Source organism: Callithrix jacchus, chromosome 1 (assembly GCF_049354715.1).
Source record: "Callithrix jacchus isolate 240 chromosome 1, calJac240_pri, whole genome shotgun sequence".
Taxonomy (NCBI): domain Eukaryota; kingdom Metazoa; phylum Chordata; class Mammalia; order Primates; family Cebidae; genus Callithrix; species Callithrix jacchus.
This window is the reverse complement of record NC_133502.1, coordinates 201,236,616-201,809,049: the sequence shown is the minus strand read 5'-3', so window position 1 is coordinate 201,809,049 and position 572,434 is coordinate 201,236,616. Positions and strand designations below refer to the sequence as shown.

Sequence of the window (572,434 nt, the reverse complement as noted above, 5' to 3'; positions counted from 1 at the left end):
TTATCATCACCAATTTTCAGATTAGGTAACAAAGGCAAAGAGTGCTTAAATAACTTGCATAAGGTCACTTAACTGCTAAGTGGCAGAGCAGGATTCAAACCCAGGTGGCCTGACTCAATTATGGATCCAGGTCACTATTCTGTCTCACTGAAATCTCCACAACAGCCTTCTTGTTGGTCTTCCAGCCATCCATTGTGGTTTCCCTGTGGCCACAGTGATCTTTGTCAAAACGTAAGTCTGACTCTTGCTACTCTTTTGCATGAAATTCTTTACTGGTTCTTTATTGCCTTCAGGATAAAGTCTACACTCAATATGACATTCAGGGACCTCCATAACCTAACCAGGAAGTGTTTACTTCTTTGGCTTCACGTTTTTTATTTTTGGCCCCATTTTAACCACGAACTTGAAAGCTCTACCAGCACAATGACAGCCTACACTTCCAGGTTTCTGCATTGTTTGATGTACCAAGAACATTAACTCTTTCTCACCTTCACACTTGACTTCTTCTGATAAGCCTTTTCTGACCTCCTAAGACTAGGCTGTATGCCTCTCCAGTGAGGTCTCACAGCTCCCAGTTCTAATTCTTACTGTAGCATTTATTTCACTGTGTTGTTATTGCTCATCTACTAATATTAATATCTGCTTTATTACAAGATTGTGAGCTTCCTGAGAACGGGAACTATGTAGGATTCACTGTTGTATTCTCAGTACTTACTGCTGCCTACCTAATATACAGTAGGCAACATTCATTTAACAAGTAAAACTTTATTGTCTGTATCACAATCTTTAACACTTTTGTAATACCCTCTATTGATTTTATTTTCATACGTGTTAGCCTGAACTTTATAACAAGAATGTCAGTTTCTTAATGTTAGCAAATATACCCAGTATTTCTTTCATATATTTATTTACTCTTAGGCTGGGTGCAGTGGCTATAATCCCAGCATTTTGGGAAGCTGAAGCAGGAGGATCACTTGAGTCCAGGAGTTCAAGGTTAGCCTGGGTATAGTGAGACCTCATCTCTTTAAAAATTGGCTGGGTGTGGTAGCTCATTGCTGTAGTCCTAGCACTTTGGGAGGCTGAGGTGGGAAGATCACCTAAGGTCAGAAGTTCAAGATCAGCCTGACCAACATGGTGAAACCCTGTCTCTACTAAAAATATAAAAATCAGCCAGGTGTGTTGGTGGGTGCCTGTAAATCCCAAGTACTTGGGGGGCTGAGGCAGGAGAATTGCTTCAATCTGGGAGGCGGAGGTTGCAGTGAGCCAAGATTGCATCATTGCACTCCAGCCTGGGGACAGAGCGAGACTCTGTCTCATAATTAAATAAAGAAACAAACAAACAAAATTAGCTGCACATGGTGGTATGCACCTGTGCTACCAGCTACTCAGGAGGGCTGAGGTGGGACAACTGCTTGAGCTCCAGAGGTTGAGGCTGCAGTAAGCCATGATCATGCCACTGCACTCCAGCCTGGGCAACAGAGTGAGACCCTGTCTCAAAAAAGAAAAAAAGATTTATTTTTACAAATGGGCTCTTACTCTGTCACCCAGGATGGAGTGTAGTGTCATGATCATAGCTCACTGCAGCCTTGAACTCCGGGGCTCAAGGAATCCTCCCACCTCAGCCTCCCAAGTAGCTGGGACTACACAGATATGTGCTGCCATGCCCAGCTAATTTTTTTATTTGTAGAGATGGGGGTCTCACTATGTTACCTAGGCTGGTCTTGAACTTCTGGCCTCAAGCAATCCCCTGCCTCAGTCTCCCAAAATGTTGGAATTATAGGCAAGAGCCACCATGCCGGGCCTATACCCAGTACTTCCAAGTTAGGGGTTACTCACAAAAATTCCTGAAAACAGCTAACATTTATTCAGGGATCAATGAATGTCAACAATTCAATGATTTTGGTATTATTTCTCTCTCTCTCTCCCCCTCTCTCCATATGAGGAAACTGAGTCACAGTTTAGTAGCTTGCCTAAAATGACATAGCAGGAAACAAAAGAGCTGGGATTTGAATCTTGATGTTGGCCCTTGGATTCTTAACCATTATGATAACAGGCTAAGAAAACTTAGAATTACAGATGCTAAGTAACTTACCTAAATTTTTTTTAAAAATTAAAAAAAATTTTTTCCTTTTGTTAGTATGCAAGGACCTACGATCATAGTGCAGTGCTCAGACTAGAACCCAAGTATTTCCAAAGCCTATGCTCATAAATGATTTGGCATACTGCTTCTCCTACTTTAAAAGTCAGTACTGGGCCGGGCGCGGTGGCTCACGCCTGTAATCCCAGCACTTTGGGAGGCCGAGGCGGATGGATCACGAGGCGGATGGATCACGAGGTCAAGACATCGAGACCATCCTGGTCAACATGGTGAAACCCCGTCTCTACTAAAAATACAAAAAAAAATTAGCTGGGCATGGTGGTGCATGCCTGTAATCCCAGCTACTCAGGAGGCTGAGGCAGGAGAATTGCCTGAACCCAGGAGGCGGAGGTTGCGGTGAGCCGAGATCGCGCCATTGCACTCCAGCCTGGGTAAGAAGAGCGAAACTCCGTCTCAAAAAAAAAGTCAGTACTTGGCTAGCTAGGTGAGGTGGCTCACACATGTAACCTCATTACTTTGGGAGGCTGAGGTGGGCGGATCACCTGAGGTCAGGAGTTGGAAACCAGCCTGGCCAATACGGTGAAACCTTGTCTCTACTAAAAATACAAAAATTAGCCGGGCGTGGTGGCAGGTACCTGTAATCCCAGCTACTCAGGAGGCTGAGGCAGGAGAATCACCTGAACCTGGGAGGCAGAGGTTTCAGTGAGCTAAGATCACGCCATTGCACTCTAGCCTGGGGAACAAGAGTGAGACTTCGTCTCAAAAAAAAAAAGTCAGTACTAAGCTCATACTGGGTACTGATACATTTTAAAACAGCAAATCCAGTTTACTGAAATTGGAGAATATCAGATCCCCTTCCAAGAGAGGTATAACTGTAGCTTACTGGGTTAACTCACCTTTTATATTAACCGTCTAGTCTTATGAACCAATTCAGTTTATAGTTCCTGCATTCTTCCTGTGACACCGAAGACTGTGTTCTCATCAATGTGAAAACCATGCTATCTACGCTAAATCAAAACCCACTCTTATTCAAGAATTTATTCTTCCTTTTATTTCTCAACACCAGTGACATGTTCCCAAGTTCTCTGCCTTTGTGGCTCCTTTGTTCCCAGTGTGAGATGTCTTATTTCTGAAAGTAACTTGTCATTGACAAGCCTTCTTGGCTATTCTATAGTTTACCCTAAAAAAAAAAACAAATATTTTCTCTCTGTAGGTTTATTAGACTGCTTTTCCTTACATGGTACTCTGCTTTTCTCCTTTATTTCAAGCATTTATTGAAACTAAACTATGTACCAAGCATACACAAAATGGATATAACCTAACTCACTGAAGGCCACACTTTCAAAGAAACAGCCTTGGTGTTTAGACATTTTGACTAGAATATTATTTCCCTAACAACCTGCATAAAACCATCTCTGCTCAGTTTGTAATTATACACCAAAATATTGAGCCTAATCTCAGTAGCTACTTCTACAGCACATCATATAAAGTGTATTGCTGGAGCCAGCTCATTAGATTTTACTCCAAAGATTTTTACCAACACCTTGGCCCTCTTTTGCTGACAAAAAGGGTTCTTAAGCCTTTTAATAGCTTTATGACTTCTTTATTAGAGCTCACCCACTAACATATCCTGTTAATAAAATGAACTGCCCATCCTTTTTGGGAAACATTCTGGAAAATATTTCCTGATTTTCATAGCACAGCTTTGTCTCTGGATTAGTACTCATGTAATACGAAACTGAGAATCAAACATCCCTGGAATATTCTGTAAAATATGAGTATTTTTTCAAATGTTGCCTTCAAGGATATAAACAATTCAAAATTTAAATATTTGAGTAGTACCGTATCATAATTTTATGTCCGGAGTAACTATGAGCCATAAAATATGGTCATCTTGCACCAATAAATGGAGCAAAGTTCAAATCTGGACCATCAGAAAAAGACAACAGGAACATGTCTAAGCTAAATCTGTTTGCCTTGAGGAAAGAAGGTACTGAACCTGTTAGAGTATATCTTTGAAGGACTGAAGCAAGTCCTTCATTCCTGAAAAAAAAAAAAAAAAATCAAATCAATCATGCAGATAAATATCTTAGTTACAGGGGAGAAAAAACAGAGATGACTAAGCTGAAGAAATCTCCTTCTGGCTTATATCTTTTCTAGGCAGTGCTGTTCCTGATAAGACACATAACACAAAATATGGTTTTGCTGAATATCAAGGTAGGTTAGGGAAAATAATAGTTTTTTAAATAGGAAAATTAGATGACAACAGCAACAGGTAAGGAAGCTTTGGGCTTCTGAGGTAGAAATATTAGCATCCCTATGCAGGCATGGTAATAATCTGAAAATGGTACAAGTGCTGGCCTGCTATAGCCAGGCCTGGTAGCCTGTCTCTACCATGAAGAGGGAAAAGTGCAGAAGTAGCCCTTCAAAGTCTAATGAGGAACATTTTATCAGATATCAATAACTGAGCCCTCGCTGCATACAAAGGCAATACATTAGGTGCTGAGTGATCAACTTCAAAGGACTTCCTGATATTCTGAAATTTAAAGCTGTACTCTCATTTCCTCAAGCCTGTATTTTATGTAATGAAACAAAATACACATCTCTTGCAGTAGTATAAGAGTAAACAGAGGACCTCTCCCACCAAAAATTGTGCCAAGAGCCCTTGCCCTTCAGGCTTTTGCTATAGAAATATCCTTCTGGTTCCCTGAAAATAGTATACGCTTTCTTTAGCAAGTGGAATTATCACCATTACTCTCTCCCTTACTCTGCTTCACTTTTTTTGCATAACGCTTAAGATTACCTGACATTTTACATATTTATCATGTTTCTCCCAACTAGAATATAAGCTTCAGGAGAAGAGAGATTTCAAATATTTTATTTACAGATGTATTCCCAGTATCTAGAACTATATTTAGCAGGTAGCATTTAGGACTATATTTAGTATGTAGCAGATTCTCAAAAAAAAATGTTAAATTAATAAAAATTTAAAATCCCTATTATATTGGAATTGTTAAAAATTTTTTTTATGAGAGGGTTTCTTTGTTGCCCAAGCTGGAGTACAGTGGCTGATCACATCTCACTACAGCCTTGAATTCCTGAGCTCAAATGATCCTCCCACCTCAGCCTCCCGAGTAGGTTGGACTACAGGTGTGTGCCATCACACCTGGCTATTTTCTTTTTTTTTTGTAGAGATGGGGGTCTTGCTATGTTGCCCAGGCTAGTCTCAAAACTCCTGGGTTCACGGGATTCTCTCGCTTTGGCCTCCCAAGTGCTGGGATTTACAGGTGTGAGCCACTATGCCTAGCCAAATTTTAAAATTTTGCCATATTGAACCGGGCGTGGTGGCTCATGCCTGTAATCCCAGAACTTTGGGAGGCTGAGGCAAGTGGATCACAAGATCAGGATTTCAAAACAAGCCTGGCCAATATGGTGAAACCCCATCTCTACTAAAAATACAAAACTTAGCCAGGTGTGGTGGTGTGTGCCTGTAGTCCCAGCTACTCAGGAGGCTGAGGCAGGAGAATCACTTGAACCTGGGAGGCAGAGGTTGCAGTGAGTTGAGACTGCGCCACTGCACTCTAGCCTGGCCACAGACCGAGACTCTGTCTCAAAAAAAACAAAAAACAAAAAACAAAAAAACAACCTTCTCTACTAAAAAAAATGCAAAAATAAAATAAAATTAGCCAGGCGTGGTAGTGCATACCCTTAATCCCAGCTACTCAGGAGGTTGAAGCAGGAAAATCACTTGAAACTGGGAGGCAGAGGTTGCAGTAAGCCAAGATGGCACCACTGCACTCCAGCCTGGTGACAGAGTGAAACTCCATATCAAAAAAAAAAAATTATTTAGTAAAGTTGTTTTCCTCCTTACATTACTGCCTGCAAGATCGAAACAGAGTCTCCCATTTCTATTTTGGGATCTGACTGAGTCACAAGGTAGTCTTGGCAAATCACTCTGCTCTATCTCTCAGTTTACTGAGGCTCCCTGGGAACTTGAACTGTCAGCCAAACAGGAAGAACGGCCCTTCTGCCTAACTCCAAAAGGCCTAAGTCAAATGGATATGGTGAGATTTAATGATGGATCTAAATTACAGCAAATGGATTTCCTATAGGGTGGGGGCGGGGGGAAGCAAACATTTTACTTAACTTCCTTTATATAATTCAGGGCTGGTAGAAAGGGTAGACTACTACAATGTAGCTGAGCAAATTTTTCCATGTTTGCATAACATGTGTTTTCAACTAAAGATACTCCTATATTCCTACTATATACAATACCCCCAAAAAACCTCAAATGTAGGAAAAAGTAATGTGACAGATTTGACCCTGGCCAAGTTATACTTTTTTTTTTAAAGTGTGTTCATAAACATATAAACTACAAAGGCCCTTTTTCTTTTTCAAGGATGGGTATAAAGTGATACTCCCCCCTTCCACCAGATACTCTTATTTTTGCCCCCTATCTGATCATGAATTCCTCCTGGATGCACGCTCCCTAAAGTGTTCTGTGTTTTAGTGGTTATAATTTCCCACATCCCACGATGCCCCTTGATAGAATTAATCTTTCTGTACTCACACAAATGGAAACAGAAGAGATCAAAAATTCTGGGGATATGGCCTCGCAGGTCTCAAAATCATCGGCTGCTAAGCACAACCTGCACTTCTCTGCCTCTCTTCTTGGCTGAGTTCCTTTCTTGGCTCAGAGTCAGATTTTCCACGGCCTAGGAGGCTTAGGACCCAGGGGGCGCCTTTCAGCCGAAAAACAGCTCGCGCTGCAGTAAGCTAGCTGGGAAGCTCCCAGTTCTAAAGAGAGGCTGTTTACCCGAAGAGCATAACAAGGGCAGGTCTGACTGCAAGGCTGGGACTGGAAGGCAGAGCCGCTGCCAAGGGGGCCCCGGTTGGACACTGGTCGTTCAATCACCTGTAAGACGAAGGAGGCAAGGATGCTGCTGGCCTGGGTGCAGGCATTCCTCGTCAGCAACATGCTCCTAGCAGAAGCCTACCGATCTGGAGGTGAGATTACAATCTTTCCTTTCCGCAGCAAAACTTCATGAAGCAGAAGGGGTAAAGCCCCCTATTTCCCAAACAGGGCCAAGATGACAGGAAACTAAGCGTTTAGCTGGTTTCTGTGGTCCTGTGAAAGCTTTTCCACCCCTCTTTTCCTTGCCAGGGTCTTGCAGCTCCATCTTTGCCATTAAGAACAAAGGCAAGAAGCCACTTTCTCTTTGCCTTTCCTTGCTCATGAGTGGATGGAGCTTGGGGGTTCATCTCCCCTACGCCCCAAGTCCTATTCTTTCTAAGACCTTTGCATGGTATGGTCCTCCTTCCCCAGCCTCCTCCTATGACACTCCTGTAGAGGGGAATGGGAGCTTGGAGTCTCATTCAGGCAGCGATAAGGCCGGTTCACTCCGTTTGAGGCTCTCTTGAATCTTTTGCCTGACTGAATCCAGGCTCCTGGAGAATTCTCTTGGGAGAGTATTGCCTGTTAAACGGGCAGAAGGTGGCCGTATCAGTGGAGGAGGGAACACCGGAGTTTACGTAACATGGCATTACAGCACAGGGATAAATGTCAGGTCTGGGTGCCCACCGTCCCAAAACTCCTATCTTCTCAAAGGGACCCTAAGCCAGGCCTCCTCCTCTCCATCTCCTCTTCCGAAGTGGTCACAAGTTCAAGAGTAACAACCATTTGCACTTCTACAGCTTTCTGGCTTTCAAAAACAAACAAAAAACAAAAACAAAAAAATAACACCTAACAGTCTCTTGCATTGACTGAGGGCCAGGCACAGGCTAGGGGCTTCACAGGCGCTTTCTTTCCTTCTCTTTTGGGCGTCACAGCAACCCTCTGAGGTGCGTGTGAGGTGTGAAGTGGGGGGCGTGGGAGTGTTGTCATGAGAGGAGACGGTGGCCCAGCAGGGCCCGCGGTCCGTTAGCCAGGCTGGGACTCGGCCCGCATGATCCCGGCTGCCCTGCCTGCCACGCTGCCCGTTACTCTGTCCTGGGGGCTTCTCTTCCTCACAGGCTGTTTGTGGGACAACGGCCACCTGTACCGGGCGGACCAGCTCTCCCCTGCGCCGGGCCTCCGCTGCCTCAACTGGCTGGACGCGCAGAGCCGGCTGGCCTCGGCCCCCGTGTTGGGTAAGTGTCCTCCAGGGGACCGCGGCGGCGGCGGGGCTGGCGGGCGGCAGCCGCGGTCCAGGTCCCAGCCCGGCACACGTTTCCCTCTCTCCCCTCTCAGGCGCCGGCAATCACAGTTATTGCCGAAACCCGGACGAGGACCCGCGCGGGCCCTGGTGCTACGTCAGTGGCGAGGCCGGCGTCCCTGATAAACGGCCTTGCGAGGACCTGAGCTGTCCAGGTACCGCCCGGGACCCCGGGAATACCCGCGCCGGGGACTTAAAGGGAGCGGCAGCCACCCGTAGCGCACGTGCAGCCGCGCGAGGCCGGCCGGCCCCGCTCCGCCCCCGCGCCGTCCGATTGGCCAGGGCTATCTCCAGGCCCCGGAGCTCAAAGCCCATTGGCCGCCGTCGCCGCTCGTGTGAGCTCATCCGCCGCGAGCGCTTGTAAACAACTGCGGGGGCTGGGTCTCTGCGCGGGGATGGGTGTATCCGGCGTGCGCCCTGAGGAGTGGCTTTTGGCCCCTCAGTGTTTATGACTGTTGTGTGGAGCGATTGCAATGCTCTAGGCACACTGCTCACAACCCCCGCTCCCCACGTCCCCCGACACACCCCGCGAGAAAAAGCCGTTTGGGGCATCTGAGTTCAGAGAAGTTAAGCGATTTACTAAAGGCAATGGCAGGGGACAGATTTGAATCCACGTTTCTTAGATTCCAGAGCGCAGGCTTTTTGCTCCCAAGGTAGCAAGACAGTTTTCTAGGGTTGGATGGAATAATCAAAGTAAAGCACTTCTTTTTCTTTTCTTTTCTTTTTTTTTTTTTTTCTTTTTTTTTTTTTGTGACGGAGTCTCGTTCTGTCACTCAGGCTGGAGTGCAGTGGTCCGATCTCGGCTCACTGCCACTTCTGCCTCCCAGGTTTCAGTGATTCCTCTGCTTCAGCCTACCCAGTGGCTGGAATAACAGCCGTTCACCACCACGCCCGGCTGATTTTTATATTTTTAGTGGAGTTGGGGTTTCACCAGGCTTGCCAGGCTGCTCTCGAACTCCAGACCTCAGGTGATCGCTCGCCTCGGCCTCTCAAAGTGCCGTGAGCCACCGCGCCCGGCACAAAATAAAGCATTTCACCTAAGGATTGGCACAGAGCGTGCACTTAAATGTGGGCTGTTCAAAGGAAGCATGGGTTGTTTCCTGGGGAGGTGGGGAGATCCCCGGCAACCGAGCAGGATTTGGAACAGATGAAGACGTGGAAGGCAGGAGAGAGGCCCTTCCCTACGGCCTTCCCTTCTAATTTGCCTTGTCCCTGAGATAGTGCAGCCCTCTCAGGCCTGATTTTGCCTGTAGGGCAAAGTTTGACTTTAGGTTGTGTGTGTAGGGAGGCATTCTTAGTTGACCCACCTCCCTCTCCCCTAACACTCGGACCACGTTCAGCTGTGGAATTCACTCAGGGCAGGTCCTGATGAAAGCTGTTTCCCACCTCATCTCCAGAGACAACCTCCCAGGCCCTGCCAGCCTCCACGACAGAAACTGAGGAAGTGTCTGAAGGGCCAGGTGCAGATGAGGTGCAGGTATTCGCTCCTGCCAACGCCCTGCCGGCCCGGAGTGAGGCAGCAGCTGTGCAGCCAGTGATTGGGATCAGCCAGCGGGTGCGGATGAACTCCAAGGAGAAAAAGGACCTGGGAACTCTGGGTATGACGGCCCCCGACCCCTGCCCTTGTTGGGATTCATCAAGAGATGTCATTTGTTGATTGTGTGGGGTTTGGCTAATGGGACCTTGTGTCCTGTCCTTGGCAGGCTACGTGCTGGGCATTACCATGATGGTGATCATCATTGCCATCGGAGTTGGCATCATCTTGGGGTACTCCTACAAGAGGTCAGTAGCTTCTCTTCTGGGTCCTCTTGAGAGGAGGAGGGGAGGAAGGTACACAAAGTCAAATCAAACTTTGTGGCTTTCTTACCCAAAAAGAAGCAAGATGTTAAAAATCAGCTCAAGATGTAGAGACTTGGTCCTAGTCTTTATCCGCTGACTTTGGACAAACCCTTTCCTTTGGTGCCTTTACACCTCACTTTAAAAGCCTTGTGAGGTGTGGGTTCTTGTACCCCATTTTACAAACGAAGAAGCCTCTGTCAGAGACTTGCCCAAAGTCACACTCTGGGAGTGGCAGAACCTGGATTCAGACCCAGCTCTTTTGATTGCAAATTCCCTGCTGTCTGATCCAACATGCCTGACATTGAAGTGAGTGGCACTGCAGAAATCAGGCTCAACAATCATTGCAGGGACTTTGAGACTGAATTCTTTATGTGAGCTCTAAAATTCTGCTACTAGAAAAGGTTTCCAGCCACTGCTTTTTGCAGTTGGGGCTTAAATTTCCTGAGCTATAAGCAGTGAGACTTCTCTGCTAGGGAAGAAAAAAGTGAGTTGGAGAACAGAAAAGTCTTTTTGTCACTCTTCACCACATGTCAGAAAGCTACCTGTGAAACTCAAGGTCATGACCTGTGGCTGGGACAGCAGGAGAAGAAGAATGCTTATTTTGTAAAGTCCCATGAGATGCCAGTCAGTGACTGGTGCATGATGGTAAACCAGACTGGCATTCATCTTTATAGTACTGGCTGATTCTGGAAAATTATTTGCCATTCTTGGGCAAAATCAGGAGGTTTGACTTCTAGCCATGGGTGTCTAATATTCTCCTCTATGTTCTGAGAAATCTTTCAGTGAAGAAAGTGACATAGTAGCCTGCATTTATCCTTCCTTCTTTCCTTCCCTTCCCTCCTCCCTCCCTCCCCTTTCTTTTGTTTCCTTTCTTTCCTTCCTTCCTTTCTTTGATTTTTTTTTTCAGGGTCTCACTCTGTTGCCTAGGCATGAGTGCAGTGGTACAATCACGGCTCACTGTACCCTCAACCTCCCGGGGTTCAAGCGATTCCCCCCACCCACCCCCACCCAGTAGCTGGGACTACAGGCATGTCCCATCATGCCTGGCCGATTTTTAAATTTTTCATAGAGACAGGGTCTTACTACGTTGCCCAGGCTAGTCTCCAGCTCCTTGGCTCAAGTGATCCTCCTGCCTCAGCCTCCCAAAGTTTATAGGCATGAATCACCATGCCTGGCATGCAGCCTGCATTTTCTAGAGGTGAGGTCCATGTCTGAGCCCACAGCCTCAATGGATCACCCAGCAGGACATCTTTGGAGGCCTTGTAGTCAAGCTTCTCATTACAGATGAAAAAGGGGAAGTGCTGAATATAATAACATCAGTAGCAAACATCTGCCATATGCCAGACACTGCTTCAAGCACATGTGTTAACTCATTTCTCATAATCACCCTTATGAGGTAAATGCTGTTATCTCCAGTTTACAGATGAGGAAACTGAGGCAATAGGGGATTATATACCTTATCCAAGGTTGCATTCCTCGCATTTGGTGGAGAGAAGTCCTCTAACTAGCTATCTCTGTGAACTTAGGCAAATTGCTTTGATTTCCTACTCCAGATCATCGTGTGGAGCTAAGGCTTGTGACTACTTAGCTCAGGGTGTGGCACATAGTAAGTGGTCAGTAAGTGATAGCTGTTTTTCTTTTCTGTAAAATGTGTGGACAGGCAGGGTGGTTCATGCCTGTAATCCTAGCACTGTGGGAAGCCAAGGTGGGCAAATTATGAGGTCAGGAGTTTGAGATCAGCCTGGCCAACATAGTGAAACCCTACTAAAATACAAAAAATATACCGGGCGTGGTGGTGGGCACCTGTAATCCCCAGCTACTTGGGAGGCTGAGGCAGGAGAATTGCTTGAACCCAGGAGTGGGAGGTTGCAGTGAGCCGAGATCACGCCATCGCACTCCAGCCCGGATGACAGTGTAAGACTCCATCTCAAAAAAAGAAAAAAAAAAGTGGATAATGGGCCAGGTGCAATGGTTCACACTCATAATCCTAGCACTTTGGGAGGCTGAGGCGGGTGGATCTCTTGAGCTCAAGAGTTCAAGACCACTGTGGGCAACATGGTGAAACCCTGTCTCTACAAAAAAATACAAAAATTAGTCAGGCATGGTGGTGGGGGCCTGTAGTCCTAGTTATTAAGGAGGCTGAGGTGGGAAGGTCACCTGAGCCTGGGAGGTCAAGGCTGTGGTGAGCTGTGATCACGCCACTGCACTCTAGCCTGGGTGACAGAGTGAGAGCCTGTCTCAAAAAAAAAAAAAAAAAAAAAAAAAAGTAGGTAATAGACTAGTGCTCTCTGGTTTCTTGTGATCCAGGAAGCAGATGTCCAGACAGGGAAAGTATTGATTTGAGAGGACATCCTGACTCCCAGTCTGAGGTTGTTTCCCACAATGGGATGGTTGACATAGTGGGTCCAGAGATACCTGCTTATTCATTTCAGAGTTAATGATGTAGTAGCCCTGGCCTTACAGTTCATAAGCAGACCTAAGCCACGTTGGCTGAGTTTAGTCCTTGAAATATTTCCTTCTTCCTCAGCCACTGGATGGCATTTGGCTGTCCTCCAATTCTGTGACAGTTTCCAGGCCTTCCAGGTGCTTGAAATGACTAAATATTCTTAATTCTGAGCTCAGTTCTGGTGCCCAGTGGAAGTATTTTTCTTCTAGATTTGTTCCTCTAGGCTGTCACGAGACTGCCCTGAGGCCTAGAATTTATTTTCCTGTAAACTCAGGGTAAGGCACCCAGTCACCAGACTCCCTGTCACTAACCACCCCTTTCCTCAGCACAACTGTTCTGAGAACAGACTGTACAACAGGAAACCGCATGTGGGCTACAAACAAGCTCAAAGCTCCCATCTTTTCCTAAAGTGAGAGGGCAGAGTGTCCTGAAAAGAGTTATAAGTTGAGTGTGGGTTCAGGTGTCCTCTGAGCTTTGGTATCTTTGTTAAATGGAGATACATCCTCCCTCCACACTCACCCATCTAAGATTATTATAAGTATTAAATGTAAACAGAAACAGTCGCATACCAATCAGGTAATAATCACAATAGCAGCCAACATTTATTTCATGCTTTCTTAATAAGTAAGGCCCTATTATATGCTCTTCCCTGATTATCTTAATTTTTTTTTTAGACAGAGTCTTGCTCTGTCGGCTCACTGCAACCTCCACCTGCTGGGTTTAAGTGATTCTCTTGCCTCAGCCTCCCAGGTAGCTGGGATTAGAGGCACCCACCAACATGCCCTTTTGTTTTGTTTGTAGAGATGGGGTTTTCACCATGTTGGCCAGGCTGGTCTTGAACTCCTAATCTCAGGCAATCCACCTGCCTTGGCCTCCCAAAGTGCTGGGATTATAGGCATGAGCTACCACACCCAGCCTCCTGATTATCTTCACTAAGGAGGATTATCTCACAACCACACTATTATACCATGGAGCACTGTTATACCATTTTACAGTATATATAATGGAGCACTGTTATACCATTTTACAGTGAGGAGCTCCGACCTGGCAGAGTTCAGTACAATGTCCAAGCTACACAGCTAGTAACATATGTCTAAGGATTATAAGTATCTCCAACAAGTCCAGTGAGGCCTTGTTGGGAGAAGAAGGGATTAAAGAGGCCCAGTGGCTTCATGTAAATTTGCTTTGAATTGCAAAGGACAGTAGGAAAAATAGAAACTTAAAAAGAAAAAAGAGCCTGGATTTAAAGTCGAAACAAGATCTAGTTCTGGAAGTTTCACTTATTCTGGATGTGACATTGGACAAATTATTTACCTTCTATGGACCTCAGTTTCTCCATCTGTACTGTGGCAGGGGTAGGGCGGGTTAGATATGATGATCCTCCCAACTCTATTTCCTAAAAAGACAATATTGCTGGTGGTAAGACTGGGTTCAGATCTCAGCCCTGCCCCATTTGCTTGAACAAATGGTGTAACTTCTCTGTATTTGCCTTCCTATCTTTTTTTTTTTTTTTTTTGAGACAGAGTCTCACTGTGTCACCCAGGCTGGAGTGTAGTAGCCTGATCTTGACTCACTGCAACCTCCACCTGCAAGGTTCAGGCCATTCCCCTGCCTCAGCCTCCCAAGTAGCTAGAACTACAGGCGCTCACCACTACACTTGGCTAATTTTTGTATTTTTAGTAGAGATGGGGGTTTCACTATGTTGGCCAGGCTGGTCTTGAACTCATGACCTCCTGATCCACCCATTTTGGCCTCCCAAAGTACTGGGATTACAGACTTGAGTCACCGCGCCCGGTCCTGCCTTCCTACCTACGAAACAGATGAAAATAGATACCATATCGGTTTGTTGTGAGGATAAAATTGGACAGTATAGTTTAGGCTTACGATTGGTGTTCCATACCCTGGGAGAGGAAGTTGGAGGCAGCATACAGTAGGGCCTTACTTATTAAGAAAGCAGGAAATAAATGTTGGCTGCTCTTGTGATTATTACCTGTGGCTCTATTCCCAAGGATTATTACCTTGGGAACTTTTCCTGAGCAGCAGTGTGGCACAGCACTGCCTCTGACTGGGAAAATAGCAGTGGCTCAGAGTAATAATCGAAGACCTGTGTAGTCTGAATGAGGTCTGTGGTGCTTCCATACCCTGGGAGAAGAAGTTGGAGGCAGGCAGCAGTTTCATCTACACCTGCTCTCTCTGGACAGCTCAGCTCCCAGTCCCATCCTGGCCTTGGAGCAAGCAGTCAGGGTAGTTACTGTAAGACTTGAAGTCTGCCAAAGGCCATGAGGCTTGCCTAATAGGATAGAGCAGAGGAGGAAGGGCTGTAAATGGGGGTGGGTGGGAACTCAGCCTGGCTGGGTCTTTGTCCTGGTAGGTTCAAAGGGTCAGTCTGTAACTGAGGAGCTAAGCGTAGTGTCTGCACTAGCTCCAGAGGGAGGTCTTATTTTCTGATAAAAAGAGGAGGGAAAAAATGTAAGTCAATACCACTCCACCCCCGTGGGACAGGAGCTAAGTCAGTGAATAAACCTTTTGTTCTTTCTTGGCTGCCAGACAACATCCGGGCTAACAACCCTCTACCCGCAAGCAGTGAGAGGGGGCTAGGCTGCCCGATGGTCAGTTAGGGGGCTTAGTGACCTCTCAAAGGTCTCCCAAGGGAGCTGGGAGCAGCCACTGCATCTCTAGAACTCACAGGCACCATTAACAGCAGGCACATGGGATTAAGTGTGCTTCCAGGCTTCTAAAGGGATGAGACTAATCCAGACTAGTCCCAGCATCTGGTTCCTTTACCTTTGGCTGCTCTTCCAGCCCTGCTCTGCCCCATTAATACAAATTGATTTTTCCCCCCTAAACACTTGTATATGATGCAGCCTGACCATTAGCAGCAGCTCAGCTGGCCACAGGTAAAAGCAGGGCGCCAAAGTTAAACTCGAAAGCCTCAGTTTCTTCATCTATAAAAGGGGGATTATAGGCTGGGCCTGGTGGTTCATGCCTCAAGAGGCGAGAGGATTACTTAAGGCCAGGAGTTTGAGATCAGCCTTGGCAACATGGCAAGACCTTGTCTGTACAGAAAGAAAAAAAAAAAAGACATCCAGCAGGTACATAGGTAGCTCTTTTCATCCTGGTGATGGGAAGGCCATTAGACCATTTCCTGGCATCTTAGTAGATATTCAGGAAATGTGAATTCCTGGCTTTCTCTCTTCCACCAGCCCCTTAGATTTTGAAATTCAGACCTTGGCAAAAGATACTTGGATATTCCGTTTCTTTTGTAAATTGCCCTTTGGTCTTCCATAGGCATAGGGGCTGAAGAAAATTAAACCCAGACCTTCCAGATTTCTCCCTACATAAGCAACTTTGAAGAAACTGGCTTTTAGTATGGAGGTGTTTCCTTCTATGTGGTAACAGCTGTACTGATGAACAGTGCTCAAGGCTAGTGAATCTCAGGATGTGAGTGGGGGAGCCTTTGATCTAGAGTACCCACCCATGAACACTGTCCTTTCATTTTCCCGATGGGTGTTCTGGGAGTTTTTCTGCTATGGCAGTTGCTGGTGGCCAGTACAGAAGCTAATGAGAAGGACAGGGCAGGAGCCTTAGGCTTGCATGTTCAGAAACTGTCACTCAGGGTGATTCAGGAGGATGAACTCACAGATTTGCCTACTTTGACCTTACAGGGAGAAATAGGGAATCAGAGCATATCTCATGTGAAGAATTTTACAGAATGTCAGGGGCCCTGGAGATTATCAGCTCCATCTCCTTGTTTTATAGATGATGAAATTAAGGGCCAGGGAGGAGGGGATTACTGGGGTCACATAAACAATATTTGACTTGGCTGGTCAGAATTTCTTTGGAAAATCAAATTAAAATAATGTTGCTTGATGGGTCAAGTCATATTCAGGGCAAATCATAATAACATCTTAAAAGCTGTTTTTTTTTTTTGAGACAGAGTTTTGTTCTTGTTACCCAGGCTGGAGTGCAATGGCGCGATCTCGGCTCACCACAACCTCTGCCTCCTGGGTTCAAGCAGTTCTCCCACCTCAGCCTCCTGAGTAGCTGGGATTACAGGCACGCGCCACCATGCCCAGCTAATTTTTGTATTTTTAGTAGAGACGGGGTTTCACCATGTTGACGAGGATGGTCTCGATCTCTTGAACTAATGATCCACCTGCCTCGGCCTCCCAAAGTGCTGGGATTACAGGCTTGAGCCACCGTGCCTGGAAAGTTTTTTTTTTCTTTTTTTGAGACAGGGTCTCACTCTGATGTGCAGGCTGGAGTGCAGTGGTGCCATCACAGCTCACTGCATCCTCGACTTCCCAGGCTCAGGTGATTCTCCTACCTCCCAACTAGCTGGGACTACAGGTGTGTGCCACCACACGTGGTTAATTTTTTATTTTTTGTAGAGATAGAGTTTTGCCATTTTGCTTAAATTGGTCTTGAACTCCTGGGCTCAAGTGATCCTCTCTCCTCAGCCTCCCAAGTGCTGGGATTACAGGTGTGAGCCACCATGTTTAGCCCCTTTATGAATTTTTATAGCAGTTTCACTATTTTCAAAGTGCTTTCACCTTCATTATCATATTTTGAGGCAGATATTATCTCCATTTCACACATGAGGAAACCAGAGAGGTTGTTTTGCCAAGTATTAGAATACAAGTAAGGAGAACTGGAGGGTTTAAAAGACAGTTTTGAGACACCTATGCAACTCTTCCTCTGCTATACTCTTCCCTCCCCCACTCTTTTGCCCCACTATTCTTCCCCAGTCTCTAGAAGTCATTGTATTGAACATCTGATGGATGTGTAATCCATCTGATCTCAGCCATGTCCCTGAGGAGGTTGGAAGCAGGCCCGTGTTGTTTCAGTCATCCATCAACTGCTCCTGGGAAGAACCTGTTTCCTCTAACAGCTGAACCCGTGTCTAGTCTAGTTGCTGGTTTTGGAGGATGCCAACTTGGGCCCTGGGTGCTGGTTCTGGTGTGCAATGTGCTGGGCACTCATCAAGCCCTCTAGTCAGCACTAAGGGTGACCTAGTCCAGTGGAAAGGGTCCTACATGTGCAGACAGAAGACTGGGTTTGAGTCCCTGCTCCATTATTGTTTGTGGGGTGAATTTGGTCAGGTCAGAACTTCTGAGAGCATCAGCCAGAGACGTAGATTTGAGCCCACCACATCCTTGGAGAGTTCCTTAACTTCTCCAGGCCAATGAATAAGCTCTAATTCTTAGGGTTGAACTGAGAATGATGTGGGATAAGGTATGTAAAGTCCTTAGCATGGAATGAGCACTCCACATGTAAAATGGAGTTATACCGTGGTGTGACTGGGTCAGTGAGCATCATGAGAATTCAAAGGTATCTAAAATCTCTGAGAGGTTTGATGATCACTGTCTCATTGTTTCCCATCGACCCAAGCCACCCTCAGTCCTTTTTGCCCTCTGCATGGGTTAGGGACAGTCCATTTCCAGCATGGACTCACATCTTCTGGGACTTTAAGATAAGGCAGTCTCATAGCCGGATGATCAGGTCAGTTTTCTGGACAAATTTATGGGTTAAGTCAAAAGTTTAGTTGTTTCTCTGGGTCTCTGGGAGCCCTGGGTTGAAAGAATAAAACTGTGTCTTGCTTTAAGAGTCTCTATCTGGCCAGATGCAGTGGCTCAAGCCTGTAATCCCAATACTTTGGAAGGCAGGAGGATCGCTTGAGCCCAGGAGTTTGAGACTAGCATGGGCAACATGTTGAGACCCTGTGTCAAAAAAAAAAAAATGGCTCTATCCTCTACTTTATTTTCATTGAGCTCTGGTGAAGCTACGTGAAGTCCATACTGCTGTCACCCTGTTTTCCAGATGGAGAACCTGAGACCAGAGGTGCAGGAGCTTCCTGTTGAGTTTAAGGCAGTCTGGCAGAATGAATATCCTAGTATCCTGGAACTGAGTTTGAGTCCTGGCTCAGCCACTGATTTGTTGTGACTATGGCAAGCTGCTGCTCCTGCTAGGCCTCAGGGATGCTATCTACTAACCAAAGCTATGCAGGAAGCATAGGCTGAATGTTTTTTTTTCCTTGCCAGGGGGAAGGACTTAAAAGAACAGCATGATCAAAAAGTGTGTGAGAGGGAGATGCAGCGAATCACCCTTCCTTTGTCTGCCTTCACCAACCCCACCTGTGAGATTGTGGATGAGAAGACTGTCGTGGTCCACACCAGCCAGACTCCACTTGACCCTCAGGAGGGCAGCACGCCCCTTATGGGCCAGGCAGGCACTCCTGGGGCCTGAGCCCCCTCAGTGGGCAGGAGCCCATGCAGACACTGGTGCAGGACAGCCCACTCTCCTACAGCTGGGAGGATCTACCACTTTGTGTTCTGGTTAAAACCCCACCATTCCCCCCCTTTTTTGGTGAATCCTAATAAGTGACAGAAGGAGGCAGCGCTGTGGGCTGAGGGTAAGGCTGGGTAGGGTCCTAGCAGTGCTCCTTCTCCATCCCTTGGAGCAGGATTTTGCCTGTGGATGGAGGCAGTGGCAGCTCCCGCAGTGGTGCTGCTAAGGGCTTCCAAACATTGCCTGTACCCCTGGAACTGAACCAGGGATAGACAGGGAGCTCCCCCAGGCTCCTCTGTGCTTTACTAAGATGGCCATAATCTCCACCATGGGCTTTAGTGGCATACACTGTTATTCATGGTTAAGGTAAAGCAGGTTAAGAGATGGCATCGAAAAAATATAGTTTTTAAAATATTTGGGATGGAACTCCATACTGACCTCTGAGAGCTGGAAATGAGTTTGTACAGAAGTCAGAACTTCAGGTTGAGAATGAGATCTAGGTTTTGGGCTGCTGGTATGCTCCAGCTTGCTGACAGTGATGTGCCTTGACAACCATGGGCGAGGCCTGGGCCCAGGGACTCTTCCTGTTTCATAAGGAAAGGAAGGGAAGAATTGCACTGAGCATTCCACTTAGGAAGAGGGCAGAGAAGGATCTGCTCCTACCATGGGCCACAGGAGCAGAGGCAGACCTGGGGTGCCCGTTTCTCTTCAGGGATGGACAGTGGTGACCTGTCTTCATTTTGCATAGGCAAGAGAGTAGTCAGCTAACCTATGGGAATTATATTGTGGGGACTTGTGAGCTGCTTCAAAGAGGTTAACCTGGAAACTAAGCTCAGAGGCAAGGTAATAAAGCACTTTCGGGATTGCTCCTGAAAATAGGCCTGATTTAGCAGGTGGTCCTGTGGGCCCCCAGGCCAGCACCTTCCTGTAGGGCAATGGGGCTAGGGTCACAGCCCCTAACTTATAAAGCAATCAACCATTAGAAAGGGTTCATTAAGCCTTTTGGACACAGGGCCCCAGAGAGGAAAAAGTGACTTGCCCAAGGTTGTAGAGCAAGCTATTGGCATGGCGAGGGCCCAGCTTCCTGAGTGCAACATTTCTCCACTGTACTGTGCTAGCAGCTCAGCAGGGCCTCTGAGCCCTGATGTCATACTCAGAGGCCTTGGCATGTCCTAGCCATAAAGCTTCCTTCCCAGAGCCCTTCCACTGCCCCAGGGGGAGAGGGAGGTTAGTGGGGCTTTCTGTGGAGCCATCTGCTTTGGGGATCTAGACCTCAGGGGGTCTCTTGGTATTAGTGATGCTGGAGAAGAGAATATTACTGGTTTCTACTTTTCTATAAAGGCATTTCTCTATATACATGTTTTATATACCTCATTCTGACACCTGTGTGGGAAAATACTCTGCATTTGACTTAATAAAAAAAAAAAAAAAAAAAAAGACTCCATGTTGCCAAGTTTTTGAGGGGTAACAGGAACATGCCCTGTAGTTGAGATGCTTTGGGTTACCTTGTCAACACCTGTGTGGCAAGCTCTGGGCCTTTTCTTCATTCATCCTGGCCCTGTTACTGGAGGATGGCAACTGCAGCCTGTGTCCAGATTTATTTTTTATTTTTATTTTTTTGTGATGGGGTCTCACTCTTGTTGTCCAGGCTGGAGTGGAATGGCACTATCTCAGCTCACTGCAACCTCTACCTCCTGGGTTCAAGTGATTCTTCTGCTTCAGCCTTCCAAGTAGCTGGGAGTACAGGCATGTGCCACCACACCTGGCTAATTTTTATATTTTAGTAGAGATGGGCTTTTACCATGTTGGTCAGGCTGGTCTCAAACTCTTGACCTCAGGCGATCCACCCGCCATGGCCTCCCAAAGTGCTGAGATTACAGGCTTGAGCCACTGTACCTGGCTTCTGTGTCTGATTTATCATCATCAGGAATCTTTCAGATTGAAGCTGCAAGAGAGACAGGTGTGCAGGTGTCCCAATAAGGTGGTTGGTCATTTTCTCCCCTTCAGCAGGAGAGGAGGTAGTTAAAATGAATGTCCAGACAGCCATTGTCAAAGGTTGGAGTGCAGCAGGGGCGGGGATGGGTGATGGGGGTGGTGCTGCAGCAGCCAAAGGGGAATAAGTATAGAGGAGGAAGGGTCACTGGGCCGAGGAAGTTCCCTGCAAGGTGACTCCTATGGCTTCAGAATGAAAGACATCAGTAGGAGTGTTTCCTGGCCTATTAGCAAGGGATTTTAGCCACAGGTTCTCAGCCTCAGGAATACCCAGAAGACCTCTGCCCAGCCCAGACATTGCTCTGTGGTTCTGCCAGCAAAGTGTACTCCAGATCATTTTTTTCTAGAACCAGATCCTGTCCTAAAGTTGGATTCTTCAAGCTTTGAGAGTGCCTGGGAGAAATCACCTTCGGGTTTACAGATTTATATTGTGCCCAAGGTCCCACTAACCAGATAGCATTTTCCTTCCCAATGGTCACTTCTTCACAACATCCCGCATATGCAGAAGTAAGAAGAAACAGGTTTTCTCTCAGACATTTGTAGGGAAACACAAGGGGCGGGGTGACTTGCATTCACTTCTCTCCATTACAAAGGTGGCACCTAGCACTGAGGAAAGCAAGCCAGGATACCCAGGCTATAGAAGTACTCATATATTAGAGGATGAAAGGGTAGGGCTCCTAAGGAATGACTCAGCTGGCATGTGAGAGCCAGGCCAGGAAAAGGTCATAGTCAGTCACACCTGCTGCAATGAAGGGGCTGGTTCAGGTGGGATGTACATATTCCCTAGAGCAGATTGGTATCTACTTAAGGTAAGGGTTTTAGACTTGGGTGCATGAAAACCCTCTGCTATGGAGAGCTTGTGTGGGCTAGGCCAGAAGGTGGCTAGCAGACCCTCTACATTTATGTCCCTGAGCCAGTCATGTTTTCACTCTCCGTACTGCCAGTTATGTTAGCTGCTTAATTTATTTAGTCTGATCAATGGCCCAGTTTAGGCCCACCACTCCCATACTTGCTGGGGACGCTGGGACGCAACCAGCCACACAGTGCTAAACTGTGCTGCTGCTGAAGAGTCCAAGGCTCAGCCCTACAGCAAGCTTGCAAACTTCACATATAAGTACAGTCTACATAGCAAGTAAACTCCGGCCAGAGATGGTATCTGTTCCCACAACTCATCAGGTCTATGTACAATATTCACATACCACCCAAAAGATATAACAAGATAATATTAATAGCAACCACTCTCCTCTTATCAATTCCCCCTGCTCCAATACAACCACCACACATTGCGCTAATACCCCAAACCCATTCCCAATTTATTAAATATGGTGCAAGCTCACAGACACTTAGGAAGAGGCAAATCTAGTTGTGCTGAAAAGTTCCTAGAGCTCTGAGAGCCAAGATGGAGGGTAGCCCCAGGCTTTCCAGTACCTTCAGATGTGGCTCAGGAGGATGCTGCTAGGAGCTAATGAACTGGGAGAGCAAACAAGGGAGGTAGAAGTCATATGGCCCAGCTCAGGGAGCTGTCTCTCTCAGCATCTCAGCTTTAGGACTCTGCTACCATCTTTTTCTAGCCCAAGCTGTTGCCTAAACCAGGCATGTTGAAGGGTGAGCAATGGTTGCCACGAGGCCAAGACCAAGAGATTGCTGAGACTCCCACTCCCCTGCCCCAGACTCTAGGCCTGTGACAAGCCACACTATCCTCCAGAACCCATCTAGCTTTAGGCAAAATGTCTTAGGCATCTGACTGAGTAACAGAAACCAGAGTATGAGTAACAGAAACCAGGATCTGGGCTTTCTAGAGGGCAGGGCCTCTTTCTAGTCCCCCAACCTCTTCCTGTGCTTGTAAGTGACTGTTTTTTGCAGATGGAAAGGATGTTGTCCATAAGCTCTCAGCCAGTCTCCAGTAGTAAGTTTGAAAATGAGGTGGAGGCTTCCCCTCACATTGATGTGGTCTCTGGACTGGCTAGAGCCAGTGAGCAGGTGAACAGAAACCAGCCCTTTCTGTAACTCCTGGCCTGTTCCGTTACATATTAAGGGATTCTTCAAAACCTACTCCCTCAACCTTGCTCCAGGAAGGGCAGGATCTGGAGTGGAAGTAGGGAGCATCACTGTGTTTTTCACACCCTTCAAGGGCCTCCTGGCCACCAGTCTTTCTTTTGTCTACACTCCCACTTGAAGTCTTCCCACACCCATCTGGACTAGCAACTTCAGAGTTCACAGGCAGGTTCACCCTGGGATCCTGCCCAGCAGGTCCAGGCCACGCTGATTAGTGTAAGCAAGAGGCTCCCACAATCCACTCCCAGGGAGTTCCTGGGTGGATCTGAGTAACAGATTCCTCCTGGCTCAAAGGCCAGGTTTTTTGTTGTTCTTCACAGCTTTCAGGCAAGTATTGAATTTACAGACGGTGACCAGGCCTCAAAACCTGTGGAGACACATTTCCCTGGTGCTGTGCCCACTTGCCTCCTGGGGAGGTAGTAGGAATGGCTTGTTCTGCTTCTAAACAGGCCGCCAATCCACAGGAAGGCCGGATGGCACAGAGGGGCACAGAGGGGCAATGCTGGCTGTGGAACGCCCCCCTGCAGGGGGCTGGGCCAGGGCTAGGGGGGTGAGTCCCGGGTCAGGCCGTACTGCATGCTCACAGTGTGGTCCAACTCCTCCAGCTCTGCAGGCAGCGGGATGCCCAGCTCCCCCAGGTACAGGGAGAGGGCCTCAAAGGAGTCCTCCAGTTTCGAGAATGCTGGTCTAGAAGGAAAAGAGGTAAATCAGAGGCAGGTGCAATATGAGTAGGGCCATGGGGTGGATGGGAGGAATCTAGGCTCAGCTACTTCCTGGTTGTATGACCTCAGGCAAACTCCTTCACCTAGTAGTGCCTCTGTGAGAAATGGTCATAATATAATGTTACTGCTACCTCATATATTTGCTATAAAGATTAGATAACACCATGAGAAGGCTGGCCTAGCTGGAGTAAGTACTTAAACAAAAAAATAGGCGAAAAAGTTCCTTCCCATGTCTTAGAGAAAATGTAATTATCAAAGGTGGAACTGGAAACACCAAGCTCCTAGTGCCACGGAAATGGCTTGGCTGCCCTGGGAGCCTAAGACAGCTCAGGCCTACTCCTCTTCCTCCAAGTTTATGCATAAATGTCATGTTACCTCAGTGAGGTCTGCTCTGATGATCATATTTAAAGTTGCAACTTGTACCCTAAATAATCATCTTTACTTGGCTTCACTCTTTTTCCCATAGCATTTGCCACCTTCTAATATTCAATACAGTTTACTTATTGTATCTGCTGTATGATATAGTAGATACCATGCTAGAATATATGTTCTATGAGGGTAGGCACCTTTATTTTGTTCACTGCTATAACTGAAGAGCTTAGAACAGTACCTAGTACACAGTAGGCACTCAATACTGTGTGTGTGTGTATATATATATATATTTTTTAAAATAAATTAAAGATAGCTATTTAGAATGACTGGCAACGGGTTTTAGAAAACAAATAGTGTGTAGCTTCACAATTTCTCCTCAAGCTCATACATTGGTGTTACTGAAGGATTGCGGTCCTTGGCCTATAAAGGAACAAGGTATAGATTCTCCAACCAGAAAATTTCAACTCCACTGTGGACTACCGGAAATCATTTTTAAATAAAGATTATGTGCCAACTGGTTATCCTGGGAGGGTGGAGTTAGGGGTGAGGAGAATGTTGAGGAATATATTGATTAAGGGAGATAATAGGAGACATATTTCCTATGCTATATACCTTGGTAATGTTTGAACTTGTTTTTAAAAATCATTAAAAGTGATTTTTGATGGCAGGAAAAAAACCCACAAAGATTCTAGTTTTGTTTTTTTTTTTTGAGACAGAGTTTCGCTCCTTTTACCCAGGCTGGAGTGCAATGGCGCGATCTCGTCTCACTGCAACCTCCGCCTCCTGGGTTCAGGCAATTCTCCTGCCTCAGCCTCCTGAGGAGCTGGGATTACAGGCACACGCCACCATGCCCAGCTAATTTTTTGTATTTTTAGTAGAGATGGGGTTTCACCATGTTGACCAGGATGGTCTCGATCTCTTGACCTCGTGATCCACCCGCCTTGGCCTCCCAAAGTGCTGGGATTACAGGCTTGAGCCACTGCGCCCGGCCAGATTCTAGTTTTTTGACCAGAAACTTGAAAAGACCTAGGGTAACTCTGGTAATAATGAAATTATCACCTGAGAAGAATAATTTTTTTTTCTCATATGCAAGATACATTCAGAATAAAGGTGATTTTGAAAATATTTCTTTAAAGGAGAAATTAGCTAAATGCATAAAACTGCTCACTGTAGTTAACACCTGTTATAAAAGAGAAACTGGAAAAACCTGAATATCTACATTATAATATGTTCAGTCTCTCAATAGAATTTCATGTTGTCAACAAAAATGATAAACAGAAAGACTGGGTAGTAACAAGGGAAATGCAGGGCAAAATACAGAACTAGTGACTATTAAAAAAAAGTATATGTATAGATATGGACAGGAATATGGAAAGATGAATACACTTATTGTGAGCAAATGGTTTGGGTGAATTTTCTGTTTTTAAACTTTTTTATTGTTTTGAGATGGAGTGTTGCTTTGTTACCAGGCTGGAGTGCAGTGGCACAATCTTGGCTAACTGCAACCTCCACCTCCTGGGTTCAAGTGATTCCCCTGCCTCAGCCTCCCGTAGCTGGGATTACATGTGCACACCACCATGCCTGGCTAATTTTTTTGTATTTTAGTAGAGTCAGGGTTTCACCATGCTGGCCAGGATGGTCTTGATCTCCTAGCCTCATGAGCCACTCACCTTGGCCTCCCAAAGTGCTGGAATAACAGGTGTGAGCCACCGCGCTCTGGCCTAAACTTCCTTTTAATGGCTGTGGCTCTGTATCCTATCCAGCTTACTTGATGCTACGTCTTTACTTCTCTCTCCTCCAACCCATACATACAAGTTGTCAGGTGGCTTCAGGGGTTGACAGCCACATTCTTGACCTCCAGGCTTCTCTCACCCCTGTGCTTGGGAAGGGCTCAGGGATAGCCTAAGGCTGAGGCAAACATCCCAGGACCCTGTAAGCTGGGAGAAAGAGGCAGGATACCAACCTGCTCTCAGGCTCTAGTCTGCAGCAGATGGCGGCCAGCGGGAAGAAGGCTGGGGGACAATCTGTGGGAACAAACTTCTCCCAGAAAAGCTTCACATTGAGGCCAAAGTCCAGTGTTCGGGGAAGGCAGTCAGGATCTGCATATACCTGTCCAATAATCTGTAGGGTGAGAAGACAGCTGTTTACGAAGGACAACAGAGGCCACAGATACATGGCAAGGGAAAAGGATGCTGGTATGTGGACAGGAAGAATGGGCAGAAGAGGGGGTGGCACAAACATAGGTTAGAGAGCTCTCCCCATCCCCAGTCATCTCTCCAAATTTTGCTAATCCAGACCTGTCTTGACTGAGAGGTTACTGAAGAGGACTGAGAAGGGACCTCACTACAGAAGCCAAGTGTCCCAAATTGGCATCTGGAGGCTAGCAGCTTCCACTCATCCCACCCTGCCCTGCCTGTGTCTCCTTGTGGCTGTGTGTCTGCCAGAGTTAAGGCTCTGTGAGGTGCTGAGTCTGATTCATGTCTGAAACCCTTTGGCACCAGCCTAGTGCTTTGTACACAGGTGTTCAATTAACATCTATTAAAGAAAACAATTTTTAAAAAACCTTTCTTCACGGCCAGGTTGTGGCTCATGCCTGTAATCCCAGCACTTTGGCAGGCTGAGGTGGGTGGATCACCTGAGGTCAGGAATTGGAGACCAGCCTGGCCAACATGGCAAAACCCCATCTCTACTACAAATACAAAAATTAGCTGGGCATGGTGGTGTGCATCTATAGTCCTAGCTACTTGGGAGGCTGAGACAGGAGAACTGCTTCAGCCAGGGAGGTGGAGGTTGCAGTGAGCTAAGATGGCACCACTACACTCCAGCCTGGGTGACAGAGTGAGACTCCATCTCAAAAAAAAAAAACAAACTTCCTTCATTATTCTAACCATTCCTTGTCTCTCCTCTCCTCTACCACTCACAACTTTGTAGGGATTACAGAAGGCTTTGAATGTGTGTATGTTTGAGTCTTTGAGATATAATGAACTATGCTGTCACCTGACTAAGCTCCTAAAGGAGCTTTCCAAGATTCCTCACTCTGTCCACGTGGAACCTAGCACAAGGCTGGTACTTCCTAGAGTGGCTACTTCTACGGAACTGAGGAGGGCTACATCTGGCCCAAGAGCTAGACAGTCACATGAACAGTTTCTTGCCTTTCCTGCTGTAATTCTGAGTCTCACCTGCCCCTTATTGACCATGTGTAAGCCACTGCCCTCTTCTGAGCCTCAGTTTCCTCAACTGAAAAAAAACCTGGCTGGGTGTGGTGGCTCACATCCGTAATTCCAACACTTTGGGAGGTCGAGGTGGGTGGATTACCTGAGGTCAGGAGTTCAAGACCAGCCTGGCCAACATGGTGAAAGCCCGTCTCTACTAAAAATACAAAAATTAGCTGGGCATGGTAGTGTATGCCTATAATCCCAGCTACTTAGGAGGCTGAGGCAGGAGAATCACTTAAACCCAGAAGGTGGAGGCTGCAGTAAGCCCAGATCGTGCCACTGCACTCTAGCTTAGGCAACGAAGCGAGACACCATCTTAAAAACAAACAAACAAAACCTGCTGAGTCCTTCTCTTAGGACCCGTGAAACACAAATGTGGCAAAGATGTGCAGATGCATTATAAACCATAAAACCCTATACCCATGTTGATTTTAGGAGAAGCCCAGTTCTGAGGGAGGGCAGAGCTGCTAGGCCTGCTGCCTCAGGCATGGCCTTGGTGCCAAAGCTCACCTCGCAGAGAACGATCCCAAAGGAGAAGATATCCACCGTCTCATCATAGCTCTTTCCTTGGGGAACACAGGAGAGCAGGCTGTTAAGTTTACATCTCTTACCTGCTCTGCACTGGGTCTAGGGTCAATCTAAGTTACAGCCAAGAACCAGGGCTAGAACAGTTTCTGTAGGGATGCCCCACAGGCTGTCCTGGGCAGACACCACCTGAAAATAGTCCTTCCTCAGCCCTAGGTAACCTGCCTTGGAGAGCCCTTATAACATAACACTGCCTGGGATGAAACTGCATGGTTAAGTGGAAAAGAACCAGACTAGGGTTCATCCAGGCTCTGCCATTAGCCAGCTGTGTGCTCCTAAGGCAATCCACTGAACTTCTATGGGGCCTCAGACTCCAAAACGGGTTGTATCAGACTATTTCTGCCTCACAACCCTCATTTCAAGAATCTCAACCAGCATCTCTGGTTGGTTTGAGCATTATCCACCAGAGGGCACCACACTTCAGTTCTCAGCATGGAGAGAGAAGGCTAGAGCTGGGACAATAGCCTGCCTGAGCTCTCAGCCACCCATGAGGCACAAATGCTACAGTCAGACCTCACTCTATCCCCAGGATGGGACACTGATCAGTTCCCAGCCCCCTGAGCTCAGGGAGCTAATTTGTTAAGGCCCCTCCTGGCAAGGGAAAAATATCCTCAGCTCTAGATATCTGATCCTACACTTCACAGGCCTCCCCTAGAGTTCCCAGGGCTCTGATTCAAGGACAGCCTCTGTCCTCTGTAGTGTCTGCTCTAGAGCTTCAGGACTCACCATTCAGCATCTCAGGAGCCATCCAGTAGGGGTTTCCCACCACTGTGTAGCGCTTCTTGCGGTCATTCTTGCGCAAGGTGCGTTTCTTGGTGGTGGCCTTTTCCACAGAGGGCCTTTTCCTCTCTTCCACTATGAGCCGTGACAGCCCAAAGTCTGCCACCACCACGGTCTTGTCCTGCTAGGATAAAGGCCAGGTCAGGACTTCATGGGGATGTTCTCAAACCTGGCTGTGGGGAGGAGGCATAGGCATGAGAAGCCACTGAGAAGGGGAGAAGAGGTGCATAGCAAGGGAGAATTAGAGCAGAAAGCTCTATCAAATAAACACACTCAGGCTGGGTGTGTTGGCTTACGCCTGTAATCCCAGCACTTTGGGAGGCCGAGGAGGGTGAATCAACTGAAGTCAGGAGTTCGAGACCAGCCTGGCCAACATGGTCAAACCCTGTCTACTAAAAATATAACAACAACAAAAAAAAGTTATAAGAAAACACTGAACATCTGTTAATTAAAAAAAAGAAAAAGAAAAAAGACAAAAATACACACACACACAAAATTAGCTGGGTGTGGTGGCACACACCTGTAGTCCCAGCTACTTGGGAGGCTGAGGCAGAATAATCAGTAGAACCTGGGAGGTGGAGGTTGTAGTAAGTCAAGATCCCGCCTCTGCACTCCAGCCTGGGCAAGAGAGAGAATCCATCTCAAAAAAAAAAAAAAAAGACACAGTGGGCATTTGTGTTTCTGAGGGTCTGGTATCCATGCACAGTAGATTCCCCAGCCCACAGGGAGTTTCATGGCAGAGCAACTGGAGTCCTGGAGGTGAGGCTCAGGGACTTGGAGAGTGGAACTCAGAGGTGGGACAGGGGGTTGCTTTTGTTTTTCCTCGTCCTGCCTTATTCCTAAAAAGATTAAGGCAGTAGCTAGAAAGAGGATAAGACAAAAAAAGGCAAGATGGAGGCAGTAGGTGGGAGACTTAGGGGAAACAAGCTCTTTGAATAGCTACAGGGCAGTCATGTGGGAAAGGAATGAAGATTGCTTGGTGTGGGTCTAAAGGGCAGAGCCAGGGCCAGCTGGTAGACACCCAGGAAGCCAGATAGCAAGTCAACGAGATAAACAATATTGTAACCACCACAGATGAGGGGCAGTGGGAAGAATGCTGGTCTCAAACTGGTCCCTGTAAATTCATTAGCTCTGTGGCCTCAGGCTGAGGCTTCAGGTGCCACCACTGTAAAATGGGGTCAGCAATGAGCTGCTTTACAAGATTATATTGGGGCAAAAGCAGGTAAAACGACAGGGCTCTACACATAGCCAAGAAATTTCTGAAGTCGCTTCTAACAAATTATTTCAAAGGTTGCTAATGAGAGAAGGTGAAATTAGTCTGTGTGTGTATAGGAGCTCCCAGAAGACAGAGAAGGTCATTGGAAGAAGCAGGAAGGGAAAGACAGGAGCTCCGAGACAACACCTCTGCCCTTCTAGCCAGAGGCAGCAAGTCAGCCTCCTTTGTGACAAGGAAGCCAGGAAGGATAAGACCCTGGCAGCCAGGCCTAGAGCAGTGGGACATACCAACTTGATGAGGCAGTTGTGTGAGTTCAAATCCCGGTGGATGATGCACATAGAGTGCAAATAGGCCTGGAACAAAAGCATAAGCTGAGGCTAATGGGCCAGCAAATCAACTAGACACTGATTCTGGAACTGGGGGCCACAGACTCCTCCCAGGCCATGTCCACCCAGCTTCAGAACCCAACCTGGACAACAGGGCAGGCCCTCCTGTGGTCACTCCCTTGTCCCCAAACCAACAGGAAGCCTGGGCTTCCTCTCCCTCCCTGCTGCCATCTCCTGCCCATCCTTGTTCACCAATCACCAGCACAGTGGTTGGCCAAAGCCCTCACTGCTCTCTCCTAATGTCCCCAACTTCACAGAACCCTGGCCTTTGTAGCATTTCCTCCACCTCTATCCATTTTACTTAGATCCAGGCTGCTCTCTCCTCCCTACTCTCCCAGTCTCTGGCTTCAGCCACTCTGGATCCTTCCTGCCTGCAACAGAGAAGTGACTTCTTCTTGCTCCAGCTAGCTATGTCTGACATTCACCTCCCCTAAGACTCCACTATCTTAAGCTTTAAGCTTTCTCTTCCTACCCAAATGTTTGTAAACAAATTTCTGTTTATGTCCCCTCTCCAGGCCTCCACGACTGGCTCTTGACACTCTGAAGAGCAACTTCCTTTCTCCTTCCCTTCCCTTGTAAATGTAGAAGGAGCTACTCTCTGCTCTCCAGCCCCCTGCAATACTGCTTCCATCCCTTAGGTTTCTGGAGCTGCTCACACACCCAGGGAGCTGAATTGCTATAGTTCATGACTTGCATGCCTGCCTGAGGATGTGCTCCTCAAAGACTGTCCACACCTTTCTTATGCTACCTGCTCCTGAGACTCTTGTGTGTGTGTTTTTTCCTTCCAGTCTTTTCAGTGTCAGCCCTGCTCAAAGCCATCTCCACTTCACAAGCTGAGACACCCCCTGCCCCCGACCAGCCACATGGATGGATGCCTCTTCTATCCCAGAGCTCCAGCTACCCCTTCTCTAAAGATTAGGTGACTGGCAGCCTCTCTCTAAGCTCTAGTCTTATGGAGCCAGTTTCTTGCCTAGAAGATGTTGATAGGTTCTGCTAGAAGAATAGAAGGCATCAATGCTGGCTCTTCCCAAACCGGTTCCACAACCATCCCTGCTATCCCCCATCCCCCAAACGTCTGGTAAGTGATACCTCAAGCCGCTCTAACTCCTCCTCCTCCTCCTGTTCCCTCATTGCCAAACAGTCTCTCCATTCTGACTCCACCCTGCCTCACCAGTCTCTCCATTCTAACTCCATCCTGCCCCAGGCTCCGGTCCCCACAGCTACTACTGTAATTCAGAAATCTGAAATGTTTCATTAGCCCTCTATGCAGGTCTTCATGGCCTGAGACCCTCCCCATTCCACCCGAATCTACTAACCATATCAGACTAATATATATATATTTTTTGAGATGAAGTCTCTCTCCGTCACCAGATTTGAGTGCAGTAGTGTGATCTTGGCTCACTGCAACTTCCGCCGCCCAGGTTCAAGTGATACTCCTGCCTCAGCCTCCTGAGTAGCTAAGACTACAGGCATGTACCACCGGCCCAGCTAATTTTTTTTTTTTTGAGACAAGTCTTGATCTGTCACCAGGCTGGAGTGCAGTGGCGCAATCTCAGCTCACTGCAACCTCTGCCTCCTGGGTTCAAGCAATTCCCCTGCCCTGGCCTCCCGAGTAGCTGGGACTACAGGCACGTGCCACCACGCCAGCTAATTTTTTGTATTTTAGTAGAGATGGGGTTTAACAAGTTGGCCAGGAGGGTCTCAATCTCCTGACCTTGTGATCCACCCGCCTCGGCCTCCCAAAGTGCTGGGATTACAGGCATGAGTCACTATGCCCGCCTTGTATTTTTTTTTTAGTAGAGACAGGGTTTCACCATGTTGGCCAGGCTGGTCTCAAACTCCTGACCTCAAGTTATCTACTCGCCTCAGCCTCCCAAAAAAGTGCTGGTATTACAGGCGTGAGCCACCATACTTGCCCAGATTCATTTTGGAAAAAGCACAGCTCTTAAACTTTCTTGCTTAAAAATCTTTTCCTGCCAGGCACGGTGGCTCATACCTATAATCCCAACACTCTGGGAGGCTGAGGAAGGAGGAATGCTTGAGCCCAGCCTGGGCAACAAAATGAGAACCTGTCTCTACAAAAAATAAAAATTAAAAAATTAGGTGTGGTGGTACACACCTGCAGTCCCAGCTACTCGGGAGGCTAAGGCAGGAGGACTGCTTGAGCCCTGGAGGTTGAGGCTGTAGTGAGCCATGATCATGCCACTGAACTCCAGCCTGCATGGCAGAGCAAGATCCTGTTTCAAAACAACAACAACAAAAACCCTTCCTGATTCAAGCCCCAGAAACAGGGAAAAATAAAAATAAAAACCAAAACCAATCAACCAGAAAACTCTTTTACATCTGTCTCCTAAATATATTCCAGACTCCTTAATTTAAAACACAGGGACCTTAATGTACCCCCAAACTGTTCAGACTACTACTATCTTCATGGACCCCCATGAGAAGGGCAGTGGTTAAAGTCTCAGGCTTGGCGATCAGACTGATTAACCCAATCCCAGCTCTGTCCCTTTCCAGCCCAGCTTCTTATCTGGAAACCAAGGTTGTCATGAGGACTAAACATGCACCTGCATATTAATTCCTCAGCTTAGTGCCTAGCATATAGAGAGCACTCAGTACGTGTCAGCTGTTGTTATTGCTATGATTGGAATCATTTGTTTCCAGGTAAAATAGATGATTTTCTCTTCTTTCCTCCCAGGTCTTTGCTCCTGTCGCTTCAATCTTGGAACCTCTCTGCCAATAGGAACTTTTTATCCAATTCTGACCCTTCAGGGCTCTGCTAGAACTCATTTCTCCTTCACTGATTTCCTATGCAGTGAGGTGCTCTACTTGGTTCAAGGGCCCTTAGCATCTGGACACCTTGAACAGCAAGGCCAGGCCATCTCAGGCTACAATTTGCCTCTCTAGTTTGCCTTGTCCACGCTGTTTGCCCTTAGAGATGTGTAATTCTTTGAGAATAGGGCTGTGAGCTAAGAACAGTTGGCTAGAGGTAGTTTCAGTGGCACAGACAAACACAACGAATAGCTGCTGACCCACCCCACACAAGATGCACAGGAAGGGGTCTCTACCTTCTAGTGAAGCCCACAATTCTTGCACCTCTCCCTACTCTTGCCCTGCTGGCAGGTTTGTTGGTGGGACTCACCATTCCCGAGGCGATTCCTTTGGCAAATCTGACCTTCTGCTGCCAGGGGAACGGATCCTGCAGGATAGGGGAATGACTGTTGGAGGTTGTTAAGCCCTGTCCCACTCGTGGTCCAGACCCACGAGTCAATATGGTCTCCCAGTGAAGCCTCCCTGTCTGTGCCTAGACCCGCCCAGCATGGTCTTTGGGGGCAAAGCAGGGCTCCTCTGGCCTTTAAACTCCCAGGGTAATGGTAGTAGAAGTGTCCGACAACCCACCAAGGCTCCTGGAGACTATGGGGTGTTGTGCTCACCATTCCTCGCAGGAAATCCTTCAGTGTGCCCCCCTCAATGTACTCTGTCAGCAGGTTTAGCTTCTTATCCTTGTACAGCACACCAATGAACTTGAGCACATTGGGGTGGTCCAGGCTGCGCATCACTTTCACCTGGTGGTGGGGGAAGCCAAGGAAAGCTGGTGGTTAACATCTTACTATGTCTTCCTTATGCCTTCCCTCCAGGGAATGAGCTTGACAAGTGTTACCACCTGCATCTCCTACTGCCTACCTTGTGATATGGCACAGGACTAAGATCAAGATGAGGGAAGAACCCCATCATATGGACGGAGATGGCTTCGCAGGCCTCACCCTTGGCATCCTCCCTTTCTAGGAACTTCACTGGGGGAACAGTGGTGGGAGTGGCCAAGTGCCTCGGAGGGCAGTACTTGGACCACAGGTGTCGCCAACTGAAGTTGCTCCATGAAGTAACTTGGGAGAGGTGGTGAAAACTGTAAACGCTTAAGGAATTGAGTGCTCAGGGAACTCCCCTCCAGGTTCCCTTAGCAGGGTGTTCAGGTAAGGATTGTAACAGAGCTGTACTAAATTGGTCTGTTTTCATGTCCATCACCCTCATAATCTGAGAGCTCCTCTGAAACATGTATCTTTTGTTATTGCATCCCTTGTACCCAGTTTGTGCTGCCTTTAGTAAGTGTTCGTTGAACAAATAATTATGCTGTAATTTAGAGGGAGTGGGGATATTCCTTTAGTGCTCTTTTTTGCTTAGTCTTTAAGTCAGTGATCCAAACTATATTTCCTCTTGAAGCCATTATTTGTAAGGTCTTCCCTCTTCCAATGGTGACACCAAACTCCTAGTCCCCCTCCATCTTCTTACCTCAGTCAGAAAAGTCTTCTGGGTCTCCTCATCACATCGAATTAACTCCTTCATGACCATCACTTTGCCTGTGGCTTTGTGTGTCACCTATAGGGAGGGTAACTATTAATGGTGCTGAGACCAGAGGCAGTTCTGGAAAACTGTTGGAGAAAATCTATGCAACTGGCCATCCCACCCTTTGAAAGGTATACTGAGCCAAGTCAGACTGACAGAGTTAATGTGTGGAAGATGCAGCGTGAAGCAACAGGGGATTCAGACAGAAGCATATCCTCTTTCCTTGAGAGCTGGGCATGCATGGAGGATAGGCAAAAACCCAGAAAAGCGAAATGGGGAAGGAGGCAGGAGGGGACACTGCCAAGCCAAGCAGGGGCTCTGGTCATTTGGCACCGGAGTGAGTCTCTTGAGTGAACAGAGAAGTCTGGGGGCAGAAAAGTCAGTGCCAAAGACATGCACCAGGGAGTTGGGTGGGTCAGGGGTAAACTTTCCAGCCCCGCTGCCCCCACAAGCTGAGACACATGGCTTACCTGACCCCCCCTCCCAGTTCTCAGCAGAGGAGGAGGAGGAGAGAAAGAGAGAGATTAGTCCCCAAGACTGTTTCCCAGGGAGGCAGAAGCCCCTGTGTGTTCCTTGTAGCATGCCCGGTACTAAGGCCTGGGGGCACCTAACAAACACCCACTGACTGGTGGCAGGAGGACCACAAGCACAGCTCAACCCAAGCTGGATCTCCAGGTCCACAAGCTCATTGTAACAGCAACACTGACCTTAGGTGGCCTGGGTGGATGCAAAGGATACCTTTCATACTATCACCCAAAGCCAGGAAGGGGGCCTGATGTCCTGCAGGGTATGGGGTGGGGCCAAGTGATAAGAAATCCCCGAAAGACAGTGAAAGAGGGGGGCTGAGGGCATAAAAACAAAGCAATTACTGCCTGTGCTCACCTTTATAGCTTGCCCAAAGAAGCCCTTCCCCAGGACCTCCCCGTGGATTAGGTCACAGGGCCGGAAGATCTGCTGTGAATAGCTGCTGGAACAACGAAGGGATTCTGAGCGGCTGATGTCACGGCTGAATAGCAGGGGCTCCTTTGGGGAGCTGGGGCCAGGGGACTTGGAGATGCTGTTACTGCGCCTAAAGATGGGGAAAGATGGGAATAGGGATACACAGTCCTCAGAGACCACCAAAAAACCCTAGAGGAAGGAACCTAGGGGCACCTGTCCATTCCAATGTCTATAGTTTAGATGCTATTATTGGGGAACAGGGGCTCTTACATCAGATGTGCCATTATGGGGTTGCAGACATCACTCATTTATTTAAGCATAGTAAAAACACATTCAAAATGGGAACTCTGCATACATCACACACAAAACAATTAACTAGATTCTACTAGCTTATAATGCTCAGTATATGACATACATGACAACATTATAGATGGTAATTCACCATCTCCCATATCTGCTTGACTTAAGGTACTAACTGGTTTAGAATGATAGTTATACTAGTATCCAAAAAATGAGCAAATGGGATTTTTTTTTTTTTTTTTTTAGACAGTCTCACTCTGTCAGCCAGGCTGGAGTGCAGTGGTGTGATCTTGACTCACTGCAACCTCTGTCTCCTGGTTCAAGCGATTTGTCTCCTGGTTCAAGCGATTCTTGTGCCTGAGCCTTCTGAGTAGCTGGGACTAGAGGCATGTGCCACCATGACCAGCTAATTATTTTTTTTTTTTTTGGTTGAGACGGAGTCTCCTTCTGTTGCCCACACTAGAGTGTAATGATATGATCTCAGCTCACTGCAACCTCCACCTCCCAGGTTCAAGTGATTCTCCTGACTCAGCCTCCTGAGTAGCAAGGACTATAGGCGCGCGTGCTACCATACCTGGCTAATTTTTGTATTTTTAGTAGAGATGGGGTTTCACCATATTGGCCAGGCTAGTCTCGAACTCCTGACCTCAGGTGATCCACCCACCTTGGCCTCCCAAAGTGCTGGGATTACAGGCATGAGTCACTGTGCCCAGACTAATTATTGTATATTTTTAGTAGAAATAGGGTTTCACCATGTTGGCCAGGCTAGTCTCGAACTCCTGACCTCAGGTGATCCACCCACCTTGGCCTCCCAAAGTGCTGGGATTACAGGCATGAGTCACTGTGCCCAGACTAATTATTGTATATTTTTAGTAGAGATGGGGTTTCACCATGTTGGCCAGGCTAGTCTCAAACTCCTGACCTCAAGTAATCTACCTGCCTCTGTCTCCCAAAGTGCTGGGATTATAGGCGCGAGCCACCATGCCTGGCCAGCAAATGGGATTTTGGATGATATTTTTGCACATCTTTGTACCTGTCCATATCTCCTGAATTTTAAGATGATAAGCATATATGATTTTTATAGCAATAAAGCCACTATGTTTATATTTTCAAAAGGCAGTCCATTATAGTCATGGTCAATGACTGTTATTTTGACTTAGTGAAGAAGGGACAAGAAGGTTGAAGTCCACAGCACTGCAGGTAAACAGCCCCGCGAACTTTCTCTCTGGTGTATGGTCTGCTACTGTTTTACTTGGGCTACCCAGAGAGGACTGCAGCTGGATGGCTCCTGGCTTGTCCTGTCCTACAGGTTTACTTACCCTTGTTCTTTTGCTCTGCCTTCTGCTGACCACGCCCACAAGGGCACACAAGTTTAGCTGGCCGCCTCCTCTGCATGGTGGCTCTACAGATATCTGGCCACCCCGAAATCTTCCCTTTTCCAGGCCATGGATTTCCAGCCCTTCTCTGCCCTCTGGTGCCCTGCCTCCCACTAATTTTATCATACTGACTAAGAGCAAGAGGCAGCAGGAATGAGGGGAGCAATTTGAGCAGTGGCACTGTTTCCAACACATGCCAGCTGAGAGGGCCCCAACTTACTTACTCAGTTTGTTTGGTGAGGAAGGTGGATAAAAAAATCATTTTTAAAATTTTTTATTTAGCGAAAAGGTCTCATTCTGCTGCCCAAGCTGTAGTACAGTGGTGTGGTCAAGGCTCATTGCAGTCTTAAACTCCTGGGCTCAAGCAATCCTCCTGCCTCAGCCTCAAGTAGCTGGGATTACAGGCATGAGCTAGCATGCCCAGTTAACTTTTTTATTCTTTGTAGAGACAGGAATGTTGCCCAGGCTGCTCCTGAACTCCTAGCCTCAAGAAATCCTCTGGCCTTGGCCTCCAAAAGTGCTGGGATTATTAAAAAAACTTTTTTTTAACCAGCTAATGAAAAAAAATTTTTTTGGCCGGGCGCGGTGGCTCAAGCCTGTAATCCCAGCACTTTGGAAGGCCGAGATGGGTGGATCACGAGGTCAAGAGATCGTTGACCATTCTGGTCAACATAGTGAAACCCCGTCTCTATTAAAAATACAAAAAATTAGCTGGGCATGGTGGCGCGTGCCTGTAATCCCAGCTACTCAGGAGGCTGAGGCAGGAGAATTGCCTGAACCCAGGAGGCGGAGGTTGTGGTAAGCCGAGATCGCGCCATTGCACTCCGGCCTGGGTAACAAGAGCGAAACTCTGTCTCAAAAAAAAAAAAAAAAAAAATTTTTTTTTTGTAGAGACACTATCTCACCATGTTGCCCAGGCTAGTCTCAAACTCCTGCACTCAAGCCATCCTCCTACCTAGGCCTCCCAAGTATAGGGATTATAGGCATGAGCCACTGTACCTGGCCAAGAACCTGATTCTTAGTGATACAAAGAATGTGTCATGTTTACTGAACGCTGTCCCTATGGCAGCACTATACAACTTTATGTCCTTTTCCACATTTAATCCTAACATAATTGGTGAGACAACCACCTGTCTTACCAACACTTCACAGACGCAGAAACAGGCTCAGAGAGATGAAGTGTTATGCGAAGGGAGGAGCTCAGCCTGAAGCCCCAGTAGGGTATCAGTATTTCTGCCTGGGAGCCAATGCTCTTGACTTTGTGTAAGTCTCCCTACTTGGGGCTTCCACTCAAGGCAACTACTCCTTCCCACCCATGGACCTGGCAGAATCTGGGGTTTGGGCTTATTGGTCCCTCAAGTCTAAAAAACTTTCATTCATCGTTTGCTTTATTGTTTTCAAAGTCCATCTGTACAATTTTTTTCAACCCTATTTGTGCCCCTAACTCCAGGCTCTGAGCTCCATGTCTCCTCCACAGGCCATGCTGCCCTTCAGGGTATAGTATCACTGCCTCCTGTCCAGCTTAGGAGTTCAGTGGACAGAGCCTGACCCTCCAGTTTCTAAGGAAACCTGGCAGACAGCTGGGTACGCACAGGCTCTGGCTATGAACTGTGATCCCCATAGGGGCAGCTGGGTCAGCACAATCCTCATAGTCTGTCCCTGGCCAGCTGGTGCCTTGCCTAACTTTGCAGGCTTCTGAAAGCCAGCTCAGCTTCATCTGAGAGACAGACATGGGACAGAAAAGAGCCAGAAAAGAGTCAGAGTGGGAGGTGGCACCTCAGGGAGCGTCTCCTCAGTGTCCCCTCCAGATTCTCCTTGGTGTCCAGCGTGCTGAGGGTGTGGGGGTGTTCAGCATTCTGCATGTGAGGAGAGAGCCGGGCCTCCAGCCGCAGCTGATCCAGGCGCTGGGAGACAGGGTCATGTTCAATCAGCAGCTGAAGTGTCTGGCTCGTCTGGCTAACTGCATCCTCCACCTGTGACCAAGAGCAGTATAAGGCTCCCACAGGCTGCCCCATCCCAGGCCACCCATGGCCAACCCAGATGACTCAGGCACAGTGTGGCTAGTGCTCAACTTGGCCAATGGTGGCCTCTAGCTGCCAGTGGCCTCACAGTGCCCTCTGCCTGGCATCCTGTCAGCTCTCTCATTGGTCAACCATCCTGCTACCCTCAAAATAGGTCATCAGTGGTCACAGGCACAATGGCTAAGACAAAGAGATGGGCTGGGGGTAGGAAAACATAAAGGCTATAGCCTGATTTCCCAAAGGATCTGTTTCATGTCCCACCCTCACAAGACAGATTGGACACAGACTCTACCTCCTCCACTCGAAGTGTGCGGACAGGGATCCCATTGATCTCCAGAATACGGTCCCCAGGATGGATGGCATTGCGATTGTTGGGACTGATGTGCATCCGGTTGACCCTAGGCCAGACAAGAGTTGAGGCAGAGTAAAGATGTCCTAAAAACCTGCTTGACCAATTCTGCTTGTACAGGGAAGGTTTACCAGGTCCCAGGCCACCAGTGGCCCGTAAGAGGCCCAGGATACCCACACAGAAAAGCAACACCCTTTCCAGGATGCCCCATATCAGTGAAGGGCACTGCCACTCACCCTGTGGCCTAAGCCAGAAACCTGGACAACATCTTCCCATCTGGAGTTCCCTCATCACTCTCCTACTACAATCTTTAAGAACTCTGCCTTCTTTCCATCACTGTAGTTATTCATATCTCTTACCTGGATCACTGTAATAACTTCTTTTTAAAAAAAACAAAAAACAACTTTATTATTATTATTATTTGAGATGGAGTCTTACTGTGTCATCCAGGCTGGAGTGCAGTGGCACAATCTGGACTCACTGCAACCTTCAGCTCCCAGACTCAAGTAATTCTCATGCCTCAGTCTCCTGAGTAGCTGGGATTACAGGCATATGCTACCATGCCCCTTCTAATTTTTTGTAAAGATGGGGTTTCGCCATGTTGGCCAGGCTGGTCTCAAACTCCTGACCTCAAGCAGTTCATCTGCCTCGGCCTCCCAAAGTGCTGTGATTACAGGCATGAGCGACCATGTCTGGACTTTTCTTTCAATTTTAAAAAATAGAGACAGAGTCTTGCTGCATTGGCCAGATTGGGCCAGATTGGTCTTGAACTTCTGGCCTCAAGCAATCATCCCACTTCAGCCTCCCAAACTCCTAAGATTACAAGCATGAGTCACCACACTCAGCCTACAACAGCTTCCTAATTGTTCTCCATACCTCTAGGCTTTCCCCTCTCTACTCCAACCTCCATGCCAGTGATAATTCTAAAATGTTAACACTTGGTCACATCACCTTGCTGCTTAACTCTCAATGGATCTGCTGGATCTTCATAATCCAGGTCCTCTATGCTTAACAGCCCCTTTTTTGGTCACACCCAACCTACACCAGACATGATTAAGACTCTCACTTTTGGAGAAATGCTTCTCCCTCTGCCCTGAACACAATTCCCTCTCCTCTTCATCTAATGAGGTTGCAGAACAGACCTTAGCTCCTGACTTCCCAAATTCTAGTACCTTTCACCTACTGTGCAAGCACTAGCCTAGTATCCAAACATGGTAGATGCACAATCAATATTTACATGGTAAGTGGCCAGAGGTACGAAATTACTGGTATTAGAAAGACACAGACTCTTCCTCCATCTGGTCTCTGGTGTGAATCTAGGATAGCATCTTAACTTCTTTTGGGCCATGGAACACATTTTCTTTATTCATTCTCTCAACCATCAATATAATAATCAACTCCTACCATATGCCAAGTACTATTCTAAGCCCTGGGCATGCAGCACTGAACGAGACAAAGCAAGTTCCTCCTGGAATTTACATTCTAGTGGAGAAGACAGAAGATAAACAGCTACTACACATAATCAAGCCAGATAATTTTTTTTTTTTTTGAGATGAAGTCTCGCTCCGTCACCCAGGCTGGAGTGCAGTGGTGTGATTTCGGCTCACTGCAACCTCTGCCTCCTGGGTTCAAGAGGTTCTCTTGCCTCAGCCTCCCGAGTAGCTGGGACTACAGGCGCATAACACCATGCCCAACTAATTTTTTGTATTTTTAGTAGAGATGGGGTTTCACTGTGTTAGCCAGGATGGTCTCAATCCCCTGACCTCATGATCCACCCGCCTCGGCCTCCCAAAGTGCTGGTATTACAGGCACTGTACCCGGCCTGAGCCAGATAATTTCAAAAAGCAAACATGATTTGAAACATGACACCTGAAAGGTGAGTGATTCTGGCCTTAAGTATCTGGTAGGAAGTAGCGTGGGCAGAGAAAACAGTAAGTGCCAAGGCCCAGGTGTGGTTACAGCATAGTGGGGTCCAGGAGAAAGATATGAGATGAGGATAAAGGGAGTTCTGCATAAGACTTTAGAGTTCTGACCCCTCTAAGGCCCATTTACAGACTCTGCTCAAGAATCCCTGCTGAAGAATTCTCAAAATACTTACTCTTTCACTTGCACGGTGGTGGCGTAGTTGGAACAGGCACTCTCCACGGACACAGAGAAGCCCCGCCTGCCCTCAGTGGTGGCCGGCATGGAGATGAGTGTGACAGAGTAGGGCAGCTGGTTCTGAACAGACTCTGTGGAGAGTCTCTCAAACATGGGTGCCAGCACCACCTCATTGTGGCATTTCCCACTGGGGAGAAGGAACAGAGGGAAGTAAGATGCTGGAGACCCACCTGGAAGCCCCCCAACAAACACTGCATCATGTGGCTTTATGTAACAGTACCCATTGTCTCACTATCACCCTCTCTGTCATGATTCTAGCTGGCTGCTCAGAATGAGGATCCTGGATTCTCAGGGTGGGCTGGGACAGGAGGTGCTGAGCTGGATCTGCAGCAAGTGGTATATTGGGAAGAACACTGGCCTGGGTTGGGGTGAAATGGCCTGGGTTCTCTTCATTCTGCCTTTGACTCACAATGAGAACCTTGTCCTGTACTCTTCTATGTCATGGGCCCCAGGCTGACTTCTTTTGCTAACTAAGGTGGTTGGACAGGGTGAGCTAAGGGGTCTTTGAATTTAATGTTCTGGGATCCTCCTTGGAGAGTGCCTCCTATTGGGAGGATTGCAGGGCAGAGTGAGAACATTTTCAAGATAGGTAAGAAAAAAGGGCAGAGTCATATGTAAATAATTCTGCTTTTAAGTTAAAGAGCTGGTTAAGAGCATTGTTGTGATAGGAATCCAATGTTCTGCCTATCCCAACAGTGTTTCTGCCAAACTCACCCTGCCACCATCCCTCCCCTAGGCCACTTGTACATGGGAGAGGATAGACACAGGGTCACCATCTTACCAGTAGAGGGTGGCATGCTGCACCAGTGCATATGCATCCCCATCCTCAATGATCACCTTGCAGCTCATACAGGCAAAGCACTCTGGGTGGTACTTGAACTCCCCCGCAACCTGTGAGCAGGTGGGGAGAAGGGTGTACAAAGGGAAGAAGGAAGTGAGTTATCACTGTTGCTGGAGTGAGGAGAGGGGTGGGTGAATGACCGCCAATCAAGGCCCCAGTCAAAATCTACTCTTTCACTCTCTGCCCTAGAGCTTCCAAAGGAAGTATCAGATTGGTGCCTCCTGTCATTTCTGAGATTGAACAAAACTGTTTTCATCTCAGTTATGAGAAGAAGTCCCCAGAAGTAATCATCCCCACTAAAAAAGATCATAGTTCCTCCAATAGAGGGTTGGCAAGTCTGTGACTATACTTAAAGCCCTTTGTCCAGAGCAGGTACAAGAAGGAGCACCTCTCTCTGCCAGCTCATTCCAGAGTCTCCTTTTCTGATTCCCTGAACACAACCTAGGCTTATCCTCTTCTCAGCCTGTAACACTCTCCTTTGAGGTCCTTATCCAACAATATTGTGTCTCCTCTCTGCCTGCCTCTCCTCCCACTCCCAACATTAAACTATTAAATCTTTGAGGGAAGGATCTTACCTTTCACTTAATAGGTGCTCAGTTGATACCTGCTGGTTGAATGAATGAATAAGTAAAGGGAGATGCCCTGGCTGATGGAAAGACCAAAAGATGAATGGCCACAGGGAACCGGAAGCACCGTCAATGGACTCTGATGATCAAGAGGGGCAAATAGGAAGGGATTCACTCACCATAAAAGGCCCTGTCATCAGCAGGGAGCACCCATGACAGAACTCCCCAAACTTCCCCCAGTAGTCCTTGCGACAGTAGAGCTTCCCATCCTTCTCGTAGTACCAGTTGGTGAGGGAATCCTGGCACTCTGAACACCTGAAAGGCAAGACAAGAACTAAAACTCTCCTGGATCCCTGGAATCAGGCCACATAGGCTGTCCCTGGATCCTAGGACTGACAACAAAATGGACAGTCTGATCTAAAGCCAAGATGGGGGAAGTTGCAGCCTCGTGATGTCTCCCCAAGGGAAGCTGGTTCAGAGTGAACAAGGCCCTAGAAACTAGCTCTGTGTTGCCTGCTTCAGTGGACAGACTAATGTTTCACAACCTCTTTGGGTCTTGGAGCCCTCTGAGAATTTGATAAAAGCCAAGAAGCCTCCCCTAGAAAAATGCACATATAAGGAAAATGTGTATATAATTTAGGTGTGAGGAGTGTGTATATCAAGGATTCTCTGGCCAGGTGCAGTGGCTTATGCCTATAATCCCAGCAGTTTGGGAGGCTGAGGCAGGTGGATCACGAGGTCAAGAGACTGAGGCCATCCTGGACAACGTGGTGCAACCTCGTCTCTGCTGAAAATACAAAAATTAGCTGGGTATGGTGGCATGTGCCTGTAGTCCTAGCTACTTAGGAGACTGAGGCAGGAGAATTCCCTGAATCTGGGCCGACATTGCGCCACTGTACTCCAGCCTGGTGACAGAGGAAGACACCATCTCAAAAAAAAAAAAAAAAAAAAAAGGATTCTCTGAAACTTATTTATGGCCCCAGTTAAGGACCTCTGGGAGGCTGAGGTGGGAGGATCACTTGAGCCCAGGAGTTTGAGGTCAGCCTGGGAAACATAGTAAGACCCCATTTCTAAAAAAAAAAAAAAAAAAAATCCATGGCTCCTTTCTCCCCTAATCACCTGGTTATGAAGCTCTACCTCTCAGGTCAGGTGTGTTCTCAGGACTTACCTGCACAGACAACCTCCTCCTCCCTTCTGAGCTTCCCAACACATACAACTGAGAGTTCCCTGGCCTTCTGAGCCCAAGCCGTTTCTTTCCTTCTAGTTCCTTCTTTTCCCTATTTTTGTTGTGAAGGCCTTCCACACTGGCCACATCCTTGCTTCTGAGAGGTTTGAACATTGCTTGGTTTGAATCTTGATCCTGCCACTTACCAGTTATGTCACCCTGGGCAAGATATTTTACTTCTTTGGCCTAGTTTCTTCATCTATAAAATGAATTGATGTGAAAATTAAGGGAAATAGTATGTATTAAAAATATACAGAGCAACCAGGCACAGTGGCTCACAGTTATAATCCCAGTGCTTTGGGAGGCAGAGGCAGGTGAATCATGAGGTCAGGGGTTCAAGATCAGCTTGGCCAACACAGTGACACCCCATCTCTACTAAAAATACAAAAATTAGCTGGGCATGGTGGCACAGGCCCACCTACTCAGGAGTCTAAGGCAGGAGAATCAGGAGGCAGAGGTTGTGGTGAGCTGAGATCGCACCACTGCACTCCAGCCTGGGCAACTAAGCAAGACTCCGTCTCAAAAAAAAAAAAAAAGATCTAATATAACAGAAACTCAATATGTGGTATTATTAAAAATGGTAATGACATTGTAATGGCAGCTCACATTATCAGTCACTTACTGCCACTAACTGGACATCTTCTCTTAGTAGCTTTCACTCTTTGACAAAATCTAACTAATAGCATCCTATTATTACAACAAGCTAGCTAGTGTGAAGAGAAAATAAGCTAATGTATGAGAGAAAGCCTTTAGCCTGGCAAGTGCAGCTAAACAGTGCCACTATAAAAGATAATACACAGGGCACCCCACTTCACCTTTCAAGAGCTTATAAAGAGTTGAGGAAGAGAAAGTCTCAATAAAACTTAACAATACAAGGTGAGAGACCACATTGAGTTCTACTACTTATGAGCACTGCAGGAGGCAGAGAAGAGAGGCAGGAATGAGCTGAAGCAGCTGAGCTAGGGAAGTTTAGAGAAGCAAGACCCTGAGAATCCCTTTATCTTTCTGGAGTGCCCAATTCCCCTGAGTGCTCAACAACTACTGATGGCTATTTTCATCCTATAGCTTTTCCTACTTGTCCTGTGGAAGGGGAACTTCAAGGTCTTGAGGGTTGGGTATGGCCTGAAAAGTATGGCTGTGAAGTATCTAAAAACCACACAGTGAGGATGGAGGCAGAGGGACTGTTCTCAGTATGTGGCTCACAATCCTCTCAATGAAAGATACATGTGAATAAGTTCTAAATGGGGAGGAAAGACATGCAGGTTGAAGTTCTTGGGTGCTAACATGGCCTTGGACAAGCCCCTTTCCCTCTCTGGGTTGTTTCCCCACCTGTGAAAGAAGGGGACACATAATCTCAGGTCTCCTTAACTCTATGCATAGCTGTGTTTTTCCCTAGATAATCTGAGGTTCTAATCTTAGTAGTACCATTTACCACCTAAGTGATATTGAGCTAATCCCTTCACTTCTCATTTATGAAATGGCAATGTCATCACCTAATTTCAAGGTAGTAGTGAGGATTTATTTATTTATTTTTGAGATGGAGTTATGCTCTTATCGCCCAGGTTAGATTGCAGTGGTACTATCTTGGCTCACTGCAACCTCCGCCTCCTGAGTTCAAGTGATTCTCCTGCCTCAGCCTCCCATGTAGCTGGGATTACAGGTGCATGCCACCATACCCAGCTAATTTTTGTATTTTTAGTAGAGACAAGGTTTCCCCACATTGGCCAGGCTGGTCTCGAAATCCTAACTTCAAGTGATTTGCCCGCCTTAGCCTCCCAAAGTGTTGGGATTACAGGTGTGAGCCACTGCGCTTGGCCTAACCATCTTCTTCTTCACTAGACTGTTAGCTGCCTGAGGACAAAAACAGCATCCCACTTACTCTTGGTAGACTCAGCACCAAGCAAAGGACCTGGCAGAGCAAGGCCTTAGCAAATGTTTCCAAATGGAAAATGGCAGGAGTGGCAAGAACCAGTAGCCCAGGTGGAAGCACAAAGGTTCCATGGCTCATGGTCACCAGGTCCTTCTTTTCTTCTGTGTGCAGACATATTTGCACCCAAATGCAGACCTGGGCTCTGTTACACCCTTGCAATGGTATGTGTGCTGCAGGGCATGGGAGCACCAGAACACACCCTCCTTTCCATTGCCAATATCCTGCTTTTGTTTGCTGCAAGTAGCTCTGGCCAGGCCCAGGGGAGGGAGCAGGGAGCGAAACAAGTGCAGGCATGCAGAAGACAGCCAGGCCAGCCTCCTGGGAAGAACACCTGGCTGGAAAGCAATGTCACCAGTGCACACATCTGTGTCAAGGAATGTCTTTGAAGGGCACAGCCAGCTATGTGGCCAAAGTCACTGCCACAGATGTCTTTGAAGAACCGGAAGGTGAACAGCTGATAGGAGGGCTGGGTATGGGTCCCTAAGCTGTGTTTTGCCATAGAATACAACTGGGTTCTTAGACCATTTAAGAAGCTGCCATGGTAGACTTCAGAGTTCTAGCTTAGCTATCAATAACATCTACTATTTATTGAATGCCAACCATAATCCAGGTCCTACATGAGGTACCTTACTTAATATTATCTCTGATCCTGACAACCCTACAAGGTAGTAGGATTATCCCTGTTTTATAGAAGACTGAAAAGCAAGGTTAAAGTCAAATCATTCTGCAAAGCTGCCCAATACATAATTGATGAGCTGGAATGTGAAGCTATGTGTGCTTGGCTGCAAAGCCACATACTGTGTCATTGGAGTGATACAGCACATCTCAAGAGCTGAGCCTCAGGATTCTCGCCTGTGAAAATAAGGAGGCTGGAGCCCTGACAGCTCAAGACCCTTTGAGTGTTAACACTTCGTGATGCTTCTCCTTTAGCCCAAGTACTGAATGTTAAATGACACAATTCTACTCCTTCATATACTTCACAGTGTTCAATTCCCTAGCATTCTCTGTTCTTTTAAGCAGAGAATCCAGAACACACTCTGGAAATGTAAGGTGCTACTCAAAAATGCCCCACCTCAGATTCTTAGAGGCCATGGACACCATAAGTTCTTCCCAAAGCTAAGGCTTTTCTTCTACCTTTCAATTTTTGAAAGTTTCAGGTGAAAGTCAAAATCTTCCCTGGCTATAGGTAGAAGAGTACCCAGCTGGGAGGTGGTAAAGCTGATGTCTGAACCCAGGGCTGAAGTACCAGTCATCCCACTCTCCTGAGGAGCCAGAGTGAACTGAGCTGAAATCCTCAGGTCAGAGGAAATCACCTAGAAGCCTACATACGCTGAGGCTACACCTAAGAACAACCTCCAAAACTCATCTTCCAAAACATTACTGAGGGCTTGGGCAGATAGATACAAAGTGCACAGAACCCTGGTAGTCAGTTCAGTGGGTCAAACCAGATCCACACAGAGGCCTTTTGAGTCAGCAGAGAACACATGAGTTAAACAAAACAAAACAAAACAAAACAAAACAAAACAAAACAAAACAAAACAAAACACTTCTCATTCTTTAAGTAGAAAAAAAAAAGATAATCAGTTGAGATTTTCTCTTTTAAGATCTGGATCCATATTCCTTCTCTGACATTTACTATCTGTGTCACCTAAGGCCAGTTATTTCATTATTCTGAGCCTCAGTTTCCTCACCTGTATATTGCTGATATCTTATGGGGTTATGAGAATTAAATTATGTACAGATGTCTTTCATGATGCCTGGCTCACAGAGGTACGCAGTTAATGTTCATTTCTTTCCCTCCCCAATTTGAGAATGCCAAGGGCAACTGCAGACAGACCCCCTTTTCTCCTATGCCTAGCAATATGGACCTGCTTCTGGGCCCAGAACGAAATAGATTTCTGTAAGTAAAGAAGGAAGGTCCTAAAGTGAATTATTTATTCGTTGAATTAGAATCAACCGATTTTTTTTTAAAGTGACGGAGTCTTACTCTGTCACCCAGGCTCTGCCTCAGCCTCCCAAGTAGCTGGGACTACAGGTGCACACCACCATGCCTGGCTAATTTTTTATTTTTTGTAGAGACAGGGTCTCCCTACGTTGTCCAGGCTGTTCTCAAACTCCTGGACTCAAGTGATCCTCCAGACTTGGCCTCCCAAAGTGCTGGAATTACAGGAATGCCACCATGCCCCGCTGAAATCAACTGATTCTAATAGATTCCTAACAATTAGGAAATATTCACTGTGCATCTAGGATGTTTAAGAACAAGCAGGCAAGGTGCCGTGCAGGGAGAAGCCAAGTGAGATAAGATATAGACCCAGCCCTCACTCACATCCAAACTCTTCTGACAAAAATGTTTACAGGTAAATTCTCAACCTTATGGGGTAAGAGAACCAGTCATTATTGCAGTGGATTTACACATGTAAAGCATAAACCCTCCCATGTCCTGATGAAGGCCTGGTTAGATGGTCATCCCTTAACCTCCTAGTGAGCAGCCAGTTGTAGACAAGCTTCTTTCAACCCTTAGCCTCTGAACTGACTGGGCTGAAGGAGAGAATAGGAAGCTCCCTCCACCATAGCCTGAGGGCACCCGGAGAGCACCACAACTGGGGATGCCAACTTTTCCCCAGGGCCCAGAAGGGCAGATATGACAGGGGCCTACTGCTCCATAAGAGCTCAGTCAAAAATCCCTTTATTACTCCTCCTTCCTGCAGATCCTATAGACTGAAACAGTCTGACAATTAAGCTGTAATTATTATGGAATATGTTTTTATTATTTTAAAAAATTAACCAAACACACAATGAGCCTCTGAACAGCAAGAAGTAAGTATTGCTAGAGTGCACTGATTCATTTCCAACCAAAAACCAGGAAGCCTGTAGTTTCAAGTAATTTGTGTAGTTGTACTGCAGTTAAAGACAGGGCCTCTATTATTTGGAAAATAATGGAAAAGAGCTTGTGTGCCTCTGAGGAGCCACATACATTGCAGAGTTGGGAATCATTCACCTGATCCAAGCCCTTCATTTTTCAGATAAGGAGAAAAAGAGTCCCAGAGGACCTAAGGAAACTGACAAAGGTTACTGTGAAGCAGGGCAGAGTTAAGCATAATTTCTTTCCTTTAAACATGGATTGCTTTGGAATACAAAGATATATTTGTTTTCTTCAAGAGATAATGTGTAAACCCAAGCTCATTAAATCAGTGTTGGACATGAAGCGAAATTCTATAAAAAGAAAATTGCTTTAAAGATGTCAAAGAAAAGCCACTCCCTAATTTACGTCTTTTGTAAATTCCAATTTAAGGTATTTTCTTACTTGGAAGCACAGTGGTAATTGCATCTCACTCCTCACGATAGCGGGGGTAGGGAAGACAGGGCATTTCTGCTGAGTATGTATGGCCTGTCAGGCAGGGGTGTATGGGACACAGAAGTGGTATTCTTCATTCCCTTGCTCCTTCTTCCTCCCTCACATGTCACGCCTGATCACGTCCCTGTGGAATCTGGTTGCATCACTTTCTTTGCAACCACAGCCCCAGAACTCCTATAGACTTTGTACTCCCCAAGAGGCCTGAGGTCAAGGACTTAATTTGTTCCACAGAATTCAGCAAGGACCCTGTTCAGGAGCCCAAGAAGTCTAGCTTCTACTTTCTGCCAATGACAAAATTGAGGCCCAAAGAGGAGCCTTTAAAGACACCCTATAATAAAAGAGGGAGGGGCTAATGGCAGAAATAGCTTTCTGACCAGGTAGTGATATGGTAATTGATAGATACCTGGGAGAGCAGAGGGTCTGGGCGGTCCCTCCTGGGGGTGGGGTGGGGTGGGGTGGGAAGAGCCCTGTGTGCCAGCTATCTCTTTAAAAGTGACTTCAGGCATGTGACCTCTTATTTAGGGGAGGGGAGAGTACAATATCTACAGAAAGTCACTCAGTACCCCCCAGACTCCAGCTAGGTGACAGACGGAGCTTGCGGTGTGGGGGCAAGGTCATCAGGTTCTCCAGAAAGGCTGGGACAGAACAAGACAAAAGACAGGTGGACCTGGGTGGCATTGGTGGCTTGGCCCTTAAAGGTTCAGGTTGAGAGTTGACAGTTGACAGTTCGCTATCTGCTCTAGCTCCAGCTCCTGAGAAGGTGTGTCCTCCCTGGCTTCCCTGCCTCTCCAAGGGTAAAAGGGGTATAGTTCCTGACTCCTAAAAGAACAACCCTTCCCCTAAGCTGCCTTTCCAAGATTAAAAGTAAGAGAAATTAATGAGGACCTGAAATGTGGCTACTTCAGGCAGATACTTGGCATCTTGATTCCACATGGTAAAAACCTTTCTCCTAAACTCAAGATCAATTTCCATTGGCTCTTTAGAAAATAATCTCTGCAGTCCCTTCAATAAGTCAGGCAAACTATCCCTTTTTCTACTCTCTGCTAGGAGAGGAAAACAAACCTGCAGCCCTCTGAAGGATAAGAGAAAGGAAAACAGAAAAAGCTACCGAGTGAGGCTCCACATGTTAACTTTGTTGAAACTGGTTGCCTCATCTGTAAAATGGGGATACATAATCTCTTTTGGCGGCTGTTGAGAGATTAAAGGATAAAGTGTCTAGCACGGTGCTTGGTAGAGTCAGCATTGAGGACCAGTTCCCTTCCCCCTTCCCCAGTCCAGACACTTCCCACCACTCTACCAGGGTCCACTCATTCCATGAAACCACATGGTACACTGCTTTTCTGCCCAGGGCCTGGCCACCTGACTAGTATCCCAGCAGCAAGATCTGGGCACTGGACCTAGCTAAGGGAAACCAGAAGAGAAAAGTCGACCAGGACCACTGGTGAGGGGGAGGCAGGCTTTTTGAAACAACAGGCTGCTCCCAAAGAATGAAAACAAGCCCCACCCTAGCCAGGAATGGCTCCATTCAGAAGGGACCCAGAGGGCCAGAAACCCCCTGGGGAGTTTCTATGGGAGGTAGAGTGGGGCAATGAGCAAAGAAAGCCAGGTCAGAGGTAGAGTTTCCACATAGCCCTCTGAGAAACCCCACAGAGAGAGGCTCCTGGAGGTACTCCGGCCTAGGGACTGAGAAGCTGAGGGGGCTGGCCCAGCAGCTCAGGAACACCCAAAGACTACTGCTCCAGTCTCAAAAGCACTGGCCCAGGTCTTTCCCCCAGCAACTGTATTTACCTGGGAGCTCAGAAGCCCTTCAAAGCCAGAGGCAAATGTGCCTCCCATTAAGAGAACAAATGTTTTTAAGATGCCTACTGTGTACCAGGCTACCCACACCCAGGCCTTGTCAGTTTCCACAGTTTGGCAAAACCTGCCCATCCTGCTTGTTGGAACAAATTCCTGGACAGGCAGCATGGCCCGCAGGTAAGACATGTGAGAGCTAGAAACAGCACTCTATTTGTGCTATTCCCCCCGGAAGCAGTAACGCCTAGAATGGGCAGGTCAGTGGCATCTTTTGGAGGTTCTTTCAGGTTTTTCTGGGATAGAAAGGGAGCTGGAGCTCCCTAAGAAATTCCTGCTGGGCATATCCCTCCCCTCACCACTTCTATAACATAATGGGGGTACCTTACCAGGCCAATTCTGCTTGGGAATAACCTCTACTGGCTTCGCGATGGTAAAGGACTAAGTGAGAAGCAGATTTAGGGAGACCACCCTCCCCTCAGGACCAGGGGCCAGGAGAGGAGATGGAGAGGGGAACTTGGAGACCAACTCACCGAAATGGGTCTCTGGAGGTGAAGTAGGCTGGGACTGACAAATAACTCCCCATCTTCTTCCCACACCAGATAAACAGGCTCAGCTGCAAATCCGTCTGGGAGTGCCTCAGGCTGGCTGTAGATGGCTACCATGACAGGCCGAGGGCTCCCAGCACCTCTGGCTGCAGGCAGGCTACCCTGAGCTCACCTCTCCCTCCGGAGCAGCTGGAGGAGCCTGAGGACTCCAGGCCACTGGCCCCCCAGCAGATTCCCACAGGGGCTCATGGCTGGGATGGCTCCTCCCTGGTTCTCAGTAGCTCAGGCGGCCCCTCTGGACTCCGAGAAAACGACCTCTCTGCAGAGACTACACACACACTGGCATTCTCAGGCTGGGGCCGGTGACTAGCTAAGAAAGAAGCGCTACTGTCAAGTTAGCCTTCTTCTACAGTCCCACCCCTGAAAGAGGGAGGGATGGAGGAAGAGGAGGGGCTCCCGCAGAACCGAGGTGTGTGGTTGGAGCAGCTGTTAGGAAACAGACCTTGCCTGTAAGGGGTGGAGCTGGGCTGGATCGAGGCTGCAGGCTGGCGCTGCAGACAATAACTGGGACTGACTGAGCGTCCATCCTGAGCTCAGGGAAGGGTAAAGCAGGATAGAGGGGAAACATATCTGGGGAAATGTTAGAGGGGAATAGAAGGGAAATGTCCTGACGCAGAGGAGCTGCCTACAGGACAGTAATTCTGCTTGGAGGTTAAAAAAAAAAAAACAGAGGATGCCAGCTCCAGGCATAGACACACTGAAGGGGGGACCTCTGGTAGGAGAGGCAGGTTCAGAGAGCCATCCTAGCTCCCAGCTGACATCTGCTCTGTCCTGGCACTAGGGCACCCATTCATTCCCTCTCTTTGCCTGGCCTGGGGACAGCCTCAAAAACTGACCAATGGGAGGTGCCACTTCCACTCCAGGGCAGGGCTGTGTTGCAAATAAGGAAACAAAGCCCAGAGAATTAACCTACACCTGATTTATCTCCATGTACCAAACACTATATGCACGCTTTTACTTCTCTGAGACAGGAATTATTCCCACTCTACAGACAAGGAAAGTGAGGTACAGAGAGATTAAGTAACTCACTCAAAGTCAAAAAGGGAGTCAGTGGCAGGGCTGGGATTTAAATGTAGGCCCATGTGTCTCTAGAGCTGGAGCTCTCCCACTACCAGGCTTCATTCTGCCTCTTCAAGGAGAAAAGTCATTTTCAAAGCCCTCTGCAAATAGTATGGAGCCAAGGTTACTCTTATTCACTCACTATTCACTGGGTATTCACATGCAGAACACCATCTATGTTCAATGATAACCATGCTTCTCAAACTAAAAAATGGGGCATGAGGGAGAAGGCCTGGGGTGCCTAGAGGGATTGATAAGCCTAGGTATCTGGAATGGGAGCCTGCCTGAAGAGCCCCAGTTGTGAGGATGACCAAACCAGAGCCTACCATGGAGAAAGCCCTTGTCTCCCTACCTGCAGGATTATAAGGGAAAAAGCAAGGCTGCCAGAGGAATCCAGAACACTCAGACCACCATTGGATTTAGGACAGTGACAACATCAGCTCTCCCTCACCAGGCATACCCCTGTCTCCATTGTAAAGAGCCAGAAGTAACCCTGCAGCTTCTATCTCTTACTGCAAACCATGGCAGGAAAGTGTGTGACAAAGATGGTAGATGGGGTTACAAGGGAGCCTTTTCCCATTCCACCAGTTGGACATAGGGACGACAGTGCATGCCGTAAGAGCACATTGGTTTGAATACCGTTAATAAGCTACCATTTATTGAGCACTTAATACGTTCTATGCCCTGTGTTAAGTGCTTAGCATCTATTATCCATCATATTTAAATTGCCAGTGGGGTAAATGTCATCAGCCTCATTTAACATATTAGGAAATAGGTTCTGAGGGGTTATGTCACTATCCTCAAGACAAACAGCTGGCCGGGCACTGTGTCTCATGCCTATAATCCCAGCACTTTGGGAGGCTGAGACAGGTGGATCACCTGAGGTCGGGAGTTTGAGACCAGCTGATCAACATGGAGAAACCCCGTCTCTACTAAAAAAACAAAATTAGCTGAGCGTCGTGGCTCATGCCTGTAATTCCAGCACTTCAGGAGGCTGAGGTGGGCTGATGGTCAGGAGTTCGAAACCAGCCTGGCCAACATGGTGAAAACCCATCTCTACTAAAAATACAAAAATTAGCTAGTCATGGTGGTGTGTGCCTGTAATCCCAGTTACCTGAAGGCTAAGGCAGAAGAAATGCTTGTACCTGGGAGGCAGAGGTTGCAGTGAGTGAGATCGTGTGACTGCACTCCAGCCTGGGCAACAGAGTGAGACTTCATCTCAAAAAAAAACCAAAAAACAAAATCAATCAATGAATCACAGGCCATATTAAAATAGGGATTGGGTCATAGCTTGCTGGGCTCTATTCTAGAGCCACAGAGCTCAATCACCACTCTGTTTACTGCCTCTAATGGTGAAGAGCAGCTCTTGGCGTTTGTGTGGGCTCAGCCATATCTGTCTACTACCACAAAGACACCACACTCTAGCCCCAGAGGCAGCCAGGGAAAGTAAGCCCTGAACAGCTTCTCACCTTACATTAAGCACTGCTTGCAGCACTACTTGTATGAATGAATTTTAACTCACACTATTCCACAGCACTGTGATTTCTCTTTACAGATAAAGCAACTAAAGTACAGAGAGGTTAAATCACTTGCCTGAGGTCACTCAGCTATAAATATGAGAAGTGAAGCCAGGATTTGAACCAAGACTAGACATTATAGACTATACCATGCTACACTGAAGCTCAGCCTGGGCCCACAGCCAGACTGTCTGGGTTTGAATGTGACAATGCACTGCATATAAGCCCTTGGCACAGTCTGGAACACATTAAGAGTTGATAAATGTTAGCCGTTAATATCATTAAGACTGTCGTTACAACTACTGTGGGCTAGCTATGTGGCCTTCAGCAAGTCACTGTCTCTGTCTGGGCCTTGGTTAGATCTCTAAATAGCTCCAAGCTTCAACATTTTTCAACCCTATGAGATTGCAGAGGGCTCTCTGTTTTCCTTGGGTCTCAAGTTGAGTTTAAACTCCTGAGCCAACCCTGAGGAGGTCAGGATCCTGGCCTAGGGGCCACACAAGAGCCACAGAAGAGGTGAGGTAGGCTGGAAGTGGGGAAACAACATACAGGATACTCAAAGGACTGTCCAGCTGGAGAGCTGGGAGCTCTCCTTCTCCCAGCCACAAAGCCAACTATTTCTCACCAAAAATCTATTATGTTCCCCTGTAATTCAGTCAGGCACGAAGGGGGCCCCAAATTAAGTCTGGAACTAGCAAATTATCTTTTAATTGTACCCTCTGATTTCCATGTGATGAACATAGTACTGATGGAAGAATATACAAGCCACAAAGAGACCGAGGCCAGGGAGCCCATAAGCATAACTCCTCTTGACATTTCACACAGCTCTGCTGTTCCAGCGGCGGCGGGCTCAGTGAGTCGGTGTCTAGGAATGTGAGCAGGAGGCTGCAGGCGTTCTCCTCTCCCCCTACTCCTTTTACAAAGAACTTGGTGGATGGGTGGGTGGGTGGGAAATAAGTCAGAGGACATCTCAATGCCATGAAAACTGCCTCCTTCTGGAAGAGAAACAGCCTTCTCCCCATGTCATGAGTTGAAGTGGAAGCCCCTTCCAGGTGGAATCCATTTGACCTCCATAAATCCAGACTTCAGGAGGAATCTTTGAAGGATTGATCACCAGATGTGATAAGCTGCTGGCTGCTCAGACCCAAGCGTGTGGTTCCTCAGAGCCAACTTCAAAGGGCCCAAACCACCCAGCATTGGGAGATGAAATGTCACACTGGAGGATATATTTCACCCTCCTGCCTCTGGAAACTGGTCCTGGATAGAAAACTGCTCTTCTAGGTCCTCAGGGCAGCTGGCAGAAGATTCAGCAGTTACGACTGCCAAAGGCAACTGCAGGAATCCTTCGACTGGCAGTTAGAGTAGGGATAAAATGGCAGGAGAGGTGTTAATCTCCAGCACATTTCACAAGTTGGAAACCTGGCAGGGAGCCGAAAAAACTGACTCCTTAGAACTAGCTGAGGCATAACTCTTCAAGGCATCTGTAACAGGCTGGAGAACAATAGCCTTCAAAACTGGCAGCCCCAAGTGAATGCTCAAGCAAGGTGTAGTAAGTGAATAAATTACTCCAACCTCTTGTTAGAAGAATGCTCTGGTCAAAAAATTCAAAACCCAAGGAACCGTGTTTATATGAAGCCCTTTATTGGCTGGAAGGACTCCAATCAAGGAAGAGAATTTTTAAGGACTCTGAAGCCTCCAAATCCTGAAAGGTAAGCATTACCACCCCCATCTACTAATCATCTTTCGTGCTCTACTCCTCCCCTCTTCCAAATAACTTTTTAGATTACAGCAGCAGTCATCCTTCTAAAACAAGGGTCCTGGCTGGGCTCGGTGGCTTACACCTGTAATCCCAGCACTTTGGAAGGCTCGGCGGACGGATCACTTGAGGTCAGGTGTTCGTAACCAACCTGGCCAAAAAAGGTAAAACCCTGTCTCTACTAAAATACAAAAATTAGCCAGGTGGTATGAGCCTGCAATCCCAGCTACTTGAAAGGCTGAGGCAGGAGAATCACTTGAACCAGGGAGGCAGAGGTTGCAATGAGCTGAGATCGTGCCATTGAACTCCAGCCTAGGTGACAGAAAGAGACTCTGTCTCAAAAAAATAAATAAATCAAGGATCCCAGCAATTCTACTGCTAAAAATTTTGCCTAGAGAAATACTTTTAACAAATGCACAGACATATGTTCAAACAGTACAGCAGTGCTTAATACTGAAAGAGTAAGAACAGTCCATGTGTCCATCAATAGGAGTAGGCTACTTTAAATACACCACCACATCCACACAATAGAATACTATGCAGCTGTTAAAAATAATGAGGAAAATCCTAGGTACTGAAGCAGAAACTGTCCTAGGTGAGATGTTAAGTGAAAAACCTAAGCTCCAGAGACAGTGTACAGTATATAATCTCATTGTTTCAAATGTCTGTGTAAAATCCTTAGAGACCATCTGGAAGAGTGCCACTTGGATATCAGTTTCTCCTTTGGAGCAGTGAAACAAGAAGCAGGTATGAAACAGCATTAATTTTTTACCATTTATGTATTATTTACATTTTTTCTTAAAGTAACGAAATGGACAACAACAAAAAGAAGTCCCAGGATTTAGAGCAAATGCTTGCTCAGACTTCTTCCCTAGTGCTCTTGTTCAATGGCAAAGCCCACCAGGTGCACTGCACCCAGGACCCTGGGGCTATCACTTGAGCTTTCCCAGCTGGTCACCTTCTGCCCCTACTCCATTGATGACTCACCACATAAGCTCCTTGGGAGTCCCCCAAACCTCTGCTCTCTTAACTCTTTCTGTAGCCTCCTACATCTCTTGCAGGCACTGTCTTCTACTTCTTCCAGGCCCAGCTCTGACAGAGCATTCATTCTCCTCTGGGAAGGATTCCCTCAATGTGTCCCCATGCACATCACACACACAGGAAGGACCCTGTGGCCATATCTGTCTATCACCAGATCAAACTACGTGAAGGTAGGCACTGGGTACTCTCAGTGCCCAGCATAGGCCTGGCCCATACCAGGTGTCCACAGAGGCCTAGTAAAGAAATCTATGATTCAGAACCCCCATGATGAGCAGCTACAGCACTAGAACAGTGATAATAACTAATGTTTATAAAGCATCTTCAGTTTACAAAGGCCTTTACACTTATCATCTAGTTTAGTTCCTGCAACAACCTCTTGAAAAATACAGCACAAGCAGGACAAGGGAAGCTCTGAGATGTTCAATAATTTATCTAAGTTTATGCTGCTGGGAAAGGCAGCACTGAAATTAAAGTTTTCTGAGCTCAAATCCTGCCTCTATAATTCAGAGCCTCAAACTGCTGGGTATGTTGGGTTCCTGTATCTGATTTTTTTAGATTTCCTGCCCACATTCTTACTGTCTGGATATCAGGAAAGAGTTTGTCAAATGCCTGTGGAAATCCAAGAGAAGGTCTCATGATGAGTAACCCAGTGAAAACATGAAGTCAAGTCTAAACTAGTCACTACTATTTCACTACTGATGACTCCTAATGATCAGCTCCTTATTCTAAGTGCTTACTGTCCACTTATTCCATCATCTGCCTAGAATTTTGTGAAGGAATCAAAGCAAAAGGATCATAAGGCTTACATTTTCCAGTATCTTTTTCCTCCTTTTTGAAAACTGGGCCAATTAGCTGTCTCCATCTTGATTTCATGACTACATCCCCAGTGCCTGGTATATAGTAGATATGGAACAGTATACTTTAGAAATATTGCCCCCATTCTCCATAGTTTCTCCAAAGTTACTAACAGTGGTTCCATCACTGTGCCAGCATATTTTCTTTTTTCAATATACTGGGAAATAATTCTCCCAGTCTGAAAATCTGAACATATTTCATGTGACTAGGTATTATCATATGTCTTGGGCTTCCAATTCTCTGTTCCTAGTTTCAAGTTCATGAACTATAAAACAAGGGATTAGATTAAATCTCTAAAGTTCTATCCAGATGCCAAATTATTTTCTCTTTCCATGATACCTGATTAAGACAGATGCCAAATGTTGTCTTTTACCTGGTGTTTGTGAACATGACATCGCATTACAGGAGTAGCATATACTAAGCTCTCACTCTAGAAAATACCGACTGAGGCCAGATGCAGTGGCTCACGTCCATAATCCCAGCACTTTGGGAGGCCGAGATGGGCGGATCACAAGGTCAGGAGATCAAGACCATCCTGGCTAACACGGTGAAACCCCGTCTCTACTAAAAATACAAAAATTAGCTGGGTGTGGTGGCAGGCGCCTGTAATCCCAGCTACTCGGGAGGCTGAGGCAGGAGGATTGCTTGAACCTGGGAGGCACAGGTTGTAGTGAGCTGAGATTGAGCCATTGCACTCCAGCCTGGGAGACAAAGCAAGACTCCGTCTCAAAAAAAAAAAAAAGAGAAAAGACTGAGCCAGGTACTGAAATGGGCTTGTTCAAATATGTTCTCATTTAATCCTTATAACCCTGTGAAGTTGGAGTTGTCATCTCCTTTTTACATATGAGGGAACTAAGGTTCACAGAGAAGGTTGCTGTTTGAGGTCACAGGTCTAGGAATTGACAAAGCTGGAGTTTAACCCAAGTCTTTTTTGAGATGGAGTCTTGCTCTGTTGCCCAGGCTAGAGCGCAGTGGCGTGATCTCAGCTCACTGCAACCTCTACGTCACAGGTTCAAGCAATTCTCCTGCCTCAGCCTCCCAAGTAGCTGGGATTATAGGTGCCCACACCACTATACCCAGCTAATTTTTATATTTTTAGTAGAGATGGAATTTCACTGTGTTGGCCAGGCTGGTCCTGAACTCCTGACCTCGTGATCCGCCTGCCTTGGCCTCCCAGAGTGCTGGGATTACAAGGGTGAACCACCACACCCAGCCTAGTTTGACCCAAGTCTTTGGACTCCAGGTCCAACATACTAAAACTGCCTCAAACAACTATCTTATTCTTGCCATTTGATTAACAGTAGTATTTCTGAAAGTGTGACTAAAGGAATAGCATCAGTGGACCCCCTGGTTGGCTTGTTGAAAATGAAGATTCCTGGGCCTCACCTCAGGGATACAGAATCTGAATAGCTGAGATTGGAGCTAAGAATCTGCATTTTAAACAAGCTCCAGTATTTCTGATCCACACTAACCACAAAAAGAAAACCACTGATTTTCTTTTTCCTAACTGCTTTTCCACTTAATTTCATTTTATTCTCATACTACTCTCAGAGGCAGGCAGGATAGATCACTATCATTCCCTTGTTACAAACAAGAAAATAAATGTACAGATAGCTTGTTCATCTTCTTATCCTGAACGTAGCTTAATAAATGAATGTTTGGTGACTGACATTTTGTTAAGCCTTGGTTCAGTAGGGACTTTCACCTTCCTGGTGCCACTCTTACTCATTTGTAACCCCACAGTAGCTGCCTCTCTCTTTCCTCAGTGACACAGCAGTGGTGCTCACATTATGGTATAAAAAGGTGATTCTAGAAGATAGGGTCATTCCACAAAAGTGCTATCTCTGGAACTAAAACAAATTTCAAACAAACAAACATGAGGGATGACATTAGCCAACTTCAGAAACAGTTGGTGCTTCTGCAAGAGTCAGTGCTACTGATGGGAGTGACACATCTGATCTCAGCAAAATCTCTATAGTGCATCATCAGGAAGTCATGACCAGAATACGGCTGACACATGCAAGTCTAGCATGAGGTGCTGAGGGTTTTTTTTGGTAATTGTAAGAAGGATGCAGAAAGAATTTGTTAGCACTCTTCCAGCTCCGCCCAGGGGAGAAGGGACTCTAACCTTTGAGGGGAAAATGAAAAACAAGGCAAAATAAGCACAGCAGGCTGCTACAGTTGCAGAAGGCATGCCATTCCTTGAGGCCCTGGTTTTGATGGCTTAAGACTTAGGGATGACATTTACAGACTGAGGTCTTAGTCTATAATAAAGTTTGAGCTTACCTTATCACCTCAAAAGATAAGCTCTTGCCTAAAAGAATACTGTACAGCAAAGAGTTGGTGATGGTACATATTGGATGCGCTTTATTCAAGTGTCCAAAGAGTCATTCAACAAATACATCATTCACCCAGCAAACACTCTGAGCACCCACTACATTCTAGGTACTTTGTTAAGCTCTAGGATACAAAGACAAACTAGAAACGGATTCACATTTGGAGAATTTCATACTCTAACAGTGATACTAGATGTATAAACAAATACTGACATGAATATAACTGAGGTATGAAGAGAATAACAAAAAAAGAGAAAAAGTCTCTGACTGGTAGGGAGACATATGGGTGGATTTGAGGGTGCTCCTCCACAGAAGATGGAATAGTATTGGCTGACTCTAATAGGCTGATTGCCAGGCAGATAAGAGGCATTCTGGCCTGAAAGAACAACATGTGCAAGAGCACTGAGGCATAAAAGAGCATGGTATGCTCACATAATGCTGAACAGGTAGTGCAGGGCACATGTGGGCAGCAATTAGAGAGGAGGCTGGGATGGTGGGAGACAGTAGGGACAGGGCACTAAAGACCAAGTTAGGCTGGAGTTGCTACAGGCAGTGAAGAGCTATCAGAGGTATTTAAGCAAGCAATGGTTCCTAATCAAAAGAACATAAAGCCTGAAATGCCAAAGAGAACGCTGATCTTTAGTTGCCAGTTTGGTTCTTTGAATGGGTATAAATGCCTCAAGTCTACAGCTGGCCATGTATATGTCCATGTGAAGTTTGCTGGTCAACTAGTGTTCACTAACAGCAGACTATGCCTTTGTCCTGGGACCACATCTCTACTGCCTTGTCATTTTAACAGTTGAGAGTTGTCTATATGGACCGAAAGCACATAAGCACGGGATTGCAACCCCTTGTAGAAAATCATCCACTGTTGCTCGATGATACTAATTAGGAAATTGAATGTCTAACATTCAGTATCAAATGCTGTTGACATGGACATCCTTCTCCAGGCTGCACTGGGAAAAATGCTTTGGATACCTCAACAAATCTCTAGGCAATTCAAGGAAAAAAGCCCTCATGTGGACCTGAAAAATTACCCTGGTTAACAGAAAATATGCTGTGTGATCTTAGGCAAGCCATTAAATCTCTCTGGGCTTCAATTTCTTCCTCTATAAAAGGAAGGAGCTAGGTGAGCAAAAAATTCCATATCTATTAGAGGTCAGTGTTTAAAGAAGTAATGAGGAAGTGGGTGTGATCAAAGGAAGGGTGGCTGGTGGACCAACCAGAGAACTCTTCAAGGCTGATGTTATCTTGGTGAAGGACTCTAATCTAGGCCTAGTTTTTGGCCTTTCAGGTTTTTGGCCTTCCTAATTCCCAGAGAGGTGCAGACATTCTTTGATGGTTCTGACCTAACCATTTATCAACATCACTGTACACTTAAGAATTGACCATTAAAATCAGAACATCTATATCCCCTCTACAGGTACTACTTCCAGACCCTCCCTATTATTAAGAATCCTAGGAAACAAAATTAGGCATTGAAAGGTTGCTCCATGAGCATGGACTTAAAATAAAGGAAAATGAGCAGCCACTGAGAGAAATTTCGTTGTGGCAGTGGTGAGTCAGCCAAACTAGCCAAGCCCTGCTTGCCACAAAGAACCCTATTCTGTGACCAAATCTAGATGTAACATTTTTATCTGAATACAGTACTAGTTTTGCTTCGCTAACTTTTCACTTTCTGTTTCATTACTGGCCACTTATTTATTATATTGGTTTTATCTGTTCTGTGTTTTTTGTTTTCTTTTTTGAGACAGTCTCGCTCTGTCGCCCAGGCTGGAGCGCAGTGGTGTGATCTAGGCTCACTGCAATCTCCGCCTCCCAGGTTTAAGTGATTCTCCTGCCTCAGCCTCCCAAGTAGCTGGGATTACAGGTGCCCACCACCACCCCCAGCTAATTTTTGTATCTTTTTTTTTTTTTTTTTAGTAGAGACGGGTTTCACCATGTTGGCCAGACTGGTCTCCAACTCCTGCCCTTAAATGATCTGCCCACCTTGGCCTCCCAAAGTGCTAGGATTACAGGCATGAGCCACCACTCTCAGCCTTATATTGGTTTTTAAACTAAGTTTTTTTTGTTTTTTTTTTTTGAGACAGAGTTTCACTCTTGTTGCCCAGGCTGGAATGCAATGGCATGATCTCGGCTTACCACAGCTTCCGCCTCCCGGGTTCAAGCGATTATCCTGCTTCAGCCTCCCGAGTAGCTGGAATTATAGGCATGTGCCACCATGCCCGGCTAATTTTGTATTTTTTTAGTAGAGATGGGGTTTCTCCATGTCCGTCAGGCTGGTCTCGAACTCCTGACCTCAGGTGATCCGCCCACCTTGGCATCCCAAAGTGCAGGGATTACAGGCGTTAGCCACCACGCCTGGCCATAAACTTTTAGTTGAAAAAATAACTACTTCTTTAGATATATGCAAGAATCACCAATTCACATATTATTCAGCCCTGGTAGACACTTGCCTCTCTAGTAACTAATAACAAAGAGCAAACATTCATGAGTGTTCTATGAATAGTGTTCCCAGTGCTACACACTTTTATTCACAGTCATATTGTGAGGGTAAGTCGTAAGGAGGTAGGTAGAAAGTTTGTATCTCCATTTCTATTTTTTTTTTTTTGAGACAGAATCTTGCTCTACGGAATACGATGGCACGATCTCAGCACACTGCAACCTCCACCTCCCAGGCTCAAGCGATTCTCCTGTCTCAGTCTGGGATTACAGGTGCGTGCCACCACATCCAGCTAATTTTCTGTATTGTTAGTAGAGACAGAGTTTCACCATGTTAGCCAGGATGGTCTCAATATCCTGACCTCGTAATCCACCCGCCTCAGCCGCCCAAAGTGTTGGGATTACAAGCGTGAGCCATCACACCTGGCCTAACTTTTGTATTTTTATTAGAGATGGGATTTCACCGTGGTCTTGAACTCCTGACCTTGGGTGATCTACCTGCCTTGGCTTCCCAAAGTACTGAAATTGCAGGCATGAGCCACGATGCCCGGCCTCCATATTTTTATTTTTTAATTTACTTATTTACTGAGACAGAGTCTCGCTCTTTCTCCCAGGCTGGAGTGCAGTGACACAATGTCGGCTCACTGCAACCTCCACTTCCTGGGTTCAAGCGATTCTCGTGCCTCAGCCTCCTAGTGAGTAGTTGGGACTACAGGAGCACACCACCATGCCTGGCTAATTTTCGTATTATCAGTTGAGACAGAGTTTCACCATGTTGGCCAGGCTGGTCTTGATCTCCCAACCTTAAGTGATCTGCCTGCCTTGGCCTCCCAAAGTGCTGGGATTACTGGCCTGAGCAAATGTGCCTGGCTCATTTCTTTTTCTTTTCCTTTTTTTTTTGAGATAGGGTCTTGCTTTGTCATCCAGGCTGGCATGCAGTGGTGTAATGCATGGTTCACTGCATTCTGAACCTCCTGGGCTCAAGCGATCCTCTTGTCTCAGCCTCCTGAGTAGCTGGGACAACAAGTGTGCACCACCATGCTTGGCTAAATTTTTGATTTTTTGTGAGGATGAGGTCTTCCTCTGTTGCCCAGACTGATCTCAAAACTCCTGAGCTCAAGTGATCTTCCTGCCTAGGCCTCCCAAAATGCTGATATTATAGGTGTGAGCCCCACATCTGGCCTGTATCTCCATTTTCTAGATGAGAAAAATGAAGCACAGAAAGGGCAAGTAACTTGTCCAAAGTGCACAGATAATAAATGGCAGAATCAGGATGTGAAGCCAAGCAATCTGGGTCTAGAGTCTGTGCTCTTAACTACAACACAATACTGCTCTCATTACATGTGGATCTAATTAGTTTCACTCACGGAGGACAGACTTAATTTTCAAGTTCTTGGGGGAACTGCCAACCTATCCACCCCACTCCCCATCATAAATCACCTAAATGATACTATTTTTGTTCCCATTTTTTCCACTCTATGCTGAATGTGTATCTTTAGTTAATCCTTCAAATATAAATTTAAGAAAACAAAACAAAATAAACTTACAATTGGAATTGAAATTTTTCAGATTTCAGGGCAATTCATAATCAGTTTGGTAGCTAGAGTAACTGAACTCATTCTTCCTCTCTTGCCCCACTCTCTGGAGGTACCCAGGGCTTGTTCCTGCCTGGACTGTACCTACAGAGAAGTACAGCTCAAGACATGCTGCTGGAAAGAAGGACTCCTGGGGTCAGCTTCTCTGGCTTCTACTCATTGTGGGATGGCTCCTCTGAGGGCAAAAGATAAAGCTTTAACTTATCACCTTGACACTTGAAGGCAGTTTTCTAAAACAACCCAATGTCTGGAACTGATTCCTTCTTGCCATTTACAGTAACTGCAGCCACGGTGGCTAAGGGAAGGATGTGGGGAAGGGGAAGGGGAAGGGCAGGGAAAAGCCTGACTTACATCATATCTCTTGGCCACCTCTAGCTATTCATTCAACAAATATCCCTCCTATGCCAACAATATGCTCAATGATAACAAAATGAGGGGCAAAAACCACATGGTCCATGACCAAATTGTTCTTACTATTAGAGGTCTTAAGATATCATTAGGGAGATGAACACATGAATAAATGTAAGATTATAACTGTTTTTTTAAAAAGCCTCAAAGGAAAGGTCTATGAAAGCATAAAACAGGGACCTGGCCTATTTTTCAGAGTGAGGAATTACTTCTGTATTTCTCTGAGACATCCAGGTAAAGATCTAAATGATAAGCAGGAGCTAAGTGAAAAGAGAGTAAGGGGGCATTTCAGGCAGAGGGAGTAGCATGAACAAAGCCCTTGTCAGAAGCAGGCCCTGTGCAGAAGAGAAGTGAGGCTGAAGTGTAAGGAGCAGGAGGTTTTGGAGATGTGGAGAGAGGCCAGATTATGAAGGGTTCTACTGTAGCCCAAGTTAAGGATTTTGGTCTTTATCCAAGAACACTGGGAAGTTGTGGAAGTGTACAAGGAAGGAGAGACAACAGAGAGTGACATAGTCAAGGTTTTTTGTTTTGTTTTTAAGACCACTCCTTCCAACCAGGTGTGGTGGCTTATGCCTGTAATCCCAGCACTTTGGGAGGCTGAGGCAAGGCTGACCACCTGAGCTCAGGAGTTTGAGACCAGCTTGGCCAACATGGCTAAACCTACTAAGAATATAAAAATTAGCCAGGCATGGTGACAGGTACCTGTAATCCCAGCTACTTGGGAGGCTGAGGCAGGAGAATCGCTTGAACCCAGGAGACGGAGGTTGCAGTGACCTGAAATTGTGCCACTGAACTCCAGCCTAGGTAACAGAAGGAGATATTGTCTTTAATAAAAAAAAAAAAAAAAGATCACTCCTTCCAGCTGCTCTATAGAAAATAGATTGGGGGATGCAGAGTGGCTGTGGGAGACAGAGGCTATTGCAGCCTTCCAGGTGAGATGATGGTAGCATGGAGCAGGGTGGTGGTGGGAGAAATGGAAAGAAGTAAACCTACCAACATATAATTTAGAGATAAAACTGACAGGCTTAGATATGGAGGATGAAAGAGAAGAGGTATCAAGAACTCCTAGGTTTCTGGCTTAGGTAGTGGGTGGATGGTGGTGCCTCTCAATGATATCCACGTTTCAATGGAAGAGGAGCCAGTTTTAGGGGGAAGAATGAAAGTCCAGTGAAATCCAGAGAAGAGAGTCTGAAGTGCCTGGAAGACATTCAAGTGAACAAGCCAGGTTGATGGAATATATGGGTCTAGAGCTCAGTGGAAAGGTTTAGGCTGGAGATACTGATTTTAGGGTCACCAGTGTGTGGAGGACATGGAAACCATGGGTGTGTGTAAGACTGCCTAGGGAGAAAACAGATAGCACACCTGAAGGAATGGTAACATCTCAGAGCTGGACAAAGAAGGATAAGCAAACAGGTTATTACCAGAGAGGTGAGAGAAAACCAGGAGTGTATGGAATGTCGCGAAAGCCAAGGGAAGAGAACATTTCAAGATTGATAGATACTAATAATAAATGCTAACATCTGTTAAGTCCCAGTCATAGCCAGGCATTATGCCTAGGACTTTGAATATGACTGAATTTAATGTGCTTAACAACTTTCTGAGGTGGGAACCATTTCCCTTTTCATAGACAAGGAAACTGTGGCAAAGAGTGGTTAAGCAGCTGATTCAAGGTCAGGTGGCTGCTAAGTGAAGCTGGCATTTAAGCCCAAGCAGCCTGACTCTGGACTGATCTACTTTTCTTTAATACAACCCTTAGTGAAGTTTGGGAGGTCATATAAAATGAAGCCTGAAGAGTGGTCAGTGGACGACTGATGAGGCTGTTATTTGGAACATTACTAAAGGAATGTTGTTTCAGGGGGCAAACAAAATGGAAGCCAGGCTGGAGACCGTGGTTAGGAATGCTCCATGTCATTCTCTATTTCCAGCTGTCTCAGGGAGCCAGTTAAGAGACCAGGCCAGGCGCAGTGGCTCACACCTGTAATCCCAACACTTTGGGAGGCCCAGGTGGGAGGATCTCAAGTCTAGGAGTTTGAGACCAGCCTGAGCAACAGAGTAAGACCCTGTCGCTAAAAAAAAAAAAAAAAATTACCTGGAGGATTGTTTAAGCCTGGGAGGTTGAGGCTGTAGTAAGCCATCATCATACCATTACATTCTGTCTCAAAAATAAAGAGACCCTGTCTCAAAAATAAATAAGCTAATTAATGAATTAAGTAAGAGACCAGGCTAGTAGGCTAACTCTGTATCCCCCACAGTACCTAGTTTGATGCCTTTTATATACAGCAGATGACATTTGATATATTTGGATAGTTAATATAAGATGGACAATGCTGCCATGTGCTGCTGCTAATCCTTCACATTAAACAATTCTAATGTTTTCGGAGTCCTTGATCAACACAACTATTCCATGAGACAGATTACTTTTATGACATTTTAAAGATAAGAAACTGAGGCTCACAGGGGCTAAGGAATATGCCCACAGTTACACAGTTAGCCTAGCTCAGCTAAGGTTCAAATCAGGTTTTCTGTCTCCAAGTCTACTGTGTTTTTTTGTTTTCCCGTGGAAGTCCTAGTGGAAAGCAGATTTTCTTGGGAGCCAGGGAGAATATGCCCACAGTTACACAGTTAGCCTAGCTCAACTAAGGCTCAAATCAGGTTTGCTGTCTCCAAGTCTACTGTGTTTTTTGTTTTCCCGTGGGAGTCCTAGTGGAAAGCTGATTCTCTTGGGAGCCAGGGAGATCTGAGTTTAAATGTCAGCTGTGTGACTCTGGACAAGTTACTCAACCTTTCTGGACCTTCCTGTTTTAGGATAAAATGGAGGTTGCACTGACCACGTATAGTGGCTTACTCCTGTAATCCCAGGACTTTGGAAGGCTGAGGCAGGAGGATTGATTGAGCTCAAGATTTCAAGACCAGCCTGGGCAACACAGTATTAATAAGACTTGTCTCTACTTAAAATAAAAAAAATTGGCTAAGTGTAGTGGCACGCCTGTAGTCCAAGCTGCTTGCAAGGCCAAGGTGGGAGGATTGCTTGAGCTCAGCAGGTTGAGGCTGCAGTGAACTATGACTGTACCAGTGCACTACAGCCTGGACAACAGAGCAAGACCCTGTCTCAAAAAGAGGTAGGGGCTGCAGGGTTATTATGAGGACTGAATCAGATAATCTAAGTAAGGCTCTTAATACAATGTTTAATCATATCAGTTATCTATTTCTGGCCTCACCTCTCTCCATTTTTCTACCTCTGCTGCCTCTAGAAGCAGAGGTCACAGTATCCCCGTGAGGTTCTCTGGGTCCTTAGTTCTCTCTTCCTAAAGTAAAAAGCAGGATTAAGGCACATTCAAGGTCATATGCTGCTGCTACATCCTAAGAGTGCCACTCTGTGGTCAAGCTGGAGTCCCTTGTAGGGGCAGAGGAAGACCTAGATGTCTGCCCTTCCTTCCTCTGTCAGGCAGGCCCCAGCCCCCTGTCCAATAGCCAGCCTTAATGATCTACTGGCTGCTGTTTCCTTAAAGATAAATTGGACAAATGAACAAACATCTTCCAGAGAAAGCCACAGCCAGAATCAAAGGTTTAGGCTAGTAAGTATAGCAGCATCAACAGCACAACAGCAGATGGCAGGGTTGCTTCACTGACTGTATCAGGAGCCTGAGATCCAGAAGAAAGTTAATAGCACTTTTGTTGACATTTTGGAGTCCATGAAGCCTGTGAACTAATACCATTCAATGTTATCTGACACTACCAGTGTGTGGCAGGTAGGGTAAGGACTTTTTACCCCATATTATAGAAGAGGAAACTGAGCCTCGGTGAAGTTAAAAAATATGCTTGTATTCAAGAATGCCAAGAAACTCTTGCAAGCAAGGAGTCAGAATGCCTGAGTTCAAATCCTAGCTATGCTACCTACTAGGTCTGTGACTTTAAGCAACTAACCCCCATTTCCCTATTTTTGAAGTAGGTAAGACCAGTACATTTTATTGAGTCATTGTAAGGATTAAATGTGCTATGCATGTGATATGCTTAGGGGGGTATCTGGCACAGAGTACTCACTAAGTGGTACTTATTACTGTAATTATGATTCTGCTGTGCTTGTTTAGATAGGGATGAGGGTGAGAAAATGAATTAGGCTTTCAGCATGACAGAAAGCACCCTGTTGTCAGCCACCACATTACAACACAGTCTCTGGTTGCTACTTGTATTTCTTCACTGGCCTTCCTGGAGTCACAAATTTAGCGGAAACAGTCTGTTGCCTGATGCAGTGACAACAGTCTTCTATCTGCATTAGCCCTTTTCCAGAGTATAGGCATTTGTAACCACTTCTCAAAAGTGAAAGCTCAAATAGTCTTGTGTTTGTGATCCTGAGAAAGGAGGCCCTGAGAGTTCCCAGGAGCCTTAAGAGGGGTGGACTTTCCTTCTGATAATGCTGTTAGGAACCAGGACAAGCAATAGAGACCCAGGCTGGGGCCATCAAAATTAATAGGGGCAGCTTTTCTGCCCTCCTCCTAGGCCAAACACCTTTAATCAGGGTGAAGAGATAATCATCAGAAAAGTTGTCAAGGTCCTTTGGCTTGCTAACATGTCAGGAGGCCAGGTCCATTCATAGCTCCACACTTTAACCTCAGCTACAAATAACATGCTCTCTGGCTACTCTCCTAAGGAGAGGGAGCCAGGTTCAGAGAACCTCAGAAAGGATTGCCCCAGATATAGAATTAATGGCACTGCTTAATGAAAGGAAAGAGAGGTACTCAGAGTTTTTAAAAAGGCCTGTTGGGCCGGGCGCTATAGCTCAAGCCTGTAATCCCAGCACTTTGGGAGGCCGAGGCGGGTGGATCACGAGGTCAAGAGATCGAGACCCTCCTTGGTCAACATGGTGAAACCCTGTCTCTACTAAAAATACAAAAAATTAGCTGGGCATGGTGGCATGTGCCTGTAATCCCAGCTACTCAGGAGGCTGAGACAGGAGAATTGCCTGAACCCAGGAGGTAGAGGTTGAGGTGAGCCGAGATCGCGCCATTGCACTTCAGCCTGGGTAACAAGAGCGGAAACTCCATCTCAAAAAAAAAAAAGCCTGTTGGGCTGGTCCGAGTACAGTGGTATTTACAACTAATTGATCACTATCAGTTACGATTTGTTCCTTTTCCACTCCCACTATTTCACGTGACTAGCCTAAAGAAAAAAAAGGCCTGTTGGGAAGGTTTGGGAGGGCTGTTCAGCCATATGTCCAGGAGATCAGAAGGATCCTGGCCAGCCACCTAATCACACCAGCACAATTACTGACAGGGCTACTTTCAGTTTTGTCACAGGCCTCCATTGCACAGTCCCAGGTTCCAGCTTTAAATAGCTTACTGTTGTCCTGGGCACCTGAGGGTCTGTTGGAAGGCTAACAGAGGCAGGATTATGAATGTGGCTGTAGACAGTAGAATGGGGTAATGTAAAGGGGAGATAAGGGGAGGAGTTTAGGATGGACCCCAGCAATTTCTCTATTCAATATCCAGCCCCACCCTCTGACTAGGAAAACAAAGGTACTGGGGGAAGGGAAGAAGAAAAGTCACTTCCTTTATTGTAACTGTAGCCCAGCTGGATAAGAGCAAGGCTGGAAGGGGGCCATGAAGAATGAATTTCTCTGAGTAGCACAGAGGGAGAGTACTACTCCCAGCAGGCCTGCACTCAGGTACTCTAAATTCATCAGAGAAACACTGGTAAGCTGGCGTGGGAGAGCTCTTATAGGACCATTCAGGTTGATGCTCTATGTTCCTCAAAACCAAGGTTATCACTTGGGTCAAATACAATCCTTCCTAATCCTGAAGATTTTCCTCCAATTGAGGCAAAAGTCAAATCAGATCCAAAAGACAGCCCCTCTCCTCAGGGCAAATTACCAGACTCCATCCGAGGGCGCCATGACATCCAGTTTGAATTTACCAGGGGAAAGCTCAGAAATCAGGAGATGTGTTCCTTCAGTACAGCTGGATTAGAATCTCTGTCCTCAAGGTAAAGTTGCAACTAGGTAAAGCTGAACCTAGATACTCTACTTCCTTCACAGGAATGATCTTTGGCTTGACTGTGTCAGGGTAGTTCAAAGGTGCCCTTAATCCCTGGGGCTCCACATCAGATAACCAATGAATGTGTAATAAGAGAAAAAGAAATGTATACATGTAGGTGTATATAGAAACACACTCAACATAACATAAAGTGACAGTTACTGATTATTAAGGTTTTTTTTTTCGTTTTGAGATAGGGGTCTTACTCCGTCACCCAGCCTGGAGTACAGTGGCATGATCACGGCTCACTGCAGCCTTGATATCAGTGGGCTCAGGTAAGCATCCCTCCTCAGTCTCCCAAGTAGCTGGGACTACAGGTGTGCACCACCACGCCTGGCTAATATTTTTGTATTTTTCATAGACGGGGAGTTCTGCCATGTTGGCCAGGCTGGTCTCAAACTTTTGGGCTCAAGTGATCCTTTTGCCTCAGCCTTCCAAAGTGCTAGGATTACAGGCATGAGCCACTGCATCCGGCCCTATTAAGGGTTTTCTATGTGTCAGTTACTATGCTAGTCACTTTATGTAGGTTATCACATTTAATCCTCCCTAACAATCATGTGGCATGAGTAATATTCTTATCCTCATTTTACAGATTAGGTGCCTGAAGCTCAAGGAAGTCACTTAAGGTTAGTTAATAAATTGCAAAGCTGGGATTTAAAACCATAGTCTCATTCCATAGCCTACACTCTTTGTTTTTTTTTTTGAGACAAAGTTTCCCTCTTGCTGTCCAGGCTGGAGTGCAATGGCACAATCTCGGTTCCCTGCAACCTCTGCCTTCCGGGTTCCAGTGATTCTCCTGCCTCAGCCTCCCGAGTAGCCTCTTTATGTGTTTGTGTACATGTTTCTCTTTCTGTCTCTATCACACACACACACACACACACACACACACACATGCATACACAGAGAGCTCTCTAACAAGCTAGCATCTGACTAGACCTACACATGAGCCAAAACTTCACTTCTAAGGCCAGCTCTTGTCAAACATGGCCTGAGCAACCCTGAGCAAGTCTTTTTGGTTTCAGGTCTCTCATCTGTGATATGAAGGGGTTATAACCACATAGTAGGTGGTTTCTTCGAGTTTTGAAGTTCTTTAGCTCTAGGAGAATCCAGAAATTCCAAAGATTAACTTGCTCTACCCTGTCCTGCTTATTCTGGATAGAAAATATTCATACACAGGCCGGGCGCGGTGGCTCATGCCTATAATACCAGCACTTTGGGAGGCCAAGATGGGTGGATCACGAGGTCAATAGATTGAGACCATCCTGGTCAACAAGGTGAAACCCTGTCTCTACTAAAAATACAAAAATTAGCTGGGCGTGGTGGTGCATGCCTGTAGTCCCAGCTACTCGGGAGGCTGAGGGAGGAGAATTGCTTGAACCCAGGAAGCGGAGGTTGCGGTGAGCTGAGATCGTGCCATTGCACTCCAGCCTGGGTAACAAGAGCGAAACTCCGTCTCAAAAAAAAAAAAAAAAAAAAGAGAATATTCATACACATAGGAAAACAGCAAGAACAAATATGAACATACGGGTTACGTGTCAAGGCGAGACCCAATATGTGAACTCACTGGGTTTTGACATTACTTGTTAATCTCAGCTGTAAAATGAAAGGGCCAGCCAAAGGCTTTAACTATAATGTCCCTTACAGCTCTGACACTCTCTGCTCCTATCATACTAAATGGAACAGAAAAGATAGATTCAACTTCCCTGGGAGTAAAAGGGGCAGGAACCAAGGAAGAAAAGACTTGAGAGCTCTGAGTTATAGCTGAAAGGAAAGGATAATAATGCTGGTTCCTTTCTAAACTCTTCCAAAGGCCAGATGTCTCCAGGTCGATCCCCTGTATGGTTCCCAGGGAAGAGGCAAGTATTTAAAGGTCAACCCAATTACTTCATATAAGCACAGGGGATGCTTTACAACATGAGCTATGTGTGGGAGCTGGAATCTACAGTACAAGGTGCCTGTCTAGTCTATCTCATTCTCAGGATATGAGCACAGCCTCACCACTTCAGACCTTGGGGAGGTATGCCCATCCAGCCTCTGGAGTGGACCACCCCTCTTTCCACTGACAAATTTCAACTATTTTATGTTGTGAAGAATACAAAGACAAGTTCCCACCCTTGAGGATTCAAATCTGATGGGAGGAAGGAATAACCATTCACTGGGTGTCTACCATGTACTAGGTACATTGCATATACTATTTCATTCAATCTCAGCAAGATTATTATTGTTCGTTTTCCAGATGAGGAAACTGAGCCTCAGACAGCAGGAACAAATCTGATTTGAAGTCTGTATAATTTTTAAGAAACTGAGCTGGCTACAAAAATAATACAGCTATAGGCAGGGTGTGGTGGCTCATGCCTGTAATCCCAGCACTTTGGGAGGCCGAAGCAGGCAGATCACTTGAGGTCAGGAGTTTGAGACCAGCCTGGCCAACGTGGCGAAAACTAAAAATACAAAAATTAGCTAGGCATGGTGGCAGGCATCTATAGCCCCAGCTACTTGGGAGGCTGAGGCAGGAGTATTGCTTGAACCCAGGAGGCAGAGGTTGTAGTGAGCCGAGATCACACCACTGCACTGCAGCCTGGGTGACAGGGCGAGACTCTGTCTCAAAAAAAAAAAAAATAGTAATAACAATAATAATAATGTAGCTATAATAAAGCTAATAACAAAAGTAGGAACCTATGGAGGCATCCTGTGGTGAGGAAGAGTTGCTGGCTCTGCCAACCACACTAAAAACAACTCTTGGCTGGGGGTGGTGGTTCACGCCTATAATCCCAGCACTTTGGGAGGCTGAGGTGGGTGGCTCATTTGAGGTTAGGAGTTCAAGACTAGCCTGACCAACATGAAGAAACCCTGTCTCTATTAAATTCCAAAATTAGGTGGGCATGGTGGTAGGCGCCTGTAATCTCAGCTACTCAGGAGGCTGAGGCAGGAGAATCACTTGAATCCCAGAGGTGGAGATTGCAGTGAGCTGAGATTGTGCTACTGCACTCCAGCCTGGGTAACAGTGAGACTCCCTCTTAAAAAATAAAATAAAATAAAATAAAAATAAAAACAACACTTGAAGTACCTGCATAATCTGTAGTGCAGCCACAGGCAAGTCACTTTTCCTGGGCCTCAGTTTCCTCACCCATAAAGTAAGGGACATGGGACAACCCTGGAAAGGGCTCCTCTCATCCTCCCACCCTGCCTCCAGCTGCACTTGGCCCATTTGTGGCTCTTCCAATTTAACCTGGGTTCAGGGAGGCCACACTTGAGGTTTGGTCTTAAGCTCTTCCTTGGTACATTCCTTTCCCCACCCTAAGACTGATATTCTCAACACAGAAGCTTGTTTCTGTGTTTTCCACCGGAACGTGAAATAGTGTTTGGCCCACAGTACACTGGTAAGATAGGAGGAGAGGCTCACCTACCGGAAACAAGAGCCATGCCAGGTTTCGTTCACAGTCCTGTACCATATTTGGCTTGGAGCAATGCGGTCCCCACAGCCTGGACACCTCCAGACATCTTCACCTGCACACAAAACCAAGAGGTTGAGAGGCCCAAAGTAGCAGGAGGCAAAGGGACAAGGTTCCTACCATGTAGAATAAGACTGAGTTAATAGCATCTCATTTGAAAGGAGTAGGCCAATGGTCTGCTAGATGCACAGTTTCCTCCTCCACAAGATCTCTGGTAAGCATTTGCTCAACCTCTGCTCATCTCTCCAGCAACAAAGAACTCATGGCCTCAAAAGTACTCTCATTCCATTTTCTAAAAATGGTTCCGATTATCCTTTTTTCTTTTTAGACAGAGTCTTACTCTGTGGCCCAGGCTGGAGTGCAGTAACACGATCTTAGCTCACTGCAACCTCCACCCCCTGGGTTTAAGCAATTTTCCATCTCGGCCTTCTGAGTAGCTGGGATTACAGGTGCATGTCACCATGCCCGGCTAATTTTTTATATTTTTGACAGAGGTGGGGTTTCACCATCTTGGCCAGGCTGGTCTCAAACTCCTGACTTTCTGATCCACCTACCTCAGCCTCTCAAAGTGCTGAGATTACACACATGAGCCACCATGCCTGGCTGATTATCCTTTTTTCTACTGAAACAAAACTTGTCTTTTTCTAGAACTTTCAGCCTTTGCTTATATCTCTGAGTAGAAGAAATGAACACAAACTCCTTCTTTTCATTCTCAGCCCTTCTTATGACTATTCTCAGCCAGCACCCAGAAACTTCTGCCCTCAGGGCTAAACATGTTATTGCCTTTTTCCTATTCCTCTAAAGCCCTATTTTTTCATATTTTTCCATAACTTAGTCCAAGATCTCATTTATTCAACCAACATCATTGGTCCTCTAGATAAAGGTCCCCAACCTTTTTGGCACCAGGGACTGGTCTCATAGAAGACAATTTTTCCATGGACCCGAGGCCGGGGGTTGGAGGGCAGGGGGGATGGTTTTGGTATGAAACTGTTCCACCTCAGATTATCAAGCATTAGTGAGATTCTCAAAAGGAACATGCAACCAAGAGCCCTTGCATGTGCAGTTCACAATAGGGTTCACACTCCTATGAGAATCTAATGCCACCACTGATCTGACAGGAGGCAGAGCTCAGGCAGCAATGCTCACTGGCCTGCCACTCACCTCCTGCTGTGCAGCCTGGTTCCTAACAGGCCGCAGACCAGTACCAGTAGGTGGTCCGGGGGCTGGGGACCACTGCTCTAGATACAAAGCTCTTTGTATGTTGGAGGCTGTTAGATTACATAATCTCTGCTCCTTAAGAAGCAAATCCACTGTAAAAGAACCAATCTTTATATTGTTAATTTTTCACTTTGACGTTATTTCAGAGATAGAACCAAAGTACTATTTTAGTTCAGAAAAAAGTAATGGGTATAAAAGGGAAAGAACAAACATTCACTGAATGCCTCCTATATGCCAAGAACTCTGCTAGATGCTTTCATAGACCTAATCTCAAAACAATCCTGTGAGACAGGTATTATTATATTCACTTAATGGATAGGAAAATTAAAACTTGAGGTGAGGGGCTGGGTTGACTGGCTAAGTGATAGATCTAGCATTCAAACTCAGGTCTGGCTCATTCTAAAGCTTCTGCTCTTTTCATTCTACCACGTCAACTCTTGTTCACTCCAGCGAGGGGAACCAGGAAAGCCTTTGTAGACGAAGCTGGCACTAGAGCTGAGCCTTGCAACATAGGGAAGATTTACCTACCAGTGGCTAAGAAAGGAGGGTGAAGTGTTGTGCAAACTGAGAGACCAGAATAGACAAAAGCACAAAGTCAGTCCATGTTCCTCCAAAAGAGAGGGGCCCCAAACAAAATACAATACTACTGGTATGGCTCAGATGCCAACTTCTTGAAATAAAGAGGACAGCTGAAATCAAGTTGTGGTACCTGACTCAGCCCTAGAAAGCAGGACAAAGTTGTTACAAGACTCCCTTGTGTGTTCTGTGTATGCAGCTTTGTTCTCTCTGGGTAACTCCAGACTGCCACAGGCACAGTGACAGTCACCGAACCCTGTTTCACAGGCACAGGGGCCATGAATAGACAAAGCAAAGCTCCCAGCATTTCAAGATTGCTCAACACTATTCTGGAGCGGCCAATGCACATAGCTGTCCTCCTCGTACCCCAAGAGGAGAGTTAAACAAGCTGGCAGAAGGCTTTAAAACACCACCTCAACCCACCTATTCCTCTCTTCTCGTGCCTCAGTAATAGGACATATATGTGCCCATCAATCATTCTTCCTGGGTCTAAAATCCTCAGACTCCTTGTCAAGAGGGGCCTTTTTGGCTTTTGGGTAGCAGTGGTCAGAGAGTATGCCATCACTCCCACAGACTCCAAGGTAGAAAGTCTGAGAGACTCATTCAAACCAATCCCAAGTTGGGTTATTGACAGTGGGCAAGACAATGAATTAGTGAGAGATTTTAATGAACACAAACATCCAAATGAATCTTCCAAGTTTTAGAAATATTTTTGGAAGTCTTACATGTCAGAGCTTTCAGGGTCAGTTTATGAGCTGCTGTGCCCCACCCCCAACAAATCTCATTATTTTAGAGCCGCACCTTGTTCCTTATTTTCACTTTTTAACCCAAAAGGAAGTCTCTAGCCTGACCACCCACTTACTCAAGAATTCAATGTCTTGGCTCTGAATGGCTTCTATTTCCACAATTTAAACAAGATCAGGACTTTCCACTATGAGGATATTCAAGATAACTTGTTATTGCCATACCCTCCTGAGCTTGCCTGGCTTTCTCCAGTCTTGAGAAACTCAAAGACATTCAATCAACACTCACCTTAGTACCTGCTCTGGGTTAAGCATGAAAGACCCAAAATCGAGACCCTTTACTCCCTCCTCTCATATCCACCTGGTTTCACTTTCCAAATGTCTCTCTAGTCCTTCCTTGCCCTTCACTTCGGTCCTATTTCAGATTTTTGGCTTCTTTTCTCTATCTACTGTATTCTTAGCTGCCTCATATACACTGCAAGCCATCTCAGCTCCAGGTTAGACTCCCCAGTGTCCACAGAACAAAGGCTGGGCTACTCAGTATGACACCCTTGTTCTGGATCCCATTCCATCTTACTTCTTAGAAGAACTGCACTTTCAGTTATGTTTATGGCACCCTTCTCCCTCATTGGTTCCTCATTATCATTTAAATAAGTTCAAGTCACTGCCATTAAAAAAAAAAACAAAAACTGGTACTCTTGCTTCAGTAGCATATATATTAAAACTGAAATGAAATGGAAGATTAGCACGGCCCCTGTGCAAGGATGACGTGCAAATTCATGAAGTGTCCCATATCTTAAATCTAATTAAAAAAAAAAGAGAGAAAACCTCTGGATCCCATTTCATATGTGTGGCTGTGAAGGGGAGAAACAAAGGGTTTTCCCCTTCACAGCCACACATATGAAAAAGTTGTCTTGGGAGGCCGAGGTGGGTGGATCATTTGAGGTCAGGAGTTCAAGACCAGCCTGGCCAACATGGTGAAACCCTACCTCTACTAACAATACAAAAATTAGTCAGGCATGGTGATGCATGGCTATAATCCCAGTTACTCAAGAGGCTGAGGCAGGAGAATTGCTTGAACCCGGGAGGCGGAGGTTTCAGTGAGCTGAGACTTCAGCCTGGGCAACAAGAGGAAAACTCCATCTCAATTAAAAAAAAAAAAAGAAAGAAAGGAAAAGTTGTCTACACATCACTGCCCTCATTTCCTCACTTCCCACTTTCTGCATAATGTACTGCAATCTGGCTTCCACCCCCACCATTTCTCTGAAACTGTCTCACCAAGGTCAACAGTAACAGTAACAGCTTATTGCTAAATTCAATGGACCCGCTTCAGTCATTCTTTCAGCAAATATTTATTGCATGCCAACTATGCATCCTAACACTGTGTTGGAGAAAAAGGAGCAAACAAAAAGATTAAACACAAAGCAAATATTAAACAATAATACAATTATAATTGGGGCAAGTGGTATGAAGATAACAAGTTCTTAACTAGAAAAACAAGGGTGGGAAAAGTATTCCTTGAGGAAGTAATTTCCAAGCTTAGCTCTAAAGAATGAATACAAATTAACTGGGCAAAAAAGGGGGAAGGAAGGATAACACTGGAGATGAGGGACATGTGTGAAAACCCTGGGGTAGGAGCAAAAACTTCTCACACACATCATTAAAGTTGGCTATTGCTACCTCCAAAGGACTAACAAACCATGTCTGGCCCCTGGTCTGCTACAGTCTTTCAATAAACAATTATTGAAAGAGCAAATGGTCCTTACAATGTGGTTCCAAAGGACCCTTCTCCCTCATCATTCCTTACGAAAGAATGCTCTAGTTACATTTTGACCTATTTTCTATTCCTGCCACTTATATTTATGTACTTGCATCCTGACATTCACAGCTCAAGTTATTTTCTCTATCTTTTTCCTTAACCAAATTTCTTTTCTTTTTTGGGGATGGAGTTTCGCTCTTGTTGTCCAGGCTGGAGTGGAATGGCGTGATCTAAGCTCACCACAACCTCCACCTCCTGGGTTCAAGTGATTCTCCTGCCTCAGCCTCCTGAGTAGCTGGGATTACAGGCATGTGCCACCATATCTGGCTAATTTTGTATTTTTAGTAGAGATGGGGTTTCTCCATGTTGGTCAGGCTGGTCTCAAACTCCCGACCTCAGGTGATCCAGCCTGCCTTGGCCTCCCGAAGTGCTGGGACAACAGGCATGAGCCACCACGCCTGGCCCCCGAATCAAATTTCTATCCTTTCTTTAAAGTTCCCTAAAATCAGGCAGCATTTATTTCATTTTGTCTATATTTTACTTAGCTTGTTACTTAATTACACTGTACATGTTTCTGTCTCCTTCAGTCTCTCTCCACTCTCCTCCCCCACACCATGTTCAGAAAACTAAGTTGCAATAATTGTATCTTTACTATCTTCTTCTCTCCAGGGCCTAGCATTGGGCCTGGTGTAAAACAGACATTCCTTTGTGTGGTGAACCAACTGAAAATTTGGATCCAACTGCCAGCTCTAAAGGCAATTTCCAAAGATAAGCTCCAAAGGTCAGCACAGATGATTTCACTGGAATAAGTTTCTGGTTCCCAGATTACCTATGAGTAGTCTCATGTGTATAAACCTGGCCTCAGTTTTACCTGTTATGCATTCACACTACTTTTCTGTTAGAAAGTACCTGAGCAAAGATAGTCACCCAAAGCACACAGCCTCCTAGGCCCAGACCCTCTTCCAGAGAACACTCTTGGCCTCTTTAGCTCTCTTACAGTCTTAAAATTCATTGATCTAATTCTCTTACCACCTTTATTCTAGGAAATGTAAAATAAATGTAATACTCTAGTACAAAGTCTTGGAGATTTCTGTGAAGCCCAATAGAAGATCAATCCAAAGTCCAATCAGCCTGGGAAGTTCTTCTTTAGGAAAATATCTCATTGTACCAGGCTGTTCATCCTCTCCCTCTATAGTGTTTACCTCTCATATTTGCAGACTTATCAATGGTGGCCACTGATTGTTAAGAGTCCAGAAAAGGAGGTAGCAAATGTTCACAACAGCCTAAAACAATAAAGGGCCCTTATTAGGTGTTTAATAAACAGAAAACTGTGTTTTTGGTTATTACTGAAATGTGTTGCTTTTAATAAATGTAATTGTGCAACATAAGGTGAGAATTGCAACAAATGGCTCATTATAGAGGTTCTGACCTTTAGGACCTTTTCAATCTTGGTATAAAATACATTCACTTTATGTTTGCTTTATATATGCTTCTCTCTCCCAACTTAATAATTAGCAATGTGACCCTTAAACAATCTGTGAATCCACTGGGGCGGGCACTAGGATGACAGGATGGTAATGCTTAAAGGGCCTTTTCTGGGGGGAAAAAAAAAAAAAAGGAGGAAAACTGAGTTCCTAACCATCACAAAGCTATTGAAATATGGTCCAGCAGGGACTCAAACCCATACCAGTCATATTTATTTTTTATTTTTTTCTTTGTCTTAAGGTTATACCTGAAGCCAGTCATATTTTAATACCCTATGCAGCCTCAGACAAGTTGAGACTTGCTCAAGAACACAGCTATTCAGTGGAAAGGCTTGGCCTGGTATTCCAGTTCAGTGCCAATGCATTCTCCAAAATGCTTACCTTAAACTTGTTCTAAGAGCTTGGTTTCTGCAAATGAGTCCTTTTTAGGCTTCAAAATGGGGAGAAATCCTCAAGCACTGAGAGCTCATGAGACTTTAATGCCTGGCTTAAACCAACATCCTATGGTTTCATTTGAAAAATCTTTGAAGCTTCTCATGTTCCACCAGACAATGAGAACCAGGAACAAAACTCAGCCAATTCAGTGCAGCATAAAACAAGTACGGTAACCACTGGGCCCCTTGGGAACTGGTGGGTCAGGTGTAAAAATCCCACTTGTTCTGGGACAAAGCAGAAAGCAGAAGGGCAGGACAGCAGCTGCTGGGGAACAGCCAAGAGAAATAGATCACATTTTAATGAAGTGACTATCAAAAAGACTTAACAGTAATGATTAACATTCCTCTAGATACTCTCCCTGTAACCCAAGAAATTTTCTTTTTTCGTTTTATTGTATTTGGGCTCTGGGGTAAATGTGCACGTCCTGCATCCTGCAGGATTGTTACACAGGTACTTACATGCCATGGTGGTTTGCTGTCTCCATCCCCCCCACCCACCGTCGCCTACATCAGGCATTTCTCCTGGTGTTATCCCTCCCCATCCTCCCTACCCCTCTGCTGTCCCCCCTCCCCTCCTTCCTCTTCTCCCCACAACCTAGCCCTGTAAGTGTTGTTCCCTTCCCTGTGCCTAAGTGTTCTCATTGTTCATCACCCACCTATGAGTGAAAACATGCAGTATTTGATTTTCTGTTCTTGTGTCAGTTTTCTGAGAATGATGGTCTCTAGGTTCATCCATGTCTCTACAAAGGACATGAACTCATCATTTTTTATGGCTGCATAGTATTCCATGGTGTATATGTGCCATATTTTTTTTGTCCAGTCTATCAACATTGGGCATTTGGGCTGGTTCCAGGTCTTTGCTATCATAAACAGCGCTGCAATGAACATACATGTGCATGTGTCTTTATGACAGAACAATTTATAATCCTTAACACAAGGGATTTTCTTCCTCACTAACTTTCAAATTTTACCAAAAAGGAATGTTTCAGGGAAAAAAAAAAGATTAGATGATTTTTTTTTTTTTTGAGACGGAGTTTCACTCTTGTTACCCAGGCTGGAGTGCAATGGCGTGATCTCGGCTCACCGCAACCTCTGCCTCCTGGGTTCAGGCAATTCTCCTGCCTCAGCCTCCTGAGTAGCTGGGATTACAGGCACACGCCACCGTGCCCAGCTACTTTTTTGTATTTTTAATAGAGACGGGATTTTTTTAAAAGAGCTTGTGAGCTTCTCTAAACCTTAGATTGTTCTTTTGTAAAAGGAGGGATCAAGTGATTTTTTTCCAACTCTGAGAGACTGACACCAAACCAATGACCTCCTTTTTCAGGCTAAGGTACAGACACAGGCATCTCAGAAAGTTTCATTCTTACTGTTGTTCTCTTCTTCCCTTCTTTAGTTTACTAAGAAAAAATTGTGAGGGGTAAATGCGTGTGTGTTTGAAACCTGGATCTGCCACTGTTTGCCTCTGTGTCCTTGGGAAAATTATTTGACCTCTCTGAGCTTGTCTCCTAATCATTAAAAAGAGGATAATACCATCTACTTTACAGGATTACCAAGTGGATTAATATAAATAATGTACTAGATGTGAAATATCTCCCATGGTGCCAGGCACTTAGTTGGACCGATTTGTGAGTAACTTATCTTCCTTCCCGTGTGTGTATCTAGGAAGCTGGTTGGGGAAAAGATTAAATTGAATATAGAAACTTAAAGTTTAAAGGAAAGGTTTTCAAAACAAACTCAGCAAACTTTTTTTCATGTGCCCATGTAAGGTACAGACTAGGCCAGGAATTACTGGGGCCTGTGGTGAGTACTCCAGCATGTGAAGGACATGGATATATACACAATAACATGTCAAAGAGGGACAAACCAGATGCTAGAAGCAAAGCAAGCTCAGTACAGTAATGGAATACACTGTAGAGTGACAAATGGTTCTTTTGGCTTTCAGGCCACCCAGGCTGTAACTTTCAACCAGAAGTTCACTTAACTGCGAATAGACATTTTCTTATCTATGGAGGGCCTATAAAATATATCTTTATCAGAGAACTGGTTAACCAATTGATATATTCCCATACAGCAGTCCTCTGCCAGTTGTCGATGATAGGGGGAAAAAAACTACTTTATGCCAGGCAGTGTCCAAAGCACTATGCAAGTATGAACTGAATACAAAGATCCCATGAGACAAGGACTAGTCTTGAAGAATTATTATTGTTCTCATTTTATGGAAGAGGAAACTGAAATATTCAACTAATAAGTGTTTAAGTTGGGATTAGACCACAGGTCTAGTCTCCAAAGTCTGCCTTTAACTATATTTTAGACTTTCTTTCCTGGACAAAACAAATTACAGGCAGAAAGACATAATAAAAAAGAATCCCAGGGTGAATGCTCAAGGAATACATTAATGAAACCAGGCATTGGTCTCACATTCTAGTTACTATTCAATGTAAATTAATAGGTAAAATAGTCTTATCCTTTCTACTATATAAAGATAGATCAAGAATGAGAAAGAAGGTAGACTTGTTACGAGACTGCTACAGTTTTATTGAACCTCTCATTGAAATGAGATGTGTGAGGGTAGGCCCTACTAGCCCCCCTCAAGGTTGTACTGACAAGAAGCCAGCCCCGTGCTGGGAATTTGCCTCCAGAAGATGCAGAAAATCCACCATGATTGTGGAAAGTCTAATACAGCCCCTTGAACATGATAGATTTTTATTCAGTTTTGAAATCTTGGCTGGGTGTGGTGGCTCACACCTGTAATCCCAGCACTTTGGGAGGCTGAGGTGGGTGGATCATGAGGTCAGGAGATCGAGACCATCCTGGCCATGGTGAAACCCCGTCTCTACTAAAATACAAAAAATTAGCTAAGCGTGGTGGCACATGCCTGTAGTCCCAGCTACTCAGGAGGCTGAGGCAGGGGAATCGCTTGAATCTGGGAGATGGAGGTTGCAGTGAGCTGAGATCATGCCACTGCACTCCAGCCTGGTCAAAGAGCAAGACACTATCTCAAAAAAAAAAAAAAGAAAAGAAATCTTGTGGTCATTTTGGACCCTACTCTTCTCCATCACATACCCAGGGCTATCCAAGTCACCCTGGCTTGTCCATGTCAGAGGCATCTTTTACTAGTTGGTGCCTTCATTCCTACCACTAACACCTCATCTCAGGGCCCGCTGTACCCACATCCAGATTGGTGGCCCTGTGCCCACATCATGACTCTTTCTGTCTCTAAACCTATGGTGTCTACTGCAGACTAGAAACTTCCAAAATCCTTAGTCTGGCATTAAACCCTCTAGACTGGCTTCACCCACCTTCTCAGCTGTACCTTCTACTTCCTATGAAACTTCTACCTCCCAATCCTTGCCTCTAGCACATCTATTTGCCACCATTTACGAAGACACAAAATTTGCCTATATTTGTCTCTTACTCCCAAAGTTTTTTCCCTACTAAGATAGCATCTCCCCCACCTTCTTTAAACCTACTGAAGATTTCTCAAATCTTAACCACTTCAAGAAGTATTCCCTAACCAAAACTGACGGCCACCCTGGATACCCTACTATTGTTAAACTTTTTTTTCCTTTTTTTCTCTCCTCTTTTTTTTCCGGCTTTTACCCTATTATTCTTTTTTTTTTTTTTTTTTTTCTTTTGAGATGGACTTTCACTCTTTGTTTCCCAGACTGGAGTGCAGTGGAGCGATCTCAGGTCACTGCAACCCCCACCTCCCAGGTTCAAGTGAGTCTCCTGCCTCAGGCCTCCTGAGTAGCAGAGATTGATTACAGGTGCTCCCCACCACGTTCCCCGGCTAATTTTTTGTATTTTTAGTAGAGACTGGGTTTCAGATGTTGGCCAGGTTGGTCTCGAACTCAACCTCAGGTGATCCACTTGCTTCGGCCTCCCAGTGCGCAGGGATTACAACCATGAGCCACTGCGCCTGGCCTACCCTACTGTTCTTTAAACTTGCCAAACACATTCCCTGACAATTCACTTCTCCTAAACCCTATCCTACTTCAGTTCAACGCATTTATCCCTGAGTATGGTATTCATATATTTACTTACTGTCTATCTCTTCCCACCAGAACATACACTCCATAAGGGAAGGGATTTGGTCATTCTTGTTCCTTGCTATATCTCCAGGGGTGAAAGGTGTTTGGCACATAACAGGAACTCAATATATATTTGTGGAATAAATGTATAAAGAGAATTCTCCCTCGTCTTTGAAATTCTATAATGTTATCATATTCAGGCCTTATAATAGCTTGTCTTATCAATTTTCTTTCTTTTTTTTTTTTTTTTTTTTAAGAGATGGGGATTTTGCTACATAGCCCAGGCTGGAGTGTGGTGGCTTTCACAGGTGCAATTCCACTACTGATCACCATGGGAGTTTTGTTTTTTTCCTTAATTACCTTAATTAGACAGTAAGTTTCTCAAAGGCACAAACTATATATTATTCATTTCCACAAATACTTATTAAGGGCTTACTATGTGCCAGACCCCATATGTCTTAAGCAGCCTGAAATATTGGAAAGAACACTGGAGACGTTCTACCTTGCTGCTGGCTCTACTACTAGCTGAGTGACCCTGGACAATTCCATTTTCTTCCCTGAGTCTCAGTTTCTTCATAAGTAAAACAAGGACACTATACATTATCTCAAAAGTCTCTCCTGGCTCTAAAACATGCTAAAATTTATAAGAGGTAAAACTTAGTTCTAGCCAGTGCCACAGATATCACAGGCACTCAGTAAATATTTGATTTCTTTGTTGCTGATTCTCTGGTTACACAAGAGGAATCTAGGTGCCTCAGAACACAGTTTGGATGGAATAACAAATAAAAGTTTAAGTTCTACTTCCTTCTCAGACTCCATGGTCAACTTCATTCTGCTGTTTATGTTACACAGAGGAGGAAACACTAAACTTGAAGTCGGAAAATATGAACTCTGGCTACCACCACTTATTTAGCTATGGAACCTTGTCATTTCTGGGCCTTAGTCTCCTCACGTATATAAAAGCCCTACATGGCTGGGCATGGTGGCTCATGGCTGTAATCCTAGCACTTTGGGAAGCCAAGGTGGGGGGACTGCCTGAGCTCAGGAGTTTGAGACCAGCCTGGGCAACATGGTGAGACCCCATCTCTGCTAAAAATACAAAAAATTAGCCAGGCGTGGTACCACTTGCTCATAGTTCCAGATACTCAGGAGGCTGAGGCAGGAGAATCACTTGAACCCATGAGGCAGAGGATGCAGTGAGCTGGGATTGTGCCGGTGTACTCCAGGCTGGGCAACAGAGCGAGACTCTGCCTTCCTACCCTCGCCCCCACCAAAAGAAACAAAAAACCATATTGACCTTCGAGCTCAAAGGCATCACATGCCTTCCTACCTTAGGGCCTTTTTAAGCTGTTTCCTCTGTCTGGACTGTTCCTTGAGCTTTTTTTTGTCAGACTAACTTTTACTTATCTCCAGGGGTCAGCAAAAACGTGCATTTTTAAGAAAAGCATTCCCTTAAAAAACAAAAAAGTAGAAAATGGGCATGGTGGTTCATGCCTGTAATCCCAGCACTTTGGGAGGCTGAGACAGGAGGATGGCTTTAAACCAGGAGTTCAAGACCACTGTGGGGGCAACATAGTGAGACCCTGTCTCAACCCAAAAAAAAAAAAAAAAAAAAAGAGAGAGAATATCCCTCACTCCGGTGCACTCTCACAGCACTTATCTCAATTGTTTATCTCAGCTACTATAGTATTTATTGCAATGGTTACAATTATTTATTGTCCATCTCTAGGATTACAAGGACCACAAAGGCAAGAACTACGTCTGTTTTGTTCACCACTGTACTCCTCAGCATTTGGCTAAGTATATGACACAGAAGAATCCAACAAACATTCTATGAATGAAAGAAAAAATGCATAAACGAATGCATCTAGACTACTGCACTGTGAAACCTTTCACAAGTTTCTAAGGCACAGGATTCAAGACAGGCAGCCTATATTGCATAGCTGTTAGAAAAAAATACTGGAAATCATTTGAAGAACTCTGGAAGCTAAAAAAAAATTCTTTTTTAAGAGACAAGGTTTTGTTTTTAAGAGATGAGGTCTTGCTATATTGCCCAAGCTGGTCTTGAACTCCTGGACTCATGCAGTCCTCCTGCCTTGGCCTCCCAAAGTGCTGGGAATATAGGCATGAGCCACCACGTCCAGTCTAAAAATAATTTTTTTAAAGGCATTTCCACCTCTAGCTCTCTTTCTTCAGAGGCCTATTATCACCAATAAAAAAATCCCATGCTCCCATGGTGAGGAAATGACCCACTGGTAGCCCGGCCCTTGTATTCAGGATGAAGGAAGTGACTGTCCACAGACGGAAAGCTAGGAAGCAGGGGGCAGCCAGCCAGCCCCCCTCCACCTCAATACCCTCTTGCCGCCTCTCCAACGCTTCTGGACGCTGACCCTGGTGGACCCAGAGGCTGGGAAACGTAGGATGGGGAAGGCAGGAAGCTGCAGGGTGGTATGTGAGGTGACGAGGAGACTGCAGGCGCAGCTAACCCAACTCTGAAGCCACCCTTCACCCTAGCAACTCTTCCTTCCAGGAGGTGTTTGGCCACATCCCTCTAGTCTTCAGAGAGGCCAAGGGAAGCTTCTACGGGAGGACCTACTTTTGTCACCTGTAGCAGAGACCTTTGAGCTCCAAAAAGAATGGTCCGATCTCTCCTTACCCTTAGTCCTGTCCTAAGCCTCAAGGGGCTCCATACTCCCTTATTTCCTGCAAAAAGCTCCCAGCCCCGGGGGAATCCCAGGCATCTAGATGCCGGCGAGAAGCCTTGGGTCCTGGCGGGAAAGTCACATCCTCCTTCATTTCCCACTGAAAACCCAGAACCGGAGTAACTCTCTTAACTGTCCTGAACGCTGCAGGATCCTGTACTACCAGAATTCCACAGAGTTTCCACTCTAAGAGGACCCTATGCTTCTCAACTTCCTTAAAAACCGTTTTAATTCGGGGTCTGCGGCCGCCAGTTCCCTACAAAAACCTGGACTCCTGGCAAAGCCAGAATCTCTTACTCCCGGGGACCTCAACCCGCAGGAAGCCGCCCAACCCGCCTGCCTCTCGGAGCCCTCTGTCTCCCGGATGCCCTGCCTCCCCGTTCACGGAGTCCCACCCTCCAAGTGCCTGGGGAACGCTGTGCCCACCCTGCCTTCTAGCTCTTCTGAGGAGCCCGGACCCACGAGGATTTAAACAGCCCGAAACCCCCGAGAGACTGCCGGTTTCCCTCAGGCGCCATGGACCCGGGCTTCGGAAATAACGGCGGGACAGGGCGCAGTCCTTCCTTACCCGCCAGCGCGGACATGGTCCTGGGAGCGCGGAAATGGGGAGAAAGAGGCGGGGGAGGCCTACGGCAGCTCGCCTAAGCTCCCGCCGCCGCCGCCTTAGGCGAGGAAGGACCACAGCCCCAGGCGCGAACGGGATGTACTGCCTACGGCGCCCCGGGAGGATCAAACCACACCTGGCACTTTGGCCTGCCCGCCGACGGCCTGCCCCGCCGCGCCAGGCCCCGCCCCCGAGGCGCGGCCCCGCCCCCTGGCTCTGGCTCTGGCTCTGCAGGGGACCTGGCACCCCCTAGTGCGAGCGGCGTCCCCAAGAGGTGCTCTGCTAGTAAGGGTGAGTCTGCGTGGGCCGGAAGTCGCAACACGGATGACCGTCCGCACCCATCTAGTCGCCCTCATTTTACAGATAGGGAAAGTTACGGATCAGAGGACGAATTTAACTACCTCGAAATAGCTCCGCTGATTAGGAGGAGAGCTTGGATAGGCCTATTGACTGCCAGTCCAGAGCTCTTCCCAATATTGTGATTAGAATAAGAAATATTACTATGGAGGAGCCAGGTCTATCCCACAAACAGCTTTGAGGATGGACTTTTCTTAGAAGCTTCTAGCTCAGAGAAACCACGTCTCTGTGCCACTATGAGTAAGCTGACAGTAAATAATCTCTAGATCAAAGATGGTTGGAGACGGCCAACCAGCATCCCAGGAGCAGATCCTCAACCAGGCCAGTTAGGTATAGAAATGAGCACAGGATGCTGGAACTTGTGCGCCCCACTGGAAAAACGAGCAGTCCTACAGGAACATGGGCCTACCAGTCCCAGGTCTTTCAACCTTTCCAAACATGCCAAAAATCCAGGTGTTTATGTGAAATTTGCCACTTTAAAAAATGTTGATAGCTGGTTAGGCGCGGTGGCTCATGCCTGTAATCTCAGTTCTTTGGGAGGCTGAGGCGGGCGGATCATGAGGTTAAAAGATAGGGATCATCCTGGCCAACATGATGAAACCCTGTCTCTACCAAAAACAAAAATTAGGTGGGTGTGGTGGCAGGCGCCTGTCGTTCCAGCTACTCAGGAGGCTGAGACAGGAGAATCACTTGAACCCAGGAGGTGGAGGTTGCAGTGAGTAGAGATCACACCACTGAACTCCAGCCAGGCAACAGAGTGAGACACCATCTCAAAAAAAAAAAAAAATGTTGATAGCATCAAAAAGTTTTTAAAATGCCATGTAGGCCAAATGAAACAACACACCTGCTATGAGAATCTCCTATGAGGAGGAGGGATCACAGGACTAATAGTTAAGACTGCTGACTGGGTTAGGGCAGCTGCTAGCTGGCTGAGTAGCTTTGAGAACCACTTCCCCTCATTAGGTTTGGGGTCCTCTGTGTGATGAAGGTATTAATACACCATCAGCCAGGTCAGCTGATCCCTGATAACCCACCTGCCTATCTGATTATCTCATATTGGGTCTTTCACAATTTTCATTTCCTTAGATCAGATTTAGATTGTGGGAAAAGTGTCCAAATGACCAAGAAGAGGATAGGGCCCAGGGAAATGTCCCCCACCCCCACCCCTGACCAAGGACAAAGTTCAACCCAGTTGTCTCTGGTCTCAGCAGCTGGGCAAGCAAAGGCAAAGACAAGCACAGTTCTCTTTCTTCCTGCTCTGACCATCGAATTCAGACCGGATGTCTGTCAGATTTTTCTCCTCTGGGTGTGGCAGGTGGCTCACCATGTCCCGAGTGTGCACAAAGTGCTGGGAAGGAGGACTGTGTCCCACTTCCGTTAATTCCTGGGAACTATTTTCAGTAGTCAGTTTTATAGTTTCTGAGGAAATCATTATAGTAAACACAAGATTGTGTATTGATTTAAAGTGACAGGAATCGGCCGGGTGCGGTGGCTCATGCCTGTAATCCCAGCACTTTGGGAGATCGAGGCAGGCAGATCACGAGGTCAAGACATCGAGACAATTCTAGCCAACATGGTGAAACCTCATCTCTACTACAAAATACAAAAATTAGCTGGACGTGGTGGCAGGTGCCTGTAGTCTGAGCTACTTGGGAGGCTGAGACAGGAGCATTGCTTGAACCTGGGAGGCGGAGGTTGCAGTGAGCCGAGCTTGTGCCACTGCACTCCAGGCTGGCGCCTGGCGACAGAGCAAGACTCTGTCTCAAAAAAAAAAAAAAAAAAAAAGTGACAAGAATCCAGGGGATGATCCTGACAAGCTGCCTCATGACTAGCAAACAGGGGACAGGGACTTTCCTCATCCTTCCTACAGAGAGATGTAACACTGTATTTCCCCAGGCAACAAAGCACTGGCATTCCGGGAACTAAAACCTCCTGGGTGTCTTCTTACTCCCTCCACTCCACACCGAGGCACCCAGATCTGTCTCTTCTCCCTCCTCCTTCCCTCTCACATTCCACTTCCTCCTACTTCCAGCCTCATCGTCTTCACCAGCAGGGAGTTGGGGGATATCCAAGTCCCCCAAGTTCCTCCCAGGGAAGTTCAGGTGACTCTGAGAAATGCAAGTTGAAAATGTAAAAGGAAGGGAATATAGCTTTCTGTAGAAATGCTATGGCCAAGAGATATATTTTTAATATGGACCCAAAGAACATTCCAGAAATCACTTGTGAACTCAAGGGGGACTTCTGGAGGGCAGAAAAAGCCTGGGCAGGGAGTAGACCAACTGAGTTTCAATAGCATCCAAGTTACTTGTCCACAGTTTTCTTCACTGACCATGGCTTGGTCAGTCCCTAGGGCCAGATCCTGCTAGCTGCCTCACAGTCAACTCTTGGAGCCTAGGATCCTGAAAACCTGGACCTTGAAAAATTCAAGGTTCTGCCTGCTGAAGGTACTGGTCCACTGGTACCTAGCCAGACTTGCCCAGTGTATTTCTACTTGCTTCAAACTGAGTTAGTCTCTGGCCTCCAGTCTCTGCCCTCCCTGAATCATCCTACCCAAAGTGGACTGGTTAATCTTCCAAAAATATGTTTTTGGTCCTGTCATCTCTCTGTTCAAAACCCTTCAACAGTACCCCACTGCCTACAAAATAAAGGCCAAACTAGCCCTCATGAACTGACTACATCTCACCCTGTGGCCTTGTCTCCCTATTCCCTTCACTCCAGGGCTCTGCTTTTTCCTAAGCAAATCCTGCCTTGTGCCATCTGCCATTCCTACAGCAACCAGCTCTCTATGTTCTCTGTAATTTTGTGCCCCACTCTGCCCAGAGTGCAGTCTTGTTTCTTAACTCTAAATGATCAGTAATGGCTTCTATAATATCACAAAGTAGGACTATGAGACATTAAGTGCCTTTAGATAAGATGCACCAAGTATATACTATCGCCTACGACATAGTCTTACAAAACAAAAATAATAAGCTTGAATCTGGTCAAGCCTCTAGATCTAACAACCAACCATCAGGAAATACCATGGGTAAGAGGAGCTTAATAACATTTCCATGATGCAAATAGCAAAACTGAGGCTGTGGTAAATGCAACAGGGTTTCTTTAGCAGATAAACTGCAGAGTAGAAAAGATTTCAGAGGCAGGCCAGGCAAGGTGGCTCATGCCTGTAATCCCAGCACTTTGAAAGGCTGAGGCATACGGATCACCTAAGGTCAGGAGTTCGAGATCAGCCTGGTCAACACGGTGAAACCCTGTCTCTATTACAAACACAAAAAATTAGCCAGGTATGGTGGTGGGCACCTGTAGTCCCAGCCACTTGGGAGGCCGAAGCACGAGAATCACTTGAACCTGAGAGGCGGGGGCTGCAGTGAGCCAGGATCACTCCACTGCACTCCAGCCTGGACAGCAAGTGAAACTCCATCTCAAAAAAAAAAAAAAAAGATTTTAGAGACAAATAATAGCAATGTATGAAACTAATTTGGATCTCAATGCAAACTACACAAGTTATGAGAACTAGGGAAATCTGAACAATGACTGGATATTTGATTTTAAGAAACTTAAAAAAAAATTTTTTTTTGAGATGGAGTCTTGCTCTGTCTCCCAGACTGGAGTGCTCTGGTGGAATGCTCACTGCAACCTCTGCCTCCCAGGCTCAAACAATTCTCCTGCTTCAGCTTCCCAAGTAGCTGGGACTACAGGTACACACTGCCACGTCTGGCTAATTTTTTATATTTTAGTAGAGATGGGTTCACCATGTTGCTCAGGCTGGTCTCGAACTCCTGAGCTCAGGCAATCCACCTGCCTTGGCCTCCAAAGTGCTAGGATTACAGGTGTGTGCCACCGTGACCAGCCTATTTTGCTTGTTTTTAAAATACTTGAGATGCATACTGAAAAGATGACATGATTGGAGTTTGCTTCAGAATCGTTCAGACAGTGGGAGAGAACAGTGTGTGCGGGAGGTATAGATGCAACAAGACTGGATCTGAGTTGATAGTTACTGGGGTTGGGTGATGATACATGGAGGCCTCATTATCCTGTTCTACTACTGCGTTTTTTTTTTTCTTTCACATTGAAAACAAAAACCTAAGGCCGGCATGGTGGCTTACACCTGTAATTACAACACTTTGGGAGGCTGAGGTGGGAGGACCCTATGAGTTCCAGGCTGCAGTGAGCTGTGTTCACACTACTGTACTCCAGCCAGGGCAACCGAGTAAGACCCTGTTTCTAAAAGGGTCTGTTGCCCTGGCTGGAATGCACTAGCATGATCATAGCTCACTGCAGCCTTGATCTCCCAGGCTCAGGTGATCCTCTCACCCTCTCACCTCAGCCTCCTGGGTAGCTGGGACCACGGCGTACACCACTGTGCCTGGCTAATATTTTTTGTTTTTGTAGAAACAAGAGTCTTCCTGTGTTACCCAGGCTGCTCTCAAACTTGTGGCCTTAAGCGATCTTCCCACCTCAGCCTCACAAAGTGCTGGGGTTTATAGATGTGAGCTACCATGCCTGGCCTAAGATTAAAATTTTTCAAAAAAGAAAAAAAACCTGGTCTTTTCTCATTGGGCTTATGAGTTCCTGAAGTTCCCTTACCTTTGCATTCCCCACTGTATCTTGGTACTACTCAATTTGATAACTGTTAGATCAAAATCAGGAAGAAAAAAGCTCTTTTCAGAGGAGTTACCTGTAGCTCTGGCATATGCCTGAGGCTGGGCCACATTTTTAACTTCAGCAACATCTTCCACCTCACACTACACCCTGCTACTAAGGAACCTTAGGGAGGGACACACCTACTGCTCCAGGGAGAGGACTTGGCTGAGAGCCCACCTGCCCTGTTACTAAACAGATGGAGAGATGCTGACAGTGAGTAACCTATGATTGTCCTAAAGGCTCTGGTCAGACACAAGCTAAGCACCATTGTGGTAGCTTGTCACCTGCAAGCTTAGGAATGCCACGTACTTGTAAGGACTGGGGCTGCCTATCAGACTGGTTTTACCTTGGGCAAGGCTGTGTGTATGAAGCCAGGCCTCCAGCCTACATTTCTCATCTCTAATCATTGATAGCTGTTTAAAGTCTTTTCCTTTTTTGTTTTTTTAAGAGACAGTGTCATTCTGTCACCCAAGCTAGAGTTCAGTGGCATGATCATAGCTCAGTGAAGCCTTGAAATTCTGGGCTCAAGCAATCCTCCTGCCTCATCCTCCAGAGTAACTAGGACTACAGGCATACATACCATGCTCAGCTTCTTTAAAGACTTTCATCCTCTGTGTGACATTACCAAGGTTGCACAGGAATCTCCATGAGGCTAGACCAGTGTGACTACTCCCCACCCATTTACCCTCCATGACACAGACAAGAAGTCCAAGCTCACAGTAATGTAAAACCATTTATTTAATTCTAAATCAAATCACTTTCACAACAGTGAAAATTACTGACTGGTTAAGGTGTGCCACTATACATATCATCATTTTCTGACTGTGGTCAGGACCTGGTCCTAGTCCACAAGGGTGGCAGGATCAAGAACACAGTAAACACACAAAAGAAAGGAAAGCTGCCTTGGCAGAAGGATGAGGTGATGAGCTTGCAGAGGGGTGGTAGAAAGGGGGCTCCCTGTTGGGGCCAAGCCAGCAGTCCCAAGTCAGCTCTCCTGCCTTAGCTCCTGGCAGAGGGTGAGTGGGGACCTATAAGGTTCAAAATCAAACAGCATTTGGCCAGCCTGGCTTTAGTAACAGGTTCCCAGAATGCCTTTGTTGGTGGAGCTCTCCTGGGCTCATTCCATTTTGTTGAAGAGTCCAAATTATTGATTTTCCTACCCACAACTCTTCAGTATTCTTCTAGAAACCCATTTCTGTTGAGTCCATCTGACTGAAGTCCTCTTTTCCTCCACTAGCTAGGGCCACTGCACTGAAGGGGTCCCACCACTTCTCTCTAGAGCAGACACTCCAGGGGCCCCTCCAACTATGGGGATTTCCAGAAGGTGATAAAAAGAGCACTCTTGAGTGGGTGCCCAGGAACGTTTAAAAATCCATCAGGCACATTATAAAGCTAGTGGCTTCTTCCTCCTAAGTGGATTCAGCAAATAAACCACCTACTCAATACTTTATATTTTGTCTGTTTAAACACTGAACTCTGGTGTCGACAGGTACAAAGGAGAAGGGGTGGGGGCTGTAAGAGGGGAGGGCTTCCCTCATCTTCTTCAAGATCTTTGTTTCCACAAACTATGCAGAGTTATAACTGGGAAAAAGCACTAAGTGGGGCTTCCTACCATTTGTTGGTCATTGCTGAGTGTTACCCAGTGTGGATGGCAAAGTAAGAAAGAAAGAAAGAGGCTCAGAGGAAGCCCATCTCCCCCGAGTTTTGGGGTCTCCAGAAAGAGGCTGGACTTCTGGGATGAAGCGTAGAAGGCAGGGCAAGAACTGTTCCACCAGGTGAACTGTCCTACCTGCTTAGTACCACATTCCCTCAATAAGGTTCAGAGGAAGAAGCTTGTGAAACTGAAAATCAAATCAAAGTATTGGGAAGAATAATTTCCCCTCGATTCCACAGGAGGGAAGACCACACCATTATCACTGTGCTGGGGCTCCCCAAGCCCTGCCACCTGGCTTTACAAATCATCAGGGGTTGTCTGCTTGGGAGTCACATGCTTCCCTGATTTTAGCACACATAAAGTTTTCAGGGTACTCCATCAAGCCATACCAAAATCAGGGTCACATGTGGGTTTCCCCTTTCCTTGCCTCTTCTTAAAGGACAACTTGGCTTCTGAGGACGGTGGTCTTCTGCATGCAGTTGGGCTGACCTGACAAAGCCCCCAGTTTCCTATGGCAGGTTCTGGGAGAGGATGCATTCAAGCTTCTGCAGCCTAGGGGATAGGGCTACTTGTTCAGTTATTCCTGCATCGGAGCTCAAAATCCCACCAAAGTCCTGACTCCAGGTCCTTCCTTATGCACAGTAGTCAGTCTCAGCTTCAGCAGTAGTCTTGGCTGTGTGTTCTCTGGCAGAGAGAGGCAGATGCACATAGTTTTAGGGAGAAAGCTGATAGGAAATCTGTAAGTGAAGCCACATGTCTCACCAGGAATAATTCATGCCAGGAAACCACGAAGTCATTCAAGTTGCTCTCTGAGGCCAAAGACGCTGAGCATAGCCCAGAGCCAATAAAAGATCTTTGAATCTATGGTGAATTCATGAAGTGACTCCAGCTTCAGCTGTTGCAATTATGATTTTTATGGGACAGCAATTTCTTGTATCTTTGAAGAGGAAGAGGAAGGGGAGGGGGAGGAAAGAGAACAGAGCAGCACTGGGATTTGGAAGGGGAACCTCTTTGAGAAGCCCCCACTGGCTTCAGAGGCAACTTTCCAAGGGGTATTTAAAGAGATGAAAGTTTCCAGAAATAATATTTGGTGCGTCCTTTTGTTTTTGTAATATTAAACTCAGGTGAAATTATACTCTGACTGTTTCTCTTTCTGCCTCTTCCCTCTGCAGAGTCAGGACCTGCTAAACTGGATGAAACAAGATTTCATGGTGTCACCCTTGAAAGGACTCAAGGCCTAGGCCTGAGGTTATAGGGTATTTACAGCAGTGGCAATACTCGGGTCATTGCCAACTGGTCTTGAGTTCCAAAGCTCTGATGGAGAAACAAGACTCCTTGATGTGTTACTGATCCCACTGATTCTAGGAGTCAAGGTTAGCCAGGAAGCCAAACACCAGGAGTGGGGATGGCACGTCACCAGTCCAGAGCCCTGCCACGGATATAGGCAGGAGCCCAGCATTAGGCGATCAGGAGCCAGAACATGATCACCAGGGCCGCAAATAGGAAGAGGCGTGACAGGAACTGCTCATCCACATACTGGGGTGTCCCAGGGACAGCTGGAGAGACAGGAGGGAGAAAAGAGGCTGTCAGAACACTGCAGCTATGCACACTGCCCACTTAGGCCAGAAGCTGACAGGATCAATCTTTATCTCTTTACAACATCAGAATCCTACACACTAAAAAGATTTCTAAACCCCAAATAATATCAGGCAAAATGAAACTATGTGAAACAATATAACAATGAGGACATGGTCTCCAATTTATTATAAAAGATTTGGCCTGCACATGCCAATAAACCAGGTGACTAACAGGAAACTCTTAGAGGAAGTAATGAAAGCAAGCCTACTGTTTGTTAAGTATCTTCTATCTGCTAAGTGTTTTGTACATATTTGTACATCCATTATTTGGTGGATATTATTATTTCCATTTTGAGTAGGAAGCAGCTGAAACATAGGTTTGAGGTGACCTGTCCAAAATCGAAAGCTCAGAAGTTAGTGGTAGAGCTCTACAGTCATGTTCTCTAGCCTCTCCACACTGCCTCTCAAGAGCCCTGCAGGGACTGCCTTCCTTTCCCAGGAGAGAACTAGGATCCACACAGGCAAAATGACTTGTCTTTCAAGGCAGAGGCAGAAGAACTGGGGTGCGAATCTAAGTCTCCACTCTTCTCTGCTTTGAGAAAAGCTACCATTTAGAGCTCCCTGTCCTGACTTTGGGGGAAGGAGGATAAAAGAATCTGTATCTAGGATGGGCAAATTGTACCAAGCATGACAAGGGAAAACCGTGACTGTGGCAGGGGGAATAAAGTGATCCAGACTCTAGCCTTGCTGTGGAACTCTGCTTAGCTGGGGAATCCAAGGTTAGCCCTGGACCAGGTTAGAAGGATGCAAGCTACCAGGCAGGTTCTTACTGGCTTCACAGGGATTTGCCCTTTCTTCAGGGCAAAGTACATCATATCTTTTGGTGTGTCCTTCCTCTGAAAAAAAACATGTGAACAGATGATAACTCTTCAAGGTAGATAAGGTAAGAAAGGGCATCCCCAAGATATCTTGGTGCTGAGATTCCTCAGTTGGATGCTCTGATGGATTCATGAAGGCAGACAGGCAGGCAAGAAAGACTTATAGATTGCCTGCTGTGTACCAAAAACCAGGGTGGGGATGAGAATAACTGGGATGACCCGGTTACTGTCTTTAGGGCATAAGCTCACACAATGGTCACTTCCGTACTAAACACTGTGCCCAGTACACATGAAGTTCCAATGAGTACAGGCAGAGCTCAACTGATCATGGCATCTCTGCAGGCTCCACAGTAATGGATCTTGGCTCAAGTGTCAAGAGTTCAGTGTCACCCACCTCACTGCCTTGCTCTCAAGCAGCTGAAGGAGAAATGCAGCAGCAGGTGGTAGACCTCGGTGTGGTTCCCACAGGGTTGAGGCTTATGACCAGCCCCACGTTGTGGCATGAAGGAAGCTGGACACAGATGCCAGGGAATGGATATGCCCTCACTCTTTATGGGTCATCTCGCATTTCCATGCCCCCAAATGGTCAAAGTGGGGAGCAAATGTGCAGAACTAAGCTTTTCCTCAGCTTTTTATAGTTTTTCATTTTATAGATATGGAGTATGTCTTGGTAACATTACTGAGCATTTTCTGATCTGTTAAATGGAGCTAATCACATACCTCCTGTTCCACAGGGTGGTTGTGATGATGCCCTGAACTTGGAATGGAAAGTGCTATATGATACATATTTGTCTGATAGTTGGTAAGTACACAACATTGTTACCATGACTATACATGATCTGAAAACAGCTTAAGACATTTTGAAAAGGCTGATTATCCATGTAGTGACAATTATCTGTAACTTACATACTGCTGAATTCCAATGAGTTTTCAAGCAATATTATTAAGATATTTTCCTGATTTCTCAAGGAAATAGGGTCTTACCTGGAGGAGGCCGCCCATCATTTATATTAAATGCTGTGGCAAATATCCCAAAGGGAAATGCTCCAATTCCAAAAGACATCTGGAAGCCACCATCTCCAAATCCAAAACCTTGAAATCCCTGGGTAGAAGAAAGGCCATTAAGGGGAGGAGAATCGGGCAGGTTTCTCCTGTGCCTGTCAAACTCAACAAACCTCACGTTGCATGTGGCACCTGCCTCTCCTCCCTACCCTGTGCCACATGTTTCCAAGTTGGGGGACAGCTTTTCGTCCCATATATACCCTGAAGTAGAGGAACTCTGGCAAGCCCTCTGTGCTTTTAGCCTTAGTTTCCAGCTAGGATCTATGAATGGGCCAAAAAGGAGTGGCTCGGACCCAATGTGACACACTCTGCTGACATAAGTCAGCACTCCTAGGGTTTGAGGATATTTTCCAGAGTCCCACATTAGCTAATAATATCTTCTACATGCTTTATATCAGCAATATTGACAGTCACCCCCATGCCCAAGGGAACATCAAACAAGCTACACATTACCTTTAATAGCAAAAAATGTTGAAACCCCAATTAGCCAACAATGGAAGTCATAATCAAAATCTTGATATATGCATTCAAAAAACCATTATTCTGACTGATGCAGTAACACTGAAAAAGTCTTGTGACCAAGTTATCAGACAAAATTGTTTGGACACTGTGGTCACAAGTACACGACAGTATGCAGGTATATGGATAAGTTATGGATTAAAATTTCTTTTAATATTGTTACACAGAATTTTTACGTTTAAAACACTTTAATGTTTTCTGATTATAAAAGTAATATATGCTTGCTATAAGAAACTCACACATTACCGAAATAATTGACAAAGAAAGTCAGAGATCTTCTATTCACCCTCCCACTTCACAGCCACTCCACTTTACCTCTGAAATAACCACTGTCAGCAGTTTGGTGTATCACGCTCTGTTTTTTTTCCCTGCGCATGTTCTACACTGAATCATCTTTCACATGAAAAAATTCAGTAGCAACAATATTGTGAATAAATAACTCCTTTTTTTTAAAGCATGAGCTCTGTGTTAGGCACCATGTTAAGCACTGGCACACACAAATCATGTTTAATTTTTACATTAGCTTCACCTGCATTTCACAGATGACCAAACTGAGGCTTGGAGAGGTGAAATAACTTACCAAGGAGTACAGTTTAGATCTAAAACTAGGTCAATTTGATCTGAAAACACATGCTTTTCTTTTCTTTTTTTTTTTTTATTGGAGTGCTGGAGTGCAACGGTGCAATCATGGCTCACTGTAGCCTCAACCTCCCAGGCTCAAGCAATCCTCCCATGTTAGCCTCTTAAGTAGCTGGGATCACAGGTGCACCCTTCTATGCCTGGTTAATTTTTAAATTTTTCTGTACAGACAGGGTCTCACTTTGTTGCCCAGGCTGGTCTCAAACTCCTGGGCTCAATGATCCTCCCACCTTGGTCTCCCAAAGTGCTAGGATTAGAGGCCTAAGCCCTGTGCTTGGCCTTCATACTCTTAATTACTGTGCACATCTTTCAAATATTTATTCTCTTCCCCTGCATCCCTAGTGAGAGGTTTAGAACAAACGATTTTAAAAAGAATAAAAAGAAGACAGATTATTGGGCCAAATGCTTTTCATAAAGAGTTCACTGGCCTTCATTTATGAATCTTTTGCAAGTCACAAAGTAGCTGCTCTCTGTCACACACTGAGAAGCCTTTAGTTCTAAACTTCTTGGCAGATGGTACCATCTATAAAGCCTAACAGCTGACTTTATGAGAGGACAAATCTAAAGGGAAGGAAAACAATGAATTTCCATCTCCTCAATACAAAATGCCTACTACTCAGTTCATGGTTGAACCTAAGGGCTCCTGGGACTGAGGCTGCCTTACCCAGGAAGGTGCAATTGTTTCATCAGGAACCCCAGATTCATTCAGTGCACTCCTGAGGACTAATCATTCTGCTTCCCTTTTACCAAAATCTATATGAGCTTACCAGTCCTCACATTTGGTAGGATTATGTTCCTGGGGCAGAGTATGCCAAAAAAAAAAATCACTAGCAGCTGCAGGTGCTTATAAATGCTAGAGGTATGCTCCTCGGTCATACAGACCAGGACCTCTGGCTTTCAAGGGCCTCTGATTCCTGCATTAGTTGCTAATGCTCTGGAGGAAACCAAAACCTGGGAATATTAAAGTGGTGTCACCTGGTGGTCAAAAGCGGGGACTCCAATACCAGCCAGATCTGGGTTTCCGCACTGTATGTGTGGCCCTGGACAGGTCACTTCACCTATCTGGGTCTCAGTTTCCTCTTTCGTTAAATGAGTTGATGTGAGGCTTAAAGGAGATCAAGAATATAAAGCTCTTAACATATAGTTATTTCCATATAGTAGCCATTCAACAAGTGTTCACTGCTAATATTATTATTAAGGATAATCTGCAGAAGAGAACTTAATTTCTCTCTTTTTTTTTTGAGATTGAGTCTCACTCTGTAGCCCAGGCTGGAGTGCAGTGGTGCAATTTCAGCTGACTGAAACCGCTACCTCCCGGGTTCAAATGATTCTCCTGTCTCAGCCTCCAGAGTAGCTGGGACTACAGGTGTGCACAACCACAGCCGGCTAATTTTTCTATTTTTAGTAGAAACGGGGTTTCACCATATTGGTCAGGGCTGCTCTGGAACTCCTGACCTTAGGTGATTCACCCACCTTGGCTTCCCAAAGTGCTGGGATTATAGGTGTGGGTCACAGTGCCCAGCCAAGAACCTTAATTTCTATCAATATCCCTGACTCAGTAATCCTACTCCTGGGAATCCTAATGAAATGCCATTATTCAAACTAAAGAGTGTATAAAGATGGTTACTGTAGCATTACTTAAAGAGCAAAATGGGGAAACAACTAAAAGGTTCTTCGATGAGGAAAACCCAAATTATAATGCATCAAAGCTCAATGGGTTCCCAGTAAGAGCACAGAAAAAAAAATAAATAAATAAAAACCTCAATGGGATAAATGGCGCCTAAATAATAAAGAGGATACTTCAGAGCATCATAAAACCTGCCAAAATTAAATTTTAAAGCAAACAGAATGGTGATGGCTACATAAAAATACATATACAGAGCATACAGATGAAGAGAACATGAGGAAATGAGAATATACTTGTTCCAGGCTCTTGGCAATGTGGGTAAATATTTTGCTTTTAAAATTTCTTTAACATTTTAACAGAATTTTTTTTTTTTTTTTTTGAGATGGAGTTTTGCTCTTGTTACCCAGGCTGGAGTGCAATGGCGCAATCTCGGCTCACCGCAACCTCCGCCTCCTGCGTTCAAGCAATTCTCCTGCCTCAGCCTCCCGAGTAACTGGGACTACAGGTGTGCACCACCACGCCCAGCTAATTTTTGTATGTTTAGTAGAGACGGGGTTTCACCTTGTTGACCAGGATGGTCTTGATCTCTTGACCTTGTGATCCACCCGCCTCGGCCTCCCAAAGTCCTGGGATTACAGGCTTGAGCCACCGCGCCCGGCCCACAGAATTTGTTTTAAGAGTAACATTTGATGTAAATATGCAAAAAATTTTCAATGTTTTTGTTCCTAGCCACTAGACCACCAGGGATAAACATGCACATTTTTTTTAGCCAGTAATTTTACTTCTAAGAATTTATCCTAAGCCAGGCACAGTGGCTCACGCCTGTAATCCTAACACTTTGGGAGGCTGAGGTAGGAGGACTGCTTGAGTCCAGGAGTTAAAGACCAACCTGGGCAACATAGTGAGACCTTGTTTCTACCAAAAAATAAAAATAAAAAAAATTAGCTTTGCATGGTGGTGTGCACCTGTGGTCCCAGCTACATGGGAGGCTGAGGTGGACTGCTTGAGTTCAGGAGATTGAGGCTACAGTGAACCGTGATAGTGCCACTGCACTCCAGCCTGGGCTACAGAGTGAGACCCTGTCTTATCCTAATAAAATAATAGTGAATATGCTCATAAATTTATCTATAAATTCATCAAAATATTTCTAAAATTGGAAAAAGAAAGCCGCTAAATGTCTAACAAAGGATTGAATTATGTTAAATCCACAAAACTAAATGCTAAACAGCTATTTAGTAAAATATTGCTGGCAATGTAAAATCTCAAGATAAGTCTAAAAGACTCCCACTCGCACACAGAAGGCACTTAAATATCTGAAGTACAAATGAAATTTTGAGAGGGTTACAAAACAGGAGCCACATAGTGTAAAAAACAAAAACTGTAAAAAGTATACACATATCTGTAAAATACACGCACAGATTTATAAAATTTGTGTGTATATATAAATATAGAAAAATGGAAAAGAAAATAGAACCAAAGTGTTTCTTTCCAGTGGTTACCTCTGATTGGTGTGATTGTGATTTTTTTCTCCCCCTCTTTTCCTTTCTGTATTTTATAAGATTTCTTTTACTTTTATAATCAAAGAAAAAAATGATAAGGCTAAGAAGGCAACTTCTAAAGCCATCAGCTCATTTGTAGAAGCTTCTAGAATGTTTCTCACCCCTCTATTCTCCGGCTCTGGCCTCTGTCCTTGAGGACGGGGAGGGGTCTTCTCTCTGAAACAGAAATGGTGTAAAATAAGTCTATTACAAAATGCTTTCAGTTTCTCCCTATGAGGACCAGGAGCTCTTCACCAACAGAGTCAGGGCCATAGCCTCTTTCTTGCCCAGGACATGAACTTATATGCCAAATTAATTCTCCAAATACTAACTCTTCGTTCTACCTGCAACTGTTCTTCCCATCTGTATAGAGAACAAGGGAGAAAATCAGCTTGTTATGAGATATTCATCAGATTGCACTACAGCCTACTCCATTCACAGAGATCCTGACTCAGATGGTTAGGAACATGGCCAGATGCCTTCCCTGGGTCTGTATGATACTGGGCCTGTCACAGATATCAGAAATCCCAAATCCAAACTGGAGTAGAGGGTGGGTTGTCAGCAGTGAGGGCTGAGGTTCGTCGTTTCTTTGACCTTGCCTATTAACTTCAGCTCTATCTCCCACTATTCTTGGGCAAATACCCCATGCTATTATTTTCAAGTCTCAGCCACTCAGATCACTCAACCCATGAATACTCAATTGAGGGCTTAGTTATACAATAAGCATTATGCAGGATGCTATAATACTAAGACTGATGACAGACCCAACTCTTGAGGTATTCATGGTTTCAGGGGGATAGAACCAATCACACGACAGTTTGCTGGGAACTGGGTGAGAGCAACTAATGTGGAGAAGACAGACCACTTCAAGGAGGGGACTATAGGGCTGCTTATGAGAGATGAGTAGAAGTTAGAGGAGAAGGTGGGGGTACAAGGGTAGCTTGAGCAGGACTGGGGAGGGCAGAAGGCAGAAGAGAGAGCAAATACATAGGCTGATAAATGTGAAAGAGCAAATCCCTTTAAGTGAAGTCTAATATGTCCGGTACACAGCATATGCTAGGCTAGGTGGGAGAAGGTAAGAGATTCTTCTGGAGAGCTTGGGAATGCCAGACCGTGAAGGACTCTCAGTACTTTTGTTTGTGGAATGCTGGATCCTACTCCATTTCTATAAATCCCAAACTCCACAAAGTCACCCAGATCCTGTTTCCTCTACCCCCATGCTTGTATACATCACTGCTGCGGCAAACGTACTCCCTGGAGCCTCTCCTGCACACATCCTGCTTCCCAGGAGGCGGAAGTACTGTTTCACAATGCTCTGCACACTTGTGATTGTGATGTCTGTTCACTGCTGGGTCCCAGCAAGTGGTAACTTGGATCCCCTCTCCTTCCTCCCCTCCTGGCTGACTCTCACCTGGATGAGACTGCTTCAAAACCAAGGGATCATCTAGTAATAAGTAAAGGGTGGGGTTAGGAGATGTTGAATCGGAGTGAATTCATGTCCAAGAGAAGTGGGTAGGAGCGGCATCCTAAGTCCTCACCTGGGGTCCTGTTGCCCAGTGCTGCCCCTTCCATAGAGGGGGATGACCTTGTCTCGGCTGATACCAGCTTTGCAAACTGGACACACCTGTCTGTTAGGTCTGGTTTCCAACCACTGCAAGCAGGAAAGAAAAATGCATGAATGGCCCAAGACCCACCAGAGTGATCAGCTAGAGCCATGAGAACAACACAGGCCAGAGGCCTCAAACTGGGAAACACCAGCATGAGCACAAACACCTCAAGAAACCTGACTACCATTCCTTCTCCTAGCAATCAATAAATACTTACCAGTGGTAAAATCAAAACTGCCTTTAAATATCATCATAATTGGCCAGGCACTGTGGCTCACACTTGTAATCCCAGTACTTTGGGAGGCCGAGGCGGGTGGATCACCTGAGGTCAGGAGTTCAAGAACAGCCTGGCCAACATGGTGAAACCCCATCTCTACCAAAAATACAAAAATTAGTTGAGCATGGCAGTGCATGCCTGGAGTTCCAGCTACTCAGGAGGCTGAGGCAAGAGAATCACTTGAAGCCAGGAGGTGGAGGGTGCAGTGAGCTGAGATTACGCCACTGCACTCCAGCCTGGGAGAGAGAGCAAGATTCTGTCTTTAAAAAAAAAAAAATCATAAATTAAACAGGCTTCTTCATGCTTTATTTCTCTCTAGGGGTTCCTAGCAACACAGAGGGAAGGAAACCGCAAGCCTGGGGCTGTCAAGTCTGACATACTCAGCCTCAATTTAGGCTGCTGGTATGAGTACAACAAACTTTAAATCCCTATCTTCCCAGTAGTAACAACTGTATTTTCCTGTCAGTAACATTTTTCTTTCTATAATTTTTTTCCCCCCCCAGAAGGATTCTTGCTCTGTCACCCAGGCAGGAGTGCAGTGGCACCATCTAAGCTCACTGCAACCTCCACCTCCCAGGTTCAAGCAATTCTCCTGCCTCAGCCTCCTGAGTAGCTGGGATTACAGGTGTTCACCACTGTGCCTGGATAATTTTTTTATTTTTAGTAGAGATGGGGTTTCACCATGTTGCCCAGGCTGTTTTCGAACTCCTGACCTTATGATCCACCTGCCTCGGCCTCCCAAAGTGCTGAGATTAGAGGTGTGAGCCACTGCACCTGGCCGATTTCTCATTTTTATAGCATTTCCCCAACAACTGTGTAGCCCAGGCATCAGAATCAGGAGATAAGCTTATCATTTTCTGGTGACTACCATGTGCTAAAGGATAGGATTTGCTCATTATCTAAATTTGCTTAATGCTTTTTATGTACTTTCATTGATTTTTTTGCATTCAACTATTTCTTTCAATATAAAAAAATCCTGTTTTGAGTTTCTCAGGTCCTTTCACTGTTTAAAAATTTTTGTTTCAGCCAGGTGTGGTGGCTCACGCCTATAATCTCAGCACTCTGGAGACTGAGGTAGGTGGATTACCTGAAGTCAGGAATTCAAGACCAGCCTGGACAACATGGTGAAACTCCGTCTCTACTAAAAATCCAAAAAAAAAAAATTAGCCGGGCATGGTGGCATGTGCCTGTAATCCCAGCTACTCGGTAAACTGAGGCAGAAGAATCACTTGAACCTGGGAGGCAGAGATTCCAGTGAGCCAAGATCTCGCCATTGCACTCCAGCCTCGGCAAGAGTAAGACTCCATCTAAAAAAAAAAAAAAAATTTAAGGTGATAAAAATGTGTTTTCTTTTCTTTCTTTTTTTTTTTTTTTGTTTTCTTTTGAGACAAAGTCTTGCTCTGTCGCCCAGGTTGGAGTCCAGTGGCACAATCTTGGCTCACTGCAACCTCTGCCTCACAAGTTCAAGCAATTCTTGTGCCTCAGCCTCCTAAGTAGCTGGGATTACAAGAGAGCACCAATACGCCTGGCTAATTTCTGCATTTTTTGTAGAGATGGGGTTTTGCCATGTTGGCTAGGCTGTTCTCAAACTCCCTGCCTCAAGTGACCCACCTGCCTTGGCCTCTCTAAGTGCTAGGATTACAGGCGTGAGACACCATGTCTGGCCAAAACATGTGTTTTTATCGACATTCTATAAACAAGAATCTAGGACTTCAGGGCTGAGGAGACAGCAGCATTGAATGATTTCATTTTCTACTTTTACTGTTCACAGCTCCAAAACTTATGTGTTATGTGTTCTTCAAAAACTCACAGTCAATATGTTCTACCAGGTCCTGCTGGGGACAGAATGTCCAGCCCTGTCCCCACCTTCTTTCTCCCATCCAGATTCTGAGGCTTTAGCAGTCTGGAACTTCTATCTTCCCCTATATTCCCAGGCCACCAACAAGTGTGGTACTCTACAACCTTGGAGACATTCAGCTGACTGTGATTATTCACAGCCACTTGTGAATGCCAGGCCCAGCTCTGTCTCACCAAGCAGGTGCTAAAGCAGGGAAACAGACTTTTCCCTCCTCATAAAAGCTCTTTGTTGATACCAAAAAAGTTTTACCCTTCCTAATATTTTCAAAACCTTTAAGGGCTCGGAGACTGTGATATAATAGGAGGTACTGTTTTAGTAGAAGCAGAATCTCAAAAATAAAAAGGACCTAACATACGATCAATCCACCCCAATTTATAAATGAGTAACTGAGACCCATAAAGGCCATCTATGGCAGAGGTAGGACCATCCCGACTTCATCAAGCACCTGTCAGTGGGCAGGTATGTAAAGAAGAGGGGTAAGTAAGCAAATGAGTCTATAAGCAGGGCAGATTGCAGCTTCTGACAGCAGTCTCCTGAGATGAGAGCTGTCTTGTGCAACCACAGCTGATGAAAGACAAAGTAAAATGAGATGCACCTTACCTGATGTAAACACGGCCAACTGCCAGAGTCCCCAGGGCAACCAGTCATCAAGAAGGAGAAAGGGGGAAAGGAAGAAAAATGCTTTCATTAGCAGAAACACTTGATAGGTAGGGTTGTAGTAGCAGAACAAGAAAACAGGAGAAAACTATGAAGCACTGCATCTCCACTGAGGTTCTGTAGGGATTACTGGTATTGGAAATTAGAAAACACTGGGCTAAAATCACAGAAAAAAATGACGCAGTGGAGATAAGACCCCAGTCTCTGCCTTTGGGATCTCGGTGTATGTGAAATCCTCAGGGCTCAGATCACATAGACCCAGCTTCTCTGCAAATCAACCTGTGAGGATTATAGCATTTGAAGGAATCCAATAACAGCTCAGAACCCCCTATGTGAAAAAACTGATGGGGGCATGCACATTCACATGTACCACACAGTATTTTACACTCAATTTCAGTGGGTTCATAGTCTCCTCAGGCTCTGTGTGTGGGATGTGTGGACTCTCAGGTAGTTCATAGAAGTTTAACAAAATCTTCAGGCTGTCTTCATCCTTGAGAATTCTCCTAGCAGGAAGCAGCTTAAAAGTTCACATCTACTCTAAAAGCATCTTTAAGTAATGAAAAGTATGGGAATGCTACTTGACAGAAAGGACTACTTTTAACTTAGAGAGCTGATGTCCAATCTCTCCATTTTCAAATGAGGAAACCTAAGCTCAAACATAAAATGAATTGCATCAGAATTTAATAAAAAAAGTCTCCTGAGTTCTAATTCACTGCCCTTTCTATAATCTAACATTGCATTAAAAAAATATTTACAGAACTGAAAGAAAACAATTCAATTCTATATTTTAAATTTCTTCAAAAACAATTTTTTTTTTGAGACAGAGTTTTGCTCTTGTTGCCCAAGCTGGGGTGCAGTGGCACAATCTTGGCTCACTGCAAGTTCCACCTCCCGGGTTCAAGCGATTCTCTTGCCTCAGCCTCCTGAGTAGCTGGGATTACAGGCATGCACTACCATGCCTGGACAATCTTTTGTATTTTTAGTAAAAATGGGATTTCACTATGGTAGCCAGGTTGGTCTCAAACTCCTGACCTTAGATGATCTGCCTGCCTTGGCCTCCCAAAGTGCTGGGATTACAGGTGTGAGCCACGGCACCTGGCCCACATTTTTTATTTATTTCTTTCATTTATTTAGTCAAAAAATATCTACTGTGCATCTACTGCGTGCCAGGACAGTGAAAAATGCAGACATGGCTTCTGTACCTCACATACCAAGTATCTTTAGCTGAGTACACTCTGAACGCAAAGGATAGTTCCTTTTCCAATTCCTGAACCACAGTTTACCTTCACAAACCAGATACACAATCTTCCTAGACATCACATCTGACTCCAACATTAACCCTACAAAATCATTCTAAACTGAGTGGAGAACACCCCAAATCATGACAGATCTCCACTGGCAAGTTCCCTTAAAGGCTACAGGGGAGAAGTGGAGGTGAATGAATGACCCTCAGGGGAAAGTTCAGGATTTATAACAATGACCATTCCTCCCATTTATTAAGCAATGACAGACACACTGAACAACAGGAATAGTTCTGAGAAATGTGTCATTAGGCAATTTCATCATTGTGTGAGCATCACAGAGTATACTTACACAAACCTAGAATAGTTTACTACTAGTATAGCCTATTGCTCCTAAGCTACAAACCTGAATAGCATGTAAATATCATAGGCAACTGTAACAAAGGGGTAAGTATTTGTGTATTTAAACATAACTAACATATAGAGGCAAGGTGCAGTGGCTCACGCCTGTAATCCCAGCACTTTGGGTGGCTGAGGCAGGCAGATTATTTGAGGTCAGGAGTTTGAGACCAGCCTGGCCAACATGGTGAAACCCTGTCTCTACTAAAAATACAAAAACTAGCCAGGTGTGGAGGCACATGCCTGTAATCACAGCTATATGGGAGGCTGAAACATGAGAATAACTTGAACCTGGGAGGCAGAGGTTGCAGTGAGCTGAGATCGTGCTACTCGATCTGGAGTGCCACTGCACTCCAGCATGCGTGATGCAGTGAGACTCCATCTCAAAGAAAACAAAAACCAGGCTGGGCATGGTGGCTCACATGTATAATCCCAGCACTTTGGGAGGTTGAGGCAGGTGGATCACCTGAGGTTAGGAGTTTGAGACCAGCCTGGCCAACATTATGAAACCCCATCTCTACTAAAAATTCAAAAATTAGTCAGGTGTGATGGCATGTGTGTATAATCTCAGCTTCTTGGGAGGCTGAGGCAGGATAATCACTTGAACCTGGGAGGCAGAGGTTGCAGTGAGCCAAGATCATGCCACTGGACTCCAGCCTGGGCAACAGAGCTCTGTCTCAAAAAAAAAAAACAAACACGCACACACGCAAAATCCAACATACCTAACACAAAAAAAGTAATGCACTGCTCTATGATAGTATGACATCACTAGAATATAGGAATATTTCAGGTCCATCATAATCTTATGGGACTGCTGTTGTTTATGTAGTCCATCATTGACCAAAATGTTGTTATGTGCTGCATGACTGTATTGTGTGCTGGGCTGTAGCTGAATAGCTCATTTCTTAATGTCACTGGATGGTCACATTAACCTATGAGGCAGTGCCATTATTTCCATCTTACGGTTGAGGAAACCAAAGTACAAGGAAGCTAGGAGATTTGCCCAGGGACACAACATCCAGATGTGAAGCAACTGTTTCATTTTAGAGTCTGTGTTCTTTCCAATGGTGTTCTGCCTTAAAAAGAAAATTGACACAGGGCTGGGCATGGTGGCTCATGTCTGTAATCCTAGCACTTTGGGAGGCTGGGGAGGGCAGATCACTTGAGGTGAGGAGTTTGAGACTCGCCTGGCCAACATGACAAAACCTCATCTCTACTAAAAATACAAAAAAATATTTAGACAGGTGTGGTGAATGCCTGTAGTCCCAGCTACTAGGGAGGCTGAGGCAGGAGAATCGCTTGAACCTGGGACGCAGAGGTTGCCAAGTGAGCTGATACTGTGCCACTGCACTCCCACCTGGGCAACAGAGCAAGACTGTCTACACACACACACAAAAAGATACACAATAGCTGTACATATTTAAATATATATACTTAATATATATAATTAATACATAATTATACATTTTAAAATTTAATAAATACATATATATTACACACACACAAAGTTTTTTTTTTTTTTTTTGAGATGGAGTCTCACACTATCTCCCATCCTGGAATGCAGTGGCTTGATCTTGGCTCACTGTAACCTCTGTCCCCCGGCTCCAAGATATTCTCCTGTCTCGGCTTCCCGAATAGCTGGGATTACAGGCACATGCCACCACACCCAGCTAATTTTTTATTTTTAGTAGAGATGGGGTTTTGCTATGTTGGCCAGGCTGGTCAACTCTTAACCTCAAGTGATCCTCCCGCCTCAGCCTCCCAAAGGGCTGAGATTACAGGCACGAGCTGCTGCGCCCAGCCAGAATATACATATATTTTTAAGAGACAGGGTCTCTATTGCCTAGGCTGGAGTGCAGTGATAGAATCACAGCTCACTGTAGCCTTGAATTCCTGGGCGCAAGCCTTCCTCCCATCTCAGTCTCCCAAGTAGCTAGGACTACAGGTACTGCCACCATGCCTGACTGGTTTTTAAATTTTTTTATAAAGGTGGAGCCTCACTATGTTGCCCAGACTCATCTTGCACTCCTGGGCTCAAGCGATCCTCCTACCTAGGCTTCTCAAAGTGTTGGGATTACAGGTGTGAGCCACTGAGCCCAGGCATAACAGCTGTACATATTTTTTATGTTATGTGCGATAATTTGATACATTCATATAATCAAATCAGGAGCAGCCTGTCCTTTAATTCTCAATTTTGTCAATCAATTCAAGTCCTGGTTTTATGACACCCTGAAGTATCCTGAATTTCTAGGAGGGCATGGATCACAACAGTTTTTACACAGAACAATAATTAGGTCAAGAGCCTCAAGAATAAAAATCTCTGTCCCATTCTATTTATTCACCAATAAATTGATGTTTTATGCTGTTGCCAACTTAAAATCTCTTAAATATTGTTTAAATGGCCTTTTCTTCACATGATTTATTTGCGCAAAAAAACTCATTATCTCTATGTCCTTTTAGTCGAATCTGGGTTTGATAATCTGGCCCAATGCTCCCATAACCATTCTTTTTCCTAACACTCCCAGGTCCTCATCCAGAGTGCTGTAAGAGGTATACAGCAGCTTCAAGGGTCTCAGATGAGTCCAACAGTGCATGTGCCTGTCCCCAGAAACTGCCTGTCTTGGGGTGACACACACACCCTTCACCTTACCTAGCATTTTTTGATGGACCCTTCAAGGTTCAGCTCAAAACCTCAAGACAAAAAAAAAAAACAAAAATCGGCTGGGCTTAGTAGCTCTAGGCTGTAATCCCAGCACTTTGGGAGGCAGAGGTGGGCAGATCACAAGGTCAGGAGTTGGAGACCAGTCTGGCCAGTATGGTGAAACCACAGCTCTACTAAAAATACAAAAATTAGCCAGGTGTGGTGGCAGCCACATGTAGTCTCAGCTACTCGGGAGGCTGAGGCAGAAGAATTGCTTGAACCTGGGAAATGGAGGTTGTAATGAGCCAAGATCATGCCACTGCACTCCAGCCTGGGTGACAGAGCTAGACGCTGTTTCAAAAAAAAAAAAAAATCAACATTCACCTAGGTTCTCAGAGCCAGAAAGGGCTCCTGTAACCATCAAGGCTAGAGCAGACACTGACCTTGACACTTCATTTTGATGTGTGTATATATCTATATATAAACATAAAATATAGAAACAATTATAGTCATAGATAACACATAGTATTTACTGCAAGCTATGTGCTCTTCTAAGCCTTTTACATATTTCGAGTCACTTAATACGTGCAAACAGACCTCTAAAATGAGACAGAATGTGTGTAAGCACCTTGCCCAAGGTCAAATAGGAAGGTGGCAGAGTCAAGCTTTAGGAGGAAGTCCAGTTCCACAGTCCTTGCTCAGAACCATTATGCTATACTGCCTCTAGGCTCAGCATATCAAGTAGCAGGTAGTAAGGGCTCACTAAATGGTAAATATTATTAATTTAGAGATGGGGAGAAGGAGCTCAGAGTGGAGACAGGATTTGCCCAAGGTCACCCAGCTCATTGGTAGCAGAGCTGGGATGGGAACTAAGGTCTCTTGTCCCTTGAGCCTGAGTGTATTCCCAAAGTGAGCAGGAAGCATCCTGCTCCAAACTCTCCAGGGCCACAGGCTTTCCAAACTTGGCAATGTGTTTTCTGGGGTGGCAGCAGGGGTACTGACCAGAAGAGGTGACCACAGAGGCTGATGACGGCATCCTTGGCTGTGTCCAAGCAGATGTTGCACTCGAAGGTGCTGTCCTGCCCTCCGCTCTCGCCAGTGCCATTGCTGCTCCCACTGGGCCCCCCTGCACTGGAGTTCTCAGGGGAGGCAGAGGCCGAGGGCCCCTTGCTTGCCATTCTTGGCTGTCAGCGAAGCTCTGAGTGAAGACTCTCTTCAGGGAAATCCTAAAAGGCAGAGAACTCTTGACTGCCCATTTCTGCAGCCCTCTCCCCCAAGCTTCCATGCCAACATTCCTGTCTTCTCTCAGCTCCAGAGCTGATTATAACTGAACCCCTAAGCAGACTTCCCAAAGAGCTGCAGAAGACAAGAGTTGTAGGGCTCTACCCAGAGGGCAGTGATCCAGAAATTTCTCATGAACATGGTCCAGAATATATCACACAGATACACAAACTCCACAAATACAGAGCAGCCTCCAGATGGTTCGCCACAGGAACCAGGACCTTGTCTCACTCCTCTTTAGATTCTCCTACAATAATGAACCCAGGTGATAAATATATGCTTAATTAAATGGAATATTCAGGCTGTCCTCTAATGGACAGGCTCTACATTGGCAGGTAAATCTGCTAAGGCAGGAAGGTTGTGACTGGCATATGCCAGAATTATTTTTTTTTGGAGGCGGAGTCTCACTTTGTCACCCAGGCTGGAGTGCAGTGGCATAATTTCAGCTCACTGCAACCTCTGCCTCCTGGGTTCAAGCGATTCTCCTGCCTCAGCCTCCCAAGTAGCTGAGATTACAGGTGCCCACCACCACACTTGGCTAATTTTTGTATTTTTAGTAGGGACGGGGTTTCACCATGTTGGCCCGGGTGGTTTTGAATTCCTGACCTCGGGTGATCCACCTGCCTCAGCCTCCCAAAGTGCTGGGATTATAGGTGTAAGCCACTGCGCCTGACCTATATACCAGAATATTAAGAAATTCCTGTAACTAATGAAAGGTTAGGAAGCTAAGAAGGACCAGAAAGATCATCTGGTCCAAGGCCTTCCATACTGCAGTCTTTTTCATTCCCTCTTATGCCACACTGGAATACTACTTACCTTATTTTATCTAAATATATCAACTTAGTAGCCTCAGCATGTTTTAAGAAGAGGTTTTGTCACTGCTGTAAATGGAGAGCCAGTAATACTTTCCACAAGTTAAAAGATTAATATAAATGTAATGAAGGAAAAGTTGTTTACTCTCATACCATGAAATCATGAGGCACACTGATACTATGTTTTGGGCAATCTTGATCTGGTCCAGTTTCTTTAGGAAACTGCAAGTTACTTAGGCTAGCTGACTAATGTGAGGCTGAGACTGGGACTCACGACACTCGGTTTGTATCCAAACTACTGTACCACTACATACTAAACTGGCCACTAAATGTTGGTACAAACAGACCACTGTTGACTATCACCTTCAAGTCAAAGAATGGGTTGAACAAGAAAGAGGAGCTGAACAAGAGAGGACAAAACCAGCACCAAGGGATACCCAGAAATTCTGGATGGAAATTAAGAATCTGTCAGGAGCCTTATCTGGCCATCCTCATCATCTCAGAAATTTCAAGTAGGAAATATTGGCTGGCTACCACAGTCAGAGAACTGGAGGCCTGGATGCTGGACTCAGCCTCTAGCTTGCTAGCTGGTTTTGGGAACCTCCCTTCCCCTCTACTGATCATGATTTTCTCATCTGTAAAATGAGGCACTGAACTCCCCAGTGTCCTGGCTGGCCCCTTCCAGCTCTTAGACTATGCCTCTCCAGGTCATCTTAACCTACTAGTATCTCCAAAACAGGTGACCCCTTCACAAATTTAGGACTTACCACTGGAACACCAGAAGGTCGTCCTGATGTCAGCTTCCAGAGTATAAGAAGACAAGGACCAAAAAGTTACAGCCTTCTCAGACCCAGAAAGTGTCCTTCCTTTATATGGTGGACTGAGAGTTCCAGCCTCATGAGCATCCCTCACCACGATTCAGCTTAGTGACTTGAGCAGGGAGAGAAGGCTGGTTCACCACCACATTTTCACTCAGTTACATCATTTTACATAATGTCCCAGAAGGGTAGCTGGCTGCTGGCAGCACTGGCCTTGGCTCTAAGACCTTCTCCCTGACGTTCCTCCTCTACATATTACAGGTGCTCTCTTCGTCTTAGGGTAAAGCCCACTTTTGAGGGCCACATTACTGTCTTTCCTCATTATTCCAGCTCAACAATCCTAAGTACCCAACCTATGTGTTTGTTTTTTTTTAAAAAAATCTTTAAAAATTAAGAATTATGTATATAGATTTTGGAAAGACAACCATAAAGTCGTATCAGTCACATCAGCCTCCTGACATGATGCAACAGAAGTACACAGCACCACCAATGAAGAATGTTTGCCTTAAAATTCAAACACTAAATCAAGTATCTAAAATGAATTACCAGCCAGGCGTGGTGGCTCACCCTGTAATCCCTGCAGTTTGGGAGGCCGAGGCAGGTGGATCACCTGAGGTCAGAAGTTCAAGACCAACCTGGGCAAAATGATGAAACCCTATCTCTACTAAAAATAAAAAAATTAGCAGGGTGTGGTGGCATGTGCCTGTAATCCCAGCTACTTGAGAGGCTGAGGCATGAGAATCACTTGAACCCAGGAGGCAAAGGTTATGACTTATACTTTCTAAGTCCTCCAAGTTTAAAAAACCGATATTTTTACAAGTATTACTTTTTTTCTTTCTTTTTTGAGATGGAGTCTCACTCTGTCGCCCAAGCTAGAATGCAGTGGTGCAATCTGGGCTCACTGCAACCTCCACCTCCCAGGTTCAAGCAATTCTCCCTGCCTCAGCCTCCTGAGTAGCTAGGATTATAGGCACCCACCACCATGCCCAGCTGATTTTTGTATTTTTTAGTAGAGATGGGGTTTTGTCATGTTGGCCAGGCTGATCTTGAACTCCTGACCTCAGGTGATCTGCCCATCTCAGCCTCCCAAAAAAAGTGCTGGGATTGCAGGCATGAGCCACCACAACCGGCCTTTACATATAGTACTTTTGCACTCAGTCAAAAGAATAATAGTATATAAAAATTTTACCCTCATGTTCCAGTTTTCCTCAATCCTGAAAGTTCTGAGTTCAAGTTCTGATTCCATCACTGACTGTCCATATGGCCACAGTAGATCCCTTGATGATTTGCATCTCTTTTCTCACCTGAAAAGTGAGAGTTTCATGGGCTCCTACAGGGCTGAGATGGCCCTGTGAAATAATACAGTGACCTGGAGGACCCACCAAGGCAGGACAGGGCTGTTGCTGTTGGGGAGACACACATTTCATACCATTTACCCCGGTCCACTGCCACCCCACTTCCTGGACCCAATAAGGTGGTACATAGCCCATACTCCTACACATAGGTATAAGGGGATAACCAGGATCAAGGCAGGTGTTGGAATAGGAATGGTTAAGGGGCAGTAACAGGTCAGCTCAGAGTTTGCAGGGAGTGACAGCCTTGTGCCAGGCCAGGCACTGAGACAGGCCTGCATGTCCCAACTGTAGGCGGACCTTATCACTCTCCTTGTAATTCTTAGTAGACATGTGGTCTCCACCCTCATCCTAATAGGCACTCAAATATTTGCTAAATGAGTAAAGCCACGCATGACTGATTTTGGTCAACTACCAGGCTGGCTGATCACCAACTTTTCTTTGTAACATATTCTGGGCCTCAGAGCTGCATTCTCATCCCTGGAGCCACCTCTCCTCACTTCTCCTACCCCTGTGCACAGGAACCTCAGCACACCAAGGTGGCATGGCAGAAATGAGCAGTTTCCCTTAGGGATTGTCTACTGAGCGCCTACAGAACCATATGAGCCTACCAGGACTGGGACAGTGGCCCAAAGGATAGAGGTTCCTGATCGGCTCAGGAACCAGGCAGAAAGAGAATCAGGTCCTGAGTATACCTATATTGCCATCCTGCTAAAATTTCTCACGGTCCCTGTAGAAGCTACAGACTTTGACCTGACCACAGAGAAACCCTGTTGTGGCTAGTTCTGTGCCTGACCTTACCCTGACCATTCTTTTCTCCTGACCAGAATTCACTCTCTAGTTTTCAAAGCATTTCACATCTATCACTGCATTTTATCCTCATGCCATTTTACAGATGAACATACTGGGCCAGGGACATTAGAGGACTGCCTAAGGCCAGGACACCATACAGCGCCAAATTCAGACTTTGTGACACAACATGAGCACTCTTTTCACTCCTTTTTTTTTTTTTAAAGATAGAGTCTCCTTCTGTCACTCAGGCTGGAGTGTAATGGCATAATCTCGGCTCACTGGAACCTTCGTCTCCTGGGTTCAAGTGATTCTCTTGCCTTAGCCTCCCAAGTAGCTAGGATTACAGGCACCTGCCCCAACACCCAACTAATTTTTGTATTTTTAGTAGAGACGGGGTTTCAACATGTTAGTCAGGCTGGTCTCGATCTCGTGACCTCGTGATCTGCCTGCTTCCCAAAGTGCTGGAATTATAGGCGTGAGCCACTGCGTCTAGCCTCTTCTCACTCTTACGTTACCCTATTAACATGCTGCTTTACAAAATTAAATACCTGGTCTTTGTCTTCCCTCAAATTTATTGTGTAATATTGTAACTTTTATGCTCTTTGAAATGAGTTTATCAATTAATCACTCATCCATTTATTCATTCAACCAACAGTTTTCCAGTGCCAATCACATTTGAGGTCTGGTGCTACCAACTGTGGAGGAGTTACAAAGAAGAACAAAACCAAGTTGAGGCCTTGGAGTCTAGTATAGGAGCTAAAGGCATGTAGATTAATTTTAGGAATTCTAAACAAGGGGCTCCATCAAACTCACCTGTTTTTTATTGTTGCTTTTGCCTGTTTTTCTTTTTTTTGGAGATGGAGTCTCACTGTCACCCAGGCTGGAGTACAAAAGAGCAATCTTGGCTCACTGCAACCTCCACCTCCCGGGTTCAAGCAATTCTCCTGCTTCAGCCTCCTGAGTACCTGGGACTACCAGGCGCATGCTGTCACTCATGGCAATTTTTTTGTATTTTAGTAGAGATGAGGTTTCACCATGTTGCCCAGGCAGGTCTTGAACTCCTGGGCTCAGGCAATCTGCCCACCTTGGCCTCCCACAGTGCTAGGATTACAGGCGTGAGCCACTGTGCCTGGCCTTGCCTGTTTTTCTTAAACAAAGCATCCTCCCACCCCTCCAAAGATCTGGTTCCCAGTTCCCTTCAGAGATTTAAATAGGATCTGGACCTAAATCAGGCTGAAGGATCTGTATGTTTTTAATGTAGCCCTCACTTTCTACCCTCGATGATTCTCTAATTAACAGAGTTTTGGAAACCCAGATCTAGAAGAGGGTACAGCTCTATCAATAGCACAAAGCAATACCAACACGATACAGTATTCTACAAGGACAGAAACCTTAGTGCCAATCCAGCTACAATCCAGAGGGACTACAGAGAGGTCAAATAAACTTGGGGGTAAAGGACAAATGTGCTGAATTCAGATCAATCAGCACTTTGTCCAGCTGGAACACAGCTGATAATTTTAAGAAATAAGTTCACACCTAGTTTTGAAGAACAGTCCTAACTTTGAGATGTCCAGGGCGACACATGTGGTGCTGGGACTAAGGCAGATTTGCAGCACTTAATGATTCTGTAGGAACACAGAGCGTGGTGGCTGAAGTTGACTGACCCAGTATCTTCAATACTATTACCTTCCCAGAGTTGGCCTTTGGTCCACTTGCCCTGGCCCACCTCATAGGAACTGAGCAAGAAAGAGAACACAAGAGTTGAATATCCCGGCTGGAACCACCAGAGAACTTGATCTCATGAGGGAATCTCTCTGTAGCATTCTTACATTCAATTATAAGGTTCTAGAGAACTGTAGGAATTAATAATCTGCCTTCTCTGCTCCTTTAACTCCAAGAATTTCTAGACCAGGGTGTAGTGAGGCACCTAGAAACATTAATCTTAGTTATCAAGATTATGAATTTGGGTGATAAATAACTGGCACAATCCCAACAGAGGTCTTGTCTCTGTGGACATATGCTTATTCACACGGAAGCTTTCTGCCAGGAACTCTGGCATGCCTGAGCCTGTCTGTGCTGCTCATTAGACTACTGCTGGACCACATGTAGGCAGAGATGGGACCTGCATTCCAAGAATGTCTACATCACACTCATAGAAGGCTGGAATGAAAAGAACTCTGAATAAGTTTATTGGAAGTTGGAACACACAGAAACCAGCTTTAAAATTTTAAAGTCAAAGTGGTGTGTAGGTCCCTAGGCTAGCCCAGAGATCTGACCCTCAAATATAGGATCAGAAGAACAGAGAAAGGATTGGCTTCTTTTCATTGGGGCTGCACTGGTCTTCTTCTCTGGTTCCCTCTAATCTTCCTATCTACTCTTTCAATGTCACTCCTACCTTCAAAGATTAATTAAAGATCCTATTATCTGCCAGACATTCAAGATACAGAGATAAAACGTTTCTTCAGTCTAAAGGGAGACACAGACAAGTAAACCAACAAGGCAACTGACTGTACTGGGAACTGACAGCAGTGTGTACATAGTACCTGAAGACAAGGAATGCTAGGGAGGACGTAGACACAGCACAAGGAACAAGTGTGTTCCCTGTGCTGAGTTCAGTGTAACTGAAGCCCAGGGAACATATAAGGATGGTAAGGTAGTAAGAGCTGGGACTGAGGCAAAAGACAAGCCTTTGATTCTTAGTGTCCTTCAGCCCTGGCCTGCTTGGCTCACATACCCTTCTAGGGTACCTAACCCAGATCTGTCTAACCTTCCAAAAGGCTCCGTGATTTTAATGTCTCTTTCTCTCTTCACCCAGGAGAGATCAGTTAAGCTCCCATTCCCTGGTTAAGTAAATTGGTTAAGTAAGCTGGTATGTTCACATAATAGATTACCAGAGCCATTAAAAATAATATTTTCACAAAGATTTTGCTTACATGGACATTTCAATTACATGACATAATGTTAAGTGGAAAAAGCAGGATGTAAAATTGTATACATAATTGAACATATAAGTGGCCAGGTGTGGTGGCTCATGCCTGTATTCCCAGAACTTTGGGAGGCTGAGGCAGGCAGACTGCTTGAGCCCAGGATTTTGAGACCAGCTTGGGCAACATAGTGAATGAAACCCTATCTCTACAAAAAATATTTTAAAAATTAGCTGGGTGTGGTGGCATGCACCTGTAGTTCCAGCTACTCTGGAGTTGAGGTGGAAGGACCTCATGAGCCCAGAAAGTCAAGGCTGCAGTGAGAGGAGATCATGGCACAGTATTCCAGCCTGGGCAACAGAGCGAGATCCTGTCTGAAAGAGAAAAAAAAAACAAAACTGAATTTATTTGATTATCAGTAGATTAAAAAGATACCCCAAAAAAAGAGGTCAAAAATACTAGCTGTAGTACTCTCTGGACAGTGGACTTATGGACAAAGTTCTTAAGCTTTAAAAAATACTTACATGTACTTGCCACCTTTTCCATAGTGAGTACTGTGTTAGTACAGTACTGTGTTAATACAGAAAAAAATAGGCCAAGCATGGTGGCTCATGCCTGTAATCCTAACACTTTGGGAGGCCAAGACAGGAGGATCACTTGAGGCCAGGAGTTCAAGACTAGCCTGGTCAACACAGAGAGATCCCATCTCAAAAATAAATAAATAATTACAAAATAAAAGATGTGAAAGGTCCCATCCCTTTGGATCTCAGTAGAGGATAAAAAGGAAAGCAATCTGAATTAAGGACCATTCACACCTCAAGTGTGAATGGTCCTTAGAATAATCATCATCTCAGAAATTTTAACAATTTTATGAATTTTTAAAAAAATAAGTGACATGTTTATATGGCTCAAAATTCAACAGGTACAACAACAAAAGGATATAGGCTGAAAAGTCTCTCCCTATTCCTGGAACCCAGTAGCTGTGTTCTCTACCTTCAAGACTCCTTGACTGTATCATTAGTACATCCTAGAAGTAGAACTGCAGGGTCAAAGTATCTATATTTGTAACTTTGAGATAGTGCTGAATACCCTCCAGGAAGGATGTACCAATTTATATTCCTATGAAAAATACATACGACATTTATTTCCCCATGTCTTTGACAATGACATGTATGTTTTCAAAAGAGAATATATGTTGGTTTTTTTTTTTTGAGATGGAGTTTCACTCTTGTCACCCAGGCTGGAGTGCAATGGTGTGATCTCGGCTCACTGCAACCTCTACTTCCCAGGTTCCAGTGATTCTCCTGCCTCAGCCTCCCAAGTAGCTAGGATTACATGTACCTGCCACCACGCCCAGCTACTTTTTTTATTTTTAGTAGAGACAAGGTTTCACCATGTTGGCCAGGTTGGTCTAGAACTCCTGACTTCAGGTGATCCATCCGCCTCAACCTCCCCAAGTGCTGGGATTACAGGCCTAGCCACCGTGCCCAGATTTGAGAATATATGTTAAGTTAAATGTGAAATGTAATGTTGGCAGCCTGGGAAGATAGTTTAAATTCACTAATTTGCTACTAAGATTATGTTCCACACACTCTGCTAGGCCTCAGACCCAGGACAATTTCCAAACATACACACACACAAACACACACATAAAAATATTTTGAGACACAAGTCTTGCTCAGGCGCTCAGGCACCCAGGCTGGAGTGCAATGGTGCAATCTTGGCTCACTGCAGGCTCCACCTCCTGAGCTCAAGCAATCCTCCCACCTTAGCCTCCCGAGCAGCTGGGATTATAGGTGTGTGCCACTATACCCAGCTAGTTTTTTGTTGTTGTTGTTGTAGAGATGTAGTTTCATCATGCTGCCCAGGCTGCTCTCCAACTCCTGGGCTCAAGCAATCCACCCGCCTCAGCCTCTCAAAGTGCTGGGATTATAGGCATGAGCCACTGTGCCCAGATATAACACATATTTGAGTGGAGATTCTAGAGTCAGCTATTTCTACTTTTTCACATTTTCATCCACTATTTTTTTTTTTTTGAGATGGAATCTCACTCTGTCGCCTGGTTGGAGTGCAATGGTGTGATCTTGGCTTACTGCAAACCTCCGCCTCCCAGATTCAAGCAATCCTCCCGCCTCAGCCTCCTGAGTACTGGGATCACAGGCGCCCGCCACCACACCAAGCTAGTTTTTTTTTGGTATTTTTGGTAGAGATGGGTTTCACCATGATGGTCAGGCTGGTCTCAAACTCCTGACCTCAGGTGATCGGCCCACCTTATCCTCCCAAAGTACTGGGATTACAGGTGTAAGCCACCGCGCTGGCCTCTTCCATTATTTTTAAATAAAAAGGATGTTTTGTTCATTTGTTGGATTTTAAGTTTCAATTATTTTTAAAAGATTATCAGGTTTCATTTTTTAAAAAGGACAAAATGGAGGCCAGGAGTGGAGGCTCACATCTGTAATTCTAGCACTTTGGGAGGCCAAGGCAGGAGGAACAGTTAAGGCCAAGAATTTGAGACTAGCCCGAACAATATAGTGAGACCCCATCACCACAAAAAATTTAAAAGTTAGCCAGGCGTGGTAGCATGTAGCTAGCCTGCAGTTCTAGCTCCTTGGGAGGCTGAGACAGGATAATCACTTGAGCCCAGGAGTTCAAGGCTGCAGGGAGCTATTATCGCACCACTGCACTCCAACCTAGGAGACAGAAGGAGACCTTGTTTCTTAAAGAAAAAAAATTTTTTTAAAGAGTGAAATGGGATTTGTACTACCACTGGCACAAACTTTTAAGGGTCATCCAAGAGGCTGCCCTTTGTCATAAAATGTTCCTTAACTTTTTTCCTTAAAAACTGGCATGGCGCAGAGGAATGTGATGGCTGAGTTTGAATCTCAGCTCTGCCACTTATTTTGTGACTCCAGACAAGTTATTTTCTCTCTGAGCCTTTGTTTTTCTCATTTGCTAAAATGAGGCTAATACCTTCCTCACAAGACAGTTGTAAGAATTAGAGATAAAACAGTAGGGACTAGCATAGCGCCTGGCACATAGTTAAGTGCTCATGAAATGTTAATCCCCCTCCGTTTTAAGTTCTCTCTCTGAGTTCACTTAAGGTAAATTGTTTTTGAATATTCCTCATAGAGATATGCAACCAGCAGGTACTTGGTTAATGTGCTGAGTAAATGAGTCACAACTTCCCTTTTTGAATGAGCATCGTTCCTTGACTGCAGAGTTGATGAGACATCAGAACTGTGTATGTTTATGAGCTGAGAGGAAATCTAAAGTTAGACACACTTTGACCCAGAGAAAATCAGATTTTCCCCAGTTGTTAAAATTAGGGATCATTTGTCATATCTCTTATCATTATAAGTTACACAGGCAACACTCTGCTCAGTCCTCTACATGAATTATCTCATTTAATCATTACGGCCTGCTTTTAAGTAAACACTACTGTATCGTCATCAGCAGCCCTTGGGATGTTACATAAAGGCTCAGAGTAGTTAGGTCACTTGTCCATGGTCACAGACCTAGTCAGAGGTAAAGCTTCTCAACCCAAGCCAATGTCCTTAACAGATGGTAACACAGTGATCTATTCTTGTGTGTCTCCTCAAGCTGAGACCCAGCTTTCAGGTTCCTTATTCAGCACAGGGTTAGGTGCCTCAGGAGCACCTGATATATGCATATATGTGTGTGTGTGTGTGTGTGTGTATGTTTATGAGCTGACAGATATACAGCCCAGGAGGAGCACCTAGAGCTGCACAACTCAATATAGCCACAACTAGATTTGTGGAAAATCAGTATCCTGTAAGAGGAAAACATGCTATTAAAAATTGGAAATGTTACATAACTTAGAGTCATATATATTTTTTTAAGTATTACCCAAAACTCTTAAACAAATGAAAAAAAAAAATTCAGGGATCTGCAACCAGAAGACGGTTCAAGTTTTCCCAAATTGGTACCCACCTGTAGTAAAGACAACATACACAGAGGTTTGGTTATCCACTGAAACATTACCCACTCTAGTGAGAGATCTCCTAGGGCTAACAGCACAGTGCCTGACAGGAAGTGGATGTTTGACTAATATATGTGAATCAATGAAGGGGATTTGCCAATTTCAATCAAACCAATACAGCTGAGGAAAATAATGTTCTAAAGAAAAGCTCTTCAGATTGGACAGACACTAGTTAAGAACTATGAAGTTCTAGGATAACACTGTGAGAGGAATAATCCGGAGCCAGAAGATTTAGCTTAAGGCTCAGCTCTTTCACTAACGACGCCAGTGTCCTCACCGCAAATGGGGAATAATTATTTCTGCCATCCTTGTGTCATGAGAAAAGTTTACAAAATAAGGGTTTTCCTTTTTTTTTGAGATGTGGTCTCTATTGCCCACGCTGGAGTACAGTGGCATAATCTTGGCTCACTGCAACCTCCGCTTCCTGGGTTCAAGCGATTCTCCTGCCTCAGCCTCCTGAGTAGCTGGGACTACAGGCATGTACTATCATACCTGGGTAATTTTTGAATTTTTAGTAGAGACGGGGTTTTACCATGTTGGCCAGGCTGGTCTTAAACTCCTGACCTCAGGTGATCTGCCCACCTCCGGTCTGCCAAGTGGTAATCCCAGTGCTGGGATTATAGGCGAGAGCCATCATGCCCAGCCTTGTTGTTATTTTAAATAAGTATGAAACAGTGCCTAGCCCATATTAGACAAAAGAAATTAAGGAGGAAGCAGTAAGAGTAATATTCTGAATTCATGATTACAGGTGCGTGCCACAACGACTGGCTAATTTCTTTGTATTTTTAGTAGAGACAGGGTTTTGCCATATTTGAGACCAGTCTGGTCTCAAACTCCTGACCTCAAGTGATCTGTTTGCCTTGGCCTCCCAAAGTGCTGGGATTATAGGCGTTAGCCACCACACCCAGCTGGGTTTCATTTGTATTTTCACACAGTCAGTGAAATTTCATTAATTCATATTCTATAAAATGTCAATTCATATTTTACCTGAGGTTGGGCTAAAGTCCTCTAAAATATTCTGAAAGGTAGAGTATAAAAACAATAAAGTTGGAGAGAACGATCCAAGATGGCCGATCGCTAACATCTTGGGATTGCAGCTCTCAGTGGAAGCACAGAGAACTAGAGGACGCCACACTTTCCGACAAATTCTGGTCACTCACGGAGCAGAAGATCCCCAGTGGAGGAATCACACGGGTCGCCAGCATGACTTTTGTGGCCAGCCCAGCGGTTTCGCCGGCACCTCGGCGCGGCAGCTCTCGGAGCACAGTAAACGAGACTGGTTCCCCTTCTGACCGAAGTTTGGAGCCCCGGCAAGGCAGAGGTGCCTATTACGGACACAAGAAGGAAGCCAGACAGGAGAATCCTGGGCAGAAAAGCACCATCAGTCTTAACGCCGCTGTTCTGGCCCTGGGAACTAACAACTTCGACATCCACTCAAGAGACCTAATCTGAAAGTTGGTAATTTCAAAGACGACAGGAGGATAAATTTACAATGATGGGAAGAAACCATCGTAAAAAGGCTGAGAATACTCAAAATCAGAACGCCTCTCCCTCTAAAGATGATCACAGTTCCACATCAACAATGGAACAAGGCTTGATGGAGAACGAGCACATCCCAATAACAGAATCACTCTTCAAGGAATGGATAATAAGAAACTTCTGTGAGTTAAAAGAACATGTTGTAGCCCAACGTAAAGAAACTAAGAACTTTGAAAAAAGGTTGGATGAAATCCTATTGAGAATAGACAACTTAGAGAGGAATATAAGTGAATTAATGAACTGAAGAATACAATACAGGAACTCCGAGAAGTATGCACAGGTTTAAACACTCGAATTGTTCAAGCAGAAGAAAGGATATCAGAGGTCAAAGTCCAACTTAATGAAAGAAAACAAGAACACAAGATTAGAGAAAAAAGGTTAAAAAGGAATAAGCAAAGTCTCCAAGAAATGTGGGACTATGTGAAAAGACCTAATTTACGTTTGATAGGTGTACCTGAATGCGACGGAGAGAATGAATCCAAGCTGGAAAATACCCTTCAGGATATTATTCAGGAAAATTTTCCTAAACTAGCAAAGCAGGTCAATATTCAACCCCAGGTAATACAGAGAACACCACAAAGATATTCCTCAAGAAGAGCAACCCCAAGGCACATAATCGTTAGATTCACCAGGGTTGAAATGAAGAAGAAAATACTAAGGGCAGCCAGAGAGAAAGGTCAGGTTACCCACAAAGGCAAGCCTATCAGACTTACAGCAGATCTCTCAGCAGAAACTCTACAAGCCAGAAGAGAGTGGGGGCCAATATTCAACATCCTCAAAGAACAGAACCTTCAGCCCAGAATTTCATATCCAGCCAAACTAAGCTTCACAACTGAAGGAAAAATAAAATCTTTTATGAACAAGCAAGAACTCAGAGATTTTATTACCACCAGGCCTGCTATACAAGAGCTTCTGAAAGAAGCATTACACACAGAAAGAAACAACCAGTATTAGCCTTTCTAAAAATATACCAAAAAGTAAAGAGCACCAACATAAAGAAGAATTTACACCAACGAAAGGATAAAACAGCCAGTTAACATCAAATAGCAGTAACCCTAAATTTAAATTGACTAAATCCCCCAATCAAAAGACACAGCCAAAACCCAACAGCATGTTACATCCAGACCTGTTTCACATGCAAGGATACACAAAGACTCAAAACAAAGGGATGGAGAAAGATTTACCAACCAAATGGAGAGAAAAATAAATAAATCAATAAATAAAAAGCAGGAGTTGCAATTCTTGTATCGGATAAAATAGATTTTAAAGCAACAAAGATATAGTGGTAAAAGGATCAATGCAACAACAAGAGCTAACGATCCTAACACCCAGATACCTAGAGACTTAGATTCAATGAGACAGAAAATTAATAAGGATATCAAGGACTTGAACTCAGATCCGGAACAAGTAAACTTAATAAAAATTTATAGAGCTCTCCACTTCAAATACACAAAATATATGTTCTTGTCAATACCACATCACACCTACTCATAGGTTTAAATGAAACATTGATTGGCCATTATTAATACCCATTTTTTTTTCAGAATAAAGCAATATTTCCGTTCACCCTCCCTCTTTCTCTTCCTCTTTCTTCCTCTCCTTTACTCATTTTTTTTTTCTTTCCTTCTCTCAAAAAAAAGAAAAAAAAGAAATCAACTTGTAAACCTCTAGATCCAGGTCGGCAATGTCTCTCTCATTGCTTGATTTCCTTCCTTCCCTTCCCTCCCTCCCTCCCCGCTTCCTTCCTCCCTCCCTTCCTCCTTCCCTCCCTTCCTGCCTTCCTTAAAACACACACACACACACACACACACACACTAAAGTTGACAAGATTTAATCAATTAAGAAAATTTTCTAGAGTTTAATACCTGGTATATACTTGACAAACAACGACCTCATTTCTCATTTCAACATGAGGTCCTGATGAGGACCAACTGTGGTTAAAGATAAAACCAAAACGATACCATTTTGAAAAGTCTATAATATTGACTTTTACAAATCGGACTTGTGCCTTGAGCCACCTCCATTGTGTTTGTTACCAGTGCTGTTTGGCAAACACTGAGAGAATGCCAACTACCAGGCCACGATAAAAATAAATCAAAGAAGGTCCTGGTTCCTGTGCTCAAGGAATTTATGATCAAGTCGAATTTAACTATTAAAAAACAAAAAGCTTCTCGTATTGAGAATTGCCTTGGCAGAGGTGATATTATTAAGAAAAAACAAAAAACTTCTTGGCTTTGCCCAGGATCCACTCCTATATTCAGAGACCTGTCCATCTTTAAAAACTCCACCATGCCAGGCTCAGGAGGCTGAGGCAGGAGGATTGTTGGAGGCCAGGAGTTTGAGACCAGCCTGGGCAGCACAGAAAGACCTTGTCTCAAAAATAAATAAGTAAATATTAAAAAATAAAAACCTGGCTGGACACAGTGGCTCATACCTGTAATCCTAGCACTTTGGGAGGCTGAGGCGGGTGGATCACCTTAAGTCAGGAGTTTGAGACCAGCCTGGCCAACATGGGGAAACCCTGTCTCTACTAAAAAATACAAAAATTAGCTGGGTGTGGTGGCACATGTCTGTAATCCAATCTACTTGGGAGGCTGAGACATGGGAATCACTTGAACCTAGGAGGTGGAGGTTGCAGCTAGCTGAGATCATGCTACTGCACTTTAGTCTGGGTGACAGAGTAACACTCTGCCTCAATAAATTACAAAAAATTAAAAAAATAAAATAAAAACCACATCATTGTTTCATCACAAGCCACTTCTGAGGAGCAATTCAGAGAGTGAATATCAAAGAGTCAGGTGCTATAGAAACTGTCATAGGAATTAACCTAACAACTGGACCCAGGACAGAATGGCCAGTTAGTCCCCTAGGCCATTTCCACAGAAGCAGACACAAACTGGCTCAAAGAACATAGAAGTGCTGCTTCTAATCTCTGCACGTCCCAAGTCCAGCTGGAAGACAACACTCAGGTGCTTCATTCCCAATGACCAGTGAAATAAAGAGATGGACCCACATTATCTACAGATGTAGATTAGAGAAGTAGGGTTTGAAGGCCAGGCGCTATGGCTTACGCCTGTAATCCCAGCACGTTGGAAGGCCAAGGCAGGTGGGATCACTTAACCCCAGGAGTTTGAGACCAGCCTGGGTAACATGGCAAAACCCCATCTCTACAAAAAATACAAAAATTAGCCAAGAGTAGTGGTGCATGCCTGTGGTCCCAACTACTCAAGAGTCAAAGGTGAGAGGATTACTTGAGTCAGGGAGGTGGAGGTTGCAGTGAGCCAAGATCACAACACTGCACCCCAGCCTGGGTGACAGAGAGACCCTGTCTTTAGAAAAATAAAAATTAAAAAGAGAGAAATAGGGTATGATAACTAGGCAGCAATTAGGGCCACCTCTGAGAATTTTAAACCAGGAGCCACTTGGTCATGACTTTAAAAGCTTATTTCTGGCAATGATTTCTTGGAATGACACCAAAGGTACAGGGAACAAAAAAAATAGACAAACTGGATCTCATAAAAATTTAAAAATTTTGTGCATAAAAAGACACTTACCAATAGAGTAAAATGGCAATTCACAGAATGGGAGAAAATGTTTGCAAATCATATATTTGAAAAGGAATTCATATCCAGAATACATAGAGAACTCCTAAAACTTAACAACAAAACAACCTAATTCAAAAGTGGGGCCAGGTGTGGTGGCTCAGGCCTGTAATTCCAGCACTTTGGGAGGTTGAGGTGGGCTGATCACTTGAGGTTAAGAGTTCGAGACCAGCCTGGGCAACATGGTGAAACCCTGTCTCTACTAAAAATACAAAGATTAGCTGGGTGTGGTGGCACACACCTGTACCCAGCTACGCAGGAGGCTGAGGAAGGAGAATTGTTCGAACCCAGGAGACAGAGGTTGCAGTGAGTCCAGATGGCACCACTGCACTCTAGCCTGGGCAAGAGAAAGAGAAACTCTCTCAAAAGGAAAAAAAAAAAAAAAGTGGGGGGGGTCTTCAAAGAAGATATACAAATGTTCAACAAGCACACAGAAGGTGCTCAACATCATTCATCATGAGGGAAAAGAGGCCGAGTGTGGTGGCTCACATCTGTAATCCCAGCACTGTGGGAGGCCAAGGTGAGTGGATCACAAGGTCAGGAGATCGAGACCATTCAGGCTAACACAGTGAAACCCCATCTGCACTAAAAATACAAAAATTATCTGGGTGTGGTGGCATGTGCCTATAGTCCCAGCTACTCGGGAGGCTGAGGCCGGAGAATCGCTTGAACCCAGGAGGCGGAGGCTGCAGTGAGCTGAGATCATGCCACTGCACTCCAGCCTGGGTGACAGAGCAAGACTCCATCTCTAAATAATAATAGTAATAAAATAAGCACATATTACTTTTGCAATTTACATCACTGAAGTTTTTGTTTGTTTTAAGATACATGTCCAAGATGGTCTGGTTACAGTCAAATGCTGTAGGGTCAAGATAGGCCTGGGTGCGCCGTACTTCTGTAGCTATAAGCAGCTAGTCCTAAGCATTCAAAACCACCACTGACTGCTCTACTCCCTACCTACAACCAGGCAAAAATCAGAGTAGCGCCCAAAATGAAAGCTCCCTGACTGGTCTTATCATATCTTGGATGACAACCTCATTTCTGGACACAAATTGTACCCTTCCTTTCACTTGACCATGGCCACTCCAACTCCGCATGGCCAGAGTGGATGGGGTTGGTCAAGCTCTGCATGGTCAGTAGCCTCAAATGGAAATTTGCTCTGTGCTTCAGTATGTCCAAATCCAACTACATTCAGATTATCGAGATAGGGGCACTGCCTCAGCATTTGCAGGTCAGATCACTGAGTTATTTCAAGGAATCTGCAAACTCTTTGAATACCTGCATTCAAAACTGCACATGATAACAAACAACTTAATTACAAAATGGGAAAAAGATCTAAATAGACATTTATCCAAATAAGATATGCAGATGGCCAATAAGAACATCATCATCATCATCATTGGCCATTAAGGAAATGCAAATCAAAACCACAATGAGATATCACTTCACACTCACTAGAAGGGAAATAATTTTTTTTAGTGGGCAATAACAAGTGTTGTGGATGCGGAAAAACTGGAACCCTCATAAATTTTAGTGCAAATGCAGGCTGGGTGTGGTGGCCCACCTGTAATCCCAGCACTTTGGGAAGCCAAGGCAGGTGGATCACCTGAGGTTGGGAGTTCAAGACCAGCCTGGTCAATATGGTGAAACCCCATGTCTACTAAAAATACAAAAATTAGCCAGGTGTGGTGGCACATGCCTGTAATCCCAGCCACTCAGGAGGCTGAGGCATGAGAACTGCATGAACCCAGGAGGTAGAAGCTGCAGTGAACCAAGACTGCCACTGCACTCCAACCTGAGCGGCAGAGTGAGACTCTGTCTTAAAAAAAAGACAAATTAGGGCGAATGTAAAATGGTGCAGCCACTATGGAAAACAGTTTGCAGTTCCTCAGAAAGTTAAACACAGAGTTGCCATATGACCTAGCAATTCCACTCCTAGATATACATCCAAGAGAACTAAAAATATGTTCCAACAAAAACCTGTACATCAGGCTAGGTGTGGTGGCTCATGCCTGTAATCCCAGCACTTTGGGAGGCCAAAGTGGGTGTATCACTGGAGGTCAGGAGTTTGAGACCAGCCTGGTCAACATGGTGAAACCCCATCTCTACTAAAAATACAAAATTAGCCAGGTATGGCAGCACACGCCCGTAATCCCAGCTACTCAGGAGGCTGAGGCAGGAGAATCACCTGAGCCCAGGAGGCTGAGGTGACCTGAGATTGCCCTACCACACTCCAGCCTGGGCAACAGAGCAAGACTCTGCTTCAAAAAAAAAAAAAAACAGTAAATAAATGTTCATAATTACCAAATGGTAGAAACAACCTAAATGTCAATCAATTGATGAATAAACTGATGGATAAATAATATGTGGTATATCCCTACAATGAAATATTACTACACAATGTAAATGAAGTACTGATACATGCTACAACATGTGATGAATACTGAAAACCTGATGCTTAATAAAAGAAGCCAGACACAGAAGACCATATATTATATTATTCCATTTCTATTAAATATCCAGAATAGGCAAATCCAGAGACAGAAAGGAGATTGGTGGTTGCCAGGAGATGGGAAGAAGAGAGAATAGTGACTGCTAACTCTTTTGGAGGTAATGAGATGTTCTAGAATTAGTGGTGGTCGTAAAACAGTGTGAATATACTAAAAAACTACTAAACTGTGCACTTTAAAATGGTGAATTTGGCTGGGCACAGAGACTCACACCTGTAATCCCAGCACTTTGGGAGGCTGAAGTGAGTGGATTGCTTGAGCCCATGAGTTTGAGACTGGCCTCAGCAACATAGTGAGACCCAGACTCTACAAAAAAATTTTAAAAATTAGCTGGGTGTGATGGCATATGCCTGAGGTCTAGCTATTTTGGAGGCTGAGGCAGGAGGATCACTTGAACCTGGGAGGTCAAGGATACAGTGATTGTGTCACTGCACTCCAGCTTGGGCAACAGAGTGAGACTCTGTCTCAAAAACATAAATAAAAAAATTAAAAACAGAATGGTGAATTTTATGGTATGTGAATTATATCTCAATAAGAATTGAGATATTCTACAAAATAATTGGCCAGTCCTCTTCAAAAATTTATACTCATGAAAAACAAAAAAAGAATGAGAGGCCAGGTGCAGTGGCTCATACCTGTAATCCCAGCACTTTGGGAGGCTAAGGCAGGTGGATTATTTAGGGTCAGGAGTTCGAGACTAGCCTGGCCAACATGGCAAAACCCTGTTGCTACTAAAAATACAAAAAAAAAAAAAAAAAAATTAGCTGGGCATGGTGGCATACACCTGTAATTGTAGCTATTCGGGAGGCTGAGGCAGGAGAATCACTTGAACTTGGGAGGGGGAGGTTGCAGTGAGCTGAGATTGTGCCACTGTACTCCTGTGTGACAGAGTAAGATTCTGTCTCAAAAAAAAAAAAAAGAAGAATGAGGAACTGTCCCAGATGTCTGATGAGACCAGGGAGACTTGACAACTAAATGTGATGTGGGATCCAAGATTAGGTCCTGGAACAGAAAAAGTATATAGTAGGACAAATGGTAAAATTTGAATAAAGCCTCTAGATTAGCTAATAATATTGTATTAGTGTTAAAGTTCTATAATTTTGATATAATTATGTACAGTTTTGACATTAGGTGAAGTTAGATGACAGATATACAGAAAGTTTGTGTATTATTTTTGCAAGTTTTGTATAAGGTTAAAATTATTTTAAAATAAAAAGGCCGGGCATGGTGGCTCATGGCTGTAATCCCAGTACTTTGGGAGGCCAAGGCGGGTGGATCACCTGAGGTCAGGAGTTTGAGACCAGCCTGGCCAACACAGTGAAATTATCTCTACTAAAAATAAAAAAAATTAGCCAGGTGTGGTGGTGCATGCCTGTAATTCCAGCTACTTGGGAGGCTGAGGCAGGAGACTTGCTTGAACCTGGGAGGCAGAGGTCGCAGTGAGCCAAGATTGTGTCATGCACTCCAGCCTGGGTAAAAAGAGCAAAACTCCGTCTTAAAAAAAATATTAAAAGAAAAAAAATAAAATAAAAATTAAAAAACAATATATGGCTGGGAGTGGTTGCTCACACCTGTAATCCTAGCACCTTGAGAAGATGATGCAGGAGATCGCTTGAGCTCAAGGGTTCAAGACCAGCCTGGGCAACATAGTGAGACCTTGTTTCTACAAAAAATGTAAAAGTTATCTGGGTGTGGTGGTGTGTGCCCTTAGTTCCCAGCTAAGGTGGGAAGAAGGCTTGAGGCCAGGAGGTCAAGGCTTGCAGTAGACTATGTTTGTGTCACTGCATGCCAGCCTGGCCAACAGAGCGAGCCACTGTCTCAAACAAAAAATGTACACGATGCGGGACAGGGATTGGCAACTTTTATTCATAAAGGGCCATACAGTAAATACTTTAGACTCTGTGAACTACATGGTTTTATGGCAACTACTACTCAACCCCACTGAGTAGCATTAAAGCACCCAAAGACAATATATAAATATACATGTATAAACATAAATAAATGGTGTGGCTGAAACGAACATTGAAATTTTATTTTCCTGTAATTGTCATCTATGAAATATTATTCTTTTTTTATTTATCATCATTTAAAAAGGTAGAAAGCATTCTTAGCTCACAGACCATGTGTCCAGGTTTGGTTCACAGGCTATATATAGTATGCACAACCCCACTCTAAGTCAGAATTTGCTAATGTGTACTTCAATTAAAAAAAAAAAGATTTTATATCAAGTAGATTAAACAAATAAAACAAGTTATTATCTTGGCTCATAAAGCACATTTCCTTATTACAGGACCTCTCAGTGCTTTTAATGTGGTATTACATATTGAGATGCTCCAAGAAAGGACAATGGTGTGTAGCTTTCTCAAACTTATTGTTAGCAGCAAATCCTTTTTTCAGAGCCATTTCTTCAGACCAGTGGCCTGAAGAACACACTTATGAGGATGCCAATTCAGATACTTCTTTAAAAGGACATTTTTAGGGGGGTGGGGAGTTGGGGAGAGATAGCATGGGGAGAAATGCTAGATATAGGTGATCGGAAGGAAGGCAGCAAATCACACTGCCATGTGCATACCTATGCAACAATCTTGCATGTTCTTCACATGTACCCCAAAACCTAAAATGCAATTTAAAAAAAAAAAGGAAATTTTTAGGTTGTGAAGTTCTAAAAACTCCAACAAATTAAGATCATTTTACCAAGCACCTGGATAACACCTGAATAAGCATTTTGCAACTTTTTTTTTTTTTTGAGACAGAGTTTCCCTCTTGTTACCCAGGCTGGAGTGCAATGGCACGATCTCGGCTCACCGCAACCTCCGCCTCCTGGGTTCAGGCAATTCTCCTGCCTCAGCCTCCTGAGTCGCTGGGATTACAGGCACGCGCCACCATGCCCAGCTAATTTTTTGTATACTTAGTAGAGACGGGGTTTCACCATGTTGACCAGGATGGTCTCGATCTCTTGACCTCGTGATCCACCTGCCTTGGCCTCCCAAAGTGCTGGGATTACAGGCTTGAGCCACTGCGCCCGGCTGCAACTTTTTTTTTTTTAATCTTGGGAAACACAAGCAAGTCAATAAACACAGGCAGAAAGTTTTGGCTCAACCCTAACCTTTATTTTGTGGGGGTGGGGGAGCAAGTCGGCAGAACTGGGTCATAATATGGAGCTTCTGCTCCCTAAGACAACATAAACATTCCTGAGCATTCTAACAGCTGTTGAAAAAGTGATTTAGGTAGAGCTTTGTAATGCATAACATTAGGAAATAATGATATTTGATTAGAAAACTAAAGCTATGCTAGAGGCCAGGCATGGTGACTCACACCTGTAATCCTAGCACTTTGGGACGCTGAGGCAGGCAGATCACTTGAGGTCAGGAGTTCGAGACCAGCCTGTCCAACATGGTGAAACCCCATCTCTACTAAAAATACAAAAAAATTAGCTGGGACTGGTGGTGTGTGTGAACTGGCAAGTCAAGTCTATAAGAGGACTGGTTTTATTTGATGGATGGAAAGCTAGCCTACAGACTGCAAAAATTCTCTCACGTCTATACACATATTGCTGAAGAAAGGATTCAAGAGGGGGTTATGTTACAGGGAGGAGAAGGCTGTTCTGAAAGGCCTCAAGGGGTCCTTTCAACTGAGACTCCTCAATTCTGTGATTCAAAGAGTTCACTGGCTTCTCCTGGTCAAACACAAAATCTCCAGAGGCATTTCCAAGTTGTTCTTAGAAAAAAGCTACTATCCCACGGGGTGGGACCCAGTTTACTTATTCATTCAACAAACATTTAAGGTACCTCTATCAGATATTGGGTCATTCCAAAGTCCTTGAAAAAAAGGATGGTGCACAGGACAACCAGGAAGAGATTACATAAGGTCAGATGCATTGGCCTTATTTACAGGACATGTAGGCCAAAGTGATGGAAGTGTCAAGAAAAGAGAGAAGAAAAAGTCACATTTGTCCTAAGAGCAGAGTCAGCACCAGAAAGATGCAGAATAACTCCTTAGAATCACAGACTTTCAAGTTGGAAAGGACCTTCATCTAATACCTATATAACTCCCTCTAAAGGAGGCACAAAGGCAATCCATTCACTCCATCGCTGGTCATCTCTGATGATTCTTTCATTTAAATTCTTCTATTAAGCAAAAATCTTGTCTTCCTGTAGAACTCACCTGTTAGTTCCAGTTCTGCCTCTTTTAGCCCCAAATATGAAGTGGAAGCCCTCTTTGCCATAATAATTTTTTCAAATTTTAAAAAGTTAATTCCCTTCCAGTGCTCTCTTTACTCAACTAAGTTCTTTCAAAGTTCCTGAACTGGCACCAGCTGCCTCAAAGGAAAGAATGGATATCTAGTGCTCACAGCAGGAAAGCACTTAAAATCAATGCACTTCGAACATCGGTATAGACACGACCTACCTAGGCACAAGCTCAAAAAGCAGTTTCTTAGGTTCCAACTCAGATATTAAACCAGATATCTGAATTGAGTCCTGCACTTTAATGTAAAGCCGGTATCTCAGAGAATTTCAAAGCAGATGGTGTAAGAACCGTATTTTGAGAAACACTGCCCCGTTTTACACACAAGGAAACTGAGGCCCAGCACAGGGAAGAGATTTGGCCCAGAACGCACAATTGTCTGTCGGAGGCGAAGTCTCGAATCCAGGTTTTTTACTCTCAGCCCAACTCTGTTCATCCCGTTCCAGGGCCTCTGCTTCTCCACTCAGGGCAAACTCGTGAAATGCACTCCTAGATCATAGAGGCGGACTCGCAGGGGCGATAGAATGGGAATCAGTGCCCGTGCCTCGAAAGGAGAACTTGTGGGAGTCCTTCTCTTTCTCAAGGCCTCAGTTTCCCCAATCTGTAATCATGGGACGGAGAACCACAACGCCAGCTCGTCCTCTTTTCGGGGGCGGAGACACGGCCGGTCTTGCTGTCTCCGGGCCCCTGGGCTCAGGTGTTGAAGCCCGTGTGTCCTGGGAAGGCGGACCCGGATCTCCCGGCCCCGTCCCTAAACCGCGGCGGCCCCCGCCCCAACCCCAGCCCCTCACATACCTGCTTCCGCGCAGTTAACACCGTGGGGGCCGCCCAGTGTACCACTTAGTCGGCTAAACGGCCAGTCCTACCGCCCAAACTGTTGGGTAGGACCTCCGACCCCTCCTACGCGGACTCCAGTCACCTGACGCGGAGCCGCCCCTTTCGGAGGAACTTCCGGCCCCAACCGGAAGAAACTGATGCCCAGGTCCGAAGCTGTAAGGTTCCGCTTGCGGGTAGGAAGCGGAGGAATCTTGGAGCTCCTTGGCAGCTTTTTAAAGAGCTTGAGTACCAGGCTCTCAAAAGGAAAAACTGATTCCGGCCGGGCGCGGTGGCGCACACCTGTAATCCCAGCACTTTGGGAGGTGGAGGTGGGTGGATCACTTGAGGTCGCGAGTTCGAGACCAGCCTGGCCAACATGGTGAAACCCCGTCTCCACTAAAAATGCAAAAATTAGCCGGGTGTGGTAGCGCACATCTGTAATCCTAGCTACTCGGGAGGCTGAGGCAGGAGAATCGCTTGAAACCTAGAGACGGAGGTTGCAGTGAGCCGAGATCACGCCACTGTTCTCCAGCCTGGACGACAGAGCGGGGGCAGGAAGAAAAGAAAAGAAAAAGCTGATTCCGGAAAGTACCAGATAAACTTGAACATCTTGTTACACAAGAATATAAGGATGATGGTAATAAGAATCGTGGGAATGTGTCAAAGAACACAGGAACTGTCTTTAAGGAGATCCCACTGGCCAAGTCAGGGCAATTTCAGAATCAAAATATGTAGTGATAGTAATAGAATATAACTAATTGAATAAAATAGTGATTCATGAGTCTTTGCAGACATAAAGAAGTGAGTATATTAATGGACGAAGGGAAAGTCTTCTTTTTAGTAGAATGCCAACTAATAAACATGGTGGAGTTAGAAAATCAATAATGTGTGGTAAAACTAGAGAAACGGGATGTTTAAAACATTAAAAGTGTCTCCCATAAATTGCCTATTGATTACAAAGTGAAAATGGTGATGTTACAGAGGTGTAACCTAGCAGAACAAACAGATCAAAGTGATCGAAGTTAACACCACTAGTTAATGGGTCAGATCAAAGGCCTCCTAATAAGATGCACTGAGGACACATCTCCTCTGTGGTATTTCTGTCAAAAGTATACCACCTACATCTCATGAGGAAGCGCTAGAGAACACCAAATGAAGGACACTCTACAAAATAACTCATTGTCATGAAAAACAGAGAAAAGCTGAGGAACTGTTCCAGTTTAAAGGAGACTAAAGAAGCATGACAACAAAATGTGATGTGTGATTCTAAATAGGACCCTTGACTGGGGTGGTGGTGGTCATGGAATAGTTGTAATGGACAATATTGGGACAAGTAATGAAATTTGAATATGGACTGGGGATTAGCTTTAATACATATTGTATCAAATCACATACTGGTAGGTGATGAGCTTGTGATTTGCACCCAAGCAGTCACTGGAGTTCTTGACGGCCATCTTCATTCATTCAGCAAACATTTATTAAGTGCCTACAGGTATCCCATGAACTGTTAAAGATTGGGCCTGAATAGGAGGTGAACACGGTAAAGGGCAGGCGTGGTGGCTCACGCCTGTAATATCAGCATTTTGGGAGACCAAGGCAGGTGGATCACTTGAGGTCAGGAGTTAGAGACCAGCCTGGCCAAGATGGTAAAACCTTGTCTCTACTAAAAATACAAAAATCAGCTGGGCGTAGTGGTGGGGTGCTTGTAATCCCAGCTACTTGGTAGGCTGAGGTTGGAGAGTCACTTGAACCCAGGAGACAGAGGTTGCAGTGAGCCAAGAATGTGCCATTGCACTCCAGCCTGGGCGACAGGAGCAAAACTCTGTCTAAAAAAAAAGTAGATGAAATAAGCTCATAGATGAAATTTCTAGTCTGCCAGCCACCTTCTCAAGTTCCTGTGATCAAGAAGTAATACAAGGGATGTTTCCAGTCACACAAACCTGGATTTGAAACCTGGCTCTAAGAGAAAGGTAACTCCAGATATCCAGGAGATGGCCTGGCACTCACAGATAAACCTTGGTGTGTTCTCCTGTTGCACGTAAAAACTTCACAGAACATCAACATCAAACAAGGCCACTATGTGACCATGATGGATCAAGACAATAATAAAACCCCTCTAATCATATCTGAACCCAGACAAAATATGAACATTGTTCAAACTACAAAAATGGCCAAACATTTCCTTATTTGGACTCGTGTAGAGATTATAGCTTTAGCCTCAGTCTACTCTTTCCTCCTTCTAAATAAAGTTTATCAAGGCATTCACTCATAGACAGCATCCAATCCAGATCAAAACCCCATTTCCTTAAACCCTCCTCCAAATCACCTAAAGCAAGCCCAAATCCTATGTGTCCTTTGTAACACTTTGTTACTGAGATGCCCCCTTGTTTTGTTTGTTTTTGAGATGGAGTCCTGCTGTATCACCCAGGCTGAAGTGCAGTGGCGCAATCTCAGCTCACTGCAGCCTTCGCCTGCGGGTTCAAGCAGCTCTCCTGCCTCAGCCTCCCAAATAGCTGGGATTACAGGTGCTCACCACCATGCTGGGCTAATTTTTGTATTTTTAGTAGAGATGAGGTTTCACCATGTTGGCCAAGCTGGTCTCGAACTCCTAACCTCAATTGATCCTCCTGCTGTGGGCTCCCACAGTGCTGGGATTACAGGCGTGAGCCACCACACCTGCCGACCCATTGTTTTTCATGATTCAAGTCCCCCCACCCTTACCCCATAACAAATGACAAACTCAACTTGTTTAACCACAAGTGTGTTCCAATTTATTTCTACCTCAAAAAGTTGTTATGAGGACACATGGAACAGGTTCAGCACAGAGTGAGCTTTCTCTATCAATCAACCCATCATCTATTTTTTATTTTTAAAGAAACGTGGTTTCAGCTTGTGGCCTAGACTGGAGTGCAGTGCACACCATCCTAACTCACTGCAGCCTCTAACTCCTGAGCTCAAGCAATCCTCCCACCTCAGTCTCCTGAATAACTGGGACTACAGGCATGCAACACACTCGGCTAATATATTTTTGGTAGAGACAGGGTCTCACTGTTGCCTGGGCTGGTCTCGAACTCCTGACCTCAAGGGATCCTCCCAGTTTGGCCTCCCAAAAGTGTTGGGATTTTGGGCATGAGCCACCTCACCCAATGCTTTCAATATACTTTTTGAAAAATTATTGGCCGGGCACAGTGGCTCATGCTGCCCCCCAGCTTGCATTGTTTCTAAGAGAACCTGCACCATACCTTTATCTCTCACCTTCCCCCAGATCTTAAGAAGCACGAAGTTTTAACTGTGGACACAGGATTTGGTGGAACAGCAACCATGACTGTGGTAAGAGTAGCAAGACTACAGCAGCACATTGACTACAGAATGAAATCCATCCTGCAAGAAGGCGGAATCTTGGTTGGCACCTTTGAGGCGTTTGACGAGCATGAGAATTTGATCCTCTGAAACTGTGATGAGTTCGGGAAGATCAAGCCAAAGAATGTGAAGCAACCAGAGTGTGAAGAAAAGCACGTTTGGGGTTTGGTGTTGCTGCCTGGGGAGAACTTGGTATCCATGATGGGGGGCTACCCCCCCAAAGAAACTGGCATTGCTCAGGTACCACGTGCTGGAGCTTCATGACGCCCTAGTGTTGTTCGGACAGGTGGTAGAGGAGTATCAGCTGGTGTACCAATTCCCCAGGCTCCTACCGGATTAGCAGGCCCTGTCCCAGGAGTTGGGGGACCATTACACAGAGAAAAGCATTACTGGAGCGCAACACAGTACCTACTAGGATGGGGGACTCCACCCCCACCTGTTGGCAGAGCAGCCCCATCTCTAGGTATTATATTCCCTCCACATGGTATGAAACCACCCATGGGCCCACCAACTGGGCTTCCCCTTGCTGGAGGGATGCCAATAAGCACGCCCCCTCCAGGAATGAGATCCACCTCACCAGGAATTAGAGGTCCACCTCCCCCAGGAATGCATCCACCAAGACCCTAGGAAACTGCTGATCCATCTCAGTCACGTTTCTCCCTGCAATGCATCTTGTGAAACTGTGTAGAGTGTTTGTTAGCTTTTTGTCCCCTCTCTCTGCATGAATCATAGCTAATAATCCATGCATAAAGCAATTAAACTGTGGGAAAAATGATGTTGGAGCCATCAGCTTTCATTAAGATAAACTCACTGATTATATTCCTCTTTGCTCTTTTTGTTGAGTTCATACAGCGGAAAAATTGAGAGAGTTCAACTTTTCCTTAGTCAGAAATGAGGTCATTCTCATGGTCTTTTCTGGAAAGCAATAACCACATTCCTGAAACTTTAACAGGGAACCAGCACTGTTTATTTCTTCATGTTCTTGTTATTAAAAATGTTCCCAAGAAGCAACGGAATTGGAACTACCAAACTTGGAAGCACTTCAGCCTCAAAAATATATCAAGTAATATCTTCTCTGCTTTAGCACACTAAGGCACTTACGGTCCCTGGAAGCCCTGTTGGTGATGTTGGCATTTATCCTGCCAGAATCCAGCATAGATTTAATATTATTTGATGCCTACAACACATTGCACTGAATAGAAAAAAAAATCCATTCTGGTGGGAAATAATTTTAAAAACATAAATTTTCTGATTTCTTCCTCTGCTTCCTCCCAAGACTTCTCTTTTTTTTTTTTTTTTGAGATGGAGTTTCGCTCTTGTTACCCAGGCTGGAGTGCAATGGTGTGATCTCGGCTCACCGCAACCTCCGCCTCCTGGGTTCAAGCAATTCTCCTGCCTCAGCCTCCCAAGTAGCTGGGACTACAGGCACGTGCCACCATGCCCAGCTAATTTTTGTATTTTTAGTAGAGATGGGGTTTCACCATGTTGACCAGGATGGTCTCGATATCTTGATCTTGTGATCCACCCATCTCGCCCTCCCAAAGAGCTGGGATTATAGGCGTGAGCCACCGCGCCCGGCCAAGACTTCTCATTTTAATAGCCCTAACCTTCCTCCAGCCCCCACTTTGCCCTTACTCCTCTAATAATAATAGTAACAGTAGCTATTGGCCAGTGTGGGTGTAGACATGGTCTGATTTGTTTATCTGTAAAATAAGCGTGGAGAGGTGAAGTCATTGGCTGATAGTCATACCTACCATCTAACCGTGGCAGAGTGAGATGGGAAATCAGGTTATTTTGAACCCTGGGCCCATCAGCCCCCTGGCCTGATATCTGACCTCTTCCAGGATCATATTCCCTCTTGAAATGCGACCAGTCCTCAGTGGAGACATAAGGGATGCTCGCCCATCCAGGTGTGGGGACATGGTGGTGGGGGCGGAGGCTTCCTGGAAGGGATTAAACCACCCCCCAACAGATTCACCTTGCCTGCTGCCTACACAGAGCCAATTTATCAAGACAGGGGAATTGGAATGGAGAAAGAGTAATTCACGGAAAGAAGGCTGTGCGGGAGACCCGAGTTGTTTTTTTTTTTCGAGACGGAGTTTTGCTCTTGTTACCCAGGCTGGAGTGCAATGGTGCGATCTCGGCTCACTGCAACCTCCGCCTCCTGGGTTCAGGCAATTCTCCTGCCTCAGCCTCCTGAGTAGCTGGGATTACAGGCACGCACCCCCATGCCCAGCTAATTTTTTGTATACTTAATAGAGACGGGGTTTCACCATGTTGACCAGGATGGTCTCGATCTCTTGACCTCATGATCCACCCGCCTCGGCCTCCCAAAGTGCTGGGATTACAGGCTTGAGCCACCGTGCCCGGCCACCTGAGTTTTATTGTTACTCAAATAAGTCTCCCTGAGCATTTGGGGACCAGTTTTTTTTTTTTTTGTTTTTTTTTGAGACAGAGTTTCAGTCTTGTTGCCTGGGCTAGAGTGTAATGGTGTGATATTGGCTCACCGCAACCTCCGCCTCCCAGGTTCAAGCGATTCTCCTGCCTCAGCCTCCCGAGTAGCCAGGATTACAAGAATGTGCCACCATGCCCTGCTAATTTTGTATTTTTAGTAGAGACGGGGTTTCTCCATGTTGGCCAGGCTGGTCTTGAACTCCTGACCTCAGGTCATCCACCTGCCTCGGCCTCCTAAAGTGCTGGGCTCACAGGCATGAGCCATCACAGCTGGCCTCGGGATCAGAGTTTTTGTTTTGTTTTTTTATCTTTAAGTGCTTTAGTAAACTATTTTAGCGACTAGCAACCATTTCCCCTACACAGATACATTTGGATTGACTTTGCACATCTTGAAAATAAACAAATGAAAATACAAAAGTATCTTTATGTGTATAAATTGTGAAATTTGAAGTCTGCATTATTTTTTATTGGTCCAGTTTTCATGGGATGATTTATGAGTTCTTAAAGATAATTTGGCGGTAGGGGCTTGGGAATTGGGGAGTGCTAATTGGTCAGGTTGAAGGTGGATTCACAGGGGGTTGAAGTGAGTTTTCCTTGCTGTTTTCTGTTCCTGGGTGGGATGGCAGAACTGGTTGAGCCAGATTACCGGTCTGGGTGGTGTCAGCTGATCCATCCAGTGCAGGGTCTGCAAAATATCTCAAGTATTGATCTTAGGTTTTACAATAGTGATGTTATCCCCAGGAGCAATTTGGGGAGGTTCAGACTCTTGGAGCCAGAGTGTACATGACTCCCTAAATGGTAATTTCTAATCTTGTAGCTAATTTGTTAGTTCTGCCAAAACAGACTGGTCTCCACAAGGCAAGAAAGGGGTCTTTTCGGGAAAGGGCTATTATCAGTTTTGTTTCAGAGTAAAATCATTAACTGAATTCCTTCCCAGAGTTAGTTTGGCCTATGTCCAGGAATCAACAAGGACAGCTTAAAGGTTAGAAGCAAGAAGGAGTCAATTAGGTCTGATTTCTTTCACTGTCATGATTTCTTCAGTTATAATTTTTGCAGAGATGGTTTTAGGATGGGTAAGCCAACATCTGAAGGATGAGTAAGAACAAGCCAGGTAAAGGACGGGGAAGCGTATTTGAGGCAAAGGGAACGCGTATGCAAAGGCTCTTAGAGAGCCTGATAATTGAGGATATGAACATAGTTCTGTGTGGTTAGAACAGAGAAGTGGGGAGTAGGTGAGGTCAGCTGGGCTCAGATCCTGCAGGCCCACCAGGCTTCAATATGAGGGCCAGAGAGGCCAGAAGACAGATAAAGACAGTGGAGAGATCTGGCTACATTTGTGTTTTAGAAAGATTGGGCCTGCTACCATTTGGAGAAACCCTGTTTCAAGAGGTGAAATTGAGAATCAGAGAAGAAAAGGGCTTGTTTAGGGTCATATAGTAAATTAGAGGGGGTAGGGCTTGGCCAAGAAGGACTAGGCCAGTAGACACAAGGGACCAGGAAAGGGGTAAAGACAGCCTGGATCAGGAGTGTCTCAAGGAGGCACTGGCAAGGGGTGTCCACTAGATGGCAGCAGAGACTGAACCAAACTCCAGGGGCTTCCAGCAGAACCCACGCTGCTTTTCCATCTTTTTCCTCTTTCCATCTCTCTCCCTGGTCTGGGCATGAGAGGGCCTCTCTCCTAATCCTCTTCAGACCCCAGAGCAGCAAGGATAGCCCTGGGTGTCAGAACGCTCAGAGACTGGCCCTAGCTCTGTTTCCCCTCTGCCATTGACTTTGGGTACATTCACAGATAAAACTGTTTGAGAACTTGGGTCTTTGGCTGTAGAAATGAAAGTTGCATTATTAGTCTACCAGGAGCCAAATTCTGTAGTAGTTAGATCTCCTGCTGAGCCTCTTGATCCTCCTTTAATGCTCCCTGTCCTCCCACCCTCTTCATTCTATCTTGTGAGTTAGTCCCAGAGACTCTCAAGGGCCCCAAGGCCCAGGCCAGCCCCAAGAGGGAGGAAGTTGTGAGCTAAGGTGTCTGAGTTAGAGCCAACACAAACAGCCCAGGTTTAAACCTCAGCCAAGCGGCCCTGTGTAGAACAAAAGACTGGATGTGTCTCAGAGCTTTGGGCAAATCTGATCTCCTCCTAGGGCCTCTGCTGTGAAATGGAGTGAAGAGTCCCTGGGTGTCTTCACTTCACTCCTGCTGGGTAGGGCTACCAGATATAGTAAACAAAAACACTGGTTAAATTAGAATTTCAGATAACCAAAAAAACAGTTGCAGCCCCGTGCAGTGGCTGGCGCCTGTAATCCCAGCACTTTGGGAGACCCAAGTGGGCAGATGACTGAGGTCAGGAGTTCAAGACCATCCGGGCCAACATGGTGAAACCTTGTCGCTACTAAAAATACAAAAATTAGCCAGGTGTGGTGGCGGGTGCCTGTAATCCAAGCTGCTTGGGAGGCTGAGGCAGGAGAATCGCTTAAACCCAGGAGGCGGAGTTTGCAGTGAACCAAGATCACACCACTGCACTCCAGCCTAGATGACAGAATGAGACTCTGTCTCAAATTATAATAATAATTGCAATGTTTTGGCATACCCTTACATTAAAATTTATTTGTTGTTTTCTGAAATTCAGATTTAACTAGGCATTTCTTTGTTTTCTTTTTTTTTTGAGACGGAGTCTTGCCAACTTGCCCAGACTAGAGTGCAATGGCACGATCTTGGCTCACTGCAACCTCCACCTCCCGGGTTCAAGCAATTCTCCTGCTTCAGCCTCCTGAGTAGCTGGGATTATAGGCATGCGCTACCATGCCTGGCTAATTTTTTGTAGTTTTAGCAGAGACAGGGTTTCACCATGTTGGCCAGGATGGTCTCAAACTCCTGCCCTTGTGATCTGCCCACCTTGGCCTCCCAAAGTGCTGGGATTACAGGTGTGAACCACCATGCCCAGCCTTAACTAGGCATTTTTTTAATCTGACAACTCTAGTGTTAGGACATGGTAGGATGTCAAGTGGTGTTGGAACAGGAGAGGAGTGAATCTTGCACTCAGCATCATTCTATTCCATACCCCAAGGTCCTTTGAGGCTTCATTGTCCAGTTAGAGAGAACTCTCACAGCCCATTCTGCCACTTGTTTCTACTGGAATTCCCTATAGTTTCTGTGAGGTTTTCCCCTCAGTGAGCTCCTTCCCTACTGTAAGGTTTATTGCCGAGTTTAAAATGAAGAAACTGAGGCCAGTATAAGAAAATGAAAATCCAATTTATTCAGCTCCCGGGCGAGGTTCCATGGTCCCAGGGAAAGGGGCCAGGGAAGTCGTGCCAACTTCCTGGGGCATGGGGGTTTTATGGCTAGAAGGAAAGATGAACAGCTGGGTGCTCTGATTAACTCCAGGGGAGCGGGATTAAGACGGGGCAGGCTGCTATTGGTTGGCGGGTTGTTGGGCGGGTTTTCCAGTGGGAGAGCTGGCCAGGAACCTTGCATCAGCTGGAGCCTTCCAGGGGAGCCATGTGGCAGAGCTAGGTGCCAAGTGCAGAGCCTGGTGCCAGGTGCAGAGGTGGGTGTGTCCAACCTCCTGCAAGGCAACCAGCCTTACACCTACTATGATCTTCACTGCACTCAAAGGAAGAAAAAAAAGTAGGCATGAGCATCCCAATTAGTAGAGTATATAACAAGGATTCAGCCAAAGTAACTGACTTGCCCAAGGCTGCCCAGGAGGGGAAGTGGAGCCAAGGGTTGAACCTAGGGTATGGGGAAGGATCTCCTGGGCTTCTTAGAACCCCACTAGCAGGCTGGAGTCATCTGGGGACATAGAAGGAGCCCACATTCTACAGCCTGGTGAATGGAGAGCATCAGGTCAGTCACAATGCCATCTTCCCTGGCTTCTGCCCTCAAGTGCTCTCCTTAAATAAAGGTCTCATTTGTCAAAGGCTATTGTGTGTCAGTCACTGAAGCACTTTACTTACACTCACATAAATCCTCATGGCATAAGTGTTATTATCTCCACTTTATCAATGAGGCCAAAGAGGCAAAAGAATTTGCTTAAGATCACAGAAAGTGAGAAAAAATCTAGGTCTCAAATCTGGATCTGACCCGGGCTTATTCCATCCTACCATAGTGCCTTCCCTACACTGAAGGTGTTAGATATACCTGGAGTTTTTAGGTGGAAAATTAATCTGCAAACAATAATGGTTTTGTTTATTCCTTTCCAAACTCGACAATTTGTGTCTTTTTTTCTTGTGTTATTGCATTGGCTGGGACTTTTAGTAGCATTAATAGTAGGTATCCATGATGTGTGCCTGATTTTAATGAAATGTTTCTATGTTAGTTACCTATTGCTGTGTAAAAAAAAAAATCACTAAATTTAGCTGCTCAAACAAACATTTATTAACTCACACAGTTTCTGAAGGTTAGGAATTCAAGAGTAGCTCAGTTGAATGGTTCTGGCTCAGAATGCATGAGGTCACAGTAATGATATCAACCATATGTCTCCAAAGAAGATACAGGTCTAGCACCCCTAGTCCAAAACTTCAAAATCCAAAATCCAAAAGTTTTTGAGTGCCAACATGATGCTCAAAAAAAATGCTTGTTGGAGCATTTCAGATTTTGGGTTTTCTGATTAGAGATGCCCAACTGGTAAGTATAATGCAAATATTCCAAAATCTGAAAAGAAAAACCCAAATCTGAAACACTTCTGTTACCAAGCAATTCAGATAAGGGATACTCGACGTGTATATACACAGCCAATAAGCACATGAAAAGATGCTCAATGCCATGAGTCATTAGGGAAATGGAAACCAAAACCACAATGAGAGACCACTTTGCAGTAGGACAGCAATAAAGACAGGCAATAACTAATATTGGCAAGGACGTGGAGAAGTCAGAGCTTTCATACACTGCACTTCAGAATGTAAAATAGTGTAGTCACTGGAAATCAGTCGGGCAGTTCCTCAAAATGTTAAATATTAAAGTTAGCCTATGACCCAGCAATTTCACTCCTAGGTATACACCCAAGAGAAATAAAATCATATGTCCACAGCCAGGCACGGTGGCTCATGCCTGTAATCTCAGCACTTTGGGAGGCTGAAGCAAGCAAATCATGAGGTCAGGAGTTTGAGACCAGCCTGGCCAACATGGTGAAACCCTGTCTCTACTGAAAATAAAAAAATTAGCCAGGCATGGTGGTGCACTCCTGTAATCCCAGCTACTCAGGAGGCTTAAGCAGGAGAATCGCTTGAACCTGGGAGGCAGAGGTTGCAGTGAACCGAGATTATGCCATTGCATTCCAGCCTGGCCAACAAGAGCAAAACTCAGTCTCAAAAAAAAAAAAAAAAGAAGTCAGATGGGGCTGTATTCATCTGAAGGCTTGGCTGAGGTTAAAGGTCTGCTTCCAAATGGCTCACTTACAAGGATGTTAACAGAAAGCCTCAGTTCCTCCCTCACCACATTGTCCTCTTCATAGGGCTGCTTGAATGTCCTTTTTGTTTTTTGTTTTCCTTTTTTTCTGTTCTGACACAGAGTCTTGCTCTGATCCCCAGGCTGGAGTGCAGTGGCACGCTCTCAGCTCACTGCAACCTCTGCCACTCAGGTTCGAGCAACTCTTCTGCTTCAGCCTCCCAAGAAGTTGGGATTACAGGCGCCACCATGCCTGGCTAATTTTTTTTGTATTTTTAGTAGAGATGGGCTTTCACCATGTTGGTCAGGCTGGTCTCAAATGCCTGACCTCAGATGATCTGCCTGCCTTGGCCTCCCAAAGTGCTGGGATTACAGGCATGAGCCACCACACCTGGCTTGTTTTACTTTTGTCTTGTTTTTGAGGCAGTGAGACCCTGCAAGTCTGTTGCAGGTGGAGTGCAGTGGCACAATCATGATTCACTGCAGTTTTAACCTCAAGGGCGCAAATGATCCCCCCACCTCAGTCTCCCAAATAGCTAGACCACAGGTGAGTGCCACTATGCTAAGCTAATTTTTTGAGACAGGGTGTTGTCATGTAGGTCAGGCTGGTTTGGGACTCAAGCAATCCTCCAGCGTCAGCCTCCCAAAGTGTTGGGATTACAGGCATGAGCCACCACACCTGGTAGTGCTTGAATGTCTTTGTGACATGTCAGCTGTCTTCCACAGAGTGAGTCATCCAGGAGGAAGAGCGAGAATTCAGGCACGATGCCTCTTATGAGTCTCCGAAGTTACCTCAGTTCCACTACACTTTGTTTGTTAGAAGCAAGTCATTAAACATAGCTCATACTCAAGGTAGGGGAATTAGGCTCCGCTGTTTGAAAGGAGGAGTATCAAAGAATTTCTGCACGTCTTTTTAAACTACCACATCTTCTAATGTTGCTCTGTGACCTAGAATGATTTCTGTAGTGTCCCTGACTCCCCCCCGCCTCTCTCTTTTATTCTAGTTTAATATGCTGTTGAATTGAATAAAGTGTTTCTTCCCATCTACTGAGATGTTTAGTTTTAGACACAAATTGTGTCTCATTCTTTATTCCCTCATACTTAGGGCTGGGCTTTGTTGATGGCAGGTATGGTAGAGGCTGAACTACTTGGAAATCTTACAGGCATGGTCCTATATCCATGGATTTATACTCTGTAACCCTAGGATCTCCTGGAAGAAGACTGCCTTCTGGGCATCTTCTGCAGATGCCAGACTCTCTGTCTCCCTGGGATTCCTCTCCCGGTGTGCAATGGGGGCTGCTCCAGCCAAATGAGTGGGTATGTTCCCAGATGTGTCAGCAGTCTGTGAACAAACTCCAGCCATAACAGCATCAGGATCTGCAGAGCAGAGGCCACTGTCTTCCTGGAAAGCCCCCCAGCCAATGTCTGGGCACAGGTGGGACATGAGGGCTTGGCCATTTCTGCCCAACTAGGACTCTTCTACTGGTGGTTTTTGTACCAGAGCTCCCTGCTGGCTGGCTGAGACTTTTTCAGAGTGGCACTGCAACTCTTCTCAACCAACCCTCCTTCCCCTCTCTTCCCATAGGCGTCAGATCTGAAACACGGTCTGAAGGCTTTCCCTGCCCCAGTCCTGCTTCCTTTTTTTTTTTTTTTTTTTTTTGAGATGGAGTTTTGCTGTTGTTACCCAGACTGGAGTGCGATGGCGCAATCTTGGCTCACCGCAACCTCCGCCTCCTGGGTTCAGGAAATTCTCCTGCCTCAGCCTCCTGAGGAGTTGGGATTACAGGCATGCACCACCATGCCCAGCTAATTTTTGTATTTTTAGTAGAGACGGGGTTTCACCTAGTTGACCAGGATGGTCTCGATCTCTTGACCTCGTGATCCACCTGCCTCGGCCTCCCAAAGTGTTGGGATTATAGGCCTGAGCCACCGCGCCCGGCCCATAGGCATTTCTTCTAATAAATCTTTTGACTTCTAACTCTGGTTTGGCAGCAGCTTCCTAAAGGACCCAGCTGACACCCAGGCCCTGGCTCCTCTCTAGTTACCAGACCCCAGTTCCCTGGGGCATGAGTTCTCTCTCTCCTTCACCTCTCCTGAGTGCTCTATTCCCTCTCCCCTTCTCTCCCTTTTGCATACTGTGTCCAGAGTCTCAACCTGTGCCTGGCACATAGTAGACTCAGTAACTCCTTGTTTTTGAATGGACATTCTGAAGCTAGGCACTGCCTGCTCCATTCTCCTGGTACAGAGAGCCACAGAGAGGCCCCTGGGTAAGGCTGGGAGTGCCAGCTCCATGGAGCAGAGGGAAGGCACCCTTCAGGCTACTGGGGAAGGAAGGCCTGAGACTGGAAGGCTGTGGGAGAGCCAAGAGTCTCCCCCGGGGGAGGCCCTTCCCACATGCCGGGGGAAGTCAGAGCTGGCTTCTCTCTGGATCTGCTGGGTGAGCAAGACACTCCTCTTCTTGGGCCTCACTCCATACCTCCCGACTGTGGGATGAGAAGCCCCACCCTGCCTGTCTCCCCAGGGAGGGGCAGGGGTGGTGAGCTGCAGGTGAAGTCATGGCTGGGAAAACATGAAGGGAAAGGGCGGGGCACACAGGGTTAGGGGTTTTCCCCTCTGTGTTCCCAGGCCTGGGGTCACCATGTGGAGGGGTCAGAGGAGAGAAAGGAAGAAGAGAGATGGATTGGGAGAGAGGGAGTGGTGGAAACAGAGAAGGAGAGAGGGAGAGGGACCCAGATACAGACACATAGAGAGGGAAACAAAGGACAGAGGGGGAAAATGCCGCACAGAGAGAAAGGAAATGAGAGCTAGAGGAGGTGGTGAGGGAAAAAAAGGAGAGAAGCCAAAAGACACAACACAACAGAAAAAGGAAAACTGAGAGATGGGGGATAAAATGAGGGAGGGAAAGAGAGAAATTAAGAAACCAATGGGAAAGACCGGGCACGGTGGCTCACACCTGTAATCCCAGCACTTTGGGAGGCTGAAGCAGGCGGAACATGAGGTCAGGAGTTCAAGACCAGCCTAGCCAACACGATGAAACCCTGTCTCTACTAAAAATACAAAAATTAACCAGGCATGATGGCGGGCACCTGTAATCCCACCTATTTGGGAGGCTGAGGCAGGAGAATTGCTTGAACCCGGGAGGCAGAGGTTGAAGTGAGCTGAGATCATGCCACTGTACTCCAGTCTGGGTAACAGGGAGAAACTCCATCTCAGAAAAGAAGAAAGAAAGAAAGAAAGAGAAAGAAAGAAAGAAAGAGAAAGAAAGGGAAAGAAAGAAAAGAAATAAAGCAGAAAGGAAAGAAAGAAGGCAATGGGAAAAGAGAGTGAAAGAGAAAGAAACACAGAGAGATACTCACAGAGATGGAAGGGCAGAAACATGAGAAAGAGAAATAGGGAGGTAAGAAGGCAGAGAAAGAGAGAGAGAGAGGTGCAAGCAGAGGAGAATGAAGCAGAACGGGACAATGAAAAACTGTAAAGAGAGACAGGGGTGAGAGGGAGAAATGGAGAGAGAAAATCAGATGGAGGGTTACAGAGGGAAACAGAAAGATGGAGAGAAGTAGGGATGGAGGAGGAAAAAAGAAATATGAGAATCAAAGCCAGAGAAAGAGACCAAGAGACACAGAGGGATGGGAGAGACGCTAAAAAGGGCACAGTACATGCCGGGAGATGGCAAAAGACAGGGATAGATGATCACACAGGGAGGAAGGAGGAACCCTGCCCTTCCTTCTCTCATAAATTCCACCCCTATTCCCCACTGGGACCCACCATGCACCCTGGCCCACCTGGACAGGTGGAGACTCAGAAGAAAGCCTCAGGCCCCCTTCTGTCTGCAAGACCCAGGCCTTCCTGTCCTGCTGGTTTGGCCCCACTGCTCTGGGGCCTCTGAAGGGCACCCCAGTGGGAGGCAGGACTCTGAGCCTGTCCTGTGGCTGACTGATGTGTCTCTGGGTGGAGTCTGGACAGAAAGCTCAGTGACACCCTCCCTCGAGGCCTGGGCAAGCCCCAGCCCAATGCTCTTGGAACCCAGATTGGTAAAGACGTCAAAGGTCAACTCCACTGTACCACTCACTGTACACAGGGGGAAACAATCTCAGAAAGGGACAGGGACAAGCCTGGAGTGACCCAGGCAGGTAGTGTCCTGGCCACTGTTCCCATAGTCGCCATCTAGCCTGAGCTCTCAGACATCACAGATGCTGTGGCCCCAAAACCTTGGGATATGCTTTCTCCTGAGTAAGTGCTTCCCACCCAGGGGTATCCTGAGGCTCCAGGGACAGTGTTTTGGGTGCCAGGAACTGTGCTGGGAATCTTACCCAATATCCTGGGAATGACTACTATGATTATGCCTATGATACAGATGAGGAAACCAAGGCTCAGAGAAGTTAAGACTTCCAAGCCTAGGGTCAATGCGGAAACCCAAGCTGGATCTGTCTGACCTCAAAAACTGGGCTCCTGGTATGATACCTCCCAGCCTCCCCAGATGATGGGCAGGGAAGCACTCGGTAACACAGAAAATGGGGCAGAGGTGGGTGGCACTTTCTATGATGGGAGAAAGTCCCAGCATGATGGGACTCACCTTTGTTCAGCTGTGTCCTTGCCCTTGGGAACGCCAAGTCTCTCTACCCGCCAAGTCTCTCTGCCACCACTCACTCTACTCCAAACCCTCTTTCTCAACCTCTGGGGAGAAGGGGTTTGGCCCCCACCCTCTTTCCCTTCTCTTCATTCTTCCCAGCTATGACTCTTAGAGCCACAGGCCCAGGCTGGTTCTGAAGCTACAGAGATGGACCTGCCCACTCTGCAGCCCCCCTTCCCCCTTTGCCACACAGTGAGCTCCCCCTCCCCAGCTCTGTCCCTGTCTTTGCCTCATTGAGGCTTATCCCCCTGGAAGAGACTCAGACAGAGCCTGGGGCAGGGGAAGGTTGGAGAAGCAGCAGGCTGGTGGACAAATGGATGACAGACAAGTCACTGTCCTGGCCAGCTGTGACTCCCAGCCAGACCTCCCAAAAGCTGCAGTCCCAGCCTCTAAGCCCTCCCCAGCTGAAGCCTGTCGCCTGAGGTTTTTCCACTCTCACTGAGCCTCAGTTTCTTCATCTGCACAATGGGTGTAAGCACCCTGGCCTTACTAGATGGTTGGAAGCTGGACTTTGGGACCCAGGAATATAGCCCTGGGTATGGCCCCTTCCTGATGAAGAACTTCTTGCCGCATGGGGCACATATGATGCCTGCTGTGCCTCCCAGGTTTCCAGGGATGGAGGTGGCCACAGACCTCCATCCCTGTTTGGGGTGGGGACCAGGGGCTTTCGCATCCCCTTGAAGGAAAGGAAGAGGGTTCAGGAGCTTCGGGGAGTGCCCTAGATCCCACCCTTGTCACCCTTACCACAGCGGTGGCACCCACCTCCATCAGGCTGGCAGAGGGCCATGGACCTCTGCCAGGGCTGAGTCAAAGAGGTGAGGGCAGGGCTGGGGCTCTGAAACCACCAGCCTGGGAGCTCCCAAGGCTTCTGGGAAAGGGAGTGCCACCTGGGGTTCTCCCTGGCCAAGTCCTGCTTCTTAGAAAGGCTCTTGGCATGCTCAGGGGACAGGGGCCTGCTCCCCACTTCCCAGGACTCCAAGCATGAGCCTGGCCTAAAAGCAACCCTCCTGGTCTGATAGCTGGAGGAGACACAGCGGGAGCAGGCCTTGAGAACCATATAAAGCAGGGCCAATGCTCTGCTACTCTGGGGACCACAGTTCTTTCAAACCCAAACACAGCCTAAGACTTTGGCTCCCACAAAGTCCCCTCCTTCCTTTGGCCCCTCCCACAGTCCCCATCCAGGCAGGGCTGGCAGCAGGTGACTGGAGCTGAGAAGGGCAGGGAGAGTGGGGGCGTGGGCCCTGGGGAAGTACACTCCTCAGCCAATCAGCGCCCTGCCCGGCTGGTGGATTCGGTTACAAGCCCAAGATCACCCCATACTCCAGCCTCTTTCCTCCTCCGCCTGCAGCTCCATTCATTGGTCCCTCCACCGCACCGGGGCCTGCTGGACTCTGCTTCCATTCCACTGCTCAGCTGCCGCCTCGTGGGGCCACCAAGGGCAGGCATCCCAGGGGCTTTGTCTTACTGGGCTGGGCCAGTGCAGAATGGGGGTTCTGGCAGGGCTGTTCAAGATGCTGGGCTTCCTGGGGGTGGCCCTGAGGGGCTCCCCTGCCCTCTGTTGGCACAGCACCTCCTGCCACTTGGCCAAGCCCATCCCTGGCAACCCCCTGGGGTCCCTGAGCTTCCTGACCAAGGATGCCCAGACACTGGTCCTGATCCATGCCCGCTGGGATGCGCATAGGAGGCTGCAGGCATGTAGCTGGGAGGATGAGCCGGAGCTCACTGCAGCCTACAGTGCACTCTGTGCTCATCAGACTGCCCGGGGCTCCTTCACCCACACCCCTGGACCTGAGCTGCAGAGAGCACTGGCCACTCTTCAGAGTCAGTGGGAGACATGCCGAGGGCCTGAGGAGAGTCCAGCAGGGGCCAGGAAGAAGCGAGCAGCTGGGCAGAAGGAAGTGCCTGGTGGAGGGCACCAACGAGAGAAGAGAGGATGGACCATGCCTGGCACACTGTGGTGTGGATTAGGAGACTCTGCTGGGAACTCCTCGGAGCTGGGTGAGCCATAAAGGGTGTGTGGGTTTGGGGATCTGGTCAGGGAAGCAAGGTTTTTACAGCTCTAGCCCTTACCCTCCTAGGCTGTGTGTCCTTGGGAGAGTGACTTGACCACGGTGAGCCTCAATTTCCCTATCTGTAAAGTGGGAGTAACCGTGAGTCTCATCATAGGGTGCTTAAATGAGGTCATGGTTGGAGAAGGTCTTATTCAAACCTGGGAGTCTTCGTTAAATACTGTCTGAGGGAGTCAGCAGGCTGCCAGGGTGGGGGGAGATCCAGGTTCAACTGAACCAAAAAGCCATTACCCAGGAAGGGGCTTTGTGGGCACGGGGTGCCCAGCAAAATGGACACTGAGACCAAAGGGTTGGGTTCAAATCCCAACTCAGCACATACAAGCTGAGCAAGTCACTTCCCCTCTTTGAACCTATTTCCTCACCTGTAAGATGAAGGTGATACCTCCCTTTCAGGGCTGGCTGTGAGCCTGGATGTGGGAAGTGCCAGGCATGTGGGAAATGCTTAGTAAAGAGTGCTCTTGCTCACATGGTAATAAACATAGATGAATTTCCTGCACTCTCAGTACAGCTATCTGTGCATTTGTGTGCAGGGTTGGGGGAGGACTTGGCACCTGACTCAGAGCAGGTTGGCATCCTGTGGCGACACCTCCTTGTGCCAGTGAGAAAGGTTGCACCCTGCCTGTTTGTCATTCCATTCATAATTTTGGCATTTTACTTGGGGCATAGGCTTGGGAATTCTGGAGGCAGAGCCCATTTCCCCCGAGGAAGACCTTCCCATGCATTTATGGGTGGGCTGCCTGGCATCTAGAGTTGCCCAACAGGGGCTGCAGCTCGGGTTCTCTTTTCCAGCTTTGAAACTCTGACAGTCCCACAGAGGGGTGAGTGACTGGTCTGAGGACCCCCATGGCGTTTGTGTCAGGGCTGGGGTGAGCTCTCTGCCCTTTTGTTCCTGGGGTGGCATTCCTAGGTGTGTGATGCCTAGGACCCTGCTGAGCTGGCGCCCCCTCCCCTCCCTGCAGGAGTCTTCCAGGGACCTGACCTCTGTTGCCGGGAACACGACCGCTGCCCACAGAACATCTCACCCTTTCAGTACAACTATGGCATCCGAAACTACCGATTCCACACCATCTCCCACTGTGACTGTGACACCAGGTTGGTGGCAGGCAGCGAGGCCCCAGAGCTAAGAGACAGGGTGGGGTTATCCAGTTCCTGGGTAACTAGACTTTGGGACTGCAGAGGATCCTCAAGCTCAGCCAGCCTGGACCCCACAGTGCAGGTAGGAAAGCTGAGGCCAAAGAGAAGGGATGCTTGGATCCCAAACCACCAGCTGGGTAGCAGCTGGGTGGGCTGGGGGAAGAGCCAGACAGCCCTCCGTGCCCCAGAGTCATGCCCTGAGTGTCTGCTCTGGGGCAGGTTTCAGCAATGCCTGCAGAACCAGCGCGACTCCATCTCGGACATCGTGGGCGTGGCCTTCTTCAACGTGTTGGAGGTTCCCTGCTTTGTGCTGGAGGAGCAGGAGGCGTGTGTGGCGTGGTACTGGTGGGGCGGGTACGTGGCCATCCCCTCGAGTCCCTTTCCAGACCGAGAGGGAGCCAGGGTCCAAGCCTGGTGAGGCAGGCCTATCTGTCTGTCTTCTAGGGAATGATGTTCCATCTTGCATGTCCTCGGAATGCAGACCCTCCTTGGGTATCCCCCATGACCCAGTGGGACGGGGGATGGGACTGGCAGAGCATTGATCTCCACAGAGGTGACCCTGGGGGCTTCTGGGAGGGGGAATTCCTAGTCCCTAATTGCCACCAACTGCCACCCCCCAGGTGTAGGAAGTATGGCACAGTGCCCCTCGCTCGCCTTGAGCCCAGGACCCTCTACAATGCCTCCTGGAGCTCCCGGACCACCTCCCCAACTCCCAGCCCCCAGAGCCCAGCCCCTCCCAAGCCTCGACAGAAACAGCGCCTTTGGAGATGGCCTTCACAGCAGAAAGGGTCCAAGCACCCCAGCAAAGCCAACACCACAGCCCTCCAGGACCCTGTGGTCTCTCCTGGACTTGATGTAGCCCTCACAGGCCTCCAGGGCCAACAGGGTGGCCTAAAACCTCAGGGTGAGCTCAGAACTTAACCTGGGGGTTCCTGGCATGAGGGGCTGTCCCTGCCTCTGTTTGGGGGTGGCCATGTGTTGCCTCTTTTCCTGCCCTGGTTGCCTCCTGGGATCTCCCAACCTCTCCTATCAAATCACACTGCAGTATGGGATTTTCATAATCTATGATCTGACCACATCTTGCTTGCCCCACTGTGCACCCACCACCATGCTTCTTTATCTTAGCCAGTGATGTCCCAACACTCACAGGCCCTCAAGCCTTGGCCCCGCAGACCCCATCTGCCCCCAGTCAGAACTCTAGTTTCACAAATTTCACTTGGTTTCTCAAAAGCAGCAGGCTCTCTCCTACCACGAAGCCTTTGCACATGCTGTTCCTCCTCTCCTCCTCTTCTCTCCCAGCCACAGTTTAGCAGCCTCTGCCTCCTGGAAGGCTTTCTTGGCTACCATCAGTACTCTGGGCATCCCCCATGCAGCACAGCTGTGTTTAGGGGGCTGGGGGTAGGGAGGCACTCCCATAAGGGCAGCACACTGAGAGCACAAAAACCCCAGCATGAAATGGAGGGAGACTGTGTGTGACTGAGCACGTGTGCTGGCGTTTCTCCTGGATGGCACAGGCATTGGTGGGGCCTCCCTGGTGGACTGGGCTCCTATCAGTACCACACCCACCCATCAGGTGCCCACCGCGTCTGCCGCAGCTTCCGCCGCCACCTGGACCAGTGTGAGCACCAGATTGGGCCCCAGGAAACCAAGTTCCAGCTGCTCAACAGTGCCCATGATCCCCTGTTCCACTGCAACTGCACACACCGGTGAGGCCTCTTTGAACCCTTAGGGGTGGACTGCCAGCTTCCGGGCATGGGAAGGGGCCCCTTGCTGGTGAGGCCTTACCCCTGTCTGAACCTGCCTCTGTTCTCAGTCTGGCACGCTTCCTGAGGCTCCACAGCCCACCCGAGGTCACCAACATACTTTCAGAGCTGCTGGGCATGACCTCCTGCTTCAAGCTGGCCCCTCCACTGGACTGTGTGGAAGGCAAAGAGTAAGTGACGTCAGAGCCAGGAGGGATGGTGGGCTTTTCTCAAGGGGTGGGTTGCCTATAACCACTTTGAGTATCTGAGCAAAGGAGGAAGGGAAAGGGATTGGGGGACCCCTGAGCTCCCATCCATAGCCTCTACTCTTGGCTGCCCCAGGTCCAGCTCTGCAGTTGGCCTCTGTGGGTTGCATCTTGATTGTGTCGTTTGATTCCCACCTGACTTTGGCAATTGGTTCACCTTTCCAGGCTTCCATGTCTTTGTCTGTAAAATGGTTGTGGGAGCCAAGGAAAGGGCACAAAGCACATGGGTCATGCCCTGCCTGGCACACAGCAAAATGTGTGCTTAACTCTTACTCCTAATCCACGATCTCATTTGGTCTTGAACTCCTGGACTCAAGTGATCCTCCCACCTCGGCCTCCTGAAGTGTTGGGATTACAGGTGTGAGCCACTGTGCCCTGCTTTCATTTGGATTCTGATTCTCAAAGCCAGCTCCTTCTTAACTCTCCCATTTCATAGAGGAGAAAACTGAGGCTTCTGGCTTGGGTTTCCAGAGCCAGCTAGTGGCAGGACCCAGGCCTCCAGGTACCAGCCCAGGTTTATTACACCCTTTCTAGGTGAAACCCACTCCTCTCTGCCTTGCTGGTGACTCTGGCCGCAGCCCCCCTGTCTGAGTAGGGTGGGATCCTTGTCAGCCCTGATCGTTTGCCCCATTCTTCTCTTTACAGCTGTTTCAGAGACCCTAGGGCCATCAAGGTGTCAGCCCGGCACCTGCGGAGGCTTCAGCAGAGGCGACGCCAGCACCAGGATAAAGGCACAGACGAGAAGCAGGCATGGCCTTCAGAGCCCTGGAGAAGCCCTGTGTCATTCCACAACCAATGCCTGCAGCTAACCCAGGCAGCCAGGAGAGCCGACAGGCAGAAATCCTGGAGCCAGTGACCTCAGTTTCAGCTTTCCTGGGCACTATCCTGGACCTTGCCCGAGGCTTTGTCAGACCCTAGGAATCTCGGCCTCCTCTCCATAGGTTAGACTGAAGCATGGTAGAGGCTCTTGTGGACAATCAGGAGGCTGCACGGGGGCAGATCTCAAGGCCCAAATGCTGGACCGTGTCTCCTGTTGTGCTGGGTGACCTTGAGCTGAGACACAACTCTTCTGTGCCTGGACGTGGTGTTCAGGAAGTTCATTCTGATGCCCCGGGCTTTGGCCTTGACAGTGAGCATCACATACAGATGGGAATGAGGAAAGGGTAACTTACTGAAGCAGCCCCAGGCAGTACCAGGAGGAGGTACATATATGTCCATGTTGCAAAAATAATACATGCCTCAAAAACCTGTCTAGGAGAGCCCCAGCGCCTGGCTGCTGTGGCCTGGGGTAGCAGGTGGGAAGTTAGGGATATCACAGAAATGTCTGTGTCTGAATCCAGGATTGGGGTGGGTGTTGGAGAGGGCTTCTCCTCCCAGGAGAGCCCCTTCTTTTAAGCTGATGTGCCCTTCCTGGCCCAACCCTAAACCTAAATTCAAATCTCCTCCATGCCTTGGTACAAGGGACCTCCCTCTTGCCCTCTAAGCCTTAGTTTCCACGTCTGAAGAAAGGGGGTCTCTAAACAGGAGCTACCTCATAGGTTAGTTGAGGTTTAAGTGAACCAATACATATATAGCACTTAGCATTTAGTACATACTCCCTCCCCACAACAACTAGCTGAACTATGGTTTGGTGTCTGATCTTGAGAGGTTGACGAGGCCTCTTAAAGGCCTCAGTTTGCTCACTTGTGAAATGGGTCTAAGAATAACACTGAACCCACAGGATTGTGATGCAGACTACAGGAGATGGCATGTATAATGTATTCAGCTGGTGCCTGTAAATGTCAGTTCTGTCATTCCCTTACCTCTTTTAGTCCCTGCCTCTGACTACCCCCATCCTAAGACTGCTAACAAGTAGAAAAGAGCCAGGAGTGAGGCTGGAGAATTTAATTCCTAACGGATGACCTCCAGGATTGGGACATCTGCCAGAGCTCCACCATCATCCCAGATGGGGGCCTGGGCGGGGCTTTGCTAATTGTCACAGTTGAGGTGCCAGGACTGAGTTTTGGGGGATCCCAGCTGTCCACCCCTGGCCAGGACAGAGTGGCAGGTGCAGATACAGCTGGAGCAGCAGCAGGAGAGGGGCAGGTGGGTTTGCAAAAGATTGAGGCAGAATGGTGGTCACCTTGGCCCATCTGCCTACCCAACCCTCAGGGCCCCAGGCCCCCTTCCTCCAGCCCCCGATGGCCCTGGGGACTGGGAGACAGGCTGTTGGGGACCGGGACCTCCCGATCAGGTCCCCAGGAACCGCCACCGCCAGGGTCTACAGTCTCTAGTCGCAAGGCCGGCAGCAGGCCCAGGCTTCGAGGCACAGCTGGTGGGAAGGCCCAGGGGCCAGGCAACCCAGCGGGCCCCTCTTCACTACTGCCCCGGCTACTGCCATCACTGCTCCTGTCAGGAGCCACCCGGGACAGGCATCGGCTCTGGGGTGAGGGGCTCCGGCTGGCACCACGGCGTTCACGCGATGAGGGCCGTAGGGCAAGACCAGGGAACCTGGCTAGTCCCGGGCTGCGGCTGCGGTGTCGCTTGGACTTGCCAGGACTGGGGCTGCGGGACTTGGGTGCAAGGAGCTCCAGTGTGCTGTCATCCTCTCCCTCTGAGCTGGTGCATGAGCTGTCTGTGCTGCTGCTGGCCAACTCCGAGGTAGGCAGCGAAATCTGAAGAACATGCTGGTCACTGGGGCGCCCTGCTCTCTAGCCTGACCTCCCAAGTTCTGCCTCTCTCACTGGCAGATCCTGGGAGGTCAGGTTATTTGTCTGAGCTCAAGGAGCAGAATGTAGGGGCTGTGACATTTGAAAAAAGTCTCGAGGCACCCCCAGCCCAGCAGTCTGGCCACTTACCTGGAAGGGTTCAGTGACGCCGATAAGGATGCTAAGGTTGTGGCTATAGTAGCCCAGGATGAAGTCTCCATGGCCCTTGGGCAGTGACTCCTCACTGAATGTTACCTGGTGGGCCCAGCGGTACAGGCCCAAATTGGGATCAGGAAGGCCACCTGAGAGCCCCCAAGGTGAGTCCTGAGGTCCCAAGGGCAACATGGACTTCCCTGGCCTCTCTCACTCCTTTTAAGTACCTGGTAGGTATTCCCGTCCACATCTTCATGTTTGGCCCACACATAAGCCACGTAGTCCTTGCAATGGCGGAAACCCACCTGGGGGATCAGTGTTGTAGAATCAGTGTTGTGATCCTCTAATGTCTGATGCCAGCAGTCTCCCAGTGTGGCATCAAAATCCAGACAAGCCATAACCCACCATGCTGTCCAGCTGCTCCTCCAATCCCCTTTCTTCCCTGAGCCGCTGACTCCCACTGCCCCTCTCACCCGGTACAAGCCGATCCAGTCCCAGGAGCTGCGGGCGAACACGGTTTCCATGCGGTACCTCACCACCGCCTGCTCGGGCTGCACCCACTCATCTGCCACCTCCAGCCGCACCAGTGGCATGTCGTCCCTGAAGGCAAACTGTCCAGGCAAGGCAGGGGCAGGGGGCCACATCAGGGAGACCCTCCAGTATCCCACACACTTAGGGCTCTTGGGCCTTAGCACAAATTTCCTGAGACAAAGGACCTTTGAGGCCACTTTACCGACTGGGAAATTGAGGCAGAACAGGTCTAGCATAAATACCAAGCCCTGTGCTGCCTCCCAATCCAGGGCTTCTTCTGCCCACAGCCTCCTTAGGGAGTGAGTGAGAACACAGCTTTGAAGTTAGCAGACCCTGGATTTGGCTCTGGCTCTGCCATTGACAGGCTGGGTGAGTTCCTCAGCCTCTCTGAATGCCAGGGCCCTCATCTGTAAACTCAGAGACTCTTTTTTTTTTGAGATGGAATCTTGCCCTATTACCCAGGCTGGAGTGCAGTGGTATAATCTCGGCTCACTGCAAACTCCGCCACCACGCCTGGCTAATTTTTGTATATTTAGTAGAGGTGGGGTTTCACCATGTTGGCCAGGCTGTTCTTGAACTCCTGACCTCAAATGATCTACCCACCTCAGCTTCCCAAAGTGCTGGTATTACAGGCATGAGCCACCACACCTGGCCAAACTCAGAGACTGATTTCACTCTTGGAGCTGTTCAGCAGAGTCAGTGAGATAGCATACCACAAATACCCCAGTAGACCAGTAAGTGCTCAATAAATAATTTGGCTCTGTGCTAGCGAGGGAGACCAAGAAAGTCCTATGATATACTGGGTATTCTGGCGTAAGCTGAATATTCCCGAGCCGGCAAGAAGAGCTCTGGGTGGGAGGATGGAGACCTCAGTCCATTTCCAGGCTCTACCACTAACTCGCTATGTGACCTCAGGCCAGGCTCCAATCATCCCAAGATTCAGTTTCTCCAACTGAGTCTAAGTACTAAGTGGCTACTAATTATTACCTTGTCATCAGTCCAAGAAGGAAAGTTATAACCATGAGTATCCTTTCCCCAAGGTCAATCCAGACCGACCAGGGGCACCACCTGAATGGGTGGAGCCACTGAGGTGGCAGGCTGCCAGTATATTGGCCCGCCTCCGTCCCTCAGGGAAGGGCTCAGGTGGTACCAATCCCAGATCTTTGTCTCTTCCCCTGTTTACCTAGTTTCAGGTTTCCCTCCCTCAGCTTCTGAGCCTAGCTGTTCCAGAAGTAGCTGGCACATTCTTTCCCTGTTCCTGAGTTCCTAAAAGCAGGGGCTGGCAAGGGTAGACCTTTGAAAATGCCCTCCAAGTCCTTGCAGTGTCAAAACCCCTGCTGAGCCCTAATCTGATTGCATTGCCTTGGGTAAGAAACTTAAGTTCTCTGAGTCTCAATTTCCTCACAGTAAAACAAGGAGGAAAGTTGGGACATCTCGGGGCCTACTGAGGCATTCAAAGGGATGACACATGTACAGTGTGCTATATGGGCCTGGCATGTAGTAGATGCTCAATGGGAATTTTTTTTTTTTTTGAGATGGAGTCTTGCTCTATAGCCCAGACCGAAGTACAGTGGCACGATCTTGGCTCACTGCACTCCACCTCCTGGGCTCAAGCAATTCCCCTGCCTCAGCCTCCCTAGTAGCTAGGACTACAGGTGCATGCCACCATGCCCGGCTAATTTTTGTATTTTTACTAGAGACGGGGTTTCACTATGTTGACTAGGCTGATCTCAAACTTCTGACCTTGTGATCCGTCCACCTCAGTCTCCCAGAGTGTTGGGATTACAGGCCTGAGCTACTGTGCCTGGCTGGGAAATGTTTTTAAAGGGACAAAGTCCTGGAGGAGGCAGGAAGGAAGGACAAGGTGGGGTATCAAAAGGAGTGTTTTTCCAGGTCAGGTTCCTGATTGCAGGTTAAATCTTCATGCCCAACCCTTTTGCCAGAGGTCACGGCAGGCCAAGCATGGGCATATTTCCATTTCCAGCTAAAGACATTGGCCAATGTCCCACTGACTGGCCATGTGACAGAGTTACCAGGAAAAAACATTTTCTGGCCTCTGCTGGGCTCCCTCTTATCAGATCAAGAGACTTGAAGAGCCCAGAGTTGGGGTTTAGGGCTGAAAAGATGGGATCTACCCTGCTCTGCCACTGCAGAACCTGTGTATGGTTTGGGGCATGTGCCTACCCCACGAGGAGCCTCTGATTTCACCAGAGAAAAACAGGGAGTGAACTACATAGTCTCATAGGTCTGGTTCTGACAGTCCAGGATTTCCCCTTTAGATGTCAGCAACCAGAAACCTCAATCCTAAATACAATACTAAATTATAGTAACTACTTAAGAGTTCAGCTTTGTATTTTTTATCTTTGCTCTCCCTCCCCATCACTATACACTCTCATAATGCTTGGCATATGGTAAGACAGTAAGTACTCAGTAAATAATGAATGGATGAATATGAATGAATGTTACGTGGAGTTTGATTTTGCTGGTCTTATTATATATGTGAATTTTTATATCTTTTTTATTTTTAAGATACTAGTAGTGAAAAAGATGATGTATATGTGAATTTTTTTCTTTTTTTGAGACAAGGTCTTGCTCTGTTGCCTAAGCTGGAGTGCAGTGGTATGATCACGGCTCATAACAGCCTAGATTTTCCAAGCTCCAGTGATCTTCCCACCTCAGTCTCATAAATAGCTAGGAATACAGGTGTGTACCACCTAGCTAAATTTTTTTGTATTTGTATTTGTATTTTTTCCCGGAGACACAGTCTTGCTCATGTCACCCAGGCTGGAGTGCAGTGGCAAGATCTCGCTCACTGCAACCTCCACCTCCCAGGTTCAAGTGATTCTCTTGCCGCAACCTCCTGAGCAGCTGGGATTATAGGCATGCACCACCATGCAGAGCTAATTTTTGTATTTTTAGTGAAGACAGAGTTTCCCTATGTTGGCCAGGCTGGTCTCAAACACCTGACATCATGTGATTCACCAGCCTCGGTCTCCCAAAGTGCTGGGATTACAGGTGTCAGCCATCACGCCCAGCATTTAAAAATTTTTTTTTAGCGATGAGGTCTCACTATGTTGCCCAGGCTGCTCTTGAACTCCTGAGCTCAAGCGATCCTTCCATCTCAGCCTCCCAAAGTGTTGAGATTACAGGCATGAGCCACTGCACCAGCCTATAAGGGAATTTTAACATAAATTACCCTAAACCTTTCTCAAAAGATGGGAGTTAGAGATTAGTAGAAAAGGCATGGGCTCCAAGGCTGGGCGTGGTGGCTCATGCCTGTAATCCCAGCACTTTAGGAGGCCAGGGTGGGCAGATCACCTGAGGTCAGGAGTTCAAGACCAGCCTGGCCAACATGGTGAAACCCCATCTCTACTAAATACAAAAATTAGCCAGGCGTGGTGGTGGGCACCTGTAATCCCAGTTACTCAGGAGACTTCGGCAGGAGAATTACTTGAAACCAGGAGGTGGAGGTTGCAGTGAGCCGAGATCCCACCATGCACTCCAGCCTAGGCAACAGAGTGGGACTCCAACTCAAAACAACAACAGAAAAAAAAAACAAAAAAACAAGGGCCGGGTGCAGTGGTTCAAGCCTATAATCCTAGCACTTTGGGAGGTGAGGTGGGAGGATCACCTGAGGTCAGGAGTTCAAGACCAGCCTGGCCAACATGGTGAAACCCCATCTCTACTAAAATACAAAAATTAGTTGGGCATGATGGCAGGTGCCTGTAATCTCAGTTACTCAGGAGGCTGAGATGGGAGAATCGCTTGAACCTGGGAGACAGTGGTTGCAGTGAGCTGACATCGAGCCACTGCACAGGTGGCTGAACAAGACTCTCTCTCAAAAAAAAAAAAAAGAAATAAATAAATAAAAGAAAAGGCATGGGCTCTGAAATCAGACTGGCTTGGGTTCAAATCCTAACTGTTCCTCTTCCTAGCTGTGTGACCCTAGGCTCACACAGGTGATGCCATGTGTCTGAGCCTCAGCTTCCTCATCTGAAAATGGAGATCACAACTCCATTCCCCCTCTGTTACAACAAAGGGATGCTGCTGAGGGCAGGTACAAGGGGTTATACAAAGGGTAATGGAGGCAGGCAGTGGTATACGGAGTTGGGTCTGGGGCTATTATGCAGGGAGGTTGAGGCCAGAACCCACCTGCAGGACGAACTGGGCGGCAACAGGCTTGTGGTCACTGACTGTGTATTCCATGTGGCTGCGGTAGCTGTGCTGGGTCACCTGGAGTCGGTGGCTCTCCCGTCCAGAGGGGCTGGGACCCCCACCTGGAGGTTTGACCTTCCACAGGATACGGTCTGTCCACGCTGGCTTCCGTTTCTTGGCGCTGCAGTGAGCAGGGGTACTCCAAGTTTCAGGAGCTGGGGATCAAGGTGCAACCCTCTGCCTTGCCTCCTGACCCTCTTCCCAAAGTCTCCCTTTTCCAGAAGAGCTCAGCCCACTTCCCCATCCCATCCTCAGACTGAGCTCACCTGGTATCATATTTGTTGGTACCCACATCAAACTTGAAGGTGGGAGCGAAGTTGAGGGGCCCCTCCTGAAAGCCCTTCAGAATGGGCCAGGTGCTCTTGGCCATGTTGAGCTGTGGGGGGTCCAGGAGGGCAGAATTGGACAAGAGCTTGGGCTCTGCCACGCCCAGGGAGGGGGTGGGGCAGGTGAGGACAGGGACGGTAGTCTAAGGTACAGGCGTGTCCTGGGACACGTTCTGTGTGCTTCTGGGGCCAAGGACCCCACCTGGTCCTTCTCCCAGAGCTGATGGAGCTGGTCACTGTCGATGGCAAACTTGACAAAGTGCAGGTCGTAGCTCTCAATGCGGAAGTTCAGGTCCCCGAACCAGAACACGAGGCTGTTTGGGGTGGAGGATGGGGGGATGTGGGGGCGGCAGTGAGTGTCGATGGGTCCATGGGGGTAAGAGCTCAGCCCAGATCCTTCCAGGCCCCATCCAACCCGAGAGGATGTGGTGAGTGGTGCCAGAGCCTCCAGCCCGCCAAAGAGCAGATAAGGAGCAGGGCAACTGGTCTACAGGAAATCAGATTCTGACCCCTCAGCAAAGCTCCATCCTACAGGCTCCGCCCCTCCCCTTCCAATTGTTCTCTGCTTTCGGGTTCTTACTAGTAGTTTGGGTGGTGACTTACCCCCATAGGCCCCGCCTCTCTGCATAAGCCCCACCCAAGCTGGTCGAAAAACCCCTACCCATCACTAGCCCCACCCAAGTTCCATTTGGCCCCACCCCAGCCCATACTCGTGATCCAGGATGCCCTGTGCGCCGGGGCCTTGGAACTGCTGGAGGCTGAGGATGGTCTGGAAGTTGTCCTTGCGCTGCTCCGCCTTGTCCATATGCGCAGGCAAGTGGCAGTTCAGGAAGCAGAGCATGTGCCCGAAGGCCGCCAGGCGCACGCTTACGCCACCCTTGTTACCCTAGGGAGGCAAGGTCCGGCGGCTCATGGGCGGGGCTTAGGCTCGGAGGTGAGGCACTAGGGGCGGGGGTCAGAAAGGAGATGCAGGTGGAAGGTGGGTGGGTCCTAGGGAAATGAGGAACAACAATGGGACACAGAAATGGGAGAGAAAAGGGCAGGGGTACAGAGGAATAGGGTGTGGTACTGGGCGGTGCATGGGGAGGGGTGAGTCTCAGGGTAAAGGGTGGAGGATGGGAAGGGGACCTTGCCGGTGCGTTGGGCCCGGGGATTAATCTAGGACTCCCTACGGGATTAATCTAGGACTCCCATTCCTTTCTGGGCCCGCTCGCAGGCTCACCCAGTAGCCGCCCAGGCCAGTGCGTGTGCAGTCGGTCTGCACATCTCGCAGGAAGGGCAGGTGGTAGTACTTGGCGAACAGCAGCAGGATGACACCCTGCATCCTCACCGAACTCACCTGCGGTGGAAGGCCACGTGGCTGGGGGACAGAACACGACTCCCCCGCCCTCACACCCACCTTCAGGTCTGCTCCTCCACCCACCCATGTCAGGGACCCGGCCACAGAGGCCCAGCAGGCCCCACAGTGAGCCAGAGTACAGCTGGAGCCAGGAATTCAGCAGGGTCTTTGGCCATCTAGGGAGTGAGGGGGGCATTACCAGCACGAAGTTGAAGGGCCCAAGCGCATCCATGAACAGTTCACTCCACTGGTCGGTGAAGAGGGCATCCTTGAGTCGCTTGTTGATCATGGAGTTCACTTCCTGCAACCTGAGGGGTGGGAGTGGGAGTGGGGTGGCCATCAGATTGGAGAGGCACCCTAGAAGCCTCTGCCATGGATAGAGGGCCCAGAAGACCCGAGGGTCTCAGGAGGGGGGTCCACAGGCTCCACCACCTCACCCTATGGCGATCATGTCTGCACCGTCGCTGTCATCACCACCACCCAGGTGGAGGAGGGATGTGACATCGTCTGGGGGCATGGCGGTGCCCACGTTCCATGTGACCACAGTGATCCTGCGGGAAGGGGCATATGAGGGCTTAGTCCTGGCACCACTCCCTCACCCTCAAACTTCCTTTCACAGGACTCCCTGGGGAACTAAACAGAGGCAGGTGTGGGCGAAAGCCCTAAGAAGGACCCACAGGAAGCCTGCATCTTGTCCCCCTGCCACACTCTCCCTGGGGAGATCAACTGAGATGGGGCAAGTTCCTTAGGAGGGAATGCTGTCTTCTGAGGGTCTTGGAGTGGGCCCAGCAACCCCCACCCGAAAGACTCTTCATCAGAGAGGGAAACTGAGGTAGAGCAGGCCATCCACCCTGGAAGTATGGCTAATCTCAGAGCTAAGCCCCAGCCACCTTTCTTGGGGGAGGGCCCCCTCACCGGAAGCCGGGGTCGCTCTTGCAGGTAGGCTGAGCTGACCAAGGGGAGGATGACGGGGTGGATATAGAAGGGGAGGTGGTGACTGGGGCTGAGGCTTCTTGGGCCTGAAGGTTGGGGCTCAGGCACCTGCCAGGCCCTGTACTCTGTGTGCCAAGCCTTGGGAGAGCCATCTCAGGGGCTGGGGGGACACAGGGAGAGCGGTTGGGGGAGCGGCTTGGGGAACGGCTGGGTGATCGGGGTGGCTTGGGTAGAGGTGGGGGCACAGTCTGGCCTGAGGAGGCCCCAGGCCGAAAGGTGGGGGACAGAAGTCCAGGGGAGCGGGTCCCAGGCTCTGGAGGACCCTGGCCTATATCCAAGGGCAAGGTCTGGGGTGGCCGTGGCAAAACAGGCCCTTCGGGGCTGCTGTGGAGGGCCTCAGGCCGGGCTCGGAAGGAAGGGGAGAGCCGAGGCTCTGGGGAGGTTTGGATGGAGGGTGGGGAGCCTGTAGGACCAGATGTCTGAGCTGGAGGCTGGAGATGCCCCTCAGAAGCGGGGAGAGGTCTAGGGACTGGGGCGTCCCTCTGTCTAGCTGGTGTCTGTCCCACAGAGGCTGGGGCTGATGCCATGGAGGCTGGAGCCAGGGCCTGCTCCTGAGAGGGAGACAGAACTGGACTGGGCACTGGGGAAGGGGTAGAGGTGAATTCTGGGGGTTGCTCCTCAGAAACCAGGGCCAGGTTCAGGCCAGAGGCTGCCAGTGTTGGCTTGGGTCCCACGGAGGCAGGAGGCTCCTGCTTCTGGTCTCTGGAGGTTGGGGCCAGACTGGGCCCTAGGGTGGCTGGGGGAGATCTTGGCCCTGCTGAGGCAGACATCACCAGCTGCCCCAGGGATGTTGGAGCCAGGACTGAGCCTGTGGTCACTGGGGGAGGCTTTGGTCCAGCTGAGGCAGACATCACCAGCTGGCCCACAGATGTTGGGGCCAGGCTGGAGCTGCGGTGGGCAGGAGCTGTTTTCTGCCCTCCATGGGTACACAGTGGAGCCAGGATTGCTTGGGGAGATGCCAGAGCCAGCCTCGGTCCTTCTGAGGAAGCTGACGTAGGTGCTTGTGGCCCCACAGGTGCCAGGGCCAACCTTGGTTCCAAGGGTCCTAGTGCTGCGCTCTTCTTTGCTGGGAGCTGAAAACTTGAGTCCACCTTGTGGAGGACAAGTCAAAGATTCAGAGTGACCCTAACCAGGACATTGGGCCCCAACTTTCATATAGACCCTGGCAGATTTTATCTAGCTAAGAAAGGCACATCTTTCCAAGGAAGTTCTTCCTACTATCTCACCTCAATTTATTCTGCTGCAAGTCAACTTCTGTCTTGGAAGAGATAGGACACAAAACCCTATCCCTCCTTTAAGTCTGAAACCTCTTTCACAGATGGGGAAACTGAGGCCCTGACTCGAATGAGGCAGAGTGTGAACCTTAACCTGAGGACTTGCCTTGCCTTCCTGGCTGGCACCCACACCCTGCCTGTTCTGGGCAGCTTCCCTGGGCAACCCTCCCACTGCAGTCCCTGGAGTTCCCCCAGCCACGGTTACTGACCTGACATCCCAGGTCTGAGCACACTGGGCGCAGCCTGTTTCTTTTATTTTTTTATTGCCAAGATACAGACCTATGGGTACAGCCTGTTAAATACCTCTCCCTTCTGTCCTTCATGATGCCCAGGAACCCTCATGTCCCCACCACCCTAAACATCCCAAACCCCTTGGTTACAGCTCTCTCTGTTCTCTCACCCATTCCCAGAGCTTCACGCAGCAGCCAGAGCTGGGGGCTGAGACTGGCTGTGTAGATTCAAAGCCCAGCTCTGTGTGACCTTAGGCAAGCACCTCTCTGCCCACAGCCTCAGTTTCTCTGTCTGTAAAATGAAGGGATGGGGTCTAGGGTCCCTGGCCGCATTATGTTCTGGGGAATCTTTGTCTCACATCGTTTGCATTTATGAGCCCAACATTTGCTAGAATTCCATCTAGCCCCGTGGAATAGTCCATTCTCACCAAGTGTGAATCTAGCATTCAGAGCAAGTCCAGGATTCTAACTTGATCCTGGTGTCACATCTCTCTGTGCCCAGGTTGTACCCTCTTATATCCTCCACTTTCTCCCCTACGTGAAAGGACAGGCAAGGAAGTATCCCCTTTATGTCCGGCAGGTGGGTGGAGGGGAGTCTCGGAGCCCTGCAGGGACCTCTCCTCCTTCCCCATCTATTCTCTCTTTCTGATGTCCCCTATCTCCAGAAGACGGGATAAAGTGTCCTTTGCCGTGGAGGGCAGAAGAAGGTCTACACTTGCCCCAGGGTTGCTCTGGGTCAGGTAACATAGCCCAGGGAGCCCCTGCCCCTGGAGACACAGTTCTGTCTCTGTCCCATATCCTTCTTGGTTCAGAGTACCTAAAACTCCATCTCCACCTCCCTTCTCAAACTCAGTTCTTTGAGGCTGTGTTTTAGGCACCCTTCTTGGCTCCAAGTGTCACACTGTGTGCCGGCTTCCCTGCAACTACCACACCGCCTCCAGCACTAACAACTTAGCCATCCCAGATGTCACAGTTTTAGTCTTCAGTGACAAGCCCTCTCATTTTGCCTTGGTTCAGAGAGGAAAAGCAACTTGCCCAAGGTCACACAGCAAAGCTGGAGCACGGCTGGGTCCTGACACCCAGACCAGGGCTCTCCGGCGGGCTCCTGGAAATGGCTAACTTCATCTCTCTCCGGGCATCCTGTCACTGCCCCTCAGCCCCCAGGGTGCTCTCTTCACCCAGCCCCTGCTCAGTGAGCTGAGGAAAGTACCAGCCCCTCAGTCAGGAGCACCAGGGTGCCTGCAGTGTATGTGGGGGGGTGTGGAAACAGGGATCAGGAAAGCAGGGGACGCTGGGTCTCAGGGGTCTTACCTTGGAGGGTGCCCCAGTTTGGGCAACACCCTGGGGCATGGGCAGGGGACCCAGGCCAGTCCGTGTCCCTGGCCTCCTGCGGCCCCTGCTGCTCTGGCCCTCCATGTCTGCAGCCCCCGGCAGCCTGGGCTCCCTCGGGCTCCTGCTCCAGCTCCACCGCTCCCGGGAACCAGTGATGTCATCAGCCATTTCAACCTGCTGAGAATTTAAAGGCACAGGCTCCCACTTCCCAGCCTGGAGGAGGCCACAGCAAGGTGGCTACCCCCTGGGAATCCTTCAAACTGGCTGCTGAGGCTGGAACTGCTAGTGGGTGGGGAGAGGAGAGTGTACCCATCTGCCTGGCTCAGGTCCCAGCTGGCGGCATGAAGGAGGCTGTCTGTCCACCCCCACCTTTCTGCCGTAGGCCTGGCCATCCCTTTGCTACCGGGTGGGGCATTAACACACCTGCCTTAAGGTAGGACAGGTGGTTCAGAGGTCAGCACCCTCTCCAGGGCCTGAGAGACAACTGAGTCCTTGCCCTGATCTTGTGACCTTCCTGACTCCCTGCCAGCTCAGAGCTTGCCCGGGCCCCCACCCTTGCCCCATTTTCAGGTCTTGGTGCCACCCCCACCACCCGCCCCAGGCTCTATCCTTCCCAACCCAGAACCAGACACTCAGACTCCTGCCACTGCAGTCCTTTCCCATCTCGGGCCTCAGCACCAGCCCCTCCTCTTCTGCAGACACCTAGCTGCCCTCAGATGTCCCCACAGCCGGGCCTGACCCAGCCCCGCTTCTCTCAGCTTTCCCCTCTCCAGTATTCCGCTGGGTGTGGTTTGGGTGGGGGACTTGCTCAAGGTCACCTGGTGAACTGAGAAGGTCTCCTGTGTTTCAGTGAGAAAACTTAGTGACCCAAGAGTAAAACAAGCCCTTTGGAGTATCTAGGGGAAGGGAACTTGGGTGGAGAAGGGCCCAGCCGTGGGGTAACAGACTGGCAAGAGTTAAAAGCAGGCCTGAGAACTCCTACAGCCAGGACCCAGCCCAGGGCATGGTCCTCAACAGATCCAAGGGAGTGTTTGTTGAATTAATAAATGAATGAGAAGAGTGAATGGATGACGAGGGTCAGAATGGGCCAGGGATGGCTGTGTATTCTCTGTTTCCGATGGCTTAGAGAGCAGTGATCCCACCCACTTTAGGCAGAAAATGTTCAGAGTTCTGTGTGCAGAGCTGCCTGTTAACCAACATGGAGCATCTCCATGGGCCTGTGCAGTCTCCTACATGAAGGCACCTCCCTTTCCCCTCCTGAATGCACTTCCTACCTCTGCTTGACTGTCTGCAGGTCTAATCTGTATTTTCAGGCCAGCATCTCTGCTGGAATTTGCAGGTGCAGAGACTCAGGCCATATTAGGTGTTGGGGTAGAAAGGTCTTTGGACAGTGATGATGGAGATAGTGACAGTGGTGACGGGGAAGGTGACTGTAGTGGTGGATGTGATGAGGTATGTAATTATGATGATGGATGTGGGGGCTGGCAGTGGTAGTGATGAAGCTGGTGGAGGTGATAGTGATGGCAGAGACAGAGGTGGTGATGGTACCAATGCTGAGAATGGTGTTGTGTTAATGGAAGAGGTAGCGGTGGGGTTGGAGGTGGCAATCAGGACGTGAAAGTAGACATGGTGGTGATGCTCAGGTCACCAGAAAGAGAAGGAAGATTCAAAGTCATCCTGTCTTATCCCGACTCCTGTTTTACAAATAAGAAAATGGGAGCCCCTGGGCGGGGCACGGTGGCTCATGCCTGTAATCCCAGCACTTTGGGAGGCCAAAGTGGGCGAATCATTTGAGGTCAGGAGTTTGAGACCAGCCTAGTCAACATGGCAAAACCCCATCTCCACTAAAAATACAAAAATTAGCTGAGTGTGGTGGCACATACCTGTAATCCCAGCTACTTGGGAGGCTGAGGCAGGAGAACTGTTTGAACCCAGGAGGCGGAGGTTGCAGTGAGCCAAGATCGCACCACTGCACTCCAGCCTGGGTGACAGAGCAAGACTCTGTGTCAAAATAAATAAATAAATAAAAAAATAAATAAGAAAGAAAAGAAAATTGGAGCCCCCAAGACTATGACTACTCAGCTTCTGATGCAATCCTGGAGGGAATGCGAATGGGGGCAGATCAGGCCTCTGGGACCAGTCCTAGGGCTCAGCCATCTAAGGCTGGGACACCAGCATCAGTGCCCTTTGGAAGTCAGGCAAATGTCATGCAAATGTGTCTACAGAGGGCTCCTTTGCTTCAGGAGGGTGACCCAGGATTTCCCATCACCGGCTCCCTGAGCTCAGACCCTGCAGGGGACTTTGTTTCTGGTCCTGCCCCTGACTTACTTGAGGGGGTCACTCTGATTTCCAATTTGTGTAAGGGAAATCAAAACAACAGACACCTTCTAAATTTGCTGGTGAAGATTAAACAGAATAACATATATGAAATGTTTAGCATAGAGCCTGGCACAGCAAGCTCTCCATAAAGGCGGCTGCTCTATTTATCATCATCATCATCACCATTGACTTCAGCCTGCCCATTTGGTGGATGCTGAAACTGAGGCTGACAGTGGTTACACTCCTGGGAGGACAAGGAAGGGGCTCTAAGACCCAAGCCTGGCCTTGTCAGGAGAAGGGGATTGGGGGCGGACCCCAGCTGAAAAGGGAGTGAGTTGGAGCTATATTTGAGCTCCTGGTGCGATGACTAAGGAGGTTGATAACAGGCTCTGGGGCTCAGGGCGGCAGGCTGGGCCCTGAGCTGTCATGGAGAACCGCCCCCCTGGAGACGGCTGTCTCAGGAGGCTCTTTCTGGCTCCCTCCTTGCCCTCACTCTAGGCAGGGTGGGATGGTGTACTGAGGCAGGGGGCAGGGCTCACCTAGCCCACTCCTGGAAACTCAGGGCTGTCTTTCAGGCTGTGTGGGTCAGGGATAGGAAGGGAGGATGCTAGCAGGAGACTGTATCCCAGTTACTCTCCATAGTAACCCTTCGAGGTTGGTAATGAGGCCCCCATTGGACAGAGGAAGAAACCGAGGCCGAGGGATTATACAACCAGTAGAGAGAGGGCAGAGCCTGGAGCTCCTAGAGAGGTGGTGGATAATTCTCCCCGACAGAGGGGCTGACTGTTGAACCCCTTCTTTGAAGGAGAGTCCATGGTTGCCAAATTGAAGAAGAGAAATGCCCTGGCAGGAAAGCAGAGAGAACAGCAGGTACAAAGCATGGATGGGGAAGGAAGGTTCTGGCTGTGAAAGGATGAGAAATCTGGACATGTGCCCTCTGGCCCTTTGGCTCAGAGTCAACACACCATGAGCAGGGGAGGGAGCTAAGTCTTTTTCCTGTCTCTTTCTCCCTCTTTTTTCTCGGTCCACTTTCCAGGGGCACCCAGGGATTACAATGGTTCTGAAGGCTCTGTCCTCCTTCCTTTCCCTCCCTGGTCACCCAGAACCAGGCCAACCATGAGGGAGGTCATGCTGTGGTTACCATCTGGGAAGGTGTAGAAGCTGATACAGGATATTGTGGGAAGGTGAAAGAGGGTTTTATCAGGGAGGGCTTCCCTGAGGAAGAAGTACACGGGGCACAAAGGAGCATTTCTTCTGCTGAGGCTTCACTCCAGGGTTTCTTATTGGTAACAAGTGTCACATGTTATGTCCCCGGCACTTCTTGCACTTCTTTCTCACCCTGAGGCAGATGTCATCGTCACTCCCATTCTGCCACTCAGGAAATGGGCTGGAGGAGGAGGAGTGACTTTCCCAAGGTCACACAGCTGGGGCTGAGCTCAGGCATCCTTCCTCCCTCTCTTCGGCTCCCCTTCCTCCCAGGCAGCCCAGCACCCGCTGTCAGCTGCTCTGAAGTGAGTGGCTATTTTTATTCTGGTGCGAGGGGATCTCAAGCAGCAGAGCCATATAGGTTAGAGGCTCTAGGACACTCGGCCTCAGCAGACCAGGGGAAACTTCCTGCAGCCATCAAACTAAGCTTGCCCGGGGGCTCTCATTCCTTGCAGACTGACCGGCTCTGGGCTCCATGCCTCTGGAAACTTCTTTATTGGAGCTCAGAACAGAGCATGGAACCAGATTAAGCCCTGGTCATGGTCCTGATCCTCTAACTTGAACCCCGCTCTTGGTGTTGACTGAGCCCTAATTTTATGCCAAGACTGAGCCTCTAATCCAGCTCTTGACTGAGCTCTGACACCACCTTAGAATGAACCCTGACTCTAGTCACATACTGATCTAAGCCTGAATTAGGCTGATCCCAACTTGAGACCTTGGTTCCAGGCCCAGATCAAGCCCTTATCCTACTCTAAGACTGAGCCTTAGTCACAGACTGAATACTAACCCCAGCCCAGACTAACTCTTGTTTTAGACTGAACCCTGACTCTGGCAGAAGACTGAGTCCTGAGCATAATCATTGACTGAACTCTGACCACAGACTGAATTCTGACCCTGGATCATACAATTCTGGTCACATACTGAGCCCTAACAGCAGACTGTGCCCTGAATCTGGACACAGACTGAGCCCTGAACTTAGTCTTTGACTGAGCCATGATCCTGATCATATACTGAAGACTAAGCCCAATCATTGACTGAGCCCTGAATCTAGCCCTAGACTATGGACTAGTCAACTAAGGGCTGACTTAGATCCTGTCTGAGTCTGACCCCATTACAGACGAAACCCCAGCCTCAGCCCCACCCGAGAAAGACTGCTGGCCTAAATTACATGCTGCCACATAAGAGGTATGGATTACGGGCAGAGATCTGTCTTGGGAGAACTTGGGCTTCCCATGCTGCTGATGCCAACATGTTCCTGGTACTATTATGGTCACAGTCTCCACCACTGGTTCCACTGGCTGGTTGGTCAACCCTCAGCAGGCCAAGCTGTGGCCTGTAGGGGCCACAGTATCCAGGCTAATGCAATGAGAGTGGTTTGGTGGCATCTGTCCAGTGAACAACCAGGGCCCATGGGGTACTGGGGTTTGGCTCTGTTGGCAGAAAATATGACTCTGTGGGGCCTCTGGCTTTAGTCACTCTGAGGCCCTTGCTGGGGTAGGGGTTGGAGTAGAGGGAAATAGTGGGATATGCCCCATTATTTTTGTAAACAAAGTTTACTGTTTATGTTTAGGTAATCCATGCTCATTATATAAAAGACCGAAGGAAAACATTTACCTAATTTCATCCACCAAGAAATAATCATTCTAACTTTTTGGATTGTTTCCTTATAGATATTTTTTTTTGTTGGGGGGTCTAAGTATATATATTTATATATACATGTTATACATAATATGCATATATATTTATATACATGTATATTTACATATGTTATATATTATATACATATATTTATTACCATTTTTTGAGACAGAGCCTCACTCTGTTGCCCAGCCTGGAGTACAGTGGCATGATCTTGGCTCACTGCAACTTCCGCCTCCAGGGTCCAAGCAATTCTCCTGCCTCAGCCTCCTGAGTAGCTGGGATTACAAGAATGTGCCACTATGCCCAGGTAATTTTTGTATTTGTAGTAGAGACAGGGTTTTGCCATGTTGGCCAGGCTGGTCTCGAATCGAACTCTTGGCCTCAAGTGATCCACCCACCTTGGCCTCCCAAGTGTTGGTATTACAGGCGTGAGCCACTGGCCTATACATGTTTTATAAAACTGGTTGGTTACTGTGTTGCTGCCACAATGTCCAGCAACACAGTAGGGTTAAGATTAGGATCCTGTTAAAATTGCAGCCTGGCTGGTGCAGTGGCTCACACCTGTAATCCCAGCACTTTGGGAGGCCGAGGCAGGTGGATTATGAGGTCAAGAGTTTGAGACCGATCTGGCCAACACAGTAAAACCCCATACCAACTAAAAATACAAAAAATTAGCCAGGTGTGGTGGTGTACGCCTGTAATCCCAGCTACTCAGGAGGCTGAGGCAGGAGAACTGCATGAACCTGGGAGGCGGAAGTTGCAGTGAGCCGAGATGGCACCATTGCACTCCAGCCAGGGCAACAGCGTGAGGCTCCGTCTCAAAAAAAAAAAAAAAAAAAAGATTGCAGCCCATCTTCTTAACAGGAACTGGAATATGATGGACCCCACACACAGCTTCAGGAATGGGTTCCAGTTGGTTAAGCTGGTGAGCAATTCCCATTTCCCCAGGTACATGATTAGATCATGAATGGACTAGCGAGATACAAGGAAATTTTTGCTCAGGGCTTTTGGGAAAGAAAGCTTATTTTCTCTCCTGAGGAGGTGGCCAAAAAAGACAATCTCCCCCCTCCATTCGATCTAAATGAAGAGGCCAATGGCTCTAGTTACTGTTGGCATCCATCTTGACACCATGCAGAAAATTGGTCTACTGATAAACTGACATTATGGAAAGCAGAATGGAGAGACACCTGGTTTTGGTGACTTCATTAACTGGATCAAACCTCATCTGAAACCCTATTTGCCAATGGACTTTTTTTTTTTTTTTTTTGAGACAGAGTATTGCTCTGTCTCCCAGGCTGGAGTGCAAGGACGTGATATTGGCTCACTGTAACCTCTGCCTCCTAGATTCAAGCAATTCTCCTGCCTCAGCCTCCCAAGTAGCTGGGATCACAGGTGCCCACCACCTTGCCTGGCTAATTTTTGTATTTTTAGTAGAGACAGGTTTCACCATTTTGGCCAGGCTGGTTTCAAACTCCTAACCTTAGGTGATCTGCCTGCCTTGGCCTCCCAAAGTGCTGGGATTACAGGTGTGAGCCACCGTACCTGGCCTGGACTTTAAAATAATTTGAGCCAACAGATTCTATTTGTTTGTTTATTTATTTATTTATAGAATGAATCTTGCTCTGTCACCCAGGCTGGAGTGCATGGTGCAATCTCGGCTCACTGAATCCTCCACCTCCTGGGCTCAAGTGATTCTCCTGCCTCAGCCTCCTAAGTAATTGGGATTACAGGTGCCCACCACCACGGCTGGCTAATTTTTGTATTTTTAGTTGAGACAGGGTTTCACCATGTTGGCCAGGCTGGCCTCAAATTTCTGACAAGTGATCTCCCTGCCTTAGACTCCCAAAGTGCTGGGATTAAAGGTATGAGCCACTGTGCCCGGCCAAGCCTATTATTTATTTATTTATTTTTAGGCAGAGTTTCGCTCTTGTTACCCAGGCTGGAGTGCAATGGCATGATCTTGGGTCATCGCAACCTCTGCCTCCTGGGTTCAGGCAATTCTCCTGCCTCAGCCTCCCGAGTAGCTGGGATTACAAGCATGCGTCACCATGCCCAGCTAATTTTTTGTATTTTTAGTAGAGACGGGGTTTTACCATATTGACCAGGATGGTCTCGATCCTCGTGATCCACCCGCCTCGGCCTCTCAAAGTGCTGGGATTACAGGCGTGAGCCACCGCATCCGGCCTTATTTTTATATCTTTACAGTCAAGTTTGTGAAGGGGAAGTAGCAACAAAGTGCAAACAAAGGACTCAGTGCAGACCTGACTTCTCCAGAAGGCACAGCAGGCTTAGTGTCTAGGGCCCACCATACTTTTAGGGTGTCCATGAAAGTGTTTTTAATATCCTTTAAAATTAGAAGGAAACACTGGGAAGGTTAAAAAAAAAAAAAAAAGGGAAACATATACTACTAATAATGAATCCAGCCTAGATTATAGTTATCTTTTTATCAAAGCAATTGTAAAATCAAATAGATATATGCTATTTATGTATATGTGTGTGTGTGTGTGTGTATATATATATATAAAACATATATTTAATAGAGGCATATGTCCATATCCCAGCTACTCAGGAGGTTAGGGCAGGAGCATCGTATGAGGCCAGGAATTCAACACTAGCTGGGCAACATAGCAAGACCCATCTCTAAAAAAAAGAAAAAAGAGGCTGAGCATGGTGACTCATGCCTGTAATCCTAGCACTTTGGGAGGCTGAGGCAGGCGGATCACTTGAGGTTGAGACCAGCCTGACCAACATGGTGAAACCCCATCTCTACTAAAAATACAAAAAAATTATCCAGGCATGCTGGCACGTTCCTGTAATCCTAGCTACTTGGGAGGCTGAAACCCTAGAATTGCTTGAACCTAGGAGGCAGAGGTTGCAATGAGCCAAGGTTGCGCCACTGCACTCCAGCCTGGGCAAGAGAACAAAACTCTGTCTCAAAATAAAAATCAAAATAAGGCCTGGCGAGGTGGCTCACACCTGTAATCCCAGTACTTTGGGAGCCCGAGGTGGGCAGATCACAAGGTCAGGAGTTTGAGACCAGCCTGGCCATCAAAATGAAACCCTGTCTCTACTAAAAATACAAAAATTAGCTGGGCATGGTGGCACACACCTGTAGTCCCAGCTACTCAGGAGACTGAGGCAGGAGAATTGCTTGAACCCGGGAGGTGGAGGTTGTGGTGAGCCGAGATTGCACCATTGCACTCCAGCCTGGGAAACAAAGCGAGACTCTGTCTCAAAAGAAAATGAAAAATATTTGTTGATGTTGAAACTATTTAAAAAAAAAAAATAAAATGAAAAATAAAAAATAAGAATTAAAAAAATAAGAGTAGGAAGAAAACCCAAAAACCCTAGGATCCATGAAAGTCATAATGCAGCCTTGGCTCAATATTGAGAAGCAGCCCCTAGATTCAATGTGAAAAGAGTGCATTAATTTGCTGTGTCTGCTGAAGAAGGCATGAAGAGGGGAAATGGTGATCTGGTGATCTGTTCTTTTTATTATTATTTTTAATTGTAGAAATGTTATCTGCAAATGTATATTACATTTTTAGAAAAAGAATCCCAGGATTTTCCTTCCTGTGTGTTTTCGTCTTGCTTCTTCGTGGTCCATGATGCCAGCTGAGGTTGTCAGTACAATGAAACCAAATGAGCTGGATGGGAGCAAATTATTCTGCTATTTTTCTAGATCTTTGAGTTGCATATTAAATCTGGGGCTGATCACTCCACACTTATTTAACCTGCCTGTGAGGTTCACAGCAGTTTTCCTAGCTCTGTGATCATCAGTGATTTCAACTTGGCCAATGTAAGCATGCTTCATCACCGCAGTTAGAAACCATACCATGACTTTGGAGCACAGCCTTCTAGGAACCTGGTGTTTGCCTCTCTTCTGGCATTGTTGACACTCTTGAGACATGCATCATTATGGCAGCGCATAAAGATGGCAGAAAGAGAAATCTGGTTATGTCATGAGATGACTGCTTAGACATGTTGGGCTCAAGCCCCCAATCCACAGTTCACTCATTACACCTTTCTGACCCTGTTTCCTAACCTGTAAAAGGTAGCTCATGGAGTCTTTATGAGGTAAGGAACTGATAATGAAAGCTAACACTGTACTAGGTGCTGTTCTTTCTTTTTTTAGACGGAGTCTCCCTGTGTCGCCCAGGCTGGAGTGCAGTGGTGGGATCTTGGCTCACTACCTCTGCCTCCTGGTTCAAGCAGTTCTCCTGCCTCAGCTTCCAGAGTAGCTGGGACTATAGGCACCCGCCAAGCTACCATGCCTGGCTAACGTTTGTACTTTTAGTAGAGGCGGGGTTTCACCATGTTGGCCAGGTTGGTCTCGAACTACTGACCTCATGATCCACCCACCTCGGCCTCCCAAAATGCTGGGATTACAGGCATGAGCCACTGCACCCAGCCTGTCCTAGATACTGTTCTAATGAGCTTTATATGTATTAACCCCTTTATCCTGCCAACCCCCATAGGGTACATAATATTCCATCACCACAATGTGTGCTCTGGGAAATAAAAACGTTGATTGGAATTTTTGTACAAAGAAATAAAAAGGCCAGGTGCAGCGGCTCACACTTGTAAATCTAGCACTTTGGGAGGCTGAGGCAGGAGGATCACTTGAGGCCAGGAGTTTGAGACCAGCCCGGTCAAGAGCAAGGCCCCATAATCTACTGAATAAATAAATAAGTAACAAAAACAGGGATTCTCTAGGGTTCAGTTTCCCTCTCTCTTTTTCAATAACCAAATTACTTTATTACAGGAAGGCAAGGGTTGACATATGGAAATCAGTTCACATATTTCACCACATTTAACAAAATAAAAGAGAAAACCACATGATCATCTCAATAGATGCAGGAAAACATTTGACAAGTTTCAACATCCTTTCATGATAAAAACTCTAAGAAAAATAGAAATGAAAAAGAACTTTGTTAATCGTATAAAAGGCATCAATAACAAACCTACAGGAAAGATGATAGTTTAAAGATAATATCTGGAAAGAGACGAGAGTATCTGCTATTATCAGTTCTGGTCAGCGTTGTACCAGGGGTCTCAGACAATACAATTAGGACAGTGCAATGAAATCAAACCAAGTGTAAGGATCGGAAACGAAGAAAACCACTTTTATTTCCAGAAGATATAATATGAACATGTAGAATATTTTTTAAAATCTCGTTAAACTGTTAGAGTAAGCAAATTCAGTGAGGTCACTGCCTGCAAGGTTAATATGCAAAAATCAATTGTCCTCCTATATGCTACTGCCAAGCAACTTGAAAATGAATATGTAAAGACAATAGAGTTTGTATTACCATAAAAAATTAAATTAGTAATAAATCTAATGAAAGATATGTAAAACATTGATTCCAAAAATCACAAAACATTACTGAAGGAAATTAAAGAAGACCTATAGAAATAGAGAGACTTACCGTGTTCGTAGTAGAAAGACACAATCATGTAAAGCTGTAGAATTTCCCCAATGGGAATCTGAAATCCTGACACAAATTTGGAAGGTTTTTCTGTGGAGGTTGACAAGCTGGCCCTAAATTGTATCTGGAAGTGCAAAATGCCAAGTATAATGAGACAACCTTCAAGAAGAACAAACCTAGGCTGCAGGCAGTGGCTCACTGATGCTGTGGGTTCACACGTGGTCCTCACTGCAGGAAAATGCAGACCACAGGCCAGGCATGGTGGCTCATGCCTGTAATCCAGCACTTTGGGAGGCCAAAGCAGGAGGATCACTTGAGCCCAGGAGTTTAAGACCAGCCTGGGCAACATAAATCAGCTGGGTGGGCCAGGCTCAGTGGCTGACACCTGTAATCCTAGCACTTTGGGAGGTCAACACAGGTGGATCACCTGAGGTCAGAAGTTTGCGACCAGCCTGGCCAACATGGTGAAACCCCGTCTCGCCTGGACAACGAGAGTGAAACTCCATCTCAAAAAACCACCACCACCACCAAAACAAACAAACAAACACACAAACAAACACACAAACAAACAAAAACAGCTGGGCATGGTGGTGCATGCCTGTAGTCCTAGATACTCAGGAGGCTGAGGTGGGAGGATTGCTTGAGCCTGGGAGGTTTAGGCTGTGATTGCACCCCTGGACTCCAGCCTGAGTGACAGTGAGATTCCATCTCAAAAAGAAAAAAAAAAAAAAAAGAAGAAAGAACAAAGGACAAAAACACAATCAGATGTCAAGTCTGACTATAAAGCTATAGTTAAGATGGTGTAGTTAGACAAATGGACTGGAGAACTAGAATAGGGTACTATATTCAGAAGTAGACTCATTTATTTATTAATTTTTATTTTTTATTTTTTTTTGAGATGGAGTTTTGTTCTGTCGCCCAGGCTGGAGTGCAACCTCCACCTTCTGGGTTCAAGTGATCCTCCTGCCTCAGCCTCCCGAGTAGCTGGGATTACAGGTGCCCACGTTATGCCCAGCGAATTTTTGTATTTTTAGTAGATATGGGGTTTCACCATGTTGGCTAGGCTGGCCTCAAACTCCTGACCTCAACTGATCTCCCCGCCTAGGCCTCCCAAAGTGCTGGGATTATAGGCATGAACCACTGGGCCCGGCCATAGTTGCCTATTTATATATAACAGAGGTAACGCTGCAGAGTAGCCCTGAAAAAGACAATCTTTTTAGTTTAATTGGATAGCCACATGGAAAAAAAGTAAATCCTGACTCCGTAAATATAACCCAGCTGATTTAAGATCCCATCGTGGCCTATCAGCTGTGACCCTCCTTGCATTTTCCCACCTTCGAGTAACAAATTTCTTTCCCCACCCCAGAACAGAGCGTCTGCTCAGCAGCAGCTGTGAATAGTAGAAAACACCCTGGCCAGTCTCGGTAGCTTCCAGAAGCCGCACCCCTCCACCGAACCTCACTCCCCATCTCCTACGCTCTAAAGCGAGGACTCCTCAGAAAGCCAGTTTCTATCTTACTTTTTCTTTTCTTCTCTCTGTCTCTCTCTCTCGTCGCAGGTTTGGCTCAGAAACTCCGGGGTCCCTCAGCGTCTCGCCTGCGCCCTCTGCAGGCGTGAGGTGGCACTGCCTGACTGCATCCCGTTGGAGCGTCTACACTCGGTCGGCAAAAGGAGCGTGAACACTCTCGGACCTGGGAAAGTAGAAGCCCCAAGACAGAGAAAAGCCGGGACCTCGCCCGGAGCTAGCGGGAGGCTAAGGTGGGGAACCCTGGGGCGGAAACCAAGCGCTGGGGGCGTGGTCTCCAGCGGGGCGGGGCATCTGGTGGGGAGGGGGCGGGGCCAACCTGCAGGCCCAGACGTGGCGCAGCGATTAGGAGGTTCGCCTCCGGCTTGCCCATCATTTGCCGCCGGGGTCCCGATGATTCTGTTGCCTCCGCTGCCGCTGCTGCTGCTTCTCGCGGCGCTTGCGGCTCCAGCCACTGCCGCCACTACCTATCGGCCGGACTGGAACCGTCTGAGAGGCCTGACCCGCGCCCGGGTAGAGGTGAGTACGTCGGCCTCCAGCCCCGGCACCACCGTCTCCCAGCGGTCCCAAGGGAGCACCGCCCGCCCCAGCCCCAGGACCACCTCGAACCTCAAGTCTCACTGCTTTCCTCTGGCGCCGGGGCCATCCCTCCTGTTCCCTAGCCCCAGGATGGCCCCCGCATCCACCGTGGAAGCCTGAGACACTGACTTTGCGGCCTGAAACTCCGAGCCCTTCCCCAGCTCCCCCTACCCGTCCGGACAGCAGACCCCCAGACACACTGACAGTCTCCTAACTCTCCTCGTGGCCTGTGACTCTCAAGCCTGTCCCAACTTCCCATCCCCCATCACTTCACGTTTTCCTGGAATTCCTCCCCCACCCAGTTTCAGGGCTTGAGGCTCCAGAAAGTCTCTTTTCCTACACCTGGGGGGAGAGAAGACTTTCTGGGTGCCTCCTTCCCTCATGTAGGAGCCAGGGAAGGGGGCCAGCTCGACGGGGAACCGAGTTGGGAACTTGGTTGCTAACACTTACTCTGCTGCAGCGTCCCATCCTCCCCCCTGCCACAGGAAATTCCCCTTTGGAGTCCCTGCCTTGCTATGTGACTTTGACCACAGCCCCTCTCTGTGCTTTTTGTGAGCGCTGTCTGACAAAAAGGTGTAGGATGGCTGGGTGCTGGTGGTGCATGTCTGCAATCCCAGCACTTTGGGAGGCCAAGGCAGGAGGATCGCTTGAGCCCAGGAGTTCAAGACCACCTTGGGGGGACATAGTGAGACCCTGTCTCTAAGAAAAGGGCTGAGAGTAGGATGGAGGAGGGCTGGAGTGGGTAGTCCTGGCGTCTGGACTCCTGTTGGATGGTGGTGTCTCCTCAGGGAAGTCAGGAGGATCCCTCCCATCCTCCCATGTCAGGGAAGCAACCAGATGGTCTGTGGCGCTGGGCCACAGGTGGCAGGCAGGCAGGGCAAGGTCTGCCTGTGTAGGGTAGGACCACATAGTAGGTGTCTCTAATGGGGGCCTCTAGGACCATTCTGAGGTGTTTCCTTCTGGTCTGCCTCCACTGTGAGATTTCAGGGGTCAAAGGCCAAGCCCAGGTCTCTACTGCTTAAGAGGAGCAGGATGATCATTTCCCCTGGGCATTAGGAGTCAGTCAACAGCCAATAGGATATACAGGCCCCAAGGCTGGCTGGCACCCTGTGGGTCTCTGGCCTTGCTCTTTTCCCCTGGTGTCTCTAGGCCTGAGTCTCCCAACCTGTATACACAGTTCCCCCTTCTGCCCACAAGAGACTAGCATCTCCTTCATACCTTGGGAACTGCTGATCCAGGGGTAACTCACAGCCCGACCCAACTCAGGGATAAGGATGTATGGCTTTGGGGGTGTGGCTGGGATAAATGTGAAGGACTCCTGACCTATCCCATTTTATACCTCTCCAGACCTGTGGGGGATGACAGCTGAACCGCCTAAAGGAGGTGAGTTTGAAGGAAGGGGTCCCTATCTCTGTTCCCCCTGAGCCTCTTGGGGAGTGGGCAACATGGTCCCAATGACTAGGGGTTGGGGGAGGACCCTTAGGCTGAGAGTCAGGAGCCTGCACTTGACTTGCTTTATGACCCTATTGTGCTTCAGTGTCCTGCTGTACCTGGAGGGGACTGGGGCCATGTTCTCTGATGCTCTGGTTTCTCCCCAGGTGAAGGCTTTCGTCACTCAGGACATTCCATTCTAGTATCCTTCTGTTCTGGGGGAGGGGGAATGGGGTGGGCACCTGGGAGAATCTCCACTTAACTTCAGATAGAGGTGGCAAATAGTTTTCAACTGACAAGTGGAATTGATTGGTAGTGGCCGCCCAGAGGATTCTGAGGTGGTCTCCATATTGGGTGGGCAAGAGACTGACAAGTGATGACTGCCGGAGGGCCCTTTATTTCTTTGAACCCTAATTTTCTCATGTACAATTGGAGAACCCAGCCCCACTTGGCAGAGTAAGTGCTCAGCAATGGAGAAAATGCTGTTCCATCAGTAAGGCTGCGGGAACCCCTACCTCCCTCTGACCACCACCACCCACCTTAACACCACCTCCAGTCACAACCTGGTGATGAAACACCTCCCTGGGGCCGACCCCGAGCTAGTGCTGCTGGGCCGCCGCTACGAGGAACTGGAGGTGAGGCCGTGGGAGGCGGGCTGGGGGCGGGGCTCGAGGCCAAGCCTGGCCTGCTGAACCCGCCCCTCCTCCACCTCAGCGCATTCCGCTCAGCGAAATGACCCGCGAAGAGATCAACGCGCTGGTGCAGGAGCTCGGCTTCTACCGCAAGGCGGCGCCCGACGCACAGGTGCCCCCCGAGTACGTGTGGGCGCCCGCTAGGCCCCCGGTGGAAACTTCGGACCACGCTGACCTGTAGGTCCGGGGCGCATTGGCCCTGGGACCACCCTGCCTGAGTCCTGGACACAGATGAAGCGCTCAGCATCCCGGGAGTACCTCCCTTGCTGAGGGCGGATGCCCCGTCCCCGGGCCAGCAGGGATGGGATTGGGGAGGTTCTCCAAACCCTGCTTTCTTCCCTCCCCAGCTCCACTAAATTCTCTCCTGCCTTAACTGAGGCTCGACTCTTTGTTGCTGCGGGCGGGTGGGGTAGGAGGTCGGAAGAGGAACCGCTGAGGACCCCCGCATTCCCAAGTGTCTGGCTGCTGCAGTCGGAGACCTTGCTGAATTGCCTTTGGTTCAAACCCCCTTCCACCCTGAGGAGACGCAGGGAGGAGCCAGGATCGTTGAAAACCAATAATTTATCAAAACGCCGCGTGTGTATGTGGGGAGAGGGTGTCGCGACAGACAGGGCAGCGGTGGGCGGGCGCACAGGGAGGGAACGGTGCCCGGAGGGTGGGGGCAGCAGCTTGCCACTGGTGGGCCATGCGGGCGGGGAGGCTAGACATTCTTGCCGCGCAGGCGCAGTTCGTGGCGCCGCAGGTGGTTGTAGAGCGACTGCACATAGGTGAAGACACACTTGGGGTCGGGCTTTTTGCCCATGATCATCATGTCCTCCACCTCCACGAGGGGCACGCAGTCCACCAGCATCCTGCAAGGAGGGGCCACGGGGATGGACGTCATCGCCAGCCCCGCCTCTTGTGGCACCCCCTCCACCCCAAGGTCTTTTTTATTGCCTCATTGCCTGCTAGTCTTTCATTAACTCCAGACACGGAAAACCCTTCTAGGAAGGCAGGAATCCCCTGGCTTCATCCACTCAAGTCTAGAGGCATCCCTCGGGGCAGGGGAGCAGAGCTAGGCAGGTAGAAGCGGAGATGGCATAAGAGAGCCCCATATCAGACCCAGGCAGGTCCTGGGTATGTTTCCTCCAACCCTGGGGAGGGGCTGGATCCAAACCCTGCCCACGTTCTCCCTGGAGCCCTGCTTCTGCTCACACTCACTGGCACACTCCAGTTGGTAGAAGCCTCTCTGCTGGGCCTTTGCACCCAGATAGGCTTCATCACTGGACAATCTTTCTCTATGAACAGGTCTCACTATAGTGATCCTATGGTCCCCTGATTATTGTTTGCTAGCTGCCTGACCTGAAACTTCCTGCTGAGTGGCCCAGGGACCCCTTTTCTTTGAAGGGGGGTGGGGATAACCCTCCTGCTAGAGATGGAGGCCAGGGAGTGTGTGGGCGGCAGAGGAGTTCTCTAACCCTTATCACCTGCCTTGGGTAGAGCAGGGGAGCCAAATGAGGATTCCAACCAATACCAATGGACCATCTACCCCATGCTCAGGGGTGGGACCACCCTTCTGGCCATCCTTCAGAATGCTAGCTGCCTTTCACAGATAAGGAAACTGAGTCACAGGGCAGAAAACCCATTTGTTTCAAGCCTCACAGCTTAGTAAGTGCAGGCTGGGACACATGGGACTCAGGCCTCCAGCTCTGGATGTTGGCAAAGCCTCTTTCCCACTCTGGGGTGAGTGGGTTGTGCCTATGAAACAACTGATAGCCCCAGGGCTCTGAAGCTGGAGTCTGTTCTCTGGCTCCTTTCCCCTGTTCCTCAACCCCCAGAGCAAGACCTTTTCTGCCCTGATCCCTGTTTGCTGTCTCCTATCTGCCATGCCTAGCACATAGCAAGCATTCAGTGTTGCTGAATGAGTTTCCTAGAGCGGAGAAGCCATAATAGCAAGAATTGCTCCTTATTCTCAAGACACCTGAGAACCCAAGACCACCTCCCATTTTGTGCCCTTATGGACAAACTCAGAACTGTGGTAGGGCTGGGCCTACTCCCAGCTCATCTGGACTTCTTCAAGGAAGAAACCTGGGAAGCAGAACACCTCTGTTTTAGTCCAGATTCTATCCCTAACCAGTTGTGGGTGCTAGATGAGGCCCTGTTCTATGACTCAGTTTCCCCCTTTCTAGAACAGGACAGTCATTCCCTACCTCATTTGAGACCTCAGAAGAACTTAGGATGAATGAGAGGGTTCTGGGTCTGCTGCTGATGTGCTACACGGCCCTGAGGTCATCCCTACCCCAGACTGGGCTTGTTTCCTGAGCTGTACCATGAGGCAGAGGCTTCTTCCAGCTGTGACTATCATCCCGGAGTTCCCGACCTCCCTCTCCAACCTGGTGCTCCCTCCCGCCCCCACTCCCTTCCCTGGAGACCTTATAAAGCCATTGTTTACACTGGGGCTCACGCACGGCTCAGGGCTCAGGGCTCAGGGCTTGGGCTGCCCCAGTGACAAGCCAAACACCAGGCAACTTGAGCAACAGCACGGCTGAGTCACACTTTCCAACTGGATCAGGGCTGAGCTGGGCCCCTCTCCCTCCAAGCTGGCTTGCTGGGCAGCAGCTCCTAAGTCCATATATGACCTGGAGATAGTACCAAGCCCATCCTCCCCTCACCTGCACTCTGAGTGTATGTGTGCACATGTGGACTGCCCCCCACAATGGCTCCAGGCCCCGAGAGGCATCTGAGTGTGCCCCTACCTGTCACTGACTTACATTCCTTCAGGCAATCCCCTTGCTCCTTCTGGCCTCTATGTTTAATCCTCTCTACAGAATGGGCAGGAATGCAGTGATGGGGCAAGGAAAACAGTCACTAAGTGAGGAGGCTGGAGTCCCAGTTTCTGGCCCCAGCTCTGACCTAACCATCTTCCCTCTCCCTCCTACTCCCAGGAAAGTCTTTGCCCACCTCTCTCTCTCTGAGCTCCTTGTCTGTAATGGGCAGTTAGTTCAGGATCTGAATTCTCTACTTTGATACTGAGGTAAGGTGACCAGAGAGGAGATGCCACAGCTGGCTTAGGATCCAGAATCCCCAGCCAGAAACATCTTCCTGTTGAACTGGACATGCTCCTGCATTCCCCACTTTGGAGTGCAGCACCTCCAACTCCCCAGTGCCCACACAGAAGCCTGGCTGACTTCCTGACTTTCCCCCTCTCTCTCCAAACCAGACCTATTGGGAAGCCTTTCCTTCTAGCTCTTAAGCTATTCCAGCCATCTAGTCCATCCCATCTCTTGTACAAGCCTCATCCAAGGACTGTTCTAGAATGCTGTTCTGACCACATCCATCCACTGTTTGGAAACCTTTTATAACTCCTATTGTCCTCTGGAGGGAAGGTCAAACTTTTTTTTTTATTGAGACGGAGTCTCACTTTGTTGCCTAGGCTGGAGTGCAGTGGCATGGTTTTGGCTCCCTGTGACCTCTGCTTCCCAGGTTCAAGTGATTCTTCTGCCTCAGCCTCCTGAGCAACTGGGATTACAGGCACGTACCACCACACCCAGCTAATTTTTGTATTCTTAGTAGAGGGAGGGTTTCATCATGTTGGTCAGGCTGGTCTCAAACTCCTGACCTTGTGATTCACCCGCCTCAGCCTCCCAAAGGTCTGGGATTACAGACGTGAGCCAAGGTGCCTGGCCTGAAGGTCAGACCTCTTACTGTGGACCCCTCCTTCTCCCTCACATCCAGACTCAAGTTTCTTCCCTTCCTTGTTGCTGTGCTCTCCAGCTCTCTTGCCCTGCTAAGCCTAGGCTGATCCCTCTCCCCGGAACTACCTCTCCCTCCTTTAGCCTGAACTTGTTCAGATCCCAGCTTAGTTTGCACTTTTTTCAGATGTGGGTCCCAGACCTGCAGCCTGGGTCAGGCACCTCCCCCGGGCTTCCCCACCACAGTGCTGCTCACCTTTGTCATCACTGCCCGTTTGGAATGGTTTTGCCAGCTGGGCCCTGAACTACCAGAAGACAGGGCCATGTCTGGCTCCTCTGGTTTGACTAAATGCCCCCTTTACTTCCCCCACCCTCCTCCCTGGGCCCTCTCTGTGCCTTGCTGAGCAGATTCTGGTGAAACGGGGCAAGTGGGAGAGGCGGCGTTTCTCACCGTGGGGCCCCGAACAGGGGTTAGGACTTTTTGGTTTTTACCAGCCCCTTCTGGACCAGACAGCGGTAGAACTCCTGGATGTACGTGTACACGCACTTCCAGTCAGGCTCTCGAAGCCGCACCATGTCCTCTGTATCCAGGAGCTGGGGGCAGTCCGCATGGGTCCTGGGGAGGGTAGGGGGCCGGGAAGGGGTGGGGGATGGGGGCAGGAGGCCAGGGCCCCGGGTGGGGAACAGAGGGAAGAGGCAGAGAAGAGAGAGGGGAGGAAACAGAGAGACACACACATACACACACACACACACAGAGACATGAGTTCAGTTACGTCTCCAGTGCTGCAGTCTGCCAGCCCCCCGCATGCCACCTCCCCACTGTGGATGTGCCGCTCACTACCCGTCACTAATGGTGTGCAATGCAGACAGGGGTGGGGGCCAAACCAGTCACAGGTGCAGAGAACTCTAGGGACAAGCGGGAACGCAGGGTGGGGGCGACGGTGTTGGCACCAAGGTTTGAGAGGAGGGCTGTGCCCCGAGGAGAGGGGGTGAGGGAGGCGTGAGAGGAGGTGGGGGAAGGAGGGGGAGGAGGAGGAGAAGGAAGAAATTTGAGGGAAACCAGAAAGAGAAGGGGAGAGAAGGGGAGACAGATGGAGAAGGGTGCTGAGAGTGAGGTGAGCAGACGGGGCAACGATTCCAAAGTGGAGGGCTTGCTGAGGTCCTATATAAGCCTCTGGCAGGACTATATAGGCTGGGCGGGCACGGTGCCCGGGCCAGGAGCCTCCTTTTGGAATCTCCAGCCGGGATCCCGTGGGAGCAGGAAGCTCTGGTGATAGTGGGAGGAGAGCAGGACAGAGAAAGGGAGAGAGGGTGAAGGGGGCAGAGGGAGGATGGAGGGGATATGGACAGGGCCACCTGGTGGGCCTCAGCCCGGGCTGGTAGGCCGGCCTGTGGCTCCTTCGTTCCGGTGGGCACCTGGCACGCTCAGCAGCGGGAGGGCGGGGATGGAGAAGGACAGGGACTCTCTGGGCAAGGGGGTCTCAGCCGCTGACTGACAATGTGGCTGGCCTGCTCCAGGGGTTCTCAGGGCAATTGGGCCTGGCCCTGATGTCCAGCCCCAGATGCACAGCAACATGAGCAGGACCAGGGCCCACACTTACTCCGCAGATGAGAAGGCCACCTCGAAGTTCTGGCGTCGGTTCTGAGGGCTAAGCTGCCCATAGTCGAAGGCCTCAGGGAAGAAGTTGTGCACCAGGGCACAGAAGGCCATCCCGTCACTCCAGCTGGAGGAGAAGTTCTGGATGTCCACATGCTATAAGCCATCGGAGGACTGGTCAGGACCCTGTAGGCAACTCCCCCTGCTGCCTACCTCTTGGCATTCTGGTATTCTCTGGGCACAGAGAGGCCCTGTCACTTGCCCAAGGCTGCACAATGAGTGAATAGAGCACACGCCTCCTCTGTCAGTCTGTCAACTCCCATGTTAGCGATTTCAGGAACAGAGCTACTGAGGGGCCCAGTGCCACCCAGCTAAGGTCATGGTCATGCCTCATCAATCCTTCCCTCAGTTAGAGAAATTGACTCAGGGCCTCCTACACAGCAACAAAGAGGGGACTCCAAAGAGTGGGATCTGGCCTTGAACCCTGTTCACCACCCAAGAGGCCCTGTCACTTCATCACTGATTCCGGAATTTAAGGCTTGTCTTGTGTCCTCTTTGAGCCTCAGTTTCCTCACCTTAAGAGGCTTTCCATGTTCCCTGTGAGGCCACACAGTGGTGGAAAGTTACTAGGGAATGAAAGGAGCTCTGCTTAGAGGGAGGTGCTGAGCTGGCTCTGAGGAGGCCTCCAGGCCCCCTGGCCTCCCGGGGCTCACCTCGTAGCCTCGCGTCTTGGCTCGGCACCAGTCCAGCAACATCTGCTTGATGCTGTTGGCGTTGGGGACCCCGAAGCTGGTGGATCGCTGCACGGCTGTGCGGGGTCCGCCAGGGCTGCTACAGGGACGGTGTCAGAACCAGGTCACACGACTATAAGAGGTGCTGCCTCGGTGGGCCCACCGAGCAGATCCCAGGCCCCGCCTTCCATGATCTTCAGGCCTTTGCACCACAGATCTAACGGTGCATTCTTCCGTCTCTGCCCAGCCAACTATCAAACCCCGCCCCCACTGCCGGCCCCTTTCTGCAGCTCACCAGGCCGCGCCCTCCTTCTCCAGCTTCTCAATCATGGCCTTGCGCGCCTGGGAGGCTGAGGTCTTGGGCAGACTCTGCGCCTTCATGAGCTCTTTCTTCTTCTCAGCCTGGCGTTTCTCGAGGGCTGCCAGGCTGCCTGCCCGCGGGCTGGCCTGGTCCTCACGGTCAAAGATGCTAGGGGTTGGGGAGGCACATGTTAGGCAGGGAGAGGAGGGCTACTCCCCAGCCTGGGCCACCACTCAGGAGGGGGCTCTTGTAGCACACTAGTATCTCCACTGCCGCAAACACCAGCCAGGGAGGGAGGCATCCTATCTCACCCATTTTACAGAGAGGTACAGAGGCTCAAATGACAGCAAGGTTTTCAACAGGTTTCCGCCCCGGCCTTCCTCCCGCACGGGGAGTTCTCTGAGAAGGCTCATTGTACCCTCAAGTTACAGGCGAGTTTAGCTTCTGAGCACTATCGGCTAATAAAAATGACTAACATAATAATGTAATACTAATGGTAATTCATCTCTATTGATCCTTTCCTGTGTGCCATTTTAAACTTCACAAGGAGGGAGGGGCCTGACCAATTGCACTAAAAGTGAGGAAACTGAGGCCCCTGGCAGTAACTTGCCTAAGATTTCAGAGGACGTGATGGGCGGGGCTAGAATTTGAACAGTCTCTCTGACTCAGAGTGCCTGGACCCCTTGGGTCCCCATCCTGGATTCTGATCCTCTTCCTGCTTTCTGCAAGCCCCAATAGCCTCTGTTACATGGGGGTGCCCTCCTGCCTCATAGAGCTAAGGTATAAAGGTGCTCTGTGACCTGGGACATGGTTTGCAGACACTGGGAAGTGGCAGTGCCACCAGCAGCTCAGTGTGGTAAGTAGCCCTCTCTAAGGGTTCAGTGCTATTGCCGCCACTCAGATATGAGCCCTAAGTAACTCGCTGGCCTCCCTGAGCATCCACCTCTCCTATGGTGTGGCTGAGAATTAAGTGAGATCCCAAAGTGAGCAGGATCCTTAACTCTCACTTGGCCCCTCCCTGGCTGTAGACCTATTACCTCCCAGCATCCCAGGATACCCTTCTGTTTTATTCATTTATTTATTTTTGAGACTAAGTCTTGTGCTGTGGCCCAGACTGGATACAGTGGAGCAATCTCAGCTCACTGAAACCTCTGCCTCCCAAGTTCAAGCCTTGGTCTCCCAAAGTGGTGGGATTATAGGTGAGAGCCACTGCACCCAGCCTACCCTTCTGTAAAATGGGTTTTGCAGTTATGTCCCCTCTGGCACTGACTCCTCTGTGGTTGGGTAGTGGGTACTGGTGCTCACCTGCCCATCTTCTTGGATGAGGAGGAAGAGGAGAAGGTCTTGGTTTGCACCATGGTGCTGCCACTGCCATCTGCAAAAAAGGGGAAGGGGCACCAGATGAGGGCCTGGGATGCACATCAGGAGATGGGATGGGAGGCTGTGTGGAGGTACGGTGATAGCTGTAGGCAGAGAAGAGAAAATGATGGCACAGTTGAAGACACGAAGAGAGAGCTCAAGGAAGAGTTGGAGGAGGTGGGCGGGCAGGCAGGCAGGCAGGCAGAGGACGATGCCAGGTGGCCTTACTCTCCGAGCGCCTCACGAAACTCGACTCCACTGTGGTGGTGCGGGCCGTCCGTGTGCCATCATCTGCAGGGGCAGAGGATGAGAAGGATGTGAAAGGCACAGGGGGCTGTGGGAGGATGTGTTCCCACCCTGAGCCCTGGGCCCCACTTGGCCCCTTACTGGAGTGGACGAGCCGCTCAGTCTTGGTAACAGTGCTGACAGCAGAGCCGTCAGCCGCCCGCTGGCTGTGCCTTGTGGTGGTTTCAGTGGCTGTGTTGCTGCGACCCTCCCCTGGCCGGGCCCGTGCCTCCTGCAGCCGCCGTTCCCGCTCCTTGTCCCGCTGGTCTGGGCAGGGGATGCCCCATGCATGAGCAAAGGGCCACCAACGCCCACACAGCACAGATGCACAGGTGCGTTGGGGCACACAAGATGGGGTGGAGGGTGACTTGTTAGAAACATTAATGACACAGGTAACAAGGGTCTCTCTAAGAGCAGCTGGGGTGAGGGGCCAGGGAATGGAGTGTGGGAAGGGGCTGATGGACTCAGGTAGAAACTAGAGAATAGGGAATAGCTAAACACAAAGATAAAGATGTAAGAAGGGAGTTTCTATGGGCATGAGTAGCTGAGTCAGGAGACGGTATCTAGATCTAGTAAGGCAGCAGCTGAGTCCAAGGAAGGAGAAGCTGGGTGAGGAAGTAGCTGAGTAGGCCATCAGTGGGTCTTTGGTTGTAGGAGAAGAGCAGCTGGACACAGAAATATCTAGATCCAGGAAGGGAGCAACTGATGGGATCTGAGAAGCAATTTGATCCAGGGGAAGAGTAGTTGGGAGAGAAGCTGATGAAGGGGGTTAACTGGGCTTAAAATAGAAGTAGGTGGGTAGAGATAGAGGCTGGGGTGGCCATCGGTGGGCCCCCGATGGCTTATTAGATGCTCAATTAGAAGCAGCTAATTGAGAGTACTTGAGAGGGAAGCAATTGAACCCAGAATCTAAGGGAATGAATAGATGTGTCCAGGGAAGAACTATATGAGGGAGGAAGTTGCTGTGTCCAGGAAAGGGGAAGCTGGATGGGGCAGAGGCTAAGATGGCCATCAGTGGACTTCAGGGAGAGGAGCAGCTGGGAGAAGGAGTATCTGGATTCAAGGAAGGAGTCGTTGACAGTACTTGGAGAAGCAACTGGATCCAAGGAGAGAGTAGCTGAGGAAGGGAGTAACTGGGTCTAGGAAGGAGAAGAGAAGCTGGTTGGGTAGAATAACTGGGATTGCCAGCAGGAGAGAAGCAGCTAGGGAAGGGAGCAGCTGGATCCAGCAGGGAGTAGGCAAGGGAACTGCTGGGTCTAGAGAAGAAGCTGGGTAGGGCAACCATTGAGCTGAAGTGTCCACAAATGGACCCAGAGTATGAAAGGAGTAGCTGGGGAGTGGGGCAGCTGGATCTAGGGTAGGGCAACTGGCTCTCTACCTCTCTTCCTTTGTCGGAGCTCACGAAGTGCAGCCCGGATGAGCTTCCGCTCTTCAAAGTCTGTGCTCTGATCCAGCTGCATAGAGAGCCCGTCATTGCCTACCTGATGCCTGCTGGTTCCTGGCTTCTGCCAACCCCCAGCCCACCAGATCTGGCCATACCATCTTGTCCAAGACTCCTTCATCCTCAATAGTCATCAGCTCCTCAGCACTCAGGGGGGTTCGCCCTTCTGGTGCTTTGTCCACTTGGGTCTGCTCAGCCCCATTGGCTGTTTCCACTGCTGCAGAGGGAGGCTCTGCTGGCTCTCGTTCCATCTGCAGGGTGGGGAGAGGGCATGGACTTTAAGCAGGGGCATGGGTGAAACCCACCATGCTGGCACAGCCTTGGAAATAACCACTAGCCTGCCAGCCTGCCCGCCCAAGGATGGCCATGTTAGAGTCAGGAAAGAGGCATGGACAGCCTTGTTGTAGGGCTCCATGTACCGAGCATTGTATTAATACAATTGATGGTAATAATAATGATGATTTCCAGTCTATAGTAAGTGTTGTATAAGCACTAGGGATTTTACTGTCCCTATTTAACAGAAGCAAAGGCCGGGCGCAGTGGCTCGTGCCTGTAATCTCAACACTTTGGGAGGCCGAGGTGGGAGGATCACTTGTTGCCAGCAGTTTGAGACCAACCTGGGTAACACAGCGAGACCCCATCTCTACAAACACAAAAATAAAAAATTAACTACGTGGCCAGGTGCGGTGGCTCACGCCTGTAATCCCAGCCCTTTGGGAGGCCAAGGTGGGTGGATCATGAGGTCAAGAGATCTAGACCATCCTTGTCAACATGGTGAAACCGCATCTCTACTACAAATACAAAAATTAGCTGGGCATGGTGGCACACGCCTGTAGTCCCAGCTACTCGGGAGGCTGAGGCAGGAGAATTGCTTGAACCCAGGAGGCGGAGGTTGCGATGAGCTGAGATCACGCCATTGCACTCTAGCCTGGGTAATAAGAGTGAAACTCTGTCTCAAAAAAAAAAAAAAAAAAAAAAAAATTAGCTATGCATGGTGGTGTGCACCCACAATCCCAGCTACTCAGAAGGCTGAGGTAGGAGGATGGGACTTGAGCCCAGGAATTAGAGGCTGCAGAGAGCTATGATCAGCAGCTACACTCCAGCCTGGGCAACAGAGTAAGACCCTGTCTAAAACAAAACAAAACAAAAAACCAAAACAAGACCCCCCCGCCCCCGCCCCGCCAAAAAAAAAAAAAACAGAAGGGAAAACAGCTCAGGGCAGCTGACTGACTTGCTGGTAGTCTCTCTAAGTGCGAAGTGGCCTGGGACCTGAGCTAAAGGTGGTCTAACTCCTGAACCTCAGTTATTTTTGCTGCTTTGTTCCCAGCCCCCTCTCAGGCAGGCTCTGCTCTGTGCTGCCAGTTCCTGAGGTCTGGGTCCTCCTGGGCCAGTGCCCAGGCAGCACATGTTGCCCCCCATCCCCCTGCCACCTTGCCAAGGGGACTGGCCCAGGGCCTGTAGACTCCTGACCAGGTGTTTGACTGGGGCTGCCCTGAGCCAAGAAGACCTCTCTGAAACTCTCCTTTGTACCACCTCCCCCTTCCTCGCCCCTGTTGGAAACCATCCTCTAAGGAGTCTCCAGCCCTGCAGCCCTCCCAGCCCCTTGAAGACAAGGTCTCAGGTCAACTATTATGGCCCTTCCTCTCCTGGCAGGGCCTCTCTGTCTGCTATAAGGGTAAGGAGAGCCGCGGTGGCAGCTGTTTCAGGGAGGCTTGGTCTGGCCAGGGTGCAGGGCGGTGGAGCTGGGGGCTGGGGCCTGGGCCATGCCAGGGGCTGCCAGGGCAGCTGCCATGCATGCCTCAGGGCTGGAGCCTGGCACCCTCTTGCCCCAGTCTTGGAGCACTAGTGCCACAGTCCCCAGTCTTCATAGGTAAACTGAGGCTCAGAGAAGGTGATGACATACCTAAAGTCACAGCGGAGGCAGAGCCTGACTCAAAACCACCCCCTCCCACCAACCCAGAGGGACTTACGAGACTAGTGCTGCAGGCAGTGCTGGAGGAGCGGCGGCGGGTGCTGAAGGCAGGTGGGTGGGCCACAGGGGTCCCAGCATCCTCGGCCGCCTGGAAGAGGGCCTCAGGGTCGGCAGCAGCCAAAAGCAGCTCACTGGGCTCCAGCTCAGGCTCGAGGCCAGACACAAGTGGGACCCCCAGTCGTAGGCTCAGCACCTCCACCTGCCTGCTCAGTGCATCCAGCCGCCGGCTCAGTGCTGCTCTCTCTGCCCGCAGCTCTTCAGCTGCCCGGGCCAGCGGCTCCACCGTGGCCACAGCTACCTCGGCTGCCTGGGTCACTGCTGCCCGGCCTGCCTCAGCCACTGCCCGCAGCTCCTCCAATGCCCGGCCCAACTGCTCCTCCAGGGCTGCAGCCAGCTCAGGCCCAGGCCCTGGTACCCCTGGCATGGTGCTGGTGGGGACTCTATGGGGGGTAATGGTGGGGCAGTGGCAGGGGCTGCTGCCTCTGGCTGACAGTGTCTGAGTCTTTGCAGCTGGTCTGAGGGCAAAGGCAAGGGCAGCGGGCCTGCCCCGCCCCTGCCTCCTAGCCGGCCACCAGCCAGCTGGAGCTGCAGCCCAAATAGAAACCTATTCTGGGATCCTCCATGGAAGGGGCAGTGGGGGAGGGGGGCCTGCCCAAGCAGGCAGATAGCCAGGCCTGGCTCTAGCCCTGCAGAAACCATACACCTGCAGGACAGTAAGACTGCATGGGTATAAAGATCACTGAGATCAGGGTCCCGTGCCCATAGGTGAGGAAACTGAGGCAGGGAACAGGAAATGGACCTATCTGAGCCACCATGTGCAGATCCAGTCTGCTGGACTTCACTCCTTTACCCTCATGCCATGCTGTTTTTGACAGCTGGAACAGATAGGGGGAATGGAGGCACAGGGAGGCAGGACTTTGAGTGATCTGCTGCAAAAAGTGTCTTGGCCTGAGATAAATGCCCTCTGGCCCGCCCATGGTGCTCACATCCAGCCACAGACTTTGAGCAAGCACATTATGGACACATCATCTGTTCCCCCTTGGTTCCAGATGGGTAAACTGAGGCAAGTTGATGGTGTCAGACCCAGGTCTCACTGTGGCACCTCCCATCCACCTCAAGAGCCTCAGCTGGTCCCCCCACCCCACCTCACACAATCCCTTGTCAGAGGGCAGCTGGATCCTGCTTTTTTGGAGGAAGGGTGCTTTTTTTCCCTCACTCTCTCCCTGTCTCCTGTGAGAAGGCCCAAAGCTGGCTCTAGCCATCTCACCTCAGCCAAAGTCCCGTTCAGTCCCTGGTTCAGCAAAGAGGGCATTACCTGGGCAGCCAGGTGGCCCGCTTGGGAATCCCTTTCCCAGCTGAGCTCCTGGCTAGTGGATCCTGGACTTGGGAATGAATAATGGAAGGGTGCTGCGTATTCAGTTCCCAAGGCACCTGCTAGGCTGCTGCCTCACCTGATTGGCACCCCCCTGCTTGTCTGTCCCCCATCAGTGCATCTGCCCAACCCCCCCAGGGAGGTTGACGCAGATGTTAATCGCTAATCTCCAATCTCCTAATGGGCCAGGCTGATCTTAGATCAGCAGATGAGCTGCTCTATACCTCGGGGCTAATGTCCAGTGTGGGTGGGCGCAGGGGCACTGGGTCTGCCACAGGAAGAGGGGAGCAAGTTCCCACTACTCTCTCCGAGCCTCAGTTTCCCCATCTGTTCACCAGGAATGAACCAACCAGTTTTGGACTAAGGATCAGAGATCAGCATGCAGGAAGCTTAATGCCAGTACCGAGTAAGCTTCTGACACACTTAGGGGCTGATACGCTAGGGTCTGGCCTTAGCTCTGCCGCTGATTAGCTGTGGTCTGTGAGCAGCCACTTCCCTCTCTGGGCCTCAGTTTCTCTGTGTGTGCAGTAGGGGAGGAACAGAGGAACCCTGCTAGCCCTACACCCTGAAGCAATCTATGTGAGATTGACAGGTTGTGAGGCTGCTGGGGTGAGGAGGGGCTCACCTTGAAGCTGCAACCTCCTCGGCTACCGGGGGAGGCATGGCTGAAGCTGGTGACATGAGTGACACTGCCCAGCCGAGTCAGGGTCCCAGGACTGTTGACACGGGTGATGGTGCTCTTGCCCCCACTACTGGTGCTGAGGAGGGTCGGGGGCGCCCGCAGCCCCAGCGTCAGTTCTGAGTGGGGAGAAAGGTGGCTGTCAGGAGGATCAGGTGGAGTGAGGGTAGTGCCAGCCAAGGTTGATAGTGCCCTTGCTCCCAGCACACCCTTTGAAGACACCCTGAGCCCTGGCCGCAGCACCTGTCCTGTATGCAGAGGTGCGGTTGCAAGGCACTCATTCCCAGTGGGGAGGCAGTGGGGGCCTACCTGCCCTCTGGTTGCCTGTGGAGGCCTGGCCACGGCCGTCCTTGATCTCGATGGTGAATGTGGTCTTCATACTGCCCCCTGGCTCGGCAGTGCCGACAGCCACGGGCAGCGGGGCACCAGGCTCCTCTGAACGTGCCACAGGCCCCCCTGCTCCGTTTTCAAGGGGCCTGGCAGCCAAGCCCCGCCCCCTGGGGCCCTCCTCCTGGGGGCAGCTTTGAAGCTGGGCCGGGGGCTGGGCTACTCCACGGTGCTCCTTACTGAACCGGGAGGAGGTGTCACTGGGGCCCCGAGAGGAGGAGCCACTGGAGGAGGAGGCAGGGGTGGTGCTGATGAGGGAGGGGCCCAGGAGCCTTTTGGGGGTCAGGGGACCTAGGGCAGCCCGGGGTGTGCCATCCTGGAGCCTAGCAGCCATAGGAGAATCAGATGTGAACTTGTGTACACGGTCCCGCACAGAGCCAGCCCGCTGGAACGAGGAAGGTCCGCTGGCAAGGGGGGTGGACTCTAGAAGGGACAGGAGGGCTGTCAGTGGCTGGGTGGGTTTGGGTCTGTCCAGAATCTAGTAGGGGGTGAGAATTGGCAGTACCTCGGTTCTGGGCTGGCTGGCGGGGGCTGAGCACCGACAGGGAGCGTTGGCAGGGTCGGGGTCTAGCCAGGTCTGGCAGGTTGGGGAAGGGGTGGTGGCCATGTGAGGAAAGAGAAAAGACAGGGGATAGTAGGGGTTCACCTCTCAATCCTCTCCTCTACACCTCCCTAGCCTCCCACCCTTTCCTATACCCAACCCCCATCCTGCCTCTCCATCCCCTCTTGGATCTCACACTCCGGCATCACTACTCGGCTTTGTCTCTCCTACAGGCACCTCCTTCCCCTCCCACACCGACCCTAGGATGATCTGGACGTTCCTGGGGGCCGGGCAAGACTTAGGCTGGAGGAAGGGTGCCAAGATCCTTCCTGCAGATGGGGAGGGGGGACAGCCCCCTGGCCAGTGCTGCCCACAGCTCTAGCTGGAAGATGGGCAGACTCCCTTATTGGGGAGAAGAATGTGCCTGAGGCTGGTTGCCTTTCAAGGCTGCGGGGGAGGCCTCTAGCCATGGGGGTGGAGGGGGAGGTGGGCCTAGCTGGGGGCGGGGATACTTCAGGGGTGGGGTGCAGTGTCAGGGACTGCCTAGACCTGAGGAAGCTGGAGCTGCCAGGCACAAGAGCCCATTCTCTAGGCAGGGAAAGGGAGGCTGGGAGAGGGGAAGCAGATGCCTGTGACTACCCCTGCTGGGACCCTCACCTGCTCTCTTGGTGTCAGAGGGGCCTCTGGGGGGACTCTGGGCAGCAGGGGTCTCTTTGTGGCCTGACAGGAGCTGCAAGGGAAAACACGGCATGAGCAAGGCCTGACTCCCAGACCCGCTCACCTGCCCGGCATCCCTGCCCCTTGTCCAGACTCACCTTGTTGGCCACCTGGCCCTCAGTGCTGGGGAGCGTTGGAGACTCCTGAGGCTCAGGGCTGGTGGTCTTGGGTGGGCTGGCGGGTGGCTCTGGGCTGCCTGGAACCTCGGCTGTAGGGCACTGGGCCTCAGCAGGCTCCAATGGAGGCTCGGGAGAGGCAGGGGTGGGTGAACTGTAGGGTGAGGCAGGTGAGCGGGAGGTGCTCCCAGGAGGGGCCCGCAGCAGGAGTGTCACTGTGGTCACATCCTGGCTGGTGCCTTCAGGGGTGGGGGTTGGCTTTGAGACCTCTGCCTGCTGCTCTTGTTCCACTTGCTCTGACACCTGCAAGGGACCCATAGGATACAACCAAGGCTCCCTAGGCCTCAAGCGCCACTCCCGCCACCGAGGGCCAGGCTGGCAGGTGCCGAGGGCAGGGCATGCAAAGCAGAGCAGTGGGGACATGGCTTCCTGTAGGCACACCTGTACAGGCACAGGCACTGGCCCTGGCACGCTAGGGCAATCTCTGATCCCCACTTCCCGATCTCTCGGCACTGCCTAGCCTAAGGTGTTCAGAGAGGACCAGGGTCTGATGTCAGTGGGTGGGGATGGCAGGAGACCTGTTGGGGACAGGAGCCTTAATAGATCCCTGGAGCCGAGGTTCCTGACCCCTGGCCTCAGCCTGGTTCATCTGGAGTGGGGATGGGGTCCTTCCAGGACCGTGGACCCAGCAGCCTCTGCTGGCCACTTAGGGAAACTGCATGGCCTGACCTCTCAACCACACTCTCTGGAGAATAAAGAGAACTGTGAACAGTGCCCCATGAGCCACCTGGGGTCTGATATACAGGCTCCATAACCCAAGGTAAGGGTGTGGGCTGTGTGGAGGGTGAAGGACAGCCCTGGGATGGGTTGAAGCAGGGGAGGTGCCAGGGCCAGATTTGCATTTCTGGGAGATCCCTCTGGCTGCTGAATATAGGCTGGGTGGCAGGGGTGGGCCCCTTACAGTCAAAGACCAGCCTAGCAAAGACACACAGGCGCTCTCTGCTACTGGCATCCATGGGCACAGGACGCTGGGCCACCCTCCCACCCACCTTACCTCACACTGTTCCAGCCTGTGTGCCACTTGCCCCTTGCTGTCCTCTCTGGAGCCACCGTTGGGACGCCCGCTGTACAACCTCCCAGCCAAGGTGGCCGCTGGAAGGGAAGGAGCAAGTGTCAGGTGAGTGTCGGGGAGGTGCTGTGGACAGCAGACAGCAGGACAGGGGTGGGGCCAGAACATGAACATACCCTCAATCTCCTGAGCCCGGACGCGGCGGATGGCAGCTCGGATCAGCTTGCGCTCCTCATACTCACCGGCGCTTCGCAACTGTGGGTGAGAGGCAGGCCGTGAGAGTTGGGCTGTGGAGCCCAGGTCTTCATCTGCCCTGCCCCCATTCCCTGCCCCAGCCTGGGCCTCACCAGCGCAGTCAACTCCTCCACATCGTTCATGGACTCCAGCTGCCCTGCCAGCTGTGCCAGGGCAGCCCGCTGCTCAGCTTCCCGCTGCTGAGAGCTGCAGAGACATCATGACTGTACCCACCACTGCCATGGCCAGGTCGTGGAGGATGTGGGCTAAGGGTAGGAGCCAGAACAGAGTACCCAGAACCTTGGCAGAAGGGCATGTGGCTGTGCACACCCTCTGACTGCACACTGACACACTTATGCCCATGGACGTGGGCACTAATACCACACACTCAGATGTGCTGACTACACCAGCACAGCCACAATGCCATGATCAGTACATGCTCCATGCCCACAAACATCCCTGTTTTTCCAGAAGCCTGTGTGCACATACTGCTGTTTGCACATGCAGTCCACAGATACACTTGTGCTCACGCCTGCCAGCACGCATGAGCTGAGCCCTGGCACGCACTCACCCTCTCGCCCGCATGTTCCATCCCCTGCTACTCACTGCAGCCAGTTCTCCTTGTTGTCCTGCCGCTCGGCACGGAAGCGCTTGGATGCCAGGGCCTCCTCCTCACGCTCCAGCTCCTGCCGCTGCAGTTCCCGGATGGCTGAGCGGATGCGCCGCCGCTCTGCCAGGTCCGCTGTGACCTCCAGCTGCAGCGGGGGCGAGGGGCTGGTCATTTTGGCTGCCAGGGGCAGAGGGCTGGCACCAGCTGCCCACAGCTCTGCCTGGGGCACAATGTATGGCCTGTGTCCACTCCCTCTGCCCCAAGCCCTTCACGTGGCTTCCTGCCCACGCAGGGTCTCAGGGGTAGACCCAGCCCCCTGTTTCAGCGCTCCTGGGGAGCCCACTGTGCATTGTGGTTCACAGAGCACATGACTGTGAGTGGAGAGCCAGAAACCACCCACCTGTGCCAGGTGCCAAGCCAGACACTCGTTCCTGCAATTCGATTTCTACCCGTCAAAGCCCAGACCCCCAAGAGCCAGGGAGCTTTTGCACGAGGAGGGAGACCACCCTGTGGGCCACTAACAAGGTCCCTAGAGGGAAAAGTGACTTGGGCTGCTGAAGTCCACCCTCTGAGCAAGGGAGGATTCCATGGTCTAGTCACCAAGCACCACAGCCCAGCTGGGGGTAGACTGCCTCATCCACAGATGGGGAAACTGAGGGCAGGTGCTCAGGGGTCCTGCCTGGCTGAGGGCTATGCTCCCCACTGCACTGGCCTGGCCCTAGCCACCATTGAAGGAGCCAGGGTGCAGAGTGGGAGGACCACTCCCCCAGACATATAAGGCAGCTGGCACTAGGGGCCACCTCAGGGCCTTAGAGAGGGCATCCCTGGGTGACAGGGGTTCCTTCCAAGTTCTCAGCCCCTCAGTTCCCAGGAAATTGAGGGTGAATGGTCTAACCAGGTTTAGGAAAGAACACCTTCTCTGGAGTGAGTCAGCCAATCCTGTTGCCTCCCCCACACCTCCACCAAGTAGAGCCACCCCCTACAGACCCCCCGTGGCTCAAGGGAGAGAGGACTGGCCCTGGATCCCCCAGGAAGATAGTGGCAGAGATAAGCCTCCAGTGTGGGTCTAATAACCAAATGGGAGCCAGTAAAGGCAGGTGATTTCCTCTGTTCCCACTCCCCAGATCATTTGGAGTAGGGCCAAAGAACCCTCTATCACCTTCCCTTCTGCTTAGTGGGAAGGCCAGGTGGCAAGGGTGGGAATGAGGTGGAGACCGTTTTCAGCAGGGAGTGTGGGCTGGCTCAGCTCAGCCATGAGCCAGCTTGTCGTAGTCTGAAGACAGCATGGAGAGTCTTGGAGGCAAAGCCCCCCAGGCTCCACATTCCTGAGGCAGCCCCCCAAAATTCAGGCCAGAGCCCCTAGTTGATTCCAGCCCCAGTACAGTCCTGGCTGGGTGATCAGGGGCACATCCCTGAAACTCTCTGTTTTGATTTTCTTATTTGCCAGTGGGTGGGGGTGGGAACAGTGACTTGGGCTCTCCTGTACATGGCTGCAGTTGCAATAAGCATCACCCCCATACTTGGTTCTAGCCAGTCAGGAGGAGGGAGAAAGATGGAGAGGGCAAATGGGAAGGGCAAGATACCCCAAGGCATCAGTAACATTTATGGAGAGCCTCTAGGTCGAACCCGGTACTGAGCCCCCTGCTTGTCCTAAACTCACAAAAACCCTAGATACTGTATTATTCCCATTTGACAGATGAGGAGATTGAGGTCCAGGGAGGAGATGCGATTTGTTTATGGTCAAATGACCTGAGCCAGGATTTGAACCCAGGTTTCTCTGATTCCAGGGCCTGCCCTACACTGAAGATAGCTCTGCTACTGGGGTCTGTTTGTCATGGTGGGGACCTCAGGGACCCTGGCACTGTGTTGGAGACCCCTCTAGCCTGGACTAGAGATGCTCTGAGGCCTAAGGGGACCTCATAACAGAGGCGAGGAGAAGGAGGGTCACTCCCCAGCCCCCCCATCCTGGCTATGTCTCAGGCTTAGAGCCTCCTGTCGTATATTTGGAGACTGGGGGCCGGAGGGGACAGTGGGCCCAGCCCCTCCTGTAAGAGAGTAAAGAGGCCCAGAGGTGCAAGTGCCAGCCTTTTGTCTCCTAGGTCCCCATTCCCAGTGCTCCAGGATCTGAGACTGGGTCCTTGCCCCTGGCAAAAGCCTAATGTAGGAACTTAACCACCTCTACGACACAACCCCGGGAGCTTCAGTGTTCCCATCTGGAAAATGGGAGCCTCCCTCGGATCCCCCAAAGTGGGTGGGCAAGGCTGGGGACTGACAACCTCATTCCATGGGTCACCCTATGGCACAACCCTTCCCTTTGGGCCTGGAGGCAAAGGTTGGACCACAGTGTCCCCTCTGTGTGTCCTGGGTTCCACCCTGCCAGGCCCCACCACCGTGTAAGGAGGGGACTGTGGGAGGGAGGGAAGGAAGTACAAAGCGCCATTGTCTACTGAGGGGGAAGGGGAAGGGGATGGGGCGGTTTCCGAAACTGCCCAGTCAAATTCTCCCGGGAGGAAAGAGGGTGCTTCCTCCCCCTGGAGGGCTGGCTCTCCGCGTACTCTCTGCCCTCACTGCTGGGGACTCTGGCAGGCCCTGAGGTCTCGCTGGGCCTGTCTCCCCAACAGCATAATGGAGGGGACTCTCCGGATGTTCTCTCAGTCCCAGCTCCCCCAGTAGCCCTTAGGGGACCCGCCGGCAATGGAGCGAGGCCTCGCCAGGGGGCGCTGAAGGTCAGCAGGCTATGCGACTGCCCTCCCTCGCGGGGCGCCACCCTCGCCTCGCCCACCCGGCCTCACGCTAGGCGCCGAAGGGGGAGCCAGATCGGAAGTCCCCGCTACCGCCTGCTTCAGTGTCCCGATCTACAGGGAAGAAACCGAGGTCCCCGGGACACCCAGCTAAGTGAGTGGTGGAGCCCGAACTCGAACCCGGGACCGACGCAGAGGGTGTCCCGGAGGGTGGTGGAAGGGCACGCGGCATGCCAGTCTCCAGGAGTCCCCATTCCGCGCAACCCCCAGTCCAGTCCTCAGGAATGTGCGGGAGCCGGGGCCGGAAGCTGCTGACCGCGTCCCCAGATCGGCCCGACGCTGGGGCACAGGGCAGGCGGAGCGGGCCCAGCTTTTCCTTATAAGGCCCGGCCCCGGAGGGAGGAGCCCGGCTCGGGACGCCCCCGTTCCTGCCACGAGGCCGGCGGGGGCCGGGCCGGCGCGTGGGGCGCAGTAATGGCGGGCGCTGGGGGCTGGAGGAGCCGCTCCAGGGGTGGGAAAGACTTCGAGCTGCACCGATCCCTAGACCGAGGCAGGTTCCCATATGTCCTTTCCCAGAGATGGGGGCGTGGGTGGGCTGACTTCGACCACTGCTCCAGCTTCTCCCAAACTCTTTTTCAGCGCCGCCCGAGCCTCGCATGAGAGAGGGAGGTGGCGGCGGAAGAGCCCTGAGCCTGACTGTGGACACCTTGTGATAAGGATGCTTGGGAACCTGGCCTGGAATTCTCTCTTTTTGAACTGCACTGCCTCTATGACCCCCACTGGGGCTCGGACGTCCTGAGGGGAGGTCGAGCTGACTGACTGGTGGGCATCTTTGGAAACCCAACCCCATCCCCTCCAGGCTGCACACATCTTACGATGGCAGTGGAGAGGCAGACACCCAGTCTAATGCACTGGTCCGAGAACATACAGGCACAGTGTTCTCGGGGGCAGGTCATGGCAGCAGCTGGGCACTGCGAGTGGCTGGGTTACACTGGCTGGTTCCAGTCTCTGCCTTCAGCGGAAGGCATGGGGATGGGGTGGGTCATTTGTTCTCTAGGTAAGGTAAATCTTTAATTTAACCCCCAGGACAAGGGTCAGGGACTGGGGAGATGGAGCTCATCTGCCCCTCCCCCAGGCCAGGCTGCCTGGTCTGGGAGGTGAGGGGGGGTTGGGGGGGTTGGGGGAGGAGCCCTACCCACTGTTGCTCTACAGCCTCTCTGTGCCTGGGGTAGACAGGACTCTCAGGAAGAGCAACAAGAAAGGGGATGGAATGCCCTCATCTTTCCTCCACCCAAGATCCGGGTCCATGCCTCATTCTGTCACCATGCCAACCCTAGGACCTAGAGTTTGTGTACACACCTCTCCCTCCCTCCCTCCATGTTACACCTAAAGGAACTGAGACCCACGGTGGAAAAATGAGATGAGAAGCCACAGAACCCGTAAGGGCCCAAAAAGCCTCTCTCACTCTTATGGCCTTGACTTTTCCAGGACTCTAGTCCCCCATGGCCCACTATGGGGTTGGGATTTTGGCACAGTTCCTTCTTAGATGGGTGTCCTTGAGCAGGTGATTTCAACTCTTGAGTCGCAGTGCCCAGGCTTTCAGAGCTGCTGTGATTATTCTGTGACATGGGATACCCAGTGCCCAGCCTGCCCCCTGCCAGGCCTTGGCATTATTAATCATTGCTGCTACTATTATCACTGGGCCAGTTTCCAGGGGTGGGCACTGCCCTGGCTATTGCTCTGGAGAGGCAGATCCAGCCTCCCCACACCTGTGGCTGCACATGGGCGAGTCCTCAGCAGTTACTGTTTAAACAGGTGATGGCCGTGGAGGGCTGGGAAGGACTAGGCTTCAGCACCTGGCATGGACAGGCACATGCCACAGGGGCCTCTGCATAAGCCACATGGAACTGGCCTACCCATGTTCCTGTGTCTTTCTCCTCCTGACCTTTCCCCCATCACTTCTTTCTGCCAGCTGAGAGGTACCTGGGATTGGCCCTGCCTCTCTGGCTTGGCTTTCCTGTCCCCACATTGGGTGATGGGGCCACTTACCAGCTTCCGAAGGGCTCCCTCATCCAGCCCAGCTAAGGTGTCGTCTGCCATCTCGCTGGCCCCTAGCTCCGTTGGTTCCTTTCTGGTGAGATCCCAAGTGCCTGTGGCACCTGTCACCAGCTCAGAGAATTCTGCAGGGGACAGACATGAATCAGGCCTGCTGGGGCTTCTAGAAACCACAGGCACTTAGGCTCTGTGCCTTAGTTTCCCTCTCTAACCTATAAGCATCCATTGCTGTCCCATCCTGTAATGTGGCTCATGGCTGGAAGCTGCCCTCTGCTTTAGGGTGGTTTGCTGGAAAACTCACCAGGGTAGCCCCAAGGTCTCTGGTTCCAGCCCTGCCAGCTTGGCCACCAGTCTGCTGTGTGGCCTGGGAGAGACTCTCATCCTGTCAAAACCTCAAACAGGGCGGGCAGGGACCTGGACTGAGAAGCCAGGCCTGGCAAGGCCCACCCAAGCTGTGCTCACCACCAGGGGGTGCACTCCAGTGTTCACAGTTTCCTGCCCCACCCACCCATGCCCACTCCCTACACAGCCCCCACCCATTCTACAAGCTCAGCCTCTGGCTGTGGGCTGAACCCATATCCAAGATTTTGCTGCCACCACCACTGTTATTCCCCCAGGTATAGGAAGGTATACTGTCTTCTAATTCTTGGAGCCAGCTCTGCTGTCCCAACCTCCTGAAGTCAGGTGTCCAGGTACCCAGCACCTCCTGCCAATTCACAAATAATTCAGTTCCCCACCTGGAAGGGCCTTCAGAAGCTGACCTGCCCAACCTCCGGGTTTCAGGCAAACTGAGAGGATTGGAGAGGGCCAAGGATTTGCCACCAAGCAAGGAGGAACCCAAAGACTTAGAGGGCAGAGAAGGATGTAATCAAAATCTTGGTCATCTCCAACTTCTGAAGCTCCATTCCAAAGTGCCCTCAAGGGCCTAGGACACGCTCAGTGACAGGGGCAAGAGCCCCATCTTGCCCCAATGACGGGGCAAAAACCCTAATGCTGCTCTTCAAAATGGACCCCTAACTTCTGGCCCAGCCTCCCAGCGCAGATCTCTCCTTCCTCCTGTAGCCCTAAGTAATGTTTGTCTGGAATTTGAGGGCCCCTGGTCTGGCACACTGTGGATGCTTACTAATGTATGGTGACTGAGATGGCCCCAGGACTACCCCCCACCTCCTGTTGATTCATCTTTCAATCATCCCTTCCCTCTCTTCAGACAGTCACTTGGGAAGTCGCCCTCTCGCATGCATGGGTCGGGGATAGGGGTTACCCCTCCACACAGTTGGGGTGTGTGGGACCCTGCCTGTTCAAGTCACTGCTTGCTCTTCCTCCCATCCGGGTAGGCTCAGAGGTGTCAGCCTCCCAATCTCGGCCTGTTAGGGTCCTTGCCTCTTACCTACTTATTCTGTCTGGGTTAAACCTCTTCAAGACTGTCCAGTGGTCACCAGCCTTAAGTTCTGCGTACATTCTGGTTCCCCCCACGTATTTTCTTCTAAGGGGCAGGTGTCCCTAATGGCTAATAAAATCCCTGCCGCTGCCCTTCTGCAATGGGGTAGCCGGATATTGTGAGGGGCCTCAGGGTTCTGTGGCAGCTTCCCCAGGGTTGCTGCCACCAAAGACAAGCGCCCCAGTGGGGCGTGGAGCCTCTCAGGAATCCGCGGGCGTCTTCCCCCCACAGTCTCAGAACTTTATCCCATGGCTTAGAGCTCTCGTGGACGAGTGAGGGCTCCTAGGTCTGGACGTTCCAGAACTCCTGTCCAGACATCCGGGTTCCACCCCCGGACACGTTGGGGCAGCACCAGGATACCCCCCGAAGTCCGCACACCCACCTCTCAGTCCAGCCCACCCGTCTGGCGCAGGCTCGGCTTAGCTTGTTCGGGACCCGGCAGATGGATTAGATACGCGCAGGCGGAAGGCGCCGCGACCGGGTGTTCCAGGCCCGCTCAGCAACCGTCCCCTGGATTCTGTGGAGAGCTGCCCGTCCAGCCGCGCCAGAGACCTGTGGCCCCGCCCCGTCCCGAAGCACCAGCCAATCCTCTGTTGGGTACCTCCCACTCTCGTGCCCCATTGGGAAAATTCAATTTGACGGTCACGCCCCGGAGGAAGACCCCGCCCCTTGCGGGCCAGGGAGATCGGAGATCATAGTCTTGGGGTAGTTTGCTGCGGTGGGTTTAGCGATTCGGGTGGGCATTGACCGGAGCCCATAGGCTCTGCGCCAAGTTGGGGAGGGCGCCCGTGCCGAAGTAAGTTTCCTGGGGTCGTAGGAATCTCAGAGCCTTCTGGACAGCCCGTCTCCGCCCTCCTCTTTGTTCCTGAGACCACGTCCCTTCCCTCGACTCCACCCTTTTCTCGCGTCTGTTTAAGCTCTGCCGCCGTCCCCAGGCTGCTTTCGGGACACCTGGTCTGGGCCACCTCCGAGCAGGGCCTGAGTGATTGGCAGCACAGAGTGATGGCCCTGTGTTGGAGCGCCGGGACCATCTCAGGTGGAGCAGGATCAATCACACAGCAAGCCTTCCCAGCCCACACACCTTTGCAAAGACATTGTCTTCATGTAGCGTGCAGCCTTCATGTAGCATTCTTCTACCTTCCAAGCCCTGAGAGTCTGCCTTTAGGAGCGCTGGAGTCCTAAAAAAGGAATATGGAGTCCAGGCTCTCATTCAGAAATTAGCCAGGTGACCCAGGAGGTCAGACCCACTAGGGAAGCTTTTTAATCTTCAGTGCCAGAGGCCCTAAAGCCGCCCACGGGTCTCTGTGGAGACCAAAGTGGGTAGAGTTGGGAAGATGAGGTCTGGAGTCCTGTCAAATAAAAAAAATAGCCGGGTGTGGTGGCTCACGCCTGTAATCTCAGCACTTTCGGAGGCTGAGGCGGGTGGATCACCTGAGGTAAGGAGTTCAAGACCAGCCTGGCCAACATGGTGAAACCCTGTCTTAAAAAAGAAAAAGGAAAAACGAAAGAAAAATAAAGAAATAATCACTTATTTTGTAGGGCATATTATGCCCTTAATAACCATATGAGACCATGACTACTGTCCCATTTTACAGATGAGGACAACAGCTGATAAGTAGTAAGGCTGTGATTGATACCCAGCACCTTCTGAGTCCAGATTCTGTGCTTTTAACCACTCTAATGTGGGATTCTGGGGAAGTAGTTTCAACCTTTTGCCCCAGAAGAGCCCCGGTTCAGGTCTGTGACATCCCCCTGGGCTCTGCATCTAAGGAAAGGCCCAGTCTCCACTCTGAGAGTCTTTTCCATGTGTCATTTTATTTTATCCCCACACCCCTGAGAAGTGGTCCCATTTTGCACATCAGAAAACCAAGGCACAGTCTGGGTGCAGTGGTTCATACCTGTAATCCCAGTACTTTGGGATGCCGAGCTGGGTGGATCACCTGAGGTCAGGAGTTCGAGACCAGCCCTGGTCAAGATAACAAAACCCCATCTCTACTAAAAATACAAAAATTAGCCGGGTGGGTGGCATGTACCTGTAATTCCAGCTACTTAGGAGGCTGAGGCAGTAAAATCGCTTGAACCGGGGAAGCTGAGGGTGCAGTGAGCCGATATTGTGCCACTGGACTCCAGCCTGGGCGACAGAGAGAGATCCCAGCTAAAAAAAAGAAAAAAAGAAAAAGGCACAGAGGAAAGCAACTTGTCAAGGTTACACAGCAGGAGAGGCAAGCAGAACTCACTTTGGAGGACATAGTTCAAGGTCCTAGGCCCTCTCTACCTGGGCAAGATGCCATCTTATTATCCAGAAAGAGGGTCAAGCACCCTTTAAGGCCAATTCTGACAACTTCAACATTCATGCTTCTCTTGGGACCTCCCCTTCATGCAGAGCATACCTAGGCCACCTCTGATTTTCAGGGCCTACCTGAATGGCAGTCACCAGCTCCAACGAATGGCCTGCTATGTGCTAGTGCCCTCCTTTCTCCCTGCCCTCCTGTAGGCTACAAGGAATGGTAAAGGTGAGTTCCTCCAGGCTTAGATTTACTGTCTGGCACATGTGCTCACGAGCCCCTGGCCCTGGGGAAGGGATGTGTGGGCTCTGCCCCTTCAAATCCTTAGGACCTGGGTCCACATCCAGACATAGCTGCCAGCCTCTGTCTTCCTTTCTGCAAGGGAGCTGGGGGGTGATCTAGAGTTCAAAGGGCAGTCCGGTACAGTGCTGGGGAAGTTTACAGCTACAGTCAAGGAAAGAGTAAACATCCTGTGAAGAGGGCCCCAGCATTTGCTGAGCACCTGTTGCATGTCAGACGTGGGGTTCCCACTACTGCCAGGTGACCACTGTGCAGATAGGTACACTCTGATTCGACAGAGGAAGTGGAAACTCAGAGGTGAAGTCACCCTGGGCTGGTGATGGCATTCAGACTAAAGTGGAATTCTGCCTGATGCTGAAGCTCCTTCCCTCCACTTTGCTGCCACTAGGATGGGGGAAGCTCTGTTCTTAGGGAAGTGGCATATAAACTGTCAGGCTTTTTTTTTTTTTTTTTTTTTTTTTTAAGAGAAAGGGTCTTGCTCTGTTCCACAGGCTGGAGTGCAGCATCACGATCACAGCTCACTGTGGCCTCAAACTCCTGGCTCAAACAATCCTTCCATTTCAGCTTCCCAAGAGGTTAGGACTACAGGTATACACCACCACACCTGGCTAACTTTAAAAATTCACCCCACATAGAAGAGGGGGAAAGGTATGGAAGCACATTTGTGACAGAGGAACAGTGTGAGCAGACTAGTAGTCTTGTGAGTGGGAAAAGGAGGAGGATAGGCTGTGGGTGGAGCAGGAAATGTGGTGGTTCTCTTTACAAAGGATTCTGAATGCCAGGTGAGCAGGGTGAATGTATCTTGTGGGCACCAGGGAGGCCTGGGCTTCAGCCTTCCCCCTATAAAATGCGGTGGTTGGACTGGACTTCTTCAGGCCTTCCTAGGGCAAGGGACAGTTATAGAAAGGGTCTACTCTAGGTTCTTCCAGATTCAACCCTGGTAACAGAGTGGGACGTGACTGGAGCAGCTCAGAGGCTAGGGGTCATATTTTGCTCCAGAGCCCAAGTCCAAGAATTATTATTTTACCAAACTGTCTGCATTGCATCCCTAAGTCACCCTGGCTAACCCTCCACCCAGTCAGGGTCCTGCAGAGAAGGCCCAGGCCTGGGGTCAGGAGGCAACAAGAGTGATGGGTCCTACCCCTGGCTCCGCCCTATTTAGGCTTGGCCTCTTGGAGCCTCAGCTTCCACATATGCACAATGGAGGAGCTGTGCCTTGGGGTCTCTAAATCTCCTCTCTCTGGACAACACTGCCATTCTAGAGACATGAACAGCATGAGCGAGGGAATGGACGTAGGATTGTGAGGATCTTGTTGGGCAACAGACAGGCAGGTGAAGCTGGAGCATGGAGCTCCTAGAGATGAATGGTTTCTTGCTGGAGTTGGCTGGATCCAAGGGCTATGACCTTCCTTCTTATGTGTAGAACTGGAGGTGCCCTAGGTCATGGCCGGCAGCCCTAGGAGTGGGACTGAGGAGCTGTAGGCAAACTAGTTAGGCAAGGCCATCATCTCCATGATGTCATCCAGCTGCTGTGTTCTCAGGGCGGGCAATAGTGCCAGGCAAACTTCCAGCCCTGGAGGAGGAGAAGGGGCCTCAGATGCCCACTGGGCAGCAGTGAATTCCAGGAGACCCAGCTCACAGACAAAGAAGAGGCAAGGGGCTGGAACAGGAAGGAGAGAGTTCTGGATGTGCCAGGCTGGACCTCTTTAGACTTCTGGGAGTCCCTGATGCCTGGGCGTGGGGAGTAGGCATCTAGGCTCATGGTGGGGCACTATGTCAGTGCTATCTGATGGGTTGGACACTGGCTCCTGATCACATTTATAATACATGTGTGGCAATTTTGTGACCACTATGACCTTCACAGCTTGAGTCCTATGAGGTAGGACCACCATCATACAGATAAGGAGACAGGTTCAGAACCTTCATTCTTTTGGTTTTTCTTTTTCTTTTTTTTTTTTTTTGAGACAGAGTCTGACTCTGTCGCCCAGGCTGGAGTGGAGTGGCACAATCACAGTTCACTGCAGCCTTGACCTCCCAGGCTCACAGTGAGACTACAGACACATGCCACCATGCCTGGCTAATTTTTTTATTTTTTGTAGAGACGGGGGTCTCCCTATGTTGCCAGGGCTAGTCTCAAACTCCTAGGTTCAAGCAAACCACCTTCCTTGACCTCCCAAACTGCTAGGATTACAGGCGTGAGCCACTGTGCCCAGCCAGGACACTTGTTCTTAATCACCATATTCTACCATCCACCATTTGGGGGTTCTGCTCAGATGAAGCCTGGGCACTGGGGAGACCTGGGCCTCAGTCTGCCCATCTGTAAAATGAGGGGGTTTGACTGGACTCCTTCAAGCCTTCGTAGGGCAAGAGACTGTAACAAGAAGGGTCTAGAGGGCTGGGTGCAATGGCTCACACCTGTAATCCCAGCACTATGGGAGGCCGAGGTGGGTGAATCATGAGGTCAGGAGATCGATACCATCCTGGCTAACATGGTGAAACTCTGTCTCTGCTAAAAATACAAAAAATTAGCTGGGGGTGGGTGCCTGTAGTCCCAGCTACTTGGGAGTCTGAGACAGGAGAATCACTTGAACCCAGGAGGAGGAGGTTGCAGTGAGCCGAGATCACACCACTGCACTGCAGCCTGGGTGACAAAGTGAGACTCCATCTCAAAAAAAAAAAAAAAAAAAAAAGATCTAGATTCTTCCAGGTTCAGCCAGAGTGGGGAGTGGCTGGAACAGTTCAAGGATCAAGGGTATTTTGGCTCCAGAGCCCAGTTCGAGAATGAATATTTTATCAACTTATCAGTGTGGGATTCTGGCAAACCCTTCTCTCTACTTGTGAATGTAGCACCTGAATCTTGGCATCACAGAATCCTAGATACCCACCTTATGGTCTAAATAGGTAACTGAGTCCCAGAGAGGACAAGGGACAGGCTTCAGGTAGTGTACCGAATCAGGAGCAGAGCCACTCTGCACCCCAGATCCTCAACCTCCCAAAACTTTTTTTCCTCCTCAGGGCCTGGCACACTCAAGCGTGAAATAACCGATGCATCTTGAGTGCCTACTCCATACCATGCACTCATTTAACCATCAGCCTAGCCCTGTGAAGCAGATGCTAGTGTTCTGTCCAATTTACAGACAAAGAAATTCAGGCTCAGAAAGAAGTCATTTGTCCAAGTTGACAGAGCATGTTGGTGGTAGGGCAGGGATTCGAACCCAGGTATATAGGCCCTTCCCCCTCAGCAGATTCAGTAAGCCTCATTGGAGGCATGAAGACCTGTAGACAGCGGAGTGGATGGCTCCTTTGCCAGTCCTGAAAGCATGCAGTGTCCAGTTCAGTTTCCACTCAGGCCTGGTCTCTCTGGGACAGGCAGAAAAGTGCTGAGACTGCAGAAGGGCTCTGAATCTTCCCAGAGGAGGTGGCTACGGTGGGAGGGAGTGCTCTGCACCAACCTCAGAGCCAAATGTAGACGTGGCGGCTGGACCAGCTGCAGGAAAGGGAAGGCAGGCAGGGTGGGGCCCAAACCCAAACCCAGCCTCCAAGCTGTGTTCCCTGCCTTCCGCCAGCCAGGCCCTGCCCTGCCCACCCTTCTCACTCTCCATCTGGATTTGAGATGAGGACGCCGGGCCTAATAATAGTCAAATGGCAGTGGAGGCAGTGCCTGGAGCCACTGCCAGTTGGGGCCTGGGGTCCCCCATGGTCTCACGTCCTCCAACAGGCTTCAGAACTTTGAAAGTACTGCACTCCAGCCTGGGCAACAGAGTCAGACCTTGTCTTAAAAAAAACAAATGAAACAAACAAACAAAAAAACCATTTAAAAGGAATAGCAACTGCTTATGAAGTTTGTAATATTTGCTGGGCACTGTGCTAAAGCTTAGCCCACAGTCACTCACTTATTCCTCACACCACCCCCATGGGCTAAGACTATTCTTAGCCCTTTTGATGGATGGAACACTGCCCCTGATGATAACAGGAATTTGGCAGCCTTCAATTGCTGAGCGTGCACACTGTTCCTCCTTGGCACTGTGCTAATCACTTTCTTTGTATTTTCCCATTGATTCCCCATAGCATTATGAGACAGATGCTAATTTCTTAAGATGGAGAAAACCATGAGGTCCAGAGAGAAAAGTGACTTGCCCAAGGTCACACAGCTATGATGAACAGAGTCAGGACTCAAACCCAGGACTTTCTAACTTTAGAGAGGCTAAGACCTTGCTTCTGGAAGCAGACAAACTTGAGTATGGTGGGGCTATCACTGCTCCTTAGCTGTGTAGCTTTGGTAAGTCATATCACCTGCCTGAGCCTCTGTTTTCTCCTCTGTAAACTGGGGGTTTGGTTGAGATAATACTAAGACTCCCTGGCAGCTATTAAGCCCACCTCGGGTGTAATATAGTAGGTAATTTACAACACATTTACATGGTGCATTCTCTCAGTCAATTCTCACAATAGCTCCCAATGTGAGGACTCCTTTCTTCTAGCACCTGTTTTTCGTTTTTGTTTTTTTTTTGTTTTGTTTTGTTTTGTTTTGTTTTTTTTTTTTGAGACGGAGTTTCGCTCTTGTTACCCAGGCTGGAGTGCGATGGCGCGATCTCGGCTCACCGCAACCTCCGCCTCCTGGGTTCAGGCAATTCTCCTGCCTCAGCCTCCTGAGTAGCTGGGATTACAGGCACGCGCCACCATGCCCAGCTAATTTTTTGTATTTTGAGTAGAGACGGGGTTTCACCATGTTGACCAGGATGGTCTCGATCTCTTGACCTCGTGATCCACCCGCCTCGGCCTCCCAAAGTGCTGGGATTACAGGCTTGAGCCACCGCGCCCAGCCTCTCGTTTTTGTTTTTGAGACAGGGTTTCACTCTTGTTGCCAGGCTGGAGTACAATGGCGCAATCTTGGCTCACTGCAACCTTCGCTTCCCAAATTCAAGTGATTCTCCTGCCTCATCCTCCCAAGTAGCTGGGATTACTAGCATGCATCACCAAGCTCAGCTTAATTTCCGTATTTTTAGTAGAAACAGGGTTTCACCATGTTGGCCAGGCTAGTCTCAAACTCCTGATCTCAGGTGATCTGCCAGCCTCAGCCTCCCAAAGTGCTGGGATTACAGGTGTGAGCCACCATGTCCAGCCCCAGCACCTGTTTTATAGAAGGGAAATGTGAGTCTCAGAGAGAGGAAGGCACTTGCCCAGAATCAATAGCAAGTGAGTCAGGATTTGAACCCAGTGCTATGATTCTAGAGGCTGAGCTCTTTTTTATTTTTTGAGACAGGATCACTGCCACCCAAGTTGGTGCACAGTGGTGTGATAATGGCTCACTACAGCCTTGACCTTTCTGGGCTCAGGTGATCCTCCCACCTCAGCCTCCCGAGTAGCTGAGACGACAGGCATTCACCACCACACCTGACTAAATTTTAGAGAGATGGGTTTCCCCATGTTGTCCAGGCTGGTCTCAAACTCCTGGTTTCAAGTGATCCATCCACCTCGGCCTCCCAAAGTGCTGGAATTACACAGGTGTGAGCCACCATGCCTAGCTAGGCATGTGACTTTTTTTTGGCCAATAGAATACGGTGGAAGTGACTTTGCCAGTTCCAAGCCTGGGCCTTAAGATATTGTGTAGCTTCCACTCATTCTCTTGGAACTCTCCCAGCTGTTATGTGGATAAGCCTGGGCTATCCTGCCAAAGAGACCACCAGAACAGGAACTAGTCATCCTAGCTGAGGCTGTCCCAGTCAGTCACCAGCTAATCCAATAGCTGACCACAGATACATGAGTAAGTCCAACTGAGACCAGATCTTTAGCTAAGCCTAGCCTAAAGTACCAATCCATGAAATCTTGAGCTGAAATAATGGTTTCTGTTTTAAGGCACTAAGTTTTGGGGTGGTTTGTTATGCAGCATTGTTGTGGCAATTGATAACTGATACACAGCTTTATTCAGTGTAATTAATGCTAACTGCTGTAACAAAACAAATATCTCAGTGGTTTAAACTGATCAGAGTTTATTTCTCACTCCTGCAAAGTCTGATATAGTTGGGGCTCTCCCTGGGAATTCCCTTCCAAGCAGTGACCTTGACCCCCAATGTTGCCTCCAATCCAAGCTGTCCCTGGAATCTATTCCTGAATCCTCTGCATGTGGAAAGGGAATCAGAACATCAAAGGAGGCACATCCACAATTAACTGCCTTTGTGCAGGGGTCACGTGTAATTTCATTGGCCTTTATGTAGTCACATGACTCTACTAACTGCAGGAAAAATGAGAACATGCCCTTCCTGTGTGTCCAGGAAGAGGAAACAGGTTATAGAACACAAACCATTGTTCTGTGACCATTTCTCCTGTTGTGGGGCTGGTGTGTGTGTGTGTATGTGTGGCAAGGGTTGGAGGGTGGTGTGTGTTAAGCAGAGAATTAACATCTATAATGAATTAATGGTGGTGCATGCATGCCTGTAATCCCTGTACTCTGGGAAGCTGAGGCAGGAGGATTGCTTGAGCTCAGGAGGTTGAGGCTGCACTGAACCGAGATCATGCCATGCACTCCAGCCTGGCTGACAGGGCAAGACTCTGTCTCAAAAAAAAAAAAAAGAGAGAGAGAGAGAGAGAATCAACTTCAGCACCTGGCATGTGTTAGCTTAAATAAGGGACAAGTTACAAATAAAGAATCTGAGGCTCAGCTTAGCTGGGCCTGGTGCTGCAGGCCTGCAGTCAAGCTACTTGGACTACAGAGGCTGAGGTGGGAGATCACTTGAGCCTGGGAGGTTGAGGCTGCAGTAGGCAGAGATTGCCCACTGCATTCCAGCCTGGGTGACAGAGTGAGATTCTGTCTTAAAAAAAAAAAAAAAAAAAAAAAAGAGAGAGAGAGAGAAAGAGGCTGGGCACAGTGGCTCATGCCTGTAATCAATCCAGCACTTTGGGAGGCCAAGGCGGGAAGATCATCTGAGGTCAGGAGTTTGAGTCTAGCCTGGTCAAGACAGTGAAACCCTGTCTCTACTAAAAATTCAAAAATTAGCCAGGCATGATGGTGGGCACTTGTAATCCCAGCTATTAGGGAGGCTGAGGCAGGAAAATCACTTGAACCTGGGAGGAGGAGGTTGCAGCGAGATGAGATTGCTCCATTGCACTCCAGCCTGGGCGGCAAGAGCAAACTCTATCTCAGAAAAAAGAAAAAGAAAAAAAGAATCTGAGGCTCAGAAAGGTTGAGGAACTTGCCCCAAATCATACAGCAAGCCAATTAAGTAACTATTTTGTGGTAGTGAAGGGCTCAGGGAGATCTGGAGTTGGATGGATTTAGGTACAAATCCCAACTGTGTTAATTCCTTACTGTGTGACATTTGGCAAGTTACTCAATTTCTCTAGGCCTCAGTTTCCTCATCCACAAAATGGGGAGAATAATAGTTCCAACATCGTAAGGTTGGGAGTGATCATTCAAGGAGCTTGCATGGGATGGGGATCCTGGAATGTCAGCCACATAGGCAGAGATGATGCTAACTCTGATCTTACCCTGCCAGGGTTGATGAATTTGGCCAAGGGGATTTATTATGTTTTGGACAAATCCTATCCCTTCCCTCTATCTCTTGTGGTGTGAATGGTTTTATTTACTTCATTAAGAGATAGAAATGGCCAGGCGCAGTGGCTCACGACTGTAATCCCAGCACTTTGGGAGGCCAAGGAGGGTGGATCACCTGAGGTCAGGAGTTCAAGACCATCTTGACCAACATGGAGAAACCCTGTCTCTACTAAAAACACAAAATTAGCTGGGCATGGTGGTACACAACTGTAATCCCAACTACTCGGGAGGCTGAGGCAGGAGAATTGCTTAAACCTGGAAGGCGGAGGTTGTGGTGAGCCGAGATTGCACCATTGCATTCCAGCCTGGGCAACAAGAGTGAAACTCCAGCCCTCCCCCCAAAAAAAAGAAAGAAAAAAAGAGAGATAGAAATATGGCTAGGTGTGGTGGCTCATGCCAGTAATCCCAGCACTCTGGGAGGCTGAGGTGGGAGGATCACTTGAGTCCAGGAGTTCGAGACCAGCCTGGGCAATATGGCAAAACTCCGTCTCTACAAAAAATAGAAAAAATAGCTGGGTGTCATGGCATGCACCTTTAGTCCCAGCCGCTTGGGAGGCTAAGGTGGGAGAATCCCTTGAGCCTGGGAGCTGGAGGTTGCAGTGAGCTGAGATTGTGCCAGTGAGCTCCAGCCAGGGTGTCAGAGTGAAACTCTGCCTCAAAAAAGAGAGAGCAAGAGAGCTAGAAATATTTCTACAGTTGAAGTTTTAAAAATTAATTTTTTGAGACAGGATCTCACTCTGTCATTCAGGCTGGAGTACAGTGGCATGAGCACAGCTCGCTGCAGCAGCCTCGACCTCATGGGCTCAAGAGATCCTCCCACTTCAGCCAGTGCATGTCACTATGCCCAGCTAATTTTATTTATTTAATTTTTTTGTGAAGATCAGGTCTCACTTTGTTGCCCAGGCTGGTCTCAAGCAATCCTCCTGCCTCAGCCTCCCAAAGTGCTAGGATGACAGGTGTGAGCCATGATGCCCACTCCAGCTGAATATTTTACTGAACAAATCTTTATAAGCACAAAGCCCCTGAACACCTGTGGCTGCCGACAGATGTCTGAAATGCCTCCATTATTGCTTCCTTTTCTTTTTTTTTTAAGTTTGTATAACAGACTAGCTGTGTTACACAGGTAGGACTGCAGTGACACAATCATGGCTCACTGAAGCCTTGAGCTCCTGGGTGCAAGCAATCCTCCCACCTCAGCCTCCCAAGTGGCTGGGACTGCAGGCACACACCACCATGTCTGGCTAATTTTCTTATTTTTTGTACAGATGAGATCTTGCTATGTTGCCCAGAGTGGTCTGGAACTCCTGCCCTCAGCAATCCTCCTGCCTTGCCTCCCAAAGTGTTGGGATTATAGGAGTGAACCACTGCACCCAGGCTTAAATCATTTTTTTTTTTTTTTGGAGATGGAATCTCTCTCTGTCGCCCAGGCTAGAGTGCAATGGCATGATCTCAGCTCACTGCAACCTCTGCTTCTCGGGTTCAAGCAATTCTTCTGCCTCAGCCTCCCAAGTAGCTGGAATTACAAGTGTCCGCCACAACACCTGGCTAATTTTTGTATTTTTTGGTAAAGACAGGGTTTCATGATGTTGGCCAGGCTGGTCTTGAACTCCTGACCTCAAGTGATCCACCCACCTGGGCCTCTCAAAGTGCTGGGATTACAGGTGCGAGCCACTGCGCACGGGAGGTTTAAATCATTTTTAAAGTTTTGTTTTGAGTAGGTAATTCTGGGAAGTCAGAGGAGTTCTCTCTCAGGAGATAATTATGCTCAGGTCTGAAAGATAAGAAAAAATTGTTGAACAAAAAACTAAGTTGGTCTTGACATAGGGGTGGGGGCAAGGGGAACAGACTGTGCAAATGTCCCAAGGCAGGAACAATCTCCAGAAACTCATGGAAGATTAATGCGACTGAAGTATGAAAGGTAAGAGAGAGAAGTGGGGTTTGGATGAGGATAGGGGGAAAAGGGGTCAGACCGAAGGGTCCCTGTGGGCAGGACTTGCTTCATGATTTGCTGGGCCAGGTGCAAAATGAAAAAAAGGGGTTCGCTTGTTCAAAAAGTATTAAGTATTTCAAGATCGTGACAGCAGAGCATTATAATACACTGGTCCTTCTTTACGTGAAGCTGGCCCGGCCCATGGACCATAGTAAGAAGAAAGGACTTTGATATGAGGGCTGCAGGGAGCCATGGAAGGTTTCTGAGCTAGTGGTGATCAGATCCGATTTGCATAAGCCATAGCTGCTGTCCTCACTACCCCACACCTGGATTGTGTTTCTCTGCATAGGTGTCCGTCTTCACTTTCCTATTCAACATGTCCCTCCCCTGCTCAAAAACCTGCGGTGGCTCCTACTTCCTATCAGATCCAGCCCAAATTCCCTATCCAGACACTCAAAGGTCCTTCAAAAATCTTCCCTTACTGGATTTAGTTAATCTAATGTCAACAAAGGCTGTGTGCTGAATCCCAGAGAGATGATGAATCAACCCAAGTTCACACAGCAATTATAGAAGAGCAAGTCGGGGCTGGAACCGGTTTCCTGAGGTCAGCCCACCCAGCCCTGGGCAAGGGCGCAGTCATAAGTGTTTTGTATCCTCCATCCTAGCACAGAGTAGGTTCTCAATCTGTGGCAGTGAGTTCGTTCCTCTTAGGGCACATCTCTGCCACAGCATGGGTGTCCCCGAATCCAGGAGGCAGTTAGCATCCTTCCTGACTCCTCCTCTCCCTCGTCTCTACCTCCAGGCCTTCACCAAGCCCCACCGCACCCAGGCCGGCGGGCCAGGTCCTGCCCATAGACATGTTTGGCCTGTACAGTGTTTCAGAGCTTTTCGAATTCACCGTTCTAACATTTTTAGATATCCGGAAACTTCACATGGCAATCCGCATCTTGTGTGTCTGCAAACTCTCAAGCCTGGCTCTGGGTTCCTTCAGGGCGGCAGCTCTCTCCAACCTCAGAGCTTGGGGCGGGTGGGGTGGGGAGAGGTTCCGCTTCAGTCCTCAGCTGGGCTGCTGAATTTGGGACTTTGAAGCGAGAGCGCCCTAGTTACCACCAAGGACCAATCAGGATCCTGGAAGCTGACGTATTCCGACGTATAATAACCCGTCCTTCTGGGGCGGGGCCAGGTGGGGGCAAACCCCGCCTCCGGTCTCTAACCACTGGGAGTAGCGGGGGTGTTTTGCCCCAAGTCTTACAACTAGCCCCAACCTGATGACTAACTTCTGAATCCCCCAGGGCTTCATAGATGAAATGACTACCTCTCAGACAGGCCATGCTGCTTCCTCTCACTCTGTCTCTGCTTTTGCCGTCTTCTCTCCCTGGACTGTGCTCTTTGACCTCATCTTCACTCTGGCTGGCTCCGGATTACCATTCAGATCTCAACTCACAGGTCACCTCCTTAGAAAGGCCTTCCTAGAGCACCTATCTGATGCTTCCCAAAATTACTCTGAACTGTAATTACTCCCCCATCATAGCACTGACGATCGGAAATGATTTATTTTTTGCTGTTTGTCTCCTGCTAGACTGTGAGCTCTGAGAAGCCAGGGACTTGGGTTTGTCTCGCTCTACCTGGTCCCCAGGACCTAGCTCAACACACATGTGTGGAACAAATGAACCGCTGGATTCACAAAACACCTTTCCCTGAAGGATGCATGTGACCCCCCGGGTCAGCCAGCCAGCGAGAGTGGGAGCCAGTAATGAGGCAGCCAATTTTCAATTAGGGAGCAATTAATCACTACCTAATTGGTACAAAAGACAGCTGAGGGGCTGGGAGGAGAACAAGGGAATGAAGCTCAGAAAGGAGCCTCAGGTCTTTCTTGGAAAATATTGAGAGCGTATAATGAGGAGTAATATTTGAAAACCTCTTCTGTTATTGGAGGAGATTTAAATGATCAAAAGCTCCCCCCCACCCCCCGCCCCAAAAAAAAACCCAGCTTGGTCCCTTTAAAACATTTTTTGTTTGAGACGGAGTTTTGCTCTTGTTGCCCAGTCTGGAGTGCAATGGCACAGTCTTAGCTCACTGCAACCTGTGCCTCCTGGGTTCAAGCAATTATCCTGTGTCAGCTTCCCGAGTAGCTGGGATTACAGGTGTCCACCACTACACCCAGCTAATTTTTTGTATTTTTAGTAGAGACGGGGTTTCACCGTTTTGGCCAGACTGGTCTCGAGCTCCTGACCTCAGGTGATCCACCCGCCTTGGCGTCCCAAACTGCTGGGATTACAGACGTGAGCCACTGTGCCTGGCCAAAACATTTTTTTTTTATTGTTTGTGGAGATGAGGTCTCGCTATGTTGCCCAGGTTAGTCTTGAAATCTTGGACTCCTGTCCACTTTGGCTTCCCAAAGTTCTGGGATTATAGGCATGAGCCACTGAGCCCAGCTAGGACTTGGTCCCTTTAAGAAGCAGGTGTGCCAGGCATGGTGGCTCACACTGGTAATCCCAGCACTTTGGGAGGCTGAGACAGGAGGATCATGAGATCAAGAGATTGAGACCATCCTGGCCAACATGGTGAAACCCCATCTCTATTAAAAATATGAAAAATCAGTTGGGAATGGTGGCACATGCCTGTAATCCCAGCTACTCTGGAGGCTGAGCCCGAGAATTGTGAGGTGGAGGTTGCAGTGAGCCGAGATCTCGCCCCTGCACTCCAGCCTGAGCAACGGGGCAAGCTCTGTCTCAAAGAAAAAAAAAAACTGAAGTAGCGGCTGGGTCTTAACCAGGCTGTGCTGGGTGGGGCTGAAGGAACTGGAATGGAAGCTAGTGGGTGGGACTGAGGAGGAATCCCCCTTTCCTAGTTTTAGGGGCAAAATACTTTTGGGTATTAAGAAAGGTTCTTTTGGCTGGGTGTAGTCATGTATGACTGTAGTCCCAGCCACTTGGGAGACTGTGATGGGAGGATCCCTTGAGTCCGGGAGTTTGAAGCTGCAGTGAGTTATGATTTGCGCCACTCATTCTGCCTGGATGACAGAGACCCCTTCTCTAAAACAAACACATGCATTAAAAAATAAATAGGTTCTTTTATTTGTAAATACCAGAAATCTCTCATTACCTTGTGCAAAAAGGGAACTTTAGGCCAGGTGCAGTGGCTCACACCTGTAATCCTAGCACTTTGGGAGGCCGAGGTGGGTGGATCACCTGAGGCCAGGAGTTCAAGACAGTCTGGCCAACATGGTGAAACTCCATCTCTACTAAAAATACAAAAAATTAGCCTGGCCTGGTAGCAGATGCCTATAATCCCAGCCACTCTGGAGGTTGGGGTAGGAGAATCCCTTGAACACAGGAGGTGGACGGAGGGTGCAGTGAGCCAAGATTTTGCCACTGCACTCCAGCTTGGGCAACAAGAGCGAAACTCCATCTCAAAAAAAAAAAAGTAAACTTTATTAGAAGGCCATCTTCTGAAGTGGTAGCAAGATTATAATTTCAAGATAAAAAGAAAGGGCCCTCTTACAGGCATGGTGGCTTACACCTGTAATCCTAGCGCTTTAGGAGGCTGAGGCAGGTGGATCACTTGAGGTCAGGAGTTGGAGAACAGCCTGGGCAACACAGTGAGACCACCAATCCTACAAAAAAAAAAACAAAAAAAAAAACCTGTTTAAAAAAGCTTGCTGGGCATGGTGGCATGCTACTAAAGAGGCTAAAGTGGGAATATTGAGCCCAGGAGTTCGAGGTTGCACTGAGAGATGATCACACCACTGCACTCCAGCCTGGGCAACAGAAAGAGACTGTCTCTAAATCAATCAATCAATCCTACCTTATATTAAAATTGCAGGCCGGGTGCAGTGGCTCACACCCGTAAACCCAGCACTTTGGAAGGACGAGGTGGGTGGACTGCTTGAGCTTAGGAGTTCAAGAGCAGCCTGGGCAACATGGCAAAACTCTGTCTTTACAAAAAATGCAAAAATTAGCCAGGCATGGTGGTACACACCCGTAGTCCCAGATACTCAGGAGACTGCGGTGGAAGGATCACTTGAGCCTAGGAGGTTGAGGCTGCAGTGAGCTGTGATTGTGTCACTGCACTCCAGCCTGGGTGACAGAGCGAGACCCTGTCTCAAAAAATAAAATTGCTTTTGGATTAATTAGGAGGTTTGATATGGAGTAAGTCATCCTTTCATGTTATGAAGTTACTTGAAAGTGTGTCCACTCAGTAAGACACGAGTATCCATTTGGGGTTCTTCAATATTCTGTGGGATTTGGCTGGGCACAGCGGCTCATGCCTGTAATCCCAGCACTTTGGGAGGCCAAGGAGGGCGGATCATTTGAAGCCAGGAGTTTGATACCAGCAATGGTAAACATGATAAAACCCTGTCTCTACTACAAATATAAAATTTTTAAAAATATTTTTATATAAAAAAATATATTTTTATATATGGTGCATGACTGTAGTCCCACCTACTTGGGAGGCTGAGGTATGAGAATTGCTTGAACCTGGGAGGTAGAGGTTTCGTAAGCCAAGATCGCATAACTGTACTCCAGCCTGGGTGACAGAGTTAGACTCTGTCTCAAAAAAATAAAATATTCTATGGAGTTCAAGAGTTTCCTCTTTAGGGCCAAAGCATTATTGGAGGAAGGCAATCTTTACTTCTCCCACTTATTTCTGCCATGGCAGGAAGATTCTCCTGCCCACCACCCCCAGGCTCAGGCGCCTGCAGGCAACTCCAAAAACGGCAGGAAACTCCCGAAGGAAATTGTTCGTCTCTACAAGCCTCTCCTTGTAGCTCCAAAATTTATTAAATGACATCACAAATAAGGCTTGTGAAGTAGGATGAAGCAGTTAGGCCAGGGAGGACAGACAGAAGTCTGTAGGCGTGAACGCAGGCAGGAAGGAAATGGAGAATACAAACAGAAGTGTGGCCAGAGCTGAGCGCTACAGAAGGAGAATGAACAACCCTCGTTTTTATCACAGAACACTTTCACAAGTGTGGTCTGCCTTTATCCTCAGCAGCTCTTATTGGTAAGATATAATCATATCCATTTTATAGATAAGGATCCTAAGGCCCAGCAAGGTCATGGAGCTACATAGAACTGAGCCACACATCTTAGATCAATGCTTTTTCTGCTTGGCACACCCCACAAGGATTAGCACACAAAGGGTGAAGACTTGATATTTATTGAAGTAACCAATCTAGCTGTTTCTGTACCTCATTTCTGTTTTCTGTATATCACTTTCCTTTTTCTGTCCATAAATGTAATCTGACCCTGTGGCAACTTCTGAGTTGCTGTGATCCTATACTGGTTCTGCAAGGTGCTGGATTTGTGAATTGCTCTTTGTGCAATTACACTTTGTTAAATTTAATTTGTCTAAAATGTCTCCTTCCCACTCCCCCAATTAGAGGTAGGCTCTCACTTTGTTGCCCAGGCTGGAATCAAACTCCTGGGCTCAAGTGATCCTCCCACCTCAGCCTCCCAAGTAGCTGGGACTACAGGCTTGTGCCACCATATCCAGTTCAGGGTTTTTCCGGTAACATTAGCCACCATGTTTTCTGCCATATGGAGGAACCCTGTCTGTAACTAGAGTGAGAAGACAGCTAATGCACAGAGAGAAGCAGAGAATGAGGAGGGAGAGAGAGAGAAGGAGAGCGAGAGAGCAAGAGAGAGAGAGAGAGAGAGAGAGAAGAGAAGAGAGAATGTGCATGCAAATGGGGTCATTCCATGTGTTCTTGTTTTCTGTCCTTGCCAAGAGTGGTTGTTTGGTTGATCCCTATTCACTACATAACTCCAGAATCCAACCAATCTGCTGGTAAAACCCTCCTCCAATGAATCCTCTCTCTCTTTTTTTTTTATGAGATGGAGTCTCACTCTCCCCCAGGCTGCAGTGCAGTGACCCAGTCTTGGCTTACTGCAACCTCTGCCTCCTAGGTGCAAGCTTCAATTCTCTTGCCTTGGCCTCCCGAGTAGCTTGGATTACAGGTGCACATCACCACGACAGGCTAATTTTTGTATTTTTAGTAGGGACGAGGTTTCACTATGTTGGTCAGGCTGGTCTCTAACTCCTCACCTCGTGATCTGCCTGCCTTGGCCTCCCAAAGTACTGAGATTACAGGTGTGACCTACTGCACCCAGATTTTTTTTTTTAATTAAGGTAATTAGAAGAGTTTTATGCAGCTCTCATCCCAAGTTGCAATTAGCTATTCTGAGTTATTTGCATACATGTTTATTCTCTCCTACTCATCTGAGGGTTGCCAAATGCCCATCTTAGATACAGTTCTCACTGGCCCAAGACTAGTGAGAAAGCTAGGACGACATAGTGAGTCACTTACATAGGTAATTTTTAAAGTTGCTAAATTCTGGGATTAGTCCTTGTTATTGAATTTTATGAGATGATGGCAACAACAGAAAGTAGCAATTTATTTTTCCTTTTAATATTCTTTGACGAATAACAAGATGATGGCAATTGAGTACCCCAATTTAGGAAGAAACTTTACTGGGACATGAAGTCTCAGTGAAGTGCTGGCCAGGTAATGATTCCTCTGGGGCGGGGCGCACTCTTGGCTCTCAGCAGAGAGCCTCATAAATGAGTGAGATCATCTCATGGGTGTAGAGAGCTGTTCTGGTCTCCCGTGTCTCATAGGAATATGATCTGACTTAGAAGGTTACAGCTTATTCATTCACCCAGTTCTTTTATGATTTTTGAAGGAGGCTTATTTATTTATTTATTTTATTTACTTGTTTGCAAAATACTCTACTAATTCTGCAGGGCTCTTCCTTTCAAATGGAGCTCACATTAATTTTCTCTTTAATCCTAATCATCTGTATAGGTGTGGGAGTTGAGGTGAAGTCTCCCATCTGGGAAGATCGGGGATCAGCTGGTTGTGGTGGGGAGCAAGCACTGGAGTGGGAGTCAGACAGCACTGTAGTCCACCCAGTTTCTTTTCTTGCTGGTTGCAAGGCCTCAAGCGACTTGCTTTATTTCTCTGAGCTTCAGTTTCCCTGTCTGTGACATGGGGGTGATATCTAGCCTACCTTTTGCACAGAGCTGTTGCAAAGGATTGAATAAGGCTTTGTCAGCAATTTGGAACTGAAGGCAGTGGCAGTGGGAGGGGGTCAGGTGCCCAATGTTGTTTTATAGAAGCTGCCCGGGGCCGGGAGTGGTGGCTCATGCCTGTAATCCCAGCACTTTGGGAGGCCGAGGTGAGTGGATCACTTGAGGTCAGAAGTTCCAGACTAGCCTGGCCAACATGGTGAAACCCCATCTGTACTGAAAATACAAAAGTTAGCTGGGTGTGGTGGTGTGCGCCTGTAATTGCAGCTACTCAGGAGGCTGAGGCAGGAGAATTTCTTGAACCCAGGAGGTGGAGGGTGCAGTGAGCAAAGATCGCCCCATTGCACTCCAGCCTGAACGACAGGGCAAGACTCCATCACAAAAAAATATAAATAAATAAAAAGTAGAAGCTGCTAGGGCATATTTGAGGGAAAAAAGATTCAGTAACAGAGATGGAAATGTAGGTAGATGTGAGAAAGTTGTAAGCACTTTGTAGCTCTTTCTAGCTCTGTCTCTTACTTGAATGTGATCTCACCCTCTGTGCCTCAGTTTCCTCATTTGGAAATCCAGGTCCCACAGTCAGGAAGTAACTTTTTGGATGCGTTACAGTGAGTACTGAAGGTTGCATAAGAATTGGTTACAGGCCAAGCATGGTGGCTTATGCCTGTAATCCTAGCACTTTGGGAGGCCGGGGTAAGTGGATCATCTGAGGCCAGGAGTTTAAGTCCAGCCTGGCTAACATGGTGAAACCCAACCTCTACTAAAAATACAAAAATTAGCCAGGTGTGGTGGCAGGTGCCTGTAATTTTAGCTACTTGGGAGGCTGAGGCAGGAGAATCACTGGAACCTGGGAGGCAGAGGCTGCAGTGAGCCAAGATTGTGCCTCTGCACTCCAGCTTGTGGCAGAGCGAGACTCTGCCTCAAAAAAAATAAGAGTTGGTTATAGCAAGAGATTGCACTCCAGGTAGACAGAACTGCATGAGCAATGGCTTGGGGTTAGAAATTATAACAGCAGGCCGGGCGCGGTGGCTCAAGCCTGTAATCCCAGCACTTTGGGAGGCCGAGGCAGGTGGATCACGAGGTCACAAGATCGAGACCATCCTGGTCAACATGGCAAAACCCCGTCTCTACTAAAAATACAAAAAAAAAAATAGCTGGGCACGGTGGTGCGTGCCTGTAATCCCAGCTACTCAGGAGGCTGAGGCAGGAGAATTGCCTGAACCCAGGAGACGGAGGTTGCGGTGAGCTGAGATTGCACCATTGCACTCCAGCCTGGGTAACGAGAGCGAAGCTCCGTCTCAAAAAAAAAAAAAAAAAGAAATTATGACAGCATGGATGAGACACACGGTTCTGTTTTTTGTTTCATGAAGACAATAATATTTATTGTGATGACAAGTAAGATAATGCAGGTAAAGTGTTTAGCACAGGCTGGAACATAACAAAGTCAGTAATGGTGCTTGTTTTTACTGCTATTTTTGTTGCTGTTTTTACAGATAAAGAAAATGGAGGCTCTGATAGGTGATGTGTAGTCCTAGCACACAGCTATCAGTTGTTAAGCAGGATTTGAACCCACATCCTTTATCTATCTATCTGCCTTTATTATTTATTTACTTATTTTGAGATGGAGTTTCACTCTTGTTGACTAGGCTGGAGTGTAGTGGTGCGATCTTGGCTCACTGCACCCTCTGCCTCCTGGATTCAAGCGATTCTCTTGCCTTAGCCTCCCAAGTAGCTGTGATTACAGGAGACTGTCACCACACCTGGCTAATTTTTGTGTTTTTACTAGAGATGGGGTTTCACCATGTTGGACAGGCTGGTCTTGAACTCCTGACCTCAGGTGATCTACCCGCCTCGGCCTCCCAAAGTGCTGGAATTACAGGTGTGAGCCCACTGTACCCAGCCTATTTATTTATTTTTAGATACAGAGTCTCACTATGTTGTCCAGGGTGGAATGCAGTGGCTATTCACAGTCACAATCCCACCACAGATCAGCACAGTTTTGACCTGCTTCATTTCCATCCTGGGCCTGTTTACCACTCTGTAGACAATCCTGCTTATAGGAGGTCACCATATTGAAGCTGAACTTAGCACGGACACTTGATCAATATAGCACACACAGCCTAGAAATCTTGGGCTCAAGAGTTCCTGGCTTATTCTTCTGCCTCAGCCTTCCGAGTAGCCGGGACCACAGGCACACACCACTGTGCCTGGCACCATATCTTCTTGACACTTGCTCTTGACCAGGCTCTGAACCACTGTGTTCAAGTTACCCCGTTGTGGGGCCTCTGCTCCTGACCCTAGGGACCTCCCTGACTCAGCAACTGTGGGTGGCCTTGCTACTGTGCCCGGGCAGCAGAGGAGGTGAGAAGCCTCCCAGTTCCTTGAAAACCAAATATGGCCAGACCAGGCACTCTGAAGCCCAATCCTCAGGCTTGGCCTGCTCCCGCCTGCCTATCTGGGCTGTGGGGCCCTACTCCCTACTCAACCTCCTGGCTCTGCTCCAGTGGACTCTGGGAGAACCTCCACCCAGATCCCCCTTCTCAGGATCTTGTTGGGAAAAGTTCTAAAAGAGAACATAAAATGAGTGTCTCTTACCCTTGCTGCAATAATTCCTAACTCCAAGATTTTGCTCATGTGGTCTGGTCCACAAAGTACCTCTCTGATCAGTGCTTAATGTATCTTTGGTGCCCAGTGTGAGGTATCGGGAGGAGTTACTTCATAAGTGTGAGACCTGCAGTAAGTCACTCATCCCATCCATCCATCCATCCGTCCACCCACCCACTGGGTGCCTACCTGTGCCAAGCATGTTACATACAGACTCTGGAAACTCCATGAGGATTGCAGACCAGGTGTCAAAAGATAATCATTCAGGGCAGGCCTGGTGGCTCACGTCTGTAATCCCAGCTCTTTGGGAGGCCAAGGCGAGTGGATCACTTGAGGAGTTTGAGACCAGCCTGGCCAACATGATAAAACCCTGTCTCTACTAATAATACAAAAATTAGCCAGGCGTGGTAGTGTGCACCTGTAATCCCAGTCACTTGGGAGGCTGAGGCAGGAGAATCAGTTGAATCCAGGAAGCAGAGGTTGCAGTGAGCCAAGATCGTGCCACTGCACTCCAGCCTGAGCAACAGAGTAAGACTTTGTCTCAAAAAAAAAAAAATAATAATACTCAACTGATAGCCATAGGTGGTGTAGTCTCAATGTGTCTCCTCCAATTTTTATGTTGAAATGTAATGTGCCACGTGGCGGTATTAAGAGATGGGGGCTGCCAGGCGCAGTGGCTCACACCTGTAATCCCAGCACTTTGGGAGGCCAAGGCAGGTGGATCACAAGGTCAAGAGATCATTGAGATCATCCTGGCCAATATGGTGAAACCCCATCTCTACTAGAATACAAAAATTAGCTGGGCATGGTGGCACGTGCCTGTAATCCCAGCTTGAACCTGGGAGGTGGACGTTGCAGTCAGCTGAGATCGTGCCACTGCACTCCAGCCTGGCAACAGAAGGAGACTCTGTCTCAAAAAAAAAAAAGAGGTGGGGCTTTGGGGGTGATCATCCTTATGAATGGGATTAGCGCCCTTATGAAAGAAGCCTGGGGGAGTTTATTCACCCTTTCTACCATTTAAGGACACATAGATGACATCATGAGGAACAGGCCCTCATTGATACCTAATCTGCTGACACCTTGTTCTTGCACTTCCCGGCCTCCAGAACTGTGAGCAACATATTTCTGTCACTTATATATTACCGAGTCTGAGGTATTTTGTTATAACAGCAGGAACAGATTAAGACAATGAACCAATGGGCCAAGGCTTGTCCTTACTACAGTCCTGGTAAGGCTGTTATCATTATCACCCCCATTTCATAGTTGAGAAGACTGACACTCAAGAGAGGGAAGTACAAATAACATACAGCCAGAGATGAGTGGAGATGAGACTCGGCCAAGTTCTTAATCACTAGTGGTGCTGCTCAACTCCTAAGAGAGGGAGGAGCCATGCTGAGGGCCAGGACCTGGAGGAGGACAGGGACCATTTCTCCTTCAGCTCTTGGCTTCCCTGGCAGAAAGCAGTTTAATTCTTTCCCTTGTCTCCCTCCTAACTAAGACTTTGAGGATGCCCATCCCAGCTCAGAGTCTACAAAGTACTTTTCAAGGTTTCCAGAGCCCTCATCTCAGCCCTGCAGGGGAGTCAGGGAAAGGCGGGGACCTTCCCCATGGTTCAGATGGGAGAATTGGGGCCTCCATACTGCCTACAGTCACATGCCATGTTAGGGGCCTGGAATCTCTGCTTCAAGAACCAGAGCACAGAACTGGCTGCTAGATCTTTCCTGCAGGTGTGGTATGAAGCACTTAGAGTCTGACAGGTCCCAGCTCTGCCACTTACAAGTTATGCAGCCTTAGAGGAATCATTTCACCCCTCTAAACCTCAGACTTCTCCCCCGAATAATGAGGACAGTGCTAGTACCTATTTGAGAGATGTTGAGAGGATGAAATGAAACAGTGCTTGTGAAGCACCTAGTGCAGTACCTGGAACATAGTGAGTGCTCCAGTAATGAGGCTATTATGGTACTAGGTGCCTAAAATAGAACGTGAGACTGGTAGGAGTATCCATGCTGAAGGTAATATTGGCTAATGTTTGTTTGTTTCTTTTTTTTTTTTTTTTTTGAGACAAAATCTCACTCTGTTGCCTAGGCTAGAGTGCAATGGCCCAATCTTGGCTCACCTAAATTTCCACCTCACAGGTTCAAGCAATTCTCCTGCCTCAGCCTCCCATGTAGCTGGGATTACAGGCATAAGCCACCATGCCCAGCTAATTTTTATATTTTTAGTAGAGACAGGGTTTCACCATATTAGCCAGGCTAGTATCCAACTCCTGGCCTCAAGTGATCCACCCTCCTTGGCCTCTCAAAGTGTTGCTATTACAGGCGTGAGCCACCGTGCCCAGCCAGCTAGCATTTCTTTATCACTGCTAAGTACCAGACACATTCATCTGGACAATATCCCTATATTTTTTACAGATGTGATAACTAAGGCTTGAAATTGACTTGCCCCTGCCCCTTGCCCAGCAAGAGGAAGAGTCTGGGACTGAACCTGAGTCTAAGTTCATGATCTCAGCAGCTCTGCTCCACTGTCCTGGATTCTCCAACCCCAGCATACTGAAGCCCAGAGAGAAAAAGGGAGTTTCTCAGGGCCCCACTGCAGGTGGGGGCAGGGAAGACCATACTGGGAGGCTTTTTACTTTATGGTGGCTCTGCATGGGTTTGGATAATTCTCCAGCTTTAGGATTAAGGCAGAGCCTGACTAGCACATTCGCAGTACTCTGGAAGGATCCAGGGATCTGGTTCTTGGTCTCAGGCCAGCCAGCAGAATCCAACTCCACTTTCCTGCCCAAGCTTTAATGACACCTTCAGCCCCTACTCTACACTGTGACTACCCATTCTCCACCCCCAGCTCTAATGCACAGGGCCCTTTTTTAATCAGCTGAACCTTAGGCCAAAGAAAACTCATCGGTGCCCGCAAAACCAGCCGGCTGGGGAGAGGCTGCCCTGGAATGTTGGAAAGGGGTCATCAAGCTGTTTGTGAGCTGCTGGCAGAGAAATGTGAACAGCTACCTTTTTTGGGGAAAGTCAGAACACCATCTGTGGGAAAAGATCCAGGGCAGGCCAGCTCAGAGGCTTGGGCCTCAGTTTCCCATACTTACCACCACAGCATGTATGGGGGATGAATGACTTCAGCTGGAGATTCAAGAACTAGGCTGGGTGCGGTGGCTCACACCTGTAATTCCAGCACTTTGGGAGGCCGAAGCAGGTGGATCACCTGTGGTCAGGAGTTCGAGACTACCCAGGGCAACATGGTAAAACCCTGTCTCTACTAAAAATACAACAAAATTAACCAGGTGTGGTGGCGCACGCCTCTGGTCCCAGCTACATGGGGGGAGAATCACTTGAGCCCCAGAGGTGAAGGTTGCAGTGAGCTGAGATTGCGCCACTGAACTCCAGCTTGGGCTACAGAGTGAGACTCTGTCTAAAAAAAAATAATAATAAAATAAAAAATCAAGAACTATTGATTGGGTGCTTGCTACAGGCCAGGCACTGCACTGGCTGCTAGGGACACATCAGGAACAGAGTTAAGCCCTATCCTTGGGGCTGACATTCTCGCAGAAGGTAGTCACTTAGTAAGTGTCCCAACAGCCTAGAGGCAGGTGCCTCAGGCCCATAAGACCTGATCAACACACTTGTGGCTGCATAGGTTTTAGAATTCAGAATTATTATTATTATTATTATATTTTGAGTCAGGGTCTTGATCTGTTATTTAGGCTGAAGTACAGTGGCACAGTCATGGCTCACTGCAACCTCAAACTCCTGGGCTCATGTGATCCTCCCAGCTTGGTCTCCCAAAGTGCTGGGATTACAGGCATGAGCCACTGCTCCCAGCCTTAGCATTCAGGATTTTTTTAGATTTTAAAAGGTGATCCAGTGGGTCTGGACCCATCCATCTCCAATGAAACATATGAATATTTCTGTAGCTAGAACTCTAAGTGAAATGAACAGACTGCATAGCCTCAGTCAATCCAGGTCAGATATTGCTCCCAAATGAGTTTTCGTTAAGTGTACAGAAAAGCCTTTGGTTGTCTGAATTTTCTGGACTTGGAGCTGCAGGTATGAAACTGAGGGCCTGATTCCTCTTCCCATTTTACAGGTAGGAAAACTGAGACTCAGGGCCAGAAAGTCACCTATCCAAGGCTCCGGAGCAAGCAAAATATGCAGGTAGGTGGGAATTCAGGTCTCGGGTGTCTTCAGATTCAGGGCTGGCCACTAACAGGGACTGTGCCTCAGAGAGAAGCAGGGACTAGGTGGAGAAGGCTTCTTGACCAAGGAGTTCAGCAGCCCAGCAGCCAGTTCTGCCAGGAAGGAGTTAAACACTAGCTGGGCCCCCGCCAGCCTCTGCACCACGGCTCCTCACAGGGCCTGCCTGTCTGGGGCCTGTTTACCAGGCTGTGCTTGCATCACCGGCTCTGGCTCCGATGTGCAGTGCAAACATTCACATTCTTGGGTCATGAGAAATGCACAGTTGTGGTGACATCATGCCCAGTGAGGAGGCTTTCGACAGCCTCTCTCCTACCCCAAGTCAAAGCTGTTTAATTAGCTCCCTTTAACTGGAACTCTCTTCTCGTAAAAACCAACTGGAGATACTAACCCAGTGGGGGTGATGGGGATTGGAGTGTTGTGTGTTTCTCTGTGTGTGTGTTTTAAGGGATAAAAATAGCCCATCTGGGACTCCTTTTGGGGTATTTGTGAGTATTAATGCACCACTGTTTATATTAAATCTATGTCACATTGGACATTTTTGTCCAAATTTGGGGCTTAGAGATGGAACAGGAGGAACCACCCGTATCTTCTGGTTCCCTCTGGTTTTTCCTTTTGGGAGGGAGACACGTAGGCCAAGTAAAAGGGCCCTGGGAGACAATTTAGATCAATCCCTCATTATACAGCCAAGGGAAAGGAGGCCCAGAGAGGGAAGGGCCTTGCTTGAGGTCAGATAGTGAGGCTCCCGGTTTCCATACCCCTGGGATGTATTTTGCAGCACGTCGCCCGCCCCCCACCACATTCAGCTTTATGAGCTGTTTTTCAGGGTGTTGGAAAGAGAAGTGCTTCTGGCTAGAGCTTCCTGGCTATGTTTTGAGATTAAGAGTGGATATACCAGCCTGGGCAACACAGGAGACCCTGTCTCTACAGAACTTTTTTTTTTTTGAGACAGAATCTCGCTCTGTTGCCAGGTGCCAGGCTGGAGTGCAGTGGCGTGATCTCGGCTCACTGCAACCTCCTCCTCCCGGGTTCACGTGGTTCTCCTGCCTCAGCTTCCTTAGTAGCTGGGACCACAGGCACACACCACCACGCCCACCTAATTTTTATATTTTTTAGTAGAGATGGGGTTTCACCATGTCAGCCAAGATGGTCTCGATCTCCTGACCTCGTGATCTGCCCGCCTTGGCCTCCCAAAGTGCTGGGATTATGGGCATGAGCCACCGCTCTCAGTCCAGAAATTTTTAAAAAATTAGCTGGGCATGGTGACGCGCGCCCATGGTCCCAGCTACTTCTCAGGGGCTGAGGTAGAAGAATCACCTGAGTCTGGGAGGTTGAGGCTGCAGTGAGCCATGACTGGCTATTGCACTCCAGTCTGGGAGACAGAGTGAGACTCCATCTCCAAAAATAAAAAAGCAGGGGATCTGGGCACAGTGGCTCACACCTGTAATCCCAGCTCTTTGGGAGGCCGAGGCAGGTGGATCACTTGAGGTCAGGAGTTTGAGACCAGCCTGGCCAACATGGCGAAACCCCATCTCTACTAAAAATAAAAAAATTAGCTGGGCCTGGTGGTGGGCTCCTGTAATCCCAGCTACTCAGGAGGCTAAGGCAGGAGATTTGCTTGAACCAGGGAGGCTGAGGTTGCAGTGAGCCAAGATTGCACCACTGTACTCCAGCCTGGCAACAGAGTGAGAATCCATTAAAAAAAAAAAAAAAAAAGATGGCCAGGCACGGTGGCTCACGCCTGTAATCCTAACACTCTGGGAGGCCGAGGTGGGCGAATCACCTGAGATTGGGAGTTCAAGACCAGCCTGACCAACATGATGAAACCCCGTCTCTGTAAAAACAATTAAAAAAAAAAAAAGATATCCACTCCTTTTTTTTTCTTGAGACTGAGTCTCATTCTTTGCCCAGGCTGGAGCGCTATTGTATCACAGCCCACTGTAGCTTTCACCTCCCAAGCTCATGCTCACACCTTGGCTTCCAGAGTAGCTGGGACTATAGGCATGTGCCACCACACCCAGCTAGGTTTTGGGTTTTTAGTACAGATTGGGTTTTGCCACATTGCCCAGGGTAGTCTTGAACTCCTGGACTCAAGTGCTTTGCCCATCTTGGCCTCCCAAAGTGTTGGGATTACAGGCCTGAGCCACTGTGCCTGGCCACCTCCTCTTTTTCTGACCTAATGGCTTGCCCCTCCTCCCCAGATCATCCCAGGTCTTCTTTTGTTTCCCTTTCCAAAGAAGTCCCAGCCCTCGCTGGCTTCCCTCGATGGCCACTGAAGCTTGTTTCTCACCTAGGGATACTAAATTGAGCCAATGTAAATATACAACATCTAGTTAAATTTGAGTTCAGATAAACAACGTATTAGTTTATGTCCCATGGAATATTGGGATATACATTCATCGGGCCACCTATTTTCTTTCGCCTGTATCATCCTGACTGTGGCAGATACCCTTGACTGCCTCCCCATTAACCTTCCTTCTCCTCCCTTGATAACTGAGCCCTGATTTCTGTCTGAGGTGGCAGTGTATCCCAGGTGATGAACTATGATTGGTCCAAGCTAGTCATGACAATCCTGCTCTCCGTTGTTTTTCCTGACTCCCTTGTAGTAAGAAATGATCTGATGGTTATTATTATTATTTTAGAGACAAGGTCTCACCCTGTTACCCAGGCTGGAGTGCAGTGATGTGATCATAGCTCATGGCAGTCTTGAACTCTTGGCTGAGATCCTCCCATCTCAGCTTCCCCGGTAGCTGGGACAACAGGGGCATGACACCACCACCACACCTGGCTAATTTTAAGAAAAATTTTGTAGAGAAGGGATCTAACTATGTTGCCCAGGCTGGTCTCAAATTCCTGACTTAAAGTAATCCCCATGCCTTGGTCTCCCAAAATGCTAGGACTACAGGCATGAGCCACTGGGCCCAGCAGATCTGATGGTTTTAAGATATGCCTGCAAGTTCCTTGACATTGCTCCTTTCAAAAGGTGGCGACTCGTCCCCTCCCCTTGAAAGCAGTCTGGACATGGCCGGGCGCAGTGGCTTACACCTGTAATCCCAGCACTTTGGGAGGATGAGGTGGGCAGATCACCTGAGGTCAGGAGTTAGAGACCAGCCTGACCAACATGGAGAAACCCCATCCCTACTAAAAATACAAAATTAGCCAGGTGTGGTGGCGCTTGCCTGTAATCCCAGCTACTTGGGAGGCTGAGGCAGGAGATTTGCTTGAACCCTGGAGGCGAGGTTGCCGTGAGCTGAGATTGCACCATTGTACTCCAGCCTGAGCAAGAATATCAAAACTCCATCTCAAAAAATAAAAAAAAATTTAAAAAAAATAAATAAGTAAAATAATGCTGAGGCACATTGGGAGGCAGAGGTGGGTGGATCACAAGGTCAAGAGATCGAGACCATCCTGGCCAACATGGTGAAACCCTGTCTCTATAAAAATAAAAAATTAAGGCCGGGCGCGGTGGCTCAAGCCTGTAATCCCAGCACTTTGGGAGGCCAAGCCGGGTGGATCACAAGGTCAAGAGATCGAGACACCATCCTGGTCAACATGGTGAAACCCCGTCTCTACTAAAAATAGAAAAAATTAGCTGGGCACGGTGGCACGTGCCTGTAATCCCAGCTACTCAGGAGGCTGAGGCAGAATTGCCTGAACCCAGGAGGCAGAGGTTGCGGTGAGCCGAGATTGCGCCATTGCACTCCAGCCTGGGTAACAAGAGCGAAACTCCATCTAAAAAATAAATAAATAAATAAATAAATAAATAAAAACAAAAAAATTTAAAAAATAAAAAAATAAATAAATAAGTAAAATAAAAATTAGCAGGGTGTGGTGGTGGGCGCCTGTTATCCTAGCTACTCGGGAGGCTGAGGCAGAAGAATCGCTTGAACCTGGGAGGTGGAGGTTGCAGTGAGCCAAGGTCGCACCATAGCACTCCAATCTGGGGACAGAGTGACTGGGAAAAAATAAAAGAAAGAAAGTAGGTTGGACTTAGTGATTCATTTCAAGGAGTGACTTCTGAGGAAAGCTCATAAAAACCATTGTTGTTTCTGCCTTGCTCTCTTAAATTACTCATTCTAGAGGAAGCCTGCTGCCATGTTGTGAGGACACTCAGTAGCCCTATGGGGAGGCCTGCATGGGGAGAAACCAAGTCCTCCCTCCCATAAACAACTAGCCCTGGCTTGCCAGGCATGGGAGTGAGCCACCTTCAAAGTGGCTCTAGATCCAGTCATGTCTTTGAATGACTGCAGCGTGGGCCAACATTCTGACAACAGCATAAACCAGAGATACGCCTGTATTAATCATATTTTTTATTCCCTCCCTCCCCCTCCTTCCTCCCTTCTTTTTCTTTCTTTTTTTTTTTTTGAGACAGCTTCTCACTCTATCACCCAGGCTGGTGTGCAGTAGCACAATTTTGGCTCACTGCAACCTCTGCCTCCCGGGTTCAAGCTATTCTCCTGCCTCAGCCTCCTGAGTAGCTGGGATTACAGGCACGTGCCACCCACCCGGCAACTTTTTGTATTTTTAGTAGAGAGGGGGTTTCACCACGTTGGTCAGGCTGGTCTTGAACTCCTGACCTTGTGATCTGCCCGCCTTGGCCTCCCAAAGTGCTGTGATTACAGGTGTAAACCATTATGCCTGGCTTCTTCTTCTTCTTCTTCTTCTTTTTCAAAGAGACAGGGTCTTGCTCTGTTGCCCAGGCTAGAGTGCAGTGGCATGATCATGGCTTACTGAAGCCTGGAATTCTGGGGCTCAAGTGATCCTCCTGTCAGCCTCCCAAGTAGCTGGAACTATAGTCATGCACCTCCACGCCTGGCTATTTTTTTTTTTTTTTTGAGATGGACTATCACTCTGTCACCCAGGCTGGAGTGCAGTGGCACAATCTCGGGTCACTGCAACTTCCCCCTACCACATTTAAGTGATTCTCCTGCCTCAGCCTCCCAATACTAATTTTTGTATTTTTAGTAGAGATGGGGTTTTGCCATGTTGGTCAGGCTGGTCTTGAACTCTAGACCATCCTGGCCAGATGGAGACCATCTGATCTAGACCATCCTGGCCAGATCAGAGTCTGATCTAGACCATCCTGGCCAGATCAGAGTCTGATCTACCTGCCTTGGCCTCCCAAAATGCTGGAATTACAGACATGAGCCACTGTACCTGTCCTCATGCCTGGCTAATTAAAAAAAAATTTTTTTTTGAGACCAAGTTTTTGTTCTTGTCACCCAGATGGCATGCAATGGTACAATCTCAGCTTACTGCAACCTCCACCTCCAGGTTCAAGTGATTCTCCTGCCTCAGCCTCCCACGTAGCCGGAATTATAGGTACCCACCACCATGCCCAGCTAATTTTTTTTTTTTTCAAATGGAGTCTCGCTCTGTTGCCAGGTTGGAGTGCAATGGCGAGATCTTGGCTCACTGCAACCTCTGCTTCCCGGGTTCAAGCAATTCTCCTGCCTCAGCTTCCTGAGTAGCTGAGACCACAGGCACTCAATACCATGCCCAGATAATTTTTGAAGTTTTAGTAAAAATAGGGTTTCATCATGTTGGCCAGGATGGTCTGGATCTCTTGACTTTGTGATCCGCCTTCCTCGGCCTCCCAAAGTGCTGGGATTATAGGTGTGAGCCACCGTGCCTGACCGTCAGGCTAATTTTTGTATTTTAGTAGATATGGAGTTTCACCATGTTGGCCAGGCTGGTTTTGAACTCCTGACCTCAGGTGATTCACCTGCTTTGGCCTCCCAAAATCTTAAAATTACAGGTGTGACCCACTACACCCAGCTTAAAAAAAAATTTTTTTTAGAGGTGGGGTCTCCCTATGTTGTCCAGACTGGTCTTGAACTCCCAGGCTCAAGTGATATTCCTGCCTCGACCTCCATAAGTGCTGGGATTAGAGGTGTGAGCCACCCCCCCCACCATTTTTCATTTTCTTGGAGTGTGTGTGTTTCTGTGTGTGCATTTTAAGGAATAAAAATAGCCCATGTGGGACTCCTTCTGGTGTATTTGTATTAATGTACCACTGTTTATACTAAATCTATGTCACACTGACATTTTCTCATGTTTTATGTTGTTTTTGACATCTTTGGGGGAGGGCTTTCTGGCTGGAGAGAGACTGCTGTTCTTAGGGCTAATTTCTAGAGCCACTGAGTAACTTGTCAGTGAGCCCACCTTTTATACACAAACCAATGAATTTTAAGCGTATACCCTCAATCTCCTTTATCTAATTCTCATACACCCCGCCCTAAATCAATCTAGGGCCAGGTACTGGGCAACTAGGGATAGCCCTTATTCCCCCAAACTCTCTGGAGTTATTCAAACTAGCCAGTCCTAAACTGTTTACCACACCCTGCCTTGCCTTTTCCATGGAAACCATAATAAACTGTTTTTTTTTTTTTTGAGACAGGTGGCTATGCCTTCTCCTTACTCCTTTCTGCCTCTTGACCTACACTAGTGCTTACCCCTGTGGCCCCTGTGTGGCATGCTATAACTCTGATTTCTTTCTTTCTTTTTTTTTTTTTGGAGACGGAGTCTCAACTCTGTCGCCCAGGCTGGAGTACAGTGGTGCAATCTCAGCTCACTGCAACCTCTGCCACCCAGGTTCAAGTGAATCTCCTGCCTCAGCCTCCTGAGTAGCTGGGATTACAGGTGCCTGCCACTGTGCCTGGCTAATTTTTGTAATTTTAGTAGAGATGGGGTTTCACCATCTTGGCCAGGCTGGTCTTGAACTCCTGACCCCATGATCTGTCTGCCTTGGTCTCCCAAAGTGCTGGGATTACAGGTGTGAGCCACCGCGCCTGGCACTATACCTCTGATTTCTAGGGAACTGTAAGTCACATTAAACTTTTCTTTCAATGGCATTGACCTCTCTGTGTTGTCAATTAGTCACCTTTATAAATTAAAACCTGGCACAAATCAACTCAGAGATTCTGAGCCAGAACGACCTAACTAAACCATTCCCAATACCTGACCCACAGAAAGTTTGAGATAGTAACTCCAGCCTCCCACAGTGCTGGGATTATAGGCATGAGCCAACACACCTGGCCAGAATATAGCAATTCTAAGATACCCGAGAGCACATGTATTCTATCTCTGTACTTCACAGTTGGGAATCTAAGGCCCAAGGGAGGGGAAGGCACAGCCTAGAATAGCCTAGGAGATCAGTGGCAGAGTAGAAACTAGAACCCAGAACTTTGAACTTTCCCTTTCTCCAGGCTGCAAGGAAGGCAGCGTGGATTCCCTCAGATAACCCAAACATTTCCTTTCAGGAGGCGGCGATTCTTGACCCAATGCTGCTACCAGCTCCCCCTGGGTCAGGAAGCTCTGCCCGCCCAGGATTTCCTGTGTGTGGGAAAGAAACAGGATGAGTAGATAAATCCTCCAAGGCTTTTTTTTTTCCCCAAGTGCGTGAGTTCCTCTCCTTGGTAAGTCTGCAGCAGTTCTAGCCAAGATGACCAACCCACTGACATGTGTTTTATGTGTTCCTAAACACTAATAAAAAAGAATGATTGGCAAGGCACAGTGGCTCTCCCCTGTGATCCTAGTACTTTGGAAGGCCAAGGCAGGCCAGTTGCTTGAGCCCAGAAATTTGAGACCAGCCTGGGCAACACAGGAAGACCCCGTCTCTATAAAAAATACAAAAAATTAGCCAGGTGTGGTGGCACGTGCCTGTAGTCACAGCTACTAGAAAGGCTGAGATGGGAGGATTGCTTCAGCCCAGGAATTCGAGGCTGCAGTGAGCCGAGATCGCACCGCTGCCCTACAGCCCGGGCAACAGAGTGGGACCCTGTCTCAAAAAAAAAAAAAGATCACACAAGCATGAAGCACAAGACAGGAGGTAGGGGAGAAAAGTCCATGTCACTGTCCCTTGGGGAGCTGCCTTTGTTTGGGTCCTCCCAGAAGGAGGCCCTAAGACAAATATTTAAGTTCAGGTGATCTGTCTAGGAGGTGACCCCAGGGAGTCCCCTGCAGGGGAGTGGGAAGGTGAGGCGGTAAAAGGAAAGCAGCCAGCAAAGGACGCATATTTTAATAGGCAACTGGAGCCCAACCCACTAGGGAATGCTCAGAGACAGTCATCCCAACCAAGGAGCAAGGCAGCTGGAGTATCTAGCCACCAACTTCTCATCCTTCACTGCTTTAGGGATGCTTCTGGAACTCAGCCTTCCTGCTTGCCCAAGGACAGGCCCACGTTTGCTCCTGAGGACAGAGCAATACAGTCAAGGGGTTACATTCACAGTAAGAAGTCTTTACTGGGCGCAGTGGCTCACGCCTGTAATCCCAATACTTCGGGAGGCTGATGTGGGTGGATCACCTGAGGTCAGGAGTTGGAGACCAGCCTGACCAACATGGAGAAACACTGTCTCTGCTAAAAATACAAAATTAGCAGGGTGTGGTGGTTCATGCCTGTAATCCCAGCTACTCAGGAGGCTGAGGCAGGAGAATCTCTTGAACCCAGGAGGCGGAAGTTGTGGTGAGCCGAGATCACGTCATTGCACTCCAGCCTGGGCAACAAGAGCAAAACTCTGTCTCAAAAGAAAAGAAAAAAAAAGAAATCTTTGATGGGTAGAGGTATCATCAGGGGAATATGGGCGGTGTCCACTCCAGAGGCTGACCACTAATGAGCTTTCCATCCACAGGAAAAGGCAGACAGAGGCCCAGGATACATGCCTTCCCCTCCCTGGGTGGGGTTATGGAGGTCATGTGCAGTGCATAGCAGGCCTTATGCCTCTCCAGGCCCCCATCACCCCTTTCTTCTCATTTTGGGGAACCACCTTACCCCACTATGGTCCATATCCTCCTCTTCAGCACTGTACTAGACCACATTTCACAGCCTCCCTTGTGGTTAAGGGGAGCCATGTGACTGATTCTAGCCAATGAAATGTGAGCAGAAGGGACAGGCGCTGTTTTCAGGCTTGGTCCATAAAAACCAATCACTCATTTCCTTTTGCTTTTTCTCTCTTTTCAATTTTTTTGAGATAGGGTCCCACTCTGTCACCCAGGCTGGAGTGCAGTGGCATGATCATGGCTCACTGCAGCCTCCACCTCCTGGGCTCAAGTGATCATCCGAGGTTCAATGGATCCTCCAGCCTCAGCCTCTTGAGTAGTTGGGCAACAGGTGTGCACCACCACACCTGGCTAATTTTTTCATTCTTTATTTTTTGTGTAGAGACAAAGTTCCACTATGTCTTTTAGGCTGCTCTTGAACTCCTCTGCTCCAGCAATCCTCCTGCCTTGGCCTTCCAAATAGTTGGGATTATAGGTGTGAGCCACTGTTTCTGGCTTGCTTTTTCTCTATGGTGACCTTGGAGGCCATGTGTGGAATGTCTTCAGTGGTGCTTTGGACGAAGATAACATGTGAATGAAGACACAAATCACTATTGTCAGTTGGGAGTTAGCTCTGAGACGAAAAGTTTAGGGTGTCTCGAGCACTTTGACTTGTGATCCAGGCAGAGGAAGTCATGGGCAAAGGCACTGAGGCAGGAAGGAAGAGCCTGAAGCAGGCCATGGTGACTGGAGGTTATGAGCGAGAGTGAATGGCCTGAGAGGAAGGCGCATGATCTTGATGCAAGACTCACAGGTGTGTTTTCACGCTGCTGATAAAGACACCCCAGACTGGGAAGAAAAAGAGGTTTAATTGGACTTACAGTTCTACATGGCTGGGGACAGCCTCAGAATCAGGGCAGAAGGCGAAAGATGCTTCTTACATGGCGGCAGCAAGAGAGAATGAGGAAAAAGCAAAAGCAGAAACCCCTGATAAACCCATCAGATCTCGTGAGACTTATTCACTATCGCGAGAATAGCATAGGAAAGACCAGCCCCCATGACTCAATTACCTCCCACTGGATCCCTCTCACAATACCTGGGAATTCTGGGCGATACAATTCAAGTTGAAATTTGGGCCGGGGACACAGACAAACCAGATCAGTGTGTGTGAGGAGTTGGATGGATATGGGCTGAACACTGCCCTGACACCCTTCCTCCTCTTTCTGGGAACAGAGAACCAGTTCGAGAAACCAGATTATAACCAGGAGGGGCTGAGCCTAGAAATTCAACAGAATTTGAGTGTATGTGTGGCTTGCAGAGACATGGAATTCAGTGGTCCCATGCCTGGAGGCCCCTGCCCTGGTCTATAGTGGGGGAGGGCTTTTCTGTCTTCCAGACATAGCTCAGTCTCACCTCATTCTCAGGTCATGTGGCCTGAATTTGATGGATTTTCAAATCATGTGCCCCAACCATCTTGTGTGTGGGCTGGGTACCTCTCATCCTACACAAATGACTTTCCAGGTTAGGCGTGGTGCTCACATCTGTAATCCCAGCACTTTGGGAGGCTGAGACAAGCAGATCACCTGAGGTTGGGAGTTCGAGACCAGCCTGGCCAACATAGAGAAAACTTGTCTCTACTAAAAATACAAAAATTAGCCAGGCATGGCGGTGCAAGCCTGCAATTCCATCTACTTGGGGGGCTGAGGCAACAAGAATAGCTTGAACCGGGAGGTGCAGTGAGCCGAGATCACACCACTGTACCCAACCTTGGGTGACTGAGGGAGACTCTGTCTCAAAACAAACAAACAAAACAAATGAGTTTCCAATACCAGTGCAATAGGCTCTTCTTGAGGGCTAGCCTTGGAGCCTTGCCCCATGGCGTTGTTAAATCTTGAGTAACTGACTATTAAACTGCTGGGCCAGAGCTGCAAGCCTGACCTCAGGGGCTGCCTTTCTCCTGCCCCGCCCCCTCCCCCCAGAGCAGTGTCCTCTGGGGAAATGCAGCCAACCCAGCTGCATCCGTGGGAAGGCCTGGCCCCTACACTTCACCTTCTCCGCCCGACCTCTCAGCCACAGGAAATGGCCCTCTTAGCAGCCACGAGCTTCGATCCAGAGGACAATGACAGAGGGACGGAAGCCCCGTTTGTCCCAGCTAACTTGTTCTCTTGGGTGGATGCCAGCTGCTGGAAACAAAAAACTGAAGATTCAGTGGAAAACATATTTTTTACAAAACAAAAACAACTCTGTGGGCTTTAGCCAACTTCTGAGGCTCTGGGGTTGGGGGGTGTTTTCTTTGCTTGCTTCTGTGTGTGTGTTTAAAACACAGATAAGGCTCACAGAATCAAAGAATCTAAAGCTTGGAAGAAGGCCAATGATCCCACCCAAGCAGCAGAGCCCCCCGTGGTGTCTTTCGTCCTGTGGCTGGGCTCCACCCCTCCACATGTCATCATGTCACTTGGCTCCATCCACTGCCCCCACCCTACTTCCGTTCACCACCTAGAAGTCTGAGAGCTCTGCTCAAACCCCAATCAAGTCACCCTTCCAGGGCTCTGCAGGCCGCCTGTCTCAGTCTTCCGGTCTCCAGCTCAAATGCCACCTCCTCCAAGGGGCTTCCCTGACCACTCCATATGAAACACCACCTCTCAGTCTCTCTCCCGTAGCACTCATAACTCTTTCTATATCTAGAATGATCTGCTTTGTTTCCGTGTGCCAGGCCCATAGTAGCTACTCAATAAATGTTTGTTGACTGACAATGTTTTTCAGTGGTTGCTGCATTCAGATCAAAACTGGCTCAGAAAATCCAGATTCCATTGTATTTCAACAAACATGATTGGCCACAAACTGAGTGCTAGGGCCCTGAGGGGAATCAGTCAGGATTCGTTCATTCACTCACTCACTCACTCACTCATGAGAAGGGTAGACCCCACGGTAAGTGGTGAGTCAGCCAGCGGGTGCAGAGAACCAGGAAAGCTTTAGGTGGGAGGAGATTGTTGGTAGGTTGTCCCCCATGAAAGTGGGGGTCAGAGGTGTGAGTGAGAAAGTGTTTGGGAAAAACAAGAGAATCTCGGGATGTGGAATTTAATGTATTTCCACTTAGGACCCCCAGGGAGGGCAGAGACTGGGTTTTATCTGGGGCTGCAGAGAAGACACTCTACATGTGCTTGTTGAAGGAATGGAGGGATGAGGGATGGTGGGTAGTGTATGAAGTTGATCAGAGGGTTGCTGTGAACTGAATGCCATGCTATGCAGTCTGGATTTCCATATATAGGCAACAGAGTCAAATCAAAATAATGATTTTGGGGCTGGGTGTGGTGGCTCACGCCTGTAATCCCAACCAACACTGTGGTGGGAGGATTGCTTGAGCTCAGGAGTTCAAGACCAAGCTGGACAGCATAGTGAAATGCAGCATTTAATTAAAAAAAAAATAGCCAGGCATAGTGGTGTGTGCCTGTAGTCCTAACTACTGAGGAGCCTGAGGCAGGAGGACCACTTGAGCCTGGGAGGTCGAGGCTGCAGTGAGGTGTGATTGAGCTACTGCACTCCAGCCTGGGTGACAGAGTTGAGACCTTGTCTCAAAAAACAAACAAACAAACAAACAAACAAACAAACAAACAAACAAAACCAGAGGCTGAGTGCGGGGGCTCACACCTGTAATCCCAGCACTTTGGGAGACTGAGGCAGGTGTTTCACCTGAGGTCAGGAGTTCAAGACCGGCCTGGGCAACATGGTGAAACCCTGTCTTTACTAAAAATACAAAAATTAACTGGGTGTGGTGGTGGGCGCCTGTAATCCCAGCTACTCAGGGGTCTGAGGCAGGAGAATTACTTGAACCCAGGAGGTGGAGGTTGTAATGAGCTGAGATTGTGCCACTGCACTCCAGCCTGGGCAACAGAGAAGACTCCCTCTCAAAAAAAAAGCACACAAAAACCAAAAAAAGCAGACAAACAAACAAACTGAAACAAAACAAAATGGTTTACAAAGCCGGTTTGAAGTGCCTGAATGTCACTGACTCCAGAACTCCGGTTCTCTAGCTACATCAGAGTATCCCAGCCCCATCCTAGAAGAGTCTGATTCTGCGTAAGTTGGAGTTGAGGCCTGGCCACCTGCATTTTCACACATTTGCCACATGCCCTTGCCATTCACTAGGTTTGGTGACCACTGAAACTCAGAGAGGTGAAGGCACTTGCCTTCTGTAGATGGTGGGTGTGGGGGCCGGTGTTTGAACCTGGTTGGCCTGACCCTCCACATTCACCAGCTTCACTTTGGCCTCCCCCTGCACCGGCTCCTTTCTCTGACATTATTTTCCCCTGGATACAGTAATCTGGGCTGTGGCTGAGCCTGCCCACCCTGTCCTCTCTTCCCATCCCCGCCCCCAGCCTCAAAGGTCAGGTACCTCCCAGCCTCCCTCAGTCATGTCCATTTATGGCTCTGTTGCTCCAAAATGTGGCCAAACTTATAAAGTCAGCTTTCCTGGAGACACGAAACAATTTGTGCAGAGTGCAGTGCGGGGGCAGAGCACTCTGAGACCTGGACTTCAGCCCAGGCCCAGCGAGCTCTGGCACTGAACAGGCCCCAGCCCCTCCCTGGGCCTCAGTTTCCTCACCTACGGACTAAATGTACTGAACTAGATCATTCCTTAACTCCTTCCTAAGACTAGACACAACCACATATTATTATTATTATTATTTTGAGATGGAGTCTCGCTCTGTCACCAGGCTGGAGTGCAGTGGTGCAATCTTGGCTCACTGCAACCTCCACCTCCCAGGTTCGAGCAATTCTCCTGCCTCAACTTCCCAGGTTCAAGCAATTCTCCTGCCTCAGCCTCCCGCATAGCTGGTATTACAGGCATGCACCACCACGCCCGGCTAATTTTGTATCTTTAGTAGAATTGGGGTTTAACCATATTGGTCAGGCTGGTCTTGAACTCCTGACCTGTGGTCCACCCACCTTGGCTTCCCAAAGTGCTGGGATTACAGGTGTGAGCCACCGCGCCCAGCCACATTTTTACTTCTTAAAAATAGCAATTCCCTAAATCTACGGGCCCAATAATTACAAAAGAAGGTGCTAGGGGCTGGAGTGCAGTCTCTACTGCTATCTTTTGCATTTTTTTTCTTTCCCTGATTTTTAATTTTTTTTTAAGAGATGGGATGTAGCCATGTTGCCCCAGTTGGTCTTGAACTCCTGGACTCAAGTGATCCGCCCAGCGTGGCCCCCAGAGTATTGGGATTACAGGCATGAGCTACAGCACCCAGCCTCTTCTTTTGGGCTTTTTATTTAAAATTTTAAAAATTACCCAAAGAATTAACTTTCACTGCAAAGTAAAAGTTCACCTTTCCAGCCACCCATTCTTTCTTCCTTCCCCAAAAGTATGGGGCGTAGCTTTCAAGATGAGTTCTCTGCATTTATTCATATATGTGCTTATATTCCCACGGAGGTCTTTATTTTTTACATAAATAGAAATTATGGTATATTTTGTTTGGTATCCTACTTTTTTTTCACTTAATGTCTTATTATTTTTCCATATCAATCTCTTTTTTAACTTTTTTCTTTTTTTTAGAGACAAAGTCTCTCTTTGTTGCCCAGGCTGGAGTGCAGTGACATGGCCTCAGCTCACTGCAACCTCCACCTCCCGGGTTCAAGTGATTCTCCTGGCTCAGCCTTCCAAGTAGCTGGGATTACAGGCATGTGCCACCATGCTCAGCTAATTTTTGATTTTGTATTTATTTATTTTTTGAGATGTAATCTCACTCTGCTGGAGTGCAGTGCCGCGATCTTGGCTCACTGCAACTTCCACCTCCCGGGTTCAGGCGATTCTCCTGCCTCAGCCTCCAGAGTAGCTGGGACTACAGGCACACACACCACTGTACCCAGCTAATTTTTGTATTTTTAGTAAAGACGGGGGTTTTACCATGTTGGCCAGGTATGGCATGAGCCATCACATATAGTCTCAATCTCTTTTTCACAAAACTGTTTTGGCTGGATGCAGAGGTTCAAACTTGTAATCCCAGCACTTTGGGAGGCCTAAGTGGGTGGATCGCCTGAGCTCAGGAATTCCAAACAAGTCTAGGCAACACGGCGAAACCCCATCACTACAAAAAATACAAAAATTAGCCAGGCATGGTGGTGCACATGTGTGGTCCCAGTTACATGGGAGGCTGAGTTGGAAGGATCACTTGAGCCTGGGAAGTGAAGGTTGCAGTGAGTTAAGATCCTGCCACTGCATTACAGCCTTGGCGACAGAGCGAGACCCATCTCAGAAAAACATAATTTACTGGCTAATTCTTAAAGGAAAATAAAAAAACAAACACACACACAATAATACCAACAAAAACTGTTTCCTTGAGATGTAATTGATATCTAGTTCATTCATTGTGAATACACAGTTCAGTGATTTTTATAGTAAATGTATAAAGTTGTACAATCACTACCACCATCGAGTTTTAGCACATTCAGAGCATTTCCAACCTCCAAACAAATGACCATTTTCGAGTCAATTCTCACTCCCACCCCAGTCCCAGCCACCCTAATCTACTTTCTGTCTGTACAGATTTGCCTCTTCTTGAATTTTTTTTTTTTTTTTTTTTTTTTTTGAGGTGGAGTCTTGCTCTTGTTGCCTAGGCTGGAGTGCAGTGGTGTGATCTTGGCTCACTGCAACCTCTGCCTCCTGGGTTCAAGCGATTCTCCTGCCTCAGCCTCCCGAGTAGCTGGGACTACAGGTGCCTGCCACCATGCCCAGCTATTTTTTTGTATTTTTAGTAGAGACAGGGTTTCTTTCTTTCTTTTTTTTTTTAAAGACGGGGTTTCACCATGTTGGTCAGGCTGGTCTTGAACTCCCGACCTCAGGTGATCCGCCCGCCTTGGCCTCCAAAGTGCTTGGATTACAGGTGTGAGCCACTATGCCTGGTGAGATGGGGTTTCACCATGTTGGCCAGGATGGTCTCAATCTCTTGACCTCACGATCTGCCCGCCTTGGCCTCCCAAAGTGCTGGGATTATAGGCGTGAGCCACCGCACCTGGCCTGAGGTGGTGGTGGTTTTTTTTTGTTCACCATCCAGAAGGAGACATTCATCAACATTCAGTTTTTAATTTTTTTCCATGGAGTCACTCATTCATATTTCTTGAGCCCCTACTGTGTGCTGGCAGCTGGCCAAACACAACCACCTATGTCAAAGGCTGAGCTTCCTAGGGTGTCCTCTGACCTAAACGTATTGTGGCTCCACATTGAATTGTGTCAGCCCTACTTTAAATATCCCTCAGCATCAGGGAGAATCTCTGGTAAACAGAGGCTGAGCAGGTCTGTGGGGAGGAGCTCGGGCTCAGGTGTACACAGTTAGGGACCTACTACTCGCTAATAAATCATGGCGAGAAGGCCAGGTGTGGTGGCTCACAATTGTTATCTCAACATTCTGGGAGACAAAGTGGGAGGACTGCTTGAGGCCATGAGTTTAAGACGAGCCTGGGCAACATAGTGAGACCCACTGCCCTGCCCCCGACATCTCTACAAATAATAAAAATTAGCAGGATATGGTGGTGCACCTGTAGTCCGAGGTACTCAGGAGGCTGAGGTGGGAGGATCACTTGAGCCCAGGAGTTTGAGGCTGCAATAAGCTGTGGTGGCACCACTGCACTCCAGCCTGGGTGACAGAGTAATACCCTGTCTCAAAAAAAAAAAAAAAAAAAATTAGTGGCTACAACTATTTCCTTGGCACAGGATCATCGTAAGGAGCAGTGCTCTTCTACTTTCTAGCCCTTCACTACCCTATAAGGTAGGTACCATGACAATCTACATTTTACCAATGAGAAAAGGATGCTCAGAGAGGTTGCAAAACTTGCCTGAGGTTGCACAGCTTGTGAGTAGCTGCGCTGGGATTCAAATCCAGTTCCATTGAGTATCAAGTCCAGGCTTTCATCCTTTTGCTTTGGGGAATCAGCTTGTGCCTCCGGGTCCTTCCTTTAAGCCTAGGCTCACTCCTGGGAGAGCCAAGGATCCCTAGGGACAAAGGCTGTGCACTTGGCTTCACTGCGTTTCTTGTCTTTCTCCCACTTTGGGGGCCAACCCCTGATGTTTTTGTGGCTTTGAATCTTGTCTATTTCAGCTTAAAATGACACACTTGGGGGAAAGGTATATCTCACCAGCAGCCCCCTGAACTGCTTAGACTTGGGTTCTAGATGGTCTCACCACCCTTTTCCCCACTCCATCCTGCTTTCTTGGAACGGTGGACTCTGGGGCTCTCCTGGGCCCTCATGCAGCTTCCGTCCAGTGATCCCAAACAGCAGCATTTTTTCTAAACATTTTTCTAAGCAATGAGCGTGAGATTTCACATCTGGGCTAGTTGTTATTGACATCCTGACTCACCCAGCTCTCCTGCAGTGAATGAGCCTTTCAGCTGAACTGCTGGCTTTTAAAGAGCTCAAACTTGCCTCTGTTTTTCCAAACGTAAAACTCCATTAGAGAGGGGGAGATTGTGGTTCAAAGAGAAAGTTAAGTTTTCTCCATGGGAACAAAAGTTTTCCAGGGAAGAAAATGTGTAACTCCTATGACATAATTGAGTGGCTTTCAAAAAATAGTTTTTCCAGAGATGAACCCTTTTGCAGAGGCTCCTTAAGTTGAAGGTCGAGGTACTAAACGTCAGAGTGGAGCTTGTGGGACGGAAGGAGGAGGGGTAGGGGTTGCCCAGTGGCGTAGCTTCCCTCTCGTTCCCTCACTACCCACTTCTCTAGGAAACCTGCCACTGGGTGTGGAACCCAGTTTGAGAACCCCTGAAAAAGCCCTGGCCTAGGAGTTCAAACCCTGGCCCTGCGTCTCAGAGCCACCCTCTGCTGCTGTGTAACCCGAGAGTTCGTAGCCTTTTCTGGGTCTCAGTTGTCCCATCTGGGAAATGTCATGGTTGGATTAAACATTTCCTAAACCTCTTTCAAGCCTAAGATTCTATCTTACTGGGGAAAATTCAGTCTGAAGTGGGCAACTGTTTGAAAGGTAGACTTTTTGAAAAAAGAAACAAGTGTTCTGTTGTTTGAGGCCATCTAGTAGCAAACCAACTGCTAAGAAAGTGTTTTCCAAACAGAGGTGCTGTGTGCCTCCTAGCATGAATGAATAGAAGGTGACCAATTTCAGGTGTGCACAGCGGCTCACGCCTGTAATCCCAGCACTTTGGGAGGCTGAGGTGGGCAGATCACGAGGTCAGGAGTTTGATACTAGCCTGGCCAAGATGGTGAAATCCCATCTCTACTAAAAATACAAAAATAAAAATTAGCCGGGCCTGCCTCGTGGCAGGTGCCTGTAATCCTAGCTACTTAGGAGGCTGAGGCTGGAGAATCGGTTGAACCCAGGAGGCGGAGTTTGCAGTGAGCCAAGATCGTGCCATTGCACTCTAGCCGGAGTGACTGAGCAAGACTCTGTCTCAAAAAAAAAAAAGAGAGAAAAAAGAAAGAAAATGACCAACTTCAGGCCGGGCGCGGTGGCTCAAGCCTGTAATCCCAGCACTTTGGGAGGCCGAGGGGGGTGGATCACGAGATCAAGAGATCGAGACCATCCTGGTCAATTTGGTGAAACCCTATCTCTACTAAAAATGCAAAAAATTAGCTGGGCATGGTGGCGCGTGCCTGTAATCCCAGCTACTCAGGAGGCTGAGGAAGGAGAAGCCTGAACCCAGGAGGCGGAGGTTGCGGTGAGCCGAGATCGTGCCATTGCACTCCAGCCTGCTTAACAAGAGCGAAACTCCGTCTCAAAAAAAAAAAAAAAAAAAAAAAAAGGAAAGAAAATGACCAACTTCATTATTGGAAAGTAGGTTAAAGATATTCCCTGCTCTCTCATCCTGTGATTAATTGGTCAGTTCATGAAAAATACCAAGTAATGAAAAATCAAACAACATTAATCGAGACATTTACTGATCAGTTATAAAGACAGTTTTGTTTAAAAAAATCAGGCCTGGTGTGGTGGCTCAATGCCTGGAATCCCAGCACTTTGGGAGGGTGAGGCAGGAGGACTGCTTGAGGCCAGGGGTTCAAGACTAGCCTGGGCAACATAGCAAGACCCTATCTCTATAAAAAAAAAACTAGCTGGACATGGTACCTGTAGTCCCAACTACTCAGGAGGCTGAGGTGGAAGGATTGCTTGAGCCCAATAATTCGAGGCTACAGCAAACTATGATTGTAGTACTGTACTCCAGCCTGGCCCACAGAGCAAGATCCCATTTCTTTAAAAAAACACGTCAACTATGCACATATAGCTAGAATAACTAACTTCCTGCTTTATGTGACTGAGGGATTTTCTGGGACACAGGACTTTCTGTGCTAAAACCAGGAAGGACCCAGGCAAATTGGGAAGGATTTATCACCCTACATATAGCACTGACCGTGCACTCAACACTGTTCCGAACATTTTTCACATACTCTAATTTTATTTTTTAATTTTAATTTTATTATTATTTTTTGAGACAGAGTCTCTCTGTTACCCAGGCTGGAGTGCAGTGGCACAATGTCAGCTCACTGCACCCTCCACCTCCTGGGTCCAAGCAATTCTCCTGCCTCAGCCTCCCGAGTAGCTGGGATTACAGGCACAAGCCACCATGTCTGGTTAGTATTATTAGTAGAGCCGAGGTTTCACCGTGTTAGCCAGGCTGGTCTCAAACTCCTGGCTTCAGGTGATCTGCCCACGTCGGCCTCCCAAAGTGCTGGGATTATACTGCAGCCTCAAATTCCTGGGCTCCAGTGAACCTCCCGCCTGAGTCTCCCAAAGCGCTGGGACTACAGGTGTGAACTATAGCACCTGGCCAACTAACTCTTAATCTGCATCACAAACCTATGAGGAGGGTACTATTGTTTTCTCCGTCTCACAGATCCGTGGGAGAAACAGGCTCAGAGGGGGTTAGTGGACTTCCAAGACCACGCAGCTGGTTGGAGGCAGACCCAGGATGAACCCATCCCATCTTGGCTCTGAAGCGGGGCTAGTAACTGCTATACCACATTGTCTTGCTCCTAAAATGTGTCTTTGGTGAATCACAGAGCCATGGCCAGTCTGTGACCAAGGCCAGCTAGATGCTCAAGGAGACCTGAACCTGGCTCTCTGTATGACATTGAGGGGCCCCCAATTCTCCAGGCACTTCCTTCCAGCTCAGTGAAACGAAGGGGCTGGTCTGGAACAACAGTTTGTCCGGTTTATTTAAGCAGTAGAGCTTGTCAGACGATTTTACTGGAACCTCAATATATAAAACAGACCATAGTCCCAAAGTTTACATCTTGAGTGTTTAGCTAAAAATTCTTCCTGGCAAGCAGAATTCTTGAAACTCTGCCCTATAGCCTGAGGCTTCCAGAAGCAGAGTATAAAAATTCGTGGTTCAATTGCTCTCTAAGGACCTTTCCAGCGTTAAAATTAAATCCAACACGTAATTCAAACATTTCATTTGTTCATGCAGCAAAAATGTTTGAGCTTGAGCCACGTAGGATTTGCTAGGTGCCGGTCCGGGTGCTGGGGCATTGGAGACGAGCTGGAGGAGGGTTACTTTCACTGTAGCACTGTTGTTATGCGAGGAGGGATAATTCTTTGTGGTGTTCTGTGCATTGCAGGATGTTTTGTGGCATTTCTGGCCTCTACTCGCTAGATGCCAGTAGCGGCTCCCAGGTGTGTCAGCCCAAAGTGTCTCCAGACGTTGCCAAATGCCCCCTGGGGGTAAAAAAAATCAAACTTGCTTAAGAAACACTGAGCCAGACTCAAAGATCTCTCCTCTCACCAGACTATGTTTCCTGGGAAGAAACAAAACATAAATACATTGCAAAAAAAGGAATGATCATATAATGACACATGTATGATAAAAATAACATGGGATGATGAGAAAGGGCGTCACTGGGGGAGTCCCTTTACTTTCATCAGGCAGCAAAGCCTGAGAAGCTGGATGTAAGCTTGGCTAGTTTAAGGAACAGAATGAAGGCCACTGTGGTAGGAGCATGGATGATGAGAGGCAGAGTAGGGAGAGGTGCACTCGGTGGTGTGGAAGGGAGGTAGGAAGGGGAGGATCAGATAACTAAGGGCTTTGTGGGCCAGAGATGGGAGGCTGAATTTTTTTTTGAGATGGAGTTTCACTCTGTCACCCTTGCTGGAGTGCCATGGCGTGGCCTCAGCTCACTGCAACCTCCGCCTCCAAGGTTCAATCAATTCTCCTGCCTCAGCCTCCTGAGTAGCTGGGACTACAGGCACGCACCACCACAAGTGGCTAATTTTTGTATTTTTAGTAGAGACAGGATCTTCCTATGTTGACCAGGCTGGTCTCGAACTACTGCCCTCGTGATCCGCCCACCTCGGCCTCCCAAAGTGCTGGGATTACAGGCATAAGCCCCTGCGCTCGGCCGGGAGGTTCAATTTTATTTTATTTATTTGTCTTTATTTATGTATTTTTTGAGACAGGTACTTGCAGTGGCACCATCATAACTCACTGCAGCCTCAACCTCCTAGGCTCAAGTGATCCTCCTGCTTCAGCCTCGCGAGTAGCTGGGATGACAGGCTCACACCTTCAAACCCGACTAATTTTTTATTTTTTTTGTGGAGACAGGGTCTTACTATATTGCTTAGGCTGGTCTCCAACTCCTAGGCTCTAGCGTTCCTCCCACCTCAACCTCCTAAAGTGTTGGGATCACAGGTGGGAGCCACCACATCTGGCCTGGAATTTTATTTTTAAATATAAGCATCTATTATGTGCTAAGTCCTGGGCTAGGTGCTGGGGACACAAATGTGAATAACATAGTTCACTTATGAGCCCACAGAGGATGAGACAATTAGCTGAGTCTAAGGTCAGTCAAGGAGTGCTTCACGGTGGAGGTGCTGTTGGAGTTTACCTTGAAGGATGAACAAGAATCCACCACATGGAAAAAAGGGAGCTGCAGAAATTGCCTCGCATGACTCTAGGCAAGTGACCCTATGTAAACTGTTAGATTGCCAACCCTCAGGTCCTATCCCCAGTGGTGCTGGCGACCAGGAGTATGGTGTTTGTTCTTTTTTTTTTTTTTGATGGAGTCTTGTTCTGAGGGTTGGAGTGCAGTGGCATGATCTCGGGTCACTGCAACCTCCACCTCCCAGGTTCAAGTGATTCTCCTGCCTCAGCCTCCTGAGTAGCTGGGACTACAGGTGTGCTACCACACCCACCTAGTTTTTGTATTTTTAGTAGAGACAGGGTTTCACCATGTTGGTCAGGCTGGTTGCAAACTCCTGACCTCAAGTGTAGGAGTCTATTTAACCAGCACTGTAATGATTCTAATGCAGATAGAGAGATCCCATTTTGAGAACAGTGCTCACTGGCTTTTACGCCACTTGTCTAGTGTTCAGTGATGAAGAATGTCCTGACAAGTCTTATTCCAGCTGAAAAGCATTCACTAAGGGTCTTCCTCTTTTGTGTGCCAGAACACAGGGATAGAAGATAAAGGCAGGAAGGCTGGGCGTGGTGGCTCACATCCGTAATCCCAGCACTTTGGGAGGCTGAGGCACGTGGCTCACCTGAGGCCAGGAGTTTGAGACCAGCCTGGTCAACATGGCAAAACCCCATCTTTACTAAAAATACAAAAATTAGCTGGGTGTGGTGGTAGCATATGTCTGTAATCCCAGCCACTTAGGAGGCTGAGGCAGGAGAATCGCTTGAACATGGGAGGCAGAGGTTGCAGTGAGCCAAGATTGCACCACTGTACTCAGCCTGGGTGACAAGAGTGAAGCTCCATCTCAAAAAAATAAAAAGAAGATAAAGGCAGAAGGACCCAGTCTCTGCCTATGTCCCCAGTTACCCACCTCTCTCAAAATGAAGACACGGAGACTCAGAGAGAAAGAGCGACTCCCCCAAGGTTGCACAGCTCCGAAGAGGTCCATCCTGATACTGAATTCAGGTCTGTGGACTCTCGATCCAGTGCTCTTCCCCTCCCTGCCCCAGTCACACTCAGGATGTCCTTCTCTGCAGGAGATCCATGTCATCCCTGGAGCCAGCACCCTCCAATTTGACAACCAGCTCTGGCTCACACCAGAGGGAGCCACATGAAGCTGATCAGGCCAGTCATCCAAAGGCTGGGGAGGAGAATCTGCACACAGCACCACACACAAGGCTGTGAATACGAAAGTTCCTCAAGTGTTGGCTGTTTTCCTTCCAATGTGACATTCGTGGAGACAAAGAAAAAAAAGAAATCCCACAAAAATGCCCAGACCCTGGGAAATATGTTGGCAACTGTTGGGAGGCATGGACAGGGGCTCTTGCAAGAAAAGGCTGGTGTGAGTCAGGCACCTGGGATGACACTGGGCCTGATTGCTAACTAGGAGCCTGCCTTTTTTGAAATCCAATCCCCTTGCATTTCCCCATTGGTGTCTTGCTTTTTTCCCTTGGTGTCCTGCTTTTCCCCATTGGTGTCTTTCCTGCTGGTGCCCGGCAGACCTGGAGCTCTGTAAGTGGGTAAGCATGTCATTGTGCAAACTTGTAATCCTATGAGTGTGTGATTGTCTCAAAACATGTAAACAGTATAACTGTATGACTATGGAAGGGACTAAGTGGGTAAAAGGGCACTCATGTAACAGGATAACCAGATAAACAAGTAAGCATGTAATTGTGCTAATATGTAAGAGTGATGTAAAAGGGACATGTGTAAGGAGGTAAGCATGCAACAAGTAAGCAGGGAAACACACAGACAGGTGAATGTGTAAATATGTAAGCGGGTAAGCATACAACCAGGTCAGGGGTATGTAATTATGTAGACAGAAAATCTGTTTTTTTGTTTTTTGAGATGGAGTCTTGCTCTGTCACCCAGGTTAGAGTGCAATGGCACAATCTTGGCTACTGCAATCTCCAACTGCTGGGTTCAAGCAATTCTCTTGCCTCAGACTCCTGAGTAGCTGGGATTACAGGTGCCCGCCACCACGGCCAGCTAATTTTTGTGTTTTCAGTAGAGACGGGGTTTTGCCATGTTGGCCAGGCTGGACTTGAACTCCTGATCTCAGGTGATCCACCCATCTCGGCCTCCCAAAGTGCTGGGATTACAGGTGTAAGCCACCGCACCTGGACAGAAATTCTGTAAATAAGTATATATGTAAGCAGGCAATCACGTAAGTGGTAAGTAGGCAAGACATGCCTGTGTCAGCCAATGATCACATAAGCAGGTCAGCGTGTAAGCAGGTCACTGTGCAAGCATGTGAGCATTTGGCCTGCTGCTTGAGGTGAGACATGCAGCTTCCACAGCTGCACTAATAAGTACATAGGCTGCTTTCAGAACTTTAACCCAGTTATCATCTCAGCTTGCAATATGGGAAGTGACAACATATTCTAGAGCATTCTCAACACCACATGGCCTCTGATCATTTGGGAGTTTATTTCTACTCATCCCATTGTCCGACAAGGCATACCAAGCTTCAGTGTGCTATAGGGCCAGTTCCCCAAAGTGGGCTTAGATGTTCACGCAGTGATCTTTGAGGATAAACATTTTTTCCTATTAATTATTCCATGTGTCTTAGAGGAAAATATAAAACTGACCCTCCAAACTCATAATTTCATTGTAGCCATCATTTATTAGGATGAGTTAAAATTGCTAATATATGTTTGTTTGTTTCGTTTTGAGACAGAGCCTGGCTCTGTCACCTAGGCTGGAGTGCAGTGGTGCGATCTCAGCTCATTGCAACTCTGCCTCCCAGGTTAAGTGATTCTTGTGCCTCAGCCTCCCGAGTAGTTGGGACTACAGACGTGTGCCATCATGCCCAGCTAATTGTTGTATTTTTAGTAGAGATAGGGTTTCACTATGTTGGCCAGGATAGTTTCAAACTCCTGGCCTCATGTGATCACCTGCCTTGGCCTCCCAAAGTGCTGGGATTACAGGCGTGAGCCAATGTGCCTGGCTAATATATGTATTTTTAAAAGGGAGTTGAGGCCAGGCAAGGTGGCTCATGCCTGTAATTTCAGCACTTTGGAAGGCCAAGGCTGGCGGATCACCTGAGGTCAAGAGTTTGAGACCAGCCTGACCAACATGGTGAAAGCCCATCTTTACTAAAAATACAAAAATTAGCCAGGCATGGTGGTGGCACACACTTGTAATCCCAGCTACTGAGGAGGCCGAGGCAGGAGAATTGCTGGAACCTGAACCCAGGAGGCGGAGGTTGCAGTGAGCTGAGATTGCACCCCACACTCCAGCCTGGGTGACAGAGCCAGAGTCCGTCTCAAAAATAAAAAGTGAGTTGATCCCCACTCCACAACTAGGGCCCCCTGGGCAACCTGATTTTTGTGATCTTGGGTTTGTGAAAGTTCTTAGACATAACAAAAAGAAAAATTTTTTTTCCATAGCAGAAAAAAGTTAATAAACTGGACTTCAACAAAATGAAAACTTTTGTTCTGTAAAAGACTCATTTATTTATTTATTTTTTGAGACAGAGTCTCACTCTATTACCCAGGCTGGAGTGCAATGACGTGATCTCGGCTCACTGCAACCTCCCCCTCCTGGTTTCAAGCGATTCTCCTGCCTCAGCCTCCTGATTAGCTGGGACTACAGGTAGGTGCCCACCACCATGCCCGGCTAATTTTTGTATTTTTTAGTAGAGATGGGGTTTCTCCATGTTGGCCAGTCTGGTCTTGAACTCCTGATCTCAGATGATCCACCCACCTTGGCCTCCCAAAGTGCTGGGATTACAGGTGTGAGCCTAGCCAAGACTCATTTATAAAAGGATGAAAAGAAAAACCTGGGAGAAAATATTTTCAAACAATATATTTGATAAGGGACTTGTATCCACAATATACAAATAAATCTTATAACTCAATAATTAGAAGACAACCCAATTTAACAATAGGCTAGAATCCAACATATACAGAATGACCAAGTGCGATATATCACAGAATGGCAAGTTTGCTAAGCATCCAAACATCAGTTTATACAATATATAATATTATCAATAGCATAAATTATAAAAACTACACAATCATCTCTATAGATGCAGAAAAAGCATTTGACAACCTCTAACATTCTTTCATGACAGAAACACACATGAAGTAGGAATAGAAAGGAATTCCTTCAAATGATAAACGGCAGCTATGAAAAGCCTACAGCTAACATACTTAATGCAGGAAGGACTGGATGCTTTCCCATGTTATGATGTGAACGTGGCCCCAGAAAGTTCATATGTTGGAAACAGAATCCCCAGTGTAACAGCATTAAGAGGTGGGGCCTTAGCTGGACATGGTGGTGGACACCTGTACTCCCATTGTCAGAGGCTTTTGAACCAGAGCGACTCCATCTTGAAAAAGGGCTAGGTACAATAAAGCTGAGACCTACTGGGCAGCATTCCTAGGAGGTTAGGAATTCTTAGTCACAGGATGAGATACGTTGGCATAAGGTACAGGTCACAAAGACCTTGCTGATAAAAATATGTGGTAAAAAGGCCGGGGGTGGTGGCTCAGGCCTATAAACCCAGCACTTTGGGAGGCCGAGGTAGGAGGATCACAAGATCAGGAGTTGAAGATCAGCCTGACCAATGTGGTGAAACCCCGTATCTACTGAAAATACAAAAATTAGCCAGGTGTGGTGACACGTGCCTGTAGTCCCAGATGCTTGGAAGGCTGAGGCAGAAAAACTGCTTGAATCTGGGAGGCAGAGGTTGCAATGAGCTGAAATCACACCACTGCACTCCAGCCTGAGTGACAGAGTAAGATTCTGTCTGGGGGGAGGGAGGGAAGACTTAAAAAAAAAAAAGGATGCCGTAAAGAAGCCTGCCAAGACCCACCAAAATGAAGATGGCAACGAACGTGACCTCTGGTTGTCCTTACTGTTCATTATATGCCAATTATAATGTATTAGCATGCTAAAAGCATGTCATGACACTCACACATCAGTGTCATGACAGTTTACAAATGCCATGGAAATGTCCAGAAGTTACCCTACAAAGTCTAAAAGGTGGAGGAACCCTCAGTTCCAGGAATTATCCAACTCTTTCCCGAAAACCTCATGAATAATCTACCCCTTGTCTAGCGTATAATCAAGAAATAGGCTGAGCGTGGTGGCTCATGCCTGTAATCCCAGCACTTAGGGAGGCTGAAGTGGGCAGAGCACTTTAGTTCAAGACCAGCCTGGCCAATAAGTCAAAACCCCATCTCTACTAAAAATACAAAAATTAGCCAAGCATGGTGGCAAACACCTGTAATCTCAGCTACTTGGGTAGCTGAGGCAGGAGAATCGCTTGAACTATGTAGGCTGCAGTGAGTCGAGATTGCGCCACTGCACCCCAGCCTGGGCGACAAAGCAAGAATCTGTCTCAAAAGATGAGTAAATAAATGAATAACTGTAAGTTTAATCAGTTGACAGCCTACACTGCTGCTCTGCCTATGGAGCTAAGGCCCCATCGCTTAATGCTGTTACACTGGGGATTCTGTTTCCAACACATGAACTTTCTGGGGCCACGTTCAGATCATAACATGGGAAAGCCATTGTTTTATTCCTTTACTTACTTAATAGACTTGCTTTCACTGTACTCTATGGATTGACCTCAGATTATTTCTTGCACAAAATCCAAGAACCCTCTCTGGAGTCTGGATTGGGACCCCTTTCCAGTAACACCAGCTATCTGGGAGGCTGAGGCAGGAGGATCCTTTGAGCCTGGGAGGTCAAGGCTGCAGTGAGCCATCATCACACTGCTGCACTCCAGCCTGGGTGACAGAGTGAGACTTTGTCTCAAAAACAAAAACAAAACAGAGTGGGGGCAGGCACTGTGGCTCACACCTGTAATCCTAGCGCTTTGGGAGGCCGACCTGGATGGATAGCTGGAGCTCAAGAGTTTGGGATCAGCCTGGGCAACATAGCAAAACCATGTCTGTACAAAATATTTTTAAAAAATTAGCTGGGTGTGGTGGCATGTGCCTATGGTCCCAGTTGCTTGGGAGGCTGAGGTGGGAGGATCGATTGAGCCTCGGAGGCAGAAGTTGCAGTGAACCATGATTGTGTCACTGCACTGCAGCCTGGGCAACAGAGCCAGATCCATCTCAGAAATAAAAAAGATGGGCCTTTAAGAAGTGATGGGTAATATGGGTTCTGCCCTCATGAATGGATAATGTTTAATGAATTATTTATTAATGCATTAATTAATTAACAGGTTATCATTGGAGGGGGTTAGTTATCAGAGTGGGTATGTTACAAAAAGCCAGTTTGGCCCTCTCATGAGCCCTCTCACCATGTAATGCCCTGTGCTGCCTGAGGACTCTACAGAGTCCCCAACAGCAAGAAGGCCCTCGCCAGGTACAACTCCTTGACCTTGGACTTCCCAGTTCCAGAACTATAAGAAATAAGTTTCTTTTCTTTATCAATTACCCAGTCTCAGCTCTTCACTTATAGCAACAGAAAATGGACTAAGAGAAATCTGGTACTGAGATGTGGGTTGTTGCTATAATAAATACCTAAAAACACAAAAGTAGCTTCAGAACTCGGTAAAGGGTAGAGGCTGGAAGGATTTGAAGGAGCAGACTAGCAAAGGCCTGCATTGCCATGAAAGGAGCATTAAGGGCAATTCTGGCGGGGTCTCAGAAGGCAAGAAGACTAGGGAGTCTGGAATTTCTAGAGATTATTTAAGTGGCTGTGACTAGAATGCTATCAGAATTATGGACAGTAAAGGCCATTCTGATGAGGTCTCAGACAGAAATGAGAAACAAGGTATTGGAAACTGGAATAAAGACCATCCTTGCTATAAACTGGCAAGGGACTTGGCTGGACTGTGTCCATGCCAAAGGGCTTTATGGAACGAAGAACCTAAGAGCAATGAATTAGGTTATCTGGCAGAAGAAATATCTATGCAGCAAAGCATTCAGTCTACTTAAAGAGAGAGACAGAGACAGAGACAGAGACAGAGAGAATGTCTTACTGTGTTGCCCAGTTGCCCAGGCTGGTCTTTGAAGTTTTGGACTCAAGCAGTTCTCCTGCCTTGGCCTCCCACAGTGCTAGGATTACAGACATGAGCCACTGTGCCTGGCCACGCATGGCTACTTATTTTTTTTATGGCCAGCAGCCAAGCTGAGAGTCTCAGGGGCTGACAGCTTCCCAGGCTGAAGACCACATGGGTACTTTTTTGCTTTTTTTTGTTTTGTTTTGAGGTGGAGTTTCGCTCTTGTTACCCAGGCTGGAGTGCAGTGGCGTGATCTCGGCTCACTGCAACCTCTGCCTCCTGGGTTTAGGCAATTCTCCTGCCTCAGCTTCCTGAGTAGCTGGGATTACAGGCACGCGCCACCATGCCCAGCTAATTTTTTGTATTTTTAGTAGAGTCGGGGTTTCACCGTGTTGACCAGGATGGTCTCGATCTCTTGACCTCGTGATCCACCCGCCTTGGCCTCCCCAAGTGCTGGGATGACAGGCTTGAGCCACTGCGCCCGACCCACATGGGTACTTTTAACTGTTTATGTTAAGCTTCCAGAGGGAAGAAAAATTACATAATGACAAAATTTAAAATCAAAAGGGATGCAAAGCAGAAAGATTTGGAAAACAGTCTGAGTGAAAAAGTCATTCAGGAGAGAATACCAAGAGACCCTTTGCTATGGAGATTAGTATGCTAGAAGCGGGCCAGGTGCTAATCATCAGGACAATGGAAGAAAACCCCTGAAGGTATTTCGAGATCTTCAAGGTTGCCCCTCCCATTGCTGGCCTATAGTAGTAAGAGAGTAGAATGGTAGGATGGGCCAGGAGTGCTTTCCAAGGGCTCGGTGCCCAGGGATGCCTGGGGACTCTTGCTTCCTGCATTCCAGTGCAGGACAACCTAACCCCGACTCAAAGGGCCAAGGCTCAGCTTGACCAGTTGCTCTGGAAGACATAAACCATAAAGCTTTGGCATCCTTGTAGTGTTAATTCTGCAGGCACACAGAATGCAAGAGCTATGAAGGCATGGCAGCCTTCACCTAGATTTCGTATTTTTTGTTTTTTCTTTTTTTGTGACGGAATCTCATTCTGTTGCCCAGGTTGGAGCACAGTAGTGTGATCTCAGCTCACTGCAACCTTCGCCTCCCAGGTTCAAGTGATTCTCCTGCCTCAGCCTCCCAAAGTGCTGGGGTTACAGGCATGAGCCACTGCTCTTGGCCCTCCACTTAGATTCAAAGGATGTATTGGAACAGCGTGAAATTGCAGGCAGAAACCTGCCACAGGAGTGGAACCACCATAGACAGCCCAACTAGGGCAATGCTGAGTGGAAATGTGGGGCAGGGGCTGCTGCAGAAAGTCCCACCTGGGCAACGCCTGGTGGAACCATGGGACTGGGAATGCATCAAGACCTGCAGTGCTACCAGCATGCATACCACTCTTAGAATTGCCAAAGTGTGAGCTGAGCCCAGCAAAGCCATAGGGGCATTCTGCCTGAGGCCTTGGGGACCCATCACCCACATCGGTGTCCCACCGGCAGGAAGTGGGACATGAAGTCAAGAAAGATTATTCTGGAGCTTTTAAGATTGAGTGTTGTTTTCCCTGTTGGGTTTTTGAATTACTCATGGCCGATTATTCCTTTCCTCTTGCTTAATTCTCTCTTTTGGAATGGGAATGTCTGTCTTAAACCTGTCGGACAATTGCATTTTGGAAGAAGATAATTTGCTTTCACAGGGTCACAGCTGGAAGAAATTTGCCCCAAGGTGAATTGTGCCTTGAGGTTCATTCACATCTGATTTAGATGAGACTTGGAACTTTGGACTTTTGAGTTCATGCTGAAACAAGTTAAGATTTTAGGTTTGGCCAGGTGAGGTGGTTCATGCCTGTAGTGGTTCATGCGTTAGCACTTGAGAGGCTGAGGTGGGAGGATCGCTTGAGTTCAGGAGTTCAAGACCAGTCAGGATAACATAGTGAGACTCCTTCTCTGCCAAAAAAACCCACAAAAATTAGCTGGGCCTGGTGGCACATGCCTGGAGTCCCACCTCTTTGTGGGGCTGCGAGGAAGGATCACATGAGCATGGGAGGTTGAGGCAGCAGCAAGCAGAGATCGTGCCACTGCACTCCAGCCTGGGCTATTGAGATGGAAGGAATGTATTTTACATGAGAGGACATGAATCTTGGGGGCTAGGACAAAATGCCATGGTTTTAATGTGTCCCTCAAAAGTTCATGCACTGGAAAGTAATCCCCACTGTAATAGTATGATGAGGTTGGGCATTTAAAAGGTGATTGAGTAATGAGAGTTCTGCCCTCAGCAATGCATTAATCTCAGTTGGCTTTTCTGTAGAAAGTGACAAGCTGATTCTAAATTTCACATGTAATTGACTCAGAATAATATAAAAATCTTGAAAAAGAACAAAGTTGGAAAACTCACACTTCCTTCTTTCTCTTTTTTTTTTTTTTTGAGGCGGAGTTTCGCTGTTATTACCCAGACTGGAGTGCAATGGCACGATCTTGGCTCACCGCAACCTCCGCCTTCTGGGTTCAAGCAATTCTCCTGCCTCAGCCTCCTGAGTAGCTGGGATTACAGGCGCGCACCACCACGCCCAGCTAATTTTTGTATTTTTAGTAGAGACAGGGTTTCACCATGTTGGCCAGGATGGTCTCGATCTCCTGACCTTGTGATCCGCCTGCCTCAGCCTCCCAAAGTGCTGGGATTACAGGTGCAAGCCATCGCGCCCGGCTACTCTCTCTTTTCTTTTTTTAAAGATGGGGTTTCACTATGTTGGTCAGGCCGGTCTTGAACTCCCGACCTCAGATGATCTGCCTGCCTTAGCCTCCAAAGTGCTTGGATTACAGGCTTGAGCCACCATACCCGGCCTCTTTTTTTTTTTTGAGGCAGACATCTCCACAGACCAGGCTCCCTCCTGGAAACACCTCTGCCAATAAACAGCTTGTTTTATTTATTTGTTTATTTGTTTGTTTGTTTTTCTTAAAGATGGGGTTTCACCATATTGGTCAGGCTGGTCTCGAACTCCTGACCTCAGGTGATCTGCCCACCTCAGCCTCCCAAAGTGCTCAGATTACAGGTGTGAGCCACTGTGCCTGGCTGGTCTACTAACTCCTGACCTCAGGTGATCCGCCTGCCTCAGCCTCCCAAAGTGCTGGCATTACAGGCGTGAGCCACCGCGCCCAGCCTTGTTTTTGTCTTGTCTCTAAGCCCCCTCCCCTGCTGGTCCCCACTCACGCTACCAATGAATTAGCAAATCAACGAAGCCAAAAGATTGTAAGGTCAGACGTCCACCAAATGGACAATGACTTAGTTCCAACTCAGTTTCCCCTTTAGTGTTGTATGCCTATAAAAGGGGAGAAAAGCTGCAGCTCAGTGAGCTCGGTGAATGAGGCTATAGCCCCCTGCGGTTCCTGGCAGAATAAAAAGTCACTTCCTTCCTCAGTTCAGAGTTCGAGAGATTTGTTCCCCACCACTCCTGCTTCACAAGTGATTCCCCTGACTCAGCCTCCTGAGTAGTTGGGATTACAGGTAGGCACTACCACGCCCAGTGAATTTTTTGTATTTTAATAGAGATGGGGTTTCACCATGTTGGCCAGGATGGTCTTGATCTCCTGACCTCGTGATCCATCTGCCTCAGCCTACCAAAATGCTGGAATTACAGGCGTGAGCCACCACGCCTGGCCGTGGATGTTTATTTTTATATTTTGGGTTATAATCCAACATTTATATTATATTTTCACTCAAATGGTTTTTTATCTTTGGCCACTGGGAGCTCTTTCATTGGCTCCTGTGTGACACACCTTCATTAACTTCTTTTGAGCACTTTACTTTTCTTTTACTACAAGATGCTCTAGGCTCATCTTGTATATTTCCTGCCTCAGTCCTAGAATCGCTGATTTCTCCAAAGAGCTCTGATTCTTTTTCCTGGTGAATGGCATTAGAAACCAAGATCTGAGCACTAGAACTTCTCATGGTTACTGAGATGTCATTATTTTAGGTCCTCTCAGCTGACAGGGCAAAAAATGTATGCATTTTACTTAGCTGAGTATATACACATATCTAAAAATATTTCTATGTGTAGCCATCTGTATCTAAATTAAGCTAAACATGAGTTCATACTGATGCATCCAACTTGAATCCATTATCACGTGGTTCATTCTAGCTTTCTTGCCTGTATTATCTGTAAACTTCTACTCCAACAACTTTATCAACTAGGGAACAGTGCTTAAGTGCAGGTCCTTTTGCCTTTGGTCTGCAGACTTGACTCATTCCAAAACTTTCCTTAGGTCAACACCTCATCCTTTCCCCAGAATCCTCTTCTACATTGATAACACTTCTTTAAAGAGACAAGGTCTTGTTCTATTGCCCAGGATGGAGTGCAGTGGTGCAATCATAGCTCCCTGTAGTCTTGAACTCCTGGGCTCTAGTGACTCTCCCACCTCAACTTTCTGAGTAGCTAGGAGTACAAGTGTATGCCACTACTCCTTGCTCTTATCACACTCTGCATTCTTTCCTAGGATCCAACTTCCTAATAATTTTTGAAATGTGCCTATGCTAAAGTTCACTCTTTGTGCTGTACCCTATGGGTTTTGACCAATGTAATAATAAATTTTACCCATTGTTACAATATCATACTGTTTCGTTGCCCTAAAATTCTCCTGTGTTTTACTATTTATTACTCCCACCGAACCCCTGGCATCCATTGATATATATTTTTTGAGACAAAGTCTCAATCTGTCACCTAGGCTGGAGTGCAGTGGCACGATCTAAGCTCACTGCAACCTCCACCTCCCAGGTTCAAGCAATTTTCCTACCTTGGCCTCCCAAGTAGCTGGGATTACAGATGCCTGCCACCACACCTGGCTAATTTTTGTATTTTTAGTAGAGACAGGCTTTTGCCATGTTGGCCAGGCTGTTCTTGAACTCCTGACCTCAGATGATCTACCTTCCTTGACCTCCCAAAGTGCTGGAATTACAGGCGTGAGCCACCATGCCTGGCCTCCACTGATGATCATCTCTATAGTTTTGTGTTTTCCAGATTATCATATAGTTGGAATAGCAAAATATATAGCCTTTACATACTGGTCTCTTTCACTTTGTAATAAGTATTAAGGTTCTTCCATGTCTTTTCATGGCTTGATATCTAATTTTTTTCTTTTTTTGAGATAGGGTTTCATTCCTGTCACCCAAGCAGAGAGCAATGGCATGATCTCGGCTCACTGCAACGTCTGCCTCCTTGGCTCAAGTGATTCTCCTGCCTCAGCCCCTCAAGGAGCTGGAACTACAGGTGTATGCCACCATGCCTGGTTAGTTTTTGTATTTTTTATAAAGGTGGACTTTCACCACGTTGCCCAGGGTGGTCTCAAATTTCTGAGCTCAAGTGATCCATCTGCCTTGGCCTCCCAAAGTTCTAGGATTACAGGTATGGGCCATCACACCTGGCCACTAACTTCTTTTCTTTCTTTTCTTTTGAGTTGGAGTTTTGCTCCTTTTGCCCAGGCTGCAGTGCAATGGTGCGATCTTGGCTTATCGCAACCTCTGCCTCCTGGGTTCAAGCAATTCTCTTGCCTCAGCAGCCATAGTAGCTGGAAATTACAGGCATGTGCCACCATGCCCGGCTAATTTTTGTATTTTTAGTGGAGACAAGGTTTCTCCATTTTGGTCAGGTTGGTCTCAAACTCCCAACCTCAGGTGATCCGCCTGCCTTAGCCTCCCAAAGTGCTGGGATTACAAGCGTAAGCCACTGTGCCTGGCCTTGGTTTTTTCTTTTCCTTTTTTTTTTTTTTTTTTTGAGATAGTCTTGCTCTGTTACCCAGGCTGTAGTGCAGTGGAGCGATCTTGGCTCACTGCAGCCTCTGCCTTCTGGGTTCAAGTGATTCTCCTGCTTCAGCCTCCCAAGTAGTTTTGACTACAGGCGTGCACCACCATGCCCAGGTAATTTTTTGTAGAGACAGGGTTTTGCCATGTTGGCCAGGTTGGTCTCAAACTCCTGATTTCAAGTGATCCTCCTGCCTCAGCCTCCCAAAGTGCTGGGATTACAGGTGTGATCCACCATGCCTGGCCCACTAATTTTTTTATATTGCTGAATACGATTTCATTGTATAGATGTACCAGTTTGTTTGTCCATTTATCTATTCAAGGACATCCTTGTTGCTTCCAGTTTTAGCAACTACAAAGCTGCTATGAATATCTATATGCAGGGTTTCTGATTTGTTTTGTTTTTTTGAGTGAGTCTGGCTCTGCTGCTGCACTCAGGGTGGAGTGCAGTGGCTGAATTGTGGCTCAGTGCAACCTCCACCTCCGAAGTTCAAGAGATTCTCCTGCCTTAGCCTACCGAGTAGCTGGGATTACAAAGGTGTGCCACCATGCCCAGCTAATTTTTTTGTATTTTTCTTAGAGACGGTTTCACTGTGTTGGCCAGGCTGGTCTCAAACTCCTGGCCTCAAGCGATCTGCCTGCTTCGACCTCCCAAAGTACTGGGATTACAGGCATGAGTCACCATGTCCGACGCATACGCAGGTTTTTGTGTGAGATGTTGATAATTTTGGGGGCCTTGGATCCTGGTTTTCACTCCTGTCGATTCATATTCTCAGCTGACATATGAGAAACATGATTCACAAAATTGCAGTTGTACAGTGGTGGTTCTGAGGTTCACAGGCTTGAAGAATCCTTCTTTTCCTCTCCCAGCCCTTGGCTTAGACTATTCAAATACTGACAACCTGTGTCTTCTGCAGCCTTTCCCTTGAAGTGCCCCACTCACATCTCATCTAAAGTCCCCCTGCCTACTCTTTCTTCCTCCACCTCCAACTTGGTGAATCCCAACCTGAACTCATTACCTCTTCCCTCGGACCAGCACTTGCTGCGGTTTCTTTTTATTTTTGAGACAGGGTCTCACTCCATCACCCAAGCTGGAGTGCAGTGGCACAACCATGACTCAATGTAGCCTCGATGTCCCGGGCTTGGTGATCCTCTCAACTCACTCCTGAGTAGTGGGGACTACAGGCACACACCACCACTTCCACTTCACTTTGGCATTTTTAGTAGAGACAGAGTTTTGGCAAGTTGTCCAGGCTCAAGCCATTCTCTCACCTCGGCCTCCCAAAGTGCTGGATTATAGGCATGAGCCACTGCACCTGCTGTGCACTTGCTTTTTGTTTTTTTTTTTAATCTTTTAAAATATTTTTTTACTCTTTGGTGCTGTGACTTGGATTCAATGCTTCTTTATTCATTGGTTTGGTTTGGTGAGGGCATGCCTCCTCCATCACCCATGTCCCCCACCATTTACTTCCCCCCACCTCCAGTTAGTTATCCAGCCTGTGTATTCACCCTGATGTTTCCACATCCTGTGATCCATTACCACCAGTGCTCCCCAGGAGAAATCTTTCTCATCTTCCTACCACCCTCTGAGCTTGGGGCTTCAGACAAATCAGGCCATTTCATGCCTCTGCATCTCTGCATAGGCTATTCCCTCTTCTAGAGTGTATCCTTCCCTTCATGAACTGTCTGGGAAATTCATATTCATCTCTTGAAACTCTGCTTAGGCATCTGTAAAACTTTGCTTACTTCTTTTTTTTTTTTTTTTTGAGACGAAGTTTTGCTCTTGTTACCCAGGCTGGAGTGCAATGGCGCGATCTTGGCTCACCACAACCTCCACCTCCTGGGTTCAGGGAATTCTCCTGCCTCAGCCTCCCGAGTAGCTGGGATTACAGGCACGCGCCACCATGCCCAGCTAATTTTTTGTATTTTTAGTAGAGACAGGGTTTCATCATGTTGACCAGGATGGTCTCGATCTCTTGACCTCGTGATCCACCCGCCTCGGCCTCCCGAAGTGCTGGGATTACAGGCTTGAGCCACCGTACCCGGCTTAACTTTGCTTACTTCTATCTATACTGTTGCTACTCAAAGTGTCGTCTACAACTAAGTGGCTTTGGCATCACCTGGGAACTGGTAGAAATGTAGAATCTCAGGTTCCACACCAGACCTACTGAATCTGCAGTTCATTTTATTTTGTTTTTTGTGATGGAGTTTCGCTCTTGTTACTCAGTCTGGAGTGCAATGGCACAATCTCAGCTCACTGCAACCTCTGACTCCCAGGTTCAAGCAATTCTCCTGCCTCAGCCTCCTAAGCAGCTGGGATTACAGGCACCCATCACCACTCCTGGCTAATTTTTGTATTTTTAGTAGAGCTGGAGTTTCACCATGTTGGCCAGGCTGGTCTCGAACTCCTGACAGCAGGTGATCTGCCCGCCTCGGCCTCCCAAAGTGCTGGGATTACAGGCGTGAGCCACCGCACTCATGGTCTGAATCTGTATTTTAAAAGATCGCCAGGTGTTGTATGTGCACATTAAAGTTCGAGAGGTCTTCAATATAGCCTTTCTGACACTGCTTTTCCACGGTGACATGAGTTATACTGTTTTGCAGTACTTCATGTCTGTTTTTTCCTCTGGACTGTGAGTTCTTTAGGCCAGGGTCAGGGTTCACGCTCCAGTCAGAAGCTAGCTAACGCTGGGGCAGCTGGAATGGAGCCCAGAGACTTGTTTGACCTTCAGTGTTCTTCAGTTCTGGGATCTAGGCTAGTGACAAGGGAAGGAGGACAAAAGTGAGGTTCTTTTCAAACATTACTTTGCTTTATCTTCACAAAGATACATACTTTTTTTCTTTTGTTTCTTGGGATAGGGTCTCACTCTGTTGCCCAGGTTGCAGTGCAGTGGTGCGATCACGGCTCACAGCAATCTCGGCCTTTTAGGCTCAGGCGTTCCTCCCACTTCGGCCTTCCAAGTAGCTGGGACTGCAGGCACGCACCACCTTGCCCAGCTAATTTCTGGATTACAGGCCGCTGCACCCAGCCACAAATATATTATTAAACAATGCATATCGTTTCTTTACCCCCTTAGGATGAATTGCAATGAGAATCAAATGGCAACATGAATAAGGGTTTATGTATAAGAATGTTCTTAATTATAAAAAATTATAAAAACTTAAATGCCCAACTATATGGAACCATTAAAAATAGTGTTATATGAGAAATAAAAAAATAAATAAATAGTGCTATATGAATATGTATTTATATAGAAAGATAACATATAAATACATAATTTTTTTTTGAGATGGAGCTTTGCTTCTGCTGCCCAGGCTAGAGTGCAATGGCATAATCTTGGCTCACTCCAGCCTCCACCTTCCACATTCAAGTGATTCTCCTGTCTTAGCCTCCCAAGTAGATGGGATTACAGGCATGCAACACCTTACCTGGCTAATTTTTTGTCTTTTTAGTAGAGATTGGGTTTCTCCATGTTGGTCAGGCTGGTCTTGAACTCTTGACTTCAGATGATCTGCCCGTCTTGGCCTCCCAAAGTATGTAATAAATTGTACAAATTGAAATATAGAACTGTATATGAATAAGCTTTCAAAGTAATAGTCTGGGCCAGGGACAATGGCTCATGCCTGTAATCCCAGCACTTTGGAAAGCCAAGGCGGGTAGATCACCTGAGATCAGGAGCTGGAGACCAGCCTGGACAACATGGTGAAACCTTGTCTCTACTAAATATATAAACATTAGCTGGCACCTGTAATCCCAGCTACTTGGGAGGCTGAGGCAGGAGAATCGCTTGAACCTGTGAGGTAGAGGCTGCAGTCAGCCGAGATTGCCAGCCACTGTACCCCAGCCTGGGTAACAGAGTGTGACTCCATCTCAAAAAACAAACAAACAAAAAAACCAAAGTAGTCTATGTCTCATCTGTTGAGTGATAGATTTTCATCTTTCTATAATTTCTGGTCCCCATATAAGAAGTAAAGTAATAATGTCTTATGTGGTCATGAGGTGGTGGCTTCTAAAGTTGTCAGCTCATAATGTAAATTTTATTATTGTTAAAAATTGCCCCCAATAGTCTGTTTTTCATAAAATTCAGTATATGCAGTCTTACCACATACTGTACCTTCCTTAGTAAGTCCATCTAATTTTCCTACATCAGGAAATAAACTTTATTGTTGTTTAGTATCAGTTTGCATTTAGGGGTTGGTTTGAAATACATATACTCATACATACATATACCTATACACAAACACGTATATCTCTCTCTTTGTCTATGTCTCTCTCTCTCTAACTGTTTTTAATCCCCAGCCCTTTGAATTGAAGTTGGGTAATTTAAATTGAACTATTTTTGTCCCACAAAAATGAGAATGTATTTTTTGCAACTTGCTTTTTTTTTTGAGACGGAGTTTCGCTCTCGTTACCCAGGCTGGAGTGCAATGGCGTGATCTCGGCTCACCGAAACCTCCACCTCCTGGGTTCAGGCAATTCTCCTGCCTCAGCCTCCTGAGTAGCTGGGATTACAGGCACGCGCCACCACGCCCAGCTAATTTTTTGTATTTTTAGTAGAGACAGGGTTTCACCATGTTGACCAGGATGGTCTCGATCTCTTGACCTCGTGATCCACCCGCCTCGGCCTCCCAAAGTGCTGGGATTACAGGCTTGAGCCACTGCGCCCGGCCAGGCTTTTTTTTTTTTTTTAAGATGGAGTCTTGCTCTGTTGCCCAGGCTGGAGTGCAGTGGTGTGAGCTCGGCTTACCACAAGCTCCACCTCTCGGGTTCAGGCGATTCACCTGCCTCAGCCTCTGGAGTAGCTGGGGTTCGCATCATCATGCCTAGCTAATTTTCGTATTTTTAGTGGAGACAGGGTTTCACTATGTTGGCCAGGCAGGTCTCAAACTCCTGACCTTGTGATCTGCCCGCCTTGGACTCCCAAAGTGCTGGGATTACAGGCATGAGCCACTTTGCCTGGCCTGCAACTTGCTTTTTAAAGTTTTTTCTATGTCCCTTCACATAAATCTACATTATTCTTTTCAGTTGCAACATACTCTTTTATGGGGGTACCATAATATCACTCTTCCATTCTCTTATTAATAGACATTTCAGTTAACATTTTTTATTATAAACTATGTCAGGAATATCCTTTTACATGTATTTGGCTTTCTTTTATGAAAATAACTTTATGGTTTCAAAATACAAGTCAGACCGGTGGCTCACACCTGTAGTCCCAGCTAGTAAGTAAGGAGGCTGAGGCAGAAGGATTGCTTGAGCCCTTGAGCCCAGGAGTTGGAGGCTGCTAAAAGCTATGATGGCACCATTGCCCTCTAGTCTGGGAGAAAGACTGAGATGCCACGTCTGAAAATAGTCATTGATAGGTTCAAGAAACCAAGGGGCTAATCTGATTAGGTCCACCAAACTTAACCTGCCTTGCTTGCTGCTTTTGGTCACTTCCTTGTTTTGTTTTTTGCTTTTTTGTGGTTGCTGTTGTTTTAGACAGGGTCTCACTCTGTCACCCAGGCTGGAATGCAGTGGCCGGATCAGGGCTCACTGCAGCCTCGACCTACCAGGCTCAAGTGATCCTCCCACCTTAGCCCCCTACCAGTAGCTGGGACTACAGGCACATGCCAACATGCCTGGCTAATTTTTTGTATTTTTAGTAGCGACGGGTTTTGCCATGTTTCCCAGGCTGGTCTTGAACTCCTGGACTCAAGGGATCCACCCAGCACCCACGTAGAAGGACCTGACTTGCTGAGTCTTCTGGCTTTCATCTCTCTCATGCTGGATGCTTCCTGCCCTTGAACTCCCAAGTTCTTCAGCTTTTGGACTCCTGGACTTACACCAGTGATTTGCTCAGGGGCTCATGGGGCTTCAGTTGCAGACTGAAGGCTCCACTGTCGGCTTCTCTACTTTTGAGGTTTTGGGACTTGGACTGACTTCCCTGCTCCTCAGCTTGCAGACGGCCTACTGTGGGACTTCACCTTGTGATTGTATGAGTCAATACTCCTCAATAAACTCCACTTCTCTCTTTTTTTAATTAATTAATTAATTTTTTAAGTTTTTTTACAAGATGGGGTTTCACCATGATGCCCAGGCTGGTCTTGAACTCCTGACCTTACGTGATTCACCCACCTCGGCCCCCCACAAAGTGCTAGGATTACAGGCATGAGCCACCGCGCCTGGCCCTAAACTCCCCTTCTCTATACATCTGACCTATTGGATCCGTCCCTCTAGAGAATCCTAACTAATACACTACCCCAGAAGACACACCGTGGAGAAGAACTGAGGCCCCAGACATATGGCCCCGGTTGAGCTGTCCAGCCATCTTCAGCTGTCATCACTGCACTGCACTGCAGCTGATGTCTTAGATGTCCATGCACAGAGATGAACCATCCATACTGTGCCCTGCCCAATTCCTGACCCACAGAATCACGTGTATATAAAATGATTGTTGTTTCATGATACTAAGCTTTGGCATGGTTTGTGATACAGCAACAAACAACTGGAACAATCATAGTTTACAAATGTTAAACTAAGCATTGAAAGTGACCTTGGCCACAATCCCAGCACTTTGGGAAGCTGAGGTGGTAGAATCACTTGAGGCCAGGAGTTTGAGATCAGCCTAGCCAACACAGTGAAACCCATCTCTACTAAAATTACAAAAATTAGGCCGGGCACAGTGGCTCAAGCCTGTAATCCCAGCACTTTGGGAGGCCGAGGCGGGTGGATCACGAGGTCAAGAGATCGAGACCATCCTGGTCAACATGGTGAAATCCCGTCTCTACTAAAAATACAAAAAATTAGCTGGGCATGGTGGCGCGTGCCTGTAATCCCAGCTACTCAGGAGGCTGAGGCAGGAGAATTGCCTGAACCTAGGAGGTGGAGGTTGTGGTGAGCCGAGATCACGCCATTGCCTGGGTAACAAGAGCGAAACTCTGTATCAAAAAAATAAAAATAAAATTACAAAAATTAGCTGGGCATGGTGGTGCATGTCTGTAATCCTAGCTACTTGGGAGGCTGAGGCAGGAAAATTGCTTGAACCTGGGAGGTAGAGGTTGCAGTGAGCAAAGATCATGCCACTGCACTCCAGCCTGGGTAACAAAGTGGTCTCAAAGTAACTTCATGCTACCTTATCTCAATAGCTCCAGTACTTAGCACAGGGCCTGGTCTTCCAGAGGCTTGATGATAGTTTATTGAATAAAAAAATGACCCTGCCTTCCTTCTTCCTTCCTTCTCTTTCCTTACTATCTTCCCACTCACATCGAAAAGGAAAAGGCTTGGGGCAGTGGCTCATGCTTGTAATTCCAGCACTTTGGGAGGCCAGATCTGGTGGATCCCTTGAGCCCAGGAGTTCGAGACCAGCCTGAGCAACATGGCTCTACAAAGGATACAAAAATTAGCTGGGCGCCTGTAATCCCAGCACTTTGGGAGGCTGAGGCAGGAGATCACGAGGTCAAGAGATCGAGACCATCCTGACCAACATGGTGAAACTCCGTCTCTACTAAAAATACAGAAATTAGGCAGGCATGGTGGTACGCGCCTGTAGTCCCAGCTACTTGGGAGGCTGAGGCAGAAGAATCGCTTGAACCCAGGAGGTGGAGGTTGCAGTGAGCTGAGACTGCGCCACTGCACTCCAGCCTGGAGACAGAGTAAAACTCCATCTAAAAAAAAAAAAAAATTAGCTGGGTGTGGTGGCAGTTACTAGGAAAGCTGAGATGGAAGGATCACTTAAGCCTGGGAGGTGGAGATTGCAGTGAGCTATCATACCACTGCACTCCAGCCTAGGTGACAGAGTGAAGTCCTGTCTCAATAAAAAATAAATAAATAAATAAAGTGAAATAAAACAAGTCCAAATGCTTGAAGTTCTGGAATGATACTACAGGAGTTGATTTTCAGTTGCTCCGGGGTCCAGCGGAGAATTGGGCCTCCTGGGTGGTGGCTGGCCAAATCTCAGTCGGAGGGTTCTAGCTTCCTCCTCTTCCAAGTCCCTCCAAGGACCCCCCTTCATTGGAGAGTGTGGCTTAAAGGAACTTATCTCTGATAATAATTCCAAGGGTACAGCTTTGGGGCAGTGCGTGGGCTCTGGGAACACAGCAGCTAAACTATGATGTTATGAGGAATTTGGAGGTAGGGAACTCTCTGGGTGCCAACAGGCTATCTGGCCTTGGGCATGTCCTTCCCTCTCTGGCCTCAGTTTCCTTTTAATGAGTCTCCTTTGCCAAACTTTACTCTGGGAAGAACCTGAGGTCATTAAAAATGGAATTTGACAATGCTCCAAAATGCCAGAAACAAATTTACCCCTCTGATGCTTCAAATTCTTCACAAGATGTGAGCTGACACTGTGGAAAGAGCAAGTTACAAAACAGTCCATACAGAACAGTATCTGTCTGTAACTTTATCCCGCCTCTCTGTATAGAACCAAGGTGGTGAAGGCTGGTTGCCAATGTGTTATCTGTGGTTATCTAAGTCGGCAGGAGGAAATTATTCTGGGTAATTTTTATTTTCTTTTTGGTGTGTTTCCAGATTTTCTGCAATGAACATCTATTATTTTTGATAATCAAGAAATTAAAACATTTAAAAGCAGGCCTTTTGGCACATGCCGTTTGTCACGCTCAGTAAGTACACAAGTTACTTCTGGGTAGAAGTGAAAAAGAGAGGAACCATCCATGCAGCCTTGTGGGTGAAGACTGTGAGGTTTTCTTTTCTTTCTTTTTTTTTTTGAGATGGAGTCTTGCTCTGTTACCCAAGCTGGGGTGCAGTGGCACAGTCTCTGCTCACTGCAACCTCTGCTTCCCAGGTTCAAGTGATTCTCCTGCCTCAACCTTCTGAGTAGCTGGGATTGCAGATGTGTGCCACCACACCCAGCTAATTTTTGTATTTTTAGTAGAGATGGGGCTTCACCATGTTAGTCAGGTGGGTCTCAAATGCCTGACCTTGTGATCTGTCGGCCTCAGCCTCCCAAGGTGCTGGGATTACAGGCGTGAGCCACCGCACCTGGCCCCAGCTGTGGGGTTTTCTTTCTTTCTTTCTTTTTTAAAGATGGGGTTTCACCATGTTGGTCAGGCTGGTCTTGAACTCCCAACCTCAGGTGATCCACCTGCCTTGGCCTCCAAAGTGCTTGGATTACAGATGCTAGCCACCACACCCAGCAGGGTTTTCTAATTTATTGGTTTTTCCTTGCTATACAACAAATTACCACATACTCAGTGGTTTAAAACAGCACTCATTATCTTATAGTTTCTGTGGGAATCCAGGCATGGCTTAGCTGAGTCCTCTGCTCAGTGACCCACAAGGCTACAGTCAAGATGTTGGGTGAGCTGTGTTCTTATCCAGATGTATGAATGGGGAAGAATCCACTTCCAAGCACACTCAAGTTGTTGGCAGAATTCAGTTTCTTGGAGCTGTGGGACAGAGGGCTCCAGCTTCTTGCTGTCCTTTGCTTGGAAGCCACCCTCAGCTCCTAGACGCTACCCACAGGTTTCTTGCCATGTGGGATTTCCCAGCATGTCCACTTTCTTTAACAAACCAGCAAGAAAAGCTTCTAGTGCAAGACACCATTTTCTTTTTCTTTCTTTTTTTTTTGAGGCAGGGTCTTGTTTTTGTCACCCAGCACAGTGGCATAATCTTGGATCACTGCAACCTCCACCTTCCAGGTTCAAGTAATTCTCCTGGCTCAGCCTCTTGAGTAACTGGGACTATAAGCACATGCCACCACGACTGGCTAATTTTTTTTTTTTTTTTTAGTAGAGACGGGGTTTCATCATGTTGGCCAGACTGGTCTTGAAAAAAATTAGCTGGGCATAGTGGTGCATGTCTGTAATCCCAGCTACTCGGAAGGCTGAGGCAGGAGAATCGCCTGAACCTGGGAGGTAGAGGTTGCAGTGAGCAAAGATTGTGCCACTGCACTCCAGCCTGGGTAACAGAGCAGTCTCAAAAACTAAACAAACAAGCAAATAAAGTGACTTCATGCTACCTTATCTCAGTAGCTCCAGTACTTAGCACAGGGGCCTGGTCCTCAAATGTTCCTCCTGCCTTGGCCTCCCAAAGTGCTGGGATTACAGGAGTGAGTCACCATGCCCAGCCAAGACACTATTTTCTAAAAGGAAATCATAAATCCCACCTCAAGGGGAAGTCAACTGAAAGGGAAGGGATGACACAAAGGTGTTGTTATGGACTGAATATTTCAATAAAATTCACATTGGAGCCCTAACCCTCACCCCTGCAGTGTGACTATATTTGAAGATGAGCCTCTAAGGTGTAATATTAAATGAGGTCACAGGGTGCGGCCTTGATCTGATAGGATTAGTAACCTTGTAAGAAGAGTTCCTTCTCTATGTGCAGGCACCAAGTAAAAGCCATGAGATGATATATTGAGAAGGCTACAATATATAAGCTAGAAAGAGCCCTCATCGGAAACCAAGGCAGCTAATCACCCTAATCTCAGATTTCCAGCCTCCAGAAGTGTGAGAAATTAATTTCTGTTGTTTACACCAGTCAGTCTGTGGTATCTTGTGATGGCAGTCTGAGATGACTAAGATAGATGTGAATACCAGGAAGCATGGATAATTGGAGTGAGGTGGGGGTAAGAACACCTTAGAGCCTGTCTGCCACTTAATATTGTGAGGTTGCCTGGAATTCCAGATAGAAATTCCAGAAGCTTCTAGATGACATGTAGAATATTTTTAAAGTGCAGATTCTCTTTAGAGGTTTTCATTCTGTAGGCCAGTGTGAGGCCTGGGAAGTTTTGAACGAACTCTCTGAAGGTGATCTCGATGGTGGCAGGTGGCTCACATCTGGGGAACAGATCAGGCAGCTTCAAATCTTGGCCCTGCCACTTCCTACCTATAAAACCTTAAATTAATGACTTCCAGTCAAAGCTTCTTCATCTGATGTTACTTGGCAAGTTATTAGAGGAAAGCATAAAACAGTCTCTGATGTAAGAGGCTCTTACCTCCAGCCCAGCCCCAGCAAATAAAGGCTGATGATACTGTTGTCTCATATCCTATCCAGAGATGTCCTAAGTATTTGGTGTTTCAAGGCCATGCAAAGGTTTGAAATAAGAAGGGGAGAGGATTTGAAGATGTTCAAAACATGGAGGAGACCTGGTTCTTGCTTGTCCTTACAGCTAAAGAAGGTGAATGTCCAGGTGTATATCTGAAGTCAGTTGGGGGACTGAAGGAAGAGCCAGTGTCCCTGGGCAGCAGAAGGAAGTGTCCTGGGCATGGTGTCTAATAGCAGGTGGAGGAGGTACTCTTTTTCCATGTGGTGCCCAGTATGGAATGTGCCTTAGTTTTCCGTCATCACAAAGAGTCATGGCCAGGGGTAGGGCTGTGTGAATAAGTAGAGTCAGGGTGCATGAAATAACCTATAAAAGGTATGGGAAACTTATTCAGCTAGGGCTATGGAATAAAATTAATACCTGAAATATATAAAATGAGATGATGTCTGTAAATTGCAGAGCAGTGTCTGGCACATACTAAGGGTTTGATAAAAGAAAGCTATTATTCTGTTATCACCATCTCCTAATCTGAGTGGCTAAAAAGTCCTGTTCTTCAGAGATATAGACCAATGGAAGAGAACAAAGGCCTCGGAGGCAACACAACATATCTACAACTATCCAATCTTTGACAAACCTGACAAAAACAAGCAATGGGGAAAGGATTCCCTGTTTAATAAATGGTGTTGGGAAAACTGGCTAGCCATGTGCAGAAAGCAGAAACTGGACCCCTTCCTAACACCTTACACTAAAACGAACTCCAGATGGATTAAAGACTTAAACATAAGACCTGGCACCATAAAAACCCTAGAAGAAAATCTAAGCAAAACCATTCAGGACATAGGAGTAGGCAAGGACTTCATGACCAAAACACCAAAAGCATTGGCAACAAAAGCCAAAATAGACAAATGGGACCTAATCAAACTCCACAGCTTCTGCATGGCAAAAGAAACAGTCATTAGAGTGAATTGGCAACCAACAGAATGGGAAAAAATTTTTGCAGTTTACCCATCTGACAAAGGGCTGATATCCAGAATTTACAAAGAACAAAAACAGATTTACAAGAAAAAAACAAACCCATTCAAAAGTGGGCAAAGGATATGAACAGACACTTTACAAAAGAACACATACATGAGGCCAACATGAAAAAATGCTTATCATCACTGGTCATTAGAGAAATGCAAATCAAAACTACATTGAGATACCATCTCACGCCAGTTAGAATGGCAATCATCAAAAAATCTGGAGACAGCAGATGCTGGAGAGGATGTGGAGAAATAGGAACACTTTTACACTGTTGGTGGGAGTGTAAATTAGTTTAATCATTGTGGAAGACAGTGTGGCGATTCCTCAAGGACCTAGAAATAGAAATTCCATTTGACCCAGCAATCCCATTACTGGATATATATCCAAAGGATTATAAATCGTTCTACTATAAGGACACATGCATACGAATGTTCATTGCAGCACTGTTTACAATAGCAAAGACCTGGAACCAACCCAAATGCCCATCAATGATAGACTGGGCAGGGAAATGTGGCACATATACACCATGGAATCTTATGCAGCCATCAAAAACGATGAGTTCGTGTCCTTTGTAGGGACATGGATGAACCTGGAAACCCTCATTCTCAGCAAACTGACTCAAGAACAGAAAAATACCGCATGTTCTCACTCATACGCGGGTGTTGAACAATGAGAACACATGGACACAGGGAGGGGAGCACTACACACTGGGGTCTGTTGGAGGGAATAGGGGAGGGACAGCGGGGGGTGGGGAGTTGGGGAGAGACAGCATGGGGAGAAATGCCAGATATAGGTGAAGGGGAGGAAGGCAGCAAATCACACTGCCATGTGTGTGTACCTATGCAACTATCTTGCATGTTCTTCACATGTACCCCAAAACCTAAAATGCAATTAAAAAAAAAGAAATAGAAAAAAAAAAGTTCTGTTCTTATTCATCTGCCATCATAGGTCCACTGTTTTCCAGACTGAAAAAGATATATGGCTGGAAAGATGAGGTTTTGGTTAGAAGCCTGTGTAGAAGATCATTTGCAACCTAGGAGACTAGTTTTCCTCCTGGGCAGTGCTCTGAGTATTAACTAACTACATAGCTGTGGGTCCTCTATATGGAGGGGATCCTCAGACAGTGGATAAAAGCAGAGATCTTAGTCCCATTCCCAGCCCTAATCAGTTATTATCATGTCTTGCAATCATGTCAATGAATGCTGTCCAGAATTGGGAGACTGGGTGGTATAGGCATGTTTTAGATGGTTAACCAAAGGATATTTGAGCAAAATATACCATCATGAGGGGCAGATTCCTGAGCATGCAACCTGTGGAGTCACACAAGCCTCCATACTTAGAAGGGTCTTGCTCCCAAAAGGGCCTCACATTTGTTTTATGCTGTGCTGTCACCATCTTGAAATTCTTTTTTTTTTTTTGAGACAGAGTCTTACCAGGCTGGAGCCCAGTGGCGCAGTCTCCACTAACTGCAACCTCCACCTCCCGGCTTCAAGCGATTCTTCCTCCTCAACCTCCCAAGTAGTTGAGACTTACAGGTTCATGCCAAACACCTGGCTAATTTTTGTATTTTTAGTAGAGACAGGGTTTCACCATGTTGGCCAGGGTGGTCTCAATCTCTTGACCTCCTGCTTTGATCCACCTGCCTTGGCCTTCCAAAGTACTGGGATTAGAGGCGTGAGCCACTGCGCTGGGCCCCATCTTGAAATTCTTTTTTTTTTTCCGAGATGGAGCTTCGCTCTTGTTACCTAGGCTGGAGTGCAATGGCACGATCTTGGCTCACCGCAACCTCCACCTCCTTGGTACAGGCAATTCTCCTGCCTCAGCCTCCTGAGTAGCTGGGATTACAGGCACGCGCCACCGCACCCAGCTAATTTTTTGTATTTTTAGTAGAGACGGGGTTTCACCATGTTGACCAGGATGGTCTCGATCTCTTGACCTCGTGATCCACCCGCCTCGGCCTCCCAAAGTGCTGGGATTACAGGCTTGAGCCACCGCGCCCAGCCTGAAATTCTTAATAATTTTTGAACAAGGGGCCCGGCATTTTCATTTTGCACTGGACCCAACAACTTGTATGGCCTGTATACCACATCTTGGCCCCAGTTTTTAGAAGCAATCTGCATGTAAAGTTTCTGAATTTCTTATAGCTCTTTATCTTGTATGAGTCTTGACAGATGTTGAGTGACCTTCCTCCTTATGAAATTTCACAAGGCAGGGGTAGGAGATGGATACTATAGGACTGGGGGAAAGGGGAAGGAGCCAGAACCAGGGAGAGTGTGTGAGGATCCCTTCCATCTAGGGTACCCACAGATGTGTAAAAGGAAGTGGTTTCCTGTAAGGCCTATGTGGGAGACACATGGAAGTTTGACTCAAATTTTCCGAGTGGAAGAAAGAACAGGAAATGAGAGAGGGAAAGAAAGAAGGGAACAAACAGGTTCTGCCTTTCTTTCTTAGGCTGTTAGGTCCTAAGGACAAGAACAGAAGTGAAGCAAGAGTATGTGGTTGTCATGAAGGGTCCAAAGGGCTGTTGGGACTGAATGCTATTGGAGCAGGATTCTTTGCCTTAAAAGAGGGTACTGGGAGAGGTATCTTGGCAAAGAGCTATAAACACAGCAGCCTTAGCCCTCATTTCCTTTTTGGGTGCTCCAGGCTCAAGGAAATAGTAATCCATTTGGCGAAGTGCTAAGAACAACTTGGTATCAATTTGCTTTTTGGCCAAAGCCAAGGATTCTTGCTATTATAGACTTGAGGTTTCCTGAAACTTTTCCACATTCATTTTTTATCACGGTGGGTTTTCCCACAGTTAAACATAATGTAGCATCTCAAAGTGGTTGGGGGTGGGGCTTCCTTTGGGCCAGAAAGTGACGGGAGAAGCTGCATAACTCAACCCAGTTCTTCTGTAGGACCTGCAACGAAGCCTGTTCTACTACAGGCTGCTTTTCATCAAAACCTCTTCCAGGCCCTATCTCTGGGGCTGGTTTCCAGGGCTGTCTCAGATCAGCAGTAGTAGTGGCAGTGTGTGTGCATGCACATATTTATGTGATTTCATTCTTGATTTGTCATACACGTTCCAAAATTTGTGGTATAACTTACGTGACCACATTGGAAAATGAATATTGTAAAATACACACAGAATACATTCCAGAATAATTGTATTGGTCACAAGACAAACAGGATTTAAAATATTAATTCATAGTGTGCTCCAGGTGCTTGTTCTTAGGATGGGATGCAAGTTGAATGTCATTTTGAGGATTGTCATTGTTGTATTGTGAGCATGCCAGCAAACATTTATGACTGGAGCCTGAGCTCGATGGTTCTCCTGTCTCGCCACATCCATGGAAGCCATGTTCTATATATGTCTTCTGAGTCCTTGAAGACCTAAAACAGCCTCTGGACTTATCTTCTCTCTAATTGCAAACAGTCCCAGGAATCATCTGAACCTGAGAAATCAGTCTCTTGTCCAAAGAGGCCAAGTGTTGAATCAGGCAAACGTGATTCTGCTGTTTTTGTTTTTTTTTTTTTCTGAGATGGAGTCTTGCTCTGTTGCCTAGGCTGGAGTGCAATGGCGTAATCTTGGCTGACTGCAACCTCCACCTCCCGGATTCAAGTGATTCTCCTGCCTCAGCCTCCTGAGTAGCTGGGTTACAGGCACCCGCCATCATGCCCAGCTAATTTTTGTATTTTTGTAGAGATGGGGTTTCACCATATTGGCTGTGCTGGTCTTGAACTCCTGACCTCAGGTGATCTGCCTGCCTCGGCTTCCCAAAGTGCTGGGATTACAGGTGTGAGCCACCATGCCCGGCCTGATTCTGCTGTTTCTGTTCCACTTCTGGAGAATGGCAAAGATGAGCCCAGGTATCCTTAAGGCTCTCAGTGTTTTGCTCTTGATAAAATTGTTGATCTAGTTTCAGCCCATTTCCCTGACTTAACCCCTAGGTCTTATTTCAGCTTTAAGACGTGGAGACCTGCTGGTTTGGGATGGCAATCTGGGATAAAACTGTGAGGACTTCTGGGATATTCTAATTGTCTGGAATTACACATAAGCAGAAAAATACCTTTTATTTTTTTTGGTGTAAAGGACCAGGACTCTGACTTAAATAAACCTGTGGTTTGTTTGTTTTGAGATGGAGTCTCACTCTGTTTCCTGGGCTGGATGGAGTGTAGTGGTAATCTTGCCTCACTACAAACTCCACCTCCCAGGTTCAAGAAATTCTCCTGCCTCAGCCTCCTGAGTAGCTGGGATTATAGGTGCCCGCCACTATGCCCAGCTAATGTTTTTATTTTTAGTAGAGACTGGGTTTCATCATGTTGGCCAGGCTGGGCTTGAACTCCTGACCTTGTAATTCACCCACCTCAGCCTCCCAAAGTGCTGGGATTACAGGTGTTAGCCACTGAGCTTGTTTTTTTTTTTTTTTTTTTAATAGCAAGTAGCAGTTGAGGGTGTGGGACCTTTATTTGATGCAGTCAGTGCAATGGTAAGCCATTTATTCATCTGGAGTGCGCCCAGACTCCCAGGACTGTCCACTTGCTCTGACAGAGATGAGAAAGGCCATATTTCTTTTTTTGAGATGGAGTCTCACTCTGTCATCCAGCCAAGTGTAGTGGTGGAATCTCAGCTCATTGCAACCTCCGCCTCCCGGTTTCAAGCAATTCTCCTACCTCAGCCTCCAGAGTAGCTAGGATTATAGGTGTGCACCACCACACCTGGCTAATTTTTGTATTTTTAGTAGAGACAGGGTTTCACCATATTGGCCAGGATTCAAACTCCTGGCCTCAAGTGATCTGCCCAAGAAAGGCCATATTTCTATGAATGAGAATTGGACCTTCTTAATCCAGGCCTCCTACTACATTTGCTAACTGGCCATCTGGCATGAGTGGCATCCAAGGATCTCAGCCCATGAGAGAAAAGGAATGTGACATTTTTTTCTGTCAACAGCATTCCTGAGGGTGGTGGGGTTAATAAGAAATTGCTTTTCCTTATAAAACAAATTGAATATGATAGCAGGTGCATGTCACTGACACCAGCAATTGTGCCTGTGGTTAAAAAGATGGCAAGGGAATGGGTGGCTGAGCTGAGTCTTCCAGAATATGCTGCCTTAACAGCATTATTGCTAACAACTGTCATTTGCTGAGGGCTAACTACATGTCAGGCACTGTGCTCAGCACTGTGTGTTTATCATCTCACTCCCTAATCCTCACAATATTTGAGGTAGAGACTGTTGTTACTCCCCACCTGCCCCCTTCCCCTTTTTGAGATGGAGTCTTGCCATGTGGCCCAGGCTGGAGTGCAGGAGCTATTCATAGGAGCAATAATAGTGCACTACAGCCTTGAACTCCTGGGCTCAAGTAATCCTCCTGCCTCAGCCTCCCGAATAGCTGGGACTACAGGCATGTGCCACCAAGGCCAGCTACCACTCCTTTTCCTATGAATAAAGAAACAGGGTCAGAGAGGTGAAGTAGCTTGTCAGTCTCCTTGGCTTTGCTAATGCAGAAACTTGCTTGGCTCTATCTACTGGAATTAACAGGTTCTAAGTTTCTGCCTCTTATGAATTGTTCTCATATTACTTCCTCAACACTTTCAATGTGTCAGGTGCTGGTAATAAATTGAAATGGAGGCCGGGCGTGGTGGCTCACACCTGTAATCCAAGCACTTTGGAGGCCAAGGCAGGCGGATCACGTGAGGTCGGGAGTTCAAGACCAGCCTGACCAACACGGTGAAACCCTGTCTTTAAAAAAAAAAAAAAAAAAAGTTGAAATGGGGATGGTTTAGTCAGGACTCTGTCCATTTCATAAAAAGAGAAGACAACTCAAACCGAATAAGCAAAAAGCAAATCTATTGGTTTGCAAAAGAGCCCGGGGGAGCTTCAGGCATGGCCAGATCAAGAAGATAACAATGTCTTTAGGATTTTTTAGTCCCCTGCATAGATTCCATTCTCAGATGAGCACTCCTTGTGGTAGCAAGAGGCTGCCAATAATGCCAGCCTTACCATCTTACAGTTCTAAATTCAATGGATTAAAAAGGAAATTACCCCATCCCCATTAGCTCTATTTGTATAAAACTGACTTGGCTTGGATCATATACTCACTCCATATCCAACTACCCTGACCAAGGGGCTGTAGTGCTCTGGTCAGTCTGAGTTACTTGCTCAGTCCTGGAGCCAGGGGTAGTGAACAGACAGAAAGTGAAGGAAGGTTGGAAACTCACAGGGCAATGAATATTCCCTTATCAAAAGAGTGAAGATGGATGCTGGGCAGACAAAAGCAATGGATGTCCACAACAGTGGGACTCCAAGAGCATAAAGGAGGGCCACTGAACTAATAAAGCAAGGGACCAATTTATTAATTTATGATTTTTTTTTTCTTGAAATGGATCTCACTCTTGTTCCCCAGGCTAAAGTGCAGTGGCGTGATCTCGGCTCACTGCAACCTCTGCCTCCCCGGGTTCAAGCAATTCTCCTGCCTCAGCCTCCTGTGTTTACTCTGGGAAGAACAAATACAGGGAGACAACACGTCTTTGTCAGAAGTGGCACGCTAGTGGATAACCCTTTCTCTGTTGTAGGGAGGGGCCTATTCAAAGGCTGAGGATCAGTCACCTGGAACTCAAGCATACTCCTTTCAGAAACTCATATCCCTCTTGCACATTATCCTCTGGGCTTACATGGCATGGGAAAGGGGTCGTTTCCCAAAGTAAAAGTGAAGTGCTATTCTCAGAGGGGAAAAAATTAACACTAGGTAGGCTATCGTACGCTATGTGGACATGCATTCCTCAACATGAACAATCTTAATACCTTCAATCAACATAATCTCCCCTAAAGGGAGATAACATAAAATAATTTCTAGTTTTAAGTCTAAGATTTCTGGGTGATGCTCATCTTTCTCTAGTTCTTAACCCCATCTTGATAATCTGCAATTTATGGATTTCCTGATATATTTAACCATCATCAACACAATCATACACATCAGTGAGGGGATACTGCCATCAAAATGGCTCAGCTCCAAGGGAGGGGAAATCCAATTGGATTAACTTGGACCATCCTCAAACTTCAGCCAGAATGTGTTAGCGCAGAATACTGTAATGAATAAAGTGAGGGAGAAATAAAATAAGACGAATGAAGAGATATGGGGGCAGAGGCTGCAGATCTTACTTTTCCAACAGGTTATGGGGCTATAGCCACTATTTATCTCTTCCTTTTTGGCTATACTTTTTTGTCTAATTCAATCAAGGATTTTTGAGTAACAGGGTAACTCAAACCTTCATTCCTGAGATATCTGGAGGATTGGGATTCTCTAATCTTCTGAACGCAATATCAGCATTCTATAGGTAAGTCTTTTCTGATTAATACCATCTCTCACAAGAGACCTTAGTAATGCTACAAATTCAACCAGCATTGTAATTTCACAATTTGAAGAATCTCCAAGTACTAGTTTGGATTTAAGCACGGATTCACTTATCCTAGATATAAAATAGCCCTATATTTTACTCTATGCCCGCAGGTCAGTTTCTGGGTTTGAGCTGATGCCCTTCACTTTAAAAATAGTTAATGGAGCCAGGCTTGGTGGCGTATGCCTGTAATTCAGCACTTTGGGAGTCCAAGGTGGGCGGATCACCCGAGGTCAGGAGTTTTGAGACCAGCCAACATGGTGAAACCCTGTTTCTACTAAAAATACAAAAATTTGCTGGGCATGATGGTACATGACTGTAATCCCAGCTACTTGGGAGGCTGAGGCAGGAGAATCGCTTGAACCAGGGAGGTGGAGGTTGTAGTGAGCCAAGATCATGCCATTGTACCCTAGCCTGGGTGTCGAAGTGAGACTCTATCTCCAAAAATAAAAAAAAAATAACTAATGCAATCAAAGTAACCATTCCAACTCAATGGTCTTGGCCTGCTTTATCCACTTTTATTTTTTTGAGACAGTCTCGTTGTTGCCTAGGCTGGAGTGTAGTGGCACAATCTCAGCTCACTGCAAACTCTGCACCCCAGGTTCAAGCGTTTCTTCTGCTTCAGCCTCCTGAGTAGTTGGGATTACAAGCATCCACCACCATGCCCGGCTAATTTTTTTTTGTTTTTGAGATGAAGTCTTGTGCTGTCGCCCAGGCTGGAGTGCAATGTTGCAATCTTGGCTCACTACAATCTCTGCCTCCTGGGTTAAAGCAATTCTCCCTCTTCAGCCTCCTGAGTAGCTGAGATTACAGGTGCCCGCCATCATGCCCTGCTAATTTTTGTAGACACGGGGTTTCACCATGTTGCCCAGGCTGGTCTTGAACTCCTGACCTAAGATGATCTGCCCACCTCAGCCTCTCAAGGTGGTGGGATTACAGGCATGAGCCACTGGGCCCCACCTATCCACTTTAAATTGTCCTACTGTCAACAGTTACCTGGTTCTCCAAATTTTACTCGCAATAGGTACATGATTCCAAATGACAAGAAGGGATATTGCTGTTTTGCTATCTTAACTGGTAGATTTATCCTCCCAGGAACACATGAAAGAGTTACTGGTGCCATTAACACAGCACAAGAGTCAATTCCAGATCCTCTGTATGTTCCTGTGGGTTAGAAGCCTACAATTTAACTCTCTGGCACCAATTTCTGTAATTAGTCATTTGGTCACAAGCAACCCATTTTGGCTGATAAAAAGGAAACTTATCATAAGGAGGCTATACGATAGTTTATACAATTAAAGGAAAACCCTGACAACCAGGAATAGAGAATAGGAGCCAGGGTACTATGGACATCTCCTTTCATAAACTTTTCCATGTTTTCTTTGGAACACTACCATCAGAATGACTCAACTCTGGTCACTTTGTTTATGGTCACCTCTTAAGAATCAAAGTCCTGGTGGGAAATTTGATAGGATGAGCTTGAACTGCTCAAACCTCAGCCAGGGGGCATGAGGCCAGAGTACAATAATCTACATTTCCACTGAATGGAAAGGAGTAGCTTTCTAAAGAGTTAAGTGGGGATCTATCATTAAAGGAAAGGGGAAGTAATTTTTGACAAGCCAAACAATGGATGCTCACTATACCAATATTTACATGACGGAGAGAAGGACCTACAATAAAGGAGTAGCCAGCAAGTTGAAAAGAAAATGAAGTATAAACAGTACTTAAGGGAAGAGTATTTCGAGAAGCTGGTGGGAGTTAGCTGTGCTGCTGAAAATTCAGATAAGATGCATGTGTAATGGATTTAGCAATTAAAAGCTCACTATTGACCTTAATTGCAGTGACATTGGAATAACTGATTTTTAAAAAGATGCGACTTTCCTTCTGTTTTCTGCCTAATGTGGATGGTGCAATAGTCTTAGTAGATTAACATCAGTCAAGAACTAGAAACATTTTTGACGAACCTTAAAACCGTAAAATTCTGATAATCTAAATAAAATTATTTGAAGGAGACATGCTTAAAAAAAAATCAAAGAACAATTACTGAGCTCTGAGTTTCTCAAACAAGTAAAGGTGTAGCAATCTGTCAACTTGGGTAATGAATGATTAATATATTTTAATATTTACTAACATAAAAGTGGGTATTGTTAGATTATTAACAATTTTTTTTCTTTTGAGATGGAGTTTCACTCTTGTTACCCAGGCTGCAGTGCAATGGCACCATCTTGGCTCACCACAACCTCTGCCTCCTGGCAATTCTCCTGCCTCAGCTTCCTGAGTAGCTGGGATTATAGGCAGGCATCACCGTGCCCAGCTAATTTTTTGTATTTTTAGTAGAGACAGGGTTTCATGTTGACCAGGATGGTCTCGATCTGTTGACCTCATGATCCACCTGCCTCGGCCTCCCAAAGTGCTGGGATTACAGGCGTGAGCCACCGCGCCCGGCCCCTTCAGGCTCAGTGTTAAATAACTTGCTAAGGACAAACAGTAAGCACTAAATTTAAAAAATTCTTTATTTAAATAAAGTTTAAAAGTAATGTGGGTAGTGTAAAATACAGAAATGTATAAGGCTGAAAGTCTCATGTAACCTACACTGTTCAAAGAAAGCCACGAATAGACTTTTCTATGCATTTATAAACATAAGCACACACATTTTTAAAATGAGTTCATACTATACGCTTTTCTATCAATAGGTTGTCTCACCTAATGTATCATGGCCATTTTTCCATACACTATGAATGTACTTTATTCGTTTTAATAAATGTAAGATTTTCCTACATGGATGAACCATACCTTAGCCTATCCTTTAATGGCATTTAGGTCTTCTATTACTTTCTACCATGTTATTTTTATGCTTCTGTGGTATCTTAAATATTCTCTCAGTTCCTGTTTCATTTTGTCTTCCACTTTGGAAAATAATTTAAGTGACCATGACTTCTAGCTTAATAAATACTTGGATCTGTCAAGTTTCAATGTTGGTAGATATACTAATGTGGATTCAGTTTCAAGTAAGAGAAACCCAACTCAAAGTAACTTAAGCAAAAAAGGGTATTTATTGGTTCACATAACTGAAAAGTCCAGGGGATACTAGCTTCAGGCACGGTTGGATCCAGGGGCACAAACGTTGTCATCAGGATTCAAGTCTCTCCATTATTTTGGCTCTGCTTTCCCCTGCACTGGCTTCGTTCTCTACATGGTAGGCCCTGTTGGTTTGAGGTTTTCATCCCACAAAGCTAAAGCACCTCAGTAAAGAGAGCTTCTCCTCCACAGTTCAGATGGATTTGCTGATTGATGAGGTCTCAATTACATGTCCATCCACAAAGCTCACTCAAGGTTGGGTCAAACTGTCCAAACCACACAGACTAAAAACAGGAAGAGGTGGTTTTAAGAAACATCATAGAGTTGTTACAATGAGATGGAATGGATGCTGGGCAATTAAAAACTACTGCTGTCCAGGATAAGAACAGTATGAAAAATCTTAATCTCTGTTTATGAAGTTGAATGCTAATAACTGGCATGGTTTCTTCCTCGGTTATAAAAGTATTCTAAGTTTGTCCTGTCCTCAAGAAGTCTGTAATCCATTTGAATGGAATAATAATCATGTCCAATAGCATACTTTGGATAAAACCACAGAGTTTCAATACAAGCAAACTCAGTGATCAGGAGTCTGAGAGCCCAACTGTCCTGCTGATGTGAAGCAAGACAACTAGCCTTCTACATTAAATAATTCTGTGATGCAATTTGAGTCAGTGGTAAATTTTAAGTACAGTGGAAACTTTTCTTGTGTTCCTTTTTGCCGGTTGAACTGGTACAGTTGTGTGTGCACTGGTAAATCAGACTCATTTCTGCACTACTACAGGAGAGAAATGGACACCGCTTTGAATCTGCTGTATTCCTTCCAGATCTGATAGAAGAGGTTCCAGGTGCTGAAAGTGATCAAATACACACAGGAACAGAGGCTTACTCTGCACTTAGAAGTATCTTTAAAAAAGCTCCTGATCAAGGAGTACACAGCATGGTCCTTCCTGTTGTGATTGTTGAGTCCTAGTAGGTGAGGTGTGGGTTGTTTCTATTAAAAATCCTTGTTGTATTGGGCACAGGATAGGCTAAAATTGGCTGTAGTCTTCTCAAGGTCAGTGAGTCAAATTGCAGCAACATGTGAAAAAGGCAGGCAAGAGCTGAGTCAGGAAAATAGACAAGTAGAGTAACTTCAGAAGGGCCAGTCATACCAATAGCCAGAATATGATCTGGAAAAATAGGCAGATTAATAAGGAAATTCTGTAAATTAGTTTTTACCCTGGGTACTCCAGGGTTAATCCATAGGGCTTACTCTGGATACAGTTTTCTGATCTTACAGAGCCAGTCAGGTCCATCAGATTTCAGTTTCCTGCTCATCTGCCAAAGAACTTTCAGCTCAGGAGAAGGCCTTATCCTCAAACAGACTTGAGGTTCTGTTTAAGAGTCTATGCTACATCTGGGAGTGACAGGGTCAGCAGAGCCAGGTTTGTCAAAGTTGGCCCTACTTTCTTTGGTAATCAAGGCGTCATCTTTCGTAACTCAGCCCATCTCTGAGAATCATCTTATAAGTCAAGGCCTCAGATTGGTTGAATGGTGCTGTTCAAAGATTGAGATGAAATCTGAGGCATGGAGATAGTAGGCAAGCTCCTAGGTTTAAGTTTTAGGTTGCTTTTCTAATCTCCAATTCTTATACACGATGTATATTTTAGACTCTTGAGCAGATGATCATCTTCATCTTAAGTCGTTCATTTTGACCGAGTATGGCAGGATTAGAGGGAATGGCAGTATAGATCAATGTCTTTTTCTGTAAGTACAAAAAAATTAGAGAAGGAAAAAAAGAGCTGACAATTTGAAGGCTGTAGAAAATTGAAGATACCTTCTTTACAAATAACAGTTGCAAATACAAGCAGGCTAGTCATCCAGATTTTATTTGTTGAGGGTGAGCAGTCTACAGCAACCAGCCGTAGGCCTTGTTTGATGAGATGTGGAGTCATGTAATCACAACTGGCCTAGAGAGAGACAAGGATATAAAGAAACTATTCCCAAAGTTTAACCAGTGCATTCACTGGAGTAGCTCAGGATGGCTGGTCTTTAAATTGGGGAGTAAAGGAATGACTTTTCTCATGATACACATCAAAGTCTCCTTGTTCAACATGATCTGGCTTGTGAGTTTATGAATGGAATCCTTCCTGCTGAAACAGATTAAGTTGTCTTAATATCTGTTACAATGCCTGCCTTAAGTATATTATGGCAAGAATGAAGTCAGCTGCTCTGAATCACTGTAAAATGATAGTACTAAGACTGATGTGGTTCCACAAAAATATCCACAAGGACAAAAGCTCTTAAGTCTACTGATAAAATCCTTAGCCGCAGTCTTCATAAATTTTGTTTTTCAAATCAGTCTGTTTCCAGCAAAAAGGCAGGTAATAAGCTACCTGAAATACCCAGTGAGTAAGCTTATCATGGCCTGCTCAAAGAGCCAGCCTCCAACTATACCTACCAGCTATTGGTGGTGGTAACAGGCATCAAAAGATCCATCTTAAAAGAACACCCTCAGCACAAGACAGAGCAATTAAAAAAAAAATCTCTTATTGGCTAGAAGCTTTTCCAAATTGTTGTATTTTAAATCACATACCAGAAGGGGTATTCAAAGACTGTCTCTTGAAGATCAGCTGTTAGGAGTTGAGTAATAATTCTGAATAGGCAGATATGCCAGTGATGAAAATAAAGGAATTGTTTCAGCTTTTTTTTTTTTTTTAAAAAGGTTGTTAGCTTGTTTATCTTGGAAACAGTAGTTAAACTGAGTAAAAACCAAGGGACAGTGTGTAACTGCTACTGGTTGAGTCATACAGTGATGTGTAGTTTGGAAAAGATGATGAATGATAAACAGATATTGGGTCCCTTTAGGAACTGTTGCTAGTATTTGAATTCTGCTTTCATAGTTTTCTCTTGCACGAAGTAGAGTACCATGGCTGATGACAAGAGGTCGAACGTACAAGTTGCTCTAATATGGCCTCAATGAGGCACCAGCTTCAAAACCCGCTTGCTGGCAATTCAGGTATCCATGGAGGGTCAAAACTTCAAAGTCATGTACTTCAAGTACCACATCTGGTGTTTGTGAATAGAAGTTGTTTAAGGGAGTCTGTCAGTGTAGAGCACGTGTAGAATTGTTCTCTGGCTATATCCCATTCTAGGAATCACTGGATATCCCTCTGGAGCGGAGGGCTGTTAACCTAGATTCCCTTGACAGCACTTTCCGCCCATGACCATTCCTGGGGTCAAAGACATGCCTGTCTTCTTGCACTTTTCTAAGTTTGCACACAGTATTTCTAAGAATGTTCAGCATCAACTGAACATGAACTATGCTGAGTGGAGGTACAGAAGAGATTGGAATGCCATTCAGGTCAAACACATCGCTGTCTAGAGAAGTGGTTTTCAAATTGTGTTCTGAAGAGTTCAAGGTGTTGTAAGGAAGTCCCCTTAGGTGTCACCACGGTGGTAAAGGAAGATAGTTGTAGCAGGCTTTAGGCCCCTACTCCTGCTTCATTGCTTCATCCAGAGCAGCTTCACTTTTACTCTGGGCTTCTACAACGTTTTCACTCAAAGAGCTTCATGGCCACAAAGCCTTTGGAAAACCAATGATCTAAGAATAAGTCGTTCACAAAATGCTGAAATACAAAAAATAGGTCACAGAAAGCAGAAACTGTAAGCAAAGCCTGTGGTAAAACAAGGTGTTTTTCTATTCATTTTTTCCCCAATACAGACCACATTACAGGTTGATGGAGTGAAAGCTCATTTGCTATAAATTTTGATTGCCTGCAGTTGGGCTTGTAAGTAACTATCAGAGAACAAGGCTAATGATTTTCAGTTGCAATAGCATTGGGGTTTTTGCATGAGATTGAAAAATGCATCCATATCTTTGTAAATATTACTCTAAGAAGTCCATGGCTGGATGACTTCTCAAGCAAAGTCTCAATGGGCCATAACTCAAATTCTGAAATATCTTCTCACCCCTTCCCAAACTCCTTACCCATCCGAGATGCAATGCCCTTAAACTAAAGTTATGGTACAATTCTAGGGACACAGAAGTATACTGCTAAATATCATGGAATTTATCCAATTTGGGGTGAATTTACTTTCCCCCATTCCTTTCCTGTCTCTCTATACATATCTTCTAGAGATTCCTTTGACAGAAAATAAAGGTAATGGTCAAGATGGAGGACTCTCAAATGACAGACACAAATTAATTCAAACAGTTAATAACAAGATATGAGAAAGGGGGATTTTGAAGATGCTGTTTATTCTGGGGTGTTCAGGGCACTCTGTTGGCAATCAGGAAGCACTGGCTATACTGCTCTAAAACAGTTTTTGCATTCCATTAGATGGAATGATGCAAAAAAGACCCTTCTGTGTTTGATTACACTTAGGACACAATGGGTTAAAATAGCAAAATGGAACTATTTGCTGCAAGTCTTTTTTAAAAAAACTAGATTTCTGAATTTAAGCATAGAAGCAGAAGTAATTTGCTGCAAGTCTTCTTTAATACACTATATCTCAATGTAAACTGGTGGAAGGGACATGTCTTACATATTTTAGTCTTACTAGGTAACAGAAGCTTTCTCCATGTCATTCACACACACACACACAGAGTATTGCCTTAAAAAAAACAGGCAGCTCATTTAAATATTAGTTTGCAGAGAGTGGACCACAGATAAGCTTTTAGGGCCCAGGAGTATTAATAAGTCTTAAAAAATCTACAAGTAGCTTTTTGTTCCATGTTGGGTAGCTTTGTTGTTAGAAAATGTCCCTTTTTGATTTGATAATCTTCCACCATGGAGATAGTATACCCCTAAACCTTGGGGATATCGCCATGGGATTTTGGTCTAAATGTAGCTATCACAAGGTCACACTTATTACATTCTGTGTGACTGGGGGCACCAGATCAGGAAGCTGGAAAATTTCCTGAGGTTCCCAATACCCAGCCATTTTAACACTGGGTAAAGTGGACGCTAATTCCAAGCAGAGTACTGAACAGGGAGTCAGAAAGCCTGGCCTCTACCACTTTCATAACTGTGTCACTTTGGATAACTGCTTAACTTTTAAAATTTATATTCCCTCATTTGCAAAAAGTGATTATAATTCACTGTTACTTTGATAATTGAGATAAATTTATGTACAAGTGCTTTGAAACTGTAAAGTGCTATATAAGAGGGGATTTACCATAGAGGTTCTACCTTGATGTATCAAGAGAAGCCTTTTCTGGAATCTGATGCAGCCTTGTGAGATGCTGTTAGGTAAGGGGACTCCCTGGTAGAATTTCTCACATTTGTGTAAAAAGTTCTGGTTCCTGAGTAATTCCAAAGAAGATGCTATGAGGAGTTCTCTGTGCCCTTGATTTGGTCCCAATGGGTCAGAATATGTTTTCTCATTCAGTAGGCTAGTACAGGATTTGAAGTAGGAAAAAAGAGGATGCAGTGACCTTCATGGGATCCCAGATGTTCATGAATTTCAATCATTTGAGATTGTGTGGTACGGTCCAATGCTGTTCTCAAAAAGATGTTGCCTTTCTTCAAATAGCATTAATAACTAAAAAAATCCCCTGGTCCAAATTTATGTGTGTCTCTGAAGGCTTTAACCGAAGAAATTCACACTCATGGAACAAACTAGGCCTTTGTTGTGATAAAACAGCTTTAGCTATTTGGCTTGAGGACTCTGACTTCACTATAAAGGGCTGTGCTGAATCTCGGTAGAACAGAACAGGAGTGGAGGTAAAGGCCACATCATGATGGCTGAATGCCTCCTGAGTCACAGTGGTCCAATGGAATGGGTGTCTTCTTCAGTAGTAAGGTGGTAGGAATCATCTTCAGCAAAAATCCAGGTACCAGGTCTGTAGGGTCTGTAGGCTGATGGAATAGCACAAGGAAGGTAGTCAGAAGGTCCAGGTGAACACTCAGCAATCAGGAGGCACAAGACTAGAATGGGCAGGGATAAAACAGGTAAGATAACAAATGCATGGAATTACAAACACAGGACTCTAAGTGGGTCTGCTGGGAGCACATCAGCAGCCTGATGGCTATTAATTCTTGATGAGCCTGGCTTAGGCAATGACAAATGATAAATGAAAACAAACAACAACAATCCAAAAAAGAAAACAAAAGCCTGATTGTTGCAAAGTGGCAAACAAACTAAACTTTGTACTTTTGAATGAAGTAATTTCATTGGATTCAGGCTGCTGGGCATTTTTTTGATGGGGATGAGGAAGTGGCTCCACAAGTGGCATAAAAAGAACTAAGTTTATATACCAACAATAAAAAAAAAAGGAGATACTGCCCCTCCTTCTCTTCCAATGCTTTCCTCAAATTAAAAAGCTCCTTTTTAAAAAGCTGTCCTAGCATTCATCCTAGGATTCCATCTTAAGTAGGAGAGAACAAGGTCTTGGTCCTTCTGTATATAATACCCCATTCAACATATTGGTTTCTCCTTATGTCTGAGGGAGCCCTAGATCTTTCAAAATTTACAATTAAAAAATAAAACATAAAGAAACATGACCCATATCTAGAGACTTTTCTTCTCCTTAAGAGTAAGTTTAGTTAACAGCAATTAAGAAAACACCGACTGCTTATTCTGATAGCCTGCTCTCTAAACTCCTCCTTCCTAATAAATGCTTCATAATATGCTGTGCTGTATATGGGCAAAGATGCACTAAACGAGGACCCTAGTTTCAAGGAGTCTGCTATCTGCAAAGACAGCAAATGCAGGCAAGTAATTATTTTACAGGATTTTTGTATACAAAGAAAGGATACATAAAATGTCATAAAACTTAAAAGTTCCAATCTGGCTAGTTAGGAGACTCATGGAAAAGAGAGCATCTGAGTTGGATACCGAGAAAATGGCAGAATTTTGACAGATGAAAAGCCAGAGAGGAGCCATTTCCAAAGTAGAGAGAATGAACAAAAGTGCAGAGATAGTAAAGAATAAGGCATTTTGGAAAATGGCAAGTACCATAATTCACTTTGGATGGAGCATCCTCAGTTTGCACTGAGGGTCTGGACAGAAACTCAGGTCTTCTCTAATTCCCAGTAACAGAGCTGGTGGTAGTGCTTGCTCAGTCGTTGTCTCTTTTCTTACAGCAAGGTCAACAGTCCCAAAATTCAAAAATTAAAAAAAAAATCTACCTTCAGTGTTCCTGCCACATCCTGACAAGCTCTTTCAGGTTCCAGGTCCAGTTCTTGAAAATCTGGAAATCTGGAGTCCATGGCTGTGGCTACACTGAAAGTTATCTGCTCCAACTATTGCAGAACACTGTAGTGAAATCTTCTCAACATCCAATTCTGAACATCTCATGTTTTGCCACAAACTTCAAGCTTTGAGTTCCAGTTGTCTTTTTTTCCTCCTTTCTGCTGAGGAAAGCATCTTATCACCACAGTCTTGTCTTTTGAGGTACATCCAGATTTAACTACAAAAGAGCTAAAAGACCAACAGGTTTTTTTTTTTTTTTTCCTCCAAAACAGTCATTTCTCTGGAAGTGAGATTGTCTTTGCCCTTTAGGAAAAGGGAATAGTCAATTGATTTTTTCAGACATTTGAATGAAATAGCGTAACTGGCTAACATCTAATCAGACAAAATACACTTAAATGTGTTTGTGTTCACTTGCTTAGAGCTGTACCACTTGGTGAGCACCACTCCACAAAATGCAAATGTTTGTAATCCAATTGTTAAAACATTTCATAGTGTTTGTTGGATAATGGGCTGAAATATGATAAAAGCAGCTGCAAATTAACAAAGAAGCAAAAACTGGCATCTTGGACATCTTAGTATTATACTTGCAAGCAATTAGAACACATGGAGGGCCAAGGAAAAAGTTAAGCTTTCAATCACTTCCAAATCTACTGATTATGAGGTTCTGCAGTAGTTCTAACAAAACTTTTCAGAGAATGTTAACCTTCAATTAAGAAAGAAAAAAAAACCCCAAACATCTTCAGGAATTCTGTGCCTGGTTCAGTCTCTTCCAGTGAGCCCGCTCGCCAAAAGTCCACGTGCACCATTAATTAGCCGGGCTTGGCAGCACCATGTAAAAAGAAGCCTATTCACCACCAACCACACAGACTAGACACACGAAGTGGGATCAAGTAATGGATGACAACCATGGTCGTGGAAAATGGTCAATGAAGAGTAAGAAAGGTAGTCAGGCACCGGTACAAGAAGCAAAAAAACTGAGTTGCCGGACCAAAGATTAAATAGGCTTATTTAAATAGGATGCTACAGAACACATCCACTCCTAATTGTAGCTGCTTTACATTGGGTGCCATTGTACCATATGCATCAGCCACCATTCAGGCACCCCATGGTGAAAGAAAAGGATTCAGAATAGAAGCCAAGCAGGGGACTCTTGTTACCCCGAATATCCATTTATGCATAGAAACAGCTCACATATCCCAGGGACTCATATAGGGGCTTCAAATTGGTTGTGAAGGGTCCCAAATGACATCTAGGCCTCAGTTTCCTCTCTGTAGCATGAAGAAATTGTGATTCTTAACTCTTCTGAGTCACAGCTCCCTTGGAAAACTTGATAGCGATGGATCATCATTCCCCTAAAACGCACATTCCCACAATTTCAGGGAGTTTGGGGATCCCCAACTCCAATCCAAGATTCCCAGGTTCAAAACCCAAGGACTGGGCGACTGCTAAGTTTTCTTACAACTCAAAAAAAAAAAAACATTACAAACAATAACCATCCTTTACACACACCCACGCTTTATAGTTTACAAAGCGCTTTCAACCCACACACATTGATAGGCAGAGGAGGAAACTGAGGCGCAGACAAATTACAGAGTGACTCGCCTAAGGTCACTCGGCCAGCTGGTGGCTAGGCCCGGAAGCAAACCCAGCTCTTCCGACTCCGGAGCTCGTCTCCCCACCCCGGGGCTGCCGCCAGAGCTCCCACACCTCACTAAGGCGGCATAAGGAGGAAAAGGCAAAGTAGAAATCCCACAACCAACCATCCTCCAGCCCCCTCCTGCCCCCCCAACTGGGTCCTTGCAGGCCCCGAAAGGTGGCGCCAGGCCTCCAGGCCGGCCCCAGCCACCCCCGCCTCCCCGGCCGCTCCAAATCCCGTGGCCGCTGCCGCCGCCGCCTCCCCCGGAGCGGGGCGGAGCAGCTGCCCGCCGCCGCCGACCACCCTGACGACTCCTCGTCGAATCGCAAACGCATAGGCCGCCGCCCGAGTTCTGCGTACGAGAAGAAAGACGCGGCGCGAGCGCCAACGGCCACCGGGCGCGCGCCGCGGCGGCCGGGCCTGCGCCCCAAGAGCTGGATGCCAGAGCAGGAGAAAGAGCCGCCAACCGATCGCTCGATCGACCGCACGCCCGTTCCTTCGCCCTACCAGACCCGGGAGAGGGGGAGGGCGCGCCAGGGCTTCTTCGAGTTAGGGGCCTGACTCCCCGGCGACGAGACAAGATGGCTCCTCCGGTCCGCACCGCAGCTACCGTCCCGGCTGCGTCGCTCGGCCCGCCCCCGGTACTGTTTCTTTAAATGGCGGAGAGGGTCAGGAAAGCAGGAAGAGAGGCGCACGCTCTCACGTGACAGGGGCGGGACCGGCCAACCAAGATCCAGTCACATGGGGGACACGCAGCCCGCCAATCAGAAGGCTGTACATCAGGGCGGGGGCGGGAAGATCTGCAGCTTTACGATTGGCTGAATGCTCCGCGGAGGCCTCGGGGGTTTGGGGCGTCGGGGAGTGAGCGAGATGGCCAGGGCTGTGTGCACTAGCGGAGACAAAGCGGTGGCTGTGGTGTCTGTGATTGCGGCGGCAGAGCAGCTCTAAACGCCGAATTTCGTGTTGCTGCTGAGTCCTGTCACGATCTTATTCAGTGCGGCGCGCGGGCGGCGGCGGCGGCGGTGGAGGAGGAGGAGGCGGCAGCAGCACATGGTTCCAAGAGCGCGCTGAGGCTGTTGGGTTCCAATTCTGCGGGGAGGGACAAAGGCAGTTGTGAGCTCCGGGTAGTGCCCAGTTGGGTGGTGCGCCCTTCGCTGCCTTCGATCCTGTCCTTGAAAGCCGGGAGTAGCTCGTCTTCCTGAGGAGGCCGCCACGGGACCGAGGCCCAGGAAGGGCCTGGGAGGCTGAGGCTGTTGTCTGAGGGACGTGGGGGAGGGGCGCGCTCCGCCAGAGGTGCTCTGGGAGAGTCAATTGTGAGGTATTTCTGTGGGCCCCGTATGAGGAAATCTGACTGCCACCCTCAGCTGGGTTTGGTCAGGCTTTGAAAAAAGAAATCATCAGTTAGCACCTAGGAGCTTTTTCAGTTGGGAGGTGGTGAAAGCCTCACCTAGCGCCATATAACACTCCATCCACATCTTGGTCACCGGTCTTGGGCCTGTTTAAGGATCCTGGCATTACGTGTGGTGAAGATATGGCTGATCGGTTTTCTGATAGAAGTGGGTAAATTTCCAGATTGGTAAACATCCTAACAGGAAATTTAGGGGAACCAAAAAAGGCATGAAGAACATGAAGATGGAGCAGTCATAGACCACCCTCTCAAGGACCATCTCCAGGACCATCCACACCAGACTCAGATTGTCTGAATTGAGCTGTCGCAACTTAATGCTAAAAGCTCCTTAAAACTACGGATTTATGACATAGTTCTTTCCGAAATATTACATCGTAATCATTGAGAAGATTTAAGAAAAACCTGAAGAAATTGTAGTTTTAAACATTTCTTTGCATATATTTTGGATAGTTACTAGTTACTTTAACTGTCATTAAAGAGCACAGACTGAAGCTTTACTGAACAGAATCCTGGGAAGCGGATTTCATTTTAGGGTTATATTTCCCAGTTAGTGGGTGAAGGGCTGGAGGCAGCATTGCAGTCATGGCTTTCACAAATTACAGCAGTCTGAATCGAGCTCAGCTAACCTTTGAATATCTGCACACAAATTCGTAAGTATCCTTTAGGGGCCACTGAGTTAACCAGTAACTCGTTCCTTGATATTTATATGGAATTCATTTCCCCAGAAAATTTTGCTTTTTTGCTTTTTGGGATGTATCCCATTGGAGTGAAATGTATCCCTGGATGGCTTGAGCTCTGTATTGAAGAACTAAGATCAGTGAAATACTTGTTGCTAATCCAGAAGAATCTGATTTTTTGTTTATTGGATCAAAATTTTCTAAATGCAAACTTGAGTTATTTGAAGTCAATATGTTGAGTTATTTCATTCAAGTGTTTATAGGAATCCAACAAGTACTGCTCTATTGGATCACCAGGTGTTGGAGTGTTTTAGTATCAGCTGTTTCCTCTCTAGTGACAACGTCTTGAACAGGTTCATAACAAATCTTTACTTTCTAACAAGAAAACAGAAGACATTTAAATGACAACTTTCAAGAAGAAAATTTTTATTTTTTCAGCATTTGGCTTTATCTTCCTGGCAAATTGCTCCTACATCCAGTATTATTTGTATGTGATAAAGCAGGAAACCACAACTTGTTTAAAACCTTGATTTAGATAGTCCTTCCCCACAGTTTCCACAGAAACATACAGTATTCATGATTCTTGAGTTCATGACGGAGTAATCTCATCACTCCAACTTGGTCTGGAATGTTTCAGGTTTAATCCTTATATCCACTCTCTTGGAGGTTGTCCAGTAGGATCAAAACTTCTTTAGTGTTGTAATAACCTGTTACTTGTGAGATGAAGGTAAGTGTTCTACCATTCTAGTACCTCGAGAGGAGATGAGCAGCTACATGAATGGTCCAATCTCTGAAGAACCGCCTTCAGAGTTGAGCGTATAGTCTTCCATTATCTAATGATAGTACAATGGTTTTTAGCTTTTTATGGAAAAGATAACATGTTTGTGACACCATAATGTCTGCAATATTTCTGCTATTTTTCCTATAAAGGGAATAAAATTTTGCCAAGTAGTGAAGCAGATTGTCAGATGGTGAGAGCCTGGTTTCATTTTGTTTAGGAAGTTTGTTGTTATTTCGAGAGATGGAGTCTTGCTCTGTTGCCCAGGCTGGAGTGCAGTGGTGCAATCTTGGCTCACTGCAGCCTCCACCTCCCAGGTTCAAACGATTTTCCTGCCTCAGCTTTTCAAGTCACTGGGACTAAAGGAATGTGCCACCACACCCAGCTCATTTTTGTATTTTTTTAGTAGAGACAGGGTTTCACTATATGTTGGCCAGGCTGGTCTCAAAATTAGGACCTCAGGTGATCCATCTGCCTTGACCTCCCAAAGTGCTGGGATTACAGGTGTGAGCCACCGTGGCTGGTCTTAGGAAGTTTGTTACCGCACTAGATAGTTTTAGGGAAGGTACTGTAGCAGTCACCTAAGCTGAAATCTCACACATAAGTATGATGAACCTGAAATGCACTTAGATGAGGTTGCTGATCAGTAATTATTCAGCTAGTTCATAGCATAGCCTTGGGAAAAACCTTCAGTGTCCTTTTTTATTATTTCAACTGCTGTATTAAGATCAAGCAGTTGAAGGCCACTTAAATGTTCATGGATGACTGTGTCTTATAAATGGTTATCTCAGCTCTAAATTTTGGAATGATGGCAAGTCTGGAATTACAGATTTTATGATGATCTTGGAAGACTATCAACTGGAGTTAAGAATTTAAGTTCTTGTTCCAGCTTCACCAAAGACTTTATGGGATAGTAAAATAATAGTAACTGGTTAATTGCTTCATGCCAGTCACTATTTTAAACATTGTCCGAAGCAATCTTTACAGTAAGCCTTTGGGGTAAGGATTATTTCTATTTTGCATGTGAGGAAACTGAGGTTCAAAGAGATTAAATTACATGGTAATGGTTATATAGCTGCCAAATGGCGGACTTAGGGTGCCAAGACTTAAGGCAGTAAGATTTATCTGGCCACAGCAGTTAGTGGTTTTAACCATTAGGCAGCGCCTACTTTAGTCAGTTTTACTTTCGTGAGCTTTTTTGCTTGTCTATAAAGGAAGGAGTTTACTTCACATTTTAAGTCTTCAATTTTAGTTAATCTCTAAGGATTCAGGGATATTTCTACCTTCTTTTTTTCCTGCTTGTTATTTTATAGCTTATTAATGATAGATATTTGGCAATGCCAAGGAAAATAAACCAGTTAAGTAATTTAAGTTAGGGAATTTTCTTTGACTTATCCCATGTTGAACTGGAACCACATGTTTGCATGAACATTTGAGGGTTAGGGTATCATTTTGGAAGCTCTGGAATTTCTTACCTGGATCACAAATTCAACCTTAGAAGTTGTTCTTTTTGATGTATTAGTCTTATCAGAAGAAAGTATAAACTCTAAACCACCAAGAGAAGTTTTCTATTTCTGACTAAGTTCAGGAGATTTTTAAAACATTGTGATGACCTAATTGGAAGCTAATTTATAAAGAAAATAAATTTTTAAATTGTCACATGATGTGGCTTGTAGCTCATAAAGATGGAAGATGAACCACCTCTGTAAAGTGGTTCAACAAGTCATCTTCAGAGAAGGGAAGATTTGTCTCACAGTATCTTCTTTGTTCTGTCAAAATCTTAGGAACACAAGACCATCTCGGGGTGCCTGACATCTGTAGTATTACCATATTATGAATTAGGAAGGAAATGGTCCTTTGCTTACTTTTCATTTAATGTAGACTTAGAAGCAGTGACCAGACTAGAAGGGTGGAAATCAGTGTGGTACAGGGAAAAGACCATGTGCTTGCAAACCAGCTAAACCTGAATTTGACTGTTTCCTGGCTGTGTCCTTGGGCAGGTGAACTTCTTGAGCCTCACTTTCTTCATGTAAAATGGGACTAATCTTAGAGACAGTTTTTACGAGGATTATGTAAAATGACTTTTACAAAGTTCTTAGTTCATGCAGTGGTACCCAATAAACACTGTGTGGATGGTGCTTGTTACTCTATAATATTAGTTTATATAAACCATAAGTTGGTCAGTGTGGTGGCAACTTGTTTGGTGCTAGTCATTAGGCAGGTCTGTTCTTAGTAAATTCTGGAGCATCTGTTGGAGACAGTGAATGTCCGTCTTTTTTCATATCAGGTCTATTTTGATGATTATTCTCTTGGTTACATCAGCTTTTTAAGGCTTAAAGCAGGCCTGGGAAATAAATTCTCATGATAACCTGAAAGTCTTGAGGTAATTTAATATCAGATGTTGCTAGTATTAGATGATAAAAGTTAGGGTTTTTAAGTAAAAGGAGTTTTTTTATGTGGTTGCTTCTCTTTGGTGGTGGGTTTTGTGACTGCCACTCCAGCTGTATATACATAACATGCATATATTATGCATCTACATATTAATATATGCATAATAAGTCACTTTGCAGTACTGCTAAATGGTCTAATAGAGCAGGATGCTTAGGTATAAGATGTCTACTATTTATTTTTGTTGGCACATTTAGTAACTTAACATCTTGGCTATATATTTCTGGGTTTTTATTTATTCATGTTTTTGCGATGGAGTCTTGCTCTGTTGCCCATGCTGGAGTGCAGTGGCGCCAACTTGGCTCACTGCAACCTGTGCCTCTCGAGTTCAAGCTATTCTCTTGCCTCAGCCTCCTGAGTAGTTGGAACTGCAGGTGCAGACCACACACCCAGCTAATTTTTTTGTATTGTTAGTAGAGATAGGGTTTCACTGTGTTAGCCAGGATGGTCTTGATCTCCTGACCTCGTGATCTGCCCATTTTGGCCTCCCAAAGTGCTGGAATTATAGGCATGAGCCACTGCGCCTGGCCCTATTTCTGGATTTTATATGTATGTGAAATGAATGTAGAGGAGTCTGTCAACTGAGAGATAGACTTAAATTATTTATTACTTTTAAGCCTGTTGAGTAGGCTCATATCCTAAATATATTAAAGCTATTTAAATGTAAAATGGTTGGTCCAGAATTTCTGTTTTATTTTCTAGCAATTAACTATTGTCAGCATGTGTAGGAACTCAGCAGAAGCTATCACAGTGTGTCATGGGCCTATGGATGATCTATTGCTTTACATTCAGGATGAATATAAATAGGAAGACCATTTTCCTTCTATAACAAGCTAATTTACATGTGAATTTGTCCCATGTTGAAAAATGTTGAGCTACAAAATTATTTTCTTTGTGACACAAGTGATATGAAAGCCATGATCAGGCAGGCAAGGTGGCTCATGCCTGTAGTCCCACACTTTGGAAGGCCGAGGTGGGTGGATCACTTGAGGTCAGGAATTCGAGACCAGCCTGCCTTGGCCAACGGGGTGAAACCCCATCTCTATTAAAAATAACAAAAAAATTAGCCAGGCGTAGTAGCCTGCACCTGTAATCCCAGCTACTCTGGATACTGAGTCAGGCGAATCACTTGAATCGGGAGGCAGAGATTCTGGTGGGTGGAGATCGTGCCACTGCATTCCAGTAGAGTGAGACTCTCTCAAAAAAAATAAAGCCAGTTGAAAGCGAACGAATTTTTAAAAAATGGATCTTTTTCCTTTCTTGGATCACATGCAAAGGATGTTTAGGTCTGTGAAGAAAAGAATTTCTTTAGATATTTATTCTATCTCAAATGCTACCTACCAATGAGTGTACTCTTGGAATATTATTTGGGAAAAAAGAATTTATGCAGTTGGTATAATTTTGATTCTTAGGATTTTAAGAAATATTTAGAATTCTGATTTTAGCATCTGGAAGATCTGTCTTTAGTCAGCTGGAGGTCTGGAAGAGATTCTGAGTATTTATCTCTGACTTTACCAACAGTGGTCACAAACGCCTCTTTTATGATATGTACTGCCATCACAAAACTACTCTTTAGTTACACTGTAAAGAGTACTGTTAGCTTATCTGAAATATGTATGCATGGAACAGCATTGAGACTGTGTGTAACAACAAAAACCATTTAGAATTATTTTTTTTGAGATAGGGTCTGGCTCTGTCACCCGGGCTGGTGTGCAGTGGCGCAGTGCAACCCCTGCCACTTAGGCTCAAGCCATCCTTCCATCTCAGCCTTCCAAGTAGCTGGGACTACAGATGTACACCACCACAGTCTGCTAATTTATTTTATTTTTTTATAGAGACGGGGGTTTCACCATGTTGTCCAGGTTGGCTTCAAATTCCTGGGCTCAAGGGATTTGCCAGCCTGGGCCTCCCAAAGTGCTAGGATTACAGGTGTGAGGCGCCGCATCCTACCTATTTAGAATTTTTTTGGAAGTTCTAAATGTGCAAGGCACATTTCTTTCTGTCTGTATTTTCTTTTTTTTTTTTTTTTTGAGATGGATTTTCACTCTTGTTGCCCAGGCTAGTGTATAATGGTGCAGTCTCTCAATCTCAGCTAGGATTATAGGCACCCGCCACCATGCCCAACTAATTTTTTTTTGTATTTTTATTAGAGACAAGGTTTCACCATGTTGGCCAGGCTGGTCTCGAACTTCTGACCGCAGGCTATCCACTTGCGTTGGCTTCCCAAAGTGCTGGGATTATAGGCATGAGTCACTGTGCAAGGCACATTTTTAAGCACTGTGTGGAAGGTGCTTTGTGTTCACCTCTTTGAGATCTACTTATTCTCCATCTCTCAGTCTGTGGGATGCAATCAGAAAATATGTATTGCTAAGAAGCAGTTGCAGTTTCTGTTTTGGTTTTCTTGTCTTAATGGCAGAGGTAGTCAAAATTAGTTTTCCAGATTATTCAGATTGACCATTCATTCTCTCTACCAAAGACTGAAAACTTCATTCTTTACTTTTTTTATTCTGAAGTTAGTACATTCTGGTGCAAGATGTGGTCTCATACTTATTATGGTTGTGCTCTTGTTTTTTTCTGGTAGCTGTATTTTTGAGATTCCTTGATTTACGTTAAAAGTACAAACTTAAGTAGAAATGAGAAGTACTGGAATAAAATTAGCTATTTTATATTTCTATATAACAGTCCTCAAAGTTGAAAATATTGGGAGCCGCAGTGGCTCTGGCCAGTTGTCCTGGCGCTTGAGGAGGCGAGGCTATGAGTTCAAAGCCAACCTGAGCAACATAAGAAGCTCTCATTGATTAACAACAACAACAAAAAGATTTAGGGTGTATAAAATGAATTCAGTTTGTAAGTATCTAAGTCACTGTATGTTTGATAGGAAAATGAGAGGTTGAAAGTTTGAGAACAAATGTTATATTTACCTTTAACTAACATTACTTTTGGCAAGTCACCTTAATTTTTCAGCTTATTTCTCCTTATTTAGTGGGGTAGTTTACAGAATACTTTTTTGTTTATTCAGTTGGCAATTTGAAGAATTTAAAGTGATAATTCTAGAGACATAAATATTTTTTGTTCTTTAGAATATTTTTAATTTTTACTGAGTGGGCACAAGACAGGTGTTTTTAATAATTAAACATATGGCTGTTTTATGCACATTTTTTTTTAAAGAAATCTCTCTCTTCCATATAGTGTAATTAATTAGATTTTAGCCAGAAGAATTTGAACTCTATATTCTAGGTGAATTGATGATAAATTTTCTTTTGGTTGCAATATATTTATCAGTGCTGCCTTTGGATTAGCAACAGATGTTCACTGATCTTGTGGCAGAGGAAAGGTCTTCCTATAATCACAAAATGATAGTTTAATTCAAAATCTGCATTTGTAGCCTGGGCTCAGGCCTGTAATCCCAGCACTTTGGGTTGCCGAGGCGGGCAAATCACCTGAGGTCAGGAGTTTGAGACCAGCCTGGCCAATATATGGTGAAACCCCGTCTCTACTAAAAATATAAAATTAGCCAGGTGTAATGTTGCATGCCTGTAATCCCAGCTACACGGGAGGCCAAGGCAGGAGAATCACTTGATCCTGGGAGGCGGTGGTTGCAGTGAGCCTAGATCAGGATTGCGCCATCGCACTCCAGCCTTGGCGACAAGAATAAAACTCTTGTCTCCAAAAAAAAAAAAAAAATCTTACATTTGTAAAAATTTGAAGAGTTAGTTGAGGAGGAAGAAGAGAGTTTAGTTATGGATATTTATTAAATAAACAAATGTTTTACATTTTGTTTACAACATGGTAAGTGATCAGAGATCCTAGATGCTGGTTATTTAATATTGATATGTTTCATTTAAAAATTTTTACTTTAACTGAAAATTGGCTGAAACCTTTTACTTTGGCTGAAACTTTATATAAAAAAGTCAGAGTAACATGGATATTTTTGAAAAATTGTTGGTAGTGTATTATGTGGGTTAATTTTCTATTTAATCAAAAGTCAAGCGTTTTTTTTTAGGTGGTTCTATGTGGACACATACTAATTTGAGAGCTAATGAACTATTGTGGAAAAGAGCACAAATTAAACAGTATAATTGGATATGCTCAACGTGTAACTTGTTAGCATTTTGTTTTACCAATACCTGTGTGCGATCTACCAGTGGAAAAATACTTTTGTGTAATTTACAAGCAAAAATATCCCATTTGAAAGAGTAGGAAAATAGAATAACTCATTTTATGATTTTCTCAGATTTTGGCTAAAACAAGAACTTTGTCTCTATTAAAAAACGCAATCCAAGACCTTTTCCAGCAGTTCCTTCTATGATGACAAGAGCTTGCATGGTATGGTTGCATAGGGCTGCTGTTAAAATTAACCCTTTCAAGGAGGGGAATCAGTGGTCATCTCCTCTGGGAGGCTGCTCAAAGTTTGGGTTGGGTAAATACAGTTACATGTTATTCAAAACTTACTACACTCCAGCCTGAGTGACAAGAACGAGAACCTGTCTCAAAGAAGAAACAAAAAACAAAATTCAGTATTTATGCATAAGATATATCCATATAATTCTTGCTCTGAGATATGCAGAAACTGACCACTGGTTAAGGCAATAAAAAATTAAATATACGGGCATTTTTCTAGGCGGAATATGAATAGTGAAAAACACCATTTTTTGTTTTGTTTTTTTTTTGATGTGGAGTCTCACTCTGTGACCCAGGCTGGAGTGCAGTACCTCCCATGTTCAAGTGATTCTCCTGCCTCAGCCTCCCGAGTAGCTGCGACTACAGGCACTTGCTACCACGCCTGGCTAATTTTTGTATTTTTAGTAGAGGCGGGGTTTCACCATATTGACCAGGCTGGTCTTGAACGCCTTACCTTGTGATCTGCCTGCCTGGGCCTCCCAAAGTGCTGCAATTACAGGTGTGAGCCACCGTGGCCTGCGAAAACACTCTTAGCAGTTACTTCACACAGGAGTCTTTCAATGCTTCAAGATGGTTTCCCACCTCAAAATAGGAAGAATAGACATTTCTGAATAGATGGCAGGACTTGATAAAGATTAACACTTCAGGGGAATTGGGGAGCTCTGGAAAGCCTTGGGTAGTATATAAATCAACAATGCAAATGGTTTTAGATTTTTTCAAAAAACTTAAATATTTTATAACCATGGCTTTTTATTAGGAATTATAACTTCAATTCATAATTCTTTTGCTGACTTTAGTATTTATCATTCCAGAACCACTCACGAATTCTTGTTTGGTGCTCTCGCTGAACTGGTTGATAATGCAAGGTATGTAGTCTTCAGGCATACACTTCTGTGCTTGAAGTGGAAACATTTTAAGTAGCTGTGACCTTTGCTCACTGAAAACTTTGAGGGGAAGACATTTCTTTAGAATGTAGACATTCTGTAACTCCCAAGAGGCCTCTTACTAAAAAAATTATTTTTGATAGTATATCATTTGATAACTTCCACTCTCTTACTTAAATTCACTAATTGTTCTTTGTGTTCTAGCCTAAAAATAGCGAATTACCACCTCCAAAACCATTTCCCTTGTGTATTAGAGCAAGATAATTGTAGCAAAATGCAGGGAATTAAGATAGACACTTAGGAATCATATTAATGGGACAGGCAAGCTCTGATTTAATTTGTGCTACCAGGATAGTACACCATCTAATGTCTTTAAAACTATGCCAAAGTTCTGTGTCTTCACAAAACTTGTATGTTGTCAGATAAGTAAATGATCACAGTATCTTTCATTGTTAGCAGCTGTGCTTGGAAGGAATCATTGGTCAGCACTGTCTTCTACTGAGTTCTTAGTGATAGAAACATATAAATGTTACTGTGTAAGACTGAATGGAAATTTGGGTTGGTTCTGAGACAAAAATCCAAGTCTAGATCAAGATTCTGTTTATAATTAGAAAAATATTGTCTCAGTCTTACTCTTGAATGCAAACATAAAATTCAGACACATCATTTATTGATCAGGTTTTGATGACTAACGAAGGAAGAAGAGGATTAAAATTGACAGCAAAAGTACTTTCAAACAGATCTCCAATTAATGTGCTTGCTCATAATTTCCTGTTTACCTTTGCCTATACAATAAACTTATTCTTACTACTTTTGTTATTATTAGCTGGACTGCTCGCAGAAATGTGTTAGTTGTTTAACCAGAAAACTCCCATTTTGTTTCAATCCTGGTTGACGCATCATTTTTCCATTCAGTTAAAAAATGTTGTAGGTTAATGGAACTGTGTTTTAATTTGGCACTTGTTAATTTAGTGAGACCATGATGTGTGGTGGGAGGCTGTTTTTTTTGTGTATCATATGGTAAAATAGAGATTCCTGGAAGCATGTGTTTCTACTTGTGTACACATTTTGCCAGTATCTTTCATATTTGAAAATGTTTTAGATCTTTGAGAATAGGTATATGTAGAGAGCTATGTGGATTTTTTTGCATGTAAAGCCAATAAAATGGTTTTGTTTTCTTTGCCTGCAGTTGGCAGAATTGGACTAGATTACTTCTGAGCCTTCATGGAAGTCTTAATTGATAACTGAATCTGTATGATTTCAATGGCTAGAGTCTAATGGGGCATGACTATCCCAGCTTCCTTTGGAGGTTAAGATTATGGGCTTGAGAATCAGTTTGCTGACTGCAGTGTGTATGCCATGAGATGTGATTTTTCACAGGTTTTGTGGGAGATTATCTTCCTTTGAGAAGAAAAAATGAACAAGTTATTGGAACATCTTTTTATGATTGCTGTCAAATGAGTGAGAAAAACATAATTTGAATCATTTCTTATGGTATGAAGGGAAATATTCTTGCTTATCCTATAGATGTTTTTAACCAGGAAATTAGGATTTAAAAAAATGCAGGCCCCCTGTCATGTGATTATCTTCAATAATTTGGGGCTTCAGAAATGTTTTACAGATATATAAAGGAAATTGTGTTGCCAAGTATAAAAGTAAAAAATAATCTAAATGTATATAGAATTCTGTATGGCTTCATGAAAACAGACTCAAAGTACTCTGCATTCTACTCAGGTCACTATGCATTTCCATGGTTGATATTTCATATTAATTCACATGATTCTTTTAATTTTGCAGAGATGCTGATGCCACCAGAATAGATATTTATGCAGGTAAGTCAGGCTTCAGTTCTTCTAATGTCTAGTTCATCTTAATGCATTTATTACTATGCCTAAGAAGAATTGAGTGGGAGATAACTGGATTCTGGAGCCTGGGAAGATGGCATGATTGTTCCAGGTCATAGGTAGAAAAGGGGCAGCCATTGTCAGGGATGGTCAGCTTTGGTCAGACATAGAAACCAATAATATTGGTTTCAAGAAACTAACACAGGGTATCCAAATCTGTGTAAATAGCTACAAGTAGAGTTATGGTAGTGATGGAGTGGAATAGTAGAGAGGGTAATGACCAAGTTATTTTACTGGTAGGAGTTAGTAGACGAATGAGGTTTGTGGTACCTGCAGCCAAGGAGAGATCTTGTTGGAGGCCACTTTCTTTTGAACCCTTGGTGAGCACTAGTCTCAACTTGCAGAGTTGCTGGTATCAGTTGCAGAAAATATCAGTGACTGGATTGGCTCGAAGTTTGCCAAGTTGTTCTCAAACAGAGGTGTCAGGAAGAAAAGGCTGCTTGGCTTGGAATTTACACCTGTCAACATCCTGTTTCATTTTGCTTATTTGGCTCTGCTGTTTTGTAGTAAGATCCTCTTTTTTTTCCTAGAGTGAGTGCAACAGTGATTGGCCTTTTAATTAATTAATTAACAAATTAATTAATTTTAATAGTTTGCTTTCTGCCTGGTATTAGTACCGGCACCTTTTTTAGCCATTTGAACACTAAAAATTTGAAAGCAGAATAGAAGACATATTTTAAATACAATTTGACTAGTGTAATGTGTTTTTTTCTGACAGACTTTTCTGAAATCTTCTGAAATGTGTGAGGTAATATTTTGAGTAGCATGGACTAGATTCTGAGAAGTCTATATGTTTATATGGGAATGAAATAGCCCCTCTTCATGGACTCTTTGGATGAACGGGAACAAGCACACAACTAAGTAGTAATTCTCAGAACCACTAATGTCATATAATTATGAAGAATCTGTCCCAGATTTAATGAATTTCTCATGTCTGCCATACTTTGGAGCAAAGAAAATCCTCGGAGCAGTTAAAAGTCAGCTGTACTCCTTCAATTCTGAAAGCCTTTTGTTCAAAAGGCTCTGTCAAGGTGGTGAAAATAAGGCTGCTTCTTCTTTTTTTTTTTTTTTAGAAGAAAGTAACAGGAAAAAGGGGCACACAGGAAAAGAATGTTAGAAGATGGTTACTAAATGCTCATGCCAGCTGGAGGTACCTTTCCAAGGCAAAGCATGTGTCTTACATCTGAGTGTGCTTTCTCAGGAGTGGTAACAGCTACCATTGGAAAAATAGGTCTCGTTTAATCATTGCACAGATGATAAAGCAGAGAATGGGCCTGTACTCCAAGTGATGTTGAAGGGACAAATCATAATAGTCAAGTCTATTTGGAAGAAGTTTTTAAAAAAAGATTATCTCGGCCCTCTCCTACCACAATTGGTAGGTGAATTTCAGCAAGGAAATTTAGTTCCGGACACTCAGAATGAAGTTAGATTTCAAGAAATGAAAAAGGTCCCAGTGCGTCTTTATTCTGTGCTCGGTACAACTCCTGTTGTGCTTTGGGAAAAGTCCAGAGAGGATGATATTGGGGTCTTTGCTTTAAGAACTTAGTCTTTAATTGGAGAGACAATTAGTGCACTACAGATGATTAGAGAACAATAACTAGATCTTGAGGGAACAGTCAAGACAGTTAAGGATTAAATGGTATGATAGAAACACCACAGCATTTTGGGAAAAGACTTGATTTACATCAAGCACTAGGAGATTGGGATTCTTGGTTGAGGGATCTTTAACCTTATACTTTTCTACCTCAAGGGCCTTATTAACACATTGAACAGGAGAAATAAATCAGTGGAATCTTTTTTTTTTCAACAGGAGAAATAAATCAGTGGAATCTTTTTCTTTTTTACCTGGAGTGCAGTATGCTATCTAGGCTTACTGCAACCTCCGCCTCTTGGGCTCAAGTGATCCTCCCACCTCAGCCTCCCTAGTAGCTGGGACTATAGGCATACAACACCATGCCCAGTTAATTTTTGTATGTATATATTTTCACCATGTTGTCCAGGCTGATCTCAAATTCCTGAGCTCCAGTAATCCGACTGCCTCAGCCTCCCAAAGTGCTGGGCTTATAGGCTGAGCCAACGCGCCTGGCTAGTAATCATCTTAATACTACAAAGTTCTTGTTGTTAGTTCATGGGGGAAAGTATTTTCTTATCTCCATTTCTGAAGCTAGATTGATAACTGGACTTGGAAATCTTCCCAAACATCAGATGTAGTTTCAAGTCACCACAAAGTTACATTATAAAAGCTGTTTTTAAACCTCAAAAGGGCAAGAAAGGAGCCAACCTCTCAAAGTGTAGAGGTGTTCATTTACCCAAAGCATATTATTAGTTGGATTGTTGTTATTGTAGACCATAATATGCCTAAGTAGACTGTTTTTGTTTACTTACTTGACCTTCTGGGGTAGGCAGTGCCACCTCCTTGGAAAAAAGATCCTTTTTTGTGATGCCAGGACAATGATTAATACTTGGAAAATTGGAGCAAATGAAACGGCAACTAATATTGCTCAAACAGATTGCAGAGTATGATGAAGAACTTGGATGTCAGGCTGGGCGTGGTGGCTCATGCCTGTAATCCCAGCACTTTGGGAGGTCAAGGTGGGCAGATCAAGAGGTCAGGAGTTCAAGACCAGCCTGACCAACATGGTGAAACCCTGTCTCTACCAAAAATACAAAAATTAGTCCTCGCATGGTGGTGTGCGCCTGTAGTCCCAGCTACTTTCGAGGCTGAGGCAGGAGAATCGCTTGAACCTGGGAGGCGGAGGTTGCAGTCAGCCGAGATTGAGCCATGCACTCCAGCCTGGGTGACAGACAGAGACTCTGTATCCAAAAACAAAAACAAACTTGGATGTCATTTTATTATAGCCTCTGCTAGGGACACCATTATTTTATCACCTTTGACTCTTGGATGTATAGCTCCATTTGACATCTCTTGTCCTTTTCTGCTTTCTTTCTTTGTTCTTCCCAGTGGGAGTTAGGAATGTCTGGCTTGGAGTAGCCACACTTGGCCATGTTGGGAGATGTGAAGACTTTCAGATTGGCTCTGACAGTCTTACATAGCTGTTCCCAGGACGTGAAGCTAAGCTGCAAAGCAGGCAGTTCAGCTTTGCCTTCTCTGTCCTGCTTTCAAGATGTGTGATGGGAGGCAGGGAACAATCTCCAGCTGCTTACACTCTTCTCCATCCAGAATTCCCCCTTCTTTATCTTTGAAGGTTTCAGATATTGCTAAGTTGACTGATTAAATATCAGGTGATAGGAGATAGTTTTGAGCAAGGAAGCCTTCAGGTTCTTTCTTGCTCCAGTTTAATGCTTCTTAAAGGGTGGGCCACCCACAGACATTGTCAATATCATCTTGGAACTTGTTAGAAATGCAGATGCCCCACCTCACACTTACACAGACTATCCAGTGGGAGCCCAGAATCTGTATTTTCACAAGCTCTTTGGATAATTCTTACCCATACTACATTTTGCTCTAGCCAATACTTTTCTCAGCCTCCTTCAGCTTAAACCCTCCTGTCCTTCCTAGCTTATCTGCTGCAGGCAGTAGAGTCCATTAGACTGTAAGCTTTATGAAAATAGTGATAACATCTATGTTTTTCACTCTCTTGTCCTCATCACAACCAGGCACAGAAGAGCTGATCACCAAGTAGTCATTGAATAAACAGGTGATTGGTATCAGCATTGAAACAAGGTGAAGAGACCACGCTGTGTCTGTTTACAAAGCTGAAGAAGTCAATACCGTCTTAGTCTTTCTTGGCCGTGAGCAGTATTGCATGTGACTGTGGACCTAGACGCTACTAGACATTTATAGGCTGTCAGTTACAATGTGGCCAGGAGGATCTTCCCAGTGTCATCTCTTACCCTTTAAACTACATAAAAAAGCTTTGACATGTAGTCCTTGAGCCAGAAAAGGATCGCAGCCCCACTGTTATGTGATGATTGTGTGCTAAAGCAGCCTGAGAGTTCTGTCCTAAGTAACAGAAGGGCCTAGAAAGTAGCTTCTTAGGCAGTCTCCAAGGAATGCCAGTAGTCCTTGGGGACTTTTCACATGTGCTTGGCTTGAATCAACTTCTGGATCCCAAAGCAGAGTCTTCATGCACATTTTATGACTGTAGTGTACAGCAAATGTCTGTTGGCTAGGTTTAGAACGCTGCTTTTACCATTCTCTGTACCTGACCCGGTTTGAGTTTTCATATGACACTTGGCTTCCTCCAGATGGAAATTTTGAAGCCTTTTGCACTTTTATTATATGTGTTCTTGATTGCCACATCTCATTTGGATTCCCCAGAATGATTAGAGGCACTGCCACCAGGAGAAATTTTATCTAACCAATAGTACTTCCAGGAAGATCCTTATCCTTGAACTTTCAAGAAGCGCTTGTAATTAAGCTCAGCTTTCTGAACACTGAGTTAGATATTTGAAAATCTCTGTGGTTTATAGCTTTGCTGAAATCGCATTTTAATTTACATGAATAAGTCTATTTAACAGAGGGTAGTCACTACTCACTTGAGTTTTTTATCCTGAAGGAAGGACAAATATCATTTACAGCAGATTTGTTGGCTTAGATAGTTGTACAAAGTTGGTGAACTGAAGCTTGGGGAGATTAAAATATCCTCATTTAGGGACCAGGCTCCAGAGCAACCTTGGGCTTGCCCCTGTATTACCTTACACAGACCTCTTTCCTCTTAGAAGTGCTGCCTTTATCCCTGTGCCAATCAGTAGACTGAATAGCATCTATATGAGCAGTTGGCTTACTTGGTTTATGTGGGTCCCCTGCCTATACCCCTGCCTCACATCCTTCTCATCTTCATGTCTGTCAACTTCCTTGATTCCAAGGCTAGTTCCTCCTTTGCTCACCTAGTCCTCATTGAGTCAAAAGGCACTAGTATAGCCTCTTTCCATATTCGGGAATTGCTTTTCCATTGACCATGACATGCTTGGATCCAGACTACTTTCAGTTGCCATTTCCTGCTGCAGAAGCCAACTGCTGAGAGAAAAGGTTCTTTTCACTCGAATGGCAGCCATAGTTTATTGTGTTCCTTTTCTGTTGGCTAGGTAACCCCACCACAGCTGCTGTGCATCTTATTGTCTAAAGGACCATTCTTTCTTCCTGTCAGGCATGTCAGCTAGGAACCAGGCACCTCCCACTGCACCATATGCCTTCTTACTATTGGGTTGGGGAGCGCTTTCAAGGACCATAGCTAGCAGGGGATATAATGATGAATGCAGATAGCTCAGAATGCCAGTCAGCCTGGTGATGCTCATGTATAGACACAGTGCTTCATCTTTTAGATAGCAGCTTCCACTGCTCTGCCCATACCATGTCTGGTTTCATCACTTTGAAGGCTACCCCAGACTTAAGGAGGCACCCCGTTGAGTTTGAGCAATGTTGATAAGATATGGTGTGTCGTAGTTGGAGTACTTTAGTGCTTGGGGTCTATGGCATAGGGCAGAAGAGACAGTAATCCAGGTGGAGTGAGCAAAAGGATAAAGATGATTGATATATGTGTGAGGTATGTGCATATTCAGTGGTGGTGGGTATGACCAGATGCTGGACCAGATACCCCTGCCCTCATAGATTCTCTCAATCTTTGTTATTAACCTAGAAAGCATTGGAGAACCTTGGATGGGAATTTGCAACCTTAAGGACCCTGAAATTTAAGTCACACTAGCCTAGAGAGCTAGGCTTGACTGACCTTTTTGGACCAAGCTTCACATTGATCTGCCTTCTGATCATGCCCATGTTACCCACCCTCTGGTGGGTAACAGTCCAGTAATGGCAGCTGCTTCTTTTGCAGAAAGACGAGAGGACCTTCGAGGAGGATTTATGCTTTGCTTTTTGGATGATGGAGCGGGAATGGATCCAAGTAAGTGATGAGATTATTGTTTTTTTTTGGTGGGGGACGGTTTGCGACGTAACCATTTTTACAAAGCATTTATTATGTGAATTTGTTTTTCTGTTGCCTCAATGTTATGTCTTTTTTTTTTTTTAAATATATTTCACTGACTAATATGCTTAAACCTCAATGTTATGTCTGAAAGATCCACTTGGGGAGTAGGAAGTCTGTTGCAACATCCCACGCTTAATTCTACTTGTTTGTGTATTTGCCATGTCTTGTCTATATATGGGAGATAGGATCTGAAAGGCAATCTTAAATCAATCAGATTACCTGTCTTTTATATTGTATTTATCAGCTTGCACAACATTCTTGAGCTGGAACTACAGAGGCCTCCCCTAGCTGTCTTACTTCATTCTGAGAATAGAACATAGGTCACAGTGATGGAGGTACCAACAGGCCAGGCAAAGCTGTGCCTCTATTTGCTTCATGGTGGTGAATTTCCTTGGACAGAGGTTTTCAGTAGACACATAGCCCTGCTTGGATTTAAAAAGGCTCAGACTTTTGACTTTGAGAACCCTGGGAAAGAAATGCAAACTTATCACTTTCTCTTGTGTTTGCCCCTTCAGGTGATGCTGCCAGTGTGATCCAATTTGGGAAGTCGGCCAAACGAACACCTGAGTCCACTCAGATTGGGCAATATGGGAATGGGTTGAAATCGTACGTATATTAGAGGCTTGTCACAGGGCTCAAACAAAATCCAACAATGCTGTCCTGCTTCTCTTGGATGAAAACTTTCCTTCTCCTTGACCCTCTATGACTGTAATTCTGGAACTGGAAGAAAATCTGAAAGTGGTGGTTTTTGGAGTAGCTTACCAGCTGTTCCCAGCCGAGTTTGTTCCACAGATTGAAAAGTATGAACATCCAAAAACAGGACAGGAGAGGCTGTAAATTTCTCTTGGCACTGTGCTCTAGAACTGCACCTCTCCAATTCTTATTTTTACCCTGTAGTCAAGGATGTGAGTAATTCTCTTATGTTGGGATGTCTGAGATGATGAAGGGGTTGCTTTACTGTGCAGCAGTGTTCCCTGAGCACCTGCTGCATGTCATGTTTTGTGCCCAGCACTGGGGATCCAGGGTAAGGAAGAGAGATGTCCCAGAGGATGCTGAATGTACTGCAGGGCCCTATAGCAGGGACCTACCTACCTTATGACTGCAAATCCCATGGGACTTTTTCTTAGCCCTTGGTTCCCACTTGGTTAGTGTTTGGAATGTGTTGTTCTGGTTTTGAGTGAAGCCCCAAGAGAAAGATTTCTATTTCTGAAATGCTCACTTCCAGCTGTACATACCTTTGGATGGAATAAGATTTAGTGGAATTGGAGTTTGTGCAAATGGAATTATGAGTCACGTTTCCAGTCTTGCTGTGGAAACGTGTTGTTTTGTGTGAGGGAGGGTGGTGGTTTGATCAGTCAGCAGCATCACTTGGTCCTCAGTTGCAGTATGCTTTGGATGAGTGGAGAAGAAAGGGAGTACTTCCAAAGAAATTAGGACCTGGTACCTGGACTTTGTGATTTGTGTTTCAGGGCAGGAAGCAAATGGTAATAACAGACACTTACCATCTGCCAGGCACTGTGCTATAAACTACACGAATGATCTCATTTAAGCCTCATGATGGTCCTATGAGGTTGTAGGTACTATTATTCTCATTTCCCCAGATGAAGAAATTGAGGTTTCTAGGGGTGAAGTTACTTTCCCAAAGGCATAAAAATGCCTGTGTATAGAGCTGGGGTAGAAACCAGGTCTTTCTGACTGCAAAATGGAGCTGCTGTCCATTTCACTTAAATGACAAGCTAAGGTTCAAATCTCACTTCACCCACTTAATTATGTCTCTAAGCCTCAGCTTTCTCCTTTGTAAGTTGAAGTGATAATGCATACCAAGTAGGTTAAGGATTACATGCTATCACTGTTGTGAGAGCCTGGTTCCTGCCTTTATTTCTCCTCCTTTGATGTTTCCAGGACAGATTGCTGGCTTGATTTAGTGGATCTGGGTAGGGGCTAGGAATCTGTTTTTCATAGATGAAATGAATCACCTGTAATCATATAATTCTAATGCAGGTGATCTAAATCCCCCAAAACTGAGGTCTCCTAGTATCAGGGGAAATCCTGACTTTTCATCTAGATTGTTGGTCAGCCTCCTCCTACCTGGTTCTGTCAGTTCTGTGGCCTCAGGCAAGCCATTTCACCTCTCTGAATGTCTGTTTCTTAATGGCCTCAGGCAAGCCATTTCACCTCTCTGAATGTCTGTTTCTTAATGGCCTCAGGCAAGCCATTTCACCTCTCAGAATGCCTGTTTCTTAATCTAGAAAATGGGGTTCTAATCTCTGACATTGTCCTTTACTGTGTGAGGTTCAGGAACAAATGAAATGTGACTCTGAAAGCGTCTTCTTCCCAGGCAGACTGGGAAGGAAAGTGTATAGAAGGTGAGAGTGTTGTTATTAGCATATTTCAGTGGAAGACTTTTGTGAAAGTCCCATTGAGATGGAGCCATCTAGTGTTCAGAGTAGACAGTAAAATCATCTTGAAACCAATTCAGAAGTTGACTAAGTTTTAGGAGAAGGTAATTTGTGGGGAGAATAGGGCTGAGAAGCAAGGAAGCCAGTAGAGAAGTGGTGTTTGGGGCTTTCGCTATTCAGAGGCTAAGGTCAAAAGGAAGATAGAGGCACAAAGTGAGAGTTTTTGCCAAATTAGGCCAAGGGCATGCTTTGACAGAAGGCAAGATAACGTGCCTCACTTGCTCCCCATATGCTTTAGAGAAGGAGGAAGAGGTGGTCTGTGAAATTGCCAGGGCAAGGAGCATTGCCAGCACTTTGGGTACTGGAGAAGGAGAACTAGGACTTGGCAGCCCCCGGGATATCTTTGAATAGTGTCCTGGGAGTTTTCCTGAGTGTTTGGCGAAATGGGGCATGACATTCATTTGTGTGCTTGGCATGCCACGCTGATTTGTATTTTACACAGAAGAGAGTAATGAGGCTTTCCACCTCCATCATCTCCCTGGGGTGTTATGAAGACTAATGAGATAATAGCCATAAAGCCGCAGAAGCTGCTCGGAAGAGAGGAGCTGAACAGCCCCATTGTTCGGTGGACAGTTCTCCTGCTGGAGCTTCAGGCTTCTGTCCTGCCTTGCATTGCCTGGAAAGGCCTGTCCCTGCCTGCTCTTTAGCTGGCTTAAGGTGGCCAAACAGAGGAAGGAAGCAGTTGATTTCATTTAGACTTTTACCTTTTGGAAATCAGCCTCAAGGCACAGTTCCCAGAAACCAGTTGCATCCAAAAGCAGGGAGCTGCCTGTGTTGTAATGAGCCTGAGGTGGCACAGCAATTCTGAGACAGGAGATGGCTCTAATTATTGGACATGAGCTAATTACAGGCCTCCTTGAATCCTATGGTCAATAATTAATTTTATTAGCCCCTCTGTATTGCTATAGCTTGGGTTCATACTGTTTTGTTGAGGGCTTGTGAGTATAGACACTGGGCTTTTCACTTGACAGTGCTGCTGTTTGGTGAATGGAGGGGAGTTTGTGTCAGCTGAGGAAGGGCACAGTGGGAACTGGGTGTGGTCAGCAGGGAATATGACATGTCGAGGGTACCAGCTACTAAAATCTGATGGTGGTATAGTCAGAGGGCACAGCACCTCTCATGTGGCTGGGATGAACCCAGAGCTCAAACATAGCAGGGTTGCCCTTCAGCATTGTGGCAATAGGCAGGAGTGAGACTAACCTGGGGCTGGTGGTCAGCAAGGAGCCCGCCCTAGAAGGGTGGTGAGAGAACCCCGTATGGTGTGGTTGAGAAGGTTGTAAGTAAAGACTAAGGAGTTACAGGCCTGTGGAAAAGGAGAGCAAGGAGGGTTGGGGGTTGGAGAGAGAACAAGGGCTGTGGAACTCAGCACAGAGTCCTGGAACCTAGGGAGGCCTTTAGGAGAGCCTTCCAGTCAGGTCCAGAGAGTGGACTGATTTCTTTTGCAGATGAGCTTTTGATTCCCTGGGAGAATAACAGATTTCTGCTTCCTTTTCAGGGGCTCGATGCGCATTGGGAAGGATTTTATCCTGTTCACCAAGAAGGAAGACACCATGACCTGCCTCTTTCTGTCTCGTACCTTTCATGAGGAAGAAGGCATTGATGAAGTAGGTCCCATCCTCTTGGTCTGAATCACTGGTTCCCATTTCCTGAGTCTGCCCAGGCAGTTTTCGTAGGTGGTTTGCAATGCTTGACTCTTTGGGTTTGCAGGATTGGAGCACATTTCCCCTAATTGTTATGCAGTTAGCTGGTTAGATGAATTGGTTGAGGAGTTGAGGTAGATAACTTTAATGTGAGAGGAGGCAAAATCTCAGAGCTCTTCAGAGAACAACTGTGTCTGAGAATGAGACTGTCAAGTGGCAGGAATTAAGAGTTGGATTTGCAGCTCCTTTAGATCTGCCACTTGAATTCCATCTTGCAGGGAGTGTTACCATGGAGCATTGTTTTATCAGGGGGAGTATTTTGGGCTTCCTTGACCATGTGTCTTTCCTATTTGATGGTGATTTTGTGGAATGTGCTATGAGCTCATTTTCCTTTTGAGGAAATGTATTACTTTATGTCAGAAACTATGATTCAGATACCTAGAGAGAGCCTGGGCAGGTAGTAAAGCAGGTGAGTGTATGGAAAACAGGAGGAGTTGATGCTCTGGGTCTTACCTTGGGAGTGGCTGCTGCACAGCCCAGTGATTATTGCTATGCTGGAAGGAAGGACTGATGAGTTCAGAATATTCTGAGTTTAAATCGTTTTGATAATTGATTGTGTAAGCTAAATGCATGCTTGGCTGGTTCTCCCTGTGGCCTTGTGGCTCAGATACCTGCAGAGCTGTTTCTGGTGAGGTTGGTGCCCCATTATTGTGGGGGATCAGGGCAGTCCTGTGGCCTACCCAGCCTCAGACTGGACTCTTGCCTCCTTTCCTATGTAAGACATGGAGGCCCGGGCTTGAAAGAAGGGGGCTAAGAGGTTCTATAGAAAGAAATCCACAACTTTGACAGAGGCAGGTAGTTGAATTCAAACTTTTTTTTTTTTAATTGTTGGCTCTGAGTACAGATGAATTCAAACTTTCAATTTAATTCATCTGTGTTGATTAGCTGTGATTAAATTTGTTCTGGTCCTGTTTAGATCTGAGCCTTAATCATAGCCAACGTGTTCAGGTAGGGAATGGCAGGCCTTCCATCATAATATAGCAAGCCAGTGGATTTGTTTGCCTTTTTGGTGTGGTATGTTAGTTCATTCTGCACACTTGGAGTGAGAGAAGAGTGGCAGCTGGAAAGAACGGGCTTCTAGCAGAAGTAGGACAGGAAAATATAGCCTGGGTTGGGGTTTTCAGGAATGTTTCCTGATATAGGACTGAAGATGGTGACAGGAGGGTATAGAAGTCAGTAGAAACAGCCTGCTCAAGGCCCTGAGGGCTATGGGAGGAGACTGGGCAGTAGGGCCACCTGGAGAAAGGTAGTGGCCTTTGGAGATCAGGGAGGGCCTGGTTAGGTTTGACCTGAGGACCTTGATGAATGTGTGGGGCTTTATTAAGCAAAGATGTGCCAGTATCAGATTGTTTTAAGAAGGTCCATGTGGTGATTATGTGGTGATTGGGTTGGAAAGGGTAGGGTGAGTGTTATAGTTGAGAGGCGCAGTCTCTGTGTTGCTCGGTGGTACTTGCCCAAGGGAGGAGAGAGAAATACATGGAGTTGCCATCTCCTTCGGATGTGGGACCCACAGATTTGGTGATTGACTGATTAGTGGAAGGTGTAAGCGAAGGGGAGGAGTCATGGATTACTCACAGGTTCTGCTGTGGCAGTTGGGGTGTGGGCTCTCTGGAGTTGGGAAGAATGAAGAGGGGAAGTATGGAGGGGAAGAGTATAAGTTTCTTTTGGACATACAAAGTGAAGTCTGGGTCTGGCATTTGGGGGAGGCCTGGGGGCTTCAGGATTCTTGGTAGCAAATGAGGTCACCTAATGGAGAGAATAGAGTGAGAAGAGGACCTGGGACCTAGAGCATGCCAATATCTAAATGCTGTAGGGAGGAGAAGGAGGCCAAAGGGAGAAAGGGGTAGCCAGGAAGGTAGGAAGAAAACTGGTCAAGTGGTACCATTGAAACTAAAGAGAAGTGTTCTGGAGGGGAGGAATGAGTGCCTGTGGAAGTGAATGCCAGTGTTCAAAGTGATGCCATTTTCACCTTGGACTGCTGTGAAGAATGGGAGGCCTAGTGTGAAGTACAGGTTTACAGAACACAAATGGAACTCAGTTCCCCTGGTGGAGAGGCTAGGTTGAGATTTTTTCCTTACTTGGTGCTAGAAGGTCACTATTTTGGATTGTACTCCAGTACAAACTCAGCCAAGATTTCAAAATAAGATCATTTTAGGCTGAGGAGGAATGTGCCCAGACCAGCCCTGGGGTTGAATACTTTCAGCACAAAGCTTCTCAGAAACTAGCAAAATGCCCCGGGTGCAGTGGCTCACGCCTATAATCTCAGCACTTTGGGAGGCTGAGGCAGGCGGATTACGAGGTCAGGAGTTTGAGACTGGCCTGGCCAACATGGTGAAACCCTGTCTCTACTAAAAACAAAAATTAGCCAAGTGTGGTGGTGCATACCTGTAATCCCAGCTACTCGTGAGTCTGAAGCAGGAGAATTGCTTGAACCTGGCAGGCAGAGGTTGCAGTGAGCTGAGATTGTGCCATTCATTGCACTCCAGCCTGGGTGACAAGAGCAAGCAAGACTCTGTCTCAAAAAAAAAAAAAAAAAAAAAAAACACCCAGCAAAATGTCTTAGAACTCTTAACAGTTTACCACCCCAGCACTTGTTAAGATTACAGAGTCCCTTTTTCCTAAGGGTTTGAACCCCTGAGGTGCCTAGCCTGGCCTGCTCTGCAGAGGAAACCCTTCAGGCAGCTGTCTGCAGGACTCTGCAAGGGCTGCAGCCTAGTAACCATGGAGGGAGGAGCACAGTGAGGCCTCTGGCGAAATGGCATATGAGGTTGGGTTTTCGAAGAAAGAGTAGGATTTTTAAAAAAATTGCTTAGACATTATTAATACAAAATTCCACATAAATGGAAGAGTGTATTGAAATATTTGTGCAGTTCAGAGGATAATTTTAAAGTCAATACCTGTGTTGCTACCATCACAGATTGATCTTAGAAGTGCCCTGTGTGCCCTCACCAGTTATATTTCTTGTCGTGCCCCTGAAAGAACTGCCTTCAGGTAACTTTTGTGATAATGATTTCCTTCTTTTTCACTATAGTTCGTCACCTTTGTATGCATCCTTAAATAATAGTTTCATTTTGCCTATTTGTGAATTTTTAGAAATGGACTTGTATTATAGGTATTTTTCATATCTTATTTCATATAACATTGTGTTTATGATATTCATCCATGTTGATGCTAGTAGCGGTTAGTTTGTTCCTTTGCTTCACTACATGGTTTTCCATTGTACAGTTTAATTTGGCCACTCTAGAATAGATATTTGGGTTATTTTTCTTTTTACTTTTTTGAGATAGAGTCTTGCTCTATCACCCAGGTTGGAGTGCAGTGGTGTGATCTTGGCTCACTTCAATCCCTGCCTCCTGGGTTCAAGTAATTATGCCTCAGCCTCCCAACTAGCTCGGGCTACAGGTGCATGCTGCCACACCTGGCTAATTTTTTTGTATTTTAGTAGAGACAGGGTTTCTCTGTGTTGCCCAGGCTGGTCTCGAACTCCTAAGAGCTCAGGTGATCTGCCCGCCTTAGCCTCCCAAAGTTCTGGGATTACAGATGTGAGCCACTGTGCCTGGCCCGTGTTATTTTTCTACATGTTTACTGGTACATATGTACAAAAGTTCTCTTAGGGTAGGTATGTACCTAGGAGGGGACTTGCTGAGTTGTAGGTTATGTTATGTGTATCTGCAGATTCATTAGATAATTGCAAATATATTTTCCCTAGTGGTAAAAGTAGAGTTTTTACTAAAATGAGAAAATGACCAGGGGTGTCCCAAGCAGGGAACTTCCCATGCAGAGACTCTAAACATATAAACCAACATATCCTGAAGGAAGTAATCGTGTGGCTGAGTCTTGGGAAGAGGCGGAAGCCCTGAATCTCACAGAGCCTCTAGTGCTTGGCTGTGGAGCTTGGGCCTCACAGCAGTGTGGAGCTACAGCGTGGGGAGGGACAAGACAGATGCACATTTGGGAGGAAGGCTGTTTTGGGGCCTCCCTTAAAGTGCCTGCTCATGTTTATTCTGCAGGTGATAGTCCCACTGCCCACCTGGAATGCTCAGACCCGGGAACCTGTCACAGACAATGTAGAGAAATTTGCCATTGAGACAGAACTCATCTATAAGTACTCTCCTTTTCGCACTGAGGAGGAAGTGATGACCCAATTTATGAAGATTCCTGGGGATAGCGGTAAGTAGGCTTTGAGCCTGCAGCCCGCAAAATCTGGGACCTCCAGAATCATAAGTGGTGTGGGGATGGGCCGGGGCACCTGGCAGGACAAAGGATTTCTGTTTTTCAGGAACACTGGTGATCATCTTCAATCTCAAGCTCATGGATAATGGAGAGCCAGAGCTAGACATAATCTCAAATCCAAGAGATATCCAAATGGCAGAGACATCCCCAGAGGGCACGTGAGTGTGGCTGGGAAGGGAGGGAGGCCCTAGAACTGGTGTTGGTGCTCTCAGGAGGTGGCTTCAGGGAAAGAGGGGAGAGCACATTCCTTGGATTTCTCTTGGTGGCATCATTAGAGTTGATGGAGCTGAGAGTGCCACGTCTTCTTGCCACAAGACAGAAGGATGAATAGGACAACAGATCCTTAGCTAAGCTAATAGAAAAGATTAATAATCCCCTGATTCAACTCCTTGATTTGGCAGGAGGAGAAACTGAGGCCTAGAATGGGGAGAGGAATTGCCCAGGGTTCTGTGGTAGGGTAGTAAAAGGGCCAGGTCAGTTGCCTGTGGGGTACCTGTGCTGAGGATGTGAGAGGGGCAGGATGTGGTACTCACACTGAGGGAGCACTGGGTCAGGGCAGCAAGAGAAACCAGTACCTAACATGGAAAGGTGGAGGGCTTGCAGAGAGGACATCGTGCCCTTGGTCAGGCCTGTTCTGGAGCAGGTGACAGCACTTCTCTGTTCTTGCCCACTCCAGGAAGCCAGAGCGGCGTTCGTTCCGGGCCTATGCTGCTGTGCTGTATATTGATCCCCGGATGAGGATCTTCATCCACGGGCACAAGGTTCAGACCAAGAGGCTCTCCTGCTGCCTGTACAAGCCCAGGTAGGGGCTGGTACACCGTGGCCTGCTGTTTCCCACGGGCCGAGGATGTGGCTGTGTTTCTCTGGGGTGTTGTTGGAGGGATGCTGTATGAGAGGTTCTGGTAGTACTGACTATGTTTGGGCCTTTAAGTTGCCTGTGATTGGTCACAGGGTCAGTTCTGGGTCCTAGGAAAGGGACAGATAGGCTGTGGAGGTGGCTGGCTAAACTCATTGAGTGTGTGTGCCTCTGTGACAGGGAGGGTGCCCTGCCTGGCACAGTGAGCTGTCTTGAGTCACTCAGCTTCAGGGCCAAGGGGCCTTTAGACACTACTTAGGAAAGCAATGGCTTTGGCTTATTCCTGAGGTTTCTTTCTGCTTTGGGATGAATGACACCCTGGCGAATAGTGAGGTTGCTTATCAAAGACAGCAGGAAGCTAAGGGCAATTGGAATTAGGAATTGCATCTTTTTGCTGCATTGAGGACAGCTTGGGAGGAGGCAGGAAGGCAGGATGCTTCCTGTGCTTGGTTGTGCCACCTGCCCCACTGCTGCGTGGGCCCTCAGCTTGCTTTTTCCACTGATCAGGATGTACAAGTACACGTCAAGCCGTTTCAAGACCCGTGCGGAGCAGGAGGTGAAGAAAGCAGAGCACGTAGCAAGGATTGGTAATGCCACTCCCGGTGCAGGAGTGGGGTGTGGGGCATCTGGGGTATGCTGCTTGTGGCCAAAGTGGGGTTCCAGGGAAAGGCTGAGTCCACCACTCAGGGACAAGGCTGTTCTCCTGAAGCATAGTTCAGTTACTTTTCAGCCCCTTCCTCCACATGCCAACTCCCTCAGCATTTCTTAGAATCCAGTTTCTCTTCTTCAGCCATTTACAGGGCCTAAAAGTATCAACTCTTTGGCTTTCCCTGATTGAAGAATCCCACTCAGACCTCTGGCCCAAATACTTGTGAAATTGCTTTTTCTGACTTCAGGGCAAAAATCTCAAGGTCTCTCACTCTGTTCAAGGGCTTCTCAGGGTTTCTTGGCTGCTTGTTGGCGAGTGATTGGCTGAAGACTTCTTTAGCTTCTAGCTCATGCTGAGGGTTTAACTGCTTGCCTTGGGTGTTTTTTTTTAACCTGTTCTGGTTCATTTGTAAAGTTTCCTTGGGGCCTGCATGATAGGTTTGGATGCCAGATTTTCCTTCTGGAACTGACTGCAGTCCAGGCACAGAGGCTGCCCTCACATTGTTCACCACCTGTAGCTCCCCGTTGGCTCTCCTTTTCCTTGGTGGTATACACACTTCTTGTCCAGCAGGGACTGCACTGTGGATCCAGGAGGGATGACCAAGAGTTTTCAACCTTTGCATTCCTTACCATGTTCTCCTTTGGGTTTCAGCTGAAGAGAAGGCACGGGAGGCGGAGAGCAAAGCTCGGACATTAGAAGTACGCCTAGGTGGAGACCTCACGCGGGACTCCAGGGTAAGGCCCCGGCCCAGGCGGCTGTTCTCCAGCGTTTCCGGCATTAGAAGCCCATGTCCACTGGGCGCGGTGGCTCACACCTGTAATCCCAGCACTTTGGGAGGCTGAGGCAGGTGGATCATCTGAGGTTAAGAGTTTGAGACCAGACTGACCAATATGGTGAAACCCTGTCTTAAGAAAAAAAAGAAGCCCATGTCCTGTGAGCCTGGTCAAGTAAAACACAGATTTTGAGTTCGTTTTCTGTAGAAAGAAGTAAATTTCCAGGTGTAGTTTTACATCTTTGAGATAAATTGAAAAGTTTCAGATGTAATGTTTTACTGTTCCCTGCTGTGGCCCAGAGTGTCTCCTCCCCTCACCTCATGCAAATGTGTGTGCAGGTGATGTTGCGACAGGTCCAGAACACAGCCATCACTCTGCGCAGAGAAGCTGATGTCAAGAAGAGGATCAAGGAGGCCAAGCAGCGGTGAGTGCCAGGCCTGGCCTTGGATTTTTTAAAATGTGGTAGCTTTTGGACTGATTATTGACAGGTTGCTATTCTGTCACCATGACTGCTTTGTGAAAGCCATTGACATTTTGATGCTAAATGCTTGTCAGATGCCCCCTTGTAGGACGGAGTTCTTAACTGAGCTCTTAGCTCTTTCTTGAGTCAAAAAAAGACAGGGCGGGGCTGATGCCTCTGCTAGAGTGCCAAACCATCCTCCGGCACTGTCTTACTTTTTCTTCCCCTTTTCTTTCTTTTCATTTAAAGGTTGTATAAAATGCTCATTCTATAAAACTTGAAAAACATAAAATGTTGGAGTAACATTTTAAAACTCCCTTATACTTCTGCCACCTGGTGATATTACTCTTTTTTTTATGTTACATATATATTTTGTCACATTCATTTTCTCCCTCACTGGTTATGTATGTAGAATAATGCTGGAGATTGGGTGTTGTATCTTTTTCATTTAGAACCAGCATTTGTCCTGGATTATTAAGTTATCTGCTTGTCTCACCTCCATGTCTGGAGTCACTTTGGACTCTGTGGTTTGATTTACTGTTTTGCCTCTTGTTGGCCTCCTTGGCGCATGCATGGGTTTCAGGTGTCTTCTGTCCAAGTCAGTCCACTACTCCATCTGCTTTTTAGCTCCAATATTTTGTTGACAATAATCACATGATGGTATCTTCTTTCACATGCTTATTGTTCTTGTGAATTTCTGCTTTTTAAAATAATACTAATTTACTGTCATACTAGTGGAATTTTGGGGAAGTTATGATGATACGCTGGTGTTTATTCCACCATATAGCTGTCTTTGCACAGATTTGCAGCAGCTTCATGATAACCCATTCATAGTTAAACATGTCCTTGTTACCAAAAAGCCAAACTCATGTTTTTAATTAGGAATGCTTGAGTTGTTGCGCGGCACATGTCTGTATCAAGTCTAACACATCGAATAGAGATAGAAAACTTTTGGCTTAACATGTCTCAAGTTTAAGCTTAAGCTTAACACATCTTAAACACCGTGGTGCTTGTGTGCTAATGTGTAGATCTGCTTGAATTTTTTTGTCTTCTTAGAGCACTTAAAGAACCGAAGGAACTGAATTTTGTTTTTGGGGTCAACATTGAACACCGGGACCTGGATGGCATGTTCATCTACAACTGTAGCCGGCTGATCAAGATGTATGAGAAAGTGGGCCCACAGCTGGAAGGGGGCATGTGAGTACTACCCATGGAGAGCTGTCTAGCCCAGGATAGTTGCAGGAGGGTGTTGGCCAGTGGGGTGACAGAGCTGTGTTCTCTTTCTCCCTGCAGGGCATGCGGTGGGGTTGTTGGGGTTGTTGATGTGCCCTACTTAGTCCTGGAGCCTACACACAACAAACAGGACTTTGCTGATGCCAAGGAGTACCGGCACTTGCTCCGAGCAATGGGGGAGCACCTGGCACAGTATTGGAAGGACATTGCCATTGGTAATGGAGCTGGGCTGCTGGGCCTCTGCCTTTTTTCTTCACCTGAATGTAGGTAGAGAGAGAGGCTGGCTCCAAACATGGAGCCACCTCATGATGGACCCATGCAGCTAACATGATGTATGGGTGTTTCCCTTCCAGCACAGCGGGGAATCATCAAGTTCTGGGATGAGTTTGGCTACCTCTCTGCCAACTGGAACCAGCCCCCATCCAGCGAGCTGCGTTACAAACGCCGGAGAGCTATGGAAATCCCCACCACCATCCAGTGTGGTGAGTTGGGTGGTTGGACTCTCCTGACTCATTTCCATCAGCCCATGACCTTCTTATCTCTACCTTCTTATCTCTACTTACAGTCCCACTAGGGATCCAAGTCTTTTTGGTGATAGCCCTGTGAGCTCAGTCTTGAGGTTTTGCTGAGTTCCACCTTTTCCTCTGGAGTGAGAAAGAAGGTCATCTGACCTCCCAGGTCTCTCCGGCTGCAGCCAGGCCAGGCTCACTCAGTTTGGTACCACGTGGTTTCTGGTGTGCGTGGATGACTGAGCCAGAATCCTGATAGAGGAGGGAGATGGGCTGGGGGGTGTCAAGAGTCCACCATATTAAGTTTCCATCCTGGAATCAATGTCCCTGAGAAGAATTAGCATTTTCTAAGAACAGGCAGAGTTGGAGCCCGAGTGAAGATCTTTGCCTACTAAGTTTAGGGCATCTTTGCGGTGGGCCTGTGAGGAGACCAGATTACAGATAGAGTTGGTGGGGGTGGCTGATGTGTGTGGGTTTTTTGTTCTTTGTAGATTTGTGTCTGAAGTGGAGAACCCTCCCCTTCCAGCTGAGTTCTGTGGAAAAAGATTACCCTGACACCTGGGTTTGCTCCATGAACCCTGATCCCGAACAGGACCGGTGAGCACATTCTCTAACAAGGGGCTTATGGGTACTTTTCTCTTTTGTCCCTCACTGTTCTCTCTACTCTTGGGATAAATAACTCATTGTGTTTCTTGAGGTCAGTGCACATATCCTTACATCTCTGTTTTGCTGCACCTAATAAGTGCCCAAGAAATAAGAATAGATATATGTCCTGCAGTGCATGTGATTAATTCTATGCATTGGGAACTCTGAGATGGTTGCTCTTGTGACAGACAGTGTAGGTTGGTTGAAGAGAAAGGTCCTTGCCCAGCCTGGGGCTCCATTTGCCATGTCCTCCCTAGTACTTTGTCTCTACAGGTGTGAGGCTTCTGAACAGAAGCAGAAGGTTCCCCTGGGAACATTCAGAAAGGACATGAAGACACAGGAAGAAAAGCAGAAACAACTGACAGAGAAAATTCGCCAGCAGCAGGAGAAGCTGGAGGCCCTTCAGGTACGTGAGTCATGGTAGGTGGGCAAAGCCAGCCTTTGTCAGGACTCTGCCCGGAACAGGAACCTTCAGTAGCTTTCCTGTTTTTTCAGGCTCAGTTTTACCCTCCACTCACCCGTGTGTGTTTACCAAAGCTTTCCAACCCCAACCTCCAGGTCCACGTGCACTGTTTTCCAACAGTGTTATTTTAATAACACCTTGCTTATTCTTAAAGAAAAATTGCTTATATACTTCAAAGTTGTCCAATTCATTTAGAATGTATAAAACTTTATAAAATAAAAATTCTGCCTTAGAGGTAACCATCATTAACCATACATCCTTCCAGTTTGTCATAAATGCATGAATACCTATGCATAATATACATAAATATATATTTCTTAATAGGGGGATCATGCCATATATATATTTTATGTTAATACACATTTTTTTTAGTGCATAATTGTTTTGATAATTTCCTAGAAGTAAAATTAAAGGACTTAAAAGATCTATTGTAAATTTCTATGGCTTTTTGCAACTATTTATAAACTACCCTCCAGAGATGTGTTAATTTCTATTATTTACCAGCAGTATATGAGAGTATTATTTTTAAATGTTGTTGCAAATTTGATAGGCAAAGATACGTGTTTTATAATTTAATTTCTTTAATATTTCTTAAGATTGCATAACTTTTCATGTGTCCACTTATGTTTCTTTTAGACTTTGCTTATTCACTTACATTTTTATTTTTTGCCTTTTTTTTTCTAGATATGTCTGTGATATCAACTCTTTATCATATTTATTACAAAATCATTTCCATTTCTGGCTTCTGTGTCTGTGCAGATGTGGGGCCCTTCCCACCTTTTTGGATTCCTTTTATAGGAATTTAGTCCGTTGACACTTTTTGCCAGTCTCTTAGTTGCTGGATTAATCACACAGTATCCTGTAATTTGCTGATAGTTGAGTATTTATGTATTTTGTGTCTCTCCAATGAGAAAACAGGAGTTTTGTAAGAGTAGGACTGTGGCTCAACTATTTTATTTGTCCCCTGCTCCAGACACTATCCAAAAGGTTCGCTTAAGTATACTAAAATACGCAAACAACTTCATCCTGATTGTTTGCCTTACAGAAAACCACACCCATCCGCTCCCAAGCAGACCTGAAGAAATTGCCCTTGGAAGTGACCACTAGACCTTCCACTGAGGTGAAGTCCAAGGGCAAGGGAGGGGCTTTTCCTCAGGTGTCTCATGCTAGGATCAGTGTTCTCACTCTCTGTGGGCCTTTTTTTTAAGGAACCTGCACGTAGACCTCAGCGTCCTCGGTCGCCTCCTTTACCTGCTGTGATCAGGAATGCCCCCAGCAGACCCCCTTCTCTGCCAACTCCTAGACCAGCCAGCCAGCCCCGAAAGGCTCCTGTCATCAGCAGTGTCCCAAAGCCCCCTGCTTTGGCAGCCCGGGAGGAGGCCAGCACATCCAGGCTGCTCCAGCCACCCGAGGTACCCCGAAAGCCTGCCAACACTCTCGTCAAGACTGTATCCCGACCTGCTCCTCTGGTGCAGCAACTGTCACCATCTTTACTGCCCAATTCCAAGAGCTCTCGGGAGGTCCCTTCTCCCAAAGTCATCAAGACTCCAGTGGTGAAGAAGGCAGAGCCACCCATCAAACTCTCCCCGGTGAGATGCTTATCCTCCTCCATCTCCCAGCCCAGCGTCAGTGGTGTAGGAATGGAATTGTGCAGTGTCATAGCTGTACTGGGGGAGTTTTGGGAAGATACTCTGAATCTAAAGCTTTTGCTGCTGCCCTGGAGGAGGGGATGCCTCGATAGCTGAACAGGCTTGTACAGGACCATAGAGCACATTGGTTGCTTGTACAGTGAGCTCTTCACTGCTCCCTCCGAGTTTTGGTCTGCCACAAACTTGAGTCACCTCCACTGGCTCTTGAAGTATGAGTATAGGTTGGTCTTCTGGTGACAGTCTGAGTGGGCTGTGGCAGTGGTAAGTGGTCCTTGGGAGGTAATAGCTGGCTGGCCAGGCTGACTAAAGTGGGAAGGGAATTGAGAAGCTTCCCCTATGACAGCTTCGAGCAAAGATCCTCATGGCACAGGGGCCAGCGGGTTGCCTGTGTACATTCCAAGTAATGTCAGGCAGAGATTGCAGGGAGTACAAGCCCTTCTTGGAATGGCTCCTTTAGGCTAAATGAAATCTTCCTGCTCCTTAGAGGCTGAACAGGGCCCCTCACTTTCTCACACTCCTCTTGCTCTAGGCTACCCCTAGTCGAAAGCGGAGTGTCGCAGTTTCTGATGAAGAAGTTGAGGAAGAAGCTGAGAGGAGGAAGGAGAGGTGCAAGCGGGGCAGATTTGTTGTGAAGGAGGAAAAAAAGGACTCAAATGAGGTGAGTGGTTGAGGTGGGGTTCTCAGAGCCTCCCTCTCTGGGGCCTGTACCCCCCACCAGCAGTCTGCACCAGCTCTGTTTGTATTTGTGGAATAAGCCTTCCAGAAGCCTAGTGATCTCTCAAGGACCCTCAGTCATACAAATGACTAAACATGGTGCCAAGTAGGGTCTTGAGTAAGACTGGCTTCTGGAATAATCATGGGCTTGAAGTCACACAGACGTACATCAGTGGGGCTTGAAACACATTATGTCCCTAAAGGTGGCAGAAGGGTAGGTACCTTGGACAGTGATTTTAGAGTGTGGCTCTCAGTGGGGCTTGGTGATTTAAACTGTAGCATAGGAAGTCATCATGATGGCTGATGACCCCAGGTGGTCAGTAAGGCACAAGTCTGCTCTTGGGGGGCACTGGGGTGCCTCTCTAAAAGACTGCTCTCCACTCAGCTTTCAGACAGTGCGGGGGAAGAGGACTCAGCTGACCTCAAGAGAGCTCAGAAAGGTGAGTTGTGGGAATGACTTGGCAGCCTGTGGTGGGAGGGGAAGTGGAGTTCCTTACCAGCAGCAGTTTACCAAAGGCTCGTGGAATCTTTTCCTCAGTCTGGGCTCTTGTGCAGCAGTGGATCCAAGTCTAATTCCAAGCAGAATTCTGAAGGGATCACCCCTTTGTGGTTATTTTAAACATGAATTCCTTGGTGTTCACTCCTGGTGGTCATTCGTCCTCCTGCTCTTTGGCACCCTCATGACAGGAAGAGACAATGGTGGCTGGTCCCTGGTCTCTGTGTCCCTGGTGTAGTCGGGGCAAGCACCTAGTGTTCCTGTCCTCCAAATCCTGGGGACTGCCTTTCTTAATGTGGCCTGGGTTGAGTGAGGGATTCTAGGCTAGTTTTCTGACTCCCACCTCTGTCTACATTGTCAGATAAAGGGCTGCATGTGGAGGTGCGTGTGAATAGGGAGTGGTACACGGGCCGTGTCACAGCCGTGGAGGTGGCCAAGCATGTGGTGCGGTGGAAGGTGAAGTTTGACTACGTGCCCACAGACACGACACCGAGAGACCGCTGGTAATGCCCCAATCAGGGAGAAGCAGTGGTTCCCTGGAGGAGGTATCCCCAGCCTCCCTGTTAGCAGCCCATCCTGGGAGCCCGGGTCAGACATAAGCTATGTGTCTTCCACAGGGTGGAGAAAGGCAGTGAGGATGTGCGGCTGATGAAACCCCCTTCTCCGGAATATCAGAGCCTTGACATGCAGCAGGAGGGCAGGGAGGAAGAGGAGGCCACTGTCGCCCAGCAGGCCATAGCCATGGCAGAGCCCTCTACTTCCGAATGCCTCCGCATCGAGCCTGACACCACTGCCCCAAGCACCAATCACGAGACCATCGACCTGCTTGTTCAGATCCTCCGGTACATGTTTTTTGTCTTCCCACTCCAGGGCCAGCAGCTTTCCACTTCCTCCATGCTATTCTGAATTCCTGTCCCTGCTTTCTTTAGGAATTGTTTACGGTACTTCCTGCCTCCAAGTTTCCCCATCTCCAAGAAGCAGCTGAGTGCTATGAATTCAGATGAGCTAATATCTTTTCCTCTGGTGAGTCTGGCCTGACCTTCGATTCCATACTCTTCACTCCCCAACCCATGCCCCTGTATTTGTTGTAACTGATTGTTATGCCTGTAGCAGTTGCTAGCTCTCAGCTGTGTGTTCCACCTCAGCCAGCCTCTCTTCTGCTCAAAGAAGGAAAGAGGAAACTTTATGATGTGGAAATAAAATTGGCTTAGATGGATATGACTCTGGTGTTCAGAAAGCCAACCCCTTCCCACCACAGGTGCTAGGAGCTGAGTCATCCCTTAGGGACAGCAGGTGTAGTTTGATGTTTTATGACAAGAATACCCCCTTTCCTCTCCTCCAGCAGAAGGAGTAAACCTGTCCCAGGCAAGAGTGAAGAGCTGAGGCTCAAAGTGTGGAAAACTTGACTCTCAGAGGGAGGTACAGAGAAGCTTGTGATGTGTGGACATAAGCACTGGGTCTTAACCCAGCAAATGCTGAAGGGGTGCCTTGCCCGAGCAGGTGACTGCTGGACCTCACAGTGAGCAGCAAAAAAGTCTTGCCTTCAAGTGGCTCAAGATTCAGTAGAGACTGAGTTGTTACCAAGTAGCTGGACATGAGGGCAGGATCAATGAGTGCTGAGAAAGTGGCTAGAGAGGCAGTGGAGGGTTGTGGCGGCCTCAGGGGCAGAGAAAGCAACTGAGCCAGAAGAAAATGTGCATTTTGGCCTGCCTGTATAAGTGAAAAGGAGTGTTTGATATGGGGACTTTTGTAAGCAAAGGCTCTGGGGGAGGGGTCAGGGCAGCAGGCTGTGTGATGAGTGTTTAGGGCAGAGGGGCCTGAAAGCCAGGATCTGATGTTTTTGAGCTGCAGGAATTGTCATTCAAACTATGTCTAGGGCAGAGGTCAACACATTTTTTCTGTAGAGGGCCAGTTGGCAAGTAATTTCAGGTTCACAGGCTATACAGTCTCTGTGGCAAATGCCATTATAGCATGAAAGCAGCCACAGACAACATGTAAAGGAATGGATGTGCTGTGTTCCAGTGAAGCTTTTTTACAACAACAGTTGGCAGGCTGATTCGGCCCAGGGGCTGTAGTCTGCTGCCCCTGCCCCTAAGAGGGTAATTTGGGTAGCAGCATGTTTGGGTAGGATGGGTGCATAGGAGACGCAGGGGCAAGAAGGCTGGTCCTATGTAAAAGGTCAGAGGTGAAAGAATGGGAACAGGAGCCAGCATGGTGGCAGTGGGCTTTGGGGGTGAAAGGGCTATGTCAGAGGTCAGCAGATTGATTCATAAATTGTACACAAGTGACTCGGGCCTGTGGGTATTGGAGGTTGATGACAAAGCTATTAACTAAGAGAGAAAAATGGGTGAATGCAAAAAAGGTGACAAGTGGAGGTTTGTGTGGTGCCGGAAGTGCCCTCACTACCATTCTGGTGATGTGCAGTGTGCAGGTGGAGATTAGGGACTGGCACTTGGAGGGGGAGATCAGGGCTGGAGATGGGGCTCTGGGAATTGTCCACATCAAGTGGGATGATTTTTCTATGATAGGAATAGCTTTCTAGGAAAGAGATTCTAGAGAAAAGACGACTGGAATGGAAACTGCAGGATTAGTATATTCACGATGTTGGGTACTCATGGGGCACTTGTGTGCTTGAAGTTTGCCAGAGATAAAAACATGGAGTTTGTCATTATTCTATTTTTTAAAATGTGAAATGAAGCAGGAGTTTAAGAAACTAAGGCTCAGAGAGGTAAAGAGTCTGTTGGTCAGTGAGAGAGCCCAGATTTGAACCCAGGTACTTCTTAGGACTTGCTCTGCTCACGATGCTGCCTTACTTTCCTTGCAAGATATGAGGGGGCTCCCTCAGTGAGGGAGCTGGAAGGTGCAGAAATCACAGCTGCTTCACACAAAGAGCCACACTTCAATTTTTGATCTTGTTTAGGCTGCAGGTGCTCTTTGCAGATCCCAGGAGGAAAAGCAGCTAATAGGGTGGCTGGGTTGGCCTGGCATCTTCTTGTCAGTTTTGTTGGTTTTGACTTAAAGTTATTGCTAAACTCAGAATAGAGCCTAGGTGCAGCAGGATCTCTGCAGTGGGCTTAACTGCTTGGGCCCAAAACAAAGTCAGCATGAGCATCTAAAAATAGTGTATTAGGCTAGGCGTGGAGGCTCAGGCAGGTAGATCACTTGAGGCCAGGAGTTTGAGACCAGCCTGGCCAACATGGTGAAACCCCATCTCTACTAAAACAAGCAAAAAATATTAGCCAGATGTGGGGGTACACACCTGTAATACCAGCTACTTGGGAGGCTGAGGCATGAGAATTGCTTGAACCTGGGAGGTGGAGGTTGCAGTGATCCAAAATTGTGCCACTGCACTCTCGCCTAGGTGACAGAGTGAGACTGTGTCAAAAAAAAAAAAAAAACCACAAAAAAATTAGCTTCTTTTTGTACAAGGAGGAATAATACCAGTGTCTCAGCTTTGTCCTGCTAATTGTAGTGTCTAAAATCAAACTATTACATTTTTTTAGCATCAGGGATAAAACAAAGTCTAATGTTCATGATATCCTTGTCAGTTTGTAAATGTCCTTTATCTGTATGAATCAGGAGTTCCGTAGAGCTTCAGGGGCTTTGCAATATTAGATTCAAGTATCATTTTTTTCAAAGAAATTAATGTGACAACTGCATGTGAATCTGTAATTAACCTCAAAATAATTAAGAAAAAATTATTACAAACCATGTCCACTTTCAAGATGTTGCATACTGAATTTTAATACTTTGGAGATTGCTCCAGCATTTATTTTGTGCTGCCAAGGCAATTATTGTTTTATATAGAACTAGAAGTTTCTCTTGTTATCTTGGTTTAGTAGGATAAGGTGAATGGCACAGTTAAATACTTGTCAGTAACAAGCAATAACTTCTAGATGCTGTTTAAAAATAGCATCTCCAGGCTTGGTAGCTCATGCATCTTTACAGAAATAAACACTAGAGGTGATAAGACCGAAGCAGACAGCTAGCATTGCTGGTTGTGGGTTTGTGTTCATCACAGTGGGCTCATGATTCTCAGTGTTTTAGGAGTAAGTCATGTAAATTTGAACTTGGAAAAGAAATTCAACCTAAAGAGATACTTGCATTGCTTTTCTCACTGAGATTCCATGTCACATTTCATTTGAAACAAGTATTCTGCTCCCTTTTACAAGTTTGAAAAGCCACTAGAAAAACTGCTTGTTTGCTTTCCTACCTCACCCCCTGGAGGTTTCAGGTACTCAGGAAAATAGTAAAAAGCTCTGATGTACAGAAATATATACTACTACACAAATCTGGAGATATCTGCTGTTTGTTGGTAGGTGGAAAGAACTGACTTGCGTGTCGACATTGTTGGTTAGGTCTTGGAAATGGATTGCTGAAAGGGCCATAGTGAAGTCAGGTTATGATTGAGCATGTAAGAGTGATTCTGTCATCCTTTTTTTGCCACTTGGAATGGTAAGAATCACCCCTCATAGTCTTCATGGTCTGCCATCTGTCAGAGCACTGTGCTGAGTGCTTCGCCTGTGTGCTAAGTATCTTCATCCTTGTGGCAGCCTCACAAGATAGGCATTGATGTCTCTCTACTTTAGATGTATACAAGCTGTTTGCCCTTTGTATCTATAAGATGTTCCTTCAGACCAAGCATCCTTGGGCAGAGCGGGCTGGAGATACCTGTGCCAGCCTAGAAGGGCCCTGGGGACCCCTGTGAACTTATGCACTCTCCCTCTTGCTGTGCTTCCAACAGAAAGAGTACTTCAAGCAATATGAAGTGGGGCTTCAGAACCTGTGCAATTCCTACCAGAGCCGTGCTGACTCCCGGGCCAAGGCCTCCGAGGAAAGCCTGCGCACCTCTGAGAGGAAGCTCCGCGAGACGGAGGAGAAGCTGCAGAAGCTGAGGACCAACATCGTGGCACTCCTGCAAAAGGTGCAGGAGGTGAGCCCGGCAGCCTTCCTGTTGCAGCTGGACCACCTGGTCTCTCAGGGAGGGGGGCCTGGGTCCTGTTCCTGTTCTATTCTCACAAGAATCTATCCACTCACAGGAATCTATGATTCCTACCCTGGCTGCACAGCACCCTTACTGGAGGGCTTGAGATGGTGTGGTTGCCTGGGCTTCAGCCCAGCCAGACCCATAGAACCAGGCTTTTCCCCTTGTTTAGACATTCCGACGTACAGCCTGGTTTGAGAACCCTCCAAGCCATAAAAACGAAGTTCTTTTCCAGATGACACCCAGATGGGATTGGGTAGCCCAGAAGTGGGGAGCGCCCCTTAGCCTATTGGTCCTTTATTCAGGCAATAAGCATGAGGGCCTGCTCTGTGCCTGTCCTGTGGATACGGAATGAACAAGACAAGCCAGAGAAGGTTCCTGCTCTCACAGTCTGCCAGTCTGGTAGAAGAGACAGAATTACCAATGGTGGTTCATAAGGAGATACAGTAAAGTGTGGGGAGGCCACTTGACTAGGGTGTTCTGGGGCTCAGGCATTTGGGGAGACACTGGAAGCCAGTCAGGCAAAGAAAGTGTGTGACAAGAATATTCCAGGCAGAAGGAAGAAGAGCAGGACTTGAGGCCTGAGCAGGGACTTGGGGGTGGCAGGAGCTTAAAAGTTGTGGGATTTGATCCGGAGAACAATGGAGATCACTGGAGGGGAGTGGCAGTTTTCACTCTCAGACACTTACCTGATTGGTTGGAGGAGGATTGGAGGGGTGAAAGTTAGAACCAGAGTTGTAACTCCCACAGTTGCCTGAGTGAGACAGTGGTGGCATGGTCCTTGGGCAGTAACAGAAGGGAGAGAAGTGGGCACATTTATAGTATGACAACTGGGAACATGGGGTAGAGGCGGGGTGGGCATAGGAAAGCTGGGCATCATCTGCATAGTAGATGGGGGAGGGGATAATGATTAAGACAGGACAGAAGCCTGACAGCCAGGGCAGGATGGGAGGTGGGGAAGGGGGCTCCATCTCAGGAGCTGACAGAAGGGTAGAAAGGTGAGCCCCCCAACCACTTTCTTGCCCCCAGCTGACCCATGTCCTGCTTTATTCCAGGACATAGACATCAACACAGATGATGAGCTGGACGCCTACATCGAGGACCTCATCACCAAGGGGGACTGAAGACAGGAGCAAGAGTAGCTCCCCTGCCCACCCGCCCCTCAACTCTGTAGCTGCAGGGGGAGGGGTCTTCATTCATGGGTTGGTGGTCACACCTTGGTTTTTTTTTTGGTGGTCACACCTTGGTTTAACTCACACGGAACATTTGTGTTTTTGGAGGGAAAGATACTCTGATTCTTTGAATCTTCCTAAGTTTATAAATATTTATTTTTTAAAAGAAGATGCTGTGCCTGTGAGACTATACTTTTTTTTTTTTTTTTTGGTGACTGCAAAGAACAGAGAACCTTTCCACTTTGGCCATAGTGGATTGCTAAGCCGGAGCCACTTCAGCTCCTGCCTCCTCAAGATAGTGGCGAGTCCAGTGCCATCTTGGAGAAGCTCCAGGGGCAGGGCTGACACTTCTCCTAGAGGAAGAACAATGTGGAGATCTGAGGGATGGGAGGGAGAGTTCCCCCCAGAGTGGCCCTGCTGTCGGCTGAGATCCAGGGACCCAAAAGCGGGGCTGTGTGTAGGAGATTCCACATTGGAGGGGCTCTCTTGCAGCTGTCAGAGTTGGTCCTGGCCGTGGCATTGTCCAAACAGCTTGGGGAAAAAGATCCTCCCTGTCTAACCACCTCATTTACCCCACGTTCTCTCTGAAGGAGGATTTCTTCAGTTAACCATGGACAGTGAGGTTTCTTACCTCAGTAACTTGAGTCCAGGATGAGGAGGAGACAGATCTGTGGTGAATCTCTGACTTGGGTAGCACACTGTGGAACTCCACAGGACTCCTTAGGGAAGGAGCTTATGTGTGAAAGAACCCCTGGGGCTGAGCTGGTGGAGGCCTCCATGTTTGGGTGCAGCAGGGCCTTGGATGGTGCCAGTTGATCTGGACAGCCTGTTGATGATTTTCTACTTCCTCCCTTTGGCCTGGCCCCACAGAGCCCCATCAAGGTGCCTGAGGAGGGGGCCAGTGAGGTGCCCTGGCCACAAGGACTCCAGAGGCATCTCTGCAGGAAGCAAACCATACTTTCCATGTCCCATCACAGTGCTACAATCTGTGTCCCTTAACTTCTCAGGGTCAAAGACAAAGGCAAGGGTTGCTGAATTTTCTCTTTAATGGCCATTGGAAGAATCTGGTTCAGTTTTTTGCAACTCTCTTCCCGCTTGGATTTGGGGCCTCTGGGTTTTCTGAAGGCACAAGGACTATATGACTTTGTACCATTAACCTGTGGTTCAAACTTGGGTGTGTTTCTGGCATCTCCCTAACCCAGATTAGCAATGGCCACCCGGCTGCTCTGAGGTCAGCAGAAGATTAGGAAGCAGAGGTGGACTTCTGGAATGGGAAGTCTTTCCCCACTGAATATGCCTGTACCTGGTGGGTTTTGGGCCTTTCCAGACTACATCTCTGGGAGAGGCCTGTTTGGGGTAGTACACTGAGAGACCCTGGCCTCTTCTGCTGAAAGACTATCCAAGTCTTGGGGTTCCTTGAGCTGGTGATTCCTCTGCTAACCTGTTCTCTCTGTTCATCTCAGGCAGCATGGGGTCTACTTTTGTCCCCAAACCTAATGTTTTAATCTAAATGAAAGTTGGTTCTGCATTCTTACTGAAGGGTAATAATTTTTAAAATTCACACACATGTAATCAAAATGCAATACTATAAACTTCTACTGGTGAGACTCCTGAACTCAGTCTGTTTTCTTCTTAGTAGAATCCAGCACCTTCCTCTACTTCATTCTTTGTACCACTGTGGCTTTACACTGTCTTCAAGTTATTCCTCCTCCTCATCACCTCCGTTGTTTTATCTTCACCCCCCTTAACATCCACAGAAACAGACTGGAGTTTTTTAGCTTTAACTTCTAGATGTGCCCACTTTGCTGTGTTAATGCTACCACAGCTGTGCTGAATGCAGCAGCTTCCCAGGCAGAGATCCTGCCACTCTGGATGGAAAGATAAAATGCAGGAGTCCCCTTTCCTGATTTTCTGGGAACATCAAGGGAGAGGTGACCAGCTTGGAATTCTCTGATGACTTGGGAGGAGGAAGATGGTCTGGCTGATGTGTGGTGGGAAGATCCTTCACCCAAGGCTGCAAGAGTGAGTGAAGGGCAGCAACACTGGTGTTAAAGGAACAAGAAGGGTGGGAACTTTAAAGTGTTTTGTTTGAGATGGGAGTCTCGCCCTGTCACCTAGGCTGGAATGCAGTGGCATCGATCTCAGCTCACTACAATGTCCACCTCCCAGGCTCAAGTGATCCTTCCTCCTTAGCCTCCCAAGTAGCTGGAACCACAGGTGCACACCATCACTTCTGGCTAATCTTTTTGTATTTTTGGTAGAGAGTTTCACCATGTTGCTTAGGCTGGTCTTTAACTCCTGAGCTCAAGTGATCCACCTACCTTGGCCTCCTAAAGTTCTGGGATTACAGTGTGAGCCACCATACCTGGCCTAGGGTGTTTTAAGTGACACATGCACACGGTAAACATTAAAACCGTCTAAAAGGCTGGACCATGAAAAACAAGCTTCCCTTTTCCCACCCAATCCCTGAATTCTCTCTGGAGAGTGTCCCTCCTAAGTGCACACACTTCCACTCTGTTCCATTTCTGCCAGTTATCTTAGTGTAGCTTGGAACCTGTTTCAGAATAACCCACATGGGTCTCCTTTATTTTTCTGAACCACAAAGCATTTCATTTTCTTAGATATACTGTCTCCTACTTATGGACATTGGGAGTTGTTTCTTTTTCCTTTTTTTGAGACGGACTCTTGCTCTGGTGACCAGGCTGGAGTGGAGTGGATCTTGGCTCCCTGCAACCTTTGCTTCCTGGGTTCAAGCAATTCTACTGCCTCAGCCTCCCGAGGTGGTGGGACTACAGGTGCATGCTACACTGCCTGGCTAATTTTTGTATTTTTTGAGGCGAGACAGGGTTTCACCATGTTGGCCAGGCTGGTCTCAAACTCCCGACCTCAAGTTATTTACTTGCCTTGGCCTCCCAGTGCTGGGATTACAGGCATGAGTCACCGTACCTGACCAGTCACCATTTTCATCCAGTAACTTGCAGTGCACCAAGCCTTACCAGGGCCAGTGATGGGTTCAGCAGGCATTTCCTTCTTCAAGCTGGCAAGGCCTCAGACAAGTCACTGCCCATTTTGGCTCCCTGTTCCTCCTCTAAAAGAAAGGAGTCAGATGATGGCAGAGGCTTTCCAGCTTATTCAGCCTCGGGGCCTGTTATCCACCTAAAATGTTGCCAGAAGCCTATATGGAAAGCCAGTAGTCCTGGAGCTGCTCTGGTTGAAGCTGGCATGGGGGCCCAGAGCCCCCTGCTGTCCTGACCACCCAATCTTTGCTTCCAAGATTCACTGGTCCCCACCTCTACCTGTAGGCCTTCAGCTACTTGTCTGATGTGGGGATAATGTGCTTACCCAGCAGCCATCCTCATGGCCTAATCATTTGGCCAGTTCCAGTGTCCCCGAAGGGTGAGGGAGGGCTGGGCTTCCAGGGGGCCTGAACCCCAGGTGCCTTCAGCACTTCCTAGGGCTCTGGCATGTCAGCAGCTGCCTGCCAAGGCCTGGAAGGTAAGGGGGAGGGGGCTCACACCACTATGTTGAGATGCTTCCAGAGATTCTCCAAAGCCCCTTCCTGCTATAGTAATTGCAGGTTTCTGGTGAAGCCATGGCCAGCTCTAATCCCCTACTTCATTTTATTTTTTTTATGACAGTCTCGCTCTGTCACCCCAGGTTGGGGGGCAGTGGTGCCATCTCCCCTCACTGCAACCTCCGCTTCCGGGATTCAAGCGATTCTCCTGCCTCCGCCTCTCTCGTAGCCAGAATTACAGGCGCGCACCACCACGCCCGGCTAATTTTCTTATTTTTAGTAGAGACAGGGTTTCGCCATGTTGGCCCGGTTGATCTCAAACTCCTGGCCTCAAGAGATCCATCTGCCTCAGCCTCCCAAAGGGCTGGGATTACAGACGTGAGCCACCGCGCCTGGCCTAATTGCCCCTCCCCACATCACTTCTTCCCTTATTGAAAGCTCTGGGTTCTCCTTCCCGTCCCCAGTGCCACACCATGTAAACCGATCTGTCCCCGCTAGGTTTGGGGCACTGCGGAGTGCTTTGTCAGAAGGTTCAGAGTTTCTGAGTTTCTCATGCTTAATCATCAGCGAACACAGCACAACACATGGCCGAGGACGGGTTGTAAATTCTCATCTGGCCCAGAAGACGCAGCCAGGAGTCCAGCACTTGGCCATCTCTCTAGACGCTTCGCGAGTGGACCACGTTCAGTCTCATAGGGCGTGGTTATGAACGCCAATTATGAACGGTTCATAACCAGCTAATGGTTGTGAACTGTGGAGAGCATCCCTACCCCGCCACACGCTCGAGGCGGAGGTGACTCAGCGCCTGCGCGGTTTTGCCGGCGCGCTGCACGAGCATCGTTATCTCCGCATGCGCTTTGGAAGCCTCGCGAACTTGCGGCAGTGGCGCTCAGGGCTTGGTGCAGGTGGCTGCCGCCTTTGAGGGTTTCCTCGCGTCTTTTAGGTAGAAGCGGGGAGAGCAAGGGCCCACCCGCACCCCAAGGAGAAGAGCGGGGATTATTTTTTTTTTCCCCTCCAGGCTGCTGCGTTTTAATTAAGTCAAAGTGCAGATGAAATCTTTTCCCTGTGGTTGTTTTCTAGCGTTTGGAGGGTGGGGGGCAGGGGGGGTCATTAGGAAAAACCTTTGTTGAACAGATGTCCTTAGGGTCAGCGCTTTCATCTCTGCAAGGTATAACCCTTGGAAAGGAAGCGGCGTGTTTTTCCTTTTGCCGAGAAGGGCCAGCCTGCCTCCCTGCCTTTTGAACTGAGGCCGTGCTCCGGAAACCTCTTGGACTTCACGACATTGGTCCGTTTTCTATGTGTTTGTCCTTTGGTTGGTTTATGGTGTTTGTTGGAAGGGAAATGTTTTAAAGTTTTGGGGATTCCTATTATGCTTAGGGAAATCAATCCCCTTCTCTCCTTCCCCCTACATTCGCTTACATTTTGTTGCAATGTTTGATTTTTTTGTTTTTTACTAGACTACCTGTAGTCCTTATGGAATATATTTTAGTATAAGCTGTAAGGCAAGAGTCAAGCATCCCCTGCCCCCACGTGGAAATTATTCCAGGCCCACTTATTAAATGAGCTAACAGGTGTGGACCTGTTGGGTTTGAGATGCCCCTTAGACGCCAATGGAGACATCTGTTGTCAGTTGCACAGGTGAGTCTCATATGAGGGGTGAGGTTCTGGTTGAAACTAATTTTGGGTATCAGCATCTAAATAAAGCAGTCTCCCTCACTTGTTAAAAAATACTTCCAGTCTTGGAATTTATTCTCTCACATGAAATATTTAATCGCATTATCCAGTTCTCTCCCATCCCTGCCTAAAAGAAAATGTTCCATTGGGATTTAAAGTATAATTGCATTAAATTTAAATGTAAGTTTTGGGAGCATTGAAATTTTTATAATATTAATCCTCCCCCAGAGGATAAAAAATGGTTTTCCATTTACTCAAGACTTCTTAGGTCCTCCAATAAGACATTATAAATTCTATATATGAGTTCTATGGTTAAATTTATTCCTAAGTGTTTTATGGCTTTTGCCTACTGTGATGGAATACTTTTTTCCATCTCTATTGCTCCCTGATTATTAATATGGAAAAAAGCTAATGATTTAATATAATTCACTTTCTATCTTAGGAATTTTAGTAGTTTTAATAAATCTGTTTTTTTATAGATACAAATTTACCAGTATGCCAATTTATTTTGTCAGTTTGATTTAGTTAGAATCTCTGAAATAATGTTGAATAATGATCCGGGGCTTGTTTCTGATGCAGGTGGAAATCTACATGTGAGAGTTTCTTCAGCAAGTGGCTTTTAAAATGTTGGAGTTTCCTTTAGTTTCTCTTGGGGCTGTTGGGACGCTCCTGTAGCTATCAGTCCTGCCTGAGTCAGGCGCCAGGGGGCACCAGTCACACAGAATGAAATGTGGGTTGTGCACCCTGGAAACTGGCTGAATTTTGTCAAATACCTTTTCACCTTCTATTAAAAACCATATAGAGTTTTCTCCTTTATGCTGCTGTTTTTATTTGCAATTAGACATTATTAAGTAGCTATGAAAGAATACCGTATAAAATATATGTAAAGTAGGCCAGGCGCGGTGGCTAACACCTGTAATCCCAGCTCTTTGGGAGACCAGGGTAGGTGGATTGCTTGAGACCAGCCTGGTCAACATAGCAACACCCTGTCTCTAAATAAAATACAAAAATTAGCTGGTTTGTGCTGAGGCTGAAGTGGGAGAGTCGCTTGAGTCTGGCAGGTGGAGGCTGCAATGAGCTATGATTGTGCCACTGCACTCTAGCCTGGGTGACAGAGTAAGAAACTGCATTTATTAAAAACAATTGTAAAGCAGAAAAAATATACCTCGAACACCCATCACCTGATTTGTTATTTCATAAATCCCTATGTGTCCTTCCTGGATCCCCTGAGTCACCTGGATCCCTCAATGGTCACTGTCATTCTGAATTGTGTTCCTCTTAGTGTTTCATTTCATAATCTTGTTTCTTTACTCTTCATTTTTTTTTATGAGTTCTGTGTATTCCTAAATAAGTGTTTTGTTTTGCCTGTTTTTGAACTTAGACGGACATAACATTTTATTTACTGTTTTGCAGCTTGCTTTTTCTTTTCAACATTGTGTTCCAGAAACTCATCCATGTTTTTGGATGCAGCTGTAATTTATTCATTTTCACTACTGTAGAGTATTCTGGATTATAATCTAAATAACAATAAAGAGAGGCTCTCAAATGAAAAGATGTTTATTTGGGAATAAAGCATTACAAAGTTATGTATATATTCTTTTCTTTTAGAGAGCCTCTTTGTTATTTAGGTTGCCACATCACTGCTGAATACTACACAGTAATGAAAATGAATGAATGATGCCTGCAATTGAACATAATACAATTTTAAATGCATTCCTCTGAGACTGTAACATGCATTGTTTAGTATATGTCTGCTGTTTCATGTGTGCAGGACTTTCTCCCTGCGACAGCTGTCCCCAGCCTTTTTGGTACCAGGGACTGGTTTTGTAGAAGACAGTTTTTCCATGGACTGGGGTGGGGGATGGTTTTGGGATGATTCAAACACATTACATTTATTGTGGACTTTATTTCTGTTATGATTACATTGCAATATATAATGAAATAATTATACAACTCACCATAATGTAGAATCAGTGGGAGCCCGAGCTTGTTTTCCTGAAACTGGATGGCCTCATCTGTGAGTGATGGGAGACAGTGATGGATCATTAGGCATTAGATTCTCATCAGGAACATACAGCCTAGATCCCTCGCATGTGCAGTTTACATAGGGTTCATGTTCCTATGAAAATCTAATGCCACCGATGATCTGACAGGAGGCAGAGCTCAGGCAGTAATGCAAGCAACGAGTAGCAGCTGTAAATACAGATAAAGGCTTGTTTGCTTGCCCGCAGTTCACCTGCTGTGTGGTCTGATTCCTAACAGGCCATGGACTGATATTGGTCTGTGGCCCGAGGGTTGGGGACCCCTGCCCTAGGATATAATCCTTGGGGTAGAATTGCAGAATCATAATTCATGCCTATTTCACCTTTACTAGGTAATGCCAGAATTGGTTGTGTTAATTTTCATGCCCACTGGCACTGTATAAGTGCTTCGTTTCTCCGCTTTGTTGCCCATGCTTGATATTCCTGCACTTGAAATGTTCTGCCAGTTTGATGGGGGTACAGTGATATCTCAGTGTGGTTTAATGTACATTTTTCTGATTTCTAAAATATGGTTGAGCACCTTCTTTAATGCTTATTGACCTTTTTTTAAAATTTATTTCTATTTATTTTTGAGACAGGGTCTTGCTCTATTGCCCAGGCTGGAGTGCAGTGGCACAATCTCTGCACGCTGTAATCTCCACCTCCTGGGCTCAAGGAGTCCTCCTGCCTCACCCTCCCAAGTAGTTAGGACTACAGGCATATGCTACAATGCATGGCTAATTTTTGTATTTTTAGTAGAGACAGGGTTTCGCTATGTCGCCCTGGCTGGTCTTGAGCTCCTGGACACAAGTGATCTGCCTGCCTCAGCCTCCCAAAGTGCTGGGATTACAGGCATGAGCCATTGTGCCTGGACTTATTGACCATTTAGGTTTCTGTAATGAAGTGTTTGCTCAAGATTTTGGCCTACTTTTCTATTTTATCTGTTTCTTATTTGAATTTTGTATATTCTTGAGACAAATTCTTTATAAGTTATCTGTGTCGCAGATTTCTTCCATTCTTTGGCATGCCTTTTTTATTCTTTTTACAGAGTGTTTTGAGGACTAGGAGTCCTACATTAATAAAAAATGTAGAATAATAATTTATCAATCTTTAATTTATAGTTTTATTATAACTTAAGAAATACTTCTTGGCCAGGCACAGTAGCTCACGCCTGTAATCCTAACACTTTGGGAGTCCGAGGCGGATGGATCACCTGAGGTCAGGAGTTCAAGACCAGCCTAGAAAACATGGTGAAACCCCGTCTCTACTAAAAATACAAAAATTAGCTGGGCATGGTGGTGGGTGCCTGTAATCCCAGCTGCTCAGGAGGCTGAGGTAGGAGAATTGCTTGAACCCGGGAGGTGGAGGTTGCAGTGAGCAGAGATTGCACCACTGTACTCCAGCCTGGGAGACAAGTGTGAAACTCCATCTCAAAAAATAAAACAAAAAAAAAGACTTCTTTACCTTGAGGTCATGAAAATATTATATATTATCTTCTAAAGCCTTTATAGTTTTGTCTTTCATATACAGCTGGTCCCTATCTTAATGATGGTTTGACTTAACGATTTTTTGACTTTATGATGTTATGAAAGCAATACCCATTCAGTAGAAGCTGCACTTTGAATTTTGAATTTTCGTCTTTCTCCAGGCTAGCAGTATTCTGTAAGATATTGTGATGTTGGGCAGTGGCAGCAAGCTGCAGCTGTCAGTCGGCCACAAGGGTAAACTTTTTTTTTTTTTTTTTTTGAGGCAGAGTTTTGCTCTTGATGCCCAGGCTGGATTACAGTTGTGTGATCTCAGCTCGCTGCAACCTCTGCCTCCCAGGTTCAAGTGATTCTCCTGCCTTAGCCCCCAAGCAACTGGGATTACAGGTGCCTTCCATCATGCTTGGTTAATTTTTTGTATTTAGTAGAGATGGGGTTTCACCATGTTGGTTAGGCTGGTCTCGAACTCCTCACCTCAGGTGATCCACCCACCTCAGCCTCCCAAAGTGCTGGGATTACAGGCGTGAGCCGCTGCACCCGGCCCAAGGGTAAACATTTGATACTCTACAGTGTACAGTATTCAATAAATAACATGAGATATTCAACACTCTATTATAAAAACAGGTTTTGTGTTAGATGATTTTGTTCAGTTGTATGCTAATGTAAGTATTCTGAGCTCATTTAAGGCAGACTAGGCTAAGCTATGATGTTCAGTAGGATAGGAGTATTAAATGCATTTTTAACTTATGATTTTTTGACTTATGATGGGTTTATTGTGACATAACCTCATTGTAAGTTGAGGACCACCTGTATAGCTTTAAAAAAAATTATTTTTTGAGACAGTCTTACCCTGTTGCCTAGGCTGGAGTGCAGTGGTATACTCAGCTCACTGCAACTGCTGCCTCCTGGGTTCAAGTGATTCTTCTGCCTCAGCCTCCCGAGTAGCTGGGATTACAGGCATGTGCCACCATGCCCAGCTAATTTTTTGTATTTTTGTAGAGATAGGCTTTTGCCACATTGGCCAGGCTGGTCTCAAACTCCTGGCTTCAAGTGATCTGCCCATCTTGGCCTCCCAAAATGCTGGGATTATAAGCGTAAGCCACCTTGCCTGGCCTAGATCTTTAATGTACCTGGAATTGACTTTCACGTGTGGTATGAGGTAAAGTTCCAGTTTTCCTCCTTCCCTTCTCCCTTCCTCTTCTCTCCTTCTTTCCATACGTATACCTGATTACCTCACCCCCCCTTTACTGAGTAGTCTTTTCGTTCACTGTTACCTCTATTATATATTGAATGTTCATTTACGTATGAACCTGTTTCTGAACTTTTAGTTTTATTTGTCTATTGTCTCTTTCTCTATGCCAACACTAATTTATTTATAGTTTTACATTGTTTTGATATCTAGTAGAGCCAGTCCTACTGCTTTTCTACTTCACTAGTGTCTTGACTACTGTTAGGTCTTAGCATTTTCATGTAAATTTTAGAATCATCAAGCTCTGTGAGGAAACCTTTTGGAGTTCCTTTGGAATTGATTGCATCCCTCCTCAACTGAGAAGAATTGATACCCTTATAAGTCTTCCTAACCATGAAGATGGTATAATTCTCAATTAATCTAGATCTTTCTTTAGTGTCTCTCAAAAAAAGTATTATAATTTTCCCTTTAGAGGTCTCGTAAGTCTTTTGTTAGATAGATCTTTGGAACCTGATGATTTGTAATGCTATTGTAGATGACAGTTTTAAGTTACATTCTCTGACAGTTTGTTGCTAATATATAAAAATGTAATTGATTTTTGTATATCAATTGACTATTATCTACAGAATTCTTTTGGATTTTCTAGGTCATATCATCAGTGAACAGTGATAATTTTACCAATTTTCATATTTTATATACATATTTTTTTTGCCTTATTGCATTGGCTCTGAGTACAATATTGAATATAAAGGGAGAAAGTAGGTATCTCTTTTTGTTCCCTGTCGCACAGGAAAAGTGTGTGTGTGTGTGTGTGTGTGTGTGTGTGTGTGTGTGTGTAGATAGCAGATTATGGAAATTTTCTTCCATTCCTATTGCTAAACATTTTTTTCTTTTATTTATTTACTTTTTGAGATAGAGTCTCACCCTTTTGCCCATGCTGGAGTATAGTGGCACAATCTTGGCTCACTGCAAACTCTACCTCCCAGGTTCAAGAGATTCTCCTGCCCCAGCCTCCCAAATAGATGAGATTACAAGTGTGCACCAACATGCCTGGCTAATTTTTGTATTTTAGTAGAGACGGGGTTTCATAATGTTTGCCAGGCTGGTCTCAAACTCCTGACCTCAGGCGATCTGCCTGCCTTGGCCTCCCAAAGTGCTGAGATTACAGGGTGAGCCACTATGCCCAGCCTTTCTTTAATTTTTTTATTTTTATTTTTTTAAAGACAGAGTCTCGCTCTGTCACCCAGGTTGGAGTGCAGTGGTGCCATCTTGGCTCACTGAAACCTCCACCTCCCAAGTTCAAGCTATTCTCCTGCCTCAGTCTCGAGTAACTGGGATTATAGGTGCCACCACCACGCCCAGCTGATTTATATATATATTTTTTATTTTTTAAGATAGGGTTTCACCATGATGGCCAGGCTGGTCTTGAACTCCTGACCTCAGGTGATCCACCCACCTCGGCCTCCCAAAGTGCTAGGATTATAGGCATAAGCCACCGTGCCTGGCTGATTTTTGTATTTTTAGTAGAGATGGGGTTTTCACCATGTTGGCCACACTGGTCTGGAACTCCTGACCTCAGGTGATCCACTCACCTCAGCCTCCCAAAGTGCTGGGATTACAGGCATGAGTCACCATGCTTGGCCTCTTATTTTTCCTTTTAAATATCATGGATGTTTGTTGAATTTTATCCAAAGTGGTTTCTGCATATTAGGATAACTATGTAGTGTTCTCCTTTAATTTCTTAATGTGGTGAATTACATTCTTAGTTTTTCTCAGCATAAACTAACCTTGCATTTTTTGAATAATAATCATTTTTCCATATTATTAGATTTATTAATACTTTATTTTGAATTGTACCATTACAAGTGACATTAGTTTGTAATTGTCCATTCTTACACTGTTTGTCAGGTTTTTATAAGCAGGTTATGTTAACTTCAAGAAATGAGTTTGGGAGTATTCTCTCTTTCCCTCTACCCTTGGAAAGTTTCTGTAAGATTGGAATTATTCCTTGGTCATCTGTATAGTTTTGTGTGTGTCTGTTAGGACTTTTTTTTTTGAGACGGAGTTTCGCTCTTGTTACCCAGGCTGGAGTGCAATGGCGCAATCTCAGCTCACCGCAACCTGTGCCTCCTGGGTCCAAGTGATTCTCCTGCCTCGGCCTCCTGAGTAGCTGGAACTACAGGTGCACACCACCACAAGCAGCTAATTTTTGTATTTTTAGTAGAGATGAGATTTCACCATGTTGGCCAAGACAGTCTCAATCTCTCGATTTTGTGATACGCCTGCCTTGGCCTCCCAAAGTGCTGGGATTACAGGTGTAAGCCACTGCACCTGGCCAGTGAGGACTATTTTTAACTGATTTTTAAAAAGAAATGGTTATAAGTCTGTGTTTATTTTTTTTGAGTCAGGATCTCACTCTTTTGCTCAGGCTAGAGTACAGTGGCATGATCCAGGCTCACTGCAACCTCCACCTCCCGGGCTCAAGCCATTCTCCCACCTCAGCCTCCTGAGTGGCTGGGACCACAGACATGTACCACTATGCCCAGCTTATTTTGTGTGTGTGTGTGTGTGTGTGTGTGTGTGTGTGTGTGTGTGTTTTGTAGCAATGGGGTTTTATCATGTTGCCCAGCCTGGTCTTGAACTCCTGGCCTCAAGCAATTGGCCCGACTTGGCCTCCCAGAGTGTTGGGATCACAGGCATGAGCCACTGAGCCCAGCCAAGTTATATTTTTATAGCAACCAATCCATTTTATTTGTTTTTAAATTTATTGTCCATGTTGTTCATAATATTCCTTATTTTTTAGGCGTCTCCACAGGGCAAGTTCTGATAATATATCCTTCCTTTAAAATGTCTCTAGTGTCTGTATTTATGACCCCTTTCTTTTTTTTGAGATGGAGTTTTGCCGTTGTTGTCCAGGCTGGAGTGCAGCGGCACAATCTTGGTTCACTGCAGCCTCTGTCTCCCAGGTTCAAGCGATTTTCCTGCCTCAGCCTCCCAAGTTGCTGGGATTACAGACACCCGCCACCATGCCCAGCTAGTTTTTGTATTTTTAGTAGAGACAGGGTTTCACCATGTTGGCTAGGTTGGTCTCTCAAACTCCTGACTTCAGGTGATCCATGCACCTTGGCCTCTCAAAGTGCTGGGATTACAGGTGTGAACCACCACACCTGGCCTATGTCCCCTTTTATTCCAAATAGTTTTTTTTGTTCATTCATCTCCCCCCTCCTCTTCTCCCTTCTTCTCTTCTCTCTCTTCCTGATTAATATTGCCAAAAGTTTGACAGTTTTAGGTTTTCAAAGAGTCAACCTCAGCTTTCTTGGTTCTTTTTATTATTTTCATATTTAATGAATATTTCATCTTTATTCTTGTCCTTTTCTTGAGTTTATCCTAATGTTCATTTTCTTACTCAAATTGGGTGTTTAACTGAAAATTTTTTAGCCTTTTGCATGAGCCTTATGTGCTCTAAATTTCCCTCAAGGTATTGCTTTACCTGTATTCTGTGTGTTTTAACATACAGTATTTTTGTTTAACCATGTTTTCTGATTTCTGTTGTTTCTTCATTGACCTATGAGTTATTTCCAAATATAGTTCTTAATGCTCTAGTCTTTCTCCCAGTTTTATTTTTGTCATTGATTTTGAACTGTCTTTATTGAAGTCTGAGAATGTGGTCTATGTATCAGTCCTTTCAAATTTGCTGAGGCTTTATAACTAGACCAAATGTGCGGTTAATATGCATAAAAGTTCCATGTGCATTTCAAAAATATGTGTTCTGCAGTCACATGTAATTCTCTGTGTCCATGATGTCGTTTGTTAATTATATAGTAATTGTCATAATTTTTAACCTGAGCTCATTACTGGGAGAAATGAGTTACAATCTTCCATTATGATAGTGGATTTATCTTTCTCTTTGTGATTGTATCCATTTTACTTTATAAATTTTAAGATGTTATTAGGTGCATAAGAGTTTAAGAAATTTATGAATTTTACCTTTTATCACTACAAAGTGATTTAAAAAATTCCAGTAGTTGACATCTAGTAATATTTTTTGCCCTAAAGTCTGTTTAGTTTATATATTTATGTTTTAGGTGTATTCTTGTAAATAGCATATAGCTGGATTTTATTTTTAGTCCATATTTTTTCCTCAAAGCATTTAGATTAAATTTTATGTAATTCTTGATGTATTATTGATGTATTTGTATTCTCTGACTTGTAATGTTTATTCTACATTTTTTTTTCCTCTCCTCCCCTGCCGCCTTTAGATTTACTTAGCTTTCCCCTGCTGCATTCAATGTATTTCTTCTACTGCTTTGGAAATTACTTAGTATTGCTATTTCTTCAATGATTACCTGATAAGTTTTACATAATCTTAAATCTTAACTCATCATAGTCTAACTCCACATAACACTATATATATATGTATTTTAAAAATTGGAATATACTGTTTAATATGTTAAATAAAATTTAGTTATACACACACACACATACATACACACACACAGAGAGGTTCTCACTCTGTCATCCAGGCTGGAGTGCAGTGGCAAGATTATATAGCTCACCACAGTCTCGAACTTCTGGGCTCAGGTTATCCTCCCTCCTCAGCCTCCCAAGTAGCTTACAGGTATATGCCACAATTCCTGGTTAATTATTTTATTTTTGTAGAGATGAGGTCCTGCTATATTGTCCAGGCCGGTCTCAAATTCCTGGCCTCAAATGATTGTTCCACCTTGGCCTCCCAAATTGTTGGGATTATAGGCATAAACCACCACACGTGGCCTGTGGAAAAGATATTTTGACTGAGGAGAATACTAACATTTTGTCCTCTGTTTTGGAGAGAACACTTCATTGTCTTCTGACTACTTTGGAGGCCAACTCTCAGTCTAATCTGTTTTCAGTCTAATTGGCCTTCCTTTGGAGATGAATTTTTTGGATCTGTTGCTGAGGCTAGAGTGTAGTGGTGTGGTCATAGCTCATTGCAGCCTCAAATTCTTGGGCTCAAGCAATCCTCCTGCTCAGTCTCTTGGGTAGCTGGGACTACAGACACATGCCACTATGCCTAATTTATTTTTTATTTATTTTGTAGAGATGGGGTCTCTTCTATTTTCCCACGATGGTCTCCAACTGCTGATCTCAAGCGATCCTTCTGCCTCAGCCTCCCAAAGTGCTGGTATGACAGATATGGGCCACTGCGCGCAGCCTAATTAATGCTCTTTGAAGGTAATTTTAAAAATCTGCTTTTAAGATTTCGTTGTCTTAGTAATCTTGCAGTTTTACTGTATTGCATTTAGTTGTGGATTTCTTTTTATTTACCATAATTGGGATTTGTTGAGCTTAACTTTGTTTATTGGTATTTTTCGTGATTTCTTGAAAAACTTTTAGCCATAACTCTTCAAAGATTGCTTCTGTTCTATAAAAAGTATTTCCTCCTTCTGAAACAAATCAGACATATACGGGATCTTTTTACCTTCCACGTTTTAACTTCCCTTTGATATTTTTCACCTCTTTGTATCTCTCTGTGTTATTTTCCAAATGTCTTCAGATCTCATTTCTGCTTCATGAATATTCTCTTCAGCTGTGTAATCTGTTGGAAAACTATTCACTAAATTATTTTTAGTGATATTAAAACATTTTCTTGAAATGTTTTTAGTCTTTTTGAAAATTTACTCTTTACTTACTTTCAAGCTGCCCTTCTGTTTCTAGAAATATATTAAACATGCTTATTTTTTCTTGGTATCTGATAATTTCACTATGTGGAAGAGTTTTATGTCTGATTCTGCTATCCGTTCTTTCTGGTTGCTCTTGCTCATGGGGGCTTGTTTCCTTGGGTGTATGGAGATTTTATACTGTGAGCTGCTCATTTTCCCTGTAATTTCGTATCTGAGGTTCCCTAAGGCCTAGAATGAAGGGGATATCTTCCAGAGATGACTTGTTTGCCTCTCTCAGGTGATTGGGAACATTGCCACCTTGTGACCATGTTACATTCTCTGTCAGAGGTTTCATTGGACCATTCAGGTATTGTGTATTTGGGCTGCAAAACTAACTGAGGGTTCACTCCTGATTACAAATTCTTCGGGGGATTTTGTTTTTCTCTGCTCAGGACCAACCTTTAAGACATGTAATTTTTCTTGTATTTTATTTTGGATTCACCATTACATTGAAGGTATAGCCCTTGGGAGCCCCAAATCTCCTATTACATGCCCTACCTTTGGAGGCTCTTTTGAGGTGGTGAAAACTTACAGTTAAGCTCATTGGGCTTTGTAATTGCAATGTAAAATATTTCAGACCTTTTCTTACCTCCCAGGTTTTCATACCCACTTACTTTTTGGCCTTAGTATTTCTCCTATTGTTTCCAGTTGATGGATGCATTTAACATTTAAAAAATTTTATCCAGTCTGTCTAGTTTTTCACAAAGGAGTATTTTCCAGGAACCTAGTCTACCGTATTGCTAGGAGAAGAAATCCTTTGCACTGGCTGATGTAATGAATGATTTACCACAGAAAGCTTCACAACATTGAGCCATTCTTGCATTTCTGCAGTAATCTGGGCTTGGGCTTACCAATTTGGGGTTCAGTCTTTTCTATGTGGCTAGATTCTATTTGCTATTGTCTTGTTTGGATTTATGAAAATTCTTTTCTTCCATGAAACTGAATTATATATTCCTTTTATTTTCACACTGTCTTTATGAGGTTTTGCCACTGAAGTTTTGCATACTGGCTAGCTTTGTAAAAACAGTAAGTTAAATAGCATTGGGTTTGTCTCTGGCCCTGTTCTCTGTCTTCCACTTTGAAATGTGTCTCTCCATTGGCCTCTTCTCCCAACTCCCTTCATGCTGAGGCCTATCCCTGGAGATGAGGGAACCTCAAGCCTTCTCTTCCCCTCTTACAGAATCTGACTCCTACCCCACAGTCTGTCAGGAGCCGCGATTTGGACACTAGAGTTTGGGGGAAGCAGGAGTTTTCTGGGTCCCTGGGCTCAGCTCTTCCTCAGTTCCATCTCCAAGTCTCCTCACAGCTTGGTGCTGCAGCCATGGGCCCCTGCTGCTTAGGTGTTGTCCCACTGAGCATTTGCTTTAACTGGTCTTCCTGGCCTGGTGTTGATTCTTTGAACAGCTATTCATTGAGCACTTACTATGTGCACTTAAAGCTATAGCACTTAAAGCAGGGACAGTTTTAGCTGTGTATTTTGAAAAAGTTGTGTGCTCTACAAATAAAAAGCTACTTTTGTTGTTACTTTTGGTCCCCAGGAGAAATGGGAGTCCTTTTCAGAGATCATGGGAGACACATGAGTCCTTTGCAGTCCTCTTGTCTGCCTCTGAGAATGAAATGAGAGTGTGAAGCACTTTGGGAGGAGGCCTGGGAGGAGGCCAGGCCCACAGCTAGGCTTGGTGCAGAGCAGAGCTGCTGTCCTGGTGGTGTGGCCCCAGTCATCATGAGCCACGTCTGAAAGAATTAATCAGATTTCATTTGCAAGCATGCTCTCTGTTTGACTGTGCTGTTGTTTTTAACGAGAGCATCATTGACAATGCTTTAACCTGATAGCCCTGCCTAATTGTGTTGTATGTAATAATGCGTGGGCTTGGGGAGGAGGCAGGGTTGGGGGAGAAGGAGGGAGAACGGACGTGTGAATTAGGGAAAGGTGTCTCTTCCTTTGGAGCATGGATGGGTTCAAAGCCCTCCTCGTACTACTAAGTATTTGGCTGGACACTGGCAGTTGTGTGTCTAGACTGTGTGTGTGTGTGTGTGTGTCTGTCTCCAGGGCTGAGCACCTCCTCCTCCTTCCTGTGGTAGCATGTTACTCAGAACCTTGGATAACCCCCAGCCCTCCTAAAAACACAATACATGTATGTTATCAGAAATTTATCTTGATGATTGGTGAGAGGGTGATGATTGAAATGAGCTCATTTCCCATTTACCACTGAGGCCAGCTCACCTTTGCTGAAGAGGGTTCTTGACTCTTACTTTGTAGCAGGAACTCCTAAGTTAATCAAGCCTTTTTAAGAGTTTCAGGCTGGAAGTCAAGATCTCTCAGGTTAGACCCAATGTTAAAATTTTAACTGGGCAAATTCTCATTAGAGACAAGGGGCCAAAGACTGTGCCGATGGAATCTAATGTCTTTTAATTTTGACTTCAATCCAGTAAAGCCCTTGTTAAGCCATTTAACTGTAAACTTGGGCCTTGGGGAGGCAGTGCACCCTCTGAAATTAGAGGTCAGGAGACTTGGATTTGATTTCCAGCCTTCTGCCAGTCAGCCAGCCACTCACTTTCAAGTGACAAGCCTTAGGCGAGTCACTTTCTGTCTCTGTTTCTCGATTTTTGCACAGGGATTTATGTGGGCCTTAAGGCCCACTGGGAAATGATCCCTTTTTCACCTCAGTGCCTGGTTTATTGAGTATACTTGTCAATCTGGACTTTAATACACCTATGATTTTGGATTAACTTTATTACCTCTGCTAGAAATTAACACAGAAAATTCACAGTTGATTGACAAGAATGAGAATCACTTCTAAAGAATTAAAATAGAACCGAATCCTTTATTACTAAAAGAATGCTGAACTCAAGTGGACACAGATCACGCATTCTAACTTCATCAGCTAGAGCACTTAGAGACAACTTTTTCAAAATACATAGCTAAAACTGTCCCTGCTTTAAGTGCTATAAATTTATATGGGAGAGTAATTGTTAAATTAAAAAAAAAAAAAAAAAAAGCCAGGCACCATGGCTCATGTCTGTAATCCCAGCACTTTGGGAGGCCAAGGCGGGTGATCACGAGGTCAGGAGTTTAAGGCAGTGGGATACTACAATGTATAAGACCAGATTCCTCTTCTCATGAAGCTCACAGTCCACTGGGGTAGGGAGGGCAGACCATCAACAAATACACTAACTAATGGCAGCCAGACGGTGATCAGAGTGCAGCAGAGAAAACCCAGCAGGCTTCCAGCTTGTTTGAGCATCTGCAGGTCAAGCCCACACGGTCCCTTCATCATCCCCCGAGTTCTTGCTGGAGTGCAGTTGTATGATCTCGGCTCACTGCAGCCTCTGCCTCCCAGGTTCAAGCGATTCTCTGCCTCAGCCTCCTGAGTAGCTGGGATTACAGGTGTGTGCCACCACACCTGGCTAATTTTAGATTTTTAGTAGAGACAGAGGTTTGCCATGTTGGCCAGGTTGGTCTTGAACTCCCGGTCTCAAGTGATCTGTCTGCCTTGGCCTCTCAAGTGCTGGCTGGAGTGTAGTGGTGTGATCTCGGCTCACTGCAACCTCCGCCTCCCAGGTTCAAGCAATTCTCTGCCTCAGCCTCTCGAGTAGCTGAGATTACAGGCTTCTGCCACCATACCCTGCTAATTTTTTTTGTATTTTTAGTAGAGTTGGGGTTTCACCATTTTGTCCAGGTTGGTCTCGAACTCCTGACCTTGTGATCACCCACCTTGGCCTACCAAAGTGCTGGGATTACAGGCATGAGCCATGGTGCCTGGCTTTTTTTTTTTTTTTTTTTTTTTAAACAATTACTCTCCCATATAAATTTCACAATCAACTTTTCAGGCTTTTGAACGATATTGTTAGGATTTTGGTAGGGATCATGTTGACTTTGTAGGTTTGGGACTGACATAACTGAATGTGAACCTATCTTTGAAGACAGTATTTTCCTCTTAACTCAGGTCCTCTCTGTCATATCCATACAGATCTTTTACAGGTTTTGTGTCTTTTTGTCAGATGTCGTATGTTGTAAATCTTTTTTTCTATTACATTTCCTACTCAGTGATGGCTAGTGTATGAGACAACTGGGTGTTGGTCGATCTTGTGTCCTGCTGGTCAGAGTGGTCTTTGTAGAACATTGCCCTGATGTCACTTCCTGTTCAAGCTCTTCAGAGCTTTGTCTTTGCCTCAGTAGACTGGCCTTTGTCTCCTCCCTTGTCTTCTGGGTCAGGTGAATCCTGAGGGTCCCCCTCACCTCTATTCCAGTGAGACCTGCCCCTCCAGCTCCTCAGCTGGGATCTCCCCAGAGGCCACCTCCCTACATATGGGGAAACCTGGCCAGGGAAGGAGCTATGCAGGGCCAGCCTCGGATCCCACAGCACTGCGGTATGGAGGCAGATGGTGAGAGCACTGGCCCTGATGCCCCCAGGGTGCCCTGCTCCACCCATCCCTCGCCTGGAAGTGCAGCCCAGGCTGCTGCTGTCAAGTGACACAGAACTCACCAGGGCTGGCCTTCCCCCGGAGGACTTCCTCTAGACAGCTCCAGGAACTGAGACATAGGAGGGGCCTGCTGGTGGTCTCCACCTGGCTAAAACACTGCCCTTCCACAGGGCAGAGCTGGGTCCAGGTCACAACATCAGGATAGCCTTTGGCAGAGCTGCGACCCTCTCCCCAGCCCTTTGGGCAGCCTTCCTGGGTCTCCCACCTCCTCTCCTCCCCTGAACCTCTCTGCAGCTTCACCCCATGCCACCTTGTAGGCCCTGCCATTCTATGTCAGCCCCCTCCACCCAGACACAGATAGACTGAGGGACAGGGCAGTGGAAAACTCCAAAGCCAAGGTTTTTATTACTGGTCAAAAGGTGCTTGCTCAAAGAGCACTGGGGAGAGGTATGTTCCACAGCTCTGTGAGAGCCCCAGTGGGGCCCTGCTCCACCCTGCCCCACCTCTCCAGTGGGCATAATAAGGCATTTCACCATTAGTGTTTTCACTTTTTTTTTTTTTAATATAAAAACAAAACCAGTCCTGAAGTAGAAAGAAAAACCCTGTGATGAACTTTTAGGACTAAACTGAATGGAAAGGACTGGAGTGTGGGGTTCTGAGGGGCTGGGTCAGTGCCATGGTGGTCCAGCCCCCCATGGCTGGCAGAAGCCACTGGAAGGGGGCTTGAGGAGCGGGAAGGGCACAGCTGACATGAGGGCCAAACTCAGACAGGCATGCCTGTCTTCATCATTTTTCACTTTTACATACTGTAGAAATTTAAGCAAAATAGCTATTATATATATATTTATATATCATATATATATAAATTAGGCAAATAAAGAGTTCAGGGGGCACAGATGGGGCATCCCCAGGGGCCTCCTAGGACGGAGGCGGGATGCAGGGTCTCTGGTGCCCGGGTCACCAGCCCAGGCTGAGCTGAGGGTTTGTTCATTATTGCTGATTTGGGGCCTGGTCTCGGGGTGGGGAGCACCTGCAGGCCCTGCCTCCAGCCCTTCCTGGCCTCTTGGGGCTAGGGAGCCACCCAGGCTGGGCAGGGTGAGGCCAGGGGCTGCTGTCCTCAAATCCACATGGGGGATGCCCTTAGTACCCTCTCCTCTGTCTGCGGGTGGGAGCTCCAGAAACTCCCTATGCTCTGCTGGGCTGGGGCAGCCACCCTGTTTTGGGTTCTGTGGGGCCCTGTCGGGTGGAGGTGTGGGCCGCTCAGATACCACCAAGGATTTGATATGTTGAGCCACAAAATTCCTCCAACTCATAGGGATCTGGCTTCCTGATATCTTAAAAATAAGGAGCTCTTGCCAGGACACTTTTGTGGCAAGAAAGCACACTCGGAAAGCTGTCTGCTAAGTGTGGTACTAAAAATATTTACTAAATATCATGGCTGAAAGAAATGGAGATCGTTTTTCTAAAAAAGTAAAAGAGGCTCCCTAGGAGGGGTCAGTTCCTCCCTGGGTTGGGGGCTGGTGATTTGTGCAGCCCATGACCCGGGCCAGCCGGCCTGAGTTGTGGTAACTGGGGCAGGGGTTGAGTAGGGCCCAGGGCCATAAGGAAGGGGCACAGGTGATTGGGTGCACCTGGGGGCTGGAGAGAACCCAGGTCAGCCCTTCCTCCTTCCAAGGTGGGAGTCCCAAGAAAGTGTGGGGAAAAAAAATAGGAAAGGAAATAGGAAGGGCTGGGAGTGCTGGGAGGAAGACCATTCAGTACTAAATTGAGTGCATTAAAGAACAGGTGGGCTGGGCTGTGCAGGCGCCTGTATTTGCTGCAGGCATGGTGCTCAGAAGATGTTGGGGCACATGTGCCAGTCTTGTTTCTCCTTGGCCTCCCAGTAGCCGCCCTTGTACACACAGGCCATCTCCCCGGTCAGTGGGTCCAGCCTCTTCTCAAACCACAGTGGCGTGTAGGTGTCCGCCTCCTTCTCTGCTGGTCAGGCATAGTAGGCTGGTGGGTGGGCTGGCAGCCTGCTCCCCGGGAATCCGTCCCTGTGGGACACCCCCATCCCAGCACCCCTTTCCTCCTCTCCAGCCCCCCCCCCCCACCCCGGCCTCACCTTCCTCCGAGCTGCAGCTGCTCCCAGGCACGCAGGCCTCCAGCCGCCGGCGCCGGGACAGGCGCTGCTTCTCCTCTAGCCGCTGCTTCTCTGTGTTGGCTTCGTCCCAGCGGCCCTTTTCCATCAGCCGCTGGTCGGGCCGCAGGCGGCTGTCGGTGGGTGCTACGCCCTCTTCGTGCTCATTGAGGGTCAGGGCTAGCTCTGAGAAGTAGTACATGTTCTCTGCATTCTCCCTGTGGCGGTGGGAGTGGGGTGAGCTGGACTATATATGCCTTGTCACCTCCCCCCTGCTTGGTAGGGTCTCCCCTCCCAGGCTGCCTCACCCTCTAGCACCCCATGTCCAGGGCTCCCTTTGGCCCTGGGCCCACCCCAGTGAGCCCACCCAGTGGAACCCAGTGGCTGTAGACAGCTGCCTTCCACTCCTTGCACCTCCCATGCTCAGGTGTCCAACCTGTCGCTGTTTTGCCACATGAGACTTCTCTGGGAATTGCCTAGCTTAGGAATTGCCTTTCTTCTTTTTTATTATGTGCTTTGTTTTTTGAGATGCTTGTTGCTTAGGCTGGAGTGCAATGGTGTGATCTTGGCTCACCATAACCTCTGCCTCCCAGGTTCAAGCGATTCTCTTGCCTCAGCTTCCCGAGTAGCTGGGATTACAGGCACATGCCACTACACCCAGCTAATTTTTGTATTTTCGGTAGAGACGGGGTTTCTCCATTTTGGCAAGGCTGGTCTCGAACTTGTGACCTCAGGTCATCCACCTGCCTTAGCCTCCCAAAATGCTGGGATTATAGGCGTGAGCCACCTTGCCTGGTCTTTTTTTTTTTTTTTTTAAGATGGCACGGTGGCTCATGCCTGTAATCCCAGCACTTTGGGAGGCCGAGGCTGGTGGATCACTTGAGGTTAGGAGTTTGAGACTAGCCTGGGCAACATCTAGCTACTGGCCTCAGGCTGAGGCAGGAGAATTGAATCCAGGAGGCAGAGGTTGCCGTGAGCCTAGATTGAACCATTGCACTCCAGCCCAGGTGACAGTGCAAGGCAACATCTCAGCTAATTTTATTGTATTTTTAGTAGAGATGGGGTTTTGTCATGTTGGCCAGGCTGGTCTCAAACTCCTGACCTCAGGTGGGTGATCCACCCACCTTGGCCTCCCAAAGTGCTGGGATTACAGGCGTGAGCAACTGTGCCTAGTCTGTTTTGTTTTATTTATTTATTAGACAAGGTCTTGGCAGGGGACAGTGGCTCACTCCTGTAATCCCACACTTTGGGAGGCCAAGTGGGTGGATCACGTCAGGTCAGTTCAAGGCCAGCCTGGCCAACATGGTGAAACCCTGTCTTTATTGAAAATATAAAAATTAGCTGGGCGTGGTAGTGGGTGCCTATAATCCCAGCTACTGGCCTCAGGCTGAGGCAGGAGAATCACTTGAACCTGGGAGGTGGAAGTTGCGGTGAGCCAAGATTGCACCATTGCACTGCAGCCTGAGTGACAGTGCGAGACAACATCTTAAAAAAAAAAAAAAAAGGGTCATGTTCTGTGACCCAGGCTGGAGAGCAGTGGCATGATCTCTGCTCACTGCAGCCTCTGCCTCCTGGGTTTAAGCAACTCTGTTGTCTTATCCTCCTGAGTAGCTGGGATTTCAGGGCATGCCACCATGCCCAACTAATTTTATTGTATTTTTAGTAGAGACAGGGTTTTCTCACGTTGGCCAGGCTGGTCTTGAACTCCTGACCTCAACTAGTCAGCCTCTCTTGGCCTCCCAAAGTGTTGGGATTACAGGCATGAGCCACTGCGCCCATCCCAGATGGGGATTTTTCTAGTCATTTTTTTCTGTCATAATTGCCTTGGAGTCAGACAACATAGTTGGCATAATTTTAGTCCTTTGAAATTTGCTTTATGGCCCAGTATATGGGCAGTTTTTCCACACGCTCCATGTGATTGAAGAGAACGCATTTGCCACGGTTGTTGAGTGCAGGGTTGTATGGCTGTCCAGTAGGCCTTGTGTGTACTTTCTCTACTTGGGTTGTAAGTTAGTCCATCTTTCCTAAGATATCTATATTTTAATTATGTAAGGTTTTATTTTAAAAGAGCATTCACAAAATACCATATTCATAGATTTACTTTCTGCAATGTAGCTGAATGTGTTGTGTTTGGAATTCCATTCTTAATTTGAAGAAAATCAACTGGGTTGCCCAGGAATTTGGATGCATTTGTTTTGTTTCTTTCTCTTATCCACATTGAAGATGTAAGTAGTCATCTGAAGGCATCCGGTTTGATGACACCACATAATGCATGTCTTTCTTAAGTATTGGTGTTACACAAATGGTTCTTATCTCAGAAGCAGAGAAGCTGATGGGGGAATGAAGGAGAGAGAGTTCTGTGGATTGCTGAGGGCTTGTAACAGAGACAAAGTAGGAGAAGCCAGGGATGACGGCTAGTGACCAATTACTAAGCACACTACACTGGACGCCCCAGGCCACCCTGGGCCCTGCCATCACCCAGCGAGGGTCTCCTTCCTAGGCGCTTGCTGCTGGCTGGCCCAACTGCTCCCCATAGGATAGACCGGGATTTGGGTACTGAAGGATTTTTCATCTGTTCACAGGCAGGCATTCAAGCTCAAAAGCCTAGCCCCTCCCAGGTAACTGCTGAACCCTACATGTGGAAACAATCAAGTGTGTCCCTAAGATGCGGCCACAGACCTAGACAGCTGCAGTCCTATGTGGTTATCTGACGGTTCCTGACAGCTCTGCATAGTGCAATTTAATTTATCAAAGGAAATGAGCAAAGTACCAGATTCTAGACCCATTTTGGCTATGAATTGAAGGGGAGTTGGGAAGCACAGTATCTCATTATGTTGCCTATGCTAGGAACAGAGAAACAAACACAAGCCACAGGGATTTGGGAAAATGCCATGTCAATGCTGCAGTCCGCCCAGCACAGCACCAGCACTACCCCCGGACTCCCAAAGTGCCTTGGCCCAGCAGAAAAGAAACCAGCTGGCCATTCACTGCAGCTGACCAGAGAGGGGACCCTCGACCACATCCAGTGGACCAGTTGGAACATGTGGTCGAGGTTCCCCTCCCAGCACTTTAGGAGGCTGAGGCGGGCAGATCACGAGGTCAGGAGATCGAGACCATCCTGGATAACACAGTGAAACCCTGTCTCTACTAAAAATACAAAAAAATAGCTGGGTGTGGTGGCACATGCCTGTAGTCCCAGCTACAGGAAAATCACTTGAACCTGGGAGGTGGAGGTTGTAGTGAGCTGAGATCACACCACTGCACTCCAGCCTGGCCAACAGAGCGAGGCTCCCTCTCAAACAAAACAACAAAAAATAACACACACACAAAATGGACAAACAGGTACTAGATAGATACAGCAAAGCCCAGAATGTACTAAAAACAGCTTTTTAACAGCTGGTATACGCTCAGCAAGCTGTGTGGGGAGGGCAATGGCAGGCACAGGAGTGGAAGCTGCAGGAACGCCTGGAGGGGGGAGGTGGTCACCAGGCTGTGGTCCTGCTCCAATCCCCCCACAGCCCATTCCTTCCCAACCGCAGGCTCATTCTTGCTCCTTGTGAATGACTTCCTCTCTCGTTTTGGCACCCTCGAAGATAGCAGAGTTGGGATTGGCTACTTGATTGAGGAGTGTTGCAATGGTTTGAGGTTGCTGGAGCCGTGGTCTCTGTTCTTCCCTCTTTTGTCCGTTCTCTGAAATCATGTTGGATCAGTGGAGGGCCATCTCTGAAGCGGCTGCCCATTGTGGGGCCTGTTCACCAGTCAGCTGGGTGACTACTTCCCCGGCCTCCTAAGAAGTCATCCTTGAAGCCTCGTCATCTAGTCCACCTTTTCTGAATCCAAAGCTGCCTTTATCTTGCTTTCTGCCTTCTGCAGTGTCCACATCAAGTGACTGATCACCCAACAGTGCACCATCATATTTCAAAGCTTCCTTAAGGGAATCCGCTTCATCAAATTCTATATAGTAGAATCCTTTTTTTTTTTTTTTTTGAGACGGAGTTTCTCTCTTGTTACCCAGGCTGGAGCGCAATGGCGCGATCTCGGCTCACCGCAACCTCCGCCTCCTGGGTTCAGGCAATTCTCCTGCCTTAGCCTCCTGAGTAGCCGGGACTACAGGCACACGCCACCACGCCCAGCTAATTTTTTTTGTATTTTTAGTAGAGACGGGGTTTCACCATACTGACCAGGATGGTCTCGATCTCCTGACCTCATGATCCACCTGCCTCAGCCTCCCAAAGTGCTGGGATTACAGGCTTGAGCCACCGCGCCCAGCCTATAGTAGAATCCTTTAAATTTGTCTGTGTCTTTGTCTCTGACTAGCTATATACTCCTTATGCTGAGATCCTGAAAGATAGCATCTGTGTCTCCCTGAAACATATTAAAAGGTAGATTTCTTATGTATGCTCTGTAGAGGGGCTCTGTGGGTGAATCCTTCTGGCTGTGGGAACCCTGGCCACGCCTGGCTAAGTTTTGTATTTTTAGTAGAGACATGGTTTTACCATGTTGGCCAGGCTGGGGTCGAATTCTTGACCTCAGGTGGTCCCCCTCCCTTGGCCTCCCAAAGGGCTGGGATTACAGGCGTGAGCCACCATGTCCATCGGATTGTTCATCTTTAAGAACTAAAGCCAAACTGTTTTCCAGAGTCTTGCACCAATTTACACTGCCAGCAGCAATGTATCAGATCCTGTAGATCTGTGGCTTCTTCAACATACATAGTTTTTATGTGATGAACTGGCCATATATTTTTTTTTTCTGCAAAATTCTTGTTCATGACTCTTGCACATTTTCCCATTACTTTTATATTATTTGTTGATTAGAATTTCTTTATGTGGGCTGGGCACAGTGGCTCATGCCACCCAGCACTTTGGGATGTGGAGGCAGGCAGATCACCTGAGGTTAGGAGTTCGAGACCACCCTGGCCAACATGGCAAAACCCCGTCCCTCCTAAAAATACAAAAATTAGTCAGGCATCGTGGCATGTGCTTGTAATCCCAGATCCTCAGGAGGCTGAGACAGGAGAATCGCTTGAACCCGGAGGCGGAGTTTGCAGTGAGCCGAGATTTCACCACTGCACTCCAGCCTGGGTGACAGAGTGAGATGCCACCTCAAGAAAAAAAAAAGTTCTTTATGTGATCTTTTTAAAATTATTATTTTTCACTGTGATAAAATACTCTGTATTCTTTATAATAATCCTCTGTCAAGCGTAGGTATGTATTATGATTACCTTCTCCAAGTTTGTTTATGCATCGTCTGTTCGCTTTTGTTAAATTGCCTTTTAGTGAGTAAAAGTTCTCAATGAACAAAAGTATTTTAATATGGTCAAATATATTAACGTTTGTGCTTTAATATTTCCTTAAGGTCTGAAAGATATTTATGCTTTTAAACTTAAGTCACTGTTTACAGTAAGTCAAACGTAATATTATTTGTAAGGCCATTATTTGGAGTTGATTTTCTTTATAATGTGATGGAGCAATTAAGTTCATCTTTTTCCATAGGGACAATCATTTTTACCCAGATCCATTTGGTGAGCCATTCCATCTTTCCCACAAGATCTGATATGCCACCTCTGTCATATATCAGAGATACATATATCCCTAGGTCTGTTTCTGGGCTCACTATTCTGTTAACTATAGTTTCAAAATAAAAATCCTGGTATCTAGTAGGGCAAGTCCTCTCTGGTCTTCAGAAATGTCTTGGCCCTTTATATCTCAATATAAATTTTAAAAATTCTAATATCAAGTTCCATGAAAGTCCGTATTGGGGTTTTGTTTGATTTACTGACTTTTTAGATCATGACATCTTTACAATACTTTGTATATTTCGCCATTTATTTAGCTCTTCTTTGGTATCTCTTATTAAAGCTTTATAATACTCCCTATAGAGGTCCTTGATATTATATGCTGTTTATTGGTGTCATTTATTTATTTATTTATTTTTGAGACAGAGTTTCGCTCTTGTTGCCCATGCTGGAGTGCAATGGTACAATCTCGGCTCACTGCAACCTCTGCCTCCCAGGTTCAAGTGATTTTCCTGCCTCAGCCTCCCGAGTAGCTAAGATTACAGGCATGTGCCACCATGCCTGGCTAATTTTGTATTTCAGTAGAGATAGGGTTTCTCCATGTTGGTCAGGCTGGTCTCAAACTCCCGACCTCGGGTGATCTGCCTGCCTCAGCCTCCCAAAGTGCTGGGATTACAGGTGTGAGCCATTATGCTCAGCCTTGGTGTCTTGTCTTAAATTACATTTTTCTAGTTGTTTGCTGTTAGTATATAGAAATGCAGTTGGCTTTTGTATATTAATCTTATATCTAGGCATCTAGGCACTAAAATGCTTTTTCTGAATCTATTGAAACCTGTGAATATGATTACTCTATGAATTTTTCTAATATGAAATCATTCTGTATACCCAGGATAAATTCAATCTTGTTTTGGATTTTTCCTTATATATTTATTAATATAAGTGAAATAGGGTAGAACTTTTTTTTCCTACTGCTAGTTTAGCCCAATTTGGTATAAGGGTTATCTTGGCTTCACAGTATAGGACAGGTAATTATTTCCTTTTTCTATGATCTGGAACATTTTATATAAAATTGGAATAATGATTCTGGAAAAATTGGGAGAATTCACCTGTAAAATTAACTGGGCCTTGTGCTTTTCTTATGGTAATTTCTAAACTGTTGCCTCAGTTACTTTATTATAGGAGTAGTCGTGTGTTTTATTTGTTCTGGAAGTCAGTTCTCTCTTTTTTTTTTTTTTTTTTTGTAGAGACAGGATCTTGCTGTTGCCCAGGTTGGTCTTGAACTCATGGGCTTAAAAATGATCCAACTGCCTTGCCTCTCCAAAGTGCTGGAATTATAGGTGTGAGCCACTGTGCCCAGCTAGAGTTAGTTCTTGTTGTAGTTTTCTAAGAATTTGTTCCTCTAAGTTTTAATCATGTCTTTATACTTCATATGTCACATTAAACCTTTTTCATTAATAATACTTATTTCTATCTTGATCAGTCTTGCCAGTAGTTTCCTAATTTGACAGTTTTTTGTGCCTCAAAGAATCCACTTTTGGCTTTATCTTTTTATTGATTTCTTCTTTTATTCTTCTTCTTATTATTGATATATAGATGGGGACTTGCCACGTTACCCAGGCTCGTCTCAAATTCTTGAACCTCAAGCAATCTTCCCAACTTGGCCTTGCAAAATGGTAAGATGATATGGGTTGGCTATGTCCCCATCCAAATCTCATCTCAAATTATAATCTAAATTGTAATCCCCACGTCAGGGGAGGGACCTTGTGGGAGGTGATTAGACCATGGGGGTGGTCACTGTTCTTGTGAGAGTGAGTGAGTTCTCACGAGATCTCATGGTTTTGTAAGTGGCTGTTTCCCCTGCTCTCTCCTGCTGCCTTGTGAAGAAGTTACTTGGTTCTCTTTCACCTTACACCATGATTGAGTTTCCTGAGGCTTCTTTAATCATGCAGAACTGTGAGTTAATGAAACCTCTTTCCTTTATAAATTACCCAATCTCTGGTAGTATCTTTATAGTAGTGTGAAAATGGAATAATACTGGAGATTATAGGCATGAACCACCACACCTGGCCAAAATTATTATTTTTTGGGACAGGGTCTTGCTCTGTCTGGAGCAAGACAGGCTGGAGTGCAGTGGTGTGTTGACAACTTGCAGCAGCCTTGACCTCCTGGGCCGAAGTGATCCTCCCATCTCAGTCCTTCTGAGTAGCCAGGACTACAGGCAATGCAGCATCATGCCTGGCTAATTGAGAAAAAGAAATCTTTGTTTTTTTGGTAGGGATGAGGTCTCTTTGAATTTCTATGTTGAACTTTCTAATATTAGAATTGATACTCAGAAAGGAGAAAGCCTCGACATTATTTAAATGATTTAAGGCCACATATTTCCTTCAAAGCGTTGCTTTTGTTGGATCCAGCCAGTGTAATTTTTTCTTTTCCTGAGACGGAGTCTCACTCTGTCACCTAGCCTGGAGTACACTGGCGCCATCTCAGCTCACTGCAACCTCTGCCTCCCAGGTTCAAGCGATTCTCCCACCTTAGCCTCCAGAGTAGGATTATAGGCACTTGCCACTATTTCTAGCTAATTTTTGTATTTTTAGTAGAAACGGGGTTTCACCATTTTGGCCAGGATAGTCTAGAACTCCTGACCTCAGGTGATCCACCTGCCATCACAGATCTGTACATCCGTGAGGCTTTCATTAGGGTTTAGTCCATGATCAATTTTTGCATACAATCCATGTATACTTGAGAAAAAGTATTTTCTCAGGGTGGCATCCGTGAGTCTGTATAGCCTGTATTGTTTCAGTCTCCATATACTTGCTGGATTGTTTTTAATTTTTTCCATTTGACCTATCTGCAAGTGAGCAAGGTATTTAGAAACCTCCCAGTCTCCTACTGTGGTGATGGATTTATCCATTTCTTCCTTAAGTATCAATATGTGCTTTGTATATATTTGAGGCATTTTAATTATATGCATAATGTTTAAAAATATTATATTTTTTGTTGAACTCAACCTTTTATTATATAGCAACTTTCCCTTCCTTAATAATGCTTTTGTCCTAAAGTCTATCTTACTTGATATTAATATAGCTATTATAGCTTTTGCTGGTTAGTATTTTCATGATATATGTCTTTTGACTTTTGTATACCTTCATATTTTGGGAATCTATTAGAAGGCTCAGGTATCCGGATTTTAACAAATCCAATTAGGCTGGAGTTAGTGGCTTGTGTCTGTAATCCCAGCACTTTGAGAGGCTGAGGCTGGAAGATTACTTGAGGCCAGGAATTTGAGATTGGACAGGGCAACATAGTGAGACCCTGTCCCTACAAAAAATTTTTTAACATTACCCAGGCATGGTGGTGCATACCTATAGTCCTAGCTATTCAGGAGTGTGAGGTTGGAGAATCACTTGAATATGGGTGTTTGAGGCTGCAGTGAACTGTGATTGTGCCACTGAATGCCAGCCTGGATAACGGCGAGACTCTGTCTCTTAAAAAAAAAAAAATCCAGTTTGTCAGTACTTTGCTTTTTAACTGATTATAATAAAATATAAATAGATGAAGTTTATCAATGAAGCAATCATTGACCCTTGGACCTATTGCTGTTATGCTAATTCACTGTTTTTGTTTGTGCTACTTTTCAATTTTCTCTATAACAATCTTATAAATGCTTCTTCCTTCTAATAAGAACTTAGCATTTCTTCACATCCCTGAGGTCCTTCCCCTTCTCCCCAAATTCCCTCATGCTAACATTATCTAAACTTTTAAATCTGCATTATTACGGGCATATTTTCTATTTTTCTTTGATCCTAGTAATTGTTTAAAAAATAACTTTTAGGTTGGGTGTGGTGGCTCACACTTGTAATTCTAACACTTTGAGAGGACGAGGTGCCGATCACTTGAGGTCAGGAGTTCAAGACCAGACTGGCCAACATGGTGAAAACCTGTCTCTACCTGAAATACAAAAATTAGCCGGGTGTGGTGGTGGTGCCTATAGTCCCAGCTACTCAGGAGGCTGAGGCAGGAAAATCACTTGAACCTGGGAGGTGGAGTTTGCAGTGAGCTGAGATCATGCCACTGCATTCTAGCCTGGGCAACAGAGTGAGAGTCCATCTCAAAACAAACAACAACAAAAAACACTCTTACTTTATTCATCTATTGTAAAGTCCTTGCTCCCCCATCCCCCCTTTAAAGTACTATGTCCAATATAGTTTTCATTTTTTTCCCTCTCCAATGCTGGAGTGCAGTGGCACGATCTTGGCTCATTGTAACTTCCACCTCCTGGGTTCAAATGATTCTCATGCTTCAGCCTTGTGAGTAACTGGGACTACAGGCGCCACCACCACATCTGGCTAATTTTTGTATTATTAGTAGTGACAGTTTCACCATGTTGGCCAGGGTAGTCTCAAACTCCTGGCCTCCCAAAGTGCTGGGATTACAGGCGGGAGCCACTGCACCCGTCCCAATAATGTTTTCATCGTTAGAAGTTTTGCCTCACAAAATCGGAGGCTGCATGCCGAAGGATATGGCCACATATGTGAATGATAGTTTGACCAGATAGAAAATTCTACTTTCTAATTTCATAACTTAGAAAATATTAATCCAGTGTTGGTTGTTGAAAAATCTGATGTCAGACTGACTTTTTATCCTCAACTGAAATCTCCTTCTTGCTGGAAGCTATTAGAATTTTTTTTTGGTCTTCATTTTGGTGGAGACTCGACATTGGAAGGCCAGGGAGCCTGCTGCGGGGACCTCATTCTGTGTTCTCCCTGTAGCTTCTTGTCTTTCCTGGGTTTTATCTTTTTTTTTTTTTTTGAGATGGCATCTCACTCTCTCCCAGGCTGGAGTGCAATGGTATGATCTTGGCTCACTGCAACCTCCACCTCCCGGGTTCAAGCAGTTCTCCTGCCTCAGCTTCCGAAGCAGCTAGGATTACATGCATATACCACCACACCAGTTAATGAGACAGGGTTTCACCATCTTGGCCAAGCTAGTCTTGAACTCCTGACCTCAGGTCATCCACCAGTCTCAGCCTCCCACAGTGCTGGGATTAACGCCCACCTGGTTTTGTCTTTTTAAATGCAGTTCGATCACTTCTTCTGACCTGTGTTCAGATGATAAAGTCTAGCTATAAACAATTCCATCGGGTTCTCAATTTCAGTTATTTTTCCTTTGTTGAATTTCGATTTGTTCTCTTGGGAACTTCCTATGCCACGTTTTATAGCTTGCTGTTCCCTGTGGTTATTTTCAAGTATGTTTTGTATTTCTTGTACGGAAGAACAGGGAGGGGCTGTGTCCTACCACCTCATTTAAAGTCTGCGTAGTGTTTGCTACCATCTGATAGTTTGACATGTATTTACTGTTGGGAGTCTGCCTTCACACTGGGATGTCAGCTGCATAAGACTCCTCTCTGCCCATGTGTGGACTGAACCCTCCTGACCTCCTGTGCCTGTCAGTTGCTTTCTGTCCACTGCCCTCCTCCTCTCTCCTTTGACCCCTGCCAGTGCTACTTACGGCAGTGGGTACTTCTTCCACAGCAGCTTGGCTGACAGAGTCTGGTACACTGTCTTCTGCTTCCCATCGGAGGTGGGGCTGCTGGGGCTGCTATGCACGACCTTGGAGCACTCCATTTGTTCATCCCACGAGCCGGACAGCACATAGTGGGCCTTGCCCTGGCTGTCACTCACCACTCCTGTTACCTGTGGACAGTGGCAGGACCAGCATGGGTGTACACTCTGCTCTGGGCCCCCTGGGATGCTCAGAGGTGGCCGGCCCTGCTTACCTTCCGGGCTGGCTCTTTGGAGAAGTAGCTGTAGGGCAGGAACTTCAGCTGGCATCGGTCATTGGTCTTATGGTTCACAATCTCTATGTCCCCTGACTGGTGAAGGAGAGCCGTCGTCAGCGGCCAGCCCCCAGCCTGTGCACCCCCTCCCCAAGGGCGCCCCTGACCTGGTCGATCCAGAGCTTGCCCACGATGATGTTGTGGACCGTTGAGGTGCTCTTCCTCCACACGTAGTGATTCCCACTGGCCTGGAATTCTAAGTGGATGGCACCTGGAGGCAGGGGACAGGTCAGAGGTCATGCCCCCCATGCAGAGCTCTGGCCAGCCTGCCCTTAGATCCCGGTGTCTTGGGAGGCAGACCTACTGGGCATTCTCCCCTGGAAGCCCCCAGCAGGCTTTTGTGTCTGCAGAATCCTCCCTTTTAAGCAGAATGTCTTTCTGTCCCAGGAAGGCACAGGGCCCCAGCTCACCTAGTGGCATAATGGAGATGTATTTTCCCCGGAACTTGCTGGAGATGGTGATCTCCTGCCAGAGGCTCCAGCCATGCTTGGAGAACACGTAGTGTGCAGCTGAGGGGGGGTGGTGGCTGACCTGAGACCAGACCCACAGGGTGTGAGCATCTGCCAGACACGAGCCCAGCCTCACCTCCCCCCGGCCAGGGAGGGACAGCCTGCCCTGTCTCAGCAGGCATAGCTAGTTTTTGGATGGCCGGGGCCCAGGCTTCCCTCTCCTGAGCCTACTCACTCCCTAGGACAGAAACCAGTGTAGCCCTGCCCCTGGACAGGCTCAACCTGGGCTCCCGCTGCCCCCAGTGCGCCTGGCCTAATTTGCTGTCTCTGTAAGAGGTGCCCACTTGCTTCCTATGTCCCAGGAGTGCAGGCCCAGCTGCCAACCACCCCGGGAGATGGGTGAGCTGGCCCTGAGCTCAGCTGTTAGCCTCCCCAAGGGGCTGTGGGAAGCTCTGCCTCCTCCTCGCCTTCACCTCAGCACCCTGCCTTTCCAGCCGCTTATACCACACGCTCTGCAGCCTCTCTGGCCCTCCTTGCGCTCTTCCTCTAACCCTGAGCAAGCCTGCCTGTTCTTCCTTCAAATCGCACCCAGCATCTGCCCCCTCCACTCCTACCTCCAGCTTCCCAGGCCTCCCTGTGGGCCACTTCCCCCACTGCAGCAGAGGGCTCCTCTCATAGGTCAGGAGGCAGCCACCACCCCGGGTGCACTGCCCTCCAGCTGCTTCCCCTCCACCTCTGCTCCTTTCCTCCCCTCAACCTCTCTGCATCAGCAAAGCTGCTCTCTGACCACCCCTTATCCAAAGTGTCGACAAACTGGCTGGCTCATCCTTCAAAAGCTGCCTGTGTTCTGGCTTCCCACTTCCCCGGGTCTGGGCACCCCACCCCTATGTGGGTCACTGCAGCCACCTCCTAACAAGGCCTCACAGCAGCTGCGGCCTCTTCAACTAGCACCCAGGATTTGTGAATGACCAGCATCCCACGCTCATCCCAGGGGCCAGGGCAGCACTGGCACCAACAGAATTGCCTCGTTTCCAACGAGGACGCCGAGGCCCAGCATGGGGCTGCCACTGCTGAGGCTCCTGGCTGCTGGGCCTGGGTCTTGGCGAGTCTCTGTGGGGCAGGGGTGGTGGGGACAGGCTGCTGTCACTGGCCAGGACAGAGTCCATCCCACTAAGCACAGCCCAGGCTCTTCCTGCCTGCTTCTTTCAGCTTGGTGGTGACCCCACACTCCTCCCCAGCAGTGCCCACAGCAGCCTGGCCTGGAGCTTGCTGTCCCCTTCTCTACACACCAGTCCCGACCCTGTCCTTACCAGGCTGTCCTCTCATGCCCCTCCCTGTTTCCAGGAGGCTGTGTGCCTGTGTCTGGCCCTCAGCTAGATGGCTCCTTGGGTATGGGCGGTTGGGGTCAGAGGCTACATCCCATTTGTCACCCTGGGCCTGGCAGGAACAGCCTGGCCAGAGTGTGGGCAGGCACCACCCAGTGCCAGCCTGACCTGCTCACCTGCTCACAGAGGGAGCGCAGGCCCATGTCGTCGAGGCGATCTAGCTCGAAAGTCTCCCCCAGCATGGGGTTGAAGGGCTTGGCGATGCGGTGTACCGTGGTGGAGTAGGAGGACACGGAGAAGGCGGCTACCAGGCACATCTGCTCCACTGAGCTGGTGCAGTGCACCGCCTTGTCCAGCAGGTGGTGGTACTCCAGGTCCTCCGTCAGCCGCTGGAGCATGGACAAGGGCTCGTTGAAGTTCACCTGTGGGTGGGCGGGCAGTCAGGTGGGCACCAGCCCTGGCTTGGCACAGTGTCTTTACTTTTCTCGGATGTTCGGGGAAACACTGCGGCCCCCATGCCATCACCTCCCTGGCCCCTCCTGCCTGTTTTCTCCAGCCCTCCCCACCTGGCCTGCTGCATCCAACACACTCTTATGTTCGCTGTTGCTCCCCCGGCTTGCATGGACACCCACCCACCGAGGCTAGGGGTTCTGCCTGGCCCACTGCTGCATCTTCAGTGAGTGAATGAGCACGAGTCTGTGGGTGGAGGAAGTGGGGCTTCCCCATGTTCTGAGCTGTGATGGGGCCTGGCCCAGGACGGGTGAGGCCCAGGGCTCCTGTCTCGGTGTCACATAGGGCAGGGTCAGTCTCTCCACCATGATGCCATCGGGTATGAGTCTCAGCTTCCCCCGTGTTATCTTGCTCCATCCTCCCGGACACTGAAGGGGGTGCTGTGATTCTCCCCACTCTGCAGATGTGGACACAGATGCTGGAGATGTGAAGGAACTTGTTCTGGGTCACACAGTGGAACTGTCTGGCCTGGTGGAGATACCACCGTATCCTGCTGGCTTGAGGATGCAAGCCCTGCCCTCAGCTGTGTGCCCACACTGAGCCTGCATTTCCTGGGGATGGCACCAGGGATGGCTGCCAGCTGAAGGACGGACCACCCCTCCACACACAGCACCATCCTGCCACTCCCCATCTACAGATCAGGACAGCTGGGACACAGTAAGGCCCTGTGAGATCCAGCTAAGTAGCTAAGTAGACAGCTGGTGAAAAGACCAGAGGTGCTCTGGGGCTCCCCACATTGCCGATCCATGCAGAGCTTCTCCCTGGCTCCTTTCACCAGAGCCCAAAGATGCCTGTACTTTTGAAGATTGGGCAATGCCAGTGTAGACGATTAGATAATTAGTTACATGCTCCTCAGATGCCATTAAGAAAATGACATTCCAAGGCTGTGTGTACTTCACACAGGCCGTTACTTCTCAGCCATGCACAGGAAAGCAGCCCCAGAGGACCCACCGGCATGGGGATCCTGGAGAGCTCCCGGCCGATGCAGTTCTTCATGATGCTCCAGAGGTTAAGGCTGTAGTTGGGCTTGTTGGGGATGCGAACTCGCCTCTTGACTTTGGATGAACCCTTGGGCACGAGTGAGGCACCATCTAGTATCTGCCACAGGAGTGGGGCCACCCCATCAGTGGAGGCCAGAGCACCCCCTCGGCTTCCAGGTGTCTCTGCCCTCCCCACTGAGGATGGGCACCACGCCGGCCACCGGCACACTGCTGGTGGAAGGGCAGGATGGTGCTCCTGGACTGGGGCATGGGAGGCAGATCAGGGACCTGAAGGCAGCCAGAGTGCTGGGCCTGCCTGCTGGCCCTTACAGTGCTCCCCTGTCACGTCGCTTACATTGTCTGTCGAGCTCCAGTCCACGGAACTTGTTCCACTGCTACCTTCAGCTTTTCTGCAGGGAGCACAAAGCGGGAGGCAAGTTATTGACAAATCTCGAGGCTTCCTTGGGACCTGGCCCATCCTCTATCCAGGCAACATTGTTTACATTGCTTGTAAATGTCCTGGTCACTGCCGTGTGTTCTGTGTGTGTAGACAGGCACTGTATAACAATATTTCAATGGCAGATAGTGTATATGACAGTGGTCCCATGAGAGTATCATACTATGTTTTAACTATACCTTTTCATGTGCACATACAGAAATCCTTACCAGTGTCACAATTGCCTACAATATACTGTACACTCACATGTTGTACAGGTTTGTAGCCCAGGAGCAATAGGCTGTGCCTTATAGCCCTGGTGTGTGGCAGGCTCTACCAGCTAGGTTGTGTAAGTGTACTCTGTGAGGCTCACGCAGCAATGAAATCCTATCTGGACCAAGACAGATAAATAGATAATTGATTTTTGGAGACAGGATCTCTCTGTTGCCCAGGCTGGAGTGCGGTGGTGCGATCATAGCTCACTGCAGCCTTGACCTCCTTGGGCTCAAGTGACCCTCCCACCTCAGCCTCCCAAGTAGCTGGGACTACAAGAATGCACCATCATGCCTGGCTAATTTTTGTATTTTTTGTAGAGACAGGATTTTGCCGTGTTGCCCAGGCTGGTCTCAAACTCTTGGGTTCAAGCAGTCCTCTTACCTTGGGTTCCCTAAGTGCCGGGAGCCACTAGGCCTGGCTGAAGCAAGATTTAAAGGAAAGAAAACCCCAAGTAGCTAAGTAGTTAGCTGGTGAAAAGGCCAGGGCAGGAAAGCTCTGCCCAGCTGCAGCCACCTCACCTGTCTTCCTTGGCCTCAGTGATCACGGTGATGAAGGATGTGGAATCTTCCATGGCATCAAAGTACTCGGTATCTTCATCTTCCTCACTGTCCTCTCCTTTGGGAGTCAAGAGGCTTCCTAGAGACACAGGCAGAGCCTTAGTTTGTAACTTCACAAAAGGCTCATCTTGCCTCCCTCCATCCCCGTCTGGCCCTGCTCCCCTCCCTGCTTCAGTCACCTGGGCAGCCCTGATCCGCTGGGCTGTGGCCACTCTTGTTCCCTCTGCTAGAATCCTGTGCTTTCCTTTCAACCCATTCACCACACAGAGGCTCTTTCTGGAAGCCTCCCCTGATCTCAACTTGTGGGTCCATCTTTCTGTGGCCCAGCTTCCCTTTCTGATGGACCCCTTCCCAGGGTCCCCATGACCTCCAACCCAAGGCTAGGAGGGTGGCCACCTGGCACCAGGACACCCCTGTTACAGGGGACAGCTGGACTCATTAAACTTAACTCTTGAGAATGTGAACCTGGGCGCAGGGAAACTTGCCAGTGGGTGATGGGCATGGGACATACAAAAGCCACGAAGAGGCAGTCCAGAGTTGGCCAAGTGCAGCCCACATGTGGGCATGGCCAGGGGTACGTGTGGGAGAGCAGAATTTGTGTATGCAGAGGGTCATGCGACATCCCTGACCCAGCCGCCCACTCACCCTCGCTGAAGCTTTTGGAGGGGTTGGCCGGTCGGCCAGGGGCGCCGCGGAAGGCCCGCTCGAGGCTGTTATGCTGCTTGGCCAGCTGCTCAATGGTTTCCTCCAAGTGCACGCGCTGCTCCTGCTCATACTGCAGCGCCCGCTGCCATTTCCGGCTGTGTATCTCTGCTAGTTCCAGGAAGTCCCTGCAGGCCTGGGGAGGGAGGAGTGGTGAGGCAGTCCTGGGGAGGGCCAGGTGAGACCCTGGCCCCTGGCAGGGGTCCATCTATCAGAGGCATATGAGCCAGAGCAACTCCATGTTGAATAGGAGCTGGGTAACATGAGGCTGAAAGCTAGTGGGCTGCATTCCCAGACAGCTAAGGCATTTTAAGTGACAGGATGAGCTAGGAGGTCAGCACAAACTATAGGTCATGAAGACATTGCTGATAAAACAGGTTACAGTGAAGGAGCCAGCCAAAGCCTATCAAAACCAAAATGGCCACAAGAGTGATCTCTGGTCATCCTCACTGCTACACTCCCACTGGCCCCATGACAGTTTACAAATGCCATGGCAATAACAAGAAGTTATGCTATATGGTCTAAAAAGGGGAGGCATGAATAATCCACCCCTTGTTTAGCATATCATCAAGAAATAACCATAAAAATGGGCAACCAGCAACCCTGGGGGCTGCTCCGTCTGTGGAGTGGCCATTCTTTGATTCCTTAATAAACTTGCTTTCACTTTGCTCTGCGGACTCGCCCTGAATTCTTTCTTGTGTGAGATCCAAGAAACCTCTCTTGGAGTCTGCATCGGGACCCCTTTCCTATAACACATCTGCTCCCCCATCTCCATTCCCTGTGAGGACTGAGCTTTGATGTTTTTTATCTTGCCCAACTTCCTATCTAAGAGGTCTGGGGAGTTATGCCCTAAAAACCATAAATTCTCATCAAATGGGTTTTATTTAACCCTGTCTATCATAACTTACTTTCCAACCTTACTGTATCATCACATTACAAGACAAGGAAGAAAATCAAAGTATTTTACCCCAAAACATGCTTCTTGGCCACATCTTGAAATGGACCTGGCAAAGCTGTCCTTTGTGGGGGAAAATGTGCATCTGTAAAGAATCTGTTAACATGGCTAGATTGCTTTCTTCCAGGCCCTTCCAGTCCCAAAGAGGCTAAGTAAGAGTCTAGCACCTTTTTAAAGGTCTGACTGGGAAATATTTGTCACCTGTTGTCTCTAAGGGCAGCCGCTATAAGATTTCAGAAGAACCTTGGTCCCCACAATCTTTTATCGTAACCTGAACATTTCCTTACTATTGATCCCGGATCTTTAGACAACCAAGTGCCAACCAGAAAATGTTTCAATTTACCTATAGCCTGGAAGGCCCCCACCCCACCTTGTTTGAGTTTTCCCGCCTTTCTGAGCCAAACTAATGTATTTCTTAAATGTATTTGATTGATGCCTCATGCCTCCCTAAAATGTATAAAACCAAGCTGTGTCCCGAACACTTTGGGCACGTTCTCAGGACCTCCTGAGGGCTGTGGCCACTCATATTTGGGTCAGAATAAATCTCTTCAAATATTTTACAACCTGACTCTTTGTTGACCCTGCAGTGAAGGAGGCCTGGGGGGGCCGTCTAGCTGCCCCCTCTGCTCAGATGGTCACAAACATGCCACTGCCCGCTTTGGCCTCTTTGGGGATGTGGGAACCTTGGCCTTCTCAGAGCCCACACAGTGACCAGCACCCACCCCTGTTGGCCTCCCATGGTCAGGATGCCAGTTGGGAGCTGCAAACCCGGGTACCATGGTTCTGCACACAGCCTGGAGCTGAGGCAGCTGTGGCTGTGCATCTTGGCTGGCCCGAGCTCTCTGCAGCCACATCTTCACTGCAGTGCTAGCCCTCAGGTTTGTCACTGACCCGTCTACACTGGGCCAGTCCCTGGCCATGGCACAGAAGGAAGAAAAGCCACATTCTGCTATCTTCCCTAGCTCAGAGAGGTAATTGGTCTTATGTGGCAGAACTGGGACTGGCACCTTCTACCAAGCTACCTCAGAGTCAATCACATAACTGCTTTTAAGGTTTTCCCTTCGGCTCATGGCCTAAGACATCCAGATTTTTTTCAGCTTCCCAGGTCCATAGGTGGTCCCACCACACTGTTCTGAAGCAGAGGCTGGTCGTTCTGCCCTGTCATTACAGTGGACAGGCTTCGGCTGTCCCTGGAGGGCAGTGATATCCAATCTAGGGACCTCTGGATTTGCCCTTTCTGGACACATTTATTCTTTAACCCAGTAGGAAGGGACGTTTCCTTGGCCCACATCTGCATCAGTGGCCCCAGCCACCACTCCCCAGCACTCTCTGCCCACCCAATTGCCCCAGCCGACCTGAAGCACCCTCTGGGCTCCACACACATCACAGCCTGTCCCACCCTGAAGGAGGAAGACGGACACACCAGTCCTCACCTGTGACACAGGGACAAGGCAGCTGTTGAGGAAATATCTGGGGCTGATGTGGCAGGGGGAGCACTCAACAGACATGCCTTGTGGGTCACCTCCCGCATCTGCCTGGCGCCTCATGCCCAGGCCCATGACCACTGACTCCCACCACTCCCCAGACCTATGTAGCGTCGCTCCCCCAGGAAATGGTCTGCCCCCTCAGTCAGGCCCACTCAGACACCTGCCCATTGGGTTAGTCTCCTCAGCGACTGTGCCAGGAATGCCCCTGAATCAGCAGCTGCTCCTGGACATTTCCTGCCAAATGATGCCTACTGGGGCGCTGGGACTGATGGCTGTGGGAGCGAGCAGGGGGTGTCCTGACATGGCCTCAGGAGAGCAGGGATGGACCAGCACCTCCAAAGGTGGGAGGCTCCCCAAGGCTCTGCACTGGGGCACTCTGGCTGGGGGCTCAGTGGGCTTGCCCACCTAAGAGTGAGAGCCTGAGCTCTGGTGGTCGGGCTGGCTTGGTGGAATGGGCCACCAGCCCGCCCCTGCCCCAGAGTGCTGGCTGCACAGCCTGCCCCAGGGACGCCACTCCCTGAACAAGCCCTCCTCTGGGCGCCTTCCCTCCCCCATCTCCCTCACAGCACCATGCAGGGTGGGCAGGGCAAGGTGTGCCTCCTCATTCTGAAGATGCAGAAATAGGGCCTGGAGATGTGGTTGACCTCCTAAGGAGGCTGGCAGAGTGCGGTGACAAGGGTTGTATTATCAGGAGTTAAAGAACCTGGGTTCCAGCAGAGGCTCCTCGGCCCCTCTGAGCCCATGCTTCTCTGTGAGACAGACAGTAATGCCCAACAACTCCTGTGCCCACAAGCTGCCCTGCCTCAGCTCACCCAGCAAAATTCTCCAGGTAGGACGTGGAGGAGTACGATCATCCCCCTTGGACAGATGACAGTCTCCTCCCCGCAGGTTGGGGCAGGAGGAACGACATCCTCAAGGAAGGAAAGAAACCTCCTTATCTCATGCACCTCATCCTGATGATGGGTGAGACTGAGTCCAAGGCATTGAAGGTCGGGGCTATTTTGAGCTTTTGGGTCTGGAAGGCTGTCCCTTGGGTGTGGGGATGCGGTCACTGTCCACCATGCAATTTGCAGATCCCGTAGTGGGCCTGGGTGGGCCCTGGGAGACCTGACTCTAGGCCTGACTCCACTGCTCCCTGGCTTGTGACTGGGAGCCAAGCCTTTCACTACCTGGGGTCCTACAGTGGCCTCCCTGCTTCACCCACAGCCCTGTCCATCTCTCACTGCTGTAGGCCTTAGGGTGGGGACCCTGAAAACAGACTCAGAGGTAGTGTGCCCCAGCAGTCAGACTAGACAGCACCTTTCTGCTGTTTTTGTGCCAGTGGGTATAAGGGCGCTGGCTGAGGTGGGGGGGACGGTATCCCTCTGGGTGCTTCAGGAATGTTCCAGACCCTTACAGAAGCCCTATGAGGTGGGTGGACAGAGACTCCCACCCCATCCCAAGACAGCAAAGCTGGCTCTGAAAGCACCTGGCAAGGAGGCAGCAGAGCCAGATCCAGAACTCAGGTCCTGAGCTCGGAGCTCGCTCTGCCTCCTACCTGGCGGCAGCTCCCACAAGATCCTCCTCTCCATATTGCCCGTGCCGCCACGGCTCTAAGCGTAGCCCAGTGCTCAGTCAAGTTAGTCTCAGTTCCTGCCACTTGTTCGTTACTCCCCGACGCGGCTGTGCTGCAGCCCCTGGCCCATGCAGGTCTCATATAACTGCTTTTAGGATTTTCCTTTTAAGCTTGTGGCTTACTAAGACAACCAGATTCTTTTCAGCTTCCCAGGTCCATAGGTCTCACATGACCAGGCCCTGCTGAGCCAGCCTCATGGCAGGTACAGACTGCAAGTAAGGAAGGGGACCCTCATCTTCCTGGGCACTGCTTCAGGGAAGCCCCCTGCATCCCTGAGACTGAGGGTAGGGGAGAAGGGGCTAATCAGGTCAGCACAGAGTGAACAGGATGGGATCCCAGGTCAGTCTGGCCCCAGGGTCATCTCCACACAAGGCACGATGCCCTTGCCTTCCTGCTGTGAGCAGTGCTACAGAGGCCATGGCTGTGTTACGCACAGTGAGAGTGAATGGGCGCCTCAAGGTTTTCTGGGTTCTTGCCTATCTGGGTGCACAAGGCCTCTGCCCTGCCCTCCCTCATCCCTGTGCCATCACTTCCTGCCAATCTTCTACAGCCCCCAGGATCATCCTCTTCGTCTGTGAGTTCTCACATAGATGGGTGCTTTGTTTGTATATGCCTCATGCCATTTACAACAAGACTTATAAAAGAGCCATACAACAGCAGGTTAAAAATAGTAGCCAAAAGTCACGGTAAGAAGTCCTGTAAACTCACATCTGATGGTCCCTGGGCTTCCCAGCAGCCAAAGCAAAGAGGGAAAGATGACCAGAGAGCAAAGATGAATTAGGCCCCCTACCTCCTACCCTGACTGTTCACGTGGGTTCTAATACTTTAGAAATGACCATTTTCTCATTCAAGGGAAACTGGAGTATTTGTTGTTTTTTTCCACAGACCCAGGCAGTTGACAGCCTCTCATGGACATGGTTCCCAGTCCTCTCCAGCCTCATCTCTTGGGGCTCCCTTCCTCCCCAGGGCCCTGAGTGTGGCCCAGGTATCATGTCTTCCTGCCTTTCCCTGGCTCAAATCCAAACCCACCTGCTGATTCTGATGCCAGCCCTGCCTCCCTCACACCGCAGGCCTGCTGTGGGTCAGGACCATTCCGGCATTCTTACAAGCACTGAGGTAGATTTCCTCGGTATACATGACCGAGGAGGAAATGAAGGCTCAGAGAGACTGAGGGACTTGCCCAAGGCCACAGGGAGGTATGTGTAGGGCCAGGGTCCAAGTCCCTGAGTGCCTCCCCTGCATGTCTCCCAGGGCACAGAACCAGGGTTCTTTTTTTTTTTTTTTTTTTTTGAGACGGAGTTTTGCTCTTGTTACCCAGGCTGGAGTGCAATGGTACGATCTCGGCTCACCGCAACCTCCGCCTCCTGGGTTCAGGCAATTCTCCTGCCTCAGCCTCCTGAGTAGCTGGGATTACAGGCACGCACCACCGTGCCCAGCTAATTTTTTGTATTTTTAGTAGAGACGGGGTTTCACCATGTTGACCGGGATGGTCTCGATCTCTTGACCTCGTGATCCACCCGCCTCGGCCTCCCAAAGTGCTGGGATTACAGGCTTGAGCCACCGCGCCCGGCCAGAACCAGGGTTCTTACAGCTTACTTTGTAAAGCTAAATCTTCTTTGCCATCTGGGAGACCCTTGAGGGCAGGGATGTCATGGGAACCCAGAGCCTTCCTGGTGTGAGGTAGGTTCCTGGGAGATACTAACAAGGCTGCCTGGGAATAATCCTGTCCAAGGAACAGAGCCCAGCCCTAGCCTCAGGGAGAAAGGGCAGCCTCCCAGCACGCTTAGCCCCAGCTGAGGACTTTGTCCACCCAGCCAGGGTTGCCGGCTGCTAACTTGGCTGTGAGTGACCTCGGTCCCTCTCAAGGCTACCACAGGGCCAGCTGGCATTGTGCAGCAGGGAGATGGGAAGTTAACTCCCTGGGACAGCTAGGCCTCATTTGGGTACATGTGGCTAAGCTGGGCACATACAGGTCGTAGTGTCACAGTCACCTAAAAGTGAGGCAGGGTGAAGGCTGCTGTGCCCTAATATCATGTGGCTGGACCCAAGGCCTTTGCTACCACAGCAGATGAGCTGCCCTGGTCACCCTGTGGATGCAGAGAGCCCATCTACCTCCCCCAGTCCGGATGCACCCACCTGATTTCCATCCCTGACTCCCACGGTCTCCTCTGCTGCTGCTGGCCTTCCCCAGGCCTCATCCTGGCTGCGCTGTGGGGAGAGGCAGGCGCCTGGTGTGGCCCTGCTACTCTCAGAATGCTGAGCTGGGCTATGTGCTGTGTGCTCACTAAGCTGGATTAGTCTTGGGGCCCGGCAGAGGGGCTGGCAGGGGGAGGCTCCCGGGGGCCCATAGCGGGCCTGGCCTATCCAGCCTAGGCCTGAATGCCGTCTCATTTCTCTGGGACTCTGTGACAACTCTACCTGCGGCCAGGAGACTCGTCCTCAGCTGTGAGCAGGAGGAGGGACTGAAGCACCCCGCCCCTGACACTTTTGAGTCCTGACTCATTCAAGGGGAAGAGAATGAGGGGTCCTGGTGGGAGCTAGAGGTGGTCCCTGGGCCCTACATGGGTGCTACCCTGCTGCCCACTCCAGAACAGGCTTTTAACCTGGAACCCTTCTGGGCTCCTATGGAGTGCCTGATTCTATGACCTATCGGATTGATTGTCCTCAGAATGGGGACAGAGTTCCAGTCTTCCAGCCCTGCCCCTTCCGCCTACCCACAAGTGCTGCACAGAGGGTTCTGATGAAAGGGGTGTTGGGGGTATGGGTGCTCTGAGATGAAGAGGGACTGGCCTGGGGTGCAGGACCCCTGGGCAGTGTGGTTCTATCTCCATGGGGAGGGCAGGAGCCTGTCGAGTTACCCTGAAGCAGAGTGAGAACCACAAAGCTTGACAGACAGGGTGGGGTCTCCGTCCTGGGGCTGCCCCGCCTGGGGAATCCAGGCTCTGCCTGTCCACCGGGGACTCTCCATGCTGAGACATCTGACCTGGGGAAGAAGGCTGTAATGCTGCCCACCCAGGGGAAACCAAGTCAGGGGCCATGGCATGTGAGGTCTGGGGGTGGGGGTTGCTGCGGGTCACTAGTGTCCCTTGGGACAGACATCGAGTGTCTCTGACCTGGAAACCTTTGCCCAGAGGTACCCCAGGAAAAGAAGGACAAACTCTAATCGCTTTTGCTGTTCCTAATACTAATCCTGACAGTGATCTCACTGCTCCCCAGGCCAGGCAGGAGAGCAGGGAGCAAGGTTAGCTAGCCTGGGTCTCCTGTGTGTGGCCCAGGGCAGCCTCTCAAGCTCTCAGGGGCAAGCAGAGCCAGGACCCTGTCTGGCCTTTAGTGGCCACCTGGAAATGACCAGTTTCCTCCAGGGTCATTTCCCTCCTAGACAGGGATGTGAGGGAGGCACCAGAGGCCTGCTGGGCATTGACATGGGCAGCCATTTGGCTCATGGAGGAGGTGGGGAGACGGGCCAAATGCCCAGATGGTCCAGGCTGGGTGACTGGCTCCAGCCATCAGCACACGCAGGAGGCTCCGGCACCCCTGATGCAGGGATAATGGGAGAAAGGGCTGTGTTTTTACCTGCAGCTGGACCAGGACCTGCCAGGCATCTGCCATATCTGCCCTCCAGCTCTGGGCTTCCAGATGGGTGACCGGAGGACCCTCTGCTCTCCTGGTTGCCAGGCCAAGGCTACTCATCCTCCATGCTGATCCTCACATCCCCTGTTGTCACAGTCCCCACCTCTCACCAGCCTGAAGTTTTGAAGGTGATGAGCGGTGAGATCACGAGAGTCCTGGTCTTCCTGAGCCCCTCTGCATGGTCAGGGGACTCACTGGGGTAACAATCTCACCTCCCCTGCCACTGAGGAGTGATGGGCTGGCCTCACTTTTTTTTCTTTTGAGATGGAGTCTTGCTCTTGCCTAGACTGGAGTGCAGTGGCACGATCTCAGCTCACTGCAACCTCTGCCTCCCAGGCTCAAGTGATTCTCATGCCTCAGACTCCTGAGTAGCTGGGATTATAGGTGCCTGCCACCACACTGGCTAATTTTTGTATTTTTAGTAGAGACACAGTTTTGCCATGTTGGCCAGGCTGGTCTTGAACTCCTGACCTCAAGTGATCTGCCCACCTTGGCCTCCCAAAGGGCTGGGATTACAGGCACGAGCCACTGACTGGCTTGGCTTCACTTTACATAAGATAAAACCCAAGCTCAGGAGGTGCCTCACAAAGACAGAAAGAGCTGCGCTGCAATTCTGGTCTTCAGTGTTTAAGACCCAGACTGGGACCCATGGAGCCACAAGGGGAAGTGCTGGGCTCCCCCGGGGGTACCTTGGGCCCAGCCAAGCTGTCATGGCTGTATCTCCATCACCTGCCTGACCCTCACAAGCACACTTGGCACAGGCTGGCAGCACACAGGGGCTTCAGCCCTTCCCAGTTCCCACTGAGGGGTCAATCAGAGTGTCTCTTTGACGTGACTCACTCTCGGCACTGGTGAGGCAGCTTTCCACTCCAATTACAACTTTAAAATAGCCTCTCCACATTCAGAATAGTTTGCCGCTCGCACACAGGAACCAACACCATCTGGCTTCCAGTTTGCCAGCTGATTTTAGACAAATCTGGAATCTATTTTTACCCGTCTCCCCAGGCCCTGGGTGAGCAAGCTGTCAGGACCAGGACAGTGGTTAGCTGGGCGGAAACCTGCCCCATGGGCCCTGGAGGGATAAGGGAGGGCAGCTCCGGGCCTCTCACCTCTGCCTGGGTTGGCCCAAGGAGCCCCACGTGATCTCCTGGGCTGTGAGCCAAGCGGGGGCTCCTTCCACTGGGGGGTCTTTATTTCTATGATGCCGCATATCAGAAGCCCTGAAGGCCCCAGGTTGCTGTCTCCGTTCCTGTGACCCTCTCCCTAGGACCCCCAGCCCGTCCCCAGTGCTTTCCCTGGCTATCTGGTTCCCCAAATGTCTCTTAATTCCCCCTTGTGCTTTGCCCTTGCAGCTGGAGCGTCTCCAACTGGAGTGTCCCCCAAGCCTACTCCATCAAGTCCTGGCTGTGCCAGGTGCCCTTTCTCCTCCGGTTTCCCCATATCCTTGTCATCAGGAGGTTGCAGGCACCCATCCTGCCCAGCCAGCTCTACAGCAGGCACCAAAGTGTGTCTCCTGAGGGATGCCACCATCCTTGGTAAACCCAGGGACCAAGAGTGCGGCATCTGTCCCATCCAGGCCTGGTGAGCATCTACCCTCCGCTGGCCAGCCCCATCCTCTCTTCTTTCTGCCTGCACTGGGCACCTCGAGGGCCTTTAGGCTTTTGTGGGGTTCATTCCGCAAGCCAGCTCTGCCCACTCACTGGCTACACAAGACCTATTCCTGGGAAAGACCCTCCTGCATCCTGCAGAACCCCTGTGTGGGCCAAGTGGGGCATGAGACAGCAAGGCCCCCATTCTCTAGTGGCCCAGACCCCCAGCATGGGTCCCTCCCCAATGGCCTCTTTTCTCACCCACACAGCAACTCTGCTGGCCCTGCCTTCAACTCAGAGCAACACTGCCCACTCTCACCGGTGTCAGCTCTATGCTCCCTGCCCAAGGGGGCCCTGAAGGGTCTCTGAGCACCTGCAGCTGCCTCACATAGTTATTCTCCAGGCAGAAGAGGGGTCTTGCTAAAATGCACATGGGATCATTTTATTTGGCCTTGAGTCACTGACATTGCCATTGGCGTTGAGTCATTTGGCATTGAGTCCCTTGTCTCATTTCAAGTCACGCTGTCAGCACGAGGTCCCTTGTGACTGGCCTCTCCTGTGGCTCCCAGTACTCATTCCAGGGTGCCTGGCACCTGTACCCCTCCTGCTCAGCCCCCAGCCTGTCTGCATCTCTCTGCTCTTTCCTCTAAAGGTCTTTTTGCCCCTGACATCCATGTCACCTATGTCGTTACAGCTCCCACAGGAGGATGCAGGGCCCACAAGGGGATGTGGGGCTGTGTTCACACTCACGACTCAAGGTTCCCAAGGGCCACAGGGGGTCATGTGGTCATAGGGACCAAGTCCTGGGCCCAGCATGAGTCACCAACTATGAGGAGCCCTCCAAGTTCAGGAACAGGGATTGAGTCAGGTATAAGCCGGTCTTGCCTGGGCCCCACCTGCAGGGTCTAAAGGGATGGCAGCGGGAATAAGCCCAGAGGCTGCTAAGTAGCAGGATGATGCCCAGCTGCCAGCCCCTCCTGGGGCTCAGGACTGCAGAGGAGAGCAGGCTGCAGCCTTACTCTGCTGCCCTGGCCTGCAGACGGAACCTGCTCCCACAGGTTTTCACTTTATGGATACTGACACTCAAAACATGAGCTTACAATATGTATGAACTCAATCATCCCCCACCTGAAACCAAGTGACAGAGGCAGTGCCACCGTATGAGGTACACCCTGGTGCTCAGGGAGGACGCTGCTGTGGGGGAGAATGTCCCCACCCCAGGCCTGGCAGAGCACCTGAGCGTAGGCACGTTATGGCTCAAGACTCATTCTAAAAACCAAAGTCATTAATAGCGCCACAGAGTTTCTCTTAAACGGCAGAATTCAGTTACCCAAAACAGTAATTCAAGCAAGGATCTGCTGGGCTGGCTTTTATCAGAGTCAAAAAAATTACCCACTAGGGAATTTTGCCAGACACTAAGCGATTCATTCATTTGCTCCTGTGATTTTTCACAATATTCTCCCCCCTCCCTCCCTCCCTCCCTCCCTCCCTCTCATTTGCTGAGGCTCCCATGTGCTGGGCTCTGAGCCAGGCATAGAGGCTAAGGGGATCCTGGGATTGCGAGGGAACTATGTCCTGCCCTTGCAGGAAGGATGGGTCAACATGCTGCAGTAGAAAGATCTGTGAGTCTCTGCAGACCTGCAAAAGGCAGGTGGTCAGTGGTGCCAGGACACAGATGCAGGGTGAGGGTGGACAGGGGAGGTTTTCCTGACCCCTTCCAAGGGGAGGGTCAGGTTTATTTCTCTACTATAATGCAGCATTGTAGCAGGGGCTGGAATCAGGAAGATATGGGCTCATATCCTTTCTGGCTGGGATCCTGAGCCCCTCAGCCTTGCTCTCCCCATGTGTAAGCCTGTAGAGTGGGGGCAGGGGAGATGTATGCAGAGTCCGGCATGTCACACAACATATGGAAAACTCATCCCCTTTCTCATCGTGGCTCCTCACTGGCAGGGCCTGTCCCAGCCCCTTATAGCCCGGTCCTCAGGAGCTGGGGTGTGGCTGTTGGGGGAACTGCCACCAGCGCAGGAAGACGGAACCAGGGATGGGTGGCCCATAGGGAACAGGTAGGGAGAGGCTGCTGGGCCTGCTGGGGATGCTTAGGAATCGTATGAACCCCATACCCTGTTTTTCTCATGGTTGAAAACCCAAAAGCCTAGCTGGTCTCTCTAGGTTCCCTAAGGGGAAAGGCGAGGAGTCTGTTCTCTTTTCCAGGGCAGTGGGGAGGTGAGGCCACCACTCACACAATTGGCAACCTCGCCCAATTACTAGGTTCTGCCCACGGGCCCCCCATGGCTGGAGAACCGTCCAGAGGCCCAGGAAGGGTAACCCGGTGGGCAGCTGGGGATAACAGAGGGGCTTCAGAGCCAAACTGGCGCAGGTCTCCATCCTGGCCAGAGCAGAAAGACCTGCGCATGGTGACAGCCCAGAAGGGGTCACAATTAATATTTTCCCTCTCTGCCTGGGAGAAAGAAGCCTACCTCCCATTCTATGGCTGCTGCCTCCACCCTCTGTAAGGTGAGGCAAGGCTTGCCCTGGCTGTCCCGCTGGGCTGTAGTTAGCTGGGCCGGAAGCTGCCTTCCCACCAACTGGGAACCTTCCTGGGTTCTCCCCAAGCTTGGCCTTCAAAAATGGGCATGTGAGCTGGCGACTCTGCGTCCTCTTATGCTGATGAACACATGCCTGATGACCTGTCACTTTAAGAGTGCCGGGCTGCCTGTTGCCTGCGAATCCCTGCCTGGCACAGGCCTGGGCAGGGATCGGGAGGCAGCTGCTAAGGCCTGGTGTCAAATGCCCACCGGGCAGGCTTTCCTAGCTGTGTGATGAGAGGGGGTTGCTCTGAGTTCAAAATGGGGCGGCTGACTCACTCAGCTGCTATCCTCAGAGGGTCCTTCCAAGGCCCATCAAATACACCCTCCAAGTCTGGCTAGAAAGAACCCTGCTGGTGGCGCGTGCCTGTAGTCCCAGCTACTCAGGAGGCTGAGGCAGGAGAATTGCCTGAACCCAGGAGGCGGAGGTTGCAGTGAGCCGAGATCACGCCATTGCACTCCAGCCTGGGTGACAAGAGCGAAACAACCCTGCCAATCAAAATGCCACAAGGCAGAGGGAAATTGGAGCCCAGTGTGGCATGCACATGGAAAATGTGGTTACTATATAATTTTATGCCATAAAATGATGATCCAGGCCAAGTGATCCCTCTGGAAAGGGAGTGCAGGCGGGTGCAGGGCTGACCTTGGCAGGTTGAGGCCTCAGGTCTGGGCTTCCGCTTTCTCACTGATCTTGTCAGGTGAGAAAATGGGAATAGAAGCGCTTTGTAAAAGGTAAATGTGAGCCATGGGCCACTTGGAGTGCTTTATCTAGAGACACAAGACCCATTATGACACATCACTCTCTGGCACTCCCAGGGGGCCACTGTTGGGGACACCTGTGAGTAAGACACTCAGCCCGACCTCAGGGAGCACAAAGCCCAGTGGGGAGCGGTTGAAACAATGGGCTAAATGCCACAGAGCGGTGCACCTGGGAGCTGGGGTCCTGGCCAGGAGGAACAGTGCCCAAGAGAGGCCTTGGAAAGCCATGGTGATGTCCCTGTGGGGCTCTGAAGGATGACAAGGGAGCTGCCAGTACCTGAAGGGTGAGGAAGATGTGTTCTAGAAGGTACAGCACTGGCAAAGAGTCACTGTTCAATATTCCCAATCCAGAAACCATCTCTGAGCAGCTTCTTCCCTCAAACACCTGGGGCCAAGGCCATTCCTGATGTGAGTGGAGGATCAGTGGGTGCGTGGAATGGGCCGGCACCACTAGCTGTGGGTCCTGGGCTCTTGGGAATCATCCAGAGGACCCCAGTGCCTGCCCTTCTGGGAGCTGAGGACCTAAAGGCTTATGATATCAATGCCCTTCCCCAAACTTGAAAGAAATGTAAAAATCACCCGACTTTTTTTTGTTTTAGACGGAGTCTCACTTTGTTACCCAGGCTGGAGTGCAGTGGTGCGATCTCGGCTCACTGCAACCTCCACCTCCTGGGTTCAAGTGATTCTCCTGCCTCAGCCTCCTGAGGCGCTGGGATTACAGGCTTGTACCACCACGCGCAGCTAATTTTTGTATTTTTAGTAGAGATGGGGTTTCACCATATTGGCCAGGCTGGTCTCGAACTCCTGGCCGCAAGTGATCCATCTGCCTCAGTCTCCCAAAGTGCTGGGATTACAGGCGTTGAGTCACTGCACCCAGCCACCCCTGACTTTTCTCCTGAAGCTGGAACAACCCCAGATTCTTTGTGGTCTTGGGAAAAAGTGAAGATGGAATAGCCACCCTGTCACTGTAGGGAGACAGCTGCCTGCTCCAGTGCGCTCTGAAGGGCACCCTCCATGTGGGCATTGTCTGACCAGCCAACCCTCATTTTCGGTTCCACCTCTATGACTGGGTTTGATCAGAGCTCACAAGGTGGAAAACACACAACATTTCACTGGGAGGAGGATCTGCTCTGTCTGAGGAGCCGGTGGGAGTAGAGATTCCCCCAGTGCAGGCATGGGCACTGCGGGGAGCATGCCTGCACACATCACAGTCAGGCAGGGCTGGGAAGCAGGATGGAGTTGCGGTGGGGAGGAGCAGCTCCCTCTCACTGTGAGATCGAGAGAGACTGGGGGTGATGATTTGTACCTTCTGGGGACCTCGGTGGGTAGCTTCTATTTCCAAGTCCCTGGCTTCCCTACAGCCATGATGACCAGAGGGTAGCCTGAAGCTGAAAGGTAAGGAGCTCCAGGGACTCACAGAGATCTCTGAGGCTGGGATCTTGCTCAGGGCATGGGTGAGGCTGCCCTGTGTCCTGACCTTGGAGTGTGGCCACAGCAGGAGGGGCCTCTGCAACCCTCAGGGGTGTCACCCTTACCTCCCTGGAGAGGACGTGGCCATCACTCCTCTTGCAGGCCACACAGACCTGGGTTTGCATCTTGTTGTGGCCACCTACCAGCTGGGTTATGTTGAACAGCTCAGGGGACTTCCCTGAGCCTCAGTTTCCACACTGGCACTCACAATCCCTCACGGTGCTAAGCGGGCTAACTGTTGGAAAGGGTAAGCGGTCTGGTGTCTGAAGAGGTTCCCTGGAGGCTTGGAGGTGGGAGCAGTGTGGATATCCTAGTTACACAGCCCTGGCCCAACACCTTCTCCTGACAGCTGCGAAGCCACAGCCTCACCAGGGGCAGGAACGCATGTGTCCCATGGTCTTCAGGGTGGCCTCTCTGCATGTAGTTGGGTCTGAACACTTGGTGTCTGACAGCCATGCAAACAGCCCTTTCAGAACTGCCCTGGTTCCTGCCAGGTGAGGAGTAGATGGCAGGAAGGGTCCCAGGGGAAACATGAGCCTTTGGGCTAGCCTGGGCTACAAGCACAGTCTGTTGGGACAGCCCTGCACTCCTGCCCTCCCTGCCCCCGATTTAACAGCAGGAGCTTGGGGAGGGCCCTCAGAGCAGACTCACACCAGCAGGTCTGGCAGAACCCAGCCCAGGGCACAGCTCCCGTCACTCAGGGCCGACTCTGCCGCCACGTTCCTGGGATGCTGGAGCTGGAGAAAGGAATCGTGACTAACCCGGGGTTCTGCTTCCCATAAAACAATTCATTAGGCACCTGGACTTGGAGCTGTTTTTATGGCTTCGTAAGCACAGACGAGCCTCTGATATCTGATAAAAAGCGCACAAGATGGCAACCAGCTGAGAAGTTCATTATCTTGGAAAAGCCAAAACTGCTTACTCAAGACAAAGCAGTTCTGGTCTTGGGTGGGGAGGCAGTGCCTGGGAAGCCTCCAGCGGGGGCTTCCGGGACGGACAGGGAAATATAAATGCATCATTATGTCATTCAGTGCTTTACATTCGTGTGTGTCTCTGGTGGAAGCACAGCAATCTGCTCTGTGGGCTGTAAGGACAGTGGGCCTGAGAGGGTGGATGCAGGAAAACAGTGCAGGCGACAGTGGGGCCAACATGAGGGGTGGCCCAGCAGCCTGTCAGTATCCTTGGCACATGGGGCCAACCGCCCCCCACCCCCTATTACTGCCGGATCTGGATGGGCAAGGCACATACACCTCCTGATGGGCACCTGCAGGGTGAGTTCCCAGTGGTCGGGGAAGGAGGCACACCGCGCTCAGCCTCAGCCTCCAGGGTGGGATTCCCATGGCTGCATTTGGGCGCTCCAGGCCTGAGCCTGAGCATATCTGGGCAGGTCTGGGTGGTCGGGTGGCCCTCCTGCCCCACAGTCATGCTGCCAACAGGCCAGTGAAGCAGGCTTGGGTAGTCTTGGATGCCCAGGGCTCTTGGCCTGCAGTGAGCTCACCTGGGCACCAGCACTGCCCACTGTCCCCAGCCAGCATGATGGCTCTTCTGAACCCCCTTTTCTGGACCTCACTTCCTCCTCTGTAGCAGCCTCCATTTCTGGCACAGCTCCTCTGCTCTGGCATCCTTGCTCCCAGGAGGCCACACCAAGCTCCTACGACTACACCCCTGGCCCAGATGTGCCCCACTGTGGGACTGCCCTGGGAGGAGGCTGCTGCAGTCAGACCTGTGTCTGGAGGGTGGAGGCCTGGAGGAGCACACACACTTCTGGGGAGCACTCCTCAGACAGAAAGAGTAAAACAGAGCCAAGCGCAATCCTCCTGCAACCATCGAGAGACCCTCCTGGCTCCCAGTCATAGCCATGTGGTTCCAGAGCCGGGGTGAGTGGCTGACTCCCGCGCTGGGCTGCTTAGTTTACAGTGGGAGTTACTTGCTTTGTCTTCATCAGGTTGGCACAACCTTGCCAGCCTCAGCTCTGAGGCTCTTCTAGCTCAGGGACTCCCGACTGCAGCCCCTCACCACACACCCTCCCCTCATGCATGCACAGCGTCTGCTCCCTGCATCTGGGAAATGAACCAAGGGAGGAGCCATAGCAGCTGCTGAGGGCCAGTGTGGGAGCTGTGTCCCTACTGTGAGGGCAGAGCTGACCTGCCAGACTGGCCAGTCAACTTGGGGCCCCAATCTTTCTTATCCAGGCATGAACTAACTGTAGACTGCACCAGAGTCCACACCCAGCTCCAGTTTCCTCCTGACGATTAAGAAGCATGTCCTTGCCCAGTGATGGCAGGATGAAGGCAATGACTCGAGAACCCTGAAGTTAGCTGGGGGTGCTGGCCCTGGGAAACACCATGGAGATGCAGGAAATGGAACCTTGGTCACCCTTTCAATCAAGTACCCCTGGTCACCCACTCAGGGACCCTAGGGCCAAAGCCAGGGAGCCCCGTGCCAGGACAGTGGTGGGGGCAGGTACTCACATTGATCATAGCATTGGATGTGATGCGGAAGAGGGTGGCCCGCTCATTCACCGCCTTCAGCTTCTCCCCACTCTCGGATGGGATCTTGAGGCCGTCCAGCTCATTCAGGGAGCGCTGGAGTGCGGCGCCGTGCTTGGCAATGAGATCATTGCACGTGCTGAGGTCATCTAACTTCAGGGAGAGGTTCTTCAGGGTGTGGTGCAGCTCACTCTTGTCAGCTGGGGTGGCAGCCTCGTCGTCATCCCCAGAGTCATCTGTGGAAGAAAACAGTCATTATGGTCATTACCAACAGACACAGTACCATGAGGCCTACACAGCTGGGCCAGGCAGTGCAGGGCAGACAGCACCACTCGAAAAACATCAGTTCCCAAGATGGTGTCCATTCCTTTTCCTGGACAGGGTGAGGTGCCTGTGCCATCCTGGCCCAACCTTCCCAAGGGCCCAGCTGAGTCAGTGGGAAGGACTGTAAAGAGAGCCCAGCTTGAACGGCAGGGCCAGGACTGGGCTTTGGAGGTGGCAGGCCCGCAGGCACCCACCTGCGTGCAGGGTGCCAGCTTCCTACATTGTGGTGCAGGGAAGGATGGTCCATGCTGGGGGGCGAGATGGAGACTGCTCTGTGGGCACAAAGACCCAAGAATGGAGCCGGGTGCCTTTACTGGAATCACAGGCCTTCCCCAAACCGATTGCCCCCGTTCAGTCAACCTCACTTTGCTCTCTGCTCATGCCCTTCCCCTGACCACACCAATCTGTCCCTTGTTCCCTGCAAAGGCTCAAGCACTCCCATCTGGGCCTTTCCTGCTGCATCCCCACTGCCTGGAACCTTCTCACACCTGCCCCTACCAGAGGTCCTGCCCCACCCACCCCTTTGAGGGCCAGCCCAATGCCACCTTCTGTCCAAAGTGCCAAAAGAACCAGAGCAACATGACAAAAAATGTCATGTGTTCTACAAAAAAATAGAAAACTTAGCCGGGCACAGTGGCATGTGCCTGTGGTCCCAGCTACCCGGGAAGCTGAGGTGGGAGTATCACCTCAGCCTGGGGAGGTGAAGGCTGCAGTGAGCTGTGATGGTGCCACTACGCTCCAGCCTGGATGACAGAATGAGACCTTGTCTCAAAAAAATGAAAAACAAACACAAAACCCAAAACATAATAACAAACAAAAACAGTCTGTCCACAGATCCCATGTCACAGTTGAGGTGCCCCTGTCCCTGCCTTCACCCATCCCCTGCAGGAGTGTAGTCATTCTCACTGATGGAACACCTGGACCGGATCATCCCAGGTGACAAATGAGGAAATCAAGGCTCTGAGAGCTGAAGTCATGCCCACACAGCCTGGCTGGCCACCCTCTTCCTTCCGGGTTGCTGGAGTCTCCATGAGAGGGGCAGGCTGTGCCCTCTGCTGGCTCCCACAGCCCCTCTCACCTCTCTCTCATGCAGCTGCCCAGGGCCCTTGGACCTCCCTTTCCTGCCAGCCCAGCCTGCATCCAGGGGCATGGGGCTGTGGGTGTCTCGGGGTGGCACACCACAGCAAGTGGGGCGGGGGCAGCTGACCGGGAGCCCTGCTGCTGTTTAACACCGGGCACAGGACAGCAAGCGGCTGACACCACCCTGTGAGTCCCAGAACCTGTGGCTGCCAAGAGGTTTCTGAAACACTGTGTTTAGAAAAAATTAGCAAAAAACATTTTTTAGGTGAAGAAAATCTGTAACCCAAGACATGAGATTTTTTAAAAATGCATATGGTGAGAGAATGTTTCCTCCCACGGCAGGCAAAGGACATGGGGGTGGACATGGCTGAGTCACCTTTCTGAATGCACATGGCGTCCATGGCAGGGTCAGGCCAGCCAGCTGCATGGGGCCCGAGCCAAGGGGAGCTGGGAAGAGTGCTCATGGCATACCCTGCTCCCTCTGGCCACAGGGACCTTGGGATAGCATCCAGCCTGGAGTCAGGGAGCCTCCTGTCACAAGCCAGCCCAACTGCATCCCCCAGATGACAATAACTTGTTATTCAAATGACCTCCTGCCCCTCTCACGGAAGCCCAGCAGCTGGGAAGGAAGAGGGTGGCCAACCAGGCGGCCTGAGCATGACTTCACCTCTCAGAGCCTTGATTTCCTCACCTGTCGCCTGGGGATGATACAATCCCTACCCTGGCAAGGCTATTGAGAGGCCACAGCTGGTATCTGCATACAGAAGCCCAACTGCGGGCCCCAAACGTCTGGAGGCCACGCGGGCTGGACCAGGGTCTGGGTCACCGGCTCCAACCGCTGTCGCTCTGGGCCTCACAGTGCAGGTTGGTAAGACAGTGGCTATTCCTCCCTCCCTGCAGGCAAGAAAATGCAGGTTCTGAGAGGCCAAGTCATCAGCTTAGTGCCCAGCTACTGAGGGGCAGGGTTACGATCTGAGTCCAGCTCTCTCTGCCTGTAATTCTTCCTCTTTCTGGATCGGCCTTAGAAAGGCTCTAACGGCTGATGTGTACCACACCTTTCCCGGTGCCAGGCCCTGGGTGACAACCCCGTGAGGTAAGTCTAGGGGCAGAAAGGCATGTTGAAATTGCCCAGGGCCACAAGCCGAGGGGATTCCTGAGCAGCTGGGTGTCTGGCTTTAGAGCCTGTGCTCTTTTTAAGTTTATTTTTTTGAGCTGGAGTCTCACTGTGTCTCCCAGGCTGGAGTGCAGTGACACAATCTTGGTTCACTGCAACCTCTGCCTCGTGGGTTCAAGTGATTCTCCTGTCTCAGCCATTCGAATAGCAGGGATTACAGGTGCATGACACCATCCCCAGCTAATTTTTGTATTTTTACGTTGCTAAACTCTGGCCACACTGAGTTCAGAAGTCTCACTTCTGGGTAAAGGGCCCCCTGATGGAGCAGACCCACATTGGAAAGAGATGAAACTTAAGATTAGAGGTGTAAATAAAAACTATTAAATGTAACATTCCTCAAATCAGAAAAAAAGCATTAAATTAGCTTTTGCTTTTTTTTTTTTTTTGAGACGGAGTGTTGCTCTGTCACCCAGGCTAGAGTACAGTGGCACAATCTCAGCTCACTGCAACCTCCGTCTCCTCGGTTCAAGCGATTCTCCTGCTTCAGCCTCATGAGTAGCTGGGGTTACAGGCATGTGACATCACACCTGGCTAATTTTTGTATTTTTAGTAGAGACAGGATTTTACCATGTTGGCCAGGCTGGTCTTGAACTCCTGACCTCAAGTGATCTGCCTGCCTCAGCCTCCCAAAATGCTGGGAATTAAAGGTGTGGACCACTGCACTTGGCCTTTTTTTTTTTTTGAGATAAAGTCTCACCCTGTTGCCTAAATTGGAGTGTAATGGTGCGATCTCGGCTTACTGCAACCTCTGCCTCCCAGGCTCAAGTGATTCTCTTGCCTCAGCCTCCTGAGTAGCTGGAACTACAGGCATATGCCACCACTCCCAGCTAATTTTTGTATTTTTAGTAGAGATGGGGTTTCATCATGTTGGACAGGCTGGTCTCGAACTCCTGACCTCAAGTGATCCACCTACCTTGGTCTCCTACAGTGCTGGGATCACAGATGTGGGCACCCTGGTTTTCATGAGACTGTGCAGTGACTTCCAGTAAGGGAGTGAGCCCCAACTCTCACCCTGCACAATGAGCTCCCCATCACAGGATTTTGGGGAGCACTGCACCTGCCCTGCTGGCCTATATTGTCTCTCTCCCTCTCCTAGACTGTCATCCTAGCCAGGAAGAGGAGGGAGGCAGGATGCGTGCATGGGGGAAGTATGGCTACAAACCCTGTCCCCGTCCTCCCCGTGCCCTCATCCTAGCAAGAGGGCCATAGCTTGGCACGGGGACATCTGGGCTGAATCTATGGGGCAACCAGAGAATAACAGGTCAGGAAATCACATCCCTACACTGTAGGCCAGGGGCTCAGGCCTCCAAGGACAAGGCTCAAAGAGGACAGTGACCCAGGGAATTAAACGAGGGGGCTGATGGAAGAAGGACTCAGAGCTGAAAGGCTCTGGAGGGGAGGCTGCCTCCCTGTCCTTCTGCTTTGCAAGCAGCCAGTCATGTCCCCCAGCTGTGCCTCCAAGCAAGGCGGCCAGGGCGATCTTCTTCTGAACTCCGCCTGCACATCCCCAGGACTTGCTCTGGCCAGCTGCCTGTGCGCTGCTGTTTCTTGTGCACTTCTAATGTTCAGATAAACATTCATGGCAAAGCGACTGACTAGCCTCCCAGCAAGTTGCTCTGCCATCTGCAAAGGATGTGTCTTTTAATGCGAGGACATTTGGGCATGGAAGATGGAGAGCTAACACTGCTCTTCCTCAGAGACATCTTGGGGTGAGAGGGGGCCTGTGCCTTCTAATGAAAATGACTTCTCTGTGATGGTGGTGGAATGTGGGCTCCAGACTGTGGAGCCCGGAAAGAGCAATTGACATCAGCCTCTGAGGCAGGCACAGGGCTGGGGAATAAGGTGCAGGCCAGCGCCTGAGACTATGTGGAACAATGACTGTGGGATAAGCACCCCAGCCTATTCACAGACATGACCATCCCCAGAAAAACCCCGATTCCTGAAATACCCACTCACGTTCACTAGCTATGCACATATAAGCCGAGGGGTGTAGTGATGGGTCTATGAGCCAAGGAATGCCAACGACTGCTAGTAACACCAGAAGCCAAGAGGACAGCACGGGACAGATTCTTCCTTAGAGCCCTCAGAGGAAGCACAGCCCCGCCAACACCTTGGTTTTGGACTTGTGGCCTCCAGAACTGTGAGAGAATGATTTCCTGTCATTTTAAGCCACTTGTTGTGGTAATTTATTATGACAGTCCGAGGAAATTAAGACAATGGCTTGAAACGACATTTTTTTTTTTTTTTAGACTGAGTCTCACTTTGCAACCTCTGCTTCCTGGGTTTAAGCAATTCTCCCACCTCAGCCTCCTGAGTAGCTGGGATTACAGGCATGTGCCGCCGCACCCAGCTAATTTTTGTAATTTTAGTAGAGATGGGGTTTCACTATGTTGGCCAGGATGGTCTTGAACTATTGACCTGTGATCCGCCTGCCTCAGCCTCCCAAAGTGCTGGGATTACAGGCATGAGCCACCACACCCGGTCCAGAACACACATTTATTATCTTATAGCTCTGGAAGTCAGGAGTCCTGAAATCCAGGTGTTGGCAGGGCTGCGTTCACTCGGGAGGCTCCAGGGGAGAAGGCGTTGCTTTGCCTTTTCTAGCTTCTGCAGGCTGCCCTCACTCCTTTGCTCAAGCTGCTTCCTCCATCTTCAAAGCCAGCAAAGCAGCATCTTCTGCTCTCTCTGATCTAGTCATTACGCTGGGCCCACCTGGGTAATCCAGGAGAATTCTCATCTCAAGATTCTTCATTGTACCTGCAACATCCCTTTTGCCATCTAAGGCAATGCCTCCACAGGCTCTGGGGATTAGGACGTGAACATCTTTGGGATCCACTGCTTGGCTGTTGCACGGACTGGCTGTGGCTGCACACATGCCACATTCTCACTCACTCTGATCACTACGGTCTGATTTACTGCCTGGGAGTTGACACTGGATGCTCTCAAGTGGATCACTGAGACTCCTGAGGCACAGAGACCTCTCAAGTCCCTCTGTCCTTCCTGCAAAGATTGGCACATATGCCTCCCTGACCAGGCTCTCTGCATGGAGGTGGCAGCCTGGGGTGGGGAGGTGGCGGTCCTGGGCCAGGCAGTCCTGCTTCTGACTCCACATGGCCTTGGGTAAGTGTGCTGGTCCTAACACCGGGGATATTGGTGGCTGCTCTGGGAAGGATGGTAACCACCCGGCACACAGCCAGTGCAGAGCTGGGACTTCAGATGCACCAGGGTCCTAGGCCCCTAGCCCGCCAAGACCTCTGTCACCTTCTACCGACACACTTCACTTTGAAACATAACTTTATTTTTTTTGAGATGGAGTATTGCTTGGTCACCCTGGCTGGAGTACAGTGGCACGATCTCAGCTCACTGCAACCTCCACCTCCTGGGTTCATGCAATTCTTCTGCCTCCCGAGTAGGTGGAATTATAGGCATGAGCCACAACACCTGGCTAATTTTTATATTTTTAGTAGAGATGGGATTTCACTATGTGGACCAGGCTGGTCTCAAACTCCTGACCTTAAGTGATCCACCCACCTCAGCCTCCCAAAGTGCTGGGATTGTGAGTCACCACACCCGGCCATAACTGTCTTGAGTTTACTTCAAATCATAGAGGCTCGGAACCAGGGGAGCCCCTGCTTGTTTACTGTGCCCCCATACCCTACTCCCCACTCAGGGCTCTTCTGACCCCTGTAATAGCTGGATCTGAGGCCACAGGGCACCCCCTCAGGGCCAGGACCCCTTTATCGGGAGGCTCCTAGGAAGAAGTCAGTTGTCATGGAAACAGCTAGTGCATGGGAGCCAGGTGGGCTATTTTTAGAAGTGGAGCTTTTTCCTCATCTTTGGAGGAAAACAGATCAAGTTTCTCAATGGGGAAGCCCTGGTGGGGACAGCTTTTTGAAACTAAGAAACTGAAAGCCTGTATAGGCCAGTTATGGATTGTGGGAAGGAGGTGACCGGGTGGTGCTGTGGGGGCAGAGGCCCTGCGGCCACCCCAAACTGCTTGTTTTGGGGAACCTAACTTTGCCCTCATCTGCCAGTGAACTCCTCCAGGGTTAAGGCATGGGATGACCAGCAGGGACCCGTCCGTCCCCTCACATGTGTCACTGGAGAGGCGAGCACTCCTGGGGCAGGGTGGAAGGCTGGCACTCACCCTGCTCACTGCACCCACACCCAGTGCTGGGCTGGATGAGTTCTGGCTGAGGTCCTGCTAAGATGCGTCCTGACAGGGGACAGGCCGGTGGAGCCTGGGGGGAGTGGGAGTGGAAGAGCAGCGGCCTGGAGGAGGATGCTGGGAGCACCCGCAGGGTCCTGGGGCTGTGAAGGACATTATGACAGCCCACACCCAGCAAGGCTGGAGCACCAGCACCCCATATCTTCTCTCCTTCCTAGTTCTTCAAACCATCCCAGAGCCACACGCAGGGACCCTGCACCCTCTGTGCTGAATCGGGCACTTTCACATTCCTGCGCCATGCTGCACACCCGCATTGCCGGATTTCTTTCTTTCCTCCTCAGCTGGAGGCCCAGTATGGTTCACTTCAACGGTGCAGTGCCCGGGGCCCTCAGGCTCCCTCTTCTGGGCTCCCAAGCACTGGGCTGGTTCACCAGCCTCTGGCTAACTGGAGTCACATTTAGGGTGTCCAGATATTTAAAAGAACGTGATGTAATCCCAGCACTTTGTGCGGCTGAGGCGGGTGAATCACCTGAGATCAGGAGTTTGAGATCTGCCTGGCCAACATGGTGAAACCCTGTGTCTACAAAAATACAAAAAATTAGCTGGGTGTGGTGGTGGGCACCTGTAATCCCAGCTACTCGAGAGGCTGAGGCAGGAGAATCACTAGAACCTGGGAGGTGGAGGGTACAGCGAGCGGAGATGGCACCACCACACTCCAGCCTGGGCGACAGAGCGCAAGGCTCAGAACTTACTCATCTCCTGCGTGTCCACAGACCAGGCAGGGCCCTATGGGGAGCAAAGAAAGAGTAGCCTTGCCCTGCTCCCCACTCCCCACAGCAGGCCTGTCTGCATCAGCGCAGTGTGGGGGCTGTGGTGCCAGGGGCCTGATATCCAACTGTCAGTCACTGGCGGGATTCCCTTGGACACCTCCCTCAGGTTCACAGCTTGATTAATGAAGACGGGCACTGCCATCCCTCCCCTTTCAGCAGAGCTAAGTTCAAGTATGCATGACTGGGAGCGGGCAATGCCTAGTCCCTGAGCCCTGGCAACTTTCCAGCCCATGACCTCATCCTCCAGTGGTCACTGCTCTCTGGGGCTCCAGTCACAGGGCTCCCGACCCCCAAGGCGGGCCGCTCATTCCATTCTGAGCACTACCGACTTTAAGCAGGGCGCGCATCTTATTCTGTCACAGTCTGGCTATGGAGAGACACTCCACCCCCGAGTGGGGGCTCTGAGGAGAAACAGCGCATTGGTTTTGCTTTCAGCACTGCGGGGGCGCTGCACCCTCGCCAGAACACAGGCATTCCCAGCCCTTGTGGTTAGCCCCTCCCACATTCAATTACAGCAGCTTTGCGGACTTTGATTTAGATTTGGGGAGGGCTGTTAAGCTGCCAGAGCCAGATCACAGAATCCAATTAGCCAGATGCTGATAACAGAGAGAAAGGCAATGGGTGGGAGACCGGGGGATATCAAATGACGTCAGCGTGTTTGAGCATGAGCAGCCCAGTTGCTGGGTGACTGCCTCCTCTGCACTTCCAGCTGTTCGGTGGTTTCCACATGCTTTTTTTTTTTTTTGCGCTGGAGTCTCACACTGTTGTCTGGGCTGGAGTGCAATCTTGGCTCACTTCAACCTCCACCTCCTAGGTTCAAGCAATTCTCCTGCCTCAGCCTCCTGAGTAGCTGGGATTACAAGTGCCTGACACCATGCCTAGCTAATTTTTTGTGTTTTTAGTAGAGACGGGGTTTTACTATGTTGGCCAGGCTGGTCTTGAACGCCTGACTTTGTGATCAATTGGCCTCAGCCTCCCAGTGTGCTGGGATTACAGGTGTGAGCCACCGCACCCAGCCCTTTTTTTTTTCCCCTTTGAGACAGAGTCTCACTCTGTTGCCCAGGCTGCAGTGCAGTGGCACGATCTCAGCTCACTGTAATCTCTGCCTCCTGGGTTTAAGCAATCCTCCTCCTGTCTCAGCCTCCTGAGTAGCTGGGATTACAGGCATGTGCCACCACGCCCAGCTAATTTTTGTATTTTTAATAGAGACAGGATTTCACCATGTTGTCCAGGTTGGTCTCAAACTCTTGACCTCAGGTGATCTGTCTGCCTTGGCCTCCCAAAGTGCTGGGGTTACAGGCGTGAGCCACTGCACCTGGCCTGCTGATCTTTACCTACAGCCTAGTGGCACCTGGCACCCCCACAGCCCTGGAGGTCAAGAGACCACAGCAGCTTGTTAGGCCAGGGGCTGTGGGATCAGGTAGGCCCCTGCCCAGCCCTGCCTGCTGGTACCCTCCAACCTGGCCTAGAGGGGGCAGGCAGGAGGTGGAAGCCTGCCTTGGAGTGGCAGCAGAGGAGGACCTCCCTCCCTCCAGGCTACAACTGCCAACACTCTGCCCATTCAGGCAATGGAGAAGGAGAGCCTGAGAGGTCTTCCGTGAGCTTCCGAAAGAACCGGGAGTCTCTGGCCACTGACACAGGAGGGTCATACGGGAGCCACTAGGTGAGAGCTGGGGAGATGACTTCAGGTTGTGGCTAGGGCTCTGAGAAAGCTTCTGGAAGGAGGTGGCAGCTTGACAGCTGGTGCAGGATGGTGAAACTTGGTGGTGGGTGGCATGGGAGGATGCTGCTCCAGGGGGGAGGAAAGAGCAGGAGCCCCAGGACAGAGGTGGAATGGGTCACCGCTTGGAGCCTGAGCCCCCCTGAAGCAGTAAGTAGGAGACGGAAGCGGTGAGGGAACAGTGAGCGCCCCTGAGGCACCACCAGTCCTTCCTGACTGGGTAACCCAGAAGGATAACAGATCTGCCTCACCCAAAGGGGCCCTATAGGGATTCTGCAACAAAAGGGATCATTAATTAAAAATAAAGACCCCTGGGTAACTGGAGAAGTGACACCAGTCCCCTACAGGAGGCAGACAGCTAAAGACTCTGAGAGGCTCAACCCGAGGATGCTAGAAGGCATGTCAGGATCTAATCTGATGGAAAATCAGATAATAATAAATAATAAATCACAAACTCTGGCAGGCAGATGGAAAACCCAAGCCAGAGTGCCAGTGTCGTCTTGGTTCTCGGGGCCCATCTCCCCTCATCTCCTGCTGCAGCGTGCCTGTGGCATCACGGGAAGCTGGGGAGACCACATCTGGGCTCTCCAACAACTTATCCAGGAGAGACGTGCGGGCTTCTGCCCTACCAGGGACACCTATTAACAAGGCCAGGGTGGGGCCTGTGGGATGGGGCACCAGGCCTGCCATATAAATATCAGGCTTTGCTTCCATTTCACTGGAGCTGCAGTGGCGGAAACCCTATCAATAAACCTCAATCTGTAGGCTGGTGTCTGTGGTGGCTGAATCTCATGTCTTCTCAGGGGGAATCACTTCCCTATACCCCTGGGCTGGCTAGAGAGATCGACAAGCACAAATCTTGGAGGACAAAGAAACTCCCCTCCTTCCCTCTCACGGGGGGAACCAGGGCATGTAGTCAAGCCATGAACCAAAAGGAGGGGTGAACAATAGAGGCACATGTGCCAAGCCAGGGCGCCTCCTAACTTGGAAGAGGGCTGTGACCTAGAGCTGCACACGTCCCTCAGCTGTCCTAGGGAAGATGGACAGTGCTGGGCAGCCAGGCCCACTCCAAGGAAGTCACACAGGCGCAGAAATAGAGCTTAAGATAGAGGTACCTGCCTCAGTTATGGCATCCGGTATGATGCTAAAGACGGCCTGCTGCCCACAGCTTCTTCCAGCCGGCAGAGCACCCAGCCCACCCACAGCCTCCACCCCACCAGAGTTTCCACAGAGTCGTCTAGAAGGACTGAGGTGCCTGCCCTAGATCTAGCTCTGCAGTGGGCCAACTCCCTCCCTAGCCGTCCTGGCTCACTCACTCGCCCTGTCCTGGTTTCAGTTTCACCCCAAGGTGGAGAGGTGGTTGCCTAGGCCAGGACTTCCACAGAGTTCAGCCTGGCAGATGCATGAAGAACAGTCCCCATGCCAGCTGGGCTCAGGAAACTGTCCATGGGGCTGCAGCCTCCTCCTCCGCTGCCCCCCTGAGCCCTGTGTGACAGCACAGAAGGTACCCAGAGCTGAAGCACTCAGACTCCCTCTCCCTCCTCTGATCCCCTGCCATTAAGACCAGGGACCCACCTGCATCTCAGCAAGGCCCTAGCCTCCCAGCTTGGCTGGTTTCTAGACAAGAGCCTCCTCCAGGGCTCTCTCTAATCCCCAACCCACTCTTCTGCCTGCCCATCATCTACTCCGAGACACAACCAGAAACTCCTGCCTGCAGGCTCAACCTCCTGGGTGATAGGACTGCCTGGGAACTTGGGGGTGGGAAGGAGATCAGTATTTTTTTTTTTTGAGACAGAGTGTTGCTCTGTCACCAAGCTGGAGTGCAGTGGTGCGATCTTGGCTCACTGCAACCTCGGCCTCCTGGGTTCAAGCAATTCTGCTTCAGCCTCCTGAGTAGCTGGGACTACAGGCATGCGCCACCATGCCCATCTAATTTTTGTTTTTTAGTGCAGACGGGGTTTCACAATGTTGGCCAGGATGGTCTTGATCTCTTGACCTCGTGATCCACCTGCCTCGGCCTCCTAAAGTGCCGAGATTACAGGCAAGAGCCACTACGCCCAGCCTGTTTTTTTTTTTTAAACTAATCAGCTGAATTTAAGATTCAAGCATCAATATCATAAGAAAGCTTCCCTAGGAGGCTTTAGTGCTGTAGCCAAGGTAAGCAGCACTGGGTTAGATGCTACCTCAGGTCTTGCCAGCCTTAACATCCCATAATTGCACGTTCCATCTCCATCCTTGGTTCCATATTTGTCCCTCACAGGCCTGGGTGCTGCCTCCCAGCTCTGCAGATGAGGAAAGCAAGGCTGAGAGGGGCTGACTTGGTGGCCAGGCATCCTGGCTCCAGGGCCCCTCTCCAGTGCTCCATCCTGCCTCCCAGGTAACCAAAGGAGAGGAAAAAAGCTCTCCCAGTGTCCTGACATCTCAGAAAATGAAACTTTCCTTTGCTCCATATCAAAGTCTAGCCTTTGTCCACATAGCACTAATTCAGTTTGGTGTTTTGCTTTGTCATCTGGCCCATCATGCTTTCCCAGTCTCTAGGATTTGGTTCCCTGTTAGCGGCGGCCCCGTATCCTGCCTGGTTATAGGCCATGGCCTCCCATGGCACCCGCTCTTTGGGCTATGTAAGGTGGCCTTTTGTCTGCCCTTGCTGGCATGTGGAGAGCTGCTACCCTTGGCCCGACTCCCAGCGCAGCTCCTCTGAAACCACTGGCCCTCCCAATGAGCTTGCCACAGGGCCTGGTGCGTAGCTTCTCCCAGCCAGTCACCAGAAGACCCGGTCACTCGGCTGATGGCTGTGGGGTTAGTGATCTCTGACCAGTGAGGGACTTTAGTTGACAAGGAAGAGACCCACCTATGTGAGCATCTCCCTTGACACAATGCAAACACCTGTCTTGAGGCCAGAGCAAGAGGGACTGTTCTAAAGTAAAGATCTGGAGGCCCACGCTGGAGAAGTCACTGATCTCAGATGGCACGAGGACTGTTGAGCAGGTCACTGGAAACTACTGGCTGACATTTTCCTGGCCTGGAGACAGCCATGGTGGCTTCTCCTTGGAAATCATCTGATGCCCCAGTTATCACACTAAAGCGTTTTCCACATGCGGCTGCCTCTAGGTATCAGTGTTGGAGCACAAGCTGAGACAAGGGCCCTGGTGGCGAAAGGGTTCCGCCGCCAGGAGCCATGGGGCCCCGAAGGGGCAGGGACCGCATCTGCCTGGTTGATTTGCACATCCTGGAGCTGAGCACATGGGAGATGCTAAATAGGAACCTGCTGAATGAATGGATGGCAAAACAAATCATAATGGAAAAGGTTTTTTTCTTTTTTTTAATTGAGATAGAGTCTTGCTTTTGTCACCCAGGCTGAAGTGCAGTGGTGTGATCTCGGCTCACTGCAACCTCCATCTTCTGGATTCAAGCAAGTCTCCTGCCTCAGCCTCCCAAGTACCTAGGATTACAGGCACCTGCCACCATACCCGGCTAAATTTTGTACTTTTAATAGAGACAGGTTTTACCATGTTGGCCAGGTTGGTCTTGAACTCCTGACCTCAGGTGATCTACCGCCTCAGCCTCCCAAAGTGCTGGGATTACAGGCATGAGCCACTGCATCTAGCCGAGAAAGCATTTTGTAAACTGTAAGGCAGTGTGCAGGTATGTGCCGTGAAGAGGACTGGGGTGCTATGGGGTTAGGAGAGTCCAGGTTTTGTTTTCCTTTCTGCTGCTCCTGCCTCTTGAGATAATGAAGGAATTAAAAAACGAAGTGAATCACAACCTGAGTATCTTGTGATCCTCCCTATGATTGGTCCCCCTTGGCCAGGCCTAGCTGTGCAGTGCCTGCAAAGATCCTTTCTTCCACGTGGCACACTTTCTCTGGGAACCCTCCCGACTCTTCTGGCTGCAGTGTGGTAGGCAGGTGCTCCAGGGGGCCTTTCAGCAGCATTTACTGACCAGCTGGGTTGGGCCGGGTTCTGTGGGGAGCAAGGAAGAGACCCACAGTGCCTGCGGCGGGGAAACCTCATACTCCACACAGGCAGATTCGTGTCTTAAATGAATAGGGATGAGGGGTCTCCTTATTTTAATTACCCGAGTAAGAGATGCCTTTCCCTTTCATGACTCAAGCAGACCTGGGAGCCCCACCTTATTTCTCACCCCATGATCCTGCAATTATTACTTCACATCTTAACCTTCAGTCTTCATCTGTAAAATGGGTTCATGCCTGTAAAGTGCTTAACACCATGGCTGGCCTGCAATGAGGAGGCTACAAGCATCGACCATTATTGCTTGGCTATAAAATGGATCTATGTGCAAGGCAGAAAACTAAAAATGCTCTGTAGAGAAAAGCAAAGCACAAAGTAGCAAAGAAACAATCTCCAGTGCTCCCCAAGAATACCTCAGCCAACCTGTCCCGTGTCGGTCGCGACTGTTTCCTGCCCACTCAAATGTGCTGCACCGAACGGGGTCTTCAGCTCAGAGCATCCATCTGTCCACCAATAGGCTGTGTACCTTCACACAGGTGGCCTCCCCCGGGCCTCAGGGTTTGCTTCGTAAAAGCAGGAACCCCCAGGCAACAAGCCCACATTTCTCTGCAAACAAGGCCCCAGCTGATAACACAAGTACTAGCCCTCCTGAACCAGCACTGCCTCCCTCATCCCACCTCCTCCATCCACAGGTCTGCTGGACTGAGGGTGGGTGGTCACCCCCCTCCCATAGAGGGTCCCTGCTGGGAGTGCTGCTGCAGTCACTACTGTGGGCTGGCAGCTTCCGAGACATGGCTTGGTGAAAAGCCATCCACGCAGTTTTTGCAAAGGAGAAAAATCAATATCAAAATAATGAGGCCCCAGGAAAGTCCACATTCAGGAAGGAAGTTGCTTAAGAGAAGCTTGGCCAAAGACAAATGAGGTGGGACTTAAGCCAGCCCGAGAGGGAGAAAATGAAGAACGTCACCCCCGCCTGACAGCCCCTTGCTCAGACCACCTCCGTGCCCAGCCACCTGGGGAGAAGGAAGCTGCCTCCTAAGGAGCCAGTAGGCGTCATTCTCTGGTTCCTGGCAGTTACATTTCTTACTATAAATTCATAAATCATTTTTTATTCTCTAAAGAAATGAGAAATTCCAAGATGTGATGGTATTTTTCAAAAACCTAAAGGTGAATAATTGTTCCTTAAAAACGAACGGCTCTTGGCTGGGTGGCTCACGCCTGTAATCCTAGCACTTTGGGAGGCCAAGGCAGGTGGATCACTTGAGGTCAGGAGTTTGAGACTAGCCTTATCAACATGGCAAAACCCCATCTCTATTAAAAATGCAAAAATTATCCAGGCATGGTGGCATGCACCTGTAGCCCCAGCTATTCGGGAGGGTGAGGCAGGAGAATTGCTTGAACCCAGGAGGTGGAGGTTGCAGTGAGCTGACATCATGCCATTGCACTCCAACCTGGGCTACAAAGCAAGACCCAGAAGAAAGAAGAAAGAAGTAGAAGAGGAGGAAGAACAGGAAGAAGAATAGAAAAGGAGGAGGAGGAGGGAGGAAGGAGGAGGAGGGAGGAAGGAGGAGGAGGGAGGAAGGAGGAGGAGGGAGGTTGAAGGAAAAAAGGACGGGGAGGAGGGTGGTGGCTCTGTTTTCAACTGCCAAGTCTCAGTGACTAGGAGCTGGTGCTTGGGCAGAACATCCCGATTCAGGAACCTCTTGGGGGTGGAGGCAGGAAGTGGGGGCCACGGTGAAGCCAGGGAGGGAAAAGGGGCAGAAATGGAGAGATGGGTGGGGATGAAGGGGTGGAAGGGTGGAGGCAAAAGGAGGAAAACAAGATCCTTATCTCAGAGCAGGGCTAGAGTGGGGGCCACTTGCCCAACTTAGGCCATGCCAGAAACCTGGACCTACCCTGCAACACACAGACCACACAGTCCATGATGACAGCTGAAAATGATCTGGCAAAATCTGAACTCTCCCAGTCGGGCAGCTTGAGTTACAACCAGCCTGCAGCGGTCCAACAACTTTGAGCCAAGTTTCCACCTAAGACCCATTTCAGGTTACCTCTATTATGGCCTGGATGGGCTCCTCTTAAATAGGTCACCCCGTGGCTGTGAACTTTCTGATGTCCTTGCCCCAGGTCCACTAGTGCTAGAAGAGACAGGGTCTGATTAGCATGTAGTGGAGGCCATGAGGCTTTGAAGGGCTGTGCTGAGGAATACCAAAGGCTGCTTAGGACCAGAGGGCCTTGGGGCCTTGGAAGAATTGTCCTGTAAAAAGTCCCTTCGCTTAGAGCAGGTGTTGAAGACAGAGACCTGCCCAACACCAGCACCAGCTACTGTTCTTGCTGACAGCACAGAATCACTTTATCGTTCAATAAGCATTTGGCCAGATAGTTTTCCTGGGGTTAACACGCACCTGTGCTGTGGGCTCTCCTTCTGGTCTCCTTCAATGTCAAGGGTGCTGAGGTTGTGTGAGGCAAAGGTGCCAGCCTACAGTCATCTAGTGGGCAGCCTTGGCTCTGGGATTCTGAGAAAAAATGGGCCAGGGCAGTGGGGCATGTAAGCCAAAAGACAAAGGAACAGCATCTTTACTCTGTTGAAAGAAAAAAGCCTAGAACTATACAGGCTGTTAGAAGCCTCCTTCCAAAATGAAGGGAAAAAAGACATTTTCAGGCAAGTAAAACCTGAGAGAATTTGTTGCCAGATGACTTACTGTTATTATTTGGCTATGTCCCTACTCAAATCTCATCCTGAATTGTAGTTCCCATAATCCCTTGTAGGAGAGACCAGGTGGAGAGAACTGAATCACGTGCGTGGCTTCCCCCATCCTGTTCTTGTAATAGTTAGTTCCCATGAGATCTGATGGCTTTATAAGGGGCTTTCCCCCGCCTTAACTCTGCTTTTCTCCTTCCTGCCGCCATGTGAAGAAGGACATGTTCCACCATGATTCTAAGTTTCCTGAGGCCTCTCCAGCCATGCTGAACTGTGAGTCAACTAAACCTCTTTCCTTTATAAATTACCCAGTCTCAGGTATATCTTTACTAGCAGCGTGAGAACAGTCTAGTACATTTACTCCCTAAGAGATGTTAAAGGAAGTTCTTCAAGCTGAAAGCAAAGGATACCAAATGAAAGCTCAAATCCAGATAAAGGCAAGAAGAGGGAAAGATAAATACGTGAGTAAATATAAAAGACGATTTTAAATTTTACTTAAAGGTATCTGTATAGGGTGGGTGTGTTGGCTCACGCCTATAACCCCAGCACTTTGGAGGCTGAGGCAGGTGGATCACCTGAGGTCAGGAGTTTGAGATTAGCCTGGCCAACATGATGAAATCCCTTCTCTACTAAAAATATAAAAATCAGCTGGGTGTGACAAGTGCCTACAATTCTAGCTACTTGGGAGGCTGAGGCAGGAGAATCACTTGAATCCGGGAGGTGGAGGTTACAGTGAGCCAAGATCATGTCACTACACTCCAGCCTGGGCAACAGAGTGAGATCCTGTCTCAAAAAAAAAAAACAAAGATAACTGTATAAAGCAAGATGAAAAAGTATATTGTAGGGTTTTATCTATCACATGTAAAACAGGACACAGCACAGACAACAGAAGTGCACTGTTGCACGGTTCTTAGGTTTCAGCTGAAGTGGTGAATTGTTTGGAGAGACACTGCCATAAGTTAAAGATGCGTACTGTAAACCCAAGAGCAGCCATTAAGGAAAGAGGTGAATAGCTTCTGAGCTAATAGAAGAAAGAAAATTGAATAGTAAAAATAGTAACCGAAAAGGAGGAAAAAAATGAAAAGTAGATGAGACAAAACAGCAAAATAGATTTAATAATTACATTAAACTAAAATGGTCTCAGCACTTCAGTTAAAAGTCAGAGACTTTATCAGACTGGATAAAAAAGCAAGATTCGTTATATGTTAACAAGAATAAAACTTTAAGTATAAAAAATAGATAATCACATGTTTTATGTAAGAAATAAACGTTAAATATAATGATACAGATGGGGTAAAAGACTGGAAAAAGAAACATCATGCAAACTGCAATCACACAGAGCTGGAGCGGCCTTATTGACTTAGAAAGCAGACTTTGGGACAGAGATAAAGAGGGACATTTCATCATGACAAAACAATCAGTTCATCAAGATGACACACACTCCTGAGTGTGCACATGCCTCGTGATAGAGCTTAAAGGTACATAAGCAAAAACAGAAATAAAAGGAGAAAGACGAATCTAACATAGTTAGGGGTTTCAATACTACAATACAATGTAGTTGATAGAAGCAGACAAAACTCATGTGGATTTAAAACAGATAAATCTTCAAGTCTCCTTTATCAACTGAACTGACCTAGTTGACATTTACAGAACTCTACACCCTACAGTGGCAGAATACAAATTCTTTTCAACAGTACACAAAACATTCACCAAAACAGACTGTATGCTGGGCCATGAACCAAGTCCCAAATTTTAAATTATGAAGAGTATGTCCTCTGGATATGACAGAAGTACATTAGACAACAATACAAAAATATATCTGGAAAAAACCCAAATATATGGAAATTAAACCAGATACTTTTCAATAGCCAATGGGTCAAATAATTGAAAATTAGAAAACATTCTGAAATGAATGATAAAAAAATACAACGTATCAAAATGTGTGTTGAAATGAAACAAGGTAGTGCTTGGAGGGAAATTCACAGCTTTATATGTTTATTTGGGAAAAGAAGAAAGATTTAAAATTAATAATCCAAGCCTATAGGTTAAGAAGCTAGAAAAAGAATAAATTATATTGAAAGTGAGTAGAATAAAATAGAGATAAAAGCAGAAATTAACAAAATAAAAAACAATTTAAAAAGTTAACTAAAAGCTTTGAGAATCTTTTCTTTGAAAAGGTCAATAAAATGGCTGTCAGCCAGACTGACCTCTAGCTAGGACAGTCAAGAAATAAAATACAAATTACCAATGATAGAAATGAAAGAAGGAACATTATGATTGATCCTGTTGACATTAAAAAATATTATAAGGATATTACAAAAAAAGTTACACCAATAAATTCAACACTTTTGATTAAATAGAAAATTCCTTGAAAGAACAAACCACCAAAAATGACACAAGGATAAAAATCAGATAAGCCCTTTATAAAGAAACTCAATTTAAAAACCTTTTCTTTAGAGAAAACTCAGGTCCAAATGGTTGCACTGGCAAATTCTACCAAATGTTTAAGGAAGAAATAATACAATTCTTATACAAAGTTTTTCAGAAAATAGGGGGTAGAAACAATTCACAATCATCTTATGAGGCCAATATCACACGGAAAGCAAAAGCGGAAAGACATCACAAGAAAATTACAGGCCTAGAACCCTTATGAATATAGACGCAAATTTCCTTGACAAAATATTAGCAAACACAATTCAGCAAAAAAGGATAACATATTATGAATAAGTGGGGTTTATCTCAGGCATGTAAGGTTTAAGATTTGAAATACAACTTAACATTAATGGTATAAAGAAAAATGTAAATTCAACAAATACTGAAAAAGTTTCTGGCTGTAGAATTATTTAAAAAAACAAAAATACTAAAAAAAGCATTTACAAAATTCAATAACCATTCAGGATAAAAACAGAAAACTAGGAAGGAGAAACTTCCTCACCATGATGAAAGGTATCTATAAAAATCTTACAGTTGTCATCATACTTAATGATGAAAAGTTGAGCTCTTTTCTTTAAAATAATTTTTCCTTTTTCCTAAAACCAAGAATAAGGCATGTCTGCTCTTACCACTTCTACTTAATATTACATTAGAAGTTCCAGTCAGTGCAATAAGGCAGGAAAAAGAAATCTAAAGTATATGGGTTAGAAAGGAAGAAACGAAAAGGCCTTACTTACAGATAACATGGTCACACTGTGTTAGAAAGTCCTGAGGAACCTAAAGAAAAGCTACGTGAACCAAAACGTGAATTTAGAAAGACTGTGGAATAAAAGGCCAATATATAACAGTCATTTTTCTAACATACTAGCAATGAGCAACTGGAAAATGACGTTTAAAAATAATACCATTTAGGCCAGGCACGGTGGCTCATGCCTGTAATCCCAGCACTTTGGACAGATTAGTTTGAGACAAGCCTGACCAACGTGGTGAAACGCCATCTCTACTACAAAAATAATAATAATTAAAAAATACATATATATATGTAAATTAGCTAGGTATAGTGCCGCATACCTGTAATCCCAGCTACTCAGGAGGCTGGGGCAGAAGAATTACATGAATTCAGGAGGAGGAAGTTGCAGTGAGCTGAGATCACGCCACTGCCCTCTAGCCTGGACAACAGTGAGACTCTGTCTCAAAAAAACAATAATAAAAAATAAAAATAATGCCATTAAAATGATATCAAAAACAGTAAAAAAGTAAGTTTAACAAAATATGTGAAAGACGACACATGACTAAGATAAATTTGAGACCTAAAGAAATGTAGATATACCAAGTTCATGGATTAGAAACATAAATATTGTTAAAATATCAATTCTCCACAAACAAATGTATAGATTCAATGCAATCCTATTTGGTAACCCAGGAGACTTTTTGTTGAAATTGACAAGTCAATTATAAAATTTATATAAAAAGCAGGCCAGGTGCAGTGGCTTACACCTGTAATCCCAGCACTTTGGGAGGCCCAGGCAGGCAGATCATTGAGGTCAGGAGTTTAAGACCAGCCTGGCCAATATGGTGAAACCCTGCCTCTATTAAAAATATAAAATTAGCCTGGGGTGATGGCATGTGCCTGTAATCCTAGTTACTTGGGAGGCTAAGGCAGGAGAATTGCTTGAACCTGGGAGGCAGAGGTTTCAGTGAGCCAAGATCACACCACTGCATTCCAGCCTGGGTGACAGAGTGAGATGCTATCTCGAAAAAAAAAAAAATCATATAGAAAATCAAAGGATGAAGAATAGCCAAAACAGTTTTGGAGAACAAGAACAAAGCTGGAGGACTTAAATTACCTAATAAGATGATTTGGTATACAACTAAAATAATCAAGGTAGTGTAGTGTTGGCATAAGTAGTCTGGACTTATAATGTAACACAGCAGAGTTCAGAAATAGACCTGTACATATGTGATAAACTGAATTTCTTTTTTTTTCTTTTTTTTGAGATGGAGTCTAGTTCTGTCACCCAGGCCACAGTGGTGCAATCTCAGCTCACTGCAACCTCCACCTCATGAGTTCTCCTGCCTCAGTCTCCCAAATAGTGGGGACTGCAGGTACACATCACCATGCTCAGATAATATTTTTGTATTTTTAGTAGAGACAGGGTTTTACCATATTGGCCAGGCTGGTCTTGAAATCCTGACCTCAAATGATCCACCTGCCTCAGCCCCCCAAAGTGTTGGGATTACAGGCGTGAGCCACCGCGCCTGGCCTGATCAACTGAATTTTAATAAAGTTGTCAAGGTAAGTCAATGGGGGAGAAGCTTCATTGAAAAACAAAACAAAACAGTACTTGAACAAGTAAATATCCATATGGCAAACAGTAACCTTGACAACAAAAACTAATTCAAAATGGAACATAAACCTAGATGTAAAAGTTAGAATTATAAAACATCTAGAAGAAAACATAACACTATTTTTAGGTAGGCACAAATTTCTTAGAACACAAAAAGCACTAATCATAATAGAAATATCTGTTAAGTAGATTTCATCAAAATTAAAATCCTATGATCTGAGAAAGATAGCATTAAAAATGAAAAGGTAAACCACAGGAGAAATTTTTCGCAATATATGTTCCTGACAAAGAACTTGTATTCAGAATATGGAAAGAACTCTACAAATGCATAATAAGGCAAACATCGCCCTCCCATAAGCAAAAGATTTGAAAAGGTGTTTTACAAAAGAAGATATACAAATGGCTAATAAGAATGTGAAAAGATGCTTAATATTATTAGTAACTAGAGAAATATCGATTAAAGCCATGAGATACCCTTACATGCCTACGGGAAGATATGAACTTAAAAAGACTAACAATTTAGATCGGCAGGAAGTGGGGCAACTGAAGTCTCATACCTTGCTGGTAGGGATGTAAAATGGTACAATCACTTTGGAAAACAAAGTGTACCAGTTTCTTTCTTCTTGTATTTCTTTTCTTTTTTTGAGATAGGGTCTCACCCTGTTGCCCAGGCTGAAGTGCAGTGGCATGATCACAGCTCACTACAGTCCTGATCTCCTTGGCTCAGGCAATCCTCCCACCTCAGCCTCCTGAGTAGCTAGGACTACAGGCATGCACCACCATGACTGGCTAATTCTTTTTCTTAGAGATGGGGTACTGTTACATTGACCAGGCTGGCCTCCCAAGTCTTAGCCTCAAGTGATCTCCCTGCCTTGGCCTCCCAAAGTGCTAGGATTACAGGCATGAGCCACTGCACCCAGCTGGCAATTTCTTATAAGGATAAAAATATGCTTAAGACATGACCCATAATTCTACTCTAGATATACTTAAGAGAAATAAAAACATATGTCCATGAAAATACATGCATTTTAAATGTTAACAGGAGCCCCAAACTGAAACAACTCAAACATCCCTTAACAGATGACAAATTGTGGTATATTCACACTATGGAAAATGAGTTAGCAATAAAAATGAGCAAAGTACATATTCACAAAAGAGGGATGAACCTCAAAAGCATGATACTGAATGAAAGAGGGCACACATACTGTTGTTTGGTTTCATACATGGAATTCTAGAACAAGTAAAATTATAGCACACAAAGATCAGTTGTTATCTAAAGCAAGGTGTTGAGGGACACTGACTGCCAAGAGGCATGAGGAAACTTTTGGGGATGATTAAAGTGTTGTATATCTTTTTTAGAGTGATGGCTACACAGGCATGTACATGTCAAAACGCAAAGAACAGTTAAAATCAGTTCATTTTGTTGTATTTAAATTCTGTAATAAGGTTGATTTAAAAAGAAAAAGACAACCAGTTACTGATCCAGTTCTGGTCATTTATCCTACAGACATGTGGATATACATACAACCAACTATTGTTATATATGAATGTATTATACAGACATGTGGATATACATACAACCAACTATTGTTATATATGAATGTATTATACAGACATGTGGATATACATACAACCAACTATTGTTATATATGAATGTATCATTTCAGCATTGGTTGCAACAGCTTTTAGGACAGTTTTTGGGATGGAAACATTCAGCACTGTTTGCAATAGCTTTTATGATACTTTTTAGAATGAAACATCCTAAAAGCACTATTTGCAATAGCAAAACATCTGGAAACATCCTAAATACCCTTCGAAGAGAGACTGGTTATTTAAACTATGAAGCATGAATATAACAGAATACTGTGTAATTGTTAGGGAATCGAATGAACCTCTGTGTACTAATATGAAAAAAATCTTTAAGACATAGTCAATGAAAAAGATCAAGGAGCAGGCCTGGCGCGATGGTGCATGCCTGTAATCCCAGGCGTGATCTGGGAGGCTGAGGCGGGTGGATCATGAAGCCAACATGGTGAAACCCTGTCTCTACTAAAAATACAAAAATTAGCTGGGCGTGGTGGCATGGGCCTGTAATCCCAGCTACTCGGGTGGCTGAGGCAGGAGAATCGCTTGAACCTAGGAGCAGAGGTTGTAGTGAGCTGAGATTGTGCCACTGCACTCCTGTCTGGCAACAGAGTAAGACTCCATCTCAAAAAAAAAAAAAAAAAAAAAAAAAAAAAAAAAAAGTCAAGGAGCAAAACGGTATGAATACTATAGTTCTATTTGTCTTTCATAGAGCATTTATAGCATATATGTTTTAAAAGAATATATAAGGAAAACAGTAGATAAAAATAATAAAACAAAAATCTGATTCTTTGAAAATATCAATAAAATCTATAAACCTCTAGCCAGATTGAGGAAGAAAAGATGACACAAATGAGTAATATCTGCAATGAAAGAGGGAAAATCACTGCAGATCTCACAAAGAATAACAAGGAAATATCATGAGCGACTTTTTGCCCACAAAGTTGGCAACTTAGATGAAATAAACAAATCCTTGAAATACAAACATATCAAAACTCATTCATAAAAAATAACTCGAGGAGTCTATTAATGAAATTGATTCTATAGTTTAAAATCTTACAACAAAGAAAACTCAGGGATCAGAAGGCTTTGGTGAAGAGGCCGAGCACAGTGGCTCACGCCTATAATCTCAGCACTTTGAGAGGCCGAGGTAGATGGATCGTGAGGTCAGAAGTTCGAGATCAGCCTGGCCAACGTGGTGAAATCATATCTCTATTAAAAATACAAAAATACAAAAATTAGCTGCGCGTGGTGGTAGGCACATGTTGTCCCAGCTGCTCGGGAGGCTGAGCCAGGAGAATTGCTTGAACCTGGGAGGTGGAGGTTGCAGTTAGCTGAGATCATGCCATTGCATTCCAGCCTGTGCCAATAACAAGACTCTATCTCAGGAAAAAAAAAAAAAGAATGAAGCTGGGTGTGGTGCCTCACGCCTGTAATCCCAGCACTTTGGGAGGGCGAGGTGAGCAGATCACCTGAGGTCAGGAGTTTGAGACCAGCCTGGCCAACATAGTGAAACCTCCACTCTACTAAAAATACAAAAATTATCTGGGTGTAGTGGCAGGTGCCTGTAATCCCAGCTACTTAGGAGGCTGAGGCAGGAGGATTGTTTGAACCTGGGAGGTAGAGGTTGCAGTGAGCCGAGATCACACTAGTGCACTCCAGCCAGAGCAACAGAAAGAGACTCCATCTCAAAAAAAAAAAAAAAAAAAAAATTAAGAATACAATATCAATTCTACACAAAGGACCAAAACCAGACAAAGATCACAAAAAAAGAAAACCACAGACCAATATACTGCATGAACAGACATAAAAATACTCAATAAAGTACTAGCAAATTGAATCCAGCAATATATAAAAAGTCTAATACATACAGATTAAGTGAGATTTCTCCCAGAAATGAATGTTGGCTCAATGATCAAATATCAATCAATAAAAGATAACCAAACTTAAAAATGGTATTTGAATAGACATTTCTCCAAAGCAGATACACAGATATTTTCATATCTTTCATAAACATATGAAAAAATGCTCAGCGTCATTAGTTATTAGGGAAATGTACAAAACCAGAGTGAGAGGGAGGGAAGGGAATTAAAAAAAAACAACCCACAGTGAGATACTAGCATTTCCCACTTACTAGGAGGGCTATTATCGAAAGAGCAGAAAATAACAAATGTTGGTAAGGATGCAGAAAAATTAGAACTCTCATACTGTGGAAATGTAAAATGGTACAATGGGGCTGGGTGCAGTGGATCACGCCTGTAATCCCAGCATTTTGGGAGGCCAAGGCAGGTGATCACTTGAGGTCAGGTGTTTGAGAAGAGCCTGCCTGGCCAATATGGTGAGACCCTGGATCTACTAAAAATACAAAAATTAGCCAGGCATGGTGGTGCATGCCTGTAATCTCAGCTACATGGGAGGCTGTGGCAGGAGAATTGCTTGAACCTGGGAGGCGGAGGTTGCAGTGAGCTGAGATTGCACCACAGTACTCCAGCCTGGGTGACAGACTGAGACCCTATCTCACAAAATAAATAAAATAAAATAAAATAAATAAAATAAAATAAAATAAAATGGTACGATCACTTTAGAAAACAGTTTGGCAGTCATTACATAACCCAGCAATCCCATTCCTAGCCATACACCCAAATAAAAAGGAAAACATATTCACACAAACCCTCACACATGAATGTTCATAGCAGCATTATTCATTGTGGACCCAAAGTTAATGTCCATTCACTGATGAATGCAAAAAAGCAGCATACAGGCATATCTCTTGTATTGTGCTTTGCAAATACTGCCTTTTTAAAAAAACAACCAAAAACGAACTGAAGATCAGTAGCAACCCTGCATTGAGCAGGTCTATTGGTGCCATTTCTCCAACATCATGTGCTCACTTCAGGTCTCTGTGTCACATCTTGGTAATTCTTACAATATATCAAACTTTTTTTTTGAGATGGAGTCTCACTCTTGTAGCCCAGGTTGCTTACTGCAACCTCCGCCTCCCAGGCTCAAGTGATTCTCATGCCTCAATCTCCCGAGTAGGTAGAATTATAGGCGCCCATCACTATGCCTGGCCAAGTTTTTGTATTTTTAGTAGACAGGGTTTCATCATGTTGGCCAGGATGGTGGTGAACTCCCTGCCTCAGCCTCCCAAAGTACTGGGATTACAGGCATGAGCCACTGTGCCCGTCTAAATATTTTCATTATATCTGTTATGATGATCTGTGATCAGGGATCTTTGATGTTACAGATGTAATTGCTGGGGTGCAACAAACCACATCTGTGTGTTCTGACTGTTCTACTGACCAGCTATTCCCCCATTTTTCTTTTTCTCCTTCAGCCTCCTTATTCCTTGAGACACAGCGATATTGAAATTAGGCCAATTACCAACCATCCAAAGGCCTCAAAATATTCTGGTGAAAGAAAGAGTTGCATGTCTCTCACTTTAAATCAAAAGCTAAAAAGTCATTAGGCTTAGTGAGGAACTCATGTTGAAAGCCAAGATAGGCCAAAAGCTAGGCCTCTTGCGCCAAACAAGTAGCCAATTTATGAATGCAAAGGCCATGTTCCTGAAGGAAAAGTGCTACCCAGTTAACATATGAATGATGAGGGAAACAGTCTTATTGCTGAGAGAAAGTTTTAGTGGTCTAGATAGAGGATCAAACCAGCCACAACATTCCCTTAAGCCAATGCATAATCCAGAGCAAGCCCTTAACTCTCTTCAAGTATATGGAGGCTGCCAGAGGTAAGGAAACTGCAGAAGAAAAGTCTGACGATAGCAGAGGTTGGATCATGGAGGTTGAAACCTCCATGACACAACAGTGCCAGGTGAAGCAGTAAGTGCTGATGTAGAAACTGCAGCAAGTTATTCAAAAGATCTAGCTAACATAATAGATGAAGGTGGCTACATTACACAACAGGGTTTCGATGTAGATGAAACAGTCTTCTGTTGGAAGATGTCATCTAGGGCTCCCATAGCTACAGAGAAGTCAATGCCTGACTTCAAAGGACAGGTTGACTCTTAGGGGACAGTGCAGCTGATGACTTGAAGTTGAAACTAATGTTCATTTACTGTTCAGAAGACCCTAGGGGCTTTAAGAATTATGCTAAATTTGGCCAGATGTGGTGGCTCATGCCTGTAATCCCAGCACTTTGGGAGGTCAAGGCAAGTGGATCCCTTGAGTACAGGAGATTAAAACCAACCTGGGCGACACGGTGAAACTCTGTCTCTACAAAAAATACAAAAATTAGCTGGGCATGTTTGTGCACACCTGTGGTCCCAGCTACTCAGGAGGCTGAGGTAGGAGGATCACCTGAGCCTAGGGAGGTAAAGGCTTCAGTGAGCCGAGATCTCTCCACTACACTCCAGCCTGGGTGACAGAGTGAGAGCCTGCCTCAAAAAAAATATAATAATTAAGTTTTTTATTTTTTGAGGCAGGATCTTACTATATTACCCAGGCTGGAGTACAGTGGCATGATCTGGCTCACTGCAGCCTGCACCTCCTGGGCTCAAGTGATCCTCCCACCTCAGCCTTCCAAGTAGCTGGGACTACAGGCATGCACCACAATGCTGGGCTAATTTTTATTTTTTATTTTGGTAGAGATGGGTTTCTCCATGTTTCCCAGTCTGGTCTTGAACTCCTGAGCTCAAATGATCTTCCCCCCTTGACCTCCCACAGTACTGGGATTACAGGCATGAGCTACAGTGCCTGGCCCAATTATTCTAAATTTATTCTGCCTATGCTCTGTAAATGGAACAATAGTAGCCTGAATGACAGCACACCTGTTTATAGCATGGCTTATGGAATATTTTAAACCCACTGTCAAGATCTATTGCTCAGAGAGAAAAAAAAGAAATATTCCTGAAAAGGTACTGTGGCTTCCAGCAGGGTCTGTGGGAGCACTGCCAGCTTGGCAAATGAAGCTCCCAAAATACTGGACAACATGGGAGCCTGGCTTCCGGGCATCTACCAATTTGCCACCAGTAGGAATGATTTCCAGAGGAGCTTGATCCTCGGTTTGGGACTGTCTGCTGAGGTAGTTTGGCTGGACAGGAACTTGAGTGACATTGACCTCATGGTACCTGGGCCAGGGGTATAGCCAAGTAGACAAATGGAACTTGGTGCTGTACCTGAAACGTTCCAAAAACAGAGTGTATAAACTGTGACCACATAGATTGCATGTGGTCACATAGATTGTATCCTTTTGTTCCTCGGGTCTACTCAGAATTCCATCCTCTGGTCAGCAGACAGGCTCAAGTTAAAGCATGGACTCTGTTCTATAAAGTTCTGTATGTGGTTCCTAAGCTTTTGCAGGGGGTAATCTTTGCTCTTGTCCAAGGAGTAAAAATGGTGTTTTAACAAATATTTGAAATAAGCCTCGGAGCGGTGGCTCCTGTCTGTAATCCCAGCACTTTGGGAGGCCAAGGCGGGTGGATCATTTGAGGTCAGGAGTTCAAGACCAGCCTAGCCAACATGGTGAAACCCTGTCCCCACTAAAAATACAAAAATTAGCTGGGCGTAGTAGCGCATGCCTGCAATCCCAGCTACTCAGGAGGCCGAGGCAGGAGAACTGCTTGAACCTAGAAGGCAGAGGTTGCAGTGAGCTGAGATCATGCCATTGCACTTAAGCCTGGGTGACAAGAGCAAGATTCCATCTCAAAAAAACAAGCAAGTATATTAAATAAAAATAGACCGCATACAAAGAAGAAAAAAGGAAAGAAAAAAGTCACCCAGCAGCTCTGATGGAGACATTCAAGGAGACTCATAGCGTTCTCATGCCTGCTACGCAACATCCATTCCGTAGCCCGTATGTCAAGGAGTCATTTTGATTTTCAAGTCGTATTATTAAAGACATACATTGTGTAAGGCTACAGCTGTCATAGATAGCGATTCCTCTGGTGGATCTGGGCAAAGTAAATTGAAAACCACCTGGAAATGATTCACTATCCTAGATACCATTAAGAACATTAGTGATTGATGAGAGGAGGTCAAAATATCAACATTAACAGAAGTTTGGAAGAAGTTGATTCCAACCCTCCAGGATGATTTTGAGGGGTTCAAGATTTCAGCAGAGGAAGTAAACTGCAAAAGTAGTGGAAATAGCAAGAGAATCAGAATTAGAAATGGAGGCCCGGCATGGTGGCTCATGCCTGTAATCCTAGCACTTAGGGAAGCCGAGGCGGGTGGATCATGAGGTGAAGAGATCGAGACTATCCTGGCCAACATGGTGAAACCCCGTCTCTACTAAAAAATATAAAAATTACTCACGCCTATAATTCCAGTACTTTGGGAGGCCGAGGCAGGTGGATCACTAGGTCAAGAGATCAAGACCATCCTGGTCAACAAGGTGAAACCCCGTCTCTACTAAAAATACAAAAAAAAAAAAATTAGCTGGGCATGGTGGTGCACGCCTGTAGTCCCAGCTACTCGGGCGGCTGAGGCAGGAGAATTGCTTGAACCCAGGAGACGGAGGTTGCGGTGAGCCAAGATCCTGCCATTGCACTCCAGTCTGGGTAACAACAGCGAAACTCCGTCTCAAAAAAAGAAAAAAAATTTATAAATTAGCAGGGGCATGGTGGTGTGTGCCTGTAGTCCCAGCTACTTGGGAGGCTGTGGCAGAAGAATTGCTTGAACCAAGAAGGCAGAGGTTGCAGTGAGCTGAGATTGCACCACTGCACTCCAGCCTGGGCGACAGAGCCAGACTCATCAAAAAAGGAAGGAAGGAAGAAGGATTTAATTGAATTGCTGAAATCTCATGACAAAACGTGAATGAACGAGGAGTTACTTTGTACAGATAAGCAAAGTGGTTTCTTGAGATGGAATCTAATCCTGGTGAAGATGCTGTGAACATTGTTGAAATGATAACGAAGGATTTAGAATATGACATAAACTGAGTTGAAAAAGCAGTGGCAGGGTTTGGGAGAATTGACTCCAGTTTTGATAGAAGATCTACTGTGGATAAAATGCTATCAAGCAGCATTACATGCTACGGAGAAATCTTTTGTGAAAGGGAAAGCTGACTGATGTGGCAAACTTCTTTTACCTTATTTTCAGAATTGCCACAACCACCAAGCGGATCAGTCACCAGCCATCAACATCAAGGCAAGACCCTCCACCAACAAAAGAAACTGGCTAAAGGCTCAGATGATTACGTTTTTAGCAATAAAGATTGTTTTTGTTCTTTTGTGGTTGCCGTTGTTGTTTTGAGACGGGGCCTTGCTCTGTCACCCAGACTGGAGTGCAATGGTATGATCATTAGCTCATTGCAGCCTCAGACTCCTGAGCTCAAGGGATATGCCCTCAGCCTCCCAAGCAGTCAGGATTACAGGTGCATGCCACCACACCTAACTAATTTTTTGTAGAGAAAAGGTCTCACTATGTTGCCTGGGCTAGTCTCAAACTCTTGGTCCCTGATCCTTCTGCCTCAGCCTCCCAAACCAATGTAATGAGAGGTGTGAGCCATGCCAGGCCTACAATGAACTATTTTAAAATTAAGGTATATACATTGTTTTTTAGACATAATGCTATTGCACGCTTGCTAGACTACAATATAATGTAAACATAACTTGTATATGCATCAGGAAACCAAAAAATTCATGCGACGCACTTATTGCTTTATTTGCTTTACCTGGAACTAAATCTGCAATATCTCCGAGGTATGCCTGTATCTGCATAATGGAATGTTACTCGGCAGCATAAAGGAGTGAAGCACTGGTAAATGCAGGAACACACTTAAGCTCTGAAAACATGATGCTAATTGAAAGAAGCATGTCACAAAAGTTGTATATTATATGGTTTCAGTTGTATGACATGTCCAAGGTAGGCAAACTTATAGAGACAGAAGTAAATCAGCAGTTGCTGATTTATTTTTAATAAAAATTTTTTGATTTTTATTACAGATCCATCATATATGTATGTAGTTAATCATTCTCTTTTCTTTTCATACTTTGAAATTTGTGTTATTGCCAAGATTTATCTCAATTATCAGTTATTTTTGCAGGGTAGATTTAGCAAAGAACTTATGTTTTTAAACAAGTTCTTAAAGAACAAGAAACTTTGAAGGAACACTATGAAAAAGAAACACAAAAAATAAAATGGAATAAAAGAAAAGATAAATAAAAGATTACGTGGCAAACATCACAAATGGTGTGGACAGTACAGTAGTTAGAAACACACTCGGGGCATAAAGTTGCACCAGATGTACAAGCTATTTATCAAGGAACACCTGGGAGTGAAACAGAGGAGAACTCTTGCTCTTTGAAAAGAAGTAGCTAATTTTCTTTGGAGCCAGATTACCTGAGTTCAAATTTCAACTCTGCCATGTACTATCTATGTTCCTGAACTTCTTTGTATAACTGCTTCCTTATCTTTAAAATGTGAATAACAGTTTCCATTTCATAGGGCAACTGTGAGGATTACAACTTGTTAGTGATATAAGGTGCCTGGAATTGAGCCTACAATGTGGAATGGACTCAGTAAAAATGTTAACTCTTATTAGCATAGGAAGAGTAATAGTAGTTGATGTTATTATATTTAAAAACACATTTTGTATTTTTAAAATTATTTTTCTGTATTATAAAGAGAGCCCAGCAACACTATGATCGTAATATTGAGACAATCAAATTGTACCAAGAGAAAAGTTACTTTAAGTGATAAACAATTGTTTGGGCTCTGTGATAAGTAACTCCAGTTTGCCTGCATATCCGGTAACCCTTCTTGCTTCGGGTGCACATATATACATCAGCCCAATTTGGGAATCACCGTCCCAGAAATGATTGAGGGGTGGGGAGAAATGGGGAATGACTGCTAATGGGTCTAGGGTTTCTTTCAGGAGGGATAAAAATGTTCTCAAATTGAGTGTAATGATGGTTTGCCTATCCCTGGAAATAGAGTAAAAGATGTTGTATACTTTATATTTTTTTTATTTTTTAGGTGTTTTTCTTTTTTTGAGATAGAGTCTCACTCTGTCGCCCAGGCTGGAGTTCAGTGATGCAATCTTGGCTCACTGCAGCCTCCACCTCCCAGGTTCAAGGGATTCTTGTTCCTCAGACCCCCAAGTAGCTGGGATTACTGGTGCCTGCCACAATACCCAGCTAGGTTTTGTACTGTCAGTAGAGATGGAGTTTCACCATGTTGGCCAGGCTAGTCTTGAACTCCTGACCTCAAGTGATACACCCGCCTGGGCCTCCCAAACTGCCGAGACTACAGGTGTGAGCCACCACGCCCACCCACATTGTACATTTTAAATGAATTATATGGTATATAAATTATATCTCAAGAAAGCTGTTTTTAAAAAAATAAAAAAGAAAACTAGCATGTATGCAGCACTTTGCATGTGCCAGGGATTTACATTAATGATCTCATTAAGCCCTCCTACCCACCACACAGAAACAAAGAGGTCAGATTTCTTAAGCCTTTGCTTTGTGCTGGACACTATTCTGAGTTATTTCCCCATTACCAACTCTTTCACTTCTCACCCGATTATCAATCCCATTTTACAGATAAGACCCAGGTTTGGAGAGGCTATGTTACTTGCACACATCTGGTAAGGGACAGAGCTAAGTCTGATAAGTCTGAACCCAAGCTGCTAACTGAGCTTTTGCCACTCCCCACCCGTCTCCCTCCCATCTCTTAAAACAAGTAGTTCTCAAAGTGTAATACCCGGCTCAGCACCATCTGGGAACTTGTTAGAAATGCAAATCTTCAAACCCTATTCCAGAGCTAGTGAATGAGAAAAAAAACCTTGAGGGTGGGGCCAAAATATAAAAATCAAAGTAATTCACTATATTAATAGACTAAAAAAAATCCAAGTGACAATAATTTTAATAAGCACAGAAAAAAAGCACCGGACAAAATTCAACATCTATTCATCATAAAATCTCTCAGCAAACTAGGAATAAAAGGGAAGAACTTGCTCAACTTGATAAGGGATCTGTGAAAAATGTATAGTACACATTATACTTAATGGGGAAAGACTGGATGTTCTCCCCCAAGACTGGGAACACGGCAAGGATTTCTGCTGTCATCGCTCTATTTAACATTGTACTGAAGGTTCCAGCCAATGGAATAATGTAAGAAAAAGAAATACACGCCAGGTGTGGTGGCTCATTCCTGTAATTCCAGCACTTTTGGAGGCTGAGGCGGGTGTATCACAAGGTCAAGGGTTCGAGATCAGCCTGACCAACATGGTGAAACCCCACCTCTACTCAAAAATACAAAAATTAACTGGGTGTGGTGGCATGCACCTGTAATCCCAGCTACCTGGGAGGCTGAGGCAGGAGAATTGCTTGAACCTGGGAGGTGGAGGTTGCAGTGAGCAGAGAGCATACCACTGCACTCCAGCCTGGGTGACAGAGTGAGACTCTGTCTCCAAAAAAAAAAAAAAAAAAAAAGAAAAAAGAAATACACAAAAGTACACTAAAGTATTTGTTTTGTGGGTTTGTATACTTTAATTTCCTCATATTTTCCTCTATTTTTACAATTATTTCATAGATAGGAATCAGACCTCATTCATATCCTCAGGGAATTAACAGTATTATGCAGTTACATCCCCAGGGATTCCAAACACTGGAACACAAGTTGTAAGAGAAGCACATTTAACCTTCCATCCCTTTCATGCTACAACTGTGTGCTCGGGATCTTCATGAGGCTGTTGCTGGGACCCTCTAAGTTGGCAGCTCGGTGCCGCACAAGGGATCCTGACAAGGTCTAGATCCTAAGAGGGCAGGCTCTGGCTTGCTAAAACTCACAGTTCTGCTGTCTTTACCAAATGACCTAATCTTACTGTGTCTAGTTTCTTCCTCTCTAAAATCAGAATAAAAAAATATGTACCTCAGGGGTTGAAAGAAATTAAATTTGACAATGCACATAAAAAGCACAGCACAGTTTTTGGCACATACAAAGCATTCACTAAATATAACGAAGATGCTCTTTCACAAAAAGCACATGTGAGCTTGGAAAAATTAAGACCTACATTATTCTAAAGAGGGTTCACATGCCCAATCAATGTGTCAGAAGCAGAGTCCTGAGGGCTGCAAAGGAAGCAACCAAGACAATGCTGGCATCAAGACTGAGCCCTGGTCAGCCTCGGGTCCTGCCTCCTGCAGCTTGCATCACCCCCTCACACCCTGGGCTTTGCTCACCCTGAACCTGCCTAGAACCACATCACAATTGCAGCCTCAGCAGCTGGCAAATGAGGGCAGAGCTCAGAGCCACACATGCTCAGGGGGTTGCAGGGTGACCCAGATTCTAGGAAATGCCATTTGGAATGACAAGGGATTCCATTCTTTCTGAGCTAGGCACCAGGAGAAAAGTAGAGGCATCTTTTCTTCTGCAATAGTTTCTTCCTCACACAGTACAGACTCTTGGAAGCCACAAGCTGTGTGTATAAACCAGCACACAGCACTACTGGGTAGCAGGGTCCACTTTCTTCTCACGGGGACAAGGGGACCCCCAGCAAAAGGGGTCTCGGTGGTCTTCCATGCTTCTGCATCATTGCATGGGTACAAATAACCACTTCTCTACCTGCTGTGGAATAGAAAAGGAAGCCAAGGTACATTAGGGTTAAAGGCAAACTTTTTTTTTTTGAGAGAGTCTTGGCTCTGTTGCCCAGGCTGGAGTGTAGTAGCATGGTCTCAGCTTGCTGCGACCTCCACCTCCCAGTTTCAAGTGTTTCTCCTGCCTCAGCCTCCCTAGTAGCTGGGATTACAGGCACACACCACCACACCTGGCTAATTTTTGTATTTTTTTTTGTTGTTGAGATGAAGTTTTGCCATATTGGCCAGGCTATTATCAAACTCCTGGGCTCAAGTGATCTGCCTGCCTTGGCCTCTCAAGGCGCTGGGATTAGAGGTGTGAGCCACTGCACACAGCCAAGGGCAAACTATTTACACTAGCACTTGGGTGAGAACTATCTCCTGAGCATACTGCACTGCTCAGTACTGACTGATGACAGCCAGCGAACAATTCAATTTAGAATCTTTTTGTTTTTTGAGATGGAGTTTTCTACAATCAGAAGGGGAAAAAGAAAAAACAAGAAAAAGTTGAGATGGAGTTTTCATTCTTGTTGCCCAGGCTGGAGTGCAGTGGCGGTATCTTGGCTCATTGCCTCCCAGGTTCAAGCGATTCTCTTGCCTCAGCCTCCCAAGTGGCTGGGATTACAGGCACACATTACCAAGCCCAGCTAATTTCTTTTGTATTTTAGTAAAGATGGGGTTTCACCATGTTGGCCAGGCTGGTCTTGAACTCCTAACCTCAGGTGATCCACCTGCATCGGCCTCTCAAAGTGCTGGGATTACAGCCGTGAGCCACCACACCAGGCCCAATTTAGCATCTTTGATCTGTTAAATTGGTTCTTTAATCACATTCACCCACTTAACAAGGGTTGACTGAGAACATACTGTGTGCCAACTACTACATAAGGCACTAAGGACACAGGTGGCAGTCCCTAAAGGCCGCCAAGTCCCCAAGCCTCCTTCTTTCTGACAAATATCAACCAGAACTCCAGTGATTATCACCTCTTTGAGCTTCTGGAACTTCCTTCCCAATTGGCTGCTGTGTCTGCTGATGCTGGGGCTACCTGTCCTGCTGCATTCCACTCGCTCCACCAGCTCTTCACTGGACCACACCTGCATGGGCACCTTTGCCTGAAAGGTTGCCCCAGGACATCAACTTAGTGGTAAATATCTTTGAGATACTTTCCCTGAAATATCTCTGGTTTAGCGGCAGCAGCAGGTTAAGTACAATATTCAGGGGGTTGCAATAAAAATTTATTTTCCCTTTGCCAGGCAAAGAAAAGGAAGGAGGAAAGGTCTTCAACTGTTGGCCAGTGGAGCAAGTGTGAACCAGCAATGAATAGCTTTGTATGTGTTTGCCATTGAGGGAAGCGGAGTTCAGAGGCTAAGGGTATATAGCCTGCCCAAGTTCAAACCAGCCGGGCTCTGCCAGTCATTTGCATTATGGCCTGGGACATAACCTCTCTAGCCTGTTTTCCCATTTCTAAAACAGGAATAACCCTGATAAGCGAGCAGGGGGACTTGAACTCAAAATATCAAACTATACTACAAAGTACTTAAGACACTGTGGTACTAAAGCAGGGGGAAAGAACTGTTCTGTGAAATGAGGGAGAGCGCCCCAAAAAGACCCAAGCGTATGCGGAACTCTTGACAGTTGCCAGAAGTGGTAGAGAAGATCAGAGGGGAAAAAAGAAACTGCTTAATAATAGCACTGAGCTACCTGTTTGACTATATCAGAAAAATAAAATTAATGGCTGGGCATGGTGGCTCATGCCTATAATCCCAGCATTTGGAAGGCCAAGGCAGGAGGATCGCTTGAGGCCAAGAGTTCAAAACTAGCCTGGGCAACATAGCAAAACCCCTTGTTTACCTAAAAAAAAAAAAAAAATTGGCCAGGAGTGGTGGCACATGCCTGTAGTCCCAGCTACTTGGGAGGCTGAGGTGGGAGGATCGCTTGAGATGGGGAGGTTGAGGCTGCAGTGAGCCATGATCACGCCACTGCACTCCAGGCAACAAAATGAGACTTTGTATCTTAAAAAAAGAAAAAGAAAATTAACTACATATTTCATATCATTTACATATGTACACAAAAATCAATTCTGGATACATTAAGGACTTCGGTATGAAACTTGAAAACTTTTCAGGAGAAAATATTAGGAAATAACACTGTAGTCTCCAGGCAGAAACATAAAAGAGCCTATCTATAAAGAGTGATACATTCAGCTACATGCAAATTAAGAGCGTCCATGAAAGTGTGGGGATGGCATAAGGACAGACATACAGATCACTGGAATAGAATTGGAAATCCAGAAATTAACCCTCACATTTATGGTTGGTTGATTTTTTAACAAGGGTGCTAAGACAATTAAATGGGGAGAGAAAAGTATTCTCAACCAATGACAGTGGGATAGCTCACAAAAGAATGAAGTTGGATCCCAACCTTACCCTATATAAAACAAATTAAAATGAATCATAGATCTAAATGCAAGAACTAAAACTATAAAATTCCTAGAAGAAACATACAAGTAAATCTTCCTGAATTTGAATTAGACAATGGTTTCTTAAATATTATAAAAAGCACAGATGACAAAACAAAACAAAAAAATCTATAAATTAGACATCAACATTAAACATTTTTGTGCTGGCTGGGCATGGTGGCTCACGCCTGTAATCCCAGCACTTTGGGAAGCCAAGGCAGGCAGATCACCTGAGGTCGAGAGTTCAAGACCAGCCTGACCAACATAGAAAAAAACCTAGTCTCTACTAAAAATACAAAATAAGCCAGGCGTGGTAGCGCATGCCTGTAATCCTAGCTACTCGAGAAGCTAAGCCAGGAGAATCACTTGAACCCAGGAGGTGGAGATTGTGGTGAGCCAAGATCATGCCATTGCACTCCAGCCTGGGCAACAAAAGCAAGATTCCATCTCAAAAAAAAAAAAAAAATGTGCTGTAAATGATACTATCAATAATGAAAGATAGGGTCAGTCACGATGTAATCCCAGCACTTCGGGAGACCAAGGCAGACAGATCACCTGAGGTCAGGAGTTCGAGACCAGCCAGACCAACATGGTGAAACCCATCTCTACTAAAAATACAAGAATTAGTCAGGCATACTGGCATGTGCCTGTAGTCTCACCTGCTCAGGAGGCTAAGGCATGAGAATCACTTGAACCCTGGAGGTGGAGGTTGCAATGAGCTGAGGTTGTGCCACCGCATTCCAGCCTGGGCTCGGGAGCGAGACTCCACTTCAAAAAAGAAGAAAAAAAAAAAAAAAAAAGACAATCCATAGAATAGGAGAAAATATTTCTGAATCATATATCTGATAAAGGACTTGTATCCAGAATATATAAATAACTCATACAATAAAAAGACAACCAAAATAAATACTAGGCAAGGGATTTAAATAGGCATTTCTTCAAAGAAGATATACAAATGGCCAAAAGATGCTCACCATTATTAATTATTAGGGAAATGCAAAACAAAACTGCAATGAAATACTACTTCACACTCTAGGAGGATAGCGATTAAAAAACAGACGAAACCCAGAAAATAAAATGTGTTAGCAAGGATTTAGAGAAGCTGGAACCCAAATACATTCCTTGTGGTAATGTAAAATGGTGCAGTCACTCTAAAATACAGTTGAGCAGTTTCTCAAAATTAAACCATATTACCCAGCAATCCCACTCCTTGGTATATAACCAAGAATGAAGAAAACATACATCCGCACAGAAGTTAATACACAAGTCTCCGTAGCAGAATTACTTATAATAGCCCCAAAGTAGAAATAGCCCAAATGTCCATCAACTGATGAGTGGATAAATGTTACATAAATACTCATACAATGGAATATTATATGGCAATAAAAATGAATGGAGTTGGGAGGCTGAAGCAGGAGGATCACATGAGCACAGAAGATTGAGGCTGCAGTGAGCTATGATCATACCACTGCTCTCCAGCAGCCTGAGTGACAGAGCAAGACCCTATCTCAAAAAAAAAAAAAAAAAAAAAAATGGACTGATGGCTAAACTGACGGTCACATAGAGGGATGTGTGGAAGGATAAATGATGATAAAGTAAACATAATAAAATGTTATTGGTAGAATCTATGTGGTGGGTATACAAGTGTTGATTATACAATTCATGCAGCTTTTCTGTTTGAAATTTTGCATAACAGTGTTGGGGGAAAAAAAACGCTGATATGGGAAGATCTGCCCTACCACAGAAAACATGCTTTCCAACTACAATAATCCTATCACCATGGTTCAGCTGCGATGCTAGATACAGCTAGCACATGACGAAGCAGCCACAGACCTGCAAGAGGCTAATATACTAGAAGAAAAAAATTCAAACGCAATAGAAAGCAAAGATACACTCATCCAATAATGAGATACTGTTTTCAATTCTCAACACAATTTAAAATGCTGTAAAATCCTGGTTCTGTTGGGAGGCCGAGGTGGGTGGATCACAAGGTCAAGAGATCGAGACCATCCTGGTCAACACGGTGAAGCCCCGTCTCTACTAAAAATACAAATAATTAGCTGGGTATGGTGGCGCGTGCCTGTAATCCCAGCTACTCAGGAGGCTGAGGCAGGAGAATTGCCTGAACCCAGGAGGCGGAGGTTGCGGTGAGCCGAGATCGTGCCATTGCACTCCAGCCTGGGTAACAAGAGCGAAACTCCGTCTCAAAAAAAAAAAAAAAAAAAAAAAAATCCTGGTTCTGGTATATGGTAAGACTAGTGGCTGGCTTTGGGTCCATTTACTGTGGCTGTGTGACCGGGCAAATTCTGTCTCCATGTCTCAGCTCCCACACCTACAAAATCAAGGGAAGGACCTCAAACCAGCTGAAGTTCAGGGTGACAGATCAAGGGACGAGCAGACATCAATCACACATGTAGGTGTATGGCCCAGGTTCTCCATGCACAGTAAATAACTAGTATTATTTGTGGTTATCTCTGCAACAGAATTAGAGTTATTTTTGATTTTCTTCTAGATGCTTTTTTTTTTTCTATTGGATTTTCTACAATGAACACAAACTATCTTGATAACCAGGAAAAAATGTCATGAATTATTTTAATTGCCAAATGGTGATGATTTGGGATTATGTCCTCTAATCTCTAACAGTGGACTGCTGGCTCCATGCCTTCCTAGCTGTGTGTTTTTAGGCCTCAGTTTCCTTGTCTATACCGTAGGGATTTGGTAAATCATCTCTAAAACCCCATCTGATGGTGACAGTCTAGGAGTCTATGGCTGTAACATTTTCTTTCAGAAGGGTGACTGAATCCGTCTCAACTCAATGTGAGAACTCAAGCATTGACATCTTTCTGATTCAAACTTCAATAAATGTGGGAAAATAACACAAGTATATATGGCCACATTTCCCACGAGAGTGAATGCTAAATCAAGCCAAGGGCTATTTTAAAAAGCTCTAAACTTGGCCAGGCACGGTGGCTCATGCCTGTAATCCCAGCACTTTGGGAGGCCAAGGTGGGCAGATCACCCGAGGTCAGGAGTTCAAAACCAGCCTGACCAACATGGAGAAACCCTGTCTCTACTAAAAACACAAAATCAGCCAGGTGTGGTGACGCATGCCTGTAATCCCAGCTACTGAGGAGTCTGAGGCAGGAGAATCACTTGAATCTGGAAGGTGGAGGTAGCAGTGAGCCGAGATTGTGCCACTACGCTCCAGCCTGGACAAGAGCGAAACTCCATTTCAAAAAAAAAGAAAAAAAGCTCTAAACTCTATGCAATTCACAGGGAGACACTCCTGGAATGCAGCTCCTGTTGTTGCGGCTGGCTGGGCACTCAGCCCCAGCACCCCTGCGGTGTGCCACTGCCCAGCCCTGGCACCAGGGGTCATATCCTCTTCCTTCTGTGAAAATCCATCTAATCCAATGAGAATGGCCTGTTTCAGAGGCCCCTGAGAAGTTCATACCCTGCAAGGAAACTCTGCAGTCTGCAAGGTAACTCTGCAGTCTGCAAGGAGCCCAATGACTGTGATCAGAGAAAGCCTGGCATTTCCAATTAAGAGCAAGTCCAAACAATGATTCCAACTGCAAGCAGCTATCTGCAGCTACTTGGATTACCTGCTTTGCACAATACAAGCAGAAGCTCCTCCCAGGCCAGGGCTGGTAAGAAGGGGGCAAGGGCAAAAGGGCAGAGGGGGGATGATGGGAGTGAAATGGGCAGAACAAAGATAAACACTCATGCTGGAAACGGTGCCCAGCATGTCCCAGGACAGTGAGATGCTTCCTGGTCACTTGTTCTGTTTGGTCAAAGCAGGCAAAACGGAATAGGAGAAAGGTCACATCATTACCAGAAAGAGCTGCTAGGGGTCAGGGTGAGGTCAAAGGAGGTGCAGAAATGGCCATGGGAGAAGACAGTTAACCTTGGGCTGAGAAGATCCAAGAGGGTGGTTAACAGCTTCTCCTGTGGTGCTGACTTTGAGTGCTGATCAGTACAGCAGGATGGGGGCTGCTGGTGGCCATACTGGCCCCCCGTCAGACTCTTACCCACGCTTGGACTGGAACCTCTGCATCTGGAGTGTCCCTTGGTAAAGCGAAAGAGTGGATTTAGGCCGGGCGTGGTGGCTCAAGCCTGTAATCCCAGCACTTTGGGAGGCCGAGGTGGGTGGATCACAAGGTCAAGAGATTGAGACCATCCTGGTCAACACGGTGAAACCCCGTCTCTACTAAAAATACAAAATATTAGCTGGGCATGGTGGTGCATGCCTGAATCCCAGCTACTCAGGAGGCTGAGGCAGGAGAATTGCCTGAACCCAGTTTGCGGAGGTTGCAGTGAGCCGAGATCGCGCCATTGCACTCCAGCCTGGGCAATAAGAGCAAAACTCCGTCTCAAAAAAAAAGAGTGAATTCAGTACAGTCAACTGAGCCACTTCCTACTAGGTAACTCCAGAGAACGGGGGCAGTGCCAGTATCATGGCCCCAATTCAGAAGGGCCCCATCCTTGGTTTAATTCTCAGCTATTGCTGTCTTGAAACCCTCAACAATTTTTGCAAGGGGCCTCGTATTTTCATTTTGCACTTGGTCCCACTAATCAAGAAGCAGGTTCTGCTAGGGGATGACAGTTCCAGGGACCACTTCTCTGAACTGCAACCACCAAGGACAGTGGATCAGTGCCAGGGTCGCAAGAAGTGCTGTCTGGCTTGGGTTCCAGCCACACACAACATTAACCAACTCCATTTATAATGCTTTCCTTTGGTTTTGCACACAATGGCAGGAGACGGTACAGCTGACAAGTCATCAAAGGGTGACAACAAATAATATCTGAACTGGTGAGGACGCTTCATCCTTTTTGGTTAGTCAATTGCAAGTTAAAACACTAACAAGGCACATTATACTGGCTAAAGAATAATCTCTCAGAATGACAGAAGTCTAATGTAGGAATGCTTACAGGAAGGAGTTATCCACTCACCCCAAGCATTATGAACCAGAACCCTCTTGCCAAGGGTGATGGGGGCTGCCAGAGGGAAGCATTCACAGCCTTTGACTCAGTGATCGCATTATTGGGAATGTGTCCAGGAAAGAAACACAAAGGAAAAACTTTACATGCCAAAGATGCTCAGGCAGCAGTTGGCTACAGTGATGATCTGGGAAGAATCTAAATGTCTAACAGAAGGAAAAGGCATTCCACAGCCTTCCAACGAATAAACACAAAGACTGCAATAGCGTGGGAAAGTGCTTATGCTGTATAGCCATGTGAAAATGGTAATTTTTTTTTTTTTGGATTTCAATGATATTAAAAGGATGTTTGTATAAAGGAAAAATACTGACCAAAAATAGAGACCTTAAAACAGTGGCAGAGGGATAATGGCTCTTGAACATCTGGAATTGTTGTCTAAGAAGTAAATAACGCTTAAAAATCATGAATGCCCAGGGCACAGAGGACTGGCCCTGCTGAATCTCAGAAAGCCTGACCAAAACCAAAGTATGTGTGCTGTGGGACAGGTGAGGGGTGGGACTGGGGAAGGGATTTTGCCAGGCAGATGGCCAGTTACCAAATGATTAGTGAACTAAGTCATGTTCCAGGGGCCCTGTCCCATACAAACTATGCTGCTTCTAGTGTAAAAATATCCTGGGTGGAGGGATGTACCCAGTGGGCCTGACCAGTGGTCAGTTCTAACCTCTCAGGAAAGACACTTGTCCTCTAACCAGCCCACCTATGGCTGAAAGGCTGATGGATGTGCCAGGCCAGCACACGGCAGGCAGCCCCAGGGTGCTGTCCAGGTGGGGTTCTGTTCCCCAAGTCTGTGGCCTCCTTCCACCTCGACACACCATCCAGTGTGAGCAGCTGCTATTTCTGAAGATGTGCGTCAGGAATCCTTGCTCAACACACACGTCACAGGGAAACAGGACATAAAAGGAAATTTATCTTTGGCAGCCCAAAGCCCGTAACTTCATCTTTATTCATACTGCTCATCTGTTTGATCAGATGCTGCTGCTGGTTTGAGCTGACTGGCACTTTACAGGAAAACCGGGTGCCAGGAGAATGAATCTGCAGTGGGCATGGCTGTGCCCTACAGAACACTCCCTGAGATCAGAGGAAGACGTCCATCCAGCATACCCCTCAGTCCCAGTCAGCAGCAGGAGAGGGCCCTCTGAGCTCAGCTCAACCCCATGCAGCCAGACTCAGGCCCCTCTCCCCATTTCACTAGCAACCCTGAGATCTTTTCACTCAGTCTCCAAGCCCTGCTCCCACTTTGGCCCCCGTCAGGTCACTTGTCTTAGCCTGGCACCCAGGCGGTCCTCTCTGTCTTTGCCCAGAGGCAACAGCCATCACTGTGCTACCCATAGGACCCATCAAATATTATTCCTAATAAACGTTTCAGTGACAGAGCTGTTGCATATGGTTGAGCAGGTTGTACACTGCACAGCTATAGGGAGTGCCAAACAGACACTATAGATTTATTTTTATTACCACGCAAATCCAGCAAATGGAAGAGTATTGTTCTCATGAATCCGTATACTACAGTAGTTTACAAATAAGTAGAGGTAGGGGCCAGGCGTGGTGGCTCACGCCTGTAATCACAGCACTTTGGGAGGATTTGGCTCATACATGTAATCCCAGCACTTTGGCGGGCAGATCATTTGAGGTCAGGCGTTCAAGACCAGCCTGGCCAACATGGCGAAACCCCATCTCTTCTAAAAATACAGAAGTTAGCCGGGCATGGTAGCAGGCACCTGCAATCCCAGCTACTCGAGAGACTGAGGCAGGAGAATCCTTGAACCTGGGAGGTGGAGGTTGCAGTGAGCCAAGATTGCACCATGGCACTCCAGCTTGGCAGCCTCTAGAGCGAGACTCTGTCTCAAAAAAAAAAAAAAAAAAAAAAAAAAATAAGTAGGGGTAAAGGGTCTTGAAGAAGAGGCAGGCTTTTCTCATCTGCGTGAGGTACCCAGTAAGCCCACAGCAATTCTGCATGCCAACCTGTGAATGCCAAATGAACCAGCTACCTGGAGAGCACAATGTGTTCTCCAGGCTCCTTGGGGCCACCAGTGGCAAAGAACCTTGACGGCCTGATTGGGAGAGCCTGGCCTGTCCCAGCCTCATAATCACTCTCACACTATCAATACCTTCCTCACTGTCACCGCGCATGCTGTGGCACAGTGAGCAGCCACAAGCACACAGGGCTGGTGCCTGGCCCACAAGGGTCCTCCTTTTCTTTGCTGCACTCCCCCATCATGACTCTCCTCTCCAGGCCCTTCCAGTCCAGCACAACTGCCCCCTCGCTACCCAGGGGCTCAGGATTGGCATGAAGCCTGTTTGCTGAGGGGGGCTTCTGCGTAGCCAGTAAAAGCACTGGGAGAAGCCTGCTCTGTCCACCTCTCCCCCTTCTCTTCCCCTCCTTCCTTGAGCTCTTGCCCACCCTACCTGTAGGCCTGCCCCTCACACAGTGACACTCACATGCACACAGGTGTGCTGCCTTCCTGGCACCCCCAGCATGCTGCTCCCCCTACCTTGGACACCCTTACATACAGCCCCCCACAATCCATCCCTTAGCTGCCTGCCCACATCGGGCCCTCCGCCAGGATCCCTGCCCACTGGCAGTGCCTTTCCTCAGTGCTCATGGACTCCTACATACCTCTTTCCTCAAGCTCTGTGCACATTCTCAAATCCCGCCAGTCCTCTCCTCCTTCACCGGAAGGGCTCAGCATGCAGAGTCAGAGGGATGCTGGCCTGGGGATGAAGCAAGCCAGGCTCTGCTACCCCCAGCCCCTCCAGGCTGGATGCCTGTCACCTGGCTGTGGACACTGTGTGTCCCATGCAGCTGCTGGGACAGAGTGAGTGACTGAGAGACACTATTGGCCAGATTTTCTGCTTAATAGAAAAGACACATTCTGTCTTCTCTTACCATTTACTGCTCTTCACTCTGCCTCAAAAGCATTGAAACATTTGAGCCCTCCCTCTGGCATTTAGCCTCTTTCTAAAGACAAGGAATCCCCCCAGATCATCTCTCTGTATTCCCCAGGCCCTGAGGTTCTGCCCCAGAAAGTGAGACCCCAGCCCCACCCACTGCAGCCTCCACTCAGGCCAGGCCCCTCAAGAGTTCGGCAGGTCCCCAGGTCATAGTCTTCCCCTTGACCTTCCATTCAACCAACACGTGGTTGAATGCTGGGTGTGCAGGCTTTGGTCTGACTTCTGCCTGTGTGATCTTGAAAAATTCCTCTCTCCTCCTCGAGCCTCAGTGTTCCCATCTGTACCATAATAAGGCTGATGATCATCTTCCTTACTACCTATCATTGATTAAGCACCCTTCCATGGGCCATGGACTTCCCACTTTGCCCCTTATTTCAAGCTGCAGAGGAGTGACACTCCCCCGATGAGGGAGCTAAGGTGACTGCTTCCACCTCTCCCCTAGGTCTCATCTGGCTCCAAGGACTGGACTTGTCCCATACACCCGGGCCCATGGTTGCCTTGGCAGGCTGACTCCCTGAAACCGTTCTTGTTGGCCTCTTTGCAAATTATGGCAGGAAAATGTCACTTCCCCAACAGGTCTGCTTATAGAACAACGTGCATGCAGCTGGGGCGGTGGCTCACACCTATAATCCCAGCACTTTGGGAGGCTGAGGCAGGTGGATCACGAGGTCAGGAGATTGAGACCATCCTAACATGGTGAAACCCCGTCTCTACTAAAAATACAAAAAAATTTAGCCAGGTGTGGTGGTACGCGCCTGTAGTCCCAGCTACTCTGGAAGTTGAGGCAGAATTGCTTGAACCCGAGTGCAGTGAGCTGAGATTGTGCCACTGCACTCCAGCCTGGGCGACGGAGTAAGACTCCATCAAAAAAAAAAAAAAAAAAGAGCGCATGCCTAAAAGGAGCAACTTATAGTGGAGGGATCCAAAAGATACTACTACTGCTGAGCAGCCACAGGCCAGTGTGGGCCGGGGCTTCCATCCATATTACTGCCATTAGTTTAATGGCAAGTAGAATTCTCACCACCTTAGGCCAAAAGTAAGTGGCCAGAGGCTCTGCCATGTTAGGTCTACATGACAGAAAGTACCGCTTCAGTGAGTCACATCAAGTAACGGTGACAACTTGGTGTGGGAAGGCATAAATGGGGTCAGCACTACCGTGAGGCCTCCTCTCCACAAGCCACACACCACCTCCAGAGCTGGCAGAACTGTGCCCTCCTCACCACTCCCCCTTTCATGTCCTTTCTTGCCCATCTGTCCTTTCTGATGCAACCCACTGGCAGGGTCCCCTCCTACATCTTGCCCATCATGAGGTCCTGACGCCTCACTGAAGCCTAACTGAGCATTCCCAACCCCACCTGACTACCTCTTACTCATCCTCCAATACCCAGCTGGGTGTCACCTCCTCAAGGAAGCTCTCCAGGCTTCTCCCACCCCAGGTTCACGTAAGAACCCCACTGCCCTGCCTGAGCTTCCCTGTTTGTTCCAGAGGAACTACTCTCCACAGTGGGACCAGAAAGGAAAGGGCAGGAGCAGGAAAGACTCCAACCACGGCTCCAGCCTGAGTCAGGAGAGTCCCAGTGACCCCAACCAGAGAGACCCCAACCAGAGACCCCAACCAGAGAGAAAACACCTCCCAAGGATGCTCCTTTCCCCTCGGCCTCAGATAGCTCTTCCCTTCATTCACTTCCAGGTGGTGGGCTGGTTCCAAACACCAGTTAGACAGAAGTGCTGAGTGCTGGAGGGGAGAGAGTTGCTTTACAGACACAGGTGAAACCCTGCCTCCACCTCTGGGAGCTTACAGCCTCAAGGAGGGTGAGACTGCTACAGAAGGGGCCAGGAGAGGTCCGAAGAGGGGGCACCTCCAGCACTGGGAGGTTGGGGGAAGCTTCGAGAGAAACTCAAATGGGCACTGGGCTGGCAAGGATGAATTTACTATGAGGCAGGGGCAGGGAGACTGGGCCAAGAAGTTGGAGTGAGGCAGGACTGGGCATGCTGAGACCAGGCCTGAGTGGCAGATGTGAACCCCTGGGAACAAGGAGGCCACTCTGCAGATGCAGGGAAGGTGATTAGACCACAGAGCCAGTCCCTTGCTTCAGGCCTTAGTCCTTCCTCCCAGGAACCTTGGCAGATGCCAAATATAAGGAGTGCACTCTGGCAAGCTGTCCCCCAAAAGACCCCATTGAATTTTTGAAGGACCCCATGTCCTCCATCAATTCCCAGCTGACGTTCCGTGAGCCTCCTTCTCTGAGACTGGTATCTGTCCTAGCCTTTAAAGATGCAAACATGTCATCAAAAACAATAAGCCCTCAGAACATTCCAGTACCTGCTGCTCACGTCATAGCCACTAACAGAGGCCAGCGCACCCTTCCCACCAAGTTTTCCGGGGGTCTGTGCAAAGAACCTAACCGCCTGACCTGGCATGCCCACCCCTGATGGCCCATGATCCCCTGATCCCCTCCTGTTTCTGTGATGCCCAGTCAGCTGCCAAGTTCAGTTCAGCTCTCTCCACTGAGCAAATCAGAGCTGGGCTGAGTATGAAGGCGGGACTATGGGCAAGCAGGGTGCTCTGAGGCTGCAGATGAGCAAGTGATGACCTTGGCAGTACTATGGTCAGGGCCTGCCCTCTGGTGAGCCCACCATGCCAGGGCATGGCGTTCACATGTTCTGCTTTCAGTGGTTTACGTTCCAACTCAAAAATATGCATGAGTCCAACACAGATCTGCACGTGTGCACACACACACATGTGCACACATACAGAGGCAAAGAGGAGAACGGCCACGGGTCGAAGTCAGCACTTATAAGAGACCCTAAGTGTGTGTGTCCCCTTTGTGGCCCACCAGGCTCTGTTCGAAGCACAAAGAGACACAGATATGCAGGTGACTGACAGACTGGTAGACATGATGCATAGTATCTCATTTTAACCTCCCAGCAATCTTGCCAGGTAAATAGGTTTTTCGGTTTGTTTTAGCCTCCTGAGTAGCTGGGATTACAGGCGCTTGCCACCACGCCTGGCTTTAATTTTTGTATTTTTAGTAGAAATGGGGTTTCACCATGTTGGCCAGGCTGGTCTTAAACTCCTGACCTCAGATGATCTGCCCACCTCGGCCTCCCAAAATGCTGGGATAACCGGTGTGAACCGTCATACCCAGCAAAGGTAAGTAGGCTTAATGCCATCTTACAGATGAGGAAATTGAGGATCAAAAAGGTAAGAAGTCGGTTGAAGGCCAGGCAAGCAGTGGGACTGTGGTTTGAGCATGCATTGCCTGTGCTTCCCCAGGCATCCCCACGTGCCTAGGTCTGGGAGCAGAGTCGGGGGCCCGTTTTTCTTCCAGAACCTCTTTCCATCCACACTTCCCCTTGTTTACAAGGATGGGGGTAGCTGAGACTCAGAGAGAGGCACAGACTTGCCCAGGCTCACAGCCCAGCAGCAGAGTCAGGACCAAGAAGCCAGGTCTCCTGACAGCCCAGCTATACCAGGAGACCTCCAGAGTAGAGGCCCATGCCATAACCTTAATAAGCCCAGACCCTGTCCTGCTGCTGAAATGGGCACCACCTGGACCTCAGCCCTTGGCATCCCGGATTAGGCAGCAAGCCCAGCGCCCTCTTCAATTTGCACAAAGATGGGCTTAGGTGCATAATGCAATTTCACCGAGACCCCTTCCTAAGGGGAAACTTGTCTACGGTGACACATTACCAGAATACCCTTCAATGTGTCTAAAACAGGAGGCCAGTCTCACCCTGTTTGCATGCTGGGGACGAGGACCCAATCAATTTCCATAACGATGCCAGGGGCTAGGCAGCTCCCACCTCCCAAAGCTGATCCCTAACCAGGCCTCCCGCATCCCCCAGCTATGTATGTGTTTGTATGTGGAAATCTCATCAAAACAGATTTCCAGCTTCTCTTGAAAACACGCTTCTGGCCTTCCCAAGCCCACTTTCACACAGAACACCTGAGAAACAAACTCCCCTATTAGCCCCTAGGGCCTCCAACATGGAGGCTGAGTCCCAGCTGCTCTTGACTACTGCACTGGCCGCTGGGCGTCCTCACACTGGTGCAGCAAGCTCTGCTCCAGGCCCTGTTCTAAACACAGCGCTCATCAACACACAACCTCGTGAACCCCTCCTTCCCAGGCCCACTGTGCAGGGCAGGACACCAACAGGAGGATAAGATAGAAGGCTGGCCTGGAGGGGTCTGGCTGTCACAAAGGTCATTGCCTTCAAGATACAGTTGCTCTGGTCACACCTGAGCTTCCCTACGAAGGTGACATTCCACAACCAAGCCGAATGCTAGCAGACATCAGGTTCCACCTCCCTGTTAACACTTTCAGACAATGGCAACCAAGAAAATCATTTGGTGAGCCAAGAGAAGAAAAACAATTTAATGTCTCTTCTTTTTAAAACTAACTCCAAAATTCTCTCTAGGAATAAATCCATCCATAACAGAAACATCATTTAAACTTCGCATAAAGAACATAACTGCTTTAGAAATGCCACTATATCCAAAATAAAAGCCGGAAACTAAGACCAGTCCTCTAAAACCAGAACACACACTTTGGACGAAATTTACTTGCAAGTTTCCTTAAAGGACTCTTAAGATGGAGGTGTAGCGCCAACTCCTAATTACACACATTTCCAATGTTTGCAACTACACACACCCTAAGACCTCATATGGTATTTCAAGAGAACTCACTTGGTGGGATGGGATTCCTGGACTGAGGTTTGCAGCCTGCAACTTCGAAGGACTCTGGCTGGAATGGACCAGGGTCTTATGAAGCCATTAGCATAACCAGTAAGCAGGCAAAGTTAATTACAAGGTTTATTACAGATCAGAGAGTGCTGATTTCTAAAGGAGCTGTTTCTAATAAAGTTGAATTAAGTGAAATTAACTGCTTCTGTGTCTTTTAGGTCTACAAGACACAGAAGGTCTAATTTTCCCCAGAGTTTCAGATGGTAACAGAAACGCTCATCAAAGAAAATACAGCAAGTTTCACTCACGCAAAATTTCCAGTAAAGAAGGTTTCAAGCATCAGGAATTGCAGGGAAGAGCTTAGAGAGTTTGCAAGGCGTCCATTTAACACAAATAAGGTTTCCCCCCAACGCTAGGAAGGGCCCTCGGGCTTGTGAGCTTGCACGCACCAGGGCGGTCATTCAAGATCACCACGGGGAGGGATAGGGGGATGGTCGGGGGTTGCTCAAACCCAGGCGGCCACTAGGAGAATCATGCACTGAGCGAAGCCGACACCACGGGTGGCCCCAGGACCAGGGCCTTGAGGGCAAACCAGCGACTCTACAGGGGTCCCGGGGTTATGCGGGCCCCAGGCCGACTCTGGGGACGAAGAGGTAGATGGGTGGATTAAACACCGACCACCCCTTCCCCATTCTTTTCAGAAAGATCTAGATTATATTTCATTTTCTTTTTGCATAGGTTAATTAGGCGGACAAGTCTCTAGCGGTAGCCCCGGCTCCAAAATGCCCTGCGCGTGAAGCGAGCCGGGAGCGCACGCCGGCTGGGTGCGGGGACAGGGGTTCCCCGGGGCTTCCCGCGCTCCCCGCGCCGCGAGGGAATGACAAAGAGGCTCGCGTGCATCGATCAAGCAGCAAAGCCCGGCGTCGGGCGTGCATGCGCGGGGAGCCGGGCCTCCCTCCGGGCGGAAGCCGGGCAAGCACTAACCCTTCTTAAATTTAGTCAGGCAGCCGGAGCTGCAGAAGGAGCGCACGGAGGCCGTGTCCCAGCAGCCGCGTCCCTTCATTCCCGCGGCGGGGCGGCCTCCGAGCGGCGGGGTGCTACATGGCGCCGGGTCCCCGGGGTTCGCACCTACGCGTGTACAGCTCGGTGGGCCGCCCGGCGGAGGCGGCGGGAGCTCGTGGGTCCCGGCGCCGAGTTACCACAATGCACCACTGCCGCCCGCCGCCCGGTGTACGAGCGCGTTAACCCCGTCCGCGCCGCGGGAGCCCAGCCCAGCCTGAGCGGCGGCGCGGCCTCCCCAGTCCTCCCGCCCCGGGAGCGCGGCCTCGCCCCGCGCGTCGCCTGCTGGTCGGTGCGACCCCGCGGACGCCCGTGCAGGCTCCCCACTTGAACGTCACATTTTAATGCGAAAATCCGAGCTGAGGTGCCGTCTCTTGCAGCAGCAGGCTCCGCGTTGCTTTATTCGAAGGGCAAAGATGCCCTTGAGATCTAAGGACCACGTGGGAAGTGGGGCTGGCCAGGGGCCTGACGGTGATTCCTGGAAATTGGGGTCACCTCTGAGACCTGCTCATCTTCTGACCCCGCTGCGGTGGCTTGTGCACCTGTGTCTGGCCACCTGCAGCCACCTGGCCACCATCTGGGAAGAAGGCAACAGGCAGGGCCCCGCAGAGCTGGGCTGTCTTAGTGTTGCCGACACAGGGCTGCAGGCATCTTGTCACAATGTCTATTATCTACCCAGGCCTCTGAAAACTCCCCTGTCCAGCTGCCCACAGGACTTCTCCATGGGATGTCTGGTGAAGGTCGTGAACACAACTGTCCAAATCTGAGCTTCCCTATCCCCCACCTCCACCCCTGCCACACGCCCCCCGCCCTTCACCACTTGTACTGCACCCTTCCTCAACTCTCCCCCTCCTCAGCTAGTGGCATCATTCAGGTGAGAAACCCTGGAGTCATCTGTGACTTGTCTGTCTCTTAGATCCACATTCAGTTGGTCAGGGCATCCTGATGGCTGGTACCTGTGGAATACAGCCAGGATCCCTTGACTCTCACCACCTGCATGTTGCTTCCGGGGCCTACTACACCCTCATCTTGCCTGTGGACTCTTACACAGCCTCCCTGCAAGTCTCCCTGCTCCCATTCTGGTCCTCACAGTCTCGGCACAATACAACAGCTCGGAGATCCTGTTCACTGTATGTCAGACGCTGACACTCTCCCACTCAGCTGTCTTCCAGTCCACACCTGGGCCTGCCCCACTCCTCTACTGAGGCTCACACCTCACTCTGCCCTGTTTATATCTCGCCTTTCCCACTGGACTACAGACTCTGGGCCCTGGGACTGGGTCCTAGCCATGGCTTCATCTCCAACAGCCCTACCTAACTCTGCCGCCTTGCAGGATCTCAAGCAAAGAAATTGACCAAATGTAATTTATTGAAACGGAATTCATTTTCACCAATGTAAAGCTTTTTCAAGTACACATCAAAGCTCCTGTTTTAACATCTAATAGACTCAGGGAAGGTGGTGCTGGGTCAATAATTCCCTTCCAGGCCTTCAAAGCAACTGCGTACTTCTTTCACCTAGAGAATTAATCCTTAACAATTGCGTTAGATTCACTGGCCCAGGGGGGATAAAAGGCATTTAGTCATTCTGGGTCTTGGTTTTCTGGCTGCAAGATGAAGAGCGCCATAGTGATGGAAATGGTCCCAGCGATGGAGTGTTGAGAACACCAGGCACTGGGCTGCATGCTTCACCTGCATTTCCTTGTTTCAGCCTCACAGAAAAGGCTTGTTTGGTAAATTCCACCAACACTCTCTTTTACAGATGAGGAGACTAAGGCTCTGAGGTCAGGTGACTTGCCCAGGTCACCAGGCTTGGAACTGGCCTTGTCTGGCTGACCTCGGAGGCAATACTCAGAGAACCATGCTCTGCAGGGTCCCTTAAAGAGATGACTGCTCCTTGGGCTCCCAGAGTCCTCATGAGAAAAAATGGGGGGAATCTGGAATAGTGCTTTGGTTTGTTTTTAATTTTATTTTTAAAATTTTATTATTGTTACTAAAAATGGGGTCTTACTCTGTCACCCAGGCTGGAGTGCAGTGGCATGATCAGCTCACTGTAGACTCGAACTTCTGGGCTCAAGCAATCCTCCTCCTGCCTTGGCCCCCTGAGTAGCTGGGATTACTGGAGCACACCACAGTGTCCAGCTAATTTTTATTTATTTTTAATTTTTGTAGAGACAAGGATCTCACTTTGTTGCCTAGGCTGGGCTGGAACTTATGGCTTCAAGCAGTGCCCCTGCCTCGGCCTCCCAAAATGCTGGGATTATGGGTGTGAGCCACTGTGTTTGGTCAGAGTAGTGTTTTGAATGTTTTGGGGAAACGTTCAGAAAAATACAGGCAATTTTTTTAAGGATTTGCATGTGCAAGAATAAATCCAACCCAGGGCATTCAACCATGCGCTATGATTATCATGGAATCTGAATTCTGGAGGGCTCTCTGATGCAGAACCGTGCCCTCTGTCCTAAAGGCTGAAGAAGAGGAGGGCAGAGGAGCTGAGTGCCATGTGCTAGTGAAACCTGGTGTCACTGACCCTCTTTGCTAGCCCCGCTGTCTGTTCTCTCATCCAGAGTCGCACCTGGCTTACAGCTGGGTAACTGAGAAGAAAGGGAATAAAACATATCCCAGGACGAAAGGAAAATGGTACAGAAAAAAATATGAAAAAAGAGTCAGGCAGTCCCACGAAAGCAAACGCGCACACCACTTCTCCTTTCTGTATAATTATTTTACAGTACAGGTCACAATAAAAAAGTTATCAGATTCTGCTTATGTGAAATACTTAAAATTTAACAACCTAGCTGAAAAGGCAGGCAGAAGGGTGGCAACTAGTCCTTAAAGAAAATATAGTAGCTGCAAAGTCTTAGTTGAATTCGTTTGTCAAGGAAGCCAAAGTGACTTTGCCTAAAATAACTGATGTGTTCTTCTAACATCTTCACTGGCTGCCCTGAACCCTGTCCTAAAGTTTCCCTCATACAACCGTATGGGAGAGGCTGAACCCCAGCCCCACTCCTGTGAGCCATCTATACTCATGCATCATGGATTTTTTTTTTTTTTTTTGAGACAGTCTCCCTCTGTCATCCAGGCTGGAGTGCAGTGGCATGATCTCTGCTCACTACAACCTCTGCCTCCCAGGTTCAAGCAATTCTCCGGCCTAAGTCTCGAAGTAGCTGAGATTATAAGTGTGTGCCCCCATACCCAGCTAATTTTTGTAGTTTTAGTAGAGATGGGGTTTCACCATGTTAACCAGGCTGGTCTCAAAGTCTTGATCTCAGGTGATCCACCCTCCTCGGCCTCCCAAAGTGCTGGGATTACATGTGTGAGCCACAGCACCCAGCCCATGGGTGTCTTTTGAACAGGTCTAGGTTCAGGCCTCCAGACCTCCTCTTTATGGCCTCCTAAAACCAAGTGCACCAACTCTGAAAGCTTCCTGATGTCCGCTTACTCCAAATTCCCTAGGCTGGCAATCCCAGAGGCAGCTGCGACCCTCCACACTCCTATCTGACCCCTCATCAAACTGGCTGCTCTGTTCACTTTGACTTCTTTGCTTTCCTCCCATGTCTACGGTTACCACTTTCCTTGTCACGTCCAACATGGGCTGCTGCCGCTGCAGCAGCCTCCCTAGGAACCAGCCTCCCACTTCCACGTGCTACCAGATCATTACTAATCAGACTCAATTTCCACTATGTTCCTTCCTTTGCTCAATAATGTAGCACACACACCCACTCAAGTTATATTCATATTGATGTGTGTGCCTATGCACTCATGTGAGTGTGGTGTGCATATCTGTTATTCATCCTGGTGCTGGATGGAGGCAACGGAGAAACATGTCCCCCAGGCACTCATGGCAGCCCCAGGAACTTCTTGAGGCCTCTGGGGACAACACAGCAGTACATTAAGAACTGCAGGCAGCTGGACGCAGTGGCTCACACCTGTAATCCCAGCACTTTAGGAGGCTGAGGCAGATGGATCATGAGGTCAAGGGATCGAGACCATCTTGGCCAATATGGCAAAACCCCGTCTCTACTAAAAAATATGAAAATTAGCTGGGCATGGTAGTGTGTACCTGTGGTCCCAGCTACTCAGGAGGCTGAGGCAGGAGAATCACTTGAACCCGGGAGGCAGAGGTTGCAGTGAGCTGAGATTGCACCACTGCACTCCAGCCTGGTGAGAGCAAGACTCCATCTCAAAAAAAAAAAAAAAAGAACCACAAGTACGTCCACACCCTGCAGCCCAGTAAAACAAATTGGATTCATCACAAGTGCAAAAGTTCTGCACCCAAAGCCATCTGTTGCAAAAACGAAGCAACGTAACTCCAACAGCAGGTAAATTTCTTCAACTTTATTTCATCAATGTCATGGAATATCAGGGAGCCATTTAGATTTTTCTAGGTGACAATGTCAGGGAAATAAGGAACCATGCTAAAAAACAAAATAAGTAAAGGAAAAGGGCAAATCACACAACATATTTATAACTGTATGAGAATTATGCATATACCAACATGTTAAAACAGTAGGATTGGCTGGGCATGGTAGCTCATGCCTGTAATCCCAGTACTTTGGGGGACCAAGGTGAGCTGGTTGCTTGAGCCCAGGAGTGTGAGACCGGCCTGGGCAACATGGCAAAACTCCATCTCTATAAAAATATTTTTAAAATTAGTTGGGCATAGTGGTGCACACCTGTAGTCCCAGCTACTTGGGAGGCTGAGGTGGGAGGATTGCTTGATCCTGGGGAGGTTGAGGCTGCAGTGAGCTAAGATCGAATCATTGCACTCAAGCCTGGGTGACCCTGTCTCAAAACAACACACAAACCAAAAACCCCAGTAGGATCACAGGTGAATCTCCTCAAGTATGGGCTTCCTGAGTGCCCTGAGCTTTCTTTCCCAGGACCTCGGAAGCCCACTGCAGATTCCTGTTTACTTACCTACCTCCCACATCAGACTGTCAATCCTTCAGGGCAGAGTCGGAGGCCTTTTCTCACTATTCTCAGCCTCCAATGTAGTCTAGCACATGGTAGGTGGATGGCAATGAATAGATCATTTGAATTAATTCATGAAAGCAACATAATCACTCCTCAAGAGCCCTTTTGGGCCCAGCCTGTCAAACCACGTTACCCACCCCGCCCCCTGCCCCGCCTTCCCAAGCCTTCTGTCACTGTGCCCTCCTATCTGCATTTCTGGTGCATACCTCCTCACAACCCCCTTTCCCCTTTGCACCCCTACCTCTCCCTTGGCAAGACCACACAGATGCCAGCACCAGCTTGGGAGTCCCATGGGAGCAAGACCCAATGGTGGCTTCCTGACCTGAGTTGCTACAGCCCTCAACTGCCGTGAGACTTGGGGATCTTTGGTTTCCCGATCCTGGCCTTGGGCTCATCACTAAGGAGGGGCTGTGGCTCACAGGGGACAGGCAACGAACTTCTCTGTGTTTGTCTGGAGAATCAGGTTCTCCAAGCGTCTGTGAGGCATACGTGGTTCTTGTGGGGATATCTTAAGAATGAAGCCCTTTATAGCAGCAGTGTTCTAAGAAGAGCCATTCTCATTAATAAATGAGTTCTGCACTGAAGCCAAAGAATTAATTTGAGAGCAATTTGTAATAATGTGTTGCTAGGCAATTAAAAAACCTCGGAGGGGAAAAACTTCCCATTTATCATTGATTGTTTTAGATCAGAAAAATGGAATGGGGGTTGGGCGTGGTGGCTCATGCCTGTAATCTCAGCACTTTGGGAGGCTGAGGTGGACAGATCACTTGAGGTCAGGAGTTCGAGACCAGCTTGACCAACATGGTAAAACCCCATCGCTACTAAAAATACAAAAATTAGCCACGCATGGTGGCACACACCTGTAATCCCAGGTACTTGGGAGGTAGAGGCAGGAGAGACACTTGAACCCAGGAGGTGGAGGTTGCAGTGAGCTCAGCCAAGATCACCCCACTGCACTCCAGCCAGGGCAGCAGAGTAAGACTGTCTCAAAAAAAAAAAAAAAAAAAAAAAAAAGGAAAATGGTGGAGAGGGCGCCATTCAGTTCAAAAAAACGGAAAAGCTAGGGGTGGTGCCTACCCTGACTGTCCACACGTGCCCTCTGCTGGTAGGGGCAACAGAAGAGACAGAGGCCAGTTCTCTGGGAGCTGAGCCTGGAGGGTTTTGCCCTGGAGCCAGTGAGGGGTTGCATTGGCATCCCTGCACACGCATTTGGAAAGAGCGGCCTACCAGTGGGCCAGGCTACCTGGAGGACCTGGATGGAGAGTTGGGATCAGTCCCGCCGGGTGGCTCTGAGGAGATTGGCTTTTTCTCAGCCCTCATTCTATTGCTATGTCAATATTAACCAAAAGAATTTTTGCTTGTTGAAGTCTAAATATTACTTTCACCAACAGATTCCTCAAGATAATCAAGAGTTGGAATTCCCAAGGGATTACTGTCTATTTGTTTCATCTTCAATGATTCTTTTTTTTTTAAGTGACAACGAAAGGAATTGAAATATGAATCTATTGAATCTGTTGCAGAACGTTCCTCCTTTGTTGGTTATTAAAGCAATACAAATTAAAGCTGCCTTGGAGTATTCTTATATGAAAAGTGTCAAAAATGTATTTCATTTGGCTGGGCGCGGTGGCTCACACCTATAATCCCAGCACTTTGGGAGGCCAAGGCGGGTGGATCACAAGGTCAAGAGATTGAGACCATCCTGGTCAACATGGTGAAACCCCGTCTCTACTAAAAATACAAAAATTAGCTGGGCATGGTGGTGCACGCCTGTAGTTCCAGTGACTCGGGAGGCTGAGGCAGGAGAATTGCTGAACCCAGGAGGCGGAGGTTGCGGTGAGCCAAGATCCTGCCATTGCACTCCAGCCTGGGTAACAAGAGCGAAACTCCGTCTCAAAAAAAAAAAAAAAGTATTTAATTATTTGCAGCAAATGCCAGTGAGATTACAGTGCAGCTGACATGCTCACTTGTTGGTGGCATGGAACATTGGAACACTTGTTCCATAACATGATATTTCAGTGCATCAAGACACCATGATGCAGCTGCAGCCCTTAACTCAGTTATCTGACTCCTGGGAATTTTCCCTCAGGAAATAATTCGAGAGAAGCAAAAAGCTTTCTGTATAAAGATATTTACTGCATCATTATCTGTAATAGCACAAATGGGAAACTCAAATGCTCAACAGCTGTAATGATTCAAAATAATAGTTTGGCAACTCAGTGGACTATTATGCAGCCATTAAAATGAGCATGAAAAGACAGGGGATGACCTTTTGGGCTAAGAAATAAGAAAAAAAAGGCCAGGTGCAGTGGTTCACACCTGTAATCCCAGCACTTTGGGAGGCCGAGATAGGTGGATCATGAGGTCAGGAGTTCAAGGCTTGCCTGGCCAACATGGTGAAACCTCGTCTCTAGTAAAAATACAAAAATTAGCCAGGCATGGTGGTGCACACCTGTAATCCGATCTACTCGGGAGGCTGAGGCAGGAGAATCACTTGAACTCAGGAGGCAGAAGTTGCGATGAGCTGAGATCATGCCATTGTACTTCAGCCTGGGCAACAAGAATGAAACTCCATTTCAAAAAAATAAATAAATAAATAAGATAAAACAAGATCATATATCATATGGCCCAGAACTTTGGGAGGTTGAGGCGGGCAGATCACCTGAGGTCAGGGGTTTGAGACTAGCCTGGCCAACATGATGGAACCCCATCTCTACTAAAACACAAATATTACCGGGGCATTTTGGCCACTGGCCATGGTGGCATGTGCCTGTAGTGCCAGCTACTCAGAACACTGAGGCACCAGAATCACTTAAACCTGGGAGGCGGAGGTTGCAGTGAGCTGAAATTGTGCCACTGGCCTCCAGCTTAGCTTGGGTGACAGAGTGAGACTCCATCTCAAAAAAAAACAAAAACAAAAATAAAACCAATGAGATCGTATAAATGAGCCCTAATCCATATGCCTGGCATCCTCAGAAGAAGAGGAGGAGATGAGGACAGAAACATATAACCAGAGGGAGGACCATGTGAGGACACAGCAAGAAAGGAGCCATCCACAAGCAGAGGAGGCCTCAGAAGAAACCAAACTTTCCAACACCTGGAACTTGGACTTCCAGCCCCCAGAAGGGTGACAGAATCAACTTCTGTTGTTTAAGCCACCGAGGCTGTGGCATTTTACGATGACAGCCGAAGCTGACTCATATACTTCCTTATGCAGAGCTGTGAGGATAGTATCTCCAGCATAGGCAGGCACTCAAAAGTCATCTGGGGCCAGGCGTGATGGCTCGCCTATAATCCCAGCACATTGGGAGGCTGAGGCGGATGGATCGCTTGAGGTCAGGAGTTAGAGACCAGACTGGCCAATGTGGTGAATCCCTGTCTCTACTAAAAACACAAAAGTTTGCTGGACGTGGTGGCCTGTACCTGTAATCCCAGCTACTAGGGAGGCTGAGGCAGGAGAATTGCTTGAACCCGGGAGGCGGAGGTTGCAGTGAGCTGGGATCACACCTTTGCACTCCAGCCTGGGCGACAAGAGCAAAACTCTGTCTCTAAAAAAATAAAATAAGATAAAATAAACGTCATCTGGGAAAAATGAGCCAGGTAAGGGCCTGGCACCAGGTGTCCCCACACCACTGCCCTATATAAGGCTGGTGCTAGAAGAGTCAATCTCAATGTCCATCAAGGAATCAGTTTAGCTGTGAAGTTCTGAATGACTGTGAAGCCCTGTCAAAGACAGCTTCTCCTGTGATTCCTGTAATCACTGATCCCTGCAGCAGCTAGGGTGAGGATGGGCAGGACAGACAGCATGGCTATATAGCTTGCAAAATCAAAGTTTAGTTGAGGAGTTTTGTTCCAAGTCAAAGAGCAAGCAGAGTCTAGAGAGGGATCAAGAATGCAACATTGTGGCTGGGCACGGTGGCTCATGCCTGTGATCCCAACTGAAAGCAAGTACAGGAGCCTCTCTGAGCTTCATTTCCCAGATTCTTATCCAGACCTGGGGCTATCTCCCTGTAACGGGTTGAAATGCATCCCCTCCTGTCCTGCCTTGAGCAGGAGGATGCCTTGAGCCAGCATTTTGGAGGCTGAAACAGGCGGATCACTTGAGGCCAGGGGTTCAAGACGAGCCTGGGCAACATGGTGAAACTCCATCTCTGCTCAAGATACAAAAATTAGCCAGGCATGGTAGTGTACACCTGTAATTCCAGCTACTCAGGAGGCTGAGGCAGGAGAATCACTTGAATCTGAGAGGCAGAGGTTGCAGTGAGCTGAGACTGTGCCACTGCACTCCAGCCTGGGCGTCAGAGCAAGACTCTGTCTCTCAAAAAAAAAAAAAAAAAAAAAGGAATGCAACATCATAAGCCTCCAAGCTCCATTCTCCCCCAACTACTAAAAAACAAGCCTCTGATTGATAGTCCTCACAATATAAACATTCAGAAATCCCACAGCACAACATAAACAGTGAAAAGAGAAGCAATAAAGAAAAAATGATTTCAAAATATGTAACCAACAAAGGAGAAAGAACCATAACTAGAATAAGCTTCTACAAATTGGCAATTAAATCCACAAATATCCAGCGTAACAATGGCAATAAATACAAATATACAAGTCACAAAATACATAGGATCAGTAAATAAACAGATAAGAGTAGATACAGTCTCAATGAGAATAAGAGAAATGCAAAATAGAGCAGGGAAATGCCTTTTCATTCACCCATCAGAGTAACAGGAAGTAAAAAGAACAATGGGTTCCTCTGCGGACAATACACACTGTTGGATCATATCAATTTAGGCATCTTTTTGGCTGACAATTTTATAGTGTCTGTTGACATCTATCAGGTGCATCCCCTTGTAACATAGCAATTCCACTCCTAGAAATCTATGAAGTGGAAAAACTCACACATATGTAAAAGATGCATGTAGAGGAAGATTTGCCACAGCAAATCTTGGAATAGTAATAACATGTGAAGAATCTAATTGTTCATCAAGAGGAAAATGATTAAATACATTATAATACACTATAGAATTCTATGCTTTTCTTTAAAAAATGAGGCTGGGTGCAGTGGCTTGTGCCTGTAATCCCAACATTTTGGGAGGCAGAGGTGGGCAGATCGCTTGAGGTCAGGAGTTCAAGACTAGCCTGGCCAATATGGTGAGACCCCATCTCTACTAAAAATACAAAAATTATCCAGGTATGGTGGCATGTGCCCGTATTCCCAGCTACTCGGGAGGCTGAGGCAGGAGAATCACTGGAACCTGGGAGGTGGAGGTTGCAGTGAGCTGAGATTGCACCACTACACTCCAGCCTGGGTGACAGAGTAAGACTCTGTCTCAAAAAAAAAAAAATAAATGAATAAGAATGACAAGTCTGGCTGGGTATGGTGGCTCATGCCTGTAATCCCAGCACTTTGGGTGGCCAAAGCAGGAAGATTGCTTGAGGCAGGAGTTCGAGACCAGCCTGGGCAACATAGCAAGAAACTCTCTCAACAAAAAATAAAAAATTAGTCAGGCGTGGTGGCATGTGCCTGTAGTTCTAGGTACTTCGGAGGCTGACACAGGAGGATGCCTTCAGCCAGGAGGTCAAGACTGCAGTGAGCTATGCTTACACCACTGCACTTCAACTTGGGTGACAAAGCAAGACCCTGTCTTTAATAAATATTTTTAAAAAATATATAACCAAGCGTGGTGGTCCATGCCTGTAATCCCAGCTACTCAGGAGGCTGAGGCATGAGAATCTCTTGAACCCAGGAGGAAAAGATTGCAGTGAGCTGGGATCGCACCACTGTACCCCAGCCTTCTGGAGTACTCCAGCAAGACTGCAGTGAGCTATGCTTACACCACTGCACTTCAACTTGGGTGACAGAGCAAGACCCTGTCTCAAAAAATAAAAATAAAATAAAATAAAAAATTAGAAACTAAAAAGAAAGAAAATAGGTATATTTGTATCAAGATGTAAATATTTCCAAAATACATTGATAAGGGAAAAAGCAAGCTTCTAATCAGCATGTACAGTACAGTATCATTTTTATATACATACGTGTGTGTGTGTGTGGGTGTGTGTACTTATATGACTTTGTAAATGCATGGGAAAAGATCTGGAAAATGTCATTATTAACAAATTGGTGTGTGTATCTCTAGGGAGATGAGTGAGATGGAGAGGGGTCATGAAAGATGACTAAATTTTATGTTATACATTTTAGAATCTTGAAATTTTTTGCAATCTTGTGTTTCCTAACTAAAATTAATGTCTCAACAAATTCCAGTTGGAGATTGCATGCCGGAATCAGCTCCGGCTCACGCTGAAACCTGTGATGCCCTCTGAGGGACTCTCTAATGGTGGAAGGTCAGGTATATAGAAGGATACTCCTTGGGTGAGTTTTCGGGCAGAAGGGCCCAGATATCACATCAGAGAAGCCACTGCATCAGTGCACACAGACCAACCTGGAAGGCAGCAATCAGAAAGGGGCTGGATCATTTGACGCACCCGTGGCACAATTCCTATGAGGCGGAGGAGCAGAGTCGCCCATGGTGATGGGCCCTGCAAAGAATGGACACAGCTGCAACCAGGTCTAGGAGCAGGGGCTCAGGTACAGTACCTGTCTTCTGGCCAGGCTGCAGGCCTCACCCCACCCTCAGTGGCCAGGCTTCTGGCAGAAGCTCATGGCCATGGACAACAGTGACCTTGAGATTAATGGCTGTGGCTACTCAGGAATGTGGCCCAGGAGAGGCTACCTGTGCAGATGTCCAGGCATGCACCTGCATTTACCTCATCATGGTCCAGAGAGGTGTCAAGAGAGGTGCTAGAAACGGATAGAGGGCGTCATAAGCTAGTATACACAGAAGACATGGAGAAGGGCAAGAAACGACAGATGCACTGAGGCTCAGACAGGTCATCTCTGAATCCAGTGGCCATGTCTGATGCCCTCTTTAGGGCACTTCCTAAGTGGAAGGCATGAGTCACACCAACCACTCCTCTTTGAAACCCCCTGGTCCTTTTGCCATACACCCACTGTCTTCTAACCTCCTCTGTCATTACTTCCAGGCAGGAGTCAGTCCTCACTCTCATCCTCTTCTCACTCCATCATGGGGCCCAAGCAAATGGTGTCCATCCCATAGCTCCACGCCCTATCTCCCCATTCACATTTCCCCATCCATAGAACCCACACGGTCTACCCCTCCAAGCTGCAGACCTCCACTGTCTCCTGGATGTCCCCCACCTTCTTCCTCCCCTGAGCTTCCTGAGTTTTGTTTCCCTGCCTAAATCCAGAGCACACTTGTTCAGTCAGCTATTCAAGGCATCCGGCTGAGTCCGCAGCCGAGCCTGACAGCTCTCCTTTGCTCCCTTATCATAACTTTTCCCTCTCCAGACAATTCTTTCTTTCCCTCAGCACCAGCCAGACACCTGAGGGTCAGCTCCTGCAGTTTCTCCCTCTCCTTGTGTCCCTATATGCAGTGAATCCCCAAGTCCTTAAAAAATCATTTGCAAATCCATATCTTCTTTTTCACCTCGACCACCCATACCCCTTGCTAACTTCTGGGGCCTCAGCTTTGATGTGTACCCCTTCAGCTCCATCTTCCATGACATTATAGGGATAATTTACTTAAAATACAATCTACCCCCTGTCATTTCTCTTCCATGGCTCCCTGATATGAACAGTAGCAAGTTCAAGTTCAAAGATCTTTGCAAACCACAGCCTACCAGGAGCTAAGCCTTGTGGGGCTCAGCACTCCCCTGTCCCAGGCCTTGGCTCCACTGGCTGCTCCCTGCCCTCATGCCTTCACTCGTGGGGCCTGAGATAACCTGCCTTTCACTCCCTTGGTGGACTTCCGCTCATCTCTGAACATGAGGTATTAGCTTCCCCTCCCCCAAGGAGTCTTCCTTGCCAGTTGCCACCCCAGCAAGGGGCTGGAAGGCTGCTTGGTGGAGCATCTTTCTCAGAGTCTTCATCACACTCTTCTAGATTTCTTGCTGCACTCACCACACTGAGTCATAAGGCTCCGTTGGAGAGTGTGTCTCCCCGAAAAATATCCAGCACCTGGGCTGGGCAGGAGTCCTACTTGCTGTATTAGTTTCCTAAGGCTGCCAAAAATGTTGTGGCATAAAACAACAGAAATGGTTTGGTCTTCACCTGGTGGTCTCCTCTGGGTAAGTGTCTAAGTCCACATTTCTCTATTCTCATAAGGACCTCAGACATATTGGATTAGGAATCACCCATATGACCTCATCTTGACTTGATTACACTAGCAAAGACTCTATTTCCAAACAAAGTTCTGTTCACAGGTATAGGGGGTTAGGACTTCAATGTATCTTTTTTCCTTTTGAAACAGGGTCTCACTCTGTCACTCAGGCTGGAGTGCAGTGGGGTGGTCCGGACTTATTACAGCCTTAACCTCCAGAGCTCAAATGTTCCTCCCACCTCAGTGTCCTGAGTAGCTAGGACTACAGGGGCACTCCACCACACCCAACTACTTTTTTTATTTTCAGTTTTTTGTAGCGACAGGATCTTGCTATGTTGCTTGGGCTGGTCTTGAACTCCTGGGCTCAAGCAATTCTCCCAAAGTGCTGGGAGTACAGGTGTGAGCTACCATGCCCAGCCGAGCATACCTTTTTAGGGTTCTTCCCCGTGTGCACCTTTCTTACGACAATTCAACCTGCCACACTCACTTTGGCATTACTGCTGCCCCACACTGTACCTGACCCACAGTAAAACTTGGTTGGCTGGGCAATGTAGCTCACGCCTGTAATCCCAGTATTTTGGGAGGAAGAGACGGGAGAATTGCTTGAGCCCAGGAGTTCCAGACCAGCCTAGGCAACAGAGTAAGACCTTGTCGCTACAAAAGAAAAAAAAATTAAAATCAATTAGCTGGGCATGATGGCATGTGCCTGTAGTCCCAGCTACTTGGGAGGCTAAGGCAGGAGGATCAGGATCACCTGAGCCCAGGATGTTGAGGCTACAGTGAAGTATAAAATTGATCACATTACTGCACTCCAGCCTGGGCAGCAGAGAAAGAACACCTCAAAAAAAAAAAAAAAAAAAAAAGACTCAGCCAGATCTCTTGAATAGTTGACTGAGCAAGCGTGCTCTGGATTTCAGCAGGGAAAGAAAACTCAGGAAGCTCAGGGGAGGAAGGTGGCTTGGAGGAGGCGGCTCTGAAACTGGAGGTGGGAGAGGGAAGGGACACGTTCAGGCAAGGAGAGTGCCACGTGGGAGAGGAGAGCAGGCCTAGCTGCTGTGTGAGAGGCAGGGAGCTGGGCCAGTCTGCAGAAAGTCCTTCCAGGCCAGGCTGAGGCATCTGCCTTCATCCCGAAGACAGCAGTGGGCCAGGGAAGGGTCAGCAGGAAAGCAGTGCCGAGAGCAGAATCTGTCTTCCTGAAAGATTAATCCGCCTGCACACATAGGGACAAGTCTACAAGGGACCCCATGCAGGGAGGCACCCCAGTTGAAAGGCACTGCAAAGAGTCAGTAATGAGGAGCCCAATCAGGGCAGTGGAAGAATGGCTGGAGGGAAGCAACAGAATCCAGAGAAAACGTGGTAGAAAATGGACAGGGCATGGCCTCAGGCAGAAAGAAGAGGAGTTGAGTCTTGCAGGGGCTGGGGTTCAGGGTAGGAGACCTACATGGATGGGGCCGGTAACTGAAAATGGCAGCCTAGGGAAAGGAGCACACCTGCAGGAATGGAGGAAGGTTCAGCATCATGAAACGCCTTTCAGTGGAAAAAGCAAGCTCACGGGTACACTCATTAAGTAACCATCGAGGCTGGGTATGGGTGCAAAGCAGCTATAAGAAATCACACACACTTCGTAAAGAATTCAAGTTTATGGGCAACAGCTGCCTCTTTTTATTTCAATGCCTGGGGCTCAGGCTATTGGCAGCAGGTACTCTTGGAGAAAGGACTCAAGTTAAGGGAACCAAAAACTCAACTGAATAATCTTTAAATTATCTGCTCACCCGGGAAATGGAAATCAATGCAGTCTGCAAACAGCAATCCTGTGCCAGCAGGGGCCAGATGGAGCTGTTAGGTGGGGAGGGAGAAAAAGGAGCTGTCCAGCTCAGCGGTATCTCTAGGTTCCATGGAGGTCCCTGGACTTGGGCAGCCCTTTCTGACAGAGCCACCGGCAACACCCAGCCTTCCCACAGAGGAACTGAAGAACAGTCCATTAGGAGGGCCTCCTGTCCAGGACAGTGGAATAAAGACCTCCCTTCTCCCCAGCAACACCTCCATGGATGAGTCATTTCCTCTCTGGGCCTCAAGCTCTTCATTCATATCATGAGAGGTTGGCCTAGTTGATTTCCAAGGGCTCTGCTCCACCCTCTAGCTCTGATTACTGCTGCGGCTGCTGCTCCAGCTGCTGAGATCTCAAGCCCCATCCTGGAGACAGGATGCTATGGCAGGCCAGGAAGGGAAGGTACCTGACACCAGCTCCTCCCCATTTCGATTTTACCTGGCTGGCCCTAACCCCTGCTTATTCCTCCTCCTCTTGCCACCAAGCAATGGGGTGCTCTCACCGCAATGTGAGGAGAGAGCACTGGATTGTGAGTCTGCTCTGGGGTGACTCCTGTTCTGCTGCCCCTCCTTTCTGTGTCAAGAGCTCATCTGTGAGGTCCTCTCCTCATGCTGTAGAGGTAGGGCCAGAGTCAGACCTAGGGCACTGTGACCTGTCTGACTTCAGTCTCTTCATTTGTATAATAAGGATGGCAATGGTTTGCCTCTCACAGGGTTATGGTGATGCCTGAGTTACTGCAGGAAAGCCTGGCGTGAAACAAGCACCTTCCCATTTTAGCCACTATTACCACAAGGCATGCAGGACAGAAGCAGGGGGAGACATATCGCTGGAGGAAACCCAGCATCAGACAAATAGAACATCAGGACAGAGAAGCCTCTCCATGTAACAAAACCTCCGTTGCCACAAAGCCTGTCTTGGAAGGGGCTTCTCTGAACAGACTCCTCATGGCCTTCGGCATTTAGGCTCCATTCTCCCAGAGGGAACAGTTCCTTTGTCCTTTTACACAAGCCCCAGGGCTAGCCAGTCAATGTTCCTGGATGACAACAGACCCAAGAAAAGTCCCCACCTTGGGAACACTACCTCCAGCAGGCCTAGGACACTCCAAGATATTGAGCTGTTTCATGGCCTTCATAGTTTGAATATAAACAAGAATTTGAGGTAATTTTGGCTAAACACACTTATGTTCCTTTAATAACCAGTGGAGGTAGACAATGGCAAGACATATTTAGAACAACACTAAGCACCTACATGCCAATCCTGTGCAAACCAGGCAGGTATTATTTTCTCCATTTTACAAATGCTTACAGAGGTTAAATCATGGCATCCAATTAATAATAGGTTAAAATCAGGATTCAGACTCAGGCCTCTCAATCTGCAAAGCTGGATCTCTTTTCACTCGTTTACACCACATAGCTGTTGCCACCATCTCTAACACTTAACTATTCTACCGGGGTCCCAAGATCAATTGCTTTCACCAAAATGAAGTGTGTTCTATTGACAAATAGTCATCACTAACTACATCTTTGTTTGCTGCCTTGAGAAATCCAGACAGAAATAGTGTTCATATTTTTCATACACATTTTATCGCTGTGCATAAATGCAGGCTTGCATGTGATACAAGCCAGTCAGGACTTCTGAACAGAGACTGTAAGCTGAAGCTAGGACTATGTATCAATCACCCAGGGTCAACCCTCAAATAGTATCTTCCTCAGTTACAGAGGAGAACTTGATCCCACTTTAATTATTGAGGAGGTTTTAAGTTGCTCAGACAATGGGTTAAAAATACATGTATATATCTCAATGTCAACTAGATCAATGGAAAACTTTTTGGCTATAAATGTAATTTTCAAAACAAATAACATGCAAAGCTCAAATATACCATTTTCCCAAAGCAAAAACGATGTCCCACTGCTTAGTTGCCCTGCCATTATGTTTCTGGACTTCATGTTTTTATAAAACAAGTCAGCAAGAATGCCAAAGTAGAGTCATGAGTCAGCCATCCTTCCAGACAACCATTCTCTAAAGAGGTTCATTCATCTGGCCAAAATATAAAGCGTCTATACGGTAGTTAAAAAAATACTTTTGGGTGGAAAAAAGTGGTCAAGAATAATGTAAATCAATTATAGTCAGATGTGCAGTTACTATACTTTTCCCTTATGATCTTCCCTCTCTACAGAACGTTGGTGAGAAACAAATGGTACCGGGGTACCAAGTGGTCTGCTTTATGCAAGTAATGCTAACACATTCTTGGCATGCATTTCCATCAGCACTGCAGCACCACTGCAGCTCACACTGACCCTAAAACCAGCACATCATCTCACACATCTTCCCCACTTCTCTTTAATTTCATCGGCACCATCAGGCATCCGATGATCCAAGGAAGCTGCCCACCAGAGTGATTTCTGATGTGCACAGCTTAAGCTAGACAGACGGAACAAAACACAGACCCGAGTCCTCCAGCAATGAAACTGTCAAGATTCAGAAGCTTCATTTACATCCATCGGGTTATAACAGGCATCTTACACAGCTTGGAATCTAGCACAACTAGATGTCTCCAGGGCCCTGGAGGATGGTCCCACTAATTCCACCTCCTCTTTCCACTCCCTTTCCTCCCCACCACACCAAATGCTCTTTGTCTAGGCAGTAAAGCCCCCAGAAGCCCACCCATCCAGTTCTAGGAGTTAAGACATCTAACTGTCTGACCTTGCCAGGTGATGGAGATGGGAACCGAATGCTGGTAGGATCGAAGGCAGAGGTGACCCATCAAGTTTAAACACATCTCCCCCTTCAGCAGATGGCTCAAGGCAGAAAGGGGGGCAGCTGTAGGGGCTGAGGAAGCTCAAAGCTCCTCTGGCTGGGTAGTTGCCCAGTGTGACCCCAAACTGCTTACTCAGAGGCACAGGCTGGCTGGAGAAGGGCTTTTCCTGTGACAGGCACCACTGGAGTTTAAAATCCCCTTTGAGTGCTGGGAACACCACACACACACACACACACACACACACACACACACACACCACTGGCAGGCAGTGCCTGCCCAGTATCCACTCCAGACATCCTCTGCTTGAGTCCAGCTCACTTGTAACAGCCAGGTGTAATGAAGTGACCCTCGCCCTGAAGTCCTGATCATGGCAGCTCAGGAAACTGGAAGGAGGCAGGGAAATGGCTTTACTTCTCACTTGTAGCCCCAGTGAAGTCTGAAGCTTGCCTTCCCCTGCTAAAAGATGGCTGGCCTCTGTCTGGGCTGAATTCCAGTGGTTGGGTTGCCCAGGGCCAGGCCTCTGAACAGAGACCAGAGACCGGAAGGTGTCCCCCCTGTGGCACCAGCCCGGGCAAACAGCTTTTCCTGGTACCTTGTTATGGGCTGCACCCAAGGTGGAGAGGAGGACATGCCTTGTGACTGGCTTCTGGCTAAACCCTTTGTCCCCTGGCATGTGAGGGTAGAGGGGCCTGCCCTTTATCCCAGGACTGGGAAAGTGCGGAGGCATAGCTCTGAGCCCTCAGTCCTGCAGGCTGCTCAAGATCTGGACTGGAAGAAATTTACAACGTGGAAGGGAAATTTTAAAGCCCAAGCGATCCCGTGCCCCAGGACACGTTTACCCCATCCCTGCTCCGCCCGCCCTGACTCACCCCAGGGAGGGGCTCTCGGGTGCGGACGTGGGTCCTGCCCCGAGGCTGCAGGGGCTCTTGCAGCTGCTGCTGCCGCCGCCGCCGCCGCCGCCGCCTTCCCGCCGCCGCGCTCTCAGTCCATCTGGGTGCAGTGCCGGTTGCCGCCGCCTCTCCGAGCCAGTGAGAAGGAGGGCGGTCCCGGGATTGGGTGGGTGCTGCCCGGCAGCCCCGGGCCCGCCTCCCTGCCGCGGGCGCCGCTTCAGCACCACGGACAGCGTCCAGCCCGCGAGCTCAGAGAGCAGCTCGTGCGCCCGCCCGTCAGCCTGAGCGCGGCAAGGGCGCGCGGCGCTGCGTTCTTTCCTCCAACCTCCTCCCCAACGCCCGAGGAGGCTGCCTCCGCCCGTGGAGCCTCGCTCCGAGAGCGATGAGAGCCGCGCGAGGCCACCGGTCGGTCCCCGGAGGATCCGGCGCGCCTCCGACAGCCCTGTCCCAAGCTAGGATTAGCGTTCTTTCTCGCCCAGAGGGCTAGACAAAGGCGAGCTCTCCGTGGCGGGACGCAGGCGGGCAGTGGAAGGCGCAGCTCAGCCTCTTAAAATGCCCAAGCCTGGCACGGAACCCGACACGACACTAAGGGCGCTATCGCACCCCAATCTAGGCTAGAGAGGGCCGGCCTTTTGCCTGGACCCAGCTGGGGAGGGGCCCATGGCGCCAGCGCTCATTTCTCCATCATACGACATGGGGTTGCTGAGTGATCCAGTTACAGGCCAGTCTATCTCGGGAACTAGGGGAGATGGAGTCCCATCCCCACTTGGAATCCAATTCCCTCCCCAGGTACCAACCAACAGACTGCTAGACCTGATGACATCGCAGAACCGCTTCCACATTCTGTTCAAATCCCTCCCACTGCCTCTCCTTCCCAGCCAGGAAAGTCCCTGGGGGTCATTGGTTCTGACTTGGCCTCTGCCACAGATCAGCAACAGGACCCAGGCCACCTAAGCCTCAGTTTCTCCTCTGGGACATGACAGTGGGTTCTGCCTACTTCATGGCCTGCCTCAGGCCTTTCTGGAGTCCAAGATGAGGATACCCTACCTTCGCTGAGCTAAATGGGCAACTCTTGTTCATTCATTTATTCATTCTATTTATTTAGAGACAGAATCTTGCTCTATTGCCCAGGCTGGGGTTCAGTGACATGATCATAGTTCACTGCAGCCTTGAACTCCTGGGCTCAAGCGATCCTCCTACCTCAGCCTCCTCAATAGTTAGGACCACAGATGTGCACCACCATATCCAGCTAGGATTTTGTTGTTGTTGTTGAAATGGGGTCTTGCTGTATTGTCCAAGCTGTTCTCAAACTCCTGGCCTCAAGTGACCCTGCTGTCTCAGCCTCCTCAAAGCACTGAGATTGCAGGTGTGAGCCACCACCTCTGGCCCTGCCTAATTCTTTTAAAAGCAACCATAACTTTTTAATGCCACGTTAATTCAAATCCAAAGACACCTTGATTTTTACCATTTGGTGAGCTCCCACTTTGAAGGGGAAAGATCAAATAGAATGCATTCAAGTTGAGGTTAATAATTGCTGTCCAAGTAGGTGTAGAGGACTCTGCTCAAACATTCACTGACCATGACGGCTACAAAAAGATCATGGAGCCAAAACATTCATGAAGGGCACAGGTGGAACATGAATGGGCATTTATCATTTAGGAAATGTGCTAGGCAGGAGGCAAAACCTCCTTCAGATTTCACATCAAAGAAAGGAAGCACATTCCACATGTCATGCCTTAAAAAAAATAAACAAAACCACTACCTCTACTTGAAAATTACTTCCAAGAGCTTATTTTTCTTCTCTTTAAGTAGTGTACTATCAAAACTCAATGACAAGAAACAAATTAGTGCTCAGGAGCACCAGGTTACATAAGCTTTTTGCTGCAATGGTCACAGGCCTCAAATGTGGGGACAGGGTACACAATCACCTCCCAAACACCCAGCGTTTGCCAAGTGGACAAGTCTTTACGCATTTCCTCATTTGGAATGAAATTCCTAAAATGTTTCATGACAAAAGATTTCTTTAACTCCATTAATAGTTAATTTATGAAACATTCAGCATTCACCAGCATGTCTATAACCCCACCTTCCAGAAGACCAGTGAGGAACCCAGAGAAGCCCATTTCTAAACACACTCACACAGAGACAGACAGACATACACACACACACCATTAACACAAAGTTTAGAATTTCCACTGACGTGCTCACAAATTGAAGACCCCGAAAGATTTGGGGTTTTGAACCAACACAAACAACCCAAGTCACAGAGCAATATTTTAAATTTCAGTTCAGTTACCCCATATTTTTGAGACAGAGTCTCATTCTGTTGCCCAGGCGGGAGTGCAGTGGCGTGATCTCGGCTCAACCTCTGCCTCCAGGGTTCAAGCAATTCTCCTGCCTCAGCTGCTTGAGTAGCTGGGACTACAGGCATCTGCCACCACACCTGGCTAATTTTTTTGTATTTTTAGTAGAGACAGGGTTTCACCATGTTAGCCAGGATGGTCTTGATCTCCTGACCTCATGATCCACCCTCCTTGGCCTCCCAAAGTGCTGGGATTACAGGCATGAGCCACCGTACCCAGAGCCAGTTATCCCATTATTTTCTGGGTTCTGGAAAAGCCAAATAATTGGAACATGTGCCAATAATTCTCACACACAAAGGCTGGAAGACACTTCTGCCCCAGGCTGTCTTCTACCTTCTGCCCCACCACTCTGGCCCTGCTCTTTGTCCTTGCCACTACACATGCTCATTCTGGCAGGCAGACTCTGTCTGCCATTGCAGCTGACAACTAGTAAATCACCCCAATCTACCTGGAATGCCACCTGTATCACCAATGTTGCTGTCAAATCTAAAGCAAATCCCCCATCCGCCCTCCCAGCCCAGCTGTGCTTTGCTGTCTCAGGTGTTCGCTGAAGATAGAAGCATATCCATGCCCCATCCCTTCCTCTTCCCTCACAACCAGCCCGCCCCAGCTTCCATCAGTGCCTCCTTGGCTTACCATTTCCTTATGACACTTCTGGAGGCCTGGAACCAATTCCTCCTCCTCTTTCCCTGGTTCTGCTTGGCAGCCTCTTCCCTGGGTCCCTGCCTCCTCTCTTAACCTCCTCCAGAAAATCCTTAAGAGTTCTTTTTGCCTTCTGGTTTTGTGAGGGGCCTGTCAGCTCCCAGCAAAGTGTCCACAGTACCAATGAGAGGGGCTTAATAGCTCTTGAATGAGCAAACCCAGCCCAGGAAATACCAAGAATGGCATAATTTTAAATCCACTTTGAAATTTTGTCTAATTCATATTCCCTGCTACCCCTATTCCCACCCACAGCCCAGCCTCTGCCAAGACAACCTTTGGGACAGCAGCCTAGTCTAGGTCTGTCTTACTGGTAGCCATGACTGAAAGAGTCTCTGTTGCTAGCAAATTCAGAGATCAGGGTTCCTTGCCGTAGCCAATAAAGACAAATGGACACTGGGAAGGCATTCTGTAGTAGGTTATTACATAGCTATATTCAGGACCCTTTCAAACTGCAAACTAAATGTCAGGGCAAATAGAAACCCACCGAACAGGTGGCCTATTCTTACCATTGTAATGCTTCAAAACACAGGTGCTGCCAGTGACTGACTGGTCCACAGGTGTGGTGAAGATGATGCCACATACATTTTCGGCAGAATGAAAAATGCATTTGCCACTTCTATTAAAATAGTAACTGACATAACACTATTCTGACAGCAAAGCAAACTAACAACTAGCCTTTAAAAGCATCAGATGTGGAGTCAGCCCTAGGATGTACTTTCAGTTCTGTCACTGTGAAACCCAGGGCAAGTTGTCCTTAGTCTTTGGGCCTCAGTTTCCCCATCTGTAGTAAGAAGGCATTGGACTAACTACTTCCTGCAGTATCTTTTAGTCCTAAAACTCTAATGGCAATTCAAAAATAAACCATTGTAGGCCGGGCGCGGTGACTGGCACCTGTAATCCCAGTACTTTGGGAGGCCAAGGTGGGCAGATCACTCAAGGCTAAGGGTTCTTCAAGACAAGCTTATCTAACATGGTGAGACCCTGTCTCAACTAAAAATACAAAAATCAGCTGGGTGTGGTGGCACATGCCTGTAGTCCCAGCTACTCGGGAGACTGAGGCAGGAGGATGGGTTGAACCTGGGAGGCAGAGGTTGCAGTGAGCTGAGATTGTGCCACTGCATTCCAGCCTGGGCAACACAGTGAGACCTTGTCTCAAAAATAAATAAATAAGTAAATAAATAAATAAACCCTTGCGTATAGGATCAAATTTTTTTTTTTTTTTTTTTTTTTTGAGACAGAATCTTACTCTGTCACCTAGGTTTGAGTGCAGTGGCATGATCTCGACTCACTGCAACCTCCGCCTCCTGGGTTCAAGTGATTGTCCCACCTCAGCCTCTCAAGGAGCTAGGACTACAGACGTGTGCCACCATGCCCAGCTACTTTTCACATATTTTAGTAGAGACAAGGTTTCACCATGTTGGCCAGGCTGGTCTTGAACTCCTGACCTCAAGTGATCCACCCGCCTCGACCTTCCAAAGTGCTGGGATTATAGGTGTGAGCCACCATGCCCAGACAATCAAATGATTTCTGACAAGTGTGCCAAGACAATTCAATAGGGAAAGAATAGTCTTTTCACAAATGGTGCTGTGAAAAGGGTGTGTCCACATGCTAAAGAATGAAATCAAACCCTTACCTAACACCATATGCCAAAATTAACTCAAATGGATCGAAGACTGAAATGTAAGAGCTAAAACTATGAAACAGTCATAAGCAAAACCTTAGTGCAAAAGCTTCACAACATTGGAATTGGCAAAGATTTCTTGGGTATGACACCAAAGGCACAGACAAGAACAACAACAAAAATGGACAAAATGGACTTTGTGAAAATAAAAAAATGTATGCCTTGAAGGACACTGTCAACCAAGTAAAAGAAACAATCCACAGAAGGACAGAAAATATTTGCAAATCATATGTATGATAAGGGATTAATATTCAGAATACAGAACTCCTAAAACTTAACAACAAAAAACCCTAACCCGATTCAAAAATGGGCAAAGGACTTGAGTAGACATTTTTCCAAAGACAATGCACAAATGTCCAATATGTACATGAAAAGATGCTTGGCTTCATGAATCATGAGGAAAATGCAAATTAAAAGCACAGTGAGATACCTACCACCTTGCACCCATTAGGATGGCTACCATAAAAAACTGAAAATAACAAGTGCTGGCAAGGATGTGGAGAATCTGAAACTCAGCGTTGGTGGCAATATGAAATGGTGCTGCAGCTGCTGTGAAAAATAGTATAGAGATTCCTCAAAATATTAAAAATAGGACTATTGGATGGGCACAGTGGCTCATGCCTGTAATCCCAGCCCTTTGGGAGGCCAAGGTGGGCGGATCACGAGGTCAGGAGTTCAAGACCAGCCTGTCCAACTGGTGAAACCCCGTCTCTACTTAAAAAAAAAAAATACAAAAATTAGCCAGGCGTGGTGGTGCATGCCTGTAGTCCCAGCTACTCAGGAGGCTGAGGCAGGAGAATCACTTGAAGCTGGGAAGTGGAGGTTGCAGTGAGCTGAGATTTACACCACTGCACTCCAGCCTGGGTAACAGAGCAAGACTCCGTCTCAAATAAAAAATTAAAAAAAAAATAGGATTATCATTATGACCCAGCAATTCCACTTCTGGGCACATACTAGGGTCTCAAAGAGATAGTGTACACCAATATTCATAGCAGCATTGGCTGGGCATGGTGGTTCACACCTGTAATCCTAGCACTTTGGGAGACCAAGGTGGGTAGATTGCTTGAGCTCAGGAGGTTGACACCAGCCTGGGAAACATGGCAAAACCCCATCTCTACAAAAAAAAATACAAAAATTAGTCAGGCATGGTGGCAGACGCCTGTAGTCCTAGTTACTCAGGAGGCTGTGGCGGGAGGATTACCTGAACCCAGGAGGCTGAGGCTGCGGTAAGCCTTGATTGTGTCACTGCACTCCAGCCTGGGTGGGACCCTGTCTCAAAAAAAAATTAATTAATTAAAAATAAATAAATAGGGCCAGGTGCGGTGGCTTACACCTATAATCTCAGCACTTTGGAAGGCGGAGGTGGGCAGATCATAGGGTCAGGGGTTTGAGACCAGCCTGGCCAACATGGTGAGATCCTGTCTCTAATAAAAATACAAAAAATTAGCTGGGCATGGTGGCAGGCACCTATAATCCTAGCTACGCAGGAGGCTGAGGCAGGAGAATCACTTGAACCCAGGAGGCGGAGGTTGCATTGAGCTGAGATTCGCACCACGGCACTCCAGCTTGGGCGACAAAGTGAGAAGCTGTCTCAATCAATCAATCAATCAATCAATTAATAAACATAGCAATGTTGTTCACAATAGCTAAAATATGAAAGACACAAAATGTGGTCTATCCATGCAATGGAATATTGGATAGCCTTAAAAAGGAAGGAAATCCTAGCACATGCTACAGCATGAAAAAGCCTGGAAGACATTATGCTAAGGGAAATAGGTCAGTCACAGAAAGACAAATACCATATGATTCCATTTACATAAGGTACCCAGAATAGTCAAATCCAAACAGACAGAAAGTAGAATGGTGGGTGCCAGGGGCTAAAGGGAGTGGGGAAAGGGGGCGTTATTGTTTCATGGGTCAAGAGTTTTGCAGAATGAAAGGAGTTCTGGAGATGGATAGGTAGATCATTGACGGTCACAGATGCACTACAACACTAATATACTTACCACCACTGAGCATTACACTTAAAAAGTGGTTAATATGGTAAATGTTATGATAGGAGTATTTTGCTACAATAAAAATAAATTTTGGCCTGCTACAGTGGGTCATGCCTGTAATCCCAGCACTTTGGGAGGCTGAGGTGGGTGGATCACTTGAGGTCAGGAGTTCGAGACCATCCTGGCCAATATGGTGAAACCCCTGTCTCTACTAAAAATATAAAAATTAGTCGGCATGGTGGTGTGCCCCTGTAATTCCAGTTATTCATGAGGCTGAGACATGAGAATCGCTTGAACCCAGACAGTGGAGGTTGTAGTGAGCTGAGATTGCATCACTGAACTCCAGCCTGGGTGACAGAGCAAGACTCTGTCTCAAAAACAAACAAATAAATAAAAACAAAAAAGTTTTAACAAACAGAAGTTTGGTATTTTTTTTGTTTTTAGACAGAGTCTAAAACTATTAACTAAGAATAGAAGAGAATTTATTAACTAAGAATAGAAGAGAATTTAAAATAAATTTTAAATAACTAGAGTAGTTGAGTTTAATATCAAATTTATTTCCCTTATAAATACACATATGTTTATTAAAAATTTTTTTATACATGTATGTTTAAAATGTCCTAAAACTTGGATTTATAAGGAGTAAAAACAGGAAAAACACACTCATCTCTGGTTACTATCCTGTGTCCTTGGTTAACCAAGGGGCCCTCAGTGAGGTGGATCCAGGCCAGGAGATCAGCATTTCCCTCAGCAGTTACCAAGCAGCTATATGCACATAAAGCCGGGGCCTGGTGTCACTGCCCTCATAGACCCTGGGAAGTTCTCAAAGAGTCAGTGCTCTCCCTGCATGAAGCCCATGGCAGTTAGGGCAACCAGAGAAAATACTACAGAAGAGAAATATAAACTTTCAAAAATACAGATGACTGAAATGTCAAGAACCAGTGAGAAAAACCACTTGGCATATCCAGGGTGTTCAAAGCAGCTTGATTGGTAAGGAGCCAATGTGAAAATAACTATGATGAATAAGTTTTTTTAAAAAAGGAAAGATGAGAAAATGGATGACTACATGGAGCATTTCAACAAAATTGGAAATCTATACAAATAATCAAATAGATATCCCAAGATTTTAAAATATGTCTGAAGTTAAAAATGCACTAAATAAGTTTAACAACAGAATGGATAAGGCTGAAAGCAGGTTTAGTGAACTCAAAAACTAGTCAATAAAAAATATCTAGAGATTAAAAAGAATGGAAAAGATAGAGGAATGCATAAAGACATGTGGGTCAAAAAGTCTAATGTAAGTGTAATTTGTGTCCTGCAAGAGGAAAAGAGAAGAGAGAAGAGGTTCAGAAGCAGTTGTAGATGAAATAATGGTGATGAATTTTCCCAAATCTGGTGAAAGACATTAACCCACAGATTCAAGAAGCTCAATGAGCCCCAAGAAGCAGAAACAAAACTAAACCTTACCTACACACATTCTAGTCAAAGCCCTGATAGAAGATCTTAGGTTAGTTCCAGTGGCTCACCTCTGTAATCCCAGCACTTTGGGAGGCTCAGGCAAGAGGATCACTTGAGCTCAGGAGTTCAAGACCAGCCTGGGCAAGATGATGACATCCCATCTCTACAAAAAAATTTAAAACATTGGCTGGGTGCAGTGATGTGTACCTGTAGTCCCAGCTACTTGGGAGGCTGAGCCAGGAGAATTGCTTGAACCTGGGATGTGGAGGTTGCAGTGAGTGGAGATTGTGCCACTGCACTCCAGCCTGGGTGACAAAGTGAGACTCTTTCTAAAAACAAAACAAAAACAAAAACAAACGAACAAACAAACAAAAACAAGAAAAAAAGGTGGTTACATATACAAAAAAAACAGTAGTTATATAAATATTGATTGTTTAAAACAACAACAATTATAATGCTTTGTGGAATGTATACATGTATGAGTAAAATATAAAACAACAATAATACAAAAAGTAAGGGGAATTTTTTCTTTTTTTGAGACGGTCTCACTTTGTCCCGCAGGCTGGATTGCAGTGATACAGTCCCGCAGGCTGGAGTGCAGTGATACTGCAACTTCCACCTCCCAGGCTTAGGTGATCCTGCCACCTAAGCCTCCTGGAAAATATTTAACTGTTGTTAGCTTCTTAAATAGTTTGGGAAGTAGCAAATTAATAATTTAAAGTAGATTATAATATGTCAAAGATTCATATTATTATCTCCATTAAAAAAAGGTAAAAATAAAATTAAATAGAGGAGAGAATGAAATAATTTTATTTATTTTTAAAATTATTAAAACATATATTTTTAGAGACCAGGTCTCACTATGTAAACATGCCAGGCACACAGTAGGCATACATGGTAGTGATTATTAACGTTACTCACATGAGCTCAGGGCACCTCCCCAGTGTTAGGCTTCCTGGGGAATATTAGAGACTGTGGCCCTCACAGTACTCGTGTGGAAGACCAGAGAGGCTTGTGCTTTTCATAGGGTTCACTTTCTCCCCAAGAGACAAGACAAACCAAAACTTGTAACATCTGCCAATCAACTTCTATCTCTATAAAACACATTGCCAACCAATCATAACTGGCCAGAGAGTACAGTTCATTTTGCTTGAGAATATTATTTTTATTCTGACTTTAACTGCCATATGCTGGTGGCAAAACCAGATTATGAATCATTCATGCATAGACACAATGACTAATTAAACCCTAAAGAGACTATTCATTAAAAAGTATAAATGCAAACTTTTTACCCGTGGGTTTGCAAGTAGATGTCTGCAGGAAGCATTTACAGGAAGGTTTATAATCTCGGTTTCTTCTGTAAACAATACTGCAGATGGTGGACGGAAAAAATACTTGTATTCATAAACTATTTCTTATCATGCAAACCATAGTGATTGAAACTTCTTTTTTTGTTTGTTTTTTTGAGACAGTCTTGCCGTGTTGCTAGGCTGGAGTGCAGTGGTGCGATTGTGGCTCACTATAACCTCCACCTCTGGTTCACTGCAACCTCCGCCTCCCAAGTTCAAGCCTCCTGTGTGGCTGGGATTACAGCACATGAAACCACACAGGGCTAATTTTTCATATTTTTAGTAGAGACGGGGTTTCACCATGTTGGCCAGGCTGGTCTTGAACTCCTGGCCTCAAGCGATCTACCCACTCCAGCCTCCCAAAGTGCTGGGATTACAGGCATGAGCTACCTCACCTGGCCTGATTGAAACTTCTGCAGTTCCTAACACTGTTTTTCCTGTTTTGATTATGATTTTTTTATCGACATCTCTCTGACTCTATATATTTTGGTAATACTTATCTACATACCTATTGAATGATACTAACCTATGTACCCATTGATGTGGGGGCAGGCTAAGAGGCTAGGTGGGTTCTCAATCAAACTATCTATTCTAAAGGCTCCTGAAATCCCCACTGGCCTGGTCCTGGCCCTGGGAGAGGATGGCCAGGTCCTTCCTGCCTTGCTGCTCTCCCTAGCTAAGGCACTCTTCCATTCAAAAATTCATTTTTCTCTATCCACAAAGCAAAACTACGACTGACAATGCATTCCACAAAGCTGTGGCATGGATACATTAAAGAGACAGGACTGATTGTATTTAGAATTCCCCAATATGGGCTGGGCACAGCGGCTGACACCTGTAATCCCAGCACTTTGGGAGGCCGAGGCAGGCGGATCACTTGAGGTCGGGAATGTGAGACCAGCCTGGCCAACATGATGAAACCATGTCTCTACTAAAAGTACAAAAATCAGCCAGGCTTGGTGGCACAGGCCTATAATACCAGCTACTCAGGAAGCTGAGGCTCGAGAATTGCATGAACCTGGGAGGTGGAGAGTGCAGTAAGCCAAGATCACACGACTGCACTCCAGCCTGGACAACAGAACCAGACTTTGCCTCAAAAAAAAAAAAAAAAAAAGTCCCCAATATGTAAGTTCCTGCAGCTTGAAAAAGAGAAGTGTTGGCTAGGCATGGCGGCTCACACCTGTAATCCCAACGCTGTGGGAGGCCAAGGAGGGTGGATCACAGGATCACATGAGGTCAGGAGTTCAAGACCAGCCTGGCCAACATGGTGAAATCCCCGTCTCTACTAAAAATACAAAATTAGCCAGGTGTGGTGGCGGGCACCTGTAATCCCAGCTACTTGGGGCGCTGAGGCAGGAGGATCGCTTGAACCCCAGAGGCAGAAGTTGCAGTGAGCCAAGATCGTGCCATTGCACTCTTACAAGAGAGAAACTACGTCTCAAAAAAGAAAAAAACAGAAAGAAAAAAAGTTTGAAACAGGGATCACATTGGCCTTGACTGTCAAAGTCCTTCCAAGCAATGGAATTTAAAAACCCACAAATGAATACTATTTCCCCTTCAGGGCAACCGCGATTCGATGAAGCAAACACAGAGAACAGGGAAGAAACATCCCTTAACGGATTTTTAAACTGTTGCTCCAAAAGCTTATTGGTCTTGAAATGACCCTTGACCACATTTGTCAGTGGATTCTTAGCAAATTACCACATCTCAAAAAAATTTCCTTTAACCTGTAAAGTATGCTCCCTCTTTTTTTTTTTTAAGTGCATTTTGACATATCTCTTCAGGGTTGCTTTTGCTTCCGGCTTAGAGTCTTGCTGAAAAACCATCTGGGAGCTATAGACACACGAGCAAGCAGCAGTAGAAACCGCTTGGAGCAAACCCACGTGCGTGCGCACACGCACTGTCTCTAAATGCAGCCACCAAAGTGAAGTCTCCTTGAATTCCCAAGACTGATGAGGAGCCTCTGGCTTTGTCCTCTTTCCTGTGCTCCTCCAATTCCATCACGGATCATGTGCCTGGAAACTAGCAGAGTGGCCAAAACCTCTACAAATTGGCTGATGCAGTTTCAAGTTGTCAAATCTTTTTTCTGCTTTCCCCTCTCCCTGTCTCCCCCTAAAAAGTGGGTCAGCAGCAGTGCCATGGATTTTGTGTGGCAGCAGAGTCAAAGTCTTCCCTGAACCCAGGAAGCCCTGCAAGCCAGGGCCAAGGGTGAAGCTCGAGAGGGCACAAAGAATAAGCCCTGGGTGTCATCCACATCACCTCCAGCCCAAGGCACCCACACCCAATGGGCCACTCCAGCAAAACACATCTGCTGACCCCAGGGGCTGCGTCCTCCTTCTTCGGCCCAGTCACCTTGTAGCATGGAGATGGGGTCACCCTCTCCCCTTGTGCATCACTTCTTTCAGATGATAGCCATTGTCATGTACGTATAGAGAGGTACACAAGAGACAACACATTTTCACCAAGATTCACATTCGTCTTACCCTCAATGAACATGACACAAAATAAAATTAAACTATGATCTAGGCCAGGCGCTGTGGTTGACACCTGTAATCCCAGCACTTTGGGAGGCTGAGGCAGGCAGATCACGAGGTCAAGCGATCGAGACCACCCTGGCCCATATGGTGAAATCCCATCTCTACTAAAAATACAAAAATTAGCTGGGAGTGGTAGCACGTGCCTGTAGTCCCAGCTACTCGGGAGGCTAAGGCAGGAGAATTGCTTGAACCCAGGAGGCGGAGGCTGCAGTGAGCTGAGATCATGCTACTACACTCCAACCTGGTGACAGAGCGAGACTCCACTCTGTCTCAAAAACAAACAAACAAACAAAAAAAACTGTGACCTAAAATGGGAACAAAGTTGTTACAGGTGGAAGAGGCAAAGCTGTTACAGAGAAAGAATCTCAAGGGCAGACCCTTCTTCCTAGAGAACATTTCACCCTGCCTGTGCTCTTGGGGCCAGAACTGAAGTCTGTCCACCTTCGGGCCACTGGTGCTGCCTTTTGGAAAGTGTGTACCCAAACTGTCTCCAGCTAAACCATTTCCTTTCCCTTTACGGTCCTACAACAGCCTCAACAGCCTAAACAAATGCTTGTTCCATGGGGTGATCCGTACACAGCTGTGCTGGGCTGTCCTTAGGTTCTTCCAATGTTTTTCTGATTTTTATATGCTCTGTAAGTTGCAAGTGTCTGAGTTGATGGGGCTAATGCTGAGGAAAGCACTCATTCACTTGTGTTAGCTGCAGCCTCCTGGAAATGGTGGAAAATGTGCACATGTGGAGAGAAAGCAGACTGGAGCCTACTTCTAACAGAAGGCGGATTTCATTGCCCACGAAATCCTGGCTTCTGAATGCCCAGAGAATGTGGTCCCCACTTGCTTGCCAGATTCAGACCCCCTCCCTCTTGTCAAGGTTGGAATTCTTCCCAGAGCCTCCCTCCTACAACCTCTAGGATGCATCCCAGAGATAACACGGTGAAGCCTCAGAGAGCCTTCTTTGAGCACTGAAGGTCTTCCAAGAGGGTGCAACAAAACTTCCACCCCTCAGCACCAGGAGCAAACATTTCCTATTCATCTGTTCCTGCAGGGACATGGTCTCTGAGGTGGCCAACCGACTCTCCAGGCATAGAAATGCCCTTTCATGTCATCACATGGAGAATTGTCCAAAGCTATGAAAAATAAATTGTTCATATCCTTTGCCCATTTTTGAATGGGCTTGTTTGTTTTTCTTGTAAATCTGGGAAAATGTGGCACATATACACCATGGAATATTATGCAGCAACCAAAAACGATGAATTTGCGTCCTTTGTAGGGACATGGATGAATCTGAAGAACATCATTCTCAGCGAACTGATACAAGAACAGAAAACGAAATACCGCATGTTCTCACTCATAGGCGGGTGATGAACAATGAGAACACATGGACACAGGGAGGGGAGCACTACACACTGGAGTCTATTGGGGGGAATAGGGGAGGGACAATGCGGGGGGGAGCTGGGGAGGGATAGCATGGGGAGAAATGCCAGATGTGAGTGAAGGGGAGGAAGGCAGCAAATCACACTGCCATGTGTGTACCTATGCAACTATCTTGCATGTTCTGCACATGTACCCCAAAACCTAAAATGCAATAAATAAATAAATAAATTGTTTGGCCAGGCGTGGTGGCTTACACCTGTAATCCCAGCACTTTGGGAGGCCAAAATGGGCAGATCACTTGAGGTCAGGAGTTCAAGACTATTCTGGCTAATATGGTGAAACCCCATCTCTACTAAAATTACAAAAATTAGCCGGGTGTGGTGGCAGGTGACTGTAATCCCAGCTACTCAGAAGGCTGAGGCAGGAGAATCACTTGAACCAGGGAGGTGGAGGTTACAGTGAGTCAAGATGGTGCCACTGCACTCCAGCCTGGGTGACAGAGCAAGACTCCATCTCTAAATAAATAAATAGATAAAGGCCAGGCATGGTGGCTCACCCCTATAATCCCAGCACTTTGGGAGGCCGAGGTGGGTGGATCATGAGGTCAAGAGATCGAGACCATCGTGGTCAACATGGTGAAACCCCATCTCTACTAAAAATGCAAAAATTAGCTGGGCATGGTGGCACGCGCCTGTAGTCCCAGCTACTCATGAGGCTGAGGCAGAAGAATTGCCTGAACCCAGGAGGCGGAGGTTGCGGTGAGCCGAGATCATGCCATAGCACTCCAGCCTGGGTAACAAGAGCAAAACTCCGTCTCAAAATTAAATAAATAAATAGATAGATAAAATAAATTGTTTACCCCCAAAGATGCCCTGACTTAAAAGTCAGCATGTACGACTTATTAATGAACACGGTTCTTGGCATTAGAGTCTCATTATGCTGGCGCTACAGTGATAATCTAATTGTTCCTGAAAGGAGACATGTAATTGTGGGGGCTCTGCATGTCTGGGCCACAGCAAAATCACTTTATGGTCCTCTTTGTATCTGTCAGATTAAATCATGTGAGAGACCTTGGCTGGTCTGTCAGATACCCCAGAGCTCATTCTGGCTGTTTGATTGAGGGCTCTGAATGAAATCTCCCCACATTGCAAAGGGCTGGGCTCTCTCTACTGCTGGATTCCCCTTGGAGGAAAATCTTCCATGGGAACTGGGTAGGATTCTGTGTCCAGGGCTTTGGTAGCAATTGCAGAATGATTAACATGGCATTAGGAGAAACTGTATATAAAAGGAGATGGTAGCACTCCCATCCTCTGAGTAGGAAAGTCTATTAAACCCCTTTCCTACTCAGCAGAAGACACTTTGTAGCTGATCAAACTGTCCCCATGATCACCATGGCTGTCACTTGTACTGAGACCATATGGGCCAGGCATGGTGCTGACACTTCATACATCCTCACAACAGCCCTAGTTTTCAAATAAAGGAACTGAAGATGGGAGAGGTTGTTCCAGGTCACGTGGCTGGTAAATGACATGGTTGAGACCCCAGTCCCATTCAGTTAGGCCCAGACATGGAGCTTGGCTCTGCCCACTGAAGTGCTCTCAATCTTCATGCCTCTTTCCTTCCCCACCATCAAGACCCTCCAACACTGCCATCTGTCACCAGGATGCACGGGCCCCTCAGCCACTGTCCTGCCTTGCTCTGAGGGTACCAGGCTCCAGCTAACAACCTTACAAGGTTCTTTTGACACTCAAGAGCCAGTGGTGGTATGGTTTAGTTTTGTGTCCCCACCCAAATCTCACCTTCAATTGTAATTCCATAATCCCCATGGTGGGAGGGACCTGATGGAAGGTAAGTGAATCATAGGGGCAGTACCCCCATGCCATTCTTTTTTTTTTTTTTGACAGAATGTCATTCTGTTGCCCAGGCTGGAGTGCAGTGGATTGATCTCAGATCACTGAAACCTCCACCTCCTGGGTTCAAGTGATTTTCATGCCTCAGCCTCCCAAGTAGCTGGGATTACAGGCATGCACCACCACGCCTGGCTAATTTTTGTATTTTTAGTTTAGATGGGGTTTCACCATGTTGCCCATGCTGGTCTCGAACTCCTGACCCCAAATGATCCACCTGCATCAGCCTCCCAAAGTGTTGGGATTACAGGCGTGAGCCACACTGTCCACCCCATCCCCATGCTATTCTTGTGATAGTAACTTCTGACAAGATCTGTTTTATAAGGTGCTGCCCCCTTCTCTTAGCTCTCATCCTTCTCCTTCCTGCAGCCATGTTAAGAAGAATGAGTTTGCTTCCCCTTCTGCCATGACTTTAAGTTTCCTGTGGCCTCCCTAGCCACACTGAACTGCGAGTCTATTAAACCCCTTTCCTTTGTAAGTTACCCAGTCTCAGGTATGTCTTTATTAGCAGTGTGAGAATGAACTAACACCAGTGGAGAATCTGACTGGTAAGACCTTTCCTGATGAATGTTTTGCCCTGTTATTCTCTCCAGCCTCATCTTGGGGCAACCCCATCCCACCCCACCACCGCCTCTGATCCTGCGACCACTGAGGGGTCTTTAGCTCTCTTAACAGCTAGGGTCTCCCCAATCTCTGAGCCTTATTTTCAAATTGTACTTCTCCTATCTTCAACAAGTGAATTCCTCCTCACCCTTTAGATCTCAGCTTACATAATCCCACCTCTAAGCAGCCTTCCTCGACCCTCAAACCTGGGCTGGTTGCCTCTCCATGTGTGTCTTTCACCAGGGTGAAGCATCGGGCCCACTGCATCAGGATTTTTATTGATTTGTCTGTCTCCCCACAATAGGCCATGCTACTTCAGGCAGGGGTCATTGATTTTGTTTTCCATGACTCCTTACCTCCTAGCACTGTCTGGCACAGAGAGATGTGCGGTCAATATTTATTGTAAATATTAACTGACTTAAAATATACTAACCGAGGCTGGGCACAGTGGCTCACACCTGAATCCTAGCACTTTGGGAGGCTGAGGTGGGTGGATCACTTGAGGTCAGGAGTTCGAGATCAGCCTGTCCAACATGGCGAAACTCTGTCTCTACTTTTAGTAACAAAAAAATTAGTGGGGCATGGTGGTGCCTGCCTGTAATCCCAGATTCTTGAGGTTGAGACAGGAGAATTGCTTGAACCTGGAAGGTGGAGGTTGCAGTGGGCCAAGATTGTGCCATTGCCCTCCAGCCTGGGGGACAGAGCAAGACTTCATCTCAAAAAAACAAAAACAAAAACAAAAAACCACACACATATATACTAACTGTATTAGTCCATTTTCACACTACTCTAAAGATACTACCTGGGACTGGGTAATTTATTAAGAAAAGAGGTTTAACTGACTCACAGTCTGCATTGCTGGGGTTGCCCCAGGAAACTTAAAATCATCATGGAAAGCAAAGGAGAAGCAAGCACCTTCTTTACAAGGCAGCAGAAGAGAGAGAGAGCAGGAGCACAGGGAAGCACCGGACACTTATCAAACAACTAGATCTCACGAGAACTCACTCACTATCACTAGAACAGCAAGGGGCAAATCTGCCCCCCAATCCAATCACCTCCCACCAGCTCCCTCCCTCAATATATGGGGATTACAATTTGAGATGAGATTTGGGTGAGGATACAGAGCCAAACCATATCACTAACCTCTATAAAATTTAGCAAGAAAGCAAATTTTCTAAATCAGAAAATTAAAGCTTTTTTTATTTTGAGATAAAATCTCACTCTGTCAACCACACTGGAGCGTAATGGCTCGATCTTGGCTCACTGCAACCTCCACCTCTTGGATTCAAGTGATTCTCTTGCCTCAGCCTCCCGAGTAGCTGGGATTACAGGCACCGGCCACCACGTCCAGCTAATTTATTTTTGTATTTTTAGTGGAGATGGAGTTTCACCATGTTGGCCAGACTGGTCTCGAACTACTGAGTTCAGGTGGTCCCCCCATCTCAGCCTCCCAAAGTGCTGGGATTACAGGCCTGAGCCACCACACCCAGCCAGAAATTAATGTGTGCAAGGCACTTTTTGCTCCAAAACACGGTCTACACATTACATTGGTTACAGAGAAAAAATTAATCTACAGTTAAAACGTAATGCTAAACAAAATCCCAAAGAAGTGTTTTTAATACAACTTATGGTGATTCTGAAATTTACATGGAGAGAAAACTCCAATACATCAAAAAAACTAAAGAACTCTAAGGAAGCTAGGCAAGGTAGCTCAGGCCTATAATCCCAACACTTGGGGAGGCCAAGGTGGGCAGATTACCTGAGGTCAGGAGTTTGAGACCAGCCTGGCCTACATGGTGAAAGTCCATTTCTACCAAAAAAAAAAAAATTAGCCAACCCTGTTGGTGCATGCCTGTAATCCCAGCTACTCAGGCAGCTGAGGCAGGAGAATTGCTTGAACCTGGAGGTGGAGGTTGCAGTGAGCTGAGATCATGCCACTGCACTCCAGCCTGGGCGACAGAGCAAGACGCATCTCAAAAAAAAAAAAAAAAAAAAAAAGAACAATGAGGAACAATTTATTCTACCTGCTGTCAAAATATATTATAAAACAACAACAATTAAACAGGCACAGGAATTGATACAAATCAATGAAGACTATTCAAAATCAGAGTAAATGCTATTAAGAAAATCAGATACACTTTTGGAAAATGTAAAACTTAGATTTCTTTCTCACAACTTGCAGAAAAACAAATTCCAGAAGGTTACAATTAAAAACACACTTTTCAACTGGGCATGGTGACTCATGCCAGTAATCTCAGCACACTGGGAGGTCGAGGTGGTAGGATCACTTGAGCCCAGGACTTTGAGACCAGGCTGGGCAATGCAGTGAGACCCTGCCTTTAAATTTGTGTAGTGGCATATACCCATAGTCCTAGCTACTCAGGAAGTTGAGGTGGGAGGATCGCTTGAGCCTAGGAGGTCAAGGTTGCAGTGAACTGCGATCATGCCACTGCACTCCAGCCCAGGTGACAGAGAGACCCTTTCTCAAAATAAGGAAGAAAGAAAAGAAAGGAAGGAAGGGAGGGAGGGAGGGAGGGAGGGAGGGACACTTGTTGAATGGTCCCTTCTTTTCCAAGTGATTTAAGTGGTACCTTTATCACTAAGTGAATTTCTACAAATACATAAATCTGTTTCTAGGGACGGCATTCTGGTGCTAAGAATGAAAACCTAGGATTTGTACCTGCAGCATTTTTAAAAAGAGAGTCTTGGCTCTGTGAGACTACCCACTCAGGACAGGACCATAGAAACCTATATAAATCTTAAAAATGCCAGTAACAGAATCTCTGCTTCTGAAGCCTCTTCCTGGAAGGAAACAATCATTCTGCAGATATATGCTGAAGGCAACTTTCAAGTAACACAGTCCCAAGTAATTACAGTGGGCATTTCCCAGACCTAAGCTCTCCTCTAGCACCTGCTGGTTTACCTAACTAGGCACTGCCTAGCTAGGAAGCTTCCAGGGCCAAGAGGCAATGTTGTGACCAAGAAAGGGTGCCAGGTTGAGAAAAGGCACATTTTGCATTGAGGTGTCAAGGTTTTTCTATTTCCATAAATTGCCTTCTCATGCAAGCATTCCCAACAGCAAAGATTTTACATACCAGGCAGATTTGGGAAGCAAGAGTGTTATCGGTATTACAGAGTTATTAATTTGCCTTAAGACAAAATATGCTCTCTGGCTTGGCATGGTGGCTTATGCCAGTAATCACAGAACTTTGGGAGGCCAAGGTGGGTGGATCACTTGAGGTCAGGAGTTTGAGACCAGCCTGGCCAATGTGGTGAAACTCTGTCTCTACTATAAATAGAAAAATTAGCTGGCCGTGGTGGCACTTGCCTATAGTCTCAGTTACTTGGGAGGCTAAGGCAGGAGACTCACTTGAATCCAGGAGGTGGAGGTTTGGAGGCTGCAGTGAGCCAAGATCATAGCACTGCACTCAGCCTGGGCACTGGGCAACAGAGCAAGACTCTGTCTCAAAAAAAAAAAAAAAAAAAAAAAAAAAAGAGTTCTCTGAATAAGACTCCCTGCCTCTGAGATGTGGTATTTTATGTCTTAGGGGAATGAAAACAGGCAGAACCTTGAGAGGCAAGATCCTGTGTCTGCAGTGAGCTGCCTTCACTAAATCCCCCAGATACCAATGAATAGCACACGGGTTCCTGGGCAATTGCCCTGTGATTCTCCCTGTGTATACACAATAATTTTCCTTTTCTCCAAAAAAAAAAAAAAAAAAAAAAAAAAGAAAAGCCACAGGTTCCATACTCTTTGAAGCAGAAAGGACATATCAGACACTGTCATGCCTGAGAAAACATACGATCATTTTTGAAAAGGCAAAATGAGTAGTTGCTCATCAGGAGAATCTGTGTTTGACACTTTCTCAGGTTGTCCTGGGATGGCCGACTCTGTCGTCCCCAGCCTAGGACACTCTCATGCTGCTTATGGGAATGTAAAATGGTGTAACCACTTTGGCAGACGATGTGGCAATTTCTTCAAAAGTTAAACATATACCTACCCTATGAACCAGCCATTTCATTCCTAGGTATTTGCCCAAGAGAAAAAAACCTGTATGTCCACAGAAAGACTTGAATGCAAATGTTCACAGCAGCTCTGTTATGGCCAAACCTGGAAACAACTCAAAAGTTCATCCACAGGCAACAGCTAAATGCATCCACACAATGAAACACTACTCAGCAATGAAAATAAACTAGTGATGTGTGCAACAACACAGATGAATTTCAAAATAATTACACTGGGTGACAAAAGCCAACTAGAGTACATGTAGTACAATCCCATTTGTATAAAATCCTAGAAAATGCAGCCAGGTGCAGTGGCTCATGCCTGTAATCCCAGCACTTTGGGAAGCTGAGGCAGATCACCTGAGGTCAGGAGTCTGAGACCAGCCTGGCGAACACGGTGAAACCTGGTCTCTACCAAAAATAAAAAAAAATTAGCCGGGTGTTGTGGCATGTGCCTGTAATCCCAGCTACTTGGGAGGCTGAGGCAGGAGAATTGCTTGAACTCAGGAGGTGGAGGTTGCAGTGAGCCAAGATTGCACCACTGCACTCTAGCCTGGACAGCAAGATCGAAAACTCTACCTCAAAAAAAAAAAAAAAAAAAAAAAAACAGGAAAAAGAAAGAAAGAAAGGGAGGGAGGGAGGAAGGGAGGAAAGAAAGAAAGAAAAGAAAGAAAGAAATTCTAGAAAATGGAAGCTATCACACCAAAAAGTAGATTAATGGTTGTCTGCAGGAGGTGGAAGGGGCTAAGGAGGAATTACAAAAGGGCCTGAAAGAATTTGGGGTGATGAATGTGTACATTATCCTGACTATGGCAGTGGTTTCATGGGTGCTTAAAGGTCAAAACTGATCAGACTGTACACTGTAGGCAGTTTACTGCACTCCAGTTACGATTTTCTGTTTTTGAGACAGAGTTTCGCTCTGTCGCCCAGGCTGGAGTGCAGTGGCATGATCTTGGCTCACTGTAACCTCCATCTCCTGGGTTCAATTGATTCTCCTGCCTCAGCCTCCCAAATAGCTGGGATTACAGGTGCCCTCCACCATGGCTGGCTAATTGTTGTATTTTTAGTAGAGATGGAGTTTCACCATGTTGGCCTGGGCTGGTCTCAAACTCCTGACCTCAAGTAATCCACCTGCCTCGGCCTCCCAAAGTGCTGGGATTACGGGCAAAAGCCACTGAGCCCAGCTTATAATTTTTTTTTCCCGTTCTTCTGTTAATTTTTTTTAACACATGGATGGAAAACAAAATAAAGAGTGGTTGTCCGTGAAGAAACTCTATATTCCACACATTCTCCAGCTGGGACACTCACTGCAAGCACGCTGAGATCAGGAGGCCCAGAAGCTTCCTGTGGTCAGACCTCTTATCTCCTGCTAGAAGCCCAGTGTTCTCATGGCTCACTTTGCCACTGGTCCCCATCTTCCCCTACTGGGCAGATGCCACTCCCCAGTCAGCCCACTTGAGGCCAATGTAGTCCACAGTCCACTCAGGGCCACCATTCACATCCCCCAGAGAATCTCTGCCCAAGCTGCTAAGATCTTTATAGGAGGCAGAGATATATCAGATTGGATTCCATTTGTGATTACACATTACCTACTCAAGCAGGTATTCCTGGGTCTCTCCACACACATACCTCAGGCTGGAGCCTGAGCCACAGGACAAATGACTCAGTGCATGGCATGAACCAGGGCATTAACTAAAGTCAGGAATGGCTGCTTTGGGGAACAGGATGGAAAGAGAGGAAGGTCGGGGAACAGGGCTGCTACTTTTAAAAGAAGCATGACTTCCATACTCCCTTCCTGTGTGTATGAGTGGATGTAAAAACAAAAACATTTTAAATATTAAAATAAAAATCATACATGAGGCCGAAACCTTGTGTGTGGGCCCCTCAAGGCCTCCCACCTCCTGCTGAAAGCCAGCTCCCTGGTCAGCCCACTGGAGGCCCACTTTTACTTTTGAGTTGTTTGAAATGCCAGACCTTAGATCCACAAATGCCAAAGGGGTTCAATTAAAACAGTTTAGTTGTAGGCCAGGTGCGGTGGCTTACGCCTATAATCCTAGCACTTTGGGAGGCCGAGACAGACGGATCACCTGAGGTCAGGAGTTCGAGACCAGTCTGGCTATCATGGCGAAATGCTGTCTCTACTAAAAACACAAAAATTAGCCGGGCATGGTGGCAGGTGCCTGTAATCCTAGCTACTTGAGAGGCTGTGGCATGAGAATTGCTTGAACCAGGGAGGTGGAGGTCATAGTGGGCTGAGATGGCACCATTGTGCTCAAGCCTGGGCAGTAGAGTAAGACTCCATCTCAAAAAAACTAAAATAAAACCAAATCAAAAACAGTTCAGTGAAGTCTTAGTGGCCTGGGTGCATTACAACAACATGGAAAATGCCAGTCACAGCGCTATGGCATTTACTCCATCTCCTGCGTGTTGGGTTCTTCACACATAGCAGGGGCTGGGGAAAACTCTTGAATGAGGTTGGCTTCTCAGCAGCTGCACCCCTCCTGGATGAGATTTTTCATGGGACATGCTACTGGATCTTCACTGTGCCACATTCTGAGAGGAAATGGATCACTGCGGTGTAGTCACAGCAGAAGCGTTAGCACCGGGCTGCAGCAAATGGTACCAGGTAACTCGTGGTTTTCAAATAATGCTAAATAACAGCGCCTTTCTGCTCGACCAGGGCTGTGGGCCCCTCAAGGACCAAACCAAACACTCAGCATGAATGATCCTTCAATTCTGGCATCTTGATTTGGCTTTGAATTGACAAATAGATGAAAAGTTTTCACTTCATATAGAATGAGAATCTGACTGACACGCACAAAATGCGCATCTAAAAGGAAAAACAATGAGGAAAGGAACACCAAAAGGCAAGAGAGAGCCTGAGGGGCGATGACAAGCTGGACTTCTGAGTCAGAGGCGTGGGGAGACACATGTGGGGAGACAGGTGCAAAGGGCAGGGGCCGCTCAGGTGAGCCAGGGTGGGCAGCAAGGACCACCTATCACCAGGAAAAAAAACCACCTAGCCACCAAAGGGGCTGGGGGTCCTACAGGTCCTCATAGCTCAAGCATGAGACTGGACCCCTCCTTTGTCCCCTCAGCTCTATTTCTACTTCATTCTAGAAAGGAACTGAGGATACTTTAAAAAAAAAGTACTTCCTTTCTCTCTGGCGCTTTCTCAGTGAAGGGCAAGATATGGGTTCTTGTCACTTGGAGTTACTTTGTCCAGCTCCCACAGCTGCAAGTGCACCCCAGGAAGGGAAGGGAGGCCAAGTGGCGGAGGCAGGAGTGCACTTGGTGACCATGCTGCCTGGGATCACCCTCTGGAGACATTTGCAAATGTCCCCATCCAAAAAACATGAGCCCTCAGTATATGAATAATGGTTTCTAGATTACACATATGTTGTACTATTTGACTTACACTTTATGTATATTATACAACATATATAAAAACTAAAATTTTTAAAGATAAAATTAAATCAGTTTTTTTTTTTTTTTTTGAGATGGAGTCTCACTCTGTTGCCAAGGCTGGAGTGCAGTGGCACAATCTTGGCTCATTGCAACCTCTGCCTCCCAGGTTCAAGCGATTCTCCAGCTTTAGACTCCCAAGTAGCTGGGATCACAGGTGCCCACCACCACATCTGGCTAATTTTTTTATTTTTAGTAGAGACAGGATTTCACCATGTTGGCCAGGCTGCTCTCGAACTCATGACCTCAAGTCACCCACACAGCTTGGCCTCCCACAGTGCTGGGATTACAGGTGTGAGCCACCGTGCCCGGTTTGAAAAGAACTTCTAATGTTTTCTTCTCATACTGTAGTGGTTATCTTGTGCCTTTCTAGGCACTCACTTCTATTTTTTTAAAACAACTGGGCTAGAGGACAGGGGAAATCAAGAGCCACAATACCACTCACATCCACCAGCCAACAGAATTTTCCCTAGGGAAGTGTTATCAAAGAAAGGGCACTCCAAGAATGGACATGGGTGGCGGGTGTTATAACAGGCCATAATTGCAGGCTGCTCAAGTGTCCAACTACTGGATGGCTGGATAAGAAAACTGGCGCCAAGCTCTCCACAGAGCAGAAGCAAAAGCAGACAGTGACAACAAAAACTGAAGAGTAGCCAGAATGCTGATGCTGGTATGCCCAGGGGAAGGGGAACGCAGTGGTGGTCGTGGTGGTGTCAGCGGAGTGTGTGTGTGTGTGTGTGTGTGTGTGTGTGTGTGTGTGCTCGCGCGTGCATGCGTACAGGCAGGATGAGCAGGTCCTGGAGAAACAGCACTCACTGGGATCACGGTAAGGTTTATATTTCTTCTTTTAAATCTCCTTTAATGCTGGGCACTGTGGCTCACACCTGTAATCCTAGTACTTTGGGAGGCCGAGGTGGGCAGATGAATTGAGGTCAGGAGATTGAGGCCAGCCTGGCCAAGGTGGTGAAACCCCATCTCTACTAAAAAAAACAATTAGCTGGGCATGCCGGTACATGCCTATAGTCCCAGCTGTTCGGGAGGTTGAGGCACGAGAATCTCTTGAACCTGGATGGTGGAGTTGCAGTGAACCGAGATTGTGCCACTGGACTCCAGCCTGGGTGATGGAGTGAAACTCTGCCTCAAATAAATAAATAAACTCCTTTAACGTCACTATAACCTTTTTAATAGCACAGAAAATCAAGTTGAAGTGAATAGTGAAGGATCATTTTTCTCACCAATTCCTTCTTCCTCCCTCTCCCCCAAAAGACAGAGCATCGATTTCCTCCCAACAGCTTCCTGGGCTTCCAGACAGATGAGCACGTGTGTAAACCAGCCAAGCTCCACTAATGGGGCTTTCTGCCCACCTGCTCTCCCCAGCTGCTACCGTCACTCTCCCTGACTGCTCCCTGCCCTCCCTTAGCAGAAGGGCTGCATGGGCTGTCGCTGTGGGCACTATGGCATTTTTCTCCAGCATCTGGTTATCAAGCGATGGCCTTGAGCTGCTGTTGCATCTGGGAGACCCTCAGCCCAGTGCAACTGAGTATTTCTGTACAGACAGAAGAATAGTTGTATTAGTCCATTCTCACACTGCTGATAAAGACATATCCAAGACTGGGCAACTCACTAAAGAAAGCGGTTCAATGGACTTACTGCTCCACGTGGCTGGGGAGACCTCACAATCAAGGCAGAAGGTAAAAGGCACATTTCACACAGCAGCAGACAAGAGAAGAGAGCTTGTGCAGGGAAACTCCCCTTTTTAAAAACCATCAGATCTTGTGAGACTTACTCGCTATCGCAAGAACAGCACAGGAAAGACCCACCCCCATAATTCAACCACCTCCTACCCGGTCCCTCCCACAATGCATGGGAATTTAAGATGAGATGTAGGTGGGGACACAGCCAAACCCTATCATTCCTCCTCCAGTCCCTCCCAAATCTCATGCCTTCACATTTCAAAACCAATCACGCCGTCCCAACAGTCCCCCAAAGTCTTAATTCATTTTAGCATTAACTCAAAGGTCCACAGTCCAAAGTCTCATCTGAGACAAGGTAAGTCCCTTCTGCTTATGAGCCGGTAAAATCCAAAGCAAGTTAGTTCCTTTCTAGATACAGTGGGGGTACAGGCATTGGGTAAATACAGCCATTCCAAACTGGAGAAACTGGCCAAAACAAAGAGGCTACAGGCCCTATGCATGTCTGAAATCCAGTGGGGCAGTCAAATCTTAAAGCTCCAAAATGGTCTCCTTGAACTCCATGTCTCACATCCAGGTCACACTGATGCAAGAGATGGGTTCCCATGGTCTTGGGCAGTGGTGTACTTTTACTTGAGGCAGGTCAAAGGATTACACATGAATATTTCCAGGAACTATCTTTCCTTAAATAAACCATGCATTTTCTGCCAAGGGGAGTGTAAATCGGAACAACATTGATGAAGGATAACTCAGCAACAGTATCAAAATGTGAAGCATGCACTTGACCCACTCATCCATTTTCTAAGAATTTACCCTTAGGGAATAACCACACCAGTGGGGGGAAAAAAAAGAAAAAAAAATGTGAGCACAGAAATGCTTGTCCCAGTACCTTCTGTTGATAATAGAGAAACACTGCCAATAACTAGAATGCAATTGAATAAACTGGCAAACAGTTTCAAAAATGTTTCAGTAAAGTGAGCTATATCTATTTAATGAAATATCATGGATCATTAACATTGACATTTATTAGACCAGGTGCAGTAGTTCATGCTTATAATATCAGCATGTTGGGAGACAGAGGCGGGCAGATCACTTGAACTCAGGAGTTGGAGACCAGCTTGGGCAACATGGTGAAATCCCATCTCTACTAAAAATATGAAAATTAGACAAGTATGGTGGCATGCACCTGCGGTCCCAGCTTTGGGAGGCTGAGGTGGGAGGATTGCTTGAGCACAAGAGGTGGAGGTTGCAGTAAGCTGAGAACATACCACTGCACTCCAGTCTGGGTGACAGAGTGAGACCATGTCTCAAGTAAAAAAAAAAAAGAGAAAGAAAGAAAAAAAGAAAAGAAAAAGAAAAATGAGGCTGGGCATAGTGGCTCATGCCTGTAATCCCAGCACTTTGGGAGGCTGAAGTGGGAAGATCACTTGAGGCCAGGAGTTCAACACCAGCCTGGCCAACATGGTGAAGCCCTATCTCTATTAAAAATACAAAAATTAGCCAGGCGTGGTGGTGCATGCCTGTAGTCCCAGCTACTCAGGACACTGAGGTATGAGAATCACTTATTGCAAGTTGCAATAAGCCAAGACGGCACCACTGCACTCCAGCCTGGGTGATGGAGCAAGACTCTGTCTCAGAAAAAAAACAACCTCCCCTCAAAAAACATCTTACCTATCCCATAAACATATACACCTATATGCTCCCACAAAAATTAAAAATTGAAAACAATGACATTTATACTGTGGCATTTGAATAATGATACTAAAGAATTGTGATTTCAGGCTGGATGCAGTGGCTCACGCCTGTAATCCCAGCACTTTGGGAGACCGAGGCAGGCGGATCACCTAAGATCAGGAGTTCAAGACCAGCCTGGTCAACATGGTGAAACCCTGTCTCTACTAAAAGCACAAAAATTAGCCAGGTGTGGTAGTGGGTACCTGTAATCCCAGCTATTCGGGAGTCTGGGGCAGGAGAATTGCTTGAACTGGGAGGTAGAGGGAGGTTGCAGTGAGCTGGGATCATGCCACTGCACTCCAGCCTGGGCGACAAGAGGGAGACACTGTCTTAAAAAAAAAAAAAAAAGCATTGTGATTTCAGGTAGGATCATGGTCTTGAATTTGTGGGGTTTTTTTGTTTGTTCATTTCATTTTTTGTTTTTTGAGACAGAGTCTTGCTCTTTCACCCAGGCTGGAGTGCAGTGGCACAATCTTGGCTCACTGCAACATCTGCCTCCCGAGTTCAAGCGATTCTCCTGCCTCAGCCTCCCAAGTAGCTGGGATTACAGGCGCTCGCCACCAGGACCAGATGACTCTTATTTTATTTATTTGTTTATTTATTTATTTATTTTTAGTAGAGATGGGGTATCACCATGTTGGCCAGGCTGGTCTTGAACTCCTGACCTCAAGTGATCCACCTGCCTCGACCTCCCAAAGTGCTGAGATTACAGGCATGAGCTACTGCGCCTGGCTGAATTTACGTTTTTAAAAGACTCCTTGTTTTTTAGAGATACACAGTGAAATGTGCACAGATGGGGTTTGCTGTAAAATAATAGTGGGGAAAGCAGATTAGTGGTTGCCAGGGGCTGAGAGAGAGAAAATGGGGAGTCCCTGCTTAATGGGTGCAGGGTTTCCTTCGGAGTGATGAAAATGTTCTGGAGCCAGGGAGAGGTGATGGCCGTGCAACACTGTGAATGTACTAAGTGCCTTTAATGGTAAATTCAATGTCGTATGTATTTGCCACAATATTAAAATAGTCATTAACAGGGGGAAATAGTAAGGGCTGAGATGAAATAAGATTGGCCACAATTGAAAATGACTGAAAGCTAAGTGATGAGAACTGAGACCATGTATGTGTGGATTTACATGCATAGAAATGTTAGACGTTTTCTATGATAAAATACTATAAAAAGTGGTGCTATCATCTCACATAGCTCCTCACTGTTTGGTAACCATTTTATTATCTATTGAATGCCCTAAGTATACACAATAAAATTGATTTTTTAATAAAGAGTGGTGCCACAGATGTATACTCATTGGCATGGAATGTCCACAACCTATTGTCAAGTTTAATGAGTCAGTTATAAAACCAAATATTGGACCCTCCCATTGCTATAAAATTCTATATCTAGATTGTCTGTCATACTTTTAGTAAAGGTTTAACAGTCATTATTGCTGGGTTAGTAGATTTGAGATTTGCACGGTCTGTGCTTTTCTTTTTCCATTGAATATTTTCACAAAACATCAAACAGTTTTCTTAAAAGGCAGAAATGTTTGGGGACACGCCTTTTGCTCCCAGCATTCTGACTCAAGGGCCCTAGGTAGTGGCACGTCCCTTACACAAACCACCTGGCTGGCTTGGTGCCTGGGCACACACGCCAATGACAATGCCCTCCACAAGGACCGTCGCCTCACAGAGGAGCTGAGAAGGGCCCAGCTTTATTGCTGGCTACCCCTGTAATGACAACAACCCCAGTGGTGATCCTAGGCAACCCTTTCCCGCACACACTCATCTGTCCTCACAGCGGATGTCAGGTAGGCTAGGATTGGAACTGTCCATTTTAGAGACAAGGCAGCTAGAGCTTGGAGGAGCTGGTGGGCTTGCCCAGGTACCACAGCTAAGTAGCCAAGGAAGCACCCAGCCCCACTGGGGAGTCCAAGCCTTGGCCTGTCTCTTATAAGCCACCTCTCATGGGTGTTATGCTCACCCATGACACTAGACCGCCACTTGGGAGATGAAGACCATTAAGCATTGATCTTACATAGGTAAAAACTCAGACACCTGTGTTAGCACGACAGCCAAGCATCCCTGGCCTCCACTGTACTTCATACAAATGGCAGTGGCTGGAGGGCTAAATATGGTGACTGCCACTGACTGCCCCTTGCTAAGGACTCCACTGCCCCTGCTGGGGTGCCTCTCTGGCTTGGCTCTCTGGAGTCACCTTGAAGTCCCTCATGGCCTCCCACACTCAGTGATATCCTTTGGAAGGACTTGCTCTTCCAAGTTGGCTCTGTGAGGACCCTGAGACTGCTTATCCAAGTGGCCCAGAGGCTCTACACCCAGAGTCTGTGGACCAAAGTGACCACTGTGTCTGGCCAGAGCACCAGCGCCCACTTCTCACGCTCAATCATTCATGGAATCTCTCTCTCCCTCCTTCCCTCCCCAATTCCTACAACAAATAATTCGAGCATGTCTACTCCAAGACAAGCAAGGTGCTAGGCACTGGGCATTCAGTGGCAAGCCAGTTGTCACAATTCCCACCCTTCTCTTGCTATGGATTATCAGGGAAGTCAAACCCTAAACAAATAAGTGTACAGGTGAACCATCAGCGCACCTGGGGTGAGTGCTATGAAGGAGTCATATAGCACTCTTTCCACTACATGGGAAGCATACCTGGGCTGGGGAGTCAGGAGGGTGTCCTGGATAAAATGCACTTAAGAGGCTGGGTGTCATGGCTCACTTTGGGAGGCTGAGGCAGGAGGATCACTTGAGCTCAGAAGTTCAAGACAGCCTGGCCAACATGGTGAAATAAAAAAAAAAAATAGCTGGGTGTGGTGGTAGATGCCTGAATCCTAGCTACTTGGGAGGCTGAGGCAGGAGAATAACTTGAACCCAGGAGGTGGAGGTTGCAGTGAGCCAAGATTATGCCACTGCCCTCCAGCCTGGGTAATAAGAAACTCCATCTCAAAAATAAATACATACATACATACATAAAAATACAAATACAAAAATTAGCCAGGCATGGTGGCAGGTGGCCTCCTACTCAGGAGGCTGAGACAGGAGAATCGCTTAAACTTGGGAGGTGGAGGTTGCAGTGAGCCAAGATTGTGTCACTGCACTCCAGCCTGGGCAACTGAGCAAGACTGTCTCAAAAAAAAAAAAAAAAAGTGTTTAACAGCAGTAGCTGTTCCCTGTGTGATGCGTGACACCTCATAGTAAACGGGGCTCGTGCCAGCTAACAGCCGAGGTGCTGAGGCCAAGAGAGGCAGAGGCCACAGTGGACATCACTCAGCTGAGGAGAGGGAAACCCAGACCTCAGAGTGGCCTCAAAGCCAGGCCTAACCAGTCCCAGGCTTGCCCAGAGCCAGCAGGGCTGCTCCCAGGACAGGTAGGACTTGAGGGCTTCTGTGGCCAGGCCCTGAAGGTGACACCTTCGGCTGAGCTGGCGAAGCATCTCTGTGCACAGGAGTTCTCCATGACACCAAACTGCCTCACTCATGACAAGACCTCCCACAGGCCAGCCTGGCCACCCCGCTTCTGTGCTTAACAGAGACAAGGAAAGATGGGCTCATCTCTGGCTGCAGGTCTTCCACGGTGGGCACAGTACTGAGGCTCAAGAGCCTAATTAAAACGAAAACCCTTGTTCCTCAGGGAGGCTACCGCATTTCGGAGCAGTCAAGTGATTCTGACTGTCTTCCAAAGAAAAATGTAAGGTGGCTGCTGTGGGGGAAGGAAAACCTACCACTCAATCACTAAAACCAGAGCTTACCTATGGGAGTCCCAGCTTGCAGGCTCCATCCCAGGCTCTCCAGGGGCCAGTGCCTGAGGTCGCGGCGAATCGCCAACTCCAGCCTGCAAGGTCAGACCACAACCTGCCCCAGGGGCTTGTCTCTGGCCTGGTTCTCCAGCTTGTGGATGCCTGATGGTGCCCTGTCCCCTTCTCTGTTCTCACCTGGACTAAGGCGGCCTACTGAGCTATAGCCCTGGGTACACCAAACATCTGGGGGCAGGACAGAGTGTTCCTTCTGTGTCTAGGCATTGAGGCCTGTGGATGAGCACAGGCTCCATCCTTTCTGTGGAAGGAGAACTGGCCCCAAGCCGTGGAGAGCAGGGAGATCATGAAACACCAGGTCTTGCCTCTTGCCATACCTGAGCCCAAGCCTGAGCCCTTCCCACCTTCAGGCTCAGTCTGAGTTTCTACAGCCAATACTGATTCAGGTGGAAGCTCTGGACCAGTGTTTCTCAAACCATCTGCAGTGGAACTCATGTTGCAAACAGGATGCCTTCACCAGAGAACACTGGCCACAGAACAAGGGAAGCAAGCCAGGCTAACAGATGAAGCCAGCCTGGAGCCCACCCATTGGCGCCCCCACTGGTGGGTGGCCTCATAGAGGAGTACAGTAGCTCACACCAGCCTGAGGCTTTGGAACCACATGGACGCCTTGGGCTGCTGGTGCCACTGTGTTCAGGTGTGCCATATGTGGACAGGGGCCGCCACTGTGCTGCTGAGAGCCAGCCTCCACTAAACTCAGCCCTTCCTATGCTCCCCAGGCCTCCCCAACACCCCAGGCTGCCCCTCCGAAGCCTCTGGAAGCTTCCATGATTCCTGCCTGTGCTTTCAGCAACTTGTCTTGTCTTCCAAGGTTTCTCTTCCACAATCTGTGGTTGTCATGTCTGCTTGACAGACTGGCCTCCCTCCAGAGGAGGTTCTGAGCCCACCATGATTCCTTGGCCTGGGCTGGATACAGGTGAGGGGCAGGCTTGGCACACATGGAGTCCAAACAAGTTTCGCCTGCCCTCCTGCCGATGGGAGGGAACTAGAGGTGGTCACCAAAGGCTCCTTGGAAGAGACCAAGTGTCAGGAAGATCCAGCAATGGGGACAGGATTTAAGGCTTCCTTGCAACACACACTTTGGTGGCTCCTCAGGCATGACCTTGCCCTGCTCTGATCATGCTTGATTAGGCCAGGGCAGGGAACCTGCTCTGAGCTGCACCAGAGCCTCTCATTCAAGAATTTGAAGCTAGAGCCAGAGATTGCAGCCACTAGGCCAGGCACAGCCAGGGCAGGCCAGGCCCACCTGCAGAACAAAACTATGGAGGAACAAAGAAGCCAGGCTACAGAGGGAAAGGACACAGAGGGGACACCGGGAGAGAACCAGCAATGGGTTGTCAGAGAGAGCAGCTACAAACGCACCCCTCCCCTGGACGCTCCACTTCCTGCACGCTGAGCATAGTCCCCACTTGTGCTTCAGCCAGTCTCACCGGGGTTTTTTCCCTGCCACCAATTGACCCTGGATAGAAAACCATGAAAAAATAATTTTTTAAAAATGAATTAGTAAAACAGATCCCTGTTTGTATTAGTCTATTCTCATGCTGCTAATAAGAACATACCCGAGACTGGGTAATTTCTGGGTTTTTTTGGTTTTTTTCTTTTTTGAGATGGAGTTTCACTCTTGTTACCCAGGCTGGAGTGCAATGGCACGATCTCGGCTCACTGCAACCTTTGCCTCCTAGGTTCAAGCAATTCTCCTGCCTTAGCCTCCCGAGTAGCTGGGACTTCAGGCGCGTCCCACCATGCCCAGCTAATTTTTGTATTTTTAGTAGAGACGGGGTTTCACCATGTTGACCAGGATGGTCTCAATCTCTTGACCTCGTGATCCACCAGTGTTGGAGACTGGATAATTTCTAAAGGCAAGAGGTTTAATGGACTCACAGTTCCACATGGCTGGAGAGACCTCACAATCACGGTGGAAGGCTGCCAGCAGCACAGTGGCTCACGCCAGTAATCCCAGCACTTTGGGAGGCCGAGGCAGGCAGATCACTTGAGGTCAGGAGTTTGAGACCAGCCTGGCCAACATGGTGAAATCCCGTTTCTACTAAAAATACAAAAATTAGGCAGGCATGGTGACACCTGCCTGAAATCCCAGCTACCTGGGAGGCTGAGGCACGAGAATTGCTTGACCTGGGAGGCGGAGGTTGCAGTGAGCCGAGATCTCACCACTGCACTCCAGCCTGGACAACAGAGTGTGACCCCATCTCAAAAAAAAAAAAAAAATCATGGTGGAAGGGGAATGAGGAACAAAGTCACATCTTACATGGCAGCAGGCAAGAGAGCATGAGCAGGGGAACTCCCCTTTATAAACCATCAGATCTTGTGAGACTTATTTACTACCATGAGAACAGTATGCAGGAAACCACCCCATGATTCAATTATCTCCACCTGGCCCTGCCCTTGATACATGGGGATTATTACAATTCAAGGTGAGATTTGGGTGGGACACAGCCAAACCATATCACTGTCCATGAAGGCGTATCCAGTGTAGGTAGAAGACACCCCATACATATGAGACCATCACACACAGATCTATTGTCAGCTGAGGACCTGAGCTGAAGAGCCTGGAATGGTAGTGATGACGACTGGCATTTGGAAGCTGCTCCGTGTGCTTCCCTCTCACCTAGACCTGTCGTGTATTATTTATTTATTTTTTTTTTTTGAGATGGAGTCTCGCTCTGTTGCCCAGGCTGGAATGCAGTGGCACAATCTCTGCTCACCCAATCTCTGCTTCCCGAGTTCAAGTGATTCTCCTGCCTCAGCCTCCGGAGTACCTGGGACCACAGACCTGCATCATAGACCCAGCTAATGTTTGTATTTTTAGTAGAGACAGGGTTTTGCCCTGTTGGCTAGGCTGGTCTCTAACTCCTGACCTCAGGTGATCCACCTACCTTAGCCTCCCAGGGTGCTGGGAATTCAGGTGTGAGCCACTGTACCCACCTAATTTAAAAATATTATTGTTATTTACCTTCACAACCATCTCATGATGCAGACATTACTCATCCCTGTGATAGGCAAAGAAATTGTAGCTCAGAGAGGTAGAGGGCCTTGTTCAAAGTCACACAGTGACTCAAGGGCAAAGCCAGGATCCCAAATTTTGTGTCCGCTTTACTAAGCCATACTTGTTCATAACACCAGGCATGGTTCTGTGATTTAGCAAAATGACTGAGAGGCCCCCTCAGAGCCCAGACTTCCAGTTCCACAGCCCAGAATACTCAGCCTTTCCAAACTGTTCAAGTGAAATGCAGTGGGTACCCAGGGAAATGTCACAGTCCTGCCAGCCTCAGGTTTAGGTCAGGCATCTGGGCTGGCCCCCCAGATCCTCCGCCTCTGGAATTAGTGACATCCTGACTTGACAGCCTTGCCTGCATCAGAGTCTGGTTCTCATGCCTACAGATCCATGAGAAGGTTAGCAACAAAGAATAAACTTCTCCAATCTGATAATTACAAAGGAAAGTACTATTATGCCCTCTAGTTACAAAGGAAACAATTAGAAATCCAGGTAATTGCCCTGGCAGAAAAATGATGCTTAAACTACCTTAATGGCAAAAATGTTTTTGTTGTTGTTTTTTTGAGATGAAGTTTCACGCTTGTCCCCCAGGCTGCAGTGTAATATCATGATCTTGATCTCTGCTCACTGCAACCTCCACCTCCCAGGTTCAAGCGATTCTCCCACCTCAGCCCCCCGAGTTGCTGGGACTACAGGCACATGACACTACGCCCAACTCATTTTTGTATTTTTAGTAGAGACGGGGTTTCACCATGTTGGTCAGGCTGGTTTCAAACTCCTGACCTCAAGTGATCCGCCTGCCTCGGCCTCCCAAAGTGCTGGGATTACAGGCCTGAGCCACCGTGCCCAGCTGCAAGAATGTTTTAAACTATAGACAACCACTTTTATTATGCTCTGACCTCTTCATAAGAAGAACCCCCACCCCCAGAGGCATATTTCATAAGGCCTACTTTTCTACTGAAATAAGGTGGCGACTTCTGGGCTTGCTCCTCAGCTTGGTTGGCAGGCTAAAGTCCCATGAGGAGGCGCTCAGAACAAACGCTGTCACCCTCAGTGTGAAAATCCAACTCAGTTTCTCTGAGAACAGAACATCAATCTCCTCTGAGCTCTGCACGTGCATTCAAACTCACCAGTGACCCATTTACCCTGAGCCTCTTTCAGTTAGCACTGATTTATACAGGTCTCTCGGGGGTAAGCCATAGTCATCTGCATGGGTCATAGGTCATGTCTAAATCCAAATTGTTCACGCTTCCTGAAGAACAAGACCATCATTTTCCTATGTTGCTTTCTAGTGGCTCTTCCTCCTCCTAATGTGGATACCTGGGAACTGACTGTGCTCCCATTAGCAAATCCCCAACCCACACCCCTGGGCCTTTACACTGCAGGGCCCCTGCTGAGGCAAGTGTCAGAACACCCAGCCCTCCTTCCTTGAGAAGGGCCCAGATCCTCTCCCAGCTGAGAGCTGTTAACCTCTCTTTGGTTTCTCAAAACTAAACAGAGCCCAGCTTGGCTGCTGGAAGTACATGCTCAGCCCCTTTCTCAGCCCTCTGCATTCCCTTTTCTTTTTCTTTTTTTTTTTTTTTTTGAGATAGAGTCTTGCTCTGTCACCAAGCTGGAGTGCAGTAGCGCAATCTTGGCTCACTGCAACCTCTGCCTTCCAGGTTCAAGCAATTCTCCTGCCTCAGCCTCCTGAGTAGCTGGGATTACAGGTGCGTGCCACCAAGCCTAGCTAATTTTTTTTGTATTTTCAGTAGTGATGGAGTTTCACTGTGTTGGTTAGGCTGGTCTCGAACTCCTGACCTTGTGATCTGTCTGTCTCAGCCTCCCAAAGTACTGGGATTACAGGCGTGAGCCAGCAGGCCCAGCCTGCATTCCCTTTTCTACTTCCTGCAAACTCAGGGAGAGCACTGGCTCATTTAAATAAACTTCATTCGAACCCACCATTCATTTGTTAGATGTGATCATCGTACTTCGGTTATGTTAAAAAAAAAAAAAAAGAATTCTGATCTTTTATTTATTTTTTTATATTTTAGATATTTGAAATACAACTTTATTGGCCGGGTGCGGTGGCTCACACCTGTAATCCCAGCACTTTGGGAGGCCGAGGTGAGTGGATCACCTGAGGTCAGGAGTTCAAGACCAGCCTGGCCATTGTGGTGAAACCCCATCTTTAAAAAAAAAATACAACTTTATTCTGATTCTAAACGAAAAATATGGGAATGATAGTGACCAACAAGATTTTACCACTGAAGGTTGTGATGTGACTGCAGCAGTCTTACATTCGAAACTCCAGGAATCAACTGCGTTCCTAAACAGCTAAATATGCAGGTCTGAACAGTGAAGGTATATTTAAAACTGCCACGTTCACTCCGAAGCCCACTCATCTCCTTCAGCACCCCACAGATGAAGCACATGTGATGCTTAGCTAGATAATAATGCACACACGCTGCACCACTGACATCACAGGACAGCTGCCTATCAAACTAGACGTCTGACGCTGGGCTCCAGCTTCCTTCTCACTGGTCATCATCCTCATCTGGGAGAGCAGTTGCCTGAGCAACCTCTAAGTCGTGCTCATCCTGTGCTGCCAAAGCTGGGCACATGACAACCTCTGGTGGGGCAAGAGCAGGCATGGCAACAAATCCAAGTTAGGATCTGCAGTGAGCTTCCCAGGAAGCCAGAGGAAGGGCTTTTCAAAGGTGCAGTTACTTTTGGCAGAAGTGTCGTGGTACTGAAGATTCTTCTTTCGGTGGAAGACAATGGATTTTGCCTTCACTTTCCTGTCCTTAATGTCCACTTTGTTGCCACATAACACGACAGGGATGTTCTCACACAGATCTCTATGCCAGGTAGGCACATTCTTGTAAGTAGCTCTCGATGTCACACCAAACATTATGAGGGCACACTGGGCATGGATATAATCGCCATCTCCCAGTCCACCGAACTCCCCCTGGTGGCTGTGTCCACACATTGAACTTAAGAGTCCTCTGCTGGTGCGGAACACTAGGGGATAAGCCTCAACATCCAAGCTGGCTACGTCTCAAATTCACCAGTCAAAGGACGTCTCACGGAGGTCGTTTTCCCAGTACCACCATCACCAGCCAATACAAATTTGAACTGGATCTGGGGCTCTCTCCCTGCACAGCCATCACGGCATTCCTTCCAGAAGCATCCCTATACCCATCCAGCTCGGAATTCTGATCTTTTAAAGATACATCCAGACATGTTAACAAATGGGATGCTACAACCTGTGCAACGGGCTTCAGAATGATACAGATAACAGAGGAAGAAGCTGGGGGCATAGAGACAAGACTGGCCATGAGCTGGTAACTGTGGCATCTGGGTGACAGGAATGTGCTGGTTCCTGAGAGTCTTCTGTTTACTTCTGTTTATTTTGTATAACAACAACAATTTTTTTTTTTTAGGTGGAGTCTCGCTCTGTCACCCAGGGCTAGAGTGTGCAGTGGTGTGATCTTGGCTCACTACAACCTCTGCCTCCCAGGTTCAGGTGGTTCTCCTGCCTCAGCCTCCCAAGTAGCTGGGATTACAGGTGTGTGCTCCCACACTTGGCTAATTTTTGTACTTTTAGTAGAGATGGGATTTCACCATATTGGTCAGGCTGGTCTCGAACTGCTGACCTCGTGATCTGCCCACCTCAGCCTCCCAAAGTGCTGGGATTACAGACATGAGCCACCGTGCCCACCCACAATTTTTTTTTTGAGAGAGAGAAAAGTGTGTGTGTGTGTCTTGCTCTGTTGCCCAGGCTGGAGTGCAGTGGCGTGACCTTGGCTCACTGCAACCTTTGCCTCCCAGGTCCAAGAAATTCTCCTGGCTCAGCCTCCAGAGTAGCTGAGATTATAGCCACCACACCTGGCTAATTTTGTTGTTGTTGCTGTATTTTTGTAGAGATGGGGTTTCATCATGTTGGCCAGGCTGACAATAACAGGTTAAAAATTTTTTTTCATTCCATCCCAGAGATTTCCTTGGACCATACTTAAGCCCAGCTGTTTTGAGGTTTTTACCTGCACCTCTGTCAATCAACACGTTTACACAGCAGCAATTATGTCCAAGGTGCTGCTGAAGCTGCAAAGAGCAACCACCTGGCCCTCTGAATGCACCTCTATCCCTGACCTGCAGAGTCCTGTCCTCTATTTTACCACAGTCCCCCAAACCCTCATTTCCCAGACTGGGCACTGGTTTTCCTCTCTCCCAAAACCAAGATGGGCAGTCAGGGACTATCCTTCCTGGCCCTGTGGAAGAGACTGAGTCCAGCTTCCTGTCCCGCATCATGGAGGGGAAACACGGACTTCCTTGCTCCTCCTTCAATCTCACTGGATGAAATGGCCCAGGTGTGAGTCAGGGCAGAGAGGAGTTTGAAGGGAAGAGAGTCTGACCATCTGCTTTTTGGAAGGTTTAGGTGAGGTCAACCCCTCCGTTCTGCAACCAGAAGACCAAGGCCTGAGGGCCGGGACACGTCCTGCTTTCCACTGGACCAGGAGCATGGAGGGAAGCGCAGGCACTCCACGGGCTCCAGGCCTGAATGTCTGGACACTGCTAAATGCAAAGAACTCAAAAGTTCAAGAGCGCACAGGCAAGATGGCAACTAAAAACCCTGTGAACTAGCATAGATATATTTATTCATTCAAAAAGCGATGTGGCTTTACTGGGAAAGCCTAAATTCACAGCCAACCAGGAAGGAATGTGCACCTTGAGCTGCTGAGTGATGGAGGAGCCATGGCTGCCCTCTCGAGTACCATTCAGTGTTCATTCCAGGGCCACCAGAGAAACAGAAGCAATCCCTTCCATGAGCAACGCCATTCACCACTATGTTTGTTGTTTGTAGAGACAGGGTCTTGCTCTGTCACCCAGGCTGGAGTGCAGTAGCATGATCATGGCTCACTGTAGCCTTGACCTCCTGGGCTCAAACTCTCCTCCCACCTCAGCCTCTCTAGTAGGTAGGACTACAGGTGCATGCCACCATACCCAGCTATTGTATTTTGGAGAGTTGGGGTCTTGCTATGTTGCCCAGGCTGCTCTCCACTCCTGGCCTCAAGTTATCCTCCCTCCACAGCCTCCCAAAATACTGAGATTACAGGCATGAGCTGCCATGCCTGACTCCACTATCAGTTTTAATGACCAGTAATTCATGCTCATATCCTATTTTCTCAGTTCAGGTGAGAACCATGAAGAGAAGATCTCGATGAAGAAAGGATGGAGCACTCCTAATTTAGCCAAAAGCCATTTTCTTAGGTAGAGAGAGGGGCTGCACCTAGACCTAAAAGGCAGGGGCCAAACACTTAGATACAATGCACTTGATGAACAACAGGGCCCTGCACCATCGCTTTGTCTCCTTGGATCCCGCACATTAAATAAATATGTGGAATAAAGCCTAACTCAACCCCCCTCCAAGAAAAATATGGAATTTGGAAAAGGGGGAAGACAGCCAGCAGCAATAAGCAATCCAGGGAGTCGACAGAGCAGACTGTGCTCAAAGTGGGAAGCTTGGAGGGCTGGCAGGAGCCCTGTGTGGAATGTTTACCATAAAAATGGGGACGGCCAGGCACAGCTCACGCCTATAATTCCGGTACTTTGGGAAGCTGAGGTGGGCGGATCACTTGCAGTCAAGGGTTCAAGACCAGCCTGGCCAACATGGAGAAACCCCATCTCTACTAAAATACAAAATTAGCTGGGCATGGTGGCGCATGCCTGTAATCCCAGCTACTCCGGAAGCTGAGGTAGCAGAATCGCTTGAACCTGGGAGGCAGAGGTTGTGGTGAGCTGAGATTGCACCATTGCACTCCAGCCTAAGTGACTAGAGTGAAATTCCATGACAAAAATCAAAAATTTAAAATTAAAAAAAAAAGGGGGGAAAGGCGGGGAGTGGTGGCTCACACCTGTAATCCCAGTACTTTGGGAGGCTGAGGTGGGCAGATCACTTGCAGTCAAGATCACAGCCTGGGCAACAAAGCGAGACTTTGTCTCAAAAATAAACAAACAGGCCGGGCACGGTGACTCATGCCTGTAATCCAATGGAGGCCAAGGCAGGTGGATCACCTGAGGTGGCGAGTTCAAGACCAGCCTGACCAACATGGTGAAACACTGTCTTTAAAAAAAAAAAAAGTAAAATAAATAAACGAACAAAAAATAAAAAATAAAAATGGGAGAGGGCCAGGTGGCTCACACCTGTAATCCTAGCACTTTGGGAGGCCGAGGCAGGAAAACTGCCTGAGCCCAGGAGTTTGAGACCAGCCTGGGTAACATGGTGAGGCCCTGTCTCTATATTTAAAAAAATAAAATTAAATTAAAACAAAAATTAAAATGGGGGTTCCTGGGTGGCATATGACCATCAGATCTAAATCTCAGTGGTCCTGCCCTAGGAGTTTGCAGTTTTAACATGCTTCCCAGGAAGACTTCATGTCTGTCAGAGTAAGAGAGAAGTTATTCAGCGTTTTCTTTCGTTGTGTTGTTTAATCCATACCAGTTAAATTTTCCCTCAGTGAGTTCATAAGAGATCTCTTTATACCCTCTGACCAGCAGGAAGGATGGGGCTTCTCTCCTCCTCCGTACCGAGGAGTCTGCGGGTCAATAGCTTGAATGCACCTGTATTTTCCCTTTGTCTGAGGAGGGCATACCCCTGTTCCCATCCAGCTTCTTAGGGAGTGAGGACAGAGGCCGTGGCCACAGCAGAACCTGGATTAGTACCTGCAGGCATCCTCCAAGCACTAAGGAACGACTCTGCCAACAAGTAAGAAACACTGGGCTTCGGGAAGCCATTCCTTCAAACACAAAGAGAGGACTGCTGAGTGGACCAAGGCTACTTGTGTCCCCAGGCACACAGGCAGCAGGTTTCCTGAGAGCTGTTTCCAGAGCCAGAACAACTCCACACTCCCTGGGAATTTATTTTCACCTCAGTGGGATCATGGCCGACAGGAACAGGAGGAAAGTCTTCCAAGTCCTACCTTATAGAGGATTTTCATTTTGGAGCAATAGGATGGCAGGCTGTCCAGGTGTTCTTTAGGGTCAGCCTCTAGGCCCACCAGCCACCCAACTGCCTCCTCACCTCCCCACTCCCCACTCAACTGCCTGCCTTAGTTGCTCTAAGGGCAGAACCTGGGCTGCCTGGGATAATTCCAAGTGCTGGGCTGTGATATCAGAATAGAATTATGACATCAGTGGAGGACAGGTGAGCCCTGCAGTGGGGTGGAGGGGAAGCGAGGACAGGGGAGCCCCTGAGGAGCTAGGCTAGCCACCCAAGAAGTGAAGGCCCAAGACAGAGGTGGTCAGCTCTGTATCGGCTTCTTACAGCCTCCCAGAGTCGTCTGGGAGGTCGACCTGAACATCTGAAAATGATTCACAGCTACTGAGAGATAATGTTGCAAGCCAGCCAATCTGCTAATGCTTTCCTAGACACTGAGTTACGGAAGACAAAGCGAACAAGCCATCTTCTAGCGCCCCCCTGTGTCAAGTAAAAGGATACTCTCTCTTTTCTGACTTGGAGGTCTGCCTTTAGACCAGGGAGTTGGGAGCAGAGCCCCCAAGTGGGCTGGGTGTCAAGGTCCCCCAGGATAGGGTTAAATGCTGGTAGATAAAATGCAGGATACCCAGTTACCTTTAAATTTCAGATACACAATAAAATTTTAGTATAAAGACTGCCCAAATATTGAGACATCCTTATCCTATAACATTATTTGTTTTGTATTTGAAGCTCAAATTAAATCTGTGGTTTTTTTTGTTTGTTTGTTTTGGTCACTCTGTTGCCCAGCTTGGAGAGTAATGGCACAATCTTGGCTCACTGCAACCTCCACCTCCTGGGTTCAAGCAATTCTCCTGCCTCAGCCTCCCAAGTAGCTGGGATTAGAGGCATACACCACCATGTCCAGCTAATTTTTGCATTTTTAGTAGAAATGGGTTTCACCATGTTGGCCAGGTTGATCTCGAACTCCTGACCTCAACGGATCTGCCTGCCTCAGCCTCCCAAACTACTGGGATTACAGGTGTTAGTCACTGCGCTCGGCCAACCTCTGTTTTTCTTTGTTGAATCTGCCAATCCCACTCAAGGAGCCTTTGAAAAAATATGCAAGTACTCCCTGCTCCCAAAAGTCATTCTCATTCTGTTTCAGCAGCGCAGAGGACTTGGGAACCTGTAAAAGGTTCATTTTAAAGCTGCAAAAGTGACTGTCAATAGCTGCAGCTTGCTTTAGCCAAGCATTTGCCAAGCTGTGTGCCAAGATCACTTTACGAATTATCTAAACTAATCCTCACAGCACCTCTAAGAGTTGGTTCTAACATGAAATTCATTTTACAAAGGAGAGAAATGAGGCAAAAGACGGCAAGCAACTTGTCCAAGGTCACACAGTGGGTAAGTGTGGAAGCCATGATTTGAACCCAGGCAGGCTGGCTACAGCATCTCTGCTCCTACTGGCTTAGATATCTTTGATGGGAAGGACCCTGGGAAGCACAGAATTGAAACTTCTAGTGGACTGACAAACGGGGACTCTCAGGCTCTAGGAAACCCATGCTCAGGCTAACTGCTACGCCACCATGCTGGGGGCGCTGAGCCAAGGAGCAGACATGTGGGAGCAAACATCTGGCCCAGGCAGGCGGCTCAGGGAAGGCTTTCCTGACTGGCCTCTCCCTGGAGGGTAAACAGACTTAAGGAAAGTAAGGTGTGGGAAGGGGCCGGATGCTAAGGGAAGAAACTTTGCCAACAAGAGTTATAGCATTCATGCTGGCTGGCAGCAAGATGGTGTGCCAGTGAAGAGAGCAGAAACTGGATGGGTCTAGAGGCCAAGAGGCAGCTAGAGAAGAGATACAAATCAAAACTGCATTTTATTTTTTATTTTTTGAGATGGAGTCTAACTTTGTCACCCAGGCTGGAGTGCAGTGGTATAATCTCAGCACACTGCAACCTCAGCTTCCCAGGTTCAAATGATTGTCTCCTAACTCGCCTCCCAAGTAGCTGGGACTACAGGTGTATACCACCATGCCTGGCTAACTTGTATTTTTGGTAGAGATGGGGTTTCACCATATCACCCACGCTGGTCTTGAACTCCTGGGCTCAACTGATCCACCTGCCTCAGCCTTCCAAACTTCTGGGATTACAGGTAAAAGTATTATAGCTGTATGGTTTACATTTTGAGTTAATTTTTACGATAAATAAGAAGTATAAATCAAGATTCATTTTACTGCATATGGATGTCCAATTGTTCTAATACTAGTTGTTGTAAAGACCATCTTGGCCGGGCGTGGTGGCTCACGCCTATAATCCCAGCACTTTGGGATGCTGAGGTGGGTGGATCACGAGGTCAAGAGATTGAGACCATCCTGGTCAACAAGGTGAAACCCCGTCTCTACTAAAAATACAAAAATTAGCTGGGCATGGTGTTGCGCGCCTGTAGTCCCAGCTACTTGGGGGGCTGAGGCAGGAGAATTGCTTGAACCCAGGAGGCGGAGGTTGTGGTGAGCCGAGATCGTGCCATTGCCCTCCAGCCTGGGTAACAACAGCGAAACTCCATTTCAAAAAAAAAAAAGAAAAGACTATCTTTTATCAATTAAATTGTTTCTGCACCTCTGTCAAAAGTCATCTGACTATATTTGTGTGGGCCCATTTTTGGACTCTCTATTCTGTTCCGTTATTGCATGTGTCTATCTAATTAATCTATATAGCGTTTGCCTGCATCACACTGTTGTTTCCTTATGATAAGTCTTAAAATTGGGTAATCGCTCCAAGTTTGTTCTTCTTTTTCAAAGTTGCTTTAGCTATTTGAATTTCTTTATATTTTCATTTAAATTTATAATAAGCTTGTCTATACTGAGAAAATGTCCAGCTGGGATTTTTATTGAAATTGCATTAAAGCTACTGATCAGTCAAAGGAGAACTGACGTCTTCATTCTCTTGAATCTTCTGACCCATGAGCATTGTATGTCTCTCCATTTATTTTGGTCTTCTATGTATTTAATGCTATTTATACAGATACTATATTTGTTTTGTTGTAATTATATCTAAATATTTCATGGGGTCATTGTAAATGATGTTTTAAAATCCGCCATATTATCCAGGCTGGAATCAAACTCCTAGGCTCAAGTGATCCACCCTCTCAGCCTCCCAATCTGCCAGGATTATAGGTAGAAGTATGAGAGTTGCATGATTTACATTTAGAGTTAATTTTTTCTCTTTTTTTGTTTTTTTGAGATGGAGTCTCGCTCTGTTGCCCAGGCTGGAGTGCAATAGTGTGATCTTGGCTCACTGCAACATCCGCCTCCAGGTTCAAGCGATTCTCCTGTCTTGGCCTGGAATTATGGGCATGCGCCTGTATTTTTAGTAAAGATGGGGTTTCACCATGTTGGCCAGGTTGGTCTTCAACTCCTATCCACAGGAGATCTGCCCACCTCAGCCTCTCGAAGTGCTGGGATTACGGATGTGAGCCATCACACCCAGCCTGAGTTAATTTTTATATAAATATTTCTGTGCTAGTATACAGAAATATGATTGGCCTTTATGTACTGACATTGCTTATATTTGTGTAGATTTCTTGGGATTTTTCTATACAGCCATCATGTCACTTGCAAACAGGATAGCTTTGTTTCTTTCTTCCCAATCTGAGTGCCTTTGACTTCTTTTTTCTTGCTTTATAATACTGGCCAGGACTTCCAGCATAAAGAATAATATGAGTGAGAAACATGGACATCCTTGACTTTACTGATCCTAGGGGGAAAGCAAAGCGTTTAGTCTTCTAGCACTACATAGGATGTCAGTTTCTTGAAGATGCCCTTAATCAGGTGGAGGAACTTCCTAGTTTGCTGAGAGTTTTATTTTTTTTTCCATGAATGATGTTAAATTTTGTCAAATGCCTTTTTCTGTATCAATTGATATTATAATAAGTTTTTCTTAGATTGTTAATATGTGATTCCATCTATTGATTTTCTTTCTTTTTTTGAGACAGTCTTGCTCTGTTGCTTAGGCTGGAGTGCAGTGGTGCAATCTCGACTCACTGCAACCTCTGCCCCCACAAGGTTCAAGCAGTTCTCCTGACTCAGCCTCCCAAGTAGCTGGGACTACAGCGTGCACCACCATGCCTGGCTAATTTTTTTTTTGAGACAAAGTCTTGCTCTGTTGCCAGGCACCAGGCTGGAGTGCAGTGGCGCAGTCTTGGCTCACTGCAACCTCTGCCTCCTGCGTTCAAGCAATTCTCCTGCCTCAGCCTCCCAAGTAGCTGGGACTACAGGCGTGCACCACCACGCCCAGCTAATTTTTTTCGATTTTTAGTAGAGACAGGGTTTTACCATGTTGGCCAAGCTGCTCTTGAACTCCTGACCTCAAGTGATCTGCCTGTCTTGGCCTCTCAAAGTGCTGGGATTACAGGTGTGAGCCACTGTGCCCAGCCCCATTTACTGATTTTCAAATATGGAATCTACCTTGCACTCCTAGCATGAAATCCACTTGATCATGGTGTATTACTCTGTTGTACTGCCGGGTTCAAATTGTTAACACTTTGTTGAAGATGTTTTCATCTATGCTCATGAGAAATATCAGTCCGAAGTTTTCTTTTCTTGTACTATCTTTGTTCAGTTTAGTATCAGGGTATGCTGTCCTCATAAATTAGAAATTACTCGCTTCTAGGCTGGGCGTGGTGGCTCACGCCGGTAATCCTAGCACTTTGGAAGCCTGAGGCGGCTGAATCACCTGAAGTCAGGAATTTGAGACCAGCCTGACCAACATGGAGAAAGCTGACCTCTACTAAATATACAAAATTAGCCGGGCATGGTGGCATATGCCTGTAATCCCAGCTACCCAGGAGGCTGAGTCAGGAGAATCCTGGGTTTAACAGGAGACAGAGGTTGTAGTGTGCCAACATCATGCCATTGCACTCCTGCCTGGGCAACAAGAACAAAACTCCATCTCAAAAAAAGAAAGAAAAAAAAAATAAAAGAAATTACTCACTCCTGCTGGCCAGGCCTGGTGGCTTGTGCCTATAATCCTAGCACTTTGGGAGGCCAAGGCGGGCGGATCATAAGCTCAGGAGTTCGAGGTCAGCCTGGCCAATGTAGTGAAAACCTGTCTCTACTAAAAATACAAAAAAAAAAAAAAAAAAAATTAGCCAGGTGTGGCAGTGTGCACCTGTAATCCCAGCTACTCGGGAGGCTGAGGCAGGAGAATCACTTGAACCTGGGAGGTGGAGTTTGCAGTGAGCTGAGATAATGCCATTGCACTCTAGCCTGGGCAACAGTACAAGACTCCGTCTCTTAAAAAAAAAAAAAAAAAAAAAAGGCCAGGTGCACGCCTGTAATTCCAGCACTTTAGGGGCCCAAGGCAAGAGGATCACCTGAGGTCAGGAGTTTGAGGCTAGCCTGGCCAACATAGTGAAACCCTGTCTCTACTAAAAATACAAAAAAAAAAAAAAAAAAAAAAAAAAAGTTGGGCGTGGTAGCAGGTGCCTGTAATCCCAGCTACTTGGGATGCTAAGGCAGGAGATTGCTTGAACCCAGGAAGTGGAGGTTGCAGTGAGCCAATATCTTGCCACTATACTCCAGCCTGGGTGACAGAGTGAGACTCCATCTCAAAAAAAAGAAAAAGAAAAAAAATTACTACTTTTCTGTTTTCTGGAAGAGATTTTGTGGAAATAGTGTTATTCTTTTTTCAAATATGTGATAAAATTTACTTGTGAAATCATGTAGGCCTCAAGACTTTTTTTTGAAGTCTTTCAAACTAATATATTTAATAGTTTTATTATAGGATTTATTTAAATAGTTTTATTTATAGGATTATTCAGGTTATGGATTTGATCTTGGGTAAGTTTTAGAATTTGACTTCTGAGGAATTGGTTCATTTCATCCAAATTGTCAGATTTGTCAGCAGAGTTGTCTGTAGCATTTTATGTATCATTTATCTATTTTATGTTTTTATAGTTATCCTTTTATGTTTGTTTGTGCTATTGATTATTTCATTCCTGATGTTGGCAATTTCATATTTTCAATTTAGCAGTCTATCAGCTAAGTTGGGTTAAGGCCACACATAGTGACCAGCCTTCTCTGGATGGTGGTTTCACTGTTAGTTCCATTTTCAAAGCCTTTGCAGTACTATTTGTTTTTGTTTTTGAGACAGAGTCTTGCTCTATCACCCTGGCTGGAGTGCAGTGGTGCGATCTTGGCTCACTGCAAGCTCTGCCTCCCAGGTTCAAGTGATTCTCCTGTCTAAGGCCCCTGAGTAGCCGGGATTACAGGTGCGCACCACCATGCCTGGCTAATTCTTCTGTATTTTAGTAGAGATGAGGTTTTACCATGTTGGTCAGGCTGGTCTCGAACTCCTGACCTCAAGCGATCCACCCACCTTAACCTTCCAAAGTGCCAGGTTACACCGCACCTGGCCCTTTGCCTTACGATATGGATCTGTCCCACATGTGTGCCATCCAGTGCCACAGGGACATGGATATCCACGTAGCTTTAAGTTCAGGTCTCAAAATCTTTTGTATGTTGTTTAGGATCAGATCCATCCATGTGCAGCGTGGACATGAAGCCAGGAATTCATGAAAATGACGTAATGGGGTCACTCTCCCAAGGTCCTCTCTCTGAGATCTGGTTTGTTCTGGCTCCCTTGGGCTCTCTGTTTCAGTCCTCTGGCTGTCTACTTCCCACCACTGCACCTGTATCGTGGGCTAAGGAGTGGGAAGAGTGAGAGACAAATGCAACAGGGGTTCCCTCACCTCTGGGGACCAGAGCTCTTCCTACTGGCATGGATGAATTCCTCTGAGGTTTTGGCACCTGCAGGCCCCTTGTCACCACTGCTGTCATTGCCAGGAGACCCCTTCCTTCTTGAGCCTGAACTAGAGGGCTTCTCCAGGTATTTTCTCTGTCTGCTCACTTCTGGGTCTCCCCCGAGTTCACTCCAGAAGATACTGGAGGGAAAACATTGTAAACTCGCCACCCGTTTGGTGTTACCTCAGAATCTGGTTTTCTCCAACCTACTTGTGGCTACTTAATTTTCAGGGTGCTCAAATAGTTGCTCTGTGCATTCTGTCCACATTTTTCATTTAATTTAATTTTAATTTTTTTTTTAAGAGACGGAGTTTCACCATGTTGGCCAGGTTGGTCTCGATCTCCTGACCTCATGATCCACCTGCCTCAACCTCCCAAAGTGCTGGGATTACAGGTGTAAGCCACCACATCTAGCTAATTTTTGTATTTTTAGTGGAGACAAAGTTTCACCATGTTGGCCAGGCTAGTCTCAAACTCCTGGCCTCAAGTGATCTGCCCACCTTGAACTTCCAAAGTGCTGAGATTACAGGCATGAGCCATGACGCCCAGTTCTGTACATGTTTTCTAGCTGCAGAGTGAAACCTTCTCACTTCATCCTATGTGGAAGTGAAACTGAGCAGAACTGCGTTTTAAAAAGACTCCCTCTTGCTGTTGTTGGAGTCCAGAATCTGGGAGGCCAGGTAGTGAAACTGGGTTGGAGGCCAGGTAGAAGGAGGGCAGCGGGCAGATGTGAAAGTGCTCAGGTCTGGCGCTGACAGGATCTGCTCACAAGCTGCAGGGAGGGGTAAGTGAGGGTAGGACTCAAGGTGACACCCAGATTCACTTCCTGGTCAACTGCCAGTTCTGGAAGGTGTCCTGAGATTTTGACTAGGACAATTTCAAAGTAGTGAGTGGTGGGTCATATGTAGTAGGAAGAAGCCAGGAGAGAGTGATAAGGCCAGGCATGGTGGCTCACACCTGTAAACCCAGCACTTTGGAAGGCCAAGGATCACCTGAGGTCAGGAGTTTGAGGCCAGCCTAGCCAACATGGTGGAACCCTGTCTCTACTAAAAATACAAAAAGTATTGGGCATACACGCCTGTATACCCAGCTACTTGGGAGGCAGAAGCAGGAGATTCGCTTGAACCCGGGAGGCAGAGGTTGCAGTGAGCTGAAATCATGCCACTGCACTCCAGCCTGGGTGACAGAGCAAGATAGGAAAGAGGAGGAGGGGAGGGGAGGGGAGGGGAGGGGAGGGGAGGGGAGGGGAGGAAACAGTGATAAAACCAAGTCCCCCAGCAAGAGAGAGAAAATCACTCTTTGAAGCTCGGTACTGCTTCAAAGGAGAGAATGTCTCTATTGGAATCATTAGGGATTCACATGGCAGGGGATGGAAGAGCTTAAGTGTGATAGCAGGGAGCTGAGGGGCTCAGGCTGTGGATCCGGTTTTGTTCTATGAATGAGGAAGCAAGATCTTTTGCAGTGAGCCAGGAGGTAGCAGTGACAATTCGCAGAGTAGCAAAGACTTCTAGAGCCACTAGGGGATGGGAGAAAGGTGGCAGGGGACCCACACAAAGGGGACAGGTACTGATCAAGGCCCAGCAGATACCCTGGGTTTGAGGAGTGTGGCTGCATGGCTGGGAGGGGTCACCACAGATCGTGGCTGCATGGCATGTGTACGTGTGCTCAGAGAAGGGCCCTATCACCCCTGCCTGAAAGTAGAAGGTACAGAACTGACAGGTGATCACCAAAAGACCATCAATGTCACTGCTGTCAGCCAAGTGGCCACCACACTCCAGTGACTGCTGGGCAGTTTGTAACATGATTTGATTTATCCCTCTTGACAACCCTAAGAGGTCTTTATCACTACTTCCACTTTATGGGTAAGGAGGCAGAGGCACAGGGACTTAGCTTATAAGTGACACAATCCAGATTCAGGCAGAACCTGTCTAGTGCCTGGACTGGCCCGTGGTTAGACAGAGGACAAACAGGTGTGAAGGAAGCCAGACAACAAGGAGAGAGAGAAAGAACTCACCCCAGCAGGAGTGAACCACAGGGCAAGGCCAAATGAGAAAGGAAGAGAAAAGGCAGCTGCCTCCTGGAGGAGTCAGATCTGGAAGGGCACTGGCAGGGTAACTGCTGTGGTGGCCAGAAAAGGGCTTCTGACTTTAAGGTCACTGAGCCAGAGCCCACAGGGTCTGCAGGTGGCCATGTGGGGCAGAGGTGGATGGGGCCTAGTGAGGTCAGGCTGCGTGGGGACTGGCATTTCATGTTAAGGTATGGCTGAAAACGCAAGGGCATGCCGACTGGGTAGCAAGGCCCAGGGGTTGAGGACAAGCTCCATGGCCAAGGGCCCTGGGGGACCTGAGGGCTGAGATGGGTGGGCACAATCCTAGCAGAGGCACCAAGACACCAGGATTTGGAAAAATGAGTGGCATGGGGAGGGGAACGCTGAAGAGGGACACAATTGACCAGTCCCTGGGCCAGATTTGCCCCTCCTGGAGGGTGGGAGATGCCTAGGTAAAAGTTCCTTTTCCTGGTTGGGCTCTGCTCCCCAGAGGTCTCACATTCTGATGCCCCTGCCGGGACTTTAAAAAGACAGATGAGCAAGCCAGCCCTGGCTGACTCAACATGCACTCAGAAGGGCCTCAATCCAGCCACCAGATGGCAGCTGGAAATGAGACAAAGCTTCCCGAAGTCAAAGAAGGCCTACACTTCAGAAGCTGCTTGAAGAGCCAATCACACAGTCCTGGGGTTGCCTGATCAGAACTGCAGAAACCTCCATGCCCTTCCTCGTATGAATTTTTCTAATAAAGTATAAGAAAGGAAGTGAGAATCTGAGAATCAGGACTGTCTTCAAAGGCTGCTTGGTATTGTGGTGAGCTCTGGTCTCTCTGGTGATACAGAGCCCTGTCCATCTCCAGCCCAGCAGGGAAGACCCCTGATCTATGGCCCAGGACATCATCTGAGGTCCCAGCCATCAGCTGCCCAGAGTTCCACACCCTCTCTGCTCTAAGCGCCCTCTGGGTCTGGCATGCCCAGCGGGTGTAAAGCATAAGTGTTTAGTGGCCACAGCCTACACAGCTAGATGTTGTCCCCCAGCAGCTGAGAAGAGGGACCTCTTTCCATGGGAGGAAACAAGTGAGCTGATCTTGGCTAGGGTGTTGGAGATGCATGTGCTAAACGCCAAGAGGTCAGGAAGATAGGGATCTAGCAAGAAAGAGGAGAGGCTGCCCCGCAGGAAGGCTGGGTATATAGGAAGAAAGCAGAGGGGTCAAGGATGGGGAGGTTTTTGTTGTTGTTGTTTTTTTGTTTTTTGAGACAGGGTCTCAAAAAACTTCATGCTGGAGTGCAGTGGCATGATCTCAGCTCACTGCAACCTCTCTGCTTCACTGGTTCAAGTGATTCTCCTGCCTCAGCCTCCCGAGTAGCTGGGATTACAGGCGAGCACCACCACACTCAGCTAATTTTTCTATTTTTAGTAGAGACGGGGTTTCGCAGTGTTGGTCAGGCTGGTCTTGAACTCCTGACCTCATGATTTGCCCGACTCGGCCTCCCAAAGTGCTGGGATTACAGGTATGAGCCACTGTACCTGGCAAGAACGGGTAGTTTTTATGAGCTTAAAGACAGATGTGGGGAAGATCAGTGATGGGGACAGGAAGATATGGTCAGCAGATGGCTATGGGGCAAGGGAAGGTTTGAGGTGGGGCAACAGCAGCCCCAGGAGGCAATGACCAAAGCTGATCCAGAGGCCATGGGGTTGGACAGGTCACCCCCAGCCTCAGCTCAGTGGCAGGAGGTCTGTGCAGAGCAGCTCCAGGTGGAGGAGTCAGACACACATGGAGACCCCAACATGAGGCCGGCGGGGCAGGACAGCGCAGCACACAGCCTCCTTGAGGCTGAGGGAGAGCCGGCAGGGGTGACACAAAGGACGTGGGGAGGATAAGGCAGCTTGCTACAGAGCAGGGAGGGGTATGAGGCAAGGGGCTTTGGGGAAGGTGAGGTCCTACTCCACCCCAGACACAGCTCTTCTCTCCTCTGCATGTGCCAGTGCACCTGTGCTACCCACATGAAGTTTCTCCCCAGCCCCTGACAGTGAGCTCCTCAAGGGCCAGGTCCAAGTCTGTGCCCATTCATCTTGGAGTTCCCTGCATCTGGCTCAGCCCCCAGGACACAAAAGGACACCAACCAAAGCCTGCGGAGGGACATATGCACGCTCTTTAGTGCATAAGAACCATTTTGCCTTCGAGTGACCTCGCAGGATTGCATTGCTTTCCTTCACAGAACAGGAGCCTTCCAATGTCAACGGTAAACAGGGACCGTAAACAGAGGGAGTGTGAAGGGAAAACACCATCTAGGGAGTTTTGACATTTCTCACGCACTTGGAAAAGTCTGCCCAATTTTTGGCTGAAGTCTATTTCTTCTGAGTGATGAATCAAAGAAAAATCTATTTTCTTCCCCCCAAGCAGTAGAAGAAAAGACTCAGTGTAATTCTCACAAGTGCTATGTGCCTTTGATTTCTCAGAGTTTGATTGATGTGACATAATATTTGGGTATAACAATTAAGAACTAATAAATTCCACACAGGCAAAAATGTATCATCCAACCCCAAATACACAGGTAGAAGGGAATGTGAAAGCTGCAACCAGCTCCATGGAAGGAATACCAAACTGACTAGAGAAAAGGCCACTGAATTCCAGGGCATTTTACAGGACATGCTGGCTTCATTGCTTTCAAATCCTTATTGTAAGGTCTTTTCGGCTGACTGACAGCACCATGGATGCCATGTTAACCTCTGTGACCTGCACAGACACTCTGGATGAGTTCCTAGAAAAGAGGAAGAAGTGATCAACCCCTGCAGCACCTACTTAACTTTGAGACATTCTCTATTGCTTCTTACTCCCACCCCAACTGATAAGGCCATTGGACTATGTAACTGACCTTGGTCAACCTCCTGACTCTAGCTCCTACGACCCCCCTCCCAGCTTGCAAACCTACAACCCCTCCCAGCTTGCTAAAAACCACCCTAAACCATAACTTCTGAAATTTCCCACTGCTTACTGCAAAACTATAAAACCAACTCCTATCCCACTGCCCTTCGCTGACTCCCTTTTCAGACTCAGCCCACCCACACCTGGGTGAGTAAATAGCCATGTTGCTCACACAAAGCCTGTTTGGGGCGGGGGGTCTCTTCATTCAGAGCATGTGTTTTAACACTTATGAGAACTTGAAATATGTGGGAAAAGTTTTTATTTCCCCTGAAGGGCTGACTGCAGGCAAATATGCCCTTCTCCTGGGGATAAGTCCAATAGCAACTGTTATCCAAACCCCTTTTCAAAGGGAGCCAAATAACCAGTGTTCAAAATTCTTGGGGAAAGCACATTGTTCTGCTCTGTGGGGGCTGCTTAGCAAAGATAGTTTGGCCTCCTGAGGTGGAGAGGTGACTTCTACACTCTGGCCACTGAGCCTATCCAGACCTCCCATCCACCTCCTTCCTAGCCAGATGGAGGCCCTAGTCCCAGATCCTGCCCAGGCCAATACCCTCAGCTTCAAGGGAAGAAGCATGGAACTGACTCCACCAAGTTAACTTGAACCTCCCCTGGTGACTCCCAGGCTGAGGGATGCTGCAGTGTGGCTGCCTATGATGCCTAGGCCGCAGAGAACCCCCATAGTCCCTGAACACTAGCCTTTGGCTCCAACCACTCCCACCACCTGGAGAGTCTTCTTTCCTGCCCTCCTCGCCTCCATCTTGATATTCTGAAGCTTCTCAGATCTCACTTCCCACCAGTAACAACCCCCACCCACCCCCCACCTACAGCCACTCCAAGACACTGAGGGCCTCCTACCTTACACTGTGCTAATCCACATGCAAGTCTCCCTTCCAACCACAGGGATCTTGGTTCTCACCTCTGTGGGAGCTGCCATGCCTTACTCCTGAAGTTCAAGTTCATATAGGGCTATAAACTGAAAACAAAATTCTAACCCACCCCCCAACCATGTAAATGGACTCCTCCTTTCAGCCAAGGGCATTCCAAAGTTAACTTTAAAAATGCACGGTGGCTCACGCCTATAATCTCAGCACTTTGGGAGTCCGAGGTGGGTGGATCACCTGAGGTAGGGAGTTAGAGACCAGCCTGACCAACATGGTGAAACCCCATCTCTACTAAAAATACAAAATTAGCCAGGTGTGGTGATGCATGCCTATAATCCCAGCTACTTGGGGGGCTGAGGCAGGAGAATAACTTGAACCTGGGAGGCAGAGGTTGTGGTGAGATGGTGCCATTCATTGCACTCTAGCCTGGGCAACAAGAGCAAAACTCCGTCTCAAAAAACGAACACAAACTTGCTAGGGCCATGATGAAACGTGGAGGTTGAACATGCCTCATTGTACCCTCCTCCCTTTAGATTCAGGCACAGTTGACCTGAATTAAACAGTAAATTAAACATTAAAGCAGAGATCTTAAAACTTTTTGTAGCAGGGCATGGTGGCTCATGCCTGTTGTAATCCCAGCACTTTGGGAGGCTGAGGCAGGTGGATCACCTGAGGTCAGGAGTTCAAGACCAGCCTGACCAATATGGTGAAACCCCGTCTTTAAAAATAATAATAAAATGAAAAATTAAATTAAAAAAAAAAACTTTTTGTAGCAATGATACCAAGTTCTAGCCCAACTCTAGTATATTATCACATGACAAACAGCAGGCCCTGAAAGAGATCAAAGTATTTTACCCTAAAGTACATTGATTTGACATATTTTGAAATGGCCCCGCAAATCTGTCTCTTGGGAAAATCTACGTTCTCTAAAGAATTTCTTTCCTTTTCCAGGCCTTTTCCTTGATCCAGGAGAGAACTAAGAATGTGGCACCTTTCAAGTCTGGTGAGAACCCTTTATAATCTATTCTCTCTGAGGCCTGCTACCTGGAGGCTGTATCTGCATAATAAGAACCCTGGTCTCCAGGATCTCTTATCTTAATCCAGACACTCCATTGTATGGATTCCAGGTCTTTAGATAAGCTCTTTCAATCAACTACTATTGGGAAAATCTTTGAATCCACTTATGACCTGGAAATCTCACCCATCCCTCCCACCCATCTGCACCCCTGTCCCGCCCTTCTGGACTGAACAAATGTACATCTTACATTGATTGATGTCTTGTGTCTGCCTAAAATGTATAAAACTAAGTTGTATCCTGCTTGGGCACACTGTCAGAACCTCCTGAAACTGTGTCATGGGTAAGTCCTTAATTTTGGCAAAATAAACTTCTAAATTGATTGAAATAGTCTCAGATATTTTGTGGTTTATAGGATTATGTCATTTAAATGACATTCATTCCCTTTGAAAGGTTAAAGTACAAGATCATATAAGGTGCAGAAGTCTACCAGGGATTTTTTTTTTTTTTTTTTTTGAGACGGAGTCTCGCTCTGTTTCCCAGGCTGCAGTACAGTGGTACAATTTCAGTTCACTACAACCACCACCTCCTTGGTTCAAGCAATCTTCCTGCCTCAGCCTCCCTAGTAGCTGGAATTACAGGCACGCAATATGCTGAGCTATTTTTTTTTTTTTTTTGAGGTGGAGTCTCACTCTGTTGTCCAGGCTGGAGTGCAGTGGCAATCTCAGCTCACTGTAACTGCTGCCTCTGGGTTCAAGTGATTCTCCTGCCTCAGCCTCCTGAGTAGCTGGGGTTACAGGTGTTTACCACCATGATCAGCTAATTTTTATATTTAGAGTAGAGACAGGGTTTCACCATGTTGGCCAGGCTGATCTCTAACTCCTGACCTCCAGTGATCCACCTACCTCAGCTTCCCAAAGTGCTGGGATTACGGGCATGAGCCACTGCACCTGGCCTCTAGCTAATTTTTGTATTTTTAGTAGAGATAGGGTTTCCCCATGTTTGCCAGGCTAATCTCAAACTCCTGACCTCAAGTGATCTACCCGCCTTGGCTTCCCAGAGTGCTGGGATTACAGGTGTGAGCTACCTCACCCGGCCAGGGATTATTTTTATATGATAAAAATTATACTGTGGCCTAGGCTAGAGGCAGTAATCCTGTAATCCCAGCACTCTGGGAAACCAAAGTGAGTGGATCACTTGAGGTCAGGAGTTGGAGACCAGCCTGGCAAATATGGGGCAACCCTATCTCTACCAAAAATACAAAACTTAGCCAGGTGTGGTGGCAGGTGCCTGTACTACTTGGAAGCTATTCGGGAGGCTGAGGTAGAAGAATCACTTGAACCCAGGAGGCGGAGGTTGCAGTGAGCCAAGATCATGCCACTGCACTCCAGCCTAGGTTACAGAGTGAGACTCCATCTCAAAAAAGAAAAAAAAGTGGCCTGGAAATAAGTGTTCCTTCCTTCAGCTCATTTGAGGCAACTGGCAAGTTCGAGCCACAAATATAAAACTGGAAGACCCCAAAAGGTCAAATTTCAAGTGCATAGGCCAAGAATCACTACTGCAGCGAGCAGAGGTGGCTGGGTGCTGCTGAACAGCGTTCTGCTCCAACACCTGGTCCTGGGCTCCGGGGAAGGCCCACAGCTGGGGAAGGGCTAGCAGGGAAGGGCCACCATCCCAGCTTGCAGACTCCTTGGTGACTGACACAGGCACTCTTTTGGGAAGTGTGAGCACACCTCCCCCAGGAGGACCATGGCTGCCCCTCCTACAGCCACAAGCAGCATGTCTTTGCCCAGAGCAGAAGGTGAATGTCTTTCCAGAGGTGAATCCCTTGGTGGAACCACTGTGCCTCATCTCGGGGAAACACATGGTGCTGGACATAAGTCACCTGGGGACAGTGAAAGCAGTTTTATCCTTTCACCTCTCAAATGCCCTGGGCACCTGATCTCTTACAGGTGATTCTGCCCATCTCCTGCCACCCACTGTGGGTGGGATGATTTATGAGTGCTGAGTGTTAACAAAGAGTCAAACTCTAAAATATTTGAAGAGATTTATTCTGAGCCAAATATGAGTAACCATGGATACAGCACAGCCCTCAGGAGATCCTGAGAATGTGTGCCCAAGGTGGTCCAGGTGCAGCTTGGTTTTATGTATTGTAGGGAGACATGAAATTTCAATCGAATACATTCAAGAAATACATTGATTTGGTCCAGAAAGGCAGAACTACTTGAAGGAGGTGGGGCTGCCAGGTTATAGGTAGATTTACATTTTTTCTAATTGGCAATTCATTGAAAGAGTTACCAATAGAGGCCGGGTACAGTGGCTCATGCCTGTTATCCCAGCACTTTGGGAGGCTGAGACAAATCTCCCAAAGCTGAGGTCAGTGTAAGGTCTCTTAGGCCGACTGACAGCCCCATGGACGCCATGTTAATCTCTGTGACCTACACGGACACTCCCGATGAGTTCCTGGAAAATCTGAAGTAACGGGAAGACCGTGAAAACAGGGAGAAATGATCAACCCCTGTGCCTACTTAACTTTAAGACATTCTCTATTGTTCCTTATTCCCGCCCCAATTGTTAAGGCCATTAGACTGTGCAACTAACCTTGGTCAACCTCATGACTCCAGACCCTACACCCCCCTCCCAGCTTTCAAAAAACTGCCCTAAACTGTAACTTCTGTAACTTTCCACTGCCCACCCCAAACCTGTAAAACCAACTCCTATCCCACTGCCCTCCGCTGACTCCCTTTTCAGACTCAGCCCACCGGCCCGCACCCAGGTGAATAAACAGCCATGTTGCTCACACAAAGCCTGTTGGTGGGGGGGTCTCTTCATTCAGAGTGCATGTTTTAACAGTCAGGAGTTGGAGACCAGCCTGGCCAACATGGTGAAACCCGACTCTACTAAAAATACAAAAATTAGCTAAGCATGGTGGCACATGCCTGTAATCTCAGCTACTCAAAGGCTGAGGCGGGAGAATTGCTTGAACCTGGGAGGCAGAGGTTGCAGTGTGTTGAGACTGTGCCACTGCACTCCAGCCTGGGCTGCAGAGAGAGACTCCATAACAAAAAAGCCAAAAAAAACAAACCCAAAAAAGAGTCATCACGAGAAAGGAATACTTGGGTTGTGATAAGAGGTGGTGGAGACCACAGTTTATCATGCAGATGAAGCCTCCAGGTAGCAGCCTTCAGAGAGAATAGACTCAAAGTTTCCTATCTGACTTAAGGTCTGTGTCGATGTCAACAGCAGAGAGGTATTATGAGACATGTCCGACTCCCACTTCCCATCATGGCCTGAACCAGTCTTTCAGGTTAAATTTCGAGTGCACTGGCCTAGGAGGAAGTCCATTCAGATGGTTGGGGGCGTTAGAATTTTATTTTTTGTTTATGTGGGACACCTGACCCACCAGCAGTGCTGCATGAACAGAGTTGGTTGCATCCACCGTGCCACACACTTCGCATTTACCATCATGTAATCCTCCCAGCAACTAAGCAGGAATGCCGAAGACAGGGAATGGAGCACAGAAACTCACTGACTTGACCAAGGCCTCAGAGCTGGGCTTGGGGAGAAGCCTGGTCAATTGTTCATTCCATAGATGAGGAGACTGAAGCATCATGAGATTCAGTGACTTGTCCAGCATCAGACCTGCCCCTAGACCCACTGTTCTGTCCACACTACCACAGAATATTCTACCAAATTTGGAAAGGGAACAGTTAAAGAAAGGCAAACGTAGCCCAGAATGACAGCACTCAAGCCCTGGAAGGACCTTAGGCCCTGCCTCAGCCCCAGCCCTCTGGCTGGGACCTTTCACTTTGGTCCTTACCTCTCCCTCCCCTATAGTGTACTCTGTTTCATTCCTCCACCAAGTAGAAATCAGTCTCAATACTTCCACCCCAGTTCTGCTTGTGCCACAGAAATGAGTCTGTGACTGGACGCCATGGCTCATGCCTGTAATCTCAGCACTTTGGGAGGCTGAAGTGGGTGGATCATTTGAGGCCAGGAGTTCAAGACCAGCCTGGCCGATGTGGGGAAACCTCATCTCTACTAAAAATATAAAAATTAGCTGGGGATTGTGGTGCATGCCTGTAATCTCAGGTACTTGGGGGGCTAAGGCAGGAGAATTGCTTGAACCCAGGAGGCGGAGGTTGGAGTGAGCCAAGATTGCACCACTGTATTCCAGTCTTGGTGACAGAATGAGACTCTTTCTCAAAAACAAAAAACAAACAAAAAAAAAGAAACAAGCCCGTGGCCTCATTTGTAAACCCCGACTCTTCAAACTTTCAATTCAAGCAGGCTCTGCCTGGTCTTCCTTTATCCAGCTAAATGTCATAAGTTTATTTGTTCCAGTGGTGACAGTGTCAAGGCATCCCAACCAGAGTGACTCCATCTTGAAAAAAGGCCAGATAAAGCCAAACCTGCTGGGTTACATTCCCAGGAGATTAGGCACTCCTGGCCACATGCTTATGGTTGAGAGAATGTTAACCAACTGAAGACTCAGAACTCATGGAAATGTCCTGGTACTTTAAGAACAAAAAAGCATTCTTAGTTTAAGAATAGGTTTTGATTTAAAGTAATAGTACACTCAGCTGGGGGCAGTGGCTCACGCCTGTAATCCAGGAACTTTGGGAGGCCGAGGAGGTGGAGCTTGCACTGAGCCAAGATCGTGCCACTGCACTCCAGTCTGGGAGACAGAGTGATACTCTATCTCAAAATAAATAAATAGATAAATAAAAGTACACTCATAAATTCTTGCTAAAATCGAGAATTAGTAACAGTAGGAAAGTAATAATACTTATAGACTCTGTCTCAAAAAAAAAAAAGATTAGAGTTGAAGTAAATGAAAAAGAGAATAAAAAACCGATAGAATGAATGAAAGCAAAAGTTGGTTCTTTGAAGAGATCAACATAATTGGCAAGCCTTCAGCTAGACCAAGAAAACAAGAGAAGACTTAAATCACTGAAATCAGAAATGAAAGTGGGAACATTACTAATGATCTTACAGAAATGAAAAGGGTTATAAGGACAGGATGAGGCTGGACACAGTGGCTCATGCCTGTAATCCCAGCACTTTGGGAGACTGAGGCAGGCGAGTCACCTGAGATCAGGAGTTCCAGACCAGCCTGACCAATATGGTGAAACTCTGTCTCAAAAAAAAAAAAAAATAAAAACAGGAGGAAAAGGATTATTATGAACACTTTATGCCAACAAATTAGATAACCTGGATGCAAATGGACAAACTTAGAAACACTCAAATTACGAAAACTGACTAAAGAAGAAATAAAATACCTTAACAGACCTACAATGAAGAGGTCATTGAATCTATAATCAAAGATCTTGCAACTAAGAAAAGTCCAAGACCAGATGACTTCATTGGGTGAATTCTACCAAACATTTAAAGAACCTGCCGGGCGCGGTGACTCACACCTGTAATCCCAGCACTTTGGGAGGCTGAGGCAGGCGGATCACCTGAGGTCAGAAGTTTGAGACCATCCTGACCAATATGGTGAAACCCTGTCTTTAAAAAATAAAAAATAAAATAAAGAACTTGCAAGGCCGGGCCTAGTGGTTCACATCTATAATTCTAGCACTTGGGAGGCTGAGGAGGGAGGATCACTGAGCCCAGGAGTGTGAGAGTAACCTGGATAACATAGTGAGACCCTGTCTCTACAAAAAAAATCAAAAAATAAAAACTAGCCAGACATGAAAGCACATGCCTGTAGTCCCAGTTACATGGAGGCTGAGGTGGGAGGATTGCTTGAGCCCCAGAGGTTGAGGCTACAGCGAGCCATGATTGCACCACTGCACTTCAGCCTGGGCAATGGAGTGAGACCCTGTCCCCACCATCCCAAAAAAATTATACCAATTCTTCTTAAACTTTCCAAAACATTGAACAGTATGAAACAATAACTTATTCTATGAGGCCACACAAAGACATCATAAGAAGAGAAAACTATAAACCATTATTACCCTTTATGAATATAGCTGCAAAATTTCTCAACAAAGTACTGGCAAACAAAATCCATTAGCATATTTAAAGGATGATACACCATGACCAAGTGGGATTTACCCCAGGAGTGGAAGGGTGATTCAACAACAACAACAACAAAAAACAGGCCCAGCGCGGTGGCTCATGCCTGCAAACCCAGCACTTTGGGAGGCTGAGGCGGGCAGATCACCTGAGGTGACCAGCCTGACCGACAGGGTGAAACCCCATCTCTACTGAAAATGCAGAATTAGCCGGGTGTGGTGGCACATGCCTGTAATCCCAGCTATTTGGGAGGCTGAGGCAGGAGAATCACTTGAGCCTGGGAGGTGGAAGTTGTGGTGAGCCGAGATTGTGCCATTGCACTCCAGCCTGGACAACAAGAGCAAAACTTCGTCTTAAAAAAAGAAAATCAGTATACTGCACCAATTTGATTGAAGGTGAAAAAAGCCACACTTGGCTATCTCAACGGTACAGAAAAAAAATTCTGACAAATATCGAATACCTTTCATGATGAACCCACTCGGCAAGCTAGGAATAGAAGGCAACTTTGTCAACATGATAAAGGGCATTTATGAAGAACCCACAGCTAATGCCAGACTTGATGATGAACGAATGAAAAATTCCTCTTTAAGATCAAGAACAAGTCAAGCACGCCCTGTTCCCCAAAGCTATTCAACATTGTACTGGAAGTTCTAGACAGAACAATTAGGCAAGGAAAGTAAAGAAAAGGAAAATTTGGAATGGAAAAACCAAAACTTTCTCTATCGGCACACATGATTCTATGATTCATGCCATTGCACTCCAGCCTGGGCGACAGAGTGAGACTCTCAAAAAACAAAATAAATTTATTAAAGTAAGAAATAAAATGTCTCTCACAGGACATCTGAGCTGGCATCCCCACTAGGCAAAGGCAGAAACTCTGGCTAAATGGTTTCACCCTCCAGGACGAGGGACCTGGGGGAAAGGCTAGCTTGAGGCACGGATGGATGTACCATCCTGGACTCCCATGCCAACTGCTGCTTCTGGACCTGAAGGGTCTGCTGAAGTCCTGACTAGCCCAAAGAAAGGTTCACACAGCTCCTGCCTGCCACAAACATTTCCATGCCAAGAACTGCTGGCCAGACAGAATGGCTGAGCATCTCACTGCTGATGACGCACAAAACACGCACACACCTTGACCTTCCAGATTGATCCAGGCTGGCCTGGGTCTCCTGGCCACCACTAAGCCAGAGCCGCTTGCAATTCCCACTTCCTCCAGACCCATGACACCACCATGTACACACCCGCTGTGCCGAGCGCTCACTACCTGAATGAGTGTTCATCACGCGGACAGCCTTGGCCTTGGCCAGCTCCAGAGCGGTGATCCACTGCTGCCGGTCCACCTCTGAGCTGGCCTTGAGGTGGTAGCTCCTGCCCCCACTGGTCAGCAAGATACCACAAGAATCCTCCGTGTCAATGTGCGCTGTGGACAGGTTGATGGTTGCACGGCAGGTGTGGGCCATTTCACCCTGATTTCTGTAGGAGGTAAGAGAAGGAACGGGGTGAGGCTCCTAGTCTCAATGGCTCCAGACTGAAGAAACCCTCCAGGCAAATCCTCAAAATCTCAGACCTTCAGAGCTGGGAGAGGCCCTGGAGTCGAAGTTGGAAAATAAAGCCTATTGGAACTGTCTGGTCATGGCTTGATTGTGGGGGGATCTCAGGCCACGACGGCTCTCTGTGCGTACAGTGGCCGAGGGATGCAGGGGCTATATCGGTGCCACATGTCCAGGGAGTGCCTGGTATGGTCTAAGCCCTTGCAGACACCAGGAAATGGCAGAGTGACTGCCCAGGGTCTCTCAAGGCAGATCAGCCCTTGGACTCTGTCCTAAACTCTTTCCATTACATCTTAGAACCATGGAGTTGGAGTCGGGAGTGGTAGCTCACGCCTGTAATCCCAGCACTTTGGGAGGCCAAGGAGGGTGGATTACTTGAGCTCAGGAGCCAACATGATGAAAGCCAGTGTCTAGTAAAAATGAAACCTTTGCAAAATTATGACTGAGACAGTGAAAGAGGTCTAACTTAACCGACTCCATCTTGCTTCTAACCTCCAAGCTATCTTTGTTTATTCCTGGGCATAGGCTGAACTAACTTTCAGAGAAACTTAGTTTGTAGTTTATAGTTTAAACAAAGATGCTAAGAGCCCTTTCCCAAAGCAGACCTCCTTCTCGCCTGGGGACTAGATTAACATTAGCCACAGGGTTAGAAATTATAGTAGGCCGGGTGCAGTAGCTCACGCTGTAATCCCAGCACTTTGGGAGGCCTAGGTGGGCAGATCACCTGAGGTCGGGAGTTTGAGACCAGCCTGACAAACATGGAGAAACCCCATCTCTACTAAAAATACAAAATTAGCTAGGCATGGTGGCACATGGCTGTAGTTCCAGGTACTTGGGAGGCTGAGGCAGGAGAATTACTTGAACCTGGGAGGCCGAGGTTGCGGTGAGCCAAGATGGTGCCATTGCACTCCAGCCTGGGCAACAAGAGAGAAACTCTGTCTCAAAAAAAAAAAAAAGAAAAAACAAATTATGGTTTAGAAGTCATGAAGTTGGAGGCTACAAGATTCTGACCCTGCCTAATTTTGCAAAGGCAATTTCATTTTTAGTAGAGACAGGGTTTCACCATGTTGGCTCCTAACCTCAAGGGATCCACCATCCTCAGCCTGTCAAGATTCAGACTGCTCCTAAGATCAGCATTTGAGATATTTTGCAAACCCTGCACTTGGTAGATAAGCTGGCACCACCCAGATCAATAAACTGGCTCGTCTGATCTTGTGGCCCCCACCAAGGAACTGACTCAGTACAAGAAGACAGCTTCAACTCCCTATAATTTCATCCCTGACCAATCAGCACTCCTGGCTCACTGGCTCCCCACCCACCCACCACGTTATTATTAAAAGCTCTGCTCCCCAAATGCTTGGGGAGACTGATTCGAGTAATAGTAAAACTCCAGTCTCCCACACAGTAGGCTCTGTGTGAATTGCTTTTCTCTATTGCAATTCCCCTGTCTTCATGAATCTGCTCTGTCTAGGCAGCAGGCAAGGTAAACACCTTGGGCAGTTACAAAAATTAAAAAATCAGCTGGGTATGGAGGTGTTTGCCTGTAGTCCAGGCTACTTGGGAGACTGGGGCAGGAGAATCACTTGAACCAAAGAAGCAGAGGTTGCAGTGAGCCGAGATGGTGCCACTGCACTCCAGCACAGCTGACAGAGCAAGACTCCATCTCAAATAAATAAATAAAGAAAGAACTATGCAGTTGGAGCAGGTTGTGATCCTGCCACTAAAACTGAAATTGAAGGCCCAGAGCCTGTGGGGGCAGATGTAGAAGTATCTCCTGCTGGGAGGGCCCTGGGACCTGTGTCACCCCTGATGCTGTCCTTTTGTTATATCATGAGAACTATGAAGCAAGGATGCCCCATTCTCTGGCTCTACATGGGTGAGTTGAAGGCTTTGGCTGGGCAAACACAGTGCTACCTCATGACAAGGAACTGGCCCCTCGGCTAGTGACAAGATTAAGGAGCTAATGGTATAAAAATAAAGGGAAGTGTAGGTGACTAAAGTGTATGCCATTTCCAATTACAGTCAATATCAGAAAATGGCGATCCAACTATCATGACTGGATCTAACTCACTCCCTTAGACACTTGAAGGAAAGTCAGAACCCCTGTGACGTAACAAATCTCTTCCCATGTAACGCATCAGAAGAGGAAGAGTGATTGGCCAGCATCGAATACTGCCAGTGGCAGGAGCTCATTTGATAATTTTCTGCTGTCTTTTAATTCTCATTTCTTTCCCCTGGCTGCCCATCATCTGTCATTTTTTAATTCTTCTATCTGTTCTAAAGTCAAATGACTTGACACTCAGTAAGACATCTGTCTTTTTTTTTGAGACGGAGTTTCGCTCTTGTTACCCAGACTGGAGTGCAATGGCACGATCTCGGCTCACTGCAACCTCCACCTTCTGGGTTCAAGCAATTCTCCTGCCTCAGCCTCCCGAGTAGCTGGGATTACAGGCGCGCACCACAATGCCAAGCTAATTTTTTGTATTTTTAGTAGAGATGGGGTTTCATCTTGTTGACCAGGATGGTCTCGATCTCTTGACCTCGTGAGCCACCCGTCTCGGCCTCCCAAAGTGCTGGGATTATAGGTGTGAGCCACCACGCCCGGCCCTCTGTCTTTTTTTTGAACCGTGATTGTCTTTTCCAATTCCCTTGTGCTTTGGGCACACTTCTTAGAGAAGATGACATGTAGCTGAAGGAAAGTGCAACTCTTAGCTGCTGGTGTCTTTTGCTCAAAGGGAAGTCACTCTAATTTAGAAAACTTGCGAAGCTGGGCACACTTGTTGGAAGCCTGACACTTTCAGATTTAAGGACATTTTAGGCTAGAAATTGTTCAGGTGTTAAACAGTATAGTGACTCACCAAAAATGATATTATGGCTTAGCTCAGAAATAAGAGGGGGATGGGCAGTGTTCTGGACAGAGAGAGTAGCACACTGCAGCCTTGAACTCCTGTGCTCAAACAATCCTCCTGTCTCAGCCTCCTAAGTAGCTGGGACCATAGGCACGTGCCACCATGTCCAGCTAATTTTTTTGGTTTTTTGTAGAGACAAGGTCTCACTATGTTGCCCAGGCTGGTCTCAAACTCCTGAGCTCAAGTTATTCTCCCAACTTGACCATCCAAAGTGCTAGAATTACAGGTGTTGTGAGCCACCACACCCAGCCTCTTACTTTAACTTTTCAGTTTAGCTTTCTAAATTATTTGGAAGAAAATATATAGTGAAATAATATAGTGAAATATATAAATGTGGGGGCTAATGACCCTTAAAATTATCAAGGTCTGATACATTTGCTATTCTTAGAATTTAGCTCTGCTCTTCTCTTTCATTTAGATGTTTTATGTTCAATCCATTTTTCACCTCTAGCCAAGGTATTATTATTATTTTTGTTTTGTTTTGTTTTTTTCTATCAAGGGGTATTATTTTTATCCTTTTTATTCAGCTTTTAAAAATTTTTTAATGGCTTCAAACTCAGTCCTGAAAAGGTCTAAAATGTAGCCATGTCTCCTAAAATGCAGATTGTTGTTTGGGAGTGGTGCACCCGCTCATGTTGTAAATAAATGGTTTTGTTTCTCCCATTGTGAATCCTGGCTGAAGTAACCCTCTCTATGAAAGTTAACCTTCCAGGGAAGTCCAATAGTCCAGATGGAGGCAAAGTGCAAGCCCTGCTCACAGTACACTACTGGACCCAGCCTGCAAGCTGCAGTGGTAACTCCTGTCCCTCAAGAGCCTATGGAGGTGTGCAACATTCCAGAACCATCTGGTCTTACTGAGCCCTGAGCAGCTTCAGTGGCCTCACTACTCGGCCATGTCCTGGGGCCTCTCAGTTTTACCAGAGCTCATATCCAAAATACATGATGACGTCGCCAGGCATGATGGCTCACACCTGTAATCCCAGCACTGAGGTGAGCAGATCACTTGAGGTGAGGAGTTCAAGTTTCACCATCCTGGCCAACATGGTGAAACCCCGTCTCTACTAAAAATACAAAAATTAGCCAGGCATGGTGGTGCATGTCTGTAATTCCAGCTACTCAGGAGGCTGAGGCAGGAAATTGCCTGAACCCAGGAGGTGGAGGTTGCAGTGAACCGAGATCACACTACTTGCTAGACTCCGTCAAACAAACGAACAAAAAAACAAAACATGATAATGTATCTTCTGCCATTTGTAAGGAGACACATTTTGAGGCATTACTTTGATATCTGATGTATTTAGAATAAATATAAACACAATAGTAAACATCTGCAGTACAACTTAACTACATCAGAATTTACCACAACCAACATCCCACTAAGTTAACATCGATTCTCAACAAAATCATATTCACAGTGATCCCAGTACACTCTTTTTTTTTTTGAGATGGAGTTTCACTCTCGTTACCCAGGCTGGAGTGCAATGGTGCGATCTCGGCTCACCGCAACCTCCACCTCCTGGGTTCAAGCAATTCTCCTGCCTCAGCCTCCCGAGTAGCTGGGACTACAGGCACACGCCACCATGCCCAGCTAATTTTTGTATTTTTAGTAGAGACAGGGTTTCACCTTGTTGACCAGTGTGGACTCGATCTCTTGACCTCATGATCCACCCGCCTTGGCCTCCCAAAGTGCTGGGATTATAGGCGTGAGCCACCACGCCCGGCCTCCCAGTACACTCTTACCTCTGTCAAGGATTCCAGCTATCAGAACCTGGAAGCCTGTTATAGATAATGTATTACTTTTTAGGCCGTGGAGACCATCTGTGGTTAGTGACTAACACAGCTGTATTGGACACAAACCTTGTGCACCGAAGCAGAACGGTGCACCACCTCAGCTCTCTCTCTTCCTCCTCCATTTAAGCCAAGTCACCCCTGCATGTTTGGACTTGGGAGAAGTACTGCATCTCAGAGTGTGGAATCTGGCTTTCTGAGTGGCCACCAAGAAGCTGGACTTTTCCACCCCACAGTGTGGAAGGGTTAATGCCTCCCAAGTTAAACAATGAGCTGTGGGGAATGGAAGTGGATGGGAACCAGGCAGGGAAATGCTCTTCATTTATCCCTACTGCAGGCTCTCTGAGGTATCCTTGCAAACCTTCCAGAGAAGTCCATGAGCCCAGAGAACATGAGTGGCCTCTCTGAGACTTGCAGTTTGCTGCAATGTGGTGGCCAGGCATTGAAGCCTCACGTCACTTTGCATCCTCCCCTTGCTTTTCTTCCTGTTTTGTCCTTACAGCACCAAGGCTCATCTCGCGGCTCCACTAAGTGCTCAACCAACCAGCAATAGACACCACATGGAGCCCTCCTTGATATGGCCCATCCTTGGGAAGAGCCAGACAGCCACTAACTATATCAGACCCTTCCACCTTGGAGGGATACACAATTTACCTTTGTGATGCAGAAGCACTTTTTAGTAATGGGGTTGCCTTCCCTGCCTGTAATGCCTCCAGTAGTACCATGGTCCAAAGTTACTGCATGCCTTGTGTGCTGGCCTAGACTCCCATTCAACACAGCCTTATACCAAGAGGCCCATTTCAGCCTAGGAGCTGTGCCCATGACTCCTGGCCATAAATTCACTGGAATCGCATGAACCCAGCTGCACTCGGGGCAGCAAGCCAGACAAAACAATGGAATGGCTTCCTGGCTTAGCTGGGGCACAGATGGAGAAACTTCCCTCAGGTTTGAGCCTCTGTCCTCCACGAGGCCTTAAGCTGACAACTGATATCTGGTGCCATGTCCCTGCAGTGACAGCAGACAGGTCCAGGAGTGACCCTGCTCACCATCACACATGGTTGCCCTTTGCAAGGTGTGTGCTCCCCATCCTCACACCCTTGGGATCAGCTGGGTTAGAGGATCTAGTCCTGCGGTAAGGGAGGAATGTGAAACAAGGATCCCACTGACCTGGACACTCCCACAACCACTTGGCCACCTATGGCTCCTCACGCCAGTGAGCAACAAAGAGGGCAGTGACTCTACCGCCAGGGGTCACTGATCCTAATTGCCATGAGGAATTAGGTGAGCGGTCCATTTGGGGATGGGAGGAGAATGTCTGGAATAAAACCCAGAGGACTCCCTGGGAGCTCTCTCTTTTTTTTGAGATCGAGTTCCACTCTGGTTGCCCAGGCTGGAGTGCCATGATCCTATCTCGGCTTCCTGCAACCTCTGCCTCCTGGGTTCAAGTGATTCTTCTGTCTCAGCCTCCTGAGTAGCTAGGATTATAGGTGCCCACTACCACGCCCAGCTAATTTTTTCTTTTTTTTTTGAGATGGAGTTTCACTCTTTTTGCCCAGGCTGGAGTGCAGTGGCACGATCTCACCTCACTGCAACCTCTGCCTCCTGGGTTCAAGTGATTCTCCTGCCTCGGCTTCCTGAATAGCTGCGATTATAGGCCACCGCCACCATGTCCAGCCAATTTTTTATATTTTTAGTAGAGACAGGGTTTTACCATGTTGGCAAGGCTGGTCTCGAACTCCTGACCTCAGGTGATCTGCCTGCCTTGGCCTCCCAAAGTGCTGGGAGTAGAGATGTGAGTGACCGCACTGGCCATTTTTTTTGTCTTTTTAGTAGAGATGGGCTTTCACCTTGTTGTCCAGGCTGGTCTGGAACCCCTGGACCTCAGGTGATCCACCCACCTTGGCCTCCCAAAGTGCTGGGATTACAGGTGTGAGCCACCACACCCAGACCTGGTATCTTGGCTGATAATGGGCAAGACCAACAACACACGCAGACCTGTCAGTGCAAACGTTACAGACCAGCCAAAGTGCTGATGGAGAGTGGACAGGACCTAGAGTGGGTAGTGCAGGAGGAAGATGATGAGTAAGAATGACGCATCAGGACCAGCCACAGCAGCAGCAGGTGACCTTGTTTCATGACATTCTTGCTTTATTCTTCCTGGCGACCTCAATGGGCCAGTACCAGGAAATGGCTTCTGTCACTGATGGGACCTGTACCTTCCTGCTCAGGGAAGGGATGAGGATGTTTTTGTTCTCCAAGGAAAATGGAGATTCCCATATTGAAGGAGGAGAGCTGATCTCATGGGAGGGCACAAGCAGACCTGAGTAGCGCAAGGTGTGGACTGTACTGGACACAAGCCTCGTGTGCCTTCTCAGATTCCCCCGACCACTTCCTTCCTTGTCCCTCTCAGTGACGCCTCATCCAGGTCGGGCTGTCCCTCCACTTCTGGGCTTACATAAAATGCCATAGTGGAAAATGGGAGATGAAAAGGAACAGGGCAGATAAATCCCCTTCCACTCTTCCCTCCGTGGATGGCTCTGAGGTGTGTTTTCTTCTTGCATATGTTCTGAAAAAGACCATGTGCCAGGCAAGCTCGCTTGCTGAGCGACCCACGGTGTCTCTCTGTAGCTCGCTGTGCAGTGTCATCCAGCAAGCGAACGTGCCGGGCGGTCACTTTGATGTCTCCTCTGCCACTTGCCTTTGCTGCTTCGCTGCTGTGGGATTGCAGCTCCCAAAGTGTCAGCTCTTTAATCCCTGCCTTGGGCTATGTTTTCCAGAGGACCTTCGACAAAAATGTCTATGGGAAAAAAAATATTGACAGGGCAGCGAATCTGAATCCAGATGCACAGAAAGACCAAAAGCTACCACTCAGGAGCAAAGCACTTAGCCTTATGTGGAACTTCCATTCAACACAAGCTCAAGGTGACCCTGATTCACTGTGAAATTCCCATCCAACCTTCTGAATTCTAATTCAGCAAGCACTTCCTGTGGGCTACTATATAAAGGCACTGTGCTAGAAACTGGGGAGGGAGTAGACACAAAAATAAATAAGACACAGCTTTCTGGCCTCAGTGGTCTAGCTTGGGAAGGACACAGGCCTATAAATGACAAGCCACTGTTTGTTAACAATAAGTGGAGGGAAATAAATTCGAAGTAAGGGAGGTGCTCACCACATGAAAATTCACTAGCTACATCTTTGTAATTCACCAATGTTTCTGCATGTGTGTTATACTGTTTTTTTTTTTTGAGATGCAGTTTGGCTCTGTTACCCAGGCTGGGTATAGTGGCGTGATCTCGACTCACTGCAACCTCCACCTCCCGGGTTCAAGCAATTCTCCTGCCTCAACCTCCCCAGTAGCTGGGATTACAGGCGCCCACCATTATGCCTGGCTAGTTTTTGTATTTTTAGCAAAGATGATATTTTAACACATTGGCTAGGCTGGTCCTGAACTCTTGGCCTTGAGTCCTCCCACCTCAGCATCCCAAAGTACCAGATTACAGGCATGAGCCACCGTGCCTGGACTATACTTTTATACTTTATAAAATTAGCTTTAAAAGCAAACTTAAGGCCGGGTGTGGTAGCTCATGCCTGTAATCCCAGCACTTCGGGAGGTCGAGGTAGGCAGATCACTTGAGGTCTGGAGTTTGAGACCAGCCTGGGCAACATAGTGAAACCCCATCTCTAGTAAAAATACAAAAATCAGCCCAGCATGGTGGCACCCGCCTATAATCCCAGCCAGGAGGCTGAGGCACAAGACTCACTTGAACCTGGGAAGCAGAGGTTGTAGTGGGCCGAGATTGTGCCTGAGTAACAAAGCAAGACTCCATCTCAAAAAGACAAACAAAAAAACCCAGAACTTTATTATGTCACACTCCTGGAGGCTAGAAGTCCACAAAAGCCTGGCTGATTTTTGTGTTTTTAGTAGAGACAGGATTTCACCATGTTGTCCAGGCTGGTCTCTGACTCCTGATCTCGTGATCTGCCTGCCTTGGCCTCCCAAAGTGCTGGGATTACAGCATAAGCCACAGCACCCAGCCAATTTCTGTTGTTTTAAGCTATGCGGTTTGTAATACTTTGTTTCAGCAGCTCTCAGGCCTGTAAATTCAACTAACATGAACACACCTTGTTAGTTTAGAATGACCATCCTGAATTTTTCTCATGCAGTAATCAGTGGGGCTGCACTTCAACCCTCCGCACAGTTCCTGCCTAGAAAACTGAGCCACCGCAGCATCCACACACCTCCTCTTGGTCCTGAGCAGTTCTGCACCGCAGCTGTCTGGAACTACACAAAGCTTTCCCCCTCTTCCTATGCCACAGAGGCCAGAGAGCCAAAGACAACGTGCTGAAAAGACTCCAGGATTCAGGTTTCACTAGTGACATGTATGACGCAAGACTTAAACACAGAAGTGAGTTAAGAGGGAGGCAAGAAGAAGGGCATGCACAGTGGTGGCTAATCTATGACAGGGAACGTGCCTTGCAGCCATCAGCCTCCCGATTCCATGGCTCCCTGCATCACAGTGCGAGTGTGGACTAGACAGCTCACAGATGCTCAGCCTCCAGCTGGCTCCAGCAGCGCTCCCAGTCAGTTAGGAAGCTGCCTCAACCCTGGCAGCCCAGCTCTTTCTGCCTGGGTCATTTCTGGTGTGCGCTGCTGAATCTCAGCTAAGGCACCTCCCCAGGGGCAACATCATCTCAGAATGAACACCTCCTGTAACTGCAACCAATGGGTTCCTTGTGGTTCTAATGGCCTCTCCTTTTCTGGTTAAGTTAAAGTTACTATCAGGTACTAGTTACAACTTTCTAAAGTTCATTTAATGAGGGAAATACAAAGCACCAGAATACTCAGAGCCCATCAGCCAAATTACAGCGCACACTTGCAAAAGTCACACTAACGGCTGAGTGTAGAGGCTCACATCTGTAATCCCAGCATTTTGGGAGACCGAGGTGGGTGGATCACAAGGTTAGGAGGTCAAGACCAGCCTGACCAACATGGTGAAACCCCGTCTCTACTAAAAATATAAAAATTAGCTGGGTGTGGTGGCACACGCCTGTAGTCCCAGCTACTCAGAAAGCTGAGGCAGTAGAATCGCTTGAACCTGGGAGGCAGAGGGTGCAGTGAGCTGAGATCGTCCCACCGCACTCCAGCCTGGGTAACAGTGCGAGACTCTGTCAAACAAACAAACACTAACACAATACTACAAAAACTGGCTGGGCATGGCGGCTCATGCTTGTAATCCCAACACTTTGGGAGGCCGAAGTGGGCAGATCACTTGAGCTCAGAAGTTCAAGACCAACCTGGCCAACATGGTGAAACCCTATCTCTACTAAAAATACAAAAATTAACCGGGCATGGTGGCGTGTACCTGTAATTCCAGCTACTCAGGAAGCTAAGGTGGGAGGATCACTTGAACCTGAGAGGCAGAGGTTGCAGTGAGCCAAGATTTTGCCACTGCGCTCCAGCCTGGATGACAGAGGGAGACTCTGTCTCAAAAAAAAAAAAAACTCCAAAAACCAAGCTCATCAAATGCCCACTCCATCACAAATAACAAAGCAAAAATTGCAGCCAGCTATCACAAATTATTGGTTTTGCCTTTGTGTTTCCCATGTATTTACAAGTCTTACACAACAGGGTAATGTAAATTCAGTATCTTTTGTTTTATATAGAGACAGGGTCTCGTTATGTCGCCCAGGCTGGTCTCCAACTCTTGGCCTCAAGGGATCCTCCTGCCTTGGCCTCCCAAAGTGCTGGAATTATAGTGTGAGCCACCATGCTTAGTCAAGCTCAGTATCCGAGCCACTTTTACCAAAAGAGAATTTTACAGCGCAGAGAAACCAAGTGACTTATCTGAGCACGAGGTGGATGAAAGAATTAGGATTCATAGGGCTGGGCGCGGTGGTTCATGCCTGTAATCCCAGCACTTTGGGAGGCCGAGGCGGGTGTATCACGAGGTCAAGAGATCGAGACCATCCTGGCCAACATGGTGAAACCCCGTCTTTACTGAAAATACAAAAAATTAGCTGGGCATGGTGGTGCGTCTCTGTAATCCCAGCTACTCAGGAGGCTGAGGCAGGAGAATTGCCTGAATCCAGGAGGCAGAGGTTGCGGTGAGCCGAGATCGCGCCATTGTACTCCAGCCTGGGTAACAAGAGTGAAACTCCGTCTCAAAAAAAAAAAGGAAAGAAAGAAAGAAAGAAAGAATTAGGATTCAAGTACACTGGGGGCTTGCAGAATAATTCTGGGTTTTGTTTGGCTGGATCTGGCTAGAAGTTTCTGGCAAGGCTGAAGTGAAACCAGGTCCAAGGGCTGGGAGAAATAATACAGGGTTTCTCTGAGCTAGCTAGGAAAGCACTGCTTTCTCCATGTCCCATCACTGCTATTGGAGCAGGGAAACTTGAGGGATATATAAGGGACATTCGGGTAGATGCCACACAGGGAGTGGAGGCCTCTGCAACTGCGGGCCTCTGAGAATACAAATGTGATGAGAAATCGTTAAACAGTTGTGATAGCAGAAGCTACCGAAGTAGGTGTGATGTCTGAATGCAGGGCCCAGCCCAGTGATTCTCCAAAGAGGGCCTCCCCGGTGAATAAATGGAAGGATACCGGATGAGGACAGCTGAGAGGGGCAGAGGCTGGGGAGCACACCCTGTCCCCTGGACAGGTGTCTCTGATGGCTGCCAAGCATTTCCCAGGGACCTTATGAATGTCGACAGGAAGCAAAGCCCAGCTAAGGGAACAGAGGCTGAAAAAGCCTGAGGTTTGCTGTTCCAGGTCCCTGGAAACCATGGCATATGCAGACCAACCCAATGCATTTGCAGAGGTTTCTTTATCTGGAGTTAGATGCAAAAAGTGTATGCTCAAAAAATAAGCCACCAATTAAGAGACACATCCACAATAAATACACCCAACAAAGAATTTGAGCCAGGCACTGTGGCTCATGCTGTAATCCCAACACTTTGGGAAGCTGAGGAGGATGGATCACCTGAGATCAGGAGTTTGAGACCCCCCTGGACAACATGGTGGTGAAACACCATCTCTACCAAAAATATAAAAATTAGCCAAGCGTGGTGACACATGCTTGTAATTCTAGCAACTCTGAAGGCTAAGGCAGGAGAATCACTTGAACCCAGGAGGCAGAGGTTGCAGTGAGCTGAGATCACACCACTGCACTCCAGGCTGGGCAACAGAGTGAGACTCCATCTCAAAAAAAGAACTTGGATTAAGAAAATATAAAGAACTCCTAAAATTAGTAAGAAAGAAGTACTTTAGGCCAGGTGCAGTGCATCATGCCTATAATCCCAGCACTTTGAGAGGCAGAGGTGGGCAGATAACCTGAGGTCAGGAGTTCGAGACCAGCCCAGCCAACATGGTGAAACCCCGTGTCCACTAAAAAACCAAAAATTAGCCAGGCATGATGGCAGGCACCTGTAATCCCAACTACTTGGGAGGCTGAGGCAGGAGCCTGGGCAACACAGTGAAACTCTGTCTCAAAAAAAAAATTTTTTTTTTAAAGTCTAAAGTACTACTTTATTTTTCCTCAAGACCGAGTTTTGCTTTTGTCACCCAGGCTGAAGTGCAGTGGTGAGATCTCGGCCTCCTGGGTTCAAGTGCTTCTCCTGCCTCAGTGCATGCAGGACAGACAAATAGTGGTTTATCCACTTTGCGGTTCCTCCAAATGGTAAAATATAATACAGCAATGAGAATAAATGAGTTAGTTACATGTAAGTACCTACAAGAGGCCAGGTGCAGTGGCTCCCACCTATAATCCCAGCACTTTGGGAGACCAAGGCAGGAGGACTGCTTGAAGCCAGAAGTTTGAGACCAGCCTGGGTAACAAAGAGAGACCTGTCTTTACAAAAATAAGAAAGAGTTAGGCACATGTTGACATGTGCCTGTAGACGCAGCTACTTGGGAGGCTGAGGCAGAAGGATCCTTTGAGCCCAGGAGTTTGAGGCAACAGTGAGGAATGATCATACCACTGCACTTTAGCCTCAGTAACAGAGGAAGACCCTGTCTCTACCAAAACAGAAAATGAACAAACAAAAAAACCTGGAAAAATCTCACACATATAATGTTGAGAAAAACAGCCATGCACAAAGAGAACATATAGGAAGCACAATAAAAGGCAAAATTCACCTCTGGAGTCACAAGTTAAGACAGTGGTTCTCCCTGGTGTACAGTGACTGGAAGGGAACAGAAGGGCTGTCAGGGCTGGTCATGTTTTATTTATTTTTCTTTTTTCTTTCTTTATTTTTGAGATGGAGTCTTGCTCTGTCCCCCAGGCTGGAGTGCAATGGTGCAATCTCAGCTCACTGCAACCTCCGCCTCTGGGGTCCAAGCAATTCTCCTGCCTCAGCCTCCCAAGTAGCTGGGATTACAGGCTGCCACCACACCCGCCTAATTTTTTGTATTTTTAGTAGAGATGGTGTTTCACCATGTTGGTGAGGCTGGTCTTGAACTCCCAACCTCAAGTGACCCACCCTCCTTGGCCTCCCAAAGTGCTAGGATTACAGGTGTGAGCCACTGCGCCCAGCCAAGGGGTGGTCATGTTTTTATTTCTTCAGTGGGGTAGTGGTTATTCAGGGTGTTCATTTTATGAACATTCACTGAGATAGACACTTATTTGTCCACTTTTTTCTTCACAGATTAGACTTCAAATAAAGTTTATATTTAAAAAAACAGGAATGAGAATTATTTCCTGGCAAAAATAGCAGCAACAATGACTGGTTCTTAGGGGCAGCACAGGCACCAGTGCCCAGGTATCAGTGTCCTCTCCGGGGTGGTTCTGTGGCATGACTTTGGCCACAGAGCTAGCTGTCCAGCCTCCCTTGTTCTCACCTTTCCTGTGAGAGCTACATTTTCCTGCCTTTCCAGGGATGCCAATGAGCTACCCAAGATCCCTTCCACAAATATATGAGCTTTTTTGCTTAAAATATCTGGGATTGGTTTTCTGTTGTTTTCGACTAAAAACCTGCTTGTGTACTTGGGCAATGGCCACAGGAGGCATGTCAGAGGGCAGGAAGAGCAGTGTTTAAGAGACACAGACAGGAGAAAAAGCAGTTTTCAGTTCTTCTACCTCTCAGGTCAAGGGAACACCGTTAGGACCCTCCTAGGTGGAGGGAAGGAAGCTCAGCTTGTTCATCCTAACCACCACATCCTGAGGACTTGCCTTAGCAATGTCTCACAATGGACAGTCATTTCAGAAGTAATGGAAAGGTAGGATGGTACCTCCCTGTTCCACATGCATAGGCTGGGTTCCCAACGGGGCACTGAGCCACCAGAGCCAGGCCCACCTCCCTACACCCAGCCCCTTCCATGTCTTACCAATTGGGCTGCATGGACTTTTGTCCCAGGTTCGCTTATACTTTGAAAAGCCATCAAAGCTGGTCAGATGGTACCACTCAGACAACGCAGCATCACAAGTGTCAGGCGCTGCCCATCAAACGGAAGCCTCTACTTATGCAGTGTTCGCTTTCGGAGATGAGGCTGTCACTCTGAGACCTGACATTGTTTCACTTTTCTACTGGCCTGATTCTTTGCCATTTAAAGTTTCCCTTGAGAAATGTTAAATAAATGCTGCTACAAGGACACTTCTAATGTAATTTTAAAAATAACAGTGAAAAAGGAGACTTGGAAGCTGTTCTCCCATCACTGAAAGTCACACCACTACATTTATTTATTGATTTTTTATTTTACTTTAAGTTCTGGGATACATGTACAGAACGTGCAGCTTTATTATATAGGTATACATGTGCCATGGTGGTTTGCTGCACCTGTCAACCCGTCATCTAGGTTTTAAGCCTGCATGCAATAGGTATTTGTCCTAATGCTAACCCTTCCTTTGCCCCCTGCCCCCTAACAGGCCCCAGTGTGTGATGTTCCCCTCCCTGTGTCCATGTGTTCTCAGTGTTCAACTCCCACTTATGAATGAGAACATGCGGTGTTTGGTTTTCTGTTCCTGTGTTAGTTTGCTCAGAATGATGGCTTCCAGCTTCATCCATGTCCCTGGAAAGGACATCAACTCATTTTTTATGGCTGCATAGTATTCCATGGTATATATGTGCCACATTTTCTTTATCCAGTCTATCATTGATGGGCATTTGGGTTGGTTCCAAGTCTTTGCTATTGTAAATAGACATCACTACATTTTTACACAAACATAGGATGAGACTAATTTATAAAGCACAGCATTCCTAGGCTAGGCGTGGTGGCTCACGCCTATAATCCCAGCACTTTGGGAGGCCGAGGCGGGTGGATCACGAGGTCAAGAGATCGAGACCATCCTGGTCAACATGGTGAAACCCTGTCTCTACTAAAAATACAAAAAAATTAGCTGGGCACAGTGGCGCGTGCCTGTAATCCCAGCTACTCAGGAGGCTGAGGCAGGAGAATTGCCTGAACCCAGGAGGCAGAGGCTGCGGTGAGCCAAGATCGCACCATTGCACTCCAGCCCGGGTAACAAGAGCAAAACTCCGTCCCCCTCCCCCCCCCCAAAAAAAAAAAGAAAAGCAGACATTGATTCATTTAGCAAATATTTGCCAAGTATTATCAAGTATATTCCATATGTCAGGTATTTGTTGGGGGAAATTAGCCCCATTTTACAGCCAAGAAAGGGGAGGAGACCAGGAAAGGACAAATCACATGCCCCAATCCATAGAACTGGTGAACACCAAAGGCAGAACCAGAATTTGTTTTTTGGGTTTTTTTGGCAGGGGTGCTGAAGAGTCTTACTCCATTGCCCAAGATGGAGTGCAGTGGTGGGATCTCAGCTCATTGCAACCTCTACCTCCTGGGTCCAAGTGATTCTCATGCCTCAGCCTCCCGAGTAGTAGCTGGGATTACAAGTGTGTGTCACCATGCCTGGCTAATTTTTGTATTTATAGTAGAGATGGGGTTTCACCACATTGGCCAGGCTGGTCTCGAATTCCTGGCCTCAAGAGATCCACCTGCCTTGGCCTTCCAAAGTGCTGGGATTACAGGCCTGAGCCACCACACCCGGCCTATAATTTGGTTTCTTTGCCACCAGCACAGGGCTCTTTCCATGGAGCACACTGGGATATCTGTCCAGAAATAATATTTTGGTTTACTTGGTCATTGTCGGTTATGCAGGCTCACAAGCCAAAGCACAAGTTCCATGAGACACGGACCTGGCCTGTCTTGCCCCTGCCCAGCTCACAGCCAGATGTGTGAGGTCCACACAAAACCCTACACATGGATGTTTATAGCAGCTTTATTCATAATTGCCAAAATACCCACATGACCAAAATGTCCTTCAGTGGGTGAATAGATAAACTATAGTCCACCTAGACAATGAAATATTATTCAGTGCTAAAAAGAAATGAGCTAACAAACCGTGAAAAGACATGGTGGAGGCCAGGTGTAGTGGCTCATGCCTGTAATTCCAGCACTTCGGGAGGCAGAGGAGGGCAGATCATGAGCACAGGAGTTCAAGACCAGCTTGACCAATATGGTGAAATCTCTACTAAAAATACAAAATTAGCTGGGTGTATTTTTGTATCAACCAGCTGTAAGGTATGAAAGTTATTTGGGCCAAGCGTGGTGGCTCATGCCTATAATCCCAGCAGCACTCTGGGAAGCCAAGCTAGGAGAATCACTTGCACCCAGGAGTTCGAGACCAGGCTGGGCAATATAGTGAGACTCTGTCTTTACTAAAATTCGAAAAGAATTAGCCTGACATGGTGGGACATGCCTGTAGTCCCAGCTTTTCGGAGGGCTGAGGTGGGAGGATCACTTGATCTCAAGAGGTAAAGACTGCAGTGAACTGCGATCATGCCACTACACTCCAGTCTGGGTGACAGAGTCACACAAACACAAAAAAAAAGAAGAAAAAGAAAAAAAGAAAAGACAGAGAGAAAGAAAGAGAGAGGGAAGAAAAAAGGAAAAAGAAAGAGAAAGAAAGAAGAAAGAAAAAGAAAAGAAAGGAAGGAAGGAAAAGAGAAGGAAAAGAACAGAACAGAGAAGAGAAGGAAAGAAAGAAAGTTATTTGGATCTTGATTTCTAGAAACCATAAACAAAATTATAAATCAGTGGGGAAATTTGAGTTTTGACTAGATATTTGATAATATTAAGTAATCATTGTTAAATTCTTAGGCATGTTTATACTATTTTGATTACTTTTTTTTGAAACTCTAAAGAGATAACACACTGTACTAAAATATTTACAAATGTAAGTTGAAGATGTGTGGGGTTTGATTGAGTGCGGGCCCTAGATGGACTCCTAAGGTGAGACTTGTTGACTCTGGATGATGTCGACAAGGATTTCACTACACCAACATCTCCATTTTTGTATATTTTGAAAATTTCCAAAATAAAAAATAAAATATGTAGGTATTGTTTAAATCTTCCCTGTGTGTAGCCATGACAAACAGCAGCACTGAATGACTTTGGTGACAGAGGGGACCTCTTGAGTCCCAGGGAGCCAGGCACCAGAATGAGGCTGTGCGCTAAGTGTCTCATGACAAGTTGGGAGCTTGCAGGGTCTCAAGGGCACAGGGCTGGGCCTATGCACCCAGACTCTCCTCCACAGAAGAATTCAGGATACTTGAACAGATTTGTTTTTTTTATTTATTATTATTTTTTTTATAAAGACGGGGTTTCACCATGTTGGTCAGGCTGATCTTGAACTCCTGAACTCAGGTGATCCGCCCGCCTTGGACTCCAAAGTGCTTGGATTACAGGCGTGAGCCACCACGCAGATTTGTTTTTTAAGTCATCACATAACCTCGGTAGCTGCAGCCACAATCTATTGGATATTCCTGCAACCCAGACTCTTCCTTTCACAAGCTTAAAAATCTCACAGCACAAAAACCTACCAAAATACTATACTAAGCAAAGAAGTTTCTGAAAAAGAAAACCAGTTACCAAGCCAAGTGAAAGATGGAAATGCCATGAATTTGAGATAATTAAGGAAACATTTTACTCCAAATTTAACACACTGAGGCCAATTATAAACTTAAATGTTCGGATTACAATATGAGCTTACAGATCTGATGGTGAATTTATTCAGGAATTCTGCTTCTTCCCTTCACAGCCTCCAGTATTATAGACACTGACATGAACAATAGATGAAATCACCTTATGTAAAAGTGACTCCCATCAAGCTTCATTTGAAGCAGGAATGGCAGGTAAACTCCTGTCAAAACACAACAGTGGCCTACAGAACCAAAGACCCCACACCACAGGCAGCTGCAGACTCCCCAGAGTCTGCGTGGGAGATGACCTTCACACCTGCTCCACACACTCATTCTTCATTCAGTCAGTGCGGCATTCACTGAGGGCCTGCCACGGACCAGGCACTGGGTTCACAGTGGTGAACAAGACAGATGAGTCAGCCACTCTCATGGGCCCCCACAGCACCCAGCAACCACATGTGGCCTTCTTTCTCCCATGCATCTTTTGTTTTGGGGGGGTTATTTTTCTTTGAAATGAAGTCTCCCTCTGTCACCCAGGCTGGAGTGCAGTGGTGCGATCTCAGCTCACTACAACCTCTGCCTCCCAGGTTCAAGTGATTCGCCTGCCTCAGCCTCCCCAGTAGCTGGGATTACAGGTACCCACCACCATACTTAGCTAATGTATTGCATTTTTAATAGAGACAGGGTTTCACCATGTTGGCCAGGCTAGTCTCGAACTCCTGACCTCAAGTGATCTGCCTGCTTCAGCCTCCCACAGTGCTGGCATTACAGGGGTAAGCCACCATGCTTGGCCTCCCATCCACCATTTGGACTGAGCGAGGAAAGGACTCCATCAGCAGACAGGAGTCTCCCCATGACAAGGTTCTACAACCTGGTTGCTCCCCAAGGAGGCCTCAACTACGTCTTCCTCATCTTCTGGCAAATCCAGTCCTGGTTTCCTGTTAAACAGGAATATGGGAGTTAAACAGGAGGTTCTCATTAGTCAAGCATTCATTACTAGCCAAATCCTTATATTCAAAAATATCCCTTACACTTACGAAACAGTTTGTCATGGACTTCTTCCCTTTTTGTTTCAAATAGCCAAACAGGGCTGTTGACAGATAAGGAAAGTGAAGGTCATGGAAGTGTGTGGCATTTTCCTCCCTCACTGATCAGGGATTATCCATGTAACTGAGATGATATTGTAGAAATTGAGTGTGGATTTCAGGGTAGGTACACTGGGATTCCTGCCTTGCTCTGTCTTGGCTCATTCTCCCTTAGAAAACCCAGCTGCCATGTTGTGAGGACACTCAAGCAGCCCTTTGGAGAAATCCACAGGGGAGGAACTGAGGCCTCCTGCCAATTGCCTGCACCATTTTGCCAAGCGTGTGAGTGAGCCACATTGGAAGTGGAGCCTCCAGCCACAGTCAAGCCTTCAAATGACAGCAACCCTCATGACAGATCCCAAGCCCACTCAGGATCACCCCAATTAATCACCCATGTGTGAATTCCTGACCCATGGAAACTGTGAGATAATGCTTATTGTTGCCTCACAGTGCTAAATTTCAAGGTGATTTGTTATGTGGCAACAGATAATACATAGGAACACTGAGCCAGGCTCTCTGAAGATGACAAGTACAGCCATGTGGAAGGGATAACCCCTGCTGTGTGGGACAGAGAAACATCCTAATGAGGACAGAGGTTGCTCAGAAACCTATCTCAGCCCAACAGAAAAATTTTCTAACATTCAGAGTTGTTTAAGGAACAACGAGCTTGTCTTAGAGCTTTGCTCTCTGTCACCTGAGAGGTTTGCTCGGAGGCTGCTGCTAAGGGGGTTGAGATGCTACGGAAAGAAGTCAATGAACAGAGAGACGGTTGGCTTGATGGCACTTTTTCTTGGTTGTTGCTTGTTTGTTTTTTAGAGATGGGTCTACGCTGCCCAGGCTGGTCTTGAACTCCTGGCTTCAAGCTATCCTGGCTCTGGCTCGGTGACTTCTTCTTCTTTTTTTTTGAGACAAAGTCCCACTCTGTTGCCCAGGCTGGAGTGCAATGATGCCATCTCAGCTCACTGCAACCTCTGCCTCTTTGGTTCAATCAATTCTCATGCCTCAGCCTTCTGAGTAGCTGGGATTACAGGGGTACGCCACCACACCGCTAGTTTTGTATTTTTGGTAGAGATGGGATCTCGCCATGCTGGCCAGGCTGGTCTCAAACTTCTGGCCTCAAGTGATCCACTCACCTTGAGGCTGGGATTACAGGTATGAGCCATTGTGCCCAGTCTTGGTGACTTTTAAGTTCCTTTCCTACCTAGAGATTCTTCTGCCACCACACCATGTAACTTTTCCAGAGACCTGGAAAATCTCATCAAGGCACATCTGTGCAATGTATGGCTGGCTATCAGTTACTGAACACTGATTTATTGTGGGCTGGGTCTTCTGGGAGGAAACAGACAAAACACAAGCTACTGGTCCTGCCACACAGCTGCACATGCACACATAATGACGCATTGCCACCGAGCAACAAACTAAGGCTGGAAGGGAAGGGGAGCAAGGAGGGCGGCAGCCTGAAGCCAGGGAAAATGTCGAGAGGGCTGCAAGGCACTTGGGTAAGTACAGGCTGGAGAGAAGGCAGAATGGGAATCAGCTCAAGGTTAAGAACACTCTAATCCTACCTCTATAAGGAAAAGGCTCAGTAAGCTGACAGATAAAATAAATACAAACTTAGGAGAACTGCAGGATTCAAAAGAAGAAAACTGCTTCCATGCCTTTATCTAGCAAAATAATTTTATTTTCTAAAAGTAGAAAATTCAAAGAAGGTGCCTTTCTTGTCACAGTGCATGAACGACTCAGCAAAAAGTCCCCACTCAGTCTGCCTGCAAGGCTCCCAAGTCTGAGAACCAGAACATACCATCAGCCCTGTTCCCATGCTGCCTCAGGGTTCAGAAGCAAGGGCCGGGGCCATTACTGCAACAGATATGTTAGTGATGGCAGGGAAAGAAAGGGGAGACCAGCATCTGGATGCTGTCCCTGCAACTCCAAAGATGTAAAGCTGCAACTCCAACAGCAGCGCCCAGAGACTGTGGTCCCAGGGGTAGGAGGTCAGTGAACAGCTGCGGCCCAGCTAAAGCATCCCCCATTCTTCCCTACTAGGTCAGTCACCAGCTTCCTGGCCTCCTGGACTCAGATCTCCAAGCCATTAAGTCAAGAGACTTTTCCCGAGTCCCTTGATGTGCCAAGCCCAGTGCCAAGCATACAGGCCATCTTTGCTATCTCGTCTCTCCTCCTCCTTCTTCCAGATGGTTTCCCTTCAAATTTTCAGAAAGGTAAGGCTAGAAGGAACCCCAGACATCACTTAGCCCAGTCCTCTTATTCTATATATAAAGAGATGAAAGGGTGTGATCGTCAGGAGGGAGGTTGGAGGCTGTGACAGACTGAAGTATTTCTCCCAATTCTTTCTGCCATCCCTGAACTACTATTATAAGTCCACACCCTTTACCACTGGACTTTGCAGGATCTGCTAGAGTGGGGAATGGGTATCTTCCCACCCCACTGATATTGGACCAGGCCATGTGCCTTGATTCAGCCAATGGAATGTGGAATGCAATGAGGGGGTGCAGGCTGAAGCTGGAGTGCTGTGACTCCCACTCACCCTCCTGTACTTCCGGTGTCACAATGGGAAGACACACCCCCTAGCTTACTCCCAAGTGGCACTGCCTGAAGGAGATCTGCCCCGGTCATCTGGGGACCCTCAAGCCAGAGTAAACTAATGCTGCTTTAACCTCTGAGTTTAAATCATCTCCGAGCAATGTTTTGAAGCTGCATGATCCAGGAGCACAGGTGAGTTGGGGACTTGGTTCTAACTCATGCCCACCTTCCCCTGTCAGAATGCACATAGAGCCCACTGTCACTGGAGTGTCACAGTGGAGCAAGGGATCAGCAGGAGATGATGATGCGGGAGAGGCAGAAGTGAGGCCAGTCCTGAGGGGGATTCATGGTGGCATATATTTGAGATGAATACAAGATGAATAAGGAGACTCTTCAGTGTCAAAATACAAGTCTCAACCAGCAATCTTTGTCAGCAACCTCAGCATCTGCTTTTGACTTCCATCTACTTTCTTACAGGCTATGGCAATCATTCTTTTTGGAAGTACAGGGCTTTATGGCTAGTTAGCAAAGCCTAGAGATGTGAGAAGGAAACTTAGAGGTCTGCCTGCCTTCCTCGATGTAGCTTCCAATCTGGGCTGGATGGCATAGCTGCAGCTGGGCATTGAAACAACGAGTTTTCATTTCTCCTTAGTGTAGGCATTTTTCAAAAGGCCTTGATTTTCTCCCTGCATCAAATGATCTTTGACAAGGATGCCAAGACCACTCCATGGGGTCTCTTCAACAAATGATGTTGAAAAAACTGTATGTCCTTATGCAAAAGAATGAAGTTAGACCCTTACCTTACACCATACGCAAAAATTAACTCAAAATGGATTACAGACCCAGCAAGGTGCGATGGCTCTTGCCTGTAATCCCAGCTACTTGGGAGGCTAAGCTGGGAGAATCACTGGAGGCCAGGAGTTTAAGATCAGCCTGAGCAACACAGCAAGATCCTGTCTCAATAAATAAATGAATGAATAAATTAAATTAAAACAAAATAGATTTAAAGCCCTAAATGTAACATCTGTCAAACTCCTAGAAAAAACCACAGGCATGAAGTTTCATGACATTGGATTTGGCAATGATTTATTGGCTATGACACCAAAAGCACAGGTAACAAAAGCCAAAACAGACAAATGGGACTACGTCAAAGGACAAACAATCCACAAAGTAAAAAGGAATCTTATGGAATAGGAGAAAATATTTGCGAATCATATATCTGCCTAGTTATATGATTAATGTCCAGAATGTAAGACGAACTTGTACAACTCAACAACAAAAATCAAATAACTGATTAAAAAATGAGCCAAGGATTTGAATCAACAGTGCTCTAAAGATGTTGTACAAATGATCAACAAGCATATGAAAAGATGCTCGTGGTTGGAATGGTGGCACATGCCTGTAATTCCAGTACTTTAGGAAGCTGAGGTGGGATACTTTGGGAGGCCAAAGTGTGAGGATCACTTGAGCTCGGGAATTTGAGACCAGCTTGGGTAACACAGCAAGATCCTATCTATTAAATAAATAAATAAATTCCAGGAGTGGTAGCTCATGCCTGTAATCCTAGCACTTTGGGAGGCCAAGGTGGGTAGATCACCTGAGGTCAGGAGTTCAAGACCATCCTGGCCAACATGGTGAAACTTCGTCTCTACTAAAAATCCAAAAATTAGCCGGGTGTGATAGAACGTGCCTGTAATCCCAGGTACTCAGGAGACTGAGGCAGAGAATTTCTTGAACCTGGGAGGCAGAGGTTACAGTGAGCCAAGATCGTGCCATTTCACTCCAGCCTGGGCAACAACAACCAAACTCCATCTCAAGAAAAAAAAAAAACTAAAAATTAGGTATGCATGGTGGTGTGCATGGCTGTAGTCCTAGCTACTCAGGAGGCTGAGGTGGGAGGATAACTTGGGCCCCAGAGGTTGGGGCTGTAGTGAGCCATCTCAAAAAAAAATATTTTTTTTTAATATGTATTTTTTTTTTTACTGCAAATGTTCGTATTTCAAGTGTAAGTCATTACAAAAGGATCCCCCAAAACTTGGTTTACCTAATGCAAAAGAAAGGTATAACTTACAAAAAATAAATATATGTATTTTCACCTAAAAGAAAGATGCTCTCTGGGTGTGAAGTCGGCGGCGTAATTCTTTTTTTTTTTTGAGATGAAGTCTTGCTCTGTTGCCTGGCTCCGGCTGGAGTGCAGTGGCACAATCTCGGGTCACTGCAACCTCTGCTTCCCGGCTTCAGGCGATTCTCCTGTCTCAGCCTGTGTCACCAGGCCCCGCTAATTTTTGTATTTTTAGTAGAGACAGGGCTTCACCATGTTGGCCAGGATGGTCTCCATCTCTTGACCTTGTGATCCACCTGCCTCAGCCTCCCAAAACTCTGGGGTTACAGGCATGAGCCACCGTGTGCGACTGAAGTTGGCGACGTAAGTCTTAGCAAGTATGAGTCTTGGGGCAGCCTCAGCTCTGGCTGCGTTCTGGATTTCACTTTGGGCACCAACCAAGACACTTGAAAGAACAGGCTTTAGAAGATGCTGCTTCTCCATTTTCTTCCAGGAACACAAATGCAGGGCGCGCTTCTCACTATTTTTTTTGGGGGGGGGGTTCAAGCAATTCTCCTGCCTCAGCCTCCTGAGTAGCTGGGACTACAGGCATGAGCCAGCATGCCCAGTTAATTTTTGTATTTTTAGTAGAGACGGGGTTTCACCTTTTTGACCAGGATGGTCTCGATCTCTTGACCTCGTGATCCACCCGCCTCAGCCTCCCAAAGAGCTGGGATTATAGGCGTGAGCCACCGCGCCTGGCCAAAAACTTTTAAAAATAGAAAAAAAAGAACTGAAAGAATTGAAAGCAGGTCTTGAGATATTTGCACATCCATGTTCATAGCAGCACGATTCCCAATGACCAAGAGGAGGAAGCAACTGAACTGTCCATGGACATTTCATAATAAATGAATAAGCAATAGTAAATGAAAATAACAAACGAACAAGCAAAATGTGGTCTATACTTAAAGTAGAATATTCAGCCTTAAAAAGGAAGGAAATTCTGACACATGCTATGACTTGTATGAACCTTGAGGACATTATGCCAAGTGAACTAAGCTACTTACGAACAGACAGATACTGTAGGATCCCATTTTATGAAGTATCTAAAGCAGTGAGGTTCACAGAAATAGAAAATAGAATGGTGGTTACCAGGGGCTACGGAAGGGGAAAAGGGGAGAAGTTGTCCGATAAACACAGAGTTTCATATTTGCAGGATGAAACATTTTGGAGATGTGTTTCACAACAACGTGAATATACACAATGCTACTGAACTGCATACTTAAAAATAGTTAAGATGGTAATTTTTATGTTATGTGTTTTTTACCCAGTTAAAAAAACACACACACGAAAACAAATCACTGTTTGGAAGAGATATCTGCACTTCCATATTTATTGAAGGACTATTCTCAATAGCCAAGATATGGAATCTGCCTAAGTGTCCAATGGATGAATGGATAAAGAAAATGTGGCATATATGCACAATGAAATACTGTTCAGCCATTAAAAAATAATAAAATTACCAGGCGCAGTGGCTCATGACTGTAATCCCAGCACTTTGGGAGGCTGAGGCGGGTGGAACATGAGGTCAGGAGTTCAAGACCAGCCTGGCCAACATGGTGAAACCCCATCTCTACTAAAAATACAAAAATTAGCCAGACATGGTGGTGGGTATCTGTAATCCCAGCTACTCAGTAGGCTGAGGCAGGAGAATCACTTGAACCCAGGAGGCAGAGGTTATAGTGAGCTGAGATTGCACCTCTGAACACCAGCCTGGGTGACAGAGCAAGCAAAACTCTGTCTCAGAAAAAAAAAAAAAATCTAAGATAGAACAGGGAAAAAATACAGGGTACTGTTTCAGTCAAAGTTTTGTGTCACAGATTAAGTTTTTCTTTGAAGAGCCAGATAACTTAAATTCAGGTAGGATGGGCTGGGCCCAGTGGCTCATGCCTGTAATCCTAAAACTTTGGGAGGCTAAGGTGGCTAGATCACAGGGTCAGGAGTTCAAGACCAGCCTGGCCAACATAGAGAAACCCCATCTCTGCTAAAAATACAAAAATTAGCCAGGCATGGTGGCATGCACCTGTAGTCCCAGCTACTCGAGAGGCTGAGGCAGGAGAATGGCTTGAACCCAGGACATGGAGGTTGTAGTGAGCCGAGATCGCAGCACTGCACTCCAGCCCAGGCAACAGACTGAGACTTTGTCTCAAAAAAAAAAAAAAATTAGGTAGGAAAGCTTTTGTCCAACCCATGATGACATGGGGTAATATAGAACACTGATAGCAAGGTGTGGTGGCTCACACCTGTAATCCCAGCACTTTGGGAGGCCGAGGCAGGCGATTTGCTTGAGGTCAGGAGTTTGAGACCTGTCTGACCAACATAGCAAAACCCTCCCATCTCTACTAAAAATACAAAAAATTAGCCAAGTGTGGTGGTGGGCACCTGTAATCCCAGCTACTCAGGAGGCTGAGGCAGAAGAATCACTTGAACCTGGGAGGCAGAGGTTGCAGTGAGCCGAGATCACACCACTGCACTGCAGCCTGCGCAACAAAGGTAGACTCCATCTCAAAAAATAAAACATTGAGGTTTTGAAACCTGTCTCCCTCTTTTCAAAGATTCTTATAAGTGAAAGCAGACTGGTAGCAAAGCAAATTCCTGTTTCCGCATGCCTCATCTTAGCACATCTGTCAGTTACAGTATAGTACTGCACACCAGAGAGTGCACGAGCTAAACAGTCAGACCATCTGGGTTACCTGCCTACCACCTACCTAGGAGCTGTCACATGGCAACTTACTTACCCTTCTTAACCCCAGTTTCCTCATCTCAGATATGGGAGTAAGAAAAAAAAAAGTTTATGGAACCAGCCAAAATTCGTAGATAAAGAAAACATGAAGATATACATATACACACACGCACACACCATGGAAAACTACTTAGCCATAAAACAGAATGAAATAACGGCATCTGCAGCAACCTGGATGGAACTGGAGACCATTATTCTAAGTGAGTAACTCAGGAATGGAAAACTAAACATCATATGTTCTCATTCATAAGTGGAAGCTAAGCTGTGAGGATGCAGAGGCATAAGAATGGCACAGTGGACTTTAGGGACTCTGGGGAAAGGATGGGAAGGGGTTGAGGGATAAAGACTACACACTGGGTATACTGTACAGCTTGAGTGACAGGTGCACCAAAATCTCAGAAATCACCACTAAAGAACCTATCCATGAACCCAAACACCACCTAGTCCCCAAAAACCTATTGAAATTTTTTAATGCAGTAAAAATTAAAATAAATAAAATCTAAAAGAAAAGAAAAGTCTAGGCTGAGTACAGTGGCTCATATTTGTAATCCCAGCCCTTTGGGAGGCCAAGGCAGGACGATCACTTGAATCCAGGAGTTTGGGACCAGCCTGAGCAACACAGCAAGACCCCATCTCAAAATAAAATTAGCCAGGTACGGTGGCATGTGCCTGTAGTCCAAGCTACCTGGGAGGCTGAGGCCGGAGGATCACTTGAGCCAAGGAGTTTAAGGCTGCAGTGAGCTATGATAGCACTACTCCACTCCAGCCTCGATGACAAAGCAAGATTCTCTCTCTAAAAATAAATTAGTAAATAATAATAATAAATTTTAAGAAAAAATGTTGGCCAGGTGGGGTGGCTCACGCCTGTAATCCCAGCACTTTGGGAGGCCGAGGTGGGTGTATCACGAGGTCAAGAGATCGAGACCATCCTGGTCAACATGGTGAAACCCCGTCTCTAATAAAAATACAGAAAATTAGCTGGGCATGGTGGTGCGTGCCTGTAATCCCAGCTACTCAGGAGGCTGAGGCAGGAGAATTGCCTGAACCCAGGAGGCGGAGGTTGCGGTGAGCCGAGATTGCGCCATTGTACTCCAGCCTGGGTAACAAGAGCGAAACTCCGTCTCAAAAAAAAAAAAAAAAAAAATGTTATTTTGCGGACTAAATGAAATAATGAACATAAAATGTTTGGAAAGTAGTAAGCATTTAATAAAGAGTAGAAGAGGCTGGGCACAGTGGCTCAACCCTGTAATCCCAGCACTTTGGGAGGCCAAGGTGGGAGGATTACTTGAGGTCAGAAGTTCAAGACCAGCCTGGCCAAACATGGGGAAACCCTGTCTCTACTAAAAATACAAAAAAAAAAAAAAAAAAAAATAGCCACGCATGGTGGTACATGTCTATAGTCCCAGCTACTTGGAAGGCTGAGGTGGGAGAATCGCTTGAACCCGGGGGCAGAGGTTGCTGTGAGCCAAGATCACGCCACTGCACACTCCAGTCTGGGTGACAGACCAAGACTATCTCTGTCTTTGTCATTCTGGGGAGATGCCAGAATGGCTGCTATACCTCTGCTGCCCTGGGATGGGGCAGCTGGCAGAGACACTGTTTGTTTGGGGGACACACACAGCGCCATGCATGGACAGTTGCAGACCTGTCTACATGGTTACATTCATACTTAAAAGCTGGTCAGCACTCAGGAACCAGACAGCCTGAAGCTGAGCTCTCTCAGGAAGTGTCTTAAATTAACCAGTATGTTCCAGGAAACAATCTGTGCTGGTTTATTTAATTGATTTGCTTTCCATACTTGTTGAAAATCTCCATTAAAAAAAAAAGTGAGTGAGTTTTTGCCAAAGTTCAGGCAACTGGCCCCTGCCCGACAGGCTCAGGGTCTACAAGTACAGGACTGTGTAAAGACCAGCGCTCCGGCTGGGCACCATGGCTCACTCACACCTGTAATCCCAGCACTTTGGAAGGCCAAGGCTGGTGGATCGCTTTAAGCCAGGAGTTTGAAACCAACCAGGTCAACATAGTGAGGCTTCATCTCTACAAAGAAATAAAAAAATTAAGCATGCGTGGTGATGCACACCTGTAGTTCTAGCTACTCTCGAGGCTGAGGTAGGAGGATTGCTTTAGCGCAGAACATTGAGGCTGCAGTGAGCCGTGATGGTGCCACTACACCACTCCAGCCTGGGTGACAGAGTAAGACTCGATCTCAAAAAATACAAAAACAAAACAAACAAAAAAAACTGGGGCTTCTTCCTTTACTGGCAGCCCAAGAAGGAGGCCTGGCACATAAAGGGCACTAAATAGATGTATTGCTGGATGAATGAATAAAAGAATAAAGAGCTGAGGTTATGTCCATAATGACCCCAAGATACAACCTGTATATGGAAGAAAATGATGAACAGTGATGGAAGTTGCTGGGCCTTAGACAAAGCACCTACACTTTCTGTTCCTTGTTTTCCCCATCTGTAAAATGAGGGTGATCATGAATGCTATAATACCCTCCCAGGTCATTGTGGGAAGTAAAAAACTTCCTCTTTAAAGTTTCCTTTCTTGTTAAAAAACAAATCAGAAGTGTGCTAATAACTCTTTGTTAAGCCCTATCCTACATAGCTGTTAGACATGCCATGCTTACAGGCACAAGGTACATTCTATGTCCTTGTACTTTAACCAAGATATCTGTGCTGGACGTGCTCACAGGCATGTCCCAGCTCTCCATTGATTTTACCTGTTTAGAAAAGTTTTAAGTTGTTAGCCAACTGGGTTTTAGTTTAGATTGTGAAGTCTGGCTCCAGCCAATGAAGATCAGACACAGCAGTAAGGACAACCCCAAATGCGTAAGGAATGAATATATCTGCTTTCCTTTGTTCATTGTACTCTCATGGCAAGACAGCTCGCAAGGGTACCCTTCCTGCAGTCCAGGAAGTAAAAACTGCATTGCTGAAAGATCCTTGTCTCTGTGTTGATTTTTCTTTATGGCACTGAGCATCTATTTCCAACAGTCATAAAGACTGGAAGTGTGATGAAGTGTGTGGAAAAGTACCTCTTAACTTGTAAAGATCAACACACATATAAAAGATTGTTTCCTGAAATATTCTATTCCTGATCAGTTTTCTACTTTTCATTTCATACAATGTGCAAAAGGATGACAGAGGATGCTGAGGTTCCATCGCAGTTGGGAACCCTGACCTCCTGGAAATGGCCATGTACATGCTTACTTAAAACTTTCAAAGGACCCAAAACCAACACATATACATCTGGCCCTCTCTTCCCAGGGCAAATGAAGGAGGTGGAAAGGCTCGAGCACATTTCAGTTCAACAAGAATTTCCTGGGCTCCTCCTCTCCCAGCTGATGTACTGCTCTAGGCGAACAAAGATGTCATTCTGCCAGGTGGGAGGAAAAGGTGAGGTGAGAGGGTTACATCAAGTCCCAAGGCTTGGGAAAGAAAGAGGGGCATGGGGAGGAGGAAGCTAGAGGCAAAAACCACCAGTGGTAAAGGAGATCTGAAGAACACAGTCTAAAACAGTCTGAAATGCTCTGTCTTTCTCGAAGAGTTGCTTCCCCATGGATCTGCTTGCCATTGATCTCCTTTTGGGTCACTTGCATTACCCTGCATATTATACCAGCATTGGCCTGCACCTTTCATGTCACGTGAGTACCTCTGGGAGAGATGTATAAAGCCCAGTCTGGAGTCTGAGCATTAGCTGAATAAAGTGAGAAAGATCTTTCTACAGGTCTCCAGACACCTACGTCATCACACAGGCTCTGGGATTATGATGATTACCAACACACCCCAGCTAAAGGGGACCAGGCAGACACCACGGTGGGCTTCAGCAAGGAGATGAAACACAGAGAAAATGAGTTCTACCTAAGCAAAAACACCATGGACTTAAGTATTATTATTATTATTATTATTTTTAAGATAAAGTCTCATTGTGTCACCCAGGCCAAAGTCCAGTAATGTGATCTTGGCTCATTGCAACTTCCACCTCCTAGGCTCAAGCAATCCTCCCACTTCAGCCTCCTGAGTAGCTGGGACCACAGGCACACATCACGATGCCTGCCTAATTTTTATAGTTTTTGTAGAGATGGGGTTTTGACATGTTCTTCAGGCTGGTCTTGAACTCCTAGACTCAAGGGATCCATCCACTTTGGCTACCAAAGTGCTGGAATTATAGACATGAGCCACTGTGCCCAGACTGGTCTTAATTTTGTATTGAAAATACCAGTATGAACTGATAATATGTCTTTAAAAAGAACAAACATATTGTATGTTTTTTTATACCAATCTAGGATATAAATGTATTTGTACATGTACAAATATATAAATGTATTTATATATATATACACATACATATATCTGTATCTAACATTGTATAAATATATATATTTCCTAGCTCTGTATAAAACAAATATAGATATTTCCTAGCTTTATTTCCTAGCTCTATATACTAAAAAGACCTAGAAACAATGACCAACTGGGTGACAATGACCCCTTATGGCACCAAGATTATGACCTTCAAACACTATTTCCCACTAAAAAGAAATGTGGCTCCTTGGAGAAATGGCTGACTCCAGGGCTGGGACAAGACAAGCACAAGGCCGGGTGCGGTGGCTCATGCCTGTAATCCCAGCATTTTGGGAGGCCAAGGTGGGTGGATAACCTGAGGTCAGGAATTCGAGAACAGCCTGGACAACATGGTGAAACCCCATCTCTACTAAAAAAAAATATATATATATATAAACATTAGCTGAGTGTGGTAGTGGGCGCCTATAATCCCAGCTACTTGGGAGGCTTAGGCAGGAGAATTGCTTGAACCGGGGAGGCAGATTGCAGTCAGCTGAGATTGTGCCATTGCACTCCAGCCTGGGGAACAAGAGTGAAACCCTGTGTCAAAAAAAAAAAAAGTACAAGAAGAGCCATGGTTTAAAGCCAGATAGCAAGGAAGCTATTAGGGGTCCTTCCAAAGGGCTCTAGGACCAAGTTGAGATTTCCACTAACTAAAGACATGGCCGCACAACATGAGCATCTTTAAGGGTAATGATAGTAGTGGGAAACACATCAAACATGCTCATATCTATGAGAATGATACTTAAGAAAACACAACCAATTGGCCACCACTGGAAGAGAAGAATCAACTCATTATTTTGAAAACTTGTGAAAAAGAAAAAGGAAAGAGTCAAGCATTAATTCTGCTCTTCCTATGTGAATTGTACCTTTAAGCAACCAAAGAGTAGTAGATGAAGGGAAGTTTCTCTTAGTAGAAGTATTCTTGCTAAGGCCAGACATGGTGGCTTATGCCTGTAATTTCAGCACTTTGGGAGGATGAGGAGGATGCATCACCTGAGGTCAGGAGTTCAAGACCAGCCTGGCCAACATGGTGAAACCCTGTCTCTACTAAAATTACCCAAAAAATTAGCCAGGTGTGATGGTACACACCTATAATTCTAGCTACTGGAGAGGCTGAGGCAGGAGAATTGCTTGAACCTGGCAGGCAGAGGTTGCAGTAAGCTGAGATTGCACCACTCCAGCCCAGGCGACAGAGCAAGACTCCATCTAAAAAAAAAATAAATAAAAGTATTCCTGCTAATAAATGAGGATGAAGTGGTAGAATTAGACTAATCTGAGCTGGACAAGGTGGCTCAACCTTGTAATCCCAGCACTTTGGGAGGCCAAGGCGGGAGATAACTTGAGCCCAGGAGTTCTCAGACCAGCCTGGGTAACATAGCAAGACCCCATCTCTTTAAAAAAAAAATTTTTTTTAAAGAATTAGACTAATCTAAGATTGATCATCACTAGCTGCAAACATCATTAAAAAAAAAAAAAAAAAAAAAAAGAAGCCACCTGATGGAAGAACATGCAGGTTCAGCCTGCCTGTTGGGTCTTTATATTAGGAACAAAACCCAAAATTGCAAAGTGCATTTCCTATAAATACACTTCACTGAAATTTGAGAGTCTTCCAAGTAGAAGCCCCGAGGCCCAGCACCCTAGGGGATACCACATTGAGAAGACGTGGCCCCACATTCTGGTGGGGAAGAGGGACGTATTGATCTAATGGAGAGAAAAGAACAAATACCCAGCTAATGGGGTGCATGGCCAAATGAAATAATAAACAAAAAGGCATCCAGAAGAAGGTTGCTTCCTCCAGATCACTGTGGGAAATCCACATAGGTCCATCTGAGATGACCCTGGGATTAAGCCTGCCCAGCTAGGATTTCAGCAGCAATGAGGAGGGGTCCTGCTGGCTGAGGAATGAAACGCATGTGGTTTGCAAAGGAGGTGTAAGGCAAGTTTGTTAGAAGAAGGGTCATGGCCAGAGGAAGATAGGTGGTAGGGAAGAGAGGTGGGGACCTGGCTGTGAAGGACAATGACTGTCGTGCCCAGGTCAGGCCTTCAACTGGTGGGCCCAGGGAAACCACACACTGGATTAGGAAGGTGGCATATCCTGCTGCTTCAAAGGACAACACAATCTGGAGTTTCCTATGCAAGCTCAGCCATGCAACCTGCCCTGCTCTTGGTCTCAGGCAATGGCCCAGCAATGCAGATCAAACGGTGTGAGTCGAGATTGTTAAATCGGTATTAAACATAGAGCTGTGGCTGAGCATGTGACAAGATGCCAAATGGAATGAAGCATCAATAAGCAATAAGAACTCCAAGAACTTTAAAAAGATAAATAAAAGTAAGCTGATGTGGCAAAGCATCTCACATAAAAGAAAAAAGTGTACAGCATCCAGCATGACCCCAAAACTTACTGACAGTTTGCTCCATGTGTATGATTATGAAAGGGGCCTCTTAAAGCCACATCTCCGTGTGGTGACACCTGCTGTGTGAGTCACCACACACCAAGCTGCCAATTTCAATTTTGTTCAGGGTGTTTCTTATATCTCCTCTCTCCACCTGTCAGCATCCAGCAGTCATCTGGGGAACAGGCCCATTTCCCCTCTTCCTTTCCCCTTGGGATAAACATATATTGATCTTGTTCTAGGGAACCTCACAGCCTTTTCATAAACCTGCCTTTCTATACTGACATAGTTTGCCAACTTTATCCCAAAAGATTACAGGGGAAGTGAAAGCCACATGTTCGAATATCCAGGGGCTCCCACAAAGCACTTCACCTGAAACTATAGGCCTCTTACTGAATGACCAGGGTGTGTGCACACTTCCCTCCCCCTCCGCCACTCCAGTTGTGTGCCAGTGGCACGCAGGTCTATCACTCACACTGCCTTGCACATTGTGGTCACTGCAGGAGACCGATAAACAATACGACCAAAGAGAGTATAGGTTCACTGTCACAAACATTTCAGACCGCTCGGCAGACCCCAATCTTGGATGATCAGACCCTCCCTGAGTACAACGTTCAGTAGCAGCTGAAGAACTCACCAAGATACTCCACCAAAGGTGCAAAAATACTGGGGAAGAAGGGGTCCATGCAGCAAGTGTACCCCAGTCACACGCAAAAACCAAGCCACCAGATGGCCTTGGGCCAGGTCTAGATCAGACAAGTGTCTGTGAAGCAATCAAGGGCCAATCACATGGCCAGGAGCTCCACAGAGCGGGCAAACAGAGCAGCAGACACGCTATATGTTTGACACTGGCAAGAGTGGCATGTGGCTTTCTCTGATCGGAGACAAGAGACTACTCCATCACTCAAAGCCAAGTATGGGCACTTGCCTTCCTTGAACCAGCCCTTACCCTGACTGATGTCACTGACGTCTGAAAGGAGGAAGGAGTTCATACCTAGGCAGAAAAGAGTTCACATGGCAGGCTTGAGACTGCCCGTCCTTTGACAGGCCTGCTTTCAGGAGCTTGAATTTGGGGAAGTTTTCCACCATTCCCTAACTGATAAGGATGGCTCACTGTGCCCATACTCTTTGTACAATGTGATTTATGGCAAATATCTGCTTTCCAGCTCACCCCTGTAATCCCAGCACTTTGGGAGGCCGAGATCACCTGAGGTCAGGAGTTCGAGACCAACCTGGCCAACATGGTGAAACCCCATCTCTACCAAAAATATAAAAAGTAGCCAAAAATCACTGGAACCCAAGAGGCAGAGGTTGCAGTGAGCCAAGATCACATCATTGCACTCTAGCTTGGGCAACACAGCAAGACTCCATCTGAAAAAGAAAAAAAATTTTGTATTCCTTCTGGGAATCTGGAATGTGGGTATGTGCCAAGCAGATGGTGCCCACATCATGAGGCCCCAGTAAAAACTGTGGGTCTCTAAGGAGCGTCCCTGGTTGGCAACATTTCACATGCACTGACACAACTCAGTGGTGAAGGGATCAAGCGCATCTTGTGTGACTCCACTGGGAGAGGACCCTTGGAAATTTGCCACTTGTTTTCCCCAGACTTCACTCCGTTTCTTTGCTATTGTGCTTTCTTTGCAACCTCTCATTGTAATAAAGCATAGCTGTGGGTCTGGGTGTGGTGGCTTATTCCTGTTATCCCAGCATTTTGGGAGGCCCAGGTGGGTGGATCACCTGAGACCCGCCTGACCAACATGGAGACCAGCCTGACTAACATGGAGAAACCCCGACTCTACTAAAAATACAGAAACTTAGCTGGGCATGATAGTGCATGCCTGTAATCCCAGCTGCTCGGGAGGCTGAAGCAGGGGAATCACTTGAACCTGGGAGGTGGAGGTTGCAGTGAGCTGAGATCACACCACTGCACTCCAGCCTGGGAAACAAGAGTGAAACTCTGTCTCAAAAAAAAAAGAAGCATAGCTGTGGGTACAACTATTACGTTAGCACAAAAGTAATCAGGTAATCACAGTTTTTGCCATTAATATATGCTGAGTCCTGTGAGTCCTCCTAGTGGGTCATTGAGCCTGGGGTTACTATTGGAGACCGCCGACCCAGAACCCCAGAGAAGAGTCTCCCCAGTGTGAGGTGTGTGGATACCTTTGCGTGGGCTGAGTGAGAAGACTGTGATTGAATCCCGGTGCTGTCCATGCGCTTCCAGTTTAACCCCCTGTAACAGGATGGCAAGACCAGCACCCCTGCACTGAAACTATAAACTGGAAATCCCTCCGAAACCTCCAGAATACGCCACAGACAGAAGCCCCTATTATCCAGCTGTATCTAACATTTTAGGGTAGAGGCCCCTTCTTTGATCAATAGCCAGTTTCCAACAGTGCAAGGCAAACCATCAGGTGCACAGAAAACTAGTTTAAAAAGCTATAAGACCATGCCGGGTGCAGTGGCTCACACCTGTAATCCCAGCACTTTGGGAGGCTGAGGTGGGCAGATCATGAGGTCTGAAATTTGAGACCAACCTGGCCAACATGGTGAAATCCCATCTCTACTAAAAAATATAAAAATTAGCTGGGCGTGGCGGCCCACACCTGTAGTCCCAGCTACTCAGGAGGCTGAGGCAGGAGAATCGTTTGAACTCAGGAGGCAGAGGTTGCAGTGAGCCTAGATCACGCCACTGCATTCCAGCCTGGGCAACAGAGCGAGACTCCATCTCAAAAAATAAAAAAATAAGCCAGGCGCGGTGGCTCACACCTGTAATCTTGGCTGAGGCAGGTGGATCACCTGAGGTCAGAAGATCAAGACCAGTCTGGCCAACATGGCAAAATCCCTTCTCTCCAAAAAAAAAAAAAAATTAGCTGGGGATAGTGGTGGGTGCCTGTAATCGCAGCTACTCAGGAGGCTGAACCAGGAGAATTGCAGAGGTTGAAGTGAGTAGAGATGGCACCACTGCACTCCAGCCTGGATGACAGAGTGAGACTCTGTCTCAATAAGTAAATAAATAAATAAATAAAATAAGACTTCAGTTCACTGAATAGCCTACTGCAACACATTCAAACCTACAAATACATTATATCCACACTCCCACTGTTGCTTTTCTTGCCCTCCTGGTTTAAGCCTACAATCTCCAATTTATCTTCCCAGTCTTATTGCAGCAAACAAGTTTTTGAAATGGAAGACAAATTAAGAAAAATCCAAGTTTGGCATGAATGTACTTGGCTTTCTGAAATCCCATAAACTCACAGGCAACTCTAATTCATTTAATCACTCATCCATTCACAGACCAACCAAGTTACTGAGGATGTATCAGTGGCAAATATTATGCCAGGCTCTACGTGGAATACAAAGAAGATGCCAAACTTGGCCATGATGTCCTCTTGACACAAAGTTGTCTGCAGAAAAGCTCAGACACACCCTGTAAATTCCCAGAGGAGGAAGACCTGGTTCTTTGGATCAGTAGGGGGCTGCTCTAGGTATTTCAAACAGGAGAAATTCAATGCAGGGATCTGCTTACACAGGCGAATGTACTGTTTTGTTTTTTTAGTTTTCTTTTCTTTTTTTTTTTTGAGATGGAGTCTCGCTCTTTCACCCAGGCTGGAGTGCACTGGTGCAATCTTGACTCACTGCAACCTCCACCTCCTGGGTTCAAGCAATTCTCATGCCTCAGCCTCCCAAGTAGCTGGGATTACAGGTGCCTGCCATATTTAGTGGAGACAAGGATTTAGCCATGTTAGCCAGGCTGGTCTTGAACTCACAACCTCAGATGATCCACCTGCCTTGGCCTCCCTAAGTGCTGGGATTACAGGTGTGAGCCACTGAACCCAGTGGATAAGGTACTGTTAAAAGAGAATCCTAGAGAAGGTGAGACAACCCCAGGGTCATGGAGGTGGGACACTAGCACCACAGTAGGGATGCACTGTCCAGAACAGAAGCTGGGACACAGGTAAGCAGAAGGCAGACCTGAACCATGATGGAGCAGCTGGGATGGAGAGGAGGAGTTAGAGGAGAAAGACAGGCAGGGCTTGGAAATTCCATCTGATGTGGAATGAGGGAGGGAAGAGGCAGCAAGTATGACTCAGAGGTATTCAGCTATTCATAGAAAGAGGAAAGTTAGGAGGGGGAGGCAGGTTTAGTGGGGAAAATGACAATTCATGTCACTTGAACTTGTTAAGAATGTTGGTGTGCACAGTGCTCCTCCAACATATGCTGCTAGTCCATTTGTCACCTCTTTGCAACAACCCTGTGCTAAATGTTAAGAAAATCTACATCAAATTTATCAACCGGTGCATTCCTTTTCAGCCTCCTAACAGTCTCAGAGTATGTAACACTGAATAATAATTTCAAATTAAAGCTGCATCCAATAAAGCTGCCTTCTGGGGTATCCGGACCATTATGTGAGGACTAACCCTGCACACTTGCACCCTCAACTTCACGTTTTCAGGGACACTTTGCAACTGGATGGTCTTTTCCATCTCCATCCTTTGAGTATTATTGAAATTGACATGGAAAACAGTACAATATTTCTTGGTGCCCAGTCTTCACAACGATTGGCTTTTGAGACTTGAGTTCATGGGAAGAGTATACAATCTATCCTAGAGGCAACGATGTCTTGGTGTGCCATCTTCTGTTACCTGGCCACTGTCCCAAAATGAGCACAGCTCACCAAGTGTTCAGTGGTCTTCCTCAGCCAAAGGAGTTTTTTGTTGTTGTTTTTTCTTTTTCTTTTCTTTTTTTTTTTTTTTTTTTTTGAGACATAGTTTCACTCTTGTTTCCCAGGCTGAAGTGCAATTTCAGCTCACTGCAACCTCTGCCTCCCGGTACAAGTGATTCTCCTGCCTCAGCCTCCTAAGTAGCTGGGATTACAGGCATGAGTGCCACCATGCCTGGCTAATTTTTTTTTTTTTTTTGTATTTAGTAGAGACAGGGTTTCACCATGTTAGTAAAGCTGTTTCGAACTCCTGATCTCAGGTGATACACCCACTTCAGCCTCCCAAAGTGCTGCGATTACAGGCGTGAGCCACCACGTCTAACCAAGGACTTTTTTTTTTTTTTTTTACCAAGGACTTTCAAACTTTATTTTCACTTGAATGCAGCCATCTTCCTTATAGACCCAGGCTAATTTCTGTGGGGCTTTCCTTGCTAACTGGCTTAGCCATTACTAAGCATAGGTCAGTATGAACAATAAATAAATTATTTAAAATGCTTCTGTTTGAAATTATTTCCTAAGAAATAAATATCATTTATAATGTTGCCAAGCAGACAACTGGTATACAACAAAACAGAAGTTTGCCTAACCGAATCAGTGTTGTCATTAATGTAGATAAAATTGTGTTTGGAACACTTTCTCCATAAAAACTTGCTGAGGACAATACCTTTAAAAATTCGGTATCATTTAGGAATTCTTCCTAATTTTATGGAATCACATGTTCCCTATGAGATAAGAACCAGGTATGAATTTTTTTCAAAGGGAATTTCCTGCAATTTAAAAAAAAAACCAACATTGAACAAAAAACCATATTCCTATATTCTCCTTGTTAGTATCCAAATAAACATATAATTAAGAATGCCTAGTAATGGAAGAAGAATCTATCTTCTGTCTTATTTATATTCCCAGCACATTGTCAGAAAGAAGTAAAAAGCTGCCAACAATTATCTGTATCTCGTAGAAATGCTTTTTACATGTGATAATATTTATAAAGAGCATTTTTTAAAATTCCTACTAATATAAAGGTTACTAAGCCCAACTATTGGTAAAATGTGCTTTCAACCTTAGAATATACTTAAGCAATCAAATGAGCTTCTCAGGCAAAATCCAGGACAGAAGTATCTGAGGAAGTCACACTGATAGGAGAATAGGAGAAATTTTAATCTAACCCCCCACTGTTTTACCTTATTGTTAAGGTAAAAATAATGGAAATTGAAATGCAGGTCAAAACTGCAATGAGCTATCATAGTTCCCATTTGATTAGCAAAATCAACACTGACAATACCAAGTGCTGCAAAGGATAAGGAGCCACAGAATCTCTTTTTCATGACTGGTGGGAATATAAATTTGTGCAACTGCTTTGGGGAACAGTTTGGCATTACATAAGATGAACATTCAGAATTCTCTACAACCCAGCAATTATACCCAAGAAAAATTCCTGCACACATACAAGAATTTTTGGAGTCACCCATCATCAGGAAAGCGCATAAGTAAAAGGTGCTACATTTGCACCCGGGACTTTATACAATAGCCAAAATAAGTCCCATAAAAAATATACTCTATATATTAGAAACCCTTTAAAAAAATAAGGTTAAAGATGACTGCATAGCCGGGTGCAGTGGCTCACGCCTATAATTCCAGTATTTTGGGAGGCTGAAGTGGGTGGATCACTTGAGGCCAGGAGTTTGAGACCAGCCTGACCAATGTAGTGAAACCTTGTTTACTAAAAATACAAAAAAAAATTAGCTGGGCATGATAGTGCACGTCTGTGATCCCAGCTACTTGGGAGGCTGAGGCATGAGAATCACTAGAACCTAAGAGTGAGATGGTGTAGTAAGCCGAGATCATGCCACTGCGCTCTAGCCTGGGCAACGGTACAAGACTCTGTCTCAAAAAAAAATTCAGTAAAAAAAATGGGCTCTTAAAAATTATGTCTAGATGAGATAAAACTAAATAAAATGGGCCAAAAGGGGGACAATGACCAGGACTTGGAATGGTGGCTATCCTGGAGGAGGGGAGGCCAGAAGATGGGATGGGATGGCAGGGAGCACAAGAAATAGGTGCCCACATTTGCTCCAAACACCAGCTTCACTTAGTTAAAAACTTAAAAGTTGGCCAGGTGCAGTGGCTCACACCTGTAATCCCAGCACTTTGGGAGGCTAAAGCAGGCAGATCACGAGGTTAGGAATTTGAGACCATTCTGGCCAACATGGTGAAACCCTGTCTCTACTAAAATACAAAAAATTAGCCAGGTATGGTGGTACGCATCTGTAATCCCAGCTACTTGGGAGGCTGAGACAGGGGAATCACTTGAACCTGAGAGACAGAGATTGGAGTGAGCTAAGATCGTGCCACTGCACTCCAGCATGGCAACAGAGCGAGACTCAGTCTCAAAAAAAAAATTAAAAAGTTGAGTGGTCTTTCCAAAAGGGAAGTTAGTAAGAGAAGTAGCTCTGATTCCTTCTCCACCAACCACACTGCCCAGCAGCTTAGCTTGACTCTACCATCCCCTAAGGAAAAGAGATCAAAGAGATCGTGAATTTAAAAATGATTTCACTCTGTTTCCAACTCAGAAGCACCCTAATCTTGCCTTTATCCCCAGCCGCACCCACTTGGCCAACTACTGAGAGCTGAGTGTCTGGAGAGGGTTGGAGGAGATAACACACATGCGTGGCTCTGGGTACAGGTGGAGCATCTGAGAACCCACCCCGCTGCTGTCAGGGCTATGTGACAGACCTGGAGGATGCTCATTCCTTGATCCCAGCTGGCAGGATGGCCTGTTCTAGAAGTGGGGGATTCAGATCAGAAGTGGGGACAGGAGAGCAGTGTCAAACATCTGAAGTGGTGATCCCAACTGTACCTCAGAAGGGCCTAGTTCCCCTTTCCTGGTCAACCTTGCATGGAATGAAATGAGGGCACAGGGTCGGATAAACGTCAGGAGTCATTCATTCCACTCAGGTGCAGTCAGCAACAATCTGATCTACCTTAGAATCTCGAAAAGTCCGAAAAGGAAATTGCAGAGCTGGACTGTGACACACACACACACACAGGAAATTTGTTCCTACTCCCTCCTCCCCCAACACTAGCATTTATCTTCACAACATTATCAGCAAGCAGCAAGAATTTTTCTTAGTTACCCAGAGAATCTGCATAGTTGAGATTACTTTGAAATGTCAACTGTCTACATGTATTATTTTAAGAAAAGAAGAGAGACATCTTTGCTCTTCCAAGTAACCCAAAAGCATAAGGTCAGGTTTTACTTCCACTAAAACCAGGCACTCCTGCCACTGTGGCTATACTTACAAACATTACCTTCACCTCTTCAGTTTAGTAGTACCTGGTAAATACAGGTAACACAGAAATACGGAACTCAAAGGTGAGTGGGTATCAGGACATATTTGGGACAGGCCCAGATGTTGGAGTTCAGAATCCCTCTCTACTGCCTACTGGGCCAGTGACTTTGGATAATGGGTTTTGTCTCCCTGTCAAACCTTAGAATTCCTCATTTTTAAGACAGGACAGGACAGGCGTGATGGCTCATGCCTATAATCCTAGCACTCTGGGAGGCCCAGGCAGGCGGATCACCTGAGGTCAGGAGTTTAAAACCAGCCTGGGTAACATGGTGAAACCCCATCTCCACTAAAAATACAAAAAAAATTAGCCAGGTATGGTGGCAGGCACCTGTAATCCCAACTACTCAGGAGGCTGAGGTAGAAGAATTGCTTGAACCTGGAGGCGTGGTGAAGGTTGCAGTGAGCCAAGATTTCGCCACCGCACTCCAGCCTGGACAACAGAGCAAGACTCCATCTCAAAAACAACAACAACAAACCCTGTAGTGGGTGACTTGAAGGGATACTTGGCTGAATGAAGTGAATGAAGTGACCTGAATTTCTGCAACAGCAAGTCAAGGCCATTCTGTGTGCAACAATGAAGCAATACTTCTCAGTGTAGTCCTGGACCAGCATCACTGGCCTCGCCTGGGAAGTTATTGGCAAAGCCCAATCTCAGGCCCTTCCCTCAGGCCCACTGCATCAGAAACTCAGTAGGGAGGCTCAGCACTCTGTGTTCCAACAATCCCTTCAGGGAATGCTGATGCACATTCAGGTTTGAGAACCACTGGCATAGAATGATCTGAGATCTCAAGGCTTAAACCAACCTTCCCAGAAAGCATACCCAGGGACCAGCCAGTTAGAAAGGAAAGGAAGGCTTCAGTAACCTCTGACTTTCAACCAGCTTTAGTGGGAAGATAGTGTTAGCTCTCACACTGCTGAACTCCAATTGTGAATCTCATGCTGCTTCTGGAATAAAAAGGGAGGACAGCAAAACACTTCCTGGTTCTCCGCAAAATGCCAAGATGGGCTCCTGAGGGCCAGGAGCCATGTCTAATACATCGGTGAGTCTGCGGTAAACCCAAGGCCTGGCAACCAGAAGCATCAGAAAAGGTGGGAGTAACTGGCCCAGGAGGGAATAAAAAGCAGCCCTTCCTAAGAGTGTGGGTCCCAAGGACTGAACAAGGTGACTGTCTCCCTCAGTCCCAAACACACAATGATGTTAGCTCCTAAACAAGAAGGGGCAAGGACTTTGAGGAGCTGACTCTAGCTAGCTGCCCCAAGCCCCACAACTGCCAAGCAGAAGACTGAAGGCCCAGATCACTCCCTTACTCCACCTCCCCACTCACCCAAAAACCCAAGCTTGCCAGAGGTCATGTCCACAGATCACATTCACCCTTGCCAGAGGTCAGGGTACCCCAGCCCTTGGCGGTGGGCCAGAAGTGTGACTTGTCCTGATGGAGCACATGCCCCTAAACATCCCAAGACTAGTGGCAGTGTCCCCCAACCCTGGAGGCCCTCCATCACCATCACTGCAGCATCACCACCCTCCAACCCCAGGTCCCACGCTGGCACTTCCATACCTGTAGTAAGAGAGCAAGCCATTGCCCAGCACGAACCAGCGGCGCTGGTAGCCCTTCAGATAGTTGGTCCACTTGAGGAGCCAGCCCTCGAAGCTGTCCAGAGGCATTAAGGCCAGTGGGGCACTGGAGGTCGCACCAGACCCCGACATTGGAACCCCAACAGGAGTCTTCGCCTGTCCTGGTCGCAGAAGAGGCAAGGGCTTTAACGCTGGCAGCGACCCCGACTCGGGTCTGAGAAAGGGCACGCTCCCCACTGCCCGGGAGAGCGGCTCTGATGCGGCCTTGGTGAAGGGCCCAGCCCTTACACCTGAACTTGAATCTGACCCTGGCCGCGACCCCTGCAGCAGTTCCGATGCCTGCCCAGCCCCTGGCTCCGGCTCAGACGTTGTGTCGGACACAGGCTCCGATCTTGGCACTGCCTCCGAAACTGCCTCTGACACCTGTTCTGACAGCGGTCCCCGCTCCGGTTCGGGCACCGGCTGGAGATGGGGCTTGGGCTCCGGCCCAGAGCCAGATGTGGAAGCGCTCATTCCCGGCGCCGCCGTGTGGCACGACAGGCAGGGGACGACCGTGAACAGCGAAGAGAGTCCGCGGGAGCGGCCGCCACAGCCGGCGCCTCGACTCGGAGCGGCCGCTTTCCCCATAGAGCCGGCCGACCCGCGCGCGGCCGAGCGGCCAGTGGGGGCGGGGGGCAGGCCGGGGGCGGGGCCGGGGGCGCAGTCACGTGCGCGCGGCGCGAGGCGGGGGCGCGCTCGGGTCCCTCCGCGGCCCCGTGCGCCCCGCGCCCTCCAGCGCCCGCCGGCTGTGGTGCTCTCGGCCAGCCGGGGGCCAGGTTTGACCCCAGGTGCGCCGTCGGTCCGGCAGGTGGAAGGAGCCTTGGAAACACCTGTGGGCGGAGAGCTCCGCGGGCGGGCGGGAGACGCGGAGGAGATGGCGCGCTTCAGGCCACGGTCCCTGCTGCGGCTCAGCCCGTGCCAGGCGCTGGAGGAACAATGATGAATGCGGAGCCCGCCAGCTCCCAGCGCAGCTCTGCCCACGGGGCCCTGCGCCGACGCCCCCTCCCCCAATCCCGGCTGGGATGGGTTCGCTCTCCGCCACCCAGGAAAGCCTGGCGGGAAGCAGGTACGGCACCCAGAAGCCATGAAATGCGCACGATGCACAGGAGCCCCAATCCGGGTGGCGTTCAAAGCTGAGGACGACGCCCCCGCCTCCCATGGCAGCCATTACCTGTCTGTGGGTCGTTCCTGCGGCCACCAGGAGCGGTGGCCCTAAGCCGCCGCCCCCGCCGCCTCCACCTCCTGAGCCAGCTGGCCTACGGTTCATGCCAGGGAGCTTTGCTACAAGTGGTGACATCGTTAGGGTTCTTGAAACAAATATGGGAAGACTTTGTAAACCAAGCGTTTTAGTACAAGAAACCCATCTCAAACCAGGGTTCTTAACTTGGACCTCCTGGGATCCCTGGGTAGGCTGTCTGTGAGGCTTCCGCGGTAGTTGTGAAGGTTTACTTATCTGTGCATTTTTCCAGAGTAGGTCACAGTTTTCATGGGATTCCCAAAGAAGCCTGGGACCCCAGAATGGTTAAAACATCAGTGACTTTTTTTGCTTTTTGCTTTTTTTTTTTTTTTTAAAATAGATGGAGTCTCCCTCAGTCTCCTAGGCTGGAATGCAGTGGCTGATCTGGGCTCACTGCAGCTTCCGCCTCCCAAGTTCAAGCGATTCTCCCGCCTCGGCCTTCCTAGTAGCTGGGATTACAGGAACCCGCACCACACCCAGCTAATTTTTGTATTTTTACTAGAGACAAGGTTTCACCATGTTGGTCAGGCTGGTCTTGAACTCCTGGCCTCAGGTGATCCGCCCATCTCAGACTCCCAAAGTGCTAGGATTACAGGCGTGAGCCACCGTGTCCAGGCATCGGTGATTTTTTTTCTTATGAATTTATCCAAATGGGGAAAGTTGATGGTTACTACAAATAATCAGAAATACACATGGAAAGATTGCATATTGGGTTTCTGTCCAGACCTTTCCAGCTTAGACCTGTCTGCAAGTTCCCCTTAGCTCATCATCACATCATACTCTCCCCTTACCCACCTATTCATTCCTGATCTTTTCTTGTGACAAGATAACCTGTGTAGGGTCTGCCTCCTAAATGAAGTGGTCCCCAGAAGGAAGCAGATTGGAAGGTCCTAGAAATATGAGGTGTAGACATGGACCGAACAGGTGCCCCTGGCATCTTTGCTTATGACTTTAAGACCCCCTTCCTCAGACACTTGTCTTTGAATGGTGGTCTTACCTGCTATTTTGCTGTGAGCTCTGGAGTGCAGAGAGCTGCCCATTTATTCCATATGTATGACAGTGACCCTCAAACTTCAGTGTGCTGAGTCACCCCAAGGAAAGGAGATTGCCTCTGGGTGCACTGGGGGACAGACCTGGACAACTGGGAAATGAGGTGGAATGCTTGCTTTTCACTTACACTTTGAACTTTTTGTATGTTTCACTGTGTGTATGTTTCACCTATTCAAAATAATAATTGTTAAAATCACCCAAGGGAGGTTTATTAGAAATTCACTTTTCCATCCCCAGTAAGTCAGAGGTGGAATCCAAGAACATGCTTTTTCTTTTTTCTATTTTTGAGACCAGGTCTTCCTCTGTCGCCTAGTCTGGAGTGCAGTGGTGCATTCATGGCTCAATGCAGCCCTGACCTCGAGGAATCAAGTGGTCCTCCCACCTCAGCCTCCAGACTAGATGAGACTGCAGGCATGTGCCACCACACATAGCTAACTTTAAAAAAATTTTTTTTCTTTTAAATTTTTTATTATTTTCTTTAATGACGGGGTTTCACCATATTGGTCAGGCTGGTCTTGAATTCCCAACCTCAGGTGATCCGCCCGCCTTGTCCTCCAAAGTGCTTGGATTACAGGCGTGAGCCACCACGGCTGGCCAAAAAAATTTTTTTTGTAGAGATGGAGTCTCCTATGTTGCCCATACTGGTC

At 47.2% G+C, this 572,434-nt stretch overlaps 9 protein-coding genes, 4 long non-coding RNA genes and 4 pseudogenes across 69 annotated transcripts; 8 read left to right on the top strand and 9 right to left on the bottom strand.

Annotated features, from left to right (window-relative positions):
• Positions 1-6,891: 6,891 nt before the first annotated feature.
• Positions 6,892-34,536, top strand: PIK3IP1 (phosphoinositide-3-kinase interacting protein 1). 5 transcript variants are annotated; one of them, XR_004732651.3, is made up of 7 exons: positions 6,892-7,105; positions 8,111-8,227; positions 8,328-8,447; positions 9,690-9,890; positions 9,996-10,074; positions 30,977-31,266; positions 32,887-34,536. XR_004732651.3 is itself a non-coding variant. In XM_035269929.3 (6 exons), the coding sequence occupies exons 1-6, from the start codon at positions 7,036-7,038 to the stop codon at positions 33,831-33,833; spliced, it is 594 nt and encodes a 197-aa protein (XP_035125820.1). In that variant the 5' UTR covers positions 6,892-7,035; the 3' UTR covers positions 33,834-34,536. The 5 variants fall into 5 exon arrangements, 3 of the variants coding, with proteins under 3 accessions (XP_035125820.1, XP_035125802.1, XP_035125829.1); XR_004732652.3 differs by having other exon boundaries at positions 33,827-34,330; XM_035269929.3 differs by lacking the exon at positions 30,977-31,266 and having other exon boundaries at positions 33,827-34,536.
• On the bottom strand, positions 21,805-88,165 carry LIMK2 (LIM domain kinase 2). 15 transcript variants are annotated; one of them, XM_078338560.1, is made up of 17 exons: positions 87,996-88,165; positions 79,979-80,059; positions 74,432-74,535; positions 43,261-43,396; positions 42,456-42,565; positions 41,613-41,801; positions 39,458-39,563; positions 38,921-39,117; positions 35,412-35,598; positions 34,476-34,562; positions 33,623-33,754; positions 33,331-33,387; positions 30,090-30,155; positions 28,533-28,707; positions 27,732-27,787; positions 25,970-26,127; positions 21,805-23,599 (listed from the first exon to the last, which is right to left on the bottom strand). In XM_078338560.1, exons 3-17 carry the CDS (start codon positions 74,449-74,451, stop codon positions 23,455-23,457), a joined length of 1,821 nt encoding a protein of 606 aa, XP_078194686.1. In that variant the 5' UTR covers positions 74,452-74,535; positions 79,979-80,059; positions 87,996-88,165; the 3' UTR covers positions 21,805-23,454. The 15 variants fall into 15 exon arrangements, with proteins under 15 accessions (XP_078194686.1, XP_078194611.1, XP_078194618.1 ...); XM_078338485.1 differs by having other exon boundaries at positions 28,533-28,710; positions 74,436-74,535; XM_078338492.1 differs by having other exon boundaries at positions 74,436-74,535.
• Positions 77,716-77,816, top strand: LOC118148286 (U6 spliceosomal RNA; annotated as a pseudogene).
• A 5,578-nt stretch (positions 88,166-93,743) lies between the features above and the next one.
• Positions 93,744-136,019, bottom strand: RNF185 (ring finger protein 185). Of its 11 annotated transcripts, XM_078338643.1 has the most exons (11): positions 135,874-136,019; positions 119,436-119,556; positions 117,945-117,994; positions 117,072-117,138; positions 115,304-115,418; positions 112,206-112,429; positions 106,866-106,884; positions 104,062-104,174; positions 102,646-102,700; positions 98,123-98,240; positions 93,744-96,239 (listed from the first exon to the last, which is right to left on the bottom strand). In XM_078338643.1, exons 6-11 carry the CDS (start codon positions 112,379-112,381, stop codon positions 96,142-96,144), a joined length of 579 nt encoding a protein of 192 aa, XP_078194769.1. In that variant the 5' UTR covers positions 112,382-112,429; positions 115,304-115,418; positions 117,072-117,138; positions 117,945-117,994; positions 119,436-119,556; positions 135,874-136,019; the 3' UTR covers positions 93,744-96,141. The 11 variants fall into 11 exon arrangements, with proteins under 11 accessions (XP_078194769.1, XP_078194747.1, XP_078194780.1 ...); XM_078338621.1 differs by lacking the exon at positions 117,072-117,138 and having other exon boundaries at positions 117,795-117,994; XM_078338654.1 differs by lacking the exon at positions 117,072-117,138.
• Positions 136,020-138,965: 2,946 nt separating this feature from the next.
• LOC118152035 (small nuclear ribonucleoprotein-associated protein N pseudogene) lies at positions 138,966-140,269 on the top strand (annotated as a pseudogene).
• A 12,762-nt stretch (positions 140,270-153,031) lies between these two features.
• On the top strand, positions 153,032-158,705 carry PLA2G3 (phospholipase A2 group III). Its single transcript, XM_003732123.5, has 7 exons — positions 153,032-153,713; positions 154,744-154,876; positions 155,138-155,272; positions 155,539-155,822; positions 156,492-156,624; positions 156,732-156,851; positions 157,572-158,705. Exons 1-7 carry the CDS (start codon positions 153,200-153,202, stop codon positions 157,780-157,782), a joined length of 1,530 nt encoding a protein of 509 aa, XP_003732171.3. The 5' UTR covers positions 153,032-153,199; the 3' UTR covers positions 157,783-158,705.
• Positions 158,706-158,795: 90 nt separating this feature from the next.
• INPP5J (inositol polyphosphate-5-phosphatase J) lies at positions 158,796-170,111 on the bottom strand. Of its 3 annotated transcripts, none has more exons than XM_035269771.3 (13): positions 169,986-170,111; positions 167,093-168,261; positions 166,615-166,728; positions 166,377-166,485; positions 166,061-166,177; positions 165,549-165,724; positions 165,041-165,152; positions 164,779-164,888; positions 164,450-164,633; positions 160,240-160,377; positions 159,994-160,071; positions 159,764-159,868; positions 158,796-159,580 (listed from the first exon to the last, which is right to left on the bottom strand). In XM_035269771.3, exons 1-13 carry the CDS (start codon positions 170,088-170,090, stop codon positions 159,074-159,076), a joined length of 3,024 nt encoding a protein of 1,007 aa, XP_035125662.2. In that variant the 5' UTR covers positions 170,091-170,111; the 3' UTR covers positions 158,796-159,073. The 3 variants fall into 3 exon arrangements, with proteins under 3 accessions (XP_035125662.2, XP_009007650.2, XP_035125665.2); XM_009009402.6 differs by having other exon boundaries at positions 168,200-168,261; XM_035269774.3 differs by lacking the exon at positions 167,093-168,261.
• Positions 170,112-178,849: 8,738 nt separating this feature from the next.
• Positions 178,850-182,390, bottom strand: LOC144577851 (uncharacterized). Its single transcript, XR_013522523.1, has 3 exons — positions 182,121-182,390; positions 180,602-180,725; positions 178,850-179,072 (listed from the first exon to the last, which is right to left on the bottom strand). It is a non-coding gene; the product is annotated as an uncharacterized LOC144577851 (long non-coding RNA).
• A 68-nt stretch (positions 182,391-182,458) lies between these two features.
• On the top strand, positions 182,459-185,201 carry SELENOM (selenoprotein M). Its single transcript, NM_001199931.1, has 5 exons — positions 182,459-182,645; positions 184,053-184,088; positions 184,304-184,338; positions 184,693-184,771; positions 184,851-185,201. The coding sequence occupies exons 1-5, from the start codon at positions 182,520-182,522 to the stop codon at positions 185,007-185,009; spliced, it is 435 nt and encodes a 144-aa protein (NP_001186860.1). The 5' UTR covers positions 182,459-182,519; the 3' UTR covers positions 185,010-185,201.
• Positions 185,202-185,371: 170 nt separating this feature from the next.
• On the bottom strand, positions 185,372-208,665 carry SMTN (smoothelin). Of its 11 annotated transcripts, none has more exons than XM_078338443.1 (21): positions 208,527-208,665; positions 206,701-206,831; positions 201,907-202,055; positions 201,414-201,566; positions 201,243-201,321; positions 201,052-201,149; positions 199,980-200,300; positions 199,822-199,894; positions 199,129-199,200; positions 198,546-199,046; positions 198,183-198,355; positions 194,312-194,464; positions 194,151-194,226; positions 192,875-193,039; positions 192,716-192,778; positions 192,434-192,503; positions 191,123-191,296; positions 190,810-190,927; positions 190,101-190,252; positions 188,951-189,115; positions 185,372-185,679 (listed from the first exon to the last, which is right to left on the bottom strand). In XM_078338443.1, exons 4-20 carry the CDS (start codon positions 201,441-201,443, stop codon positions 188,971-188,973), a joined length of 2,463 nt encoding a protein of 820 aa, XP_078194569.1. In that variant the 5' UTR covers positions 201,444-201,566; positions 201,907-202,055; positions 206,701-206,831; positions 208,527-208,665; the 3' UTR covers positions 185,372-185,679; positions 188,951-188,970. The 11 variants fall into 11 exon arrangements, with proteins under 11 accessions (XP_078194569.1, XP_078194570.1, XP_078194545.1 ...); XM_078338444.1 differs by having other exon boundaries at positions 190,810-190,924; XM_078338419.1 differs by having other exon boundaries at positions 201,414-201,507.
• LOC144577850 (uncharacterized) lies at positions 204,462-206,105 on the top strand. The gene is made up of 2 exons (XR_013522522.1): positions 204,462-204,805; positions 205,291-206,105. It is a non-coding gene; the product is annotated as an uncharacterized LOC144577850 (long non-coding RNA).
• Positions 208,666-290,875: 82,210 nt separating the features above from the next.
• Positions 290,876-296,832, bottom strand: LOC118146674 (uncharacterized). Its single transcript, XR_004732523.2, has 2 exons — positions 296,094-296,832; positions 290,876-294,527 (listed from the first exon to the last, which is right to left on the bottom strand). It is a non-coding gene; the product is annotated as an uncharacterized LOC118146674 (long non-coding RNA).
• Positions 296,833-299,972: 3,140 nt separating this feature from the next.
• MORC2 (MORC family CW-type zinc finger 2) lies at positions 299,973-342,789 on the top strand. 4 transcript variants are annotated; one of them, XM_078338366.1, is made up of 26 exons: positions 299,973-300,375; positions 310,259-310,312; positions 312,128-312,162; positions 318,027-318,095; positions 318,695-318,785; positions 322,134-322,242; positions 326,349-326,508; positions 326,618-326,729; positions 327,248-327,373; positions 327,935-328,014; positions 328,728-328,810; positions 329,188-329,273; positions 330,366-330,506; positions 330,603-330,757; positions 330,896-331,024; positions 331,543-331,648; positions 331,970-332,102; positions 333,205-333,279; positions 333,368-333,748; positions 334,338-334,466; positions 334,908-334,962; positions 335,380-335,521; positions 335,636-335,860; positions 335,948-336,041; positions 339,763-339,951; positions 341,058-342,789. In XM_078338366.1, the coding sequence occupies exons 4-26, from the start codon at positions 318,056-318,058 to the stop codon at positions 341,124-341,126; spliced, it is 2,910 nt and encodes a 969-aa protein (XP_078194492.1). In that variant the 5' UTR covers positions 299,973-300,375; positions 310,259-310,312; positions 312,128-312,162; positions 318,027-318,055; the 3' UTR covers positions 341,127-342,789. The 4 variants fall into 4 exon arrangements, with proteins under 4 accessions (XP_078194492.1, XP_035125647.1, XP_035125644.1 ...); XM_035269756.3 differs by lacking the exon at positions 299,973-300,375 and adding an exon at positions 300,575-301,792 and having other exon boundaries at positions 339,763-339,942; XM_035269753.3 differs by lacking the exon at positions 299,973-300,375 and adding an exon at positions 300,575-301,792.
• On the bottom strand, positions 341,309-362,687 carry LOC144577843 (uncharacterized; annotated as a pseudogene). Its single transcript, XR_013522486.1, has one exon. The product of XR_013522486.1 is annotated as an uncharacterized LOC144577843 (transcript).
• Positions 361,725-570,124, bottom strand: OSBP2 (oxysterol binding protein 2). Of its 12 annotated transcripts, none has more exons than XM_035269708.3 (14): positions 569,445-570,124; positions 526,696-526,904; positions 396,450-396,703; positions 379,832-380,024; positions 379,148-379,265; positions 378,273-378,327; positions 377,889-378,035; positions 376,604-376,849; positions 375,064-375,184; positions 374,761-374,864; positions 374,594-374,689; positions 374,326-374,510; positions 363,288-363,520; positions 361,725-363,160 (listed from the first exon to the last, which is right to left on the bottom strand). In XM_035269708.3, the coding sequence occupies exons 1-14, from the start codon at positions 570,086-570,088 to the stop codon at positions 363,015-363,017; spliced, it is 2,751 nt and encodes a 916-aa protein (XP_035125599.2). In that variant the 5' UTR covers positions 570,089-570,124; the 3' UTR covers positions 361,725-363,014. The 12 variants fall into 12 exon arrangements, with proteins under 12 accessions (XP_035125599.2, XP_009007607.4, XP_054096122.2 ...); XM_009009359.4 differs by having other exon boundaries at positions 361,725-363,157; XM_054240147.2 differs by having other exon boundaries at positions 361,725-363,520.
• Positions 483,599-505,888, bottom strand: LOC128928838 (GTP-binding nuclear protein Ran-like; annotated as a pseudogene). The gene is made up of 2 exons (XR_008474500.2): positions 505,749-505,888; positions 483,599-505,524 (listed from the first exon to the last, which is right to left on the bottom strand). The product of XR_008474500.2 is annotated as a GTP-binding nuclear protein Ran-like (transcript).
• LOC118146652 (uncharacterized) lies at positions 548,312-557,371 on the top strand. The gene is made up of 4 exons (XR_004732511.3): positions 548,312-548,421; positions 556,346-556,474; positions 556,624-556,722; positions 556,806-557,371. It is a non-coding gene; the product is annotated as an uncharacterized LOC118146652 (long non-coding RNA).
• Positions 570,125-572,434: the final 2,310 nt, after the last annotated feature.

Bases quoted from the DNA above. Each gene is read 5' to 3' on its own strand.
- LIMK2 (XM_009009462.5), bottom strand. The intron at 42,566-43,260 runs GTGAGTGAATCC...ACCTGCTCACAG, and splicing joins TGATGACAGGGCCTTTTATG to GTTGCGGGGGAGTTCAAGTA. The intron at 34,563-35,411 runs GTGAGCACAGGC...CCCTCCCTATAG, and splicing joins TCTTTGGGCAAGCTATAAAG to GTGACACACAAAGCCACAGG.
- PLA2G3 (XM_003732123.5), top strand. From the start codon at position 153,200: ATGGGGGTTCTGGCAGGGCTGTTCAAGATGCTGGGCTTCCTGGGGGTG. The intron at 155,823-156,491 runs GTGAGCTCAGAA...CCCACCCATCAG, and splicing joins GGGTGGCCTAAAACCTCAGG to GTGCCCACCGCGTCTGCCGC. The intron at 156,625-156,731 runs GTGAGGCCTCTT...CTCTGTTCTCAG, and splicing joins CACTGCAACTGCACACACCG to TCTGGCACGCTTCCTGAGGC.
- INPP5J (XM_035269771.3), bottom strand. From the start codon at position 170,090: ATGGAGGGCCAGAGCAGCAGGGGCCGCAGGAGGCCAGGGACACGGACT. The intron at 166,486-166,614 runs GTGAGGTGGTGG...CCCACCCCTCAG, and splicing joins GCAGACATGATCGCCATAGG to GTTGCAGGAAGTGAACTCCA. The intron at 160,072-160,239 runs GTGAGAGGGGCA...CTGATCCCCCAG, and splicing joins ACTGGATCGGCTTGTACCGG to GTGGGTTTCCGCCATTGCAA.
- PIK3IP1 (XM_035269911.3), top strand. From the start codon at position 7,036: ATGCTGCTGGCCTGGGTGCAGGCATTCCTCGTCAGCAACATGCTCCTA. The intron at 8,448-9,689 runs GTACCGCCCGGG...CCTCATCTCCAG, and splicing joins CGAGGACCTGAGCTGTCCAG to AGACAACCTCCCAGGCCCTG. The intron at 10,075-18,618 runs GTCAGTAGCTTC...TTTCCTTGCCAG, and splicing joins TTGGGGTACTCCTACAAGAG to GGGGAAGGACTTAAAAGAAC.
- SMTN (XM_035269799.3), bottom strand. From the start codon at position 206,751: ATGGCAGACGACACCTTAGCTGGGCTGGATGAGGGAGCCCTTCGGAAG. The intron at 192,504-192,715 runs GTAAGGCCACCT...CCTTTTTTGCAG, and splicing joins TTTCGTGAGGCGCTCGGAGA to ATGGCAGTGGCAGCACCATG. The intron at 190,928-191,122 runs GTGAGCTGCAGA...CCGTCCCTGTAG, and splicing joins GAGAAGGAGGGCGCGGCCTG to CAGCCCTGGCGGACCCCGCA.
- MORC2 (XM_035269753.3), top strand. From the start codon at position 301,725: ATGGCTTTCACAAATTACAGCAGTCTGAATCGAGCTCAGCTAACCTTT. The intron at 334,467-334,907 runs GTGAGTGGTTGA...CTCTCCACTCAG, and splicing joins AAAAAAAGGACTCAAATGAG to CTTTCAGACAGTGCGGGGGA. The intron at 334,963-335,379 runs GTGAGTTGTGGG...CTACATTGTCAG, and splicing joins CCTCAAGAGAGCTCAGAAAG to ATAAAGGGCTGCATGTGGAG.
- OSBP2 (XM_054240147.2), bottom strand. From the start codon at position 570,088: ATGGGGAAAGCGGCCGCTCCGAGTCGAGGCGCCGGCTGTGGCGGCCGC. The intron at 376,850-377,888 runs GTGGGTCCTCTG...GCCCACCCACAG, and splicing joins TCTCCAGGATCCCCATGCCG to GTGAACTTCAACGAGCCCTT. The intron at 375,185-376,603 runs GTGAGCAGGTCA...GTCTGGTCTCAG, and splicing joins TGCGCTCCCTCTGTGAGCAG to GTCAGCCACCACCCCCCCTC.
- RNF185 (XM_078338621.1), bottom strand. From the start codon at position 112,381: ATGGCAAGCAAGGGGCCCTCGGCCTCTGCCTCCCCTGAGAACTCCAGT. The intron at 98,241-102,645 runs GTGAGAAACATT...TCTTCTACCCAG, and splicing joins CAGAGCCGGAGAATAGAGGG to GGATTTCAAGGTTTTGGATT. The intron at 96,240-98,122 runs GTAAGACCCTAT...CTGTCTCTCCAG, and splicing joins TGATGGGCGGCCTCCTCCAG to CTGTCCCTGGGACACCCCAG.